This window comes from Phasianus colchicus, chromosome 1 (assembly GCF_987193195.1).
Source record: "Phasianus colchicus chromosome 1, bPhaCol1.hap1.1, whole genome shotgun sequence".
NCBI classification, from domain to species: domain Eukaryota; kingdom Metazoa; phylum Chordata; class Aves; order Galliformes; family Phasianidae; genus Phasianus; species Phasianus colchicus.
This window is the reverse complement of record NC_143436.1, coordinates 78,604,444-79,172,957: the sequence shown is the minus strand read 5'-3', so window position 1 is coordinate 79,172,957 and position 568,514 is coordinate 78,604,444. Positions and strand designations below refer to the sequence as shown.

Genomic DNA, 568,514 nt, shown 5'->3' with positions numbered 1-568,514 from the left:
AGCCAAGAGCAAGGTGTTGCACTCGGGTTAAGGCAATCCCAGATATGTATATAAACTGGGAGAAGAACTCATTGAGAACAGCCCCATGGAGAAGGACTGGGGGGGTCCTAGCAAAGGAAAAGCTTGAGGCGAGCCAGCAGTATGCACGTGCAACCTAGAAGGCCGATTGCATCCTGGGCTACATCAAAAGAGGGGTGGCTAGAAGGGAGAGGGAGATATTTGTCCCCCTTTGCTCTGCCCTTGTGAGGCCCCATCTGTAATACTGCATCCAGGCCTGGAACCCCCAGCACAAGAAAAACATTGGGCTTTTGGTGTGGGTCCAGAGGAGGCCACAGAGATTATCAAAGGCCTGCAGCACCCCTCCTATGAAGAAAGACTGAGATGCGCTTGTTCAGCCCAGAGAGATGCACCCAGGAGACCTCATTGCAGCCTTCCAGTGCTTAAAAGGAGCTTATAAGCAGGATGGAGACTGACTTACACTGTTTAATAGTGCTAGGACAAGGTAAAACAGTTTTTATTAAAAGAAGGAAGATTTATGTTAGTTGTTAGGGTGAAATTCTTTACTCAGAGGGTGGTGAGGTACTGGCACAGACAGCCCTGAGAAATTGTGGATGCCCCATCCTTGGAGGTATTCAAGGCCAGGGTAGATGCAGCCCTAGGCAGCCTGATTTTGGTGGGTGGCAACCCTGCCCATGGTAGGGGGTTCAAATTGTGGGTGATTTTCAAGGCCCATTTCAACCCAAGCCATTCTATGATTCTATAATTCCATTATCCTATTACAGTGTTTTGTGCATGGTGCTAAGGACAGCTGAACGCAGCAAGTTAAAGGAGCTAGGGATTGTTACCACATTCAGCAAGCAGTGAGGCTGAGCATGAACTTCAGAAATACACACACAAATGATAGATATGACCAACCGTGGAGAAATCAGCAGAAATAGGAAACAAGTGCTGTGGCAGGTGCTCAGGAAAATACAAAGAGCACTCAAAATGGAAATGGCAAATATGTCCCAATCCTGTTTTAACAGGCTTATCAAACCTTGAGCATGCTAGTGGACCTTGTATATGCACACTTTCTCTGGATCTCTGGTTGCTGGTCATCAGACCTGTGGTCTGCCAATATCTGGCCTTCAAGCCCTTGATCCTACTTACTGGTTATTCCAGCTTGAAGTTAGACTTTTTTTTTCAAACACACATGCTTGCAAAGGTAGCACAAATAGCTTACTATGGAGATAACCCGGCTGGTGGCAATAGGGCGCACTGCTCAGCTGGACAGGCATACTAAACATGCATTTCCTTGAGACTAGTCTCTGGTACTTATTCTGTTTCTCCATTTTCTCCTGTTTATTTCGCCCTGGTTTCTCGATACCCCTTTTTCCCCACATTTGATCCTTCCCATCAAAATTCCATAGCAAGTTTTGCTCCTTAACATCATGCAATAATTTTTACGAAGTGCAACAGTTCTCAAACATCCCATAATAAATTTTCTTCTAAAACCTCATGATCTTAGTTTTCTTATCAGTTATGAAGTTTCTGGCTGAAGCTTTTCAAGGATGCACTTGTGTGATTCCTGCAATGGTTCAGTCTGTCAGTGTCTTGGGAGTTCTGGTCTTTGTTGCAGCCTCTGTTATCTTCTGCTTTTAATTTATTACATCTCTGCTTCTTCTAGGGTTTGTTTTTTTTTTTTCTTGGACATTTTGTGCTGACTAGTTGTTAGCCAGATACCCTTACAGCTGGAAATTACTTTTCCCTGTGTTTCACAGCAAATTATGAAGCCACTGAATGCACCTGTCTCACTTCAAGCTTACATGGTGAAGTCTCTGGATTGTCTGACATACAGGACCCTAGGCTTTCCCAAGGACTTTCAGAAAAATTAATCAATGCTAGGCACTGATATGAAAAGAATTATTAGATTGCAAAGCAGAGAAAATTACCTCCTTGTATAAAATAATAGTTCTTCAGTTCTGCATTTCAAATTTCCTCTGTCAAGGGAGGGAAAAAAAAAAGAAAAAAAAATTGTTGAACTAAAATATGTTCAGAGGAGAACAAATACATCCAAAGCTATGGAATGGCTTCTGCAAGAGGGGCAGTGGGAGAGTGGGTCTTTTTAAGCTTGGAGAAGAGACTATGGGGAAATAAATGTTACAATAGTGCATAAAATTGTGTATCTGAATGTCTGAAAGCTGCTGGTAACACAACTTGCCAAAGCAAGAGCTGGGGCAAAGCAAAGCAAGAATTATAGAATCACAGACTTGTAGAATCATAGAATGGCTGGGGTTGGAAGGGACCTCACGATCATCAAGTTTGAACCACCCTGCCACAGTACTGAGAAACTGAACTGAGGGTTGGAAACAGAGCTGAGGTATAAAACAACTGTCATAAATTAAAAGCTGAGTGAGAGAAACTGGTGCAATGTGTCTTGGTATCTATTCCACTGTTACATGCAAATCTTACTGGGTGGCATTTAACAGCTTGAAGGGAAAAAAAAAAAACAAAGAGTAAGCAGTTCTGTAACACAGCTGACACATGCTGTGAAGTTATTTAGGCTATAAACAAGGCCAGACGTTGCAAAACAAACCTGGAAAATAGAAGAGGTGAGCTGGTGTGTGACCACCAGTGTGACAGGAGCAGCGTCATACTTGTTGTAAGATCTTAAATTAAGAGGAGATGCAGCACTGCTTACTGTGGCAAAATAAGGAAAACAGACTTCTGGGGAGGAGGCTGGGGACAACACTGAAGAAGTAATGGAAACAGAAGAGAATCTAACAGCAATACAGCAATATAGGCTGTCGCTGCTGGCAGTGATGTGTGCTGCAGAGCTGGGGATGGGCAGGCTACATCCAGAGGAAGGGACTGAAATACTGCATTGCACATTTCAGAAATATGGGTACAAAATTTAGGTCCTGGAGTACCAGATCTCATTGCATATAAGCATGCACTTGTCAGGGCCGAATCCAGAGGTATTTCAGTGCCTCCACATTTGCACCCAGATCTGGGCAGCTAACTCTGGGCAGCTGGCTTTGCTGATATGAATGGTGCCCGTAGCAGCACCCAACTTTGGGTGTGAATAGGAGCAATTAATTCTGGGAGTGGGCTACAGTGACATGTCCTGGAAGCAGCAAGACTTGGAGAGTTTATGCTGAATTGTTCCAGCAGAGCATGGTGCAAAGGAGAGTGTTGTGCTAGGGAAGGAGGACTGAGTTGTATGGGGTATTACAGATGCTGATGTTTACCTGTGCCTTGAAATAGCAGCCTTTAGGGAAGCCGTGGAGCCAATCTGAATAACTGAGTGATGGGTTTCATCTATGAAGTGCCTGTGTAGGAGCATGTATTAGCCACTAAAAGGCTCTGTGAGCTGGAAGAACGGGAGCATCTCAAACGGATAGTGAAAGTTAAAGCAAGGCAGGGCACATGACTTCAATATGTGACTATCCACCTGGGGAATCCACCTCCATTTGCCTATGATGGATTACAGCAGAGTGCTGATCTCTTTTTATCTTGCTGTCAGCAACTACAGACACAGTCACCCACCAGCACCTGAGTGAGCAACAGAAATTTGCACTGACTGTTTTTTGCCCGGGGTCAGAAAATGCAGTGGCCCTCTCGGCCTTAAAATCCACGGGTGTAAGAGAAACATCAGCACATCTGTCGATAAGTGCCTATTCCCACGTTGGTTCTAGCTGTAAGAGGAGCCCTGCACATGCAGGCAGTGGAGTCTGGCAGCAGAGATCGGTCCCGCGAAGAGAAGAATTGAAGGAACCTGATGGCAGGTGACGGGACGCAAGCGGCAGTCCCACCCTCGGTGCCTCTGGGAGAGACTGCCAGCTCGGCCTGGCTGTGCTAGCGCAACCGGCCATCCTCGGGGGTGCGAGGACCCCAAATCACAGAGCGTCGAGGCACTGAGCAGTGTGCGTTCCTCCCGCTGCTACTGGGGTAAGGGACCATCATCCAAGCCCTGACCTGGCGCTGGGGGAAGACTGCGGAAAACCTGAGGAGTGCTCAGACTGCGGGCAGAACTAATTCCGCTCGGTAAGGAACAAGGAGGTCACAAGACAGCGCGTTTCAGAGCCGGGACGCCTCCGCACGACTTCCCGTACCCTCGCGGGGCGGCAACTTCCCGCGGGCGAGCTGCTGCCGGGGCAGCGGGAGGCTCCAGCACGCCGCTTTAGGGGCAGCCCCGGGCGCCGCTGCCGGGCGGGGAGCCGCCTTCCCCGGGCCGGCTCGGAGGAGGGCACGCGGCAGCATCCGCCCGGCCCGGGGCCGCCCCGCTCCCGCCGCATCCCATCCGCAGCGGAAGCCGCGCCCCCGCCGCCGCGCCCGGCCCCCGCCGCCGCCGAGCCCCGATTGGCGCCGGCGGCCCCGGCTCCCCCCGCGCCCCGCGCCCGGCCCGCCGCAGCCATGAACCCGCTCTTCGGCCCCAACCTCTTCTTACTGCCGCAGGAGCAGCAGGGGCTGCCCGGCGCCGAGCCTCCCGCCCCGCGGCCCGCAGAGCCCTTCGCGGCGGAGCGCGGCCCCCCGCCGCCGCCGCCGCCGCCGGCCGCCGCCGGCCCCTTCCCCGCGCCGCCTGCCGCCATGGCCCTCCGCAACGACCTGGGTTCCAACATCAGCGTGCTGAAGACGCTGAACCTGCGGTTCCGCTGCTTCCTGGCGAAGGTCCACGAGCTGGAGCGGCGCAACCGGCAGCTGGAGAAGCAGCTGCAGCAGGCGCTGGAGGAGGGCGGCCGGGCCCGCGGCCCCCCGCGCCGCGACCAGGCGGTGCAGACCGGCCTGGTGGGGCCCATCCGCCCGCTGGGGCTGGCGCTGGCCGCCGGCCGCCCCGCCGCGCTCTGCGGGCCCGCCCGCCCGCTGGGCTCCCCGGGCTGCCACCCCGGCGCCCCCGCCCAGCCGCCGCCCTTCGCGGCCAACTCCCGCTTCATGCCCGGCACCATCTGGTCCTTCTCGCAGGCCCGCCGGCTGGGCCCGGGGCCGGAGACCACGCTGGTGCAGGGGCCGGGGGTCTCGTGGATCCACCCGGACGGGGTGGGCGTGCAGATCGACACCATCACCCCCGAGATCCGCGCCCTCTACAACGTGCTGGCCAAGGTGAAGCGGGAGCGCGACGAGTACAAGCGCAGGTGAGCGGGGGACGGGCCGCGGGCTCTGGATGGGAAGCGCTGGCAGCGGGACCTCGGGCCTCGTCTCGCAGCGCGGACCCCGAAAAGCGTGAGCGTGGAGAGGCAGCGTGCTCCCCAGAGAGCAGCCCTCTGCGTTTGGGTCTCAGGTTCGCACAGTCAGTGGTTGGGGTCGGGAGGGACTTCTGGCGAGCGTCTGGTCCAGTCCTGTGCTAGTCGGGCCATTGCTCGCCTTCTGCCTCTTGAGACCTCATGGGATGCTGACCTTGTGCTTTCTGGCTTCCCAGCCCGGCATGAGGACCAGGAGTGCTTTTCCAGGCTGGGGCTCAGAGTGTGAAGAAATAGCAGGATGCCGGGAGCCAGGGTTTTGAAAGAGAGGGAATCTGGAAGTGTTGGGGAAGGAGGAGCAGCTGGCAAGTGGGTGAGGAAGGTGAGGGTGCAGCGGTGAGAAAGTGGAATGGGTCTGGGCGCCAGGAGGTCTCTGGGTGCGTGCAGATGTGCTGAGGAGCTGGGGACATGCGGGGGTCTGGCTCCCCAGGCCCTCTCCTTCTTCCCTCACTTTCGCAACCCAGAAATCGCTGCCAGGGCTCTGCCACAGGTGGCAATGGGTACAGGAGCACCCTGTTCTTCAGGGTTCTGCACCACCATAGCTGCAGCACGGCACGCTCCTGGAGCAGGGCACAGTGCAGGCACGCTGATCTTGTGGCTGAGCATCCTCCGTGCCATGTCTGGAGTGCTCTGCTCCAGGCTGGCTGGTGAGGCTGTCTGAAGAGCAGCACACAGGATAGGACCAGTCAGCAGCTGGAGCAAGGCCTGGGGCAGTGTGGGTGGGTTGCTGGCTGCTCACCAGCTTGGGATGAGAGAGATCACTCTGTGATGTTGTAGGACACTTGTAAAGTACACTGTTAAATAGCCGAAGGAGCAAAATGTTGCACTTGAAGCATACTAGTGCCCTGTGCCTTAGAGCTGTGAGATCTGGTGCCAAAGTCAGGGCTTGGGACCCAATATGACACCTTGCATTTCTGGCTTGGTAAGGCTTTGTCTGGCTCCTGCTGCACAGCTGGTGCTCTGAAGCACCAAGTGAGGCATATGAGAAGGGAGTTGACATCTCATTTTTTTCCTAATTGCCGCTGCTTTTCTGTGCACCTAAGGGCTTTTCACTGAGCACGGGTTGGGTTCCTTCCGCAGAGCAGGCAGCTCTCCTTTCTCAGTGTTTTTAGGTCAGATAGCAGGGAGCTAGTGCCACGTCAGGGCAACCTGAACAGAGAGTGGGGCCACCTTTTGGGAGGGGAAGAGCAGAGAGCTCTGAAGAAGGATGGGAGACAGTAGTCAGATAGCCAGCTGGGATGCCAGCACCTCTTGGGTTTATGAGCATGTGAACTGGCGTCCCTGACTTCAGTCTGCTGGTGCTGCTGAAGCCTGGGCAGAAGAGAGTGGATTGTGGTGCATCCTGCTGGCTAGGGACAGGCGGTGAGGAAGGCCACGGGCCAATGTTACTGGAGGGGATCTATTTTTGGACAGTGTTACTAGGGGCAGGAGAAAGCAGACCCCACCCCCAGACCCCCTCCTACACCAGGTCCCAAATGGGGGATGGCGGAGCAGGATCCCATTTCCGTGCTGTACCCGCACCATGGGCCAGCACTGACGTCCCCCTTGCTGTGTGAGAGCAGAGGTGGCTCTTGCAAAGGAACTTGTCACGTCCCCAGCTTTGGTGACCTGAGGTTAGTGGGGGGTGGCTGGCTCTGCCTGCTGCTGGAATCCTCTCTGCCCTCTCCCTCTGGGCAGACTGGTGGCATGGGAGGAACAGGCATTCCTGTGGTGATGGGGTGGGGTGGCTGCAAGAGGGGGCCAAACGGCAAAGCTTTGGTCCAGGTGGCAGCAGCCTGACAGACTGCTGGCTTCTCCAGGCTGGGTGCAGTGATGCAGCCGGGTTATAATTAGGAGTGGTGCATTGCAGGATGGAGCAGGGAAACGGAGCCAGGCAGGAGATGAGCCTGAGAGAGTGAGATTTGTAAGGGATGGGTGTGCATATTTGTCTCTTGTGAATCCTTCTTACTTTTTGCCATTAAGTCAGCATGTATATGATCTCTACTGGTCTTTTATAGCATGAATTCTCCCAAAGCTTTGGCAGATTGGGCAGTACAGAGCCCAGAGGAAGGTGGCGACCAATAGAGCTAGTAAGCTCCATGCTGAAAAACGCTGACAATTTTTTCCATTGGTGGAATCTTCTCCCAAGGGACAGAGGCCTTTTTTGAGAGGTTCCCATATAAGGAAAATCCCACCTTTTAACTTTCTCCTTCCCTCTCTTTGTCTTTTTCTTCCCACAAAGGGATGCAGAACCCTTTTGCTTCCCCCTCTGAAGCTGTGGGATGAAACCCAGAACGATAAGACTGCATGCTTTCTCCTTGTCTGAATAAGGAGAAGCATTGCCAGCTATAAGAGCTTAAAAATGCCTAGTTCAGGACTCTCCAAATTGTGGCATCATCTTCATACCCTAAGATGACGAGAGTGAGGGCTTTTCAGGAGCTCTCTGGTTTCCTAGTCACTGGGATTTATTTTTCACGCTTGTAAGCAAGAGAAGTTTTGCATGTCCTTATACAACCTTAAAAGCTGGAGTCAGTGGTGCTTGCAAGTGTTAAGCAGAAACCAGGAATCCCAGCACAAGCAGGGCTCTTGTTGCTTTTCCAGATAAATTTTATTCTATCAGAGAAATTCTGCTTTTCCACGGCACGGCACGTGGTCCTGCAGTGTCCTGCACTGTGTGGGACAGTCATGGTTGCAGGGCACGTACCAGCCCATTTGCTGTCTGTGATCATCATTTAGCAAATGGCTGTGCAGCTGGTGGCCTCCCAGCCAAACAGGGGCTGGGCCAACACCACAGCATAACCAGAGGTGATGAGCTCATGGCTGAGAAATATGGTGTGGCCCACTGCGGGGTGACGTATTTGGACAGCAGATACACAAGCAGACTGGCATGGGCTTGGTGCAGAGCTGCATAGCCTAATGCAGCACCCACCATCCAGCCCATTCCATCTGTGGGCTAATGTACTGCAAGCTGGTATACAAAGGCATGATCTGTCATTCTTCCTTGGAGGACAAAACAATATTTTTCATTCTGACCTTCACATTGAAGTGTACAGCATGGCCATGTAACATGATACTAGATAGAGTTCCGTGCTTCTGGGCAACCTGAACTGCACAAATACAATGTAGATGGGTGCAGCTCCGCTCTATGCAGAGAAACCCAAAGCCCATTCCTACGTGTTGTGGCTGAACATAACCCAAGACCGAGGGGCTGTGGGTGGCCGAAGCAGCTGGTGGGCTGCAGGGCATGCAGAGCAGCTGCTGTGCAGGGCCTGTGTAGGTGTCCCCAGCTCCCCCTTCCACAAAGCAGGGAGCCATGGCTGGCCCCAAGCGAGGTTGGTGGGACTGCGTTTGTGACCTGGAGGGCTGATGGGTGTTTAGCAGTTGTGGCCAACTGGAAACAAATGGCAATATATTCCCAGGCATGTTCTGCCTTCCGCACTGCTGCCATCCTTGCTCCCTCTGGGGTCGCTGTGGGGTGAGCAGCTGCAGGTCTGTTCTCTAGCAGCCTGTGGCACAAGATCTGAGCAGTGCATTTCTCTCCCTAGGTGGGAAGAGGAGTACACAGTTCGTGTCCAGCTTCAGGACCGAGTCACTGAGCTGCAGGAGGTGAGCACTCCTGCCCCCTTGCCCTGCTCTCTGCTGCCCCTTGCTGGGGCTAATGTGTGCCGCTTCCTCTGCTCGGGAGCAGGAAGCCCAGGAGGCTGAAGCGTGCCAGGAGGAACTGGCCATGAAGGTGGAACAACTCAAGGCAGAGCTTGTTGTCTTCAAGGGACTGATGAGCAATGTGAGTCCACAGACCTGGGAGGCAGTTATTTTACCAAGGGAACATGGGGGCTTTGATGCCATGTACCTTGCCTAATCCTCCTCATTTATCCCCTTTCTGTGGTTCCATGCTTGTCACTGTGGGTTCAGAACATCACAGAGCTGGACACCAAAATCCAGGAGAAGGCCATGAAGGTGGACATGGACATCTGCCGGCGCATTGATATCACTGCCAAGCTATGTGACGTGGCACAGCAGCGGAACTGCGAGGACATGATCAAGATGTTTCAGGTGAGATGCACCCATCCCAGGCTCAGCAGCTAGCTCTGGGGAGGAGAGTTCCCAAAGGAGGTAGAAGAGGCAGCAACATAACCCCGCTAGGAGAGGCAGTTTATCACCTGCCCTGCACTCCTTGTGGTCCCTTGCTCTCTGTCTCCTCTTGAATGATGCGCTTTGGAAGCATCAGGTGAAAAGGCAGAGTGGAAAGCTCCAAGTGTTGCTTTGGGCATCACATCCCCTCAACCTCTTGCTGATGTGTAGTATTGGGCCCTGGGATGCCACAGTGGTAGGGCAGCAGCTGCAGGAGGGAGACAGGTGGCTCCAGTGTCTGTCTCTAACTCCATCTCTCTCCTTCCCCTTCCCCTCTCCATCATCTTCTCTGTCACTTTTCTCTGTCTCTGTCTCTTTCCTCTTTCTGAATGTTGCTGCATTTCTGTCTTTCTTTGTTTCCTACAGAAGCAACTGGTTAGTTTCATTCAGTTGAGAAACTGTACAAATTATAAACTTTCTATGAGGTTGGACTGTAAATATTGACATACTTCACTTTTTTTAGACTGTCTCTTTTTTCCTGTCTCTGTGTTTCCCTCTGTCTCTGGTCTGGGGTGGTGGGTGATTTGAGTTCTTCTGCAATAAAATCACATTGTTTTTTTCATCAGATTCATAGAGTCCATCTTTAGTTGCTTAGTTTTTAATTTTAGAAAACACTAAAACCATATTTTATCCATTGCACCATCTTTAACCTGATCATAATAAGCCCGTCTCTCTCTCTCTTGCTTTTCTTTCTTTCTTTCTTCCTTTCTTTCTTTCTCTCATTCCCCGTCCGTCTGTCCCCCGCCATTCCTTCTCCCTCCATCTCCTCTCAACTGCCTACTCCTGACCTCGGACCCGGCCTCGTTTCTGTAGTCTCTGCACTTGTCTCCCGTTAAGGTCCCAGCCTCGATGGGGCGGAAGCGGGAGCGGAAGCAGGTCAGCGATGAAGATACTTCACTGTCAGAGAGCGATGCCTCCAGAAAGCCTGATGAGGAAGAAGAGGACGAGACCACAGCCATGAGTATCAATGAGGAAATGCAGAGGATGCTGAACCAGCTGTGAGTGTGGCCTAGCCTCACTCCAGCTGACCCCTTGCAGCCCCACACCACCTCAAGCAGCACAACGCTGAGCCTCCAGTTCTGCCACACAAGGGAATGCGTGGCCAGGCTGGCTGCAGGCTGTGGCTTTGTGCTAATAGCTATAAAACAATGCCATATCTGTGGGCTGTGCTCCTGAGCAGGCCTTCTGATGGTGTGGGTCATTCTGGCTTTCTCCACACTGCCAGGCACCGGCCTTCTCTTGGTTGCCCTGGATGTGCAGCCTGGTGGATGAGGAGTAGGGGATGGGAGCAGTCTGCTGCTTTTCCTTTCTGGGCAGTGCTGAGGTGGCAGCTCCTTCAGGGCTGCTCTTTATGCCCTGTGCTCTGTGGCTACAATGAGGAGGGACTGACCAGGACCTGAGCCTTCCATGGCCATGGGAGGATGGTGCTTAAGTGCTGTCTGTAGCCCTGCCCTCTTGTCCCAACCTGCTTCCCACCCCATGGCCTCTGAAAGACAGCCAGGATGATGTATTTTTCCAGAGGGCTTGTTTCAGTTCCACTGTGCCCTCGCTTTCATGGTAATGCCCTTGTAGGTGGCTTGTGCCACTGAGAGCAGCGGTGAGCCATCTTCCCTCTGCCATGCTCCTCTTCTCACCACTGCTCCTGGATTTTGTGAGTCACTACCTCAATTTGGGGCTTTGACCATAAAGCTGGCCCCTTCCCCATCAGCTGTTGGTTTGGGGCGTGCCTGAGCTCACCCAAGAACAGACATCTGAGAGCTGTAGCCCTGCAAGGCAGGGCGAGGTCTTTGGCTGGGCTCTGCCTGTTCTCATGGCAAGAGTTTTTCTGCACTGTGCTGACATGCTGTCCCCTTTCCCCTAGGAGGGAATATGATTTTGAAGACGACTGTGACAGCCTCACATGGGAGGAAACGGAAGAGACACTGCTCCTCTGGGAGGATTTCTCTGGATACGCCATTGCAGCTGCAGAGGTGCAGGGGGAGGTAACAGTGGAGCCATGCTCTCTCTGGTTTCAGCCTGGGGCTTGCGCTTGATGTTTGAGGTGCTCAGTTCTGCTTGAGCCCTGGGAAGTATTCGTTTAGTGGCTGATCTTCAGAGGCCTTTCCTCCCTCATGGGCCCATTCTCATGCATTCCCCAGACCCAGCTGGCTCTTCTGGCCACACTGGCCTCTCATGGCCTTGCCCACTGCTGGGGCAGCAACTCTGTCCAAACTGAGGCCACAGAGTCTGGCCAAAGGCTCTGCTGTCTTCCCCTTTGGACCTCGTTGGTCCTCTGGGGATGTGTGCTTGAACGCAGTCTATGTGCAGGATATTAGTTGTTCTCTCTGAAGTTATTGGGTTTTGCTGGGATTTTTTGGGGGCTGTAGTGCTTACTGTCCAGTATGGTACATCTCTCTGCTTCGTGTTTGCAGGGCTGACTCATGTCTGTCACCTGGCCATACTGCTTGTGAGCTTTTTCCTCTTTATTCAGTGCTGCCAGTTCTCTCTCTGATTTGTCTCTCTTTTCTCTGGCTCCACATGTCGGATACCTCTCTGCTCTAAACATGCTGTCTGTTCTCAGCAGCAGGATGACAGCCTGGAGAAGGTGATCAAAGACACAGAGTCGTTGTTCAAGAGCCGTGAGAAAGAGTACCAGGAAACCATCGACCAAATAGAGGTGCAGGAAGGAGGAAGGCTGGGAAATGGGGGAGTGGGTTCCTGCAGGAGGGAGAAACCGACTGTTAATGTAGTTGTTTGGTTAGCAGTGGGATGGCAGCCTCAGATCTGGCTGTACCCCATGCTCCGCATTGCAGTGTGCTTTAGGCTCATCTCTACGTTGTTTTCCTTTGGCAGCTGGAGCTGGCCACGGCCAAGAATGATATGAACCGGCACCTGCATGAGTACATGGAGATGTGCAGCATGAAACGAGGTCTGGATGTGCAGATGGAGACTTGCCGGCGGCTCATCACCCAGTCTGGGGACAGGTGAGCTTGGAGAACCAGGACTCCTGTGTGCTGAGCAGGGCCTGGAGCCGGTGTGGTGGTAAGTGGGAGCTGAAGCAGTACTCCCTGTCTTGGTGTGGTCTGGGGAGGAGACAGATCACAGATCTCACAGGGCGGGTATTTTAGCTTCTCCTTCCCCCTGCCCACCAGATGTACTCAGTCCTTCCCCTCAGCAGTGCCGTGACTACTGCCTTTATTCTTTTCTACAGGAAGTCTCCTGCCTTCACCCCAGCCTCCACCAGCGAGTCAGCCCCCAATGAGGAGAGTGAGGAGTCGGATCGTGACCCCCCCAGCGATGCTTCCATCAGATAATGAGGGGAGGCCCTGTTCCCTCAGCCCCCCCACTCCTGGCTGAGAGGTGTCTGAGCTGCGGCTGGGAGAGACTGTCAGGGACGTGGAGCCGCTGGTAAACATTTGTTGCCCAGGCCCACCCCCACCTCGGGGCATCTGGCAGATCCCCTGCTACCAGGTGTCTTGCAAATGGCTAGGTAAACCTGTCTGGGCTGCTCACCTCCGGCCCCTTCTCTGTTCCTCTCCCCTGCTTTGGTTTAACCATGGTTCAGGCAGGATGGTCCCAAACTTGACACAGCAGTGTTCTCCAGGGGCTCTTCCTAAGTCCTTCAAACACACTTCCTCCAGACTCTGTCCTGGCATATCTGACCTGCCCCTGGCCCTCCTCGCGCCGTGCAGAAGCCGAACTCAAGCTGTACCTCCCTGCAAACTGGACCTGACCCTGGTGCCAACTGGACCGAGCCTGGGGTTCTTCCCATCCTTGCTGCTCCCCAGGCACTGGGGTGGCCCTGGAGCTGCGCCAGGCCCCACCACTCTCCCCTCCTTTGGAGCAGGGACCAAGTCCCGCTCACCATGCACTTTGCTTTGCTGCGCGTCAGCAGCACATTTGTTACGGAGACCAGGAATCATTAAACGGGACAGATGCCTTTTCTACAGCTCCTACAGGTGTGGGCTCTCACTGGGCTGCAGCAGGTGTTGGGCTATACTGCTGGAAGCAGGGCTCCATTGCCCATCCCCACACCAGGCCTGCTTCAGCGTGGCCTTCCTAGGGTGCTCCATCCCTCAGAAGGTGCTGGTGGTGAGATCCCTCTTCTGGCAGCTACAAGCCCTCAAAGGGCTGCATGTAATGCTGGTACTGCGTGGGCCAAGCTCTGGGCTAAAAATAAATGTGAACCCAATTGTTTTATCTGCACTGACACTACGGCACTTTCCTCCAATGTGTCTGCACCCCTTCACTGCAGGCCAGCATTCTCACTGCAGCTTTCTCCTGCTTTGCATTTTAAAATATCAAAAAAACCCAACTGCTCAAAAATGTAGGTTAACAGGCTGAGATTAGTTGATGAGGGAATGACTGAGCAGTGCTGAGATATTGGGACGATTTCAGTTCCTAGAGGAAACTAAACTGAACATGGTTTGTGCCTAGCAGACCTTCCTGTCTAAGAGCTTGGTTTCTGCCAGGTCAGTTTTTTGCCAAGGTGTCTGGAATGTCTCCTTACTCATTCTCAGTTCTGTATCCAACGTAGATATCACCACAGTATCCCTGCCCTACCATCTCTTGTAGCCTGTGTGGGCCTTGCCCTTCCCCGTTGTTACTGGGATCTTTGGGTCAAGTAGGATGGGAGAGGTGTCCTGCAGAGAGACTGTTTTGTAGGGCTGTCTGCAGACCAGCAGACACAGGCTGCTCAGCAAAGGGAGCTCCAGAGAAAAACACTTCTTGCAAAAGGTCCTAGAGGGAAGGTAAAAGTAGATCACAGTATAAGTTTTTTGGATCACTTGTAAGATTAGGTAAGGTAGGTAAAAATGGGGGCTGTGGGATGCAACAATTTACCTAGATTGGTTTGTGTAATTAACTGCTGCTATGCTAAGCAGAGCACCTGCACATCTGTGTGTTGTGATGCAGTGTCGGCATTTAAGCAGGATGAGGTCCTCTGCATGTGCTTGCAAGACACACTGCAGCACGTGTTGGTGTTTCAGTGTAGGTAAACTGGTTAGATACACCTTTCCTGGTTCTTTCTATTTCTTTTCCCTTTGAATTTTGCTTTCTAGAAGAACAAAAAACAGAGCAAATATTTTCGTCCGATATTTTTTTATTTTGAGTGATGTTGCCTCACACACAGTAGCTCAGGGATCACTTTCGTTCTTGCCTGAAGGCTCTTTTGGTTTATACAAATCCCCTTTCCTATATGTTTCCTTGCAGCATTTTCTGCCCTTTCTCTTATGTGGAGATCTCTGCCTGGCTGGAGAAATCTGTCTCTCCCCAGGCATAATCTATGGCATGCATATCTTGGCTTCTGTTCTGTCCGAGCTTAAGAAAATCACGGGACTGTAGAGTATGTATGCTGAAAGATTTCAAGCATGAAATACAGACAGACCAACATCTCTATCTCTAGAAGTAATTGTTCAGATGATCACCTGGTGCTGTCAGACACCTGTGTGCCAGGGCACGTGGGGATCCCAGTCCCACACTGTGGATCAGAATTCCTTTTGCTGTGAAGCTGAGATCTCATCTAAGTGTTTCTGCAAGGTGGTGAATTGTATTGGTAGTAATAGGCTCTGTTCTTCACCAGGATGAAAGCCCATGAGATCTTACTGGTGGCATGTGCAATGCTGATTCTTTGCCTCAGCTATTTCTCAGCATGGGAATGACAGCCCAAAGCCTCCAGTGGTAGCTGGACCATCTCCCCTGTATCAGCCTATCCCACAGTACTGACCCCACATATTTGATACTGGATATGAGGAGATGTGTCCTATTTATTAGAACTCTATTTATTTATTAGAATTCTAATTCTATTAACTCTACTCTGTGGGCTTTTCTCTGTTCTTTGAGGAATGTTTAGCCTGTTTTTCTTTGGCATGAGCTCTACTAGGAGCCATGGTGTCTAGGAGCTGTTCAGCACCATGTTGATTCTTGATGGCCCAACCTTATTCCTCTTCCAGGAAACTTTGCAGCAGCACTGGCTCAGGAAGCAGTATCAGAAGAAAATGTCTGGAGACCCAGATCTTGGCTGTCTGGTCTTCGTGAATGTCTGGAGTCATCTCCCAGGGGATGACCGCATGTCCTATTTACCCTCAGACTACAACTCATTCAAAACCTTTAGTCGGCCTTTCTTTCTCAAAGTCTTGGTTTCAGGGGCATCTTGTTAGTGGATGGGGAGGGGACCTTTTCCTATCCTGGAGCTGGCAGGTAAGTTGATGAAATGAATACTGGAGGAGCTGGTCAGCTGCTCTTTCCAACTGACCTGGGAACATGTTGCTGGTGAGCCTAGTCTGGTCCTACTGCACCACAGCAGACCTTGGAAAGCAAGGAACAAAGTCCTGTTGCAGCATCCATGCATTAATGTGAATGTTTATTGCCCAAGTGCAGTCCAAGCAGGATGTGTCTTGATGAATGAAGTCCCATGGCACAAGGTATCTGTCAGTCCCTCTGTCAGCATCTATCTCAGGACCCTACAGATGTGACCACTGTCTGGTCAGCTGTGTGACTGCCTGTTGAAGACTATCCTTTTTGGAGTCTCATCTCTGAACTTATGTTGAGGTCCTCCCCCTTCATGTAAGGGCTGGGACATATTCATTTGTCAGCATCCTGCCTCCATCAGGCACCAGGGGACACTGCCAGTCTTTGGGCTGGAGTGAGAGGCAGTTCTCTGCCTTGGCTGTTGTACTGTATGAGATCAGCCTCTTGGCAAGGGCCTTCAGCAGATAATGCCAGGCATTTTGCTGTAAGGCTGAAATGGATGTCCCATGCTGAAGGTGTTTCTGATTCTGTGGCATGCAGAGCAGCCTCTCTTCCCCCTTTCCTATTTTGCCTGAAAGGTGAATTCTTATCTCAAAGAATCCCGGCTGCCAAGGTGGGCCACTGAGAGGTCAGGGAGCATCACCCTCCTCGTGCCTCATCGCATGAATGCAGGATATTCTTAAAGGCTCTAGAAAAGGTTCAGTCACCCAACCCACCCAACCACCCAACCCAACCATTGCCTGGGTAATTTTTCCCAAGTTTTCTCCCTCCTTTTACTTGTTCCTGAGTCCCATCCATTTTAGATCAATCTCAGAACAGAAAGAATCCAATTTTGTCAGTTTGACTGCAGTCCCACACCTCCCCCCCAGCATCACTCTGAAGGCTCTTTGTTCCTGCCCCACACGAGCTTTGTGTGAGTTAGCTTTTTGCTACTTCAGAATTCCTTAGATGGACCTGAATGAGATGCTAACAACCATCACTAGAGCAGCTTGTGTGATTCCCTGGTAACCTCTTCAGTATTCTATTTATCTTGTTTCTAAGCCAGGAGGATGAGAGTGATGAAAGCTGTACAGAAGCTTACTCTTATTTCTAGATTCAAACCAGGAGACTGTCTTTCCTAAGCTTTATGCCTCTGCTACAAAAGCTTGAAGGCCAGTCTCTGCGTTTAGGTGGTTGTAGGTTATTTTCTAAGGAGAGATCTGTGAGCCAGCTCTGCAGAAGAGCAGAGAGTAAATGGCAGGCCACCTTTAAATTCCTGCTGAGTCAGCCCAGGTAGAGCTGGAATAAAAACTGAGACTCCTCCACCGGAGCACTAGCTGTGTGAGTAGCTTTGTGATTTCCAGCTACATGTTTGAGTCACCCTAAGAGCTGGCACAGGTGCTGCAGACTTGTGCTGAGGTCTTCTACATGAGGAGCTCCACTCCTATGTGAAGAGAGGTCAGAATAAATGTAGAAGACCGTGGGGAGCTGAAAGTGCATCTGTGTGATGCATGGATGGGCTCATGAAGCCAGCTGGCAAACCTATACTGGTGGGAATCAAAGTCAGCAAAAATGGTAAGGCAGCAAGGAGCGCTGAATGGGCTGGAGGCAGCTTTAGGGAGGTCCAGTCACCAATGAAAACCTGAAGTATGTATGAGACTATGAGAAATGTTTCAGATGTGAATTTTCTAAACTACTGACACATTTTGTCTCAGAATGATAATAAGGAGAAAACACTCTATGTCCTCTGGCAGAGGAGGTATAGATTTCATAGCTTGGAGAGCAGTCAGAAGAGCTGAGAGGATGCTAAGGTAACACTAGGAGAGGAGTCCGAGCAACCACTAAAAGTTGCAGTGACCAAAGTGAACCAATGTCACAGCAAATGAGAAGGAGGCAGCAGTTTCAGCTTATGCAAAAGACCGTACATCTGGGCAATGTGCAAAAGGAACTGGAAGCTCTCAGGACGGGAAGAAATGTGATTAACTGGCATTTCTGAAGTTCACCATTGCATTGTAGAAATCCCAGCTCACCAGTGTAAAGGAGAAACAGGGAAGTGTAAACATGAATTGGGGTTGCAAGCTGTGCTAAAAATCACGTTCCCTCTAGAGCTAATAGCAAAACAGTATGATCTGACACACATATTCGTTAGGCATCGAAGGGTCTTTTATTTAATCCTGAATCATGGAAGAAGACACAGTGATTTATTTCTTAAGTACCTCTGCTTCATGTGAAAAGGAAAATTATGTTGTCATGGGAGACTTTGGCTGGGATTACTGAGGAGTATGCTACGCCATGGGAGCCTCTCATTAAGTTACAGACAATGGCATGTCCAAGTAAGGCAAGGATTTTAGATGGCTTTTTGATAGATGAAGATTAAATTAGATTTGGTGGTTGCCTAAAGACAAGGGATTGACAAACAAATCAAGCCATTGCCCAGGACAAACATATTGTAATACAGAAGTGCATGATATTATATAGCCTTTTCTTAGGAATTCCCATAAGGGGAGTATTAGGAAAGTTATTTAAATAGGAGACCCTTGGAAAGATGAGAGTTTTTCCAGTTATCCAAAAAGCAGTGATTTAGTATGCATGAGAAGATAGCTTCCAGTAAGACATTCTCCTAAGTAACTGGCCATGTGATAGTAGTACATCATAGAAAAAAATACTATTAGAAGCAATTTCTAAAAGACCTTAATAAAAAATAAAATCAGCTTTGTAACAGCTGCAGTGGCTGTGTGTGAAGGAAGAGGAACACAGGGATGATGAAATAATGAAGATGCATAGAAAACAGTTATGTGAGTGGCTGATGATCTCAATAATAAATATTCATAGGTCGATCACTAATGAGATTAACAAGTTGTTCTAGCTACATCTAAAGGAAAATCAATCCTAGCAGTAATATGAGCCATTTACTTGACTGCGATTTAAAAAGAAAAAAAGTACTCATCAGCTGCCTCTGTTCTGTATTTGGAAAGAGCAGAATGTAGTCACAGGGGAATGATGAAGCACTTTCCGGGCCATTAGCAATTACAGAGGATCCTTGATGGGACTGTCTCAGAGGAACACTCTCCATTTCCAGGCATGGGTGTCCCGGAGTACTCTGCTACTGTGAGCAGGCCACAGCACCAGGGGATGCTTGGGGCAATGGAAGGAATGATCCTGGGAAAAAGCACAGCGTTCTAGCTGCCTTTTTTGCAAATGTCGTTGTACAGAGCACCCTGATCTTGTTGCTGATGGAAAAGTGCTGGCTGCTGAATCCACAGTTTGCTGATGTCAGTTAGGTGAATTGGGGAAAGGTGCTTTAAGAAAGACAGAGTGGACAGGTGAACAAATGACACAAATGATGAGTCTGCCAACCCATACATGGAAACCAGAGAGAAATCAGTGGGGAGGAGATGGAAAATCAGGAAAGGGAGAACAGTCTCTCTTTCATGCACAGACATGGGGGGACGAGGAGCTGACAGCCAAGTCTTTTAGCATTTTTTATAGGTAGGGATGATAGCCCAAGAGTCTAATAAAGAGTAAATGCCTGAATCAAAATGCTGAGATGTATTGAAATATAATTTCATAATTTATTTTTTTAAATCGAGTTAAAGCATCAGCTTTGTTTAAGCTACGCTATTAAGTCTACGAGCAAGAAATAATTGTGTGTGACCATATCTGGGACAACAGGTCCCAGTCTGGAAAGTCAGAGCAGTCTCGGTGAGTGCTCAGCCAGACACTGAAGCCAATGATATCTTTACAAATCTTTGTTTATGTGTGGCATTGGTGTCTTTTGTTCTTGTTTACATCAGATTTTGGAGCAGGGGGAGCAAAAAGTCCTAACTCTGATTCCTGGCTGAGGAAAAATGCTTTGAGAGTGAAAAGTTCAGTCTGTTTTGTTCCTCAGAGCAGGTGAAGGGAACTTATTGCTCACAAGGATGATGCAGATGGTCATTTAAGCAGGCTGAGAAAGGCATGTGGGGACTGTGAGGAGATGGGGAGGCTGGAGACCACATGCATTCAGTAAGACTTTTGAGTGTGCTCAGTGTCCAGCACCAGCACTCAGCCTGGTAATTAAAATCTGGAGACTGTGGAGTGCCTTTGGAGGGTTTGGCTTTTCCAAATCCAGTTGCTCTCCAACACGCAGCTTATTCTTATTGGCATCACATTGATGAATTCATCCAAGGGTGCAAACAGATCTCAGAGGCATGATTTCTTGCCATGGAAGCAGCACAGATCCTCGCCCACTGACTCATCGCCAACCAGGTGCTGACTGACTCTTTGTGCTGGCTTTCAGCTCTCTGTTACAGAGATCAAATCGATGGTTATTGTTGGTTTCTGAACTCCTTGGAAATCTTTCTAAAATCTACATCACATCTGTAAATTCCTACTCCTTGGTGTCGGGGCTGACGTGTGTGATGAATTACTAGCATCATTAACTCTTCATCTATTCTATGCCCAAGACCATCTGAGACTGACACATGGCACTGAGAGACTGCTGCTCCTCATGGCACTGACATGTCCACAAGTCCCAACATTCAGTCTGCAATGATGTCTTTGCCTCACCTCTGCTGGGAAAAAGTCTCCTATCTGGGAACACCCCTACTGCTGACAGAAGCATTGCTTTTACTTTTCTACTGTGGCCTTCTTCATCTGATACCACTCCGTCTGAGATGCATTTGAAAAAGATTTTAATAATACTTTTCTGTTGTCATATCCTGTCCTAAAAACCTGCCTTCTTAGGCTCTTTTAATTTGCTACTGTTTATGAATTCTTCTATTTTCATTTGACTACAGCTATTGCTTTTTGAAGGCTGTCTATTCAAGTCTTATGCAGTAAAGTATAACGCATTACTTATTGTTTCTTCTAGGAGATGTACTTATAATTGAAAATAATTTCCTCAAGAAGATGGCACTGCTATAATAAGATAATACACGGAGGTAAGTTAGCTGTCCTGCAGTAAGAGATTATATTCAGCTCACAGAGCAAGCAACAAACAATTTGTTTCTGTGGTATAGATGCAGAAAGACTGCCAAAATGTGGGCAGGTTGGTTCTGCCAAAATGTCTGCTTTTGTGAGTGGCCATGTGTGCAGTGCTGTTTGCATACTGTGACTTTGGGTTGTGAAGCTGTGCTTTGTGAAGGGCATCTGTTACAATGAGTTTGGAACACTGTCATTGGAGGTGTTTGTCTTGTACAAATGTCCAATACATGCCTCACAGTCTTTTCTCTCTGAGCCCTGTATCTTCCTTGCACACACCATTTGGAGTGATGTGCTCAGCAAATGGTTTACTTTACAAGCAGACAGTATGTGTGGGTCTCCAACACTTTTTTACTGTGCTTGTGTAGTGGCTGTTTTGTTCCATTTTGGTGTGATGTTCCAGTAGCATTAGTTAGTTTGAATGTCTGCTCAAGACGGTTTTCACTACATAATGTTCTGCTTAAGGCTAAAGAAGTTTCATGCTGACATCTTGAGAAGGTCTGAGAACAACCCCAGCCATTTCTTAGGAGGCAATGCATGTACGGTAAGGTGTGCAAATGCCGATGAGATTCTCTTGAAATTTGAAACTGCCAAAACAAAGCAGTGCTTTTTCTCTAAAAGCACTGCTAATTACCATAACACAGCTTCACTCTGAATGTTCTCTGCCTTCAAAAAGACAAAAAGGTGCAGCTGAGCACCCCTTGGACGTAGTTGGCTGCCACTGTGAGGTACGGCCCTTGTGCTGTGCCAGCACAACCTCAAGCAGCACTGAGTGCTGCCTTGGGTGCTCATAGAGTGGCATGGGATCTGGCTGACTGCAGCTGCTCTCGCAGCTGGTTTGGCCTGGCAGGACAGCACCATTGCTTCCAGCTCCTCTGCTGGGCAGAGCCTCCTTATGCCAGCCCGAGGGTCTGCCCCTCCAGTGATCTTTTCCGCAAGTGTTCCTTCAAAATGTGCAAAGAGCAAACACAGAACTTCTCTGCTGAGTCGAGAACTGCTAGAGGGAGAAGAGTCAGCTGCAACAGCAGCACTCCCCTCTTTATCCCAGTGGCAAGCTTTCAAAATGACAGAATATATTTTTATTATTGTTAGATCAATTTTTAGAACAGGACTGCAGCTCCTGGACAGGGTGGCACAGCGGTGGCACAGCGGTGGCACAGCTCTCCTGCCCGTCTCCTTGCTGTGGTGCCATCTGCAGGCGCAGCCACTGGCTGCATACTCGTCGGGACCCACGGGAAGGTGCTCGGGGCTGATGGAGAGAGGGAGGGCACCGAGCCGCCAGCGGGCTGCGCAGCTTGTTTGGCCGAGCACTGTCTCACTGCTTCCATACCTGGGCTACCGCGCTGTAATTTCTGCGCCTCCCCGCTTGTTCTGCCTCGCTGCCCGTATCCTTCTTACAGGAACATCCAGCAAGAGTGTGAACGGGTTGGAACAGTGTTTTAATGAAAGCAGAATGAACCGTTATGGCCAGAACGTTCACAGCAATTGTTTCTCAGAACAACGGGTACTCTGCCTCCACTCCCTGCCCCCCAGCTTGTATAAATTTGCCCCCCCCCCCCACTCCCACAGCAATTTGATAGGGCTTTGCTGATGAACAGCGTGAGTTCACTGCATTTTTCAGGCAGCTGTAGACTGCTCGGGAAACATAAGTCTTCTTAGATGAAAAAGGTGATTCTTTTGAATGTTCCTGCTTGGAGGCATCTGGTGTTTCTGCAGCCTCTCAGCACTTCCCTATCATCGCACAAGGATCTCGCTGGCATGCACACAACTATGCAGGCAGCAGCACACAGGACAGCCATTCAAAGCACCAAGCACAGCAATTACAGCCAGGATGGAACCCACACAGGGCGCTTTGTTAGCCGGGCAGGGCTGTAGGCTGCCTGCTGCACAGCAGCATCCCACCTGCTCAGCAGGGCTGCCCCTGGCCAGCCCCAGAACAGCTGAAAGCTGAAGAGCAGCTGCAGTTGCACTCCAGAATTACCTAAAGCTCCTATCAGGACATTTAGAGGGCAAGCCAGGTATTGAGGCCATCCAAGAGCTAATGAGCTGTTCGTACTGTAAGTCCAGAGACAGGTTATGCAACCTATTTCCTCTAAGGAAAGCAACTCTGAGTCATCTCCCTCTAGCGCAGTGAACGTCTGGTTTTCACACAGCTCCTGTCAGAGATAAGCAGCTCCAGGAGACTGTCCCATGTTTCTCACATCTCAGCCATGGGACAGCCTCCAGCCTCAGTCCTTGCCGCAGGTCAGACTGTAAAAGCAGCCGTCTCCAGTAAGCAGCTGCAACCTGCCTCCTGCAGAGAGCAACGCAGCATCTCTGATGCAGCTTTCAGCCTCAGTAGTGATGAAAAAAAAAAAAGGAAGGGCCCCAGAGTTTTGGTGGTAGTGAACTGCTTATCTACCCTACCACTCACTAGCCAAGGTAGGCTCCAGCCGTGCAGCATTCAGTGCTTGCAGGGTATGGTAACACAGCTGGCAGAGGGCTGATACTTGCAGAGATTTGCTGTTCAGGAGCCTGACTACAGCTGCCAGTCCTGCAGTCAGGGCTGTGCTTATTTCTAGCCCCCCACCACAGAACACAAGGCCTGAGCAGCCATTTCTTCCAGGATGATTTATTTTCAGCTGTGTAGTTGAACAGTTCTCTCTGTAGTATCCCTAATAAGGAAGGAGAAATAAATAAAAAAAAATCCTAGGGTTTGTGCCATTTTGCCAAGTCAAAATGCAAAATCACTCCTCAGCACTTCATTCTGCACACACCCATCAGACAAGAAAATCCAGAGCTGGAAGGTGGAAGAAGAACTGCTGCTTTCCATTCCATCACCCAGCAGTCTTCCAGTCACAGCCCTCCACACCTTTTGGCTCAAGGGTAGGAGTCCCTCCCTTGCCAGCAGGCATACCGAGCTCCATGCATAGCAGCTTTGCACTCAGTGAAGCAGGGCACTGGCTATTTTTTCATATCAATCATAGATCCCAGACAGCTCCATGCTTCTGCACAACCAGAGTTGTCCAAACACCAGCACTTGATGCCAGGTCTCACAGCTTTAATGCACTGTCAGTAGAGCTCCAAGCACAAAACACTGCAGAGCACTTGGTGGAGTTGCTGAAGCAGCTATTATGGGCTAGCTGGGCCATCTTAAAGCATTTGATGAATTCCTTTTTCCTTCCCAATGACACACAAAGCACTTCAGATGGTGAACACTTTTATTGATGTAAGGTGGTACACAAACAGATCAGTTTCTATCAGCCTCTCCCACCTCCCCCAGGCTGAGGAAGAAATTGGAGGAGTGGGGGAGACAGAAGGGAACAGAACTGGCCTCTCACTGCAGGATGCAGAACTGAGTGGTGGTGAAGAGCAAGGGGCTCCAACAAAGGGTCCTGCTTCCCTAGGCAGCAGGGGGACTGTGTGCCTGGCTCACTCCTTGGATGCCATGTGGACCATCAAGTCCACAACACGGTTGCTGTATCCAAACTCATTGTCATACCTGCGAAGGGAAACAGAAGTGCTATCAGCACTGACCTGTTCCTTGTATCCCTTTTCATGTTACTACTCTTCCAGCCCCAGCCCGTACAACCAAATGGGAAGGCTTCCCATTCACTCCTTATAAAGTAGGCAGCATCTCATCTACCCTCCATTACAGGAAGACACCAGCAGCCATTTCAGATATGAAGCCATCTCACTAGAGACTGTCACATGCTAGAGCCACCTCAACTCAGCAGGGATCGGTGTTGCCATGCATTGTCAGATGGTGCTGATGAAATGAAGCAGCACAGAACTGCACCAGAACTGCCAGTCTCTACCTCCCAGTCCCCACCTCCCAGTCCCCCCCCCCATCCTGAGGCTGTGCATACCAGGAAACAAGCTTGACAAAGTGGTCATTCAGTGCAATGCCAGCACCCGCATCAAAGGTGGAGGAATGGCTGTCACCATTGAAGTCACAGGAGACAACCTGAAACAGAGAGACACTGTCAAGCACTCTTCCACCCAATACATGGTAACCAGCCTGAACCACAAGTGCCATCCTAGCAAGGCTGCCACCATCAGAAAAATGAGGCAAGCAACACCTACATAGAAACTATTTACCTGGTCCTCTGTGTATCCTAGGATGCCCTTCAGGGGCCCATCAGCAGCAGCCTTCACTACCCTCTTGATGTCATCATACTTGGCCTGAAAAAGAGACAGAAGTTAAGATGGTCAAATCCCATCTCAAAGTGCCAGCTACAGCCCAGACACAGGGAACCGCAAAACACTAGCTGTGCATATCAGGTGCTATTTTCAGCAAAAACAATTTTTATATTAAATAAAGGGATGTAGAAGGGGCAAAACTCCAGGTATGAAGAAATTTAGAGGCAAGCCTGAAGATTTTTAAGCCTTTTCCCCAACACTTACTGGTTTCTCCAGACGGCAGGTCAGGTCAACAACAGAGACATTGGGGGTGGGCACACGGAAAGCCATTCCAGTAAGCTTCCTGCAAGAAATATATCAGCAGGGAACAGCATAAGCATCCCTCTACCAGCACTGTTCTACTACAAAAATGTTTGAACCAGCCAGAAGCCAGCACTGGCTCCTACCTCCTTCTGACACAGAAAGACAGACAATGCTCACCCATTGAGCTCAGGGATGACTTTCCCCACAGCCTTAGCAGCCCCAGTGGATGCTGGGATGATGTTCTGGGCAGCACCTCTGCCATCCCTCCACAGCTTCCCAGAGGGGCCATCCACCGTCTTCTGTGTGGCTGTGATGGCATGGACAGTGGTCTGGGGAAAGAGAGCACCGAAATAAGATGACAGTCATTTTCTCCAGAGAAAGCATCCACAGCACCTCCTCCCAAACCCAATGGAAGCACTGCATATGGATGCTTTTCATCACACGAGGGACCTGGGGGCAGACATCTTCCTGACATCAAGCTCCAGACCTACCATAAGACCCTCCACAATGCCAAAGTTGTCATGGATGACCTTGGCCAAGGGTGCCAGGCAGTTGGTGGTGCACGAGGCATTGCTGTGGAAGAAGGAAAATCAGCCATATACAACACATGTATATACGTGCAATGAAACCCGGTGAAAATTCCAGGCCAGAGAGCATTCTTCTTCCTTACCTGACAATTTTCAGGGACTTGTCATATTTCTCATGGTTGACACCCATCACAAACATGGGAGCATCAGCTGAGGGAGCTGAGATGATAACACGCTTAGCACCACCCTTCAGATGAGCCTGAAAAAAAAATTAAGATTTAATAACCCAGAATGCCCCAACAGTTGAAAAGCAATACAATCCTCAGACCATCTTATCTCTTCACCTTATCTCTTCCCCATCTTGAAGAGCTCTGTAGATAAGGATGTGCCCCACAGAAATAAGAACCAGCAACCCTTTTCCCACAGGCCACAGTGGCCTACTTACCCCAGCCTTCTCCATGGTGGTGAAGACACCAGTGGACTCCACAACATACTCAGCACCTGCATCTGCCCACTTGATGTTGCTGGGGTCACGCCTGAGAAGGGACAAAACCATGGCAGTTACTCTGGAGGGCACTTACTTTCATCCTCTGGAACAGCAAGAGGAGAAAGCTACTCACTCCTGGAAGATAGTGATGGCATGCCCATTAATCACAAGTTTCCCATTCTCAGCCTTGACAGTGCCCTTGAAGTGTCCATGTGTAGAATCATATTTGAACATGTAAACCTAGCAGAGAGAGGAAAGGTCAGGCATCCTAGATGAAATGCTCCCATCACAATCTCAACTCTCCACCTTCTCAGTGACCTTGTCTAACTGCTCGTCTGCACTTTGCTCTACCCAGTCTCCAAGGTCTGCATCACTATGCCTCGTTTCTGCTTCTTAACCTTCCTGCAAGCCTATGCCAGGTTTCCAAGGGGAGCAGAGCTGGGTGAGCCTCTGGCCCCGCTGAACCATTCTATGCAAGATGCACGTGGTGCCCAGAGGGGGCACTGCAAGGCAACTCACCATGTAGTTCAGATCGATGAAGGGATCATTGATGGCCACCACTTGGACTTTGCCAGAGAGGACGGCAGCCCTGGTGACCAGGCGGCCAATACGGCCAAATCTGGGGAGAAACAGAGAGGGGGATGAGAAGAAGCAGCGAGGAAGGCGCCCAGCTGGACATGGCTGAGCTTATTCACTGCTTTCCCACAGAGCATCTGTGAATCACTGCCCAGGAGGAGTCCAACAGCAGTGGCCAAAGGCCAAGGAGCCATGGTTAAAGATTAAGAACGACCCCCGGCCAGGGCACCCACACCACAAAGGTCAGGTGCTAAATTTACTAAAGGCCCCGGGGATCTGGTTACTCCTCGGTGGGGTGGGAGAAGGTCACATTCCCAGGGCACCGCCGACACACGATCCACCAGGCGACCTTTCCTCGGTTACCCGCTGGCCCCGGCCCACCGACGGGGCACGGGGGAACCCCGATGGGGCCGGGAGACCCTCCGATGGGGCACGCGGGCAGCGCCGGCGCTTCCGGGGTGACTCACCCCGACTCTGCGGGGAAGTGACTCAGCACCGCCACGCGGGGCCGTTACTCCCGGGTCGGGGCCGAGGGGGATCTCGGTGCAACACGATGGGGGTGCCCCCCCCCGCCCTTCAGGCGACCTTGCCCCCCCTCTCCCTCCCCCCCCCACGGGCACGTACATCCCCGAGACCCCGCCCCACCCGGCGCTTCCCGGCTCGGCTCTGCACTCACCCGTTGACTCCGACTTTCACCATCTCGCCTTTATAGTGTTCCTGCGGGAAGAGACCGGCGGTGAGACGTGCGGTGCCGCACGCAAACCGCTAGCCCGGTAACGTCCCCCCACCGCCCACTGCGGAGCGCCGGGAACCGCCCCCCAACCCGCCATCCCTTCCTGCATCCCCATCGAGCTCTCTCCCCCGCAGTTCTCCCCCTCTCCCCTCCACCCCCACCGCCTCCATCTTGCGCCGCCCGCCCCCGCCTTTGTGCCCCGGGCACCACGCGGCCCTGCGCAGAGCCCCCCCCTCCTTCCCCCGCCGCACTCCTCGCGGTCCTACAGTCCCAACCCCTACGGGGGTGCAAGCAGACAGGCGGGTGGGTGAGGTGGGCGGGGGGCTTCTCCTCCCCCATAGCCCCCCCGCCCGTTACCTGCTGCACGTCAACGGCCCCAGCGCGCAGTGAGAAGGTGGCGCAGTGCCGCGCCGCCGCCCTTTATAGACACGGAGGCAGCGCCCCGCGCCCCGCCCCGTCGGGCCGGCGTCGAATGGCAGCGCGGGGGCCGGGCCGGGGCTACGTGCGCGCACGGTGCGGGCGAAGCGGCCCCCCCCTTTTCCCCCTCCCCCCCTCGCAACAAAGGGCGGCCGTTGGGTCGAGGGTGGGCTTGGGGGGTTGGTGCTGTACAACGGCGGCTGTGCGGGGTGGGGGCGGCGAGCGGTGCCCCGGGGCCGGGGAGCTGCGTGCGGACAAAGCCCCACGTGGGGCCGCGGTGTCCCAGGGTGAGGCCGGGGCGATGCGGCTGCAGCACGCGATGCGGTACGGCGGGTGCGGGCTGCGCCGCTGCGGGTATCCGCAGAGCGGTGCGTGGCCGTGAGCGCGACAGAGCGCCGTGCGAGGCTGCGGCCTGCTCGCTCCCCTTCCTCAGCCTTCGCACGTGTTGGCCGCGCAGCCCCGAGCTGCTGGGGTGCGCTGGGTCCCGCATCCATCCCCCGCACGGTGATACCGGGGCGCAGGGCCGCCCGCCGGCCCGGCTCTGAGCCTCCCCGGCGGGCCGTGCGGCGCAGCGTGAGGACCATGCTAATGAGGAACCGCAGCGTCCCGCTGCTCTTGGGACGTGACGGCGGATATCCTCCCGCCGCCTCGAGCTGCCGTCGTGCCGCTCCCGCCTCGGCACGCCTGCGCCTGGCAGCCGGGCCTGCTGTGTGGGCAAGGAGCGGTCACCGCGTGCGAATGCTGGGCCGCCCGGCTTGGTGCGATCCGCTGCGGGGCAGCGGGGCTCGTGTGACCCAAACCGAAGGGCCGCGGGATGGGGACGTGCTGGGTTGAAAGCCTCCATCCCGTGGGACGGAGCGGGTACCTGGAGCCGGGTGCCCGGCGGGAGGAAGCTGCGGGAGGGGGACGTGGAGGGGTGAGGCGGGTTCCCCTTTCGGCTCCGGCTGCAAGGGAGGGGATGGAGGATACCGGGGTGGGGGGGGTGGGGGGTCCGAGCGAGGGGTCACGCAGCTCCCGTAACCCAACTCTCCTTGTGTAGCTGCTATTCCCGGTGCACCGAGGGGCAGCGGCTAAGTTTAGCCCCAGCCTGAGGTTACGACCTTTTCTTAAAGGCCAGGGGAGGCGGCGGTGCGGCCCTGCCGGGGGGTGCGAGCCCGGTGCTGGGGGAGCCCCCGCACGTCGCGGGGTCAGGGCTGGCAGGGCACGCGGAGGCCCCTCTGTTTGCTCGGCAAACACTGCAGCGTCCGAGGGGCAGAGCGTGGCGGAACGAGACAACGCGGCGGTCCCGAGGCCGCGATCGATGCGTCGGCCGCCCATCCTCCCCCGCTCCTCCTCCTCCTCCTCCTCCTCCGCAGCGCCGGGCCCCGCACGCGCGTGCCGCCCGGCCCACCCGGAATGGCGGCGGCACCCAAAATGGCCCCGCGCGTGGGGGCCGCGCCGTGCCGCGCCGCGCCGCGGACTTTGCCGCCATCTCCCGGCGGGTGCGGTGAGGGTCGCGCGTCTCGGCAGCCCTTCAGCGCTGCGGGCGCCTCTGGCGCGAGCTCCGACACGAGGGTTCACACGGCTCGGTTTAATTCACGAGTCCTCGGCGCGGCGCGGCTCCCCGCCCTGCCCTGCCCTCGGGGCTCCCGCTGCTGCCTGCTCCATCCCGTCCCGTCCCGAGCTGGGTCTCGTCCCGGGCCGGCTCTCCACGCCCCTGCTCTCTGCCTGCGAACGAGCGAGGCCAGGGCCGGCCTCCTGCCGTCCTCACTTCGGGCCCCCTCACCTCCAGTCTCTCCAGGCTAACAGCCCAACCCGCTGAAGGCCCCAATGCGGTCCATTTTCAGCCCAAAGCAGCCCCGGGGCACGGCCTTCCAGGCCCAGTCTCCAGAGAGAGCTCTTTTGCGACTGGCGAGGGCCTTGCGCCAGAGCAGGGGGTGTGCAGCTCGGGGCCCAGACAGGAGGAGCGGCAGTGGGGGGGAGAGCAGCTGCGGTTCAGAGCTGGACCCCTCTTTCATGTCCTCCTCGGCCAGCACGGATTCGGAGTCCGAGGGCAGCAGATGAGAAAGGAGCACCTGAGACATAGGGATAAATGGAGGAGATGGGTGAGGGTGGATTGCCTGTGCTCCCATACCCCAGCACACTGTCCCACTCTCCTTCCCTCAGACTCAGGCAGGACATAAAATGGTGCTTGTGCAGAAGGACCCATGCCTGTGACCTTGCATCCAGACCAAGGACACTGAAGGAAGGCCGGGTCTGCAGCTACCCAGCCTTAGCTGATTTTGCTGCCCAAAGAACAGGAAGGAATGCTGTGGGCATTACTGTCTCTGTTCCTTGCCCTGCTGCTAGCAGATAGTTCTCTCTATACTTGGAAAATAATGGAGGCATCAGCCCTTGTTCTTGGTGAAGCTGAGTTCTACTGTGTGCTCAGAGTGTTTTGTCATGTTTCTTTTTTTCCAGAGGGCAGTGTCACAGAGGAACCGTTACCATAAAGCAGTCAAGTATTAGAATGGGCCTAAGGAAGGCAGGCTCCTCATCTGCTGGGAAGTTTCCATACTTTCTGTGCAGACGGGCATGTTCTAATTTAATTACACGCCTCCATCACTGCCAGCATCCTGCAGTGGCAGGGAGATGGGTCAGCAGGTACCCTGGGGGCACACTACTGCTGCCCATGGCAGCAGCCTGCAGTGGCTACTCCACGCCTGTGCATCACATGGATGCTTGCTGACCTATGGCTGAGGATGCCTTTATGCAATTGAGCTCTGTCCTCTCTGGCAGCAAGTTAATAGAAGCAGACAGAGGCATCTTCAGAGAGGAGTGAAAGTGTCTCCATGGTGAGTCATAGCGGAATCAGTCCTGCATTTCTAGTTCACATCCTAGCTGCTTCCCTGCAGCTTTCTTCTTGGACAGAGAAGCTGATGTGAAGGCAGAGTGCTGGGGCTTGGGTTAGGGCTAGGGGACAAGGAAGCTGGGTTGATTTAAAAGCCATAAGTATTGTTTCTGCAATTGATGAAGTTAAAAGATTTAACAAAGATTTAATAAAACAAAGAAGCCCTTCCCCCTGCAGAGGACAGGACTATAACTTTAGGTGGCTATTGCCACAGGACTCAATAAGATAGGACTATTCTCTTTGCAGCCAGAAGCCTCTGCATGCAGTAAAGAGACCCACAGCCAGGAGCACTCACTAAAAGGCTGTTGCCTTACCCCTACCTTGAAATGTTGGCAACTCCCCAAGGAGCTAGCTCGTAAAGACAGTCAGCCTAGAGCTGAGGCTGTTGGACTGAAGGGGAGGGAGCAGCCCTTGGGAGCTGGGATGTTGGGTCACCGCTCACGCCATGTTCAAACATGACCCCCCCAAATTGCCCCTGCCACTCCCAAAGCTTCCTGCAGCTCCATCCCAGTCCCTCCTACCTGGAGCCTTTGTCCTGATGAGGACATCGCTTGTACGCTGGCAGAGAGCAGAACTAGGAGGAGGAAAAGCGAGCAGGGCCACGCTGGGAGCCCCAGCATCTTCTCTTTATTTGAGGACTTAGGGAGGTGAAACAGGATCTGTAGCCTCTGTGAGCCCCGTCCCCTCTTTGCCTTTATAGTGTTGGTTCTGGCAGGCGCCTGCCCCCCAGCTCTGCTGCATGCCCCCCTGGAGCTCCTTAACCTTTCAGCCCTTTTGTCCATGGTGATATATTTCAGGGTGAGCTCAGTGAGACCCCTTCCTCTAAAGAAAAAAGACACAAAAGTGTTTGCTGAGTGTCTGGGAAGACAAATGTAAGCCAAGCTGCTGCTGGCTGGGGCCTGGAGGTATCTGTCAGGATCAGTATGAGACTTCAGGACGTCCAGAAAAAGGGTATTGGAGACTGTGGTATGCAGTGACACTGACATTCTCTGAGGCAGAGTGCTGTTAATGTTATTGCTTTAACCACAGTGAGCATGAGCTGCAGCTCAGCTGGCAATAGTCTCACTGCTGACTGCAGTGAGCTGTCACAAATCTGGTGCTGTGACAGTATAGGCTCTGTTTTTTAACACCTATGTTTTGATGAGCTGGTTGGCTAGGGGACATGGAACTTGTGCTGCAGTAGATGTATGGGTTTTTGTGTTAACTCTGGAATCTGTGGCAGTGATACAGTGATAGGAACATGGATCTAAGCACACGTGGGCACACAGCTTGCACACTGGTTGTTCTGAGTCATAGCTCAGTGTGTACCATCTGTGGGGCTGGGCTGAGTTTCCAGAGGAACCAGCACAGGAAAGCACTTGTCGAGGCTGAACTTGCACTTTCTCAAGCTCAGGTGCACAATGGGAGTAGGATGGCGAGGAGCAGACTCCTGCCTCCTAAATCTTCAGGCTATTAGCTCCCCCCCTTTGTTTACCTCTCCCATTTTACTGTAGTTTCTCACCAGCTGAACAACGCAATGAGGTCACTGTTTGAAACCAGAGTACAGAAGTCAGCCTGGGTGTGAAGACAGTAACTAATCAGGAAAGTTTGCTGAGGGAAAGAAAGGGGAGACTGTACCCTGTTTCAGGAGCAGTTGGGAGGTGTAATAATACCTTGAATTTCCCTTTTTTCAGTATCACTGCATACAGCAATTGAGATGAAAGTTGATAGACAATGTTCTGCTGTCTACTATTTATCCTATTTACTTGCTCTTCTTTTCTTTCTTTTCTTTCTTTCTTTCTTTCTTTCTTTCTTTCTTTCTTTCTTTCTTTCTTTCTTTCTTTTCTTTCTTTTCTTTCTTTTCTTTCTTTTCTTTCTTTCTTTTTTTAAAGAAAAAAATGAGTCTTTTGCAGTGATAACAAAAGTCACAGTTCAGATACTTGCCCTGTCTTACTTTCCATCCTTTGCAGGCATTTTTCACTTCATATACAGACCTGTGGTTCCCTTTCTTCTCAGCCCAACAAAACAGAAAGCATAATGAACCACTTTACACCAACCTTGTGAAATTTGAGTGTAGAGCTTGCATCTGGAGCACTGAGGTTGGAAGCAGGTGAGATTTTGCCCAGGTAGGACAAGGTGTGGGGTCATATCCAGGTATGTACCCCTTGATACCTGTGACCCATGGATGATACTACCCAGGCCCCTGTTGGGAGACATTTAATGGGGAACAAGATTATCATAGTACCATAGAATCACCAAGGTTGGAAAAGACACCTAAGATCACACAATCATAGAATCACAGAATGGGCTGGGTTGAAAATGATCATCTAGTTTAGTAGGGTCACCAACCACCAGGCCAGGCTGCCCAGAGCCACATCCAGCCTGGCCTTGAATGCCTCCAGGGACGGGACATCCACAACCTCCTTGGGCAACCTGTTCCAGTGTGTCACCACCTTCTGTGTGAAAACCTTCCTCCTAATATCTAACCTAAACCTCCCCTGCCTCAGTTTAAAACCATTCCCCCTTGTCCTATCACTTGTAAACAGCCATTCCCCCTCCTGTTTATATGCTCCCTTCAAGTACTGGAAGGCCACAATAAGGTCTCCCTGGAGCCTTCTTTTCTCCAAGCTAAACAAGCCCAGCTCCCTCAACCTTTCCTCATAGGAGAGGTGCTCCAGCCCTCTGATCATCTCAGTTCCCCTCCTCTGGACCCGCTCCAAGAGCTCCAAGTCCTTCCTGTACTGGGGACTCCAGGCCTGGATGCAGTATTGCAGATGGGGTCTCACAAGAGCCGAGTAGAGGGGGACAATCAGCTCCCTCTCCCTGCTGGCCATTCCTCTTTTAATGCAGGCCAGAACACAGTTGGCCTTCCAGACTGCAATCACACACTGCTGGCTCATGTCCAGCTTCTCATCTCCCAGGACCTCCAAGTCCTTCTCCACAGGGCTGCTCTCAAGTTCTTCCCCCAGTCTGTATTAATACCTGGGATTGCCCCAACCCAGCTGCAGCACCCTGCATTTGGCCTTATTGAACTTCATTAAGTTTTCATGGGCCCAATTCTCCAGCCTGTCCAGGTCCCTCTGGATGGCTTCTGTTCCTTCCAATGTATTGACCACACCATTTAGCCAAGATCAACCAATCCAACTGTCCATCTATCATCAGTATTTCCCACTAAACTATGGCCTTCAGTACAACATCTAAATGTTTCTTGAATACTTACAGAGACCCCCCCAGGGGTGGCAGCCTGTTCCAGCACCTGACCACTCACTGGGAGAAGCAGCATTTCCTAGCGTCCAACATGAATCTCCCCTGGTGCAACTTGAGGCCATTCCCTCTAGTCCTGTTACTAGTTACATGGGAGAAGAGGCCAGCCCCCAGCTCACCACAACCTCCCTTCAGGTAGTTGTAGAGAGCCTCCTCTTCTCCAGACGGAACTTTCCCAGTTCCCTTACCTACTCCTCATGTGACTTGTGCTCCGGACCCCTCACCAGCTTCACTGCCCTTCTCTGGACACACTCCAGGGCCTCATTGTCTTTCTTGCAGTGAGGGGCCCAAAACTTAACACAGTAGTCGAGGTGCAGCATCACCAGGATTCAGTACAGAGGGAATTTCCACACCAACCTTTTAAACCACACGTGACTGGTAGAGAATCAGGATGTGCTGCTTATGTGGGCATTCAGAGTACTGGCGTGGTGCACACGATACACACGCACAGCCCTTCCACGTGCCAGCGCTTTGCAGTGAGGAGATGTGAAAGTTTCAGAGGGGTGGGAGAAAGGGGAGGGAGAAACTGGGAAGTGCGCATGTATTCATCCCACATTTCAATCTCTGAGGATATTGGTTCCGTACTTCCTATTCACATCCTACCATCTTGAAGCAGCTGAGGCAGTCTGCTAGAGCTTTCATGCTGCTATTAAGACAGCCACAGGCAGATTCATTTCACATTGACTGCAACAGTTCAATCAACTCTTTCCCGAGTCAAAGATAAGAAAAAACAACAAAAAATGACAATGCTTTTTTTCTGATACAAAACGTAGCGGAAGATTGGTCTGGTAGCCCTTTTACATGGTAGCCTCTATGATGCAGGAATGCCAGAAATGCTTGCAGCTGCTCCAAACTGTAGCCCAGCTGCATGGACACTGAGCTCTGCAGGAATGGAACTCCCAATTGACTGGTTCTATACCATGCAAGAAACTTAGGAAACTGTAGAAAATTTGGAAAATTTTATTGCAAATTTGCAAGTCCTACAAAACCTGGATAAATTTGCAAGCATGGCCCAACTCAGGTGGAATGAAGTTGCAGCTGCTTTGCATCCCAGATCCTTGCTAAGAGTGCAGTAGGACTGAATAGTTACTCTGTCATGTCCTGGCAACGACTGAGAAGTAAAAAGGCTCTGGCAGGCGATGAGTCCCTGATTGCCCCAGTTTTTGCAGCCTGAAATAGGTTATTGTCCTTTCCTCTCTGGTGTTAACAAGTTGCCTCTGTAAAAACCCTTTTCCTTCTGATGCTGGGACACTGATTCCAGAGCTTACAAAACCATTAGAAAAATACTCTCCTGCTGAATTGCAATCAGTCTTTTACAAGCAAATGGAAAGGAGCCGGACAGAGGGTGGGAGGACTACGAACTGGATGAAGTATTCTGTGGATACCCCTTGGCAATGCAGAAGGCTGGGGGCTGCTGCAGGCTCCAAGGAATGGCCAATGTTCATGTCATTTCAATTAGGACCATGGGTAGGAACACGGAACCAGCTATGGAATGGAGCCCCTTGGGGAACACAGATTTCACTTACCATCATGCTAGTGTCTCCCTCACTGCAATACAGTCAACATATTATCTCATTCTCATGCATACACTAGATTTAATGTATAAGCTTACAGTGCCCTGAGCTTGGGAGTCCATAGATGCTGTTTCTGTGAGTGGGTGGTAGTGGAGCAATCATGTACACTATGCGTGACTGCTGTATTTTCTGTTAATACTGTAGCTGCTTCCCCTGTTGCTTGTAGCCTTCACTGAATATAAGGCAAGGTAGGAGAGTGGGACAGTAGTGCTGTAGCTTTCTGATCTTCATATTTCATGCAATTGTTCTGTTCTTACAGGTGTACTGGATTTGCGTGTGTGGGGGGTATACTGGTATCTGGCTCTGTGACACAGCAGTGGCTGCAAGGGAACTTAATCTATGCATCCCATCCCCATAAATAGAGCTGTCAGCCTGTGATTTCCCCATCTGCTCATTTCTACAAGCTGCTAACGTGTTTACGTCCATTCAGGTATTAGCATAAAAACACATTCCCAGGCTACTGCAAAGCTATGCAATTTCTAACACTTCCTTTATATAGAGATCAAAATAAACTACTGCAGTCTTTTGTCGCTACTTACTTTCATAGCCAGACCAGAGAACCAAGCAGAAGGCTCTCCTTGCTGGTGGACTGAAGATAAGTACAGTGACTGCGGGAACAGCGAGACACTCAGTGGAAGAACAGGGGAAGATACGCAGGAACCTGCTGAGAACAGGACCCTTCTGCTTGCCGTCCAGCAAGTCACTGGCCTGAGAAGTGTTTGTTTTCTAGGCAACCGCCAGGTAAGAGGAAATAATTCTGTACTACAGCTCTGGGACAAATGCCAATTTGCCTGCGAGACAGGAGGTTAAAGGCTGTTTGTATGATTAACATTCACACTTAGGCACTTCATGTTCACATGGCTTGTCTAAGTGCTAGGCCTGACCCGAGCACTGATGTTGCTTAAGTGCAGCGAGATGAGCAATGCTACCTGCGTAACAAGTGCCAAAGTTATCCTGTATAGCTTTGACAAAAGTAATTCTGCACTTAAAAAAAAAAAATTATTTGTATTTTCTTTCCTACTCAGGTTACATGGTCTACATTCCACTATTCCTCACCTTTTCTTTGAGATCTGTTCAAGAAAAGTAACTTCCCCTCAAAGTCCTCCTGGTCTCTGCAGAGCAAGACCCTCAAAGCAATCAAACATAAAAGGGCCTAAGCCCAGCAAAATTACTGGGCCTGTGTCAAGAGAAGGTGAATGGTGTACTTATACCCTGGTACAAAATGGGGAAGGAATAAGTATACTCAGTGATTACATTTGGCTGTTTTCTTTTTTTTTTTCTTCCCAGAGAATAAGTTTGTTTGTTTAAATCAGAGCAGTGTGGTTTCCATCTGCAAAGTCAGGGCAAACAGGCAAAGCAGCAGCCATGTTAATCACTACCTTTCATCGTGGAGATATCAGACAGGTTTTAAATCTTTTCAGCATGTTGCATGACTTTCCATTTTGTCTTCATTTAAAGCACTATGAAATTATGTGGTAATTCAGACAAAAGAAGACTGCTGCAAAAATCAAGCTTTATTTTTAAAGACAGTGGCAGATGGTTCCCTCAGTGCAGCCGTCGGGTTGAAGACCTGGTGATGGGAGTTGTTTTGGTGGGGGTTTCTTCCTCTCTTAATTCTGCCAGTAGCTCTGAAAAAGTAAAGTGTGTCAACAACCATCACTCCACTGCCTTGAACAGAGAAATCTGCATGCAGCTCTTGATCCCCGTGTGCACTCTACCCCTTCTGGAGGAATTACAGAATGTCCTGGGTTAGAAGGAACCTTAACAATCATACAGTTCCAACCCTTTGCCATAGGCAGGGTTGCCATGCACTAGACCAAGTGTAGTAAGACCAGAAGAGTTTCTTCATGCATTTTAGGAGAAAGATAGGAAGAAATTTAGGATTCATCTGGCAGTCCAAAATCCCTGACAAAGTTTCTCCAACAAGCTCTCACCCTTGATACACTAAATCTCCAGTCCTTCTCCACCTCTCTGCTTTTACTTTTGAACATACACGTCTAATGCCTTACCATTCTCAGAGCTGTTCTCTTCATCACTGGAGAAAGTGATAACAGTTTTCTTACGCCGACGGGACTTCTGGACACGTTTATTGTTTCGGAGTGCTTGTGGCCGGGGTGTGACAAAATCATCATCATCCCTGTTGGCTGTGCTCAGGGGCTGACGGCGGCAGCCTGCTAAGAAAAAAGGAAAGGTAGCAGCCTTCTGTCTGTAAGGATGAAGAAAACTCCCTAGGCGTCTCTGCTGGGCTGCAAGGTTAAGGGAGGACTGCAGTCCCACAAATGGAATATACCTGCTGTTGGTTTTCGCTTGGCTGGCTCTGGCAATGGAGTTTTATCACCTTCCTGGCACATCTCTGCTGAATCCAGCCCTTGGTTATGGCAGGCAGACAGCTTCTGCTCCAGCTCTTCAACCAAAGCCTGGTATAGTTGTAACACAGCAGGAAAAAAAAAAAAAAAAAAAAGAGAAAAAACAGAGAGAAGCATTACATCCATGGCATAGCCATCTCCTGCTCCAGGATTTCCATCAGGATCTCTGTTAAGTTGTTGAGACGAAATAGTAGCCTGTTTAACATGGAGAACTGCAAAGCTTTCCGATTACTGTGTTAATAAAGCACTTGTTTTCCAACCTGGATGCTTCCCACCAACCATCCTTACTTTAGTCTCAGGTTTGCTGAATGCTCTGCGGAATCGAACCAGCACAGCTTGGAAACAGCTGTAGACAGCTGGGTCTTGGAGCTTGTCTGCAAAGCAGTCAAAGTTGTCCTGCAGTTTGTGAAGGCCCCGCTCTGAGATGGGAAGCAGAGAAAGGCAGTGGGACAGATCCCGATACTGACGTTCATTTCTGGGAAAGACAAAGATTGCCCATAGTTCATATGAAAAGGTGTGTGTAAAGATGAGCACATCCTACCTCGAACTGAAGCATGCAGGGATAAGGCATTTCCCACAGGTGTTTTCTCCTTATGGAACATGAGATTTAATGATGTTCTGTTACAGATCTGTTACAGGGTGCCACACTGTACAACCACTGTATCCCGCAAAAAATACTGACTTAGTGTCTGTCAGAAACACAAAGGCTTCACTGTTAAAGAATACTTGTTAAAAAGTGTCAGAAGTTATTGCTGGCTAGGTGGAGAAACACGCAGTGATATAAGGGCTCTTTTTGAAGGGCCTCATTTCAACTAAAAAGCATAAAGAAAAAAAAAAAACCTGGCTGCTCTTGAAAATGTCTTTGCTTGTCAGTTACAGGCGTAAAGGACATTTTCATTACAATACAAAGCAAATAGCAACTGCTGTGTCAAAGGACAGGTAGGTCCAGATTCTAGTGAAAGTTACAAATAATAAAAAAAAAATCCAAATTAATGTCTTCAGTATAGCTCACCGAGACAGAATGGGAGTAAAAACACTAGGTCAAAGTCCCTCTTAGGCATGTGTACAAAACAGAGGGCTTACATATACACTCAAAATGTACTGTCCAAACAGAGAAAAAGAGCTGCAGCATCCAGGTGTTAAATGTGGAGACAGTCATACTTGGCATGTTGCTAATTAGAACTCCAGAAATCCTAAGAATGGTGGCTGCATAATCTTTCCTGATAAGCTCCTGTATTAGCCTTGAATAAGAGTCTTGCTCTAGCAATACCTCTAGTGAGCACTAAACCGATCATCTCTTTGGTACAGTGGTGACATTAGGACAGCATAGCAAAAGCTAGATGTGTTACAGCCACAAGGATCTTTACAAGCGAGTCTGAAGACCTCACCACTGTTCCTAGGATAAAATTTTGAGAGAGGGGCCACTTTCTACTCTGGCTCAGGAAACAAAATCCAAATATTTCTCAGGAATATGCAACTCCCTGAGGCAGCTGAGTTGGTCACATGCCCAGGCACTGTGTACAAACAGCCAAGATAAGCAGACACAGCTTTAAACCTCAAGGGCAAAGTCACAACTGTGGAGATGGAACACCATAGGAATGGAGGAATGTTGGGTGCACCAAATCCAGTAGAAGATAAAGATAACAAAGAAAATATTTGACAGAGGCACGTTCACTTCTTCTGTCTTTTTTTCTTGAGGAAAAATACAAGTCAGTGAAGTTACAGCTTGAGGTGCAAAGGGAAAGAAGCATTAACAAAAAAAAAAAAAAAAAAGTTTCTAGTAGGCAAGAAGATACCCCAGATGCATAGGATAGGCTCTGGACTGTTATATTCTTTAATCAGCACCATAAACAAGTCATGTCTTGCAGACAGTAGAATAATATATATCATGTGGTACAAGCAGTCAAACAAGAAAACAGTCTGCAGCATAGTCAGAACTGAACAAGCTGTCCAGACAGAACAAGAATGGGACAGATAAGGAGATCCCAGCACCTCAGTTTAACACATTCATTTTTTTATTTTATTCTTTTTTTAAACTGAGGTGCCTGTGGAGAAGGACCCGAAGGGTCATAGAATGTCCTGGTTTGGAAGGGATCTTAATGATCATCCAGTTCCAACCCTTTCCCATAGGCAGAGTTGCCACCTACTAGATCACAGTGTAATAAGACAAGGATATATTTTATTCATGTATTTTAGGAGAAATATAGGAAATTTATGATTTAAACTCACCTAGCAGTCCGGAATCGCTGACAAAGTTTCTCCACCAAGCTCTCAGTCTGTTTGTCTTTTGTGATATATGAGAAGAGATGTCTGCAAAGGAAAAGCATAGTAAAGCTGAAAGCTTAGAGAGGAAATCCCATTTCTACCTTCACCACAGCTTGCTTGCAGATCTCCTGCCCAGTGATCAGCTAGGTGGTTCTCCAAATGTGAAGACTAGAAAGCTCTACACACCTCAGACTCTGTTCAGGAGAAGCTATTAGCATATAATATGTTGTAAGTAATAATCGCAGTCCCTGTTGGAGGACAGCTGCTATAATAATTGTAACTGCATGTTTGTTAAGAAGCACCTGCCTACCTAAGACAAAATACAGCTAAGTAATACAGCTAAAGCAAGGACTCTTGCAGGTCTGGAATGAGAACTGCTTATGCCTGTGTGAGGTAGGTGGGTTGCTGAAAAGGCTGCAGTACCTATTTCTGCTCAGTTCCTTCCATACAATTTTAAGAGAAGCAACGCCTCCAGATGATCTCCCCACTTCAGAGCTGTGCTACAGACCAGTATGTCTGAAAAGGCAGACTGTACTGGGTGTAGGGTGGCATGCAGACTTTCTTTTCTCAAAAATCATTATTTTGCTGAAGGTACATTGCTATACATTTTCAACAATAGAAAAGTGAACATTATTTTACAGTAAAGAGGGAACAAAGCTGAACAGAACTGAAACATCAACTTGATCCCACATTTTTCTCAGCTTTTTGAGGAATAAGACAACGTTGACTTGAAGACAGTTAAGTACTCTATATTTTGCATGATGCCCTCTTAGAAGCTATTGAATAACTGAATTCTCTGTATTAAAAAGGTATGGCACATAGTCCTCCTTTTTCTTCTACCAACAATTCTGTTAAATTATTCTTAGTCAAGTTGCTGCTGGCTTTTATGTAGCTGCCACAAGTACATCCTTGTTTGGTCTTTGTCATGCCTACAACCACCACCAAATCAAGCTTCCTTTCTTTTAAGCTATGGAACTGACACTCTATCCTCAACACTCCCCTCCCCACATTTGTTCCAACTTCAATTCATCTTTCCTTAATTTAAGCAACCCAAATTGTGACAGCATTCCAACCAAGGTCTAACCAGCACTGTCCTGTACTTCCTATACAGAAAGCAGAAATAAAGCATCTGTTAAAAATAGCAAGCGGAATGAATCTCTTGCTAACTTTAGCCATACCTTTACAGCAGGGGTTAAACCATTTCTAAATGCTCACTGTTATATTTTGTTCTACTAGTTTTTGGAACAGTTATTACTGCAATCCTCATTCTCAATTAATTAGTCCTATAACAGTGATACTTTCCTTGCTAATTATCAATCAGCAGACATTACCGGTCCTTTCTTTTCTACACCTCCACAATCTCCGTTTTGGCAAGTATCCTTGGATTATAAGCCACCCTTCCTCCCAGCTCATGCCTTTGAGTTTAACTAGATCCTCTCCATAATACAAGCACTTCATATAATACTATTACATGGAGAAATAGTTCAGTTTCAACTACTTCCTTCTTTCCTATCTGAAGAATTCAAAGCAGTATGCTAGTTGACGTAGGTCTGCCACAATTCTCTTCTGCATTAGATTTAGAATAATTTGACTTCTGCCTACTTCGTTAATACATTTTCTCTTGCTATGCACTTCTATTTCTTTCTGTGTACTGTGGAAGGCAGATAAATCAATCTGTGTGTGTCTTCATCACACGAACCCTGTCCATCCTCAATGCAAGTGCTAAACTTACTAATTTCTATGTCTGTGAGAACACCTCCAGTTTGACATTTATTAAAAACTGTACTGAGTATTCTAGAAGTACATCCCGTTCTTCTCATGTATGCCATCTACTTCATATATAATGGTGTTTGATGATTTGCTTCTACCTCTGCCACTAAATTCTTCTATGTATACTATCAGTAGTTACATGCTATATTTCCCATTATCTCCCATTGAAAACTGAAGCAAAATGTTTATGTACTTTTGGAGCCATAAATTAATCTTATCCTCACTGGTAGTCTTTTTCTGAGCTTTGCAATTCCTGCCTGTTCAAAATTCCATCCCTCTTCCTAAATGCAGTGGAATCTCACAGACAGAAAGACTCCAGTCAAAAACCACTGGAAGTTTTTTTCTGCAGCAACAGCAATACCCGTCCAGTTGGGGCAATCCCAGGTATTTATACAGACTGGGAGAAGAACTCCTTGAAAGCAGCCATGTGGAGAAGGACTTGGGGGTCCTGGGAGACGAGAAGCTGGACATGAGCCAGCAGTGTGCACTTGCAGCCCGGAAGGCCAACTGTGTTCTGGCTGCATTAAAAGAGGAATGGCCAGCAGGGAGAGGGAGCTGATCATCCCCCTCTACTTGGCTCTTGTGAGGCCCCATCTGCAGTACTGCATCCAGGCCTGGGGCCCCCAGTACAGGAAGGACTTGGAGCTCTTGGAGCGGGACCAGAGGAGGGGAACTGAGATGATCAGAGGGCTGGAGCACCTCTCCTGTGAGGAAAGGTTGAGGGAGCTGGGCTTGTTTAGCTTGGAGAAGAGAAGGCTCCAGGGAGACCTCATTGTGGCCTTCCAGTACTTGAAGGGAGTGCATGAAGAGAAGGGGGAATGGCTGTTTACAAGTGATAGGACAAGGGGTAATGGTTTTAAACTGAGACAGGGGAGGTTTAGGTTAGATATTAGGAGGAAGTTTTTCCACACAGAGGGTGGTGACACACTGGAACAGGTTGCCCAAGGAGGTTGTGGATGCCCCATCCCTGGAGGCATTCAAGGCCAGGCTGGATGTGGCTCTGGGCAACCTGGCCTGGTGGTTGGCAACCCTGCACAGAGCAGGGGGGTTGAAACTAGATGATCATTGTGGTCCTTTTCAACCCAGCCCATTCTATAATTTAATCCACATGGATCCGAACAACAGAACCAGTTCAGAAAAACTCTCATGTGGCCAAGTTTCATGTACGAACAGAAAAATTTGTAATGTACCACTAAAGATATTCGATAGGAGATAGGTTAAGTCTTACAAAGAAAATAGATAATGGAAACCAAAGATTCTTTATGCTGTCTATGAGCAACTGAAGCCATCAGCAAACGCCACGGAGAGTAAGGGTTTCTAGGAAAAAAGTAAAAGCAAAAAACCCACCCCAACAACCAACACCCAAATCTGTTGCTTTATCTATAGCTTTATTAAACATTAAAACTGCTTACAAAAACCCAGTAGGTCACCAAAATAACAAGGAAATTCTGTTCACTCCTCCTATAGTTGGCTGGGTTCCTATGTATAAACTGAAGTGTTTTTACATCTCTAGAGGAAAAGTGATTTTGAATGAGCTAGTGAAAACTCTCTATGGAACATTTCCTTCACCCTCAATGAGGTGGCTTTAGATTGGTTCCCCTTGGGATGACTTCCCTTTCAGATGCAGACTGTGAAAAAGTCAGATTGAGGAGAACGAGAAAAAAAGCATTATGTACGCCATGGTAGTTTATTCTGTAGATTTGGCACCCCTTAGCTCAATAGTCCTAGTCAGAAGAGACTTCATTAACCCTCATTTCAGATTTTACATACCTCATAATAGTGTGGAAGGATTCTTCATCTACGCCACAGTCAGGATCTGAGAGACGACTGATTATGTCTGGAAGCAGGTTATAGATGGCATTATCCTGCGTGGGACACAAGGTTCTACATGAGATACAAAAAAATGACAGCTGGAGCCAAGACAAATAACCTGTTCACTTAAAGTTACCTTTTTTTCCCAGCACAAAGCTACTAACAGAAAGCGAAAGCATCAGCTTCTTGAAACAAGCTGTACACAGCCAGCCAATCCTATCTGTAGCTACTTGACTAAAGCTAAGGAGCTAACAACAACTGCAACCCTCTTTGGCAGCCTTGGATGCAGTTTCCTTACACCCTTGTCACCTCCCAGCACAAAAACATTCTGGATGGAAGCATACAGAACAGTTCAGCTCAAGAAACTGTGAGAGACCCAACCCAAATTCCCTTTCCCAATGCTTATAGGCAGTTTAGTTACAGACAATGCAGAGATAGAAAACTAGTACAGTAGGGCTTACCTTTTAACAGAGCAAGACAAGAGGGTAAAGCTCCAGTATCACTGCCACCTCTTAGGCAGTAAATCTCAAACTCTGAAGGGCCTTCAGCAGCCTTCAAGATGAATAAACAGTGCATAGGGGGTAATACTGCTATGGCTCCTACCTGCCTAGACAGTAACTGCTTCAATTTAAGTATCTCAATGTCACGCAGCCAGGAATAACCTTGAAAGGTCTCAGATGATGCACTGTCTGAGCTTGAAGTCAGGGAACTCTTACAAGACTTGTTCCCAAGCCCATACTAGGTGTGCACAAGTAAGTAGGTAGACAAAGCACTGTTTTGGAGCCTGCCTTCTGATGTGAATGGATGAGCACAAATTTGACATCAAAACTTATTTTGCAAAATTTCCTTTTTCTACTCTTATTTAGGCAACACAGAGGAACAGCAGATAGATCCCCTACAACACACTTTCTCCAGGACTCCAAATTCTTGTGTCATCGACCTAACCCTTACCAGCCGCTTGCCATTCTTATGAACTAAGAATCCTGAGCATCCACTTGCCTTGTTGGAGAGTTCATTGAAAAAGTTTTGAGCCACTCCCACGATTGCTTCCTCTGGGTCTATAAGCAGAGCTGCCATCTCACTCACTTGACCTTTCACCTTTACCATGTCTTTGAGGATGAGGTGAGTCATTACCACTCCAGCCGTCTGCCTCACGCTTTGGCAGGGATCTCGCAACCTGGCAGAAGCAAATAGTTAATATAGAAAGCAGCTGAGCATCTCTAAGTTATCAATACCCACGACATCCTACTTACTCTACAAGCCAGTTCTGTTGTCTCCCTCCACTGATGCCTTAAAATTTGGTTTCCTCCAACAGGCTCACCTTCCAGAAGCCCGGTGCCACCCTCCCATCGAGCTCTTATCACCTGTCCTCTGCTAGCAATAAGCATGGCACTACCTGGCATACAGATGTGGTGTCCATGGCTCCACCTGATTGGGGAAACGGATGGCCAGATCTCCTGCTGCAATAATGAGGTTGGATCTCACAACAGGCAGAGGGGACTTCTCCATCATAGTGAAGAGCAGGCGCAAGTGGGAGTCACAAAATTCAGAGCTGGCAGGACAAGGTATCAAAAAGAAGGCCAAAATTAGTAACCAAAATCCAGTCTTTGATATTAGTGAGACAATAAGTGTATGCTCTTTTACCCATTTTTTTTTCCTCTTCCCCAGAAAGAAGTACAATAAATGTTGCAACTCAAGTGCCAGCGAAGCTGATAAGAGAACGTCAGTGTTACCTAATCATGCAGACTTTGCCAAGAGTCAGGGCTGCAGCAGCTCTAAGTGCCGGATCACTGTAGAGCCCAGGGTTGTTGCAGATCTTGAGCACCAGTGGAACAAAGGCAGAAAACAGGTGCTTCTCTAGATAGTGGGGATGAAAGCAGCAGATATACTAGTGCTGTTCAAGCAGCATTCCAAGAAAAATCATTGAATTTATAGCAGAACTCCTGCAGACTATATGAGCTGGATAACTCACTTTTGCTACCCTCAGAGAAGCAGAATAAAGAAAGAATCTATAATGAAACTGAAGAAAAATGAGAGTGTTTGTTTATGAAGGAAACAGCCTCCCTTCCTCTAGATGCATTACCCACCCCTCCCATTCTCTCACATGTGGCAGATGGAATCTGTGCTGCTCTTCAGTGGAGCCATACTTACCATCTAGAAGTTCTGTCTCACAAATACTGCGGATGAGCTCAGCCTCAGTGTCATCAGCAGATGCTCCAATGAGGCCCAGCTCCTCCTCCATAGTGGTATCGTTTCCTGTGCTCTGTGTAGAAAAAAATGGTTGTAAAAAGAGATGATGGGCAATGATAATCCTTTCCTTCACAAAGTACTTCTCTCTTAGGCGAGAAGTGCAATGCATATCCCCAGCAGCATGACAAGAGTCTGGAAGAATAGACTGACAGAGAATTCTGTAACTTGCTTTTCTGTAAGAATTAAATGAAGCTTGTGAAATGTAGTCCAGGATTTCCTAGTGCATGTGCCACAGTACACCAAAGAAAGTCTAAGTTACCGAAGCTACCAAACTGAGACAGAAATAAGATACCAGCATCAGTGCTCAAGTCAAACACAACTCGACATGCAAATCCCCAAAGCAAAGAAAATCAAAGCAGCCTTTGAATTTCTGGTCTGGAGCAAGACTATAGGAACCTTATCACAAAGGAAAAACAAAAACACAAGGGAAGAAAAGAGACAAAAGCATTGCACAGGGGATCAGATCTGCACCCAATTGCTACTTCTGGGAAAATCTCGTAATACCTTCCCCCTCTGTGGGAAATGACAGTGACTCTTAAGCAGAGCAGATGAGAAAATGTACAAAGTTCTCTGGACACAGCAATGTATCCATCTAATAAAGACTGAAAGTCTAGGGAGATGATTTTTTCTTCTATTCTTACCCAAAGAAGTCAATTTCACTGGAAGACACCCTGTAGTAGAACTGGGTGTGGATTAAACTTCTGGAAACTGTTTTTATAAAACTCAGTGCACAAATGGGTGCTCATTCTTCATCACTAACAGCAATTGCAAAAAGACTGCAATGTTAATAAAGGAGGTGATGAAAGGAAGAGGAAACTGAGCTGATGGTTAGAGAGGAAACTAACGAAGAAGATAAACCTAGTCAGGTTATTACCCTTTGCTTCTTCCCCCTGCCTGTCCTGTACCCAAGAATGGCTGGAGTTTCACTTAACAGGATCTCCCCGTCAGTCCTTGACAAATTCATGTCCACTAGAAGTTTGCTGTGGCAGTAGCTGGGACATCAGAAGAGAAAAAAACAAACAAACAAATCACCAAGTTCTCACCCGAGGTCTCTGCTTTATTGTGCTGCTGTCAGAACGCTCTTTATGTTTCTTGGTCTTCTCCTCCTCCCTGAGGATGCGGCGTCTGCGCAGCTCCGCACTCATAGACACTTCCAAATGCGCTACCTGCCGCAGTGCCACCTGTCCCACAAGGGACACCAGGTGCAGCAGCAGGAATGTAGGGAGACTGCTAGCACCATCAGAGACTCTGCTGGGAGAAGACCCTGACTCTAGTGGAGGAAAAATTATTGTAGTTCAGCGTTGATTTGAAACCTACACGTATCAGTTACTGCCCAACCTCAGTAACTGTATAACCCACCTCCATGCTCCACAGACCCCTTCACAGCACTTACATTCCTCCATGCCAGCATCTCTACTAGCCCCAACTCTTTTCCTCCCACAGTTATCTCAGACCACCCAATCATAGCACCGGAAACCACAGGTACAGATTTGCTTCACCAGCTTTTTTTCCCTCACCCTCTTTCTGCCCATCAGCCTCTTGCAGATTCTCCAGAGCTTTCTGGCTGCACACCTGCAGGATGTGAGCACATATCTTCTCTGGACATTCTGCTAGCTGGTAGATGAGCGTTACTGCTGCCTCCATGAAGGGGATCCAGTGACTGCTTGGCTGGGCAAAGCCTGATGAGAAAAAGAAACCATGTACCACATGGAACAGCTGCAACATAAATTGCCTCACAGCCCAGCTCCACCTCCTCCAAACATGCTGCTGACTTGAGCTCACCATTACTCACAGCCTCGCTCAGGCACACAAACAGCGCTTGTTCCTGTGGCAGTCGAAATGGGACATTGTTCTTCCCCCCTGCTGGCTGCAGAGAGAGATAAGTTACTCCCACCACACAAAAGAACACCTCCGTGCCCTACTGGCTCTTCACCTTGCTGTGTGCACAATCTAAACCAAAGGCCTTGTTATGGCCATAGCAGGGACATCCAGCACTGCTCTGCAACTCAACACATAGTGGGGACATTACTGTCACTTTTTAAGACATGATGGCAGCACTGGGCAGATTTGAAGCTTGTCCAAACCATGATGCCAAGTAGTTCCACTACTTTACCTTAAAAATTGAAAAAACCCTTAAAATCTTAAAATGACTCTAAATCTGATGTTATTTGCTCTATACTGCTCCCACTACATATAAGCTTGGTTTAAGACTACCAAGAATGACAATGCCTGGGGTACCCCAGCACATCTGTGAGTTCCTGATTGAGATATACTTGATTAAGACAAGTTACTGCTTGAGATTCATCAGCTTTCAGTAGCTGGAAGTAAAATTTCTCAGTTTACTATAATTTTACTCTCCGTTATGAACTTTTTGTTTGGGGCAGGAGCAGAAGAGCTTCCACAATTATTCAAATATCAGTCCCTTCTCATATAGGTAACTACAGTATTAAATCAACATAAAATTTAAATACTCTGAAGATAGCCGTAATTCAGAGTGCCGTAACGTACATTAATTCATGGAGGTCCTGCAGTTATGTCCCCAGTGAAAGGGGCAAAACCAGACTGACTGTGATGTGTGAAAAAGGGCAGCTTTCATGCTGCAACTCCTAAATTAAAATACCCTAAATGCTTGAGCTAAAAACAAAGCCAAAAAAAAAAAAAAGAAGAAACAGAGTTTTTCCCTAAGTGCATTAAAAACTATAAATTGCTCTTTAACAAAGAAACCATCTGATAGGCCACCAGTTATAACATGAATGAATTTGAAAACCTGTCATGTTTTATATTCAGCCATACAGTCAACAACTCCCAAATATCAATTAACAGAGAGGGCAAAGGAATCACAACACCAGAAAATATCAGTAGAGGAAAGTGCTTCATGGTTGAGGAGACATAAATCAGCTTAGAATGGGGAGTATGAGCAAGAGAATTGGAAGGAAAACAGATTTTCTTGTGCACTGAACTCTTTTCTAATTTGAATTCAGCAGTTGCCTAATGAAAATATTCTTATTGCATGTTCACTGATGTGTGATAAGCTTTCCAGACAGTGCTGCTGGATGGTCTCAACCTACCTCATTTTGAAAAAACAAAAAATCCCATACAAACAAAAACAAAACAAAAAAGACCTATACAATACAAATTCTCTTTTCTCAACGTAAACTCCGTTCCCTGCTTCTCTTTTACCAGGTAACTATTTCTGTGACTACAAAGACAAAGTGAGAGCTTTACCTTAGAATTACTGGCAAGTTTGGAGATTGCATTGCATACTTCTTCTGCCAAGCGATAGTCTTCACACACCCTCTCAGCCAGCCCTACAGTCACCAAAACATCCAGGTTGCTGCCTATGATCTCCGGCTTCCCTCTATGGAGTGGAAGGGATAGGGGTATTACAGGAAGTGCTGATGAAACTTTACAGTAAATATCTATAACCAACAGGAAAGAGTCCAGCAGTTCAGGACTGGTAGAGGGCAGCACTTTCTACACTGATGGGGCAGGGTGAAGGAAGCTGTGGTTAGCAAAAAAATCCCCTACCAACCAATCAACACACCTTCAATCCCACCTCCCTCTCATCCTGCAATACTAGACCTGGTCTGAGGAACATACACTTAATTGGCTGGAGAGGGTAAGAAGAGCATCTAGCATGTTTAAAAATGGAATAAGAAACATAATTGGCATCTCTGCAACAAAAGCAAAATCACTCCTTTCAGCAAATTTCTGGAGAAGGAATTAATCTTGTTATTTTACACACATACCCATGGACTTGACACAGGATGCCTTACAAATCTACAGTTTTGTGAATATCCCATGATTTTAGGAATTTTGAATTTATGCTTACACTATACTGCAAGCACATGGGATGGAGTGGTAGAAATATCATGGAAGGAATAACTAATACACAAATTGTGGAATTGCCAATGGCTCCAGAAATGGCTCTTACTATAGCACCAAGATCTTTCAGACCATCGTCATCCAGGCCTATTTTTAACTGATGAAGGAGTGAAATAGGAAGAACAAGAAATTAGCAGAATAAGCTTAACACACAAGGGTTACTAGGTAGGGAAATGAAGGAAATTAAGTTATAAATTATTTAAGCTAAACAAATTACAGTGTAATTATAATCTCTTTGTCCACAGAATGGGAAGCAGATTAATTTCCCTCCATGCTAAGGCTCTAGGCACCTCTATTCAGCAGCTTCTCACAGTTCTTATCAAAACACAAAGTGCTGAACTGTAGCATGGTAAAGCCTGAAGTGGATGTTTAGAACACAAGAAAGGTACTGTGATCACACTTATTCAAAGACTGTTGTTCAAACACAACAAAACTGCGTTTAAGTCCAAGCTTCATCACTCCATGGTCTGGTTACTATTCGTGAGGCTACAGAACCAAGAGTCAGCTGATCCTGCACCCACAGTTGTTCACTAAAGAGTAATTCCCTCTGCATCCTCCCACTCAGAGAATCACATTGGGCCCTGGGCTTACCGTGCCATCATCCCCAGCAGCATCACAGCTGCACGGCGTTCCAATGGTGAGCACTGGCTTTTTTCTGTGAACCGTTCCCAAAGCAGCTGGATCACAGCAGGTTTTATTTCATCTTTCTGCACAAACTCTGAGATCTGGAAAACAAATGCAATAAAACAAGCAGGGAAAGCCAGAGGAGGGTGGACTTCAGGTTAGTAAAGACATTACATGCATTGACTGCTGTTTTCATATAACATATAACAAAGATCTGTAACAACACATACAATCCAAACTCAGACAAAACAAATACTCACTATTTCTTCTAAGCATTGTATTGTTCCTAACGATGCATCCACCATGATGAGAGAGAGAGAACACACCAGGTTCTGGGCCCTGGCCCTTCGAAAGGTTAAATTAAAAAAAAAAAAGAAAAAAAGAAGGATAAAAAGGAACTGTTGTGATTACTTGTCCTCAGCTCTCTGAATAGGCAACTATTAGATAACAGATCTGTTCTTCGAGGACAAGAAAACTTCCCCCCTCTACCACCTAGAGTTCTCAGAGTCACCCAACTCAAGTTTCAGTGCATACAACATGAGCTCAAAAAAGTCGATTGCAGCTACTGATGCTCTGCACAAATGCCTGGCAACAGGCTCACACCAGCCCTTCCTAGTTCCCTCTCAAACACAAGTCACAATATAAGCACAAGTCTATTCACTAGAGCATAAGAAACAAACATAAACAAATAGGGCTAGAGTTCAAACTGCAGAACAGCCATATCCAGACAATACTATCAAGCAGCAGGAAGAAGCAAGGGTGCTATCTGTTGCCTTAAAAGTATAACCAAAGGTGCACATGGACAAGAGTTGGAAAAAGAAGCAAGTGACATGCTACAGAAAAGATACAGCTCCTCTTTGCTAAGGAACAAGCAAGCAAGCAAGAGCACCTCAACATCCCGTTCTAAATCCTCATTAAGAGTCAGCAAATAAAGATCCCATCACCATCCTTTCATTCTCTATGTGTAGAGTTTTGTTATAGAAAAATTTAAGATTATTCTGAATGAAATACCAACTGAAGTGCGTGTGAAAGCACTCAAATCATAATTTAAAAACACCTGGTGTAGCGTCAGGGATAAAGAAACAGGATATAGTGAAAAAAACAAGGACAGAAGAGACAGCAAGAAAACCAGTAAACGCTGAGGAATGTGTTGTTTGGATGAGGAACAAAACTCCTACAACTCAGATAAGACCACAGCATGCACAACTTGGCAGCACAAACTGAGGTTTGGTATCAGAAAGATAGCTGTAAGTCTAGACTACATTGTAAGCCATTCCTCTTATTCTCAATCCTGTGAAAAGAGAGACTATAACCATAAAAAACCCAAAATAAAGGAACATATATTGGACTAAAACCTTGCCCAAAGGAGGGTGGAGCATTTCACTTCCAAGACATGGGATCAGTCCCTAACAGCTGGCTTCCTAACGGGTTGAAATACTTGTCAAAAAAAAATCAGTTAATTGATGCCATCAAGAACCCAACTGATGCGACAAATATTCAGTAGCTGACTCTCCTTGACCCCACCACGCTGACCCTCCTCAGACCATTTGAGCAGATTCCTCTTGGTGGAGTGCTTTATGTGAGAATGAAATTTATGAGAAAGTTCAGCACGAGTGCCTGATACCATTTTCATTTAAAATAATTCACAGCATTGCCTTCTGTGAGTTCTCATATGAAGTTCTGCTGCATTAATTTTTTGTAGACATGAATGCATACAAGACATATAGGAGATGTTTCTTTCGGGAGTTGTTGGAACAGAAAGAAAAAAAAAAAAAAGAACTTCTGTTTAGGACAATCCATACCTCTCTGAATCCCCGCTGGGGCTCAGATAGAGTTGCCTGTAGGCGTTCAGCACAGCCTCCTTGATACCAGACTCTTTTGACCACACGAGAGGAAGCATCCTGCGGACTCCAAGCAGTGCCTGGGGCACACCAAACTGCGACACTGTCACAAAGAACTCAATCGCTTCTTGAACAACTGCAGAGGAAAGAACAGCTGCATTAGTGCAGTTCCTTCCTTCTCATTATTAAAGAGGCGATTAAGACAAATTCATTGGCATACTGCTCTCACAGCTAGCCCCAGAAGTACCCAAGATCACTGCTACTGTCTGCAAATGGCTTAAGTCAGAATAGGGTCACTACTACAAATAGATGTCCTGGAGGAAATGGGGTAAGTTAGCAATATTAGAGCTAAATGTGATATCATAGACTTAGGAGAAGAGCACAGAGGCCATTACTGAGAAAGAAAAAAAAGAAAAAAATCTATTCTAAGAAACAGCAGCTTTGGGAAAAAAAGAATCCTGTGGTCACAGCAAATGTAAAGAAGCTGTCCCAACACAATGCTGTAACCAAGCTAGTTGTTGTATTAAAGGTGTACTGTGTGTTTGCTGCATATAAGAAGTAATGGATTTGATTTTAATTTGGCTACTCCCAAAAACATATTCCCCAGTCTTCTGTTCTTAAGGGGAGAAAAAAAGAGAAAAAAAAAGCCCATTAATTTGGAGCATATTCACAATAAAGACATAGCAACGATTAGAGAGTCTGGTCAACAGTTTATCAATAGAGTTTGATCTTTGTGTAAGTGCTCCTACCAGACATGAAAGTATTTGGATCTAGACAACTGGTATGCTTCTGCTGCCCCAGTCACACCAGCAGGCACACTTGCACAGAAATATAAACTTGCATCTTTAAATCTTAAACCTTTTATTAAAAAAATAAAACCCAAGTGCATATATCCCTTAGTCTTACTCAACACAACAGCAGAATACTCTCTCCAAATGGAGACAAGGTCTCACAATATGCTTCAGTTGTCTGGATGTCTAACTCACCTTCCTCAAGCAACAGAACAGGACAGAAGCCAGTAAGATCTGTGCAACCATAAAAGACCCCACAAATCAACCAAAATCACAGAATCACAGAATTGTAGGGGTTGGAAGGGACCTCCAGAGATCATCGAGTCCAACCCCCCTGCCAAAGCAGGATCCCTACACCAGGTGGATCCCTACACCAGGTAAATAAAATGCCTGGTGAGGGGCATGCATTTAGCCTTAAACCACAAATGACCTACAGAGATGCTGATTCAAGAGTTCATTCTTGTGTGTAATCACTTAACAGCATCCAAACCTTGCTATGGAAACCTGCTTTCTCAGTATGGGTAAAACATGAGTAGTTAGTACAGACAAAGCCATCATAGGTGAAGCCCCAGAAACATCTGCACAATGCTGTGGTGTACAGACCTACCTGCACCCCAGAACTACATGAGTGGTTAGCAAGTGGAAGGAGGGTGTGAAAGGAGGGAGTTGTACCCAGTCTCTAAGTCAGGGACGCTGATTCACAACAAGCACATTAATATTAAATATTAGTAGCTGAAGTAACCTAAAGAACTGCTCATCACTTCACATTTTTGTAGTGAAGATATTGACTGAAGAGGACCAGGCAGTAGGAGCTGCTGAAAAGTAATACGTTTAGCTACGGAATAAAGTTTAAGGAAAGGTGAAGTTAATTAGACATGCTGCTCAGTTCCTCTTTTTATCCCATTGTAACACCTGAAGTTGCATCAAGGTACCAAGAAACAGAATGCTTCCTTGGACACACTTACTTTGAAAGAACTGCAGTTGAGATTCCCTCCCATAAGAGAGGAGAACCTACATAAATGTAGTCATCTTGGTCACTTTTTTTTTTTTTTTTTTTGCTTGTTTTGTTTTTTTCCTAATGTTGATATTTAAAATTTTGGCTCCTCCACATGTCTAAAAAGCCCACTCATGCCTTAATGCAAATCTCTCACAATCTCCATGTAGATGGTGCTTGCTGTTCCAGTATTCCAGTGCCTGCAACATCTGCTCAGTGAACAGCAGCTTTTCCAACCCTTCTCCTAGAGCTCCACCACTCAATATCTCCTCTCCAGCAAAAAGGGACAAACCTGGAAACTACAAACAGAGGAAAAAAGGCCCTGTGGCTATTTCACACACCTGAAACAGAGTTTTCATACATCAACTTGCTGATCAGGCTCAGGGCTTCAGTGATTTTCACTGAGAAGTTGTAGGCATCTTGTAGATACTGCACCAACATCTCTTGTTTGACCAGCTCCATTTGAGGCTGCTCCTGAGGCTGCTCTTCCAGCACAGCTTCTTCAATTGTAGGACTGCCATTGTCACATGGAGAATCCCCACTATTCTCACCTGGGCAGAAACCTGCACAGCATGAACACTTGTTTGTTAGCAATACTGAAGGTATAAGACAAACAGGCACAGTTCAGGGCATTTTAATTCTTCTCATTCGACCCCTTATTGACACTAAAAATCAGGAGACTTCCATTAAAACAAACAAACAAAAAAAAACAAAAAAACAACTCAACCAAAAAAAAATAGACACACTGTAATCAGACTTATCTACAGAGACATCTCAGCATATGATAGCACAAACTCCAGCACTACAACACAGCACATCACGGAAGTATCAACTAAGACAGGTGGAAAAAGGCATGGTCCAGTTTAACTAAACACCATAAAAACACTGAAGAGGTTAACCTGATCTTGACACCTCCCCAAAGATGGATGAGGACCTAAAAGAGAATCAGGACAAAGTACAGAGAAGGCAAAAACTGTTACCCTGTACCAGTTTGTACATGTACGGGGAGCTGACAAAGTTGAGATTATTTAGGTAGTAGCTTTAAAAAAACAAAACAAAAAAAAACCAACAGAAATTAGCTCAGGGGAATAAGCTAGGAGACCTTATTCTGAAACAAATACAAAAGATAAAGTACACACAGTCGAAAAATACAGCACGAAGTGTGAACCTAAAGGAGCAAGACTTTGCTTGAATCTGATACTTGGTGAAGACCTTTAAGAGTGAGCATTATGTGCCACCACCTGTTCAGAAAGCAGAACTCCACACAAATCCAGACAGGACAGAAGCGCACAAGTAACACTGGCTTCACTCCCTTGGGCAGTTATGATACAAGTTAAAGTATTAGAAGTGCACTTATAGTGGGAGTATGAATTTGTTCTCACCAGAACTGAAATACTGGGATTAGTGTGATCCAGACAAGAGACCAGGCCACTACATGCGGAAATGATCCACAGATGCTGCAACTCTGAGTACATGCATACTGAGATGTATACTGAGGCCCACAGTTTGAAAGAAAAGACGCAGCTTTCTGGACAGTTTTGGTCTAAATCTAGCAACAGTTTAAATGCAGGGAAGAGACAGACCAATCTGCTGTAGTTACCTGTGTAAAGTCTCTTCAGAATGCCCAGGATTGTTGTCTCCTCATTTTCCTCCTTGGAGCTAGTGAAGGGTTCTTGCCCATGGAACCGGCACAGCGCTTTCTGCGTGAGGCGAACTGCACTCCTGGTCAGTGACAGAACCCAACAGAACACCAGCAACCCATTAGTGCAGAATATAAGGGAAACCATCCAACTTTGCCCAGAACTCCCAGGAAAGCCAAGTGTTCCTGCCAGCACATTGTACCAGGTACCCATGTCAATGCCTTCCCATAGAGTAGTTACTGAAAGTCATGCATTTACTCTGAAGCTCAAACCTTCCTTGAATAGAGAACGAGAGATTTCAGAGCCTTCTTACTTGTAATTCAGCTTCCTCAGCATCCCAGTGATTTGCACTGATGTACCCTCTGCTGTTTCTTCAACTTCCAGCATCTCCTCATCTTCCTCTTCCTGCAGTGGTTGAAGTATCTGCCTTGCAGCAGTCCTAACTTCTGGTAGCATTGCTTCCCACTCTTCTTCTGGGGTGATTGTTGGAGCTACAAAGAAATGACAGACAGAATGAGGAATGGAGAAGATTCAAATGATAGCTTAAATGGGAAAAGAAACTCATCTGGAAGTTAGGAATCCTAGGCTTTTTTCCTCAGGCAGTCACTATCCCCATTGTTGATTCCATCTAATCTAGAATATGAGTAGGTAAGAACTCTCGGAATTAAAAAAAAAAAAAAAAAAAAAGACAGAGAACCATCATTTGCTATTTATTGGTCTCTAGATAGCAGAAAGTTCAAGGCTAATCAAGTTGAAATTCATATCTGACCAAACTCCTGGCAGAAGCTGTCCTTGAATGGCTGACAATGGAAGCCTGAGAGGATGCTCGTACTTATGTTCAGTTCTTGCCCTGAGAATAACACTGTTGACCTAAGTATGGACATTCATATGGTCCTTTTACTACATCATGGTATGAAGACTTTTGTGAGTTTATTCCCCAGTTATCTGACCTTACTGCCTCACATGAGTAAGATCTGAGATAAAAGCCACCAAAACTTGGGAGAAAGTGTAAGATGAGGAAAAATAAGCCCAGAGTGAAATTCCTGCTGGACAGAGTACAAGTTACACCCTGAGAATGGAAAAGAGAAAGAAATTACCTGCTTCTCTGCAACGATCCCTCATTTCTTGCAGCTTCTGCACTTCTTTCTTGAGCGGCTCAGCCAAGTCACTACAGCTCAACTGAAAATGCCAAGAAGAAAAGAAGTAGTATGTTCCTTATTCAGTTTTTCTAGAATTCTCCTTTCTCTATTACCTTAGTGTTATCAATCATCTCAGAAAACTCTGATTTTGGAAACTGAAGTAGCAAACTGTGGCCACTGTCCTAGATGCTGTAAAATGCCAGGCTGAGGCTCAGAAACTCAAGAGGAGGTACAGGTGAACATAAAGACTGCAGCTCTGCATAGAATGTTCTAAAGCCTAATTCTGATATAAGAAATCCCACAGTGAATTCATATAAAACTGCTGAAGGTTTTTCCACTATCAAGACCAGAACTATCTTGACCCCGCACACCTACCAATTACAGTGAGTGAAGACCCAGAGAACGTGAGATCCGAACAAGAGAAAATTCCCATTTGAAGTCAAAACTTGCGTCTCATTGAAAGGCCAACATGGAAAGACCACTGCCTTGCCCACACCATACTGCATATACTCAGCCTGCAAACACACTTCTAGCATATCCACCATGTTAATTGGAATTACCTTGCAAGAATAGGGATTATTGGACAAAAATGCAGCCAGGAGCTGGATGGCATTTTTAACTACCACCACAGATTTGTCTTTGAGACGCCCGACAGCCAGGGATACGACAGACAGGAACTGAGTCAAAGGCAGGACCTAGTACACAATGAAAGCATAAACAAAGTTATTAGGAAGCTCTAGAAATTCCTGACAATTTGTTTTCCTGCAGACAAATTAATATACACACATGCTCTTCTACTTGTGGCTTGCATATGAGAAGGCACAGATTATAAATTCCTAGAAAAATCTAAGTCAGCAGCGACCTCCATACATATTCTAGTCAAGATCTGTTGAAAGTGAGGACTTACAAGAAGTTACCAAGGAGACTATTGAGAAGAGTCTTAATATTTCTGAGGAGATGTTTTCCCATAGTAACGTCCAGAAAGAGCTTGCGCAATGAGCTCTTCCTTCTAATCAGTACTGGTAAGATTGAAAATCATGCAATTTCTGTTCCCTGGTTGCATTAATCTTAGGATCTTTCGTCTCTCAGGAGAAAAGAATGATAGATACTTTAACACTCAAAGACAATGCCTTTCTCAGTTCCATTTCAGTCTCTGCAAACAAAGATCAGTGACAGAAATTCCCTTAGAAAACAGGTGAGGGGGAGACGAAGGGAGAGCCGTTTTCCCAACACATTTACCTTGCCTTGAACAATTCGAGTGAAAAGTTGCAGCACCCGACTACGCACAAATCCATTGACATCACAAATGTGGGCTTGCAGCGTATTTAGGAAATGGTCCCGAGTACCACGAGCAGCTTCTTCCAGCTGGTCTCCATTCAGCACCTGTAGCAGCACTTCTGCCATAGCTGACAAAATGGCATTTCGCATCATATAATTCTGCAAAAAGATGAGTTGGTGAACCAGGAACAGAGAATAAAACACAACTTGGTATTCCAAGGGGGAAGGACAGGCCAGAATCTGGGCCTTCTAACTCTCAAGCTCAAGCCTTAACTGAATTTCTCTATTCCAGAGTTTGTATCAACCTTGGCTGAACATGGCTGTGCCTGCAAGATTGAGCAATCCAGCCCTCTGATCCAGCTAGGTCCGATATAAAAGCAAGGACTAATATCAAAACACAAGGTTTTTAAGGGCACTTTACTAAAAAGTAACATGATGAAAACCATTGAAGTAACTTGGTACTGAAGAATAAAGGACAGCAGACTGATCCAACAGCAGTCAGATCCCTCTGGTTCTCTGATGCCTGGAAGCAACAGCTAGAAAGTAGGTGTCATGTTTCTCTGCATGTTTTAGGGTAGGGCATGATGTGTACCACATAGCAGGTTCTGGCTACTTGATCTCTGTGAAAGACGTTCTGTTCTCAAAAAGAAAAACCAGATAGCAGTACTTCTACTGTTTGTCTTTTCTGGACAGGTAATATTTTGCAAACATACCTCACCATCCAAGTGACGCAGTAGAACACTCATATTGGATAGCACCAGTGCAGGAATTTGTTCAGCCAGTTCAGTTATGAAGACAGCATAACCCTTGATTCCTGAAGTATCACGAGCCAGCTCTTGTGGACATTTCTGTCCAATTTCTCTGCACAGAAAAATAAAATAAGGAAAAGGGCTTCTCAGGTTTGTAGGGGTAGAAGAATACATATTGGGGTATTTTTCTCACCTCAGCAGTTCACCTACTATGCTTTTCAGTCCATATTCTTTAGCCCAGAGAGTCACAGCCTGAACAAACACTGGGGCTACATGTTCAAAGTGTTGCAGCATCTGTGCGATCTTCAGAGTAGCACCTTTTGACAAGAGAAGGAAGAAAAAGAGCTTAAGGAAACTACCTAGGAACAGCTTCCAGAAAAAGAGAAAAGCATGGACTCACTGAACATGTGATCATAGTGAGTCAAAGCTGTAGCAAGCAGATGCGTTGCTGCTTCTCGTGTGGCCCGATACCTCTGAAGACCAATATTTGAATTCTCCAGTATACGATAACAGCATCCTGTCAGTAAGCTAAAACCATAGAGAAGAGACAGACAACTTCACTACTGCAGTTTGCACTGATACTATTCTAGCAAACTGCAGTAAATATGCACTAGGTACATCTTTCTCTTGAACCAGGTAGATTATCCAGTATCCTTAAGAAATTGTGCAAAAAACATCTGAATTTTACATGAGAAAAAGAAGTGGTTCTTCAACAGCTCACTTCAGCTTACTCAGCATCCAACAATATGTACCCTACAGAGGGCTGTAATACCATCTCACTTGCAGATTTACAATTTAACTCCTTCTTCCCAGCCTACACTGACACTATTTCTAAGGGCTGTCTTACCTGACAAACTCTTCTTCCACCACCAAACCACTCCAAAGTTGACGGAGATCCAGCTGCAGCAACTGTGTGAGCAGCTGTAAAAGCGGTTCCCTCTCATCTTCCCATGAGAATCCAGAGACCTTGGTGCGGCTCTTCTTGTTCTGAAAAGAAAGTTATGCAATGCAGTTCATCCATATCCTGAACACAGGGAAGAAAAAAAAAAAACACACACCATCACCATCCCATTTCACTTGAAATGAAAATGGCTGTTAAACTCTAAAGCATCGAGAGGGATACCATTAGATGGGATACCAGAGAAATTTATATGCCCACATCAAATGACCACTGTTATTTGAGCACAAAATGGAACTCGAGAAAATACCGACAGCCAGGTAGCCACTTAAGGACCAAAACGGGCATTTTAATCTCTACTGATAGTTAGACACACATCTGGATGTCTTTCAGAAAGGATTTCACAGAACACCACATTAGGCACTGCTTTTCCCAGCATCATTCTTAAGCAAACCGAACTATACTCTTTGACACAGAGTTCAGCAAATTTACAGACTTTCTACATTTCTCATCTCATTTTCTCCCCAGTTCTCTCACCTACCTTTCCAGCAGGATCCACCTCCGCCAAACCACTCTTGAAGGCTTCCATTTCAAAGGCTTCCAACAGGCCAGACAGCAAATAGCAGTTCATCTTAAGAGCATTGAGGTGAGCATCTCGGTCTGTATGGCTCAGCCCAGAATCACTCAAGATGGTAGAAAGCTCATTGGAATGACGGGTCACCACTGGAGAAAGATAGAAAAAGATGAACGTTCTTGGCCAGATTCCTCAGCCATCCTCTCCATTGGAGTCTTAGAGCAGTCATCAGATTACCAAAGATGTGTGCTCATATCTCACCAGATGTAACATGGGCTGCCTCCTACAACCAAAACCTCAGAGGCACTTTCCCATCCTGTTCCCCAGTCACCAGTCAGTTCTAGAAGCACTTGCTCAGAGCTGACACATCCCAAGGATTTGTTTCCTAGGGACACAGGCAAGGGGCTTTTCTGTCGGCCTGCCCTTACAGCGAACACGCACAGCTCTGCATTGTCCACCAAGATTACAGACCCGTATACTGGAATGGGCTGAAGGAGCAACCCTGCTGGGTGAGTCACATTAGCCTTTATATCATCATCAAACTGCTGCCTCGGAGCAACCTCCCTGTGACTCCAGTTTTGCCTGGAGATAGCAAACACCCACCTTGCATCATCAGCTCCAGGGCATCTTCCTTGGCAGCGGTACCCAGGGCTCGGAAGTGGCTGCGGGGCAAGCACAGCTTATCGTAGCAGCAAGCAAACGCCACAGAAAAGAGGCGGTAGCTCCCGGCCCCCTCCAGCCTCCAGGTCCCTCCGTTCCCTACTTACCGCAGCAGGCTGTAAACGCTGTCGAAATGCTGCAGCACAGCCAACGCACCCCGGCCCCGGAACGCAGCCCGGAAGGCTACGGAGAGACGAGGAGAGCGTGAGCGAGGGGCGGTGCGGGGCCAGCTGCAACCGCCGGCGAGGCCGGGTGTGACGGCGCCCGCTTTGCCCGGGCTTAGGCCGGCCGGGCCTCGTAGGGCCTAGCCCAGTAGGGGAAGGGCTCGGGCCTTACCTGCGATGGCGGGCGGCAGCTCGCGGACTGACAGTACCTCCTGCACGACATAGTGACGCGAGCTGTCGCCCCGCAGCAGATCGTCAGCGGCGAGAGGCAACTGGAACTCGCACGACGCCGCGGCCATAACCCCACACGGCGCCGCCGCCACAGGCGCTCGAAACAGCGCGCGCGGATCACTCTCGCCCCACCCGATTTCCTCTCCCGGCCTATCAGCGGCGCGGCCCTGCAGGGCCTCGACCAATCGTCGGTTCCCTTCCCTCAGCGACCGTTAGCGCGGCACAGCCCGCCTCCTTCCGCTTCATCCGGGTCGCCGCCAAGATGGCGGCGCTGGTGCGGGGTCTGGTGCTGCGGGCCGCGGCCCTGCCCCAGGCGGTGCGGAGCGTCAGCGGTGGGGGGCAGCGCCCCGAGTCCTGCCGCCCTCTGCCCATCACCTCCCCGCTGGCCGGGCTGCCCCGCAACTTTCGTGTTAGGGAGCCCCCGAAGCCTCGGAAGGTGGATCGGTGGACGGAGAAACGGGCCTTGTTCGGGGTCTACGACAACGTGGGGATCCTGGGTGAGGTGTCCCCCTGCCGGCTGCGGGCTCTGGGCGGGAGGGGACGGCGCCGGGGGAGCGATCGGGACCTTTCCCGGGTTCTGCCTTCAGCCTTTACCCTTTTATTCTCAGGCGGTTTCCAGATCCACCCGAAGCACCTCATCGTGGGGCCCAGGTGGCTGCGAGGCTGGCGGGGGAATGAGCTGCAGCGGTGCATTCGCAAGAAGCAGATGGTGGGAGATCGGATGTTCCTGGATGATTACCACAACCTCAAAAAGAGGATCCGGTTCTTGTACAAGCGCTTCAACCGCACTGGGAAGCACCGCTAGGAGAGACTGTGGGTCTGGCGTGGGGTTTTGCGGTGTCACAGTCGGAATAAAGCCATCTTTCTTGTGGCTTTGTTCCTAGTGTCTTCTGCAACTTCTGCTGCGTGTTTCTGGCCTAGCCCCAAGGTCCTGCTGCTGTGCCAGGCCTGAGCTCTTTGGAAGTTCAGTCGCCTTAGTCACGTCTGACGTACTTCTCACAGTGCCAACCTGCACCTCTTAGCTATTATCTGAGAGTCTTCCAGTTTTTGGCCAGGCTTCTAGCTTCCTTTCAGTCTTTATTAGCTCCAAGTTTTCAATGTCCTACTCAGCAATTTCAGTACATGTCATCTTAGATTTCTCCTTGTAAGCCAAATTACCAAGTTAATGATGAGCATGTCTCTCAATAATACCTCTCAGTGCTCACTGCGTGCCCCCTGACCTCTGCATATCTGTGATTGCTATCAAGTTTAAATGAAACAAACATTAGCTGAAGTACATCAAAATGTGTTTTTAGAGCAGGATGTGTCTCTATTTCATAATGATAATGACTTAACTCTGTCTTAATTTCAGCTGGGACAGAATTTTTTTCTTCAGAGTGTCTGGTGTGATGCTGTCTTTGAGTCTAGGAGAAAACAATGTTGATAACACACCAACGTTTATAATTGCTGTTAAGCAGTGTTGTAGAGAGCCAAGGCTGTTCTCAGGGAAAGGCCCAAGGAGCTGGAAGGAAACAGAACTAGGACACCTGACTTAAACTGGCCATAGGGATACTCCATACTGTATGACATCATGCAGAATAAGGGGGTCAGAGTTCATCTCACTCTTTTCCATTACTCAGGGTGCTACTTTGGCATCAGTTAGGGGGTGGTGAGCAATTGCTTGTGCATCATTCATTATATGAATATATATATATATCACATATATGTTTATTTATGTATGTAGTCATAACTATTGTCTTATCCTAGTAAGTAGTTTTATCTTAACCCACAAGTTCTACCTTTTTTGGTTGTTTTTTTTTTCTTCTTCTGATTCTCTCCCACGTCTTTCTGGGAAGGGGGAGACTGAGCAAATGTCTCTGTGTTGCTTAGCCACCTGCTGGATTAAAGCACAACAAATCCCAAACTGGTGACACTTAACAAGCAAGTGTCTTTTTGTTAATTTAGGCACTTAACTGGTTTGTTAAACTCCCAGCTTCTCATATTCCATAACTTCTTCTAGACCATTGAGAGAAGAAGCCATAGTGAGTCAAAGTTGGGATCCCTCAACTCCAGCATCTTTTTTCTCATACAGTTTACTGTTATATGCTGCAGAAGAATTAGCACAAAATCTCCAAGATGAGCATGCATCTGCCTAAATAATAACTTGACTGCTAGGTAGTTGGAGAGGTTACTTGCTGACAATGTATCCTGTTACAGAGTAGAATTGCTCTATCTTTAAAAGCACTTGTTTGAAAGCAGCAGGGAATGAAAAGAACTTTGGGTCTGCACCTCAGGAAGGTGAACCCAAATTCTCTATTCAAGCAACTGCAAATTCCACATTCTCAGGTGCAGGGTTGCAGACCTGTGAGTCAGTTTTGAAGGAAGCCCGGTTCATAAAACAGTATGTACTTTGTTCTAATATGCAGTGCTTCACTTGAGAAAGCGGTATGAGGTGGATTATCACTCCCACAGGAAATAAATGACAAATTTAACAAGGCAGCGAAGCTGTGGTCATTATGGCTAACCCACACAGACTGCAGCTGCCCATCAGATTGGTGAGTTACGCTGTCAGAACAAGTCATGGTTCGAAATCTGAGGGGAGGACAGACCTTGTATCTGATGCTTCTCACACCCAGCTTGTGAACCACCTTGGACTATGGCCAAAAGATTGGAGTGGAGACCAAGCAAGCACCTGGAAGAGGTGCAACAAATTTGTAGCTGAAAATACATCAGAAACTGAGGAGTCTCAGCTCTGTGGGCCTCAAGGGAATGTGCACTAGGAGAACCAAACCAGTAGTTCAGCAAGTTTCACCTTCTGTTATTCCCATGGTTCTGCCACGCTGAGCTGCATTCTCCTTTGACATTTGGGAGTCCACATCAGCTTTAACTTTCTGTATTCCTTGTAGCCACACGCTCTTGGCCCTGAGGCTGTAACATGCAACGTGCTGCCTCGTGTATCTACTAATCATCAAGTCTATCATGAAAAACCAAACAACGTCCCGCTTCACCTTTAAAGAAACGTAGTTCAACGTAGGTCTGACCTGATTGCTTGCCACTGCACAAAATGCTGCATGGAAACTTCTCGTCCTAGAATATTTCTGCTTTCCGTTTTGCAATCAAATGGAAGAACGCTCCCTTCTCATCCGGTAGGTTTTCCAAAATCTCTAGAGGAAAAAGCCAAACTCAGAGCCGTTCTCGGGGCTACTGCCAGAGCCTCATTTCCCTCAGCTGGCAGCCAAGGCTTGAACGCAGCCGCTTGCGGGGCCTCATTCAGGTTTTCCTCCACGGCGGCAGCACGCCAGCAGCACCATACCCGGATTGCTGCAGCACCCGCGCGCAGCGGACTGTCGCGGCGCTGAGCCCTGCTCCGATCGGGCGGTGCCAACGGGGGCCGGGGCTCATTCCCGGGGAGCCCGGGGACAGCGAGAGGCGGGACTTAGGGAAGCGGCTTTCTTCACAGACGCCTCGCTGCGGCCGAGCCGAGGCGCGCTGATTGGCTTCGGAGTAAGACGGAGCGGTGCTGATTCGCTGGTCTCGGCGAGACCTTCCTGTGCTTACTTCTGACTGGCTGCCGGCCGTGTGGGCGGGGCCTCAGCCGCTATAAGTGAGGCTGCAGGTGGCGTGCGGGCGCTTCTGTCGGCGCGGTGCGCGGTGGTTTGTCTGAGTGTCGGCCGGGGGATGTGAGTGTCCGTGGGGCGGGAAGTGGCGGCGGCGGCGGCTGCTGGAGATGGGGCGGCCGTGCGGGAGGCCGTGCGGGTTGGGACGGCGGGCGGGCGGTTGAGCGAGAGCGGGGCCGGCGGCCTGCCCGGCGGCGGCACGGGGAGTGGCGCATTGCAGCAACCGCGGGCCGGGCTGCGCGCACCGCCACCCCTCGGCCGGGGCGCTCCCGCTGCCCGCCCGCAGCGCCAGAGGTTGCGCGGGGCCCGTCCCTTCGTTGCAGCCCCCTTCACGGCTCCCTGCTTCTGGGGCCCGGTCCCGTCGTCCCTCTCCGACGCCTGCGGCACGCTGCGGGCCGCCTCCCGGTCACCTCCTTCCCTTCTCGGGAGCTGGCAGGGCGCGATGCCAGCACGGCCCGACCCGCAAGCTGCCTGCGGCCGCTCCGGGGGCAGCTGAGGGAGGCTGCGGGCCCGGGGGCCACTGCTTGCTCTCGCCTTCAGCTCGGGGTGGGCGTCTGTCCTTTGGCAGCTGGGGGTCTGATGTTATTTTCTCTCTGCCCTTGTGTGTTCCCGCAGGTCTGAACCAGCTCAGCAGCCCGCTCCTGGGGCCCCTGAAGGGGGTGCCCCTGCCGGGGGTCCCCCGGGGCCGCCCCCCAATCTGAGCAGTAACCGTCGGCTGCAGCAGACGCAGGCCCAGGTGGAGGAGGTCAGTAGCTGTGCTGCTTCCCTTAGGCTGTACGGGCGCTTGTGCCGCTCTGCTGCAGTGATGCTCATGATAAGTTTATGTTGCTGAAGAGGTGGATGCTTTTGGAATATAGATACTGGAAAGGCACTAATAATTGATGCAAGCACAGTGTCTAATCTGTAAACGGGCTGGAGCTGAGATGAAATGGCTTTATATTTAAGAGCTGCATAATTTTGGTTATGACATCTAAAGAGCAGAACTGCTAGACTTCTTGTGCTTCATATGACGTGTCTGTCATAGAAATAAACCTCTACAGGATCCAGAACAACTCTTAATCCCTGCTAGAAGAACAGGCGGAGTGCGAGTTCAATGTAAAATGTGAACCTTACCTGACTTCAGAGTTAGTGGCTGCTGACATGCAGTAACTCCTTTATGCCTCGTTGGGGCAGCAACACGTAGCTCTAAGTTGTCTTTGCAGTTATCTTCCACTGAGCATGTGATCGCTGTTGTGGAGGGGGTTGCTATAATCTTGATGATGAGAACTTTCAAAAACAAGTGAGAGCAGTGTGCTGCAAATGTAGTTTAATTATACTTGAAATGATACCTTAGCAGTGTGCTTGGATCTTTCCCCATTGCTAAGTAGGTGATGACCTGTTTTGTTTTGTTTTTTTTTTAACCCTCATCTTTATTCTTTGTTTCAAACCTCTACTTGTTAGTGGTATCTCAGCCTTACTTTTTGGCTGTGTTACTGCTCTTACACTTGCAATTCTGTTTACCACTACGACTGCTGCTACTGTTTTTCGTTCTGCAGGTGGTTGATATTATGCGAGTAAATGTTGACAAGGTACTGGAACGAGACCAGAAACTTTCAGAGCTTGATGACCGGGCAGATGCGCTTCAGGCTGGTGCCTCAGTATTTGAAAGTAGTGCAGCAAAACTCAAAAGGAAGTACTGGTGGAAGAACTGTAAGGTGAGTTTCCTAGTGTTATGATTTCTTTCATTAGAGGAAATTTAATTAGTTTTCTTCAGGGCTTTCTGAGGATAGTTGGGACATAATAACCATTATAACTATTTCAAATGCTTAGGATTATTTCACTGTGGGAAGTCTTTGAGGCCTCAGCTGTCCTGCCTTCAGCATCTGCCTTATGTTCCCTGGTTGTCATGGAAGGTGTGAACTTGCCAATCTGTTCTGAGTATTACAATCTGACAATCTCTCTTTCTAGATGATGATCATGATGGGAGTGATTTGTGCCATTGTGGTGGTGGTGATTGTAAGTAAGTACTGAAAAGCCCAGGATCACAGGTGAAGAAGCCCTAACTCCAGAGTACTTTTAAAACTTTTGGTTTTTTGGGTTTATGATCTGGAGGGTTTTGTTTGCATAAGTGGTAACTTCTTTCCTTGGAAAAGGGAAGTGATAGTGTTGGAACTCCCACAGTTACTGTGGAAATAGTATGCTCTATAGAGCAAGGAAAGGAAGTGGGGGTGGTCATCAATGTAGAAATGAGACAGCTTTATTACCAGGTCAAATAAAACTGTAAATATGAGGGGTAGGTACCTTGAAGTGGGTGGGTTTGCAAGTCTGTTTCCTCGTGGGGGATTTGGAGGTCTCTGGGGGACCTTTGGTGTAACTTGCCCTTCTGTTCTTTCCTTTTTTTTCCCTCTTGCTTTGTGTCCAGTCTACTTTTTTACTTGAATGTAGCCCATTCAGTCTGCAACCTGCTATCCCCTGTCACCTTGCCTGTCTCTTCTTGCCTCTGAATCTTCCCTTCCACCTAGCTTCTTCATTGATTACTTTATTGGTTCTGATTTGTTGTCTTTTCTAAGATTATGAAGTGCTCTACTGATCATGGGTTAGACTTCCCAACAGCTGCAGCTTAAGAGAGGGTCATCTGAGCTGAGAGGAATAGGAAGCAGAAGAGGAGTGGGTGGCTATTATCTTGCTCTTCTGCAGGGAATTTGTGGCTTATTTTGGGGTGTAAGCTTGTTCAGTTAGTGCCTGTGTGAACTCTAGCAAATAAAGAATGCCTTAATGTAGTGCCTTTGGGGATGCAGGACTTCATCATGTGAGATGCTTGTGCTCTGCATAAAGAGTGGCAACATGATGTATGCTTTTAATTGATGAAATAAAGGCTAGTTTATGCTGGTCAGTGACTATGATCCATCTGACTGAGCTAGACAGTCATCTAGATTTCTCTAATCATGCAGGGATGAGCACTCAAGGAAGTGATTTATTCTGCCTGTTATAATAAGTTGACTTGCTCTTTGAATGTGGACATTTCAGTTGTAATAAAAGGGAGCCGACGTGATTACCTTAGTGAAGTGCAACAAATTTATGTTGATTGAAAGGAGTTTTATCGCTGTCTAAAGGGTCTGTGTGGGCATAAAATCTACTGCCAGAAGGAATAAATTGCCAACAGCGCAAGGAGTGTGGTGGGTGTACGTGCATCAAATATTCCTTTCATCTATGCAGACACAAGCCAGGACCTTACAGCTTTCTACAGTCTTGCATCTTTCTGGAAGATGTTGGAGTTAGTAGCAGAAAAGAGAATGGAGTTTGCTTTCCAGTGTTACCATGTTGAATGGCAAAGGAAGTCCACTACATAGTAGATGAAGGTGAAGGAAATTGGATGTTCTTCACATTAGACTGAGTCACACAGGTTTTTAAGAATACCTGTTCTGCTTCTCCAACCATGAAAGCCCTAACTTTTAGCAGGAGTTAGGAATTCAAAGGGAAATGCTGCTCTGGCATGGATATTGCAAAGTGACATTAGTTGCCCCAGTTTGGCAGCATAGATCTCTAGATAAAACTGAAATCTTCCTACTTGCTATGGGTTCTCTTGAGCTTAGATTTGGAGTGGTCTCTGCTGTAAATAAACTTACAGTGTGGAATGCCATGGTTTTCTGTAAGCAATCTCCTATGCTTTCAGAAAGAGCAGGAGCTGTGAATTGCTCAAATATGTTGTCAAACCAGAGGTTAAATGAGCTGTCCTGTTCCACAGTTTCTGCAGTTTTTTGAGGAGTGTATTTTTTTATTTTTTTTTTTTACAAGCTGAGCTGTAGCCCATAATCTGGACTGTAAAGAGGACAGCTCTTTAGTTGAGGAAGCTCTACCTCAGGCACAGAGTTCTGTCTAGGCTTAGGAGGACGTAGGGGAAAACATCACTGGCATTCCGGGGTGGAAGTACAAAAGATGGGAGGGGCAGATGCATTTTGTTGCACTGAGTATGCTGGAGAAGCCCCTTTCCTCCTCACAGATTGTCTGGGAAGGGGCTAGGTTTTGCACGCTCACTTCCATGCCCCAGCATTTCATTTGCGCTGAGTTCATCTCCCTGCAATTCCATCCCTCTCCACCTTGGGTGAGGGCAGAGTTGAAGATCTGCAGTGAAGCAGCCCTCGTCCCCTGAGCACTTCCCTAATTCCCTGTGGAACTGAGATGTGATGGACGGTCAGAAGTGCATCTGCTGAAGAGGAGCCAGGGTCTGCTTTGTACTACTTACGGCTATCATTCTAGGGGGTGGGCATACAAGCTTGAGGCCCCCAGACCAGCAATTCTCTTGAACTTTTCAAAACAAAGCCGTTGGTGCCCCATTCCTCCTATTCCTCTGGGGACTAAGGTCCCCTTAGGCTGTCTCTTCCATTTTTTTTCTCTTGGATGTTGTATGTTGCTGTCTCTTCTGCTACCTTTCCCCTCCTTTGTGTCTCTATGCATGGGCAAAAAATTTACCAAGGCCCTCTGAGTAAGAGCAAGGGACTCTGCTGTATGCAGCATTACAGCCAATTACGCACGTGCAATTTATTTCCTTCCTCTATAAACACAACTGTAATCTCTGGCATGTTGTAGTAATCGACTCATGTACTTTAAACAGTCTCAAAGAAACACAGTTCATCACCTTACTGAGTCTGTCTGGTCTGTTAGTGGGTGGGAAGGGCTGGGATCACAGACTGCTTTTAACACATTTCTAAACACACTGTTTTTATTGTCACTTCAGTACCATATGCATAATGAAAGTTCTATCCCTTAACGTAAGGAGCAGTCTCCTGTTGCCATGGTGCTGGTTGTCAGTGGTACTGGAACTGTATGTATGACTGACTCGGTGGTAAGTCTGTAACAAGGCATGCAGACTAGAGGCTCCTCAAGCCAATTCTACTTCCAGCCACCATGTCCAGCTGTGGTGTAATCCACAGGGAGGTGATTCCCCAAATGGATGTGTTGCTGGTAGCTCTAACTTCTCAGGCTGTGTTGCCTGTGGGTTTCAGTGACCTACGTCCAGGTCCTTAAATTTGGACCATTATTTTTCACTGGGTTTGGGATGGCTTTTGGGCTGTACTCAGGATCTGAATGAAGATCTCCTGAAGTAGGATGATACTCACAGGATAGATTGGAGAATAGCTGGAATTAAGGTAAGTACCCCCCCAGTTTTGCTTCACTTGTACACTTGAAACTCATTAAGAAGAAATGGGCAGAACTTGCTTTAAAATGAGACACCTGTGCATTTATCTGCACTTGCTATTACAATTTTGAAGTTGTAAACAATCCTCTCTGCAGCTTGTGGATCAAAACATTTTGATTGCAATCTTTGTCCAGGCTCAACTTTATTGCAGACTGATCAGAACAATGTATGTCCATTGGTGAAACTGAAGCAGTGCTGCTAGGCTATCTCAAAAATGAAAGCACTCCTGGAAGAGTAGGGATTCTGGTCTGGCCAGTGAGTTAAAGTAGCACATACCGTCCAAATGTCAGTACAGATCAGGCCTGCACAACCAAGCAATTAGTTCTGTCCCATTTTTGCTGTGGGCAGGAAGGATTTTTATTCTCAGAACATATGAAGACTCCATTCCATTGATGACATCGTCTCAAAGTCCCTAGCCAAACCTGGAGACTTGTGCTCACTCTCCAAAACTGGTCAGCTGTCCTTTCTTTAAACTTCCCTTTGTCCAGACACAAGAACTTGTGTTGAAAATTTCCCAGCAACTCTTTCCTGCCCCAGATGTTGCTGTCTTCCTTCTTTTTGCCCCTGCCTTTCCTGTCACACGTGTTCATAGTTTCCTGGCTTATATCATCACTCCAGCTACTCTCTTCATTCAAGTCTCTTTGGGTGCTCTGAATGCTCCTGTGAATTTTTGCACCTGTGTATGGGACTCCTCTCATTTTGTTGTTCCCTGGTATTGTCTTGCATCATCTCTACACCCTCACATTCTCAAACCCTTTTTGCTAGAGGTTTGAACTGTTCAACCTCTCCTTCTCATATCACTTTCGATTTCCCTGGTCCTACTTCACTATCATCTTAGTGCACTCTCATCTTAGTGCTTTTCAGGTCCTTTCATTTGACTGGAACCACCAAAATAATTAGTGTCCTTAAATTTCTTAGACTATATTCCTTTTCTTCCATAGCATGATGTCCAAATGCTTTTAATTCTATCAGCTTGCAAATTTTTGCTACTACCACAGACATTTGGGCCCTTTATACCCTGTCTCAGCTGGTTCTTCCACATCCCAAGAGCTCAGATCTTTCTTCCTTATATTTCAGCAGCATTCTTACTTCATGCTCCAACTTGTCCACAAAATAATTTCTTCTTCCGCACCTTCCTTCCCCTTTAGGCATTTTTCCCTATGTCTGTGGTTTTCCTAGGATGATGTGTTCCCAGTCCAAAAAGATCACTTCCCTTTCTTCAGTGTCCTATGAACAGCAGTTGTTCCTTGTGTGTTTTCCATGTCTTTTAAGTAATTGCACTGTACTGTTAATGTAACTAATAAATTTATCCTTTGTACAAATTCATAGCTGAAAGTTGAAGACTTTTCCCTTGTTGTCCAGTGAATATCTCTGAATGCGTGTGTTCTTCCCTTTTCTTTAGTATTTCATATACTCAGTGAAACACTCAATTTCCTGCACTCATTCCAGCACTACTGGCCTCACCTCTCATCAGCCAGACCAAATTCACTGTGCGTCTGTTGAGCTGATAATTTATGGCATTGTCTGCTCACAGCAAGCATAGGGATTTTCTTGTGAGGATGGCCTGATCTCTCACACAATGGCAGTTTTTGCACTAATCCTTTGGGCAGGTACAGCTAATCCAGTTGCCGACCTGTATAGCAACTTCATGTTTGTACAGGCCTTTAGTTCTGGATTTATAGCCATTACTTTGAGTTCGTCAGTCAAAGCTCATGTTTTAAATTTCACCACTTCTGCAGAAGAGATAATGTGGTGCAAGATTCCTCCAGGAATTATCACTTTCTTCTATATCTGAAGAGACGTTAAATATCTTTCAAGTAGCTATTGCCTCTGATCTTTATTTAATTACTAAATTATGTGTGATGCAGTGGGTTGCATCAATGTTATGGTTGTCACAAGGAACTGTATCATGTGAGGATTCATGCTTTAGTTTTTATATATTCTAGAAAGATCAGGCTTGGTTGAGACTGCTTTATGTTTTGCACTTTTTACTTCCAATCTGTCTTTTCTTGATGTGGAGGTGACTTTGTAAAATGACTGGCAGTGCTCAGTGTCACACTTCTGCTCATTCATGTACCAGTGACTTCCTGAAGCAACAATCAGTAATACTGAATTTACGATCAGGATCTGGGCTGCGGATGCAGCATTCTAACTTCTTTTTGCTTTTGATCATTCAAGACTGCTTTAATTGTCAAAAAGTTTTGTTTGTTTTAGTCACTAGTTCTAGCTCTTAACTTTGCTTCTTAGCCAGCATGTTTTTGCAGAAAATAAAAATTCCTATATTTGGTCAACTTTAGGGTGGGTGTTTTAGTGTTTTTCTTTTAAACGCTTGTAGAAGTCTGTTTGGTTTGTTTGTTTACAATGAAGGCTTCTCAGTACCCATGGTTGCAGGGCTCTCTCTCCTGCCAGTCTGAAGAACAAGGATGCCAATGACAGCTAATGCCCTTTCACCTCACCCTGCTAATTGCTTGCTTCTATTCCCAGTAGAAAAACAGTAGTTCTTCCCTTAGACAGAAAGGATCGGCACAGCACTGGGACAAAGTTGGAAAAACTAAGATTTGAGTTTAGTGTTTGTGCCTGTGAGGAATAAAATCATTCTGCTAGGAAGTGGAAAGTGCACTTAGGTAATCAAGGCAACAGTAGTGCAACAGGCATGTTTTACATATCAAATGGGAGAATTAGGTAACAATACATACTTGTAAAGTTCTGCAGAGCTCCAAGTGTGGGGCACCTACCTTAAATTTTTAAAGTATTCTAAGTTTTTGTTTGTTGATTGACTACTTTCTGAGTTCAAAAGAGGAGGCTGTTTGCAGTATGATTATGTACATGGATATGCCTAAACTAGATATTTTAATTCTGGTATCTGTGTCCAGTGAAGTGGATTTTCCTGTCTGTTGAGGACATCACCCTTGCTCTCTTTGGCATCATGTAAAGTGCTGTGTAAACGCCATTGCCAACAGATGCAGCAGACTTCTTTTTTTGTATAAAGAAAAAAAGGCAAGCTTTCTGCAAAAGATAAAGTGTACGCTGAGATCTCCAAATTGTTCTTTAAACTGAGGAGAGGGTCCTCTTCTAGAGGTAACCATCTATTATCTTTTGATCAGGTCAAAGCTTTCCCTGAAAGCATCTTACATTAAAGTCTGCAGCAGTTTTATAATCCTTAGCAGAATATGAGGGCCCACTCTAGGCTGAGTTCATTTCATCCTGAACCCTCTGGCAAACAAATGGCTGAATGTACGTATGTATGGTGTATCACAGGGAAGGAGATTGTTACACAGTGAAGCTCTACCAGTGTGCTATGGGCTCCTTTCTGTCCTGCTCCTTTCTGTCCTGCACGCTTCAGCAACCTCCCTAGACTATTGTGAATCACATGGATTGAGACTGCCAGCAGCCTCTCCTCTGGGAGAAGAGAGGGTGTGCAGCTTGGTCTAGAGATCAGAGCTGGCTGTTAAGAAGTAGGGAAGAGCAACCGGTTTCCAGCCTCAGGGGATGTTTAAGGCTCAGCCTGCTGAGAGACTTACATCCATGCTGAGACTCCATTTTGGTCCCTTGTCATACTACAGAGAAGGCCAGTTGCACCTGCCAAACCTCTTTAATTAATAACAGATGAGAGCTGTTGCAGCATCTTTTTTGCAGAGGAAAAAAAATTAATGCACATGTAAAGACTATAAGGAAGCTGAGTTGACATCTCCCCTTTGCAAACACCATGTGACTCTCATCCCTGGTGATCCCAGGAGCAACAGTGTTTTACAAGACTGAAGGATTCACATATAATAAAAGCAATTAACCACAGTACAGTCTTCTGCTATGATCGAGGCAGAGCATCCCAAAAAGAATGAAAAGTAGGTCCCACAGAGAAAGTACACAGCTTCTGGTCCAACTGTCATCTAACTGAATTATGAAATAGATCTCTGCCTCACTCATGTCCTGTTTCACCATCCTTGCTTGGTCCGCATGGTTCCAGGCTGTTGTAAGATGGCAGCGTGGTCACTACAGCCTCAACAGTGAAGCGGTGTGGAGCACCAAGTCCTGATGCCTCATCTTGGAAGGCAGTGTTATCGTGACTATTTGGAGGGGGCCTTGCAGAGGTGTGCCACCGCTTGGAGCGGAACCGGCGGAAGGCCAGGATGAAAGTGATGACAATGAAATCCAGAATCAGCTCTGCAAGCTCCATCACAGATAGGACAGAGGATCCAAACCAGAGACTCCACTGATTCCCAAGTTGGGACAAGAGAGTCACTACCTGCAAGAGAAAGAAATAGGGAGTGATGAGAGCATTTGTTGGAGCCTTTTGCTTCTCTGTTTGCTCCCATTGCTAGTACTATCATGGCACTGGGGAGTTTTTCCACATCTTCCACAGGAAGAGACTTGAGAGTCAGCAGTGCTGCTGGAATGAACACCTGCCATGCAGACGGACGTTGTGGTGTAATGGGTGGATGTGGTAAAGTACGTACTGTGAAGGCTGGTGACTCCCCATTGGTCTTGTAGTTCCATTCCTCAAAAAAGATATTCACTTTTGCAACTCCATTCCTGTTAACGAAAAATGAGTATGAGCAATGCTAAATCTGTAGTCTTTGCATTTCTTCACTAAGCTTAGCCATCTTCTCTGTCTCCTTCCACTTCCTGTGCTCCTTACACATATACCACCTAGTATCTTTTCTCCATTTCCAGAGTTCCCTCAGTTTTTATGAAAATCTGAGGGACCAACTGTGCATTTCTGAGACTGCACTGTGAACTCCAGCATTTGTGTCATAAGTTGGTAAGTGGCAACTCCTGCATTGCTCTCCCTTCCCACTCTTTCACTAGCCTTTACGGTGACTCTGAACCATATGGCAGGAGCCTTTGAGTTACTCTTTTCAGACTAGCAGCTAACCCTGTAAGTCTTCACTTGGATACCCAGTCTTTGTTGACGTCACGGTTTCTCTCTGCTGACTCAAATCCACTGCCCTTGCCTCAAGTCCATGCACCATTACTGATTTAATCTGAACTTTGAACCACTCCATTCACCCTTTTTCCACTTGGATTATTTCTGGTTTTGATAAAATCTCTGTAAATGGTCTCTCACCTCTTGGATGTTATATTGTATTTGTTCTGTTGTGAAAGCATGTAAAAAACCCAATCCTGAAATGAAAGTGCAATAAATTATGTGACTGCAGTCACCTCTTGTAGATTTGGAACCAGTTGAGGGGGAGGATTAAATCAGAGTTCAGAGCAGTGCTGTGAAGCCAGGACGCTACCCTCTTACCTCTGAGACAGCAGAAGGCCAGCGAGAGTATCCAGCAGAGAGCTGGTATTCTGTCATTCTGTAAGACAAGAGAGTGTGTTAGCTGCTGAAGTGGTCAGAGCCATGAAGCTCGGTCTCAGTCCCCAGGCACACCTGGAAACTCCCTCCCATGTTGAAGTTGTGCCCACTTCCCATTGAGCTTCTGCACAATCTTCAGGAGCTCACCCCGGAGCCGACACTGATTCTCCTCAGCCATTTTATCTTCCTGATGGGAGAAATATCATTTAGGTCTGCACTTCAGCTAGTGGCTCAAGATTTTGTCCTGGTCAGTGAATGCTTTCCAACATCTCTAGGAATAGAGAGTTCCCAGTGTAACTTACAGACTTACTTGCAAGGTTTCCGACATTTGTGGAAGCAGCCCAGCACATCAGCTTTGAATTCAGCAAGGAGTTTGTAATAGCAGTAGCCTAAGCAGCAGAGAAAATAAATCCAGATAAGCTCACAGTATCTATATGGAAAGAAAGTAATGTGCAACAGCAGAGGGAATCCAAAGAGTTCCTTTCACACATTCAGAGGAACTAACTATCGAAGAGAAGAGTGTCTTTTGGCTGTCCCATATCAGAAAGCCTCATTTAAAACAGTTAAGAGTTACTGGGACATGAGGTGGGCAAAACAGGTTCAGATGGGCATGAGGTTTACTTTGTAATATTTATCATATAAATCCTCTCCTGTAAGTACTTACCCCAAGCTATGTGCTTTGTGTAGTCACAATACTCTGCTCCATCAGGTAAGGGATAAAAGTAATAGGCACAGGAGCAGCGCTCTACCATGTTGAGCTGAAAGCAGGAACGAATGCAGACCTGCGAACACATGATATGGAAATATTTGAACAGGGGAACCAAAGCTTTTATGCCCTGTATCACATTATCATATTAACATTGCCCATGGACAAGCACAACTATTAGGGGACTGAAGCATTCCAGGAAAGCTGGGAAAGGAGCTGGCATGGAATCAGTGATCACAGGTTACCTGTTCAGTGTAGCGAGATGAGTACAAATTTTGCACTGGCACATCACTGCCATCCTCTGTACAGTCGCTGTAACTGCCCCCAAGGCGCTCGGTCATCTCCTAGAACATCAAAGTCGTTTCACAAAACAACTAGCACTTTGTTATCCCATCTCTACACTTCTGTGCCACCCACTGACCCACTGCTTTCATCACTACCTGCTCCTTATGCTTACCACTGGATGCCAGCTCCCCCTGCTTACCCGTTTCATTATTCTCTTATGAATTGCAACTCTCTTATGAATTCTCATCCAGCCTGGTAAATTGCTGGTCTTCCTGCCCTCCCCTCCCCACCCCCCTTCATTCCAGATGATTAATCCTCTCCCTTTAACACCTTCAGTCCCAAACCATCTGTATCTATCCACCAAGTTACACCTTTCACACTGAAGTCCCACATCCACAGCTCTTAACCCTGCTGCGGCTGCCTCACCTTCCTCATGCTGATGGAGGTCTCAATACCTGGACGCACATTGAAACCCCCATCATCCATGAAGGCTGGCTCATTCTGATCGTGGACCATGACTCTGGCTCCAGTTACTGTTGATAACAGAGGGATGAAATCATTCTGCTCGGTGCGCACCACCAGAGAGAGGCCTGAGGACATGCCAGAGAACAAGGGATGTCACGGGTGGCCATCATGTAGGGAAGGACAGAGAGCAGAGTAGTTACATCTGGATCACTAAGAAGTAAAGGGAGAGAAATGTCGGCTGGGGCTGAACCTAAGCTGAGTGGGAATGGGAGTGTGGCTGAAGGGAGAACAGAGAGAAGGCTGGAGGCTGAAGGCTCCAGGAGAGGCTGGAGAAAACTGGATTTCTTAATTGCTACTTAGAAAAGGCAGATCTGGGAATGGAGAGAGATTTCACAGAGAGAATTGGAATTGAACAGAAAATTGGCCCGAGAGGGGCTTCAGAAAGGTTAAACCAGCTGCTCAAAACTGTAAGTGCCGAAGGAGGAAGCCAAGACTAAACTGTCAGGAGGACAGCACTAGAGCTCAACAGAGACTTCAGGAGCAGACAGTGAAAGTCCAGAGGGAGCAGTGAACGTAAGGGTCAGGCACTGATGGGAAAGAGAGTTCAGTAGGACAGCAGTGAAGGACAACCATGTCCATGACACAGACACCTCCACATGAGTCAAAGCAGAGTTGGGATGAGACAGAGCAGAGCTGCAATCTACCACCACCACTGGCTGCCTGTAACTCCTCCAGTCTTTCAGACACCCTCCCTGGGGAAAACAGCTAAGCCGAAAGTGCCTCTCACCATTATTGATCCCAGGCAGAGAGGATGTCCACAGGCTGCTGCTGTTGTCATTGAAGGTGTAGCAGTTCCCATACAAGGGATGGTGGAAGTGGGTGTAATTCCTGTGATGGGAACAGAAATATTCACACAGGTGAGAAGAGCTGTGAGACCAAGAACTTCCTGAAAGGAACAGTTCTCTTTTCCACCTGCACAGAGAGGGACTTAGAGCAGATGGGCAGTGTTTGTTATGTAAACTAACCTGAACAGGGAAAAGCAATTAAAATCTGCTGTAAAAAATGTCCTAGAGCTAGACGGGTTTTTATACATTTTCTTGTATTGCTAGCATTTGATAGCCAGGATGGGTTTTTTTAGCAGCATCAGCAATTACTGTATTATCTTAATATTGACAAAGCTCTTAGATCTCTGTACCCCTTGCCTTGCTGATGGGTTTAATTTCATCGTCTCTTTAGGGCTTCTAAACCATAACGGCAGGAGGGAAGTGCAATGCTGTTTTCACTGTCCTTCTCTTCTCCTCTTCCCTTATCGGTCTGATACGTATGACTTCAGCACTGCACACCACCCTCAGCATGCACACCAGCCTTCTATGTTGTACACTTGGGGTTTGTAGCAGTGTAATTATTTCATTTCTGTGAAATTCAGGGGAAGGAGAAACCATCCTCTGAGGTCCATAGCTTCAGGTCACAGAAAGTCTGACCCTGGTAAGCACAATACTCAGGAAAAACTTGAGATACTGCTTGAGAAAATGGGACCTGAACAAAGAACAGCCCCACCTTGGGAAAGAAGTTCTCTAACATGAATTCTCCTTGAACCCAGGCACAAAATGCAGGTGTCAGTAGGAATAAACAGTGGGGTGTTTCCACCACTTACGCCTTGTCACACGTTGCTTCGTTGAAGCGGCAAGCATAAATAAAATTCTCAAAGTCAGACTCATCCAGGTCTTTCGCATCAGGCACCTGTGCCAGGATATTGATGTAGTGAAAGCTGTACCACTCCCGCACTGCATCCACTCCTGAGGAGTACGTCTGATGGAAACAATCCTCATTGTTTTCACTGCACTGTGAGAATGAGAAAGCAGCTGTATCAGGGAAGTCTCGTCCCAGAGGAGGTGGCTGTGCTCCCTTATCAAGGTACAGAAACAAAGCAGAGTGAGCAAAAATGCTCTGCAGCACTGCTGTGCTCAAGAAAAAGGCAATCAATAGCACGGGAAAAAGTAATCCCTCAGTGGAAGCGAAACACCAGGTCAGCAGGCATGGGTGAGTGAGACTGTAAACAGCAAATTGCAGTGTGTTGTGCAGTGCGATCCACTGTATATAAAACCTATGTGATATAAAACTAGAAGCTTTAAACTCTAGCATGGGGAGCCCTCCCTTCAGGGTGTGTCCAGAGAAACTTGGTGACCCCGTAGAACTCCATTTAACTGGCTAATGACTCCCTTCAGTGCCTTTTAAAATGCAAATACAGATACCCTAGGGCAAAGAAGATACTGCCCAGGAGCAAATATAGCCATGATCACATTCTGCATGGCCCACGGCCATGCAATACCATCCCCTCAACAATTACAGAGCAATGCTGTGGCTGTTAGTAAATAGCTCTGGAAGACTGATGTAGCCTTCAGGAAGAACAAGGTTTCTCTGTCTCACCTAGGAACAGACGGACACTGACATGGACAAGTCTTGCACATAAATAAGGACGGGAGTTGGGGACCAGTAATATGTTGGGAAAAGGCTTCAACTCCACATCATCTGTCATCAAGAAAAGCCAGCACCAAAAATCCCTCTATATGAGGAAGGGCATGGCCACAAGGCTAAAAAGGCAGAAGTGGCTAGACGGGTCGGAGTGGGTAGCTCAGTACACATCTTGGGATCTCACCAGAACAAAGCCAATTTTCCAGTCGTTCTTGTCCACTGAGGGACTGTTTTCTGGCAAGCTGACCAAGTTATCCCGCTTCTGCCTCCGCAGAGGATGGCGCTGAACATGATGGAGCAGGCTCCTCGAGGTGCGCCTTCGTGAGAATTGCGCTGACCCGTCACTTCGTGCCAAGGACATGTTATAGTCATAAAGGTCCAACAGTGTCTGATGGGTGATTTGGTCCAGTTCGTCCAGCTTCTTTCGAATGGCACTGTACCTATACGGTGGGAGAGAGGAGCCTGCAGGGTTAGGGCTGGATGCACATGAACAGTTCTGAATAAGATATGTGGCAGAGTTTAATGGGGTGATTCAGGATATTCCCACTGACAGCTGAAAATCAAGCCCCTTTGCTGGAGGCCATTGTTCCTTGTGGGAGATAAGGAAGTGCAACTGCTTCTGCCTTGGGAAAGTTTTCAGAGCAGCCCACCACCAGGTAGAACAGTAAAACACAATTTACTGCGAATGCCCTGTGGCAACAAAGGCTCGCAAGAAGCTTCCCTTCCACCTGCCCTTCTATAAGTCGAGGACCAAGAAAAGAACACGAATACATGCCTGTATCCTATGCCCATGGAGGTCAAGGCAGCTGAAAGTTCTGGGAGACCATTTCTTACCTGTATGGGTTGAGCGTGCACAGCGTCACTGCAGGGAAAGTCAGCCTGTCTGAGTTGAGGTTGAGGTTGAGGTTGACAGGGTAGCTGAAGTACTCCCTGTAGAGGATTCCAAACTGCCAGTACATTAAGCCGAAGGTGAGAAAGAAGAGGACAGACCAGAAGGCTGTCTTCATCTTGTTCTTTTTAGAGCACACCAGGCGGATAGCTCCATGGATGGTCGTGTTGCTACAGAAGAACTGGAACAGCTCCTGGTAGGAACCATAGAATTCGATGAGGCCCTCCTTCTCATCTTCCTTCTGCTGCTGCTCCGCTTCCTGCTTGCACTGCGTCGTCTTCTCCCTTTCTGGCCTCTTCCCTGCCTTCACAGACCCACCCTGAAACACAAATTAAGAGCGAGGTGGGCTTCCAACAGGATCACAGCTCCGGAAAGCCGGTGCTCCCACCCCCTCCTCCCTCATCCCACCAGGGCCCGACAGGTGACAGCCACTCCCCGCTTCCCACCCGAGCCCGCAGCCCTCCCGCAGCCGCCGACCCCCGCGGGACTGACGCGGGGCGCCGTGCCCATAGCGGGGCCGTCCCGCGCCGTCGGGGCGGGAGGCGGCGGGCCGGGATCAGGGCCCAGGGCTCGCTCTCCCCGGCGCTGCCGGCTCGCTCGCAGCTCCCCGGCTGGGCTGGGACTGGTTCCTTTCCAGTTGGAGCCAGCACCCCGCCCGGCTCCTGCCCTGCCAGCCTCTCCCCGCCCACCCCTCCTTCCCTTCCCCTTCCCCTTCCCCCCTGGGCCGCTCCCGGCGAAGAAAAGCCTCTTTAAACTCTCAAGTGTCCGCGGCCGGGCGTGGGCGGCCGAGGGCGCGGGGTCTGCTCTAGGGGGTCACCTTGGCGGCGCCGCGCCGTCGGAGATCGCTGCGAGGTGGCGTCCTGGCGGCCCCCGGGACCCCGCCGGGCGCTCGATGGCACCGCGGAGCCCCCAGCAAGGAGCCGGCAGCCCTGCCCCGGCCAGGTGGGGCGCGGGGAACGGCGCGGCCCCCCGCCGCTCCCCCCGGCGGCGATGTGGGAAGCGAGCTGGCAGGGCTGGCCCGAGAAGGGACGATAGGGACGGGGCCGCTTTCCCCCTTCGCTCTCAGCCCGTCCGGGGGGCCGCCAGGGCCGAGCCGTGCCCAAGGAGCACCACGGTGCACCACGGCGCTTTGTCATGGGGGCACACCGGTATCCTGCGTCCCTGCAGCGCTTTGTGTGCGGCTTTAACCACTGGATTTCACAAAGCAGAGGCAGGTGAATTTGGAGTGAGCTTTTCGTGAGAGCTGGGGCTGGGGCAGGGCAGGCTCAGGGGGATGAGGTGATATGCATGAAGGAACACTGCTTTTGCTGGTTCGTTAATGAAGAAATCTCATATCCAGAATGAGCTGGCCCAGAGATTGCTGGCAGCATGTCTCACTAGGCTGTGCCAGAGAAGTGGAGGCCTCTCATCTTTACCCAGCGCCTTGCAGGATCCTAAGACCACAGAAACAAGTACCCAGAGCCACATGTGCCCAGCAGTCTGCGGACCTTTGTAACTCAGGATCCACATTCCCACTCTTCTCCAAATGACTTCACCTCAAACCAGTGCTGTTTGAGGCTTTCATTTCTTTCTTTATGCCTGCTCTCTTTGGGTCAAGTCCACGTTCCAATTCACCTACTGCAGTTCCTGGATTTAGATCCCAACTGGAGCGTGCAGCAGTTTGGTTAGTGACACAGCCACTTCATGTTGCAACACAGCACACTAGAAAATGGCGAGGAGCACCCTTCTGGGGCTGGTGGAGTGTGCCAGGAGCAGCCCTGTCACAGCTGCTTGCTGCTAACCTGCAAACACTACCCCGAGCTTCTCCTAGCTCCATCCCACATCAAAAGCAAAGTAGAGTATTTTTTTGCCATTGTATACCTAGTTATACCAAGCAGTCTGTTTTGAATTTTTATTATTATTAGAAAAACAAATTGCAAGGAGTGGAAGGGATGGGGAGAATGAACAAATACGATTCATAAATGCCAGTTGCAAATCAGTTTCTTAAGAGTGTTAGAAATGCTCTTCCTTTCAGGGGACAGGTGTGAGCTCTTTTCTCTTGTGCTGCTTGCATGCTTTATGCACTTGGATGCACACAGAGAATCCCCAAAGGTGCACATCATCATTATTGTTCAGCCTAGTAGGCTTATCCCTTAACCTCTGTGAACATATACAGATGCATAGCAGTTGCAAAGCATCAGCCTTTACAGTCACCACTGTAAGCTCTGGAGCTGTAATCTGGGAGCTTCCTAGGGAGTGTGTTTATAACTTGTTTGACTACATTATTGTAATTTCCTGAAATTATACTCTGTTATGCTAACGGATTATTCGCCAAAACTGCATCTGTCTTACTGGAATTATGCCTTAAATACAAAACCAGCCAATCAACCAATCAACTGAAAATACAAAAATACAACAAACAAACAAAACCCAAATTATGTGGTCTCTGAAATTCCCAATTCATGGTCATTTAAGTTAGTGGCACTCACGAAACAGCTTAAGCCCCATTTGGCAGCACTCATAGTTGTGCATTCTATGATTCCCACAGTAATTAAAAGCATTTCAACTTATCTTCAAATGACCATTGAAATTGCACTTAGAAACACAATTCCTTTTTTGCTGAGTGAGAGACAAAGCTAACTACATACAATCATTTTTCAGGCTTTTTCCATATGTCATGCTTTTTTTTTCTTATAAGGAATTAAAAAACCCAACCTTGTTGGCTCTTGCAGTTTCCAGCTGCAGCCAGCTGTGATCAAAGTGCTTCTCATTGCCCTCTCTCATGCTGGCGAGGTGCTCAGGCTGCCAGATGTTATCTGCTGCTGTTCAGATAGCAGCCCTGAGCAGCCTCAGGTGACCTCCAGTCATTTCAGCCACGTGAATGTCTTAGTTTGGCCATGGCTTTGAGAAATTCTGACATTCCTGTGGTCACACAGGTGTGTGGCAATGTGACTGTCAGCTCACAAAATTGGATGAGCTAGGCCACCTGAATGACTGCTTTCCGATCCAGCACAGTTGTCCTTGGGCATACATGACTGCAACAGAAGTTGTGAGGAGGATTCACAGTGCAGTTCATGGGAGTGACTCGTGGATATTGTAGGGTATTAGCTATGCTTCTGTCTTGAGCTTCCCTCACTGCAAATGTCTTCTGAGCACTTTGCCCATCCCCAGTTTTCTGGATATTTCCTCAACGTGGTCATCTACTGAGGCAGGCTGTGCCAGATGGAGCAGGTTTTTGCAATAATTATTTCCCGAGCCCTGTTCAGGCTCCACAGTTACAGGGTGAATGGTCCAAGTCTTCCATTAGGAAGGAATTCCTAATTAGGAATTCTCCGGGCATTAGAAACCTCTTTTTGGAGGTTTTGATTCATCACCTTGTAACCAAGCTTTGAATCCCAGGAGCTTTTCACTGAAAAGATCCTTCACCTTTGGATGTCTGACTGCAGATTCTTGTCTTCTGAGTGGGAAGTACGCTGTTGCTGAGGGTAGTGCTCCTGAATATTGCATCCTTGCCAGTTGAATGCATGATCGCTTTTTATTGCTACTGAGCAACCTCTGAGTAAATGTGAATCATTTTTATGGCATCAAATTTGAAATGTTTCCTTATCAGGTACGTCTCCTATCAGCCCAGGTAGGAATGTGATAATGATCTGTAATGCACACAGCATTTTAAAATAGTACAAACTTCGTGTTATGCAACATGCTGCTACTGTGGTGGTAGGAAAAGGAAAGCTCTCTCTTCAGCTTGATCTCTATGAATTGTTTTGGGTTGCAAGTGTAACAAATTTTTGAACCACTTGAAAACCTTTAGGTCATTTTAGTTTTTTTTTTTTTTTGTATATGTATATAGGTGAGTCTGTTAGACAAAGCTTTTCCTTCTGCCACAGGGTAGAAGCAGCAATTATTTCTGTCTTATTCCTGCATTATCTCCAGCTAATTATATATTTCTGCATTAAAACTAGCAATTCAAAAAGTCAAGGAATAGCAGTGCAGATGGTGCTGCAAGTTTAACTGAAGCATCTGGCCAAAGAGATGCTGGTAGCAGGTGGGATGGATAGACATGGGGCTATGCCCTGTATTTCTGTTGCTTTTCAGGGAGAAGTTATTTACCCAGGATTCACAGAATCACTAGAGGGAGAGGTGATGATTTTGAAACAGGAACTTTTTTTAAAAAACACTGGGGATTTGCAGAGCAGCCTAATGGGATATTGAGTGCCTTCTTCTTTGCTAGTTAATGCAGCCTGCCGAGCGGCAATGGTGTCCATCCCAAATAATTGCTGACACCAACACCAGCAGAAGCATGTCTTTATACTCACTCCCACAGCTTTGAGTCCCAAGAAGACTCCTTTCCAATGTATTTACTTTTTACCTTGTAGGAACAGAGAGCCATTCTGGTGATGCAGAACAGTGTCTTGTGGGAAAAGCAAAGCAGGAAGTTTTATCGCCTTCTCTCAGAATGAAAGATGGGAGATGATAGGGTAGAAATCATGAAAATAATGTCATAGGTCTGAGAACATCTTGTGTATGGAAGAAAATGAATTTCTCTTCTTCGGAGGATGAGGTTAGCATGAGTGAACCCCATAAGAGATGTGTGGTTCCTCTTTCTTTGCTGCCCACATGTTGCAGTGTGGTAGGAAGTCTGGAGAGAGTGCATATATGCTCACATCCTGCCCTAGCTGACAAATCTGAGCTGGCTGCTGAAAACCTTTGCTCTTCCATCTGTTGTCTTTGCTTCAGAACAAGGGATGCTGCCTGCTGCAAGCACAGCATCCATTTGCGTGCTGAAGCAGCTGAATCACCCAGACCCTGTGGTACCTCAGCCGTGATGCTTTGTATAAGCTCAAGTCAGCTGCTTGCTGCCTTTTCTGCAGTGAAAATCACTGGGCACTGAAGATAGAATTTCCAACTATCTCTCTGCGGTGTATTTCCTAAATCTGGGGTCACACGTAGGCTCAGCCAGGTTGACAGCTCAATACACTGATCTCATCCAATTGCAAGAGGGTTGACTGTGGGAATGGCCATGTGAAAATTGCCTCTCACCAGCATAGCTAAGGCTAATGCCCATCTGAGAGATCAAAACCAGGAAGATCTCTGTTCTGAGGGGCAATCAATGGGTGGGAGATCAGGATAGAGATTCCATGAGATTTCCCCCCCCCCCCCCATTCTCCTGTTCAGCTGAAATCTTTAATTTCCTCATTCCAGCCCTAACAATATGACTATTATAACAACCACCTGACTCCCCAGGCCTGCATCCCCACCTCCTTTGTGATCTCCTCTGCCTGTTCCTGGAGACTTGAAGCAGACACAGCCACCCCAGACCAGTTTTTCTTGACACCTGCTCCTCAGCCAGCAAGAATTATGCAGTTGTGCCTCAGTTACACTGTGAGCACAGCACAGCACACGGCACAGTGCAGCAGATTTGCTTGCTAGACACAGATGCTAGCTGCTGCCCACCTGGAGGTTTACTCAAGCTGGCATTAAGGCAAACTCATCTGTGTTTACCTCCAGTTTTGATGCTGCCACATTTAATGCTCCAGGTGCCCTTCTCAGTACTTCCACCACAAGTTGCTTCTGCTTCTTGGCTCTGCTCTGCTGATGATCTGCTTCTGGAAAATAAGCAGCTATGGCCCTCAAAAAGGGGAGCCACAGGGAATTAAGCTTTTAATTAAAGATACACATCCACAAATCTGTTCCTTTTACCAGTAAGGACAGATCTCACAGCCAAATGTCTTGAGGAAGCACATGCCATCACACCTTCCACAAAGGACAGAATTGAAGACATCACCTTCTTTCTCACCTCCTTTACATTAGTTCATATGGATTTGATTCATTCCACTGCTTGAGAGGTTTTCTTCCCTCCTAGGCAATATGAACCTCTCAGTCTAGCAGTGAGGTGAAGCTCTGGAAGGGTTTATAAGGCAAAGAATCTGACTTTTTTGAGATGTATCTTGATAAATTAAAAGTTAGACAGTAAGAAACCCTTTGACATAGCATTGATTTTTATAATGAGCCAATACTAGGCTTTTCCTCTGTTGGGCCTGGAAATAAGAATGCTTGGATTCATAACTTTCCTTTTCCTCTTTTCCTGTTTTCCTTCCTTCCTGTTTGGATGCTTTCCATCCTTTATTTTATTAAGCAGAAGAGGACAACCAACTGAATATGGACCTTGGTCAAGTCATGCAACCATTGCTAGTAATTCTGAGGAGTGAAATTTCTTGATTACAGTTATTGTCCCATCCAACTGTCTCTTCATTTAACTCTGTATTAAGACAGAAATTGTTTAAGTTAGGCAAATGCTTCTCACACATCAAGAACATAACACTCCTGGCCAAAATTTTGGTACATAAGGTGGTTTTCCTCAAGGGATCAGGAAAAGATTTTCTTTCCCTTTCCCTTTCCCTTTCTCTTTCCCTTTCCCTTTCCCTTCCCCTTCCCTTTCCCTTTCCCTTTTCCTTCCCCTTCCTCTTCCCCTTTCCCTTTCTATTTCTTTTTCCCTTTCCCCTTCCTTTTCCTTTTCCCATTTCCTTTCCTTTTTCCTTTCCGTAGGCCAAACCAGGGCCATGACAACAGTACACCTCTTAGTTTGGTGCTGTGCACATATATCTACTGAAGTAATTGATCTTCTATAGTGAGAACTTAATGGGGTATTGATGATATTTCATGGGTGGATGTGTCAATGAGAATGGTATGTATATACATAAATGTATAAAACAAGAGGGGTAAAACAGAAATTCATAATGAAATCACTGTTAAATAAACACATGACTTCAGAAGCGGTTGAAAAAATGGAAAAGAAAATGGTGCTGAAAGTGGGAAGAGTGAGATGAATGAAAAGGTAACTAATGAAGGAAAAAGAACATTGTGCCCTCCTTCCCCACCTGAATATGGTGGAGAGGTTTGCAGGGTGCAGTGACGCTGCAATATAGGCTAGCAAATTATACAGCTCCCAGATGACTCACACCAGACAGTTCGGAGCACAAGAAACAAACAGACTGAAGTTGATTCACAAACCCTTAAAACAATGGAGTATTGCTATTCCTCCCTTTGCAGCCATGTTCCATTCCTTTTCCTCTCTTTGTCATTGTTGGTCTGCCCTATTGGGGTCACTCAGCTCTTCATCAGTGTTGGCCAGTACTGCCCTGCTTTTCATAGCATCACAGCATCAAAGACTCATAGAACGGTTTGGGTTGGAAAGGACCTTGGAGATCACGTAGTTCCAAATCCCCTGCCATGGGCAGGGCTGCACCCACTAGCTCAGGCTGCCCAGGATCCCATCCAATTTGGACTTGAACATCTCCAGGGATGGTGCAACCTCAGCTTCTCTAGGCAGCCTGTGCCAGTGCCTCAGCACTCTTAATAAAAAAATCTGTTAGTAAATCAATTAAAAAAGAAAATAAATCTGTCAATAAAAAAAGCAGTCGTTGCTCTGAACCACCACTAGTCAGTGTTATTGTCTCATACTGTCCCTGTGCCACTAGTCTTCATTGTCACCCCTAGTCCCTCCTCCCACCTCTTGTAACTCTATATCAACACATCAGCTGAACCTCTTGAGCCAATGTTGCTATTCACTCTTACTTCTCACTTCTTCCCAGTGCAATATCCCAACGCTTAGGGCTGTAATCCTATTTTTGCCACCTGATGGTCTACAGTACTGTTAAAATCCTGCTCTCTACCTTCCATTCTGCTTCGGTGGACCTTGCCATTTTGACCTATCACCCAGCACTAATGCCCTGTTACCAGCCCCTGCTGCAACTGTTTTCTTCTGGCTGCCCAAAGGTAACGCTGTTATTTCCACGGGGAAGTTAAGGTCATGGCAGAAATCTCTGCCTCTGTGCTCCAGTGTTGACTGGACAGATCATCCTGGCAGAACCCATTCCTGTGCAGGGTGGGGTTCGTCTATAAATGTGCCTGAAACTGAAGTGACTGTGAAAAGGCCCATCAGCACGCTGATGAAGAGAGCAGTGACAGCAACTGCTGGGAGCAATGGCATTTGTCCAAGGGTTTTAAAGCAACTCAAGAGTACAATAGCCGAGCTGCTCCCAGCACTGTGTGACCCATGTTTCATTTCATTGTGGCACCTGAGGAGGGGAAGGCAGTAAATGTGATGCCAGCTCTTCAAGACATTACAGGGGTACTGGATAAAAATGAACAGCTTCAATTCATGGAGGTGACTAAACCACAGAAAGCACATTCATAGAATTATATAATTATAAAATCACAGAGTCACAAAATGTTTTAGGTTGGAAAGGACCTTAAAAATGCATCCAGGAAGTCCATTACCTGAAAATGTTTGCAGGCTGGGGTAGTATTGCTAAGTAGTGTTATATATTTGTCCCGTTCTTCCTCTTCAGCTTGAACTTTCCCCGAGAAGGGAGAGGAGGAGGCTAGAGAAAAAGAAATCAGGGAGAGAGAAAATGATTATGGTGATGAATGGGTAAACAGAAGGAGAGGATAAGTATCAAACAATTAAAAACATAAAACAGAGCACAGCAGCAGTACCCACTGCTTCCTGAAGGCATCCAAGGGTGCCAGGTGTTAGGTGCTGTCCTGGGATCCTTTGCAACAGAACAGACAGCAGGAGGGAATAGAAACATGCTGTGTAATTGCCAGGACCACCTTTCAATCAGGGATCCTCCTCCTGGAGCTGCAAGTGGCCAGGAACAGGTGGTGAAGGAGGTTCTGGGGCTTCTTGAGACTTCAGATGAAAATGCTGTTAATGAAAAGATGAGGGGTAAGTACAGATAGAGTCTAAGAGGGTCTGGACAAACCGAAGAATGCCTAAGCTTGGCACACCACTTGATATCTTATGTCCTCAGTGGACTGTGTGTCCATACTATCATCTACCAGCCTAAGAATAGTGTGTGCTGTGGTCTATCTCCTGGGAACAGAACACATACTTGGATGAATGTTGCCTGGTAGTGTTGGAGCCACCTTGCAGAGTTTTTGGCTCTTTGGGTGTTGCGGTTCAGGCACTTTCACCCAACTGCTGGTGAGGAGGACAGCAGCAGTGACAGAGGGGTGTGTTTGTGTCAGCACCAGGAACATAACTGTGGGTGGTGAACCTCTCCTTTCTCCTTTTTCAGGGTTTGTAGGGGCAGGGTATGAGAGAGCTCCTTGATGCTGCAGACATTGCATCCAGATGTGGACATTCCTCTGATGTCCAGTGCTGGGAAGTGAGAGATTCACTTCACATGTCTGCAAATGTGTACCTGACTCTGCAAGAATTCCTTGTTGGTTGTTGCCTCTGGGCACAACTCAGCCCCACACAGCTGGGCTACCATGGGCCTCATCATGGACCACTACCATGAACCTCACCAAGAACTGCTGGCAACTGCTTCTGGTCCAAAAGATCAGGCTGAAACCATTCATACCCATTGCAGGTGGGCTTTCTAAGCTTCTCAGTCAATTTTTCAACTAGAGTGACATTTGGTATTTTCAATATCTGCTTATTGAAGGGAGATCTATTGGGAATCCACCTTTATGTTGGAGGTAACTGCAGTTTCAGCTGTCCTGGGAAGAGGACCATATTTTTGCAGTGGGTAAGAGCTGGACTGGTTTAGCATGACACATTCTGCTGTGGAGAGAAGGAATGGAGATGGGGATCTACAGTATTTTGTCTGGGACACAAGGTAGGGAATGGTTGTAACAGAGATGGAGAACTTCAGATTAGGCAAGATCAACTCTTTCTCTCTCTCTCTCTTTCTTGTTTTTTTTTCTTTTCCTAAATGTATGAAATATTACAAGAGATTCATAACCTCTATTGTATCCTTGCTTCCATCAGTGTGCTCCGGGTAGAATTCAGGCCAGAAAAAGTGATCAATGCAGAAAACTGTGGTTACTGAGAAAAGCAAACACAGTGCTAGTTAATATGTGTCTTTGATCAGCATTTCATACTTTTCACAGAGAATAGCTCAAGGGCAGAGTTCCTACAGGTCAGTTCCATGAAGAAGCTGCCATTGTATGATTGTGAGATGGTCTTCTCTACGAAGAGAGCTACCCAAAAAGAACTGTGAGGACTGCAATGCCAAACTCTTGAAATGGAGTTTCTTGCATCAAGCTTCTGATCTTCAAGACAAATGCCCTGATGCTTTGTCCCATCCCACCCAAATCACATGGGTCGTAGTGATTCCTTGCAGCTCACTGACCAAGACAAGAAGATATAGGGAGATCTGTTGTTTCCAGGGTCACTGTGGAAATCTGTTTCTTGTTGCACACTAGGGTCAAATGAGTAACTATCCACTGTTTCCTGGTGGACTGCATGGGATCAGTGATTGACTGATTTCTGTACATTAGTCTTTGTTATAAGTTTGTGAGAGATGCAGCTGACTGGTGGAATTTGAAGCTTCTCAGCCTGAACATTTGGTACCAAGGTAGAGATAAGGTTTATGAAGGCCAGTGGGGAGCTACATAATCGTAACACTTCTGGCTAGGATTCTTCCTAGTCAGATCTGTGATGACCTTGGTGATTACAGGTAAGGACAAGCATGGCCTGGGGGAGAGTGGCTCCTGGTATTTTCAGAGATGTAATTCTCAAATGTTTCAAGAGTGACATCTCTGTGGTTGAAAAAACAACCCTTGTTCATCTTGTCCTTGCTGTGGTGCCTTAAAACAGGACCACTGAATTCTAATGGTGTGTAAGCAGCTGCTGCATGCCTGGAGAGGGCTGCATTCTGGTGGTCTGTGTGACAGTTGGCCACTCATACATATTGTCTGCCATATTCCAGAAAAGGGCTTTGACTCAGAAAAGCATCTGTTCTGCAGTCTGGCTCTAGAGAAGCAGTGTCCCCAGTTGCCCTGAATGATGATATGCTGCCAAGTGGAGGCAAGCTCAGTTTATTTAAACACTTTACAGATGCCTTCTCATTGATGCACATTTGCTTTGAAATGCATACCAGCCAAAATTCAGCTATGTTCATAAGGTGCATCTAAACCAATGTAGTTAGACTGCTGGATCAATGTTGCTAGCTTGGATGAGCAGAGGAATAATTAAGCAGAGGGAACCTCTGTGGAAAAGATAATCTTGAGCTCAGCTTTGTTCACAGTGACAGCTCATTCAGTATCATGTTAGGTGTTTTTGCTGTCTTCATTCACAATACAACAGTCACAGCCCCTAACCAATCATGTATGCACAGAACTTGATCTTATGCTTTGCGGGCTGACAAAATCCCTAACAAATCTCATGTCTTATATCAAATAAAATTCCTAAAGAACTGATTTAATACTTCTATATTTAATATTTATTTGTATGATACAGCATATCCTGTGGCAGGTTGTCTAGCAAGCAACTGCTCAGACGATGACCAAATTCCTGTTCCATTCATGTGGCCATACACTGGTGCCATGTGGCACTTAGCCGCTGTCCATTTGACCTTGGAAAGCAGTATGGCTGTCTGCCAGGGACATACAACATATAATATTACTTATTCATATCCTTATAATGTAATTATGCTCCTCTTTGATAAACTTTCAGTCTCTTAGTGGCATGTGTAAGCCTAATTTCTTGTGGTTTAAATTCAGCTCGAGACCTTCAGGGTCACAGAATTCAGATCAGAAGTGGGGAGCATCACAGAGCAGGTGCCTGGGTAAAATTCAAGTGCTGTGATATATTTCCCCTTACAAAGAGTATGGAAACTCCTAATCTATCTCCTATACCTCTCAATTATTTTTTCTTTGCTTTACACTGTCTTATTGGCCAATGGATTAATACCTGGCTCAGAGTCTGGTGTGCCTGGAAGGGGTTTGGGTTTTTTGTACACGAGACCAGGCCTGCTGGCAACCAATAGGAGTAACTTATCCCACTGATGGAAAGGGGTCTTACAATGGGAGTTGGGAAGGTTCGCTGATAGAGCTTTAAACTAGGTATGAGGAAGGGTGGGGGTGTAACTTGGGTCACTAGTATGGAGCCTGTATATAACGTCCCAGTGCTTGTGGGAGAGGGATGTGCTAGTAAGATCCCACAGTCTTGTGCCCTGGGGAAGGAGGAGGATGACTCACCTTCTTGTAGGAAGAACACAAGGGCTGGTGTGAGGCAGTTGGCTATAGAAACAACTGGGTATGGTCAAGAGGGTATTAGGGCTACTCCCACTCAAAAGATGGCCCAGCTCAGTTGCTTTTACACTAATGCACACAGCATAGGTAATAAACAGGAGGAGCTGGAGGCCATTGTGTGGTCGGAAAGCTATCACAGCTGGAGTGCTGTGATGGATGGCTACTGACTTCAAAAGTGATAGGAAAGGCAGGAAAGGCGATGGTGTAGCCTTCTGTGTTAAGAAAGAATGCGAATGTATGGAAATTAATGATGATGATGATAGGGTTGAGAGCTTATGAGTCAGAATAAAAGCGAAAGCCAATAAGACTGATATTATCATGGGAGTCTGCTACAGGCCAGCCAACCAGAATGAAGAGGTGGACAAGACACTTTATAGACAGTTGGGTGAAGTCTCAAGGTCTCTCCCCCTTGTTCTCATGGGGGACTTCAAATTCCCAGACATCTGCTAGATTTATAATATTGCAGATAGGGAACAGTCCCGGAGGTTCCTAGAATGTGTGGGAGATAACTTCCTGACACATCTGGTGAAGGAGCTAACAAGAGGAAGCAAAATCCTGGACCTGCTGTTTGTTAACAAAGAATGTCTTGTGGGGAATATAAAGGTTGGAGGCCATCTGGGGCATAGTGATCACGAGATGCTAGCTTTCTTGGTCCTTGTTGAACCACGGAGGGGAGTCAGCAGAACTGCCACCTTGGACTTCCGGAGGGTGGACTTCAACCTCTTCAAGACCATGGTTGAGAGGGGCCCTTGGGAGGCAGTTTTGGAGGAATGGGAGCCCAGGAAGGCTGGGAATACTTTAAGGAAGTAATTTTGGAGGTGCAGTAGCTGACCATCCCCAAGTCATGGAAGACAAGCTGATGGGCAAGGAGGCCAGGCTGGCTGAACAGAGACCTTTGTCTGGAACTCAAGAACAAAAGGAAAGCTTATGGTCTCTGGAAGAGTGGGCAAGCTACTTATGATGATTACATGTATGTAGTGAAGCTGTGCAGGGAGAAAATTAGAAAGGCCAAAGCCCAGCTAGAACTGAACTTGGCTGCTAAGGTAAAGGACAACAATAAATATTTCTATAAATACATCAACAGAAAGAGGAGGACTAGGGAGAATCTCCTTGGATGCCAAGAGCAACACAGTGACCAAGGATCAGGATAAGGCTGAGGTACTTAATGCCTTCTTTGCCTCAGTCTTTAATAGTAAGACTTGTTACTCACTGGGCACACAGAATAGGTGCTGAGGGAGTTGGTGGATGTGGTTGCCAGACCACTCTCCATCATTCTTTGGCAGTCCTGGCTAACCAGGAATGTCCCAGCAGACTGGAGACTGACAAGAGACACCCATCTTCAAAAAGTGCCATAAAGATGATCCTAGTAGCTACAGACCTGTTAGTCTCACCTCAGTGCTGGGGGAGGTCATAGAATGGATAATCTCGGGAGCCATTATGGACCAATTAAAGGCCAACCAGGGGATCAGCCCAGTCAGCATGGGTTTGTGAATGGTAGATCCTGTCTGACAAACCTGATTTTGTTCTATGACAAGGTGACCCACTTAGTGGATGAAGGTAAGGCTGTCGATGTGATCTACCTGGACTTCAGTAAAGCCTTTGACACTGTCCCCCACAACATTCTCGTGGAGAAGCTGGCTGCCCACAGTTTGGATGGGCATACACTCTGCTGGGTGAAGCACTGGCTGGATGTCCATGCCAAAAGAGTTGCAGTCAATGGAGTTAAATCCAGTTGGCGGCTGGTCACGAGTGCTGTCCCCCAGGGCTCAGTACTGGGGCTGCTTCTATTTAACATCTTTATTAATGATCTTCACAAGAGGATTGAGTGCACCCTCAGTAAGTTTGCAGATGACTCCAAGATGGGAAGGAGTGTCGATCTGCCAGAGGGGAAAAGGCACTACAGAGGGACCTGGATGGACAGGATCAATGGGCCAAGGTAAACTGTATGAGTTTCAATAGAGCCAAGTGTTGGGTCCTGCATTTTGGTCACAACAATCTCCGGCAACCCCCAGGCAACCCTACAGGCTTAGGGATGAGTGGCTAGAAAGCTGCCAGATGGAAAGAGACCTTGGTGTACTGATGGACAGTGAGCTGAATATGAGCCAGCAGTGTGCCCAGGTGGCCAAGAAGGCCAATGACATCCTGGTTTGTATCAGGAATGGTGTGGTGAGCAGGACTAGGGAAGTAATCCTGCCCTGTACTCGGCACTGGTGAGGCCTCACTTCTAGTACTGTGTTCAGTTTTGGGCACCTCAGAAAGGACGTTGAGGTGCTGGAGCAGGTCCAAAGAAGGGCAACAAGGCTTGTGAAGGGCTTGGAGAATATGTCCTACAAGGAGCGACTAAAGGAACTGGGGCTTAGTCTGGAGAAGAGGAGGCTGAGGAAAGATGTTATTGCTCTCTTTCAGTACCTGAAAGAGGCTTACAGCAAGAGTGAGGCTGGTCTCTTCTCACTGGTGACAGGTGACAGGACAAGGGGAAATGGCCTTATGTTGCACCAAAGGAGGTTTAAGTTGGATATTGGGAAAAACTTCTTTACAGAAAAGGTTGTTGAGCACTGGGATATGCTCCCCAGGAAGGTGGTTGAGTCACCATCCCTGAATGCGTTTAAAAACTGTTTGGATATGGTGCTCAGGGACGTGATTTAGTGGAGGGTTGTTAGGGTAGTATTGTTAGGTTGTGGTTGGACTTGATCATCTTTTCCAACCTGAGCCATTCTATGATGCTATGATTCTATGAAAAGACAGGCAAATCACCAGCTTTCATTTCATACAAAACGAAGACATTGGTATTTTGTTAAATTAAAACCTCTTTTAATTGTCTCTTTTAACTGAAGTCATTAACTGGTTTTGATTAAATGACAGTAATCTGGTCTTTATTTGAAGATTTTGTGAGATAGTCTGCCATTTTTGCTGACAGGCAGCAAGGAAAATCCTCTTCACCACTGAGTATAGTTTGTCTTATCCTACTTGGAACATGCCTAAATTTAACTTGCAGCTGTTGGTTCTCCCTGTGCCTGTCTCTGCAGGTTGAAGTGCCATCGGTGCGGACGCTGTGGTGTAATTAAGGGAAACAGTCATAGTAATATCAGAGCAGTGTTGCAATTTATGTGTTAGGCAGTAACTAATCCTTACAATGCAAACTGTGATGCATATACAACTGTTATTTTTCTCTTCAGAATGTCATGCTGATTTACAAATTCACCGGTTTGTTAAATCTGCACCAGTACTTTTGTCAACCAAACATATTATTTCATCAAGGAATGAAGTTGGGTATGTTTCTCATAAGTTTTTTTTTTTTTAAAAAAGTACTAAATGTCTGTTATTAGATTTACACTCTCTGGTAGATGGTTGTTGCCATCTAACACTCACTTGTGTCATCTTGCTTTCTCTCTGAGCGCTGGCACCACACGCTTTTCCAGTATCTTGGGATTTCCAGAATATTCTAATACACCTAAGTCAATTGGACCAGACACCTCTTCAGCCAAATCTTTCACGATGCTGAGATGCAAATTATCTCAGCCTTGATCTAAAAATTGATCTAAAAATACTTATGCTTAATAGTTACAGTTAAAAACACTTCTTATTTTGAAAATGCAATACATCCACATTTAATCTGAATACATGGTTCTATTTATTTTTAAAAACATTTAATTGTGTCTGTATTTTTCACAACAGCAGAACCACAGACCTCTAATTTGTAAACTTAAATCTGAAATTTTTATTAAAAATGTTGTTGTAACTTTCCATGGGAGAACTTTCATCGTCTTGTTCTGACTGCTGGACTTGCAATATAAGCAGCTTGCTCAGTTTGAAGATTAACCAATTTTGCCTACACATTTTCCTGGCTTTATGGTTAAAACACATACACACACATGTACATAAATATATTCCTCCAAACATTAAAACATTAAGAAAATACACCTATATACATCTACAGCTATGTATCTATATACAATGTATGTTAATTCATTGTATAACTATTTACATCTACATGTACACCTATCTATACAGACTCACACACGTACAGTAATATAAACACTCATCTATATGCAGCATCCCAGCAGAGCTGAGGCTGTCAATGTTGTTCTGAGGTGAAAGCACACTTTACTGTTTCTCTTCTCATACTCCATTCTTGAATGGTTGCTCAGCTCCTCCAGCTGGATAAGCTCTTCCCCTTCTGTACCATTATCTCTGTCAGTACTTGGACAAGACTAACTCTCCTGAGAAGGATGTGGAACAAGCTCCCCAGGGCAGTGGGCACAGCTCCAAGCTTCCAGAATTCAAGAGGCGTCTTGACAGTGCTCTGTCATATGGTTTGATTTTTAGATGTTCGTGGTGTGGAGCCAGGAGCTGCACTCAATGATCCTTACTGGTCCCTCCAACTCAGGGTATTGTATGACTCTGTGATTCTGAGAGAAGAGAGACAGTGGAGGGCAGGTGGCTGACATGAGAGTTCTACTCTGAAGCTGTTAGAAGTTGCTCTGGCTTTGGTTCAGCTGAAAAGGAAAGAAATAAAGGAAAAAAATCCTAAGATTCATAAAGACCAAAGTGCACAGACCATAACCCCTGTGCAGAGATCCACCAGAAGCAAATGGAGAAGAGCACTTAAGCCCTGCCATGCTCAGCAGAGCTGGGAGGATCACAGGCCTCCAGCTATGGGATCATAGCCCTGCACACTACAGAGCAGGGGAGGAAAGGAAGCAGCCGCCATAGGTCAGCCAGACCTCTGCAGCCATGGCACTGAACTGCCAGTGCCAGGAAGATGTTGCTTGTCCCATCTCCCACATTAGGGAAGTGGTTCAGTGCTTAGCCTCTTACCTGCTCTTTTCCTCCTGAGCACAATGAAGAGGACAGAAACAAAAATGGCAGTGGCAATGGCCCCTCCTACCAGTCCTTTCGATTCTGTCTGTTCTGTAGGGAAAGAGGAGTAGCAGGGATGTCATATGTACTTGAGCAGCCAGTGATTGTCCCAGCTCATCAAACCCCTTGGCATCTGACAATACACACGTTCTCATCAGCTGTGAGAGGAAACACATGCACTAAGGCCATTAGCACAGGGATAAATTATAGTGGCTAGATAGATATGACACAACTTGTTAAACGACAGTATTGCTTGTTTTTCCCTGATGGGTCAGAAGAAAGGAGAGCAACCTCCCGCTAGAGAGGAGAGCAAGAACACTGACAGCACATCAACTTTAAAGGGGAGCAGCACTCTTTGCAGTGCTGGGACTAGTTTTCCAGCAGCTTCAGCCTCCAGTTGAACGAGTCCAGCTGGGTGTCCAGCTCCTTCGGCACAGCTGTTCTCTTGTCTCCGTCCAAGTACTCTGTTTTTAGTCATAATATCTCTCATCCCTTGTAGGAAATGAGATAATTGCTGACTCAAAATCTTCAGGCTAAGGGAGTGAAACAGAAGAGAGGATGGAATACAAGAGGACACCAGGAGGAAAGCAGGGAGATGCAGGCATGCATGATGCACCCCAGAGATTTTAATCCTTTTGGTAGGTAATGAGGTGGCAGGAGGTGTGGGCAGGATGAAGAATATGTCACTCAACCTTGACACTCACCTGGTGCCTTCAGGTGGGTGCTGATGGAGATGGGCGCCTCCAGAGCCACATGTGAAACATGGCAGGTGTAGGTGGCTGGAACCTGTGCTGTGGCTGAGCTGACGCTGAGGTAGGAGGCGATGCTGTAGGTGCCATCTCGGCTTTGCCGGTGACTGGAGAAGCGTGTGTTTGAGAGACTGATTTCTACCTCATCCTCAGAACTCTTCTGTGTCCAGCTCACAGAGATGTCCAGGGGGTAATAGCCAGCAATGTTGCAGGTCAGAGTAATGGTCTCCTCTCTCTCAAATGACACCTCTGTTGGAAACACACGAACTCTTGGGGGCTCTGGAAGGAAATAGACAGGGAATTGACAGGGTCAGAAACTGAGCAGGGAACACAAATGGTATCCAGTCACAAGCTGCCTGTGACAATGAGTACTGGGAGCAACAGGGTGACCTTTCAGTGCCTTCCTTACCAGCCACCAGCAGCTGGATATTGTGTTGGACTTGGTGCTGTGCTGTGGACACCAAGCAGATGTACATCCCCTCATCATCCACAGCTGCTTCCTGCAAGGTAAGCGATGCATCCCCACTCCCCAGCAGCTGCTCCACATCTACATGGAATTTTGGCTGCACTGTCAGGTCTGCATTCCCCACGTGGTATCGGAAAAGGCTGCGACCACTGCCTCGGTGCTGCCTCCTCCACTCCAGGGAGGACAGTAGGAAGCTGGGAGCCAAGGCAAAGTGGCAGTCAAAGGTGATGGAGCTGCCAAGACGTGTGCGCAGGGAAGTGTTGTTTGATGATGATTGAAATTCCACTAGAAACAGAAAGGAGGATTAAAGGCAAGCAGTGAATTAAATCAAAGTGGCTAAAGAAGGCATCCTCAAGTGGGAGATGTGGGCAGTGACATCATCACCCCAAGCGGGCCCCTTGTGTGATGCTTCAGGGGCCACCTGGGCAGAAGAGCTGGGAGGAAGCCAGCCCTGTGGGGTTAACAGGGTTGACATTCAAGTGGACACCAAGTACATGCTTGGTCTTGAAGGACAAAGCACTTGTTCAGAAGGCACCTGAACGTGGCTCTGGGCAACCTGCTGTGGGTGTCCCTGCTTGAGCAGGGCTGGGATCCCAGGCCACCTGGTCACCTGTAGTCAGCAGAGTCCCCTCCTTGCTCATTGGAATCCTCAGCTTTGGGTGAAGTCTCACATCGTGTCCCTCATCCTTCCGGCTGCTGCAGCTAGGTCCTCTGAGCAGCAGGGCAATGCTGATCCCGCTGGAGAGCCGAATGGCGGCCAGGAACCAGGAGGCAGGGCAGAGACCATTGCCCTCTTGCTGAAAACTATATGGGGAAAGCTCACAGCTCACTTCCTCCCCACTGCAATCCACATGCAGCAGGGCGTCTGCGTATGGGATGGACACTAGCTGTGCTGTGAGGAGAGAAAAGAGGTTTAATTGTCTGAATCTGAAAGAAAGACAGAGCAAGCTGATGAGATGAGAAGCTCCATGCACTATGCATTTCTGTGTTCTGACTGACACATGACTCCATGGTGTCAGTCAGAACACAGAAATGCAAGGCTAAATTTTCAAATGGAGGTCTGTAAAGAATACGAGATCATGTTTGCTGTGGTTGCTTTACATCCCTTAGTCTGCTGGCTGCATTTCACCCAGCACAGGGTTTACTGTGGGCAAAGGAAGCTGTTAGAAAAGGGGAGTAAGCAAAACAGATTCCCTTCAGTTGACTCAAATAAGTTGTATATGTGAAGTAACCAGTAAAGACTTGCAGTGTTTATACTTTTAGGGTCTGAATGCTTTTTAATCAAAGCATGTAGGCATAAGCACCCTATGTGACCCCCATAAGTGATCCATGCGCTTCCTACTGACATCACTGGAAATTAACTCAGTGTCTGCAGTACATGAAAGAATCACAATCATAGAATACCCCAGGTTGGAAGAGACCCATAAGGATCACTGAGTCCAACTCCTGGATCCACAAAAAACCACCCCAAATTCACACCCTGTGTCTGAGAGAGATGTCCAAACCTTGAACTCCAGCAGCTCCTTGAACTCCAGCAGCTTGGGCTGTGCCCACTGCCCTGGGCTGCCTGTGCCAGGGCAGCATCACCCTTTGGTGAAGAATCTTTTCCTGCTATCCAACCTGACCCTTTCGTGGCTTCATGCTATTCCCTCAAGTTCTATAGCTTGTCACCAGAGAGCAGAGCTCAGAGCTGCCCCTCCATTCCCTGTGAGGAGCCGCAGGCCACCATGAGGCCACCTCTCAACCTCCTCTGCTCTGGACTGAACAAAGCTCCTCATGTGTCTTCCCCTCCAGACTCCCCACCATCTTTTGTAGCCTTCCTTTGGCCACTCACTAATAGCTTTATTTTCGTTTGGAACTGTGATGCCCCAATCTGTACCCAGTGCTTGAGGTGAGACCACACCAGTGCAGAGCAGAGCAGGACAATCACTTTCCTTGCTCAGCTGGCAGTGCTGGGCCTGGTACATCTCAGGGTACAGCTGGCCTTCCTGGCTGCCTGTTGATGCATGTTCACCTTGTTTTTGACCAAGACCCTGAAATCCCAAAAACTGTACATGAGTCGGCACTGTGCTCTTGCAGCTCATAAGGCCAGTGGTATCCTGAGCTGCATCAAAAGAGGGGTGGCCAGAAGGGAGAGGGAGGTGATTGCCCTCCTCCACTCTGCCCTCGTGGAGGCCCCATCTGGAGTAGTGTGTCCAGCTCTGGGGCCCCCAGTGCAAGAAGGATGCAGACCTGGTGGAGTGGGTCCAGAGGAGGGGCACAAAGATGATCAGAGGACTGGAGCACCTTTCCTACAATTAAACATTGAAGGAGTTGGGATTGTTTAGCTTGAAAAAGAGAAAGCTCCAGGAAGATCTCATTGCAATTTTCCAATATTTGAAAGGAGTTTACAAGCAGGAAGGAGATCAACTTTTTATGCAGGTAGATAGTGATAGGGCAAGGGGGGATGGATTTAAACTGAAAGAGGAGAGGTTCACATTAGATGTTAGGAAGACATTCTTCACTCAGAAGGTGGTGAGGCACTGGAACAGGCTGTGTGGAGAGGTCTTGGATGCCCCATCCCTGGAGGCATTCAAGGCCAGTCTGATCTAGTGAGTGTCAACCCTGCCCACAGCAGGGGGTTGGAACTTGGTGATCTTTGAGATCCTTTCCAACCCAAGCCATTCTAAAATTCTAAATTCTAAAATAATTTTCTCTATAATTTTACTAGGCACTGAACTGAGCCTGACAGGCCTGTATTTACCAGGGTATTCTTTCTCATCATTTTTGAAGATTGGAGTGATTGCCAGCTTCCAGTCAACGGAGACATTTTCAGATTCCCAAGGCCTGTCTGTAGCAAGCTGAACACACCCATGCCTTGTTCAATCACACTCCAGCAGGAAAGCTTAGACCCATGCTAATGGACCCTGCTGGGCCTTGGGTAAGCTTGTATGTAAGCACTTGTTTGCATATAGGCATTGTGTGCAGCTAATTTAACCACAGTGAAGTACAGGCTTGGACCTTTGCTTTGCTGTGTTTGTGAAGTTACACACAAAGCCAGGGTTATGGGGGAGGTCTGCAGGCTGGTGCACAGAAAAGAAGTAAAAAGAGACACATACACATTACTGACCTTCTGAGAGGGACATGCTACTTCATGCATGCTGGCTAAGGTACTAATATTATTATTAGTAACAAAAGGCGGGAATGCTCTTTATGAATGCAACAATAAAACATAGAGACATAATTTTCAAGATGTTATTGACAAAGGATTTTCCAGGAGACAAGCTAGTATAGGCCCTGTAGGAGGGAGATGCAGCAGCAGGGTTTCTAACCTTCCACAAAATTCCTTTCTTAAAGTCTTAATTGCTAAATGTAGGAAGTCATGCATAGAACTTTAGCAGCCGTTCATATAATAATAGAATGGTTTGGGTTGGAAGAGGCTTTAAATATCAGCTAGTTCTAATCTCCAAAAATTAATTCAAAAATTAAAAATTTATGAAGGTTGCTACCTCACTGTGCTCACGTCCACTGTTAGGTCTCCATAAACATTCAGCAAGTGTCAGTGAATGTCAGTGGGTGCCATTTTTCCCTCATGCAGGAATTAAATAACAAACTTTTGCTTCACGTGCACTTCCATGTCAGACACCATTTTGTCATACTGCCCCTCTGCTGCCATCTGTCACACAGCAACAAAATGTAACAGCAGGACAAGGGGAAATGGTTTTAAGCTGAGGGAAGGGAGATATAGGTTGGATGTCAGGGGGAAATTCTTTACAGAGAGAGCGGTGAGGTACTGGAACAGGCTGCCCAGGGAGGCTGTGGATGCCCCGTCCCTGGAGGTGTTCAAGGCCAGATTGGATGGGGCCCTGGGCAGCCTGGTCTAGTATTAGGTGGAATGGTGGTGGCCCTGCGTGTGGCAGGGGGGTTGGAGATTCATGATCCTTGAGGTCCCTTCCAACCCTGGCAATTCTGTGATTCTGTGATTCTGTAACGGACTACTGTGGGAAGGCCCAGTTTCTACTGCTATACCATCAACATCTGTCTGTGGGCCAGCATAATAAAACTTGTTCAGCAGTCCTTGTAATTGTCTAAACTCCATTTAAAAGTTCTTTTGGAAAAGCCTGGGGCATGTAGGTGGTCAAAGTCCTGGAGGCAGCTCTAATGCCTCACTCACCTGAGGCTTCAAAGATGATGGGAGCAGAGGAGCTGTGGTCTTCCTGTGGGATCTCATAGTCGGTTACATCTCCCAGGGTGCCATCATCTGTGACGTTGAGTCCCCTCAGCACCAGGGTAGCAGGATGCTGGGAGCCACCAAAGGCTCTTGGCAATCCTTCTTCTCCCACATAGGAGCAGCCAAGGACAACATCCACCCTGCGAATCTCAGGCAGTGGGTGTGGTGTGGCTGTCCCTTAGGAGAAGGAAAAGAACTGTTTTAGTGCATGAGCTGCTTTAATTGTAGAATCATAGAATTGTATGAATTGGAAGAGACATTTAAACATAATCTAACCCAACTCCCCTGCAATGAATAGGAGCACCTGCAGCTACATCAGTTTGCTCAGAGCTCCATCCAGCCTGACCTTGAGGGTCTCCAAGGATGGGACTTCCATCACATCTCTGGGGAACCTGTTCCAGTGCCTCACAACCCTCATTTTCTTCCTTATATCTGATATAAAACTGCCCTCTTTTAGTTTTAAACAATTTCCCCTTGTTCTGTGACAACAGAACTGCTAAAGATTCTGTTTCTTTCCTTCTTACAGCCCCCCTTCAGGTAGCAGAAGGCCGCTATCCTGGCTGCTTTCCCTTCCCCAGGCACTGCAGCAGCAGCAGTGTAAGCACAGCCCCGGTCATCCCCGGCTCACCTGCCAGCACTCCCAGCACGCAGCAGCACAGGATTAGCCCCAGGATCATACTGCCCCTAAGGAGGGGTCTCCTGCAGGCCAAAATGCTCGGAAAGCCTAGCTGGAACCAGGACCTACCCGAGGCTGCCAGCAGCACCATGCTTTTAATTTCACTTTCACTTTGGAGAAGCAGAAGGGAAACAATCCCAGCACCTCTAAGCCTGTTAACTCCTTCTTTACCAAGCACAAGGAACTTAGCAGGAGGGCTTAGGCAGTAGGAAAGTGGGATGGAGGAGCACTTCCAGAGCTGCAGGTTTTGCTGGACCTCTTCCTAAGTGTCAGTGCCACGCCAGCCTTAACACCATCCTTCTGCACGCAGCCCCTTCTTTCCCAGCTCATTAAGCACCCAGTGACGGATGTCACTTCTCTACAAGCCTGCTTTTCATAAGATTCCAGCTCTGTGAGAGGCTGGGATGTGAAACTTGGGCTGTTCCTTTTTCCCTGTGGATCCTCCTTTAGCTAGCATAGAGTGCGCAGGAGCTGCCTTACTTGCCAGCTGCCAAGTCCACCCCAGCCGCCTGAAAGAAAAAAAACATGGGAAAAAACAGCCTGTGCACAGCATTAGTGAGAGAATGGGAGAGCTTTGGTGGCATTTTCAGGACTGCCTTTTTTCACGTCCTTTGCTGAGAGAAAATAGCAGGCACTGGGGGAAGTCTCTGATAATTATGATGGGGCTTAAGCCTATAAATCTTGGTACAACAGATGACAAATTCTTTCATAAAACAGTCACTGTGTCTGTGTGAATAGAAACAAAGTCATAGAAAATATTGTTCATGAAAAATACATTTGGAGCATGCGATCATAATTTGCTTACATATCAATTAAGCAGGAAGCTAAAAAAAAAAATAGGCGTGCTGAGTACTTGAAAATTTTGCTTCAAAATGGAAACAAACAAACAAAAAATCAAGGAAATAAGAAAAGTCTTTAATATGGACTGTAATGGTAAAGAAACTGAATGTGAAAGAAGCCCAGGATTCTTCTGAGAGATGCTCAGTGGTTATGGCAATTGCACCCAGAGCAAGAGCAAAAATCCTTCTGCAGCTACCTCAATCAACAGCCATGAGGTTACTGAATACATGTGACAGGTAAGGAAATTGATTGCCAAACAAAACACTTCTTCAGATGTTTGTAGACATAATGTGATATTAATATGGAAAATGAATTTTTAGAAAATAAAGTTTTTTGTGTAAATAAATACCTGAATCAAAAAGGAGAAGGTGACTATGCAAAGAAGATGGGGTCAAGAATAAAACTACCCGTTACTGATACATAACCATAGTCTTAAACCAGGAAAATTATACTGAATAAAGGAGCAAATGAAAAGGGAGTAGTGAATATGAGAATACAGGAACTACCATGTCTGATCTAAAAAGAAAACTTTCTAAATTTCGAAACAAAGTTAATGTGATGGAACTATGAAAACAGGATGTGGATTTTGATGCGTTTTTTAACCATAATAAATTTTATTTTTAAGAAAGCAAGAAGGTGTTACACAAAACAACTGCAAAAATAACAAACACTGTTCCAATAAACTTCACCTTATCTGTGTTTACTCAGTTTTAAGAACAGGGGGCCTGACAAGTAGTTCTTACCCCTGTCTGGACTGATGTGTCAGTAGGTGCCTTACCCTTTCACCCCTGAAGAAATACCATATATATACCCCCATGTTAATGTATAACACAAATAGGGAATTCAAATTCACATCTCCAAGGAAGCATTTATCCAGAAAATCTGTTGTTGACAGCAAAAGATGAGTGCTTAGAAACGTCAAAAGTGGTGACTCTGTGATTTAACAGTGACCTCTCAGCTTGCATTTCATCAGTACGCTGGCTGAATACTTCAACCCAGGAGAATTTGTGCCACAGAGTGAGGTTCACTGTAAAAATTACATTTCAAAACAGAGTCTGCAGGTCATTGGGTTCACCAGGTTCATCCAAATACCTTATCAAATAATATAAAATAAACTCTCCATTCGTATAACATTCTCAGAAGTTTCTGCTGCCCTTAATGTCACCCCTAACCATCTATTGCCTCTTAAATTCAGACATTTCCTCCTTGCACATTTGCAGTCCCATCAATTCTTCCACCCCACTCTTCTATCTGCGCCCTTTTATCTTTCTCCATCTGCTGCTTCCCATAAAACTTATGAGTTCAGGCAGCTCTCCTCTATCCAAACCACATACTTTTCCTCTTTCTAGTTTTCCTCTTCTCTGGCCCTTAGCCTTTTTGCCCTGCTCTCACCTCCCTCATTTCCCCAGTCCCATCTTTTCAGTTCTAGTTCTCCCAACAAGAGGAAACACAAGAGGAAAATCTGTCAACCTTATTTATCTGAACTTTCTACAGGTCAGGTTAACAACCTATATAAGGAGCCTAAGTACTTGCTGGTGTGGCATCAGCTTTAGCACTGCGTGCAGGTTTGGACACTGCAATATAAGAAGGACATAAAACACTGAGAGAGCATCTAAAGGACAGCTGTGAAGATGAGGAATGGTCTGGAGGGGAAGACATATGAGGAGTGGCTAAGGTCCCATGATCAGTTCAGAGCAGAGGAGCTGAGGGGAGGCCTGATGGCGGCTGCAGCTCCTCACAGGGAGCGGGGGGGCAGCGCTGAGCTCTGCTCTGTGTGACAGCGACAGGGCCCGAGGGAACGGCATGGAGCTGTGTCAGGGGAGGGTCAGGTTCGGGGTCAGGGAAAGGTTCTGCACCAGAGGGCGGTGGGCATGGCACAGGCTGCCCAGGGCAGTGAGCGTGGCACCAAACTGATGGAACTCGAGAAGCGTTTTGACACCTCTCTCAGACATAGGGTGTGAATTTTGGGTGATGTTGTGTGGGGTCATGAGCTGGACTCAGTGATCCTTATGGGTCCTTTCCAACCTGGGGTATTCCATGGTTCTGTGATTCTATGATTTGCTGAATCCAAAAGATAGCTTCTCTTTTTACACTAAGTCAGCATTATGCTCATGCCACGCTTGGGTAAATTCTGTTCCTTGCAGCTCCCAAAGCTTCTGCTGATTGTGCTAATGAGTGGGGCCATCAACACTGAGCTAGCTTGGCATGCCTCCTCTGATTACATAGGATACACCTGATACTAGCACACAGCTCTCCTCTAGTGCTAAATGAGTGGTAAGCTGGCATTTATTCTATGATTTGCTATGTGGATATGCACTGCTCTGTCTCTACTTGCCTGTACTGTCTTCCTTTTCACACACCTAGATTAACCAGGCTAACCTAGAAATCACTGTGGATTTCAGCTTCCACTGTATGAGCTGAGGGCCAGGCTGTAAATGAACCTTGTTGACTCAACAAAATTTACAGTTTACAGAAGTATACAGGGATGAACTCTTTCTCTGTGAATTAACACCTTATTTCTGTGCAATGTATCTTTTAATAGTACTAGAGAGAAAATGATCCAAATCCACTCTCCTAGAAGTTGTACCCATGTATCTCTGCTGATCCCAAGAGGCACAAGTTGCAGCATAATCTCTAACCTACACTGCTAGCCACCATGTTTGCTAAGATTACATCCTCTCTGTACCTTACATTGCTACCTCCAGCTGGGGAAAGGAGCAAAGCCAGTGACAGAATCAGACTAATACATAGAATGTCTTAGGTTGGAGGGGACCTTAAAGATCATCTAGTTCCAACCCTCCTGCCATGGGCAGTGTTGCCACCCACTGGATCTGTCTGCCAAGGATCCCATCCATCTCAGCCTTACAGATCTCCAGAGATGGAGTATCCACAGCTTTTCTGGGCAAACTGTTTCAGTGTTTCACCACCCTCCAAGTAAAGGCTCATAAGTCTGGACCTGAAATCACGGGATCTCCAGGAAAAGGGAGATACAAAAACAAAGCCTTCTGGCATCTACAGAAGTAGACCAGAACTAGAATAACAGCCAGGCTAAAGGTAAAATGAGCCCAATTCGTAACTAACATAAATTACAATTTCAGTGCAGCTACATCAGTTTACAGCAGTTAAGTTTCTTATCAGATGGTTCTTAGATTGGACTCATTTTTCATGGTCTCTTGTACCAGCTTTGAATATTGACTTACATTTAAGGTTGTTTTCTTTTTCTTTCAAGATTGTCCACAGTTTTGACTGCCCCCATTTTTAAGCACGAAGAATAGATGTTGGCCTCTAATTTTTGTGGTCCACAGTTAGGTGCTCAGCATCTTTCAAAATGGGGGTACGTGATATGTGGAGGAGGGAGTCCTCATGGGAAAGCCAGACTAGAAAGCCTGACTGCATGTTTTCACCTCTAGTAACTTCCCTGCATAAAGCAGAACAATAATAGGTGACCTGTTTTAGAAGTTTTGATGAAAGAATGAGTTTCATGTACGTTTTGAGAACAGGTGAGTTTTTTGTAAGCAGCTTTAAAGTACAGGCAGTTTATTTTTGCAATGTAATTAAGGTACAGGGCAAAAGAACAGAGCATCTGGCTTTAGCTGCAGATTGCATGTGTTCATTTGCTTCAGTTTCTGCTGTGTAAAACTGGGGTGCTACTTGGCCTGTTTTCTACAGGACATCTGTAAAGAGAAGTTTATTCTCACGCCAGACTCTTCCAATAAAAGAGCTCTAGGGAAAGAAAAGAGAACTACAAATAAAAAATAAGAATCTGTCACTGCTACTATTCCAACTCCTGATGTTGACACCTACTCACCATCCCCACAGCTCAGACAGTGTTCTCCCGAGGGTGTGTCTGGAGAACATCCCCACATGCTAACATCTCAAAAGGACAATTTAAGCTGCAAGTACACAGGAGGATGAGTTGCTCAGAACCCTTTCAGTTACCTTACTGCTCATGCCTTCAGTACTCAGCATTCAGCTCAGGTTCATCTGCAATGGCAAATGACTGCCGCCATCAGTAGGAGAGGGCTACATGCAGTGCCAGCCACATCTCACATCTGCACCAAAACCAGGAGTTGCAAGTGCAGCAAGTTTTTGCCCATTTTCACCTCACCAGCCTCATCATTTGCCTCAACGAGCATATTTTGTTTTTAAACTAATGCATATATGTAAAAATAGACCAAATCCTAATCACTTTTCTACTCTACAAAATAAAAAATATACTTCAGCCCACTTAACTGAATCAAACATTATCCATACAGTGCTGAATGGTTTCTTAAAGATCTTTTACAGAAAAAAAATCTTTATTTGACAAATTGTTTACAATTGCCTACAATTATAATTTGCAATGTACAGTTGCAAAACTGAGTAGGTAAGGCATTTTAAAAGCATCTTCAAATATTTTTGATGGCTTTATTGGTTTTGAAATGAAAGAGAAAAAAATTAATCAAAAAACCAGAAAAACTCAACTGAGCTCTTGACACTGTTTGTTACCTGGTTATTTCCAACATAGTGTAAATTGGTTTGGTTTTGATGATCCCATGACCTCAGCTTTAAGCTTACACTCAAATGTTGTCCTAAATAAGCCCAGATCAGGCTTAAGGATGGTTTGTGTTTGTGTGGTGCCGTCCTGAGTCTTCACTGGAGTTTTTATTTGATCATTTAATTTTGGGGATGCCTTTTCTTTTGCCTGAAAAGATTAGCAATCTCTAAATCTATTACGTTTGAGGATATCCATTTGTTCTCCCTGAGCTCAGCTTTCTGGCCACAAGTGAGGTGTTTCAGATCTAGTCAAGCTATGTGCATCGACCAGTCTTGCTTCTTTTGGGGCCATGGATCTAGGAGCATCAACTTATAGTAAAAAATGCTATGTTCCAACAGTATCCTTATTGCTTTCTGCAGAGTGCTCTATTAAGCAGGGAAATAAACAGAAAGCACATGCCATCAGTTTCCCAGAACACTTTGCATGAAGATTTAACAATTAAAATAATGCAGGAAAAAAAGAAAAAGAAAAAAAAAAAAAGTTCAAAATCTGGGAAGAAGCCAGTTTTATACTTCCAAAGGACAGCTGGAAGCAACAATCTTTATACCCAAATTCCCAACTCTTCTTAAAGACCGTGAAAGGAGTATGGTGGAGGGGAAGCCAGCTATTCAGACCCTGTGCTTGAAGGTGGAAACCAAAGTCTTTTGAACCTGCTGTGGAGTCTCAAACATGCCAGTCAGCAGCACGGGGTCTGTCTTGCGCTCCACTTTGTAGAAAGGGCATTCCTTCAGGTGCTCTGACATGCAGACCGCATCGCTGAGCTGCCACCGGTCCACTCTGGAGAAGAGGCTGCTGAACTGCCACATCTGGGTCAAGGAAGGGATTGGGGAGAGGAATTGGGGAGGGAAAGCCAAAATGTTAGTGAAAATAGGATTTTAAAACATATATGCCTATAGAGCGTTATGGACAGGCTAGCAAAAATCTGGTTACACAGGGCTGCATAACAAGTATACTCTGAATTGTTACCTACATCATGCCTGCTGGTTTTGCTTTTTTAGTCATCACCTATCAGTTTTAATGGGAAAGTAGAGTTTATGGTGCCAACCTAGAAGTAGGCACAAAGAAAGCTAGGACATATGACCATCATATGTGTAGAAAACTACATCACGTGTGATGAGATCCAAGATGCTTACTGGTGCATGCATCCAAGATAATTATAAGGCAGAATGTCTACAGGATGTCTGTGTGATAGTATCTCAAAGAAACCTGACTTCCAAACCTTGCAAAGCCTTTATCAGCAACTTCAAAGTAAAGAATGTAATAACACTGCCATTACTATCCCCACCCCAGAAAAAGGCTGGGAAGTCTAAGGTTAAGGTTATTTCTAAAGGAGATACCAGCTTGTAAAGTACAGAAATGGGCAGTTAAAATATTCTGACTCTATTTGTAGTAATACCATGTCGTTCAGTGAGATACATCCATGTAGTGATAAGACTGTGAAGATGTCCTTTTGCTGTATACCATTTAAGTAGAATAATTTTAAAAGTCATAGTAGTCCTTAAAAATGTTTCTTCCCATGGAAGGATGGTATATGGCTGTGTTGCACTAAAAATTACCTGAGCCTGGCATAGTCTCAGCTGTCATACAAAGTAGACAAAAAAATCAGATTAATTACAAATTGAATACTTTCAAGCAGAGTACATGAACTGGAATCAAGATTCCTCTGTGGTCAGTGCATAGGTGGAAGTTTTCCCTTCTACTGCAGGATGCCACATCCTCCAGTAAACGATGTCAGTGCTCACCTCCTGTTCAGATTTAGCTAATTCACCTTGAAGCCACTGTACCTTATTACACAAATTTCAAATTCACCACACTTAATATTTTCTCTTAATAAAGAGAAATACTTGCCATAAATGTCCATTTAATATTATTGATAGGTGGAGATCTTTAGGGGTCTGCTTAAAAGCTACGTCCTCAGATTAATTTTCTAAGTATTCTTTGAATCTCTGTATTATTTCTTCCTAGACTTTTGTCTGCTTTATCAAGCAAAAGCCTCTGATGCTATTCTTTCAAGCAGCTTTATGTTAGAGTAGCTACAAGACTATCAGCAAGAAGAAAAATATCTGTAATAACTACTGCATTAACTAAGACTTACAATGAACTATGTTTACACATTTCATTCCGACTACTCAATTGGCCAGTAAGGAAGGTATTTTTCCACTCCACAAATAGTAGGAGGCAGCATTACAGAAAAAGGCTTCTGGTCCCCATGCTGCTCTCCCAAGTGTTCACATCCCAAAAAGTCAAATGTTCATGGTGATCTTGTGAACTACAGATGTTGAAAAATGATATAATCTACCTTGATTTGTGCAAAGCATTTGATGCTGTCCTGCATAACCTTCCTGTCTCTAAATTGGAAGACATGGATTTGATGTATGGATTTGGTGGATAAGGAATTGGCTGGATGGTCACACTCACAGTGTCAATGGCTTGATGTCCAATTGGAGACTAGTGACGAATGGTGTTCCTCAGGGATCTATATTGGCACTGATATTATTTATCATCTTTTTCAGCGACACAGTCAATACAATTGAGTGCATCCTCAGCAAGTTTGCAGATGACACCAAGCTCAGTGGTGCAGCTGACACACTGAAGGGCAGAGATACCATCTAGAGGGACTTAGACAGGCTTGAGAGGTGGAGCCATGCAAACCTCACAACGTTCAACAAGGCCAAGGTCCTGTCCTGGGCTGGATAATCTGAAGCACAGGCTGGGCAATTAATGCATTGGGAGCAGCCGTGCAGAGAACGATTTGGAGGTGTTGGTGGATGAAAAGCCTAGTATGAGCTGGGCTTGCAGCCCAGAAAGCCAAAAGTATCTCGTCTGCTCTCATGAGGCCCCACCTGCAGTATTGCATCTAGCTCCGGGGCCCTCAGCACAAGAAGAGTAAACCTACTGGAGTGAGTCCAGAGGATACCAGAAGGATGACCAGAGGACTGGAGCACCTCACCTACAGAAGGCTGAGAGAGCTGGGAGTGTGCAGCCTGCAGAAGGCTCCGGGGAGACCTCTTGTGGCCTTCCAGTATTTAAAGAGGGCCTACAGGAAAGCTGGGGAGAGACACTGTATCATGGAGTGTAGTGATAGAACAAAGGGTAATAGTTTTAAATTAAAAGAGGGTCAATTTAGATTAGATATTAAGAAGAAATTATCTACTATGATTCTGTGATTCCAAAACCCTATGGAGTTGATGTGAATGCCTGAGCTGCTTTCCGTCACAGCCCTTTCTTTCCTCTTTCAGTGTTCTGAAGATTGACTCAGGTTCAATTTACACTAGATCAGTTTGTAAAGAATAAATCAAAAGTATGAAATGCAAGTTCCTAAAAACTCCATGTGTGACCTTTTAAGTATCAGGAATTCTCAGTTTCCAGTGCCTAAATATGGTGCAAATGCAAACAGGTTACTTAAGGCAAATTTGGGTGGGAACCTGCAGCTAGTCAGTCTGTACCTGTTCACACCTTTTTACCTTTGCTAGATGTGCAGTACTTTAAAGCCTTGTCTCACTCCCCAACACACTATGTTTCACTTTTACAGACTCACAAACCTTCCCCATATCAGCATGTTTATATGCAGAACTGATTGTTATGCTTGTGTCCTATCTGGTGAGGACCTGTGGTGATCTTTTCCCCATTGCTGCAATCACTTGCCTTTCTGCGAGCTTTCCATGAAGTACCGCCATGGGAATATCTTTTTTTCTCCCAGACCAGCAGGACCATACCCCTCTCCTGTAGAAGAGTGGCACAGATGTCTCTCATCAGCACTGACACTTGTGATAGTTGAGATAAACTGAAGCTGTCCAGGAACCCTGCAATGTACTTGAGCACTTCCAGTGGAAGGCTGCTCAGCAAGTCCTTGGTTTTCCCTCGATCATCCACTTTGAAATTGCACTTCTCTGATTCAGCAAGGGGGTTGTCAACCTCTGGTTTAATAGCGAATGTATTGAGAAGCTTGCTGTATATGACCTTGGCTTTATGTCCGTCAGGGCGGAAGTGATTTTGAACAAAAGTACATCCCAAGTAGGCCAGTGGACAGCGAAGCTGGAACCATCCATCCAGACACGACTGTATGTCAGCATGCACATTCTTGAAATGGGATGCAAATTCATCCCTCCTGAAGAAATGATTGCAAATGAATGTGAAAGCTGAACTACTTTTATTATGTCTTCTGGTTACACATTCGGTGTACAGCTCCACGTGGAGTTCTGGTTGGCTGTTTTCATCCAGAATATCTGCTAGAACAGCATTAGAGGAAAAAGGCTCTAGAGGAAAGTTATATGTCTGTGTTGCAAAGTCTACAAAGAGTCCATCGATACCCCTTGCTTCAGAGATCTCATGCCCTTTCAGTTCTTTTTCCAATGCACACAGTAGTGTGGCTGTCACTACATTTGCCTTAGGTAGTTCTTCTGGGTTTATTCCCAATTCTGAGGTATCTACTGACTTGTCTGAAGTAGGTATCTTGTGTGCCATTACATCTCCCAGTCGTGCTCTTTTGCCACAGTAACTAACCGGCACTTTGAAGGTATAGACAGTCTTTACTTCTTGAGCTTCCAGGTTCCCATACACAAAGTCTTTTTCTTTGGGTGTGCAAGCAGCCATTTGGCCAAAGCGAATGAGCATTCCCCCATGATGCACGAGATACATGTTGTAATCAGCTACACCAACTTCTTTCTTCAGCCTCTCCAGGACCCCTTCTTGCCAAGGAGCCAGCCCTGTCATTTCTTTATTTGCTGCTTGTTCAGGCTTTTGGTCTTTTGCCTCTTCTGTGTTACGAGGTACTTCCTTTGCCTTCTCTGCAGAGATGGCAGTACAAGACCTGGATGCTTTTTGCTTGGAAGCCTCTTCCGTCTTTTTTCCTGAGCTGGTTGCTGAGCCTGTTACCTTGCAAGCCAAGAGCTCTTTGCTGAAAATGTTCTCCCAGGTTTTGTAGCTCCCCAGGTCCATTCCTTCTTTGTCCTTTGCCAAATTTTCACGCTCACATTGGCTGAGCTCAGGGAACTGGTCACTGCCTTCCTGGGAACCACAGGCTAATCCTCCCACAGCACCTTCCATCCCACCCATGGCTTCTTCCATTAGCTCTCCCACCTCCTCCTTTTTCCTCCACTCTGGAAACAAGTCAGCTACTTTCAAATTCCTGAAAAGTATCTTCTGGTCTCTGAGCGCCAATGCTGTGTCCAGACACTCTTCACTCAAGCTCTCCTTCATGATATTCTTGTGGAGGGTTGTGTCTGAATCCACATTTGGCCAGCGATTCCACTCCATTGAGCAGCAGACAACGCTGGCTGGGCATATCTGAAGGTGCTTTGCCAGCTTAAAGCGGGCCATGGAGAAAGGACATCCATAGTGTGCGTTGAGGCAGGGGACGTGCTCCAAGGGGCAGAGCAGTTGGTGCTCCTCTTGCTTGCACATGTGGAAGGTGGCACCACAATGAAGGGGGCAGCTGATCACCATGCAGGAGACAGAGGTCTCGATGGGTGCGCGGCAGTGCCGACTGAAGCATCTCTCACAGTGCCTGTGCTGCCCGGGGGGAGCTTTCGGAGCCCTGTGCTGTGTGTAGAAAAAGCAAGAATAGCAGAGTTAATGCCTAAAGGGACAGGAAGGGACACAGACCACCAGTGCCCATGCCCATGCCCAGTTTCTACAAGTCAGATGCTCACATACACTTCTGGCAGGAATTAGGCTATAAGTCCCATACAATTACATATCAGCACTGATCCTCACCATACATCATGGCCTGCTAGCAGCAGTAATATAGGAAAGATCTCAGCACTCTTTGCTCTTAGCCCAACAGAGGCAGCCAAAGTTTGAGTGTGAGCTGTTTTCTGTCATGGTATTTACACTGATTCTGTACATTCTATGTTGCTAAAATCAAGACTTCCACAGGCACAGAGGGAGATCCTCCCCCTTTCCTCAATACTGTTTGAGTGGGAAAGATGACAGTTATTTTCCTCCCTAGAAAAACTAGCTGTTCTTTTGGCCTATATATCTCATCACCCTTGCTTTGTCCCACTAAGGACATGAATGATCACAAATGATCTGGTCCCAGCTGCTCTATATTTTTCGGTTCATCCTACATACTTAAAAGTCACTGTCAAACACTGTCCAAAACAGATTAGATAGTCTTGAGGTGATTGTATTTTAGATTCAGTTTATGAAAGTGTTAGTGATACTCCAAGTGGTCACAACGCAGGGAAAGAGTTCTCAAGCAACAAGAACAAGCATAAACAAAACCAGTCTCTGTTTCATAAATTTGGCTGCCATCAGGCAGCTCCATTAGTTTAATGTGTTGTAACTCACAGACTGGATTAAAAGAACAAGTTGAGGAAGCCAAAACAAATATCTCAGAAATTTCAACCAGCTTTATCATATAAACAGGCCAAATGTTTTCTTAAGAAAGAATTCATTTCGGTTCTCACATTCCCATATCAATGTGGGATATCAATATTTAAAAATATCTATGTTTTTTCCTCTCCTCTTCTTAAAAAAATTTAATACAAAAAAGACATACAATTTTCCTGAGACCAAAGGAATATGATGTATAATGACCCTTATGTAAAAAGTTATTACTACTAGACTACTACTGGCTTTTTGTCAAAATGAACCACTCATCTGCTTGGGTTTCATTATTGTGTTTTTCACTCTTTCCCAGTAAGTCAATTAAATTTAATTAGATGAAAATAATATAAGGCCTGTTTCCAAAAGTTCTAAGTGCTCTTTGCTTCCAACATCACTCCCTTGCAATAATTCCAGGCAATAGCCATTACTCCTTACTAAAAATGGGAAAACAAGCGGAATGTGACAGCAAGTAGACAGAGATGACAACTGGCATGAGGCATGCCTTCTTTTCACATTAAAAATATAAGGACATAAGAAATGACAGTCTGGGTCCATTGGTGGTCCATCCAGCCCAGCTGTGTTCTTCTACAATGTCTACAATGAACAGCATTGTTTTGGGGGGAATATGTGGGCCCTTTGTATTCCTTTCCCTTCACAAACTCTCAACTTCCACAGGAAGCTGCACTGGAGACCCAGAGACTGCCTAGACCTCATACTACTTGGAGTTACCTTTCTGGACACCTTGACCTGGCAGCAGCAACTTGGCTTGAGGACTAGCTACTACAAGCAAAAAGCTCCTGGCTACTGACCTTCTGCCCTTTGCTGTAAAGCCTGCATTTTAGCCTGGCTCAGTCTAGTGTACATTAATTGCTGTTAATGTTAAGGTGCATTACTTGTGTTGATTGCTTCATTCTGTCCATTGCAGCTCCCAACACTGACCAAAATGTGTTTAAATCCCCTTACTCAACCAACATTATTGCCCCTCCAACCTACCAACCTAACAATTTCTTTGTGGCCCCTTCACCTAGGAACAAGCTTACACTTTGAAGTATAAGGATCGAGTACCTGTGCTTTGTTTGCACACACAGAAAGAGCTCAAGACAGCAGAGAAGGAAAGCATTATTTCATAGACACTCATTATAACATTCCCTGCTTACCTTGGGAAGCACAGGGATGCTGGCCATGTTGGCCCCAGCAAGATTCAGTCCCTAAATACACGTGATTTAGAATTGCATCTGTCCTGCTTCAGATTGCTCAGTGACATCTACGTTTATGTGGCTCAGAAAAGGAAAAGATGCAGATGGATTTATTTCACATTGGCAGCATCCTTGCTACTGTCATTCTTGTAGCATTTTGCTGCAAATATAATCTCTAAAAATAGCCCCAGCTATGACTTGCATAAGGTCAGAGGAAGGCTGGGCACATTACACTGCAATGAAAACACGACTGTATGAACAATACTTTCCACTGCAAAACTCTTAGAGAAAAAATAATTGATGAATAAAAACACATGAGAAGCCCAGGCCTTATGGCTATCCAAAACCACAAAATGCTGATTACAAAGTTTCTGGAGAGGAGCCTGCTTTCACACTGCTGTATGCTGAAACCAACCATATCAGAATCATGTGTGGAAAAAGAAAGCATTTTGTTTGTGAAAAATGACCACATTAGAGCATTTGGACCCAGAATCCGTCTTCCTGATTAGACAGATCTGCCATTGTTGGTGCAGTTTACCCCATGTCTAAGTTGAATATGCTGTTTGTTCAGACAAATCATTTCTACATCTCCTAATTATCGAATCTCAGAAACTAGACAAGTGAGAATGGAGCGATCGTTTTTCTGATACATACTGGGGTTTAAATGACTCCTGTATTCTAACCAGCCAGTAATCCTGAGCTCTGTATTTTAACTGATGATTCAGCTAGCTCCATCTCTTGGTTGATGATATCATTCTCAATACACAAAATACAACAGCCTTCCAAAACGTTTAACAGGAAGTTTACACATTTTTGCCTCGGTTAGTGATACATAGCACCTAAAGAATGATGACACACCGATATGTTGAGCAATGAAGCATTTCTCTTTGTTTCCCTGCATATTTTCTAAGAGCTGGGTTAAAAAAAAAAAAAATCAAAACAGAAATGTTTACTTAAATCATGTTTAAGGTACTGTGGTACAAAAAGATGCAAACTGTCAACCACAGTATCACAGTATGTCCACTTTGGTAAATCTTTATTTTTAGACTGGCATGACAGCAAATCAAGTAATGTTTAAAAATACACGACTGCCTTTTAATTGCAGATATGTCTGTGTCCGGAGCAGATCTGTTCAGTTGTAATAACCTACAGTTTATAAATCAATTAAAATTTATTTTCAGTAAATGTCCATTTAATTCAGTTGGAGTCAATGGGCAAAGACAAAACAACTCTTTCTTATTTGGTATTTGCTACACTTAAGTGCCGGATAATTATATACTAAGACTATAAGCATTATGCTCTTCTTGAATAATTAAGGGATATCACCATTTCAAGGAATCAACAAAAAGGACCACCAGAAACCTCAGACTATTAGCTTACAGACTGAGATCTGATTAAAAATTAACACAAACAAATCTTTCTAAGATTTACAATGTGATATGCAGCTCTTAAAAATCTCAGGGAAGTTTGTGTCCAAATGCTGGAGCCAAGAATGTTAAAGTTCTGTATAACATTAGAACAAAAAATATTTTACAGGCATGTGAAATATGTAGGGCAGAAAGCAGATATTCATTCCCCGTTACACATTATGCACTGTTTATCTTGTTTTTCACATACTATATAAATCTTGAGGTGAATGCAGAGTTACTAATTTCCTTATGGTGTTTTTCAATGTATTTACTATCTTAGTATCTGAGTGGTTCATAAATGATAATGGATTTGTATTTGCAGTACTAGTGATGCACCTGAGGTTAAAAGAAACTAATATTTCTATCTGACAGGTGTAAAATTAGAGCATATAAAGACAAAACCAGTTGGAATCAAAAATAACATATTCTGCAAATAATACACAAACCAAGCCTGGAGACTCTCATGTTCTGATATCTTGCCTCCTACACAAACATGTTGGCATAGGCAAAAAATCACATTTTCTAGGAAAACATCCAGGTCTCCTAAACTAAAGATTTTCTTCTTTGTTTGTACAGTGCACTTCCGTGGTCACCTCCTGAACAACCTTAGCAAGAAGTCAAACTTGAGTCTCCAATCATTACAGATATATATACTTTCTATGAACTCAGAAAGAAAACACTATGCCACTGGAAATGGCACCATTACTGCATTTTTACATGATTTCTGTGAAACTAACTTTTCTAGTGTCCTGTCCTTTGCTACAAAATGAAAATCAAATCCAAGGATGTCACCATCACAAGTCACAGTGACCCCCAAGATGCCCCACATCTTTGCATACAGATCACTGTCCTGCCAGGCATGTTTTCTCTGCAATGGCCATTCAGCCTGATCTTACAGGTATACTGTGGTACCTGGCAGTGAACATGGCACAGCTCAGGGTAGGTGCAAAGGGAGAGCAAAAGGTGTAGATGAAATCTTCACCTGTAACAGTAATTAACTACTACCAAGCAAGGCACAGTTTCTTCAAGGCTTAGCCCTTGAAGAAGTTCATAGGGATTTTACAGGGGCACCCTGATGCCAGAGCAAGCCTTCTGGTGAAGCTCAAATCTCTGGTATAAGACAAGAAGAGGGAAAAGTTTTTCCATGAGACAGCTGCCTTGTTAGGTAAGCCCAAAGATGCAAGGACAGGACTGTAGCAATCAGGGAGCTGTTCCCTGTATTTTTCAGCTGGGAACCAGCTAGCTGAGGATGCGATGTCCCATGACAATAAACACTGGATTGAAGTTGCTGAATTGGCTGGAATTGCTTTATACCAAAAAGAATAAATTTAAAGTGATAAGGACAGGGTATGTCCATTGGCAATGCAGAGACTTCAGTGCACTGCTTTTTCATTCAGATCATGTGTGCTGCTCAGGTTCCCACAACAGTCCATCAGTTTCTCTTCAGCTTCCAGAATCTGATGTGCAGGACCTAAAGAGAAGCTGTTGCATCACCAAGCCTCCCCTCTCCTGGAAAATCACAGTGGAGAGGCATGGATACTTGCACGTGCTATTTTCACACAGTGAAATGCACCAGTGCTGCTGCAAGAGAGCAAGGGAGGGCTCAGAGCACTGAGGCACTGTTGATGGAAACCCCACACAGCACTCACCTGTAGGAGTGCCAGGTCAGCAGTATTTCTCACTCTTCCCTACCTGCAACAACGCAGTAGCAACTCATCTGAGACCCACACGAAAATTCTTTGTACTGACATGGTCACACAGACCTGGAGTAGCAGCAGGAGCTGGGAAGCAAAATGTGACAGGCATCTGCTCTGCAGCACACGTGAAAGTCCCTGGGCTGTCCTTCGGAGAGACACAGTTAAGTAGACTGTCACTGTGCATCACTGCATCCATACCTGGCAAAGGGGCTTATTGAGTTCAGTGATTGCTTTAAAATAACAGGTTTCAGTTCAGTTGCAGTTTGAGGGGGAGGGGAGGGGAAAGAAGTATGGTCTGAACTGCTTTGTTTTGGTTTCGGTTCAGGTTGTGTTTTATTCCCTGACAACAATTTAATTAATATATTTTTCTGAAAAATTCTTGAGACAAAAGACAATCAAATGAATGGGTTTAAGCAAAACAAAAGAAACTCAGCCAAAGCCAGATGCGCAGTACAAAGAATTCCAGTGTTCTTGGTTAAGTTCTAAGTCTTATAAAAAGAAAAGTGAGAAGATTTGTGAATAAAAATTGCTAAACAGCCACAACTCTAAAAAGTGGATAGTACCCACTTGTAAATTCTCACTCATCATCTTATTTATTCTGGACTAAAAGCACATGGTTTGCAGTCTGCATCTACAAACCCACTGGATTTGAAGACTTAGCATTTTTGAGTTTCTTGAAAATTGCAGAAATTGAATTTTTAATTTATCATCTGTATGTACTGAAGTTCCCATTTAAGAGTCAGTGTCTTTGCTTTTTAAAATCCCACATACAGTGCTGCAAACCATGAACATATAATGGAGCACTTTTCTTTGCAGAGTAGCCTGCCACAGAAGTGTTCAGTTATCAGCTGCCTCCATTCCAGGGTGCCACTTAAGACATCTTGTGTCTGATTTTTCTACTTCATCCTAATTACTAAGATTCTTTGGAAGATATCTTGCTTTTCATAGCTTAATACAGTAACCATTGCATTGCATAACATTTCACCAATAAAGACTGAAACTCCATTTACAAAGACTTACCTTAATCATAGAGTCCCTGTGTTTGTACCAAACACTTGCTCTCTTGGTTTTGCTCAGCAGGGTTGAAGTGAGGTGGGTAAGGGCTAACTGGAAGCAAAGAAAGAGGAGAGGATGGGAGGAGACAGACCAAGCACAAGCAGAACCATCAAGTAGTTTGGGGATGTTAAAAATAAAACCTGTGCATGTGACTGAGCGGCTCAGCTTTCAGAGCTGTTTCTTCCACTGTATTTGTTAACACTGTCACTACTGGAGATATACTTAATGGTGAGGATGCAAGAGAGACAGGACAGAGCATGTCTTCTGCCCCAGGCATTAAGAAGAAAATAACAGAGTGTTTCCCAGAGCCCTCTGTCAGTTTCCTCCCACTCATCCTTTATGCCTCAACTCCTCCTGGCGTCCCTACCAAACTGTGGTTTCTGCTGCTCTGTGTCCCCTGCTCTCACTGTCACCTCAGTGGTGGGTGCAAACAGCATCAATAGATCTGTCATCCCTAGATGGTGAGGACAGAGGAGCTGAGCCAGCATCCCTGCTTCCTTTTCTCTGGTTGCTGAAGTATTAGTGCTTCTCCCCAGCGGGACAACACCTTCTTCCTTTTGTGGTGGCAGCTCTGAGACCCTAAATTGCAACAAATGTCTTGCTTTCCCTTATCTTTCTTTCTTCTTATCTGTGAGACTCTGGTGGCTCTGAAAGTTTGAAGCAGTGCAGGCAACCATGTTTTCATTTTTAGGCTGAATGAAATGTCAGTAGGTGACAACCAAAGCTTGCTTGTGCCAATTGTGATTTATTAGTGCTAAATATGGTTAGGAGTCTGGCTCTGTGGCCTTTTTTTAGAAAGGGCTGTGTTATTGTGGTACCATTTTGTATCATCCCATTGCACTGGGTAAAAACATGGCCAGCAGGAATACGTGTGAATCCATATTTCACCCAATCATGACATTATCACTGGTGTGTTTGTCCCTTACACCTTCACCCTCTAGTTTACGGCCATTCTTCAGCCTTTACCCATGGCAACTTCTTCAGTGTTGTCACTGACTTTTTCACTGTGTTTAAAAACACACTGCTTGCAAACTTCACTTTTATGCAAACTACTTCTCAAAATTCTGTACTAATGGTTTAGGAATAAACTCTCCAGATGAATTAACTCAGATTACTAATATTAAGTGCTTCCGAAGCAACTGTTAGAAATGAAGCCACCGCTATCTTAATTTTACCAGTGAAGGCAACAGGAATTAGGAACTCATTTTTTTACCTGCAGCACAATGCCATATTAGAACAACTGCATCTGAAATTACACTCTCAGCAAAAACAGGAGAACTTGCAGATTTCTGCTGCAATTGTTACTTGTGCTGATTTGATTCAAGAAATCTCAGGAATGCACCAACCAGTACTACAACTAGAAATCATGCTGCAGTACAGATGCGCATAAGTAGCATGCAGTACCATACGTGTATGGTAGGATGCAAGTAATGTAACATCTCTGAAAGGAATGAGCAACTTACTTATTTTGTGTTGCAAATACTATGGGAGAAAGCTGTTGCCTGCATACTTTAATCTCTCTTATCTCAATACCATGGGGTAGACATACTGTGCTATATTAAAGTTTTATGAAATATATCTATCAATACGACATGCATAAGTACATATTCATGTAAACATACATGTGCATATACACGTCATATGTATTTTGGTATACATATATGTTGATATGGAAAAATATGGAAAAAAAATGGTAGCTCAGAAGTGAGGCTGTCACTCCATGCCCCCAGCTCCTAATAGTGGCCAGGCTCAGCTTGCATTCTCAGTAGATACAAGCTCAAGTACACGCATACACCACATATATGCAGTATATACATAGACAACCACACAGATAAGAGCCAGTCACAGAAGGCACTCATGTGAACACAGACTCTCAGTGGTCTCAAACAGCATCCCTCTGGCTGAGCAAGATGGAAGGTCATAGAGAAGTATAACCCCACACACTTGGCTCCAGCCTTCCCAGCATTTGGTCCTAAATATCCAAGCTCTGGGGCTTCAGTCAGCTGGCACAGACTATACCCCAGCCACAGCCGGAGTTGGCTTGGACATGCTGACCTCCAGAGCCAACACCCCATGTCTGGTCCCCAGAGCTCACCATGTCAAGTCCCAGAGCCTCTATGCCTGGACCCAGGAGCCTGTCATCCCTACCCAGGCAGATGGCTGACCTTGGCCCTCTGGCAGAAGCTCTCCCTTGCAGCCCCTAGCCCTCCAGCCCTGCTCCCATTCACCAGCTGCTGGGATGATTCCCACTCCCACACACCCCACACCTATCTACTCACCCTGGTGTTGCTGCACAGCTACACAGCCCTGCTGACTGCTGGCACCTGTGCCCTAAGCATACAGCGAAGGAAGCCCTCACCCAGACAAAAGCCCAAAGGGCTACGATAAAAGCACAGGACAGGCGGCACTGAGTAGGCTATTTACAAAGGTTATCATGTGCAGCCAGCCCTTTCTCTTAGCATTCCCATGCTTGTTCCTACACAGGTAACCCGAATCCCCCCCTTTCCCACCTGTGGACCCTTCCCTAAACATCCCCATGCAAGCCCTTTGCAATCCCAAATGAGTTTGCTTCCATAGACTGATAAAATAAAACCACAGAATATCCCAAGCTGGAAGGAACCCACAAGGATCGCGGAGTCCAACCTCTGGCTCCACACAGCACTAACTAGAACTGACTCAAACCTGCCGTCTGAAAGCTTCGGACTCTAGTAGCCCTGTTCCACGGGCCAAGACACAGCAGGGTGCTGGGAGGTCACCTCACCTGCCGCTGCGCCTGTGCTCTCGACACAAAATCGCGCAGCGTAATAAATGCATCTATCTCAGCACGTACCGCAGTTGACTTTTTGCGCTAGCCACGAGACCGGCACTCGCTGCACTACAGCTCCCGGCATGCCGCGCGGACCACTGACATACTCCCCAACGGAGCGCTGCGCGCTCATCTGCGGCTGCGCGGACCCGAGTCTCGCGCGTGCTCCACGCCGGGAGCGGGAGTCCCTCCCGATGAGGGCGCTGCCGCCGCGCGGTTGGGCGCGTCTCGGCGGGCCGGAAGGGCTCCCCGTCCCGCAGGGCGCAGAGGTCGACCCGGAAGTGACGCATCCCGCCGGGCGCAGGCGCAGTGCCATCGGCTGCCAGCGCTGGGCAGGCGGGGAGGCAGGGAGCGGCGCTCGCGCGCCTCGGGCCCGAGAGGAGACAGCGCGGGGCTGGGCCGGGGCCGCAGGTACGGGGTGAAGGGGCTGCCGTCGGGAGGGCGCGCCCGGCCGAGCCGCCGGGAGAAAGGCGGCGGTGGCAGCCGGGTGCCGAGCGGGGCCGCGCCGGGGAGCGCCGCGGCCCGGTCGGCGGCGTGCGTATGGCCGGAGCCGCCGGCACGAGGCGGGCAGCGGGCGGCGGCCCCGGCGGCTGGGTCGGGCCGGTGGCTGCGGCCTCGGGCGGAGGCGCCGGGCGGCACCGGGGCGGTCTCCTGGGAAGCGGGCGAGCGACGGCCTCCCCGCGTGGCCTGGCAGGGGCCGGCTGGGCGCTGAGTGCGTAGCGGCCGCGCTCAGCTGTGGGAAGCCGAACCGAGCGGCGTGGTGGTGGGTGCGGCGACCACGCTGTGAGGGGAGGCGGGGCCCGGACTGAGCGGCAGGGAAACCCTCGCGTGTCTTTAAGCCCGTCGTTCTTCACGGTAGCGGTCTCTAGCTAGTCTGGCAAGGGATGTTGCTTCTTGCTGCAAATGTTATCTCGCCTTCTGAAGTTATTCTAGCTACAGTGCCGTCTCTGCTTCCTTGCGTGTGGCCGAGGCTTGAGCTGTGGGCACTTGCAATTGTCAGGAAACCGGCGGTCTTACAGCCGGCAGGAACTCGCCTCATTCATAGTCTTTGCGTTTGTTCCCTCCTACTGAAACACATGTGAGGATGGTTTTAAGCTTTGCCTCTTGAGGGCGTTTAATGAAAACTGAAACTCCAGGCTGAGAGAGATGTCATGAGCTGTGGAAATACTGAGCTGCTCCTTCTGCAGAACTCCCAAATGGTTGTGTTTAGCGGTCTCTTTATTCTGTTTTATTGGAGCTTCTCTTTCTCTGGAGTTTTTGTTCTCTGGTGTATATTCTGCTCTAACTGCTTAATAGTAACAACTAACTTTAGAAGTTTGGGTATGTCTGTGGGCTATCCAGAGATGGGATTGCAATGTTATAGCTAGAAGCTAGGTATATGGATGCTATCTTGTTTATACTGAGAGATTGTAGCAATTAATAGTTAGTCTCAAACTAATCTTTGCTATGTCTGTCTTTGTTTTTATTATGTTGCTCTCCCTGCTACCTTAATGGATTGCACTGATATGAACTAGCTAGTTCAAAACAAGTTTACTTCATCTTGAACAACACGTGCACCTTTTAATTACGTGGAGACATGCCCATAGGCACAGACAAAATTAGGAGTAGCTTGAGTGTTGGCAACGTACCATGATGTGAAAGGTTTTCCTCAGAATAGGGACCCATGGTTTTTTGTTTTTTTTTTCCCCTTAAAGGTCCAGTGGTGCTTCAGCTCAAGAGAACGTGACTGTTGTTGGGGCTATAACTTTCCCCCCCTCTCCCAGGCTTCTAAACAGTTCCTTTGTCATGTCTGATCCCTAATTGCAATTCTGTACCAGGATGTCCTTTTTGCCATCAGTGTGCCATCCATTGTCTTTTTCTGACGTTGTGCCTTCTGTGTTGATGTGGTCAGACTTGGCCTGCCCAGGTGGTTCTGTGCAGTGAGCTCAAAGCTGCTTACTGGGGAATTCACAGTTTGGGAAGGGGGAGGTAGCAGTAGCCCATTTCAGCAGCACTTTCCTTAGGCATTTTTGAAACAAGTAGTAGTACAGGTTTCTGATGGTGTGACAGTTTCTGAAAGGCTCTTAGTTGTAAATGTTTATTTAACCAGATTGACAGTCTTATTACAAATTCAGTGTTTCAGCACAATGCTACAGTGCTTTTTCCCCCTCTTTTTTTGTCCAGCTGAGTAAGATGAACAGAATGGTATTTTTGTTTTTAGACTGCTTGTATCTGGCAGGCTTGCTTTGATAACTGTCTCTTCATGAAACGGTGGAATTCTTTTTGAAGTGTTTTATGAGTTCTGGTGGGGCAGAGGGGGGCTTAACTCATGTTCTTAAGAACATGATGGCGTGTTCTTAAGAACATGTTTAAGGAAACAGTGCCTTTAAAGGCAACTGTCAAGAAGATAGGTTGGAAGATATAACTCTGTGGCAAGAGGCATGAGGTTAATAGAGACAAAATAGCGCCCTCCAGAAAATGAAAATTAAGTTTATGTGAAAAAGCATGAAATGCAGCAGGTAAAATTAAAAGTAAGCAATGTAAACCGTGGTTATTGGTTCTAATTTAAGTTAGAAACGCAAGTGAAAATGAAACAGCAGTGACAAGTAGATAAATTTAATCAAATCCATTAAATATTTCTGGTGGTCAAAGATACTAGGGGGAGTCTGGTAGGCTAGGATCTAGTCAACAAAAGTAAAAGATATTGGAAGAAAATTACATGCTTGGTTAAGTGTTGTGGGATTTTAAAGTATATAAAACCTACACGGGGGATTCTGGAATGATGTAATAGGCAAACAAGCTGCCTGGGTTGCTTTGAAAGTAATGCCCCCCTATTTTTTTTCACAGAAACTACAACAGAGTAGTTGATAAAGTTGATAAAGCAAATTCTCAGGTACAAAATACTATTTTTCCATGTAGTCACCACCATTAGCTATGAATTTTTGCTAATGAGGAACAAGAGCCTGCGTGCCTCACTTGTTAAAATCTGCACCAGTGGAGGTGAACTGCTGTCACCACTGGTGAAATGCACCACCCACTGCCTCACATCCACTGTTTGGTCTTCATAAACATTCAGCAAGCACTGATGAACGTCAGTGAGTGGCTCTTTTTCCTCATGTAAGAGTACACTGACATACCTTTGCTTCGTGTGCACTTCCATGTCAGATACCACTTTGTCAGACTGCCCCTCTGCTGCCATCTGTTGCACAGCTACAACAAGTAAGGGAATATTGGTGGGAAGGTTCAAACCTTTACTGCCGTATCACCGACATCTGCTTCTAATGCTGAGAACCAACATAATAAAATAGGAAGCATTACTTTCGGAGAAGTCCTCATAGAAAGGCCAGATTACCTCTTTTTTCAGAGCGCATGATTGGAAGCTGAACTGATAAGAAAATTATTCAGCTTCATACTGACGGGTGAAGTAGAATAGAAGTCCTTGTTTAAATAATATGATAATGGGAAAGAAAAAGCCAGTGTAAATTTCAGAGCTAAGTGGTGCTGATATGAAAGTAAGGCATTTTCTTCTGCTCTTAAGTTAAAAAAAGAAAAGGCAAAAAAAAAACCAAAAAAAAACTTCTAAAACATCCATAGTCTGTTAAAACTTTTGGAGTCTGTTAAGCGAGTAATGGATTAAACTGCTCTATTTTGTTTCCAGGTAAAAATGTGGGGTTTTCTTGGTAGGAAATGCAAGCAGCAGGATTTGAGGCCCACAGAAATATCGGTGCTTTTGAATTATTTTGAAGAGGGAAGAGAAACTCTGTGAAAGCAGCAAAGATAAGCTTAAACAAAGCTCTTGGTGAAAGTCTCAGGCAAATAGAGAAGCTGTGGAATAGGAGGGCTGGAAGTCATGTTATGCAACCTCATGAATGTCTTGAACTCTATTAAGCATTGTGCACGTTTGATAATTCATTATGAGCAGAAAGAACAGAGCGTAAAGCAGATGATGAACAGTAAATTTCCCTTCCCCAGAAATTTCAGATTTAAAAAGGATGTTATGAGGAAGATGTGTGTATGAAAAAGTGATAGGAAGTAGTGTTGGATCAGTCAGAGCATTTCTGCTTCTGTTTATCCATTCTTGTAATGCAGGAGTAAATAGACTTCTGTGACATAGAAGCAATTTTCGATTGGGATAATGTTCATATGTTCTTGAAACATAATAAATGCTCAGTGTTGTGAAGAGAGAGAACCTAAAAACATTAGAACAGAAAGAATGGGATTGTATTCCTGGATGTTTATGAAGGCAAGCATGCTCTGAGATTTAAGAGTATGGTGTGAGACTTGAGGTTTAGCAGTCACCAATTTCCCTCTTTATCGCCTAGAATAATTATTTCTAATTGTTTTTATTTGGTAGTTTGGACAACCCACCAGTCTCAGCAGGAGGCTTTGTCTGTTTTCTGAGAATTTAACCAGTTTGACACACACAGATTTATTTTACTCTCTTTTCTGGTTTGGGTTTGAGCTTGAGATTGTGTGAGTTGCTGATTTTGGAATCCAATATCCTGTGGCTAAACATCCCAAATGTATTTATCTCGAAGAAGGCATTATAATCTTATTAAATCCAGTGCTGAGCTTACGCTTGACAGAAAATTCACCTGTTGCGTGAAAATGTCATTTTGGTTAACAAAGCCACCTTTTGGTTGCAGACAAACCACAAATTTTAAGAAATGTCAGCTAATGTGTCACTGTGATTAGATTATTCTGACTTTTTACAAATTACATGAGGCATGATTGCATCTAAAAAGATGCAGGACTTTGAAGCTTACATGTGATCGAGTGCTTAACTGTTGGTATTTTGTTCAAGTATCAAAAAGGAGAAGAGGCATTTCTGTGAACGTGCTGTTTGTTGAGTTTGTGAGTAGTTGTTAGGAGGGATGCTGGATGCCAAGGGCGTGAGGCAGAGCCTGTGTTGTCAAGCCCCAAAGTTCCTGGGAGTTTGGTTTGCTGTGGCTGATATATTAATGTTATACAACTCTTCCAGTTGCCAATGTCTGAATACATCTGGTCAATACGTTCTGCAGAACTTGGGCTGACTGTTACTTTGTGCTGTTGAAGTCCAATTACCTGGAAGAGTTTTGGGCACATTTCATGCCTTTCATTAATGCTGAGTCACTGCAACCAGTGCATTTGTTGAAGACATCAAGGAGACAAAAGAGAGGTTTCATTTCAGTATATCCAGTCATTCACAACTCTGCATAAAAGTTGCTTTAAACTATGAATTTAAATTAATCTAGTCTGTTTTTAGTTTGCTTTTAAAATATGTGGGATTTCCTATCCCCATGAAATGGAATGTTGAAAGGTCCACACTTGTTCTCTAGCAAAGAATGTTGAGGACACACTGGAAATATTGGGACAACTTTTTTTCTGACAGATTAGGACTGTCAAGTGATGCGGATGACTTGTTTTTTTCAGATGGCCCAATTTTTAGGTATAACTTTATGGAAAATACTCTGTGGGTCAGCTTGTTCTCTAAGTGCAGGGAGGATGTACTGTAATCTTAATCAAAATAAAAAGAAATCTCTGTTTTGCAAGAAGAACATTACATTTTAGTTTAGCTTTTGTTATTTCATGTAGAAGCGCATGTTAGCATGAAGTTTTTTTTAAGGGTAGTATAATCCCTATGTGTTTAAAAATTTAATTCCCCATCACTAGTTCCTTTGTTTTGCGGCTTGTGGGAACAGTTTGGTTTCAAGTTAATTGTGGACTATGGGGTTATAGAAATCAGTGTTCATTTAAACAGATTTGTTTGCACTGCAATGACTTTGTACGCAGTAGAGGAATTCTGTGTTTGTTATTCAGTTCAGAAAGGCTCAGTTAATGAATTGTGAACTTTTTTTTTAACTTCTCCTGACTTTGAGAATCGGTGTTTTTGCTGTTTTTCTCAAGCTTTCCAGAACTTTGAGAGCTATCTCTGCTGCCCATCAAGTCAAAATGGAACAAAAAAAGTCAGAAATATTGTAGTGGTAGTAAATGTATTGTGAAATATTAGATATATACTGTGTATATCTGTTTTATTGTTTTTTTATTTGCGCTTCTGTTACTTTAAAAAAGCAGGCAGTATGGAGCATTTTAATTATTTTGTAATTTGATGTCCTATATCACGAAATTGCGCATCTTCTCAGGGCTTGCATTGTTTGTCTTTAAAGTTCAAGGTTGCCCTCGTTTTGGGTAGGCAGCAGCTCAACTTGCTAAATGGCCAAAGATGTAAAACTCGTTGCATTTGCTGTAGATAAGGTCAATCAATACATAATCTACTGTCTTATGGGTTTATAAGCTAGGATAGAAGCAGTGGTGAACTAAGGCCTGGTCATGGAGATATTAATAGGTGCATAATAAAGCAGATCTGAAAGATATGGAGATGCACGGCAATTCCCTGAAGAAATCTCCATGCTACTTCAATTTTTTGACAACAGACTCCTAAGACTTGGAACCCCGTGTCAAGGCTGTCTGTTCCATCCATGGTTAACTATGAATGCTATGTTCTGTTAGGCTACAGGAGCTTCAAACCTTCTCTGAAGGTGTTTCCTCTGTTTCTTCTGTTGTTTCTCTGTGATATCTGCTGGAATGTGTGTCCCTGCTGTTCTTCAGGAGCTGAGGTCTGTCCATCCATACAGTCTGCAGCCTTCCTGTCTGCTGCTGCAGCTTTCCCAAACCACAGAAAATTCAATTCACATGAGCATCTCACTTCTGAGTTAGTGCTAGGTTTTGAAATGCCATCAGCAGAACTTGTTTTGCAGGTCTTTACAAATGCTGTAACTGTTCTCTTTATAGTACTTCAGACTTGTTTTGCAATTCCATTTTATAGCTGGAGAAAGTTAAGCTAAGGCTTTAGAATTTGATCTTGTAGTACTTGAATACTCTAAGCTTTTTATGGCTTAAATATTCTTTCATCCTCTATGTGTCCCAAGTTTTAAAGGAATCTGAAGATTTCATAAATTGGAGACACCCTTGTCTCTTGAGTAATATCTATGTTTTTGATGATGAGCATTCCCACAGGCCTCTAGGTTCCAGTATCCTTTGTCAAATAATTTTGCAAAAGAAGCAGATGGAACCTCAGCAGAATGTTTGTCTGGTTGAGTCAATTTTTCAGACAACAGGAGGTGTGGCAGTGAGATGTCAGTCTGCTGATTTTCTGTGTTTTCTTTTTTTCCTCAGATAAGACTGTAAACAACGCAGGGGCTTGATGAGCTGTTTTTTCATCTCTATTGCCTAGGAAAGAGTTGTTTTTAGGAAAATAGCATTAACCCTTTGCTGTTATTTGTATCAGCATCTACTGTATATTCATGGTTTCACTATGCAGTCTATGCCTGTCTATGCTACGAAGTGATCTGTCATTTACAAGAAATCTGGCATTTCTGGTTTTCTGTGTCCTGATCAGCAAGCAGAAATGCAGTACTTTTCCTTTCTCCTAAAAATATTTCCACAGAATTGAAGTCCTTCTATTAGGATCCTAAACCTGTTGCCTTGGAACTGGCAAAAATAAAAATTCTCCTTTCAAATTCAGTGCTTCATGGCTAAAAACGAGTATGTGGTCAAGATGTTGGACTTCTGAGGCAGTCTGTTGATGAGCACAACGAATAACTAAATGCTGCTTTCAGGGCTGTTTTTTTTAAATTGGATAGGCTTTTAGTCACAAAGAACTTCAGGGGATGATGCATCCTGTAAGCAGAGGTCAGTGAATTGGCAGAGTAGCTGTCCAGGCTGTGCTGTTGTGTTTGGAATGATAAGAAGCATGACTGTGGGGAAGCTAATTCTCAAGGGAATATAGAGTCCTGTGGCAGAGCCACTAAACAAACCAATATCTCCTTAGAAGTAAAGGTTCTGTAGCAGTTGCAGTTTTGCAGAGTAGTTAAAGCATCACTTACTTACCTTGAAATCTTACATCTTCTCTCAGTGATTGCCTTCTGTCCTGACACCGCCATTCCTAACACAGGCTGTCCTTTCAAGGGTGACAGTACCTCTTGCATCTTTTCTGTAAACTGGGTACGGCAGTCTGACAAGAAAAAGCAAAAGCAACAGAGCTCACAACCTATGCCTCCATTGAATACTTTCCTGCCGACAGCTGCCTTTGTTAGTTAAGAGAAGGGGAGTGGTGGTGTCTTTTAATCAAGGTTCTTCAGGATAATCTTTTTTTAAATAACATTTCTCTTCCCTAGGCTCTTCAAGTCTTCCTTCCCCATCATATTTGCATTGCAAGGTACAAATCTTGTAGGCTATATGGTTCTCAGATAACCTGTTTCATTCATCTCATTCTGAAGAAAAAAGTATCTCACATCTTTGCTATCAGTACATTTCATAAATTTAGTTTCAGGTATCTTTTTGGATTATGTATACATCTCTGCTGGTCTTGATTTGCAAGAGATGCTTCTGATGAGTGGAATGGCCAAGTGTTTGTCATATGGCATTCCTCCTAGCAAAGTTCTTAAGGCTAGTTGATGGTATATGTGATCCAGGAAGACAGAGAGCTCATTTTTGTCTCTACTTCAGATGATTGATATCTGATTTAAGAAGGCAGGGAGTTCATTTTTGTTCCTATATAGATGATTGCAAGCGACAAGGTTTGCAATAAGTGACTCTGCATTTTGCAGTACAAACTAAAATTCTTTGACTTGATCAGCAAGCAGAAATGCAGTACTTTTCCTTTCTCCTAAAAACCTATTCTTTGGTCACCTCCACTTTTGGTAGGGCCTTTGTCCTGATCAGCAAAAAAAATTGGGGAATGCTTCCTTAGTGAATGAAGACACTCAAAAATAGATGTTTTTCATTTTGTTAAAAATAGTTGTGTTTTTTTTTTTTTCAAGGCTGCCAAAACAAGCAAGTAAAAAGTGTAATATAGTGTTTGAGTAGTACTGCACAAAAGATCAAAGAGTACATAATGAAAACTCATTGGATCACCAAGGATTTTAAACTATAGACTATAGGAGTGTGCAGAAATGTGAAAAGTACTCTTCTGTTGTTAGGACAGAAAAGATCTGTAGAACATCTCCATGACAACCACACTGACTTTCATCACAGACAGCATTTATTTTGATAGTGCAGAGAAGGTCCGGGATTTACTGTTTGCTATGAAGTAATTTACAGTGGGTAAATGTGAAGTGGTTGTTGAAAGATTCTCAGTTAAGCTGCGGCAAAACTGTTGAAGACGAATGAGAAAGGTTTGAAGTTGTTTTGACTCGCTGGTTTTGTCTAGAATAAAGCCAACATCCTGAAAAATGGAAGACGTATGGAAAACTATTCTTGGATGTTTGTAGCAACTGACATATGATTCTTTTATTTTCAGTTTTTTTTTTTTTTGTTAAGAGAGAATAGGTGTAAGGATGCCTTCAGGAGATGTGGGCTAGGTGAAATCCTGAATGTGGTCAAAGAACCAGTGAAGGAATTACACCAGTTTAGATTTAGGACATCCTGAGGTAGTTGCAGAAGCTGCTTTTGGGTAGCATCTTTGGATTGATTAAGTTAGGCAGGCAGATATGTGGCAATGTGTTGGGATTTTGTTTATTTGCCACTGGTTAGAGACTACTGTGAAATAGTGATTGAATTCAGTTATTTCTCAACACTGAAAGAAACCAAATGTTTCTACTCTTAATAGAAGAAACTTTGTATTCCTAGTCACTTGGTGGGAATTTGTAGAAGAGTTTTACTCCAGAGTAAAGCACAGTATACTATTTAGAAAGGATTTTAAGTGCACTGATCAGTCAGCAAAGCGAGCTGTCCTGAAGGTAAGAAATAAGCGTAGCCAAAAGCTACAGCTAAAGCTTGGAAGGGTTGTAATAAATAGAAGACAATACTTAGGTTCTGGGCACCGATGACAAAAATGACAACAAGGAAGAAGAATATGCTGAGGAAACTTGACAGTGAAGATGGATTCTCCTTGATACTTAGAAACATTGGAGCATCATACAGAAGGACTACAAAATAGAAATAAGATGAAATTCAGTAGAAAGAATTGAATATGATAAATGTCAAGGATTTCTATGAACAGAGAACTTCTAAGGACTGAAAGTGAAGGTGTGAAAAGATTGCAGGAGGTATCGAAGCCCTGACATCCCCAGTAAAAGCAAATTTAATCTGGTGAGTTTGAGAAGATGTTTCAGATAGAAAAGCAGAATGATGAATAATGTCATGGGAGGCATGAGATCTTATCTGAGCTATTGTGTGTGTGCCTGTACTTGTTTGTGTTGAAGGGCAGATTGATTGGTGTGGCTACAAAACCTTTTTCAGTTAGATGTGTCCTTTTAGCTCATGGTTTTCCATCTGGTGTTTGAGTTCATTTTCTTGATTCTGAAGTATATAAAATATTTGTGTGAAAACAAAAAGCTTTGTGTACTCAGCCTGAGTATTTGTTAGCATTAGTTTTCTATAATTAAAACCCACGATTTCTCCGAATAGTATTTCTAGAGGTTGTAGTCATTTGAAAAGCCTCAGAACAGGAGGAAAATGTAATTGCCAAGCATATTGCAAGAAACATGAAAAGTTGAAGCTCAGACACACCTAAACAATCTGAAGAATATAGTCTCTAGGTTGCTAAGAATGATGTAGGGAACTCCTGGAATCCTGAGATGATATTTTTGCAGGATTTCTATTAAAAAGAAGCCATTCTAGGAAGAGCTTTTTCAGTAGAACTAGGCTGCTAGATTACTTATCTATATGTTCAGATTTTCATGTTGCATTCAGTACAGTCTGTGGCCAAGCCATCTTTAGTAGTTTAGTGTCCTGTAAAAGTTTTAACTAGCAGAATGCATTTAGCTTGAAGTGATGCTGGAATGTTTCATAAACATCAGTTTTATAAATGGTTGTCAGGCATCAGCAACTTCAAAAATAAGCTCTAATAAGAAATACATTTGGATATTGTGTAAAATCTCTTAACATTTTTCATGCTAACAGAAACGAGCTTACGCTTGACTCTTTGTATAAATGAAGTGCACAGCACATCACTTGTCATCTGGTAATTCTGTGCTTATGGAATTGGAAGTAGGTGGCATATTTAATGTAGCAAGTTAGGGTATCGGAAGGAGGCCTTTAAAAACCCCATTGAATAACTTTATGCATAGCATCGTTTCTTAAATCTTCTGTTACAGAGTTTCAGATAGCTATAACATATTACAGATTCTACATCTGTGGGAAGATGCATGGAAGTACTGCGACTTTCAGAATTCTGTTCTCAACGTTTTTTTGGGCTTAATTGGGAGACATGAGAGAAGTAGCAGCGAAGTGGGCGACTGTAGGTGAAGACCTGACCAGCGGCTCGTTTAGTTTATGGGTAGACTTCCTACTCAGTTTTGCAGCCGTTGGTCTACACTGGGTAACTCCAAATTGCATCACTGTATATGTGAAAATTGTCAGGGGTCCATATTAAAGTTGATCCACTAAGTTATGTATGAATGATGGTAATTAGAAATCTTAGGCTTAAAAAGGCTCTTAAGTTGGGGGTGGGGAAAAAGGGAAGAGCAAGACAAGAAGTGGATCTTTTGAGTGGTAAACCTTCAGTTAAAACGTGTCCATTTCCATTTCATTTTTCTTGTAGGTCTTGCCTGGATAGAAGGAACACAAGATGGATTTGAATTAACTTAAAATGTGGATTTGTAGTGCAAAAAAGCATCTAATTCCTAGGTGAATTAAACTAAAATGGAGCTAAGACCACTTCCGTTCTGAGTGAAGCGATTAATGAATCCCCTGAAGAGAGAAGTTCTAATAGATCTTAGTGTTGCTTTCTTCTTAGCCTAGGTTGTATCTTCTGGCTTAGAAATCTCAATTCTTTCTTAATAAAACATTTCACTTATTTTATTCTTTAGGTAGAGAGGTATGAATACAGGTTTAGTGGTCTGATGTGGAAAAATCAGCTTACTGAAGTTGTCTTACCCCTTCTGATTTACTGGATGTTAAATAACAAGTTATAGGGAGGCAGTAGTTGGAAGTGTGCAGAGGTTTGAGAGACAGAACATAAATTGATGTGTTGCTGAAGTGTAATTGTTCTGACTGAATCTCTTCTTAACTGCAACTTAAAGGAACCATGACGACCTCAGGAAAAGAGAATTTCCGACTGAAGAGCTACAAGAACAAATCTCTGAATCCTGACGAAATGCGTCGCAGGCGAGAGGAAGAGGGTCTTCAGCTGCGTAAGCAAAAGAGAGAGGAGCAGGTACTGTAGTACAGCTGTCATAAATGTAACAATTGTCTTGCACTGTCATTAGTTCTTTGCTTCTCTAAAGCCTCTTGGTTGTTGCCCTGCTAAATTCCCACAGTCAACCTGAAATCTGTAAGTTGCAGACTTTACTGCCTTTTCTTTGGGTAGTACAAGACTTAGTGAGTGCTCATCATTCACTCAAGTGTGAGATTGGCAGCTTGGTAGTAAAGGTGGTTGCTGTCTCTCCTTGCACTGAAGGCAACTGAGGAATTCTTTGTTTATTTTTTGCTAGCTCAGTTGTGGTTGCTCTTGTCTTTTAAGAATGATGAAGTGGGGGTGAAGAAAACATTGCAGTGTAGAAGTGTGTCCAACCAAATCCTTTTAAGTTGCAGTAATGATTTTACTGGGGGAAGAATAGACTGATCTAATTCTTCTCAGTGTTCTGTCTTTAATTTTCAGTTAATATATGAATCTACAAAAGTTTATGCCCCAGCAGAGCAGGCAAGGGTGGATTATTATATATTGCACACAGAATAGTTGAGGAGAATGTTTGGAAGCAAAGTTCCCCTAGCTGTTCGTGTCTAGCTAGTACTTAGTACTGTGTTCACATTGTGAAGTGGTAGATTATCTCCAGGTTTAACAGGGAAACAGCAGCAGAGATGAGGCATGGTGAAAGCAGTCTTCTGATAACAATGTGTAGCACTGAGCAGTCCTTTCTTTTACTCTTGTTTGTTAGAAGCTTTAAGAGGCTGGCTCCAACAAAGTTAGAATGAAGCTTAGTTTCATCCATGCTGAGTTAAATCAAAGCTAGTAACATGCTTGAGCTTGGTATGGCAGGTTAAGTCTTTAATCTGTTCTATTTAACATCCTTTTCACAGTGTCAACGCTAGATATTTTCAAGGAACAATTCTGAGAGTGAATTGGAGTTTTTGTTTTCCTCAGAAACAGCAGGCAGTACTTCCAGATGACAGATTGTACGAAATGTCATCAGTCTTATCTGTAAAGCTGATACTAAATTAGGAAAATGATGAGTCATTTTAGAAATCTGTCTTATCTGTGCCTCTGACCTCCCTTGCACCTGATTACCACAGGTTGGCTAAATAAAGTGTAGTAGTATTTCCTTAAGGCAAACTGTTATTCCTACCTACAGTGTAATGGAAGTGAAGCTGCAAACAGTCTTTTCTTTTGTTCCTTTATTGTTACAATTTCAGACCTAACGTGCAGGTACAAAAGTATAGAAGTACTGGCCTGCTGATCACGAGGATGTCAATGAGATGCTTGACCACCATTGAGAATGCCAGTGTTAGCACTGCATCTCCTGGTTAGAGCTGTTGATTTATGTGAAGAAGCCTGTTTTACTCTTTGACTTGCCAATTTCCATTTGTATTCATTTTTAAAATACATTCTTATTTCTTGTTTTATTGTCTTAGCGTTGCATTTTCAGCCTCTACAGAGAAGACTCATTTAACCGTTTACTAAAGTTTACTCATTTTTTTTAAAAAAGCCAAACCACCCTACAAAACCAGTGTCAAGTTCCTGAATTTTCACACAAATTATCAGCATATGAATTTTGGCATAGGATTGCATTTCAGCAGTGTGTGAAGAGCTTGGGTGAGCACTTTGGATGGTAGCCTAGAAGGAGCAGCACTCCACAGGGATGCCTGTCAGTGTACTGGGTTTGATGTAGACTAAATGGCTTTGCATGCTGTTTCCTTCCAGATTTCTCTGGAGAAAAGCATAACAGCAGGTTGATGTCGGGGCACTGTCTTGGCTGTCTTCTGTAGTGGTACAAATCTGACATGGTTCAGTGCTGGAGTCGTTAGGGAACTTGACAGGCCAAGCAACACACTCTAACCCTTCTCATCACTGCTGATGTTTCTTGCAGTGAGATAGCTAGCTCAAGGGAGAAACTGTAGCCTCTGTAGCTCTCCTAATAACATCTCAAACTGGTTACCTCCTTTACATGATAGCGTCCAAATTTTGTTCATCCCAGTGTTATTGCTTAAACCAGTCTTATGTGATTATCCCCCAAAGTCCTCTCTCTGCCACAGTAACTTAATTATTCCGGTCTCAGTAACTATCCCACAGGGATCTGTTATACACAGCAATTTGTCATGTCTTTTGAGCCCCTGCTCATCTTGGGGAAAGGAGGAAAGCAATTGTCTGGAAGCTAGAGGTAGCTGATAGATAGAGGGTGAGCAGTAAAGAAAAGGAGGGAGTATCAGTGAAGACATTTCAGAAATGTCAAATGAATATTCTAGCACACAGAACATGAATGTTCATTTCATCTGTTATTAAACTGTGCCTGTTTACTGTCCAGAGGAGTCACAGTGTCAGTATTCGAGCTTTTTTCAGGAGATACTAATTATCATTTTTATTGCAGCCTGATATGGCATGTGAGATATATATGTTGGCTCTTGTTTCTATAGTGTTTTTATTAAATGCTTTTTTCTCTTTAGTTATTTAAACGCCGAAATGTTGCAACAGCTGAAGAAGAAGCGGAGGAGGAAGTGATGTCTGATGGTGGCTTCCATGAGGCTCAAATGAACAACATGGAAATGACTTCTGTAAGTGTTAGTGTAGGAAGAAATATTATCGTTTATTGAAACTGAGCAGGCTTGTCATAGTGAGTTTAAGGGAACAGAATTGCAGAAGAGTGTGGAAAATGGCATTCAAAGAGCATTCAGACAACTCTCAAACACATGTTTAGTGAAGTGACCGGAAACAGATTATGGGAGAAAAATTTTATGGGAGTAAAGAGTAAAAAAAAAAAAAAAAAAAAAAAAAAAAAAAAAAAAAGAGACTGGCTGGAAGTCTGTTAATAAATTTTCAAGTAATAAAACTTTAACCAGGGTGTTGGAAACATAATTAAACCTGCCTAGCTATCTGAAAATATCCTTGAACTCCATTCCAAGCTGGAATTTCATCCCATGGGAAAGCTTTCTTCTGATGGAAATTAGGCTTTCTGTGTTCTCACCATTTCTTTATAATGCTCCTATATGTGGAAAGAAAAATGTTATGGGATTCTGGCTGTAGCAGAGAGAATAAATTAAAATACAATCTTCACAGAGACCTAAATTTGACCATTGATCTTCATGCTTGTTCTTGTGTTCAGAGTATATTTGGAAGGAAATCAGACTACTTTTAATTTCTATTGATGGCTAGGCAATGAAAATTACTCAAAAATGCCTATAAACAATGTAACAGATAATTAATGGAGAACAGTTTTATTCTTCAAGGTAGTCCTAAAATGTCAGATGAATCCTAAATACCTTTTAATTCTTTGTATAGAACTTTATATGAAATCAATGGATGGTGAAAAGTAAGGAAAGCCAATCTTATACAGGTTACTATTTTAAGTATTAATTTTAGTGTCTTAAGAGTTAGTACTGAAGAAGGATTTAAAAAGGTAGTGCATGTTTTGTTTCCCTTTTATTGGTTCCGGTGACAAAAATCTAGACTGTCTACGTTTTGTTACTGAGAGCACAAGTACAAACAGTGTAAATTTTTCAGCTCTATTGTTTGTTTTCCTGTTTATTGAGGATTTGGATCTGACTGCTGTAATGTTTTGGATCAAAAAGAGAGGAAAAAAATACAACATCACTTAGATGTCGTATGGATTTAGATTAGTCAAATCAAACAATGTTGGATTTTCCCTGTTATAAAAAAAAAAAGTTACTGATTAGTTTAGCCATACTAATGGAAACTGTCCATATCGTGGGAAAATGAATGCTATATTTGATTATGATAACAAGCATTAGGTTTGTCAGTGCTTAAAAAAACAAACACAGTTCCTGTACATTTTGTTATAAGAGTAACTCAAAGCGTAGATGTTGCAGGTATCTAAACAACACCATAATCAGTATTTTTGTGTAACTGTAATTGCTGTTCTAATTTAAGCTATCTTTTGTTAAAGCTGACAATTTTATAGTTATTTTATAGGATGGGAGATAGGAAAAAAAGGAGAAGAAATACCTGTGAGAGATTCTGAAGACAATTTTTTGTCATAGCTTAAAGAAATTCTGAACCTGTATATCTATGATGACTCATTTATTGTTCTTATTATCTGGTTTTTTGCTCTATAAGGGTAAAAAAATTGACACAGTTTTAGCAAGTATTATAAACTTTTCCTCACTAAGCCTCAATTTGCTTTTCCTCTTGCTCTCTATCACTCTTGTTTTGTCTCCCCCCACCTGAATACTAGAGTGCTGTTATCACCTCTGATATGATCGAGATGATTTTCTCCAATAGTCCAGAACAGCAGCTATCAGCTACTCAGAAATTCCGAAAGCTTCTTTCTAAAGGTAAGGGCTGAATTTCCTTGCAGAAAAATCTTGGATGGTCCTTGGCATATATTTTGTCTTTGACAGCAGTGTAAATCAAGTTCCATGTGGAAATCTCTGGTACAAGCATAATTGTCTTGCAGCATGTCAACTAGGTGTATCTGTTATAACTTCTGTTTGTGAAACCTCTACAACTTTTAGTGATGCAGATGCAATTTCTGATATGCAATGTACATTTAAGCATTTTAGTCAGTGTCTCTGTGGCTCACAAATTATTCTTTCTGGAAGTTGAGCTGTGTGCATATGTGCAGCGAGGTGACTTTTTAGATCTGCTGCTGTCAAGTTTTTATGCTTAGGTTAATGAGTGCATTACTGTTAAATCATGTTACAGCAATACTTCAAAATTTAAAATTGAGTCTTCCTTTGATGAATTCATTACCTTTTAGTAGAAAAGATAGATAAAGCAGTGTAACAGAAAATAAGACTCTCAGAAAAATCAGCGTGTCATTGGGTATTACTTTGCAGTGATTTTAGGAAATTCCCCCAACAAATAAATGAATGCATCTTAACTTTCCATTTTGTTTTAAATAGAACCAAATCCTCCAATAGACGAAGTCATAAGCACACCAGGTGTGGTGGCAAGATTTGTGGAGTTCCTCAAACGGAAAGAGAACTGTACATTACAGGTATACAAATATATCTAGCTTTCTGTATTATGAAGCTTTTGGTGATGCAAATAAGGCAGAAAATGTTGTCACTTTTTTTTAGTGAGCTGTGCTTTTCTTTTTCTTAATAAGGATAACACATCTATTTTACCTATTTTATTATGAGGGCTTCTTAATAATGAAGAATTGCTGGGCCTTTGATATGGTTAGGAGAGAATGAGAGAAATCTGAGTTTTGTTGGGTGGTGTTTAACATGGAATGTTTACCTGGACTTCTGTGTGTAACAAAAACAGTTTGAAAGGTGGCCTTAAAGGATGAAAAGCTATTAAACTAAACTGTACTGTTTGTCAACTGTTTGTACTAACTGAAGACTGTTTTCAGCGTTCAGAATTATGACATAAAGTTTTGATTAAATTCTAAGAAGTTTAGAATAGGAGTTGAACATAAAAAACAAAACAGAGAAACCCTGAAACTTGCTTTTGTTGGAAAAACTAAATCGTATCTGCTACAATTTTAATTAATGTGTTTTGGACTTAGTCCTTAGAACTGTACCTTATTTCTAGCTATCCTTTGCCTGGCGATCGTTCTTCTGGGCTAGTATAAAATGGAAGGAAGTTGATCTCATAGTGAAAGAAAATGTTAATAATTAATGGCTAAATGTGATATATATTGATTAATGTTCCTTCAAAATATGTAATGCAATAATTTGTTAATGCCTTGTGAAATCCAAAATTTGGTGCATGGAAATATGGAAAAAGGACTTTTTCCTTGTTTTAAAAGACAGAATTTATTGAAATTACTTTCCAAATTGAGGCCAGTAGAATTCCAAACATCTGCTAGCTGCTTTTGAGAAGTATACGCAGAGTGACTAAGAGCATGTATTAGACTGCAGGTGTAAGTTTTTGTTCTGTCCAGTTTAATGTTCTTTTATTCTGTCCTTGTTGCCAATAATGTGGCAAAAGCAAAAATTTTGGACATTCCATTCTAGATATACCTGGCTTCAGGCTAGTTGTAGAAGGAAGGCACTTTCAACTCATTCAGGAAGTGCTGAAGCATTTTTTTGCCCAGATATTACTTGTGTGATAGATTGAATGTAGAAACCATTCTGTGTTGGTGAACATGAAACAGTATTTGTCTTTTTCCTGTAGGTTTCTACTGTATTGTTAGTGGAATGAATTAGAAAAAGAATTTCTAATCAGTGGTAGGACGGCCATATTTGTCTGGAATTCCCCTGTACACTTTTTTAAACCTGAAAATCACTTAAGAAAAAAAAGCTGCACTCTTCCCCATGATCATATAAACCACGCAAGAGTAACTAAATTTTTCTTACGTGATGATGAGAAAAATCTTCAAGAATATACGAAAGAAATACTAAGATGGGCCTTTTTTTCTTTAACAGAGAAGCGATAGTCACTGTGTGACAAAAACAAATAGGATTTGAGAAGCCACAGCAAATCTGATCTTGTTGCTGTATGGAATTTTTGCAAATTTTGAGTTCATGTCATCATAATAATTTTTAACTCTGATTCTTACTTTTCAGCTTCTGTTTTAATTAGCAGTCATGCTTTATCTTCACCAGTTCTTTCTGTTTTTACTACACATGGTCATTGTTCTTGATCTGACATAGGAGGCTCCCGGTAAACTTTCTTCTGTATTTTGTTTTCCAGTTTGAAGCTGCCTGGGTGCTGACAAATATTGCCTCGGGGAATTCCCTTCAGACTCGAATAGTGATCCAAGCAGGAGCTGTTCCCATCTTCATAGAGCTGCTTAGTTCAGAGTTTGAAGATGTACAGGAACAGGTAAAGATTAAGAATGGTGATTTTGTTTTTTTTAACATAAAAGTACAAGGCTGTTCTATAAGAAAGTCTTGTGCCTTTAGAGGAAGTGTAGTGTCTGGCAGTTCAGCATAAGTTTTTTTTTTTTTCCCTAGTATGTGTTAGGGTGCAAATACTGTTTTTCAGTTGTTCTGGAAATAATACGTTTAACCACAGCCAAGGTGGTAGTGTGTTTTGATCTCTAGTGAATTAATACTTCTCTGCTTGCTGAGGAATTCAAGAAACCTTGTTTAAACAAATAGTTTAGAGGTGGAAAGTTCACATTTATTTTCTTCTGAAGATAAAGCATGCGTGGAAATTATAGGTTATTCTCTAAAAATGAAGGAAAAGTAAGCAAAAGTGCAATCAAGCATGCTATTAGGTCTGTTGGATGTTGAATTAAAAAGATAGTGAAGTAATGTTGCTTACTAAGCTGGTTTTTATTAATGGTGAAATAGAAGAATAAATGCAATCTTTGTCCATAAATTCTACTTGAATGCCTTTCTTACAGAGCAAATTAATATTCTTTAAGGCCCAGAGAGATCAGTGTAAAGTGCAGACGAAATATTAGGTTCATACAGACTCAGTAATTCCTGCTCAAGGGCAGTAACTTGTGTTTGAACAAGGTTGTATTTTTAAAAAAGATGTCTAGTCTTGATTTGAAGACTGAGGATGGTGAAATATCAATCATGCTAATGAACACATTTTCAGTAACGCGTAATCCTAACTTGAATGTGTGTACCTCTACAAATTTGATTAGCTTTGGGCCCAGGTGTTAGCTTTTGTTTCACTGTCTACTCAGTAAGCTCTCTGTTTTTTTCTAATAGTTAATTACAGATGATAGCTTAATCTTTTCTTGAGCAAACGAAATTAAACTCTGAATTCTTACTATGGATATTTCTTTAGCGTTTTAAATTTTCTTGGTGATCCTTTTCTGAACACTTCTTTGTTTCAATAACTTTTTGTGATGGTGAAATAACAAGCTCTGGATATTCCAAGTAGTACTGTTCCAGCAATGCTGTTTGCAGAGGTAGTACCCAGTACTCACTTCTACTTGATTCTTCCCTGCGTGAATATTCAAGATGTCTTTGAGGACTCTTCCACAGAAGCTTGCTGTGAGCTCAAGTTAAGCTGATTATCCAATATGATTCGTTGTTCTTTTCAGAGTCACTGACTTCCAGGGCTCAGTTCTCCATCCTGTAAGTGTGCCCTCTATTCTCTCTCCTAGATGTCTGACCTTGCATTTGGCTGTATTGAGATGCATGATTGGAGGAGTCCAACTCATAAGCATTGAATCGCTTTATGTAACTTACCTTTCTATCTTATAGCTGGCACAGATTGAGCCACTCGTACTTAAGACTGCGTAACGTTTTCCACAAGAAAGACACATTTCTTCAAGTTGCTTGTAGCTCTCCACTCTGCAACTTTCCATTTTCAGTGGCCTCTCTCATGCTGAATAATTTTGGCAAAGGCTTTTTAAGAGAGTTTGGGTGCCTCAGAAAATTGTATTCAAGCATATAAGTATTTTTGTACTTTTTTTTTTAATTTGAGGAAATGAGTCTATTTTTGAAGAAATTAGAGATGTGATATTGATCTTGCCAAAATAGCAGAGAGATGCCATGTTCTGCCCATGTAAAAATCTATCCAGACTCAGCTATATGATGTCCAAACTGCTTTTTAGCGTTTGTTTTTTTGGAGGAGGTTGAAACTGGTGGCATTATCTTCCGAATTCATCTACCACTTCTGAGGTGCTATTCCTGAAGAATAATTGGTACACTGAAAGTAATAAGGGATACTGCATTATTTTATGGCCCATGATCTCCCATGTAAGAGTGAACTTTTTAATTAGGTTGTTAGGTCATTCTTGGTAATGTTCAGAGAAGCGTGCAGGAAGAACCAGCCTGCTTTAGAATGAGTTGTGCTGCTTTCAGCACTTGTGTGTGAATTAACAGAGGAACTAAGGGATCACAGATAAGTAGTTTATCTGTATTCTACCTGCTTTGCCTCCAATAAACTGCGGACAGGTTATATTCATACTGGAGTCATGTAGAGTTGATTGTAGCCACTGGAAAATGTGTTTAGGTATAGTGCAGTTATTGAATCCATGATTTGTCTGTTATTAGCAAGTCTGTAACTACCAGTAGCAAATTGTTTTGTGGTAAGCTATGCTAAAGTAGGAAAGTATACCACTGTGATGTTACCTATGCCTTAACCTAATGTGCTGCAGGTGTAGAAGTTGCAGCATTCTGACTGCTCACTTTGAGATTAATGCAGGCCAGCTTGAATTTTTTTTGACAGCTTTTAAAAAGAAAAATGAATGCTTCATTGTATTATCTAATAAAAATAAAAGGCATTAGGCGCGTAAGTGTTAGCTCTTGTACTTCTATATTACAGGGTAGCTTTAAGTACACAGTTACAGAGTTTATCCAAATGACTCTCATCTTGTTCAGCATATATTTCCCTAGTTAGAAATCAGTGGGTAGTAAAGGAGGCTTTTAATTATCACACTAGGGCACTGTTTGTTGAAGTTGGTACATATTGTAGTGAATGGAAGAAAAGCAGAGATTCATATTAAGATTGTAGTAGGCTTGAGGTAAATGCATCTAATCTTAGTGTTTAATGCTGAAAAATCGATCAGTTTTTGGTAAGTGGGATACTTGTTATTCTTTTTTTTTTTTAATTCTCAATGTGAGTTATTGCATTTTGTTTTGTTGTTGTGGGCAATGTTCTTGAACATATTTGATTCTGAGTATCTCAGGGTGAAATTCAGCTATTGCTGGATATTTGACCATTTTAGCTATAAGTTTTCTCCTCTGTAATAGTTCTCGGATTTGTATCTTTTCACAGTAGTACTGTGAAGATTATTATTTTGCAAGCAACTCTTGCTGCATTTGCAACAAATTATAACTTCACAAGAAAATACAGGAAGTCATGTTTAGGGCACAAAGGCCAGAATCTAGCCATACTAACATAACATAGAGTATAAAAGAGAAAAAGTAACATTGAAGGTTGTGTTATGCAGATCATTCTTTGTGCTAAGTGGTTTAGTATTAATTCTGTGGAAGGAAATGTAAGTAGTAATATAATTTTGAGTATGTATCATAGTATAAATTGAAAATCATTCATATTTTTTATTTCAATTTGACATACTAGCTAATCATTATACAGTTTTTGTCTTGAACTTTTTATTTAAATCTTCCCATATTAGTGACGCAGGAACGCATATGAGTTTGTTATGATTCTTCCAGCAGTTCTTTCTTTGAAGCCCGTTTTAGATTAATGTATTGGACTGTTTTTTGCATATGCAAGTTTTTGGTGTGATACTAAATGGTTGATTTTATAGGAGTCTGAGAATCTTTGTTAAACAATGTGTATTTTAATGAAATTCTATCTTGTCTTTTCCCAAGATGTTTCTCATTAAGCTATGTCGGCTGAAATTTAATTATCCTATCCCTTAACGCTGTTATTTCATTTTCACACAATCACAGAATCGTAGGGGTTGAGAGGGACCTCTAGAGATCATCAAATGCAAGCCCCCTGCCAAAGCAGGCTCCTTACAGCAGGCTGCACATGCAGGCATCCATGCAGGTCTTGAATTTCATCTCCAGAAAAGGAGAATCCACAACCTCTCTGGGCAACCTGTTCCAGTGCTCCGTCATCCTCATTGTGAAGAAGTTCTTATGTGCATTTGTGCAGAAATTCCTGTGCTTCAGTTTGTGGCCCTTTCTACTTGTTTTATCACCACATACTGCTGCAAAGTGTCTGGCCCTTATCCGTTTGCCTCCTGTGCCTTAGATATTTATAGATGTTGATCAGATCCCCTCTCAGTCATCTTTTCTCAGGGCTGAACAAACCCAGGTAGCTCAGCCTTTCCTCACAGGGGAGATGCTCCAGGCCCTTTATCATCTTTGTGACCCTCTGTTGGACTGTTTCCAGGAGATCTCTGTCTTTTTTGTACTGGGGAGCCCAGAACTGGATACAGTACTCCAGGTGAGGCCTGACCAGTGCAGAATAGAAAGGGAGCATCACCTTCCTTGACTGCTGGTCATGCTTTTTTTAATACACCCCAGGATGCCGTTGGCTTTCTTGGCCATCAGGGCACACTGCTGGCTCATTGCCAACCTGTTATTTGCCAGGACACCCAGGTCCCTCTCTGCAGAGCTCCTCTCCAGTGGGTCATCCCCCAGCCTGTACTGGTACGTGTGGTTCCTCCCCAGATGCAAGACTGTGCTTAAATCTCATCTGCTTTCTCTCTGTCCAATGCTCCAGGCTGTCCAGGTCTCGCTGAATGGCAGCACAATCTTCTGTTGTATCAGCCATTCCTACCAGCTTTTGCTTTATGTATCAGCCTTTCTCAGGTATTTCCTGTAATTAGTGATCTGAAACCATTTCATGTCTTTTTTTCCCACCGAAGAAACTGAAATTGTGACAGAGGCTACATCTCCATAATTTATAAAAAAAATTATTGATTACATCTCTGTCCCTCCCTGCTTTTCTCAACTTCTGTTATACAGTTGTTTAAATTTAGTTAATGGCATATGTCCTAGCCTTCTTTTGCTCCTCCCATTTTTTCTTCTGAAACACATCTTGAAAATCAGAAAGGCCAGCCTGAAATTATTTATATTGAGAGATTTCATCAAGGCCTTGTAGAAATGCTTAACGTTGATTTAGCTTCAGCAATGTCTTAGCTGCAGTTCTATCCTGTGCAGAATTTAAAACCTGGATGTTATCTTGGATTTTCTGGATATGCATAGAATTTCCATCAAAAACTGCGCAAATTTCTATGTTCCATGTTTAAAACTCTTGGGATCATCTCACAGTTACAGATGTGTCATTCTGCTCTGTATCTGAAGGGTAGCCGGTGGCAGGAACATCCATTTGTTGCCCTGTTCTCCTTTGCAGATTTGTGTTTGTGTTTCCAGCTAAAGCAACAATTTGTTTTTCCCTCAGTGTTTTTTCATTTCTACCTGTATTGCTGTTAAACCAGCGTTTATTAACAGAAGTGACCTATGAATCTGGTATCTACTGTCTGTTATCTGGCTTATACGTCAGCACCCCCTGCTAGCTTAGCTCCTTACATTCAAAATGAGGGGAAGAAAAACCAGCAATCCAATTGAGGCATGAGTATGAAATACTTTTTCTGTCTGGTTGGAAGAGATGCTAGTAATAAAGTTAGAACAACCTGCTGCTGAAAGGAAGGTTGCTTCTGTGTTGGGATGTAATAGAAATCATCTCTAGGAATTCCTCCCTCAGGTATCTTTGTGTCTGCTAGTCCGATTGTGTTTGTATGCAAAGCTAATTTTTGCTTTAGATGTGTTTCCCAAGTCCAAAAGTGGAAAAAGTGTTGATTCTTAATTCAGAATGTTTCTGTTCCACGGAGAGGTACAAACTTAATGCACTATTGGTAGTTGGCTTATGTCTTGATTTAAATATTCAAACACTTAAATGCATGGCTGAGAGCTATCAAAGTCCAGAGAAAAGTGGAAGAGTTATCAGAAAGCATATGTATTATTCACAGAATGCATCATGTAGATCAACATTACTCTATAAAGCTAGCATTGTGCTGTTACTGACTATTAATGCTGTCCAGCATTGCATGTGAAACTTCTAGAGTTTAATAACAGGTGAAATAAACTGGAGACTTGCAAAACCCATGTTTGATCGTTAGCAGTACATGGAAATTTATGCAGCTCTATAAAAATATACCCCTGTCAGTTGACAAGGCAGCATTTGTATTTTCAGTTTATTTATTTATGTATTTTATCAAGTACACAACTTGATATTGGTTAAAAATCTACAGACATGAAAGGTATAGATTCTTTTCATCTCTGAGTTTTGGTGCAAATAAAGTATTGAAATTAATTTTATTTTTTTGAGCTTGATATTTTAAATAGTAAACTCTTGAGATTACTGGAATTAAATATCCTTTAACCTTGGCAGCTCTCTAAAAAAGATGATTAAAAAAATAAACATTTGTTTCACGAGGCTTGTGAAAGGCTTGGAGGAGAATATGTCCTGTGAGGAGTGACTGAAGGAACTGGGGCTGTTTAGTCTGGGGTAGAGGAGGCTGAGGGAAGATGTTATTGCTCTCTTACAATATCTGAAAGGTGATTGCAGTGAGTGGGACTGGTTTCTTCTCACTTGTGACAGGATGAGGGGAAATGACCTCAAGTTGTGCCAGGATAAGTTTAGGTTGGATATTAGGAAACGCTTCTTTCCAGAAAGGGTTGTTGAGTGCTGGAATAGGCTCCCCAGGGAGCTGGTTGAGTCACCATCCTTGGATGTGTTTAAAAACCATTTGGATGTGGTGCTCAGGTATGTGATTTAGGGGTGAGTCGTTAGAGTTAGGATAGTATGGTTAGGTTGTGGTTGGACTTGATGATCTTTAAGGTCTTTTCCAACCTGAGCAATTCTATAATTTGGGATGTATAAAATGAAACCGTAATATAATGGCAAGCAAGATATTTGCATCTTGATGAGTGCATGAAAGTCATCACTGAAAATTACTGAATGTAATAATATTATAGACAGAAAAGCTGAAGTCACTTGTCACTGTTCTCATGTCTTTGTGGAAATGACAAGGAAGCTTTGTGCTTATAGCTGTGTCTGCTGAGAGAAGTTCGAATGAGCTTGACTTATGTTTCTTATTTATCAGAAGACTTGAAACGATTCCTCGAAAAATATTTGAACGTAACTCTGCATACTTTGGCTAAAGATATTTCAGTTTCTTTTCATCTTTTGTACGATCCAGAGCTACCAGTCATTAATGTTAGAATTTCTTCCAACATTGTTACCAGCTCCTGTGATATCAGGCTATTGAGACTTCTCTGCCCTTCAAAATCAAGAGTAGGAAAATGCAAAGATGTTTTATGACTTCTCTGGCTTGACTTTCTAAGAGTTTTGCAGTTACAAAACCAGTCTGTCATTCAAGGTCAGAATAGACATTTGTATTAAGTGATTGTTGCTGTTGTTAAATCTAAAAACAAGTATTACTATAATGGCAGAAGCAAGGTCACAGACAGTGAAATACAGCCTCCAAGGTAGGCTGTCCAGTAGACATAAGACTGCACAGAAAAGGAGGTTGCATCTTTGCACAAGGATGCCATCCTTCTCCCCATCAGTGTTTTTAGCAAGATTCACAAATCTATATAGGGCCTGCTGAAATTTTTTATTTGTGCCTAGGAAGTCACATCACTGCATAAGTGAAAGTATTGCGGTGAGCAACAGGCATGTCTTCTTAGAGTTTTAATACAAATTAATTTTTAGAGGAGCTGGTATATGTTCTGTCTCAAGTTAATTTTTTTCTTTTAGCTGTCTTTTCCATGTTGAATCTGTGAGGCTGCCAGACCCAACATTACACTTCAATGTCAGACAAACCATTTTTGGAGCAGTTGTAAAAGAGTAACAATTGGAATGAAAGATAAGCTTTCTTGATTAGCTTTAGAGGGGCACACAGAATTAGTAGTGACAAACGTCATTGCAAAGCTGAGTATGATTTGGTATTCTAACTGTGGCTGACTGAAAAACAGGAGGAGAACAAAACAAATCCTTTCCCAGAGTAGTTCTCCTCATCTCTAACAACTTGTAGTTTAGGGACTTGCGATCTATCAGTTGATCAATCTATCTATTGTATTATTGTCAGTAAGTCCTTTGTGTACCTAACAGCTAACTAAATGTAGGTAGATGTGTATGTACAGATTTTTTTTAATACATTTTATTTTGTTTTAGCTGTATTACTTTTTTTTTAGAGAATGATATCTTTTGGGCCTTTAGAATGACCAGGGGGAGGACTTCAGAGGCTGGAAGAGAAGTCCCTTATATTGTAGAATAGCATCTCTTTTACCACTTTTTTAAAACTTCGAACTGCTTCTGTTCATAATATCTCCAGTGGTTGTATAGATTTTTTGTATAGCTCTTACCTAATAAGAAGGTATTCTATTTCAGTTGTCGTTTAGCCTTCTGCTAATATAAAATAAATACAAAATGTGAGTTTCATACTCTTTCTTGTGTGATTAAAATGTCTATGAAACATTCTACTGGTATAGACTGCTTTCTTTAAATTCTTCTCAGTTACAGTTCTCACGCTAATAGAAAGTGATATCAAAAAAAACTTTTGACCTCAATGTATTAATCAAAGTTAATGAACTCTTTCATTCTGGTATTATGGAAGATAGTTTTCATGCTTTTTTAATTATCTTTTGGTATTTTGTATCTTATTCCTCCAAATGAAGGGTTAGGGTAACAGTGATGCCCAGGGGAGTAAACAGTTGTTCTTACATTTTGTCATGCATATATTTAAATAGTCAATACTGGTTCTGTTTTGCTTTCTCTTAAAGAAATATAACAATGTCCATTTTTTATTTTGAATATTGTTTTAGTTTGTATTTAAATCATCTTTTCCATCTTTCTTGTTATCAGTGTTCTTAATGTGACTGTGTAAACAATGCATGCTTTTATGGCTTCCTAGGAAATACTAATATGAGCTGTTGTACACATTTTTGGGTAGATACAAACCTGCTTGACGTGTGCTATGAACCATCTGGACTTGAACCAGGGGGCGTGTACAATTAGTGCATTACTGAGCCTAAGGTGAGGAGCTCTCGTTGTGGACAGAGTAAGGTTGTCTGCCTGCAGTCTTTGGTGACATACCTGTTGACTGCTTGGGTACTTAGACCTGTGTAAATATTCCTGAATCATGTAACCAGCTTGGGTGTATATTTGCAACTCTTAACCAGAATGCATTACCCTTTTGTATATTGTCCAGGATATAACGGTGAGAACAGAGATGATTTCCCATTTTTAATTCACATACTGAATGGTTTGAATTGTGAAAATAAAAACAATTACCGTTCTGTTTTTATTGCAGGCAGTATGGGCTCTTGGCAACATTGCTGGAGACAGCACGATGTGCAGAGACTATGTACTGGACTGTAATATCCTGCCTCCCTTACTGCAGTAAGTCTGTTTTAATACATTCTTCAAAATATTACTCAAGCGTCTGATAAGACTGAAGTTCGTTTTGCCTTGAAAAATAATTATTTATTTTTGTGGACTAATTAGGCTATTTTTGAGGGCTTATTTTGCAACTGAACTAAAAAAGGAATTGTGTTAAGACCAGCTAAGCTGGAGCTATTTTGTTCTACACAGTGGGTGGATGCCTGGAACTAATGAGAATTGTAGAGTAATTTAAGTTGGAAGCGACCTCTGGAGGTTGTCTAGTCAAACCCTCTTTTTATAGCAGATGTGATCAGAATTGCTCAGCCACTTACGTAGTCAAATTTGGAACATCAGAGGTAGATTCCATAACCACTCTGGACAACTTTTTGCAGTATTTGACCAAGGCATGATGAGAGAACGTTCTGATAATCAAAATTTTCTGTGGAGTTCTTGGCTAGTTGTTTCTGAGCTGTCCGGAAAGTGCTCCCGATAGACTTCACGCTGTATTTGACTTAACTAATGAGCAGCAGTGCTAGGATTAATTTCAGATAAGGAAATGCACGATGTACCGGCGACTGAAGCAGCTTTGACGGTGTGATAGTCCTGTGGCACACAGATATCATGAATATAGAGTACGTTACACCATTGTCCTTCCTGAGTCTCATGCAGCAGAAGCTGAATCTTGCATATGGTGTGCAAGTGTCATCTTGTAGGAACTTTGGAAAGAGACCAATTTGGGATGGTTTATAGAGTTTTCTTCTTATATGAACCCAATGGTCAAAACTCTTGCAGGGATGAACAACTGTGCACAGGAAGTCTGGGCTTTAGTTGCTGCCAGTTATGTGACTGCTGTAAATATTTGGGAAGCCTTAAATGTGATTATATGTGTTTTCTGAGGCTAAATTCTGTTCTTTGTCACTATAAAGCTTAACACAGAAAAACGTATTGATGGGCTGAGAATTGACATGCAAATATCTGTTCAACAGAGAACTCTTGAAAAATATCCATGTCTTTCCATTTAGGCAGTTTTGTCACAATTCTTATGCCTCTTAACTGTTAATCCACCACAATAGTATCTACAAAGTTAAATGAATATTCTTATAGTGCAGTGGTTATTGTTGGCTACACATCTAATGTGAATGTTAGTATCCATCTGTCAAGTGTAATTTTCCTCAGGATCTGTTTTTATAGAGAGATTTTAGCATGTTTTCCCCTGACATCTATTAAAATGTAGGCCTGAGTTGATGTGTATGAATCACAGCTGGCTGTACTAGGTTGCCTGGCTTTGAATGTGCATTAGTGATGTTTGGAATTTATTTGTTTTTAGATTACTTTCAAAACAGAATCGTATCACTATGACCCGAAATGCTGTATGGGCTCTATCCAATCTCTGCAGAGGGAAAAATCCTCCTCCAGATTTTGCCAAGGTAAGAAATGTGTTCATTCTAAGGAAATGTGTTGTGAGGTGTAGGTTTCCAAATAAGAAATAAGAATGGTTAAGCTTAAACTACATAGCAGAAATATTTCTGAATTTCTCTGAAACAATGGTGCTCTTGTTACAAATTAAGCTTCTGAATGTCTTTTGTTCTTTTGGCAGACATTCACAACCATTGTTTTGATATTGCTGCCTCCTGGTTATTTGTTATTTGTTAATGTCATTACACAGTAGAGCAAAACTGTGCATCTTGGCTTCTTTAGTGAAAAATGGCACATCTTGATAGAGGCGTTTGAGGTTAAGTTTCCAGACATGGATGGTACTGTAGAGGCTGAAGAATTCCAGGTGCTTTTCTGCTGGCTTGTTCCTCTCTGCTAGTGTAGTTACAGCACTACACCAAAGTGCTGCTGAAGTCTGAAATTTGCCAGGTATTCAGGATCATGATGCTAGTGTGTGGTTTTGTAATGATGCATACAGAATTAACGGACATGTTAATAGGTATTCCAGCCCTTTTGATTGCATAATCTGTGCATCTCTTTTATTGTTTTACAGGTTTCACCTTGTCTTAGTGTGCTCTCCTGGCTGCTCTTTGTCAATGATACAGATGTATTAGCTGATGCCTGCTGGGCTTTGTCCTATTTGTCTGATGGCCCCAACGATAAAATCCAGGCTGTGATTGATGCAGGAGTCTGCAGAAGACTTGTGGAATTGCTGATGTAAGAAAGTTTGTTCTAAATGTTCTAAATAAATGCATTATTCAATCCTTTCCCTAATATCATGGTTCTTGCATCAGAAAACACAATTAGATATATCTTGAAATCTATTAATTTCCTAAAAACCAAAACAATCTGAATTTTATAACTTATCCTATCTTTAATCAGTCCTTTCTATTGTCATGAGTAACAGCAACAGTGGAGCTTTTTCCTCTGCTGTTTTTTCAACATGTAGCAACTGCTTTTTTGTAAAATTTACAGAAGAACAAGAAACAGTAGTTTTTCATGATGTAAATTAAAAAGGCTATTAGAAAAGCAGTCTACTGAATTATTGAATAGACTGTATTACTGAAAGTACCTTTTTATTAATACTTTAATTTCTGAAAAAATTATTTACTTTTCTTATTCTGAGTTTAATGATAATGGGGAGATGCAGTGTTCATTCTAAGGAAATGTGTGCAAATACATTTAATGATAGAATATGATTAAATGGCTGGATGAAGATGTGCTTGAGTTAAATGCAGCGCTTCTGCCAGTGTTCCTCTGTCTCATTATCTGCCTTTGTGCATGCTACGTTAAGCATGCTCCATTCTTGAAGTTGATTTTTCTGCTCCCTAAGATGCCTGTACTCTGAGGTACTTGTAGTAATCTCATATTTCAGTTTTTATGTTGCTGAATGATGTCTTAGGGCTTAAAAGTTATGAACTCTAGAATGCGTTGCCATTAGTTTAAAATCAAAAGTCATTTGTTTCAGATAATTGTAGATAAGTCAGTTTTTCTGGCAAATTTTTCCCTGGCAAATGTTTCTTCCTTGAGCATGTGAAGATGAAGATGATTCAGGATGGTTAACATCTCAATCTTGGTAATTTTAGGCATAACGACTATAAAGTAGTATCTCCTGCCTTACGAGCTGTTGGGAACATTGTCACAGGAGATGATATCCAGACCCAGGTATGGATTCACTTCTTCATGTGTTGTACCCTGGTTCACCTTTCTGTTAATATTGATGTAACTTACTTACCAGTACCTCTTCCTGTTCCTTTTTAAGTTTGAAAATGAAAGATTGACACTGATTGCCATATGTAGTGGTTTTCTTTTCCTGAACACTTTAATGTGCTCCTCTAAAATTTATTCTTGTATTGCTGTGTCTGGAGTTCTTATATAGCTGTGCAATACTCTTTGAATTTTTCTCTTCTGTTTTGTTTAAAGCAGTCTTCCTCTTAGGCTGAATTTTATACTGAATGATGTAATGTGGTGGGGCTGTTGACAGCCTGTTGCATTTGGTGCCAGTGACAGTCTGTGATGAATGTACCAAAATGGTGTGGTGAGATATTGGATGATATGTGACAGAGTCTGGGCGTGTGCTTAGAGAAGTAAGAGGCAGTGGCTCACACCACTGTGTTGACATTGAACTGGGAGCCAGCAGTATGTTGCCTTAGAGGTACGAAGTTGTCAACCTACTGATTTTTAGACTTTTCAAGAAGTGGCAGCTCCTATTAATTTTTGTAATCAGTGGGAACAGAGAGTCCATGCCATGTATACATGTTATTTGTGATCCACTGACTGGTGGCAAGCTTTTTTGCATGCAGAGCAGAAAATCCTATTATGAGCTTTATCTGTTGTACCTTTTGTTAAACTTTTCCCATTTCTTTGTGTATTCTGACATCCTTTTGTCATGATCTGGTAATATGTGAAAGAAAAGTACAGAGTAGGCTGCTGCTTTTGAAGCTTTGCTGACTTTTGGCCTCCACCTCTTGTTCACAAACTAAAAGGCATGAAAAGCATGCCTGTGCGATGTGGAGCTGTCAGACAAATGCACAAGCAAATTGGATTGAAGTCACAGGCTCAGGCAGGCTTGCTGTGGTGGGCTGTTAACTGTTATTAAAGCTGATGGCAGAAATAGGATCAGGAAGCGGTGGTAGCTGAAAATGGGAAGGTGTGTGTGGTGGAAGTGTTGAGATGGGCTTCCAGGTGATGGTGGTAGCAGCTGGGGATTTTAGATGGCGTGAAGAGCTTGGAAAAAAACAATTCATTGGTAGTGTCTGATTTCCCATGCAAATTACTTCATCGCCATAGATTATGCTAAAGTTAAAATCCAAGATCCTAACTGTGAGGCTTGTTCAATAATTATTGGTTTATATTAATGTGTCCATTTATTGCCACAGAACTACAAAATTCAAGATGACTTAGTAACAGCAAGATACTGTTTGAGTATTTTGTAACTAGTGCTGGGGGAGGAGGTTAAGATTATTAATATTTTTTCATAGTCTATAGTTGGATTGTATAGGCATTCTTCTGTTTTTCTCAGTGACTGTTGTTTTTCAGATTGGTGTAAGAGTGATTGAGATACGTTTTGATAAAATAGCTGTTTGTTGTTGTTTTTTTAAATAAAGCCATGGGGATCACTCAGTCATGTATAAGGCAGATAAATATTACATATCATAAAGTGAAATCTTCAAGAAAATGTTTCAACTGCTTAGCTGCATGCAGGTGTTTGGTTTTGTTTTTTTTAGAGGAGCATACCAAAGTGTTCCTAAAATTCTAAGGAAAATTAAAGTCTTGCATGCAGACTATGGCAAATGATAAAGAGGGATTCAGAAGGTGCACAAAAGTTCGTTAACAGGTCTGTGAGGGAGGAGAAGAGCCCAGCTTTGACAGTAAACGCGTTTCTGAATATGTGAACAACATACAAGCCAGCTGTCTGAGAAAGGTTTGTGTGCCTTCTTAGATCTGTTGCTTGTGAATAGAGAAGGTCTCGTGGGTGAAGTGGTTGTTGATGGTCTTCTTGGCCACAGTGACCATTAAGTAGTTGAATTGAGGTTTTGGAGGCAGTTCTCCTATCACCAAAGATTTTCAACTCTTGATATGGGTAGAGCAGATTTCAGGCTACTCAGGGAACAAATTAGTAAAGTTCCCTAGGAAACTGCCTTCCAAATGCTCACTTATGTTGGTGCTGGTTACTTGAGTACCATCTCCTGAGAAGACAGAAACAGGCAATCCTAAAATGCTGGAAGTAAAGCAGATGGGGCAGAAGTCTGGCTTGGCTGAATGGAAGTAATCTTCTAGAGCTTTGAAAAGAAAAATAACCTGTATGGCTGCTGGAGGCAACATCAAGCAACATGGGAATACTGCAGGGATACTGTCTGCCTTTGCAGGGAGAAAATCTGTGTGATTGAAGCAGAATTAGAGTTGAAGCTGACCAGTATTGTAGGGGGCAATATATATTTTTTAACATGTTAATAATAAAAGGAGGACCAGAGGTAACATTGGTTCATAACCTGATGAGAATGTCCCTGTTTGTAAGGTGCCCAGACAAAGCAGATGTCTGAATACTTTGCCTCTGTCTGATGGACTGTGGCACCTCAGGTACTCTGAGTTGGAGGACTGTGACTATGAGTAAGGATCAATTCTCAGCCAGCCTCTAACTTGTGCAGGATTTATATGCACCGTGGTGGAGTAGCACAGTATGTGGGACCTAATGGAGCAAATCCCAGGGTACTCAGCTGACCAGTGTTGGTTTAAGACCACTCTCTATTTTTCAATGATCTTGGGATTCTGGAAAGGTCTCAGTTGACTGGAAGCTGACAAATGTTCTTCTCATTCTCAAGAAAGACAAGAAAGAAGATCCTGGTAATTACAGGCCTGCCTGTGAGTCTCACTTCAGTGCTTTGTAAAATTATGGAGAAAATTATGCTCGGTGTTATTGAAAAGCACCTGAAGGACAATTTGGTTATTGTTCAGAGTCACCACAAGTTCATGAGGGAAAGATCCTGTTTAACTAATTTAATTTCCTTTTATGAGAAGGTCACCCTTTTGGTTGACCAAGGGAGGCCAGTTTTGATGTTATCTTTTTGGTTTTCAGTAAAGCTTTTAATACTGTTTTTCACAGTATCCTTCTGGAAAAATGTCTGCCATAGGGCTAAACAAAAACATGTGGGTGAGCAATTGGCTGATGAGTTAAGCCCAAAGGGTTATAACAAATGGAGTTGCATCAAGCTGGTGGTCAGTCACTCAGTTTTAGGGCCAGTTCTCTTTAGTGTTTTCATAAATGACTTAGATGTAGGACTAGGAGGTGTTTTGGACAAGTTGGATGACAATAACTGGGGAGGGCTGTTGACTCCAGTGTGGGTGGAGAGGCATTGCAGAAAGATTTAGACAAATCAGAGGACTGGATAATCACCAATCACATGAAGTTCAACAAGAGCAAGTGCTGGATTCTGCACCTGGGAAGATGCAACCCTAGCTGTGCATACAGAATAGGGGATGAGATGCTGGACAGCAGCCCTGCTGAAAGGCATTCGGGAGTCTTGACCAAAAGCAAGTTGAATGTGAGTCAACAATGTGCCCAAGCAGCCAGGAATATGAACCATATCCAGGGGTGCGTCAGCATGGTATTACTAGCCAGTTGAAGGAGGTGATTGTCCCACTCTACACTGAACTGGTGTTTCCCCTCCTCGAGCACTATGTGTGCAGGACACAAGATTGGAGAGTGCCCAAAGGAGGGCTACGAAGGTAGTGAAGGGTCTGGAGGGAATGACATATGAGGAGCAGCTGAGGTCCCGTAGTTTGTTCAGCCCAGAGCAGAGGAGACCAAGAGGCACAGGAGACCTCAGCACAGCCTTACAGCTTCCTCACAAGGGGAAGTGAAGGAGCAGCACTGATCTCTGCTCTCTGGTGACAGTGACAGGACCAAGGCATGAAACTAGGACAGGGGAAGTTCAGTTTGGATGTCAGGAAACAGTTCTTCACCAGAAGATGGTTAGGTAGTGAAACAGGCTCCTTAGTGCAGTGGTCATGGCCCCAAGCTGCTGGAGTTCAAGAAGCATTTGAACAGTGTTTTCAGATATATGGTCTGAGTTTTTTGACTGGTTCTATGTGTATTTGGGAGTTGGACTTACTGATCCTTGTAGATCCCTTTGAGTGTGGGATATTCTGTTTCTGTGATGCATCCTCGGAGTACAAACCTTTTCCATTGTATCTCATTTCCAACAATTAATAATTGCCAGTGCTTGGAGTTGGCCAAAAACGTAGGTAGTTTATGTGAAGAAAAAAGATTCCAATCTTTCTTGTCCCAACAGATATCTGATAAATGCTGAACCATAACCTTCCCTTCTTCCCCCCCTTCCTCCTTAATTTGCTAAACAGAATTTTTAGGAACATGTCCAAAGTCCAAGGAGGAGTTGGAGAATAAAAAGGGGGAGAGAGAGAAGGAAGGGAGGTCACAGAATCCAAGATAAGAAATCCTGCAAAAAAAAAAAAAAAAAAGCTGAGGAGCTGGACTTGTTCAACCTGGGTAAAAGGAGGTTTTGGGGGGACCTCGTTGTGGCCTTCTGATGCTTAAAAGGAACTTATAAACGGGAGAGGCACATAATTCTCATACTTCTGGTCTGATTGTGATAGCTCAAGCAGGAATGGTTTTAAACTAAATGGAGATCTAGGTTAGATAGTTTTAGGCCCCTCACTACAAGAAAGATATCAAGACCCTTGAGCATGTCCAGAGAAGGGCGACAAAGATGGTGAAGGGTCTGAAGCACAGGTCTTACGGGGAGTGGCTGAGGGAACTGGGATTGTTCAATCTGGAGAATGCTCAGGGGAGACCTTGTCATTGTCTATAACTGCCTGAAAGGAGGCTGTAGCGAGGTGGGGGATGGCCTCTTGTCTCACATCATTAGCCATGGGACTAGAGAGAATGGCATGAAGCTGCACCAGAGGAGGTTCAGGTTGGATATTAGGAAAAATTTCTTCTCTAGTAGAATGGTCAGGTGCTGGAACCAGCTGACCAAGGAGGTAGTTGAGTTGCTATCCCTGGAGGTGCTCAAACGTTTAGATGTGGTACTAAGGGATGTGGTTTAGTGGGGAAATATTGTTGGTAGGTGGACAGTTGGACTAGATGATATTGGAGATCTTTTCTAACCCTGGTGATTCTATGATTTCTATTTTGGAGGAAATTCTTTACTCACAGGGTGGTGAGTCTAGTGCAGACTGCCTAGGGAAGTTGTTGATGCCCCGTATCTGAAAATGTTCAAGGCCAGGTTGGATGAGACCCTGGGTAACTGGATCTAGTAGGTGGCAACCCTACCCATGGCAGGGCCATTGGCACTAGGTGATCTTTAAGGTCTCTTCCAACCCAAGCCATTCTATGTTTCTACGAAATCTGATGTTACTTAAACTGCTCAATTTTTTTTTCGCTTATAAGCATAATAAAATAAATAAAATACAAACATTTATTTCATACTTATTGCTGTTTTATTTTTATTTTTCATTTTTTTAAAGCATTTTCGGAATATCTTGATGACATGCTTTCTAGCTTTTGAAGACTCTGTATTCCTTACTTCCAGTGATTCTCTATCCTAAATTTCCTCTAAGATGTGCTTTTCTTTTTTCTTTTGTGTTCAGGTAATTCTAAATTGTTCTGCCCTGCAGAGTTTACTGCATTTGCTAAGCAGCCCTAAAGAATCTATCAAAAAGGAAGCATGCTGGACGATATCTAATATAACAGCTGGAAACAGAGCCCAGATCCAGGTAACCTTTTCAGCTATGATCAGTAATCTTTCTTTTTCAGGCTAGAAAAAAACATCGGGTGATAAACTGTTTTTTGTGTTGTATGTATACACAGTTACGTGGTTATATAATTACTTGGAAGCAGAAGCATGTTATAGGCTCTGAGCAAAACAAGAATATTTCAATGCTTCAGTCATCTCTCAGATGCAAATTAGAATTATTTAATTTTATAATATAAACAGATTACGAGGAAGGTAGACAGCCCTTCATGCATTTGGCAATGTCTAAGATAAGAAATCCTCAATTAAGAAATGAGTAAGCTACAAACTTTGAGAATCAAATAACTTCTGATGTTTCTTGATTTCACTGCTGGATATGAATGAATTACACTGTAGAATACTTTTATTACTAATTACATACTCTTAATTCTTAGTACTGGCAGTTGTGCACTAGCCAAATCTGAAATTGCTTTTTATTAATCTGAACAGTAATTAAGGATATTAAACTTCTTTCTGATTTGTCTTTCTTGGTTATACCAAATTTTGTAATCCTTCATGTTATGTAATAGCACAGAAAAACAATTGGAAGCTTCAGTCTTCTGTGTCAACCATTACAGTAAGCCTCCAAAAACACACATCCTTATTGTGAGTCTTGATTTAAGTTCAGCTGTTGCAAGGAAATCCTGGGACTTGTTTCCAGGTGGATAAAAGATTGACCATCTTCTCTACAGAGAGGATTTTTTTCTTAAACTATAAAATGAGAGAAACTGCTAAGTAGATTTTGTTTTCCCTAGATCTGGAATTTTAAGAGCAACTATACTAGAGGATTTTTTGCTTCAAAGACAATGCCTTTTACCTTTTTCAAAATTGTTGGAAAAACAGATTTTGGTGAAACATACAAGGTTACCGTCAAGCTGAATGAAAATTTCCTCACGTACCTCAAATTTAATTTTTCTGAAGTTATATTTTTCAGTGCTTCTCTCATGGGATTTAGAGGGCATTCTCAGAGATTGCTGAGGACACATGGAAGTCCAACTAAAGACATCCAGTCTTTGAGGAATAGAAATGGATAGCAGAAATATTAGACATAAGAAATATTTTTCTACTGCTTAATAACCTGGCAGAAGTAACGCATGGATGCACAAAAACTTGACCATATCCATGTTTCGTTTGTCAGTTGTGCTAATGTATTTGTACATTGTCAGTTGTGCTAATTCCTTGTAAGGCAGTCTAATATTTACTAGTCTTATATCTGATATCTCTGGATTATTCATTCTGTAACATCATCAGCATGAAGTGTTAAGATTCTTCAGCAAAGGGATAGAATTATTTCTGTAGAAAATTTATTATTAAAAAAAAAAGTGCTTTGCAGGTGGTCATTGTGGTCTCTTAAGTTATACCTTCTTTACAAACCACATTCAGCTGCTGACTCAAATGAGATCTTCATCTACCTCTCAGAAAGAACAGAAAATAAGGATAAGACTTTTTAGGAAGATTTTTCAGTCTTTCCTAAGATACTTAGAATTGAGTGTCAATATTTATCTAATTTAAGAGAGATTCATCTTAGAAAGCAAGGAGGAGCGAAAACAAGACTTACAGAAGGTGAAACACTGTAGGTCTTCCTAATCTGGTTCAAGGATGTGACTAAAATGGAAGTGGAACCAAAGGCAAAGAAACCTGCAGTTGTAGTTGTCTTTCTCAGTCAAAATTTTACTCTTAATACTGATCATGTTTTTGTGGTTTATTTTTCTCTGAAGCAAAAAGGTTATGTCATCTAACTTTGGTAGAGCTCCAAAAATTTTGATTCTGGCTGTGCTGCTGCTTATGTATTACATCTGTGGACTTGGTGAACGTTTAAGAAGAACTGTATAAAATGAGCTACTGTGTCACTGCTTCTTCCTGTATCAGCAGTTTTAATTGTTGTACAGTTAGCACTGCAAGGAAGGTAGTCAGTACTACTTGTAGGGTAAGAATGTTTTTGCCTTTGCTTTCCTTTCAGTGAAGGATCTTTTGGCTGCCTTACCTATGCTATTACTACCTTAGTGCTGCTCCTCTGTTTATATCTAGAAGGTTATTGCTTCTCCTGGGAGGCCTAAGAGCTCTAAGCTCAAGAGTTCTGCAGAACTGTCCAACCCAATGCTTTTATTTTTCTCAAGTCTGTCAGAGATGTACTTCAAGATGCATAATCATGTAGGAATGTCCCAAATTATGGGGAAAAAAGAGCTTGAGAGAATCGAAAGTATTCACAGAAGTCATTCTGTATAGAAACAAGTATCTGAAGCATCAATAAAAATTAAAGTTTGCTAATAGAGCATTTTTTTCAAAATGGCAGGATTTCTATTTTCATTTTCAAGTTTTAGATACAATTTATACTGTAGTACACCTAGAAGCTATTTCAGTAATTCATTCACTTCTGTGCCTTCTACGGTCATTGTTCCATATCATTCTGTTCAAGTGAGACAATTAGTACTGGCTGTCCTTGTTAGCACAGCAGTCTTACACCTGATACATACTGCTCAGACATCCAAAAGTAAGGATTTAGATGGAATCTTAACTACAACCTTTATAAGACTCCGTCTTTTAAACTGTTGTCCCATCTTTTTTCCAATAAAGTGATGATAATGTAGTATCTTCATTTGACAAAATCTGTCATATGTAACAAAACAATTGTTAGGTACATCTTTGATTGTGTGCTTAGTATTTTTTGAATGTTTCAAGATGTCTTACTGCCTATGTAGGTCGGTTCCCTTTCTACTGAGAACAGAATAGAATTGCTTTCTGTCTTGGGAAAGGGGGATGAGAAGGCAGCGATGGTGGAAGTAATCCCATGAGTTATTAATATTGCACCTTCATTTCTAGCAAGCGATCATTTAGAAGTAGAGAAGAACCCTTAACTATGCATAGAAAAACATTTGTGGTTGTGTGGACAGAAGCTTGTTTTCTCAGAACTCTTGCATCATGAAGAAAAATGTAGTGTAAAGCAAATCAAAGTGTGTTTAAATTTAAATGTAACATAGCTTGCCTTAGACTGTGCCACACACAATGTTGGAAGGCTATCTGAGTATTTGCATCCAATTCCAGTGAAAAAAAAGTGAGAGGAAAATTTTCAGAAGTGAAATTGATAGTTCCTCATTTAATAACCTATTTGTCCCTGTTCAGACAGATTGAGCTGCCTTTGAACTTTGAACACATACTATGTAGTGAAACACTGGCTGTCTCAGGTGAATAGCCAATACAGTCCATGCTGTCAGCCATAAAGCTGAAATGAAAATAAGTAGTTATTCTGATCCTGGATGGAAGATAACTGTCCTGATAGTGGCGTTTTGCAAACAGTATCTGTCCTGAGGCTTACATTTTTGAAACCTCAAGAGGAGGCCTATTAGAGGAAAACTGAAGTAAGGGCTGTTTCAGAATGTTTACAGCATGCTTGACTGGAATACTTGAGGCCATTTTTTCTTGGAAATACAAATTAGCAACTACATATGTAATTGCAATGATTATTGTATGCTGAAAGTCTCATCATAGGTGTGTAAAAAGGTTATAGAAATGCTCTTATTCTTCTAAGTCTAGTTTGACTGGAGATTTTTTTCCTGTGAAGCTTAAGGTGTAATGAAACCTCCTATCAGATCTGGAGCTGTTATGTCTGCTTTTCTCACAAAATTCCTTCTCTGAGATATTACTTCAGGTAATTTCTAGTCAGTGTCAATCATTGTAAATGTTTGAGCTGAAAAACACTTCAAAATAATTTTTGAAGTTGGAATATGCTGTTTGGTAAAGATTCTTGAAGATGATCCTATGCTAAAATGGAGAGTAGAATCCTTGTCTGATTTCAGTAGCTGCAAGGACAAGAGATAATTCCTATTTGTGAAAAACATATAATTGAAATAAGTGCATGGATGAAACTGTCTCATATGAATTGCTTTATTCTTATTTTGTAGAAATTAATTTCAAAGATAAACTTACACTTTGCCATGAATTAAAATATCACTTCTTGAGAACTGACCTTTCTTATAGAAGGAAATACTGGATGCAGCTCTAAACTAAATTTCTTTTCCTTCTTCCCCAGTAGTTCTGAATTGTTTAATAGTTCCTACTGCAGGTAGCAAACTGTAGCCAGATCTATTCCAGTTTCTGCTGTATTAATTAGACTTTGAACAAGCACAGTCTTTAGCCAAAAAGCAAATAATTGTAATTTCAGCTTTTCCTGAAAGTTGAATACCTGCTTTATGTAGTAAACAACATTATTGTGACTTATAAGCTATTCTTATGAGTGGATTATTGCTCCAGAGCAGTGTGTTAGAATACTATGGAAACTTTGGGTAGTGCTCAAACCGCAATCTAAGAATCACTTCTGAACAACAAGAAGAAAATGAAATATTTCGGTAAATCTAATATGTATTTTATCCAATCAGTATTAACAGACAAAGCTATATTTAGTGTTTAAGATTGCATTGGATTACACTCCCTCCATCCACCCACTCTTAAATATAGAAATATAAAGTTAGAGGGAATGACTCTTATATTCATTTCCACTTTCATACTGTCTATAATGCTGTTTGATAGCACACTCCAAAGGCTTTCACTGCCATTTCTAAAAGATAAGACGACAGTCTATCACTGTTAGATTTTCACTCAAACACAATAAACTTCTTCTAGTGTTAAGGCAATATAAGTTAACATGCATGAAATGTGTGGAAGTAAGTGCTGTATTGCTTGTATTTAATGTTTAAAACACAGGAGGCTTGCATTTGTGTGTTTTTCTCCTCCAAAGGTGGAAGTGAAAGCCTTTCAGAGTGTGTTATCAAACAGTGTTTAGGCAACAGAAAAGTGTGACAGAGTACAGCAGTCTTTCCCCTCTTTATTTCTGTGCTTTTAAGGTTTGGGTTGGATGTGTATATCCTGATGCAGTCTTGATTGTCACTAAGTATAGTTTTTGTTTGTTAATTTCCTAGTTTGTATACAGCTTTGCTGTACTTCAGTGGATAGCTTCCCCAGTCAGGGAGAAGGGGAACTACATCTTCCTGGGAATCAGAAGGAGAACTGCACAAATGAAGCTAAATCCTGACTGTCGACCCTTCTGAAGGGTATGAAAGGCTATCAGATGCCTCAGAAAATGTTGTCTAACTTCGCAGCTGTTGAAAAGCTATGAAAGGCAGTACACCAGGTACAATCTTCCATATCTGACAGTGAAGATATCATAGGAGTTCTCTCCTGTTGGCAGGTTAAAAAAATTTACCACTTTTTCTTATATACCTTAAATTCTCACATCTGGAACATGGAGTATGGCTGTGCATGGTAGCATCTGGATCTGTGCCATATTTTTTGTGGAGTTTGTTATCCTTGCTGAAATGTGATGTGGGGAAGAGTAGCAAGTGCTACCTTGTGTATCAGTTTTATAGACTGAATGAAATGCATTTTTATCACTTGAATAAGGATGCAAGCTGAGAATTATTAGAAATTGTCTGTAAAGGCCACAGTAAGACTGGGGCCGTAGGAAGGAAGAATGCAGTTCACATACAATGTTGCTGTTTACACAGGCAAACTATGAAGTTATTTAAGTATAAATTATGTTGATCCATGCCATAGTTTGCACCAATGGTCTAAAATCTTTGTGCCTTTTGTAGTGGCAGGACTTTAAAAAAAAAAAAGTCAGGAACAAGATATGGTATTGCTGAGAATGTCATATTTGTCTGGGGACTAGCAAAACTCAGATGAGAGATTTTTAAGTTTGTATTTTAATAAAAGTCTGCTTTGCTTCTGTGTATGGTAAATCCATATATCACACCATATGGAGGAACATAGAGCTAGAATACCTTCCATTCGTTTATTCTGTCTGAAAACCTCAGCAGTTCATGTTACTGTATTTTTTGTAGAAGAGACTCAAAGCTGCAGGCACCTTAACACAGTACTGTTTATTACATTGCAGGTTCTTTCCTGAGAAGAGGTAGCAACCTTGTGTAAACAATCTAAAAGTTTACTTTACAAACAATTTGAAGTGTATGGGCTTAGTGTCTGTGTAAATGACATAAAAGTCGGTTAGAGCTGAGCTCTCAAGTGTTTCCTGCATCGCAAATTACTGTGAAACCTGTGTAAACTGAAATTTCCAGCCTGAAGGAGGAGGGCGTAGGAGTAGGACAGTACTCACAGTTGCCACATAGAGTGGTGACTCTAATCTTTGAATTGCTAAAGTTACTGAGGCAGCTTGCAGGAGCAGGAAAACACAATCACACTGTAAGACTTGGTTGCTTTCACACACACATGCTGAATCATGTGTAGGCACTTGCATACTATATGTGTATTTTTGCGTACTGTATGCAATTTATTTGTTGAAACTCAAATGAAGAGGAGAAAATTCAGCTAGTGCTGTCCAGTTCATGAACTGATTTACAGTACACTACTGCTGAGTTGTTCCTTAACTGGCTATAAAGTAGTTAGGTTTGATACTGATACAGATGTAATAAAACTTTAAAAATTCACTTCTGTGTAGCTCTATTCTTTAAAACAAACTGTTATCAAGTGAAGAAACTTGATCAGAAGAAATAAAAAGGATGGAATGTTTCTAAGATGAGCAGTTATTGGAAGCTTGCAGAACAGGAGTGCCATCTTTAGAAAAACAAACAAAAGACAAAAACTCTTGAAAAGTGAGGGCCAGATTTGTTAAAGGGCTGAGTATTACAATTCAGTTTGAAATTAAATTTGAAAATTAAGATTTTGTCTCAAATTCAGTTTTAGTTTTCTGCAAGATTCTATTGTGTGTCAGAATGGTTTCAGCATATCTGAAGGGATCCAATTGAGCATAAATTTTGGTGTTAGTTTCATCTTTTTAAGGATGGGTTCTGCATTAGCTATTGGGCTGAAAACAGATTGTTAACATATCTTGAAAATGCTATTTCAGTGCCTAGTAGCAGCCTGAAATCAAACACAATTATTTTAAATGCTAAGGAAAAGGATGAAACCAAAATGAAATTCCTTATTCTATTTGTAGTATAAATCTTCAGTGTTGCACTGTGTACAACCATCTTCAGGAGATATATAGGGCATAGATGTTAAGGAAGACCATCAAATGTCAGCTTGTTTCCATGTGAAGACCAACTACATAAACTAAGGGTTAAATGTAGGGAGTTGTGATAGAGTGCTGTAGAAACACAAGTGGCATTTGAGACAGTGGACAAGGAGGGTCTGATTATTCCTGGCTTTTGAGCAAGGTCGTCAAAGAGAGACAGCAGAAAAATGACTGTGCTGTCTTCAGGACAAACAAGCACATTGTTTCCTTCAGATGCAGTCAAACTAGAACTCAGTGCTGCAACTGGGAAGTTTGAAAAGGTGAAAAAATATGAAGAGTTTATACTTTCCTGTGCATCTGCTCGTTTGCTTTTGAAAGCAGGTTGTTAATATATTTTGTTCTTATGTGCAAGCACAATGGTAATTTGGATTTAAAAAATCCATGTGAGATGCTGAAAATGTGTTCTTTTGAAGTGTTTCTTTAAATTTTTATCTTGTTGGCCTGCTGTTACCAAATTTCTTTATAAATTTCAGACATATTTAGAAGGCATACATAAATAAGAAAGTTACTGTACATCATCTGCTCAGAAAGAATATTTGTGTCCTTTGCCTTATGGCGGCTAGTAAGACGTAGTTTCCCACCTATTTTCATGCATGGCCGAAGCATCTTAGATTTTTCGAGGACCAGTTTCTGAACTGAAGTCCCTTAACAATTCATTTTACTTGAAAGCTGTACAGAGCTTGAGCACTTTTTAATATTCATTGCATTACTTGAGTTTTCAGCATAGTTCCATATCAGACACAGACTGGTAAGAGGGGAAAAAAGTCATTCAAGTTAACACTTTTAAAATCTTTGGTTGTAGGATCTCATCCTATCACAATCCTCAAGGGTTTTGCTCTGTCTTCAAGAGAAAAAATATATTTATTTCAGTAGTTCAGTATTTCTCTGTTATCATGTAAATAAATCTACTTGAGAGGAAAGTGTGACCTACTTCTAGAATGTTGTTTCCACTTTAAATATCAGAGCTAGGAATGATTGTGTATTCTTGTTCAAGAATAACCACTGTAGAAAAGGCTGTGAGACGCAGGTTTTAAAATAATAGATGCTGCAAGCACTTTTCCTTTAATGCTTTATTTTCTTCATTAGTGTTTTATTTTTTCCACCACACTGAAGCTCATGCTGTTTAAGGCTTTCCTTCAAAATATACTGCTGTCGATTCTGGAGAAGTTGCATTTTGATCAGTGAATCCAGGAGACATACTTGAGAGTTATGAAACCATGGTATCTGGGTTTCTTACATTTCTTTACTAGTGTTTGTTACTGTCCTTTCAGAAGGTGGAGTTGTGGAGACTGTAGTGCTCAGTACCTTTATCAGTGGAAAATGGAAAAGGATCTATGTTGAATCTTTTCACTCTTACAGCACTTTTTCCGCCAAATCTAAAAAAAAAATATGAAACCTTTCAGTGCTAGCAAACAGGCAAATGTAAAAGAGCTTTCTGTTGTTGAATTTCTTTAAGTTGTGTTTTGTGATGGTTGTCAAACTGGTACACTGTTTTCACTTGCAGCCCACAGGTTGCCTTTACAGAAGCATACATTCTGTGTAAGGGAGACTATTCATGGAACTGTTGATAAAACTTGTGCACATGTGGATTTGCAAGTTCATGCAGCATGGTTGCCCAGATAAGCAGGAAGGGTAAAAGAAAGAACTGTCTATAGCTTTATGCTGGATGCAGTCTGTTCCACTTTATGGAGCTCCTTGCAAAGAATCTCTTTGGCTTTGAATTTGCTGTTACCAATTCTGTGATGATGTGCTTACAAAACACTTTTTAAAAATGTACCCTAAGCTCTTGATTCTTTTAGTGATCCTTGGGAAAAGGATCGCTTTTAAATCCTTATTGTGGGTATATTACTGAAGTGGTTTCATTTGTCTCATTACTGCAAAGCATTCTTTCCAGAAGTTATTGGAAACTTTGAGCTGCTAAATGCTCATTTGACTTGTATGAGTTTGATAGGTTATGCAGTTAAGCATCATATCAAACAGTCTGTAGCTTTGTCTTTTTTCCAGGAAGGAACATACTGGTGTTTCCTTGCTTTGTAGAATTCTTAGTTCTGAAAATACATTTTTTCTTTGCCCTGTTGTCTAATCCAATCAAAATAGTGTGTCTTACAAGCAGGCGTGTGAACTGTTTTTTTCTTTATAGGGAATCCTAATGACTTAGTGGTTTACTGACTTAATAGCTGACTGGTTCACTGTCTGGAAAAAGTAAGGGAAATATGGCATTCTCTTGCTGTCAAAGTATAATTAAGTGGCATGTTAGATATTAAGGTCTGATCTGTTCAATTTGGAATAATCATTTGCCCAGAGATAATTTGGGTTTTGAATGTAAAACTATAAACTTATTTTTATCCATTAAGAAGTTTGCTTCATTGTTTAATGTGTGATCCTGAGCATAGACATTCAATGGGCCAGCACAAGGAATTTGTTTCTAATTCTAATTATAACCCTGACATGTCATTTCTTTTTTGCAGACAGTCATTGATGCTCATATCTTTCCAGCTCTTATAAATATTTTGCAAACGGCTGAGTTTCGAACAAGGAAGGAAGCAGCTTGGGCAATCACAAATGCAACATCTGGAGGCTCTGCTGAACAGATCAAGTATGAAATAGTACAAATGTGTCAGTGCAATTGGGTGAACTAGTTCTTGTTCAGGGCATCAAATTAGTAATCTAGAATCTGGAAGACTTTTCTATAAAGAGTCGGTACAGTTCTGACAGGCACTGTGTACAATTGTGTGCCTCCAGTGTTTGTCCACAGAGATGTCGTTTTTGGATTGAGTTGTGAATGAGACATTCATTCCTGTATAGAGAAATTACATGGGAATTTCATCTGTAATATTTAATTTCATTAATTGAACCATTTCTCTTGTGTGAAAAAAATTAAAACTTAAACATTTCACAGTGATCATTTCAGAATGTAATAAAATATGTTAGAAGACTGGAGTGGAATGGCTCAGAGACCTACTGCCAAGCCCCAGTTTCAAACTGGGGCATAATATGCATTGTTCTTTTTGTTTCTTATACTAGTATGTTATGCTTATATCCGATTTTGTATAAAGTAAATACTTAATGTTACAAATTAATGCAGTTCATATTAATAATATTCATTTAAAACTTATAGGTAATATAAATACAAGCTAGAAAATTAAATTATACATAAGGAAATATATAAAATAGAAGATGTGTGTGGTATTTTCAGTGTTTTAGCAGAATTGGTAAGGTACAAATAGCTGTCTGTAGTTTTTCTGTTTTCTCTGATCAAGTTGATATTTTATCTGATTGTTTTGGTTCTTAGTCCTTCACGCTAAATGCTTAAATGACAATATCTGCTGTAACTTCACATAGAACCTGATTAATTGTTTGTTATGTTTTTCAGATATTTAGTAGAATTGGGATGCATCAAACCACTCTGTGACCTCCTTACCGTAATGGACTCAAAGATTGTGCAAGTAGCACTGAGTGGGCTGGAGAACATCTTGAGGCTTGGAGAGCAGGAATCCAAGCGCAGCGGCGCTGGCATTAATCCTTACTGCGCTCTTATTGAGGAAGCATATGGTATGAGCAAAACATCTGTGGATGGCAGGTCTTAAAGCAATGACCATGGATCCATTAGAGTTTCAGTACACCAGACTGAATTGATTTCCTTATCACAGTTAACTGTTCTTACACAGATTTCCATCCAACAATGTACTTCAAAATTTACTTTCTTTTTTTGCATGTAGCTTGAGACAGTGTATGCAGATGGTCTTTCCTGTCTCTTTCGCATTGAGGAAGCCTTCTGGGTATCATTCAGCTTGTAGTATGTTCCTTCCACAGCTTCAGGAGCTTTGTTCTGTTGCACAGTTTTCAGGCCTAAACTCTCTGCTGCCTTGCAGAATTTTGCCAGCAGCAGCAACTTACTGGTTTGCCTTTCCTTTGCTATTGTTGTGGTATTTACTGCAGTCGTTTCATCTGATTCTGAGGTACTGCTACTCTTCAAGGTTAGTTTTCTTGTTAACAGGCCAGATGTCTTCTCTCAGCTGAGTCTGGACGTTTTCTGTCTTGTGTGGTACATCTGTTTCTCCACCTCAGCAGTGTTTCTCAGTACAACTAAGTATTTTTGAGAACAACTTAATTTCATTTTTCATGACATAAATAAGGTTGTCTTAGCAGAAGGCTGTAGGTGAAGAGCTTGTAAATTGCTCACCATTTAACACTCTTGCTTGAAAAATGCTGAGAGTTTTTCTTAATGCGTTTTTTGTGGACTGCTGGCTCCTCTCTTCCATAGGACAAGTACGAAGGATACAGTAAGTGTGCTTGCTCTCTACTTCATGAGATCTTAATCCTCTGTTCTCTTAGCACACTGTGCTGTCGGGCCATTCTGCATTCGCTGTGTGTAAGCTCACAGGCTTTCCTTATATTTTCAAAAATACTGAAGAGGCAAGCAATCCATATATAATTTGTATGGCTATAAAGGTGTGTTTATGTCATGTCAATTCGGTTGTAGTATGTAGTCATTCTATGTGTGCCAGTTGCACAGTAAAACTAGTTAGTTTTAACTATGTTTTTGGAATAAAATTTTAAAAAAAAGTTTCTGAAAAATTGACTGACAGATTCCAGGTGAATTTGAGTATTTGTTCTGTTAACAGCAACTGAAATTGGTAGACTGAAGGACCCAAGGGATTCCTTCCCTTCTGGATCACTTGAACTGAGGTTGTTCACTCTTCTTGTTTCTAGGTCTATACAGTAGAGAGGCAAAGCACGAATTCCCCATTGATATACGCATATGCTCTTTTAGTGCAGATATAGTTGGCCACAGAGATGTGTGATTACCTAGCCACCTAATGTCACAAAAATGTCCAGATCTTTTTCTAAAAGTTGATGGAATGTGATATTTAAAACAGACTAAATATGATCATTGGTTGTAATGCTTCACCAAGCTGTAACTTTGCACACTTTGTTTCTCTGCAGGCCTCGACAAAATTGAGTTCCTCCAGAGCCATGAGAATCAAGAGATTTATCAGAAGGCATTTGATCTGATTGAGCACTACTTTGGAACAGAGGATGAAGACAGTAGCATTGCCCCACAGGTGGATCTCAGCCAGCAACAGTACATCTTCCAGCAGTGTGAGGCTCCCATGGAAGGCTTCCAGCTCTGAGGTGCCTCTGTGCTGTGTGCTCCTCTACCTAGCCAATCCTGTTGTCGAGCCACAAGCCACCTGTGGAGTGATTCTCTCAGTGTTTTCCATAACCCTGTTTGCGCTCATTTGCTTGCCTTGTGCACATTCTCTTACATACGTCTGGAAAACTTTTGGCTCTCTGTGGCAGGATGCCCCCTTCTTGGCAAGGGGTTGCCAGAATCACACTTCTTCTCTAGATTCTGAACCTCTCCACTGTCATCTTCATGAGGTTGAGGCACATTTCTATACTTTTGAGATATTCCCTACTCCTATTACAGGAAAAGAATCCCACCTCCACTAGCCCCCCGCACTCCTGGCATCCAAGGTGAGGCTGCCTTTCTCATGTATTTACTGCAGTGTGTGCCTGCAGTTCCAGGGAGACTTTCAGACTTTCTGAGAACATGGCTGAATTCATTTTCCATACTTTTATCTGGATGCCTGCTCGGATCGCTGTGTGAGTTGTGTTAAATCTTCATATGGAATGTATCTCCTTCGCTGTATGTGCCAGCTGGAGCTATTGGAATATAGATCATTACAAATAACGGAATAATCTTCTATCCCCTGCAACAACAAGCTCCAATGGATGTGTTTTCTGGTTTTTAAGAATACTGAACACATGTGGCCCTACCCCTTTTCAACACTGAGCTCTCAATGTGGACTGCAGACCACTGTGGAGATCTGCGTACCTTCTCAGTCTTTCCATCCACAAAAAGGAACCTGTGAATAGGTTGCTCCTACCACCTTCCCAGAAACAACTTTTTGAAACAGCTTTTAGAATGGAGAAACTACTCTCATTTTGCTTGCCAGCACAGTATAATCCGGCCAGGCCTACCTTAAAATCCAGCCCTTCCTGACTTCGTGCTACAAAGTCTGGTCCTCGGTAGTAGAGTTATGGCTGAGAAATTTCTATTGCCTCTTAACATTTTTACACAGCTTGACTTGAACTGAGTTCTGAAAAATTACCTTCTGAACACAAAATCTTAATTTGTAAAACTTAGCACAAGGAGTGTTAGATCTCCTTTTCATTTTCACAAGACAAGAGCTTCCTTTCCAACTCGCCTAACAGAGTCCTACTGGTCAAGCCTCATATTTAAGAACTAAAATGACACTATGCTCAAAGGATAGTTAATATTACACCCAGATCCACCTGGCCCTTTCATTTCATTATTCCTTCTGCTGTTTATGGGACTTCGGGTGAACTAGCATGGAATGCTTGGTTCCTACAGGTGACATCTGTAAGGCATTGCTGACTGCATGACAGCTGTCATCCACAGCTGTAGACTGCCCTTCTGCTAGCAGCATGTTCTTGGCTCCGCAAGCTGCTTGGATCACAGACATCTGATGCAAAGGCCGGCCACTCCTCACTGAGTTCAGCTGACATGGACACCAAACTCTTCAAAAGGGGGGAGATGCCATGTGATTGTAAGTGGCAGTTCCATTTCTGTAAAGGCAATGGATTCTCCAGGCTATCTGCCCCCCTCATCCCCCAGCAATGGGCTATGTTCTTTCAAGCCATTTGGAACATTTGTAACACACATCTGTCCAGCGTAAACATTTCAAAAATGCCTCTGACATCTGCAGTGTCATTACCTGTGGTAAATGTTAGTGGCAGAACTGTCTGCAAGATCCTCCTTATGACTCCTCTCAGTGACAAGCCACTGCAAAAGCAAAAACAGTCCACTATATACAGAGTAATACAAATATATACAATGCTTGTCAAAGTGCTGAAAGAAGCTAGGCAAAGGCCTGAACACATCAACTCTGTGTCATCATTATTTAAATCCAGTCTTTGGTTCTGTCTGTGCTTCAGGATGGAGACTGACCCATGTGGCTGCTGCAGAAGCCACTTGCTGCCTCCCTAGCTAAGCCGGTTGGCCTCCCCCTTCCCTCTCCCAGTTATTTTCTAGTGCTGCTTTGTGCTGAAGGAACATTTAGTTTACTGCACTTGATCTGTAAAATGAACTTTGATTCTTTGTAATCTTAGGGGGTTAAATTTGGTGGTTAATTTAAAAACAAAAACCCTCAATGTTGCCTTTACATCACATATAAATAACTGTGTTTCTCTTTTCTTGAAGGGTGATAGAAGCACTGATTAGTAGCAAAATCTTGTTTTAGCTTTTGGATTTTTTTGTGCTGGATTTTTTTACGTGTAAATTTCCAATAACATGTCATTTCTATAAGATTTGTTTAAAATCATTTACCTCTTATTGGATGGTATAAAAATGCTACATATTTTGTAAACAAATCTGAGCGAAGTGTGTGTGCATATATTCTGTATATTCATATATGTATATTCTGTGTATATATACACTTGTGTGTATATATACATATATACACACACACGTATATATATATACACACATACGGATGTGTGTATATATATACATATCTATATATCTATATATATAAGTGTTTTCTCTTCCAGGCTAGTGAAAACAATGTGGTGCATTGGCGTTTCCCTCCCCTGCCCCCAAGAGAAAAATGACAATTGCCTCTAAATGAGCAAATTAAAAAATGAGTCCATTTAAGCTGAATGGTGTGCCTTCCTGTGTAAGGAGCCTAGCCAGTGTTGTTACTTTTGCAGTGGATATGTGAATTCAGAGCAGATAAGTATAAATCTTTAAACTTGATATGTTTGTTTGAAGTGACAGGCTTGGTTGACACAGGTAATATTGTTGTTGTATATACTTACACTGTGTAAAGCATTTGACTGGTACTGCATTATATTTTGACTGGGAACTAAAACAATACAGAAGTCAATGTGGCACACATTAAATGGATTAAAATGTGGCTAACTCATAGGTCTCAATTTGATTTTAAATGGTGCTCAATTGAATGTATTTTCATCAGGATCTTCCAGCAACCAGTTCTTGTCTTTGCTTTATTTAGTCTTACTAATGACTTGAAAAGAAACAAAATTTCTAGCGAAGGCTGCAAATTACATGAGTATGGAAGGGAGAACAGACTTGTGCATTATGAAAGAAAGAGCTTACTGATACAGACTGATCAGAATTACTTGGTAAACCAAGGGCAATTCAACTGTTTGTATTTTGATAGAGCCAAATGTGTGGTGTAACCTACCCATCTAATAAATAACATTCGGGCCACATGTAAAGGACTCTTTTGGAGGATTCTGAAAAAATGTGAGGATCCTCTTACATTACCACTTGACCATTGATTGCCTGGCATGATCCTGTACGGCTAACATAGTTCTCATGGGAATAAAAAGAGACCTTTGAGTAGAAATGGAGGAAACAATGTCAACTTCATATTCAGCTTTGTTGAAACTTTTTTACAGGAACATTCTCAGTGTTGCTGTAAGGACTTAAAAGAAGGATGCTAAAAACTAGGAGCAACAACTGTTAAAAAGGTTTGAAGTTCCTTTCATGCTACGTAGCAAACAGGAACGAGCTACAATTCACTCTGTTGGTAAAGTTTCCAGTGGTACATGACAGGCAAGATTGCTCTCTTGCATTCAGGATATATGAGATGGTAGGGCAGAAAGTTGCTGAAACTTCAGTAACTAAAGCAGGGCCAGTGCCTGGGGGCTTCTGGGAGTACACCACACAGGCAAAACAATTATTTGAGGCAACTGCTGCCTGGGGACTAGCTTGTTACTTTATTTCCGTGTCTGTTCTTTGATGCTATCCAAATACTGATGGTTGAAGTCCTGTCTCTCAATCTTAAGGGAAAGAGGAAGGCATTGACCCAGGAAAACAGGTGTGTTCTTGACCCTGCATTTCTACAACAGTCAGCATTGACTGTTGAAGAATCAGCCCCCCCTCCCAGCTCTAAAAGCAACGATGCTCATGGTTATGTGTCACTGTGCTTCCCTGAGGATTTCTGGGACCGTTGGTGTACCTTTGGGCAACTTGCATCTCTGAAAAGCTTTAAGTAATTCCCTGTGTCTTCCAGTATGGTTTCTTTCAATCTGGAATTGTCACAACATGTGATTAGTACTTTTCTATGTCTATTTTAGCTAGCAAACATTAAGATCTTCAGATGCCAGAGTCTTAGTAGGAAAATAAACAAGATCTCTTTGTGTACTACTATGACAATGTCCGTAGGGATCCTGTGTGGTCTTCTGAGGCAGCATTCAAGTTGGCAGATTAGCATTGCACTGAGATATATCTGCAACAGTTACAGTTAAAGAAGGTGCATGGTGTAGGATTAGTAGTTTTTCCTTCTGGAATAAAAGTAAATGGTGTTTCAGACTAGCCAAAGGGGAGGAAAAAAAAGAACTTGGAACAACATTTCATAATATGTTCTTTTTCACTGTGAAGTGTTATAAACAGCATAGGCTAGAAGTATGACCTAATCAGGTGGTGCAGGGTATTCTCCAGTAAGCTGCACATTTCTGCCTAAGCAGCCAGACTAATGTATATAAACATTTGTCTGTATTCAGAAATGCTTTCGTGGAAGCTATCACACTGTGAAAGTGATTGTTTCTTTCTTTATTCCTCTCATAAAGATTAATGTTTATGTTACCAAACTACTTGCAAAAAAAAAAAAACCTAAAACCTGCATTGATTGGAGGAGTGAGCTGGAGGGTGGCATAAAGCTCATGCTCAGGCTTTTTGAGCCTACATGGAAACTGAAAGAAAACACAAATGTGCGCAGCAATGTGCAGGTTTTCTCATAGATGCAGAAATTGTGGGGATACCAAACTCGGAAGGATATGGAGCTTCAGGTGAACTACTGGACCAGAGTGCAATTTTTGATTAAAAGAGGGCATAAAGACTATAGATACTGTCTGAAATGGAAAAACTGATCAATGTTGCAGCTCTGGTGAGTTACTTTCTAAGATTTATATACAAAAATAGATGAGATACCTGCTAGTTAAAGGGTGCATTCAGAGGTGCTTATTGAAAGTGGAATGCTTCTGAGAGATGCATAGTTCTAGGTACTGTCATCACCAAGCATAGATCAAATCACAAATTTCTCTCCAGGCATTCTTTCAGGTTGCTGTGAAGCTGATGTTCTCCTCTTTGGTTTTATTCAGTGTAAGCACAGGCACCTGTATGCTTAATAGTGTGACAACCAAAGCTGTCATGAAAGATACATTCACATAACTGCAGTGAACGAAGCATGACTTCCTCTAGGTATTAACTGAATAGAAAATATGTGAGAGCTTGCTCTGCTTGCATGACAGCATTCTTGCAGTCAGTGACTGTCTTAGAATCTGATAATGGGTCGTAGCATCATCTGCTGGTTGTGGCTTTTGTGGAATGACTGCATGCTGTATTTGATTGGTTACATCTCAGCAGTAGGAGAGGTAACCAGAAATGCAGTTCATAGAAAGATGGACTACAGTGCTTGCTCACTGTCAAGAACAGTACAAAATACTGCACCAGAAATCACAATCCTTCTTTGCATTTTTGAAGGACTTTTAATTTCTTCAGCAATGTCGCTAATTTTCAGTAGCACAAGGAAGAAAAGTTTCAGGAAAAATCATCTGCCTCACGCTAACAAAATATTCGCAAACTACATCTGTCAAACACATGCCTCTTCTGTTTCTGGAGTCCCTGGAGGCCACTTAACAGGCAGTCCTGGGAAAATACATCTGAACAGTCATGATGATCCCAATCTGCTGAACTGAAAGGAGGAAAAAATACTGGTCTCCAACTGCTGAATGCTCTTTAGCACAAACAGTATGCAGCTCTTCTGAGATGATGCCAGAAACAGACCTATTAGGAAGGGGGTCTGCTTCTGAAACTTGAGGCTAGCATCATGAAAGCACAGATGGCAATGTAAAGGAAAAATATGCAAATAAATCCAAGTAAATTTTGAAAAAAAACTTGGCACCAGAGAGCAGAAATGCTTGACTGTCTTTCTCATATTCCTCTAAGTAGACTACTGGATAGCACAGGTTGAAATTGATGCTCAGTATTCTTTAAAATACTTAATTTTAATTTCCTCTTACCTCACTGCCAACTCGGTGTTTAAAAATAAATAAATAAATACAAAAAAACATGGTTGTTATTTACAACACATTGTTTCTTCAGAATGCTATTTCACTATCATTCCCTCTCCCCTTTTTAGCAAAAGAAGGCGAGAATATATTGGACCTAGAATAAGTAAGCAAGCTTTCCAATAACTTCTCATCACTGTGACAGTGTTAATGTAGTTCATACAATTTCTCTCAAGTCAAGGACTTGCCTAATAATTGGTCTCTCATGCAGAAAGTTTTAGAGAGCCTGTAAATATAGGATACATATATTTTTTTTTCTGAAGGGAGCTGGAGCAGTCAGCGATAGTGGATGACTGTAGTAATGAATGAAATACAGTTAATGAATGAAATAAAGTTACATGCATTGACAAAGTGTTTGGAGAAAAGGTATCAGGAAGAAAACAGATGTTTGTTTTTAATGATTACAGGATAATGCATTCATTCTTGAACACAGATGCTGAACACAAAAATGATGCAACTCTTTGAAAAGGAGCTGAAAAGGACATCAGCTTTTCTTCCTCCATTCTTGGTTTCTTCCTTTTCTCCTCTAAGGTTTAGCAGATGCACTCTGAGTAGCTTCTTCCTTCCATTGAGCTTTCTTCTCCATGTTGATACTTGTAAGAGATTCGTGCCTTTTTACAGCCTACAAAATAATGACAAAGCATAAGTAGAAAGTGTCACTTAAGGGGCAACAGAGATGAATTGCTTACAAGATATCTGGCCTAACCTTACCAAGGCAATATCTGGAAAAGAGAGAGTTCCAGATAATTCTACTTTAAACTCATTATTTCTCTGGGAATAAGTTAAGCCCCTCTGTTAATAGCACTAGCAGATGTATTCTGTGCTTATAGTCAGTATTTCATACTAATCTTCGGTACTGAAAACAAAAAATTAAGTATAATAGATTACAGCTGCTGTGAAAACTAAGGTCCCAAAGCAGTTGTCCCCTTTTCCAGTGTTTGTTTTCATACTCTGTGAACCTAAGAGGAATAACTTCTGGGAATTGTTAGTCCTTGATTTCTTCTGCTAACGCCTAGGAGAAGCCTTTCCACTGATCCATTTCAATGATGCATCCTTTTATATTTTGAGAAGTAAATGCAGACAAGTAGAAGTGTTATCACTTCAATAATTTATAGTGCTGGCACTGAGACTCAGTTTTAAAGGTTACCTAGAAATGTTAATAGAAAGAAGACTGAAACATTTTAATCAGAAGAATGGCTTTAGGGAAAGGCAGCCTAGGAGTAGGGAGAGGATGGTTGCTAGGTGTCTACAGCACTTGGGAGCTTTTCTATTAAATATACAGCTTTTTCAATTAAACAGTAATTGGAAAAAAAATTGTTTCATTAAGAGTAAAGGGAGACTTTTCTAATACAATTAAAGAGCACAGAATTAGTGCTCACCATAACTGCCCACGGTTTAAAGACTTTGAGAATTCTGTCTGGGTGAAGAAACACTATTTGCTGTTGCAGTGTATAGAGAGGTACTGTGATTTGTAATAGGTTCACCACACAATTAACTATGGATTGTTTTGGCCCGAGGAACATTTACCTGTCTATCAGACTTACAGAACAGAAAATTACTTTTCCTTTCAAACTTTTGCAGCCTGTCTGAGAAACTAAGGAGTTGCAAGTGCAAGATGAGATTGTGTGTGATGTATTGTGCTGGGCTGGGAAGGCAGTGGGAGAAAAAGATTACTTTTGTATATAGTCTAACAGTGATAACACCCTTTCTTTTCAGACCTGGGAATTAATCAGTGAGCATTACCTTCTGGGGAACTGGAAGGACAAACAGTTCTAAGAATCCAAAGGAGGAACTGAGGAATTTATGTTAAAATGCATTTGCACTCACCAGCCAAAAATTTATGCTTACCTGCTTCCCTCTGATCACCATTGCTATACATCCCATTATTGTCAAGGCAATCATTACATAGCTGAACTTCACCCGCAGAGTGGTCTGTGCTGTTCGGATTGCGTCAATCCTCAAGAAGTAATAAAATAAGACTCATTACTGAAGACCTAAATAAACCAGGGGCTAGTTGTGTGATTTCTCCTGGCATGCTGTCTGTGCATTACACTAGCAGTACTTTGTTCTTTTCACACAAAAAAAACCCACCACCAATAATAAATAAACCCAAGGTTTTACAAGAATGGGCTAGTCTGATCTCTAGAGCTACCTCAGGATAAATGCAAATCATCATAAGAAAGGAGTTCCTCTCAAAGCTGGAACCACACACAATATTTTTAATTTTCAGTTATTCAGCTGTTAGAGAATATTGCCTTTTTAGACCACCTGACTGCACTGCAGTGTCTCTGTATGTATGTTCACTACAGGGAAGACAGGAACAAGAGAAGGGTATTTTTACTAATGCTGGTTTATGATGCTACTTTCTAAAGTTTGTGAATACAGTGAGTACCTTATCCACATTAGAACTGCAGTGTGTTCCAGAACTGTAAAATGTATGTTCCCTCAGTAGCAGAAGAATGGTTAAAAAAAATACTTCTCAGAAGGAATAAAATGTTAGCTGTGTGAGTTTCCTGAGCAGAGGAGCATATTATCACAGCTTAGCAATTCTTTTTGCCTGAGATTCAAAATGGTTTAATTTATGGTGCCTTATGTTTTCCAAAGAAGGCTTCCTTTACTACAGCTATTTATAAGTTTCACACTGGCTGCTGAAAAGAACACTCCTGGAAATTCTGAATGGGACTTGGTAGAATACCAGTGGTTACAACTTTCCTCCTGCTAGAAGAAATAGACTTCATTGAGGTAATCTGTTTTCCTGAGAAATAAAGGAGGCATGGAGGATTGTAAGCTGTCCAAAGTCATCTTTTCTAAGAGAAATCTTCCACGACAGGAATAGCTATTAAAGTTTTCCAAACATTGTGAAGATCATTCTATCAAATCAAATCTCAATTACAGTAAATGGAAAGCGTGCATTAGGAGTATCAATATGAGAAGAGCCAATGAAGTGTAACGCTTCCAGATGTGTTTCCACACTAACCACTGCCCCACTCCTATATATTTAACTCTTCTTGCAGAATTTAGAGTGGATGACTCTCTTCTTAAGGAATTCTAATATGCTACTGATTAAATTTGGCATACTATAAAATTATAGATGAATTGAAAAGCATCAACATCATGGCACAAAATAATTATACGCTAAGCTAACAGACAGAGGAATTAACAGGACTGAGATACTAACACTGTACACAAACATGAGTGAATGTGGAATCCTGTATCATGTTTTAACCCTTATATTTGGAAGGAAAGGATTCACAGTGGTTTGGCATGATAAGTCACATGGGACATAAGAACGGAAAAGCTTTTGGTCTTCCCTTTGAAGAGGAGTGCAAGAGTGGTTTGGTCACCGTTTCAGAGTACTGATCTGAAAAAAAATTCTGATCATAGAGAACACAGTGATCTAGCACAAAGCTAATAATTTAGCTTCCAGGTTACTCGTTCTTACAAATCATCTATGATGATCAACTTGGGTTCAGGATACATTTAAGATGTAATGTGTAGATCTAACAATTTACTAGTTAGTTTTTGAAGTATCTTGGGTGTCCTACACTATATAAGAGGAAGAGCCAGTCATCTGGACATAGCTTTCATTTTAAAAGCAATTCAGTAACATAGTGTTTATTTTGTTTAACAAATTAGTTACATTTGACAATCATCTCTTGCAAGGTACCATTATAATCACGTGCCTTTACAGCTCAACCTTACTCAGATTAGAAAAGGCAAACAAGCTTTTGTAATTTTTTAGTTCTTGATCCCCTTCTCAACTTTGGCTGAATTATTTCCCTCAACAAAGCCAAGAATTCCCTTTTAAATGTCACTGGAAATGCTTTTTTAAACTCATAATTGCATTTTTAAAAATTGCTTTTGTTAAATTTGATCTTCATTTTAGATAGGTATACTAGAACATCCTGTTTTATCTTCTATATCACAGGGACTAAGGCAGTAACATTTGGATTCCAGCAGCAATGGGGAAACTTGCTCTCTGCCTCTGCCCTCAAGACATTCATTAATAAATATTTTACGTGAGTTTCAATTATTTTATGGCTATATCAAGAAAGTTGTATGCAATAGGAGGCTATGACATGTAAAGGAAAACATTAGGAGGTCATGCTAATATTTGCAAAGATGTTTTTTGATTGGATGAATAAAAATGTGATGTTTTTCTAATGAAACTGATAGACACTGGCCATCCCTTCAGGAAAAATCTAGATGATTTACATCTAAATCATCTCAGCAATACAGAATTCTCCAGGTCACATAATCTCATCAACAAGATGATACAATCACAGCAGCATATGAATTTTCAGCTGTGGAAACTCCTTCAGAAAAGGTATTTTGGAATTGCATTCAGGTAACTTATTCCTGTGTAGGCAATTTCTCAGCTTTGAAACTGGCACTTACGAGACGATCTCTGGTATATCCTCTGGCTTCTTGAAATGGCCTGCCCACAGCAAACATTTCTTCTCCCACTCTGTAGGCTTGTGTCCAGGCACCCGCAAAACAGGCCGACCTACAATAAACATAACCAACCAACCAAAAAAGACAGTAAGAAAAGCTGAATCCCTAACCAGTTAGATTGAGTAACTCAGAATTTTATGTACAATTGCAAGAGTTGGTTACAAAACAAAAAGGTTATTGCATGGTCAGATGAATAAACCTCTGAACATGAATTAAACTGAGGGCAGTTTAGCTGGGAAAGCCAAATCTTGTTCATGGCCTCTCTTCTGCAGCTTTAAATCTGCAGAACCTGCTCCAGCATCTAAGCTTCCTAAACTGTGAGATGATAATATTTCTACTACTATTAAATTAGTTCAAAGAAAACAAATGGAACTGCTATAGAAAAGCTGATATCCTGCTCCATAGCATAGAAGAATTTTTTCAGGGAGTCAGAGATATCCTATTTGTAGGCATAAACAACCAGGTGATCATAAGCAAAGACCAGATTCTTAATTTTCATCTCAGGCTTTCAACCTCCATATACAAAACACTCAAAATAAAGTAGGGAAAGGTTTCCTTAAGTAACATTACAATCTTAGCCTACAAAACAAACAAAAAAATAATGGGATGGGATGGATTCTGCATGGATGTATGGATTCATAAATGAATTGGTGGATTCATTAAAGACCTTGGAAGTGGTGTGGATACACATTTTGCTGACAACACTCAGTTATTATGAACCATAAAGAAGATGGATACATGAGAAGAGCTGCAGACCTTCAGAGTCCTGAGTCAGTGGCAGGGCAAATAGAATTCCATGTATATAAATAAGAAGCACTTCCAGTTCACATATGAAAGATAAACTCTAATCTAACCTTTATTGCTGATGAGCAGTCCTTGGGATTTCAAAGAAGTTTGGGGAAAAGTTCAACAACAATAAGGCAGACAGTATTATTAGCAATGATAAGGAAAGGAACAATGAGCAACAACAAAAGTGTTACTTTGTTACTGTACAAAAACACAACTCCAGCATTCTGAAAAGCGTGTGAAATATTGAGCCTTTCTCTCAAAAACAGTTGGACTGCAATGAGAAGAGAAGATCGCTAAGGGTGATCACACGTGTGGAGTGGCCACCACAGAACAAACACCGTATTACACCAAAACCCTGGAAAAGCAACAACTGAATACCCCTCCAGCACAACAAAGAGTACCAGAACTGCAGGAGATGCTGCGAATGTGGACCACAATTGCCCTGTTTTGGAAAGAGTACTGAATTAAGAACAGAGGAAAAACAGCATATGACAGATTCAGAAACAAATACAAGGAGTAGATATTTTCTCACAGTGCCGTTCAGCTGAGGAACCCCTTCCCAGAGGATGTGGATGCTAAAAATAGTTTCAGCCTCAAGATACTCCACAAATTTACAAAACAAAAATCCAGCAAGGATCATTAAACATGAAGACACTGTCTCTGGGACAGAAGTGTAGGGACAGTGCCCTGTTTCACTTATACTTAGATCCTTGCTATCCATCACTATTCCTTTTAGTTCCTACAAAAGTAGTGGCCCCTTTATTGGCCACTACCAGAGACACGACACTGTTAAAGAGATTCTTGGTCTCACCCAGTGCAGATGTGTTTTGGTTTTTTGGTGTTTTTTTTTTAATTTTAAACAGATTTATGCAAAATGCTTCACATCGGTACACTGCTTTGATCTAGCACCAATAGGCCAAGAAGGGAACCAGTAACACAGGCATCTGATAGTGCATCATAACTGTCTCATCTGCAGTGTTTCATGACCCCATCTGACCCACTCCATCTTTAAATATGAATTGAGCCAATAACTCAGATTCTTTCCTGCAGGGCATGTTCAGGTCTGTGAGTAGCTGGAGCTGGTTCTACTACGAAAAACTGCAGAAGTATTTAGCTGGTACAGCCTTCCTAAACCCTGTTTGTGTTAGTGCTGAACAGTCAGTTCCAGCTGAAGAGCCTCACAGTATAGGGCCGTACATCAAATATGACATTAATGACCTACTACAAAGCAGAAGCTGTTATTGTCACAAGAAGAAAATTTGCCTCTTGGCTTTGTTAAAAAAAGAAACACAAGATCTTGCTGCCAATTTTAATGCTCAGTTTTTCAGTCTAAAGATTAAGAGTTAATTCTCACAAAAGCAGGTTGTTCAGATGACTGCAGCCTTGGTAGCTAAACTGTTGACAGCAAGGAACATAGCATAGTCTTTATCACAAACTTACCCCTTGGCTGCACTGGACTTTCCTCCTGGGGTTTGCTGCAGAGCCTCCTGCTCACCTTCGGCCCCACTCCCCGACTCATCCTCAGAAAGGAGGGAATGTTTCTTTCCAGCAGCTTAACAGCCTTATCTGGAAGAGAAAGCAGAGGAAACACAGGGGCTAGGTCTAGCTCAGAACCTTAAGCAGTGTGAAGGCTGGCTTTTAGGTAGGAGGCTGTTCCTCCCCCTGGCCCCAAGAGAAAACAAGAAATAAAAACAGTAGGTACAAATCTAATGCTATGAAGGAAATTGCAGATATAATAATCCATGAAATCTAATAGAGAAATTAAAGATGGCTCTATAAACGATCAGAATCTAATAAAGAAATTAAGGTCAATTTTACAAATTCTAAAATATATCACTTGAGTTTGTCTATTAAGCATATATAGAACAACAAGAGTGACCGGTTACAGCCTGTGAGCAGTTTCTACAGCAGAAGACATAACACCGCTTCAAGGAACTTATCTACTCGGACACACGCTCTGCCCTGGGCAGCACTCTTCCAAGTGCTGTGCACCCACATTTTATTCACCTTGTCCTTCCCAGTGACAGAGCTGGGACCTGGGACGGGCGCTTTGTGGTGCAGCGGACAAAACACCTTACGTATGAAAATGTATGAAAACGCTCTGAAGAAAGTCTTAATGTATTCATTAACGAAACATTTCCGAGGGGAAAACAAACAAACAAACAAAAAGAACACACACACACACACACACACAAAAAAAACCTGGAAGATAAAAGGGCACGTAAAATAAATTGCATTTTTTCTTCTTTATGAAGGAAAATGTCTTCTCTTTGGGGGAAAAGGGATCAATGCCCTCCCGAATGAAGCAGCGTCCAACGTCTTCAGAGGATCAGCAACAACGAGACACACCAGCCCGCTCCTCTCCCGTCTGCGGCTCAGCCCGGAGGCCCCGCACCTCGGCGCTCGCAGGGACCCGCACGGCCTGTCCGGGACCCTCGGAGGCGCCGAGCACCGCGTTACGCGTCCCCCAGCGCGAAGGAAGGACGGACGCCCGCCCGGCCCCGGCGAAACGCAGCCACCCCCGCAGCTCCGCTCCCCGCGCCGGGTCGGCCACTCACCGGCACGGCCCCACATGTCGCTGTCCGCCGCCCGGCCCTGCGCGGCTCCCCTCAATGTCACCGCTCCGCAGCGCTCCGCCCCGGCCCCGCGATTGGAGGTGGGCGGCGGGACGCGCGGGGCCCGTTCGTGGCCGCCGACCCGCCCCTCGGGGCCGCCCGCCCTTCCCGCAGCTCGACGGCGACCTCCGGGCTCGGTGTGCCCGCCAGCTCCGGACCCCCCCCCCCCGCCCCAAGCAGGGCCCGCCCGGCCCCGCTTCGCCCCGCCTTTCCCGTCCGATTGGCCGCCGCCGCGCCCTCGGCCTTTCCAGTATGGCGGCGCCCAGCAGCGCGGTGAGCTGCGAGGACTTCGCTGAGTTCCAGGTAGCGGCGCCGAGGGGAGCGCGCTGCGGGGCGGCGGGGCGGCGATGCAGACCCTGCGGGGCGGTGCGGGGGCTGCGGGCGGCTGTGGCGCTGCGGGACCGCCCGGCCGCCGTGCCCTCGGCGCCCCCGAGGTCCTCGTTCCGCCCTCCCGCCCTTCAGTACCGCTCTCACGGTGCGCACGGAGGCTCCGGCCTTCCCGGTCGCGCAGCCGGGAGCTGAGTGCCCCCGCGCTGCCCCGCCCGCCGTGGGATCGGGCTCTTCGTTAAACGTGACCGGGCTGCGCGGCTTCATGGAGTAAGGCTGCGTGCAGAAGCGGCACGTGTGGGAGCCCGTGGGCTGTTCCGGAGTGTGGTGGCTCGGCGCGGTCTGCCGGTGCTGCTCGGTAATGCCGTGAGCCCTCCGAGAGGCCTGCATCTTCCAAGGGGGCCCCTAAGGGGCTGCAGCCTGGCGCCGGCTTCCCGTTTTCTTCACCCCTGCTGTGCCTGTGGGGCTCCGAGAGCGGGCTGCGACAGCTCTGCCCTGCCTCCTGAGGTGACTGTCCTCAGCGAGCGTGACCCTGCTGCTGTGCGGCGCTGGGGCTGCCTTCGTCGGGTTTTCTCTTCTTTGCATTAGCCCACTTGTCTCCCGCTGGCTTTCCTGCTAAGGAAACCGATTGTTTTGCACCAAGCACATCGAAACTGTGGCTTCCTTGTGTGTTTGTTCCCTCCCCTTCCCCCCATTTCTGAAGATAAACCTTAATTTCTATTAAAACACTGAAGGGTGGTTTTTTTTTTCTGTACAGCTCTTTTGGGTTAAACAATTTTTTTTTTTTAATTTGTTTTTATTTAATACAGGAGTTGCTCAGGGTGATGAGGACGATCGATGACAGAATCGTTCATGAATTAAACACTACAATTCCTACGGCCTCCTTTGTAGGGAAAGTTGACGCCAGCCAGACATGTAAAGAGCTCTACCAATCTGTAAGTCTCTGTTCCTTTAACTTCTGCTCACTTTCTGAGATTTTATGATGTGCTACTAAAGTGGAGAACCTCAGTTTCTAAGGAAGAGGCTGACTTGATAAATCATGCTTTAATGTATTCATAGCTGGCGTGCTTGACTTCTCTCCACATGCGTGTAAAAGCTTTAAAATCACACTGTAGACTGGCTTATCCTGTAGTACTATTCTTTTGAAATGTACTTCCAGATGGCTTGCTTCTTTCTTTGAGAAATGAGTGCTAGCATAGTTTTGTGGTGCTCAAAAACACTTGTTCATATGTCATCTGCATGTGTATCTTTGACTTTTACCATCAGATCCAGTTGGTAGCTACTGCTTAAAGCAATGTTGCTTCTAACATATGGGTTATAGAGACAAAGGGAGTTCTGTAGGCATAGTAATACTTTGATTCCAGAAAGTCTCTCTTAAACTTGTAACAGTTTTTTTAATTTGATGTCTGACCGACTTATGACTTAACCTCTTCTCACTCAGCTTATGGAAGCTCACACCAGCCGAGAGAGAATCATCAAAAACTGCATTGCTCAGACTTCCAGTGTAGTGAAAACTCTCAGAGAAGAGAGGGAAAAGGCACAGGACGATGTAGCATTATTAAAGCAACTCAGGAAAGAGCAGACAAAGGTGAGTGGTGGAGATCTTGAAGGGTCACTTAGAAGTAAGAGGTTGTCTTCCCACCTGGAAAGATCTCGTTGGTGGAGAGAACATGAAGGGGAGCTTGACTTCACAGAATAGAATTGTTTGAGTTGGAAGAGATCTTTAAAAGCTCATCTAGTCCAACTCCCCTGCAATGAATAGGGATATCTACAGCTCAGTCAGGTTGATGTCCACCCTGATTTCGAGTGTCTCCAGGGACACGGCATCCACTGCATCTCTGGACAACCTGTTCTAGTGCTTCACCGTCCTTATTGTAAAAAAATATTTTCCTTGTGTCCAATCTAAATCTGCCCTCTTTTAGTTTGAAACCATTTCCCTTTGTCCTACCACAACAGATGCTGTCCCCTTCTTTCTTATAGCCCCCTTTAGATGCTACACTGAAGCCTTCTCCAGGCTGAACAGTCCCAGCTTAGGCAGTGTTGTACTCTGTTCTTATTGTCTGGATTTGTGAGAACCATAAGAGCAGAACAGAACTGCTTTTATCCTGTAAATGGCATATCTTCTGAGATTCCATTACCCAAATGCCTAGAAAAACGTGTGCTTCTCCACAATGTACTCTAAACTTTGCTGACAGACACCTCCTAGTAGGACGTAACTGTTTACTCTCTTCTGGAGAGTATCTGTCTGGAGGTTCCTTTTGTCTTTTTGAGTCTTGTGAAAAGTAGTGCAACTGCAGGTGGTGGCTATGGGTGCAAAGATATGATCACTAGAAGATAATGAAGTGTTTTTTAAGTTTCTCTCTACAGTTATGCTGCCTTAAAGCCATCCTTTTATGTCATTAGCCTGAGAAGCATCTTTCTTATTCATTGTATTAATTGAGGTTCCTATCCACTTTGAGGAGCTGCCAGGAAGCTTTGAATTCCAGTTAAGCAATTTTTTGTTGTTGTTGTTATTAGTATTTAGTTTAGATTGTGTGAGAGAGACTTCTGGATTTGCACAAGGGATTGTAATGTGCAAACCCCAATCTTGTAGCCTCTGGATGGAAGGTGTACTTCAACAGAGGTGAGCTAGATGGCATATCAGAAGTTTGAAAGAGCATTTCTTTCCAGAGCAACGAAACACTGATGCATTTATAATTAAAGAACTTCCTGGAGGGATGACTGGAACTCAAGGGTTCGGTGTCCATCATTTGATGTTTCCAGGCATTGAATGAACTGTTTGACATATGCTTTTGGAGAAGTGCTCTGATGTGAACTCGTGTTTGAAGAACCAAGTGTCAGGCAAGTGGTTTTGCACTTAAAGTCTAACTTACAGAGCATCCACATTACTTGTCCCCCTGTACTCAGCTCTGGTGAGGCTGCACCTCAAGTACGATGTTCTGTTTTGGCTCCCTCACTATGAGAAAGACATGGAGGCCCTGGAGTATGTCCAGGGAAGGACAATGAAACTGATGAAGGATCTGGAACACAGGTCTTAAGAGAGGAGAGGCTGAGGGAATTGGGACTGTTTAGTCTGGAGTAGAGGAGGCTCAGGAGAGAACTTCTCTCTCACTACAGCTACCTGAGAGGTTGTGGTGAGGTGGGGGTCAGCCTCTTCTCCCGTGTGACTAGCGATAGGATGAGAAAGAATGGCTTCAGGTTGTGCCAAGAGAGGTTCAGTTTGGGTGCTAAGAAAAATTTCTCCAAAAGAGTGGTCAGGCACTGGAATGGGCTGCCCAGAGAGGTGATTGAATTGTTGTCCCTGGAGGTGTTCAAGGAACATATAGCTGTTGTACTAAGGGACATGGTTTAGTGGGGAAATGTTGGTGATAGGTGGATGGTTGGACTGGATGATCTTGGAGATCTCTTCCAACCTTGGTCATTTTATGATTCTGTGATACTTTGGGGAAACTAGTATAATAGCTTAGAATTTTCTGTAAGTTCATTTGCAGTCAATTCCTTAAATCACTTAGTTTCTGAGCTTATCATTGAAACCAGTAAGAAGGTTGCAGTGATATCATTTAATAACTATGGGTGATTTCAAATATTAAAGACAATCCATAATTTGTAAACATCTCAGAAATCCTTTGGTCAGATGACCTCAGATTTACACTTTTTTTTTTCCCCCTCCTCCCACTTCTCCCTTTTTCCTTTCCTTCTCCAGGAGTTCAGTTTTGTTTTTTTTTCTTTTTCTTGGAACTTAGGCAATTTCTCTTGACAGTACATTTCCTATTTTAAGACTATGCCTTTCAAATTTTTGTTTGGTTGCAGTACAGATCTATTTTACTCTTTATTATTTGTGCTTCTCTCATACTGCTAATGGTACAAATCGGGGGACTTTATGCAAGATTACTACTTCTAGGTTACTGATTTAAAAAAAAAACATCCTTGGAGCTGTGCAGGTCTAGCAACTGATTCTTTTAGTCCACTTACGTAAAAAAATCATTTGATTATTGTTGTTATCATAGTTCTCTTATATGAAATTTCAAAATAGCCAACCAAGTTAATTCTGGAAGTCCAAAACATAGCTTGAGTATTAGTTTTATTGAGTGAGTTAGTTGGGCTTAATGTTAGAATCTATTTTAGAAAGAAAAAAACAGCAGCAAAACAACCCAACACAAACCACCTTTATAGCCTTGTTGATTAACACTATTGCATTGCTGTTTGGATCTGCATCTCTAAGCAAAATACTGAAATGGTAGTTTTGCTTGGGCTTGGTGTCAAAGATGATTGTAAACCTATTCATATATTCCAGCAGGGAAAATTCTTCCTTGATACAGTAGATACCTCTTCTCAGCAGAGGTATTATAGAGCCTAGTTATGGTCATCTGATCACCCAGCTAATGCTGTGTTATTATTTCAAATGGTTTGACATCCTATTGAGTAGGCAAAAGCTCATCCAACACCTGTGTAAGCTGTACATGTCTAGATGTCCTGCTTGGAGGTTTTCTTGTTTTGGATAAGATTGCTGTCTTGATTTGCACCTGTTCACCAACTCTCTGACTGGAACTACATATTTTAAGTTGATTCATTCTGGAGTCTAAAAATCCAAGAAAAATAAATCCTAACTGTGGGTGTGACTGACAAATGGACTCTTATATCCCTTCTTTTGCTTCTGGAACTTGTGGAGGGGCCAAATTACCACAGGTCATCTGAATGCAGCTGTCACATATGCTTCATGGAGTTACTAATGGGGCTGAAACAGAGATTCTTACGCTTCTCTTGTATTGAATGAGTGCTCTGGAACTGCTTATTGTGATATTTCAGAGCTCTTCCTGTGTAAACCTAGTTTGTCCAACTATGATCAAATATCGTAATATTTTATGGTTCAAAGACCATAAATGTATACGATCTGTTCTTGTAGACCATTTTTTGGTCAGTGCACCAATAGATGGCAAAAGAAGCAGAAGGGATGTCTTGATCTTAATCCTAAATCAGGAATCTGTGATTTCCCCCTAATTCTGTTGCTAGCTATCTTGTTTGACATGTGGAAGACTGAGAACTCAAGGCTGCAAGCTAAGTGTAGCGCTGCTATCCCTTGTGCTGAGGGCCATTCAACCATAAGTAATTTTTGTCTGTGGAGCCATTAAGGCTGATCAGTTCGTTCTATCAAATCTTGACAGGCAATATTTAAGAATGGATTAGTAACCAGTAGTAACTTCTGCTTTCAGGGTGCCCACTGCAGACTTCCCTAGCCTGCCCAAAGCATTGACTGAATGCAAGGACCAGGCTTGCAGGATGATTAACTTCAGTTTGCACCTCATATTGGGTTTTTGTCACAGAAGTTGCAGAAGTGGTGAATACTGATAGCTGCAAGGAATGTCTTGACAATAACTTCTTTCTTTGTCTGTTATTTTCTACAGTTGAAATTGATGCAGTCGGAGCTGAATGTTGAAGAAGTGGTAAATGACAGAAGCTGGAAGGTACTCAGTCATTTTAGAAAGCGATGTAGCTCTGTGCTATGGGTTTGAGCTGTCCTGCCCTGGAGCTGTGGGACAAATGTTTTATGAAGCAGGCTAACTAGGAACAGTGAGGGCAGTGCTGGGGCAAGTGTTTCAGGTCAGTCATTTCAGGGTTTTCAGTCAGATTTCAGGGCTTTTCAGAGGCACTGTGGAGGAAAGAAATGAGGCTGATATAGTGGGGAAGAAGGACTGTAGAATGCTTCCCATAATAGATCTCCTTCTCAGCTTTGCTCAGTGGCTAGGGGCTTGGTAGACTTGTCTGTGGTAGCCTGTCTGAAAAGCTTGACTGGGCCTCTTCTGGTGCCACAGGGATGAGCTTTTCAGTCATGGCTCTGGTGCCAGTCATGCTTCTGAGCAGAGGCTGGACGAGGATGCGGTTGTAGAAGTTAAACCTCTTTCTGACAGAGTTTCTGCAGGCCTGGATGGATGATCCTAGTGTGAAGAGCAGTCCTGCTGTTGTTTTCTGGTGTCACCTTCTGGATTGATGGCCCCACTCCCTTAATCTCAGCTTTAGGATTTTAGTTCTAGGTTTCATCAGGATAAATGGAATACGACTTCATGTCTTCTGTATTCTTGGAAATCATTACCATAATAGAGCTGGATGGAAGCTAAACAAATGAGTGTTTACATGTTTTCCCACTCAGTCTCTGTACTGTTTAGAAAAGCTTATCATGCCCTTAATTAGTTAGTCATGCCCTTAAGCTTAATTAGTTTTGAGCCTGCTTGAATGTGACTAAGAAGTACCATAACTACACCAGTGGCAGAAGTACCATAACAACACCAGTGGCAAATGTTTCATGGAAACAGCACTGGCGATTTTATTATTAAAGGGCTTAGGGTTGGTTATGGGGAGAAATGCCTATTTCTCCTCCAGTATCTCTATACCAAAACCCGGAGTTGGCACCAAACTTAGCACTAATACCAATGATTTCTAGTAGCTACATTAGGTTATTTTAGGTTATGTCATTTTATTAGTGACAGAAATGCCTGACTTTTCCTGGGAATGGAGAATGTTTCGTTGAAAAGTGGTGAGGTATGCACATGGTGCAGAGAGATTTCAGCCTGCAAGTGTTTAGAGAAGGACTTGAAGAGAAATGTCTGCCTGGGTTTTATCTCCAGCTATACTGTCACATCCCTCTGAGTGCAGGCTTAGCTGAGGTCTCATTCAGCTGTGAAAATACTCCACCGATGGAATTAGATTCAGTCAAAGCTATGGATTTAATACCACTTGTTATATGGCAATGATTATTGGAGTGCAGGTGAGAACCTCTGCTCTTTTTTAGTGTTGCAGACTTTTGGTTGAAAAATACCCTCATGGATTTACATTAACCCTGGCCACTGCAAACTGGAAATATGTGATTAAGAAACAGTTATTTTGAGATACTTACTCTGGGTAGCTATAGCAATGGTGAGATGCACAAAAATGCTGCTTTATAGCAGTGCATGTGGTGGAGATCTGTTTGGCTGATACCAAGCAAGTAACTGACTTCCAAAACAAGACAATGACATTAATCTCTCTGCACCACCTCTACATGAGAGTTCGTTTTTGCAGTGTTTTGTATTAATACATGAAAGACAGCAAAATCAAACTTTACCTGGCAACATTAAGTTTATGGTACCTTGAGTGCTTTTTCCTATGTGAAAAACAACAGTAACACTTCGCAGGTAGGCTACAGGAATTAAGTGGACTGAATAACACCCTGGGGTGTATGGGTAGATGCTCTAAAAGTAGGAGACAGTGTTAGTAAGATTGCAATATTGATTTTCCATGGGCTTCAGAGTTGCTGTTAAATATGCTTTAAAAGATTGCATGATAGTGTGTTGGAAGGTGAAATGGTTTTGGAATGTTATTTGATGTGAGAGAACCTCCCTTACAGCAGTTTAGACTACATTTCCAGTACTCTTTAAGGCATATATGCCATAGAATGACTTGGAGAAAAATGGTGCAATTTACTTAGTATGAAAATGTTTCTAATGGGAGACTTGTGTGGCTTTTAATTTCTACAGTTTCCTTCTATTGATTCCCTGATCTCAGATCTTTACACACCTTCCAGAGGTGCCCACTGCATGTGGTAATTGAATGGGACAGGCTTTGCATGCATTTGGAAGAAATTGCATCAGAGTTGTCATGTTTTCTCTATTATGAATCAGTTTACAGTATGTATTCTGCTTCTTAAAGTAAATTTGAAGCGAAGTTGAGGATTACTTAAATTGATGCTGTAAGGCATGCTGCAAACTTCACTTTTACTGAAGTAGCTGTTGGTTCTGCATGCTGAATAAGGAGACCAATTGCAGAATTGTCTAATTCTATACTAGATTAACATATTTATATAAAATGATGCATAACTTCCTCAAATTTAAAGACCCTTCACATTGCACGTGAAGCCTGGGGGAGACTTCACAAAATTTGACATCCTAAAGATCAAAGACAATTTGTATCAGAGGAGGACCAGTTTAGCTTGGCAAAATGTGCTCTCACATGGGTGCCAACAGTGGCTTAGTAACTGCCATTGCCTTGATGTGGTGCTAGGTGGTGCTGGTGCCACTTTTCAGGACATGCACTGGTCAAAGTTTGGTGCTAAAATGGTAAATAATTAAATTCTTTGACAACTTTTTGAATCTGCATGTTATGCTTTTGATTCAGACTGCTGTATTTGTTATAGTCATACTTATGTAGATATACTTACTTGTTAGGGTAAGCAGACTGCTTGCTGAGCTCTGCCGCTTGAGCTAAAGTAAAGTGATCTTCAATCTCTAGTTCTGTGTCCCAAATTTTATCCATAGAAGGTGCCAAAGGTAAATGAAGTGAGAGCAGTTTGCCCTTTGCATGGAATGCTGGCAACAGCACCACCTGCAGCCAAATAACTTAAAGTAAGGGCACGGCTTCCAAGAACACTTGCACCTCTCTTTGTCTCTTATCACTATATACAACGCATTTGCTCAGGAAAGAGTAGAATCTGATGCCAAGATTGGAACACTGCAGTGAACTTCAGAGAACACAGCTGATCAGGATCTTTTCACTCATCATTTCCCTCCCTCTTTAAAACCATAACAAACAAAAAAACCTCCTACCAACCAATTAGCCAGAAAGTTCAGTGTCTTTGACGTAGACAGACCACAAGGATGATAAGTGCCTTATCTGAGGGGGGATACTGTTAGTGCTGTGCAGTTCCCCAGCACTGAGCTGCACACTTTGGATTTAGTAAAGCCAGCAGAGAAAGCAAGTGGAGACAGATGGGCTGGTAAGTGCCATTTATTGATACCATGGTGCTGGGTGCCTTGAGCTGGCTGTAGCAAGAAGGAACTGTTACCTGAAGTAGGTCTGACAAAGACTGATTTGCTTTTGCTCTTCTGTTTTGTTGTCTCAGGTATTTAATGAGCGTTGCCGAATTCATTACAAGCCTCCGAAGAGTCAATGATGTGAAGTACTTTCCATCAAGGTGGTCCACAATCATGAGAGCCAAACTGGAAAGAGACCTTGGGCAAGCCATACTTGGGCCTTGCAGAACCAGGATAACCCAGTCTTGCTTTATTTTGGACCTACTTAGCTGGAATCTCAAGGTTTAAATAATTCTCCTATAATTAAGAGAAAACTCCTCTTTTGTACAAAATATGTGGAAAAATGAGTTTTATAGTATTAAAATAATTTTCAAATTGAATGTGAAAATGGCATTTTTCTTGAACTTCTCAAACTGCAGATGTCGTAGAGGGGAAGACAAAGTAAAGAAAAACAAAGGAAGAAGCAAAATCCCAGCTCAGAACAGGGAGAAGGAGATTCTCTTAGAATCAGTGCACAGTAAAAGATAAGTGAGCATGGTGTGTTTGTGTGAGTAGTTTACAAAAATTCAAAAGAATATAAAAATTGCAGAATGATAAACTGCGGGTTCAGCGCACATCAAAGCAAGAAGCTCCCAGCATTGTTTTGAACTACTGAACTCCAGTGACGTTGTTTCAAAATTTGAATGTGGACACAATTTTGCCATTGTTCCCCCTTTGCTGACAGGCAGCATCTGTGTGGTCTTTTGAACAGCATTCAGGAAGCTGACAGATAACTCTCCAGTGTCTGTATTCCATCCGTTCTTCTGAGCCCTTAAAATTAATTCTTTAGGTGAGTTGTATCTGAGAGGAGGGAATAGCAGTGTGTGCCTGATACTGCTGAAGCTGGCCACAGTGTTGTGTTTAGAAAGCTTTAAATGCAGCATTCCTGTGGCAAGGCAGCAGTGGAAACATCATTTAAAACAGGGTAAATGTGAGGAAAATGAAATTGCTGCAATCATATATCTAGTTTTTACTATCTCTATATGTCTGACTGTCAAATAACAAGGTCCACTTTGTTACCAGCTCTTCTGTTACAGCTAGAAATAGGTCTTGACCAGAGCCATAAAATGCAGATTCTATCTTGCAAATGCTTTGGAATTCAGTTATGCCACTGAAATGGCTGTGAACTCTCATGTCCTTAAAAGCTTTGCATATATGGGGAACAGGACGTAGCTGGAGGAGTATACATTGTCACAGAAATCTGGCAGGGTTCTATGCAGTATAATCTCTTTTATGGTCCTATGTCCAGTAGAGACTTAGATTGATGGTGGCCTTTGTTTTGGAGTAGCAGGGTAGTTGTGATGTCACTCATTTCCACTTTTCTTTGGGAATGAGGCAGCAATCTGCCCCAATTCTTTGAGGATATGAACTCTTAATGCTGAAAAACCTTGACCTGCATTCCCCACAAGGTACTGCAACTGCTCTAAGCAGAACTTCACTCTGGTTGCCAGCTCTCATTTCACTCTTGCAGAAAAACAATGAAAATACTTCAAGTCTAAAAGAAGAAAAAATGTTCTTCAACTGTTACATTCCTATAGTAGCTTATTCTTGATTATTAAAACAAACTAGAAATCAAGTACTGCTCAGAACTGTGGGCCAAGTTGCTAGTAACATAATTTCCATAGGAGATGCTCCACTGATCAGATAGTGAGAGCAAGTGGTTTGGATTTTGAAGTTAGTTCTCTAATACCAGATCTTAATGTAAGGTCCTAAAATCTTTGTTCTCTTTAGGGTCTAAATTTAGAACTGCAATCCATTTAAACCACTCATACAGTATGAACTTCTGTCAGTGTCTACGCAGGTGACATCATAGAATCACTCTGGTTAGAAAAGACCTTAAAGATCATCGAGTCCAACCATGACCTAACCATACTACCCTAACTAACAGCCCTCAGTACCTCTGAAGAATTAATTACTGTTCTACTGTAACCATTCATTTAAATAAAGAGCCAAGAAAGTAGATTTGAATAAGCCCTTATGTGGAAAAACTTTTGAAACTCAAGAAAGCTTTTATGTCCCAAACACCCCTTTTGTTTACAGAGGGTTGTACTAGAAAGCTGAATTACTCTATTTGGTTTACTCTGAGCACAGAGGATTATCTTACAGTATATGGCAAATCATATGGATCAGTGGCTGCTTGAATCTGGTTGCTGAACTCACTGGAACGAAGGTGAGTGCCTGGAATTGCATGTCATGCTTTGGGGCATGGGGAAGGAGAAAAAGGCTTTGCTGTCTTAAAGAATCAGAATCATTTGATTTGGGAGGGACCTTTAAAGGTCATCTAGTTCAACTCCCCTGCAATGAACAGGAATACCTACAGTTACATCAGCTTGCTCAGAGCCCCATCCAGGCTGACCTTGAATGTCTCCAAGGATAGGTGTTACAAGCCAAAGCAGCTTGTGGTTCATTACACTGATCACAGCCCTCTAAGTTAAGACTCAGAACAGAGTCAAGTGGTGATTGAGCAGTGGTGTGCCTTTATTAAAAGATGAGTGAGCGAGAGAAGAAAAAGAAGGAAGGAGAGAAAAAAGGAAAGAAAAGCAAGTCACCATGGCAGATACTGTAATGTCCTGGGGGTGTGTGTTCCTTCTTCTGAGGTGATTGAGGATATGGTGGGGCAAGCACCATTGGCTGCAGGGTTGGCAATTCCTTTTATGCAATATGATCTCTTCCACTTGGACCAGAAGCTATTGCCAGGCAGAAGAGTCTGGTACTACATGCTGTGTGCATATTGAACCAGTTCTCCCTTTGTGTGGTGATTGTGGAGGGTCATAGGTGGAGTAGGACCCAAGAGCACCTTAAGCAAGAGGGCTAACCTGGCTTCTCCACTGTGCTTGTGTGAAACCTGTGTTTGTTCTGTAACTTTCAGAAGAGTGTTACAGTACAGTTTTTGTTCTGAGGCCTTCACGAGATTGTTGCAGTTTTGTCTCCAGTAGCCGGTTACTTGTAAATCCATCTCTTAACCAATGAGAGAAAGAATTCACAATGTTACAGTTCTGTATGGAGTTGTTACAGAGTCTGAGCCAGAAAGAAATGTCACCTTATTCCCACAAGGGGGCTCCCAGCACCTCTCTGGGCAATCTTTTTCCAGAGCCTCCCTGCCCTTACGGGACAAAATTTCTTCTGTGTGTCCAATCTAAATCTCCCCTCTTTCAGTTTGAAACCATAACCCTTGTCCTGTCAAGCAGACCCTGCTGGAGTCTGTCTCCTTCCTTCTTACGTCCTCCTTTAGATACTGAAAAGCCACTATTAGGTCACTTCAGAGTCTTCTCTTCTCCAGGCTGAACAGCCCCAGCTCTGTACATGGAGGATACAACACGTTGTATAAGTTGGATGAAACATGGAATCATACAAGGTACAAACGTAAGAGTTGCAACAGCGCACAGTAGATAAAATAGGATACGTTTGACCCATGGGCAATTTGTTTAACAACTTTTTCGTTATCATTCAATTTTCAGACAACAATTAGAGTCATTCAATTTGCCACAGACACCTCCCAGTGACTCTTCGGGAGTGGTGACACGAATGTTACATAATGAATAAATAGTAGAGAGTGAAAAGAGACAACCGTACGTTTGGCAATAATCATACATTTAACAATAACCAATAATAATAAATAAATAAGTAAAACAAATAGAGGTATTTGTGTCAGCCACTTTCCCCACCCAGGAACTCCCAGTGTAAGCCAGGATCCAGATGGGAATTCTTCAGTAGAGCTTGTGGTGTTAATGAATAGCCATACAATATTACACTTCAGTTAATTCACCAAAAACGTATCTAGTCCAATTTGACAGTATGTGGACTTGCCATGTAATGTTTTCTAAGATGATTTAGTGTTATGAGAACTCTTCATGTGAGCATTTCCAAAGCAATTCAAATGCTGAGAGATATAAATACTAGTTTGGCAAGTTCAAGTATTGTTACAGTCTACAGAACATTTCACAGGATAGTGTGTGCAGGATACCCCACAGTGTAAACCATGCAAGAGGAGTAATCCCAGAAACACACATATCTCTTATCAAAACATAGGCGCTTTCCAACAACCATGTTTTGGATGGAACTCCTGGACTGGTGTGACACTGAAAAGCATCAGTGCAAAAGGCTCCCAGGGAGGTACACCACACCTACACAAATGCAAATGCTCCAATCACGCCTCCCTTTTGTTGAGGGGTGTACACAAAGGCAAGAGGCTAAAACAACACCTTTTAGGTTTCAATATGACTAAAAACTGCAAACACCACACCTAAGTTACATGACACACTTCAGTTTACTCCTTGAAACTCCAGGAGGTGCACACCGCTCAAACCACTCCTCCCTTTCTTTGTGGGGAGCACAGAAATGCAAAGAAGCTAAAGCAACACTTTCTAGGTTTCAGTAAAGTTAAATAAACTTCTGGGAGAGGCACACACTTTTAAGTCACAAAATATCACTTCCCCAAGAGGTGCACACAAAAAAGGTTCAAATTTTGCACTTCAGTTACAAGACAAAAGCAGAGAGGTCTTCTCGAGGAGGCATGTATTAAACTATATGCAAATATTCAAAATACGTCCCCGAGAGGTATAACATAAATAGTAAAGATTCAGAATATGGAGCAGTCTTCCTGGAGAAGGACTCACGTCTAAATTTTCAAAAATGTCACAGACAGGTACACACAGAAGAGGTTTCAAACTGTATCTGGAAGGACAACACTCTCACAGCAGGTATCCTGCTTTGATTACTCCATTAAATAAATGTCTTGCTCCAATTTATAGGAGGGAGAAGAGGTTCTTTTTAATATCTGTATACCTGGCATGAGATTAAGAAACAATGGTTCAAATGTTGGTCCAACCAGTTTATTACAAATCTTAATCAGGGAGATGGGGAAGGGGAGGATGGACACTATTATGAATTAGGGTAATGGGGAAGGGAAAGAGAGTGATAGAAAAGATAGGAAAGAAGAAGCAAGGAGTCTTTATAGGAAGCAAGAGGGAGATAGTCACCACCATGGATCCAGCGTGGTTCGTAGTTCAGCCATTGATCTTCAGTAGTGGTGGGTCGTCGGGCGTTGTTGTTCTGTTGATGATGATGTTGACCACAGCAATGATGGCCCCTTTTCAATGGTAGTACCAACTTATTTATAAGTCCAAAGTGGTCAAGTCAGCTCTCTTTGGAGTGGCAGCTCAAATCCAAAGTGGTTGAGTCAACTCTCCTTGGAGTGGCAGCTTCTGGCTCTGGGATCTCATCAGAAACTCCTTTGTCCCATCTTCCGGGCCTTGCCAGCAGGTAAGAGGGAGCAGGGATGCCCACCTGCCTCCTGTTTTCCACAGGACACAATGGTATCATTCCCCAGTTTTCCCATACCAAGCTGAAGCTATTTAGTCACGGGCCAGATCTTCAGCCAGTAAACACTCCTGAGCACTCTCTTCTGGAGGCATGCAGCTCTGGAGAAAGGTGCTTTCAAATGTCCACAAAGTGATGTCGATTGTCACATGATAGCACCCATCACTTGCCTCCTCAATAAATCAATCATAGTCTTATCACAAGAAATACCTCAGGAAGCATCTTTGAGCCCAAAAAAACAAAGAAGGATTCTCACAGAGAGGTATCCTTGACTATCACAGGGGGTTGGAACTAGATAATCTTAAAGGTCCCTTCCAGTCCAAACCATTCTATGTTTCTATGGTGCTATGATATGGTTGGCTTTCTGGGCTACAAGGACAACTTTTGGGCTCATGTTCAGCTTGCCATACACCAGTAACTTTCTTGTCCTTTATAGTAGGTCTGTGCTCCACCCTTACATCCCTCAGCTTGTCCTGATAATGGGGTTACCCAAGAACTTGTACCTGGATTTGTTTCCATGGGAAGTTTTGCAATGGTACATAAGTGGCACTGGTGTGAGTTAGAGGCCATACTAGACAGGTACAGATAAAATATTTTGTGTCTAGTGAACTCCTTCCATTCTGGAATCCTTCAATTTTACCATCAAGGTAATCACAAAATTACTTGGCTTCTTGATGTCATGTATACATCAAAAAAACTGGACCCAACAAGTACCTGAATTTCATCTCTTTCCGTAGTTTAAAGCATTTTAACGTAGTTAAAAGCATTTTAACCTACTCAGTCTGTTCTGTTCCTCATGCTTGCCCCTGTAATGGGCCATTGTTGGGAAATACTCGGTATAGGTGGGCAGATCCAAGTAGATTAGAAAGCCCTCTCCCATGTATGCTTCTTACCTCCTGTTGTGAAATAAAAAGAAAGAATTTTTTCTGACACTCAGTGCTGTTGTCTTCTATAGCCCTTAGGCACTCAAGACTGGTGAAATAGCTGATCTCTTTACAGAAAGTTTTTAAGGTTGTAGCTTGATTATCTTGAAACAGTGTGAGGGAGGAGGCTTTTGCTACCATGGGCTGAGACAAAGAATTTCCTGGTGCCGAAGTTCAGATTTCTGTTCATTTTTATAGTTGATGTCCGATTTCAGAAATTTCTTGAATTCAGGGTCAGTATCAGGAGGGGAAACCTTTTTATTTTCAGAACAACACGTTTAAAGTTGAGACTGTTTTTCTTGTGATGATGCCAGCTGAATCATCAGATGGTAGATGAAGAGCTGTTCTCTTTTTACAGCTCTTGAAATTTGGTGCAGACCGTGTTTGTTCAGTCATGGTCAATCTTGTCTTAATATTGTGAAACAAGACTGATCTACTCACTTAGGCGTCCCAGTCATATATTTAGAGCTGGCTTCATTTCTTGTTTAGAAATAACTCATAAACACATTTCTTGTTTGTTTCTGTTTTGTTTCTCTACTGGTACTTTTATTGACTACAATTTGTGTTTATTACTTAAAATTGCTTACATGAGACCAGAGAGTAGTAGCCCTCAAGCTGCAAAGATTTTCTTCTTCAAAAGTTGAATAGCATATACTGCAAAATGCTACACATCTTTAAGGCCAGAAAGAATAGTAGCGCTGCTCTTCCAGTTAACAGCAGTGCACCTGTGTGAAAAGAAACTGCAATCTCTGCAAGTGCTAGGCATACCCTGGAATTATATGCAATGTCAAACGTGTTTAAAACAACGGTGACACAAGGAAGCTCATAAATGTTCTGCAAGGATAGCTGTTCCTTTCAAGGCAGTGTTCCAAATACTGCTTCATTACATCCAGAGCTTTATGAGAGGTTTAGATGAAGGTTGCTGTCAACAGTTTAGCAGCTAGTTCGGCCTGGTTCCATGACTAGCAGGGCAGAGGGATTTCGCGAATCCACTCCTCTGGAAAAGGGAAACAGGGGACCCCAAAATAATTAAAAACAGCAGCAATGATCTGAGGAGAAACTAATTTACTGGTATACGTATTATGGTATATAATAATGGTATTGGAATACAAGATAACACAGTATAATATAATTAGAATTGAAGCTATCAATATCAAATATAATGAGAGAGAGCGTCCAAAAGGTGGATAGGCCTCACCATAACACCGAGCTGAGATGTGCAGTCTGGTTGAGCAGCAGCGAGGAGAGCCTGACGAAGAAGAGAAAGGTCAGAAGACCTTCCAAGGCCTTATATCTGCAGAAATGATAACAGCACAGTGAACAGACTTCTGGGGAATGTAGTTGTTCTTCTTTTCTGGGACAGGTACCTGGAACTAGAGCATTAACATTTTAACTCCCAGTGCACTGCATGATGTTATGATATACTGATATCCGTCCGATATGATATAATGAATACCAAAAATCATAAAACCATGACAGTTGCATTGGATAGTCTGTTGATCCTGGTCATCTTTGGTAACAGGTCTGGAAGATGTCAGCATTTTGAGAACTTAATAGCTTCATGAACTATGTGTGCAGGAATGTACTTAATCCCAGTGTCAGACACATCCTTGTGTTTTGAGACAGCCACTAATGCTCCTGGGAAGGAAAACAAGATGATTTGCATGTGTAAACTCTAGCTAATGATGATCTGAATGAGAGAATTGAGTGCACCCTCAGTAAGTTTGCAGATGATACCAAGTTGGAGGAAGCGTTCATCTGCCTGAGGGTAGGAAGGCCTTACAGGAGGATCTGGACAGGCTGGATCGACGGGCTGAAGTTCAACAGGACCAAGTACTGGGTCCTGTGCATTGGTCACAACAACCTCAGGCAGTGATACAGTCTTCGGGCAGAGTGGCAGGAAAGCTGCAAGGAGAAAAAGGAACTGGGAGTGTTAGTTGACAGCTGGCTAAACATGAGCCAGCAGTGTGCCCAGGTAGCCAAAAAGGCCAATGGCATCCTAGCTGATATCAGAAATGTTGCAGTCAGCAGGACCAGGGAAGTGATTGTTCCTCTGTACTCAGTACCTCACTGAGGCTGCATCTCAAGTACTGTGTTCAGTTTTGGGCCTCTCACTATAATAAAGACATTGAATCTCTGGAGCATGTCCAGAGATGGACAGTGAAGCTGTGAAGGGTCTGGAGCACAAGTCTTATGAAAAGTGGCTGAGGGAACTGAGATTGTTCAGTCCAGAGAAGAGGAGACTCAGGGATGACCTTATTGCTCTCTACAACTGCCTGAAGGGCGGTTGTGCTGAGGTTGGTCTTTTCTTCTGGGTAACTGGCAACAGGACTAGTGGGAATCGCCTCCAGCTGTGCCAGGGGAGGAAAAATTTATTCTCTGAAAGAGTGGCCAGGCACTGGAATGGGCTGCCCAGGGAGGCGGTAGAGTCACTGTCACTTGTTGGAAACATCCAAATAATTTTTGTCAGGACGGTATCTCTGATAAAAGCAGATTTTATTCGCGATTGCAATGGCAAGCATCCCGCAAGCAGGAGCACCTATGGACTCGACATGACAGTTTTTATACCCTGTTTTCACCCCCTTGCCTCCCTCCCAACCTCCCCTTTTTCCCCACTGGCTGGGTACTCCAGGTTCACAATCTTATCAGAAGGTTTACATTTGTTAACTACTTGTTAATTTATTTGTTATCTGGTGTCAGTCCTGTCCTCTCCAAGATGTCTCAACATTCTTCTTGTTATATTGATAAGGTGATTTTCTTCAGTCTTTGTTAAACAAAGAGTACGGAGGGGAGGTTCCGATCTTCCTCAATACCTTCTTCAGGCACTCCCTGGGGCATGTAAAGAATTGTCCTTTTAATTTGCACAGGATACTCCTGCAATGTGTGAGACATGTATTTTCAATGCTGGCTATACATAAGTTGTTACTAGCTTATATATATATATATATATCTCCTTTAATTCTCTATTCTTAGAATGTACTCCATCTACCTAATCTCTACAGATATATATATATACACACATACATATTACTTTACTTATATACTGAGTATGTGTTGTTGGGGAAGATTTATCTAGGGGATTAGCAATGAAAACAATGAGAACTCCAATAAAATAGAAAGGCCCCTGAAAAGAATTATTAGTTCTAATAAAGAACCCAAATGGTAACAGAGGCCATGAAATTAACAAAATTCTTATTTTGTTCTGATGCAGAAACAACATTCGATTCCCACACCCTGGAGATGTTCAAGAAACGTGCAGATGTTGTACTAAGGGACATGGTTTAGTGAGAAGTATTGTTAGTGAGTGGACTGTTGGACTGGATGATCTTGGAAGTCTTTTCCAACTATAATAATTCTATGATTCTACGATCATTGATAATGTTGATTTGCTTCCATTCTGCACAACTCTATGTTTGAGGGAAAAAAAAGTTCTCATGCCTTGAAGCCAAAACCAACAAGCCCAGAAACGTAAAGTCCAATGAGTGATTTCTACACAACATTAATGTATTTAGTACCTCTCCTAGAGTCTACCTGAGATTGTGGCTTAACTTTGTACTTGATGCATTTCTTGCTAATCAGAAGCAAGAGGAAGAATGTTGCCCTGGATACTGTGCCACCATCTCTCTCCAAGGGAGTTAGTGAGATCTGCATCCTCGTGAATGAAGAAATTTATAAAGTGGCCTTGTTTAGCACTGACGCTGCTTAGTTATTGAATGTATTCTGTGGCTTCTGACCTCAGTTAGGTGAACTGGCTCTTCCAGTTAACTCATCTGCCTTGCTGTGGAAGTGTAGTGAAAGCTCATCAGTGTTTGAGTGAATCAGCTGTGTGTTATGCAAAAGAATGAGGCTGAACTCATTGGCTTGAGTTATCACGTACTCCACAAAATGTGCTATGAGGATCTCAGCTGGAGTGGTGAATTCAGAGGAAATGGCAGGCTTCCAGCTTGAGCACCTGTTCCCAAGAACTGGGAATATGCTTCAGAAAGGTGTTGTATCAGGAGAACTATTTTTCCTCATATGGCTTTCATTGAGTCACATAACACTGCTGTGTTTGGGAAATTCTACAATATCTTTATCTGTAACATGCTCCTATCTCATTCTAAATACCCCTGAATTTAGTGCCCTGTCAGCCTCAGTTTCTCAGACTCAAGTTATTTGTACCAAGAATAAACCTTGAAGCTAGATATGAAGTGCATGTTTGCAGTGTGTTGCATCACTTGTTATCTGTGAGGAGGTCAGTTTTCAAGAAAAGTGTAAATGGTACTACATATTGAATTATTTCAATGATTTTCTGAATGCAACCTTACGTTTTGTAGGAAAGGTAATGGAATTAAATAGTTTGTGGTACTTACCTGAGCCTAGGATTATTTTTTTTCCCCCTTCTGGCTCTGGCCACGCAGCTTCCTGATCAAGCAGAAGGAACTGCACATAAAATAAAATATGCCCATTTAGAAGGCTATTGAGATTATAGAATCCTAGAATCACAAAATAGCTTGGGTTGAAAGGAACCTTAAAGTTCACCCAATTCCAACCCACCTGCTGCAGGCAGGGTTGCCACCCACCAGCTCAGGCTGCCTGAGGCCCCATCCAACCTGGTCTTGAATGCCTCCAGGGATGGGGCATCCACAGCTCTTTGGGCAGCCTGTGCCTCATCGCACTCTGAATGAATTTCTTCCTAACATCTAAAATAAATTTCCCCTCTTTTAGTTTAAAGCCATTCCCCTTGTCCTGTCACTGTCTGCCTGCGCAAAAAGTTGGTCCCCCTTCTGGCTGTTAGTTTCCTTCAAGTACTGGAAGGCTGCAAAGATGTTTCCCCCAGAGCCTTCTCTTCTCCTGAACAAGCCCAGCTCCCTCGGCCTTTTTTCATCGGAGAGATACTGCAGCCATCTGATGATCTTTGTGTCCCTTCTGAGGACTTGATCCAGCAGCTGCACATCTCTCTTATGCAAGGGACCCCAGGCTTGGACACATTACTCCAGATGGGGCCTCACAATGGCAAAGTAGAGGGGACAGTCACTTACTTCTCCCTGCTGGCCACTCCTCTTTCGTTGCTGCTCAGGATGGAGTTGGCCTTCTGGACTGCGAGCACACACTGCAGGCTCATGTCCAGCTTTTCATCCCCCAATATTCCCAAGCACTTTCTGCAGAGCTGTTCTCAGTGAGTTCTTCTCCCAGTCTGTATATGTCTGAGGTTGCCTCGACTCAAGTGTAACAAATCATATTTGGCCTTGGTGAACATCGTTAGGTGTTCATGTGCCCACTCCTCGAGCCTGTGCAGGTCCCCCTGGATGTCATCTGTCTTGTCCCACACAGTAGGTTTCGAGGGAGGTGAATCTGTCTCCCGAGTCACACCTCCTCTAGTCAGCAGGGGTCTGCAAGTCATCCAAGACTCAGAGGAATAATTCACATCAATTTATTGAAATCTTTCTTAACAACAACTAATGCTCTCAGAGGTAACATTGGATAATTTGCTAATTATGATTAATAGGAGTTACAGGTAAGAAATTATTAGGCAATGGCTACTGCACAGAGTGAAAGAGTAAAAGAAGATAAAGAGAAAAGATTTTAAAAAATGAGGAAAGAGACAGACAGACAGACAGGTATGCAGACACAGCAAAGCAAAGTGGTTCACCACTCCTTGGTCCAACTATGTCTCGGTGCCAGGTGCTGATCTCCAGTAGTGGTGGGTCATCCAGAGGTTGTGTTGGCCAATTGATGACTAATGACGACAGTACAAACTCTTTCTTATAGTCCAAAGTGCCGAGCCTGCTCTTCTGCAGTGATGGCTCCTGGCTTCAGGATCTCAGCAGAAACTCCCCTGCTACTGTTTTCTAGGCCTTGCAAATTTAAGTCAGCAGGTTAGAGGAAGCAGGGAAAAGCCAGCTTCTATCTTGTCTTCATGAGATACAATGGTATCATCTCCAAATCTACTGTATCAGCTGGTTTCATTTGCTCTCAGGACAAATCTTCAGCCAATAAACACTCCTGGGCCTTCCCCTTCAAAGGCAAACAAGTCCAAAGAAATGCTTTCAGATGTAAAACTGTCCACAAAGTGATGCTGATTGCCTCATGCTGATTTGAGACATTCCTTACCTGTCTCAGACAGCATCCCTTCCTTCTATTGTGTCAACTGCACCACTCCGCTTGGTGTCATCAGCAGGCTTGCTGAGTGAACTCGATCCCATCATGATACAATTTCAATTGGACTTGTGCTAAGGAAGTTTCTGAATGCTTTCTGCTGATCTTGGATAGTGTTGGGAAATACTAGGTGTGACTTTGATCCATTTCCTGAGTGCATGGCATAGTCACCTGCATGTGGGTGGAGAGGCAAGAGCTTCTGGTTTCAGCCCAAACCAACTTTCTTAAGGTATAGGGGCTGGAGACTCTCATTTACTCTTTTTTATTGATGTGGAAACATTATGCACATAAGATCTTAAAGTGTCCTTTCCATTTAGTATGGCTATAATTGCAGCTTTACAAGGCTTTTGCCTCTATTTTCCCCATTTCTCTCCCCCTCTAGTTCAGAAATGGGAAGTTCCATATGTTAAACGTCATGTGATTCTGTGACACATGTGTATGTATTTATAGGAGGTGCCTAGTTACTCTTCTCAGACTTCACTGGACATCCCTTCTCAGAACCACTGCACATCTCAAAGAAGTTTCCTGCCACCATGATGACTGGGGGCTTGTCTGACCCTAAACCCGCTACTCCAGAGGTCCAGCATCTTGCTGACCAGGTGAGTTGGACCCTGCCAATAGATGAATTCTGTGTAAAAGGCTGAATCTTGAATCTTGTGCAAAGCTAGAAAGACCAAGTGATGATACTGAGCGTTTAAACTGAAGAAGTTGAAAATGGGGATCTCTGTGATTGCCAGTGCATATTTTCTCAGCATTTTGGATAGGCACTGTGCCAATAAGATGAAGCCAAAGCACTTTTCTTTCTTTGTCTGTAGGTAGGCATAGTGGTGGCTATCTTTAGTTACTTTTGCATATAGGTGGAAGATCAATCTACTATGTCAGCACTGAGGTCCACGTATTTGAAGGGAGAAAATTCCTCATGTCATTGATAACCAGCAGATCCTGTTATGTCCTGTGGTGCAGCAATTCTTAAAAGGCTATAAGTTGCATCCCAAGGAGCAGGAGGGGGACAACAGGGCACAATAAAGCTCCTTTCATGACTCCTACCAGGTGATTCCAGCAGTTGCCTTCACCCTCACAATTCTGAGGGATGAGTTCTTCCCTCTTTGACAGCTGCCCACAGTGTAACTTATGCCCTCCTTGAGGAAATGCATGTAAGAAGCAGAGGGGCTGAAGATGCTGGCTGACAGCGCTGCACACTGCTGCGTGTGCAGGGCTTCATCTCCCTTTTTTGAGGTGCCTTAGGGGATGGTGTTTGTACTGGCACTGCTCTGTGTTTCCTGCAAGCCTGCAGGCTGGGAACAAGCAATGAAGGAGCCAGGCTAAGGAGAGCTGGGCTGTGTGTGGGGCGAGGCATAGCCAGCAGTAGATCCTGTGAATAGGCTGTGTAGGCTGGACATATAAGTGGGGAAGGGTTGGAGTATGAAGGAAGGAGATAGTGGGTAATGTTGACAGGCTGGTGAGTGGGGAGGTCATATACTACAAAACAGAAAGGGAAACGGTTATCTAAAATTGTTTGGGGATATGAATTGAATTGTTCAGAAGCTGTATCACTGTTCCTTCTATGTAGAACTCTGTAGCAACTGTAGAGAATAATACAAATAATATGGTGCGCTGCTATTCTCAGTATCTTTGGGAAAATGAATTACTCTTCACCATTTATTTTCTACAAGGTGAATTTCTACCTTGTGCTGAGAGTGGGAAAGAGAAGTCTCCCTGCTCCTCCCAGTGGCCCTCCCCTGGTCCTCCCCCTGCAACACTTTTGCTGACTCTGTTCCTTTGCAAAACCTCACACACTACTGCAGAGCCCCTCATAAGGTTTTATCGGGAAAATACTGTGAAGGTATGAGTTGTGTTTGGGCAGCCCTGCTCTGCTCCCAGCTGGATAAATGTCACCCTTTAATAATGTCATTCTGTATGATTTTATGCTCTGCTAAGAGTGGGAGCAATTGGTATGATTTGAATGCAGTTATGAAAAGTGTCTGCAAACTGTGATATGTTCAGGACCTGTCAGCTCTTGGGATTGTGTGGTTATGTACTTGCACCTTTGCCTTCTCTGTAGCCTAATCCTTAACAAGCTAGGGGATGCTGTTTGTTCAGTCCCCTTGTTTAATAGCTGTTGCCTAAAACAGGAATGTTTGGGGTTTAGGCAGTTGTTAGATAAGGACTTAGAAACAGCTTTTTTTCCATTTGAGGATTAAGAAGCTGTCTGCTTGCGTGCCTGGTTTTACGGAAGGCTCTGTCTGTGAGTCACAAATGGGGAAATAGTGGTCAGAGTTCGTGAGACATCCTAAGTCTGGAGAGGGGCAACACTGATGTTTTTTTTCTACTGAGATAGGAACCAAGAGTACCAAAAACACCACAGTTAACTTCTGCTCCTAGCAGCCTCCAAACCCACCTGGCTGGAACAGGACTGGAAATTTTCCTGTTTTCTGGAGTCAGCAGCTCCTGAGCTGGAAGTATAGCTGTCTGCTGTCTGGGACAGAAGCCACATGGAGAAGCCTCATTAGTGTGCAGGGGAGCAAAAGACTCTGGGCAGTTACTTCAATTAGAGTAAGAGGTTATGAGAAACCTGCATATGATTAATGGAAGTTATTGGAAGAAACATTCAGATGAGGGACACGGTTTAGTAAGAAATATTGGTGATAGGTGAATAGCTGGACTAGAAGATCTTGGAGATCTTTTCCAACCTTGGTTGGAATGGAATCTGATTATTCCAAAGCTACATTATCTGCAGCTGCTGTGTAGCAAATGGCTGATGATGTTTACACAGGTCTGGCACTGGCTTGTGGCAGGATACAGTTTAGCTGGACAGCTTCTAGGAAAAAAATCTATTGGGAAGACTAATTATAGATTAGATGTTAAAGAGTGCTGGAGGTAATACTTAAAGTAGGAAAGACAGCTGAAAACTTGGATGTAAACTGAGTTATTTTGGTGGTTCTGAGTTTATTTCATTACGGGTGTGTGCTTGGAAAGCTGAAAATTAGAATGGCTGTCAGGAAGGAAAAACTTAAATATGAACCTACCAACCATTTTTTCCCTTTCTTTTTACAGGTGAAGCCACAATTAGAAAGCAGGGAGAATGAGACCTATAACATCTTTACAGCCATAATATACCGGACTCAAGTGGTTGCTGGAATCAACTACTTCGTTAAGGTTTGTACATATGATAAGAGGGACTACTTTGTAGTTAAACAGTGTAGGTGACTTGCTTCCATTTCTTGCCACTATGCAAATGTAGAAAACTCTCTTATGTGACTGGAGTTAGGAGTATCTCCAGATGTTTATAAAGTTCTTCTGTCACCACCATACAACAGGAATATAAAAACTTAAAAAGCATGCACAGCTTCTTCAGATGTGAATGATAACTTTTTGCAGGATCATCTCACTCAGAGACTACGGATTGTCTTATCAGCTCAAATGATCTCTACCAGCCAGAACTCTGCTCTGTTTCTTTTCAAGGCAATACAGGGGCTTTTCTATTGCCTTTCCGTTCCCTGGTAGTGATTATTTCAATTAATTGCAGGTCAGCCAAAGGATCTGATGGAGAAATATTTTTTTAATGTAATGCAAGCATCCCAGATTCTGCTGATTAGGGCTGCATGCAGGCATGTGTCCACGCTTTAGTTCTGTGTCATCTGTTGCAGAGGTACAGCCCGCATGCTAGTTCTTGCTTTATTTAAAAAACAAACAAACAAACAAACAAAAAAGCCAACACTTTCATTTGTGAAAGAAGAATGCTTCACTTGGAGTCCTCTGATAGTGTGATTCATTTTCTTCTGGAAAAGCTTACCCATGGATTTGAGCAGCTTTCTCAGAAGTAGCACGTAAGAAATTAAAGAGCATAGTTTGCAACCAGAATGGAAGGCATGAAAACATTGCTAAGAGGCAGGGCTGGCTTTCTGTAAGTAGAGCAAACACTGCATTTATGTGTGGCTATCAGCCACTTGACGTGCTCCCTTGACATGAAGAGAATTGGCAGCTGGGGCTGGGTGGGCAGTGCTTCTGCAGAGACGCAAGCATTTGCTCTCATATTATTTGATCCGTGGAAGGACAGACAAACTCTCCTTAAAATATCTTTTCACAGTTACTTCTACATTCTCTGGGCACTGGGGAATTGTCATATTATATGGCCAATCTGAGCCTTGCTTAAATGAATGCTTATCCTTGTCCTGCTCCTGTGAGATGAGCCTTCTTTTTTTGGGCAAAGTGCTGATGAAGAGTAACAATTCACAGGAAAGCTGTGGTAAAGCTACAAGTCATGCGTGGTTGCATTTCTTCTCTTAGTGCTGTCTTATTGCTGATCTAGGCAATCACATGTGAAGTACTTGCCTTGGTTCCATGCTAAGCCTCATGACCAAGCTGCTCTTAGTATTGACTGGCATGAGCTCTGTCCCAAGAGCCATTCTTTGCAATACTTTGGAATTTTCCACATCACTAATATTTTACCAACAGACTTACAGCTGAGATGTCATCCAAACCAAGACAGTGCCATGCTGTTGTCACCAGAAAGCATGTGAAGACCTCTTAAAGCCAAAGGCATTGAAATTTTTTTTTCATACTGTGGACCTCTGTAAGAGTTAAGCACCTGTTGTACTTGGCTCTGCACAGAGGGGATAACGCACAACTTTGTAGGAAATCTTTGTAAGGACTTTCTGGAGGGAAAGGCAAGTTTATTCAAAAAATAAAAATAAAAATAAAAATCATACACTTGTGGTAATTCCTGCAAGCACAAATACATGTCACGTTGCCTGGCCAGGCACCAATGTGTTTGGAGTGATTCTGAAGACAAGAGATTTGGCTTTCAATTGTCATTGCTTCTCTGCAGTGTTCCTTATAACCATGTGCTGGTTTTGGATAGTTCTTTCTGTATCTTGTAGGAGCTTTCTGGGTCTTGTCCCCACTCTGAGTCGTTAGGATTTACTTGTTGGCTTTTCTCTACTGATCCAAGCTTGAAGTTTCAAGCTGATGGACTGAGTGGAATCTTGATGAGCTAAATAAATAGCATGCCATCAAAACATATTTCCTATTATTCCTTTGGGTGCTTCCAAACTCGGGCAGTCCTCATCTTCCATTAACATGAATCTGAACTTTTAATAATGGTTTATAACAGTCTCTATTACATAGAAACATAGTTTCTGTCATGACTTACAGCCCAGACTTGATTAAGAGTTGTTTAAGTGGAATTGGAGATATGCCTAAAATTAAGCTCCTGACAGAACATATTACATATACACACTCATCTTTTAGTTGTACACATGATCCTCACTCTCCTGCTGTTCTTGTTTCCAGGTCCAAAATTCTGATAATGGCTACGTCCACTTAAGAATATTTCAAGCCCTTCCTCAGGAGAACCAAGGTCCCAGCCTCACCGATTATCAGACTGGCAAAACCAGAGATGATCCTCTGGTCTACTTCTGAGGGTGGTGAGGAATGGTTCCTCACTTCTGCAAGTCACATGTGGATTCTGTCTGTCAGTAAATGCATGAGAATAAAATATACTTGAAAGCTGTTAATCTACCACGTGTCATGTCTAGATCTGCTGCCTGGCTAAAGCTTCAGCGGGCTCTGAAGTACTAGTCACACCTGCTTCTGCCACCTACAATACTGTAGCTCTGAGTCAGAGTACACTACACCCCTTCCAGCTCTTCCTTCCAAGCACTGTCAAGGCAAGCTCTGAATACAAAGCTCAGGCTGTTGTATTTTTGAGTGTAACAGGCCACATACTTCCTGGGTTTGCTTTAAGTGCATTAATTACAAGCTATTGGCTGATCTTCAGAAGCTGTGTGAGATAAATGTATTTCTAGGGGTGGAGCTGAGAAGTCAAACTGCGTGCCCCTCTCTAAAAAGCAGCTTGGCTGTTTGAGGTGGGGATGAAGAAGGGGTGGAACTACTCAAAGTAGCAGGAGGGGCTGCAGCAGAAACAACTCAGTGTTCAGGCCCTGGAGTAGGGACTGACCCTGATGGCTAGGGATGTATGGAGTTCACCCTTATTTGTAGCAACAGCCACCTGCAGTGACAGTCTTCAGTTAAGACTTCTGCAGGAACAAAGACAGAGGGCAACCCCGAACCAACACAATTATTTTCCTGCTGGCAGCTGCTCAGGCAGGGTCTCTGGACTTACCTGCCATACAACTCCGAGCTGGTGCTTAGGGGCGAGACATCAAATTGAATGCTTTAAGTCCTTAAGTCCTAAGTGAAGACAATCTGTAGATCCCTGTGACTTTGGGATTGCTGCCTAATATTTTCCATGAGAGCTGAATCTTGCTGTCAGATGTCTTTAAAATGCTCTAAGTCTGGCTTTATCAGCACTAGCTGTCTTTCTCTCAGAAGAGCATTTGGCAAAAATATTTAGCTTTTTGAACCAAGAAAATAATTTATAAGTTTACCAGCAACAAAAAACAACTGTATGTATGTCTCCAGAACTACTTCATTTTAGCAAAACAGGAAATGTGTTACAGTGCAGACTGTACTGTTTGTATATTTAACACTGGGGGTGGGGACTCTTTTGGCAGGTAAGAGTAAAAGCACATATATGGAGAAAGTAGTTAAGAGATCTGTTAAGTGCACCCTTAATAATCAGGAGGCAGAACATGCTCTGTGTAAGCAATGCTACCTACATTGTATATAAGAAGCACAATAATACATATGTAAGTTCACCATGCCTCCTATTCTCAAAACTGCTGAGAGTTTCTAGGACCAAGAACATACTATAGGACCAAGAACATACAGCAGTGTAATGTAAAAGTGGGCTGGTATCCCTCAGTTCAGAATGCAGCAACATCTCTCCCCTCCCCAGTTCATTATACAAGGCATGTGTCAAAACTTCCAGTGCACATACACAGCCTTCCCCTTCCAGGTGGGAAGTCTTCCTTTCTGCAGATTCTCCTATTAGTTTCAGGGACCTCCAGATGCTGAGGGCAAACCCTGCCAATGAAGACAGGCAACACTGAGCAGCTTTTGGTCTTTTCTGTGTCCTCTGTCAACACGCCTGCATTTTCCTTAGCTGGGAAATTTCTCTTACTGCTGACATACCTGCTGAAGCCTTCCTTGTTGCACTCCATGTCCCTCACCAGAGTAAAATAAAGTATTTCTAACTAAAACATAAAAACAAACATAAACATAAGGACATCTGGAATATGAAAAAAGCTTATGGAAAAAAGCTCTGACCAAGATAACTGCCAGTATTGAAAAAGTAGTAAAGAAAACAGTATAACACCAGTGAAATATACCACCTAAATTTGAGAGAAATATTTATTGTCATAAATGCAGAAATGCTTGTCCAGCTGAAATTCCTTTCCATTACTTTTCCTCAGCACTCAGAAAATAAGCAATTATACACAACAAAACTCGTACATCCTCTACTGGACATTACATCCTATTGCTGGCAACAGGATAAGCATTACTACCAAGGGAATGTTTCTTACAAAAGACTGCAGCCCGCCTCTCTCTCTTGCCTCAGGTCTTTGCCAATAAAAAACATAATACAATTTAAATATATGGATATGTCCACAGTTGCAAAGCAGCACATAAAGATTCCGGTTTTCCTCTTGCTCCTTGCTGCAAATATGTCAGTGCTGGTGTCATTCCCTGGCAATTTCCAGGCCAGGGAAGTCCACAAGCATACCACAGTATTAAGCTGCACCACAATCAGTGCAGTTACTCAGGTTAGCGTAAGCAAAAGGTGAAAGGAGAGCTATGTGATTCATTTAGATATTGCACAGTAAGGGAATGGAATAAGAAAAACATGGATTTTCTTTCCAGTATTAAGTTTTTTTTAAAAAAGTTTTCTTTGTTGGCACAGGAATCAGCATTTTACAGCCTACAGAAAATATACAAAAGAAATCATTAGGAAAGTGCATGAGATAAATTTACTAGAAATAGGTCAGTTCATCATGCTTGGTCTTGCTGCTCTGATATCCATGAAGACTCAATGGCTTGTCCTCGTGAGGAAGGCTTTTGAACACCCGCAGGTGCATGAATTCATCATTGCCTACATGAACCTGTAAGGTATGAAAACCAGTAAGAGGTGTGGAGCAACCTTCATCAGGAGTGGGGTTTAGACTGGCATGTTTTGAGGATGGGGCAATCAGAGAGGTGGTAGACAAAAAGCACCCCCTCAGCAGGTGTCACCTTGTTCTGAGGCAGACTGGGAGCTGGGAAACAGCACCTCAACCTTGGATCTGCAAGCCCTCCCTCTACCCAAGATAGGGAATGGACATACAGGGAACTGGTGTTAGTGAGAATCTTATCTGGAACAAACACTTAAATGCTTTGACGTGTGTGTGTGTGCGTGTGATCACTATAGGCAGAGTGAAAAGAGATTTGATACTTCGTTGTATCTTTACAAATCCAGGCTTTACTTAATACATTAGTGTTCAGCATTGTGGATGTGTAACTTTTACAAAATCAACTTTCACAAAATAACTAAAGAGTATAAATTATTATGAAAATAGATAAACATGCATATCTCCATTTAATACAGGCAAGGAGACAGGCTGGGAGGTGGTGGGGAATTTTTTTTTTTTTTGAATGCACAATTTTTTTTCTATTTAAAACTAAATCACAAGCATTTTTGTGTAGGTAAGTAAACACAAAAAACATTCCAACATTAATTTTTTTTTTCCATTGCCCAGTGTCCTCTACCTTGATGAAGTAGTTTGTCCCTGCCACCAACTGAGTTTTGAACTCAACTGCAGTGAAGACATCAAAGGTTTTCCCTTCTTTCTCTTCTAGCTGAGGCTTCACCTTAGGGAAACAAGAAGTTACGTATGATTGATACAGTATTTAATACTTACAACTTATGGCTCACGCCATCAGTGTGCCTCATTACCCTTCAGATCCTTATTTTACACTAAAGCAAGGCCAGGTACTGAGGCAGGCAGCCAAGGCAACACAGTGATGCTATTCAGTCACCAGTAACTGAAACCAAAGAACTGTGCTGTTTTTCTACATTCATTTTGACAAATTATTTCCACTGTTAATGTCTCTGCTTCCCTTTCTTCTATATATTTAACAAACAATGTAAAGCGGTTCAAGATCTACATGAACAAGACTTAAAGGTCTTTTAAAAAGACAACGTTTAAAATATATCTCATTTTTTCAACCAGAAAAACAGCCCTTGGCTGTCTTCAGCATTAGCTCCCTTTTTGAACTGCAGAACAGATATCCAAAAACCAAACTTGGAAAATAATAGTTCTTCTAGCCTTTAATAACTGCAGTTTACAGTGTTTCAAAATGTAAATATTTTTCCCCAAATATATTTTTCCAGAGTGTAAAAGCTGCACTCAAGAATTCAGAATAACGCCCAGTGCCAAGATGAGCTTTAGTGAGCTGTAGTCTCTCCCCACACTTGACTGTCTGGTACAGCATGGCCATGCAGTGAGGTTCTCAGTCATGAAAACAGGTGGCTTTAGGCTTTGTTTAGAAGAGCATTGTGAATTAGCCCTTGTGTTATGTAATCCTGCTGCACACTGAGGACTCCCAGGAGGAATGTGCCATTATCCAGCCCTCCTCTACTCCAGAGCAATAGTAATTGCAGTGAGATGTTCTATCTTAGTTACATGATTTACTTCCATTCTTCCTATACTATTACATTGCTACTGCCTGCATCCCACTTGCTGCCCTGGGGAAAAAGGAGCACCACTTTGCCAGACCTCTGATGCCTGTGGGAACAGAAACAATTCCTGCAAAAGAAGAGCAGGATATGTTCTCCTGTCTCTCCTGTGCCAAGAAAGCGTGAAACCAAACTCTGGTCTTTTCTGCATGCGACAGCCAACCAGTAGCCATCTCGTCCCAAAGAGATATGAACAAAGCACACCCCACAAATTTGCATTCTGAAATGCAAGGAGGGGGACATTGCACCAACTCAGCATATTTGGTGTTTCCACTAGAAACTCCAGGCTCCATGAGTACAGTCAGCTCAGAGTCACATGCAGGTGCAGCTTGCTGGGTGTCACAGCAATGACTCACCACAGCATATGATCAGTGGACATTCTGACTCAGTAGGGAGAGCCCAGACAGAAGCAATCTCTGAAAGACTTGTTATCAGCCCACTCTGCTAGAACACATTAAAGATTAGAGCCGGGGAGTCCCTGGGGACAGTACACTACACATGAGCCAGCAGTGCACCCTGGTAGCAATGAAGGCAGACAGTTTACTGGGCTGCACCAGCAGGAGGCCAGAAGAAGGGGGTGGTTAAGTGATGACTGCCCATTACTTGTCAGAAAACATTCAGAATGCTGTGTCCAGTTTTAGGCTCCCAGTTTCAGGAAGATGCCAACTAACTGCAGCAAGCTCAGTGATGGGCCACCATGAGGTCAGTTGGTTAGACTCTTGTCCTGAAGAGAGGAAGAAGGAAATGAATATAAGGAAAGCCTTTTTCCCATGAGAACAGTCCAACAGTGGGACATGTTTCCCAAGAGAGGCCACGCCATTTCCACACATGGAGGTTTACAAGAGCTGTCTAGACAAAGCCCCACACTGCCTGGCATTATAGCCCCTTCCCAAATGAATCACCTGCAGTCCAGTGACAGGGCTGACCATTATCATGTAGTGGAGGATCTCTTGATGATTTCCACAGCCTGGAGCAAGTGGCCTGCCACAGCTGCAGTGAGAAGCCAAAGGCTGAGCAGAGCCATGTGGAAATCCCTGCTCTGGAGAGGCACTCTGAGGGAACTCCAGGCCAAAGACACTGCTAGGAGCAGCTGCCCTGCTCTGTCATGCTGTGCCAGTGCTACGACTCTGACCAAACAAATGGTCAACAAACAGGACTCTTAAAAAAACAACGCCATGCAGGTGAGAACTGGCAAAGCAGCAACAGGAAATGCACTGCTTAGGGTAAGCAAACAGGCAGGCTCTACACATTTCCACAGAAATTCAAGCACACAAGATGATCTGAGAAGTCTGTCTTCAATCGACAGAACATGCTTTCTTTGCAGTCTATACCTAGATGAGGACATCACTGCATGGACAAATTTCAGCTTTGAGTTTTCCCATATGTATATCACTAAGTATAGCAATTTAAACTAGTAGCCAAAACAAGCTGGATGCGCTTTTAAATATTTAGGCAATTCAAATAATTTTTAGATACTTAGGTTAATTCTGAATCCAATAGGGTTTCGGTTTTACTCTTCAACTTACTTTTGGAATGACACACTACAGCCTAGAACAAAATAGAAATTCAGGTTTTAAACAAATCAGTGTGCAATATGAATTGCATACCTGCACTACAACTAATGCCACACAGGGACCTTTCCAGGGCAAAATGATAATGAGACTCAGCAGTTCTCAGTTCTGTGCTCCGAACTGCACACAAACTCAGACTGGTGCTTCCGAGATGTAGCTTGGGATTTTTTTTGGTGACAGCCTCATCAGGGTCAGCTAGCCCAGCTTTAATTCACAGACTGCTGTGCCTTGGCATTCAGAAACAAATCTGGACAATGACAGTGCACAAGAGAAGCAGGAGCGTGTCCTTCATCGTTCTTCTCTGGAGAGACACACGCCACCGATAAAGCCAAGGGGACGAGAGCACACGCCGTGAAAGAACTTGTTTGCACAGGCCTTTTTGGAGAGCAAGCACATGTACCCTGGCAGGGGGAGAGCTGCCTCACAGAACAGCAGGAGCAGCGCGGGCTTTTGCTGCCTCTTTCTCCCGCTCCAACAGCAGAAGGTCGGCTGTAAGATTCAGACCGCAAGGAGCTCAATTTAGAGCATACGCTTCACACGACAGCGCTCGTGTCACCACTGAGCAGCACGCCACAGGCAGCGCTCCGGAGGGCTCCGAATTGCTCGGTATATTCCCCCACGGTCTGTCAGTCTTCTCGCTCGTACATTTATTTATTTTCTGGGGGGTGTTGAGGCTCTCCGTTCCCCTGCCCAAAGCTGCTGTCCCCCCCCGCGGGCAGGGCGCGGCCCCGGCGCAGCAGGCTCACACGGCACCGGGCCGGCAGCAGCGGTGTGCGCAGCCAGGAGAGCCGCCTCGGCCCCGCTCGGCTCCACACCGCACACGCCCCTCCTCGGCCCCAACCCCCTCACCTCGTCCGCGATCTGCTGCGTCTCGCTGGTGGCGGGCTGGGCCTTGGAGGCGCCCCCGCACAACATGGTGACAGCGCAGCGCTCCGCTCTGATCCGCTCCGACCCGCTCCCAGCCGCCCCGCCCGTCGCGCTGCCCCCCCCCGGGCCGAACCTGGCAGCGGGAGGAAGCGGGGCGGGGCGTCGGCTCCCCTCCGCGGGCGGTCGGGAGCTGCATCCGGGTCTCGCTCTGGAATTCCCTCCCACCGCGGCAGTCGTTGTGCCTAACAGGTGTCTGACAGGCGCTGCGCCTTATCTGCCGGGCCTAGGGCACTCGGGACGCCTTGAAATCTCGGAAGATACGTGTGCGCAAACCAGTCCCTCTTGAGGTCCAGGCTGGCAACTCTGCTGAGCTTGTGAGAGAGAACCTGTCTTGCCTGACGTGCGGCATGGGGCTGTCAAATTCAGGTTCCTTCCTAAAAATGTGGTGTGGAGTGCCAAGCCTGCAGGAGTTCCAGAGCATTGGGAGTGCTGGGGAGGCAGAGGAGCTCCTCATCCTCAGCTCTCCCCAGTCCACCGCAGAGAACCAACACCTTGGCCAAAGAGGAGGTGTGAATGTGTCCCATCTGCTGTGTACAATGCCATGTGAATCCCAGTTCTACCTGGACAAATCTGCAGGCAGATAGCTCTCTCTTCAGGGTGCCCATGAGCACCATTAAGGTGTCTGTGAGGGGAGACGATGACTAACGGGCATTGCTCTCAACCCTCCTTCCCCCCCCCCCCCACCCCCCCCCCCCGTGGACTTGCAGCATCCTCTGTATTGCTCCCAGCACAGCAGGAAGATGCAGGGATGAAGGCCAGGGCTACGCTGGATGGTCTTCTGCCTGAGCTCTGAACAGCACTTTTCAGGCAGTGCTAGGAGATCCTCGACCCTGTGCTGCCTGGGCTGTGCCAGGAGCTGGCCATAATCTAGGGGGAATGGTGGCCAGTCCCAGTGTTATTACAAACGGATTTCAGCACAGAGACTGTGTGCGCTGCTAGCAATAGGGTGTGGTGATCCCATCTACAGGTCTCAAGTGCAGGGGTGCAGAAGCCTGGGGGCTGACCTGATGGTGCACTTGACACAGTTCACCAAAGTGATGGAGGCTGAACTGTGCCATGGTCTGCTGCTGTGGACGGGTAGTCATGGCCCCTGAAGAAAAGCCAGCAAGCCAAAAACCTAGAAGAGAGAGCAAAAAGGAACCAAAGCCATCTGCCTTAGAAGGCAGACCACCCCCCAAGCAGGGCAGGTGCTCCAGCCCTGCCTTGCCTGGGCCTACCTTGACCCCCAGCTTGTCAACATCTCTCCTTCCCAGGGCCCAGGCAGGATGCAGGAAATGGGAACTGCCTTGAGGTGATGCTGGCGCTGTGCAGCTCTGTGTGCTTGCACAGTGCCACAAGGCTGGCCCTACACTAAGATGAGCAGGAAAATCAGTATAATCCTTCCTGAATGGAAATCAGGTGACACTGGAAGCTTTCAATCACTACAAAGAAGCATGTCTATAGCATTACTGTAAACATTCAATTACTTGGGAAAGTAACAGCACTAACCTCCTCTACAACTTCCCAACACCCCTCGGTATAATTATAAATCATAGCCCTCAGTTTACCAGGAATGGGTAGTGCCTACTGCATAGGCAACCTACATGGGTTTGGGAGGACATGGTGAGGTGCACACAATTAAATGAAGAAGTGCTTCTTTCTTCTGATATCATTGCTCCTCCCTGTACAGCAAATAGGTGCTCTGCCTAGGCTTTGGGCAGAGTGAGGGTGCAGCACTGGGCTGTTCACTGGGATGGTTCCTGTTCCTTATCCATCACCCAAGTCTGCCAACGGAAATCCAGTGCAGGGCTGATACACTCTGCTTCTTGTCCCCACTGCTTCTCTACTGCACAGTCCAGCAAATACCAACAAGGGCACATTCTTTTCAGTAGGGTTTTGAGCCATAGTGGGCTGGGGGGTGGGAAGGAGCAGCCATTTGCATGGGTGACTTCTGATGCAACATGCTAGTGGATGTTCTTGGGTGTGAACTTTCTGCAGAGAGATGTTGCTCAGCTTGTCATCAGCATTATCCCCTGTGACTTACAGACAGGCTTCTGAACATGTGGCTGAGCAATTTTTCTCTTCCCTGGAACTTGGCAGAATGAGAACCTATACCTTCTGTGCATGGAGAAAAATAATTTGGTTACAGATGACCTTCATTAAGGGGTCCTTTTTGTTTTTTTTTTACTGATTTTCCCTTGCCTCTAGCACGTGTCACTCCAATAAGGCTGCAGCAGAGGGGCTCATACAGCCTGAGCTTTTAGCTCAGGTAAGTGCACAGTGAGGGTGGGTGGTTCTTCCCCAGCAAACTGAAAAGGGTTGGTCTGTCACAATATAATTATGGCAGACCATTGGAACCTTACTGTGCACCAAGGTACAACTTCCTTCTGTGTAGACTGAAAGGATGAAGAATACCCAAAATCTTAGCAGTAAAATATCAACATAATCTGCTGTGTGCAGAGCCAGTGAGTATCATTCTCCAAACAAGACAGGCAAGTGCTGACTTCATTTCTCACGTTTGTGCACAGTTCACATCTTGTGTTTCCCACACTGAATTCACTGAGTGCTTCTATGCTTTAAAAGCCATCTACTTCAGGAGCTGCATATTGGATCTGACATGTAGGAGTGATTCACTAGCACTACAACAAATTGGCTACTGAACTTAATTTTAAGAGTGAGCCATAATCAAACTATTTTTCTTAGTCCTTTTGCCATCTAGTGGCCATCTCTGTTCACGCATTTAGTTAGGTACACGAAATCACAGTTCTCAGTTACCAACTCTAAATTAAGCCTGGAGCCTGCAATCAGCAGCTTGGGAATGGGACATGGTTTTTCAGAAGCAATGAGGAACGCTCACCGGGTCCGGTGGTAGAATATGGTTTCCAAAAGTGTGACCCCAGTGATATGTGTTTTCAAACTCTTTCTTTCTTTTAACTTGCAGTGCCATGGCTTTAATAAATCTTGTAGTTTGCAGGCCATACAGTTAGAGTCGGATCACTTCTTACATGATATAACTAAAATTTGAGCTCTCTCCAAGGTGAATATAATAGATAAACAAAAGGGTAAAAATATCTTGTCTGAACAGCATTCTTGCTGGTTCTGGACTTCCACTGTGCCCTCCAGAAGCAAAACTTCTTTTCCTTGTCAGCAACAAGGGAAGGTGGCAAAACAAGTTTTTATGCAGTAACGTCACCTGTAAGTTTTATTTTCTTGCTCTGGCCAGGAAAAAAAACACACAAAAACACAAAACGTCAACCAAGCAAAAAACAGTAACAAGAGAATTGTGGTATTTTCCCCATCACATTCACAACAGTCCTTTTGTCTCCACTCACAATAAGTAGCAGGCCTATATACCTTTCCACAGTGGTTTAGAGTGCCTTCACATGTGATGAGGGGAGGTACTGACATCTTCACGACAAATGCCTGTTCTTGCATATGGGATCTGGGAAGAGGGAAGCAAATTTTACAGTATTATACAGCCTTGCCCTTCCTGCCAGGTTGCCTAGGGTCACTCTTTCTTTCTTCAGACTGCAACAGAAATCTGTTCTAAGGACTCTCTTTCTTCAACATTTGCAGAATGCAGAGGAACCAGGCACACCATGCACAGTCAGAAGCACTTATGTTTACTTTCAGGGTGTTGAACAAGAGCCAGGACTAATGAAGTTCCAATGTGCTTTTTGAAGTCCTTACTCTTGTCAAGGCATGGTGGCATGGTGCACCCTTCCTGCTTTAGGTGCTGTCTCTTCAAGATGGAACAAGAGGGACATAACCTAGTTGAAGGCCTACAGGAACCAAACATCCAATTTACTCATTTGTCTGTTTGTACGTCCCAGAGCCCAACTCTGTACGTTTTATTTACTTCATCCTCTACCAACATGCACACTTGCAATATTCATCTCAAATATTATCAAATTTGGGGGCTATTTCTCCATTTCACCTTGTTTCATTGGCTTTGTATCAGGCCCACAAGTATTGTCACAACCAGCGCAATGCTATGTGTGGGTATGAGGCGGATTAATATGGCAAAGCACAACACTGACTATGGTGTGGAAGGGTTAGCCACGTATGCCATGTGGAATATTACAGCAGCAACACTTTGTTAAGCATACACCTACTAGCGACATAATCAATCACAAATACATCTCATTGTGCTCTCGCAGCAATCTCCAGGGGGATTTACAATCTGTTCTCCCCTTCCACCAAAGCAGGCAGGCTGGAGGTAAAGCTACATCTGCTGGAAGAAACCAGTAGGAACCTAGTAGCTTGGTCTAGTGCAATGGAGTCTATGAAGGGTATTGTCCAGGATTTCCTGCTGGGCAGAGAGGAGAAATTGGGAGAAATGAGGAGAAATTACTAAATATAAATAGCAGGGTGCTCTGTCACATTAAATACTTTACATGTTCACACCCTTGGCTGTACACAGCATGCAGGATGTTGGGGGCTTTTTTATTTTCCCAATGACCGTGCTTTCCCCAAGTGAAACCGTGTATCTTGCTTTTGAACAGCTGAGAGTCCTGATGCACGTGGTTACAGATCACATATACTGGATAAAGAGGGAATATTATACATAGTGGGAAAGAGGAATATTATACATAAATGTAAAAGCAGAGTATTGTGGAATTGCTCAGTGCCTCCCATAGTCAGCTGAGTTGCAGTCTGGCAGGAAAAGCTTACAGAGGCAAGACAGTATGCAGAGTTCTGTTTAAGCCCCACCAGAGGCAATCTTCACTTGTCCTCCCCACATGTCCTGATTTCAGTAAAGCAACTGCAAATTCAGTTCAAGGCTCCCCAGACACAGGCTTCAGGTAGTCTTTCCTCTGGAGGCACGTGTTTTACCCGGCTGGCGATAGCAACAATGTGTGGTGGGACTGTGTCACAGATATGTATCTTTGTTATCTTTCCCATTCAGAAGCAAGAGGTGAGCAAGTTCCTCTTGGGGAAGTGCTTTTCATGACCTTCTTTTGTTAGGAATGTACTGTGTTTTCTGTGACAGAGCTGCCTCCAGTGCCTATAAAATTTCGGGAGTTAGCTGATGGCAGGGAGGGCTCTGCCTCAGGGTTTGGTACCTCTTCTTTGTTGTCTCCCACCACCGACTCCTGTGAACTGGTCTCTGGGCTGGATGCTGTCTGGAAGCCAGGCTCGGCGCTGAGGGACTTGCTGTTCTGTAGAGCGAGCAGGGCCCTGTGCCGCATCAGGCTGTCATCACTGTTCTGGGCCTCCAGGGAGTTCCTGCGCTTGGCATTCCTGTTGGCCATGGCGTTCTTCTGTGGCTCCTCAAAACTCAGTGACAGGGTGACCATGCCACTACCAGAGCTGACCTTCTGCTTGCACCGACGCTGCTGCTGCCGCTGCCGCTCAGCAGAAGCCGGTAGAGGGAAAGGGTCTTCATGGTTGCTCTTGCTGCTGATGGAGGAGGATGGGGTGGAACCAGTGGAACCTCCGAGGCTGTTGGAACGCTTGCGTGACACGTTGCTGCGTCTCAGTGTGGCCCTGGCAGCCACCTTGAAAGCGTGGGCAGCTGTGCTGCAGCGCACCTCCTCAATTGTGTTGCGGGAAGGCTTGAAGAGGATGATGTAGACTTTGTTAAAGAAGATGCAGGCCAGAAGCCCAAAGCTGGCAGCCAGTATTGCAATCACCTCCACAGCAGAGACGAACTTGCCATATGTGCTGGCGTAAGCAGGGATGAAGGAGATCCAGACAATGAAGAAGATCAGCATGCTGAAGGTGATGAACTTGGCCTCATTGAAGTTCTCAGGCAGTTTTCGAGACTTAAAGGCAAAGAAGAAGCAGATGGCTGCCAGGAGACAGGTGTAGCCAATGAGGAAGCCAAGGGCCATCAAGGAGCCTTCATGGCAGGTGATGAAGATAATTTCATCCTCCAGCTCATGGTTTCGATAACTGGATGGTGGGGCCGTGTAGAGCCAAATCACGCAGATGACAATCTGCACAAATGTGAACAAGAAGACCAGGAGGAACTGGAGGTTGAGGCCCCACCACTTTCGGTAGAGGCTTGTGGGGATCTTTGCCTCGAAGACAAGCAGGACACAATTGGTTTTCACCAGGATGCAGGAGATGCAGAGGACAAAGCTGATGCCAAAAGCTGGCTGCCGCAGACGGCAAGTCCAGTTCTGGGGCTCTCCAATGAAGAACAATGAGCTGGAGAAGCAGCAGAGCAAGGAGAAGAGGAGGAGGTAAGACAGCTCTCGGTTTGTGGCCTTGACGATGGGAGTGTTGCGAAATTTGGTGAAGACTCCCAGGACAAAAGAAGTCAGGAAAATTCCCAGCACAGCAAAGAGAGTTAAAGCAATTCCAAAGGGTTCTGTCCAGGATAGAAACTCTATCTGCTTGGGGATGCAGGATGTGTGGTTCTCATTAGACCAGTAATCCTCAGGGCACTTGTCACAAGCACTTGCATCTGAAAAACAAGTGACAGGAAAGGGAAGGTCTGTCAGAATGAAAGGGTGAAATGGATGACAAAGTATATGGTAGCTACACGCTGTCTTTCAACTCAAATACAGGTGGTGTTCACTTCAGGTGTCAGCAGGTTCCCAATGTCATTTATCGATGTCTCAGAGTGTTTTACAGTGAAACAATGAGTCTCTCACTGGCTATACAGGAAAACACAAAGTGCACTTAAAGTCCTGCCCATGCACTCTGCTTCCTGGATCAATTTCTTGACAAAACTTTGCAAAACTTGTTAGATTACTGTCAGCTGCTACACAAGATCTATTACCCTATATTTCTTCATTTTTATCATCTACTTCTCTTTGTCTTCATACTTCTCACACTCTTATCATTTGACACATCCTGCCTATCTCTGTCACAGGAAAAATTAAAAATGTGCTTGCCTCCTTAAGCTCTTTGAGAGCTTATTTCATAATCTTTGGAGGCAAGTCTTACATGTGTTTGAAATGCTTATATTTGAAGGCAAACAATGCCCTTGACTCCCATCACACTCCCATTTCATGCTGGAACATTGGTGGAGATGTGTCCTAAAATGATATTGCTCTCTTCACACCCAGGAAAGCATCCCTCTGATAGCTGCAGAGGGAGAATCAGTGCCTCTGTCTCCTTCTTCTGAGTAGAGCTAATTGGAGTCCATTGGGATGGCAACATCTGTCTCCAGTGACTGCCATAATCAAAAGGGAGGGCCACTGCTTTTATTCAACCCAAATATACCAAATATACCAGTGCCAGTTCCCAAAATCTTATGAAAAACAACAAATGGTACATATTACAAATGACCAAATTTGTTTCTATTTAATTAAAAAATGCTACACCAGTGCGACTTGTACTATATGTTTATGTACATATAAGTACTCTTCTATGCATTCCTATATGTATAATATGTTTACTATTTTATGTTTACTGTTTGGGTAAAAGTATTACCATTCCCATTACATAGGATGCACATTAGATTCAGAGGAGAATATTTTTTCAGTCTTGCATGCACCTTACTGGTTTTTATCTCAAGCAGAGTCTGCAGTGTGTGCTGGGGCCAGTGCTGCTGAAGAGAGTGAGGAGAACCTGAGCACTCAGCACTGTTGATTTGACTGCATCTCTGGAAGATTCTATTTGCCTTCATTAGCCTGGGATGCCCAATGCTGAGGAGCTGATAATGGTGTTGGAAATTCAGAAGGTTTCTAAAACTGGAGTTTTCACTGCAGAACCTGAGCAGTCCTAAACTCTCACTGAAACCAACAAAAAGATGTCCATACATGTTCAATAGGACCCAGGGATTCTGGTCTCTTGCAGTGCCAGTGTTCAACAGAACATGTGCTTAGTGTATCCATAAAGGCAAATATTCCTTTTTGCTTGTGAAGTCAGGAATAGAATGGACTTTATTTCTTTGTAAAGCATGGAATGAAAAGTGGTTAGACATGAGGAAAAAGTGGAGGTGCACTGACAACTACAATAGCTAGGATTAGGTTAGGGAGTGTCTCCCTTCTCCAGATTTCTGGAGAAAGAAAAACTTCTACAGTGCAGCGGAGTTTGCTTCTGGCTGTCTGAGAAACTTTCCAAATTTCCCTCTATGCTTTCTTCCCCTGGCAGAGCAGCCTCCAACTCAGCACTGCGGGAAAGTGACTTCAGTACAATTGTGGGCAGTGCCCAGAGGACTCTTCTGGTCCATGCAAACCCCAAAGCAGTGCTGTGTGCATTACCTGTTTCATCACTGTACTCCCCATCAGGGCAGTCCACACACTCGAAGCAGCACGTGGGCTCTCCCTCAATAATGCCCTTCCTGGTGCCTGGCAGGCAGTCCATGCTGCAGTTAGAGAAGGGCACCTGCAAGAAAAGAGCCCGAGGAGGGTTAACAGTAAAGTACTTCAAGTACAGTCTTCCTACAGTAGGCCTTGAGCTTACCCCAAGGGTGTAACTGCTTGTTTAACATGCTAGGTGGAGAGCCTCAGACACTCTCCTCTTCTGTCCACTGAAGATGTTGCACAACAGACTTCCCTCAACCCCCTGCAGTGATAACACATTTGAAGGATTGCATCAAGGAATGGTAGGGAAGATCAGCAGAGCTCTCTAATCTCTACCATGTTGTGGGCACTGCAAAATGATACGTGACTCTTGAGACACACACCAGAAAACAGTCCTTAGGTGACTGAAAGAAAAGACAATTCATGTCTATGGAAGGAACTTAAATCAACTGCGGAGATGATGGACTCTGACTGCTGATCCTCTTTCCCATAGATTGTCTGTTGAGTGCTAATGATTTATGGGACTTAGAACTGTTCCTTGAAGCCATTTCCTCTCAAATGGCCCCAAAGGCCCTCTCTGGCCTAGAAAGAAAAATAAGGTAAATTAACTGTACAAGATGAGTTTTTACATAAAAGAGAGAAAGACCTTAGTCTTAGAACACCAAGAATTTGAAGATGCAGATCAGCAGGTACACACAGATCCAGAAAAGAACACCTCTACAAGAAGCACACCTTAGGTTCTCCATGTCAAAGCCCATGGAGAGGACTTGTAAAGCTCCCACCTCACTTTCACCAGAATGATTACCCAGGCTTTTGCTGCTGCTGCAGTGACCAGCTGTGTTACCTGCTGGCTGCACGCTCATGCTGTGTGTAAGTGAGCCCATGTGGGCACAGACATACCCTGGCAGTGAGTGGTTGCATGGGCATGAGAATGTGAGCTAAACACGTATTTTCCACTGCCAGCAGAGTACCCTGATCTGTATGTTGCTAAGTGCATGGCTGCAGCATTCTGGGAACACTGGTTCTAAGCTGTTAATCAGGAGTGCATAATTAATTGGGCAGATACATATCCAGGGAAAGTCCTGGCAGCTCCCCACTTAAAGCACTCCACAGTAAATTGCTAACACCTACTGCCTGGGACAACTTTCCACAGGTTGTACATCCATCAGGAGGACATCTGCTGTCCTCTCTTTTCCTAAGCTATCAGTGATGAGTTTGAACAGGGCTGAATCAAAAACCCAGCTGAAGTTGTGTGCTGTTTCTCTGTTATCTACTAAGCTGATTGTATTGCCAGAGAGGAAAATTAAATTGGTTTTACATGATTTCATCTTGACAAATCCAGGTTGGCTTTTTCTTATCATTTCATTACCCTCTAACTATTTATAAACTGTTTAATATTTGTTTTTATCAAGTCTTTTGGATTACCGAAGCTCAGCTTAATTGTGTGTAATTCCCTTAGCTCTCCAGTATCTGCTTTAAAAAGCAGATATCACGATTTACCCTCCTCTAATCCTTTGAGACATCACCCGTCCTCCATATTTCTCAAAGACGAATTGCTAGTACTATTGAGATTGCTTTGGCTGCCTTTTTAAGTATTTTGTGGGAAATTTCATCAAGTTCTGCCAGAAAAAATCCATCTATTTTACCTACTCTTTAACTCTTTTTTTTCCCCTCCAACTCTGGCCAATTCTACAGTTCCTGTGTTAAAAAGTTAAAGTTAAAATTAATTATATTTAATCTTTCCTGATGAAGACTGAAGCTCAGAAGGCTCCAATTAGTAGAGTACTGGCTATTCTGCCTTTGAGCAAAGCTGTTATCTGGAAGAAATTTAAATTCTATAAACTGAAAAACAAAACAAAACAAAGCAAACTACAATAGACATAGAGATTACAGTCCTCCCTGCTGTCACATAATTTACATTTTCTGGCATGAAACTCAGCAACATAGCTGCATTTTAATAGTTCAGGACAGAGAATAGGGATATTGCACTGCTGGAGGAATGTAGAAAAGAAAACATAATTACTCAGTTCAAGTGTGGGGAAAAAACCAACCAAACAAAAAAGGTACTCTGTTAGAAAAGGTACTGCACAGGTAAGGCTCAGCTGATGGTGTAAATGTGCTAGGCAAATTTGGCTGCTGCAGAGTTATCTTATCTGCCAGCCAATCCAGAAGTGTATACTGAGGGTGTGAAGGACTAGGGCAGATAATATGTATACAATAAGATGAATAGGTCTTTTAATGAGTTGCAGTGCAATAGCATGAGGACTTGGCAAAGTTTGTTCAAATTTCAGATTGATGCAACTTGTTAAACAATGCTTTGAGGATTTAAGCACTTACCTCCTTTGAGAATCCACTCCACAGGATTTTGTTTTCATTGATAAAGAGCCTCTCCCCTTTCTTGGCATACACATTGTAGTGCCCAACTTCCTCAAAGACGACTGAGCCATCCTCTGGAGAGAGATGCCAGTTGATTATTGAGTAATTCCCTACCAGGTCTCCAAACTCATCAAAGTCCACTTGCTCCCCCATGTTACTGGTGAAATTTAAGTGGCGCAGGTGCTTCAGAACCTAGAGAGGGATACAGAGACATTGTAAATGCCTGTTTTTCACAACATGAACAGATCAGATATGGGAACAAAACTGGAAATAATCACTTTACTGCAGCTCCTAATTTCTTGAGAAACCCACTTTAATTACAACAGCAGCAGGATTTCTCTCATAGACTTCACATGTACACACAAACCTTGTGCAAACCTTGTTGATGGCACAAGGTGTTGTAGCCCACAGGATGGATTGCACCCACTGTAACACTGCTCACCAGCTGCTACACCTCTCAGCCTTCTGGCATTCCTCTTTTGTCCCTTCCTACCACCTTCCCCAAGCCTTCATCTCTCCTTCGAGGGGCAGAAATGTGGCAGAAGTGACTGAAGTGTTTTGGTCACCCAGGTATCCTTCTTGTCCTTCTCTTGCAAAACTATTCTCTACATAAATGTAATCCGTTGGCTGTTCATCTCTGAATGATTAATCACTCAGAAGCAGAAATACTTGGGAAACAATTCACACTCATCTTTTGATTTGAAAATCCCAAGCCTAATGCACTTGCGTAAAAACCAACAAATCCAAATAACTCACTACATAGCAGGCCTGGGCAGTTCATAGCTCTTTTCCTGGTTTCTGTCCCATTGTCATGCAGTTTCAGATAATCACATTCTGCCTGTCCCCACATGTTGACTTCTGTAATTTTCATGCCTTAAGCTGCCACATGCTGTGGACAAAAGCAGTTAATCCCAGAAACAACTGCAGCTGAAAAATTGATGATCCCAATAGCCTGACAAGTAGATGAAAGAAACAGCAACAAACAACTGTGAGACAATTCATCCACACAATAGGTACTTCTCCTATCTTCAGGAATTAGTTGCTGTCTTCTTCACTTATCAGTTTTTTTCCCTTATTTAATGGATGCTCTCAATTAGACAATTTCTCTGTAGAGATTAAGTATGAAAAGCTGGTGTGACTCTGAAGGCACCTGGATGTCATCTGTCCCTAAAGCACTGTGGTACAGTTGCTATTCTTGCTTTATGCCTTCAATGGGTTATAAGTCCAGTTCTCCCTCTCTTATCTGTGACTACACAAGCATTCAATCTCGGATAGCAAAATGCAAAAAAAAAAAAAAAAAAAGTAACAAAATGAAATAAATTTGTCTAGGCAGGGCAGAGTCCTCCTCACCCTATAAACATAGAACAGAAAAAACTGTTTTGCTGAAGTGCTTTCACCTGGAAAAAAAAAAAAAAAAAAAAGGAACAGAGGAACGGAATCACCTCATTAATTCTTGTCAGTTTTACTAAATTGTCTCATTTTTCTTTTTTTCTCCTTGGGACCCTCCTATCTCAAAGTAAAATCTCCAGAGCTGCAGAGATACCCTTGTCTCTTCTCACTGTTTCTATTAATTCCAGTCTGAAAGAGTCTGGAATAATCAAAGCCACATAGGATGTGGCTGGCAATACCATTTCAGCTTTATGTGTTCATGTTACAAGTATGTCCAAATGTTAATGAGCAGGATGGGACCCAAGCACCTGACGACTCAGGAAACCTGCATTTCTCTGCAGCTCTAGCAGCTACTCCAGAGCTCCTCTAACACAAATCTGGTTACCAAACCAGACCAGATTTGAGTTCTTATATTGAGCTAAATGCCATATTTCTCTTCACTCTGAATCAGTATTACAGTTTCACACTTTACTGCAGCACTCTGCTGACCTACACTATGAATGAGTACTGCTGCTGCAGTGACCTTTATTTGCAAGTCACCTTTTCCACATCACCCAGGATTTTACAAGCCTTTATTAGATCTTTCCCTGGCTCATGAATCTCCAGCTTTGCTGCTTCTTGTACAGACACTGCTCCATTGACCCTTCTCCAAACTCTCCCAGCCTGTTACTTCCTCCCACTGCTCAACTTTTGTTAATTCTTAAATAAATGTCAGTGTCCAGATCTGTTACGAGTTATCATTTACTCTGCCTGAACTGTTGCAGGTCTTTAACTAGTGCCCGTGTACTAGCTATGATTTGTATTTGTACTGAAAGTGATGAGTTCTTGTGCTCACTTTGAATTTCTGAGGATCTGTTTTTCCCTCTTGTTTCAGATCTTTAGTCACTGCAATATCCATAAGTGCTTGAAGTGTCAGCTGTCACTAACCCAGTGGTCATGGTATACAGGATTTGACATCTGTCAGTGGTCACGTATCAGGAGGAAATATGTGCATGGCACTCCTGAAAGAGCCACTCATAAAATTCTGTAAAGGAAATGTTCCCTGGATCAATAGAGTTTTTTATTTTCTTTATTTCTTTCCATCTTTATTAACATGCTCTACTTTTTATTGTATATCTCAGCATTTAATTCTGCTGCTTTTTCTCTCTTTTTTTTTTTTTCCAGTGTCATAGTGCTTTTTGTATGTATTGCAGTTTCTGTGTAAATAAATAGGAGGCGTTACTTTTAGAGCAACCTACACATATGACAAATGCAATGTGCCATATATTAAAGTAAGAATTTAAGCTATTCATGATCATTATTGAAATTCAAATTAACTGTAACCACTCTAGACACAAACCCATTCATTACTTTAGGCGCCCTATGTATTATACAGTTGAAAAGGCAAACAAAATATTATGATGGAATGACAAAGAAAATGACACAGAGAATATGGTGCCAGTATATACATTAATAGTACAGTTTTCCTTGGAAAATGCATTTAATTCCAGTAACTTGTTTAGTTCCAGTAACTTGATCAGAAGGGAAGAATAAAATTAAAAGAAGATCAAAGGTCTCCAGAAATAGAGATGATAACTCTTAGACAGCCAGTCTGACTTCCATTTAATGAAAAGAGAAAAACTGCAGGATTATTTAAGTCAAGGGAGGAGGGAGAGGGAGATTATAGCAAACACAGTGATTTGTAGGAAGGAGGTGATTTACATTCATACAGAAGCAGAGACCACTTCAGAACCAACTGAGTTTATTCAGGGACCAAGACAAGTATAGGTTATCTGGCTGTCGTAAAAGGAAGCTGTCTAGAGAAGTTACAGACGTCCTCTCCCTGGAAGTAAAGGCCAGGCTGGATGGGGCTTTGGGCAACCTCAACTAGTGGGAGGTGTCCCTGATAGGAAGAGGAGCAAGGGTTTGGAAATAGATGATCTTTAAGATCTCTTCCAACCCAAACTACTGTGTAACTCTATGATTCAATGCTCCAGAAAGATGTTTGTCTGTCTGAGTCACAGAGATTTCCAAAGGAATAAAGAGATGATCTTAGAGTACTTTGGCATTGTGTGTCTGCTTTTCCAGACTGATACAACTATCAGTTAGAAGGGCATGGAACATAGTAAAAGTGGGACTGGGATATTTTGTTTCCTAAAAGTCCTCACAGACTAATGCTGGCAGTGAGCAGAACTGCTGTACAGCCTGTTGATCTCCATTCTGCATTTGTGATCTTTCTTTTCCTTTCTGTGTACACTTGTCCATAGAATACTGGTCCCGAACTAATGCAAAGCTGATACTGAACAGCACATCATTTAGGCATGGTTGATAATAGATGGAAAATACAGCAGAAAAGCTTTCATTTGCCTTAACTGGATGCACATAAGATGAAGACTGCTCTGAAAGTAATGCCTCCTATTTCATTATGTTGGCCCATGACATTAGACACCGATGTCAGTGGTATGGCAGCAGAGGCTGAATGTTCCCACCAATATGCCGTTACATTTTGCTGCCATGTGACAGATGGCAGCAGAGAGGTAGTCTGACAAACTGGCGTCTGACATGGAAGCATGTATGAAGCAAAGGTGTGTCAATGAATTCTTCTGCATGGAAAAAATGGCACCCACTGACATTCATCAACACTTACTGAATGCTGATGGAAACTAAACAGTGGATGTGAGCACAGTGAGGCAGTGAGTGGTTCATTACACCAGTGGCATCAGCAACTGGTTCACCTCTTCTGGTTGATTTTTATGAGCATGGCATGCAGACTTCTGTTCATTGCTGGTAAAAATGTATAGCTAATGGTGATGACTATGTAGAAAAACAGTGTTTTGTACCTGAGTATGTGCTCTATCAGACAGTTATTGTGCTCTCTGTATCTGTTGTAGTTTTCCTGGAAATAAATAGGAGCAATCTACGTAGAAGAGCAAACAAACAGAGCGGCAACATCCTCTGCATTACATCTCAATTATAGAATTTATGAAATCAAAGATTTACCTAGGAAAACTGAATATGAAATCCCACGGATTTCATCCCATGAGTCAGTTGAAATTCAGTACAATGTATTTTTTAAGTCAAGCTTAGAAATGTGACCTTTAAGTCACAGTTCCATTTTTAATTTTAATTACTTTTATCTTAATGGAGAAAAGGAGAAACACGTCATTCTGAGTTTTTAAAATGTTTAGTTGGAAAATGTTCCAACTAATGAGTTTGACTAAATCTAGGGGAGATGGCAGGTGACACATACCAACATTTTATCACTGTTACAAAATAACCTTAAGTTACTTCTAAATGAAGGGTTTTTTTTCAATGTTTTTCCCTCTTTCTATTTTAAATTAAAATCCAACTGTACAATGAAATCCCAAGACGTGTATAGCACAAAGCATGATATTATACTGTTAGTTCCTTAGAGTCTGCAAAAGTCCTTCTGCCAAGTAACTTCAGCAGCTGAAGCATATGGAGTAGCCTTGGTCCCAGTTCAGTGCCATCCCAAGGAGACTTCAACTGATCCACCAACTGAGGAGTGGCTGTAAGATCTAAAAATGCACCTGGAAGGCTGTGAAAGTGTATTCTTCTGGAGAAAAATACCTTAAATGACAGCATCTCTCCCCTCTTTAAAAATACTGTGAGCATTCATGCAGTTTCTACTAATTAGGGCAAAAACCACGGTAGTGAAGTGGAAAATGATGTATATGGAGAATTCCTAGACCTGGGATGTAATACTTCACAAAACAAAGTTGTTTTCTGACTGGTCACCTCACCTGGTGATACACAAGTGTAGGCCAAAGATGACAGATTTCTGTACCCAAGAGAACGGAGAAAATCCAATGAAAAGCTATAGGAAAGGACTGAATGATAGTACGTGATCTGCATGCATGATAAACCCAGTATGAGTTCAGAGATTTTGGTTGTGTACAATAAAGTAAAAACTCAGTAAGGGATAATGATATGTCACTGTCATCATCATACAAATAAGATGTGCTCTAAAGGGCATTACTCCAACACAGATTGTTCAAACAAAGCCGCAAAACACAAGCATTATGTTAATGGAAAACAGAATGCAAACCAAACCCCTGAAAAACAAGGAGGAAAAGATCATCAGGGAATGTACTAAGATATTTTTTGAATGCATTAAAATAAGACAGTGTCATGAATGCCAGGCCCCTTATGACATACAGCTGAAAAAGACAAATAAAGAAGATGGTGAAAGAGCAGGAAAGCTGAATGATTTACAAAAGTATGTACTTATCCCAGTGGCACTCACTTTGAAGCAACAATGCGTCATTAATGGAGGTGGAAGGTCCTTTAGAAGGGACTAGAAAACAACCTGAGCAATTTCAATCAGATTTAAAAGAACCAGGAAGTTCTTCACACTACTCACCAGCAGAAAAAGGAGTGCCAACAGAGCTCTTTACACATAAAAATGCCTTGGGACTGGAATGTCAAAGTCAACAAGTCAATATGCTACTCAGTGTTCATCCTACAGTGATCACAACCCATCCTTCTGGTACAGGTACAAGTGTAGTGCATGGCTGGCAGTGTGTCTGAAGTTTCCCTGTGTAAGCCCTTGCAGGGCTCCAGTCAGCCTCTGATGGACTGCAACAGCTACCAAGGGAAGGAACAGAATCCAAGGCAGAGGGATGTTCTCTGTAGCCAGACTGCTTAACCTGACATCAATTTTGAGGAAAAAAAATGGCAAAAGAAGTGTTTTGGGTTGAGGATCAACGATTACAAAGTTATAGATGAACACACAAATTCTGTCAGTCAGTAATGCTTTGAGAAATACAGATCTTGTTAAACACAAGTGTGGTTGCAAACACATCCCTTTGGAAGTGGAGAAGCTAGGCTTTACATTTAATGTAAAGCACACTCTCATGGATGAAGAATTACCAACAGCTTTCTAAAAGCAAATACCCATAGAGACAAACCATCAGATCATGGACAACTCCTCAAGCTTCAGTCAGTAACTCAGTGTAATCCAATATGCCCATCAGCACTCTGGAAGCAATAGCAGAAGTGCTGCTGGGAGAATTTACAGAAAATGCATGGATTAACATAACAGTAAATTACAAGAAAGAAGCAACATTCTCCACCCCCCACTGCTTGCTTTTTCACATCTGGGTTTAATACAGAGAAGATCAGATTTATGTATCAAGGCATATGAAATTCCAGCCACAGGCACAGGAAGGGTGCTGCATCCAGTACAGTATTACTGACAGCTTGTTGTGACCTTTCCTCTCTTGGCAAGGAAGACTAATAGAACTTATGCATCTGTAGATGAGGAACTAAGAAGTGTCTGTAAATGTGGGATCCTTTTTTTCGATGTTGGGCTGTTCGAGCAATAATGAATATCTGCCAGAAAGGATGAGTAACTAGGCAAGATACAGAAATAAATCAGAAAACACATTTTAGGATTAAAATCAACTCTTTGAATTATTAAGATAAGATTGAGGAACAGTTTGACAAAAATGATGAGAAATTCACGTGGACTTTTAAATCTAATAGAACAAGGCCAAGTGAGGACCAATGGATCTAAAGTTCAGTTAAATTCAAACCAGAAACAAGACATGATCTATGATAGAAGCTGTGACATACCAGGAGGCCATACTAATAAAGAAAAAGCTCTGCTACTCAGCATGACTATTGGGGAAAATAAATCATGTTAAACACAAGTGTGACCAGCAAACAGCCTAGGCTTCCTATCTAACACAAAGCATACCTTGGATGGATCAAGATTACTCTCCTGAATGTAGTACAAATGTTTATGATGCGAAGGATTGTAAACTACATGATCATGTAGAAGGTGGCTCTAAATGGTTCCTATTAAGTTTTTATGTACAGAGTCAGTCTCTGGACAGAAAAAGAAGCAATGAAAGTACAGTGAGAGCTAATTGTCAGTAATATTGGATGGTATTTTGGGGTGTACTTTGTATGCTGCTGCCTTCACCTACAGCCACTTTGTTCTGTAAATTCCTTATTACTTGAAACTATAGGATAAATCACTTCATTGCAAACCACCTCTGTGTGTAGGTTGACTATGAGTAGATAATACACGCTTGCTATCATTTGTTTCAACAAATCAGTAATCATTCCTCATGTTTATTTCTAATACTGTGCTTATTTCTAATTTATTCAAGAACTGCTATCCATAAAATATGAGTCTTAAAGTCTCCAACAGTCATGTTAATCATGAGTTGATCAAACTCATGCAGTCATTTCAGGACATCTCTTACAAGCACAGTCCCATCAGCAGTCAGATGAAGTCCCAGTGGGTTCACTATTACTCTGCTTGGGCACATACCACTTGGCTACCATCTTAAGATTGAATTTGCCATTTCATAGAATCACTAAGGCTGGAAAAGACCTATAAGATCATCTAGTCCAACTATTAACTCATCATCATCATGCCCATTAAACTATGTCCCTCAGCACCACATCCACACAGTTCTTAAACACCTCTAGGAGCAGTGACTCCACCACCTCCCTTGGCAGCCTGTTCCATATCAATACAAAACTTGGACAACATGGAGATAACTTACCAAGGATTTGATTTCTACAGTTTCTCAATAACCTTTATGTAATTCATCTCATGCACATGATCGAAGCGTAGGCAACCTACAGACACTAGTAAAGGTCTATTCTGAGCAATTTATTGCTTCTCTCCAGCAGGGGGATCATTCATTTAATTCTACAAGGTAAAAGGGTCCATTATATGCCATTAATGCCATGCTGTCCTTCCTCCAAACCTCAGTCACTGTGTAGAGTGACATCATTCATTCATAATGCATGGAAGTTCACTTTGGGGATGAAACCATCTTGCTGATTAGTACAGTAACAACCTATGGTACAGTTGTCATGCCTTTGAAGTTAACTTCAACCCTACCTTGGGATGAATGGAAACCAGCCACGTCAGAGGAATAGACAATAACACAGAATTCAATTTTTGAAAAATCCACTTCATGATTTTTTCAGAATGTTTCACTTTCCATGTGCTTTTAAGGAGGCTCTCAAGGTGCCCCTTGTCATCAGCTCTATTTGTGAGTAGCATCAGGCAAGGTCAGTGCAAGAAAAAACTTTGCTTTTTTATGTGCTATGTCTTAGTAACATGTGAATGTCTTTGTAATTAGAGGGGCAATTATTACCTGAAGTTGCTACAGACAGAGGTGTTGTATGAGCACCATAGGGAGCCTTCCCTAAAATTCCCAAGTCCAGTACAGACTGAAAATCTGGCCACTTTTCTGTGGCAAAGGTGCAAGTGAGCTTTATAAGTATTAGAAATTGCTACTTTCCAAACACAGTTTTTGTTTTAATGCAGCAAAGAAGTGTCTATACTATAGGAGACATTTATGAAAAATTAGTTATTTTTTTTCTTGGGCAGGGATTTTTTTTTTTTTTTTTGACATTCTGAAGAATCTGAGTCTTTACATGAAAACAAGAAGTTGTGTATCTGTTGCTTGTAGCTCTTTTGCCATTCTATTAGTAATTCTGCCAGGGTTGATAGTTTCCATATGCATTTTCTACTGATGATGTTATAATCCTGACTCACTGTTTATTAAAGTTTATTAAGGCTCTCATTTCAGCATCTGAGAATCTAAATAATACTCCAATTATTGTCTGCCTTGTTGAAGAGACCACAAATGATTTTCTCAGCTGGTGGTAAGTTGTTTTCTGCAAAGTGATGAATAGGAAATCATCTATTTTTGCCCTTGTGGGAAAACAGCTGTTTGCTGTACTAAACTGTACATTTATCTGTGTGGCTCAGACCATCTCCCTCTTAATTTGGTCTCCTACAACAAAGTCACACTGTTCATAACAGTCACAGAGTGACTGACACTCTGTTCATAACAAATATATCTTCAGTTCATTTTCAATACACATTATATAAGCTTTTCCAATTCCCTGATATTCAGCAGCTGCCTCTGTTTTCATAGAAAGTCTTCCCAAATGACCAGATATCACACCAGCTTCAGTTAAATACCTGTTCTGATACTGTTTCACTCTCTATCCCACTAAGCAGTTATTTTTAATACATTATTTTAATCATGCAGACAGGTCTATATGTGTTCAACAGACACAAAATTGATTAGATAAGCCGTTAGGCTCAAAAGTCTGTGCAGATTTATGTTATCTCAGGAAACACTCACTTCTTTAAAGCCTTGCAGAATCAATTGACAGCCAGACAGATATACCTAAGTGCAAAGCTGGAGAAGGCACCAATCCATTTTTATCTCTTCAAAACAGGTATCAACAGAACGGAGGAAGGAACTGCTGGATGGGAGGTGCACATCCCTGTAATGACTTCAGCTGTTGCTAAGTTAAGCCAATTTGTATTGGATTTTTTTTTCTTATGTGGAAAAGCATATGGCAATTTTTCACCAAGTCTGAGGACAATCGGTTTTCTAGGTGTAGAATAATTTACGTAAGTGCATCCTTAATCATTTGGACAGCACATTTTTCAGCACGTGCAGGATGCTTTGCCTTGGTGACTAGAAGAGCCATCTCATTTTTCACCCATGAACTTGCCAAAGTTCACAGCCTCCAGTGTAACCACAACTTGAAATCCCCCTGAGGGTCCATCTGAGGACTCCGTGACCCTGTTATTGCGCACTGTTTGCCTTCTCAAGAACCTGTCTTTCCCACTGAATTGCAGTGTTATTACTGAGAAACAGGAGGGAGGCCCATCAGCTATTTGTTCACAGATGTGGGCTTCTCTATCAAAGAAGAAGTTAAGAGAAGTAGTACTGTAATAGTAGACTGCTTGAGCTGTTACAGAGATGGAACAAAGAGGTAGGAAGAAAAGGCTTTGGTACAGGAGGCTTGAGCCCACATCCCCAGCCCTTGCCATACTGTTCCACTGCTCTTCTGTAGCTTATGGAAGAGTCTGATTTTGGAGGAAGACAAATCTCTGAACTAACAGACTCTCCTAAAAAAATTCACAGCTCACCAGAGAGAATGAGAATCCAGACCTAGTCGTCAGAGATAGAACAGTCCTTATATGAGGTTTATTTCTGTTGTTCTAAGTGTAATAATGCACTTTAATACTTAGTGTTTTGTGCAAAATTTTGCCTTTTCTAAAAGTGACAGAAATTGCTTAGGCATTTTGTTCTGGATTGCCTTGCGCCTGTTTGTTACGAAACAAAACGCTGTAAAAATAAGGAATTAAGTTCATCGTGTTGAATATCACTCAACAGCAAACAGAACACAGAGAGAATACAATCTGTTCTTTATCGATATCTTGCACAGTTCAGTGTGCACATTCTGTCTTGCACTAGGGTGGGTTCTTAAAATGTTACAGATGCAGGCATATACATTGCTCAGAATAACAGTATCTTAGACATAGTAGTAAAGTCTACAGTTTTATACAGAGTAGAGAAGTGCCAGTTTTCCCATTTTCACTAAAGGACTCTGAGCCCAGACGGCATTACTGTGCTGTTATTGCTACATACACTGTAGACGAGACTGAGGTAAACATCTTGCTAAGTGCACACAGGTTATTCTGTCTTGTATACACAGACACAAGAACGCTCACACACATGACATTTCAGCTTGGAGGATGTAAAACCCCACAATCCCTGTGGTGAAACAAATATAGAGCTTTCTGAAACTGTAGATGTTGAATCTATAATAGGAGAACTGCACCCAGTCTAGCTGGCTGACATAAACTGTGCTAGGCTTCATGTTATCCAGTTCAAGGGAACAGATCACTGAGGTAATGAACATTATTTCTATATAAAAACCCACACAAACGCCCTCCATCAAGTATATAAAACAGTTCCTCCAAAAGGTTTGTATTCCGAGTACAAAATGTTAGCAGTTATCAGAACAAATAATAAATCCTATGAGTTAATGGGATAACACCACTGAAAATAAACAAATTAGAACACTACACAATTAAATTGCGGAACACACTATTCATCCTTGCCAGCCACTGATTCACTAGCAAATACAACCATGGGAAGGAGTTCAGAGGCTAATGGAGCCATGAGTTCACAGGGATCACCTTATCTGCCACACACACCACCTGGTCGTGGATTTCATATGCTGCTGCCTCTACTCTCCGGTATAGAGGCTTCCCAACACTTTTCTCGCTCCCTCAGATCGCTTTCTGCTCAGAGACTCTTGAACTGATTGTGAGGAAAGAGATCAGCAGGCACTGAACACCTGCAGAACTGCTGTGAATTAGGTTAATTTCTGCAGCAAGGTTTTCTTCAGTCTTACACAACAGTTAAGAGTTGCTCCCCGCAGATGCTGGAGGATGCACGTCCAGGAGGTGAACTCATTACCCTCCCACGACTGAGGAAAGCTTCCCAAGGGTAATGAGCCGCAATACCTGATGTGAAGTAGGTGTGCACACAGACTTGGCATTTACCTGCTATTCTTGTGTTTGATGTGGAAATGAGATGAAAAAGTGCACAAATATCAAACATGCTTAATAGTCAACACCGCATAATAGTGGATATTTCAAATACCCTGCTCCTCTTATAGGACCTGCTGTTCCTACCCAGTCCTGTTCTCTTGGTGCTGATCCCTCCTTTGAGGCAGGAAGCCTGGATCACGCTGTTTACATTTTGATATAGCCATCCATCAGCACCAGACAAGAAAATAAAAACAAAAAACCAACCAAACAAAAAACAAGCAAACAAACAAAAAAAACAAAAGAAAAAAAAACAAAAGTAAACTAAAATTTTCTTCCCCATTTTGTAATTCTCAACAAACGCACTACTTTGGTATGGTTTGCACATCCTGCTATTTTTACTTTCCAGAGTGACAAGGCATGAGAGAATGAATATTCATTCTGGAACATTTTTCTGATACAAGTGAAAGCCCAATCTGTCTATGACTTGCTCAGTTCTACTGGTATGCTGCTAAAAAGCAGAACAGCATTAAAAGACAGAAACATCTGATCCAGCAATTGCAGAATTACCCTACACCAGGATCAAATCCTGCACTCATCAACTCCAAGTAGCGTGGCTTTGGCAAACCTGAACTGGATACCTAGAGAAAAAGAGTGCAGATTTCGAGACAAAACCTTTACTTTGATTTGACTGCTGTTTATATATTGACTGACACTAGATGGAAACTGAACTGCAGTTTATACATATGCAAATTCTGAGACAAAGTCTGTGGCATGGGTAGCTTCTATTTTGCTCAGACTATCCCAAACAGAGGGAATTACACATGCAAACAGGGATGTGGTACTCTTTATATTCACCACTGTTCTTGTGATTTCAGATTTGTTTGGATCTAAGTTTTATGTGATGACTGGAACAGGGCAAATAAATTTGCTACATATTTGGCATGTCTTCATTTGTTGGCCTTCACAAAATCACAGAACCACAGAATCAAAAGGTTGGAAAGGACCTACAAGATCATCTAGTCCATCCATCGTCCCATTACCCTTTCTACCTTAAACCTAATTATGTGATTTGAGAATGCAATGATATTAAAAACTCATACTGAATTTAACATTGGATAGCACAGTGAAACACATCATAGGGTGCAGATTATTCATAAAGGATCAGAAGACAGAATGCCAGAGTATCATATGCGCCACAGAGCAGAACGTATCGACTGAATTACTGAATGCGTTGTTAGTATCATATTGTTAGGTCACAAGTACAGCTGCCAAATCAGAGCAGCTCTGTTATTTGCCCAATAACCACTCATTATTTTCCTTAATTATTCAGCCTGCTTTAGTTTGATCCTATACAAGCTGAAAACTTGTGGAAAAAAAATATGGCCTGTATGGAAAATTGCTGTGGGATTGCAAAACCTGTAGAACTTGCCAAAGAAAATGAACTCTACAAACTGTTTTCCTTGTTTATGTGTTCTCTGCAGGCCCACTTGTTTATGTAAGGGCTCAATATATGATCAAGTTACCTTGCGTCAGCCTGGCCATGGTAATTGTCTGTGTGTGCACTTTTGGCCTGCAGCAAATACAAGAAAATTTAGCTTAATTTAAACCCTTTCTACTGCAGGCAAACTAACACAAGTTACATTCAGTGCAGGGTGGAAGCAAGCACCTAACTTTCCACCAGCTATATGCAAAATCTCAGGAGCCTGTGTGTGCGTCTGAGACCCAGGACAGTGAATGTCATTCCTCCCCAATTAGCCTGGAGGTGCTACAGGACAGCTTTCTTTTTTTTCCTATTTTTTTTTCTTTTTCCTATGAACATATTGTGTAGGCACATTTTAATACTGACAAAGGACTTACCTGCCATGCCTCAACCTTCTTAATGTCTGCACAGGATCCGTTAGTGAAGAGTCCTTTCCCAGGGGTACAAGTATATATATCCTGCAAAGCGTGAGCAATAGAATACACTGCCAAATACACATTATAGGATATCCGCAAATGCGTGAAGTCCATGTACGGTGTCTCCACACTGGTGATGTTCTCATCACCTGTGCATGGAGGTCGGAAGGCAGATGTACCATTTCCAGCTCCCAAGCCCTCTTCATGGGCCTTGTGGAAGGAAGCTGAAGCTGGAGAATTTTTGGACTCACTGGGGAGATAGCAGTTAAATGTCTCTTCCCAAAACTCCTTGACAAAACCATTGTTGGCAGACTTCTTGGGATGCACCTTCTGCAGGAACTCACGAAAGCCTGGGATCTGGCCTGCCTTCAGTGCAAACCCAATGGTGCTGCCGATGACACGGAAGAACTCTGGCATGGCTATCAGGGATGAACTGGCCCAGGCTTCACTTGCCAGCCAGATCTTGCCAGTGATGTTTCGCCTGACAATCTCTTTGATGAGGGGTTCCAGGTCTGGTCCACTGGAGAAAACCACAATCACTCGTGCTGTGGAGTTCTGGATAACCTCCACCACCTGCTGAATCTCTTCTTCATCTGAGTACTGGGAGATGAGCTCGCTAAAATCAATGCAGATGTCTCTCTCCTCTGCTTCCTCCCGAAACTTTTCAATCCCTGGCCGACCGTAGTCATCATCAGCTGCAATCGTTCCCACCCAGTTCCAGCGGAAGTACTCAATGATGTCTGCCATCGCAGTGGCCTGATGCTCGTCATTGGGGATTGTGCGGAGGAAGGACTTGAACTGGTTCTTGTTGCTCAAGAGACGACTAGATGAGGCATAGCTGACCTGTGAAAGCACAGAGAACAAGAAAACAGGCCATGAAGTGAACTGCCTGGGCATAAAATGTGTACATTTACCTAGCATCACTGTCAACCTATGTAACCTTGGATGAGAAGAAGGGAAAGCTGGCACTGCACTGTCAGTCATGCCCTCTTAGCCTGTGATTGTACACATGGGTGTCCTGAAGACACACATACTGGATCAGCTGCTCAGACCTGAGGGGCTGGAGCAAGTGCCTGCCCTCACAAGGCCAAGGACCAGGGATAGAGACGCTGAGACTTGCCTGGGGGAATGGCAAACAGGTGAGCTATGGGTGGCACTTCTGTTTCCATCCTTAAACAGGCTCCATCAGGAACCTGAGCCTGTTACATAAAACCCTGCCAGATGAAATAAGTGAAACACAACATTCTTCACTGGCCTTGACCATGGGTAGGGTAATGCTGTCAATAGCATGATTCCTGATTGATGACCAGAATCTGTAAAGAAGCCAGTAGAATTTCACACTCCAAGAGCCACTGTATTTTAACATAAAATGGGATTTCATTTTCTTTTCTAAAGCTATCAAGAAATGTCTTCTTTTTCCTAATCAGAACAAGGACCATATGCTCTTAAGATATAGCTTGGATTTTCTACAAGTAGGGAAACAATAAAACCTCAAAGAGAATAATTTAAAGATCTGAAGAATTTTTAAATCTCACTTATCTTTCCATTTTCACATTGGTATCTGAACTCTTTAGGACTGCCTTTCACTTTGAAAAATCTTCTATAAACAGTTCATTTTGTATAAAGTGGAAATTTATATAAAACCTTATCTCTCTTCCTTAAGCTCTGAAATTTAGTATTTCTGCAAGAAAGAAAAGAATGAGATTTGCCAGTGCAGTTTCAAGGGCCACAGGAACAAATCATTCTTTTACAGAGCCACACTTTCCCCTGGCCATGCTCCTGCCCTTAATTACTCTTCCACAGCCTTCAACCAGGAAATACGAGCAACAAACGTACCCCTGCAGATGTTGCAAGAGACCCAACAGCTGAATTTGCTCTCTGTGTATTTTAGTGTACAAGAGTCAGACCTGGAAGCATCAAAGGAAGCGACCTCAGATGAAGTTACAGTATCTTCTCCAACCTTTCCAGCACCTGTTTGTTTGGGAGCTTCCAGTTTAAGCTTGTCCTGGTATTGACTCTAAATATGGGAAAGCCTGTTTTTTATGAATTCCCTTATTCCTAACTACTAGCAATTTTACAGGTTACACCAAAGTAAGATACTAAGAAGCAGAACAGAAACCATTTCAGTTTCCATGTCAGCAAAATTATAAGCCTTACATTAACTGCAAAATATACTTCCAACTTATACTGAAATGCAGGGTCTATAAAGCAAGGATTTGCTAATGGCCTTGCTAAAAATGGCAGTGATAACTCATATTCTAATGCTGACCAACAGCTCCCATTTTAAAAGCCTGCTTTCAGCTGTCAAACTTCAGCCACCTGGTTGAAATTTCATTCCATGCAGAGAACTGAACCTCTTGACCTCTTTATATTTCTGTAACCACTAGATAAGCCTACTTCCCTGTAGCACAAACATCATTCCCTGTTCAGAGGAAAGTTCTGAAAACTACAAACATCTATGCACTGTCCAGCCCACCAACTTTTCTTAACAGCCCTTGCTCATATGGTAATGGGATGTGTAAATCAACAGTATGCTTTAAATTATGACCACAGGGTGCATTACCCACCACCTTACAGTGCTTCTCTGAGCAATATCTAGACAGCACTTGTTAGTCACAGCTTAAACCATTCTTGTCCTGCTCAGAGACCCAATCTCCATTTCTTAAGATTTCTGCAAGGGAATGAAACCGATAACATTAAACAGACAAGATATGCTACTGTTCACCAGGAAAGCAAGAATCCTTCCTTCTTCATTTGTGCTAGAGGTGGGAATTGGAGCCCTGTCTGAAATAAAGAGCTATCCTCTCAGGACAGACTTTAGAGCGCAGTGTGACACAATCTCGTCACAAGGCCTCCTGTAATTTCTAGCACCTATGCTCATTTCAGAAGGGGAACTGGAAGTGTTAGGCTACACAAGACAACACCTAAACTGATGAAAGTGAGTACTCTACATAAAATGCGCTCAGTGCAAAAATCTAAAAGCAGCAGATTCAACATTAGGCTATAATGTGATTGCCTCATATCCTACTTAGGGTCTGGGCAGAGTAACACCTTTGCTAAATAAAAGCACAGGGCTACGGATGCTCTTCCCAGTCCCAGTAAAGTCAACAGAATGAGAAGAATGCTTTGGCACAGGAGCTGGCATAACCACATCACCACACAGATAACCCAGGAACAAGGTGAGACATATCCACAAACTCTCACAAACCTCATTTTGGAGGTCGTAGGTCAAAAGAAAAGTGGGTCAGCTCTGAAGAACCCTTCAAAGCACCTTATCAACAGAGTCAACTACTTTACAGGTCACCTACTTGAATAATCAGAGATACTCATGGATGTAGAATGGCTGGCAAGGAATGAACTCTGTTCTATGGGAGATGGGCTTGACTGAAGAGGCACCACAGTGCAGTAATGTCACAACTAAGCTGTTGTAGCTACAGCTGCCAAAGACTTGTCTAAATTAGCAGTGTTTGCAGACTGAGTCTCTTAGCCTTTACCTTTCTCTGAATCTAAGTCTCTACCTGCCTCCTAGGCTAGGTTGCTCTAGGCTGGATGCTGTCACTGGCCAATTGGTAATCTTTGTGTTAGGGGATTACAGATTTCTAGGAGGTCATATTTCTGCCATAAAAAAACCCACACATTTTATATTCTCTCTCTCTTTGAGGATCTGTGTGAAGTGGCAAAGATTAAACAAGCCATGGAGGCTAAACTCCCCTTGAGCCCTTCTGGTGTGTGGCAGAGAGCAGAATGGAGAACCCAGCACAGCTACTGCACGTACTTGTACTGGCCCAAATGCATATCTGACAAGTGTGTGACTGAAGACTTGCATCTTTTACTAATAACAGAATTCATTTGAAATTGACACAGTAAATTTGGAGGGAAATAGACTGTTTTCTATCGCATAAACCATTGTCCCCTTCAGAAAGTCAGTGATTCTCACAGTTGTCTTACCATTTGGCCCTCCAAATGTGTTCAGTTATTGTATATAGTTAGGGTCTCTGCATTTCCAAACCTTCTTTTGTTTGAAACAGAGTCAGAGCACATAAGAAGCAGTGCAGCTCTCCATCATAGTTTCATAACGTAACCCTTTCGAAACGCCAATATCCCAGAGCAGAGAAGCAGGGGGTACTTCTGTAACCGAAGCAAGACAAGTGAAGGCATACCTGAGGTATGTAAAAGAGTCCCAGCAGATTGGCCACAGCGGTGGAAACCCCAGAGCCGGTTGCCCCCACGACTGCAATGGTGGAAGGGATATGTTCTGAGCAGTTGCAGAATTCATCCAGGTTCAAGGAGTCTATCTTGTTCTGGGCCACAAAACTCAGAGTAGCCTCAAGGGCTTTAGAGACTGTATTGCAAGTGTCAAATATCCTGTATCCCAAGGTCATATTGGGAAGGAGATTTGGGCTATTATTTATTTCTTCTATGGCAAAGATCATAGCCTGGAGCCAGCGGAAGCCTCGGAAATTATACCTAGGTGAGTGAAACAAATAAAAATAAAATGGAGTGAGAAGGAGGGAAACAAAGGTGAGGAGACCAAAGCTGAGACAAAAGTGAATGAAGGATTCTGGATGAAAAGACAAAAGCAGCTTATGCTATCTACCTCAGTCTTGCATCCTTCTGAATCTACAAACTTTTGTTTTTATCTTCAGTGGTTACAAAAAAAGTATGCATGTGCTAGAGGGTTCTGTTCTGCTTTCCAACTCATGTTGTGGTTTGACCTGGCAGCAGCTCAGCACCACACAGCCTTTTGCTTGCAGTGAGATGGGGGATAGAATCGGAAAGAAAGAACATGTAGGATGAGATAAAAACTGTTTACTAAGGTTGAAAAGAAAGACAGAAATAACATTAATGATAATTTTATATAAATATATATATATTTACAAAAGAAGTGATGCATGACACAATTGGCGACCACCTGCTGACTGATGCCCAGACCACTTCCAAGCAATGGCTGCTCCTAGCCCCCAATCAATTTCCCTCAGTTTTCAAGTTTTTTCACATGATGTCATATGGTATGGAATATCCTGTTGGCCGTTTGGTGTCAACTGTCCTGGTTCTGTTCCCACCCAGCTCCTCATGCCCCCAGCCCCCTTCACTGACAGGACAGTATGAGAAGCTGAGAAACTGAAACATTCTTGGCTCTGTGCGGCACTGCTCAGCACCAACTAAACCATTAGTGTGTTATCAACATTGCTTTTCTCTCAAAGTCAAAACACAGCACAATACCAGATGCTACAAAGAAATTCAGCTCTGTCCCAAAGGAAACCAAAATAACTCATCAGTTTGGGAGCTCAGTTCAGGAGTTATGAAGAAGAGACAAACTTTTCTAAGTCCCCTAAAATCTGAGAAAGTCAAAAGAGAGCATGCTTGGAGGTCTGGTTCTTCACCATGGGATACTAAACCTGGGCCTCCTAATTCCTGAGCAAATGCTCTAACATAAAGCTTCCCCTATCTGATTGCCTGCCAGGCTCCTCTGACATGTTTCTGAATGCAGATGGCAGTGTCTGCTAAGCATGAACATGATGCTGTCTGAAACTTGGGCTTAAGGATGCCCTATGTGCCAGTTTCTGATGGCATTAGGCAGGCAGTGTGAGATAAGACAGAGCACTGGCATGCTGCTGGATGCCTAGTAGCTCTATTCAGGAAAATTTGTTCATCTGTAACAGCAGGTCTCATATCACACGCTTTACAGTGAGAGAGAACACTGTTAACCTGTTTATACCTGAGAATTGAGACATGCTACAAACATAAATTCTAACATAACTTCTTAACCTGCTTGTCATGTATTTCATTGTTTTCACTGCAGGAATAATACTTTATTATGGTTTTCTCATATACCTGCTTTAGCCACAAGATAAAATGTCACCACCAGAGCTGGCCTGTGAAACTGAAACACTGTTTTTTGAAGCATTTTCTGTTCTTCAAAGTGGACAAGCTGTCTTTTCTGACTGTCTCTGAGCCATGCATGGAGAAAAGCCAGGGATAGGGTATGGAGGCAAGAGTGTGGGCCAGGACCTGGGTTATCTGCAGAGCATGAGACAGAAACTGATGCTGAGTAACTACTAACCCAAAACAGAGAGAGGCTTCTTCAAGGAAAGCAGCAGGGAAAAAAAAGTAGCTTTGACATGTGTTCTTCTCAAATTTTACTTACCAGACAAAGCAACCAGTTTTGTGTCTTTGAAGCTGCTACATTTTCAGACAACTCATCTGGTTTGGCTAAATTGACATAGAACTGGCACCTGCCCTTCCTTGTAATGTACTACAGGTCAGATTAGTAGCTATTTTATCATTTGGTTTTGAGTTGTGGTTGGAAAAAGGAAGGTGTTAAAGCTGTTATGCTTGAGATACATTGGAAGAACTGATGGGACCCAGAACTGGGAGAGCCTGGGGAAACAACCCTAGAATCGATTCTATATAAAATGGTAGATTTTAGGATTCAGATGAGTGCTATTTCAAAATGCTTTGAGATATCCATACCAAAGCAAAGGTTTCAAAAAACCTCCATGAAATTGTGGCCTTTCGATCTCCAGGATACATGACCTAAACACTTTTTAATTACTGGATAAAATGAGTTGATTCCAAAATGTGTTTCCTACATCTGGTTGCTTCAAAATTGAATTAATGTAGCCACATTACTTCCATTAGATGAGTTCTGTCTGATTCATCAGACAGATTAGAATCAGAAATTCTAAATATATCACATTTAAGGTTTATTTTTAGGTCATTCATCTAACTTCATTTCACCAGAGATCTTTGGCTAACTTCCAACTTTCCTGCTCTGAGGCTGTACCTCAAAGAAGAGATAGCATGGTTTCAGTACAAATATCTTGAGCAATATTAAGTCAGAAAGGCTGAGATCAATAAAAACTCTTAGTTATAATTTATGACCAAAGAGACATCTGGCTTTTTTAAGAACATCATTGGAGAATGGACACCTTTCAGAACAGGAATGTTCTAAAAGAACATTTAGAAGTAATTTGGTAATTTGGATCATTATTTTTTTCCTCTATTTCCAAACCATTAGGGAGTGAAAGGCAATGGGAGATATCTGAAATAAAAGGGCAAGTCTCATAGTGAATGAGGCTCTGTACATGAAAAAATATGACAGGCACCCCAAGCTGCCTCACATGGACGGTAATGCACTCTGGAAAGATCAGAATGGCAGCAAGGAGAAGTTTTATTACATTCCCTTTTAAAAGGCTACTTTTTTTTCCACGGATATTTTTAATAAAATGAAAATAGGATTTGAAGTGAGGAATTGTGAGGGCTGCTCCAAAAATAATGCCTCAAATGTTATTAGGTTGGCCCACAGTGTCAGAGGCGGATGTTGGTGATATGACACTAGAAGATGAACCTTCTCAACAATATTCTGTTACATGTTGTTGCCATGTGACAGACGGCAGCATAGGGGCAGTCTGACAAATGGTATCTCACACAAAAGTGCAGATGAAGCAAAGGTGTGTCAATGAATTCCTCTGCGTGGAGAAAGTGGCACCCTTGACATTCATTTTGTAGCATTTTGTAGCTGAGAATTTGCTCTATCAAATAGTGTTATTGTGTTCTTTGCATACGCTGTAGTTCTCATGGAAATAAATTGGAAGCATTACTTTCAGACTGACCTACATATATTCATGCTCCCAGTGTAAATCAGGAGAAAACAAAAAGCATTTTATATACTTAAAGAGAAAATTGCTGAGAAGTTGGAAAGTACAATTGTGAGAATTTTCACACGTTCCTGTACTTACAAACTTAAATTTAAGAAAATTCACTTTCAATTACTGATGTGGAGAATGACACAGAAGTTCAATTCAGTATTCTGCCCATTTGACAGACTTAGTTTAAATTATTAAAATGCAGGAATATTTCTGGTGGAATCTTCAAAAGCAGTAAGAACTGGACTACCTTCCACTTGATTTCAAAGAATGCATTTGTTATTTAATTCTAGAGATACAGAGTGAGTAAATTTTAGATTTCAGATGAATGCCATTTTAAAATGTTTTGAGGTATGTTTTTATTATCAAGGTGAAGATTTCTATAGATAAGCTTCATGAAATCTTGAGCTTACACTTTCTGAAGTATATGACCTGAGATCTATCAGTTCCTGCTTTTATTTTCCTTTCTGACAGAATGTTCCTGATGAACATTTATAGCACTAGGTCTGTACTGTAGCTACCTGAGGTGGGATTGGCATCCTTTTGCGGGGGAAAGTTGGATCAGGAGTGCTGTCTGTGAGCTAAATTCAGAATGCATTTGAAGTGCTTTAATAATTTATTTCAAAGTAGTATGGACAGCAGACATGCAATTCTCTCCTGTTGCACCTCTGCTGATAACAATTAAGAAAAGTCAGATGGGATAGAGACAAAACAAACCTCTTTATCTTCTCTAGATACAGTCAGATGAATGCAGTGCCACTAAACCGGAGTAACAGAAGCAAGATTTCATGATTCCTTCAAGTTCTGTGAATGGAAATTGTGTAGATAAATTCTTTTCCACTCTACCATAAGACCCCAAGAAAGGGTGTTAGAAAAGTTTCTCCTGGCTTCGTGTGTACATGAGTGATAGGTAAAAGCAACTTTGAATTTTGTAGCAGGTTACCAAGATCCAGCTGACCTCCTGTGCTGTACTGCTGGTGTTACTAATGTGACCAGTCACTGTCATTGTCTTTCAACCACTCAGAAATTTGACTGGTAATTTGCATGAAGAAATTGCAACATCCAAAGGATTTGCTAGCAAAATCAGACTTCAAGCTGTTCCCTAAGTTTCCCCATCTGTAAGATGCAGCCAATGCCACCAAATGCACAGGGACTGTCATAAAAAACAAAGGATGACAAACCCCAATGATGGCACAAAATCCTGAAGAGAAAACTGAGATATCATTTGTTTGTTCATCTGGTTTGGTTAGAACAGCTCATATTTTTTGGATCCAGTGGAGAAATGGAGATGTATTAGTGTCTATGAAGGAGAGCAGGCTATGAATTCACAGCTTCATGTGAATTCATGAGCTTCAATTATCAACACCTGCAAGGCACGAAACCGAAACCAAAAGAATATGAAGAAGAAAAAAAGCAATACTAAAACCCTGAATAGCTTCCACTTACTCTCCCATATCTGACATGTACTTTATTCAAGAATGGTGGCAAAGGCTGCACATGCCTCTCAGCAAATACCAGTACTTCCCTTCCTGTAGTGGTTGAACACATGCTAATTTTTTTGTCTTCTCTAGATTTTCAGTACATTAATTACATGTTATTGCTGTTACTACCACTGCTATTACTAAAATATGCCAGGGGACATCTTCAGTTGTTGGCCTTCCTTTAGTCAGGAGGTAAACAGAGCTGCTTACCACCCTTAAAAGTTAGGACTTCAGTTGTGGGAATTGTGCAGGCCAAAGAAGAATTTAAAAATGGTGGAAGAGAAAGAGGAAAAAGAAATAATTTGGTGTTGGTAGATAAGCATACAGCAAGATAAGCATACAGTTCTCCAGTAGGATTAGCAAACATACCCACAAGGCAGACTAGATAGATACATCCATGTTGCAAGCAGTTCAGGATGGGAAGAGGAATCCATGGGTATGGCCAGTCTGCGCAATAGTTCTAACAATAGCACTACTAACAATAACACTGACGATAATACCACCACAACTGCTTATCTACCCAAAATCAAGAAAGAAAAAGAGGAATCAGGTTATGAACAGGCCTCTGTGGGCACTTACAGGGAATGGGGGTCATGGGTTGCTTGTGCTGCACTCAACCTTTGTCTCCACCGTGCACATCAGATACGTATCAGCAAATGTCATAAGGAATGTTGCTGTGACAGCACTTAAGGTACACAAAGACAGAAGGTATATTTGTATCAAATGCGGGACACTTGGTTGCTTAAAAAATAAGGCATGTATGTAATTCTGAAGCACAGGAAACAGAATGCACTCTCTCCTATCTGACATTCGGTGTTGCAAATTCATGAGTAAGTTTTCACTTTGGACACTAGAACGCACTGCTTAAAGTGTGAAGGTGCATTTTCAGTATAATCAGCACAAAAATAACTGTGAACAGATCACTATCATTCCTTTTCCTTTCACTGCTGAGTAATGGAAACGTTTTTTCAAATAATCATGTGCAATGTACGCAGAGTAGGTTTGTATGTTGAGCTAAGGAGATAACATATGAATAGTGTGAAAACTGAGAATGGAGGGAGAACTGTTCAACCTAGTTAGAGAGTTAATGTTTGGGAGTACAGGTACAGCAACAAACACAGCTACGTGTGGAAAAACACGCAAACAAAACAGATCAGGTTGAGCAGTTCTCAAAAGAAAGAAAACCACATTATCTGAAACTGTCTGATACTGAACTCCGGAAGACTTGGGCCAAACTGTGTGCAGGGTTTCAATGGGATCCTCAGACATTTTCTTGGTCTCAAAGCAAGGAGGTTATCACACGGTCTGATGATTTGCTGCTGCTCAAAACTGATCAGGGTCTAATTTGTTTGGTGTTTGATGTGTGACATATTTTCTTATGTAATAAAGAGATTAAAGCCCATCTAAAAAGGGATGAACATAGAATGGGTTAGCCGCAACTTTGAAACAATATGGTAGAGCTGGAGAAAGTTCAGAAAAGTGCAAAAAGAGTAGTCAGAGGTATGGAAAAGTTTTCACACTTGCCAGGTATAGGCATGCTTATGTTCCTTTAGCTGATTTGCTGTCCTACAAAAGTTTTTAACACTGCAAGACCGGGGAGATTCCACGAGGGAAAGAACCTGGATCATATAGTATTTCTCCTAGAAAGTATGAATTTGATTTTTCCAGATTGGCCAACTAACCAGAAATTAAGAAAATGAACTGTGGTATGAAAAAATTCTAGCTTGTGGCCAGGAGAATGTATTGGGTTCTTTGAATCTGCAAGCACAATCCTTCCCTAGATTACTACCTAATCACAGAATCATAGAATCATAGTTTGGGTTGGAAGAGACCTCAAAGGTCATCTAGTTCCAACCCCTGCTGTGGGCAGGGTACCCAGCTGCTAGATTATGCTGCCAAGGTCCCATCCAGCTTGGCCTTGAGCACCTCCAGGAATGGGGCATCCGCAAAACCAAGTGGGAATTATGGAGTCCAAAACCAAAAAAAATCCCCTTTTGGTCACAGTCCATCTCATGAGGTTTCTGTGCAAGTTCAGTCAGAGGAATCTACTGATTTATACACTGCTTGAAGTAAAAAATCCATTCAGAAAAAATATCTGTTCTCAATTTAACAGATACCAATAACAAGAAACTTACCACAGTACATAAACTGTCACATGGATTCATCATTCCATCATTAAAATCTGATGAGTGCTCTCAAAAAGTCAATTATTTCTGAATTAAACCTTTCATTCACACGCAATGAAAGAGCTTCCAGCTATCTGTGACTGAATTATCCCTCTGATCAAATTGCAGCTGCTACTACCTCTGCAGCTGGACTTTTTGCCTTTCATTAACTATTTTTTTTGTGTTATGCTATCAACCGACAGTTTATCCTATTCTTTTAAGGAGTGTGGAGAAACAGTATAAATGTCTATTCAGTCATCTCCTCACCTGCTAATTCTTGGTGTAGCAGCAAAAAAGGAATACAGATTTTACCCACATAAATTCCAGGTGGAGGTTGCCTTTGTCAGATCAAATGGCACATATAAGGTGTTCCCGTTGCGTCCTTATAACAGCTGGCCTAGCTTTTCAGAATATGCTTGCTATTGGTAGTACTACCCAGCTAACATATTTTTTGGCAACCACATACTTGCAGTATTTCTTGGGAAGGATTCCAATGGCATTTCCATGTCAAGATAGTCACTGATGCTGACCCAGTGCTGGCAGAAAATATTCAGGCTGCAAATACTGGCATGTCCTGCCTGCCACATGGAGCAGGTAAAGAAGACAGTGAGTCGGAATATTCCATCACTTTTCAGCATTCCAGTTTTAAAATGGTGAATCAGGTGGAAAAGAATATTGAAACAAGCTACTTTTCACTCCATGAAGAAGGCATTCTACATATATTTAGCTTATGACTTTCATGTGCATGGAACTAAGAAGCCAAAAGAACCTCTATTTAATTACACTTCTTTCTATGCTCTCCCTGGGAGGGAATCTGGGAATGATCTCATAACACAGATGGATACGTTCTGCTCAATATCAAAATAGTGAGTAGTGGGAAACTGCACTGGGGATCTGTAGGCATAGCAGAAATGCCGTCAGTAATTCTTCATTCCCATTGCAACAGAACTGTTCTCGGATGAGAAGCCCAAATAATTCCAGATATGCACTTCTTTGCATAAGGTTACAGAAGGGGCCCTATAATGCTGAAGCGCTTTTCCCATGCAAGGGCATGGCAAAATTCAGCATCAACTTTTTTTGTATTTTAATTGGAATCTGTTTCTGCCCGTTCCCAATTGTGATGTGTAGTATGTACAGGGTTGTGAAGTTAAAAAATCCTCATGTTTTTTCATAAAAACGAGCACACCTCAATAATAAGAGAATCAGTTTTTACAGGTATTTCTCCATCCAGAGTTAATTGCCAAAGATCTGGACAAAACCTGATATGCACTGTTTAAAGAGAAGGAGAAATCTTTGGGTCAGGAAAGACTGAGTAAGGAATTCAAATCTGGGACTTTGCAAACAAAGGTCCTAATGGTACAGATATATGTTCAGTAGGAGTTTTTCCAAAAGCAGTAATCTATTCCACTCTCACTCATTCACTTGTTTGGGCTGTAAAGATGTTTGTAAAGATGAGAGGTAGACTGTAAACAATCTCCAAATTTGACTCCTCAGCTATTTTGCAAGGCATGGCTGTAATAAAATGAACTCAAAGGCACTAGATTTATTTTCTGTCCTTCTGCTAGGAAAACTCATTTTTGGATGCTATTCAAATATCCACTGTGAATGGCCAGAAAGATCAGTGCCTTTAAGTTTTGGCAGCTCTGTGTAATTGCCTTCTTTTGCTGTCCAAACACTACTTGTGATACTCTACTGCACACACTTCCAGTCTTTACAAATTAATTTTCCTGTTATTTAAACCATATCTCCTCAATGCCTTACAGAGCAGCGCTCTCTGAGTATTGGATTGCATCTGTACACACTCAGCTCATAGCTTGTCACTTGTAGCACTTCCTCACTAGAACTTCTAATCTTCTCTTTTTGTGGCTTACCTTATGCACTCCACTGATTCGGGTCTTGACTTTAGATCCTGGTCTTTAGCAGCCACTCCAAAATGGATGGGGAACAATCCTCCAAGAATAATGTCTCCCTTCTTCTGTGCTCGTTGGTTTGGCCCATAGGCAGCAGTGTTCCAGGTAAACAGCAAAAGAATCAAACAGCAACTATATAAAGTCATTGTTCCTCCTTTCACCAGGGGGTTATAGGATGTAAAATTGGAAAAGATGATGTAAGAAAGCAGATGTTGTAATGTCTAAGATTTTCCTTTCCTTAATACAGCCCAGAGAGCATTTGGGACACATGTCTGCAGAGAGATAAGCAACAAGGTGGAAGCCACAGTGCTGGTATTTGTCCCTCTGTTTTCTCCATTGTAAAACAGCTATTCAGTGTTCCTTGTTTCTTCATGACCAAAGCATTACAGAGAGCCCATCTTCGAGAACTGAAAAATAAAGACACCAATAGTGATTCTGTGTACACAGCACAGCCCCACGCGCTCAGCATAGTTCTGATTTGACAAAGCAACATCTCATCATGTCCCCACAGGCTGTCTCCAGTCAACAGCCAAGGACATATCCCAACTTTGAAAGAGTGTCAAGCATCCCTGTGATCACAGCCACACCTCCTCAAACAAGTGGCAGAGGTTCTTGTGGATGTCCTCACCTTCTACCACACTCCTGAAGTGGATTACGAAATCCGCCCATGATTCTGCATGACTGTGGTGTCTCGCTTGGAGACCCTGCAAAACTTGTAATCAGACCCCAGTGAGCAGAACACACTGTGGGAGGGTCTTGGATGGGAAAACTGGAAATAAGGAAAAATCAAATGCAGTAAGAATCAAACCTTTTAAGTGAAGGACTATGATAAGATTCTGGTACCCATCCATCTCATCTTTTCTATTGGTCAGTCTTTACTTTCTGTTTTGAACTTATCCTTACTAAAAATGAAACAAAGTCACGAGAAAACTTTTTTATCTAAACTGAGAATGGCTTCCAGGGAACTACCTGAAATCAAGATACTTCTCCACAATTAACTGTGAAGGCTTGAAAAGTTCAGTCATCATACCACTCCAGGCTGAGCTGTGGAGCTTTGAAGTCTGCATCCTGTTGGGATGACAGATATTGCATCCTCTCTGTGCTCAATACATTTTCTCTGCAGTACATCTACAGGCCTGCCAAATTAAGAGCTAACTTAATTATATGAAAATGGCTATGGTTACAAAGGAGGAGAGGAGCACAAAAATTCATAATAAATGTCTCTTCAACCTACTGGGAACAGGTACAAAAGCTAGTAGTAAAAATTTGAAGTTTGCCAATTTTGAGACTAAAAGTCAAGCATATATTGCTAATTCTGAGGATAGCTAATTTCTAGAGCAAGTTATCATCAGTTTTCAAGTGCTGAGAATTTCTTATAAGAACAGCTCATACTGCATTGAATATATCTAGATGGATTTGACCTAGGTCAAAAGAAGAGCTACTGCAGGAAAACATGAAGATCCTCGGGGTTCTTAATGTTTCTTGTTCATAATATAGTAGTAGTAGTAGTAATAAAAAAAAAAAAAAAAATTATTATTATTATGCACTCTGTATGACCATCAAGTGTGTGTGAATATTTCATACAGTTTTGTTAAAATGAAGGTCCAGAAACAGCAGTCAATGGGAAAAGAGAGACAAAACTCGCCTAATTCTGCTGCTGCTGCAGTCAGCACACTTAGCTGGATGTATGTTGCACTTCCCTACCGTGGGTCTGTTTTAAGCTATGCCTTGGTCCCAGCATGTTTATAGGCAGGGACAATCAAATCTTTGGCTGAAGCTCAAAATATGTATAGGCAAACAGTTTTCTAACAGGAAATGTAGAGTCACATTAAAAGATCTTGTTGGAACCTAGCACTGCAGGCTTTGGTGGTTTTTGTTTGTTTGCTTGTGCGTGGGCATTTCATCTCCATCCTCAAAATCTGAAACATGGACATGAAATGCCCAGCTGCTGCTGACACTGTTAGACAGAAAACACCTTGTGGCATTCCTCTAGCAAGCAACTGGAGTTACCTCAGGCTGCTCTAGCAGGGTATAATATATCCTACTGCTTGTTAGTGTGTTGTTTTAACACCTTGACTTCTGGTGTCTTTTACTGAGAAACCTCTGGTATTGACATGTGACCCTTTGACAACAGGATGACCAGAGCCAGGACTAGCAGGTGGCAAATCAGAGCAAAGAGTCAGGGTGTGGAAAACTACCCCTGAGAATTTCGGTTCTCATTTTTTCTCAGTGGGTGGTGGTTCTTGCTTCTTCACTGACCAATAGAAAAGGGAAGGAAATACTTTTCCACTTTTCAACTAGGAAATGTCATCTTCCTCCCTTCACTAATGGATTCAAACAATATGTGAAAAGTATGCCAGACATTTTATATGCTGATGTCCTCCCTGCCTGCCTGAGGCTAATGCTGCCAGTTCCTGCAGGACGCATTACCGAAGTGCAAACAATTGCTGAAGTCAGCTGCGGACTCTTTTAATTCTGCTCTGATTTACAAAGGCCTCCTGCTGTCTGATGCCCCGTGTAAATATTTACAATGATCTACAGAATGGGTATCTGATCTTATGGGAGGAGGAAGACCTGGTCTGGCTGCTGCAGGAGAGCGCTTTACACAATACCTTGACATATTGCTATTGCTCCTGTCCATACAGTCAGGTAGCTGGTGAACACGCAGCAAGCTTGGTGTCGTTTAAAAAAGGACATGAAGGAAAGAGAGGAATTAAAGATGTCTGAAGCAATGGACAGTACATAGAGCCTAAATCAATAAGCAAGAGCTCCTGTGGGCAAAGCAAAAAGGAACAAGCTTGAGCTTTGGCCAGAGGTCCCTTTCTGTAGGAAGCACGAGGCTCTACAGATGCAGTACCTAGAAGCCAGATGTTTGAAGCACGGAGTGGTAATTTCTGATGGTGGTTACAAAGAGATGAGATGGTATGACTGACCGGGACATCTCCTTCTCCTCCTCCTTTCCAGCTGACAAAAGGAGATGGGGGCTATGTGCTCTTAGAGAGGACATAGCACTTAGCACTCAGATGAGGTGGGAAAGAATCAATGATTTCTCACCTGTAGTGGGAAGAGAGTGAGCCTAAGATCACAGCTTGCTCATTTATGACTGTTTTTCCCAGTTTTCAGTTTTTCCTTTAACAACTCTTTCTTTTAGCTTTGAGATTCTTTGCTTATGTAAAAGGAAACAGTTTTCATCATGAATAGACATTGTAATTTAGTTTACTGGGATTCTATGGAGGTGGGTTGAACTTCTAAATAATTAGAAAACTCTCTTTGCCACCAGACAGTACATGGCTGAAGTATTCAATGCAGGAAAAGGGAATTCATATTCTTGCTTCTTTTGCTGAAGCAGAAAAAGTTCAAGGGAAACAGATCCAAACTGGTAAAAAAGGTTAACTCTAAAACAGTATTTACAGAACTTGTACTCCAAGAAGTCATTCAAGCAATTACACACGTAATTAGACAATGAAAACAAATTAATGACATAGGGTAATATTTGGCACCCTCCCTTTGAATAATTTGGAACTAGCTGTTCTCAAGATGGGACAGAGAACAGAAATAATACCACAGGTTCTATCTGTTATGAGATGTACGTGTAAAAATTCCCACTGCAGCAACTGAGGCAATACAGCTCCCTGTAAACTTCTCATTAACATTTACAGCTGTCCATACCTAAATTCTTTCAATAGCTGGGACATTGGGTATCTTCAACTCATTTAATACAACACAAGTCTGTCAACAGTTTTCTAGTACTCTCCATACCTGAGGTTGAAAATATTTGAAGATACTGTTTCTGTGATGAGCAGCTATTTGCTTGCTGCCAGTAACAAGAGCTATTATCCTCTAGTATCATCTTTTGTTGCAGCAAATCTTCCTTCAGTTCTCTTTTTTATAATTAGATTAAGATTATGGGCCTCTTCCTTATTAAAGGAAGAATTGAATTACCTGCTAATACATGCCTTAAGGCATAAAAATGTAGCAAAATACAAGTGGAAATCGTACCGCTAACAAAACAAATTACTGTGCTCCTGCAGTTTTCATCTAGTAAATTAAAAAAGATTATATTAACAAGGAACTACACTTAGAAGGAAGCTTTTTTTTTACTATTTCCTTTGTGAGTAGTTTTATGTATGAGACATTAGTTAGTATTAAAATGTAAATATTTTGATTCTATGCTATTCAGTGCAGAAGACTTATTCTCCAGTATGTGTACTTAGCAAGCATAACTCCATGAAATTTCTTCTGTTAGAAAAAAAAAAGCAACAACATAAAAGTATTCTCATTGCAATGTTTTTAGACAGAATCCTATTTTTATTCTTTCCTTCCCCTGGGGGAATTCCAGGGAATTCCCCATTAAATTATTCTTTAACTAAGCTTCTTTTTTCTTTCTATTTCATCAGACCTTTTGGTTTTGAATTGGAAATACTTGGAAATGACTTGAAAGTGGAAATAAAGTAGCAACTGTGTCGCTTAAACTTCAGTGGAAAAATGTAGTGGCTCTAGGAATAGCAAGACAAAACAGGCAACTACAGGCATGGTAGAAACAGAACTTGGGGGAGAAGAGAAGGCATCTCGGGACAAGCAGGAGTTTACTGCAGTCAGCACTGTTTTGTCAGGAATCATATAGAGAAGACAGAAATATTCAATTTGTTTTTTGTGTGAAAAACTACATGGCACATTCCTGGTATGTATTACTTCTGAAGTACCTCTTCATCGAAAAGGAACTAAGAATGACTTTAAACTGCAGCTGATCAAGTTCGTGTATTGACTGTATGGGAAAGGATCCGACCCTTAGCTCAGGTTGGACTCAACAATACCTGCAACCCTCTAGAGCATTCCAAGAAAGGAGACATGTCAGACTCCCAGGGCAACAAACTCAAACTCCAAGTCTTGCTTCCTCTACATTTACCAATGCAAATGTCTCCTCACATCTAACTTGAATGCTCTCTGTTACAGCTTAAGCCTATTTTCTTACCACAGATGTGTGCCTACTTCATCAAAATCACACCTATTTAGGATTTTAATTACCCATTCACTCTCTTTTTCTTTCTCTTTTTAGAATAAGCAAACTATGTTCATTATTTTGGTAAGAAACAATGCTTTCCTAAACTCAAGATTATTCTTATTTCATTCCTCTGAACTCTGTCCAGTGTATCTCCAAATTTAGTGCAGAGCAGTGCCCAGAAATGAACACAGTGTTCTCATTGGGCCCTTATCAGTGCTGAGCAGAATGGTAGGATTATTCCACGTGCCTTGCAAGCTATAGCTCTGTTTATACATCTCAGCACAGTACTTGTCTTTTTTGAAACAGCATGACACTGTTAACTTATGGTAGATCATCAGCTGAACACACGTCAAAGTTTAATCTACTTATACCCACAAGGCCTTGAAACTTCACAAGAAATTATAATTTTTAAATCCTTTTCCATCCCACTCAAAGCAACAGAAGAACTTGCTAAATTGCATATGACCAGCTGCAAAGCTGCCAATGAGGATCCAAGATGCTCAAGCTCAGCTCAATCTGTTGGGCTTTCAGGACCTCTTTAGTCCAGAGAGCTGGGAAAGACTCCTGGTAATATATCTGTCACAGAATCACAGAATCACAGAATTGCCAGGGTTGGAAGGGACCTCAAGGATCATGAATCTCCAACCCCCCTGCCACATGCAGGGCCACCAACCATCCCACCTAATGCTAGACCAGGCTGCCCAGGGCCCCATCCAATCTGGCCTTGAACACCTCCAGGGACGGGGCATCCACAACCTCTCTGGGCAGCCTGTTCCAGTACCTCACCACTCTCATAGTAAAGAACTTCCCCCTGACATCCAACCTAAATCTCCCTTCCCTCAGCTTAAAACCATTTAACGGGCGCCCCCCTTCCCCGCGCGGTCCCAGTACCACAGACCCCCAGAGACTCTGAGAGTGCCTCACAGGCCTGCCCAGCAAGGCAGCCTGCCCCAAGATGCCTGGATGCCTAGATGTGAGTACAGCCTGTGGGTGAGATATCCCAGAGTTGTAGCATTGGCTGGTCGGGAGGAACCAAGCTGCTCACCCATCAACACTGGGCTCCTGTTGGGCTCAATGGAAAGGCCTGTGAGAACTCCAGCTGTACTTCAGCAAGCTCTGCACGTGTCAGGAGACTGCCTCAGAGCTTCTTGCTTTTGGCAAATCACTGCTTTCTGAAGAAATGCCCTTTTGTCAGAAAATGCTCAAACACTCTCTGCTCGGCTTCTCTATTGAAGTTTCAAAGTTCCTTTATCTTTCTAGAAGGTCCAGCACAACTGAGGCAGAAGCCATGCATCTAAGTAATAATTGCTGTTTGGAGAGCTACACCTTGTGTAATGCATGCGCCAGATTAATTCAGGTTTTTTTGGTGGCTTTTAAATCTGGGATTCATTAAGCCTTATTTAATGGATAGCTATAATTTTTTAAAGTGGCAGAAATGCCTCAGCAGATATCCTGCTGTACCCTGAAATTCTCTTATTAATGCAAAGCAGACAATTAGATCATAGTTAGGCTGAAGCCCTGAGCAACACGCCTGCCTTCAGCAGACCTGGGAAAGGTCTGGATATCTGTTTGAACAGGGGTCAAAGAGGATATGTGTGGTCAAGTTTGTGTCCAGATACTCAAAACTGCTGAAGGAGGTCCCTTCCGTGGAAGAATGGATGATGACAATGAGACACAAAATGTTTTAGCTCTCAGTACAATGTCAGTATGAGAAAAAGTAAATTGTTCATATATGTCACCTGGGAAGGCATTAGCACAGCCTTCTTTCACCAGTTTGGTGCAATCAAAACCAGGCTGCTAGTGCATTCATTCAGAAGAGCTGTATCTGAGCTCACTCTGCAGAATTAGATTATTCTGTCTTTAAAGAAAACAAGTCTTAAGTGAAATTAAAATGCTGCCCATTTAAAAAGTGACAGATTTTACTTCTCCTTAACACAGTGAGATTTTTGTCTTAAAAAGTGGCATGATTCAGAAATGGAATCCCAAATAGTTTGGGGAGTTCAGAGACAAGGTGACTGTAAAGCAAAATTCAGATATAGAGTCATAATTGAATTTCAAAAACACTACCCACACATTTGGCTTCAAATTAAAACCAAAACATGAATGCTGTAAGTTTTAATGAGAGTGAGACTTTAAAAAATCATCAAGACTATCAGCACAGGATCTCTGGGACAATATTTCCATGCCTTTAATTAGCTCACGGAGGTATTATCTGGTATAGATGGAACTTTATTGGCCGGAAGAGGGACACTAATATTCTATTGTATTACTGGAAATACATGTGAAATAAAAAGTTATATCATAGACACACTTGGTATCAGAGAGCTAAGAGGAGGCTCTTATTTCATACAAATCTGCTGTGATACTGAAGAAATTGCTGAAGCTCATAAATAACAAGTTCTGGCCAGGTCAAATGAAAAAAAAACCAACAAACACATATTCTTAGCACAGGGAGGAATAGCCCACAGAAAGAAAGTAGTGTTTAAGTTGGCCATGAAAAAACTAAGCACTTGTCCTAGACCAACATTCTCAATTCTCCAAGATAAACTAAATATAAAAAAATATGTAGTAAACAATGCAATTGTATCACATTTAATTCTGCTACATCCAATATGCCCAGCATTGTGAAGATTGTCCACTAGGTTTAAGCTTATACAGCTTTCCTATCTGTAGCATTATTCATATAACCATTATTCATATCACCAGTTTTCCTTCACCCCTAAACTCAAGTACTGGTGTCCAAATAATAAAGAATGATAAAGGGTGTGGAGTCACACTCTGATCTGTTTTCAGCATTAGTAAATGGCAGAGAGGGAGAAATGTTCCTCGGGTATCACCGTTGCTATTCTTCTCAACAGATCAGTTTCAGAATTAAACTGTTAGAGACTGATGTCTGGGGACATGCAGATACAGAAGAAAGCAGCCAGGATTAATCAGAATACTTTGTTTTAAGCATTCTTAAGTATTAAGTATTGTTCTAAGGAACAAATTTGGTGGCAGCAATGGGAGTCAAAAGAGGATCAGTTCCTGCCCATTGCACAGCCAGGCAAAAACCCAGACCTGCTCTTCAGGCAGCATTTACCATGTGTGGATTTAATGGGGAGATTATGAGGCCTCTGATCTAATTGCCACTTCACCGGCTTATAAAGAGGGCACGATCCCTTGGTCCTGCTGCTGGGACCACATGGCTTTACAGCAGGTGTCAGAACTGCACCCGATTTGGGGATTCACGTAACACTTTTGAAATAACTTGCATACTGGTGGCAGTAGCATGCTCACAGACCCTCAGCAGTGTGATTTAGGTCTTGAGATATGATATCCCTCTGCATAAATAATTCTATGTATTGATGGTGAGAAGCCCAAAAGTGAAACAGTATGGTAACAGAAAATACCTCAGAGAGATATTTTAGGTTTTAGCCGAGAGCATCCAAGCTCAGCTAACACCATTAGATGTTAGCAGGCACACAGATATAAGTGATATCTCAACCAGCTAGTGCCTGGTGCCACACACCATGGCTTCAAGTGATTTCTAGGCTCTAAGGAGTTCCAGGTGCACACCAGCCAACCTCCAGCCTTTTGCGATGCTGCCATAAACCAATCAGCTATTGGTTACCCTGATACATACTGGTAGTTGCATTGGGCCCTCAAGCAATTTCAGATTTAGAAATTCTAGTTACCAAAGAATTCATCTGGTCTGCATCTTAAAGTTGTCCTGTTTTTCCTCTCTGAGACTCTGATCATCTCTTGCTGTGCCATAGTTTATTCACTTGATTGTTTCCTATCTCTCCTGTTAAAAACCTGCCATTTTGTAAATTGTTTAAAGAGAACAAAAATATAACTTAGATATAACACTCACCTAAGAATAAAAGGTAATTTCAATGATTTTTGTCTTCATTTACAGAGGAGATCAGAAGCCTCAGGAGTTACTGTAAGCAGGAGGTAAAATATTTTAGTAAAGCCTATTTTATGATATTGTTTTCTCTAACTTTTAGTTTTCTAAAGATAGTTCCACAAACCATGCTAAAGAATGTGCATTCCAGTGACAGCTTGTTACCCCACCCCATGTTTCTGGGAGGTGGTTAGTCCATCCTGGAGAGATGAAGAAAGCACTGGGGAGTACTTTGCAGAATGAGGACACCACATTCTTGTGGGATGTCACTGGTTGTTGTTTGCAAAGTTTGATTAGTTCAGACTTTTGCCTATAACAATCAAGCATTCAACCAGTGTGCCTTTCAGGGTTGCTTACATTCCTGCATCCCAAATAAGCCTTCCTCCTATATCTAATACAGAAGCTTCGCCAGCAAGTGTCAACCATCTGAATTGCTCTTAATTCCTAATTTGCACGATTAACATTTTTTTCTGGAGCTGTCCTTAGAAGATACAGAAATATAAGTGGGGCACTGTGTTCACAGCCCACACTACAAAAGTTCACCACTGGCATACAGGACAACCCTAAACCTCTAGGTGGGGGTTTGGGGAGTAAATCCCCGCCCCCCCTCTGTAAGGGCAGAGCAAGTCTGAGACCGCTTCACAAGACTGAAAGCGTACTATGGGGCCGGATGGCGTGCATCCCAGGGTTCTGAAGGAGCTGGCTGGAGGGGGTGCCGAGCCGCTCTCCATCATATTTGAAAAGTCGTGGCTGTCAGGCAAGCTCCTGTGTGACTGGAAAAAGGGTCACTTCATTGTCATGTGTAAGGAAGGGAGCAAGGAGGACTTGGGGAACTACAGGTTGGTGAGTCTCACTTCTGCCTGGGAAGATGATGGAGCAGATCCTCCTGGATGACATGCTAGACCATATGAGGAGTGAGCGTGTGATCTGAGAGAGTCAGCATGGCTTCACCAGGGGAAGGTCATGCCTAAGCAATCTGGTGGTCTTCCATGATGGGGTGATGGTAGTGGTGGACAAAGGGAAAGCGACCAACTTGGACTTGTGCAAGGCCTTTGACACGATCCCCCATCACATCCTTATTTCCAAATGGGAGAGATGTGCATTTGATGGGTAGACCATCCGTTGGAAAAGGAATGGGTTGAAATGCCACAGACAAAGGCTGGTGATTGATGGTTCTGTGTCCAGGTGGAGGCCAGTAATGAGCCGTGTCCACCAGGGGACTGTCTTGGGACCGATGATCTTTGACTTCTTTGTCAGTGACATAAATGATGGAATTGAGTGCACCCTCAGCAAGTTTGCTGGTGACACCAAGCTGAGTGGTGTGGTTGACACAATGGAAGGAAGGGATGCCATTCAGAGGGACCTCAACAAAATTGGAAGGTGGGCCTGGGTGAATCTAATGAGGTTCAAAACAGCAAAGTGCAAGGTTTTGTGCTTGAGCCGGAGGAATCCCAGGCATCTATACAGACTAGGAGGAGCAATCCTTGAGAGTAGCCCTGCAGAGAAGGAGCTGGGGGGTCCTGGTGGATGAAAAACTGAACATGAGCTAGCATGGCAGCTCGGAAAGCAAATGATATCCTGGACTCCATCAGAAGAGGGGAGGGAGATGATTGTCCCTCTCTACTCTGCCCTTGGTGAGGCCCCATCTGGAGCACTGCATCCAGGTCTGGGGTGCCCAATATGAGAAAGACAGGAAGATGTTAGAGAGAGACCAGAGGAGGGCCACAAAGATGTTTAGAGGGCTGGAGCACCTCCCCCATGAAGACAGGCTGAGGGAGCTGGGCTTGTTCAGCTAGGAGGAAAGAAGGCTGTGGGGTGACCTCCTTGTGGCCTTCCAGTGCCTCAAGGAAGCCTACAAACAGGAGGAGAGTCAACTCTTTGAGAGGGTAGATAACAGCAGGACAAATGGTTTTAAATTGAGGGAGAAAAGATTTAGGTTGGATGTCAGGCGGAACTTTACTAAGAGAGTGGTGAGGTGCTGGAACAGGCTGTCCAGAGAGGTTGTGGATGCTCCATCCCTGGAGGTGATCAAAGCCAGGTTGGAAGGGGCCGTGGACAGCCTGGTCTATTATTAGATATGAAGGTTGTCAGCTCTGCCTGAGACAGGGGGTTTGAGATTCATGATCCTTGAGGGCCCTTCCAACCAAGCCGTTTTATGATTCTATGAACCCCACAAAGGTAACTGGTTTCTCCATATTTCCCAGCTCTTGGACTATCTTCTTCCGCTCCTGCAAGAGACATCTCCAGGGTTGAGAAGAGAGCTTCATCTCTCTAGCACAGTCATTCTTTCTTGCTAGTCACAGAATCATAGAATCACTCAGATTGGAAAAGGCCTGAAAGATCATCTAATCCAACCATGACCTAACCATACTATCCTAACTAACAACCCTCCACTAAATCACGTTCCTGAGCACCACATCCAAACAGCTTTTAAACACATCCAGGAATGGTGACTCAACCACTTCCCTGGGGAGCCTATTCCAGTGCTTAACAACCTGTTCTGTAAAGAAGTGTTTTCTAATATCCAACCTAAACTTACCCTGGTGCAACTTGAGGCCATTTCCCCTTGTCCTGTCGCCTGTCACCAGTGAGAATATACCAACTCCACCCATTAAAACAGTTATGTTATGCACTTTGCATCAAGGCATTTCTGCAAATGAAAAGGTGCTTCGGCTCAAGTCTTGCATATCAACAAATGCCAATAAAAGAACATAATTTCTGAAATTGTGCTCCTTTTGTCTTAAAGAGAATAAGTAAGCACTATCCTTGTTAACAAGTTTTGGATGCTCAATGCTTTTTTTCTCCTGCCTTTCTTCTGCTTAGAAAGAATGACTGGTCACAAGGATCAAGCCATTTTAAACAGTTTCCTTTCTATGCTATGTCATGAGGAAGGAAGGAACTGGAGAAAAGTGGGGGAAATGCAAAGGTGCTCAGCTGTCTGTATGTACTTAAAATAACAAAACGTCGTGCAGTGTCATCCAAAAGAGATCTCACGCTTTCTGACCAGTGTATGATATCCTGGTTGGCAATCTGAAATGTCAGACATCATAGAATAATAGAAAAGAATACTAGAAGAAGAAAAACCACAAGTTTCTGTATTTTTCTGAGCTAATCAACCAGCTTTTGATCATTCTTTCACAAAATAACAGGAGCCAATAAACTCTGATTGTGTAAATAAATACAAGAAGAATATGGGTTGTATCAGCAAAATTCTTTCCAAAACCTTCTGTGATACATTGATATTGGTTGCAAGCCACTAGAAATATCAGTGTATGAAGTGCAGCTTTTAAATACAGTATGGTGACTGATTTCTGATAACAAAGTGGTATGGCTTTGGCTTTGTTAAAAGTGGTGTTTTCCCAGAGGTGGTACAAGCAGGGGTCCTTGACCTGACACCTACTTCATTCTCCTGGCTGGGAAGCCTTTGTGCCAATTGCTTTCTTTGTCCAGGGCTTCCCAGGGCAGAAATTATTTCAGAATTTTGTTGCTTCTGCTATGTCACACTGACAAATATCATATAAAATGTCAAACTGACTACCAGCTGTATCAAGTTCAAGTCAGATTTTCCTTTAGAAAAAAAATCAGATCTGAGAGCTATTTCCTATTGAACTTTATCCATTTGCTTGCAATGAAAAAACATATTTTGCCTTGTAATTTCCTTCAATTTTGTCTGTTTGGTTTTTTTAAAATTGTTTTTTAAATTTCTGAATCTGAAGCAAAACACTTTGATTCCATTTTTTTTCTCCAGCAGAATTCTCAGTAAACCAAACAGTAAGGACAACTGTAAGTCTAAGCCAATTTCAACATAAATCCAATTCAGAAAGAACACTTAAGTATATGCTCAACTTTAGTGCAATTGGCTCTAATGAAATTTAGCAGATTCTAAAAGCTTATCGTGTATTTCAGTGCTTTGCTGAATCAGAAGCTAAAGCAGCCCCTGGCTGGCTGCTTCATTCTCATTTGTACTCGTATTAAAAACAAATAAACACTTTCTTTTTGTTGGATGGTTTAATTTTTCATTGTCCAGCATGACTCACTAATAAATCCTTTTAGATTTTTTTGAGCTTTTTTCCCCCCCCTACATTTTCTTTCACATTTCAAATTCTCAACTGTGCCAGGATATATTTTTTAATCTCAATTTCTCCATTGTCTATTTTCTCCTCTTTATGATTTTCTCAACAGAATAATTATACCTTTATCATCTTCCTTCTCTTTCCTTCTGTTCTTGCCCATTTTCTTTTGGCTGTCTGCTATGTGTAACCTCTGTCTGTTAGAGATGCAATGGTGAATAGGAACCAAGTAGGTTCCCAGAAAAGGAAAGTAAGTTCAACACACAGAGAGGTTTTTTCTTGAACTCAGAAGAAATTCTGGGCTCTAACAAGGACAGAAGTTCTGCTGAACACATGAAAATCACTAAATATAGATTAGAAGAAGGCAGAGAAGAAAATCAAGAGTAAAAATGCAGGCATGAGGGGAGGTAAGTGGCACAGAGAGGCCTACATCCTGCTCTAGTCCTACAGGGAGAGGACAGTAGTTTTTGCTGACGCTTCCCCGCAGTGTTAGCTTGTGGTAGCATGTCTCATGAGAGCACAGGGTGGAATACAATACTGTACACCATACACTGATCCCTGAATAGGACCAACGACCCTTATTTTGCTGTGCAACGCTCTGGAAGATCAATGTGATATGCAAGGACTTGTTTATCATCTACTTCTGTATTATTCACCTAAGAAATGCTGGCTGAGCCCATGGGGCTGTACTTCCCTGCTAAAGATGTAGATGAGATGATAGCACAGACCCATGACTTGCAGCTAGTACTGGCAGTAGCAAAGCCAAAGCAGGAACGTACAAGCACTTCACACAGCTCTCCCCTGTTGCTCCACCTTCCCTATGCAGAAATGCATCATATTATTTACAAGTTTATATGAAGCCAACTTTGCATGGTTATTTTGGAAAACAAGGAGGACTAATTCAAACTTTTTTTTTCTTCTCAGTAATTCAATGTAGATTCTTTACGGAAAACAGGTATCTTTTTTCCCCCCTGTAATTAATGAGGATTGTAGAAATTGCCATCTGTACTCAAAGCAGAATTCGAAGTGTGTAATATCATTTGGTATGAGATCCTGACTCTGGAAGTACCCAGTGATAACTGCCTCAACAACACTGTGTTAAATAATTGTAGCATTAATGTCTTAGGCAACACTTCTAGATCCACTAGCTGGTTAATGACCTATGCAATTTTGTGAAAATCATCCCTAAAAATCAACCTTAGAACAAAATAATCAACATATTAAAGTTATTGAAGCTCATTTCTCTGCACAACTGAGAGACACACATCCCTGCGAACAAAATATTTATCCCTATGTGATATTTCCCTATTGGAAATTCCCTATCACACAGTTTCATAAGATATCACAATCTCAGCTGTGATTTTTTAATTGCAGAGGTCATAAGGAGCTCTGAAGTCATTATGACAGATTGTGAGCCTTCCCCTCAGCTTTTTCCTGCAAATTTTGGCATCTTAGCTCAAACTACCACGAAGGTGAAATTAACTAAATGAGCTAGATTTGAGACTGAAGCAGATTAGGAGCACAGTTCTTGCTATGAAGACTGCAGAGGTGAAGAACATGCTGATGTGGAAGTAACATCTCAGACTTCTGCAGGTAGATCCAGAAGAACATGTCCAATAATGCTTAAGGGATTTTTTGGACTATATTTATCTCAACAGATCTATCACACTTTCAAATCAAAAGAGGCTGGGAAGACTACCTTTCTCACTTTGGGATTAATTCAGCTGGTGAATTCAGTACCATATCTGATTCTACTACTATATTCTGCAATAAGTTTTATATGATTTAGCTGGTAACTAAGGTATTGCTCAGTGTGAGAGCAGAAGAACTGAGGTGAAGATATTCATCTAAAATAATCTGCATTCTGAGCAAAGGCCTTTATTCACTCTTCGTTGTACAAAAATGGAGTGCATAAAAGTGCAAGCACTCATTTTCTTTCAGTACACAAAAACCGAAGTGTTTAAAAAGTTATAAGACAGAAAATTATCATTCCTTCTGTCAGAGCTCCTCCTTGAAACACAGCAGGGGATCCCAAGCTTGTCTTTTTGAGCTGGGCTTTGCATTTCTTGTCTTTCTAAATTGAGCCCTTCTTCTTGTGTTAGACATATAAGTTTTCCCAGTTTGCATCAAAAGAAATAATGGCAAGAGTTATCAGAGGTTCAGGGCAGAACAGATGAACCTCTGCACCACTTCCATGTGAAGAGAGAAGAGTCTCCATCATGGCACCAGGGAACATCCACTATCAGCACGGTGCAATAATACCCACTTAGAATCATAGAATCACCAGGGTTGCAAAAGGCCTCCAAGATCATATAGTCCAACTGTCCACCTATCACCAATATTTTGCACTAAACCATGTCCCTCAGTACAACAGCTACATGTTTCTTGAACACTTCCAGGGACAGTGACTCAACCACGTCCCTGGGCAGCCCACTCCAGTGCCTGACCACTCTTTCAGAGAAGAAGCATTTCCTAACACCCAACCTGAATCTCCCCTGGCGCAACTTGAGGCCATTCCCTCTAGTCCTACTGCTAGTTACATGGGAGAGGAGGCTGACCTTGATCCTCTATGAATCCCCAATGAACACAGCTGTATCACTCAACCACAGCAATGCAGCCCCTAGTTAGCACTGTGCCTTTTAAAAGTCAGGTGAAAAACAGGTAGAATTTACAACTGACTTCCTCCCTCCCCGCCTTATTCTGAAGGTGATCTTTCTGGAACACAGAAACAGCCGGGGTCACACTCCAGTGAGCCCCATCACCTCACCTACCTGCCAACTCTGCAGCTCTACGCGCTTCATCTCCGGGATGACGGTGTGACTTTTGAAGGCTCCATGCCTCATTTAGCCCTGGTAATGGCCTAATTGGGTTGGAAAAATGCAGGAGCAGGACCGTGATAAAAAACAGCTCTGCTGTGCTTATTTAAGCAAGCGGAAAAAGAAAAGAGAAGAATAGAAAAGAAAAAAAAAATCCACACATTTCCTACTTTGAATAGGTATTTGTGCGTATATCTTTGTTTATAATAAGGAATTATGCTGACTGGTGGCGTTGCTGTCAGGATTAAGAAGGCAAATGAAGGTACGCTGGGAGAAGGCCAGACTTAAACAGACATTTCTCTTCCAGCGTGGTTTCTGTGGGTGCGAGCCCTCTATCCACGGAGCTTCACTCTATCCCTGAATGGATCTCAGAGTAAATGAGTACATTCATTAGCTATCTGAGAAAGGAAACAAGACAATCCTGTTGACAGGAGTTGTTGTGCTAGGTACAGACTCCTTTGCCAGCTTATGGCATAAACCAGATGCTTATTCACCATTTCTTGACCATACTTTCCCCTTACCTGGGAGGGTTTTTGCTTCCTACAAAAGGAGAACCATCCCACTCAGTCTTGAGCTGCTCCTATAATCATTTGTCTAGAAACCCTAAAAGAAGGAAATGCTATCTTTGCCTTCTGGAAATCTCAAAAAAAAAAAAGAACTGGAGGGAGGCAAGAGAAGCAGCCCATTTTTAAGTTTTGAAAGGTACCTCACCTGTTCATCAAAGGAACTGTTCTTCAGCATCAACACAAGTACAAGAGCAGGGAATTAACTGTGCTTCCTGTCACCTGAAGATAAACCCAAAATATGCTTTGTAGCAAAAAGGGCAGCCTTCCTATCTGATCACTTTATCATGGACTCTTCTGATCCCTAGCAAAACCCCAGGTATTTAACTGGCTTTTTTCTCCTCCTTTTTCTCTCTTGAGGGAGATGTTTTTTCTGCATCAAATTGGAGCCCACAATGCTTGTATAGCATGGAAGCTATGTTTGCCACTGTGTACAGGACAACCTGTATCCATTTTGCCTCTCTTACTTGGGCACTGGTTAAAATACAGCGTCCTACTCTGCATTTGGTCAACAGATGTTTGGCTCCAGCAGCTCCAGAAGACCTTGCTGTAAATCAGAATACATATTCATTGATGATATTTTGAAAATGAGAATGATTGCTGGTGCTCTTTACAGTACTGCCCTATAAATATCCAACAGCAAACAGCATAGAGCAAGAATGAGCAACTGGTTGGACAAAACCAAACCAAACAAACAAACAAAAAAAAAAAAACCCAAAGAATTTTCAGGTGACTCCTCATGCTTCCTTTTGGAGTTCTGCTGGAATCATTCCTAATGACATTCTACTTTTCTCCTGAGTTAAAGTTTTCCTTCTTATTGTGATTTGCTTGCTAACTTGAAATAAACTTTGTCATGAGGGATGTGTTCCGGTTAAGAAGCATGTGCTGAACCTTTCATGTGAGCAGTAACAAAATGACTGTTTCATTTCCCAAGGCTCCCGTGGTAATACAGACTCTCCTCTATAGAAGCTGGAATAGCTCAGCCACAGCCAAGAAGATTTAACTGCTTGCCTTGAACTGGCAACTGCCTAGGTATTAATAATGGTGATATGGTCACAGTCACCTTGTGCAAGCAGAATGTGGCATCAATCAGTAACAGGCTGTTTCCAAAACACAGAATTGCAGCTTTAAACAGAACAAACTTCCAATGTTTAGAACAACTGTTAGCCCGATTGACTGGTAATGCAAAATCAAATGGGAAATATAAAATAAAGTGTTAAACCTATCCAATCACAGGGAAAATTGTGCTTATAAGCACAAAAATATTTATACTGAAACAGAAACTGTCTAGGCTAGAAGATGGCAATAAAGAAATAAAACAGTAAAATTCACTTATTTGCAGCATGACAGAAATGGGAAAGTAAGTGTTAAAATAAAATATACAGGGAACTAACGAGGGAACTTAATAAAATGAAGGAAATACTAATAGTTAATAGGGATAAAGAGAGAAAAAGGATATTTTTATAAATATTAGGACTGGCCACGAGCCCACTGCTAGATGTGGATGATAAAACTGTAAATAACAATCCAAAAAAAGGAGGAAATACCCAATAAACATTTTGTCCTTTGCACAACATTTTGTCCTTGGAATAAAGCTGGAGAATTTATCATCCCATATTACATCAGCACAACAAAATTCACTGTAGGTAATAAAAAGAGATGTGAGAAGAGATCTGCTAAAATTAAATGTTTTCAAATCAACAGGCCTGGAGACTTACATAAACTGAATGAGGAGTTCTTCGAACCACTGGTGTTGATACTCAACATCTAATGGAAAACGGGGAAAATTCCAAAGGGCTGGAGAACTGCAAATGAATCTAGGTATTAAATAACTACTAAAGAAGAGCCTAGGAAATATTAGGCACTGTACCTCAATATCAATGTGAATACAGTAAAGAAGAGAGTTATGTTAGCACTCTTTCTAAAAGCAAATAAGGATAAAATTAAATTAATGTGAATCATCTTTTAACACACACACACACAGCAACCCACTGTTCTTACTGTGATAAACTAACTTATAAAGGCAACTGTGAGTACCACATGGGTTTCTCCAAAACATAGGAATGTACAGATTTGAAAACTGCAGTTAATGGAGAGATTCAAAACTAATTTATGAAGGCAGCTCAAAGGTTTTGTTAAAGGGCTTATATCAGTGACTGGGGTAATTTATCAAGAGATCACTTGGGAATCAGTCTCATTCTGAACCTACTTGATACTGGTGTCTAGATAGTCAAATAAAAGTGGTTTTGTTAAAAATTAAGAAGACAAAAGCTAGCATAGCAGTGCTAGCTAGCAATTTAATATTGAAATATATTAAATGTATAATATATAAATGATCACTAATATTGAAACATGTGCACTACAACTCTACCGTTGTGACCAATGGTTTCCTGTATGTGCTCAATATGCTCGTCTTTCTGGTAGCTCTTCATTGAGATGAACACTACAGCCACATCTCATGTTTCAAGGCTTCTGTTGACAGCCTGCGGGAGGTAGAGCACAGCTCTTTTTTCTGATGCCCAATTTACCCACACACTCTAGGATGCTTGAGGGAAGACAAAGCTTCCTTGATAGGCAGCAGCCAGACTGGGACCTTGGAAAAGTTGCACCAATGTCCTGCTAGGACACAAAGGATCTTTTTTTTTCTGAAGTGCGTGTGTTGGTCTATCTTGCACACATGCTGAGGGTCAAATTTAAAGTCAGATATGGAATTAGGAAGGAATTTTCCATCCCACAAAGGCTGGCGAGAGTTCCAAGTGCAGCTAAGTCCTTGTTTTCTTTTCTATCTCTGTAGACTTGCACAGAGATGCAAACAACAAATCTAAACACAGAGATTTGATAGATTTATAAGATCTTCAAAAAATAAGACATTTTTTCAAGGGACGCAATCACAGCCTTCTTATGATTACATGTGAGGCAAAGGACATGCCTCATATTTGGGTAGAGGAAAGGGACATGTGATGCTGTATGTCTCATGACAGCTTTGCTGCAAGCTCTCCAGAGTGTAACACGATTCTGAAACACAGATAATGTGTGTGTCACAGATGTGTCACTGTCATGAAAACAGAAAAATGGAGACTAGATTATGCTGCAGCTTATCTATACTTTATCTGTTGAGGAATTAGCTCTCTTCTCAGCAGAACTGTCCCATTTCAGCTATTTAGGCAGCCAACTCAGAGTACATTGAACAGATTTGTTGTTGTTGTTGTTTTTAAAGAAAAACAGCAAAAAAACCTACCACTAGTTTTAATTGTAACTACTGGTGTTGACATATCAACTTACTGACAAGGAAAATGTTTCCTATAGTGTCAGCACTGTAAAAGTTCAAGTCTAGGTCACATGTATACTTGTCTTGAATATAAATAAAAAACCTTGATAAGTTCCAGATCCAGAGTGCTTGTGCTGTGGGTGCTACTGTAGTGAAGCAGAACAAGCCAAACTTGATTTTCAGATAGTACACTAAACCTGCAGTGTTAGCAATGGAGCGATATTCTGTTTTGACTTACAAACTGAACAGAAAAAAGATGAAGCTTCAAAAAAGAGTAAATATAGACTAGCAAGAGGTCATTTCATTGATAATTTACTTTTAAAAGAGGTACCCACACTTCAAACGCTGCACCTGAAAACTCATTCTGTAATCCTCCTGAGGCTTCTCAATAAAGTGACGTAGTATTTTATTCTATTTTTAACAGGACAGACTCAATATTCAAAACATTCCTTTGCTAAGCCCAAGTCTACCAGATCTGTAGTCACCTAAAAGAGCTAATGTGATACAAAGTGAACAGAAATATTCTTAGAATTAATCTGCCAATGGAAAAAAATGGTCATAAGATCACTATTGAAAAGAGAGACCTAGGACATAGCACAGAAATGAACTGGAACAACTCTGTATTTCTGTAACTAGAAAGCTCCTTGGAAACACCAGTGAAAAAGAAGCATTACAATTGTCAATTTAGAAAGTGACTGGGAGCAGCAAATTTTAATCAAATTTGTTTTTTGTTTCTAATTGATAATGTCTGAAAACATTGTTAAAGAGCCTTGCTAAAGACCCAGCACAATCACCTTTTAATTATAAAATGTCAAGGAAGATTGCTCGTAACTCTTCAGAAGACCACAACATACTGTCCCTCTTGATATCTGCAAAGCTAAAGGAAACAATTTCAAACAAAACAGGACTCCCACCCTAGTGGTCCTCCTGAAAAGAATCAAGGAGAATATAAAACCAGCATGAGCATTTATAACCTCTTCCTGAGCTGAACCCATTAGCAACAAAAATATGGCCAAGAAAACAGCAGTAGAAGTTATACTGCATCAGTAAGACTTTCAGTGTTCACTGTGTATCCTATTTCTTGCCAGCTTTATTTCTTGCTCACTCTTTTCTTCTTGTGTAATGGTGGATTCAGTCAAAGAAACCTCTGCTTCCAAGCCAGTAAATAGAAAAATAACAATTAGCTTTGACCTCAGCAGGTTGGAGTATGCTGAGGCTGAATCATTGTATCTCCATAAAATAAACAAAATGTTATTATTATATATATAATATTATGATAATAATACTGTATACTCCTCTCATAGCTTCTCTTCAAGGATCCAAAATTACCTAATAACCATTAAGCCTCTGCATTCTTAGATGACAAATGGTTCTTTCCCACAATATACAAGTGGGAGAATATAATGAACAGTTAATGCTTATACCTCTAATTAAAAATAAAGCTTTCATGATTTTCTTTGTAAATGTTTATTTAATTTCTGAAAAGTGAAACTGGGGGAAGTATACTGTTCTATTCCAGATTCTCTCCACCCCTTCAACTCTCTGAAGACTTCAAATAACAGCCTGTAAATCCGATTTCTGTGTCTGGAGGCTCGGTGCTAATAGCTCTGTCTGGAACATCAGTACCAAGGGACAGTAAATGTCACAAAGGGATTTCTGGAGAGATAGAAAAGATTCCCGTAGTCTCAGAGAGAGATTAATTAGAGAGCAATATTATAAAACTATGTAATTTTGATTATCAGAGTCCCAGTAAGACCACCAAGATTTACATAGAGACACAGAAAAAAACAGACCCACACCTCCACATAACTTCCTGGATCTTTTCTCCAGCAGAAATCATTGCTGCTTATTTCAGAACAAGATACATGCTGAGTCAGAATAAACAATCTCCCACCTCAAGTCTCACCTTCAACAGTTTTAAGTTGTTGAAGTACTGATGCAAAAGGACTTCATATTTCTAACAATTAGTTTCATCATTAGCAATTAATATTCTTATTTATATGATTATTCATCATTGCTTTTTAAAAAGAATTGCTTTTGTAAGCCTGCTATATTCTTGGGTTGATAATTTTTTTCTGGTACTTAGGTTATATTTATATCCACTGTGTACTGTTTTATCTGTTTGATCAGGCTTAAGTATGGAGATGGGCAACTGTTCCGAAACATACAGTTGTGCACATGTCAAGACCATCCAAAAGAGGCATTTGGAGCTAAAAAATTAGAAAAGATCCGCTGAAATCCAGAAACAGAAGTTCTACTGTTCTTTTTTCTGTTTCAAAGGTAAGCCATATTTAAGTCCGTTGTCCTTACTGTGTTTGTCACCGTATCAAGAACTACCAAGTAGACACTATACAGTTGTTATTGAAATATTTATGTGATTAATATTTCTAAAATCAGAGTTTATAAACATATATATGTCAGGGGGAAAGTTTCTCACTGAAAGAATGGAGAGTCTAGCCATTAAATAAGCTGCCCGGAGAAGCTGTGGGCACCCAATCCCTGGAGGTGCTCAAGGCCCGGTTGGATGGGGCCCTGGGCAGCCAGATCTAGAGGGTGGCAACCCTGCCCATGGCAGTGGGGTTGGAACTGGGTGGCCTTTGACTTGCCTTTCAACCCAAGCCATTCTGTGGTTCTGATTCTATAATTTATATTCAAATGTCTAATACATTTGTGTATTTAGAATCACGCAAAGCCTGCAGTGAAGCAGAGAGTCTTTGCCTGCCTGTCCATCTGCTGTTTCTGAATTTGGCTTTGTTAATAAGACTGTCAGCTATGCTGTGCGTTCTTGGAGGTAGCCATGCTGGATAATGTTTGCATGATGCAAGCCCTATATAAACATGCAAATTATACTTTACATGCAGTTTTAAAACAACACATTTGTAAATATCAGGGTAAATTCCAAGTCTCATTTGCAAGAACACAGGTATCAACCCTGTACAATTACATAGGTCTGTCATCTTCAGAAGTTCAGGTCTTGAGAGAGGTTTCTGTTTAAACACTTTTTACTATTAATGCATTTGACATAAATTTAAACAGAACAATCATTGCAGATAATCATGACTATTGGAGAGGTGGCACTTGTCTGCAGCACAGTTTCTGCTTGGCCCTGACTTGGCTGAAAGGCTGGAGCTGGGCCATCTTGTACACCAGCTGGGCCACCCAAACTTTAGACAACTGTTATTTCATCATGAAGTGGATCTTCCTTTTTGATCTTAAACTGTACCATATATTTGCAAAAAAAAAAAACAAACAACAAACCAACCAAAAAAACCCCCTACCCTTTCCCAATACAAATTTCATATCTTTCCATAATTCAATTTAAATAATTTCACCTTTTTTTTTTTTCTGTCAAAAACTAGCCTTATTTCTTCCTCAGATCAGTATCATTGAAAACAACTCCCATTTCCCTTTTCCTTGTTCATACAGAATCCATCGGTTTGTTTGTGAGCACTCCTAAACAAGCTGGCACGCTGTTCTGTTCCCAGCTAAAGTCCCAGAAGCCAGGTATTTAAATTCAGCCACAGAACACAGCTATTACCTGCGAAGTGTGAACCTCCAAACATACTCTGCCATGGGTCAGGTTACACAGCAAGAGGACTGAACCAATTTACCAGTACAGAGAAGGTGTGGCAATGGGAAATTCAGGGGATGAGTGAGAAAAATACTCAGAGCCAGAAGCCAGGAGGTTGATCCAAAAAGCGCACATGGCTTGAATTTTAGGAGAGAGGAGTGTCACAGTCCCTTTACTTCCCATCTATTTCCATGGTAATCTCAGTAGCTTCCAATTTACCTGTTTTCTGTAAATGTTTTATCAGGTGGTTAATATGCTCTGTAGGAAATCTATAATTCAGGGTCAAATATTTGATGAGCAGTCAACCAGACAAAATTAAGTGTTGCTTTGCTCACCAAAGAGTATAAATTTTCGAAGAACTTGAAAAACCTGACCTGAAGCCACTTTTGAAAAAAGTGTTCCATCTCTGTCACTCAGCTCTTGTAGTGTCTGTTTTTACGATCCCTGAAGAATCTATTGAAGGTAATTTCCATTTAATGCGTTCATTTGATTATTGTACAGACATTTAAAATGTTTTATTTTTTATTTTTTAATAATGGGTTTTTACAGTATTCATAATCCCAGAAATACTCAAAATAGGTAAGGATAAAGTTAGGGTAGCATGCCCAGTTCAAACTGTTTTGTGAGTGCAGAAGAGACGTTCAGAAAAACAGCATTTGAGAATTTATCTCACTTGATACCATTTGACCCTAAAAGGATGTGCACATGCTTTCTACTTTCTAATCTAATAATATTTTAAGTTTGTGGAATAGTAAATAATATACAATGAACTACAAATGTTATTCATTCCTGATAAGATTTTCTGAACAAGTATGAAATCTGTGCAAAGTTAATGAAGATTTCAAAATCTGCTGTTGGTTTTACTTTTTTTGTTTGTTTGTTTTGGTACTAATCTGGTGACCATGATTACGCTATCCTGGAACCAAGATAGGAGCTTATCCTGCTCTTCTTCAAATTCGAGCTGGTCCAGAATGATCTGAAAAAATGAGGTGAAACAACTCCAGTCATGGTGGCACCTGAACAAGAACTGAACTGAAGAATACAATAGTTCAGCTCCATAGCATAAGCTAAAGTTTGTACCAGTTTTACTTTTCATTTCAGTATAGAATGAGTGAAAATGACCTTCGGATTTTTCAATTGGTTGAGATTTGCATTATTGTGTGATGCTTGTTTACACAGTATTCCTAGGGTAATGTAATACTGGGCAGCTGTTATAATTTTATATGTATCACTCTAAGCATTTTGAAGAATGCAAATTTTTTGGGAAGAAGAGATCATAGGATAGTCATTTGTAGGGATTTCATTTAATAGTCTGTAGAGGAACCACGAAATCTTTTTTTCAGGCACTCAGGAAAAATAGAGGTAATTGGAGTTGGGATTAGACATGTCATTTGATATAGTTGTCACTTTTTTAAAGACTGAGGAAGTATGTATATTTTTATTTATAATTATTATTTTAATTTAAACTATTACTGTATTAATAAAACATAAAGATAGCAGAAAGAGATTAATCTTGGTACCGGTTCCAAGCCATAGGTTAAACATTTAACAGAGGAGAGACCATGTGCTGCAACAAACATTAGCACTCTTTCTGAAAAGAAATTTCTCCTAATATCCAGCCTAAAGCCAACGTGACAGCACTTCAATTTAAACTGTGCAAAGTATACAGGGAAAGCATATAGGTCCCTTAGGTCTCTATGCTCATCTTCAATTTCCATTGGTCCACAAAAGGGAAAGATTAGAACCTTGAGTTATCTAACCCTGTCACCAGCTGCATTATGTGTTCCCTTAATTAAGAGGTGTGTATTCCATCATCCCTTTCCCCAGAATGACATGAACTCTTGCTAACTTAAAATAATTCAGGAGGAATTATTTTATATATATATATATTATATATATAGGAGGAAATGTATATTGTTAGCTACACACTGACATTGCTATGCTACACGCTTTACCAGAATTATGACCTTTTTTTTTCCTTCCTAGTTATTGTTTCTGTAGTGTTGCCATAATAGCTCTAAGAGTTGCTCTGCTTCTGAAGAAGATGGCACACTAGTGGTTGAAATACTATGGGGATATGTTAGCTAATAACTACAAGCTGAAGTAGAGACAAATTATTTTAAGCACAAAAGAAATTTAAGAGCAAATATACCAGTGGGAAAGAACCCAAAACAATTAAGCTTTTAAGTGTTTTACATGCTCATGGAAAATTCTCCCTTTCATCTTTAGGCCTGGAAATCAGATCACTTTAAAACTTGAATGCAAGTTACAATTAAAACCAAATTTAGATCAATAACATGAAGCATAATATGACCGAAGTACTCCAAAACAGAGATCTGAAAATGATGATTGTGTATTTTTATATTTTGATAATCCCTGATGCAAAAATGGAAACCTATTATGCTGTAATTAAAATTTTTTAAAAGCTCTTTTAGATCTTTGGATGAAACACAATATCTGCATCGTTAGCTGTTTGTACTGTCTGGAATTGTATGTTCAAATCCTGCTCAGCACAGCCAGCCTTCTTATTTCTAAGGCAACCATTTAAACGTGCCATGATTTACTACAAGCAGAGCTCTCGAGCAAGGCCGTATAGTGTAGGGTTGTTTTAAAAAGTGCTAATAAAAACAAAATCTTAATACTCTACATGTATTGTATACAAGCGTATTCATTTCATAATTTACAAGATGTTACTGTTTTTAATGGTCATCGTTCCAAACTTACTTTCCAGTCTGCAAATAGTTAACAGCAACAAAGAGCTGTCAGAACAAATTGTACCCTCAGTGTCACCCATGCTTTTCCATGTCCTCCATTTGTTGGCACAACTGTTGCTTAAAAGTCAGTAATTCTCTTGGCAATGCACATGAAAAGAGAGGATACACATCATTACGTCAACTCTGCTGGTTTTGCAATGTTATCATAGAACCACGGTGCCCAAGATTTAGCCTTTGGAAACTGCAGCTATGACCTTGATAAATATGGCGACAGATGTACTGAGGAAGAAAATGAGACTACTACAAATCATTTCCAAGAATAAAATTTCACTTAAAAATTGCAAACATAAATGGTATCATAGTATCACTTATAGGGAAGATGATTTGGCAAAACCATAAAACTTTCAGGGAAAATAAATAATTTCAGAATAAAATCTTTAAATTACTTTGATGTAGTGGCATTGGAATAATCTTCTCCACAATAATCATCTTTGTTAGCAATTTATTTTAATGGGTTGTCATTCAGAGGACAGTTTGTCAGTACTGAAACTGTGGTTGCATTCTGTCTTGAGATCTTTTATGACATTTGCCAGGCACTGTCACCAAGATAAGGGTGACATCATCAAAAGCAGCCATCACCATCTCATGTCCCCCCCTAGAATCATGGCAATTAAGTGTTATCCCTCGGGGTCATCAACAGTTATAACAAGCAATAAGTCTATCCCTACAAATAAGGTGCTGACACGCAAAGCAAAGAGCAGTTTATCAGAAGCCAGCATATTGAATAGGAAAAGCATGGCATCCTTACACAAACAGCAGATGAGGAGCACTCAACCTTACCAAACCTACTTTTATCTCAATGACCCCATGCACACCCACAGCCACAAAAGGGACTAATTTCTTTTCACATTTCCTGTTAGCAGAACTATAAGACACTAGATAATGCCAGTGCTGGGCCTACCTCCACTCCCATCCCACTGCTTCATTTTGTTCTTTTAGCTCTATCACTGCATGGAAATTGTCCAACAAAGAGAATTGCTGTAACTCTTCTCCCCATATAGTTCACCTATGACACTCAATAGTGTGTATCAATAATTCTGGTTGTATTGAACTCCTTCCCACTCAGAATATTTTGCGCTCAATCGGTGTTGCTCTTCCATCACAAAATACTTCTTTGCCCACGCTGAAAACTTAAACTACATGAAAGCAACAGCAATATCTACAGCAAAACAACCCCCAGAACTTACTCTGCTTCATTCTGGTTCTTTCCAACGAATGCTGATAGATCCTGCCCGTATGAGAGTTCAGCCACAGAGCTACAGATACATCAGTCGTCAGAGCACAAGCTCAGCAACATGCCTTTGTTGAACAGGAGTTGTATGGTTTAATTTGAGTCAATTTCCAATTAAAACTGAACACTTACTTCTAGCTCTAATGGTTGTGGACCAAATCTTCAGCACAGTGAAAGTACAGTGAAACAAATAACAGTGAGTTGCAGACACAGTCCAGAAGAAAGAAGGAACTGCAGATATTAATAATCAAGGACTAAAGGTCAGAGCCTCAGATTTCCTTGAGATGTTTGTTACCCACTTAAGGCACAGAAATTTGTACACCCTCAAAGTCTCATTCAGGTGCTGCCTAGCCTGGGGGGCCAAGGCATATCTGCAAGCTAGTGCACTGCCACTGTGCCTCCTGCTCTGCTTCACACAGAGGCTGCTCAGAACTCTCACCTGGAAGCTCCCAGGCAATATAATCAAAGTATGATCTCTGATCTAACTGTGGAGGAGGGAGGGCAAAGGCTTCTACTTAAGATTAAGCAGAGCTTTCTGCTTGATGGCTGTTTCCAGGGGCTTAGGTATGCAAATGTCTGTGATAATGGACATGACTCAACAGGGACCATTAAATGTGCAAATATTACATGTGCAAACATGGAAGCTGCAGTTTACCTTAGCTAGCAGGTACAGTCACTCAACCTGATACTATCTTAGGAAGTAAAAGAAGTGTAATCTGATAGTGGTGTGTTTATTAAGGACATAAATATCAAGAATTCGTACCTTTATCTATACATTAACACACTACTGTTGCTATTAATGTTTATGTCCTTATTACAATGCTTTAGACCTTAGAGTATCATACTGAATGTATTTGAAGGACATGGAGGTGCAACAGGTAGAAACTATTTCTGTTGATTAGAAACCAATTCTATACCGTGTCATTCACTAACTGGATCTGGCCCCTTCAATTTCTGATTCATAAAACGGAAGAATTATAGTTGTCTTCCTACAGTAAAATAAGGACTGTAGGCAGGTTGGCTGAAATCATAAATACAGGCAGCAGAAGATTTAGGATTCCTGTCTTTCAGATACAAAGTCTCTAGAAGAATCTTCTTCCACTATTCAAAATACTTTCAAATCCCTTGTGTAGAAATAATGACATCTGAACAGCTGCCATAGTACATGGTGTAGAGGCCACTGCTAGATGTAGCCTAGGTATAGATTAGTCAAATTCCTCCTCAAAGTCTAAATGTAAAATGTTGTAAAACGTGAACAAATCAGAAGTTCCTAAAAAATACCAATTATGTTCAAGATATTTTAAAATGCATGCAGCTAAACAGGTAACCTTGATAAAAATGGGAATAAGAATGCAATCAACTTGCCACAGGCATCAACTGCTAAGAGACTCAGTCAATCGGAGAGTTACAGCTGCCCACACAGTGTCCTGTTAGAGCATCAGAGAGACATGCACCAGCTGGCAGATGTCACATGTGACCTACAGAAGACCCTTGCCCTTCTGGGGCACAGCAGCTGTGAGCTAGACAGTGGACTGCTGCGTACCTGAAATGACACTGTGTATTTTGAAGGATCCTGAAACTTCAAGGGAAGAGGGAGGGGTGCTGATGAAACTGTCAGCAAGCTCTAGGTCATCTCTAAGATGAATTTAAGCAAGGTTGAGTGAACAACACATCTGCTACCTTGATCCTTAATCTGTAACCTCACTGGTGAACACCATCACCACCACAGCTCTTTTTCTGCAGTACCTCTGTGGGATTTTCTTCAGTGGATCACGTGAACACAGCCATGAGCAGATGCTCCTGGAGATGTCCTGAGTATGCTGAGCTAAAACTCAGTATAAGAGGCACAGATCTGCTACACGTTCCCTGAGTCAGTTGCTGCTGTCTTTATCCCCTGCTGATGCTTCCAGTTGATACCAGAGGAACTAGGAGCAATGGGGCTGGAGGAGAAATCTCCATGACATGAAATGCCTCCAACAGTTTGTCTTCTGTCTGCTTTTTAGCACAGTTCTCAAACAAATCAACCTCACAAACAAATGCTTAATGAATGGTGCCAAGGCACTCATGAGTCAAAGGATGGAAAACCAGAAATGGGGAATGTACATCTCCTTTTCAAGCAATGCTACAAGATGAAAACAAATCACAGAGGATAGAAAGCAGAAAACTCACATTATGTGGTACTTCTTGGAGAGAAGGACTGCAGCTGTTAGTCTGCCTTGAGGAAATGATGACAGGAAATTAACAGACAAAACGTCTTCCATCTTCTACTCCTAATCTGCCTGGGATTATTTCAGCACTTTATGAGAAGGAGCAGTTCTCTTTCCTATTTGCAGAGCACATTAAGACAAGTATTCTGGTTTCTGACATGCTCTCCTAAAACAAGTTAATGATGACAGCAACAAGTCAGCAGCTCCACTGCTTGCAGAACCCAGCATGCTGCTCTGAGAATCATTATGGTGCTGGAGGGACTTGCAGACAGCAGGCAGAAAGCAGAGAGAGCTTTCCTACAGCAGGAGTGATTTACTGTAACAGTTTAACGCTAGACTTTGCTTTGGGTTGTTCTTGAATATTTCTTGTAAGTTATATGTAAAGGAACCTAAAGTACCTTATTTCCCAGGATTTTAACTCAAAATATCAAGTGCCTAAGTATGACACAATGAAGAAACAGAAGTGTCAGGTTTCAAGTTAGAGCAAACCTTCTGTAGAACAGGGGGTGTCAACTCTTTGAAAGGGTAGATAACAGCAGGACAAGGGGAAATGGTTTTACGTTGAAGGAGAGAAGATTTAGGTTGGATGTCAGGGTATTCTTTCCTATGAAAGTGGTGAGGTGCTGGAACAGGCTGCCAGAGAGGCTGCAGATGCCTCATCCCTGGAGGTGTTCAAGGCCAGGCTGGATGGGGGCCTGGGCAGTCTGGTCTAATATTAAATGGGGAGGTTGGTGGCCCTGCCTGTGGCAGGGGGGGTGGTTGGAGATTCATGATCCTTGAGGTCCCTTCCAACCCAAGCCATTCTGTGATTCTGTGGTAGTTTCTTTTCTTTTGTTCGAAAGAAACCTTTTTTTTTTTTTTCTTCCAATTGTTCACAATACACACTGAAGTCAATGGTCAAGTTCTATGTACTGTTGTATATTTGGATTGCTCAGAGTGCAGCTGATGCATCTGTTAATTATCTCTTAATTGTCATATATTGCTATTTTCAAGTAGTAAGAATAAACAGCAATGTTTATTAATAATCTGAATTAACAATATTCTAAAATTTACACATACTGTAAATTTAAGGAAGCACTGTAGAGAATTTATTATTACTCACTACAGGCTATTTAATGTGCTACTACCTGAAGTAGTATTAAGCTGAAATAACTGTTTCCAGATGCTGACCACTCAGAACAGTCTCAGAATTTATCAATTTGAGTGCAGTATTATATAAATCATGGTTATAAAGGAATTCCTGCAGACAGTAACAGAGATACTGAGCTAATTTCAACAGATGGCAACAGTTTAACTGCAATGATCAGTGTGTTGAGATAACTTATCTACTCTTTTGGTGGTGAGATGCTTCTTAGAAGATTGATTTTTAGCATCTGTCTCAGGACTATCAGTATACCTTCCTCATAGTTATGGGGAAGACCAAATTCTGTTGCACGACTGTCCACAGGCTGCACAATAAGTTCAAGACTACACAGTCCCCTCCTTCCACTGATCTCCCACAGATTCCAAAAGGAAGCTTGTACAGAGATCAAAGGAAGAATCTGGGCTCTGTGTAGTAAAATAAAACTTTCAGTTGTTATTTTTTATATCACATTCAGAACTGGTCACTGGAAAGTGTTTCTTTTGTTAGAATTGCTGCCACTCTTGCTCCTATTTCTTTTTCCTTCCCCATTCTTCCTTTTTTATTCTGGCTTCTTTTTCTTCTCTTTATAGCTGTCACCACAAATTCCCATTTCCAGTCCAGTGTTGGGCGTTGGAATGGTTGTTACTAGCTTGCAAAGTGCTACCATAGCTACAAGTTCCTGCATTCTGAGAAGTTTTGGAGAGCAATGGTTCAAACCCACCTCCAGAGTTAGGACACAGCACAATGGTCCTAACTCTGCACAGGAGAATACTGCAGAACTATATCTACTATTTCACAGTTGTCCCCTGTCCCAACCACATGTTTGTCAAAAAGCAAAAATAAGAACCCAGGCACTTACTAGATGCTGTCCCATATCATAAATTTACCCATGTGCTCAGGATGTTGTTCACTGAACTATTCAGCAGTAGTGCAAGACACTGTGTGCAGGGTAGGCTAATATGTCAATACCAATGCCCCTGTGCTGTGATTAGAAAGTGTCATCCTAATTAGCAGGAGATTTTCCCTCCAGTTCCAAACTGGATTTAGATGTGCAAAGCCAGTTCGGATACACGGGATCTAGCTGTAAGATTGCAAAATAGAGAAGCAGCTGCCTAATGCTATGCACCATTGCAGTCAATTGAAACCCACTGAAAATGGTGGGCAAAAGGACAAGAAACTTCATAATGTCTTTGCTTTCATGTTTCTATATAGCAATTAAGCTTTAAAACAATTTCCCGGTTTTGGTATGGAAATTCCAGGGTGCTTTAAAAATACTTTTTCTAAATGAGACACGTCCAATAAGACTGTTTGAGATGCTGTCCTTAATCCTGCTTTCAAAACAGGAAAACTAAAAGGAAATGGTTTGCCCAAGGTCAGTGTCCAAGTCCAGACCATATTCTGGAATCATCTTTAGAATGAAGTCACTGCACTGTACTGCACTCATTTGCGTTCTGCATACGCATGAGGAGACTACGACCTCCCATGTTCTGTGAGCTGAGCAGTTCAGCTGCCCTGACTTTCTTAACTGAATAAAATCTGCAGTCAACTGGAAGTAGCCCTAATATCTCAAAAGAATGTTTTCGATACTAAAGCTATCACTCTGCCGGTGGCCTCCTCAGTCCACCTGAGTGTCAGTAATGCTCCTACAATCCTTCGCACAAATGAATGCAGGTAACACATTCCTCACTCTTTCAGTTAATAAGTGACTGAGAAAGCCTATCAACTTATGCAGAAGAGGTTGTTTCCAACCACTGGAACAGATGCAGATGCAATGAATGCTTACTGCCAAGCTCCTATTGTCTCACTTGATATTTTTTCAAATACTTCATAAGGTATTTCTGACAAGGTAATGTAATATCAAGGAAGCACTGCTTTTTGAGAATGGTGGAAAGAACATCAGACTAACAAACCTGGGATCTTCCATTCAGTCTTGAAGTTTGGCAAGGGAACTAACTGTACAACCTTCTCTATCATCATTGTTCTACTGCTGTTTTGAGAACAACGTCCATTTTTTGTCTGGATGCTACCCATTTCACCAATGACCTCTGAGAAATTATGGCTGAGACAGTTTGGTATGATGAGATAGAACACACACAGGCACAGAGTTAGGATCATCCTGGTAAATATGTAGGTGAATCCAAATGTTCCATCTGAATAGCCATCAGGTCCCTATATCATTACTCAATAAACCTTGGCAAAAATATTCTTAATAATCATTCTGATCGTATTCTTTCTCCTCATGCAGCCAGAAGAAATGCATGGATCAGGACATCGTAACACTGAGGTCAGTGACCAAACCCCAGTGAATTCACTGGAAACTGAGCTGAATCCTGTCTCCAGGGCTAGAACTTGCATTTCTTGCTGAAATGAGAGCTCAGTTCTGCAGAGTGGTGAGGCAAGAAAGGTAGGACAGAAAGGGAAAGGAATCCACAGCTGCCCAGCCCCACCCTACATCAAGAACAGGAGTTAAGGGCTCTGACTTCCACTATTAGCATAAATGCTCACAGGGGCACTACCCTGCCTGGGAATTGGCCTTAGCAACACCTCACTGATATTCCCCTGACCTCGCCTTTCCCAGCATATCTTCTGTACATGTACACCAGTTGGTGAAACTCGAGTAGGAGGCAAAAAAGTGCTGCCTGTGATGGAGCCAAGGCCCATAAGGGAAACCAGGGAAGGATGCAGACACAGAGCGCTCCTCCTGCACAGCTATGACTGAGTGGCCATGGTGGGGGAAGTAGGTTACTGGTGCTGTCTCCCCTGCTCCTCTGAGCCCAGTCTGGGCTGCCCAGCAGGGGTAATTCTAGTCTGCACTGCAAAGGAAGAACACAGAGATGCTTTGGAAAGGCAGAATCTAACAGTGATCTGCACTTATAGTAGGAAAAACATCAGCAAAAATGGAAATGCTTCAAACAGTTGCATGTATCAAAGTAATTCTAAAGATCATTCGGTTCTGTGCACCGAAAGACACAGCAAAAGGTAAGATAAATCAATGAAAACCACAAAGGAACGGTAAATTACAGTGGAAAAAGCCACCCAAGCACCAAAGGAGTAAAGAAATCAGTTTCTCATGTGAAATCTCTGGAAATTACATTATGCAATTGGTACATTATGCAAAAATGTACCAACTACCAATGAGAAGACTTCCTGCGACACTGAAGATGATAACCAACCAAGTGTTTCTAAAAAGGGAAGAAACCAACCAGATGACAGTAGTCAGTCAAAACAGATCATGAGTGTTTGCACATCAATGCCCAGAGTACAAGGGTCAAAGAGGAATTTCCCAAAAACAAGGCAAAGTGAATCTTGATGGCAAGGGATCCTTCCTGCCACAAAAGGCAGCACATCAGGTAGCTTCTATAGGGTTAAAGAAGTCCCAGTGCAACATTTTTATTGCAGTAAAAAAGAACAGTTGGAAAAGAATCACGAAGAACATGTTGCTGAAGCTGGTCCGTGCTCCTCTAAATGGCAAGAAGCATCAGTGAATGAAATGTTTCTTGATTTTGAGTCAGTACAAATTGTTAAAGAAGATGCTGAAGATGATAGTGCCAGTGATCTCTCTGATTCAGAAAGGACTCCTATTCCTCCATCTCCCTGCATGCCACCAGACCTCATACTCAGAGCTGAAGAAATTGATCCAGTTTGTTTGGAACGTGTGCCCGATACAGTTTTTAAAGAGTCAGAATATTACTATCCAGACTTCCTGCCACCCTCTTTCAACTCTTTTGAAGCAAAAGGCCATCTTTGTTAATGTAGAAGGCAGATCTGAACTTTGATGAAAGCCAACTGGATTTCTTGAGAAATACAGTGATCACCTTTTGCAGCTGGAGTGGCTGCAAATGCAGACTGTACAGAATGAGAAAGCTATGGAAGCCAAAGCCAGACCACAGACTGCTCCCAACTCCATACATACCCTGAAAAGCCCTGGCAAATGCAAAGCATTGCTTAGCCCTTTGCCTAACAAACAAATGGTTCCCCAGGAAAGGGAACCATTTCAGGTCACAGGCTAAATCCATACTGGGAAGAAAGTTGACAGTTTTATTCACAGCCAGGTCACTTGAAACTATCTGAGAGAACAGGACATGCAATGTCTTCTCAGAGACAATCTGCTGAAGTAAGAAATGAACTGAAAAAAAAAAAAAAACCAACTGCAAAGCAACAGTTTCTCAATATGCAGCCATCTAAGAACAATTCTAAAATTGAAAGTGTTGGTAATATCAGACCCCCCCCAGCAAGTGCCAGCATTTTATGGTTCAGCTGCTCCCATCAAAGGCTTAAAAACATATGCCTTTGTTTGTACAAACACAAAACAGACATCATGGAAATTTAAGTGAAGAGTTGATTAGTAAATGTTGATGTTTCTTGACCGCTAGAAAGCATTTGGCCAATGCATAAGGGCTGTGTAATCTTCATAGGAAGATCCTGAGAAAATACGTTCTTGATTCATGGTTCTATGATTCTATGATCATATCCTGTATCCACAAAAGTCAAAATGAAGGTGTTTGGGAATGATTTGCTGGTTTTAAGAAAATCTCTTCAGCCGTACAGTAACATTTGTTTTGTGGAGTGTTAGATGGTCCCCAAACAAGCCCTACAAATTGGTATTGCTGTATTTCTATCGGGTCCACTGGAGGTGACATTTTCCCAGCACGTGTGATTTCAGCAAAGCAACCTGTTGCTCTTTCCAGTTTTGTTATGAATTGCTTTTCTTCACCTCAGTATTATTTCTAGATAACTTCAGCCAGAGAAAACACCTCTGAGCTCTATGGGAACTTCTCTCTTCGCCTGATCTTAGATGTATCTGCCCCAGATTTGGGGAGGGGAGGCGTTGGGGCCCCTCTATGCAGTTCCGTCTGCCTCTGGCACGGCCGAGCTCAGCTCGAAAGCCCCTCGCTCCCCGCCGCCCCCACCCCGCACCCCAAAGCCAAACCCGGCCCGGGCGCGGAGCCCCGCCGCCTGCAGCCCCCGCAGCTGCGTCCCGACCCTTCCCCGTGCGCCCCCGGCCCCCAGGCAGGGCGGGCTGCCCCGGCGGCCCCGCTGCCCCCCGTCACCCTCCTGCCCCGCTCCGCGCTCACCTCGTCCCGCCGCCGGGGCTGCTCCTGCCGCCACCAGCTCTTGCCCTTACTCCGGCGCTGGGCAGGGCGGCGGCACCATCCCCCGCCGGCCCCCCAGCTGCCGCGGCGGCACTTGCAGCCTCACGGGAACCGGCGGCGAGAGGGGAGGAGGTGCGGGGGGAGAGAAACCCCTGGCCAGGGCCCCGTCCCAGCCCTCCCCGCCGCCTCCGGCACCCGGGCCCGCTCTCACGGACCGCGCAGGCGGGGCGGGCGGCGGGGATCCGCCCGGGAGCACCCCGCTCCGCGGCACGGAGAGTGCCGGCCGTGGCAGGCCGGGCACCGCGCACAGCGAGCGGCGAGCCGGGCGCCTGAGCGCGGCTCCGCCGAGAGTTTGGCGGCGGGGCCGAGCGGAGCGGAGCGGAGCAGCGATGAGCCGGCTGCTGTCCTTGCGCCGCACGGCTCCTGGTGCTCCGCGGGTACCCCGAGTTCGGAAGTGCGCGGCGGGACGCTGCTGTGGGGAAGGAGACCGTCACCCGCTCCTTTTTCCACACCGGGGAAATGGGGTCGTCTTCCAGTTTGCACGGAAAACCTCCTTCCAGCCTTCTGCTGTGCGTTGTTCCCCGCTACCTGAACCTGATGCGGTACGGAAGGTGCCGGAGACCTGTCGCTCCGAAGTAGACAATCCTCGGCTCTGCCCGTGCCGTGCTGTGTGGTGGTGCGCACTCGTGTAACTGCACATTTTCTTTGTTCACACGAACGGGCAATTTATTTGGATCTTAAGAAAAAGAAATGCAGGAAAATAAACAATCAGTATTTACTATTACTTTTATATTACTTTTCACATCCAAAGGTCAACAGTGATTGAGACCAACTTTGTCTTTTGGGATGTTCATGCAATTTACATCTGAAGCTCATTTCTCAAGCTTACATCTGAAGCTTATATCTAAGTGTTTTTGTAGGAAATATTGGTGCACATAGCTCTTTTTTCACATTCTGGAGCCATTCTGCAGCCCAAAACCATTGGTCTGGAAGTGTTCCAAGAGCTTTAATTTTTTTTTCAGGATAACAACAACAATAATATTTTTCGAGTTTCAATGTACAGATGAGAGCACATGGTACTTCTCACCCCAGAAAGATGACAGGAGACCTTCACTTCGGAAGGAGATTTGCAAGGCCCAGCTTTAGTAAATGCCTGGTCCGTGTATTACTGCAGAGCTACCAAAGCTCTTAAAACACCTAGATATTCAAACAGCCTTGCATGAATTGGGGTGCAATTAATTTTGATAAACCATTGTGTTTATTTTCCCATTTCTTCTGTAGTACAATATATATTTTTTAAGAAATAGTTCATAATTTTTATGAGCTCTTACAGTATAATTGCATAATTATAATAAAATGACCACCTCTTCCAGATTAAAGTAATTTTTTACAGATTGCGAAGGTGAATGAATATCTTCCTTAATTCTTTTCTTGCTTAATTGGAGAGGGTTCTTGAGAAAAAGTTTACAAATGCAGAGAATTCACTACTAAGGTTAAACTAAACAGTACTCTTTTGTGGACTCGGACAGATTTCACCCTTCTAGGCAACAGTGTAAAGTGTTACTGTTTTGAATCCTAAATCAAAATGATCTCCTCTTTTAAGAAACATCAGAGATATCTTTGTACACCAAGTTTTTGGAGTCATTGCTTTCCAGGACTACACCACAGAATACCAACACTTTTTAAAGGCTGTTCTCTGGTTGTGGACCTGGAGGAGAAGAGGAAGTTGGTTACTGGGAGTAAATGCCTAGATTTAGTTATGTGGCAGAGACAGAAATGAAGGAAGAAAACAAAATCTTTAAAATGGGAAAGGATCCAGGCCAGATGTCACAGAATAACTGTGGTACCTTTCTGAACTTAATTCACAAATCTGCTGGTCAAATACTGTATTCGCTGCTGCAGCAACCCCACTTAGCCAATGGTGGAAATTATGCCATGGATTTTCTACGGCCCGGTATCTAAGACACGGTTATATCAAATAGCAAGCAACATTAAAGGTTTTATTTTTTGATTACTTGATTGCAGCTCCCCATTATCTGCTATTTTGTTATTTAGTGATAGCTTTTTTCCCTACAATAGTAGCAACAGAGCAAAAACTGCATTCACCATGAGAATGGAGAGGCAGCTAGACAAGCCCAGAGGGTCCTGACATAGGCTAGCTGGATAACTCATTGCTTCCTAGAACTTAGCTACACAAGGTAAAGTGTTTCAGAAGATTTGAGTCCACATCTCCCACTCAGCAAGGAAATAGCCTAAGCTAAGCAATGAACCAATGAAGTTCCAGAGGAACAATTACCTATGCTGTCTTTTGAAACCCATACTGCCCTTTGTTCTGCTCCACGTGGCTTAATTTAATGTGAAATTAGGTGAGAGAAAAAGAAATAAGTTCCTTAGACACAGGAAACACTACTGTTTTGAGTCTTGTGCTTGTGACAGTGAATAGTCTTTTTGACAGTATCAGTATTTCCAAGCCAGCTTCAGTAGTGACTTGACATTGAGAACTAGTTTCTGTATCCCAGCTTCTCTCTGCCTTTGCTGCGTATGCAGTATACACTTAGAATTTATCGTAACAGTATCAGGCAAAATCCATGTGTATTCTTTTTCTTATTTAATTCTCTATTATCATCTCATCATAGTACTAAACAGCATTAGTAGCTCAGTGATTCAATGCCTGTGAAAAAAGCAAACCAACAAATAGTGAGGGCCACTTCTACTTCAGAGCACCTGAGAATGATGAGAAAAGGAATAAACAGAAGTGGAGAGAACAATCAGCTGTTGGCTTCTTTAAAACTACAAGTGAAAAACACCTTTGAGTGTTTCCTGGACATACCACAAGTAGTCAAACAAGGAAAAGCCAGGAAGGATTTATTTGGAACACCAGATCTAAGAGAAAAGTGGAGGCGGCATGAGAAAAATTCCCTGGTTTCCAGTTGGTTTGATCTCATCTATTGCACTGTGGTCCTGGGGGTTTGCTCTCAAAGGCTGCTGTATTGTCAAGCAAGTTTGTCAATTTGTAGCAGGTCCTTTCTGGTAGAAAGACACCTGTGGTGTCGGTTGGGATATCCTTCAGGGAATAACAAGGGGTGTCTCACAGTACAGGGAGAGTATTCAGAAATTCAGACACTCAGAAGTAGCTGCTTTCCTCATTTTGTTTGATTGAAGGACTGGTCAGATTTCCCACTGTATGTCATCAGAGACCTGGGCTTTTTAGCAACTCAGAGACAAAGTGGGTTGGGAAAGAGGTGAGCAGCTGCTGTAAATAATGGCTAGAGATTGCTTGGAGATGGCTTGGAGCAGCATCTTAGTCACGTAGACTTATCTGTGGATTTACGTTTATAGACAGAGCAGGGAATGTGCAGATGCCATGAGTTGATGGAGAGCTGCAGAGACATGGGGAACTGGGGAGGGAGGTTGTGTGGTGATTTGAACAAGACAGGTGACAGCTTACAAGGCAGAGTACTGAGGGTTGCTCTTCACATACAGCTATTTTGTTCTTATGTTGCTGGCCCCCAGTAGGTGTGAATGAGCTATGAATGCTATATGGTAAGGTATAAAGTCAGATGGGCTAGCTTGAAAGTCTGATTTTCATTCTGGCAAAGCTTGTAGAGGATGCAGCTGTTACTTGTCGGATGGATGCTTAATGTGTTGAACCAATTGCCTGAAAAGCTGAAGTCTAAATTTGAGCCACACTATCCATGGTTGAGCCTTGTGACCAGGGCCTGGTGTGCTGAAGAGTATTATACATACAAAGCCTAAAACAGGCTCTAGTTTATTTTGTTCTCTTATACATGTTCAGGGAAGTATGGGATAGGAAGAATGACCATGTCTGCCTCATCTTCTTGTATTGTTTTCAGTGCTAATAGAAGAAGCTGAACTGATAGTTTGGAGATAGCGCTGTGAACACCAACAACCCAGAAGACTGGGGTCTTCTGTTGAACAAGCAGAACACCAAAGGGAAGGCATGCTCCTGGACCTGTCCACCCCAGAACATTCCTCATCTTTGGTTTTCATAGGAGAAAAGGATTTGTTCAAGCCTTTCTGTTGAGAATGAATTATGGGTACTTAGAAGGAACATGTGAAAGCTGAGATTTGACTGGAATTCAGAGAAAGTTTGAGCTGCTAGGCTGTGAAGAAAATGCTAGAAAAGGGCTGGGTGTAGTAGTGGAGTGTGAAACTGACATACTTTGGCTGTGTCAGTGTGCCTGTATCACTGTCTAGTGGCTGTCCCATGGAACACAAGCCCCATCACTGCAGCTAGACTTTATGGATGCACCATGTGCTCAAATAAGGAGTTCTATGTTTTTCAAGTCAAAAATTCTTCTTCTCCTGCTGAGGACGATGAAGTCTGCGTATCTGCAAACACGCAGCTCTTGGAGGACAGATGGTGTTGTTTTGGTCAGTACAGGAATGAAGAAAGGAATTGGCATTTGGTGCAGTTTCTTCTGGATGAGTAACTGCTGAAAGGACTAGATTGGTATTACAATACCCAAAATGAAATCTACTGGTCCAGCTAGGAATGAAATATAAACAAGGCAAAATGTGAATTAAAAGCTGCTAGAGTGAGATAAAAACTGGATAAAATCAGCAGCTCTGTGGACTGAGGACAATCCAATAACAACTCCAGCCCAGCTCCATAAATGTTATTGAACAAGTCTCATGAAGGTGTGTCCTATGTGAATTAGCCTTAAACAAAGAGGACTAAAAATCTTAAGCCTGTTCCTTCTTGTTCCCTGCTGTCTTGGTTTAAAAAGTTGAAAAGTCATGATTAAGTTGGCTGAATTTGTTATTTAATATGTTTTATTTAGTTTGTATCTGTGATTTTTAAAATATTTATCATATTTCTAAATAATGGTGACTGTTTTCATAGAAATTGGAGATGGAAGAGACCCAGTAAGTTCATAGCCAGTCCATCTCCCCTGCTGCCACACTGAATTACTCTGTATGTACGTTTTCCAGGACCACCTTCAAACTCATTTTGAAATGTTCTACTTCCTTGGAGGAGTGGGCATATCTGTGTTCCATGTGCACAGATCTGAAAATAACCTGAGATGTCCATTCTCGTCTACTTATTTTCCTCTTCATGCTCTTTGTTCTCATATTCCTTTTTCAGGGCAGGGCTACTCTGCCAGATAAAAGCAGCCTAAGCAATATCATTTGAGCAGTTATTTGTTGAGCAGCCTTGGAATAGCCTGCCCTGGGGAGTATGAAAAAAGAAAACAAAAACTCCAAGGTATTTGCTGAATACCAAAGCAGAAGCACACAGAGAGCATTACCCCTCTATTAATCCTAGCCAAGCACACTTTCCTGAAGATCTTATATTGCTGTGACTTTTCTGCAACAAATTTTGTATTAAAAATGTGATTTATAATTGATGCAGCTCCTTTGTTTATCACTCTGCTTGCATTTTTTTTTTTATCTATAGGTCACATTTGGCCTACTGGGGGCAGCTTATTGAGCTAGCTGTTTTCCTTCATGACAGAGTTATCTTGTGCTTCAGGAGCTAGCCATGGATGAAACAACAGTTTCATGTCCACATTTTATGATTGCAAAGAAAACTTTCCAGATGCAAAGTAGCTGAATGAGCTTCCTGCTCAAAATAAAAATTCTGAGAGGGAGGACTTGTTTTCCACATTTCACCTCCATAGCCTGTTAAGAACTATTTAGAAATCACCCTGGTGAACAGTATTTCTGTTTGCTCACAAATGAAAAGAGACACTTAGCATGAAAAGGCAGGCCACTGAGGACAAAGCTTCCCCATGTTTGTACACTGATCTGAAGGCTACATTTACTGGAGTTTGGCCGCCTGCTTTTTCTTTCCAGGTTCCTCCTACATGCTCTTTATTTCCTCAAACTTTTGTTGTTATTTTTTTCTTCAGATATTAATTCTCTCACTGTCTTCACTTATTTTCACATATTTATTTCTTCTTTAAATTTCCAAAGTTTGGTTCAGGAGAGTAACAGAAAAAACTTGCATGCACTGCCCAGTCATTTGCCTTAGACTGAAGCACAGGGGCAGCACATCTCCCTGACGTGATAGTGACCAGTAAGTCCACAGGTCTGTAAAATGTTATACCCTTTGTGCTAGGCTGTAGTTACTGAAAGTATAGTGTTGGGATGGAGAATTATCACATCTAACTTCAAAGGAGGCTTCCAAATACCCCTCAGCACTGACAACCCAAGGAAAAGTTGTATGTCAGGATTAAAGACAAACATGCAACCACACTGAAATTAGAAGATTTTGAAATTACAGCTGGATAGTTTAAGAATATGGTGTTCTTTGTGTTGTGTTCTCCCAGTGATTTACGATATACGAGAAATGCTCCAAAAGATTATTTTATTATGTTGTCCCATGAATTCAGAGGTGGATGTTGGTGATATGGCAGCAGAGAAAATGAATAGCTATGTCAAAAAAACAGTGTTTGATAACTGAGAATTTGCTCTATCAAATAAGGTTATTGTGCTCTTTGTATCTGCTGTAGTTTCCACAGAAATAAACAGAAGACATTACTTTTGGAGTGACCTATGTAGAGCTCCTTTCGGAGGACCTCTATGTATGCATTCAAAAATCTAAAAGTCAAAATTGAACCTTAATTGCTCATTTACTGAGAAGAAGCCTCCTGATCTTCCCTTAATTTCTGATCTTCCTGATCTCCTGCTGCACTTCTGTTAAGAAAGCATGTCTCTGAGGTGCTTTATTGTCGCCAGGTCTCTAGCCACAGTCACACAGGCTTACTTTTCAGAATTCTTCTCCCAGCTTCCTTCTTTTGTAATTTCTGTTCCATCATAATTTTCTACATAGTATCTGCACCAAAACTGTAGTATTTCTGCAAATTTACACTTTGAAAAATAAACAGCCTTCTAAGAATAGTAGAATCTTAATTAGCTCACAAGTAAAAAAAGAAAATTAAAATGCTGATTATTTAAGAAGTAAATTCTTTTTATATAATTGCAAGTATGAACAGATTTTGACAGATTGTCTTGGGTGTGATATGGGCTTTGTGTTTGGTTTTCGTCAGTTCAGGTATTATCTGCCTGGATAAACATTAACTGGGAGATGGATATTAAATACAGCTGCTATCATGGTTAATTATTTATGATGATTACGGTTAATAGCTACTTTTTCCTACAATCTATTTGAAGTGAAAGTTTTTACTGTAGAAAAGGTTGAATGCTAATGCACTTTTCTATATAAATTACAGATATCTACCTTTGTACAAAATGGTTGATGTCTCCTGTTGTTCTCTAACATTGATAGTCAGATGAAGAACTGTCAGAGTGAACTGTGATCTGTAATGCGGATCTTTTCAGATATTCAAGGTATAACATGTAACAGAAGGTAACTGAAGAAGATAAGAAATCCACATACATTGGCATTTGAACATGTATTCACTATGGAATTCATTCATGGACTCATTCATTCCTCTATGGAATTCACATTCAGAAATGGACAGCCACAGATATCCATTTCCTCGTGTTTATCAACAAACACCTAAATGGAGAAAAATACGGCATTTATTGGAATTTGAATTTAAACTGATTCAAACTTGAAATCAAGTAAATTTGATTAATATTTTTGATGAACTATTGTTGAAATTGTTGAAAATTATCAACAATTGCTAGTACAATCTCCTGCAATGAAAATATTTTCAATTCAAATCTACATTTTATTATTTTTATACTTGATTTTATTTATTTACTTGATAGACAGAACTTTTATTCCGAACCCCATTACAGAAGAGGTCAAAATACTCATTTGCAATTCTTTCTCCTGTCTTTATAATTTCCCACCCTCTAAATTTATGTCTTTATTACAGTACTGTTTTATCATCAATCGTAATGAAAATCTCATTAACCACCTCTCTTTTCCGGTGAAATGGCCACACAAATGGTTCAGCCATTACAGAATAAATCTGGTCATTAAAGAAAGGAAATAATTAATCTTGTCTTTGTGCCACAGCTACTAATGAGATGATATAGCATTTGTAATGTACATAAGAAAGTACATTCTATTTCTTTGTTAAAACATTAAATATAATTTTGAATGTTGTTATAATATTGCAACTACGTTTTGTTACATAATTCTCTGCTATCACTTAGAATATACTTCTTGGCCAGAGAGAGTCTTCAGGTTTTTATATACAAGAACACAGAATTTTTGGAGTGTTTTTTAAATACTCATTTATTGCTCAATATTTACATCTGAGAGGCAAGTGAAGAATATTATCACATTTAGCTCAATTAAGGAAGTATTTGTTTTCTTGGAAAGTTCTTTACTTCAAAGACCAACTTAGTTGAATTTTGCCTCTTTTTGTAAATAGAATGCAACTGATTTGAATTAATATTCATATTCAGTGTTGTTGAAATTAGTTTCAGCTAGTTACAAGAATGAGTAACTCCACAAAGTCTCTCTGCTGTTAGGCAGTGATTTATTAGACAGATCGTTAGCGCTGGATATTTGAAAACCATTTTCCATCTTACCAACTGTGACATGGTCTAATGTTGGTAGGATTTTGTTTACTTCGTTTTCTGTTAGTGACTGGCCAGTTTAACTTACTGATTTCATAGCCCCACCCACTTCTCTGCTTGATATCTGATTTGACAAGTAGGTCACTATTGAAATAGTGTAGGGGTTAACCCCTTAAATAAGGGTTAAGACAGACCTATTATTGTGGCACAAATCATTCTGGATGTTTAACATCCAGAAAAAGGGCCAGACAAGATACACAGATTAACATTATGTATCACAAAGCATTCTGGTCCATTCCTTTCATGGTATACCAGACTTACCTACTTCAGTGTCTGTAGCTAAGACTGTGGCTTCAAAATCTTCCTAGTACAGTCATAAAGTTAAGACATTCTTACTTTTCTCCCTTGGCCCCAAACACCAAATCACATTCCCATTCACTCCTTTTGGTGCTTAAGTACGCTTATGGGGATAGACAAGGAATTCATCTGAATAAAGAAGCCCAATTAAACTCTTTTTAAGAATTATTATTATTATTATTTTATTTTAATCCTGTTCCCTGTACAGCTAGCCCTTGCACTGCAGTTCTGAGAAAGCTTCTGTAAGGGCCTTTCAGTTTGAAAGGCTCATACTCGTTGTATAATTAAGTTTCAATCAGACATTAATTCATGTTTTCACTTCTCAGTGCTCAGCTTGGATTTCTAGGAATTTGATTAAAATACTAATCTAAATGCAATTATAATCTAATTATTTATTACACATTTTCAAGTCTGAAAATACAGCAAACACTTTACACTTATTTGTTATAACAAAGGGTCAGCAGTCAGTATTATCACTTGTTTTCTGAACTGGGATGATTGAATAACACTACTCAGAGATGATGTCTCACTTAGTATTCTGGAGTCTTAATATTATATTTCCACCTTTTTTTTATACTGATCATCTGATAATCTCCTATCAGTAGTTGCTGCAACTGCTTTCACCATTCGCCTTCTCTTCTAATCTTTTATCACTACGCTTGCTTTGCCTTGTTTGCTTTTCTAAGAAGCACTTGCCACTCTCAGAAAGTATTGTAACAATTTTTTAACTTCCCCAGAACTCAATTGATTTTGTTTGTAGGTTGAAATAAAATCATAATTCATCATCTTGTAAGGTAGAAGGCAACATTTGGCGGTATAGCTTTGTGTTAGTAACATTTTTCAAATTTATTTTTTCTTCTGCTTGTTTATGATGGCAAAAATGAGCGTTTTACACAATCACAAAGATTTTTGTCTTTGTGGGTGTTTGTTGTGGTTGCTCATTTTGTTTATTTTATTCTTCATTTTTTAGAAGTACTTATCTAGTACAAGAGGACTTACGCTGATTACAACTGGTTTTGATTCAGCTACCAATTGTTTTTCTTTCAACTTCTTGTTGAGTCTAGTAGACTTGGAGATGCCACAGGAAGACTGAAACTCTGACACATCCACATCCTGAAAGCTGTCCTCAGCTCTGATCTCTCCCACTGAAAATCAGATCTAGTGGAACTAGGAGGAGCACAAAATAGAAGTAAGAATAATCAGTAGACTGGCATTATTTCATTAAGGAGAGACTAGACAGACTGTTCACTTTGTTTTCAGGGGACAAAACTATGAATGGATTCAAAAATGGGATTACACAATCTCATGAAAGAAAGCTCCACAAAGGACTGATCTGGATTGTGAGGAGAACTTGAACTGGTGGAAAGAACTGAATAACATTTGGACTATTTTCATATTCCTTCCCTAAACATTTATCACTGGCTTATAGAGACAGTATACTGCCTTCTTAAGTGGGCCTATAGCACAGCTGAACATGGGTGTTCTTATACGCTTTGGAAGTTTGGGATAGGGGAGGGAGAGGTAGATGAGCAAGAGTAGAGTGCATGAGGATATGAGGCCAATTCATCAATAAGAAAGTTCTGACTCCTAGTTGACTTCTTACCTGGGAAGAGAGACAAAGAGATGAGGGCCTTTTCCTCTCTTCACCCTGTATTTTCAAGTGACTCAGCCTGAAGTTTTCACAGTGTGAAGCTGCTGTTTCATCTTATTTCTTGGGTCTTCATTCTCTTTATGTCCCCTAAGCTTGGGCAAATGGTCGGCTTTTTTTCAGACTTTAAAATATGATCACCATACAGGTGCATATGTAACATGTTCATAGCCATCTCTATTCCTATTCAAGCCTCTTTCACAGCTTTCATAGCCCTGCAACACTCCCTAAATCAAATATTAAAATCATAGATTCATAGAATCATTTAGGTTGAAAAAGACTCATAAGATCACTAAATCCAACCACCAATCACCACTAAATCACCACTAAATCACGTCTCTTGAATACCTTCAGGTATGTGGACTCCTTAATTACCTTGGGCAGCCTGTTTCAATGCCTATCCATATGTTCCACAAAGAAATTCTGCCTGATGTGCAATCCAAACTTCCCTTGGCAAAAGTTGAGGCTGTCGCCTTGTGTCATGTTACTTGTCACCTCACTACAATCTCCTTTCAAGTTGCTCCTTTTTTTTCAGACTACACTGCTCCATTTTCCTCAGCTAATCCTCATGTGTCTTATTTTCTAGTCCCTTCACCAGCTTCACTGCTCTTCTCTGAATGTGTTCCAGCAATTCAAACCTTTCTTGTAGTGAAGGGCCCAAAACTGTGCACTGTGCTTGCGGGGCAGTCTTGACAGTGCTGAGTACAGAGGGTCAATCACCTTGCTAGTCCTGCTGGCCACATACTTCTGATACAAGCCTGGATGCCATTGGACTTCTTGGCCCCCTGGACACACTGCTTGTTCATGTTCAGCAGGCTGTCAACTGGTACCCCCAGGTCCTTTTCTGCCAGTCAACTTTTCAGCCACTCTTCCCCAAACCTCAGAGGCAAGATATCAAATATCTCCTGCCTTGAAGAAAACCTTCGACATTCCAAACAATATCTATTGTCACAGTAAGTGCTTTAGAAATTGAATTTCTTCTGCAGGCAGCTTTTTCTCTCTTTTAGACATCATATTTCTTATTAGAGACCAGCTACTTTAATGTTGCTAATGAGTTCCCCTTGCTGTGCACCTAATGTATAAACAAAGGTCTTTTTGCACAAAACAAAGGCAAGTTATCATCTTTGATCAGATTGTTTGGATCAGGTTCAGCTGACAACTACAGACTTGTTTTTCCACCCCTATGCATTTTCAAAATGCTGCAAATCCCTTATGCTTGTGGGATTTCTTGTTTGTTTGCTTGGGTTTCTTCAGAGGTTAACTTCTCCAAAGATAGTGGGGAAAAGAGAGGAATGCAGTCCATTTCCCAGATCCCAAGGAACAAAAGGATGTTTGTTGCTGGCAGAATATGACTGTTAAGAAACAGCCTGGATGCCGTCAAGCAAAAAGCATAAGGGCTGTGAAGTCAAAGAGTGTATCCACAGGAAAACAGTGAGGCTGAAGCAGTTAGGCCATTGAGCATATGGTGCACATGTGAAATAGATCTTCAAGATCAAAGGTTAAAAGCTATTTTTTAACTCATGTAAGCAGTTCTTTTGTGCTTCCACAGTGCCTTTTGTCTATGGATTCTAAAGCACTTTTGTAGCTTGGGGAACCATTACCTTATCTAGCAATCAGGCACACTAACATGTAGAAAGTTGAGGTGCAAAGCCAAACCATGCAATCAGAAATTAAGTGTTGGTGGCAGTGGAGACTGTTCCTTTCTCTGTAGATCTTACAGCATCAAGAATTTCATTTTTAAAAGAGCTAAATACTTTGCAGTTAGCATATTAATTAACAGGCTAATCGCTCCTATAGCCAAGAAAGACCCACCAAAATGTGACGTTGTAATGAACTAAATATGATTTCCCAGGCTAGAAAAGTATCATTATTCCCATTTTAGAGATGAGATATTCAACAAACAGTCTTGTGTTCCAGTGAATGAACATTTGCAACAATTATTATGTGTGCACAGCTTTACTCTGTCCACATTTCTAAGAGTACAAATACCAAAACACATGCAGTCATTCAGTGCAGCAAAATTTTTGTTTAAAATCTGGGCCTTACTGCCCTTATTGACTCCCAGAGCCATAGGTATTAAATCTCCAGGTGGGATTTAGTGTATTACCATACTGATGCAGCCAGTACAAAAGACATTATTTACTGGTTACAGAGCCTGACGACAGAAAGCCAGTCGTATTTTGTCCAATGTATTAAACATCAGAGCTCAAAGTTCAAATTCAATTTATGTTGTTAAGAGCTTACATATTTCTTCTCTTGCCCTTCTCAGACAGGAATGAAACTTGAAATAGCATGGTATACCATAAGGGTACATTGGATTGTTCTTGCAGTATTTCAGATCCTGGGGCTGAAATATGAACTGATTGTTTCTTTGAAAGAGAAAGTCTGAATAACACCTAGAGTACCAGATTGACCTATGGGAAAGGCACGATGGAATGAATTAGTTTTGCCAATGTCTGATTTTAAATAAACCACACTAAACCCAAGCAGATGTTTGGAAAATAAGCAAAGTTACTGGCAAAGGTGCTAATAAAAACTATGTTAGAAGCATGTGTAATTTGCAGTATCTGAGTGGGTATTAGTGATGTGAAAAATAGAAAAGTTTTACTGAGGAGTCTTAAGTCTTTCTTTTCCTATGAAGGGCTGATTTTGAAGTAGCTGTTCTCTAAGAGGCATGATTTTCAGCATATAGAACACAGTGAAAAAAAATCAGTGGGAAATAGTCTATGGGAAAAAAGATTGGGAATATTTGAAGTATTGTTACACTGATTTGGAAAACTACTTTTTCCATTAGAGAGTCTGAGCATTTTAAAACCAAAACATGTAGATACTAAAAAAGATTTTCAACATGTAAAGCAAGGATTTATTTTGAAAACATTAACTTCAACTATCATTACTGCATTTTTTTCCCCCAGACTTTTACAAAGTCAATTTATGAAAAGCTGCTCTTTCTCACTACCAGAGTTAGTTTCAGAGAATTAGCTTTTTCTAATAAACAATGTTACTTCAGAAAATTCATAACCAGTTTTAAGAAGAGCACCTGGCAGCACATGCTGCTTGTCAGTAATAAAACATATCATCACCTGGTGGTAGCTAGCTTTTTGTTAATTGCTATCTAAAGGTACAAGTCAGCAAGACTAGCACTGAAAAAGAAAAAAAAAAAGTGCTGATGCAGGCATCCTGAGATCCTGAGTAGGAGACTTGACCATGTGTGATGAAGAGGAAATAGCATTAAGGTTTTATTTTGCAGCAGGAGCTGGAAATTTTGGAGAAATCAATTAGCAACATGGGTGTACAGACAAGGAAGCGCGCTCCTCATGGCTGCAAATGAAACAAGAAAGGCAATCTATTTCTATTCTGCCCTCAGCAGAGTGAAGTTTTAAAGTTCTTGACCAGTTTAGTAAGCTGATTTCTAATGCCTACTGACAGCTTCCTGGCACATTCCAGTAGCTTTTTCTGCACTGTTATGCCTATACAATTTATTTCCTTAGGTGGCTGAGAACTGAAAAGCAACAGAAGGATTACTATGGAAAATCTATTAATACTGCTGTGTACTGGCTGCATGTGTACTATGGTCTAGTATTCAGGAGCCATGGAGATGCCAATGGCTGGCTTAAGAGATGCAGTATTAATCAAAGATTAATTATTCTTGTTGGGATGGGTGACAAGCACTGATATTTGTTCCAGATAGTACAAAAGGATATTCTGACAAGAAAATAGGATACTTACACCAATAAATCAATCCTTCCTTTAACCCATTTATTCCAGATTGCCACTTTTAAGCTTTTGCCTTGACTTGTTCCCTCCACTGGGCCCTCGCAAATCATAGGCTACTCATATTCTAACCCACTTGTTGCATTGGTCGAGATGAGTTTTTGATGAATTGGCAAATACAAGGAAGAATGGCCTTCCAGATCAGACAGAGGAATGATTCTCAGAAGACAAAGACAGAATTGTAGAATCATGGACTTATGGAATCACAGAGTTATAAATATCCCAAGTTGAAAGGGGCCCACAAGGATCACTGGGTCCAACTCCTGGCTCCACACAGGACCACTAAAAATTCAAATTATATGTCTGAGAGTGTTATTTGCAAGCTTCAGCAGGCCTATAGAATCATAGAATAATCCACACCTCCAAGCCTTCCTCCATGCCTTCAATTAAATTGCTTAACAGAGTTTTAGTTCTCTCATGGCACGGGGTGACAGTACTTCTCTACTTCCCTTCAGAATTTTTCACATGGTACACTGATGCTTAGAATTCAGGCACCTGAATGACATGATAGCTCCAGTCACAATTTCTGTATCTGTCCTGATACACACCCTAGTGCTTATGAAGTCAATAACATTTTTACTGATGTCTTCCTGTAATGTTAGTTTTCTAAGTGCTTCTCCAACTCTTCTTTGGAAGTTCTCCACTGTTTCAGGCTTCTCAGTTGCTTACAAGTTTAACTTATGCAAGATTATAAATCAGATTGCAGGTAGTGGTAACAGACATTTTACTTTTTTCCTATTTTTAAATGCAGAAAATGAGCTCCTTGGAATTTAGAGCTAGTCAGCAGCCCTTTGATTCTCTTCAAACTGTTTGTCTGTAGGCAGCGCATAGCAAACATTTGCTATGGTTTGTCTCAGATATTTCAGTAGTGAGCTGCTGCTACCTAGAATAAATATGACACATACAGAATTAGACAGGACTTCTCACTGCTCCATCACTGAAGGCAACTTACTTAATCTTTCCTATTGCAGTTTTCCTATTGCAGAGTCATTCACAGGATGTTTTTTTCCATCCCAAAGTGTCCTGGGACAACAGTAGAAGATAATTGCAGGCCACATCTCAGTTCAAAAATCCTAATTATTTATTTTCATGTGGGGTTAAGATGCAAGAGAGAAGACCTAAAGGTGAGGTCCAATGACACAAGTGACTTGAATTTACTCTCACCAGGCATATTGTAGAGGTGCCGATTATACTTTTTCTATGACATAAAGGCTGCAAATTTCTCCTTTGGTTTTTAAATAAAGGAATTTAATTTAGTTTCCAAAAGCAAAAACAGAATAAAATTATCTTAGTATTTTAGTAATTTTTTCCTTATAGAACAAGCTGTTCCACTATAAATAGGTTGCTCCAAAAGTAATGTTGCCTATTACCATGGAAACTACAACAGATACAATGAGCATGGCAACAGTTCAATAGAGCAAACTGTCAGTGTTTTGTAACTCTATTTTTCAACACTGAGAAGGATAAGGGATGAAGCTGTGATGTTTCTCTTGGTTCTCAGCACAGCTCAGTCAGCACCAGTTTCAGGGCCTGTTGGATCTCCTGGTACAAAGATCCAGAATTTTGGCTCTTAACATTGATCTTTTTAAGATCAGTTAAGATTGACTCTATCACTCAGCTGCTTCATCAGTTCAGCTACCTCCAGCTGCCAAATGAAGAACAGAGTAAGTTTGATCCTTTTCAGTAATAGACAGTTTTGTTACTTGTTGGGAGAAGACCACTGGACAAGCATATCAGAATAATTGGCCTTCTCTACTTCACTGTGTGAAAGCAAAATAATTTTTTTTCTACGTTTCATTTCTACCCTCTGTGTTAGATTACTAGCTTAAAGAAAATAGATGTAAATCTTCCTCTCAAAATGCTGTGAATACATTCAGTAACAGTATTGCAATACTGAGTAATGGTGTTTTTTTCTTTTCCTGATTTTTTTCTCAGTGCTACTCTGATGGTGCTGATGCACCAAGGTCCACATTTGCCTATCTAATTCTCAGAAATTTTCTGCCAAGAGTGCCATTTGATTTTTTCACTGAGAATCTATGTGGAGAAATCATGTTATAGAATCACAAGATTGTGGAATGTGTGAGTTGAATGAATCTTTAAATCTCATCTAGTGTAACCCCCCTGCAACAAACAGAGACATCTACTGCTAGATCAGGTTGCTCAGAGCCTAGTCCAAACTGCCTCTGAATGTCTCCAAGGGCTGGGCTACAGCTGGCTTTCTGGGCTGCAAGGGCACACTGCTGTTTTTTGACCAGCTTGCCACCCACCAGTACCTCCAAGCCCTTTTTGTTAGGGCTGTGCTGCATCCTTACATGATATGATGCCTTTTTCATCATTTCACATGAACAGCATTTTGGTTGTATTTGCATTACGTGAAAGAGCTGGGAAGTTAAAGGCCCATCGTAGCTGCCTGCCACCCAGTATACTATATTTGTCAACACTGTCTAAGAATTCTACTTCAATCAGGAAATTAATTTCCATGTATGTTTTTCCTGCATATGTTTTTCAAGTCTCTTGTGCAAATTCAGTTCTGGGCATTTTTTTCTTTTCATATTAACGGGGCTAAGCCCATGGAGTGCCCAATGACTTCTGCTTCTGAGACAGAGACCAAAGCCTGGTGAGATCAGCATAAGGACTGTTATTTTACTTCAAGTTGTTCATGTATGTACAGTGAAAGGCAAAAAAATAAAAACATCTTCCTACTCTAATGAAAGCAACGACAGCAATGATCCAAGTTATACTGATGGTTTTCTTCCAGAATATTTTGTATTCTTGGAGCACACAAGACTGGGAGGGTAGGGCACTTCCTCTCCCTATTATTTGCTTGATTTGTTTGAGGTGCATGCGAAAAGGAGAAGGAAGGAAAATGATTGGGACTTTAAAGTACCTTTCAGATATTTTTAAGGCAAAATTTTCAGTTAATGTTGCATGCACAGCCAGAGAATTAATGTACGCTAAGAAAAAAAAAATCTAAGAAAAGCTCAGTATATAAAACCAATAAATAAGCATGGCTATGTATCCAAAACTGTAAGACGAGCGTGCCTCAGTTTACCTCCTAAAATATACACAGAGAACTAAAATTAACTGCTAAAAATCCATAATAACACGAATATTTGTTCCATTATGACTGAGCCTCAGGTTTGTTCCTTTGCTTGCTGCCTTGCTTAGTGCTACATACAGACTGTCTTACCTAAGGATGTGAAGGTTACCACAGAACATGACCTGGAGGGAATTTTTTAGATTGCTTTTTTTTTTTTTTTTGGTCCTGAAATTGCAAAAGAGTGCTTCAGACATCTCCTTTTCTCTGTATCTTCCAGGTGTCTTCTACTTTTTACATGAATAGTTTCCAAAACAACGCACAGAATAAATTACAAATAACTTCTTAAGAGTGGTCTAGATGTATGGCCACTGTACATTGGCCAGGCTTCAAAACACTGGGAAGTAGAGGTGAAATTATGAGAAAACAATAGCAAGACTGCCAGAGTGAATGCACAAATTCTCAATACCTCATTTTGAAAACTCTTAGTTGCCATTGCGGAAATGACTGAAAGAGTCCCTTCAGCAGGGAGGACAGTGATGATGTGATGATTTCTGTCAATGTAGCTCGTAGTGGAAGAATGCTCAGGCAGCAAGCAAGGCCAGTGGCATTCATGACTGCATTAACCACAACACTGCCAGCAGATTGAGTGAGAGGACTGACGTTACTGCTTTTTATTCAGGATTTCTAAGTCTAGAAAACTGGGTCCAGCCCTTTGCTCTATAACACAGGAAAGACACACATAAGCTGGAATAAGTAGGGTGGAAGACAGAGCTGGAAAGGAGAGGCCAAGGGGCTTGGTTTCTTCTGCCTAGAGAAGAGAGAGTGAGAAATGCTGAGGTATATCCCTCCAACACTTAGGAGGAGATTATTGTGAGGGCGTGACAGGAACTTCACAGTGCATGGCAGCAGGATAACAGTGTCAGACACAAAGTGAAAAAACAAAGGTTCAGGCTGGGGATAAGGAAAAACTTTTCTCTGTGAGGTTAGGCAAGCAGCTGGCCAGGCTGCCCGAGGAAGCTCGGAGGCTTCTCTGTGCGGAGCTTCCCAAGAACTGATCGGACGCAGCACCAGCCGGCCTGGCCCGACCTGCGGGCCGCCCCGCGCTGCCCTCTGCCCGCACCTCAGCCTGAGGAGCCCCTCCGCCTTTCGGCGGGCAGCCGCCAGGGGGCGAGCGAGACGCGCTCCCAGCGTCCCAACGGCCGCCGCTGACGTGTGGCGGGCTGCTGGGCTCCGCTATTCGACCTCAGCCCCCCCGCTGCCTTCTTGTGTTTGTTATTAAAGGAATTTCTTTTATTGTAGTTGTTTGTCTGTTATTTTTTTTTAATGCTGTGGAAACAAGAGGCGGCTTCACTAGGGGCTGTCAGTGCAGCCAGTGAGAAGCCGTTACCTGAAAGGCGGCGCCGTGGCTCGGGTCGTCTGAAGTGCTGCTGGCTCAGGGCGAGCTGGTGGGCTGGGCAGGCCTCGCGGCAAGCGGCGGGCACGCGTTACACCTTCCTGGGGAAGGAAGCAGAAGAAAATGAAGGTGACCCAGGGGCTGACACGGTTAGACATGACGGCGTTTTTCTCAGCGTTGTGCTGCTGCTGTGTGTGTGCACGTGAGGTTTTAGCAACGCTCCTTAATTCTGTGCCCCTTCGGATGAGTATCTGAATCTTTCACCCCAGTTTCCCTTTCTCCACCCCTCTTTTTTTTTTTTTTTTTTTTTTTTTTTGTTTCCTGACTCTGATTTCTGGGATCAAACAGCTGTTCTTTGAGAGCAGCTCAGGATTGCATTTAGGGTGTCACACACCTTGCCTGTGCTGCATTGAGTGCACGTACGTAGGCTGCTCCACAAGTGATGCCTCTGATTTTTTTCCATGGAAACTACAAGAGATACAGTGAGCGAAGTAAGTGTTTGATAGACCAAATTGTCAGCTACAGAACACTATTTTTCAGAATAGTCAACCCCATTAGCTGTGCATTTTTGCCAGGAATGAACAAGAGCTTGCTTGCCTCTCTCATCAAAGCCTGCACCAGTGGAGGTGATCCGCTGTTGCTGTCACACCTCTGAAATGAGCCACCTACTGCCACACTGTGCTCATATCTGTTTGGGCTCCATAAACGTTCAGCAATTACTGATGAATGTCAATGGATGCAATTTTTTCTAAATGGAGGAATTCGATCACACACCTTTGCTTCATGCGCACTTCCACGTCAGACCTTGTTCTGTCAGTCTGCCCCTCTGCTGCCATCTGTTGCAAGGCGAAAATATGACATGGAGTATTGGTGGAAATGTTCAGGCACTTCAGTAGTACTACCAACATCTGCCTCTGATGTTGTGGGCCAACGTGATAAAACAGGAGGCATTTATTTCCGAGCATCTCTTGTATATTAGCATGGAGAACTAATGGAGCAATCACATCTATCTTTCACTGAAGTAGATTCTACCTATCATTTTGCTGCAGAGGTTTCTGAACAGAATGGAAATTCAGGCAAACATCTTTACTCTTTTGCAAGTGAAGGACATGTCTGCATCTCCATATGTGCAAATCGACAGGACTCCTGATGTTGGTCTGTGTGTACTTGTGAGAAGGATAAGGGATGAAGCTGTGATGTTTCTCTTGGTTCTCAGCACAGCTCAGTCAGCACCAGTTTCAGAGCCTGTTGGATCTCCTGGTACAAAGATCCAGAATTTTGGCTCTTAACACTGATCTTTTTAACATCAGTTAAGATTGACTCTATCACTCAGCTGCTTCATCACTTCAGCTACCTCCAGCTGCCAAATGAAGAACAGAGTAAGTTTGATCCTTTTCAGTAATAGACAGTTTTTTTACCTGCCAGAAGTGCCATTTTATTTTTTCACTGAGAATCAATGTGGAGAAATCACGTCATAGAATCATAGGATCACAGGATCGTAGAACATTTGAGTTGGAAGGGACTTTCGAAAGTCACTCTTTCCACTGCTGAAATGCATTACCCACCTCCTCACTGTGCTCACATTCACTATTTGATTTCCATGAACAAGCAAGCATCAATTAATATTAATGGGTGCAATTTTTTCTGTACCCAATTCAATTTCAAACCTTTGTTTTGTATTCACTCCATGTGCGACAACATTCTGCTGGACTACCCCTATGTTGTTGTCTGTCACACAGCTACAAAATGTAATGAAATACTGGTGGAAAGGCTCAACCTCTACTGCCATACCACTGACATATGCCTCTTATGTTGTGGGCCAACACAGTAAAATAGGTGGCATTATTTTTATATTATTTTGTAAAATATATAATATCATTAATATATATAAGTAATACAAATTATTTTAATTGTTAATATTTTTATTAATACATTGAAAAGAGCAACAAAAGCATAAAACTAGTGGGATATTTGTCCCTCTTTTTGTGAAACTAACACATCATTGCTGGCTCACGTTCAGTTTTTCATCCACCAGGACCTCCCAGCTCCTTCTCTGCAGATCTACTCTCAAGGATTCCTCCTTGCAGTCTATATATATGCCTGGGATTCCTCTGGCCCAAGTGCAAAACCTTGCACTTTGCTGTCTTGAACCTCATTAGATTCACCCAGGACCACCTTTTGAATCTGATGAGGTCCCTCTGAATGGCATCCCTTCCTTCCATTGCATCAAGCGCACTGCTCAGCTTGGTGTCATCAGCAAACTTGCTGAGGGTGCACTCAATTCCATCATCGATGTCATTGATAAAGATGTTAAAGAGCACCATAGGTAGTAGTGATATTCTTAGTTTTGAACACTCTGAGAAGGGAGCAGTTTCTCTCGCTAGCAACAGTAGATCTAGGCTGAGATAAGCTTTAGAAAATGAGTACAAAACAAACTTTTGTTTTAGCCTGTATGTTTTAGAAGAGGGTAGGCAATATACTGTTTGACATACACATATTGACTGTGCATGTATGTATGTAACTGCAATTCAAGCTATTCTTACCTCATCTTTACATTTTTTTTTCCCTATCTGCTTCTGACATAAGCCATGCTAATTAAGAATGGCTGGCTGGGCATAGTTTTTATGATTCTCATGAATTTTTGCTTTAAGAGCTATCTTAATAAAAGCAGCGGACAAAAAGAGTGCAAGTCTTGTTAATGTCTATGTTAATGACATACCAAGTGCAGAAACACTTGATTTTGCAGATGTACCATAAAATTCATAACTAAGTAAAGAGGTATGGCAAGTCAAGGACTATGACAATATCTGGATTTCAGAACTTCTGTGCAGATGCTCTCCTTGCTATTGGTACTGCTGCTGGCAGAAGAGTTGCTTTCCATTGAAGGAAGGGTTGAAGAGTTACCAGAAACAGCAGTGCTGGCTGACATTAAGAAATCTTATAGTGGAATTCACAGGATGATTTGGGCTGGAATGGACCTTAAAGGTCCCCTGGGCAGGATATTTCCCATTTGACCAGGATGCTCGCTATCCAGCCTGGCCTTGAACACTTCCAGGGATGGGATATCTACAGTTACTCTGGGCGGCCTGTCTCTGTGCCTCACCTTCACCATCCTTATGGTGAAGAATTTGTTCTGATTATCTAATCTAAATATATCTTTTTTTTTTTTTAAAGTTTAGTTTAAAGCTGTTACCCTTGTAACATGTCTGTGTCTTTCTTTTGCTGCAGACCCCATATCTGAGCATGGTTCCTCAGGTGGGGTCTCATGACAGCTGAGTAGAAAGGGGGAAAGAATGCATCCCACGAGTTTTCAGATGATAAAAAATCTGGGAGGAGTTGCGCTGTCATGCAGTGGAACATCAACAGGATGGAGAAATGGGCTGACAGGAAACTCATGGAGGGAAGTTTGACCTTGGAAGAAGTATCTCCACGCACCACAGACAGGCTCAGGCAGACCAGTTATAAAGCAACTTCGCCTAAGAGGACCTGGATGTCCTTGTTGACAAATTGAAGATGAGGCAGCAGTGCGCCCTCGTGGCAAAGAAGGCCAAGAGTGTTCGCGCTGCATCAGGAAAAGTGTTGCCATCAGACTGTGGGAGGTGATCTTTCCCCTCTGTTCAGCGCTGGTGAGGATGCTGCTGGAGTGCTGTGTGTAATTTGGGGCTTACCATTACAAGAAATACATGGACTTAGTACAGCTGGTCCACTGAAGGGACACTCAAATGATTAAAGGATTGAAGCATCTCAGATGAAGACAGGTTGAGAGAGATGGGATTGTTCAGGCTGGAAGAAAAGGAAGCTCAAGGAGAATCTCATCAATCTGTAGAAATATCCAAAGGGAGGCTGTAAGAAAGGAGAGCCAGGCTCTTTTTGCTGGTGCTTGGTGACAAAATAAGAAGTAACGGAATGTAGGATGTTCTGTCTGAACATCAGGAAAGTTTTTTTTTTTTACAGTGAATGTGGCTGAGCACTGACTGGCACATGTTCCCAGAGAGGTTGTGGAGTCTCTCTACTGGGAGATAATCAAAAACCGTCTGAACATGATCCTGGGCAGACTTCTCCAGGTGATCCTGCTTGAATTGGCAATCTACCAAAGTCTACTCCAGCATCAGCTCTTCTGTGATTTTGTGTTATTTAACAAGTGAACTTAGAGCAATCTATTGCAACTTGAAGTCTAATGACAACATATTTTACCTTAGGATGCTGGTTACTGGTTTATTATACTGCTTTTCAGGGGTTCCATATTATTATACCTTAAAGGAATGTTTTTAAATGGACTTCCTCCTTGCTGTGGAATGTAATGGGTGTCTCTGCTCATTTGTTTGCTTGCCGTGTTTATAGAGTCACTTAACGACTTAATGCATGCTGCCAAAGAAAAAAACTACTAAGCAGTTGAGGAGATAGCCTGGAAATCTGAATGTTGCTATGGAAGACAAAAATTTTGGCACTTCAGCAACACATTTCCTTGTGCCTTACTACTGTTTTCATTACCCACAATAGCCCAGAGGATTAATGCATTTAAATAAATATGAACTAAGATTTTCTCTGAAGCTCATTGCTTTTTAACACTCTTTAGGTGCAGAAGACATTTAGGAATGATTTTAAGAGCAAGAAGAGAAGGCAGAGAAATCGGTAAAGTAATAGAAGAAAGTTGGCAGCCTGCAACAGAGGGGTGGCAAGTTATTTTCTTCTTAGAGGAAGGGGGAAATAAACAACTTCACTAATTAGGAACACACAAACCTAGCCCACTGAGTGACTTTTTTTTGGATTATGATAGCTTATGGCAGTGTCAGTAGTCAGATGGTAGTGGTATTTCTTTTGTTGTTTGTTTTATTTTGATTTGTTGTTGTTTTTATTTTGTTTAAGTGAATGTGTTTGAGAAAGACTCTCAGTCCCAGCAGAGATTTCGAGATGCCTTCTTCACGAGCTGGCTATTGTTTCTTACTATGGACAAACACAAAAGGTCAGTGATGGTTTTTATGCCTTAATATATAAAGCTGACCAGCTGCACATCAAGGCTGATGAGCGTTCTGAGACTGTGAATGAAAGAGCGTATGGGGTGCTTGTGTGAATCTAGTCATTTGGAAGATGAAAGACATATGAGGCTTGTTGTTTGTAGCAATGATGTGGACGCTAGCTGTTGCTCAGACAAGACTTCCATGTTAGTGATGATTTGAACTGAAGAATGACTTCAGTGGGAAGCGAAATGTTAGGGAGAAAAAATGAACTGAATAACAGCATGTGTTAAAAGGACCAAGAGAAACCTGGTGACTATCTTCCTGAGTTAGTACACCTGGCTATTTAATACAAGCTTTATTCATGGAATCAAATAGTAACCAAGAGTTTGAGGAGATTGAAGGACCCATTGGAGATATATTTGGCAACCTGCAGCATGAGATCAAAAGGCCAAGTTTTTAGGCTGCAGTTTTGTATCTTATCTTTGAGGTATATATGCTAGTCTGTCCGGGTTGTGAGTTTATATCCAGCTCTGTGAATGAACAACCGAAACACTGTTCTGTTCTTGGTCATTGCAGCAATACCTTTCTTATTAGTTGCTTCTGAGAGTGAATTCTGGGAGTATTTCCTCCCTGAGAACACTACATGTAGGTATTCTCCAGTACACTGCTTTAACAGCAAGAGAGTAAATCACCAACACAGAAAAATATGTATATTTTAATGTCATTAAATAACTTTGCTAGCAAATATAAAACCTTACATGAAAATAAGAGCTGTGACTTTTCATATAATTTGAATGATACTAATCTGAATAAAAATGTTTGGCTTATTGGCATAATAGCTTAATGAACTGACTCCCAAATGGTTTTACAAACTCCAGATAACATGCAAATTCTCTTACTCAGGTGAAAATAAAGGTGAAACTGAGGTGGAGTCTAGCAATTCTTAACATCACTTCACAGAAAAGAATATTTTTACCAAGTAGGAACAGTGGAGAATTTATGTCCCCAGAATGCAAACCTGAGCTGAATTTTGTCTTGAGAATGTAATGTTAATGTCCATATTACGGACAATCAAGATCTCAAAAAAAAATTTGTCTCAGATCTTCTGTATTTTTCTTGAAAGTTGTCAGTAGCATTGTAGAAAATAAAATGTAGACATTGATCAAGATTGAGGACTGGAACATTTTGAATGAAACAAATAACCTGTCATGAAAAGTAAAACTATATCCCGTAGTTGAGTATAACATCATGTATGGATTGCTGTATCTTTAAACTTGGAAGCCAAATTAAGAAAGGGAGAAAACAGTCAATCAAACTGGAACATGCTTATTATTAATATTATTTTTTTCAGTATCTGCTTTGCTTAAATTGTATATCTGTATTTATACACAAATGAATGATACCTCATGCTTTAATATGCTACCCCTGCCTCCTCCTGAAAAACCTGTAGTACAGCATCTGGTCAGTATACATAGGAAGATATTAATCTTTAAAAAAAAGATACAATAACAAAAAATTACATTAAAAACATTTTCTTTTCTTTCAGTTATTTCTGGTTTTAAATGCCCTATGGAAATTTCGCAGCTTTTCTCAGTAGGTGGAGCAATGTCTTTAAGTTCCTTTTTCTACTGTATAATGTACAAGAAAGTTGCTGGTATGAAGCCATACAAAGCCCAGAGCATTTATGGCCCATGATTAAATACCCTGACTCTGTTCATATTTCCAGTAAGGTCAGTGATTCACAGGTTAGGGCCTAACTCTTTCTATTTCTGAGACATTCACTTCTGCAACTCTTGCTGTTCCGCTCTCTTCATTGACTCTCACTGACAGCATTTTACAGTGTCACAGAGCATAATGAAAGATACAGCAAAACAGTCACAGGTGTCAAACCCAACCATACAACTGAAGACTGCAGGATCTTGGGGAGCACTTAGACTTTTAAACAGCTTCTCCTTATGCAGACACTCAGTATTCTCCCAAGTCAGCCTCTGCCCTTAAAAAACCTGCCACTTAGCCAGTGATAGTAGTGCTGCTAAGTGCTTAGCTGTTTTCTGTGGCCTTGTCAAAGGGTGAAGGAGTCCCAGCAAAAAGCAAAACAAAAGAAAATAATGAAAAGAAGATATATTGTACTTATAACAGTCGGAGCAGCTGCTTGCTGTTCTTCTCTGCTTATTTGTTACTGTTGGCAAAGTGGGAAGATTTCTGCCCTTCATATCTCACCATCTTCCTACCTGTCCAGTTGCTGAATACATGATACTTCTTTGTGTTGGAAGAAATGTTTCCTTTTTTTTTTCTTCTTCTTTTTTTTTTTTTCTTCTTTTTTTTTTTGTGGCACGTGGATGGCAAAGTTTTCATCTCCTCTTTCCAGATTTAATGAGATCACTAAATTCAGTTCTTTATATCTAGGTAGTATCGCAGAAGGCAAAAACCACATTAGTCCATTCAGAAGTGAATCAAGCCATTGAGTGCAGGAAGGTCCAAGGTGGCATTTCCTCTTAGTGATCAAGACTGCAGCCAGAGTAACTGCATCAGGAGCCAGGAAAATTCATGTGTGTGCCAATTAATAATGTAGAAGATGTTCGTTTGCCCAAAATGCCCATTAAATCAGGAGAGTTTTCCCTAAAGGGAAACTCATAGAGACAGAGTATTGTATTTGCTACTGTAGCAACTATTGTATTTGTTCTGTAGCAAAAATAAAAGCAAAGAACGCTGGACAGTGGAATTCAGTCACCAGATGAAAATATTGCATGTTGTTCTGCAAGGTGTTTGGAGAGGATTCTTGTTCTGGCGCGGCATCTGAAACAGTGGGACCTCAGACCTCACTATGTGCAGAAATGGTTCCCAGTCAGCAGTCTATAGCTGCTGGCCTCTATTTCAAGCTGGATACCTTTTAGACTGCGAGACTGACACCTGAAATAGATGAAGAAGTGATTTACAGAAATATGAGAGATAGGAGCTGAAATAGTTGATGATAAATGTCCTCTTCTCACAGGATCTGGAAAAAGAATGAGAAGGGCCTCAGGACCCTTGGGTGTGCAAGAAAGCAGGACTGACTCTGAGGAATTAATTTCCTTCTTAATACAAGAGGGGATAGATTATGATGTCAGCATAATCATCCTCTCAGTGCAGAATGAAGCCTAGACTGCTGGGACCTAGTGTTGCAATAAAAGAGAGAAATGAAATGCAAAGATCACTTTCTGTTTCTGGTGTAAGGATGGTTCTTCTAGTCCAGTGTTGGCAGCCTGTATTGGACCAATGTCCTGGGTCCTTCACCTCAGTGATGACAGAGCTGCCTGTACATAACGCAGATCTTGTCTCATCCGTCTCCCAGCTGCACTTTTCTTACAAATGGTGATGGACAAAAAAAGATTTATATAAATCAATGATTTTAGGAACCAAATCTACCAATAAGCCATAATAAAAGATGAAGCTGCAGGACAAAATCGTAAGCTTGTGCCATGGCAGTCTAACAGAGCACAAAGAAGGAGAAATGGATTACAGGGTGAGACAGGAGAAAGGTGTTTGGATTTACTGCTGGATGGGTGAGATGTTTCAGGAACTAATTTGTCCAAGGAAGTTTAAGTCCAGCATAAAACTCAGCTTTCTGCCAGCAGCTGAATGTAGGAAAAGGGTTCATTGAAAAAACAAAGCAAAGCCTGTGATTTAGGGGAGAGCTGAGTGACAAGTAATTACTTACTCTGGTTGGTAGATGAGATATTTCTGTTCTTCAATATAAAAAAACCCAGAAGAAGTGTGATCAGTAAAATTACAGCTATAAGTGGGCCAAAGAAATTTACCTTCACTGGTTCCATTTCTTCTGCCTGTATCTCTGAATGAGAAAACAGAGAAGATGCATATAGCAAAGATTTAATTTGCTGAGAATTAGCTTAACCCATCCTAACCAAATTTATGTAAATTAGAAGTTTATAGAAGGGCCCTAATTATCCTTTGCTTTTACAGTATTTGATAATGCTAGGAAATCACTCTCCATATGGTTTTTTTTTGTTATTTTTTTTTTCCCCCAATAACTAGCAGGTGCACCAAGGCTTAACAACCATTTCAGCAACAGTAAGGAAAAGTGCTGTTTCTGATGTTTGGGTTGTGTGAAAGATTGGCAGCTTGATTAATACAAGAGCCTATGATGCCAATGCTAGGCTACTACTACTCTGCTACTGAAAATTTAAATAGCCTGGGATATGTTATTATGTGGTATCTGTTGAAACTGAAGATCAAAGCTTAATGAAAAGCTCTAAGGGATGTGAGAGAGACAGGGAATGCACGGGAGTTTCCTTCTGTTTCTGGTTATTGTGCTTTTGAGGTTTTGGTTGCTAGGGATAGCAAGTGACATGGCTGCAACTGTCATTGAATAAAGGTTTTTTTTTCTCTAGAGTTGTTAGTTTCTTATCCACCATTACTGTTTATTAGATGGCTACTTTTTAAAGTCAGGGATGAGAAGAACTGAATAGGGAAGAGGAGGATGCACTACTATGGCTAATATTAGTGTGTTAATACTTTGAGCAACATGTAGAACTTTGCAAACCTCAGAAGACTTCTGTATTTAATACTATTTACAAATCCTGGAATATGAGGACATCAAAGGCAGTTTGCCATATATAGCAGTGATGACTTAATCCTCTAGTTAAAGTTAAATGAAAAAAACTGATTTGTAGATCTTCTTTGGCAAAACTTTTTTCCATCCAGAGAAGTAAGTAAGTAGTAAATGGGGAAACCTCTAAGGAGGTAGTAAACTTCTTCTCTAATAGGCTTTCTGCAGTGTTACCAGTCCTTTTGGGTTTCTTGTTCCCATCAGGTGAAGAACAGCACTCCACATTCAACACAGCCTTAATGGAGATGGGCAAGGCAAATGACTGAAGTGGGAAGCAATTCTATTTTGATATATTTGTGCCATAGCTTATGAATAAAAATGCATTAAAAAATGTTTTCCCATCCTAAGAAATAAAGTTTATAAATATATTATTATATTATTATATTATATTATAAATAATATTATAAATAATAAAACTACAGTTTTAGTTTAAAAAAAGGATAATTCATACAGAACTCTGATAATATTCTTGCAATTAAATCTTGTTGGTACTCAGGCACCAAGATCTAAACTGCTTGTCTAGAGTTGCAGCTGAAGAATTGTTGGCTATGGCACTTTCTCTTCTGAAGGTCTTTGTTATGTAACAGACTCAGGAAACAGAATTTGTACATGTCTCCTAATCTCTCTTACTTAGCCATAGCCTGGTCAAATATACATGGAGTTGTTCAGCAATAAAAATGATAATGTACCTGGTAATATAGGTAATTAGGACTGAGAGAGAGAAATCTGCTTTCTTGTTCCTCATCTCTAGGCAATTAGCTTATTTGTAATGGGACCCAGAATCCAGGGGAATGTTACAGCATCATGATATTCTTGAGGGCTCACTTTGGCATGTAGTTTTTCAGTTAGAAAGGGTAAAGTAAACTGTGAGGTGCACAAAGAATATCTACACACAGCTGACACTGTGATCATTAGGGAACATTCAGGATGGCACAGAGTCTGGATTTCTAGCAAGAGGCGTCTGAAAAGAGGCACAATCCCAGAGAAAAAAAAAAATCCCCAAATGGTCATTTTGGAATGCACACTGTATTCTGCCAAATGTTGTGGAAACCACTAGGAATACTTCCAAAACCCATCAAAGTTTTGTGGCCTTTACATTTTAGCTCAGTACAGTCTATTTTACAGTTTGTAAGCCAAATTTGGTCCAAGGGACTCTTCTGTTCAGCCTTCTGCCTCTCTCTAAAAAGAGAGCAGCAGCTCAAGAACTCATTTGTCACAAAAAAAAACATTTGTAATATGAGAGTGGTCAAACACTGGAACAATTTGTTGAACTCCAAGATCGTGGAGTCTCCATCCTAAGAGATATTTAAAACTCAACTGGATAAGGCTGCCTACTGACTGCTTTAATCAGGCTGATTTCCAGATGCTTCTTAAACCTCAGCAGTTCTCCATGATCCACCAGGCTCTATCTAAACAGCTAAATGTCACCTCCAGAGATAGGCTGAAGCCTAGTCCATGCATTTAGTTTGCTTTGTTGCTGCAGCAGCATTTGGGGAATGGGTGAACAGGGCTGTGCTCTGTTCTGTGCTGCAGTAGCCTTCCTTCTCTCTGTGCTCTCCTTTCTGTAATATGGCTTCCCATGGAAAAAACAGAAGAGAGAATTTGGTGGCCATGATTATCAGAGAACAGGATGGCAAACATAGAAGCCTTGTAAGTAGCCCCTTCTGCTACTTAGGGTTTACTCTCTGCTTTGACTATGTTGCCACCTGTGATCATTTCTACTAAAGCATTCCCAGCTCCTACCCATGCAAAAATCAGAATGAGCAAATGAAAACTCACCTATGACTAGTGGCACTGAGATAAGGCTCCCCTGTTGCTCTCCAAGGTGAAGCAAACAGCTAATATTAGTGAGTGTATTTGTAGGAACTGGGATATTCAGCTTGCTGGTAACATTATACAGCTTTGTTACAGCATCCTGTAAGACATCCATGTGTCGTATAAGCCTATCTGTTATGTTTTCACTTGAAATTAGCCAAATCATCTGCTTAGGCTCTGGATAACCTCCGCTGGAAGAACAGGAAAGATTCAGGTTTTCATTGGGCTTTGGTTCCCCACTGTGTAGCTGTGCTATCACAGGCTGACTATAGTTGGCTGAAACAGATCAAAGAAAAAGCGTCATGAGTCAGACATACTACATCTTGTGACAGTCCCTGTCAATATTTTGAGATTTTCATGTGGAATCAAACCTAAACAGTTTTCCTAGGAAAACTGTGTGGTTCCTAAGAAGGGTTTGTTACATTTTGGTTGCACACACAGACTTGCTTCTTCTTGTCTTTGAAGTGTTTCAATGACATAAGTCATATCAGCCAGATAGTGAGACTGTCTCTCTTACTTTTTCTAGACCAATTGGTACCTCATAATAAACAAACCTGGCCTGCTTAGCTCGACTTTTTATATGGAAGTGACTACAGTACAGGTTCCTTTACTCTGTGCCAATGGATCTCACTCAATAAAAAACTTCCCCGTTGCTTTAAAAAAAGAGTTTCCCAAGCAAGAAATAATTGATGAAAAAGGACTGGAGAGGACTATTCAAACATGTGATATGAAGGAAAATGATAGCTTTTAATCAAAGCAAAAGAAGTTTCAGGCTCAAAACTTCATTGAAAATACTGAAGTATGTCAGTGTTAAAGTCTTTTAGTACTAAAAACTATATGGAGAAGAGGCAAGGGATTCTTAGAGAGATATGAGTGTAATGGAGGGTATGATTCTACTATATACACATTTGAAGTGTCAGATCCAGGCTCTAAGCTTAGCCCAGTGAATTTGAATTTGTAACTGAAGATAATGTCTTCCAAATAGGCTACAGACTGAAATACCTCAAGAGACAGTAGATCCATCAAGACTTTAATATTTTTCAAGTGGTGTTATCACTCTGACTTATTTTGTTTCTGCATCCTGAAATCACTGCGTGGCTTCCTTCTCATCTGTTTCTAATGGTTCTTATATCTTCACTGAATTAATTAGCCTCTTTAATTATTCAATATTGTATGTGTATTTTGGGTAGCCACTCTCTGAAAACAAGAGTCTCCTCAGTTTTCTTTGTTAGAAGGTAATCAGATCGATCACTTAACATCTCTAGTTGAACTGTATTTTTTTTCCAGCCCCCAGATAACTTTAGAAGAGATTTTATTCATGCTTTTATGTTTTTCAACAATCTCTCTAAAATGAGGACAGATACTGTAGTATATATTCTGGCACCAGTTTCACCACCAACAGCAACAGCACATGTTTTGAAATAGCTTTCCTTGTCTCATCTGCTTCCCTTATGGATCCATCTTAAGTAAGCACTAGGGACATACTGACAAAAACATCAGAATTTCCAGTTAAGCCACTTCTCAACATGATCCCTACCTGTCTGTTTTACAAGACAAAACTTTTCATTATGAAGCCTTCTCTTTCTGGAGAATGATCTGTGTTCATTGTTCTTACATAAATAATCTTGTCTGTAAACAATACATACACTATATATCCATCTATCTGTACCTTGTACCATAAATAACATACCTAAATTATGTTAGAAGATACTTAGGTATTTTGGAATAGATTTGGTCACCAAGAGATAGTTTTGTTTGACTGACCTTTCGCTCTTGTACTACACTCAAACTTTCTTAATCCACTTTAAGTGTGAAACTTCATACTACAAAAATAGCCTTCCACATATTCTATGAGATTCTACCTAAGAAACAAGCAGAGATACACTTCAGCTTTTGTATTTTTTCTAATTATTTTTTATTTTAATTGACCCCTATATTCTACCTTCTTTTGGGAATTTACTGAAGAGAAAGACATTTGAAAGAAACAAAGAAGCAAATAATTTTAAACAGGCTTCCTATATCAAAGATTTGGGAGAGTTTTTTCTCAGTTTCTTTCTCTTTCTCAGAAAATTCTCATTGTGAATTTGGAAGAAGTAGAAAAAACAAGGAAATAATTTGCCTATGTATGAGACTTCTGTAACATGTTAAATTAATTGAGGACTTGCTATTGAGTGCAAATTGTGAGTCTCTAAGGTCTGAAACTGCTGAAAATATTCATCGTGTAAATTCTGTGAGAATTAAAATTAACAATCTACGTTTCCTATTTGCTTGTGGATCAAGGGAAGACTTGCTGGTAGTACAATGCTAAATTGGCTCAAGCATCCTGGTGATCTTTCTGGCTGTTGTTGCACATGGCCCATATTCTTTTGAAGCCTGAGAACACCAGTAGAAATCAGAAGCTGCTGTTATTAATGATTACCACTGTCCAAGTGGAAGAGAGAACATACAGACGAAGGTTACAAAAAAAAATAATATAAAATAGAAAAACATTATATAAAGACGCAATTCCTAAAAATCTGAAAAAATACTAGGAAAAGATTACTTCCTCACTGAACCCTACTCGCCTGTGGTCTGTCCTTGCCTCTGATAATGTGCCAGAAATCAAGCTGAGTCTGATCAATGCCTGCATTTTTTCTGCAGAGATATTTTCAGTCCTTCCATAACTGAGCATATGATGTTCTACTCCTCCACATATTAGCTGCTCTTTTCTACATTTTTCCTATGATTTATATCATCATAAAATAGCTGAATATTTGCAGAAATCTTTTTATGTTTCAACTGTAATTTACCACCAACATTCTTAATGCTATTGCTTTTAATAGAAGGCAGTGCTTCAGATGCAAATAAAAACTGTATTTTCTGGAGTTCTAGAAGCCACAAAACTTGCAGGGAGCAAGATGAAGAAGGCAGGGTGGTTTTCACTATAGAGTGTGACAGGGTGGGAGTCAGGAATGTGTAATATTGAGCAAATTATTTCCTTGTTTTTTCTACTTCTTCCAAATTCACAATGAGAATTTTCTGAGAAAGAGAAAGAAACTGAGAAAAAACACTTTTATCCACTTTAGAAATTCTCTCCACTTCAGCTAAACCCCCAGTGGCATGGGAATAGTCCATGTTTGAACTAAACAAAGTGACAGAAACCTAAAAAGAAAAGAAAACAAACAAACAAACAAGCTCACAAAACAACAACAAAAACAAACCAGATGACAATTAGCAGAAATGACTTACCAGTGATGTGCAGTAAGCACTCAGATTCGTGTATGATCTTTTTTGGTCCCTTGTCCATGTGCATAATAATACATTTATACTGCCCCTCATCCACAATCCTTACATTTAACAGTTGCAAGGTCCATTTGTCCATATCCATCTTGGTACGATTTATGTATTTAGGACTAAGGTGATCGTGTATTTCCTGGCCAAGGAAAACTTCATGTACCACTTCACCCGTATCTTTTTGCCAAAAAACTATTATATTCTTTATGTCATTTTTCTGAGAGTTTGGAAAATAGCAAGATAGGTATGCAGTGTGATCAAGAAATGACTTCACGTGATGTACATTGGCAGCAATACCTTAAATAAATAAAAAAAAGGAGAAGAAATTAAGATTTCCATCAGCTGCAAAAGAATACCAAATACTTGCAGTCATGGAGGCAACACTTAGTGACAGTAGCATAAACCCACCAGCATTTAGACAAATTCTCCCACTAGGTTTGAGAGGATACATACTTCCTCACACCGATGCACTTAAGTCTTGTGGCATTCGGGTCATAAATCTGTTTCTTATTTTCCTTCCTATATTTCACTTTCCAAGGCAGGCTTACCGCTCAGAGCCAGGGAGAGTCTGTATTTTGGAAGATTTAACTTCAGGCCAAAGGCCACAGCTCCACACTGTTCTCAAATGTGTATGCAATGAGATTCTGTCGTGAATGAGGCAACTGCATAATTTGTTTTTCAAAATTTGAGGTCATTCTCTTCAGGAAACAACACAGCGCTGCAGTTTTGAAGACAGTGTAAATGCAGCATGTGTGGTAAATGTTGGTGTCTAGGGAATATATGGCCAGGAGGTCAGAAACAGGGTAAGCTTTCTGTTTCACTGAAGAATTAATCTAGAGTTTAATGACAAATTAAATGTCAGATTTAACTGTTCTGTAATTAATCTAGAGTTTAATGGCAAATTACACGTCGGATTTAACAGTCCTGTTGCTGAACTTGTTAACAGAAATAGTCAATAAACACAATTATGCCTTCATGCATCAAAAGAATGGACTATATTACATACAGGATGATAATTCTCCTATTTTCATCACAACCTATATCCACTGATATTATGGGGTAGAGATGGGCTGGGAGAATAGTCTTTTCTTGTCATGAGAAATGCAGACCTCTGTTCTAGCAGATACAAACACATTTGCTGTGTTCAAAAGATTCACTCTTTCTCTCCTGAATCAAAGTTTTGACTGATTTTCAGGAGCACAAGGCTGCAGTGATCTTCATAGCTGCCTAAAACTCCATTTATTCCTTATCAAGCTGTCAGTCTTTAGCTCAATACTGCTGTCCTCTCTTATATACAGAGGGGATATGCACATGTTCTCAAAAATAGATTTAAATTGAAAATTTAAGAGCAACATGAAGAATGTGTAATGTAAAGATATAAAATTGAAGAGAGAAAGTACTTTCTACATTTTTTCTATAGAGTCCCTGCTCACAGTTAAATACATATCACACAGATTATATGACTTTGATTTTACAACTGAAATTGCTAATTACTACTAAAGAAGGAGCATCAAAGTAAATGTAAATGTATCACATAGCAGGACACAAATAATTTAAACATTTTTTACAATTAAAAATCTGCTTCTTACCTGGGAGAAGTGTTATGGCAAAAAGAAAGAATATGTAGACCTCCATGATGCTGTAAGAAGGAAAAATTAAAGAAGTATTTTAGAGGTTGAAAACACTGCAGTGCCTTCTCCAGTGCTCCCCGAGTAGCAGTAAAACAGGAAGAAGTTTCAAGAGAGATTTTTGAGAAAGTTAATCTCACATTTCCCTTCAACTAGTGGAAATGCTTCTCTGCACTTTAACAGCCATTAGCAACCAGAAGCATGCTATGACAGACCTCTGGTTTACAGTGACTGTGGTGAGGTTCAAGGTTACTGGGTATGCCATGGGAGGGGCACAGAGTGTATGGACTGCAAAGGGCCAGAGTACCCAGAACAACTGGCACAGAGGAGAGAGGAATGGGGAGCATGCCTGCCCTTAGCTGAACATGGAAGAAGATGGGGAATTGAAAGCAGAGGAAGAAGAGAGGATAACACAGGAGAAGTAGGTGGTGGAGACAGGCAGCACAATGATGTCAACTACCAGAAGTGATGAAATGGGTAACCTTCCATTGTGTAACAGGAACCTTTCCTTCACTATAATGAAAGACAACTGAAATTAATCCTATGGGGTTTAAAGAGTTGAGGCTACGTGTCACATGGTTTGGTCAAGAAAAAAAAAAGTATCTATTTAAGAAAAAAAGCCCTTTGACTCATCTCATAAGCAGAACACTTCTGTGACTGACTTCACATAGTGAACCTATATAATCTTGTTTAACAGTCAAGGCCCTTTCTCCAAGTATTTCTTATTTGTAGGAGAGAGAACTTCTCCTGCATCTACTGTCTTACAGCTGATGGATAGCAGTGCCTTTGTGTTTTTCCTGTGCTATTTCCACATGTGTGGGAGAAGCCTTCACACCATGCCATCCAAGGTGCTCCACTCTGCTTTCTGAATTATTCCAAAGAATGCTCTTTTTTAGTGGAGAAGGTGTAAGAACTCTTCAGCTCTTACATGAAAAAAGAAGTGTGATTGCTGTCTTCTATTTCCCCTTTTTTTTGCCATGTTTTATTTTAAGCTTGTACACTTTGATCTTTTTTACCACAGATTTCTGGGAGCAAGTGTATTTTTCTGTTTAACACAGAATTTCCCTCAGTCAGCTGTTGTGTTTTCTGTGTGTGTACTGCAAAACACAAAACCATATTTTTTCCAGATTCACCCTTTTCTTAGGAAAGAGGATAGAGAAACTTGGATGCACCAAAGGATACAGATAACATTCTTTGTGATCAGTGAGACTCACCAAAGTCACAGCAGAAGAGAGGGAGCTTGTACAAGCAATTGCTATAAGCAGAGCTCATTCTCCTTCTGCTCCACAGCACAAACCACCCTGCTAGGTGGTGAATGTTTATCTTGGGCCCCACTCAGTTGAACCACACAACTAATTGTCTAAATAAAATTACCTATGCCAACTTGCCTGTGCCTATGCCACAGAAACCTACAGGAGCTCCTTCTCAGCAGTCATGTTTTTCTCCTGTGAATAAAAATTTTTGCTTCTAGTCAAACAAAGAAAAATAATGAACACAATAGCCTTGTTTTTTTGGATCTAATGAAGATTTAGAAGAGGAGAATTAAAAACAATTTAGCAACTGGAAATATAAATGACTGTACTGCTATAACAAGGCATGTTTTGCAATGACATTCTCACAGGAGCAAAGACCAAAACTGGAAATGAAAATAAGAGAGAAAAACAAAACTCAAGGGGGAAAAAAATACACACAAAAACCCACAACAGATAACACTTTCTCCATGCCTTTCTTTATGGGTTAGCTTTGGAGCTGAAGACAAAAGTCTCAAAGGTCCCACAGAGTTTCCTGGCTGCTGTCTTCCAGATGGTGGTTGCAGGGCTGCCTGCATGTTGAGGGCTCCAAGATGCTTCAGGATTTCCACATGTCCTGGAGAGGGAGATCACAGTGTGACTTCTGTTGCTCTTAGATGAGCTGCTTCAAAGACAGTTGCTGAACCATGATGTGGGCCATTAAACTGTGGTGTTGTGAGAAAACTCTCTTTCTTTATTTAAAGGATGTCCTTAATCAGCTGATGCAAGTTCTTTCAGGCACGGTCCAGAAGGCTGAGAAGAGAAAAGGCAATCAGACACTCTGTGTTGGCTATTTACATAATTTCTCAGACATTTTCAATATAAATTTTGTGCCCAATGCTTTTTTATAACTGCAGGCCACTGAAAGATTGATTATATCCCAGAATTGTTAAGGAGTCAAAATGGTCCAGGTAAGATGGTGCACTACTGGCAAATGATGGGGAACAACTTTTGCCCTGGTACCATGCACGTGCCCCCTCCTCCAATGCAGAACATTGTGGCTCCCTGTATCTTCATGGTTTTCCAATCGCTTGCTGGCTGTATCCAATGGAAGAGGCATTTTTTCAAGATGTCAGTGACAATGGATGAGATAGGAGTCCTTTGAAGGTCCATAGCTTAAAAACTTTCTCTGACATCCAGAGTTATGTTTGTCTTCATGGAAGTAAACATCTTTCCTTGCTAACTAAGGTCTGGGTACTTATGTGGCAAGTGTCTTTCTTGTTTTTTGAAACTTGATCATCTATTACTGCCCGCGACTCAGGATTATAAATCAGATGTAGATGTCAGAGATTAGAAATGGAGAAATATTTTATTTGAAATTATGTCAGTATGCAGCTAGTAGTTCCGTTCGAGCCTTTGTTTACTGAAGGGAGGAGAAACCATGTGAGCATATGTAATTCAGTGGTCCTATTCATGACTGCTTTCATTTGGTCAAAAGCAGTTTGAGAGAAGTCATTTTGCTGCATACGAGGGATGCCCTACCTGAAGAACTCTAAAATAGATATCTGAGGAAAAAAAGTGACTTTGCCCTTTTTACTTTTTGAGGATGATTGCCAGAAAGCCCTCTGGAATTCATTTTAAATTGGCTTGTGATTTCTGTTTCTTGTCACTCAAAATTCAACACATATATGCACAGCAAAGCATGAAGATCTGTGAATAAAAAAGAGCTTTATATCATTTTTTTTCCCCTTGGTTTTCATTTGCTCTCTTTTTACCGCATTTTCTCTGTTGGATGTATTCATTGCCTTTTGAAAGACAGATATTGTCAAATATGTGGTCTTTGACTCATACGTTCCTTCAGTTCCTTTCAAAATGTACTTTTCAAGTGTATTAAGAACATATATCTGGTTTATTTTATTACATCAGGTACATATCTTCTATGGGAAGACTCTCCTTCCCTTTTATTTTGCCATGCTCTCAAAATATAACTGATTACTAAACTAGCAACCTACTCTTTTGACTTTTCTTGAGTAGGGAATTTTTCTAAAATTTCCATGCTGTGCAACACTGGGTAGCTCCATGAGCTGTTGTGAACCTCCTGGAGACAGGACATCAGCAATTAAGACTCAGCCTTCTCTTCTGTTGCAAACACAGGTCAATCTGAGCAAGTATTATCAAAGTAAAGAACAACTTAAGGAAATTCCTTTAACATAACAAGGTCTAAGAATGATAGGATTCCCTCCACTCAATTGCTTGGCCATACAACATAAATATCCAACAATGGACTATTTTCAAAACATATCATTATCCAGTCAACTTGTGTTTCCTATGTGTTTTTCCAGCAAGAAACTGGCATTGTTGCAATCAATTGCTATTTTTTTTTCCAGTTCATTCTCTTTTAGAACATTCTTTTACTCTAAGTTAAATTTGGTTTATTATGTTGTTGTTACCTTTGTAATAAGTCTGTATGTGTAATTCTCAATTTCTTAATGCATTTTGTTTTCCTTCCCACTATTCCCTCTTTCAGCAAGATCCTCTTGTTATCTATGAGATCTTCAGGAGACCTCTGACTTTTTCTGTGATTCTAGGATCACTGTGCTCTAACACACAGAATCTAGTTTTCTAATAAAAATTAAATAACACCAATTATTTAAACAATACCTTTGGTCCAAAGATCACGGAGCATTCCACTGCCTCTGCAAGCAAAACTCTTCCTCCACAACCAAAGGGAATGTATCTCTGAAAGAGACCACAGCAGCTCAATGCACAGTCCCACGGCACAAGTCTCAGGACACGAACAAGTACTCTACCTAGCTGAAACTGCAGGGGGAATTTAGAGAGAAAAAGCATCATCAACCAGAATGAGACACTCACTGGGATTAACTGTGAGTCCCACCTACAGGACAGGTCAGGTCATTGTACTTGCTATGCCTTGTCACAGAATCGATCAATTAGTTGAACCACCTCTTCTACATGACAGATAACCTCATCAGGTGACATCTGTCCTCCTTTCCCAGCCTCTGCACTTGCCTTGATTTTAGTCAAGCAAAATTCTCAGCTGGGAAACCACAAATGCCTGATTCACTTATCAATAGTTCATGCTGAGAGGGAATTGAAATGCTCACTACCAGGCTGTCCTTCTTCTGAGACTGACTTCTGCAGCAGTCACTTTGCCTGAAGATGGTAAATTAATGGATGGTACTGGGGCCAAAGCTCACCCCAGGGCTGCACAACATATTACACAGACAACCTCAAATGGCAGTTTTCTGGGTGCTTTGGATGGGAATATATATACCATACATGAAAGAATGAATTTACAATTTATTCCTAACCTATACCCAAATATACCCAAAAAAGATTTAGCTGCCATGCACCATACGTTTGGTCCTCAAGTATTATATGCTTGGTTTTCGGTGGGTGTCTTTAAAAAACACAGCTAGACACATGATGCAAACTTCATTCTGCTTCTTAAACAGGAGCATCACTAATCAGAAACTACATTTTTCTTCCTGCAATAGATCTCAATTATTAAATGAAGATGTGATGTTCAGAAGTGGAGTTAGATAAGCCAAACTGTGCTGCTCCCAGTTTTAGAGCATTAATCACTCCGGGGACATATTCTTATTTTCTCACAGTGCTTCTCACCGCACATTAAATGATTTATAAAGTTAAAGGAAGAGATTTTGCCTTTTGGTTTTAGATCCCTTCCCCCAAACACCAGCATTACAGTAGATGAGATGAAAGTACCCAATTCTCCTGCCTACTGGTATAAATTAGAGATTGCCGTTTTTATGATATACATAATCAGAAAACGCCTTGCAGATCCACATTATTATTTTCTTTCTTAGTTTCTGATTATAAATGCCCTGCTTTAGGAATTAAAGCAATAATTGTGCTAGTGCTATCATAGGCAATCCCTCATTCTGTTATAAATTGATCATCTTGCTCCAGGGAATAAGGGATGTGTGTGTGAAGCTGCAATGATTAGCAGCTGTGATTCAAATGAAATAGAGAGCAGCTGTGGAGCTACTTTCCTAATAGCAATTACATTTTTACAAGTGTGTGCTCCTATATATTAGTAGGAGCTTTACAAATGCTTTTCTCAGTAATTGCTCAAATCATTATCACATGACTAAAAGAGCCGACACAGTTAACTGAAAGCATTATCACAATACTAGGGAGTACCTAATTTCTTTCTTCAGGCTTCCTGTCTCAAAGGCAGCAAAATACTCCAGCACGGATCTTGACGATATAAATGTTCATTCTTTCCTCTGTTCTCCGCTACATGCTGAAAGACTTGGACAGAGAAAATCAGCACTGCCCTCTTGCAAATGCACATATGCAGCTTTTGCCCAAAAGGTTCCTCTTTTAAAGTTGAAATTCCCCTTGTTACAAAGTACTTTTATTTCTCATAAGTGTCGATATTACTCACGGTATCCTTGAACTCCTGTGTAGCCCCAGTCTTCAAGAGGATTTTGCTTGTAGGAAAAAGCCCATTGATTGTAGGAAATAACCATTTTTTCATTTTGTTTGTTTGTTTTTTAACTAAGGCTTGATTGTTAAAGCTGGCAAGTTCTACTCAATTCTGTTTGCCTAACTAGATCTTATACTAGTAGAAGAGGAAATAGTTTTGTTGGCAAGGACTGACCTTTCTCCAGTGAGATTAAACAAAACTGTCCTTCCCTAATTCTCAGCTGCTGAAAGTCACCAAGTTAATTTAAGATCTGATGATGAGATAAAAGAGCTGAATGGATTGCTATACAAGAATGGTGATTTTGAGATTGATTCCATAACAATTATGGGAAATAAGAGAAATCTATGGCCGTCCATTTACCACAAATTCCATGCTTGCTATGTTGTATTTGACTTTTCTGTATGATAAAGAAGTTGTGCTTATTTGCCTATTTTTACATATAATTCTTTGATAAAATGATAACTTATTTCCTCCGTACTTCCAAATAATTTACATTGAATTTGTTTCTCTGGTAACTTCATTTCAACTATGCCAGCTTAATAGAAATTCTAACTTCATTATGCATTCAGATTTGCTTTAAGTTTGCTTATGAACATTCAACAAGCCTCATAAAAGCCCAGTTTAATGATAGCAGTTGTGCTTGCCAGACATAGATCAAACATTATTTGTATCTGAGTCTCTTGTCTCTGAATCACAATTTACAGATGGTATTCAAAAAGGAGCTGTCTGGGGAAAAAAAAATCGTCCTAAATCTATTACCTATTAAACTTTATTGGAAAATAATTTGAAATCGGATTCTATGCACCCATTTTCCTTGTCTGGAACAGACTACTCAGCAGCTGTGATTAGAAATAGAGAAGTAAGCTGCTATGAGTGAAAAAGGGGAAGGTTTTCCAGCCTGTAGCAATCAGAGAGCTATAATTTGCTTTTAACGAAGTTTTCAGTGAAAGCAGCCAAAAGAATAATTTCTTCAACTAGATTGATTAAAAACTAATAGAATCTAAATTAAGTGTTTTCCAAACAAGTTCAGCAAAATCTAAAACCCGAGAGCTTTTACAAGGTTTGTTTTTTTTACTTGCTTGCAACTCAGTGTTGTGGTTAGCAAGAAAAACAAGGAGAAGTGATTGAGTCTCCTTCTCACTGTAAGATTTCATCAAGAGTAATGGTGGAATATGCCTTAATGTTGTGCCGGAGATAATAAAATTTTAAATTCTACATATGCTTTGTCTTTCTGCCTTCAAAGTCTCACTGTTTATACTGAATTTCACACAAATGTATCTACTGAGTTCAGTTTTCAGATGAGCAAGTTGCTGGCCAGCCGCCTGGCTGCAGTGGATGAAGAGGCCGTGCCCTTTGTGTGACTCTGAGGAATATCTAATGTGCTTTTTTCCTTGCTCATGGTGGAAATTTGGGTAAACATTGATAGATTATCCTTATCTAAAATGTTATTGACATAACAAATCATAGAATATCCCAAGTTGGAAAGGACTCATAAGGAATATCAAGTACAACTCCTGGCTTCACACAGCATCACCCAAAATCAAACCCTATGTCTCAGAGTGGTGTCCCAATAGCTCTTGATCTCTGGCAGCTTAAGGCCATCGCTAGTGCCCTGGGCATCCTCTTCCAGGGCTGCACGACCCTCTGGTGAAGAACCTTTCCTAACTCCCCATCTGCCCTCCCCTGACACAGCTCCATGCCGTTCCCTCGGGCCCTGTCGCTGTCACACAGAGCAGAGCTCAGCGCTGCCCCTCCGCTCCCTGTGAGGAGCTGCAGCCGCCATCAGGCCTCCCCTCAGCTCCTCTGCTCTGGGCTGAGGACACCATGGGACCTCAGCTGGTCCTCACACACCTTGCTCTCTAGACCCTTCACCATCTTTGTAGACTTCCTTTGGACACTCTGTAATAGTTTTATGTTCTTTTGGTAGCGTGGTTCCCAAAACTACACACAGTGTTCAAGGTAGGGTTGCACCAGTGCAGCATACAGTAGGAAAACCACTTCCCTCGCTCGGCTGGCACCCCAGGATACAGCTGGCCTTCCTGGCTGTCCGGGCACATCGTTACTTGTGTTCAACTTCCATTAACCAGAACCCCAGATCCCTTTCTATAGGGCTGCTCTCAAAACTCTTGTCCTCCAGCCTGTATGTATAGCCACGGGTTGTCCATTCCCAGGTGCAGAATATTGCACTTGCTCTTGTTAAACTTCATGTGGGTGGTGATTGTCCAGTTCTCTATTTGCAGGTCTCTTTTGCAAGGCGTCTCCACCCTGATGGACTCAACAGCCCTTCCCAATCTATTAGTCTCAGCAAACCAGCTCAAAAGACCTTTTTAGTCCTACATCCAAATCATTTATGAAAACATTAAAGAGAACTGGCCCTAAAATAGAGCCCTGGCGGAACCCTGCTAGCCTGATGTAATCCCACTTACTATAACCCTTTGGGCCTGACTCATCAGCCAATTGGTCACCCATCACATTATGTTTTTGTCTAGCCATGTGGTGGACATTTTGTCCAGAGGATACTGTGAGAAACAGCATTGAAAGCTTTACTGAAATCCAAAAAGATAACATCAGTTGGCTTCTCTTGGTCAAGTAGATGGCTGATCTTGTCATGAAAGGAAATTAAGTTAGTTAAATAGGATCTTCCCCTCATGAACCCGTAGTGACTCTGACCAATGACCACACCATCCTTCAGATGTTTTTCAGTAACTCTCAGCATAGTTTTCTTCATAATTTTACCAGGCACTGAATTCAGACTCATAAGCCTGTAATTGCTGGACTCTTCATCATAGGAGGGGTGATCAGCAGGGCAAAGGAGATGGTTATCTCTCTTTATTCTGCCCTCATAAGGCCACATCTGGACTATTGCATCCAGGCCTGGGGCCCCCAGTGTATTAAAAATGTGGAGCTTTTGAAGAGGGTCTAGAGGACGGCCCTGAAGATAATCAGAGGGCTGGAGCACCTCTTCTATGAAGACAGACTGAAAGAGCTGGGCTTGTTCAGCCTGGAGAAGGATGTGGAAACACCTAATTATAGCCTTCCAGTATTTAAAGGGAGATTATGAACAGGAGGAAAATCAACTTTTTACAGAGGCAGGTAGTGATAGGACAAAGGGGAATGGTTTTAAACTAAAGGAAGGAAGATTTAGATTAGATGTCAAGGGTTTTCACTGAGAGAGTGGTGAAGCCCTTGCACAGGCTGCCTAGAGAGGTTGTGGATGCTGTCAGCCTTCCCAGCCAAGCTTGCTGACACCTGGATCCTGCTGCCCTGCTCAATTTCAGGTGTTTTATAGAGAGATGGGAGAAAAGGTGGATTTGCCTGCTATGTATGGTGGTAAGTGATGCTGTGCCACTTTAAGAATTATCCAGGTATTGGTTCACAAATGCTAGATTTATCTCTGTAGGGGTCAAGAAGAAGTAACTCTGTGAACACGGGGTGCCTGCTTTGTGTTCATATTCACAAATCTCAGCAACACAACCAGGCATTTGAGGACAAATGAACATCAGAAGTAGTCCTGTCTGGAAATCTCATAGAAGGTATCTAATGCATCTCTCTGGAGCAATGGCCAGGAGTGCTTGGGGGAATGTGTTAACTTTCAGAAAAAATACAGACATTTAAAATTCTTCTGGTGCCAGGTTCCATTTCATTACATCCTAATTGTTTTCAAGGAATGAGATCTGTATCAGAGCCACCAGGTACACTCTCCTTATCTTTGTTTTGGAGAAAGAATCCATTGCTACTGTGGGGAAGGGGAAACCATATTTAAGCTTAATTCCTTAAATTTATTTAATTGGCTGTGTCCTACAGGATCTTCCAGTTAAACTGGAAGTGAGGTTAATTTAATACACAATGCCTGAGTTTTGCGAAATGAAGATTAAAGAGTCTGGCGCATTTGGAGAGGATTTCTTTCTCATGGCTTCTGATCTGTCAACTTGTTTAAACAAAATGCAATTATTTGATGTGGAAGTGATGGTGCAGTGCAAGGGAATTAAATTCAGGCACTGAGCTTACAAACTCTTAACGCTATATATATATGCTGATGTACTGGAGTGCTCCTGCCTATGTATCATGCTGACTCAAATTCTCTTTTTTATATTATGCTAACTGAGGGAATTATCACATTTGAGACCAGTGCAGAGAACATGTTCCTTTTAAGTCCTCCCTGAACTTAAGAGAATCTGTCAGTCCTCATAATAAGAAATGTGAAGAGAAACTGGCTGAAAACTGAAGTACATGATTGTAGTATGTTCTACAGTATGAATATACTGTGGAAACATGAGAAGTGATGTGTGAAACAGGATTTTGATCTTACATGATTTGCTTTTTATATGTAACTTAAATTCATTGCTGAAGAATACAAATAACCGTTTAAAAGTAAGGTGATAATTTAGAGTACATTTTGTGTGTTTTTATAAGTATTAAGAAAAGTAGTTTCCCTTAGAAGCTTATATTAGCTATCATATGGATGAAACAGGGAAAACATGAAATAAATAACCCTCTTTGAATGAGGCTTTGGTATTTAGACGTCTTTTTCCATACTATGTCATACTCTGCTAATGCTATTTTTCTTGACTTAACTAAATTTCATATTATTGTAACTACAGACAATTCACAGAATCACAGAATGGCCAGGGTTGGAAGGGACCTCAAGGATCATGAATCTCCAACCCCCCTGCCACACGCAGGGCCACCAACCATCCCACCTAATGCCAGACCAGGCTGCCCAGGGCCCCATCCAATCTGGCCTTGAACACCTCCAGGGACGGGGCATCCACAACCTCCCTGGGCAGCCTGTTCCAGTACCTCACCACTCAATTCTTTCATCGTGGGTCACCTTCCTCTAGGTAGGGTAAGAAAATGACTTAATTTCACCCCCCTGCTGCTAATAAGACCAAGAATCACTGAAGAATGGCTAAAAGAATGCAAAAGATTGACAGGTGAAGTGAGAGCATCTGTGAGGTCAGATAAAATATTGGTGAATTTGGTCATCGGGGAAACTAAAAAGCCAGAGGAAATGACAGAAACTGACATCATCTTCAATTAATCTCTTATCCCTTCAACTCATTTATTGCACTATCTGGGACTTTGGTGTAAGAGTTGCATCATATTCTGTTCTTTTTCCTAAAACTTCATATTTTGAGGCTCTTCTATTGACATTTCTTCAAATATATGCAATATACTTGAATATATTTGTAATTTATATAGTGTTGCAATATATATATTGCTGTAAGTATCTAAGTTGTCAGCAAAAAAGTCAGTTTTCAGGGCTTGACGTGGAACTAAATTGAAGGTAATCCTCTTGAGTCAAAGCAGACAGCAAGAGGAGAAAAAGCAGCACATTTCAGAGATGCAAAATGGGACACTCTCAATATTTTGGAAAATCTTTAGGGGGTTAGATAAAAATAACAATACATCCCTAAAGCTAAGCAACACAGGTAGTTTCCTCTTGGACCAGCGAGATGTAGACAGCTGCTGTCCTGAGGCCAGTCTAAAGCAGAAGACAGCTCAAGACTGCAAACCCTACAGATATGTGCCAGCTGGTGACTAATTTTTATAGCCTTTAGAAATTGAGCAAGTGCGTGTGATTGCTTGTATCTATCCACATTTGCAGAAATTGCTACCTTAGCATCTTAGCTCATTGGCATTGTGAGAGCTGGAAACTGTCTTTGTAACTTGCCAAAAGGGGAAACTGGGGGTTCTAATTTTGAATTGAGAGCAATTAGATTGAATAATGGAAAATTGCCTGAGTTTCTCAATAAACAGCAATCTTGGTAGGTCTAACAGTTGCCTCAGAGATCTAGAAAGAATATTATATTTGTTACATTAATATTACTACACATTCTTAAATCTCAGACAGGTAATTTCACTATTTGAAACTCACTTGTGTTCACCTGAAATGCAGCCATTGGCTTCGTAGTATATTTTAAAAATACATAACTTCGTTTAATGTTAATTGGAGCATTCTCTTTCTTGATTTTAGTTATCTTTGTGGAAAATATCATTTTATTAGGATACGAGTGCACTTTAAACTCTTTTTTAAATATATATATTTTTATTAATAGGTACTCATCCTTGCTTGTGAATCACAGGCAGGGAGATTTTTTCCCTTGCACAACTGATGTAAGGTTATAAAAGCTCTAGTCACTGTGCTGGTAAATATCATCTCTGAATCTTGATATATACCTGTGTTCTTCATAGTATATAGTACACTTCTGTGTCAGGCACTTGCTAACCATGTATTTTACGGCTATTATATTAGATGCCTATCTGTATCTGTGTTTGTATATGTATTAGCAATGTATTACCAATTGGAACCAGGAAAAAAAAGTAAAATAATAACAAATAACAACAAAAATAAAGCAAAACAACACAATAAAAAGCAACACAGAACAGCTGTATCTAGTTATATACAAATTCAAAAAATTTTATGGACTGGTTTTTATCACTCTGGTTTCCTAAAATTCTGTTCAGTCTACAATGCAGATTGTAGACTCTATTTTGTCATACATCATCATCATTCTGCTCTTTGAACTACCTTAACTTCTGTAACTCAAAGTACTTCATCTTGAAATTGCATTATCTGTAGCAGAGCAGCCAATGGATCTTGAAATATTCTTCAAGGCCGTTTAATGTACTTTTGTTACCTCATTTCATGGCAAAATCCAGTGAAAAGCTTTGAGTTTATTAGCAAAGTTATGAAATCTCTTGTCTGTCAGAACATGAAAAAAGGAAAGAATTATATAATCCACAAACACTTATTTTAGACTCTTTAGATTTACATTTATATTAAAAAGACAAGCTATTCAAAGCTCAGAAATCCCCGCATAAATCATACTGCCCTGCCCAGTGCATTCATTTGTATGGGACTGAAAGAGCAATGCATTAAATCAAATATTGTGCAAGAATGGTACAGGTAAAACCTCTTTCACTGAGACATGTATCTGCTTGTGTAGTACCATTCAAATACTTCAGTCCTTTATTTCTGTTATGTACTAATCTTATCCTGCAAAAAGTCATGAGCAGCATTAGAACACTTCAGGATCACACTGTAGCACACCAACATTTGAAGTAAGACCTGCATTGAAAGACTTTTTATGAAGTGTTGGGCTGCAGTCTGATGAGGAAAAGTCTGGGAAAAATGGAGCATCTCACAACCTCAATAGAAGTACATTTTATTTTCACTGACAGTATCAGTGACATTTATCTGCTCAGATATTATGATTGCAATGTTATCACCTCTGGTTACTATATGAGTAACAAGGATAGAGAGAGAAAAAGTTTCAGAGGTAGGAATATACAGGGAAGATCCCATTACCTTGAATTAGACCTGTAGGTTGTAGAACCATGAGTAAATTAGTTTGGAAGAGACCTCTGGATACTATCTAGCAGAACCCTTGCCCAAAGAAGAATTAGTCCAGGTTGCTCAGGACCATGTCCAGTCATCTTGAACACCTCCTGAAAAGGACATCCCATAACCATTCTGGGCAACCTCTTCCAATATTTTGCCACTCTTAAGATAATAGAAAAAAAGGTCCTGATGTATAATTTCAGTTTCTCACATTCCAAAATTTTTTTCTTTTGCATCTTATTCTATCACTGCACTTACAAGAAGAGAGAAATCAGACTTGAAGACTACTGGATGCCTGTAGAACAGTGTACCAGCTAATATTGTCTAGGAAAATACAATTTAGGGTAGCAGGGTGGAAGAAGAGAATAAGAAGAATATGAAAATTGGCAGTCCTTTAGCTTAGAAGGACTCGGAAACTGGTAATTAAATTAATGAGCCAAATTCACTTGCAGCCTGCATTGAACACAGTTCAGGGCCAGACAGTCCCAAATTCCTCCACTGGCACATCCAGTTGGAGGGGAAGACAACAGTGATGAGAAATGGCAAATTGCCACAAGAAAGACTCATAAGAGGAAAAAACCTGCCATGAAGCTGGAGGTGCATCTGCAGAATTGCTTCATGGTTCTGCAAATTGAGAAGGAAAAAGGGACAGTAACAAGTAAGTCATCAAAGCTGAGTAAGGCAGCCAGACCTGCTCCCCACTGCATAACTAACCTGATCCCTGGCTGCTCTGCCAAATTCCCTTCTTGCTTCCACATATAGTTGCTACCGCAACTAAGAAAAAGTGATGGGTGATAGTGGTGGTGATTCTCTTCTGAGGGGTACAGAGGCACACATTTGTTGCCTTGACCCACTATCTAGAGAGATCTGCTGTTTGCCAGAGGCATGCATCAGAGATGAGATGGAGAGGCTGCCAGACTGTGCATACTGCACACTACTGCCTCCTGCAGCTGTTTCACGTAGGCACCAGTGACACAGCTGTTAGCAATGTGAAGAATGTCAAGAGTGACTACAAGGAGCTGGGAGCAGCAGTGGAGAATTCAGAAACAAAGGTAGTCTTCTCATCAATCCTCCTGGATAGAGGCATGGGGAGGGAAAGGTCTGATAGAATCAAGAAAATCAATAAATGGTTAAGGGAATGGTGTCGTGAGCAGAGCTTTGGCAGGACCTTGCTCCTGGAGCAGAGATGAATGGCAAACTCACCTGTGTAAGATGTATCCAGGTGGAGGACTTCCTGCAACTGTTGACTGACCTGCAGGAGATAGTTAAAGGCTGTGGAACTAGTTTTGAGAAATCTGGTCTTCTAGGGAAGGATGGGGTTCATGTCAGAGAAGAGAAAGACCATCTTCGGCAGCAAGCTTTCCAATTTAATCAGGAAGGCTTTAAACTAGAGTTGCCGTGGGTGGGGATCCTCAAACCATCTCACTTTGAGGCTGATGATGGTAATGGATGCTCTGGGCCTGGAGCTGGATCACAGGCCAGTAAGACAGCCCCTAAGGTGCAGGATAAGTCAACTCCAATGGGTAAATCAGCCCCAGTGGGAGCCCAACTCAAATGCCTATACACTAATGCACAGAGTATGGGGAATAAGAAAGAAAAGTTGCAGACGTGTGTGCCTATAGTACTATGGTGTAATTGGCATCACTGCGACGTGATGGGATGGCTCTCACAACTGGAATGTAGGAACAGATGGGCATAAACTCTTTAGGAAAGCCAGGCAGGGGAAAAAGGGAAGGGGGTACTGCCCTCTACATCAGCAATCATCTGGAGCCTGTGGAGCTCCACCTGGGGATAGATGAGGAGCTTATGGGTAATAAGGGTTAAAGGAAAGACAGAGGAAGGAAACATTGTAGTGAGTCTGCTACAAGCTATCTGACCAGGAACACTGCGTGGAGGAGGCCCTCTATAAACACATAGGAACAGCTTCATATTCACAAAACATGGTCCTCATGGAGGACTTCAACCACCCTGATATCTGTTGGAGAGATAACACAGCAGGGCACCAGAAATCCAAGAGGTTTCTGGAATATGTTAATGATAACTTCCTCTTCTAGGTGGCACAGGAACCCTTGAGAAAAGGTGCTACGTTGGACCTTGTCCTCACCAACGAGGAGGGGATGCTGAGTAATATGAAGCTCAAGGGCAGCTTTAGTTGTAGTGACTATGAGAAGGTGGAGTTCAAGATCCTTAGGGCATCAAAGAGGGTGCACAACAAGCTTGCTACTCTGGACTTCAGAAGAGCAGATGTGGAACTGTTCAGGGAACTGCTTGAAAGGGTGACATGGGAGAAAGCCCTGGAGGGAAGAGGGGCTCAAGAAAGCTGGTCTGTATTCAAGAACCATCTCCTCCAAGCCCAGAAACAGTGCATCCCAAGAAAAAAGAAGGCAGGCAAGAATGCCAGGAGGCTCTGTAGATCAACAAGTTGCTCCTGGCCTTACTAAAGTTCAAAAAGAAAACCTATGGGGTGTGGAAGCAGGAAGGGAATTTGGCAGAGCAGCCAGGGATCAGGTTAGGAAAGGTAAAATCCAGACAGAATTAAATCTAGCCAGGGACATAAAGGGGAACAAGAAGAAATTCTACAAGTATATCAATGATAAAAGGAAGTTCATTGCAAGATGAAGGTTGCTAAGTTGGAAGTTGGTGGTTGCTTAGAGACAGCCTGTTTATATCTAGCATGGCCAAGCACAGGAGAATCCCAAACATGGACAGCTTCAAAAGCATATATTTATCAAACCTCAAGAAAGTTACAAGCAGAATCAACTGGGGAAATATGCCTGAGCAGAACAATCTCTGTGGAAAAGAGTAGCTCCTTAGGAGAGTATATTAGCTAGCCAAAAGCCGAGGAAAAGAATTTTGGCCATACTGTTTTCAGTGGCTAAGAGAAAGATACCATTAGAAATAAATAATTTATAACAAATAATAAAATTGGAAATGGATCATAATAATGATGACTGAAGAGCCACAAATCTTGGAAAACTGATAAGGGAGGATAAAACTGCCAGAGAATGAGGTCTGTGGTTATAAGATCTGAAGACAATATCAAGATATTTAAGATTAGGATGAATATACATACATACACATACTCAGAAATGTTATGCTATGACTAGAACAGATGATAAAATTGCCTGTAGTGATGCAGAAGAGACAGAATAAAAATTTCCTTACTAAATTTGGAAGAAAGCAGTGTAATATATGTATTTTAAATCTGACTGATGAACTAATCACTGAGGCACTGAAAACTGCTACTTATTTGCACTTAAGAGTCATAAAAGAACTAACAGGGGTTCAGAATTCACCTCCAATTTACAAACCTTGGAATGTTGGAAAATGAACAGAAAACCAATTCTCTGTGATGGTGCTGCATTAATAACAAAAAAGAGTGAGAATTATACCAATAAGTATAAATTTGTTAACATAATTCAGTTCTGGTAAAATAAGGGAAATGTTTTTAACTGTTTACTTGAGAAGGACATGAAGGGTATGGTTATGATTAATGCCAATTTGCACGTATTTAGGGAAATTAGTAAGATAGAGCACTTGTTCTGGAAAGAGTGCAGGTTACAGTGATAAAGACAACAATGTTGACATAATCTATATAAACTTCTATGAGGCAGATACTTTAATTCCTCATCACACTGTTCAAAATTATAAAGTATCCAAAGACTCTAATTCAAAATGGCAGGAAAAAAAGAACTACAGCTTCTTCTGGAAATTGCCAGCTTTCTTAGCAAAAGAGTGGGAGGCTTTGGCTGACAGTACACGCTCACAGACAAGTAGCCTGGGGAAAGTGCAAATCTGATGGTCCAGCAACCACAAGTGGCTTTTCTTGGATGTGAAAGCCTTGTTACCTCCTCCCTGACTGTGGAATCAGTGCACAGACAGCATGTACCTGGGAAGATATTTTCAAAGCCTTGTCACTTAATGAAGTCAGAAATTTTCAACTCCTTAAAGTTTGAGTCATTTTGAAGATAAGGTTGTAACAAACCAGGAATTTCCCCTGGTTTCCTGATGAAAGAGGCTGTTTAATCTGTTTTTGCTTAAACTTAACAGAAGAAAACCGAGCAACTAAGTAAGGCTCGCATGGGAAATTTTTTTTTTAAAGAGCAATTAGAGTAAATTATTGGTAATTGAAAGCAGGGAATTAGAATTCAAACCTTTGTGCAGTCTAAACTTTATATAATCAGTACCGATTATATATATTAAAAAAAAAAACATATGGCTATCACACCTTTTATTTAATCTCAACTTTTCAACCTCCTTTTTTTTTTTCTCTGACGTTGGCCTTTTTCTGAAGAAAGGCTTAATGTATCCACTCTGCAGCTTCCCACAGCCTGTGACCTGCAGCACTGTGTACAGGCTGAGCGAAGGGAATTTCTGAAGGATTTTTCAGAATGAATCTAGAGTGCTTTTTTTTTAGGTTCATTTCTCTTTTAGTAATGATAAAGAAGTCCCATGACGGAGCATTTATTCTGACCCATGGGGAATGTGGCTTGATTTGTTTTCTGCCTGAAGACCGATGAAGCTGCTGGCACAGAATGTCAGTTGTTGGTCATGCTGGCAAAAAAAAGGTACTTGTAGTTTTTAAGAACCATCATTAATCATCCTTCGTGTCAGAGAGTGAAGAGCGTAACAGTACCAGCATATTTCTAAGAAAAGAAGGAACACACGAAAAGGGAAACTGGACAGGAGGGCTGTCTGTGCGTACTAATCTACATAAATAACACATTTCTTCTACTTGTTGGTAAGTAAAGAAATAGATAGGAAAAAATATAAAAACTACCATAAGCAGAAGCAACTGATCTACAACAAATGTTGCAGATGTATGTATTAGTTACTATGGGATATCCATGCACAATGGATTCTTGAACTGACATGGAGGAAAATTCAGCCAGAAATAAATCTTAAACTAAGAGAAAATTCAAAAAAACTGAATGATAATGATGATAGTTTTAGAATTATATTTGAGCAAGAATGAATGGCTATACATTCATTCTTACAAATCTGAAGTAGAAATTAGAAGATTTCTATCCACTGAAGAATGAATGTATGGAACACAGACGTAGGTGCAACCCAGCCTAAGCCACATATAACTGAGAGGAGGTAGAAAATGTAGGCATTGGATATATTAAGCTACTAAAATGGAGTGAATAAGTTGATAGGTTGACAAAATGGACTGAGAAAAAATGATGTGTTGGGCAGAGTACTGCATTAGGTACAGAGTTTTTGCCCAAATTGCTCCTCAGAGTAAGAGCAGGCAGAGTAAGAGCAAGTGCTAGGAGGAAACCCTGCCTGAGTATAGCCAACATGGTCCACGTGTCTGCACAGAAATGAAAAGGCTGCAGAGTTTTGCAATATCTGCCAAACAAATCTTTAGTACTGTAAAAAACAAACAAACAAACAAACAAAAAACACACTTGTAAGTTACAGTGATCTCTAAGGCCACCTTAAATACTCTTTTGGCATCTCTTTCTTCTGAGTACAGCTTTATTGGATGGACCTAGCTTGCTTTGATCTGGGTGTGGTAAGGAAGCTGACTTTAGAGTTTATGTACCAGTTTTAGGCCAAACACACCTGACACACCTGCCTCCCCTGAGATTTTCAACTGAACTATGCAGCTGCCTGGGCATCCGTCTCCTCCTCACACCATTCCACCTTTTAACCTTTTCTTGTAAATGATGCTGCCCTGTTACTAAGGCCTGGAACTTCTCCATCGGTGTGGCATTTTACTCTTTGACATTTCATGCTTGTTCCATGTGTGAATAATTTTACTTTAGTTATTTATTTCTATTTCTGCTTTCACTTTCGCTGGCATTGCATCTGTTTTTTTATGTTAAGATATGAACTGTTCATGCCTCTTTTAACCAGCTGTTCTCAGAAATTGCAGTTTCTTCCCTTATTCTTCTAAGAGCTTTTTACAGTCATTTTGTCTTCAACCCAAGTATTTTCCTGCCTTGTGCCTATGACTTTGTGAACTAGTTCAGCTCACTACAGTTGCTGCGCTTTTGCTTGGCATTTGAACTTTTTCAAGTTTTGCTTACATTGTTTGGCATGTTTATTTCCTTTGCTATTTCAGTTTCTGTAGTCTTTACTGAAATACTCTAAAATTGGTTGCTTAGTATCACGTGATCCCTGCCTTTTAAAAACTGGTGGGATTTTGATTCAGTGGTCCTTCATGTTAAAAAAAAAAGAGACCTTTTCAAGTGGGGAAGCATATTCTGCTTCTTTTTCTTCTGAATTCCTTCTGAGAAAATGGGTAGCATTCCTTGTTATGGACACAATGTCCTTCCTACCTTCATATTAGCATTTCAAAACAAAGTTCCCTTTTGTCTCCATACACAAAATGCAAACAATGCTCTCCATACAAGTGCTGTTCCTTTAATCATCTTCCATTTCAAAAGCTCTGATGATTTTCATGTGACATAAAGAGCTGATAAATGTGAACTTTTACAAGATTTCTTCAGCATCCCATAATTTTTAAAGTTGCCAGGTTATTCACACAGTGCTGCCACAGAGACTTTGAAACACAGCATGTTTTCACTGTGGCTTTTTCTATACTGAGATTTGTCATTTTCACCCAACATCTTCCACTAACTTTTTTTTTTTTCTCTATTCACTGGGACTTGTGATTTCCACCTTAAGGACTTGGTTGCATTGTAGTCCTATTAAGTACAAATCCAAGGTAAAAAGAAAAGTATAAACAGTAAGCACAACGCTCATGCTGTATCTTTCAGCCTGGCTTTAATTTCTCCCTCTGTCCATGTGTAGGAAAATCTGGCTCTGATATACACAATAACCTGCCAGGGGTTATTTTACTATCAGATGGAACATAAACTTCCACAGCAGCATTTATGGGGAGGCAGAATAGGCTCTCTGAGGCATGAAAGGACTGGCTGTAATGCTCTGAAGATGTCCAAATAAGATCAGCAATTTTTATGCATGCTTGAAAGGGAAGGGATGAAACTAGCTTCACTGCTCCTGAGGGGAGATGGCTCAGTGTTATCAGTTGTCAGTGTGCACACATGGATTTGTGTGTATTTCTGGAAGGGAAAAGAAAGAGAGTATGTAATCACAGTGAAGGTATATAATCACAGGAGAGAAATCCCCAGTCCAATCTGTGTTGGCATTTGTATCAAGAGTGGCAACACTGGGCACCATGACCACTAAAAGCAGTGGCAGAAACATCTCTCTTCTTCATCTTCCTCACTCGGACTCAATTGCCATACGCCTCTGTTCAATCAGTTGAACTTTTCCTGGAAATGCTGGGTTCTCCGTGTAAGTATGGCACTGATTCATACCTTAATAAAGGCAGAACAATCCAAAAGGTCAGACTTACCACTCACAGACATGAATGTTTATCTGGGAAATCCCAAGCCAGCAGAGAGACCACACAACTGGAACAGCATAGCTGGAATACAGACAGGGACCTGTGGGGATTTGTGACTAGCAAGCCTCATGTAGTTGGAATGGGGATGGTGCTAGCACGTGCATGTGCATAAAGAATATCCCAACAGCTAACTAGAAGACGCTTTGAACTACCACATAAGGTTTTTACTGGACAGATTTTGATCACAGCTTCTGCAGAGAAGCCTTACAATATTACCCCAAAGTCTGGGTATGTTTGATTACAGCTCAGTATCAGCTCAGACATGGGAAAGGAAGAACATTTGGCACCAGAGGCTGGATGGTTTAGAAGCCCTGTAGAGGAGGACAGGAGAGAAGCAGAATGTATTAGCTAGGTGTTTGGGAAGATCATGGAAAAGTGTTTGGGACACTTTCTAACAAATCAAAAGAAGGCTGTGTGTCTGGCTTTCATAATCCTTCATGGAAACCAGCACCACTGGCTTGACTTTTAGCCTGCACAGTGATGGATGGCAAATCTCTGTATTACTGTTGCCAGTCATAATAGGCACCTGATGGCTTCACGGGGCAGCAAGGATGAGCACAGGACATGGGAAATAGAAATGCATCCTTCTCTGCCGCACATGCCACTCTGCAGTCAGCTGGGTAAATGCAGAAACATGTTGCCTAAGCACAGCATCTGTGCAAGTCATGTATCTGCCCCGTGTAGCTATGTGAGCAATGCTCAAGCTTTTGGGGTTCATTTTGGCCTTCAAAACAAGGAAGCACGTGAACTTCATATGGGATATGGGATTGATAAGACAAGGAATAATGGCCTAAAACTTGAACACAGGAAGTTCCTAATAGAGAAGGGCTTGTCAGGGAAGTAAAGGTAGGGGGTAGCTTCGGTTGTAGTGACCACGAGATGGCGGAGTTCAAGATCCTGAGTGGAAGAAGCAAAGCAAAAAGTAGGATTGCTACCCTGGACTTTAGGAGAGCCAACTTTGGTCTCTTCCGGGACCTACTTGGAGCTATCCCATGGGCTAGGGTGTTAGAAGGTAAGGGGGCCTGTGAGAGCTGGTCGGCATTTAAACAGCTCTTCTTCCAAGCTCAGGATCGGTGCGTCCCTGTGAGGAAGAAATCGGGAAAGGGTGGCAGGAGACCTGTGTGGATGAGCAAGGAGCTCGTGCGCAAACTCAAAGAAAAGAAGAAGGCCCATGAAATGTGGAAAAAGGGTCTGACCACTTGGGAAGAAGATAGAAATGTTGTCAGGGCCTGCAGGGATGCGACAAGGAAGACTAAAGCCTGCCTGGAATTGAACCTGGCGAAGGTGATAAAGGATAATAAGAAAGGCTTTTTTAAGTACGTTAACAGTAAAAGGAAGACTAGGGAGAATGTGGCTTCCCTGATTAGTGACAGGGGTGTTCTGGTAACGGGGGATGCTGAGAAGGCGGAGATACTGAACGCCTTCTTTGCTTCTGTCTTCAGTGAAAAAGCTCCCCCTCGGGAATCTGAGACCATGGAGGTTAGTGAAAGGGTCTGGGTAATGGAAGACTTCCCTTTAGTCAGGGAAGAGGTGGTCCGAGAGCGCCTGGGCAACACCAATGTTCACAAATCCATGGGACCCGATGGGATGCATCCATGGATGCTGAGGGAACTGGCAGAGGTGATTGCTGAACCGCTCTCTGTCATCTTTGAGAGGTCTTCGAGAATGGGGGAGGTGCCTGAGGACTGGAGGATAGCCAATGTCACTCCGGTCTTCAAAAAGGGCAAGAAGGAAGATCCAGGTAATTACAGGCCAGTCAGCCTCACCTCTGTCCCTGGAAAGGTGATGGAACAGCTCATGCTGGATGCCATCTCCAGACATCTGGAAGGAAAGGAAGTTATCAGGAGTAGTCAGCATGGGTTCACCAGGGGGAGGTCGTGCTTGACCAACCTGGTAGGATAGTGGCCACCCTCAGCAAGTTTGCAGATGATACGAAGTTGGGAGGATTGGCTGACACGCCTGAAGGCTGTGCTGCCATTCAGCGAGACCTGGACAGGCTGGAGAGCTGGGCAGAAAGAAACCAAATGAGGTTTAACAAAAGCAAGTGTAGAGTCTTGCATCTGGGGAGGAATAATTGCATGCACCGGTACAGGTTGGGGGATGACCTGCTGGAGAGGAGCTCTGCAGAGAGGAACCTGGGTGTCCTGGTGGATGACCTGGTCCACCTGGTTGGCCATGAGCCAGCAGTGTGCCCTTGTGGCCAAAAAGGCCAATGGCATTCTGGGGTACATTAAAAAGAGCATGGCCAGCAGGTTGAGGGAGCTGATCCTCTCCCTCTACTCTGCCCTGGTAAGGCCTCATCTGGAGTACTGTGTCCAGTTCTGGGCTCCCAGTACAAAAAAGACAGGGATATCTTGGAAAGAGTCCAGCGGAGGGCCACAAAGATGGTGAAGGGCCTGGAGCATCTCCCCTATGAAGAAAGGCTAAGTGATCTGGGTCTGTTTAGCCTTGAGAAGAGAAGACTGAGAGGAGACCTGATCCAGGTCTATAAATATCTAAGGTGTGGGGGGTGGAGTGGCGAGGCCAGACTGCTTTCAGCGGTATGTGGAGACAGGACAAGGGGAAATGGCCGAAAACTGGAGCATAAGAAGTTCCGCACAGATGTGCACAAGAACTTCTTTACGGTGGGGTGACGGAGCACTGGAACAGGCTGCCCAGGGAGGTTGTGGAGTCTCCTTCTCTGGAGATATTGAAGACCCACCTGGATGCCTACTTGTGCAACCTGGTGTAGGGAACCTGCTTTGGCAGGGGGGTTGGACTCGATGATTTCTGGAGGCCCCTTCCAACCTCTACAAAATTCTGTGATTTTGTGATTCCGTACTAACATGTGAAAGAACTTCTTTACAGTAGGGCTGACGGAGCACTGGAACAGCTTGTCCAGAGAGGTTGCAGTGTCTTCGTCTATGGAGATATTCAAGACACACCTGAATGTCTACCTGTGCAACCTGTTGTAGGGTACCTGCTTTATCAGGGGGGTTGGACTTGGTGATCTCTTGAGGCCGCTTCTAACCCCTGCAATACTGTGATTCTGTGATATCATGCTAAATGACAGTGTCTGGTCAGTTTGCCTTCACGCCTTCAGTGAACGAAGATAATGAAGGAAACTGATAAAAGGAGAAATAGCTCCATTACTTTTACATCAAATTGTATATTCTCCTCTCATAGCAGAAGTTTTCACCATCTATCCTCAGACTCATTCTAATTCAGAAGTATTAGCTGAATGAGGACATTTTACCCAAAGCTTTGGTTTCCAAAGGACTGGCTCATTATAGTTCTAAGATTTGAATGTCCATCTCTCTCATGTTGCTTCTATTTCTAAAGAGAAACATCTTTTAATTACTCTTTTAGCATACAATGAAGATAGTGTGGAGCTATCAACAAATGTCAAATGGAAATATATGCAGGGGCCGTTCAGTTTTCTGCATGTTTATGACTGACTTTCTTTCAATATATATATATATATATTAATTTCAATGTACATATATATAGAATAAAATCACTTGAAAGCAAGGAGTGAAATTGGATCTCATTAAAAAGTGGAGTTAGTGAAGTGGTGACAGATGGGTCATGCTGGGAAGAAGATCATTGAAAAAGACTGGGATAAGTTAGTGAGTTTGCAAACATAAAGCATGTGGCTTTGTAATTTCTAACCTCCAGTTCTGCAAAGCAATCAGTGCATTTGGATCCATATATCTGCAGGGAGGCTCACTGAGGCAGGCATGAAGATCTGGATAGAGCAACAGGCACATGCAGCTATTCCAAAACATAGCTGTAAGGAAGAATCCCTCTTTTCTAGCCAAATTTTAATTCACCCTCTCCAGAATGGAAGAACACTTCACTATAAAATATAAAACTGCATTTCACTCCCCTGTACCCACTAACAGATCTGGGCTAGAATTTTATGTAAAAATACGAACCTTTCAAACATGGTTTGTTTGATCTGCCAGTGTTGAGCATTGTCCATATCTCAGTATGCCTCTGGCAATGGAAGAGAGGTTTTTAATCATGTTTCTAAGAGGTCTCTGACTTTCTTTTATATATAATGTTGAAAATCTTTATCTTGACTTTAGTAACAAATTTGGCAACAGGAAACTGTAACCTATTTACTTAGAATGCTCTCATCTCCATTATTGTAAAGATGTCTTAGTGATTCTATTTTTAGGACTGTGCAAATAGGGTATTAATCTTGCTTTGCTTTTAAAGCAGATTGTCTTTGAATGTAAAATGTCAGATGTGTGAGATTTGTGTCCATCTGCGCGATCAGCATGGTTTTTATTTCAAGAGATTGCTTCAGTCATCAAGTCCCATCATCTGCAAACCCAGGGCATCATGCAGATGATACATGTAAGTCATTATACGTTTTCTTCCATGTGTTTAACAAGCTCCAATAATTTCAGGATGGTTCTTCCAGTGCACTCTATAGGCAACCATTCGGTTTCAAGGTCCTGAAGCAATGCATTTTCTGATACTTGTTTCTAAGAGTATTTGGAAAGCTTATTTTCACTTCCTCAGCCAAACAATGGCACTTCTGCTGCTGATCCCAACTCACACTCTGAGACCTCACATTTTTCTTTTACAATCCAATATTTGTGCCAGATCTGTATCTCTGTTCAGAAGTTATTGTGCCAGAGTTCAGTTTTCATAGCTGCAGATTTACTGGCAGAGTGTAACAATCTTGCATGGTTCCAAATTTCTTTTTTGATGTGCAAGTTTCTTCATGCCTTAGGGAAGCACAGAAGAAAGCAAGGGAGTATTTGATATAGTAGCAAATGTGTGCTGGAGGCTGATATTATAGGAGGAGCTGATGACTTAGTAGAGAATCAGAAATGCTAGGAGAGAAGGGTGTCATGTCAGGAAAGAATGGGAGGATTGAGAAGCTTGAAGTAAAACAGCGAAGACAATTGCATGCAAAAAAAATCTTTCCTTTAGCACTTTGAATGGAGCAGAATGGTGCAAGACTGCCTTTGTGAAAACCACAGTCAAGGCCTACGGGGAAAAGTTTGGTTGAGGTGATGAAAGAGAAAAGCTGTGTCTTTGATATGTTACATAGAAAAACTCAACAAGGTGTGTTTCAGAGCATGGATATGAGGACATAGGCACATTTCAGAGCAGAAGACCATGAATGGGCTATGAGCTTGAATTAAGAGAAAATTATATTCTCTATCTTGATCAACTAAGGAAGTAGGAGAGTGGGATTAGGAAAGTGTTAATTATCCTATAGCCACACTGAGGACAAACAAAGACTAACCTTCATCATGCAGGTATAAGTGTAAGTGGTGTTTGAACAAAATGGGGTCTGAATTGAAGAGGTAGATTTGTGGAAAGACTATATGGAAATAATCGTAAAATATATATTTATGCACGTTCAACAACACAGGGAGTATGCATATATAGAGAAGATAATGGCCCAAACACAACATCCTGTGGAAAAGATTGGCTGGAGTCTTTTCCAAAACAGTGATGATTGGAGGGATGGGATGAGAAACGTGAAGACAGAATCACAGGAACCATTAGAGACAAAATTTTGTGAAAAGTATGCTCTCTGGAGTCCAGTCATAGTCAGTTTGGATGTTATTTTGAGCTCTGTCAGATTGGCCACAGAACTTTGGGATCAAAGGAAAGCCTGAAAAATATTTGGGAAAAAGAAGCTTTGAAAATAATGACTGAAGATAGTGTGCCCAGTTTGTGATGCTTAACAAGACCTTTCTGACCATTTCAAGAGCAAGGAAAGAATATGAGAACATTGTCTGAACCATCAGTACTGTCACAGGAAAATCAGACTTACATTTTCTACCTTTAGGAAATGTGAACTATCCTATTAAGTCTTCAGAAATGTTGGCTTGTGGAAATTATGTGACCTCAGTGCTGATGAGCAAGCATTTTTGTACTTCAAGCTCCTGGCTACATAAGTAATCAAAGATAACAAACTGAATACTGGAAATTCCTGGCTCTTATGAAAACCTTTAAGGTTCAGCACAAGGCATTTATGAGAAAGTTCTGGGCATTTCTGAGAAAACACTAATAGATGCAGAACCTATATATCACAGGCTTATGGAAACAACTAATTCAAAATCATTCTATATTTAATGTTGTTCAGCTACAGAGCAACGCTATTGCAGTGTGGAAAATCACTGGCAGGTTTACAGGGATATGCATATTACCCAGTATGACAGAATCAAAGGATGAAAAATGACTTGTAGACTTTGGTGAGAACAGGAAAGTCAAACTATGCACAAAACTGAAGAAAAACTTTATCATAGTTTAGACACAGTTTAGACACAAATGCTTTAGAATTTGGAAAGGTCATCATAAGCTCCAAAGCCTACAGAAATGTCACTTCCTTGCAATGTGCTAAACATGAAGAAACATTTTATAAAGAAATTGGAAGCTTCTGCTCAGTCTTTTAAAGACTATAAAGCAAAAGAAAAACTAGCAGCTGGCAGAGAAGAGTGAAGTAAAGGGCAAAAATGCTGGAGAACAAAGGTCTTCATGGAGTGATCTATTTTTTTTCAGAATATAATAAGCAATTTAACAAGTGAAGATGGGAACATATGTGAAGATATATGGCTACCAGATCAAAGCTAGAAGACAGATGAAATGGCCAAAAGGCCAATTGGAACCTTTTGATCAACCACAGCTGATCCTGTGTAACAACAAATAATGTTATGTTTAGACACTCTGCTAGCTGGAGTGCATCGTTGTAGCTTTTACCGATCTTTTCATTTATGCTCTTTTTCTTGCATCTGTGTCTCCTTAATTTTCATCACCTCATAGCAGAATTTCACACTTTCTTCCCATTTTTGACTAGCATAAGATTAGTGACCAGGGTTCATCTGTCTGCTGCACAGATTTGTTATAGGTTCAGGTAGTAAAAAACAGCATAGAGAAAGCAAGAACATGAACTGATGGAAAAGTTTAGCTGGGTAAACATACTGGAAAGGCCATTCTCTATGGCACATTCTGCAAAAAGACCCAGCAAGGTGTGAGTCAGAGCTTGGATGTTAGGACACAGGGATTGACTTGAGAAGAACTAGTCTCATGCAGAAGATGGTCTCTTTCACCTTAATCCGTTAATTTCAGGTAATCTGAATGACAAGGTTTATTGATCTGGATATTTCTGACTCACCCACCCACACTTGTGCCACTACATCTGACCATTGGGGTTTTTCAATTAGCTGAGCTGCTTTCTTTCCCTGGAGTTGTCCCAACTCCTGAGGGATAATTTCCATGTATACCACACTGAGACCAGAAGCCGAGCATTATCCTTCATTAATGCAGCATGTCCTGCTTGACTTGGGATATTTTTTCACATGCCAACATAATTCCTCAACCTGGGATGCTGCTGTACACCTTAGAAGTCCTCTCCAGACAAGGTAACTGTGCTTCTGCAGGCTGGGCCAGTCTCTCTGTCTCCCTGGCTGTGATTCAGCCCCTTTTGCTGAACTCACTAAGCACAGTCCACTCTGCATAAACTGGTAATACTCAAGACTCCAGTGATCTTGTGAAATGTCTAAAAACACCCTACTTTGAAAAGAGATGGAGTTGCACCTTGTCTCCAAAAGTTATGGACTTGCTATTGCTCTTTTAGCTCCTCTGAATATGGGCCTGCAGACATTTTCTCCAGACTTTTACCTCCCTATTGAGTTCTGTATGAAATCCTTCACAAGGAACTTGGACTTTTGCATGCATGCAGGCAGGGATGCATACCTGCACAGGGAAACAGGGTCATGTTTAGTATTTGTAGAAGGTACCTCAGGTATATTTCCAATTTTGTTTTGGAGACTGAATGTTTTCCTTGCTAACTGTACGGTAAAGTACTACAGTTGGTATTCCCACGTACCGCATCTTCACCTCATCCATCCTATAGAGGAGGTAATTTTACCATCTTTAAATGTTCTGTTGTGGGTTTTGCAGGAAAAAAAAATCTTTTGCATAGGAGCTGCCTGGCCAGAAAACAGTTTTGCAGAAAAGGACCTAAGAGTCCTGCTGGACACCAAGCTGAGCATGAGCCAGAAATGTGAGCTCACAGCAAAGGCTAGTGGTTTTCTTGGCTGCTTGAGACAGAGCACTGCCAGCAGGTGGAAGTAGGTGATCCCTCGCCTCCGTTCAGTGTTGGTGAGGTCACACCTGGAGCACTGGATCCAGTTCTGGGTTCCTTTGTACAAAAGGGACAAGGACATCCTCAAGAAGAGTCCAAAACAGAGCCACTGAGATGCTGAAGGGCCTGCAGCACCTCTCCTGTGGTAAGAGGCTGAGAAAGGCTGTTCAACCTGGAGGAGGCTCTGGAGTATCTCATCATCTACAAACATCTGACAGGAGGATGCAGAGAACAGATCCAGGCTCTTTTCAGTGTTGCTCTGTGCCAAGACACGAGGCAATGTACACATGCTGGGACACAGGAGGCTCCCTCTGAATGTCAGGAAGCACTTCTGTGCTGTGCAGATGATGGAACACTGGCACAGGTTGCCCAGAGAGGCTGTGGGGTCTCCTCCCTGGAGATCTCCAGGAGGCACCTGAACGTGGGCCTGGGCACCTGCTGTGGGTGTGTGGGTGTGTGCTGGAGCAGGGCTTGGGCCAGATGGACCCTGAGGGCCCTGCCAGCCCCAACCGTGTGACCGTAATTTTCTGCCCTCAGCAGAAACCCCAGCCCTGTGGCAGCACTCCTGCCCCACCATTCCCACTTGCCTGGAGATTTCTAGTTTCTCGATGCGGCCCGGACAAAGGCGAGCTCTGCCGCACAAGCGCGGTGAGACACAAACACTCACGCCAAGTCGCTATCCCAGAGACCGTCAGAAAGCACCCGCTCCCCACCGCCCTCAGACAGCCCCAACGCCGCCAGGCTCCGCCCTTCTCCCCTCCCCTCCAGCCGAGGAGGCGGGCGGCGTTGGCGGCCTCTTCCCCGAGTCCTCGCTTTCCTCATTGCGCTTGCGCCGCCTGCTGCCTTTGCGCAGGCGCGGGAGGGGCGAGGAGCGGGTCCGGAGTGCAATTGCGGCGACCGTGCCGGTGCCGCTCGCCTTTCGCAGCGGGGCGGCGGGGATGAGCCTCCGCCCGGCCCGGTTCAGGAGACGCGGGCAGAGCGGCGCCGCACGCCAGGCCGGGTCCCTCGCAGCCCGCTCGCCGCCGCCAGCCCGGAGCGGGGCCGCCGCGGAGCTCGAGGAGCGGCGCTGAGCGGAGCCGCCCGCTCGGGCCCTGTCGGGCGGCGGCGGAGCGGGAGCCGTCGGGGCGGCCAGGCCCTCGCTCCCCGCGCGGCGGTTGGTCGCGCTAGGGGGGCCGCGGCCCGGCGCCCGCGGGAAGGATGGTGAGGCCGGTGGCCGCCCCTGCGCCGGGCCGAGAAGCGACGGAGCCGAGGCGGGCCCGGGTCGGCCCCCGCCGGGGCTGAGGGGCTGCCGGGGCGCCCCGCGGCGCGGCCGTGAGCGGCAGGATGAGCGCTCCCGCCCTGCTGCCGCTGGCCGGGCGCAGGCTGCCCGCCCTCAACCTGGGCGCCTCGTCCTTCCCTCACCACAGGGCTACCCTGAGACTGTCGGAGAAATTCATCCTGCTCCTTATCCTGAGTGCCTTCATCACGCTGTGCTTCGGGGCGTTCTTCTTCCTGCCCGACTCCTCGAAGCACAAGCGCTTTGACCTGGGGCTGGAGGACGTGCTCATCCCTCACGTGGACGCCAGCAAGGGGGGCAAGCACTTGGGAGGCTTCCTGATCCACGGGCAGGGGCACGACGAGCACCGGCACAGGTGGGTGCCCGCGGGCTGCGGGACTGCGCTGGGGGAGACCGCGGTGCAGAGGGCTCCGGATGTGGGCTTCTCGTGTTCTTTACGGCTCCCCCTCTGAGACTGAGGTCCTCTTTTGTTTGGCGGATGGAAAAGTTAGGGCTGCTTATCGTGACTGGCGAGGCTGTCGGGCTGTCAGCTAGAGACGTTCTGTCGATGTGGCTGTGAAAAGTAAGAGCCTTTCACATGTTTCCTGTTCTTACGTCTTCCCAGCATGTAATTTCTTAGTGCTATTCTGTCTGCCCTTATGTTCTCTGGATGTATGCAGCCGTATCTCTTTTTTTTTCTTTTTTTTTTCCCCAAGGTGATTTAAATTGTAGCCTTCTGGCTAGCCAGGGCTGCAAGGATCTGAGCTCTTCTCAAGTGCCAGTGGATATTTTCTCACTCTAGTTAATAACCAGTAGTATCAGTCGTGAGGGAAAGTGTGTGTGGTGAGGGTTACATTATGGTATTCAGAGAGATAACTCATGTGACTTCAAAACTGCTTCATCTTTTCAGTGGGTTTTACTTGCTTGCTCAAGACATCAGCTTGTTGGTGGATAGTATAAACTGAAATCTATCAACCTATGATATGCAGGAGGATGTTGAGCTAGTGTAGAAGGCATAGCCATCCTTTCTGGCCCTTAAAATCCATTGTTACAATGTTATTCCAAGCAATTGGACATGTCTGCAGTTGAGTCATCTTAATTGTTTGAAGAAATCAGAAAATAGTTAACAGTACCAATGATCAGTGGCATCCTGGTGGTAGCTTTTTGGGGCCACCTGAGGCTTTGTGCAGTGCAAGTGTCTCAGTGTTCAAGACTGGGTTATGTGAAGCTGTCTTCAAAACTGAGATTCCGAAACTTAAATGCAGGTTTTGCGGTATATTTGTTTCTAATACACTTTAATTGCTTAAATCACAGCTCTGTGTAAGATCTCTCCTTACTGCTAAAGATGTGTAAAATGTGGTGACAGTGGGTGATAGAATATCTGCTTTTCGGTATTTCAATATAGTGGAATTTAGAAACGTTACTTATGCTGGATAGTATTCTTTCAATAACTATTTAAAATAAATCCTGTTGACATGGTATTAGAATTTCCTGAAAGTTACTTGTATAGATTAAAAGGGAGGGGTGCAATTGCCTCTTTTTATTAACCTCTTATTGGTTACAAGATCTACCTGAATGCTGTGGTATTTTTCCTCATGGTAACTGTTGTTGGATGTCAGAGAATTTATCATGAGCTCTTTCTTGCTGACTGAAAGGGTATGGATGCTTAAAATTTAACAAGAACCTCTTCTGTATGTGATGTTAATTGTTGGTAGAGTTAAATGTTGCACAAAACATGGGCTTTAGTGGTCTCTAAATATACTGTTGAAGTTCTCATCTTTTCACTGTCTTTTTTTTTGGTGATCTCATTTCTTAGTTTCCCCAGTCACACTAGCACGTGCTGTCAAAATCAAGTTCTAAAATAGAAGACAGATGATACAAAGCGGTCAAAATTAGGTTTTGAAATAGATGACAGATGAAACAAAAACGAATCCAGCAGCAGTTTTCCAAACTCCAGCTGTGGCTGTTATACCTCATGTTGCCCAGTAGATGGGCCATAGAAAAAGGAGTTTGTTAATGCTGGCAGTTCTGAAGTGATGCTCCTAGATTAACCTACTTACGTGGATTCTTTTCAGGGTTGCTTTTTAAGTGTGATTACTGACACTGTGAGAATATACAAGTTTTATTTCACAGACAGATAAACAAAATGTGCTTAGCTCTGGTAATAAGTTAAAAACAGAGTCTAAATATACATTAAAAGCAGTGGTCGCTGTGTCATTGGTTGACTCTCCTATAGTTCCTCTATAAACTGTGAATATGTACTTTTTCCCACCCCCATCCAGAGTTGTCTCTGTCATGTGCAGGTTTTATGACCACCTTTTGTGTTGCAATAGAGCAAAAATAGATGCTATTCCTATTATTTAAGACCTGCAAACCACTAGAATATGCTAAGCATATCTTAACTACTTAAAAATGCTGCCTGTTTACAGGACACTTGTGGGAACACTGGTGTATGCATTGAGAGGCTAGGCTGTGTACTTTCCTTCTGGAGCAACTTCATTGGCTTGTTACCTGATAGTGTTATCAATAGATATTTGCTTGTGTGGGGTTGGCATGGTGACTGTTGTCCTGTAAAGGAATGCAATTGCCTACTGACGTTTTCAGTGTTTAGTTACTGTGCCCGGATCTTAGGGATCTTGACAATGTTCTTGGAAAGCAAAGGATCTTTTAGATAACTTAGTTTGGGATGAAGAGCTTTGTTCAGCTTACCATCCAGGAGTAAAGCTAAACATCAACTTCTCTGTTGGTGTTGCTTTTTGGATAGTACCAGGGAGTTGAAGCAAAAGATCAAGGTAAAATAACCTACTGAGTTACTGCTCAACGTGTGCATTGTGATGTAAAGTGTAATAATAAATTGATAAGCTTTTTGCAAGAACTGTGGGACTTGAGAAAAAAATGGATTAAGCCTCATTTATGAGGTATGCACTTTATCATGAAGTGACAGGTGTGCTTGTTTAGTGGTTAAGGAAAAGTTTATTTGGTGACAGTTGGTATTGATGTAACTGATATTTTGGGTGTTGGAAGGGCTTGCAAGCTAGTGCTCATTTTTAGCCATATATTTCAGGAGAAGCTCTTCACGTGTTCTTCCAGGCTAATTCATAGGGAAATTGGAAAGGTTTGTATTGCGAGATCTTGCCTTGGAGAGGAAATGGTGAGGACTTAAGAAGTTAAGCACATGTCTGGGCTTCTTAAAAATCCATTTCATTTCCACCAGATGAATTTCTCTCTGTTTCAAGTAGGATATTGCAGAAGTTCCGGAGTGAAAGAAGTACAGCTTTGAAGAAAACAACATCTTTGCCAGACAAACTTCTGTCATTCAAAATTTGGGAGAAGTGACGGTTGTTTAATACCACGTGGCAAACTTAAACATCTTCTCTGCCACAAAAAAAAAACTCCACCAAAAAAACAACCAACAATTAAAAACAACAACAACAAATGCTAAAGCTGTTTCTCACTTCACAGTTTCTTTCCCACTATTGTAGGTACTTTATTCTTCAGTGCTGTCTGAAAAATAGCTTTGGAACCAAACTAAAACATTATAGTTTCTTGGCATTTAATGTAAATAAATGAAAATGCAGAGAATCTACAATCTCAATGTATTATATGTTTTTTTAATAAGTTTATCTTTAATAAGAAATTTGCGAAGCTGTGCGTTGAGCTGCTAAGTTGCTGTGTATTGCTTCAAGTCATGATTCCTGCCTGTGCTTAAAAGTAAGGATTGCTCTCCTGTCAGCAGCTTGATAACAGGTGCCAGTAATGCAGCTGACCACTGCTCTGCCTTGGCCTTGCTGTGTGAGTGGGTACGCATCAGTATAAATCACACCTTTGACACTGTTCCTGTGAAGCTGAGGTACATTGGCTTGTGTGTTATGCAGAAATGATAAGCTCAGCAGTTTGACATGGCCAACTGTGGGTCAGCAGTGGGTGGCAATAGTTTTAAAACCATTCTTTCATTTCTTTGTTTTAAACTAAGACAGGAGGTTTAGGGTAGATATTAGGAGGAAGTTCTTCACACACACACACTGGAACAGGTTGCCCAAGGATGTTGGAGATGCCCCATCCCTGGAGGCATTCGAGGCCAGGCTGGATGTGGGTCTGGGCAGCCTGGTCTAGTGGTTGAAACTAGACTATTGTTATGGTCCTTTTCAACCCAGGCAATTCTATGATTCTGTGATTCTTTATTGCTTGATTTCTGATTACCTCAAAAGGGCGGTAGCTGCTATTGCTCTACTTCTCAGTGGTGTAAGTAATGAAAGTGATCATGGGGAGCTTCTTTATGCTACTATCTGCTACTATTCTTAATTTGAAAGAGTTAATGTGGTTCATTTGGCTTCCCTTACCTTCTGTGGTCTGTGTGGCTTAATTAGATATAAAAGTGGTTAGAAGAGTAAACTTCCCCTCTGTTACTCAGTGGGATCTGTGTCTCTTGTCATCCTCTTCCTTGCCATCAAGAAAAAGCTGCATAAAGCCAATTTCTGCACTTCTTCCCCTGTGTGTACTGGAGACACAGGTCATTAGTGCAATTACAGGTATTGGATGTTGTGAATCAGAGAACTTGCTTTTTGCCCTAAAAATTCAGAAGCTGCTGTAGCCTCTGGGGCTAAAGTCATAGTCCATCCAGTTTCTCTTCACATGATGTTGAGCCTGTTGTCAGGGCACACTGTATAATGTGTATACAATATGGGTGTCAAATGCAAGCTGAGGTGCTTGGTAGAGAGGAGAAGGCTCCCAGGGTGCAGGAGATGCAGGTCTTCCTTGTGATCCTGAAGAGCGCAGGAAGAGTGAATTCCAGGTGAGGGGTCAGAAAAATTTCTATTTCTAGCACAGAGAAGTTCTGTCTTGTCTCAGTCTTAACTAATAAAGGCTTTGCAAGAATGTAACTTTTGCTACTTTTTTTCAGTTGGAGCTTTTAGTAATCACTCTTATTTTCTGTTCTAGGCTCCATTTTGAGAATAGTGTTGAGAAGTGATGCTGGTGTTTGGAGACTTCCAGAGTCTGTTTTCTTTAGATTTCTTCCACCTTATACCCTTAAACTTGATTTTTTTCCTGAAGTTGTACTATGCAGTGGGAAAGGAGGTTCCCTCTTGTCTTATTTTGCAAGGTTGTGCTGAAATAAGTACATGTAGTAGGCTGAGAAATGCTTTCATCTTTATATTACAAAATGCAAATTCCAGACCATCTGTATAGATGTCCTTCCTCCTCCCTCTCCCCACCCCCATCTGCTTAACAGCCTACATCAGATGTAGAGTGCTTCATTCTTTGAGTTATCATGCTGTACTCCAGTTTGACAAAGCATTTCCTGCACCATGGAGGAGAGTTGAGAGCTTATTTTGCAGTTCTTATCCTTTCTGTTAAAAAGAAAGAAACAACACATTCTGTATTATCTATGCTTTGTATGCATTCTGGAAAACAATTAGGTGTGGGAAAACTGCAGAAAGCCTGCTTGCTGGATGTAGGCCAACTAGTGGGTGGGAAGTAGCAGCACTTTGGAATTTCATAGATGGAAATCTCCAAAGAATTGTAATGTGAATGTGGGTTACTTTATGGTGTTTGCAGTGATATAGGCAGTAGTAAGCAATGTGGGCATGGTGTGCCCAGAGTTCTTCCATTTTTTTTCTTGCTATTGTGAGTATAATATATTAAATACAAATATTTCAGTGTTTCTATGCTAGAAATTGCAGGCTGTTGCTTCCTTAAAACAAGTGTATGTAAATTTAATCACAACAAGACATCACCAAATTTGTATGAGTGCGTGATTTTGAAAGTAATGGAATGAATGGAATCTTAATACTGACAAAAAAGAGGGAAAACCTTGAAAAAATTTACTGCTCTTCTATCTTACGGCTTTCAGCTTGAATAAGGGAAAATTTGCTATTGGTCTGTACGTGAAACGTTTGAGCGCTACAGTATTTTCAGTTGATAATCATTTTACTTCATAACTTATCTCTGAATTTTTGTGAAATTATATATTAATATTTTGCCTTAGAGATGGTTAGAAATTTTTTTCCCCCCTTCTTAAGTTCTTCCCCAAAAGGCCTCTAGACTCCAAAATGATCAGTGATCAGTGTCTACTTCACCATCCTGTACTGTTGTTGTTGTTTGAATGTTCAGAGAAATTTGGTCTGATGCTTAGAATTACTTCTCACAGCAAAGACAAAGTAGGAACTACAATGCACGTGTTTATAGCTTGTGGGATTTGTTCTTTTGCCTCTTTTTCCAGTTGTGGAGTCAAGTGAATGCTATAACATGTCTTAATTTGGTACTTTAACATTCATTACTAAAATTTAGAGGGTTTTTTTTGAAAGCCAATTGCTTGGGGAAAAAAAAAAGAGGAGTGTTCAACGAGCTAGAAGTCAGGCAATGGGAAAAATCCCTTCCACACTTCCTTGAACTTTGAAATAAAAAGTCTGAGGACTCTAAATGCAGCATATGGTTTTAGCTTTTTCAAAGCACCTGCATTTCCAATGTAAGTATGTCCCTCTGATTTGATCTGTATGACTTCTATCTTTGAATTTCAGAATTCAACAAATAGCTTTTATTTTTGAGTACCTGACCAGGTTCATTGGTGTTTCCAAAACTTAAACATTTTGAGAAGATATGCTATAGGCTATGTGTTAACTTTCTGTTCTAAGTTGGAAGCTGTTCTTTAAGGCGTCTAGCTTTTGCTCTTAAGCAAGCAATGTGTATAACATTGTGCTGTAGGTTCATCTGTAGTGCTGATGCCCTGTTCAATCTTTTTTTTTTTTCCATGTAACTTCTATGGGAAGCAGAGAGTGACCTATCAAAATAAACAAGTCTATTTACTTGTGCATATCTAATTGCTAATTATATGAAGGAGAGATTGTAATTAGGGACAGTGTTGAAAGGAAGAGCCCAAGAGTCATCCATGAAACCTGATTAGTTATGCTGGTCAGTCTCTCTGAATGTGTTATAATGGTTGTAGGCAACATTGGTCCAGGTAGCTGAAGGATACTAACACACAAAGTGCTACTTTAGTTCTGCTCCTTGCAGCATTTGTTTGTCCAGATGCTGATTCTTATTTATGTTTCTGCCTTGTTGCCTTCAGTTTTTTTAATGCTTTTAAGATGCAGACTCATGAACTGGATTACCTTGTAATATGATATTCAGCTTAGTTTGATTAATATTTTATGTGCTTTCTTTTACTTGTTAGTTACCTCTTAAGCCACTGGAGGATGTTGTAAATGCTTTCCAGCCTCTTGCCATAGTATCTCCGTTGAATCTTACAGTAGACAGGGAGAAAGTCTGAGGTTTTCACCTGGCTTAATGTTATGCAGCCTGCTAAATATGCTGTAAACAAAGTTATTTACAGTTTTAAGGCAGCATGTATGATGAAAGTACTTTCTTGCTGCAACTTAAGATTAAGACTTAAGAGCTCTTAAGTAAGATTATTAACAACTGTAAGAAAAAATGGTAATTCTCACATTTAGTGTATACCGTCAGCAACCAGCAAGACATTTATAAGATCATATACGTCACCATTCAGGTTTAGCACTGTTTGTAGGCCAGAAAGGCATGTGAGGTTTACACAGGCAGGCTGCTTGGGAATGTTAGGTTTACACAGGCAGGCTGCTTGGGAATGTTCTCCTCTTTACTGCCCTTCTCCTGAAACTGGTGGCATGTTCAGACATCTGAAGTGTACAGTCAGGCCATTTATAGGCAGATGACTGTCAGTGAGTCACACTAATCCATTTCACATTCTTGTGATACAGTAAAAGGTAATTGCAAAGGGTAAGGAAGCGACCTCATTTGTGGGAGTGGCATATCCCTTTAGTCTTGGGAATGGGAAGATCGCATTTGCTGTGTTAAGAGTAACTTAGAGAATATGTCATTTCCTCAGCATATTTTTCATGTTGTTGTTATCTCCAGGAATTTCCTGCATTTTCAGTAATTGCTATTTTCATTATGGAAGTTAGGGATGCTGCTTTTGCTCCAGAATACTTGTGCTCTTTCCGCAGTGTATTTAAATTTTAATGCAAATCTGTCTTTTTGGACCACAAGCTTCCTGCTTGTTCTCGTTGCTTTGTGAAATTAGATATTATTGATGATTTCAAAATAAAGCTTGAAACAACACCTGCCACAATTTGAACTTGTGTGGGATGGGAAAAGTGATAGGAGTGTGATTTCTGAGGAAATAAGGAAGTTATCTTTGCTAGATAAGATGTGGTCTCTTCTACCCCATCAACCCTGTGTGGTACAGAGTCCCAAAAGTCTCTTTATTCTGTTAAATCCATGTTCTGCAGTCACACTTTCTCGTATACAAATTTGGATAATGTTTTATTCTATATTCAGATGAACTTTTCTGCTGTTTTGGGAGATCAGAATACAAGAGCATAGGTCAAAATCTATGGAGACAAGAAATGAGGGATTCTGAATAAACATTAGTGGAGAAAATAATCTAGTGTGTTAATACAATTTACTTAGATTTGCAGAATTTCACAGAATATTTTATAAGTCTTAGAAAAACAGTCGTGAGAAAAAATGGTGTGAACTGCTTTGACTGAGAACCATATTTCTAGTGACATTTTAAATCTTTTGTTAATCAGGTTTGTCTTGAAAGCACAGAGGACTGTTTTTACTCTAAACTTAATAATTGCAGATGATGCAAGTATGTCTGTTTTCCCAGTGCTCTAATCGTAAATCCTTAGTTTCCTAAAGGCACCTGTTTTGCTGTCATCAATTTCTGTTTGAGTGGAAGTGTTGCCCAAATTATTAAATACCTCTTGGATTGAATCCTGAACTGCAATACACTGTGATCTGGAGAAGAAAATGCAGCAGAAGAATAAATAGACTCTTCTGCATCATAGTATTTGGATTTTACAAAGAGGAAGTTTCATACAGTTAATTCAGGCTTGTATATTTTGTGAATAATTTCACATTCTAGACAGTGAAATCCATGGCTTTTTAATATCTTAATGAAATCTTTGAGAAAGCTACATTCCTATAAATGGGGAAGTTGAAACAAATGAGGGATTTTGTGGTTTATGAATTAAACAATTTTTCAAACTATATCCCTATATCTAATACATTACTCTATTTTAATCTGAGCTGTTACATGTTGACATTAAGTAGTTTAAATCAACTAAGTTGCATCTACTAATTATACTAAGTGAATCAGATTAGTAAGATGAGAATTCCGTGTAGTATAAACATCTTACTTGTTTGTATGGAGGAATAGTAATTAACACTGACGGATCGGAACTTAACAGTTATTGCAATGCAGGCATATTCTTAATAGTGATTTTTTTGTTTGTTTTTTCTGTCTGGCAGTGTCTTCATCCTGAGACTGATACCTGTGGAAGCCTGCCAAGCTTTGTGTTGATCTCTGATACTTATTTGAGCTGCTTTGAAAGTAATGCCTTCTGTTTTGGCCAATGGCATGCTGAGAAATAGTGTTTTATAGTTCAGAATGTGCTCTATCAAATATTGTTGTTATGCTCTTTGTATCTCTTGTAGTTTCTGTGGAGATTAACAGGAGGCATTACTTTCAGAATCATCTAAATATGTAAACTGCTCTATGAAGTGAGTAATCAGTTGTTGCTGCTGTCATTTCAGTACACGTGTAGAACTTCCAGACACAGCTAATGAGGTGATTGATATTGTTTTGGGAGTTTTTACGAACAACTTCCACCGTAAGTTATAAATTTGTTGCAGTTTTTTTGTCTTCAAGGTCCTAAACAGAATGGGAATAATTCCAAGAATTCATAAAAAAAAAAGTGAGTCTTTCAAAACAAATAGACAAAAAATAAAAGCAAACAAAAAAACCCTCACCAAACATATCCTTGTCCCCTCACCCAAAAACAAAAGCAAAGAAAACTCAAACCCAACAAAAACAATTAAAAAAACCCAAACAAACAAACAAAACAAAACCCAAAACCCTCAGTATATCAAATAACACTGCTTATCACACTCTCTGTATAAATTGATGCAAAGAGCACCAAAACTAACCAAACTGGTGGAATGGAGTCTGAAATCAGTCTGGCTTATACCCGGCCTTGTGTTGGCACTGCAGCAGCTGTTGGCTGCTTGCTGGCTAGAGCAGCCTTTGGGAACAGTTTATTGACACAAAATAAAATGTCTAATGGTGATTTTGTGTGTTTCTGAACCAAAAGAAATTGAGATTCACTACTGCTCTGCGTGTGAACCCCAGGCGCTTGGTTTACTGTGTTTTTTAATACATCTGTAATTTGATATGTTTATTTTTTTAATAAATGACTTGATCACTGATTTTATTCAGATGGATGCACTATTGTAGTTATACTTAGCGGTTTGCTTGACAGCCCTTTTCCCCTCCTTAGATGTAATTTACCCAGAATAGCATCTGGCTGTCACACTACAGTGGAACTAGATCATTCAGTCTACTGCAATTACAAAGAAGAATGAGGCTTGACACATTTGTGTCAATTTGGCTAGGTGCCTGACTGATTATGCTCAATGAAATATGTGATGTTTCAAGTGGTCATGTCATGTGCAGGAACACTTGCAGGAGGGACATCAGGTGCTGCAAAGAAAATGCTACCTTTACTGGTATGAATGGTTCAAGTATTGACATGAGTTACCTGATCAGTTCTTGGTTCTTGTCCGTTAAGGTATAAACCAATGCAAATCTTTTTGTTCCATAAATTGCTGAGGGTGATCCTGCAGAAATTTAAAATGCTGTTGAATTTAAAAGGAAGAAAGTCATTTTCTTGTTTTTGTTTTTTTCCTATAAAAGTTTCATTCAACAAGTAAACAAACCAGCAACCACCTCCAATTCCAAAGTGAAGTGTGTAACTTTGGAGTAAGTCATAATTACTGTGCCTTGGTTCCAGGAAGTCCTGGTTTGTTTTGAACCTCACTGGCTTCATAGCCTGAATTTTTTAGGAAAAAGCAAACTATGTAATGCTGTCTAATATTCTACTAACTGGAAAATGCAGAAACAAAGGATTTTAAATACTCCCTAAATCTGATGCATTGCTTCATTTTTTCCACCCCCCCTATTTCCACTCCTAACGATAAATTCTGGATCTTGTACAAACCCTAAGTAAGGCTCTTCCACTGTACCATGAGACATTGACTTAAGATGCATCAGACACAGCCTCACCTTTCCAGCTTTCAGGTGGATTCAGTAACGGTTAATGTAGAATGCCTTCTGAGATTTAAAAAACTTTATAATGGCCTCACGTTTTGCCAGGGGAGATTCAGTTTGGATGTACTGCTTTTTCCAAAAGAGTCAGGCATTGGAATGTGCTGCCCCAGGCAATGGTGGATTCATCAACCCTGGAAGTGTTGAAGGAATGTTTAGATGTGTTGAGGGACACTGTTTAGTGAGAACCATTGGTGATATGTGGGCAGTTGGACTGGATGATCTTGTAGGTCTTTTCTAACCTTGGTCATTCTATCATAAATAAATGGCTAGAGCACCTGTCCTATGATGACAGGCAGAAGGAGCTGGGATTGTTCAGCCTGGAGGAGACAAGATTCCAGGGAGACCTTATTGTTACCTTCTGGCAGTTTGTAGGGGTAGACAGTGACAGGACAAGGGGCTTTAAAATAAAAGAGAGGCAATTCAGATCAGTGGAAAACTTCTGTTGGAATCTGATAAGGTGGTGAGGCTGAAACAAACCGCCCAGAGAAGCTGTGGATGCTCTATCCCTGGTGATACTCAAGGCCACGTTGGACAGGGCCCTGAGCAGCCTGGTCTGGTGGGTGACAACCCTGGGCATGGCAGGGAGGTTGGAACTAGATGGATTTTCAAGTCCCTTCAAACACAAGCCATTCTATGATTCTACATCAGTCTGTTCGAAGAAACTTGTCATAGATAGTTTCTGTTTTTATGTTTTATTTTCAGTTTCTGTTCTACCTTTCTTTTTTGTAAGTTGATCACTTATTTTTAGCCATCTGAACCTACTGTTTTCAGTTCAGTGTTTTAGCAGTTGGAACAAAACAGGGCTATCAATGTGGCAAGTGTTATTCAATGGTTGAATGGTTTGAAACATCTAAAATAGCACCCACATCTCTTCTACCATGTGGAGCTTGGAAGGAAGATAGAAGAAGCTGTGTGGAAGCTTACCCCAGCCATGTTTGTCCCTTTCTTCCATGCAGTTTTTCAGATCAAGTGTCCTTTACCCATAGCCTGTAACAACCTTTTTCTTAAGGGCTAAATGTGGTGTCACCAGAGGAAGTCTGATGATAAGGGTTTAGTACTGACTCATTTTCTTCTAAAACATGAAGAAAGACTGAAATCTAACCTTTGAGAAGCATAAGTGAATGAAAGCCTCCATAAAAGTTAAGAAATTCTTAAGGAGGAAAGCTAAATGGGCTGTCAAAGCCTCTTTCTCAAATATTATGTTCTGTTTGCTTTATTGTTTCCTCCTTCTTTCTAGAATCCCAAACGGTAGTAACTAGAAGTGATAGAATATTATAAACTCCACAGGATGGAATTAACCTTCCATTTCCTAGTCTGGGAGCTTAATGTTCCAGCATCTTTACTGGGAAATTGCTTCTAACTCTAGTATTATTTCCATACATAATTGTGGCTGTGAGTGTATGACTTCTGCGAAAGCACTAGTCTTCAGAACTGGAGCCTTTATCTCTAGAGCTGCTATGGATATGGTTTCAGCATCTTCTTGCATGTGCGTTTTCTTCATGCGGGAGATGCACAGCAATTACTTCAGCTATTTGGGCTGTTGAGGATTGGTGTGCTTACCAACTCAATGAGTCTCTGCCCATGGAAGGGTGTAAGGTAGGAAAGTATTTGCTGCCTTTACTTCTTTGAGTGGGTTAATTCTTGATCTAGCTGAGCTGACTATTCCAACTCTTTCATTTTCTGAGGATTTTGTGCCTGTTTGTGTCCGTATTTTTCTTCAGAGTTAAGTTACTGTCTCAGAAATTTGGTTTGTTGCTTTTTTTTCCTTACATTTGGTGGCCTTTAGCTGTGAGAGTATCTTCTCATACCTTAACAATTGGGTTTTGGTAGAATTGAGCCCAAGTTCACACTGGACCCTGGGTTGTAGAGGGTTGAATCTCTTGGTTTAGTGATTTTAGGACTGTGTGCTTGTTTACTCTGTGCCAGTATGTTTCAAATTATTGTTGAAATAAGTGTGAAGGAAGGAGTTATGGGTTGTTTGTTTTTGGTTTCGGAATTTCCATTAGTCAAACAATGCCATCCTGAGTAATCTATTTCTTAATTATCTACTGCTATATTATGGACAGTATATCTGTTAAGGAAATGGCAGTTTCATGAAGAAGGTGAGAAAGTTGCCATAATCATTTGAGCTAATGAAACAGATTTAATTTGATCTTTGACTCCAGCTGTTTAAGCTGCATTTTGTTCTTGGGAATCTAGAAAAATGTATTTTGAAGAGGAGGTGGAGGAAGAAATCTGACTTTATATGTATGTGACTATAATAAGTAGAAATAACAGAAGATAGCCACTGTATGAACAGTATGTAGTACACACAATCTGAAAAATCTGAGATGATTATACTGATGAAGATTATTCAATGATCAAATTGCTGACCGATTTTATAGCCCTAACTTTTCCACTATTTCAATTGTGTGTTCTGGGCTGTAATACTTCAGTGTATTTTCTGCTTTGATCACATTAAAAGTAGTTCATAGCTAACTCATTTGTTGTTGCATATGTCTAGCACCTTTATATTTAGTCTGTGAAACACTTAAAGTATTTCCATGATACTGGAAATAGCACTGATAGCTGCTAACATTCCATTGCTTTAGTTTAATTTACTAACTTTTAAAATAGTTTTGTGAAAAGAATCAGTTACAGTTCTGGATGCTACTAGATATACTACTCTATAGACACTTCTAGATGTGTATACTAGTGACACATTGCCAATCATTTGTTGTATTTTGTTTCAGTTGCTGTATTCTGACAGTACTTTTATTGCAGATATATATATGAACCAAGATTCACTAGCTGTTCCCAAAGAATGCCAAGCCACTTTTTGCTAATGCTCACTCATTTGTAATGCATAAGAGTAGTTCACATTGCTCTTTCCTTTTCTGTACCTCTGCTGCATTCTGTTGCATTCACCAGCATGATGTTAAGATATGTAGCTTGTTTATAGGTCAGTAATTCCTTAGATTCTGTGCTCAATTTTACTAACCTAAATGACTGTCAGTGATACTGTTTACCCAATTGGAATGACTGTTTATGCAATTGGAAAGTTGTTTTTCTCAGTGTGAAGCTTATTGCTTGCTTTCTCTGCAGTTATCCCATATGGAAGAAAACTCCATTGCATAAATTATGGTATATCTCCATTCTTGGGGGTGTTCAGAAGCCGTCTGTACCTCAGCTGGCAACCTGCTCTGGATGGCCTTGGTTGAGCAGAGGTTAGACCAGATGACCTGCAGGGGTCTCTGCCAACCTCAGGCATGTTGTTCTGTGTTGAAGACTGTATGTGTGGTCTCTCTTGATTGAAGGGAAAAAAAAAGCTTGCCGTATTCATAAATGCACTAAGTTTTATGAGCATTGAGTTGTTACATGAGACTTTATTTTTTTAATGGGGAGTTGCTGATCCATTGTTACTTTTCTGGCCTTTTGTAATAGAAAAAAAAACTCGCCCAACTCTCTTTCTTGAATCATGACTATGTAGTTTATTAGCAGGGTGGATTTTTTTTTTATGTGGAAACTTATTAAAAGCAACTGTAAAGCTAAGTAATTTGTAACACACCCTTGTCTTTCATCCTCTGTTTTACTGACAAGATTTAAAAACTTTTTGAATAATAAGGTGTGGTTTTGTTCTATGGATCACTGCAAATTTGACAGTTTTGATTCTGTTTCAAGGTATTCCATGGCTCTCTTTTATTATGGGTTTGACTGATTTGCCAAAGATTTGCTGTTCTCCTAACTACTCCTAGAGGTGTGGTATGGGAGGACTTTCTATAGAGAGTGTTTACATTTTAATCAATCCAGTATAAAAAGTATATCCACACTGCAGTCTGTCTTCCTATACAGAATCATTAGGATTGGAAGAGACCACTAAGATCGTCTAGTCCAACCATCACCACCCACTAAAGCATGTCCCACAGTGCCGCGTCTACCCTCTTCTTGAAAACCTCCAGGGGCAGTCACTTCACTACCACCCTGGGCACCCTGTGCCAATGCACCACCTCTCACCTTCCATAGGATATTTGAAGCACTGTTGCTTCTGGGATGTACAAAGCAATTCTGAGTGAGTAAAATAGTGTTATGGAAATATGGCAGCTCATGTTGGCAGAACATCTGTGTGAGGTAGCTGCTTCTATAGCACTTTGCAGAACCTGCCAGAGGGATTCCCATACAGAGACATGTAGTACCATCTGCTTACCTGAAAGTTTGCCATCTGTGAGTCTACTTTAAATGCTGTTTGCTGCTCTCTCTTTGCAATAGCCATTGTTTGTGTATTATTGTTAGCTGTTAACTTATTTTATATTTGAAAAATTGAGAATTTTTAGATTAAGAGGATACTCATGTCATGGTTTTTGCTTTCTCCAGATGTTTTTCTTTAATTTGAGAGTCTTCAGGTTTACTTTAAGAGACTGAAAAGACTCACAGTTTAAGATAGAGGAGCTAACATATTTATTCTGGTACTCTTTTGAACACAGGCAGCAGGAATGAGGCATTGCTACAGCTCAGAATTCTTACTTCTACAGTATGGAGAATGAGAAGAGGTAAACAAATACTTGATCAGGAATGAGAGTGTAGAGGAGGGGAGTGTAAACCAGGGCTAGCAGAGATTGTTCCTGGTAGTGGTGAGAAGGAGCAATTAATTTTGTTCTTTGTAAGCTGCTGGTGTGAACTGCACACAGCAAAATAAAAGGAGGTGGGGTGGCTGTGAAATAGTGACTTTTTTTCCCAGAGTAAAAAAAGATGAACGTTGTCTGAGGTGTAAGAGAAGGTGGGCATTAGTTGAGGGGGAGGTACCAGAGGCTAATGGGAGTGACACTGGAGAAAGGAATCACTTGAAGCCAGTTGCTGTTTAGTAAGGCATAAACAAATCTTAGGGTGGTAGGGAGTTGGGTTATGGAATGGAGGAGGTAATGTCCTTGTGATAAACTCAAGGAGTGGAAACTAAATGTGATGATTGGGGAGGGAATGATGAGTTAATGGCTGTGTAAGTTTGTCTGCTCTGTATCACTTGAGATCCTTGAATCTGTAACACTTGAAGCTCATACTGTGTTCTCATGTGGTCAGCCTTTTAATCAATCCTTGCTCTGAGAGCAATGTTTGGGCATTTGGCCAGCTAGAAGACCTTGTGTGATCAATGATTGGCTGAAGGAACTGGGCTTGTTCGGCCTGGAGAAGGGAATGCTGCAGATAGACCTCATTGTGGCCTTCCAGTATTTAAAGGCAGTTTATAAACATGAGGGAAATCAACTTTTTATATGGATAGATAGTGATAGGACAAGGAGGAATGGTTCTAAACTAAAGGAAGGAAGATTTACATTAGGTGTCATGGGAGAAGTTCATCACAGAGAGAGTGATGAGGTGCTGGAACAGGTTGCACAGAGAGGCAGTGGATGCTCCACCCCTGAAGAACTGATCTGGTACTTGATCTCGCAGTTGGCAGCCCTGCCTATGGCAGGGGGTTTGGAGCTTGATGATCTTTGAGGTACCTTCCAACTCAAGCCATTCTATGATTTTTTCAGTTCAGTCTGGTCAGTTCAGCAAGGCTGACTTGCTTGCTTTCTGATCTCCTGAGAACCTGCATAGGGAGTAAGGGATCTTGGTTTTGTAGAGCAACCAAAGCTCTGGGATGTAAAGTGGTTTCTACAGAGATGATGATCCACACAAGGAGTACTGAGTTATAATATTAATTACCTAAAACAGTGTTTGAGCTGTTGTTGATCATATTACTAATACTGCAGTTCTATGTAAGCAGTACGTAATAAATCCATGATGTACGCGGATATGCAAGCATCATTCATATGCTTCTTGAGTTGCTGCTACAAAATAGCTTCTTTTCTTCTCACTGCAGCAACACCAGAGAGGTTTCTGTATGTTGTTCGGAGCAGGTTCCTATGCTGGTGGTAGGCAACTGCCTTTCGTACAGGGATATGCTCTCACAGGTCTGTGTGTGTAGCTTCTTTGCCTTGAGTATACGATAAAGGCTGTGTCCTCCCCTGCTGGAAACTGTGTCAGTGGATGGGTCCTCTCTGAGATGGCCAGGAGAACTTCCCAAAATTTAACCTGCCATGGCTTGTGCATGTGTTAGTGGTCTGTGATCTAGGAGTTGTGTGGGTTGTTCAGTCAGTTCATGTCTTACCATGATTTTATTTAGTAGTTGTCAGCTTCCAGCAGACCCCTGCCTTATTGCTGTTGGCAGTTTAATTTCATTTTTTGTTATAATAATCACCTTAAAGCAACAATGTGCACTTTGGTATCTGGCTGATCTTGTTAAGGGTAGGCTGTATACCTGCCCACAGAGGGAAGATTGCTCCTACTTCTTTCCCCATGTTAGCTTCGACTGTCATCTGACCCTGCCACCAGCTAACTCAGGAAGCTAAACCCACACAGAAAAACTCAGGTAGTGCTGTCCAGCACAGCACTACCAAGGCCCAGGTAGTCTCCTGTGCTGAGTTCATCAGCCACTGAGAAGTACCAGAGTTGGTGCATGGTTGAGTAGAATTTGGTGCTTGGCAGTAGCCACGTATTAATCATCAGTATAATGTGGAACTGTAGTCAGTCCCACTTTGTACCCCTCCCTATTCACCTGCTGCAAGCTGATGTGTGATACCCTGTCAAAGTATTTTTCTCTTCCTCTGCTGTTGACCTACATAGTAACTGATATCAGGAGGCTGTCAGCTCAAATGTTATGGATGTAAAGCTCCAGCCTCACAGTCGTGAATTACTGAGATGTTAAAATAACTGTCATACTTGTCAGTGATTGCTGCTTGTTAGTTTTCTCTTTGGATAAATATAAATATGCATACACACATCTAATTGTATACAGCAAGTATGTTTTGGCACCCTGTTTTTCCTTTCTAGTGTCTCAAACTCATTTCTTGAGATTACTTATTTTACACTTCAGAAAGTCGGGTGGATATTACTGCTCTGCGCAAGTGTTTTAGGTTTTCATATTGAATTAGTATTTTAAACTAAATAAAACGTTCAATCTTATTTTAGCAAATTAAAATAAAATTGATTTTTATAAAAACAAGTTAGTACTGGTATGTCCCCCTCCTTGTTCTTAAATTTTAGGACGAGCTTGAAACATCTGTTTGGAATTGTAATTTGTCCTACTGCATACAGAGAGTGAGGCTGTCCTAGTATATATATTAAGGATTTAATATGTTTATATTTAGCACTTCCCACTGCAAGGAATTCTTGCAGCTTTCTCTGTTCATACATACTGGTTTCAGCAAGCCTTTGATCTCTGCTGGAGGAGTGTTTTTAAGCTATGTCTTGTGAAGGTAAACAGGTGAAATCCTGTTTCTCTTTTATTTTTTCTCTTAAGTGTTGCCATTTCTTCACAATGTAATACATTAGGGAACCTTTGGTAGCATATTAGTCAAAACTAATACCACAGTGTTCTGTTATTGGGCTAAACTACATGAATAAGAGCATTCTGTAATTGATAGATGTGCTGATTCCTTTTTTATCATGTAAGTATGAAGGACAAAAAAAATTGAAATAAACAAAACTCCTGCTTTAAGGCTTGTTCAGTTTCTGGGGACTGTTTGGGCCTTTTCAATCATACCTAAAGATCTTTTTCATGCCTCTAGGAACTCTTTCCAAATGTGAGAATGAGGATGCTGTCTGTATCGCTCTGCATGTGAGTGATTAGGGTTAGTATGTTGTTGCTTTGTGCTCGCTTCTGACTTCATTTCCTTCAAAATTTCCTGTACAAAACTGGCTTATGAACCCGTTGTCCCATCTTGACACGTCTGTCAGGGGACGTAACTAGTGGAGAGTGTGAAAGAGTAGCAGGTCAGTACAGTAGTGCTAATGGTGTAGTGCAAGCTTTCCAGAGCACGTACTGAAACAGTTGCTGGTGCTTCACAGAAAAGAGACCCATGATTCATTTTCTTTAAGTGAAATGTTATGTAAGAATCACGTTAAAAAAAACACAAACCAACTATGGCTTTTCACTCCAGAAAATGTTAAAATGTTGAGTAGTGTAGGAGGTGCTGGTTATGCACGTGTGTGTGAAACTTTAATGTGGCTCTACATGTGTAGGAGAGGGTGCAAATTAAGGTATAGTGGAAACCTGTAATCTTGTAGTTTCTTGGTTTTCAGGTGATTGAGTCTGTTTTAAATCTAAAATTAGCATCTAAGTCTGACTAATCTTGGAATTCTGTTTAATGTGATATCAGGCAGCTTGAATAGGTTTGTGGTTGTGCTGGGAAAAAGTTTCCATCAAAGCAAGTTTGTCTTAATCATTCTGAAAAATGAGTGTATGTATTTTTTTTGTAGAATAGAGAAAAACAGTGAGGACTGTAGCAAGTGATCTCTGTAAAACTTGAACTTGATATGGTGTGGATAATACTGCAGTGCTTAGTTGTATTTTGTGAGAACTTCTGTGATACAGACCTGATTATAGAATGCACCACTTTTTTCTTCTTGGCTTGTGTAGCTGGGTTTGTGCCTTTTTAAGCTTATTTATGGGATACTTATTTTTGACAGTAATAGTAAGCTGGGCGTAAGGTAATATTTAAAAACTTGATGCTGCATAACAGTAAAACTCTGGTTCCTTTTTATTGAGGATATGTTTCAGTAACTGATCTGTGCTACTGACAGCAGTGGGACTGCTTTGTCCATCCTATATGTAAATGTGCTTTTTTGTAAAGATGTGTTTTTAATGGGAAACAGATGTTGCTGAGCTGTTGTATGAGAACCCAGTTATATGCGATTGCTTTCTCAGTGTCTCAGGACCGGCTATGTATCATTCTTTGATCAACTCTTAAGTCTTGCAAATTGGGAAAGAATCTGTTTAGTCTGGGGAAGAAAAGGCTGAGGACAGACCTTATTACTCTCTTCAAATACCTGAGAGGTGATTGCAGGGAGAGTGGGACTGATCTCTTCTTGTTGGTGACAGGATGAGGGGAAATGGCCCCAAGTTGCACCGGGGTAAGTTTAGGTTGGATATCAGGAAGAACTTCTTTACAGAAAGGGTTGTTAAGCACTGGAATAGGCTATCTGGGGAGGTGGTTGAGTTTGGAATGAGTTTAAAAACTGTTTGGATGTGGTGCTCAGGGACATGATTTAGTGGAGTTAGGGTAGTATGCTTAGGTTGAGGTTGGACTTGGTGATCTTGAAGGTCTTTTCCAACCTGAGTAATTCTATGATTCTAATCTAGAGTGCAGGATGTTTGCCCATTCTGTGTTTAATAGTCTAAATACATTGCTATATACATATCTAAACTTCTACAGCAACAGCTGGATAGTGGGTTAGAGTGGAAAATTCTGTAGCTTGACACTATTAATAGAAATAGACTTCTGCAGCTTAGAATTAATTGCTGCCAATATTTTGGTGCATTTTGTATCTTACGTCAAAATAATATGCATCCAGATGCTCATTTCTAACTTATTTTCTGACCAAATTCTCTTTTCCTACACCACTTTCCTTTTCTGTATCTTTTTCTTCTAGTCCATTGGAAATGAAAATCATATGCTCCAGTCAATATAGTGCTAGGAGATAGGATGCTGTTTTATATTCTTACATAGAGCATGTGGCAGCATTGCTCTGATTTGGGTTTCTTGATAAAATACAAAGAATTCTTAACTTTCTTAGTTTTCTAGTAAGACTTATGCTTTTGAGTATGTTTTTAATGAGACTGATTCCTAAAAATATTTTTTATATTATTAATAAATGTTTTGACTGGGCCTCTGCACAGTCCTAATACACCACATTAGTAATTAGCAACAGCCATTAAATTCTTATATAGTGCCTGCCTTTGATTATTTTTGCCTTCAGGCAGATCTAATTGCATTAAATTTTGCATCACACAAAGGAAAAGAATCTGAAGAAGTTTTTACTTGAGCTGTAGTGTTTGAAAACTACATTACTGTTGAACTTTATGCATCCATTGTTTTTTCTAACCTTGCTTTTTTGAGTGACACTGAGATGCTGCGCACAAAATAGGGTAAGTTTGCATACACATTGTTGAAAGTGTGTAAAGTAGTTTGTAATTTCTGTTTGTTCACTGATGAAATATTTGTTAATTGCTGTTGAAATGGGAAAAAGAACAAAACCATATATTCCTGCAACCATATATTCCTGGTTCTTCTGAAAAACCTGCATGAGCTGATACATGAAGTTTTTTAGCTTTTACAAATATTTAGCCACTATTATGAATGTAGTTGCTGGGAACTGTTTGCAGATTTTCTGGCTTTTAGTTTTGTGGTGGGTTTGCTTTTTGTGCTAAGAGATCTGCTTCAATTCTTCAGCCCCTCTGTGAGTTGTTCAGCCTCTGCTTTTAAAATTCTAAATGCATTCTTCAAGAGTTTTATTTATTCTTACTCCAGAGCTGCTTCCAGAACCACTGCCTAAATCACAAGAAGAAGGAAAATAATTAGGTAGGGATAGAGAAAGAACAGCAAGCATTGGCCTTTAGTGATCAGCCATGGAAATGAGTGAATTTAACTAATAAGTGAAAATTGGTCATTTTTTTTCTTTCCATAGTGCCTATAGAAATATATACCACCAACTAACTTACTCCATTAAAAATACATGGAAACAAGGCAGAACAATTGAAGTGCAGTAGAGTTCTGGAAAAATAGAAGAAACGCTAGGACATGGACAATCTAGACAATAGAGAAATTTCTGCTGTTGAACAGAAAATGTGGGAGGAAGATTAAAAGTTATGGCTCATCTGACTTCAAGGTGAAACCCAGCTGTCTGCAAAGAAATGTCAGAGGCTGAGGTTTTGGCTTAGATGAGAGCAAGTCCAGAATGGGATTATGGCCCAGGTTCCTGGTCTAAGAATTAAAAATAAAAAAATAAAAAAAAAAATCTGGCATCACTGGGATATGCTGGCTTCTTCTGGGAACTGGTGACAAGACACGTGGGAATGGCTGTATCAGAGGGATTCAGACTGGGCATTAGGAAACATTTAGTTACTGTGAGGATGATCAAACACTGGAACAGGCTTTCAAGAGAGGTAGGTGGTGCCCCATGCCTGTCAGTGTTCAAGGGGAATTTGGACAGTGCCCTCATCAGTATGCCTTAACTTCTGGTTAGCCCTGACGTGGTCAAGCAGTTGCAGTCAGTGGTTTCTGCAGATCCATTTCAACTGTTCTGTCATTTATTGTTCACAAGTGAAAAGTTTGTTTGCAGGAAGCCTGTGTACAGTTTAAGAGGGGTTATTTAAAACTGAAGGAGGGGAACACCTGTGTCTCCTCTTCCTATCACAGCCCTGACTCATGAAAGTGAGGAGAACTAGTGTTTAAAATGGGAGCTGCATCACTGAAGAAAACCTGGGAAGCAAGCTAGCAGAGGATAGCTTGATCCAAATAACAGTGTATTCTCTCAGGGGAGAGAAGAGTGCAAAGATTAAAGGGCAGTGCAGTGGAAAGACAAAAACTTCTGAGGAGAGAGGGGTAAAGGGACTTGAATAAAGAAACTCTCATTTGTGTTTGACAAACAGTACTCATGTCATCTGCAAATATAACCATCTGCTAGAAATAACGTTCCTGTCATGTTTGCCTGAAAGGAGCCACTGAAGAAATCTGCACTTCTGGTTAATTTTCTGGGCAATGAGAGGCAGTAGATGTCTAACTAGTGTCCTTGCATGGCATGAAGATGTGTTCTCCATTTAGTAGGAGAACATGTTGGGCTTTTAATGTGTGTGGGTGTTATAAAATTGTATATAAGGCTATAAATATGTATAACATATTTATATAATATATGTAAAATTATTGTTGTAAGCCTAGAGGGAAAATAAAGTTCTGTACTTAGCATGTAATGTTTTTGAGGCACTGAGTCAAAAAATTGTTCTTGTCTACCCATCTGCTGAGAATTCAAACAATAATAAAAGTGTTTGTTGTCTTGCTTTAGTAACCCAATGCTATTCTTCTGTGTGTGGGAGAACAGTTGCTGGTGGCCAGTTTTCCCTACTTGGCTTAATTTTCTCTTTGATTTCTTTTAAAAAGAGAATCTTGACTCCTAAAAACAAACTTGATAGCATCTTTGTTATGAATAACTGGTCTGTAAAAAAAAACAAAACAAAACAAACAAACAAAAAACAACACCACCAAAAACCCCGTTTTGTCCACAGAAGGTAGGAGAGACTTATATTAAAATTCATCCTGGTATGTGAAGCTTTAGTGACTGCTCTCCAGAAGGTCGCATCTCATGTGTATTTGTAGTGCATTGTATCATTTGTTGATTCTGTTATCAAGCCTTACAATATGACCACCTCTGAATACATTTTGTCTGCTTGTGGAGACAGTACAATGCTCTTACATAAGCAGCTGCAATAGTTAATGACAGTAATTGTTCAAAAAATGTGCACCTGTTTCTGATATGCCTTTGTTTCAACTCTTTGAAAGTGTAGATAAGAGCAAGACAAGGGGAAATGGATTTAAGTTGAAGGAGGGAAGATTTAGGTTGGATGTCGGGGGAAGTCCTGGAACAGGTTGCCCATAGAGGTTGTGGATGCCCCGTCCCTGGAAGTGCTCAAGGCCAGGTTGGATGGAGCTCTGGGCAGCCTGGTCTAGTATTAAATGGGGAGGTTGGTGGCTCTGCTATTGTGGGGGGGTGTGGAGCTTGATGATCCTTGAGGTCCCTTCTAACACAGGACATTCTGTTTGGTTTCAAACAGTTTATTAGGTCTCTTTATGGTTCTTTCTGGCCAAACAACCGTCTGATCACCAATCCTTTTGATATTGCTTGTTTTAAAGTGGCTACTAATGTAGTTTCATGATATTTGGACCACTCTATTGTCTGGAGACTGTAGGATAAGCTGTTGGGATCTAGTCTTGTTAAACATCTTCATCAGTGACCTAGATGAAGGGATAGTACGTACCCTCAAAGTTTGCTGATGATACAAAGCTGGGAGGATGGCTGTCACACCAAGAGGCTGTTCTGTCATTCAGCAAGACTTGGGCAGGCTGGAGAGCTGTGTGGAAAGGAACCTTTCAAGGCTCAACAAGAGCAAGTGTGGAGTCCTACACCTGGGAAAGAATAAGAGCATGCATCGGTAGAGGTTAGGGGTTGACCTGCTGGACAGGAACTTTGCAGAGAAGGACCTGGGTGTGTTGGTAAACTACAGGATGATCATGAGCCAGCAGTGTGCCCTTGTGGCAAGGTCAATGGTATCCTGAGGTGCATTAAGAAGAGCATGGCCAGTGAGTTGAAGGAGATGATCCTCCCCCTCTACTCAGCTTTGATGAGGCTGCATCTGGAGTACTGTGCCCAGTACTGGGCTCTTCAGTTCAAGAAAGGCAGGGAACTAAGCCCAGAGGAGGGCCACAAAGATGACTAAGGGCCTGGAACATCTCCCTTGTGGGGAAAGGCTAAGAGACCTGGACTGATCAGCCTGGGGAAGCGATGACTGAGGGAGAATCTCCTCAATGTTTATAAACATCTTAAATGTGAGTGTCATGTGGATGGGGCCAGTTTCTTTGCAGTGGAGCCCAGTGGCAGGACAAAGGGCAGTGGGTGTAAACTGGGACATACATAGGAAATTCCATCTTAACATGAAAAAGAACATCATTAGTTTGAAGATGACAGAACACTGGAAGAAGCTGCGCAGAGTCGCTGTAGAGTCGTCTTCTCTGGAGATATTAAAAACCTGCTTGGATGCTTTCCTATGTAACCTGTAGGGAACCTGCTTTAGCAAAGGAGTTGGAATAGGTGATATCCAAATGTCCATTTCAACTGCTATGATTCTATGATTCTGTGTAGCCTTTGTAGCAGCTTTTGCTCTAAGTAAGCTTTTAGACTATTTTTCTCAAAATGCTCTATAATGTTCTAGTTCGCTAGCATCCCCTGAGGTAGGGATGTTAGTTGGGTATGGAAACTATTTGACATGTTTTGATATGTGTTTGTTCTGCAGTTGTTTCTAGTCTTTTTTAAACGAAGAGAGAATATGTTCTTTGGTCTTCTCTGAGGTCTCTCTTCTTTGAGTATCTGAGTGTAATGATAATTGCACATATTGACTTTCTTATGCTGGATGGGAAGCTTGTTGGCATTTAAATGCCACTTTGGGGGTAACAGGGAGTCTCAATTGGTCATGTTTCCAATATTTTCTTCACAACTTCATTGTGTTTTCACTTCTCTCATATTGCTTAAGAACTCAGAAGAAATGCGATACTCATTTTTAGGGGTGTTTTTCTTCCACTAAGGTCTTATACTTCAATATATTTGGTATAATATATCTTCAACTGGAACATGCAGTGACATTTCTAGCAGCTCAAGCTGTCCATCATTGGTAATCGCACAGTGAATATCTGTCTGCAGAAGAAGCTCTTGTACCGTCTTCTGTAAATTCCCTCAAATACCTGTTGACTTTCTCCTTCATCTTACTGTTTTCATATATTTGTCTCTAAATGTCACTTTCTGGAAGACTTTGGGCTGATCATACAGTTAGTGCTAGAATTTTTCATCTCTATTGAGTCTCTGCATGTTTTCTTTAAGCAGTTAAGTGTTCTGCTGAGTGAATGAAGGAAAGTGTGCTGTAATTCCAATTTCTTTAATGAATCTAATTGAATTTCAGTGCTGTAGGAATCGCAGATTCTGTACATTTACTTAATGATAAAAAGTGGTAACAGCTGTGAGTTCAAAACTCGTTTTCTGAATTATAGCTGTTTCATGCAGCTTGAATCTGGAAGAAGGTGAGGATGCCAAAGTGATGGAGCTTTATATTATTACTGTTGGATTCAACACCAATTACTTGTCCTGGGACTGAAAATTACAGGGAAGGATAAAGACAGAATCTTTATGGTGCTTGATTTTGGTAATGCAGACTTGTGATCTTGCACAAAGCACATCACCACAGTGACACGTTTCCCTGAGTTAGATTCACTATAGATACTCAGACATGGTTAATCTTCTATGCACATGCATGTTAACCCCAGGCTATACCAAAAGGTCTTGTATCAGTGAGAAAAGTACACTTATTTTAAAGCATCTTCTGCAGACTAGGTGGTTAATGTGAATGTACAATGGACATTCTTTTTATTAAGTCCCAAAAGACACACAGTTATCATTTTCTTATAAAAATTCACGTTTTTCAGTGAGGCTGATTCTTTGGAAAAAAGAATTTAAATGTGTTAGCAAAACCATTAGTAGTTCTGGACAGAAGATAGACTGTATCACTGGTCTGCAGAAGCTGTGTTTTGAGTAGGAGAAACATACTCACCAAATACATTAACTGCTCACTGAACGTTTAGGAATCAAAACACTTTGGAAAGTGTTCAGGACTATAGATTATGGTTTCAAATTTAAAAATTGATACACATTTTCAGCTTCATCCATTACTGAAACAAGAACTATGCTACCACATTAGAGTATGAGCAGTTTTACATAATTGCGAGACAGTTATTCTCTTCCATAAGTGGGTCATGGAAAATATAAAAGTCTTTATTTTCTCTTTTTGTGATAATGTTTAGCAACTCTGAAAGTTGTTTCTTTGCACTACATTTGAAGGAATGAAGGACTGTTAACTGTTCAACAGTAGTAATGAGATTGAATTTGATATAAAGAGAAGCTCAGTCCTTCATTTTACTTTGTTTAGGAGAAATGTGAATGTGCCATGGATGATACTGATAAAAATGGCTGAAGAACTTCAGTTTGAAAGCCTTTCAGTCAAGGCATTTATTAAAACATTGCATTGTATTTATCATGCTGAAATACAAGAAGGTAACAATGCTACTATTCTTCTTTTCTTAATGCAAGCCTAATAACACTTGAGAAAAAACTAAGTGCTAATATGACAGTTGGTGTAACAAAACATTTTGCTGAGAACATTCATATTGTCAAGTGATGTCAGATTTTGTTAAATTGAGAACTAAATGTGCATTAAAAAAAAGTCCTTGAGCTTTTGTGAACTGGAGACAAGAGATGTATAAATTTAACTTAAAAAATATACTGGATATTTATGTGATAACGGTCCAGACTAGTACAGTGAAGTTTGAACTGCTAATTTCTGGAACTAAAAGTTGGATTTACTACACTTTGATGTAGAGAATTCTTAGGGAGAGAACTGCTAACAGTCATATACTTTCCTCAAAATGGAACAGTCCACAGGGATTGGTATGGTAGTATTAAACTAAATGATACAAATATTTAGCTGAATTTGACAACTAGTATCCTTATGGAATATGAAATAATTTGTGTGACTGTTACTAATATTGTGTAATTACTTTTATAAAGTAGAATCTCTAAATCTTCTTTTAAGTATCTTTAGCTTGAGTTGACTTTTGAAAACAGCTTTTAACAAAAACTGTAAATTGTTTAAAAATCAGAAAATGCAGGTTAATTAACATTTCATTGAAGTATTTCAGCATGCTTTGTATCATCTACATTAATTGATACTTTGGCCTGAATCTTCCTTTAAACATAAGCTTTCATTAACTAGCGCATTTCAAAACATAGTAGTCCTTATTTTACATCTCTTTTCTGTTCTGAAATGTAGACTATAATTGTCGCTTTAATACATTAAGATTCCAGTTTCCAAAATGATGCATTTGAAGCATCAGGAAAAGTTGGAGACTTCCTGCTTTTCTCCTTTGGCTTCATCTATTCTGCACTAACTAAACCGGTCAGTTTGGTAGGTTCCACAGCAGGAGTGTAACGAGCCTCTTCCCACTCTAGTCTGCTTGAGTGCCCTTTTCATTTTCATCACTGTGAAAAAGTTGGTACTTCTTAAATTTTGTCAAAGACAACATTTTGGATTTTTTTTTCCATTCTTAAACTGTTATGTGATCTGTTATATCCTCTTTAAGAAGCGTGTTAGTATGTAGTTCTGAAGGATACCTGCTGTACTTTCTTTTGGAAATCTGAATATTGATGTGCAATAGCCAGAACATATTAATGAAGGTACTTTTTAGATCAAGCCAGCTTTTAAACCAGTAAATGTGATTGTCACACTCAGCCTTATCATTTTAAGGTAGCAGGTCAAGTTTCAGTCAATCAAGACTGATTTAACAGGTTGCTATATGGCTATACATGCCTCAGGAAAAGCACGTCCTTAGATTAGTATTAGTTGTTGCTAAAATATTTTGATTTTTCATTTGTGGGTTGTTTTTCTGCTTCAGTTCAAATCATCCCAGTTCTGTAAATCATCTGGCAAAATCTTTACATCGTAAAGTGCCTTGATTCTTCAGGTTTGAGATATGCCTTCTTGAATTTTTTAAATCCTTCCTGTAAGACACGCATTATATTGGTACTTGAAACATCCCGGTAGTCATTATTAAAAATGCATTAGCCAGTGTAGAAAGAGCAGAATTACTTTCTTCTAAAACATAGGTTGCTCCAAAAGTAATGCCTTCTGTTTATATCAGTGGAAACTACAACAGATACAAAGAGAACAATAATACTATGTGGTAGAACCAGTTCTCAGCTACAAAACTCTATTTCTCAACAAAGTCTACCATTAGCTATGCATTTTCATAAGCAATGATTAAGAGCCTGTATGCCATAGTCATAAAAAAAAAAAAAGCAGCAGCAAAGGTGATTTTCCCCCCTCCCTTTCACAACTGCTGTGATGACATTATTGCTAGGAAAACATTGCCCATGTAGTCCATCTTTTATTGGCCTAAACAGGTGGAAGTCAGGAGGTGCCAAATCTGGGCTATACTGTTAGTATGGTAGGACTGTCCAGCCAAGACTTGGCAATATGCTCTGTGGTTGTCAAACTGGTATGGGGCCTGACATTATTGTATTGTAAGTGAGAGGTTGTCTTCTCTGGCCTGACTCTGGAAGCTTGAGCCTTCAGCTTAGTCAGTGGTGTGGCGTTGCAGTCAAAGTTGATGAATTTCAGGGAATCTAGAAGGCTCACTCTTTTCCTATTCTAAAAGACAGTACACATCATTTTACTCACTGAAGGCTGCTTCTTGAACATTTTCTTTGATGGGGAATTTGATGGGGAATTCACATCACCACTCTGCAGACTGCTGTTTTGAATCTGGTTAATAGTGGTGACCCTATGTCTTGTCACTAGCAATGATGTGATCCAGAAAACTGTCACCTTCAGCCTTGTGTTGGTTCAGTAGGTCCTGAAAAACTTGGATATGGTGTTCTTTCTGTTCCTATGTCAGCATCTGTGGGACCCACCTAGCACAAGACTTGCAATGTTCCAACATTGCCACCATAGTTTCTGATGCCTTGAAGCCAATGTTCATACAGTCTCCTGGCAATCTGCTAATTAACAGATGAGCTGATTGAGACACTCGTTAATTTTTTGGTATAACAGCTGCACATGACTGGAATGTGGCTTGTCTTTCACATAGCTGTTTCCACTGCTGAAACGCACCACCCACTACATCACTGTGCTCACATCAACTATTTGGTGTCCATAGACATTTAGTAAGCATCAGTGGATGTCACTGGGTGCCATTTTTCCACATGGAGGAATTCATTTCCACACCTTTGCTACATCTGACACTTCCATGTCAGATGCCATTTTGTCAGACTGCCCCTCTGCTACTGTCTGCTACATGACAACAAAATGCAATGAAATACTGATGGGAAGGTTCAGGCTCTACTACCATACAACCACCATCTGCCTCTGATGTTTGGGCAAACATAATAAAATAGGAGACATCATTTTCAGAGCAGCCTTTGTATAAAACATAACATACTGGCTTTATTCTTTGACTTTTTTTTGGTAAAGATGTAAAGAAGCAGTGTTCTGTAATCAACAGGACTTGGTCTTGATGTATGAGGTTAATAAAAATGGTTCTGCTATACTTTGAAAGCTTGGTAAAGTCTGTCCATATCCCTAAATATTGCAATATAAATATTCCAGCACAGCACCTCAATCTGATACTTTGATTGAATCTCTGGAATGTTACTCATTTATAATAGATGCCAGATATTTTTAATAAGCTTTGTGGGGGAAAAAAAGCCTTTTCTTTGTAAGTATATAATTGACAATTGTTGGTCTAGTGTTTGTGTTTTCTCTAAATTTTGGATTGGCTTTTGATTGTCATGTGTAAGGTGGTGCTTGCCCCCTTTTGTTGGGGTCAATACTTTTTCAGTGTGTTGAAAAAAGATGCGATTTAGGACAACTTCTAAAAGCTTTTAGGCCAAGCTTGGCATATCTGACTTGGTATTTCTGACTTGGTATGCTGCGTGCCATCTTTGCTCTCTATTATTCACTTAGAATATGTTCCTCCTTAATCTTTTTTGACAAAGAAGCATTTTTGTCCAGAGAGTCAGAAGGAAGAGTATATTGTTTTAGTCCCTGCAACTGTCTTGTCTTACATAGTTGTTGAACAAATCTGTATCCTTTTAAGTGTAAAATGATTGTGTTATACTGAGAGTCTAATGTGTATTTTTCTAATGCCTTGATGTATTTTTAGGCCATTTTTCACTTGTCATTAGAATGACCTCTCAACATCAACTTTAAGACAGTAATCTTTATTTTTTGTGTCTGAAATTCAACTTCCGTTGTTCATTAAAGATCACAATGGAAGACTGTGTTTGGAACAAGTTATTGTTGGCTTTGGCAACAGTGATTTTCAAAGTCATACTTTATTAGAAGCCTGTATGTTCTTAAATTGCTTTATAATCCTCTGACTTTAACTTGTGAGGTTTATAGACCGTACTGTTTGAAATGAAAAGCACCGAATAAAAGGCAAAACATAATGTGTTGGAATTTGCAGCTAATGCTGCGACTTCATTCTCATAAAGAGAGTAGTACAGTTTTCTGTAGCCATTACTTCAGATCTTTACATATGACTTGTGCAGAAGGTGAGGAAGAATCCCTTTGATTATATTATTGATTATATTTGATTATTGATATATTGATTATTTGAATATTGATTATGTTATTTTATTATATTGTGTTTTTTAAGACCAATTGATTGTTAGATGCACTTACGCACACATCCTGTAACCGGTACAGGATGTAGGCCTTTTCACTTCCTAAAATCTTGAGTAGATGAGCAAAGGTGTAATTCAGAAAACTGTTTTCTCACAATGCAATATAATGTGTACTACTTATCTTCTGAGCTTCATTGCAAAAGTAGTGTAGAAACTTGTCAGAATCACTAGGATTACTAGAGTAAATCAACTTGGAATATGGCTTCTCTTCTGAAGGTGCAATTTTTTTATAACCGATGTGTATTTTAGTAAAGAGTTGCTGACTAGCATTTGTGTCTCTAGAGAAGAAGAGGAGCGTCTGAGAAATAAGATCCGAGCAGATCATGAAAAGGCCCTGGAAGAGGCAAAGGAGAAATTGAAGAAATCGCGTGATGAGATTCAAGCTGAGATTCAGACTGAAAAGAACAAAGTAGTGCAAGAACTGAAAAAGAAAGACAGCAAGCCACTGCCCCCTGTTCCTTTACCAAATCTTATAGGGATAAACAGTGGAGAACCAGCAGACCCAGATATTCGGGAGAAGAGGAACAAAATTAAAGAGGTAAATACAATAACTTGTATCTGGTAGCAGTTATTTATACAATATTCAGTTGTTATTACATGAAACAATATAAGAAAAATAGGACTACAGATCATCTTCATTAACAGTGAGTCAAAAGAATGAGTCAAGTATATTTTTGTTTATCAAGACATTTTGTTGCATTTTTTCTGCTGCTAAGGTTTGTATTTCTTGGGATAACAATTTAAAAAGGGATTTCTTGAATTAGGTGGTATAGGGGTCAAAGTGTCATTAACAAATGGAACAGGGACAGTGTATTTGATTTCGTCAGCTTCCATTGAAAGCATATGGTCTTTTAGTGTGTCACAAAATAAGTATTTAAAAAAGTAGATGGGAAGATAGGGAAAAAATAACCTACTTCTAAAATTTGTAAATTGCCAAGTTAGTATTTGTTTTTCAAATTAAGTTTTAAGTAACTCCGAAAAATAGGAGTTGTCTCATTTACCTGTAAAATATTCAAACTAATATGTTGGCTTAAGATTTTGATTCGGTGGCAGCCTACACCACAGAGAATACTGACTCTAATCTTATCCTTTTCACCTGTGAGACTCATTGTAATATTTTGCCTGGGCGATGCCAGTTTATTATTTACATCAGGCATTTTTCTGAGTCTGTATTTTTAATTAGTCTGGCAGAAACATCATAGGCCCTTTTTTCTATTCCCTTTGCATCCCCCCAAATCTGATTAGTTTTACGTCCCCAAGCCAGGTTTACAGAAATGTGCAGACCAGAGGTAGAGGGACACAAACTATATATGTAAAGAACATCTGGGACCACAGTTTCACTGGGTTTCGTAAGCTCATATAAATATGTCAGTCATATAGCTGTCCTAGTAATAGGGAATTACCAAAGCTGGAGTATGTGACGTGCAGTGGGTAGGTCACCCAAGTTAGAATTTTACTGTGGATATTAATGATGGCTACGTGAAATACATTCTTAACAAGTAATAAGCAATTCTTTATGTCTGTGGAATCGCATCATTATTTGAACCTACAGGTAGCAAATCCTTTCTGTAATTTTAACTGGAATTTATTGTAGTTAAATACATCTTGAGTTTGCAACTGATGTATTTAATGGGTAGAAGAATAATTTAACCAAGCACTGAATACAGAAAATGATGATGAACTGGACAAAAAAAACTCTGAAGGTCAGTTAGATCAAACCTGGGACTAAAGGGAAAACAGAAAATCAGAACGGTAATCTGTATTACTGAAGTTATACAGTATAACTTTGTGAGGAGACAATTGCTTCAATTTTCTTGTTGATAACAGAAAAAGAAAAAGGGAAGTTTGAACAGTTCTTCTGATCTACACCTGGAGGTGTAACAGTTTGTCTGCATGACTTAACTCTTGTGATTCTTGCCGTGTATCTCATGCTATAGAAAAGTTTTTCTACTTTTTCTTGTTCATTTATCAGTCTAAGTGTGAAAAACATAAATGAGACTTTTTTTACTGCGTTGTTTATGGCTGCTATTGTGGCTTCTGAAAAGTGTAACTTTTATAGCCAAAGATTTCATGGAATTATGCACTAACTAGGTAAGTACTTCAGTTAGAATATCATACCTTTCTACTGAGCATTTTTCACCAGTGTGACTGTTGTGCTTGATAATTCTGGATTGTACTAGCATGACAAAGATTCTTTGTGTGAGTTGCCTTCACTGAGTCCGTCTTGATACTTATGTTGGTATCCAGTGAGGTCTAGAATTTAAGTTCTTCGATGAATGAGGTCATCAGTTCTACCCCTTCACCCATCTGACAGTAGAATATAAAAATAGAAGGCCCACTAGTCAGGATGGACAAATGGGTGCTGCTGAACCCAGTGTTGTTGCAGATTCACTTGCTTAGTGACTTCTGTACATGCTTTTTGTACATACAAGATTTTGACATCTATGTGCAGTGGATATAATATGACTGGGCTAAAACATTGACAGAGTACTATTTTGCCTGAAACGTGTTTTTGATATATCAGGTGCATAACAGGTTGCTGCAGTGATTCCAGAGATAAAGTTCTACATGTTGAAATTTGCTGCCATCATTGCTGAGCTCTTGTCTCCTTGGTTTATTTTTCACAACCACTCTAGAGTAATATAAATGGTCTTTGTAGTTAAGATGCAGATATAACAATGAAAAATCTAGGAGACAATGTCTCCAGCATAGGTTTACATCTAGCTATGTAACACTTCTAACACACGGCATAGTTATCTGGATTAAGATGAAAAAAATTGCACAGGGAAGTGCCTTGTGCTACTAAGGCTGCTTATCAGGCTTTGAAATTCCAGGTGCTCCTGAGGAGGCAGTTGGCTCTTGCCTTGCTTTATTTTGAATTGTCCTGATGCATGTTTTGTGAGTACAACATTCCTCAAACAGCTCTAGACTACTTGAATTCACAAAATGGATGAATTTATGCAGCCTGCTTCACCAAGTACCAAGTGGTGAAAATGTAGAATAGATTAGCTGATGGGAACAATTTATAACAAGCACGTGGGTATTTGCAGTTGGGAGGCAGACTAGTTTCTATCACATTTACAGATGTAAAAATGTATTGCTTTTTCTTTTGAAATACCATTTTGGTGAAGTCTTTTTTACAGATTGCTGTATAAAAAGGTTTGATTTTGCCAATACTTCTATATTTTAAAACTTTTTCTTTCAGAAAAACTTGCATGAATTAGGATTGTGGAATACTATTATGAGTTTTATTAAGTGTTTTGAAAGCTTTACGTAACAGGAATGTTTACTAAGCACAGAGAGGGATGCTTCTTAAGATTGTGGAATAAACTAGAAGCAGATTCTGCATCTCTTGGTCTTGAATTTTCTTGTTCAGTTCTGATATTTGTATTTAGTGTGTCACTATTCTCAGTTGGAACTAATTCAACAAAATTATATAAATTTGTCTGTGTTCTAACAGTTCAGTTATTTAAATAAGGACAGTATACTGGCTCATCTTGTACAGTAACAATTTTGAGAATTAAAGTTTTTCTCAGCTACTTACCATGAAAGCTTTGTAGTACTTCTCCAGTATACTGGGTTGCTCTTCTGACTCTAAAAAAAAATTAGCATTTTTAAATCAATTAAATCAATTTAAATCAGTTTTAATAAACACATCTAAAAATGATTATTGTTGGTATACTTTAACTTTGTACTAACTGTAACTTTGTATGACAGCGATTTTTTTCATACTAATGTGAAGATTAAATGGTTTTATAAAAGGATAGATGAGACTTGTCTCATCTTTCAGAAGATTTTAAGATGTCTTTTTAAGGCTAACGCAGAGAAATTAGGTATATAACTGTTAGTTTGAAAGTCACTGGCTACCTTTCAAAGTTAAATTAGACATAAATTGCATGAGCACTAGGAGTTTGGCAAACTTAATTTCCATTATGTCTTTTGGATAGTGTTCAGAGTATTAATTTTTGCTTCAGTTAAATATAATCATTATGGATGTTATTCTGTTTTTCAATGTGTTTTGGTTCTTTGAAGAGTTTTTACTCAGTCAAATAAGGGAAATTCTTTTTCAGAATAGAATAGAGTTAAACACTCTTCAGAATTCGGGTTTCTTTCATTTCAGACTAAGGCTAATTTCACACTATTGCCTTGCTGCCAGCCTTCATTTCATATACTTGTTAAAATAGAGTATTTAATCCAAATAACCAATTCAGACTATTCTGTATATACCTTATTCTAAACAGTGAAGTGCTTATTTTGAACAAGTCCATAAATGGCAGTTGTGAACTGTTGAAATTATGACCATGTTAATTCTACATACGAATCTATATGTATTGTATTACATACAAGTGTTAATTTTACAAGGGTGTAAAGAGTTGGGGAACGCTCATAGGAAGGTCAATAAGTGGCTGTAGATCTGGTGTTGATAACAGGGTTATGGGTTCTATGACCAGGGATCCCCATTTGCAGATGAGCATCTACCTGGGAGAGAGACTCCACTTTACTATGTGGGGTGAAGGTCTCTTTGTCAGCAAAATGGGTGACCTCAGAAGGAGGAGGAGGTAGAAAGAAAGCTACAGCAGCTCATTGAGGGTGTGATGAACAGGGTTGATTAATGAAAGGTCTGGGGCAGTGTCACAAAGAGAGATCACAGAAGTGATGAAACAGGGATTTCTAGCACTTGAATGTAAGCAAGGAAGTACGTACAAGACACTCAGGAGAAATCTCCAAAACCCTTACTGGGAAATTAGTGTGCTAAAGTGTGTCTTTGGGGTCCATGTACTTGAATGTACGCAGTGCAGTGAATAAACATGATGCAACAGTGATTTAGGTACAGGACAAGGGCTGTAGTCTCCTTGGAATCAGGGAGACATGGTTGGGTGGTACCATGAGTGGAGTGTTCCGACGGAGTTAAAAGCTGACTGGGAAGATGAAGAGGTGTAGTTTCCCTTTGTGACACAGCAATTGAAATACGTGGAGCTTTGCCTAGGGATGGATAATAAGCTAACAGACATTTTTGGTAAGGATTAAAGAGGAGATGAGGGTGATGCTGTAGCAGGTGTTATAGGCCACCTGACTGGGAAGAACAGGCAGATGAGACCACTGTAAACAGATAGGACCAGTTTCACATTTGCAGACCCTCATGGGGGATGTCAGCCAGCCTGATATAGAATAATTTAGGTTGGAAAAGACCCATCAAGATCATCAAGTCCAATTATAACATAACACTACCAAGTCCACTACTAAATGATGTTCCTAGGCATGATGTCCACATGTTTATTAGATACTCCCACAGATGGGGACCACCACTTCCCTGGCTTGTTCCAATGCCTAGCCACTCTTTCCATGAAGAAATTGACATTTAATCTAAACCTCCCCAGGCACAACTTGAGGCATTCTGTCCTGTCATTTGTCACCTGACAAAAGAGACTGACACTGCATTGCAACTTCCTTACAGGTAGTTGTAAGAGGGCAAGTTCTCCCGTCAGCCTCCTTTCTTCATGCTAACCCACTAACTCCTGTGACATCTTGTTTTCTAAGACCCTTCACTAGCTTTGTTAGTTTTTGTCTGATTACATTCCAGCAACTCACTATCTTTCTTGCAGTGAGGGACCCAAAACAGAGCATAGTACTTGAGATGTGATCTCACCAGTGCTTAGGACAGGAAAACAATCTCTTCCCGGTTTCTTATAGCAGCCAGGATACCACTGATCTTCTTGACCCAGAAGTGCATCAGGGTGGTTGTGTTCAGCTGGCTGTTGACCAGCGCCCCATGTCCTTTTCTGCTGGGAAACTTTTCAGCCACTCTTCTCCAAGCCTACACCACTGCCTGGGGTGGTTGTGATCCAAATGTACCATCTGGCACATACCCTTATTCAATATTATTCAGTTGGATGTGGTCCATTGATCTAGCCTACCAGTATTCCTCTGAAAAGCCGTTTTACCCTTTAATAGCCTCATGGCATAATTGTAGTTCTGAGATGCCTGCCCCTTTTTTCAAAGGCCATAAACTTTTTCTTCCTGTGTTCCAGAAGAAATTCTCTTGATTTGGGTCGGTCTTCTCTGGTCAAGTGGGGCATCTCTCTTGTCAGTTCCCTCACTACTTGTCAGAAGGTTGTACTCCAGACATTCTGGGAATCTCCTAGTTCTCTTCTCAGCTGTATTGCATTTGGAAAGTTGGAGTCTCCCTTGAGAATGAGTGCTAGTGATCATGACATTTCTAGCTGCTTTTAGAATATTTTGTCTACTTCTTCATCATGATTGGGTGTCACAAGTCTATGGGTCCAGATGGAATCCACCTGAATGTGCTGAAAGAGCTGGTAAACATGATTGCTAAGCTGTTTCCTACTATCTGTCAGTGGTCCTGATCAAACAGAGTTCTAGATGACTGAGTAAAAGAAAGATGTAGAAGCAGTGGGAGTGGGGATGGGTGCCCTGAAAAGAATACAGGGATGCTATTGGGATGTGCTTTGATGGAGTCAAGAAAGCCAAAGCACAGGTAGAATTGAACTTAACAAGGGATGTGAAAAACTACAAGAAGGGATTCTTGAAATACATTGGGCAGAAGAGACTGTACTCCTAATAAATTAAAAATGAGATCTGGCCTCTTCAGACATGGAGAAGGTGAGGGTTCCAGTGCTTCACAGAGGGTGGTGAAGCACTGGAACTGGATGCATTCAAAGAAAGGCTGGATGTGGCTCTGAGCAGCCTTGTCTAATGGCTGGTGACCTTGCCTGTGGCAGCCTGGTTGAAATTAGATGATCATTATGGTCCTTCTCAACCCAGGCTGTTCTGTGATTCTACAATATAACCCAAGTGATAGGGAAGATGGTGAGAAGAGATGTTCTGCTAGATCTCATACCAACAAAGTGGGGCCTGTTAGGGATATGCAAGTCAATGGCAGCCTTGATTTCTGTGACTGTGAGATAGTGGAGTTTAGGATCTTGAAGAGAGGGAGCAGGGGAGAAGTGAAATCACAGTGATGGACTTCAGGAGAGCAGGTCTGGCCTCTTCAAAGATGTAATTACTGGAGTCCCATGGCATATAGCCCTAGAGAGAAGCCCAAAAAAGCTGGTTAGTATTCAAGGATCACCTCCTCTAAGCTGAAGATGGGTTCAGCCTAACAAAGAGGAAGTCCCGTGAAAATGTCAGGAAACTTGCTTGGATGCACAAGATGTTCTTGGCCAAACTTGATCTCAAGAAGAAAGCACATAGAAGGTGGAAGCAAAAGCAAGTACCATGGAATTAATATAGTAAGTGTCTGAAGATGTAAAGATGAAATTAGGAAAGTGAAAGCCCAAATGAAACTGGGCAAGAGATGTCAAAGATGACTAGAAGGGCTAAATGAGATGGGAAGCCTGGTTACATAAGAGATGGAAAGGGCTGAGGAATTGAATCTTCTTTGTCTTTCTTTAGTAGTAAGGTAAGGCTGGTTATCAGGAATCCTAGGCCAGAAGGTCACAGAGAAAGACTGGAGCAAGGAAGACACTTCTTTGCTGGAACAGGGTCAGATCAGGGAATACTTAAAGAGTCTGGTCATACGTAAGTCTGTAAGCCCAAATATCATCACATGGGCTCATGAGTGAGGAGGGAGTTGGCTGGGCCCAGTCCTGTTGAAGATCTTAATGATTAGGTTGATAGGGCAAGTCTGCTGCTGTCACAACTGGAAGTAGTGGCTGAAACAACAGGGGGTTGGCTGTGCTGCCATTCTGAGGGACCTGGACTTGTGCTCCATCCAGAGGCTGGAGAAATTGGCTGATAAGAACCTTTTTGAAGTTCAAAAGAAAGGGCAAAGCCTTGTGTTGGTGGGGAAAAACCTTATACTGGAAAGAACCCATTCAGTGATAGGCCATGAAAATGATTGTCAGACTGGACCTCTCATAAGAGGGAATGCTGAGAGAGTTGGGTCATCTTAGCCTAGAGAAGGCTGAAGGGGTAGAATGGGAGTGTTGAATTAATGTTTATAAATACCTGAAGGGAGGGACAGAGCCAGACTTTTTTTCTGTGATGCCCTGTGCCACCACAGAAAAAAGACAGTGCACAAACTGAAACACATAGGACCTTCTTTCTGAACATCAGGAAGCAATTCTGTACTGGGGAAGCACCTGCGAAGGTTGCTCAGAAGTTTTGGACTCTCCTCCTTAGGGATCTTCAGGAACAGTCTAGACATGGGCCTGGGCTGTTTGCTCTCTGTGAGCCTGTGTGAGCAGAAATAGGTGATCTTTGGAGGTCCCTGCCAACCTCAGCCATTCTGGGGAGTCTGCTGTCTAAGCTTGCCAGCTAAAAGGAAGCTTTACCAGAATGTAACAAATGTGCAGTTAAGAGAATGGAGTGAAATAGTTCTTGTGTTCTAAGCTTCAAAGATATATTGGCAGCGATATATCACTACCTGAGGAGGTGTGTGAGAAACACCTAGGCTGATTTGTTGAGGAGAAACAGTAAGGCACTCCTACTCAGGACTCCCCAGCAAGGACGGTTGTTATTGCCGGGGTGAGTGATAAGTGTGGGGGTTCCTGTTAACAACCCATCAATGGGGCGAGGGCAGAGCCAGCACTACTGGCAGCAGGGCAGGCCTGATCAGGCACACCTCATTAAGGCTATCTAGTAGTGTTAGTGTGCCTGCTGGTTGGCAATGGCTGCATCCCGGAGGAAGGCTAACGCCACAAAAATTGTGGAGACCCATGTGGAAGTCCCATGCTCACACAGAAAAAAGACTGCAGCCAAAAGGAGCGTGGAGACCCAGACTGAGGTCCTGTGCGTGCTTGAAAGGATAGCTGATGCTAAGACAAGTGTGGAGACTCAGACTGAGGCCCCAACACGAGATGCTAGTATGCAGGTCACTGGCTGTCACGAGTGCCAGAGCCTGGCCTTTGCAGTGCTGGTGATGGCAGTGGTAATTGTATAAGATGTGACCAACTGCACGACTTACTCAGCCTTGTGGTCGACCTGAAATAGGAGATAGAGAGGCTGAGAACCATAAATGAGTGTGAGAAGGAGACTGACTGGTGGTGCCAGTTCCTATTGGCCCTGAGATCTGGGTGCATAGATGAGGCACCACGTGGAGCACGTCACCCCCTGCTGCCTCCTAAACAGGTGGGGGAGGGGAAGCGGCACATGGGTGAGGGGAACCAGCAGGCTGACGGTGCTGCAATGAGCCTCCTGTTCTCTCCTCCTCCTATGAACAATTCAAGAAAGGGGGAGGAGTGGAAACATGTACCAGCTCGAGTGGGTGTGCCCCATCCTGACCATCCTTGGCTCCCCAGGTGCCTCTGAGTAATAGGTTTGAGGCCCTGGAACTTGAGGGAGAGGTGAGTGGGGTTGTGGAGGGACCTCAACCCGTGAAGTTGCCTCAGGAAAAGCAGTCGACCCATGCCTCAAGACTGCCTCCACCCGGAAGCACAGAAGGGTGATTGCTGTGGGAGACTCCCTGCTGAAAGGAACAGAAGGCCCTATATGTCGGCCTGACCCTACCCGTAGGGAGGTGTGCTGCCTCCGTGAGGCATGGGTCAGAGACATTTCTAGGGGACTTCCTGGTCTGATTTGCCCTTCTGATTATTACCCATTATTGATAGTCCAGGCTGGCAAGGACGAAGTTGCTGAGAAAAGTCTCAGAGCAATCAAGAAAGACTTCAGGGGACTGGGGTGGGTAGTCGAGGGAGCGGGCATGAAGGTGGTTTTTTCTTCTATACCTTCAGTGGCAGGGCAGGATACTGAGAGGTACCAAAAAACCCGCCTCATAAATGAATGGCTTAGAAGTTGGTGCAAATCCAGGAATTCTGGGTTTTTTGACCACGGGGAAACTTACTAAGCGCCTGGCATGATGGCAGCAAATGGAAGTAGCCCCTCTCTGAGGGGGAGGAGGATCTATATGAGTCCTGCTAGTTCCTCAGCTGACAGGTCTTTAAACTAGGTATAAAGGGGAAGGGGGCAAAATCAGGGCTGCTGGGGTTGAGCAGGTCAGTCAAGGGCTCGTACTGAACCTGATGGGCGATGACAGTGAAGTACAAAGGGATGGACTGAGGCAGGGGGGTGTTGGGGGTGCTGCTGTACTAGGGGAACCTAGAACCTCTATAAGGGCAGTGAGACGGAAAGCCCAGCTGAAGTGCCTTTATACCAATGCACACAGCCTGGGAAATAAGCAGAACGAGTTGGAAACCGTGATGTGCTTAGAAAGTTATGACCTTGTTGCTATCACAGAAACATGGTGGGATGATTCCCATAACTGGAATACCACCATTGAGGGTTATCGGCTCTTTAGAAGAGAGAGGCTAGGTTGGAAGGGTGGGGGAGTTGCCCTCTATGTTAAAGAGTGGATAGACGGTGAGGAGCTTCCTCTGAGAAACAGTCAGGATCAGGTTGAGAGCCTGCAGGTTAGAATTAGGGATGGGTCTAACAAAGGCCAGCTGGTGATAGGAGTATACTACAGGCCACCTGATCAAGGGGAGACTGTTGACGAGGCTTTCTTGCTTCAGATGCGGGAGGCTTCGTGCTCACGGGCTCTTGTCCTGATGGGGGATTTCAACCATCCGGATATCTCTTGGAAAGTCCACATGGCGAGTTGCAAGAGGTCTAGGAGGCTTCCTGGAATGTGTTGATGATAACTTTCTGGTCCAGGTACTGGACAGACTGACCAGAGGTGAAGCGTTGCTGGACCTGCTGCTCACCAATGCGGAGGAAATCATTAATGGTGTTAAGGTTGGAGGCAGCCTGGGTTGCAGTGACCCAGGTCGCTCTGGTCGAGTTCGTGATCTCGAGGGATGTGGGCCTGGTGGAGCGCAAGAACTCTCCATCCCACTGAACAAGAAAGCGGGCAGAGGAGGGAGGAAGCCGGCATGGCTTGGTAAGGATCTGCTGAGAGTGCTGAGGGCGAAGAAAGGTGCGTACAAGCTCTGGAAACAAGGCCGTGCTATCTGGGAAGAATATAGGGATGCTGTCCGGACTTGCAGATGTGGGATCAGAAAAGCCAAGGCGCAGGTGGAACTGAACTTTGGGATAGCGAACTTTAAGCTGTTCAATGGACTGTTGGCTGAGATCCCCTGGGATGCTTTCTTTAAAAACAAAAATATTGAGGAGAGCTGGTTACCCTTCAAGGATGCCTTCCTGAGAGCGCAAGAACTCTCCGTCCCTCTGGACAAGAAAGTGGGCAGAGGAGGGAGGAAGCCGGCGTGGCTTGGTAAGGACCTGTCCGAGACTGCCTCATGAGACTGAATGTGTACAAGTCTATGGGGCCGGATGGTGTCCATCCCAGGGTTTTGAAGGAGCTGGCTGAGGTGGTTGCCAAGCCACTCTCATCATATTTGAAAAGTTGTGGCTGTCAGGTGAGGTCCTGGATGACTGCAGGAAGGATCACATCACTCCCATTTACAAGAAAGGGAGCAAGGAGGATCCCGGGAACTACAGGCTGGTGAGTCTCACCTCTGTGCCTGGGAAGATCATGGAACAGATCATCCTGGATGACATGCTTGATCGTATGAGGAATGAGCGTGTGATCCGTGACAGCCAGCACGGCTTCACCAGAGGAAGGTCATGCTTGACCAATCTGGTGGCCTTTTATGATGGAGTGACGGCATCGGTGGACAAGGGAAAGGCAACCGATGTCATTTACCTGGACTTGAGCAAGGCCTTTGACGTGGTCCCCCACCACATCCTTATCTCCAAATTGAAGGGATATGGATTTGATGGGTGGACCACTCGATGGTTGAGAAACTAGTTGAAAGGCTGCAGACAGAGGATGGTCATCAATGGCTCTATGTCCAGGCGGAGGCCGGTAACGAGTGGCATCCCCCAGGGGTCTGTCTTGGGACCGGTGCTCTTTAACATCTTTATCAGTGTCATCTTTAATGACATCGATGATGGAATCGAGTGCACCCTCAGCAAGTTTGCTGACAACATTAAGCTGAGTGGTGTGGTCGACATGGTTGAAGGAAGGGATGCTGTTCAGAGGTACCTCAACAGGCTTGAAAGGTAGGCCTGGGTGAACCTGATGAGGTTCAACACGGTAAAGTATGGAGTTTAGCACTTGGGCCGCAGGAACCTCAGGCATCCATACAGACTGGAAGAAGCGATCCTTGAGAGCAGCCCTGTGGAGAAGGACCTGGGGGTCTTGGTAGACGAAAAACTTAACATGAGCCAGCAGTGTGCCCTTGCGGCTCGGAAGGCAAATGGTATCCTGGGCTCTGTCAAAAGAAGGGTGGCCAGCAGGAACAGGGAGGTGATCGTTCCTCTCTACTCTGCTCTTGTGAGGCCCCATCTGGAATACTGCGTCCAGGTGTGGAGCCCCCAGTATAAAAAGACAGGGAGCTGTTGGAGAGGGTCCAGAGGAGGGCCACGAAGATGATCAGGGGACTGGAGCACCTCCCCCTATGAGGACAGGCTGAGGGAGCTGGACTTGTTCAGCCTGCAGAAAAGAAGGCTGCGGGGTGACCTCATTGCAGCCTTTCAGTACCTAAAGGGAGTCTACAGACAGGAAGGGAATCAACTCTTTGAAAGGGTTGATAACTGCAGGACAAGGGGAAATGGTTTTAAGGTGAGGGAGGGGAGATTTAGGTTGGATGTCAGGGGGAAATTCTTTACAGCGAGAGTAGTGAGGTACTGGAACAGCTGCCCAGAGAGGTTGTGGATGCCCCATCCCTGGAAGTGTTCAAGGCCAGATTGGATGGGGCCCTGGGCAGCCTGGTCTAGCATTAAATGAGGAGATTGGTGGCCCTGCATATGACAGGGGGGTTGGAGATTCATGATCCTTGAGGTCCCTTCCAACCCTGGAATTCTGTGATTCTGTGTGATTCTGTGATTGGCAAAGTCTAAGAGTCCTCTGGAGCTTTTGTTCTAATTGTCCTGTATTTATTGCGATACACAATCATGTAACAGTTCCTAATTGTACCCTTTATTCATTAAAACGTTTAGTGTTGTTCAAAGTTGTGAAGTGAAGGAGACGCTGATTTTGCAGTATGCTTGCTTCTTGAGCACTTAAAAAACTTTCTAAGCTTCATGACACAGGCTTGAAAGGAGATTTTTTATTGATATTTGGAAAGTTGTTTTTAATGCAGCAAGATTTTGATTCTGTTCCAAAAAGATGAGCAAGACATTTATTTAGCAAAAGTTGTTGCAAGCCATCTTCAAGTGTGTCATCTCTGATCTCTGAGTGTCCTTTTTAAAACGTGTGACACCTGCAGAACAAATCACTGTTGAGTTTGGATGCATCAAGTGAGTCAGAAACAACACTTTGGTTGGGAAACTGAAGGTCTGCCAGTGAAAGTGAAATTAATCTAGATTTCCATAAATCTACTCGAATCTTTGAGTGCATCTTATTTTAAAATGTGAATTCTAATATAGTACCTTTTAGAGGACAGGTATTTACTTAACAGAGGAGATAATTTAATATTAGTGGAAGAAATTTTGGAAACATTTTTATAATTGTACTGAGAAGTAAGTGATTAAAATGTGCTTTCATCATGGCCTTTGAATGTTGCTCAAGAAGCTCCTAACAATGTTGAGAAGTAACAGCTTTAAAAGCAGCAAAACAAATGGATTCCTATAGCGTTATCACTTATATCACTCTCTCACACGTATATTGCTGTGAACTTCCTCTTGTCTTCTAATTTGACTGTATGAATTGCAATGTATTTTGTGTTTTGAGACTGTTGTGTGCTAAATGCTGCCCCATTGAAGAAATAAAGGAATGGACTAAACTGCCTTTCTCTCGGTTGGAATTGTAATTTGTGTCTATCTTCCTTACAGAGACATTGATTTCTTTTTGTTTCGCACAAAAATTGGAGGTCTGAAATAGCAGATTCCTCCAACTCTGTGAAATCAAGTTTGAAGTTAGACAGTGGATTCAAAGGGTAGTTCAAATGTGACAAATGACAGAAGTATAGACAGCAAGATTGCATAAGTCTTATTCTCTTAAGAAATCAGGTTTAAAAAACTGGCAGTCCTGTATCTGAATTCTGTTTTGTACACTTACTGAGAGAAGAGCTATGAAGAAGAAAAAGCATTTAATCATGTGGAGGTCTTTTTATACTGCATAACTCCTCTTTTCATAGTTAACTGTTCATGGTTTCCTTGCTAATCTCATTTATTTTTGTAACTGCACTATTTCTGATCTAGCTAAATTGGCTGTCTTCTCTGGAATTTCTTTCAGCATTTTGGAAACAAATTGAAGCAATTTTATTTTGGAAACAAATTGAAGCAATTTTATTTTTTTTCAATATATTATTTTCATTTTCACAGTCACTTGGGTAGGGCATCTGTTTTTAGTAATGTTTCTGTATTTTGTTAAGATTTTTGCTCTGTATTTTATAGCTTGCTACATCTGCCTTTTGATCACAATAAAAATAAACTACTATAAATACTACTACCTATCTTTTTCAGTATTTAAAACAACACTCCCTCCGTGTGTGAGAGTGTATCCGTGTGTATGTTTTAGTAAGTGGCTCTGTTTCAACACTCCTGAAGTGCTCTGGATTCTCAAGTGTAATTCAACCTATTGAAAGCAGCTATGTTGGCTTTAAGCCAGTTTTGCTGTACTTTTTTGATGATTGCCATCTCATTTTTACTGAATGACATCTATATAAAGTCAAGGTGGACTCATTTTCATCATGACGTAGTATAGCCTTTTGGCAAACTAATTTTCAATGACTGTATCAAATTGAAAGTTGTTTGATCAGTGCTTTGGCCAGTACAGGCAAGTTTGAGATGTCCCTTTCACAGATTCGTATCTGTGCATGCTGGGTGATTGTATGGTTTAAAAAACTAATTTTAAAGACGTTAAGAATTATGCTTATGAGAAGTCTTGCAATTTGTTGTACTTAATTTGCTCAGACAGAAGGAAAATAAAACTTCTTATCTGTGTGGCTGGTGCAGTATTACTGCAGCATGGCCTAGATTGCTTGCTTTGGTTGGTAACTTAGAGTGCACACTAATGTGAAGAATGCATGTGTTTGAGGGCATTTAAAAAACAAATCAGTTCCTTCAATTTTTAGCAATTGCAGAATTCTCTAGCACACTTGTACTGCTAGAAGAATGTTAAAAATTCAAGATCTCTAAAAACAAAGTTGTCTTCTTTCAGGCCATTATGACAAAAACTGCTTTTCAACAATGAACTATAACACATCCACAGTATTTAAAATTTTTAAATGTGAAGTAAAATCAAGAAAACAAATACTGTACAGTCATCCAAATGAAATATAGCAAAACCCCAGGTAAACTACTTGCTGCAAGAACTGTTAGGTTTCTCTGAAATCTAATGGAACTTCTTGCTGTCTTTTGAATTTTGTTCTTCCTTTTTCTTCCTGTACTACGGAGATTTTCCTAGCAAAAATTGTGAGTTCTGGTTGGGAAGTACTGTATATTAAATTTCAGAAGATGTAGAGTACAAAATATTTTGCAGGTAGAAAACAGTATCCTCTGAAACCTGGTAGAAATTGTACTTTCTGCTGGTCATTTTTGCAGGATTTCTTTTGTAGCCCTTTCTTTATTTCCCAGAGCAACACAGAATATATGAACATTAAAAAATTGTTTGATATAAATACTTTGAGGCTATGTTTCTGAATTGCTGTGTATCATTGACTTCATAAAATATCATTGTGAACTACTGGTAGTTGATCAGCCAATTCTTTTGTGGTGTGTTCAGCTAACACATAGCCCATACGTGTATGCTTCTTCAGTACGTGACACTTTCAACAATTAGTGTGTTCTGGAACTTGGATTCTTGGTCTGCACTGGTGGCATCTATTCTTTTTTTCTGCTTATCAGTGGACTAGAAGGTGATTTAGACAGTTTTTTTTTTTAAAGGATCAAATAACTACAAAGTCGTATATTTGATGCATTAACTATGTATTAACAGAAACTAGAAGAGGAAATAAAGTAGTTGAACACATACCAAAGATTTTTTTTTTTAAATGATGATCATGATACATAAAGAGGGAGACCTAATGGACATATACACGATGCATCAAATAAAAACATTTGGCAATGTTCATTAGTTCAATAGCTGTTAGTAAAGTAGTCTTGGGTTTGAGGATGATGTCTCTCTTTTTTTGTCCTGGAGAAACTGGTTGGAAGCAGCTTTGTCAACACAGATTCAAAGTAGGAAACTGAGGCCTGACAGAAGAATTGCAGAAAAATCTAGTGGGATTCAATGATTAATTGTATAAAGATAAAATGATCCCCACTGGGACTGGGAGAGGATGAAATTAGAACTTGACACTTACTATGATAAGGTATGAGGTGATTTATTCCCACTTGAGAATGAGAGCTTGTTCTTTGGGAAGGTCACTCATAGTGCTTAATACCAGACAAAAAAAAAAGTGCTTTGGGAAGGGAAGACGAAATAGACAAAGTTCATTTGCTAGTGTATGGACATAGCATCTTGCATTCTTGGTGTAGTTCTAATCTCTCAGTTTCAAAAGAGAGTGGTAAAACTGCTGAAAGTACAAGAATAAGTTGATGAAGATGGTTAAATTGTCTGAAAAGGCAAGAGTGGAAGCACTGCTTTCTAGTGGCTGGTGTGCAGTTCTGTTACAAAGATAATCTGTGAGTTTTCTGAACACAGGATTAGTTAAACCTGTGACTCTACCAGGTTCACTTGTAGCAATAAAAACACAGCACAGATATCAAAAATACAGATTCACTAGGTTAAAAAAAAAAATCAAAACACTTTTGGCTTTCTTACAGAAACTTGAGCAGTCAGTTAACTGCTGTTTCCCACATTTATGCCATTGATGTCTACTGTTTCAGTTCTTACCAAACTGCAGTATTGTCCCCTTAGTTCCATCAGATGTCTTTTATGCAAACAGTCAAGTTCTCCATTTTGCATTAATGTGATTGACGTTTTTGTTCTGATATAATAATGGATCTATTGCTAGTTATTTCAGAAAATGGAGAACACAGCTTTGTGTCTTAGAGCATGTTCCAGACAGATTTTTTGCATGGCAGAAGTTTAAATGGATACTTTAATTTCTATTTAGGTAGAAATTTGTAGTTTCTGGAAGAATAAAATAATGATTTTTCTAATTATCTTCAAGCATCTGAGTGTCAATACATTAAAAAGATTATTCCTTTCTAGTCACAGCAATTCTCAACAAATTGTTTTATTTGCTTATTTCGTAGGACTCTGATTTAGTTTTTTTAAGTTAAATCTCTACCCTTTTTGAGGAGCTGGAAAGAGACCTTTAAAAATAATAGTTCAAGCCAGACTGCTTCAGTGTGCTGCTGTAGTGATGAGACTACCCAACAAAAGTCCTTTCCATTACTGTAATCTCCCTTTGTTGTTGAAAATATAATTTTGTTAAAAGACATCATTACAATTCTGCCTTTATGAAAAACCAATTTCTTAGCAAGCACAGTGGATAAGATGCAAGGAACCAGGCACACACACTCTAAAGTAAGTAAAAGGATCTAAGTATTTTGTATGTACAAAAGCAGTTCCATTTGAGACAGATCCTGCTTTTTGCCATTCTGGCAGCAGAGTCCAAATTAATTTTTTTTTGTAGAACTATCATGCTGTACATGCACTATTGCCTTGCTGACTTGTATTTTTGGATGCATCCCGTGAAAAATATTTTTGAGACTGGTATGTAATGAACCTATTCCAATAGGATTTGTTTTCTGTTGAAAGGAGAATCAGTCATCTGGAATTAATAGAACCGGTGAGAGTTCCATCAGTAATACGTTCGTTCTCTGGTGGCCACGTGATAAGATCTTCATATTATATGCTATCAAATGCCAAGGACTTACTATAAGCATGTTACTTATAGTTCCTGAGACAAAGTAATATCCTTTGCTAGAGTTCTAGCAGTCAGAGGCATGTCTTCTGCCATCTCCCAAACTTCCGTTCCCAGTTATATAGGTATGCATCCTGTTACTACATCTGGCAGCAACACAAATCTCATGTTCTTACCACATCTCTTGGAATATAATGCTTACAAAACTCAATATTCTGTACAGGAGCTGCAGGATTTCTCATGTACACAGTTGTCTGCTTACCTGATGCGCTGAAGTCTTTGCTCAGTGGTAGACAAGGATATCACCTTCTGTACCAGAATTATTTGCTGCGTTCGTCTGGAACAAATTGGTTCATTTGCTAATGTGAAAATAATAAAAAGATCCTTGGAGAACTATAATTTCAGTTCCTTTGTTTCCTGTTTGGGAGAGGCAGAAGAGACATGGCAAACACCTGCTCATGTTTATGCAAGTAGCCTATACTCTTCAAAATATAATTTCCTTTCTCAGAATGTTAGCCACTACAGTCAACTATGTCTTAGTTTCTCATGTTTGACAGTGCTTCTGTATCTTCTTAGGTTACTTTTTCATTAATTGATTAATCTGGTGAAATTAGTTCCTTTAAGATGTCTATCTTACAATTTCTCTTAAGATGGCATTCAGGTATCTTAGAAACTTAAAGACTTTTGAAACTTGCAGCAGTGTATACTTTATGCAGTGTGTATAGTTTCCTCAGAACTAAATGATCTGCTTACAAACTTTTTTTTTTTAACAAAATTGCACCTTCTCCTCAGTTTCTCAGTAGGCATAGCAAATTGGAACAGTGAAATATTCCCATTAATATTCTGCCAAGAGTAAACAATGTATTGCTCTTTCTTTTGGTCTTAGCCAATTTGTTATCTATGCTGATATTTGTCTACAGTTTGTCTGAGACTTTTACAGAGCTAAAATATCAGTAGTGACTTGATTCTCAGTTGTGAAGAATGTCATTGATGCATTCTAAGGTCTTAGAAGCTCATTTACCCTTTTATGGAAGAAGGTTGGTTAGAGCTGCTATGTCATGGGCACCCTGTTGTTTAGATATGTTATCAAACTAAGATACAGAGCTCAGTGGTAACTTTTTAGCTCTACACTCTAGTGCTTTCTAAAAATACAAGCCTGTTTTTCTTCAAAGTGGTGTTTTCAGGATGTCTTGTTTTACACACAATAATTCAGGAAGACCTTGACTGTCCTGTCCCGTCCTTAAGTAGCCCTGTCTGATCTCGTAAATGACCTTGCTTTAGTCTAGAGGTTGGAATGCAGATATTCTGAGGTCCCTTCCAGCCCGAGTGAAGCTGTGATTCTTGATCCTATCACCATGAGTTAATAAAAAGAAAAAAGAAATGGATTGTTTCTGGATAATATTGGTAGGAACTCTCAGAGCTATGCTATCCGTGATCAGCTTTTTTACTGTATTTAGTCATTCTGCAGCTTTCTTATGCTAGCAGAGGTTCTCTTTACCTGAGCCATCTTTGTTTCAGTAGCTCTTAATCAATTATAGAGACATGTGCTTGTTAAACACTAAGGAATGTATCAGTGCTAGTGAAATGGCTCTTTTCTCCTCTTTTAGTATAATACTAGTGTTCTCTTTTTCTTACAAGTTCGTGTCCTGCTTGTGTATCCCTGCTAAGTTCCAAGTTATCATCCAGGCATAAGTTGATTCCCTCCAAGCTTCTCCTGTCTCAGCTGATGTTCAGACAAATTATGGCTGTCTGGTTTGGATGGGGTTCTCATGATGGTTGTAGAGAGACAGTAACTTGTACTTTGCATCTCTCAGTGAGCAGCATGGATGCAGTTTGAAAGACTTGTGTTTACGGGATGTTGACTTCCAGTGAGTCCTGAACTTAGTGAGAGAAAAGAGCTGCTGTTTGCCTTGTGTTAGATAGTGCCTATGAGCCAATGTGTGCTTCTTCCTTACAATTTTCTCTGGGTATGGTGATGGATTAAAATAAGAATGTTACATTCTTGTAAATCATGCAGTTACTTGCTATAATATAATCAGTTTCTTAAGGATCCTTAAGTATAGGTCTTTAAGTTGCATTACTGTAGTTTCATTTTTTTTTTTTCCTTTTAGGGAGCTTTTCTCAAACTTTATGGAAATGATTATTTAATTTCTATACATTTTCTGGAGGTTTTTGTTTATTTAACAGTATTTTAATACCACTTTTAAAAGTCATAATAGAAAAATAAAATATGTATAGCACTGTGGATACAACTGCATGACTGTTAATTCAGGAGTTGTCTTCAGAATTAGTTTGTTTCTAACTTCCTTCTGTCTGGGTAATTTTTAAGTGATTTGTAAGAATCAGATTTCTTCCTGTTACCTGCTCTGATCTGCTTATGGAGCTGTTGGAGAGGGTCTAGAGGAGGGCCATGAAGACAATCAGAGGGCTGAAGCACCTCTCTGTGAAGACAGGCTGAGGGAACTGGGCTCGTTCAGCCTGGAGAAGAGAAGGCTGCAAGGAGACTTCATTGCAGCCTTCCAGTATTTAAAAGAAGATCATAAACAGGAGAGGAATCAACTTTTTACGAGGGTAGACAGTGTTAGGATGAGGAGGAATGGTTTAAGTTCGAGTAGGGAAGATTTAGATTGGATGTCAGAGGGAAATTCTTCACAGAAAGAGTGGTGAGGTGCTGGGACAGGCTGCCCAGAGAGGTTGTGGATGCTCCGTTCCTGGAGGTGTTCAAAACTGAGTTGGATGGGGCCCTTGGCAGGCTGATCTAGTACTAGATCTGTAGGTTGACGGCCCTGCCTGTATCAGGGGGTTGGAGCTTGATGATCCTTGAGGTCCCTTCCAACCCAAGCAATTCTATAATTTAGGTAATCAATATGATTATACTGCAGTTCTGTACTTTCAGTTTTGTGGCTGCAGAACTTCAGCTGTATGCAAACAAAGAATTTATTGCTTAGCAGATGATATGTGCAACTAATACCCTTGTGTAATGCTATAATGGGATAATAATAGCAGGGTGGCAAAGTCTTTGGTGGCAGCAAATGAGAATGAGCCCAAATGCAGCAGCCACAGATGCAGAGGAAAAGACCTGCTTACCTTTGGAAGGCCTCAGGTAGGCAGGGATTTCCAGCAAGAGATGCTCTCACCTCCACTGCCAACCCTTAAATGAGGTCTGGGAGGGAGTGGATCCTGGTTCCATCCCTTCAAGTCACTCAGGTGCATCATACACCTCAGCTTCCCTGGGTTGGCCCTGCCTTCCCAGCAGGTGCTCAATCACTGTTTCAGGCCATGATTTAGCATTTCCACTACACTGCGGACCAACAAGATTTTGGTGATTATTTTTTTTTAGTAATGGAAACTTCTATTAAAAAGAAGATCTCATGGAAACAGATACTTCGGGAACCATAAGCTGTAAATAAATTGTCTACTGCATCATTCATTATGCTTCCTAAAGAACAAAGCTTTTGGTGTTTGTCATGGTAGAGTCTGTTCCACAGTATATCTCTGTCAAGTAGGTGTTCCCAATAAGAAAACAAAAAGTATGATACCGCTGTAAGATTATGCTGTTGCATCAGACTATGACTAAGCAAAATAAATCCCTTTTGAACTTCAGATATTGTTAGATTTTTTTCTTTTGGATAGCAGCTTAGGAGTTAGGCAATATTTTTACCAGTTCCTTAATGTCTGTGAACATATTTAAGGTAAAGAAAACAGAAGTGAACTAATACAGAGCATCCTGTAACTCAAGTCAAATAGACTTCTGTTTTCAGAAAATGCTCGCAGTGTACCATCTGATTTCTTTAGCAAGCAACCAAGAAATAATGGCAAAATAATTATCAGTATGCTGTAATGAATAAGGAAGATGAAGTTTCAAATAAGGAATAAAATACTGTATTACTGTATTTGTATGAAGTAGCTTCAGAATATAACTGAATCTTGGCTTTTTTCCTCTCTTAGATGATGAAGCATGCCTGGGACAATTATAGGCAATATGGATGGGGACATAATGAGCTCAAACCAATTGCCAGGAAAGGACATTCCACCAACATATTTGGTAGGTTATATTTTCTTTTCTTTTTTTTTTTTGGTCCATGCTGTCCTCTTTGAATGTCTACTCAAGCATTCTGTTTTAATATAAATCTTGAAATGTGCACCACAGAAGCGTGGTTCAATGGCTAAATGGCTCTTCACTAAACTAGCTATTGGGAGTAACCTATTCATATTGTTGCAAAAGCAAAGTTGTGTCTATGCGTGCTGTTAATTTGTCTGTGTGTGTGTATGTGTGTGTGTGTGTATATATATATAAAACCAGCAGGTAGCATGGTCATGATATTTGGGGATGCAGTTAACATAAATTTGCCTTAAAACATACAAACAAACAAACAAACTCCCCACCTCTTCTTGCTTAAATTTTTTAAAATTTTTTTGTGGATGATTCAAAAAAGCGTGCATTCGTGATGCTGAAAAGCTGCTTGCCACATGATGAGTTTTTAAGTAGCTTTCAAGAGAGAAAAAAACTTGAGAAGACAAGGACTTTGTCACTTAATCTGACTTTTGGATTTTGAGTATGTGGATTGAACAAAAGAAGGCAAAGTTGAAAAATAGAGAAGTGTGGAGATGGACCATGAGGAAATTCAAGGGATGAACTGAGATTATTTGAGCAATGAAGTGTGAATATAAGTGTTACAAATGGCATTTTAAATAGTATGAAATATATGGAAGGTAAAGATAAAAAAAAAAATTGAATAGCCTGTGTTGCATGTGTGATCAGACTTACAACTAGATGGGCTTTTCTTCCTTAAAATCTCAGTGATCTGCAGCAGTGCTACTTTTTTTTAATGCTAAGACAGAATAGGTAGAATTGTTATAGGAAAATAGCAAGGATTTTACTGATCTTGAAATGAGGAAATAGATCTATCCAGTTCTAACCCCTCTCCACAGCAGGGGGTTGGAACTGGGTGGACTTTACGGTTCCTTCCAACCCACTCCATTCTGTGATTTGAAATGTGTGCAATACTGTAGGGTGTTTTTGATTTTAATTCTCTTCAGGGGTTCATGCTATGTTCATCTCTTCCGTGATACCCAAGAAAGATAGAAATTTTATAATATCTACACTTTATGTCAAAAGTGAATGTGCTTGAACTGTGTATACTTTAAGTATGCTACTTGTTTACTTGAAATCAAGACTTTTATTGTTTTTTTAATAAGGTAATAGGCTAACAACATTGTATGAGGTTGGCTCTCATTGCAATGGGGATTTAGTTTAGTTATCCTGCTTTAATACGTGAATTTGTTTTTTGGAGATTATAGATATACTAATGAGGATTGTGCAAGTATCTGGTTTTCTGTGTTTAGTGGCAGAACCTAAAATAAATTATTTTGGCTTAAACTGAAATTTTGTTAGCATTTTGTTTTCATCCTTAGGGGAAAAAATAAACTAATTCTGAGCAGAGTTAAGTAACTAGTTTTAAAAGTATTTGTTCTGGATTTGGCCTAGATGGTGCTGATCACACACTGATGTTTGGTTGTTGCTGAGCAATGAGTGTGTGCCCAGGGCTTGGCTGGGCCTCTCAGTGGGGAAGAGGCGCTGCCAAGAAGATGTGTGACAGGGGGTGGTGCCCCCAGGGTAGGTGTCTGATTTAGGCCAGGGGTCATCCCATACCATGTGGCACCATATGGAAGGCTATCATGCTGTGAGCTGTTAGCCAGGGGCGGCTGCTTCTTGGGAGTTGTGGGGCTTCAGTCAGTAGGGAGTGAGATGTTGTTTTGCTGGCAGTTGGCATTTTGGTTCTGTGTCAGTTGGCAGGTGGTGAGTAATTTCATTTCTGCTGTATCTATTGTTATTGTTGCTTTTCTATTTTCATTTTCTGTCTCAGTAAATAGTTTTTATTGCAGCTCATGAGTTCTGTTTTGTTTCTAGTTCTTTCTCTCACTCACAGGTGGGGAGGAGTGAACGAACAGCCGTGTGGTGCTGAGCTGGGGTTGGGTTAAACCAAAACAAGATTGTATCTGCTCTCTCTGCCCCTGCTTTCCTCATCTTTTTTTCTTGAAACCATTCACGCATCTTACCAATTAAGTAATTCTATTTATATCTGCACTGTTTTTTGTCAAAATTTATATGCATGATGAACTCCAACCTTGAAAGGAACACATACTGGAACAGAAGGGAGAGTTTTAACTAGGTACTCTCTCCTTCTGTCTCCTGCTCTCAGCAAATGAGCAAGCAAAAACTGACAAAAAGCACACAAACCTACAGTGCATGGAAAACTATTTAAATTTATAGGAGAATAATTTCATGAAGCAGCCCTGCCAGCAGTCAGTTGAATGAGGATTGTTCAACTTCACTGTAAACAAATGGCTTGGAGTCTGGTTAATTACTTTTCTTCATACACTGGAACCCGTTTTGTTACACCTTATGTATATGGTATGAAAGGTGGGATTTGTTTTACTTTTCTGTGTCCCTTTATAAAGCAAATGGTTGGGTCAGATGGAGCTGTCTAGGGCAACGGGGAACAATTTAGCATATTTAGGAGAAAAAAATGGACAGATTTTAAAGAGTGAAATAGAAGTTTCAAAATGCAGTCAGAGCTGAGCATAGCACAAGGAGATAATGTGAGGCTGCAGGGAGGAGCAGAGAGCATCAGGCTTTTGCTGTGACAGTCAGAAAGACATTTCTTAGGTTCCAGAGCTCTGTTTGGTATTCTGAAGTAATTTCTCTTTGCTACCTTTTGCACATTGTCAATACTTGCATTTCTGCCAGGAAAAATGTCTTTGGAGGCATCCTGTGGTTTAACTTGCTTTTTACCTGGCTGCATGTGATCAGTAAACCATGGCTTCCTTAGTGTTTTTTTTCCAACTGATGACAATTTTCAGTATTCAGCTACATGACCATGTACTCCTTGCTGTAGAATTCATGAGGAATTCTGTTCATTAATTTGCTAAGGATGATTTTATGTCAACTTCAGTTTGCAACCCAGACTCTTTATGAAATGAGTTATTTTTTCCTTTATAGGAGAAGCAAACATTTTCTAATGTGTATGGTGCCATATTTTAAAGTGATTTTTGAATTGTAGTTTTACTCTTTTTTTTTCTTTTTTTTTTTTTTTCCTCCTTTGCTTTTTCTGATATGTCTCCTGGGGTGAATTGACTTGCAGACTGGAAGACTTGCTACTTTACTTGTTTGGAATACTTTTGCTTTGTAATTTTAGCACTGTTGTCTGAAAGGAACTGTAGAATTCTCTCACTTTCAGGTCTCTGATCCTCTTGTTCCAGTTAAGTATCTCAGCTGATTCCATAAGTGCCGCTCCTTTTAAAATTCAGATGTTATCTTGTGCCATTTAATTTTTAGCTAACTCATGCTATGATTGCTCTGTTCAAGGCTATCTCAGTGAAAAACTTTCCTGTAATGTGCTCAGGATGTATCAAGTGTAGAATAAAGTATTGTTGACTTGGTGGATCGTTGAGGAGAGGGAGAAAAACAATTGGTAGTTCTTGTACTAGGAATATTTAGGCTGTATTGTTACTGCTAGTATGTTACCAACCTCTGTTACCTGTAAAACAGCATTCCCCTGTGGTATTTGCCTTTATAGAAGCATTACAGAACTGTTTTTGAAGTCTGATGCTATTTTTAATAAATGCTGCTCAGCAAAACCTGTTTCCATTATTCTCTCAAAGATTATATGACCCAAATTACTTTCTGCTATTACTGCAGCCCGCTGTACTTCCTTCTCAGTTCCTAGCACATCTGTGACTTGAAAGAAAACCTCCTGAGTTTGTTAGTTGACCTGCAGCTAGAATCTCTTGCTAGTCTTCTAGAGATGTCTGACCTTGGTGACTGTAAGCTGTCAAGGAGAGCTTCTAGAAGTGTTGCCTATTAAACTGTCATCAGTCAGCTAAAATCTTAAATAGTGCCTTTCCAGAACTGGGGTCAAATCATTAGTTGCATGGTACTGCTTTTGAAAAGGAAATTGGGAATTAGTGGACTTCTAAAGATATTTACATGTAGATAACAGAATAGGAGCATTTATAGGTTCTGTGTTGGTGAAACATAGCTGATCTGCTTTTGAAAATCTAAGATCTGTTGTTTATTTCTTCCCTTTAAGATAAAATAAGGTATGCAAATATACCAGAGAGGAAAGGTATAACATCTTTCCAGTTACTTTTGATTTGTAGGTCTGCTGATGATTTTTTGCAGCTGTTTTTTTAATTTTTATTTGTTTCTTCATTAAAAAAAAGTAGTTTTAAGCAGCTACAGATGCTGGATTAATTTGACAGCCTCGCTGTGTCATTCTAGAGGTAGGGTTTTGTGGGATCTGGATCAAGTTCTCATTAGAACACAAAGGGTGAGAGGAAGATACTGGTGGAAAATGATGCATGTAAGATGGTAGCAAATATGGCAAATGTTGATTTACTTTGGAAGGGTATCAGGTTTGGTGGTTTCAGGTTGTCTTGTTGTGGTGTGATCTGGCCACTATTTGAGGATCAGAATAAGCATCTGAAATACACTCTTTAAAAGTGGTTTGATCCTGCAGTTGTTTGGTGGCCCATAGGTGACTATATTACAGAAACACTGTTAAAATTGCTCAGTCCAGTTCAGAGATATTTTAGCTCAGTATCTGATGGTGTAGTTCCGGAAGGACAAGCTTTGAAGACACTTTGTTGTGATTTAAATTGAGCAGGCTTGTATCAGTCTTCAGTTGTTATTCAGAAAAAAGAAGTTTGAAAAGCTAAACAACTAAATGAGAATCTGAATGAACTTGAATGAAAAAAATGAAGAAAAAAAGACCGCAGTCCTTGGCAGTAGAGAACATTGGCCTCAGTATGACTAGAAATCACTGGTTGTCATCTGACCTGACACTTTTTGAAATGGGAGTTAAAAGATACACTTGTAGGTTTGGAGTAATTTTAACTCAGAATTAACTAATTTTAGCTAGGAATTAAGTGAGGATATTTCATTTGTGAAATAGGTGTTGAGTCCTGCAAAACTACAAACATGTCCATACAACTAGCAGTGCATTTCTAAACTTTGCATTTAGACAGTTTTTGTCTAGAGATGAGCTGCATTATATAGTTAGTAAGCTGAATTTTTTTTAACTTGCTAATTTATTGCTTGATTTCTGCCAACTCATTGCATGCATCCTCTTGCCCAGCTCACTGTGCCAGCCCATCTCAGCCTCTGTTAGCAATAGAATGTCACTGGGCCTACTGTCTGCTACTGCTGCAGCAGCGTGGGAAGCTCTCATTGCAGATTTCTTTGTTGCTGAACCAACTGGGAACTGTCAGGGCATTTCTCCATGGTGCCAGAGAGCAGGAGCAGCAGTGTTACCGAGCACTGTGGAGGAAACGCATTCATCAGACTGTAAGGATATGAGGCTGTTGCAAGAATAAGCTGAGTCAGGCAAAGGATTTTATTTTTCCAGTACTTCTGACAAGTACAGTATAACTTATTCTGAAGTCTAAAAAACAAGAGGTGGAATGCTTCTTGGTAGTGCTTTTACATGAAAATGCTTTTACAAATTTTTATTTTTTTGTATTATGCTGGAAGAATGCTCATTAGTTTATTGGACATTTTTGTTGTCTTTCATTATACTGGTTATTGAACTGCTTGAAATTGTCTGACATTTTCTGCTATCCCACTCGATTTTCAAGGTCATACAACTGAGTGTCAGGTTTTGTAGGCCTTCTCTTTTTCTATATTTTTAACTACCATATAAGCAACAAATACTTAAAAATAATGGAAGCAAAACATTTTTACTGGGAGGAAACTAAATGATAAACTCAAAAGAGTATATCACCCAAAGGTACAACCTTTTGACAATATGGTTAAAACCTTCTAATATGTCTAATGTGTCTTCTAATTGTAAAAATCCTAAGTCAATTCCTGCTCAATATCCATTTTGTGTGTGTGTACTTCAGCCTCTGAATCCATGTGGATGATGAATAAAAACAGTAAAGGAATTATGTGTATATGTTAACAAATTGATTCTTGGCTTCTTATTGGTTTTATGAAAAATAGTTGGTGAGTAGTAGTTTTATCTTGACTCTACTTGCATAAATAACTTACCCATTATGTAATTTTTTCATGGAAAACAAAAGGGGAAAAACTTCTCTCGTGCTACTCTCTAGTAAAGAGAGCTAATTGTACAATGCGAATTTCAGCCAGATCTCTGTATTTAAGAAAAATGTGAAAAGATCAAAAACCTATTCAATTTTAAAATAAATGAAACTGGCCTTTGAACAGCCAAATGCAGCTGTGACCTGTGCAAAAGCAGTTATGAGAGGCTACACTGAGACAGTATTGAACATATGTATTGTGAACGTGTATTCTTTTTGCCCAGTAACACATTTTGGAAGACAAAGTTTTAAGAACATAATTCTCATTAATTACTGGCCTAATCTGGAATCAGAACAGTGTTCTTACAATGCAAGAAAAGTTCCATCAGGTTGGATGAGACATGAAAGGTGATAATTACTCTTCTACTAGCTGCCTCGGAAAGAAGTGTAAGAACAGGAAAAGCATGTAGTAACTGGGTGTTTCTCTAAGTACTGTCTGAGTTTGTGTGGTGTTACTGCTTCAGGAGCCAGAGGCAGTAAGTTTTAGTTGATCACTTGTAGTTTATTTTTTCATTACTTTGTCCATTCTGTTTTTGAGCCTATGCAAGCTTTAGGGTTCCCACAATATCTTGTTACAGGTGGTTCCACAGTTCGATTCCACATTTTGAACTTTTCTGATTTTGAACTGTCTCCTTGTTGTATTAGGTGGCTGGCTTTGATGTCAGAGCAGAACCTTAAGAAAGTATCCATTATTTCTGTTTTTCTTCCCTTTCATGAGTTTGCAGAACTGTGTTCTCAATTGTCTTTCTTATGTGGAGAGTATTGGTATAAGCCGTTTCTCATACATATGTTTTTCTACCTTACACATTGCTATCTCTTTTTTCTGTGTTTTTCCTACTATTTTGAGAGGAAGATTAGAATGTTGCATTATGTTTTGTTCCCTGTTTCTTTTTAAATTGTATTTTGCATTTATTAGGCAACCTATGGAGTCTAGAAGCTCACAGCAGAGTGGCTGCTCTGTGGCGTCATTACTTTTCAGTATCCTCATCCAGTGTGTATAGCATTTCCACGTGATGTATTAATATATCGAGTAGCATGTATCTAAGCATTCATCTCTGATCATACTGGTGATTTTCCTTGTAATGGTAATTGTAGATTTGTACTTAGTCTATTTCCTGTCTTTTAATCATTATTCACCTGTGGGAGAGCAATCTTCTCTTATCCTGTGCAGTTTTTTTCTTAAGAGCCTTTGTTGAGGGATGTTCTCACATAACCTGCTGTATATATTTTCCATCCAAATGTTAGTTGACTTCTTAAACATTGATGCTAACATACAACATCCCTTCCCTGTAACTCTTGACACTTCCTCAGTTCGTCTAATTTAGACCTGTCTTCTGATGCTGTTAATCAGGCAAGCAGTGTTTTATAAATGTTACTTTGCTCCACTGCAGAAGTGGTGTTTAGTCAGAGTATGGTTGTTCTCTGAGACTTCCAAATGAAAGCAGGTAGAATATGATCTGGCCATGCATTCCCTCTTAAATACTTATGGTGCTGATGCCATAAAAAATAACAATAGTTCACTAAGAACGTTTTTTGAATGTTACTGCTGTTTTGTTAAATTGTGTGGTTTTGGATATCAAAGTATTTCACTGTGAGCAATCGTTGTCTTCTGTTCTTCCTGTGAGTAATACAGTATTCCCGTGGAATGCTTTTTACCCGGTCTGTATTAATTCCTACCTCCTCCTTCCCACCGAACTCTTAAAATAAAATCCCACGACATTATTCAGAAGATTGAAAATTCTGTCTTTAAAAAAATTTGTAATGAAATGCAGATGCGAAGTGAGATTAGAAAAACACGTCTTTATTTCTGTAATCTGCTTTATAGAACGGTGAGGTACACATCTATGTCAAATGGTTAAGGGTGAAATTACATCATATTGGAGTTCAGGGCTCGGGATCATACAGAGAATTTTTATTCTCTCTAATACCATATCCTTTCCTGTTTTTTTTTTTTTCTTACAAACCAGATGGTTTGCTCTGAGGGGAAAAAAAAGAGTTTTCCATTGGAAATCTTTGAATTTGTGTTTGTTTTGTCTTGGTAACAATCTAGATTGCTAGGCTGCTATTCCTAAATTTAGGCTCATTTCCTATCATTTGGAACTACAAGAAGAGCATGCAATAACAAATTAAGCCTATCCAGCCTATTTTGGATGCTGCTTCAATGTTAAGTAAAAAAGCATGACAATTAAGTAGAGGAGTAGTTTTCCAAGTTATAAAACTAACTATGGAAAGGACAGCATCACAAACATACATACAAGATTGGAGGTGTGAGTGTGCTTCACTGTCAACTGAAGCCAGCTGTGAGGCAGCTGTAATTCGGAAGCATTTAACCGAGGAATCGAATCGAATCGAAGCATTTAATGTGAGTGCAGAGTTGTGATTGTGCCTAATATATCTTTTATTTAATCAGTGATTATTCATTCAAAGCTTTTTTTTACCTGCCTGGTAAAGTTATATGGGTACTAAAGTGAAATTAGTTCCTCTTCAGCTGATTGAGAGAAAATTTGTAATGTGGTTTGGACCAAAGTGTGTAGAACTGGCCCAAGCTTTTGATTGTGTAAAGATGAAAAAGCTTATGTGACATCATGGCTTAGAGGTTTGTTTTTTTGTGATGCTTTTCCCATTGCCTATCTGGTAAAGAAATAAGTTTTGTTTACAGTTATATATAGGAGCTTGTATCTTTCCTGTCTTGGAAGATCAGTATTTAGCTTGCCTCGTACGCAAGGTTTCTGTGGCTCTGTTTACATAACCATACTCAAAACCAGGCAGAACTGTGCTCTCATATTTGCTGTCAGGTATCACAGAATTACCTCGTTTGCTGCTGGATTTAACTGACAGTACTTGAATTCTGTATGTTTCTGAGCCATCGTTCACAGATACTCTTTAATTTTTCAATTCCTGATTTCTCAAAATTGCTCCAGATCTGTATTTTTGTTTAGCTTTGATTGTTTCTTTTGTGTAGCGCATTGTCCTCACCATTCACTTGTCCCTTCTCATGCTCTTCTGTCCTGTTGCGTTCCTCCTTTGTACAGAATTTACTATTGTCTCCTCTACGTTAATATTTTCTTAATCCATAGCTTATTCTGATCTTCACACATTGCAGCCTTTTGGTTATCATTAGGTTTTGTTCTTCTGCTACCTTGTCTTGGAGTTCCAGCATTAACCTTAACTACAGTCTACACACAGTTCGTTCTTTCCTTCTTCTGTTGATGCTAAAACTACAGTTTTGCATTTATGATTAAAAATAAAATAACCCCAACAAAAGGACATAATGGTAGAGAAACATAGAAAATTTAAATAGTGGGATACTAACATGCTATGTCCGATTCAAATTTAGTTTTGAGAACATGCAGGCTTTGTACTAGACGGCCTGCATTCTACTTTTGTATGAATTTTGATTTAAGCTGAAAGGCTAAGAGAGCAAAGCAAAGTAATTATGGGAAGTTCAGAGAAGATAAAGATATACTGTAGTATAATTCCAAGATTTAAAATTTGATTCTTAAGCTATTTAAGCAGCAGTTTGTTGATAGTATCCACCTGCAGGTCCACTTTACAATGGATTCAAAGAAGAAAAAATTAGCATACACTTCAGTGCTTTGTTCCTATTACTTCCTCATTTATAAAATCAAGCAAAGCTTTATATCAATTATTTTATTTTGTTTATATGCTAAAATGCTTTAAGTGCCTGGTACAAAAGATTGGGAATTTCTTTTCATGTTGTCTATTATCAGCAAATTAACAGAACAAAGCAATCAATGTGCTTAGTGTTTTGTTCTGCTTTTTTAATTAGTCTAAAATTTTAAAGACAATTGGTTTCTCCATGGATGCATAAAAGCTTATTTGTTGCATGTTATTGCTGAACTGAAATTGTATGTTGCAGTTTTATATGAAAAGCATTGTTTCATTGAGTAATTTTGAGGCACTTGTTTTCGGAGTGGAATTAAACTCTGTTCAAAAGTTGAATTCATTTTCTTAAACATTATCTTGTTCATTGTGACTCATTAAGATACTTTACAAGTTCTGTGCTTCAGTTGTGGCAGCTTTATTGCCAGCGCCTCATTAGAGATAAAGAGAACTGCTGTGATAATTGCTTGCTTTTAATTTTTATGTTTATTTTTCTACCAGGTCTATAATTGTCTATTGCATTGAAAAATCTTGCTGCTACAGTTTGAAAACTCAAGCTCTCTGAATCTTTTTGAGTAGAAATTGCTACATGCTGAAACATAGCCTTGCCTGGTTGACATGTTCCAACCATGCTTTAGCTGGCCAGGCAAGAATATCAGTACTGATGTACTTATTTTTTTTTAAGATGGTAATAACTCAATATTTAGTATCAGGCTGAGGTCTTTTCACTCTATTGCTAGGGATTAAAACACATCCCTGTATGAATAAAAAATAACAGTGCTAGTCTTATAGGTTCAATGTATGCCAGAGTGTATGAACTTGAGGCTTTGGACTTCCCCCCCTTTTTTTTTTCTGGAGTCACTGGGATGGCATAGGGAAAATCTGTTCTGTGTTTAGATCCATCCCACCCATCAAGTTAGTGTTGTACTGCACTGAAATCAGGCTCACATGTCTGAGGCAAAATTTAACTTTGAACTTGGAGTTATTCCTTCAAGACTTTGCTCCTCTTAGAGTCCTTTTACAGGTTGATTCCCCCAGTAAAATACGCTGGTAATAAAAAATGTTCTGCACTGATAGAAGTGGATTCTCCTTCTGATAGATGGAGATTCCATGATCCTGCTGCTTGAAAGTGAAAACCTTGTCCTTATATCCAGATCTCTAGTCTCCACACATCGCTAACTATATATTCCAGTTTTCTAATGCTAATGAAGCAAAGTGGGCTTTCTGGAGTGTAACTTATTTCCATAGCTGGGGTGCACTGACATTGAGATATTTGTTTGTATGTTACACAGCAAGTTACCTTCAATACCAGCTTAACCACATGTTTTCATAAAAGCAACTTCAACACTTCCCATAGCTTTTATGTTTGATGGTGGCATCTATAGGTTGACCATGTAAACAAGAATAAGAATCTTGTATGTTTCTGTCAGTGGTTTTAGGAAGTATTAAAACCCTACCTTGATTTTAAAGGAACTAATGAGGATTCCACTTCTGGGGTCTTTAATCTTTTCTTGTTAATCACAGAGTCATAGAATCGCTTAGGTTAGAAGGGAACACAGAAATACCTATTTACACCTTCCCTTAAGAAAATATTTCCTTTTCAGTCATTGCATAAGGTAGAAGGACAGGAATGGTTACACATACTTTTTAAGCCTGTTGTGTTTGACTTTCCTTGTAATGGCTTCATGGTAGTTTTTCTTTAGGCCTATTTCCTTGACTTGCTTGTTGCAGCCCTGCTTTGACAGTGTGCATTTTGATAACAAAGGCTCCTTTTGAATGGTCTGCATTTCCTTACCTCTGTGGCATCTATGGTCTGCCAGAACTGTTTTGGCAGTGCCACCTTTCTTTAGTACCTGGTGCAAATTCTTGGCTCAGGTAATAACTCTGCTAGGGAATTCCTGTAATCGATCCTTGGCTAGCTCCTAGGTGCATTGTAACACCTGTGTGAGTGTGCAGCAGACACTAAAGGGGAAAGAAAAATAAATGTTACCTTTTGTAGTTTTAGTTATTTGGAATCTGCTGGCTGTTTAAATTCCAGCTTTGCTTTTTCTCGAATCTGGTCTCTTGGTGTGGTGGGCTAGCCCTGGTCAGCAGCTCAGTACTGCACAGCCCCACGCTCAGCACAAATGGGAATAGAACAGGAACATCAAAAATGAGTTAAGATAAAGATATAACTAAATAGTGATGGAATGGTGCGAAGGTACAAGGTGTAAAAAGGCAATCGCTTGCCACCTCCCACAAGCAGACCCTTTCCCAGCCAAATGTAAAAGAATGGCTACCTGATAGACCTAGCCCCCCTGCACTCGTGTTTTATTGCTGAGTGTAACATTTTATGGTATGGATATCCTTTTTTGTCAGTTTGGATTACCTGTCCTGGCTATGTCCGTCCCCAGCTTACTGACTGACAGGCTGAGAGGAAAAGAGAAAGCCTTAGTGTTGTTCAACTGCTTAGCAGTAGCCTGAACTCTGGTACGTTGTCAGCTCTGTTTTTAGTCACTAATCCAAAACACAGCACCATAGAGGCTGCTTATGAAAAAAAAAATCACATAATCTCAGCCACACCTAGAATACCGTCTCACTGCTCAGCTTGGTCTAATGAAAGCCCCTGGGAAAATATTTTCCAGAAGTAGTTGGATTTGTCTGTGATACTTCATTGAAGTAAAGAATAGATATGAGTGACAGGTCAAATAATCAAAGTTTCTGTGAAGTACCTGCTTGATGATTGCTTTTCAACTCAGGGTACATTACTGCAGCTTGCTGGCAAATAATTTATCATAGAATCATTTGAGGGACCCTTAAAAGTCATCTAGTCCAACTCCTCTGCAGTGAACAGGGACATCTACAGCTAGATCAGGTTGCTCAGAGCCTGGTTCACCCTGACCTTGAATGTCTCCTGGGATAGAGCATCATCTTGTTCCTTCTTTACGTGATGTGTCACTTCTGCGGTCTCATTTCAGTTAATGCATCTTCTTTAGTAGCTCAGTGCTCACAGTCCCTTCTGTTTTCACATAATAGACTAAGCATTGCATCTAGTATCAAGACTTCTAAATGTTTATACTTAACCTTTTGTTATAGAAAAAAATGGGCTACTTACTGTCTTCATACACTTTCTGTCATGGAGCACATGACAATGATCTGTTGTCTCATACTCTGGTAGTCTCTTGTGAGACTTCAAAAAGCTGTAAATAAAGCAGTTCTTCATCTAGCACTTCAGCATATTGGAGGAATTTTAGATAGAAAGGCCAATTTTCTTTTAATAGCCCTACTGTTTACACTGTCATATCATTTGCTAGATATTTCAGACTGTGGATTCGTGTACTATCAAACAAGTGAGTTATTTGTCTAACCTCAGGAAACTGAAGTCTACTTAAATATAAACCTGACTTACAATTTGCAGTCCTTTTGAGTAATACTCTTCCTTAATGAGTGTGCATGATTTGATTAATAGTTGATGTATTTTGCAACTAAATTTCTTTAATTAGCTTATGATGAATGTTCTGTTTTATTTAGAAGAATGAACATTGCATTCATTTGATAAACTTCATTAAATTTGGAGCTCAAACAACTAGGACTGTAATTATATCAAGAAGAAATTTCAAGAATTGACACTCGTAAAATCAAACTCTTTTGGAATCAGTTATTATCTTATGCAACGTGACCAACTGAGGCTTTGTATTGAACAAAGGCAGGCCCTGGAGGGAGTACCTTCAGTTAGAAGTGTTATTATCTATTATGAATTAATTGTTTTGTAGCCTTTTTCACCACAATGAGACATCTGCTCTCCATGCATCCAGTGCAATACCACATCAGATTTGTAGGGGTAGTAGTAAGCATCCTCCTCTAAATTATCTGATTATTTAGAGTTACTGATTACTTTTCAAACAACTCATGCAATTGAAGTCCATGAAAACTATCCTCTTCTTTAAAGCAAAAATGTATTAATCTTTACATGGCTATGAAATGTAAAAAGAAAGAAAAAAAGAACAAAACTTTCCTCACATACTCTATTATGAGTGGAAAACAACCTCTTTGAGAATTAAGGATGAATGGTTTGCATCATCAATAGGAGGAATTATAGCTACCTGTCTGTTGTAGTCTGTTCTCACCATAGTGCTATGTACAACTCTAAGGCAGGCAATTGAACTCTTACTTCACTTTTTAGCTGCTGCTTTGCTGGTACTGTGCATTTTAAGATGGAAGAAGATAGCCATGACAACCTCACTGCCTATTCCGGTTAGCTTGTGATCTGCAGCAGAAACAAGAACTGACCAGAAGCTTATCATATTTAGGATCAAGTCAAGAATGACATTTCCCACATACGAATACCTGGAGTCCTCCAAGAAAGAAACTGAGAGCAATTTGAATTTGAATCTCTGAGCCAAGCTACTGTAGTCCATGAATAGTTTTTAGTTGTACTTATCTTGCTGTGTGGTTCAGCTAAGGGATTGTTGGGATTGTTATCCTCTGTGATGGAATTCAGCACAGGCTGGAGGTGTTAATTCTTATAGTGCTTATGCACTACACTGAATTCATTTCATGAGAGGTATAGGTACGTGAGGGGCCAGGTTGTCAAAAGATATGTCACTATGTCCTTCTGATGTACCCTCTGTTCTTGTAGACACAAGATTTCTGGAAAAGAAGTTTACATTTTGGATTCTTGATTCTCACTGATGATTTGAGGGAAGAGTGGGATTTATGTGCCCGATTGACATTTAAGGAAGAAGTCTGGGTAGAGAATCTGTTGCAACATGTTATCTCTTGACTTTTGAAATGTATTCCCAAAAAGTCTAAAAAACAAAAGAGTGGTCTTCCCCAAGAAAGATGTGCAAGGTTGTGCACTTGGGCCAGAGGAATCTGAAAAAATGTATTTATACAGACTGGAAGGAGCAGTCCTTGAGAGCAGCCCTGTAAAGAAGGACCCAGGGGTCCTGATGGATGAAAAGTTTAACATGAGCCAGCAGTGTGCTCTTGCAGCTCAGAAAGCAAATGGTATCCTGGGCTCCATCAGAAGAGAGATGGCCAGCAGGGACAGGGAGGTGATTGTTCCCCTCTACTCTGCTCTTGTGAGGCCCATCTGGAATACTGCGTCCAGGTCTGGGGCCCCCAGTACAAGAAAGACAGGGAGCTGTTGGAGAGGGTCTAGAGGAGAGCCACAAAGATGATCAGGGGACTGGAGCACCTTCCCTATGAAGACAGGCTAACGGAGTAGGCTTGTTCAGCCTGGAGAAGAGAAGGCTACGGGTTGACCTCATTGCAGCTTTTCAGTACCTAAAGGGAGCTTATAAACAGGAGGGGAGTCAACTCTTTGAAAGGGGAGATAACAGCAGGACAAGGGGAAATAGTTTTAAGTTGAGGGAGGGAAGATTTAGGTTGGATGTCAGGGGGAAGTTCTCTACAGAGAGAGTGATGAGGTACTGGAACAGGATGCCCAGAGAGGTTGTGGATGCCCCGTCCCTGGAGGTGTTCAAGGCCAGGTTGGACGGAGCTCTGGGCAGCCTGGTCTAGTATTAAATGGGGAGATTGGTGACCCTGCGTGTGGCAGGCGGGTTGGACGTTCACAATCCTTGAGGTCCCGTCCAACCTGGGCCATTCTGTGATTCTGTGATTGTATGTTCTGGTGAGTTATTAGGATTAATTACTGTATCTGTAAGAAGAAAATGGAAAAATAAACCAAATCCATGTGAAATAGCAGCCTATGATCAGTAGAGAAATGAAAATATTTTTGTATGTTGGAATATTAATGCTATATTTAAAGGACCTTTGTAAGAAATGGTTAATCTCTTCCATATAATCCAGAAATTACAACTGTAATTTGTATCTCAGAAAGAGGCATTTGTCTCTGCTCAAGGGAAGTGGCATGTATGACTACAAGCAACTTTTCTCAGTAATGCTCTGTTGTGCATTTGTGTGTCTGGGAAAGATAGGCATAAAAGAGGAGAGAAGCAAAAAGTCACACAAGGGAGATTCTGGAATGCATTCCAGAAAAAAAAATGAGAGTATGAACCTCCACCTGTAATTGACTCTAGGGGGAAAAATGCTGAGAAGTCTGTTTTGTTCAGCTGAACTGTGTTTATTTCTGCGGTTGCAAACAATGGAGAGGATCTTACATGAAGGAGATTATCAGTGTATCCCTATTTACTCAAACGTCTTGTGTACTTGGAAACGTTTTCATTTTGGTTTAAATAAAACAACAGAAATTACTTTGAGTGCCATAGCAGTGTTATACATTCTGATTTCACATCAGAACTACCTTGTCAGCTAGAACTGAAATTAGTCCTTGTGTTATGATCCACTTGACATCTCTCTGAAGTGAAAAATTAGAAAACTGTCATATTGTGTGTATGGAACAGTACCAGTTAAGTGCATTCTGTAGCTCGTCCAAAGGCAACACTCCATCATGAGCAATGGATTTATATTACAGTACTTAAGCACTGAACTGAATTCATTTCCTGAGAGTTATAGGTGTGCCTAGTGGCTAACTTGTCAAAGGGCATGTCTTCTGATTAATCTTAAGAAATATAGCATATCCCAATCTGAACTTGAATACTCTTAACACACCATTGAGTTAGGGCTTTCTGTATCTAGTTCAAATTCATTAAAGCAGATGCATACTTATTTTTGAATAAATTAGTTGGTGATTACTTTGTGAGGAGATTATTATTGTGTTTAATTTATTATTAATCAGAGAACGAAATTAAGTTGTAGTTAACAGTTACGTAGGTGTTTATTTTAGAAGAGTTACTATGGGGTTGTTGACTCAATTAAGTTGTTATTGTGCTGTAGGAATAAATAAATAAATAAGCCAATCTGTAAGTAAATAAAATGCAGAAATGAATGAAGAGAAACAACCAGTTTGCAACAGTGCCCTGTAAATATTCAAACATGAAGTAAGTAAACCTGTAGTAATTCTTGTGTTCCTCCATAAATGAAAATCTCTGCCTTAAGTGCAAGAGCTTAGATTGAGATGGCCTAACAATGTTGGAGCCTGCCACCTGTTCAGCTGTCTTCTTCCTACAACTCAGGAGTTGCTCATTAATCAACTGCTTTTGTTTCAGATGGCATTTTAGGATAAAGCATCATTGATTTTCATTTGGCTTCAGGTGTTCTTCTTCAGTGATAATTCCAGAATTCATTAGCATGTCAGAGTTTTGAGGCTCAGCAGACAAGAAAGTGAAAAAACTTGGTACTTTTGGTTTATCTGTCAAGCCAAGCCAAGGCACACTGCTTGTCCATCAGTGCTTTCGGGCTCTGGGGAGCTTCCATAACTGCAAAACAGTTCAGTAAATGTTGGGAAATGCAAGGCATAGCTGCATATACAAATTGCTTTATCTTTTGTGTGTGTATTTTTTAAACGCTTTTGTCGTAGAATTCCTAGTTGTATTTGAACCAGAGTGCTTTGCTGTCTTTTACTTGTGTCAAAGAAGAGTTATGTTCAAGTTATGAAAACGGATAAGAGATTTTTTTCTTTCTTTTGTTGTCTTTTCTCCCTAGAATCCAAGCTGTGTCAGAGAACTAAAGCTTTGAAAAAGATGTTATCCTCTTATGTTGCTGTTAATTCCTTGCTCAATTTGGCTATTCCTTGTGCTGTCATCTTTTAGTAACTTTGTTTTGCAGCTGCATTATGCTTGTGATGTTCAAGAAAAGTAATCATCATTTGTAACAGAAATCCTTTTTGTGTGTAGGAAACTCACAAATGGGTGCTACCATAGTAGATGCACTGGATACTCTTTATATAATGGGGCTTCATGATGAATTCCGAGAAGGACAAGAATGGATTGACAAGAATCTCGATTTCAGTGTGGTGAGTAGAACTTGTCCTATTATTTCTCTAGTCCTTTTCTTGGTGTTCTGCCTAGAGGGAGAACGAAGAAGTCTTTCAGCTGGAATTTGCATCTGAAGTTCAGATGCAAACTTTAATGAAGTTCTCTGTTTCTGACTTCATATTTTAAAAAACAAACAAATCCACAACAAAACACCTTTCAAGCTCCAGTTATAATTAAGGATATATCTACTATTATGAAAATACAAATACAGTTAGAGAATGACAGAAAAGTCAATGAGAATTAGTAGGTCCTCTATAGAAGAAATTAATGCAGCAAAAATAAAGCTTTACTAGGTTGTAGTAGCTGGAACTACTAGGTAGTAACTCAGTTGTGAAAGAGGATTTCCTCCCAGACCAACAAAATGAAACATTGATATTCAGTCAGAATTGAACAAATGCTTTTTGTTATCCTCAAATTAAATCTACATTTCAGAAAGGATTGGTTGGTGGGTTTTTCTTTTGTTTTTTTTTTTTTTTTAGTACATTTACTGTGGCAAACATGAAAGAAATTCTACTTAATACTTTTTTTTAGTTAGTGCCAAATAATTATTCAGTCTAAAACTGAAGATGCTAAATACATCAGAGATGGTGTAGACATAATGGTGCCATCATGAATGTAGAATAAATTAACTACTGTTGCTTTCGTCTGTTGTGAGGCTGTCTATGAATTTGCAGAATTAATTTATGATTTAGGTGGAATAAATTTACATATCGCACTGGGGGGTTAAATTACAGCTTGCTGTGTAATGAAGGTTAAGAAGTTGCCTTAAATATGAAGGGCTTGAATGATTTTCTTATGTGGCTCAAAGTTGTTTTATTTTTTTAAGTTATTCTTTCCCACTATTCCCAAACAACTTCAATTGCACATTGTAGTGATAATATGATCAGAGAAGAAGATAAAAACTAATTTGATTTTTAAAAATCAGTTGAACATGGAACTCACATTGTCATTGTGTCATAAAGGGTTCACACAGGAATATCAATATGGATTTAGGTAGTGAAATACGTCCTAAACCAAAGGTTTTTACTAAAATCATTCAATCATCTAAGTTGGAAAAGGCATACAAGATCTTGAAGTCCAGCCAACAGGATGACTTCCCAAGCCCCATTACCAAACCATGTCCCTTAGTACCATGTCCAGGAATGGAGATTCCACCAATTTCCTGGGCAATCCATTCCAGTGTTGACCCCTTTTCCACTGAGGAATTTTTCCTATTACCAATCTAAGCCTGCCCTGGCACAACTTAAGACTGTCTACTCATGTCCCAGTTGCCATGGTGACATTATTTTTCATTGATTAGAGGGGTGGTTAATTACTTACTTTTTCTTCATGTTCCAGAATTCTGAAGTATCTGTTTTTGAGGTCAATATTCGCTTCATTGGAGGCCTTCTAGCAGCGTACTACCTTTCAGGACAAGAGGTAAGGATACTAGAAAGCATCTGTGAAATGTAATATATTTTAGCAAGTAAAGGTTGCATATGAAGAATTTTTTTGGAATCTTGGTGGTATCTGTAGTTTGCAAACTAATTTCACAGTAATGAGTTGTACAGAGTTTCTTAAAATCTTTAAAACTTGTTTTTGTACAGATATAAGCTAAATTAGGGTACCTTGTTAAAACCTTGAGACATCTTTTATTGGATGTTTTCAAAAGAAGTTCACTTCAGTAAACATCAACCTGAAATGCCAAGTCCCTTTCTATACTGCCAAAAATAACTTGTTCTGATTGTCTGTAACTCCACAAAGGTAGAAATAATCATTTTTGTAACTTGTCTTGCAAAACTAGAGGTTTGCTTCACGAAAGTGGTACAACAATCTCCTTGCCATTTTCTTGGTAACAAACAGAAATATCAAGAAATATTCATCCCAGTTTTAACACATGTTAAGAAAGATTGGAAGGCTTACACTTTTGAATGCTTGTCCAAAGGCGTCCTTGTATTCAAATTATGCACATACTCAAAGACTTGCAGTCATGGATGACTTTGGTCTTTCAATGACATTGTGATTTCATGTCCCATTACTTCACGTATTTTAACAAAACTGGAGCCTGACCCAACTTACAGATTAACTCATAGCCCTTCTCACATCTTAACAGCTGGCTGTCTTTTGATCTGTTCTCTGTGTCTTTGATTTTATTTTTATTACTGGACATTCTGTAATCCACTGCGTGAGACATTAGGCTTCCAGCTGTATTTCACAGATTAAGGTTTTATACACTTCCAGGTATCCATATGTATTCTTTCCATTTGTTTAGGGGACCATTATGTAAATATATTAGCAAGTACTCAGGGATTTGTCCACAACTCTTAACAGTAGCTGGGAAAAACCCTATATTTGATGTCAGTTTAAGTCTTTGGCATCATGCTGGGACACATGAATTTTCCTGTTAGAGTGATTTTGCTTTGGAAGAAGAACATAGTGACACAACACAAATCCAGTGGGGATCTTGAAAAAAATATTGAATTCATTTTTCAAGTACTCTTCATTCTTCTTGTCCACATTCTCCAAGAACTGTGGCTGCAGAGGGATAAGTTTCAAGCAGTTCTTGCTGTTGCATTGATTTGTGGTCTGTTAGAGGAGGCCTGAAGGAAAAGAGAAGCATGGAATTTTGCTGCTCCATTTCCCTCATAGTGACTTAAGAACTAAGCTTACCTTCATGGCAGTGAGCCTTTCTCTGCCTCCAGAATCTGTCAGGCTTAGTTCTTACAGCAGAGTTTCCTAGGAGCTCAGTACTTTATCCTGGTGATACGACCCACTGTGGCAAATCAACCTTTAAAACTGATTGCTGTGGCACCTCCTCAGGGAGACAGTCTTCATAGCAGCTATTGCTTGTGTAATGCACAGTGAAATTCCAGCCTATTTACTTGGCCCTACAAAAGGCATAAAAATCCCTGAATGATCATCCCAAATATTTACTTGAGGCAGGTGCTGAATTTCATCTACATCAGCATTATTAACCCACCAGTTTTCTTCTGAAGACCCTCAGAACACAAGCTTTCTTCTGCTGTCAGACATAAGCAAAGCTGTTTCATGAAAAGTAGTCTCAGCTGCTTGTGGTTTTCAATTTGTGCCAGGGAGCAGTTGCAACAGCTAAGCTGTGGAACTGTTACAAGAGTCATGATTCCTACTTGAGTGTAAGTGATCTCAGCAGCATGGTGAGGAATTCTTCCTTTCTAGAATTTTTTATTTCTGTCACTTGGACCTCAGATCACATTAAGTACTATGTGATCACTGAAATCTTCAAGCATTGAGCAGCAGAGTGATGCCACATCATCTTTTCAGCTAGGAATGTTGATCTTGTCCCTGGATAACTTAAACTAGAGCGTACTCTTGGAGTCATTTACCATGAACATGAACAACTTCAGAGGAAGTGCAGCATTCACCAGTAACTGGATTATTTAGATTAATCAGTAAGTACCCTGGAACTAGCACCTTAACAAAATGCTTTTGCCCCATTGTGTAGGTGAGTGCAGCCCAAACTGAATGCTTTGTCTGCATTTTAAGGCTGGTGCTCTCTTAAATTGTGGCTGCTGAGCTGACTGTTTTCTTTTTAAAATATTTTTATGGCATCAGCCTCACTGGTGAATTTTAAACACTTCACAATTTGTCAAAGAACATTTCTGTTAAGCGATCATATATATTGTCTTCATTTTCCAATAGAAGAACTCATAAATAAGTCTTCAGGCTGCATCTATTTCAAATAATTTGGCATATAGGACTGCTTCTGGTACTTCAGAGGCTACTTGGTTTGCCAAGCTGGATAATTTCTCTGCAGTAAATCAGCATGAATGAGATGAGCAAAGAAACTTGAGTCTTTTCAATAATTGAGCCCAGCAGACAAATACATTCCTCTGATGAGAACTTCTTGGAGTTACTCCTTTCCCAGCTAAACTACTGAAAACATCTTTCAGATACAATTTTCAATCTGGTCTTCTCCCTTCTATCTTACAAAAAGGGAAGGAATTCATCAGCTCAGGTTTGGGGAATGCCTTATTTCTTTTTATAACTGTGTTCAAACATGAGACCGTTTTCAGTCACAGAGAAGACAGGCAAGTCTGATCCAAGTATTTGGTGTTTTGCACAGTTAGCTTATGAACGTGTACATGGGCTTATTCCTCTAAGGGAAGTCTTTCTCTAGTGGTAGGGTATCCTTCATGTGTTCATCAAGCTATCATTTATTTGCTCATATTCCCTTCCTAGCCCATTTTATTATTCCAGTATGTCATTATGGTCTATCTGTATGCTTTTCTCCATTGTATGTAGAGGGTAATTGTGCTTGATAGGATTTTATCTACTTATCGGCCATAGTGCTAGATATTGGTCATTGCATTTAAATATAGCTATTAGTTTAGATGGAATTGTCCCACTTACTGCTTAACCATTACTTAAAAATATATATATATTAAAAATATATATATATTTAGCTTAACTAGTAATGTGACCCTGTGGTCTCCATGGTATATTTCAGATGTTGCTTTACAGGTCCTAATTAGATCATGGTCAAATGTGATCGTGGTTTTAATGATGCTGTTTACTGTTGATAGTATGCCTACTCTTTTCCATGTGTCAACTGAGGTAAATGGAGGTAAAATATATAATGGCTTGTTATCTAAATTGACCAGGCTGTTTCTCAGTAATGCCTGTAACAGTCCTGTAACTTCTGGAGCCACTGTCCTCACTATGCTTGAAAGATGATTGTGATATGTTTGATAATATAACAGAAATAGAAATAGAAATGAAATGTTAATTTTGCCTTCTTCAGAATAAACACTGGATGTGCCAGCTTAGGATCGAAATTGACTTTATCTAAATGTTAAAAGAAAAAAAACAACTAGCATCAAGTAAAGAAAACAGGCACATATTATTTAGTGACTGTTGTATGGTGGTGGCAGGAGGATACTAATACTGTTATGACAGTGTTACTGTCTACTGCTGATTTATCAGTACAATAAAGTAATAGCTTACAGATTTATTTTGAAAAAAGCTATTTCCTTATGGCATTTGCAGTGTGAAAAAGATGAATGATTTACTGTGTTTACCTATACCAACCTTATATATAAAAACAGTTCCCTTACATGATTGTTTTTATCGCTGTTATAAACACGATGAAAATGACACATCTTTCTGGGCAAAATGATCTAATGTGTGTGGATAAGTTCAACCTGAAATCTGTCATTTGAAGAGCAAAGGCTGTTACATACCCAATACTCTATTAACAAGTAATCAAAATAAACCTGTTCCAGGGTCTTTTTTTCCCCCAGTAAACTGACAGCCAATGTTTTTTGTGTTCAGGAAGATTCTTTAATAAAATCACGTTATATATGCCAGTGGATACTCCTTACAACTGACTAGCATATATGAAGTGTAGGTTTTTATAAGCAAGACAGCATTTTTTTTGGTGAGCTAGTTTTGCATTAGCCTAACTGTATCTGTAAAATAATGTACTTATATTAAATTTGTCAAAAGTTAAAAACTCAAACAGGATGACAGCATTATGTACATCCCATCCAATAAAGATTTGCAGGCTATTGCTATGGGATGAGCTACTTATAAGTGTCCAGGACAACTCAAGTGTCTAACTCAGTCCTGACAACCTGAAAATAATTTTTTTTTTTTACCCTTAAAGCATTATTATGCCTAAGTGCAGTTTGTAATCTTTGCACAATTTCTGTTTACTAGGTCTGTACTAAACATTGTCTTGACTGTCAATTTTTAGTTAGCCTAATAATGTATTGCTGCATGTTAGTACAGCATAGCACCAGTAGATGTGGAAAAGAGGAGAAAAATTAATTCATAGCATTTTTGTTTCCTGTGCTGTAGGTTGATTGGAAGTAGGTTTGCTCATTGGTATAATGTGCTTTAAAGTGGTAGAATTAAAGGATAAGCTGTTTTAACGATAGAAAGTATCTTAACTGTGTAATAAGAGCCACTCTTAAAGTTTGGGTTGTGTTCTCTGAAGGGGTTTTAAAAGCTAAGAAAAAATAGATCATTTGTCACTACTTCCATGCCGAGTATTTCCTGATGGTCATGTCTATTAGTTTTTATCTCCCTCTTCAATAGCGTAGCAGTCATACTGATGCTGATGGACACTGCTTTCAGCAAGCACAGTGTCTGAACCTTTCTTAATGTTCATTTACTAGCAGTACTGTTGGTGGTATAAAACACTAATTTCTACCGCCAAGTTTCCTCTGCCAGCTTCTGCACTAAGGGTTTTCATAATTGATTTCATTTTGAGAGGAAGTTGAGATTCTTTTTGGTCAGTTGAGAGCCCAGTTGGGTGGTGGTGGTGGTTGTTTTTTAAGCTGCTCTTTTCACTCTAAGACAAAAATAAAATTCAATTCTAGACATGATCACATTTTAGCACAAGGCATCTTTGTCTGGTTTTACATTTTGGAACTTGTTTACATTCAGTGCTTTAGATTTCCATCTTTAAAAAGGGATTTGAATATCTTAGAGATGAGCAGGTACTAAGAGAAACAAACGCCATGAATGCTACAAAGACAACAGAACCAGTAAAAACTAGCAAAACATTACTCAGAAAAATTTTGTTGGTTCTTAGAACGTGTGATAAAGATGAGCTTTCCAAATCCATTAGGTCTCAAGAGGCTGCTAAGCCAAATGTTTACTGTATGGCAATTTATTAATTGGAAAATCAGCAAATATCTTCATAGAAATGACTAAGAAGCTCTCTGGGCCAGTAACATTCATTTTTCTAGTTCAAAATTAACATTTCAAATAAATGCTTAATCTGAAACAATGTATTTTCAAAAAAGGTCATATAAGCTGACCTAGGCATCTGTGAGTCAGTCCATTTTCACTCTTCCTCCCCAGCCTCAAGGACTGAGTAAACAGAAAATAAAGTCATCAATTTAATAGACTTTTGATAATAAAATTATTCTCATAACAGTGTATAGCTGTATGTTGACTTGCTAATGTTGAAATGGCAAGTAAGTAGAAAACTATTGAAATTAAGTCAGTTGATAATTTCGACCTGTACAAATGAAATAATTTTTAATGTTGCCAGTGATGTAAATTCTGGCTGTTAGTTATAAGGAAATAAAGAAACTAAATGAAAAGCAACCCACAGCAATAACCAGTGTTGACCAGATCAGCAGAACATTGGAATGTGTTTTGAGAGGCTGTGACTTTGAAGATGAAGAACTCACCTCAGCTTGAATTTGAGCTTTTGATATGAAATCCTGTCACAAAGAGCCTGTAAGCATTTGGATTTATGAGGTATGAAGATGAAGAGGAATTTATTTCTGTTTAAAACATTAATAAAAGTTCATTGTTATGCTGTAAACTTCTTGGTAGTAATGTTTTAAAAAGAATGTGTAAAAGCATCAGAAAAAGTAGAAAAATCATGAAAAGGTGCAGAAACCTCCTGGATGCATCAATAGTTGGTATATGGGAGAAATGTTTCACTCTGGCAGCAAGTTAGTATTTAAAGTTAACTTGGTATTTATGTTTTATACAAAAGATGAGACCATTGCTCTGAGCCTTTCTGGTTTTTGATTGCAAGGCAATTTTCTTCCTTCAGGAAGAAAATCCTTGTCTTTTTCTTCTGGCAAGAAGATGCATAAATTATTCTGCAGGAATGTAGGTTATTTCTCATAACATTTTCCAAAATAAATGTGGTTGGTTTTGTTTTTTTTTTTCAAGTGCCTTGCAGAATTTATGCAACCATGAAGATTTCTTTAATAATTCATGGCTCATAGCTTGTGTTTACCACTTTTTTTTTTAATAGTTTGTATGTATTAAAGTAGATAAACTAAATACATCTGTAAATCTTTTGAAAACAAACGAGTTCATCCATTAAAAAAAAGCAAACACAACAAAATACTATTTACTCACTTTCACGTGCAATGTAAGGAAGTATATCTGATATTGTGTAAAAGATATGCTTTGTAAATGTAAAAGCTATGTGATTTTTTGTATGCTTTTTTTTTTCAGTGTGATTTTTGCACCATAATCTGTCACACTGTTCCAATGGGAGGAGGAAGTGTACATAGTATGAGTGTACATGGATGAAATTACATATTGTTTCACACTGTTTAACTTCTTGTAAAGGCAAATAAGTCTAAGGAAGACTGAGTCATTTCTGCTAAAGTCTAAAGGGGAAATCAAAATTGATTTGAAATTGAAAGCTTGGCAGCACATTGAAGAGAAACAGGAGACAGGAATAACTGTGAAAGTAGGAACTGAATCAGTGTAAGCACAGCTGAAGAATGAAAGAGATGACATGATAGGCAGAAATATAGGGGAAATTATGAAGGTGTTTGATGTGAGTGGAGTATCTATCAAGACCAAATGTTGCCAGAAAAGCCAGAGATCAGTAACAGGAGATGGTAGCTGTCTTTTGTTGCATGGAAAGGACTCACATTAATTACTTTACGTCAGAACTGTTTTAAGTTTCCTAATACACTGTTTCCTTTCTAGAATTTGCAGAGATAATGGATTATCACTTGGATTGAGACTTAGGACCACAGTATAGCCCGTTACTCTGCTTTTTAGAACAGTTGGTAATAGCAAAATGTTTGATTGCCGATTAAAACATACTCCATCAAGGTAGGATTATACCCTTTACTTTGCCCGGATACCTTTATCTAGAAAGGGATCGTAAGAGACAACATATTTTAGAGTCAGTTCTGGATCAGAAGAATCTAGTCTGCTGATGAGAAACTGTTCTGCCATTGTTTCTGTGATTCCCACTTGAAGTTAAATCTGGCAAAGGAGATCAAGGATAATAAAAGGCTTTTTTGAGTATGTCAGTAGTAAAATGATGACTAGTGATTGTGTGGGTCTGCTACTGAATGAAGTGAGTGTCCTAGAAGCAAGGAATGCTGAGAAGGCAGAGATACTGAATGCCTTGTTTGCCTTAGTCTTTACTACTAAGACTGCCCCTCAGCAATCCCAGGACCTGAAGGTAAGAGTCTGGGGAATGGAACACTTCCCTTTGGTTTAGGTGGGTCTGATCAGAGAGCGTTTGGCCAAACAGTGCACACAAATCTGTGGGCCCCCATGGGATGCACCCACGTGTGCTGAGGGAGGTGGTAGAAATGATTGGTAAACCTCTCTCTATGATCTTTGAAAGGTCTTGGAGAACAGGAGAGGTCCCTGAAAACTGGAGGATGGCCAGTGTCACCAATCTTCAAAAAGGGTGATCCAGGCAACTACAGGCCACTCAGCCTCATCTCCATCCCTGGAAAGGGAAACAACTTGTTCTGGAACCAGGCTTTTGGAAGAAAAAGTTATAAGGGGTAGTTAACATGGATCACCAAAGCAAAATTGTGCCTGACCAACATGATAGATTTCTGTGATGTCGTTACTGGCTTACTAGAAGGGGAGAGAGCAGTGGATGTTACGTACCTTGATTTCAGCAAGGCATTTGACACTGACTCCCACAACATCCTTGTAAGGAAGCTTAGAAAATGTGAGATAATGTTGGTGTCCTAGGGTGCATTAGAAAGAATATGGCCAGCAGGTCAAGAGAGGCGATCCTTTCCCTCTATTCTGCCCTGGTGAGGCCACATCTGGAGTATTGTATCCAGTTCTGAGCTCGTCAGTTCAAGAAAGACAGGGAACTGTTGGAGAGAGCCCAGAGGAGGGCCAGAAAGATGATTAATGGTCTGGAGTACCTCCCATACAAGGAAAGGTTGAGAGAGACCTCGGACTCTTCAGTCTGGAGAAGGCTGGGAGGGGATCTCATCACATGTTTATAAACATTTCAAGTACAGGAGTCAAGTCAACCGGGGCAGACTTTTCAGTGGCAAACAGCAGTAGAACTAGGGGGCAACAGGCAGAAACTGTAACACAGGAAGATCTGTACTAGCTCAAGGAAGAACTGTCAGAGTGACAGAGCACTGGAACAGACTGTCTGAAGAGGCTGTGGAGTCTCATTCTCTGAAAATACTGAAAGCCTATCTGGATACTTTCCTGTGTAATTTACTCTAGGGAACCTGCTTTAGAACGTGGGTTGGAGTAGGTGGTCTCCAGAGGTCCCTTCTGACTCCTACAGTTCTATGACTCTGGTTACTTGTGTTTGTTGTTCCTTCATTCACGGTCTCTTGTTATTACCTTCTATGCTTTTGTCTCCGTTCATTTTTCTGGCATTCATCCCCTCCTACCTTTTACTTCTTCCCTTCTGCTCTTAGTCATGCCCTTTAATTTCTTTTCTCTGTTACTTCAGCTTGTGTAAGTTGGGGGACAGGAAGTCCTATCTGTACCTCTTTGGCTTTGCTGCTGGTAAAGCTCTGTACTGATCTTCTTCCCTTCAATGACTCTTGTTTTGTTCCCTGGTGACTATCCAGATACATTTTATCCTCCATATTCTGCTTTTTTTTTGCCCTAAAACAGTCTATCTTGCTGCCTGCAACTACTGGGGGGACTTTTAAGCAGTCATTTTCTGTACCCTCATGTCTGATTCCCTGACCTACAGAAGCTCCCCCATCAAGAAGAAATCATTTGAATGGTAGGTGTTTTAGAAGTGCACTTGCATCTTCAAAGTGTGCATACTTAGGTGTGAGTGATTCTTCTTGGTAAGTTGTGCAAATTCAGGATTGTTACTTCTAGAAGGTAACTAATCTGTCACGTTATGTATATGTGCAAACTTACAGCAAAGAATTCAGTTAAGAAGGAATATTAGAGAAAATATTTCCTGGGCTGAAAGCAACTTCCTTATAATAATAGAAAATTAATAGAAGAGAGAATTAACTCAAAACAGCCAGTTCCTGGCTCACTTAGACAGTTTATTATATCTTTCTGGAATTATCTGATTTAGGAGGTATTTGTATGCCAGATCCTCATAGCATTTGTTCTGTGTTGTTAACAGACTGGTATAAAGCACCTGAAACAAAGACTCTTTAGAAATGGGCAGAGTTTAACTTTGAAACCAGTGCCAAGGAAGTGAACAGAAATTATGCAGTTTAACTGGGATACTGTTAACCAGTGCCAGGTAGTTTAAATGTGATTAGCTGGTTTTACAGTGCATGCCAATTTTTTTGCATTTGGATCTTCTAGAGCAAAAAATTTCAGATACTTCTAGCAAGTTAATTATGCACAAAACTTTTAAAGTAGATTTTTCAAAAATATCAGTAGTATGAAGCCATTAGCTCATGAGATGCCAGAGTCAACACTAACTAGATTCCTCATGTCTATTGTTCAGGAAAACAGCTTTGGAAAACTGTAATAAAAGATGTAGTGTCATTTGAAGACTCTGTTTGCAAATTCTTAGGTGCTGGTAGAAAACTACAATAGTGTAAATTATTTTATATTGAAGAAGCAGTATTTGAACCTATTGTTCCTTTGTAAAATATAAATATGTAAAGTTGTACCAAATTATTTCTTATCTGCATTTAATTGATGTAGTTTTATGCATTTGTTTTTTCTGCTCATTTTTAGATTGAGTGGATTTATATGATAAAACAAGAAAAGTATGTAAGTGCCTAAGGCACTACCACCATAGTAGTTTTCCTACGTTGTCTAGTGCATCCAGACTGATGTGATATTATGTTGATATAATAGGTAGATTCTTGCCATCTCTTTTGCCAGTGCTTTTTTTTTTTTTTTTTTTTTTTAAATATTTGATACTAAACACAGAAACATGAAATTTTTATCTCATAAGAGTCTATAGCATCTAGGAAAGAAGAGATCTGGAGACTTGGGTGATGTATAGACCTGTATAGTCCTTTGGGCTTTACTAAGCTTTTTGTTTCAGAAATTGAGTGCAGAATGCAGTTGCAGCTTTTTCCTTGAAGTTTGAATAGTTCTTCTATAATGCTCTAGCACTACTTCACAAGCTGAATCTCTAGACAGAGACATTAAGTTTAATTAGGCTTATGTAGCCATCATTTTTAGATTGAAAGCAACTGTTATATCACTCAATTTCATGTATTATCTAGAACAGGAGAACCCTTCTTGTCTTTCCACCGTTCTTCATTTCAGGTTGTTAAACAAAAGCATATCTTGTGGGGAGGTATCCAGTGTGATGGGGTTTTTTTTGTATGTAAAATATTTGTAAAAGCCTTATCTGTAGTGTCACAGGTTAAACAAAACGTCAGCCCAGTCTGCATGTTTTGAAAATGATGTGAGTCTTAGAAATTCTCTTTACAAAAGCATTTTTCTTCCCATGAAAAAAAAAAATAACAGTTTGACTATCATTAAAGAGAAAAGAGAGGCCTAGATTAGCATGGATGAAGGAAGCAGCAGTTGCTATACATTTGGAGTTGTAGATTTTCAGTTTGCTGAACTGGTAATGGTTTTTTGTTGTTTCTATTTTTGGAAAGTTGAAACATTTTATGAACCATTTCTTAGTTCATGAAACCAGTAAATCAGCAAATCATGTAATACTGATGAACGTTATTGTCTTACACCAGTTGTTCATGAGATATCAGTGCTCTTGTAGTATAAGGGAGCAAATAATTGCAAAAACAGATGTAAGCATGGGATCAATTACATTAGTGTGAATTTAGCAGTGCTTTAAAATTTTGGAGGCTCTTAAAAGACTCATGCCCAATTTCTTTGTCCCCCTGTGTAAATTTCAGCATATAACTGTCCCATGCCTTGTAGCAGTATCATTGGGCACTAAAGGTGTTAAGCAAGATGAATATCATCACTCTTAGGGAACTACTTTTTTCAGAAAGGGAAAGGAGACCTACAAAATAGATTAGCTTCATTTTGATTCCTGGAAAGGCAATGGAACAGCTAATTCTGGAACCTGTTTTCAAGGACAAACAGGTAACTGGGAGTAGCCAGCATGGACTTGCAAAGAGTAAGAGATGCTCAAACAGCATGATGAACTTCTACAATTGAATGACTGGCTTGATAGATGAGGCGAGAGGGCTGGATATTGTCTGACTTGACTTCAGGAAGACTTTCATTGTGGAATTCAATAAGATACTCACAGAGAAGCTGCTAAGATATGGTCTAGATGAGCAGATAGTGATGTGGATTGAAAACCAGCTCAAGGAATGTGTCCAGACGGTGGTATCCAGTGGCACAAAGTCTAGTTGGAGGCCAGTAGCTATTATTGGTGTACCCAAGGGTCAGTACTGGATTCAGTTCCATTCAGCATCTTCATTAATGATTTGGATCTGCTGAGCGTACCCTCAACAAGTTTGCAGATAGTACAAAACCGGGAGGCATGGCTGATTCATCAGAGGGTCATGCTGCTATCCAGAGGAACCTGGACAGGCTGGAGAAATGGGCTGGCTGGAACCTTGAACAGTTCAACAGCTGCATAATTGAGGGAGGTGATTCTTCCCCTCTGCTCAGCAGTGGTAAGACCACTCCTGGGGTGCTGGGACTAGTTCTGGGCTCCCCAGTATAGGAAAGATATTGGCATACTGGAGATAATCTAACAAAGGACTGTGAAGATGTTTAAGGATCTCTTGCATGAGGAAATGCAAAGAGTGTTGAAACTGTTTAACCAGGAGAAGTGCTCTGGGGAATCTCATTATATAATATAAATACCTGTATATAGATATGAAGGAAGCATACAGAGAAGACAGAGCCACTTTACGTCATAGTCTAGTTTCAAGTTGATTCCTGTATTTTTCACTCTTAGACTTCTGAGATGGGTTTGAGTTTTTCATTTCCATGTTAATTTTTTTCTGTTACAAAGCAGGTAATATAAATTTGCGGAGCATCCCCTTGTTGGACAAGTCTTCTCTTGTCTAAAAACTTTGTGTTTTAGAAATGCTAAGTCTTCTTTGTCAAGTGCTTAGTAATCATTATAACTCACAAGAGACAGTGAAAGGCCCCTAGAGTCAAGTTTTAACAATATCTGCAAATAGTCCTTTGTTGAACATGTGCTGTGAATCACTCTACTCATACTTACGTAATTCTGCATCTTCTCACCACTGTACATATTGTAGTTTTTAAATGCCTTGCTCAATTTCATGTAAATGCAGATTTATTTTATCCAGGCCAAATTCTAGGTGTTACAGACTTCACCAGTCATTACTCATATAAAATATAGCTAAAGTGCTTTCCCATTTCTATTTCATGCTATGATACCTCAAATGTTACCTGAATCTTATTGCACCTCCCTCTTGTTATGAGAGGCCTTTCTCATTTTATCTGTGGTATTGACAAGAAGCAAATATGTTAAAAAGGAACATATTTCTTCATTTCTGGTTAGCAGGATACCACTACTTGCAGCAGGGAACTCCCTAGGAATATTTTAAAATTTGGATGTTCTCTGTCTTAAACGTGGGGATGTTGTATGTCTTTGCAATTTAAAGCTGCTCTCCTGGCATATGCGCATTTTCTTCCTAGGTGGCATGGCATGTATGTAAACAGGCAATGAAACAAAGACTTATGAAAGGAGTTACCTTTCTTTTTGCAGCAACACAGCTCATCTTGATTTTCAGCATTAAATTGCTCCACTGGCCTCTATTGCTACTCATGCAGAAAGTTGCCTAACAGGCAAGTTGAATTTTAAATGGGTGGTTAGGTACAAAAAGACTACAAAGAGTTCAGTATTCAAGCTGAACTCTAAAGGTAGAAAAATAACTGTTCTAGATTAGGTCAAGATTTTAAATTTGGCCAAGCATTATTCTTGAGGATTTGAATATAGTCTTGCTGTCGGATACTCCCTTTATTAACTGCATTCAGTATTTTGATGGATCTGTATTGTCATCTGACTTCATGCTTGTTTTTATTCTTCACATCTGCAGAAAACACAATTACTTCATTTTTCCATGTATTGGCCTTGTATGTACTGAAAAGTTGCTATCTTGTGTCTTGTCTTTTCTTGAACGTCATTCTCTAGACTAAGTAACCACAATTCTTTTACCATTTTATGTTTTCAAGGCATCTGTTCATTTTGTTTTCTTCTCTGTTCTTCTTGTTTGTGTTGTTCTTGAAATGTAGTGTTTGACAATTGAGAACTGCCAAGGCTGGAATGGAATCTGTTGGTCCAACTCATTTTGAAAAAATAAATTACTCATATTTGTTGTATGATAAGTAATCATGCTGTCTGCTGTCATTAAGTTATTTAGAAGTTAGAGCCTAGTGCATTTACTCCTGCTCGTGTGTCTAAAACTTAGTAATAGAAGCTATTTTAATTAGTTCAGCAGAGCTTTGTTATCCAGAAGTAGTATTGAAATATTCATAGTACTCTGACATAGCAGTTAGCAAGAAGGTACCCTAATATAAAGTAATGGCCTGTCTGCGGTTAATTCAAGTGTTTACTTTAATGAAAAAGGTAAACAAAGGTACAATTTTACTCGTTGATGCTAAATCAGTAGTATGTAGAATTCTCAGCTCAACAGAGGTAACAGGAAGGTGTCTCTAATCACAGCAACTTTTCAGCAGGTACTATCAATGCCATTGTCTGAGTGAACAGTCACAACTTTCCAGTGACTCACTGGCTTTTGAATTTCTCACATGCTGAAATGGCTGGCACAGTATTTCCTTCCCTGCCGTTGTTTATATTCATGAACAGATAGCTCATCTCAGCCTGTGCTTTATATACAATTTCTAAAAAACTGCTTCCAAAACTGTAGTTTTTTCCTTAAATTGTTGTAGCATGTTTCAAATTGAGCAACAGCTGGATAATATTACATAAATAGAGAAATCATTTTAGTGGGGATGTTTCTAGGAGTGTTCTCCAACTGAACATTCTTGCCATAATGTTTCAATATCCTTTATTAATAAGGGTAATAGAAACACATGATCGTACGTGTAATTTCCAAAGGGTGCAGGATCCAAAAATGGAAGGTAAAGAAATCCATGCCAGAAATGTCTTTCTGAACTTTGTAATGTTTAAGAGGAATTTGTAATTCTGTTACGGAGTAAGCATTGAAGTGACCCTGCATTAGAGAGGTTAACTCACTTCAGGTGATTGTAGTGGCTCTGTCTGGTCTTGACCCATCCAGTATCTAAAAATCTAAAATTTCTGCCTGCATTTTTGACATGCATTTATAGATTCAAAGCAGGAAATGTGTATGTATTTGGGCTGAGACGTATCTTTTATTTCTGTTTAGGGCTTCTCTTTTCCCAATTGCCGAAGACTCTGCATATGCAGTCCCTCTTATTTACAGTATGCCTTCCTATTTTAACTTGGTCCTTTATTCAAAGTTAGAGCATTTTATGAATTTTGAATAAGTTTCTGCACGTTTTCTCAAAGACTGTCTCTTGCCAATGTTGTTGCTGAAAAGCATTCAAGCCACATTGCTTCTGCTGCTTCACGTTTCCATCAGATTCCATTCTGATGATTCCAATATCCTCTTTTTCAGTTTAGACATACCTCATCTTAAAACTCATGTAGACTATCTGTGTAGAAGTCTTTTCCTGGCTCATTACTTTCAGATCCACTTCCATCTCTCCATAGTCCACTGCATCAAATACAGTTAGATGTCACTGTTAATATTCTTTTTTGTTTATTGCATGCCTTACTAGTCATCTTCAAAAATATTAAGATATTGATCTTTTCTTACCTTCATGTGAAAAATGAGAATGGTCTTGATTGCTTACTTTTCAGATCTGCCAGTATACATTTTTTCTTTTCTTCCTCTACACTTCACAAAAGGGAAAATATTTTTTATCAGTTCAACAGAGCTGTCTTTTAGATTTACTCAAAGCTTTTATTTCTCTTGATTATAGAATATTGATCTGGTAGTTAATAGTAGTGGGTTTTTTTTTTGTATGTTCATGATGCTTACGTTACTTAGGGCAACAGTAGCTCCTTTTGTTAAATGTTTGTGCAGCACTTGTAACTGATAAATAATGTTGTCTCCCAATAAAAAAGATACTTCCAGAGAAATATTCACATTAACTTAATTGAAATGTATGTTAGCAAGTAGCTGGCAAAAACAATTTTATGTCATTGGCATCTGCCAAATATGCCTTCTTGGAAAAGATTTCTTCCTACAAGCTTAGAAGGATTTTTTTCCCATCTACTCATTTAGTTCATAAATATTAGATTCCAAATAAAGGTATTAAAGGTTTATGCTCTGATACAGACATGAGTAACAACACTGGAAATTAAAAGTCATTTTGTCCAGTCAGTAAATTGCACTTGTAGTCAGACTTGAGAGGAAATTAAGCCTTTTTAAATTTTTGTAATGTATTATCAACGAAAGAAGAGTTTTGGAAAACTGTCTATGTGTCATTTTGCTTTGACAGTGCACATAAAAAGTTAGCAGCTCTGTCTGTATTAAGCATATCATTAAAAGGATTGTAAGTTTGTAAATTAAAATCACTTGTGTGTTATGTGGGAGAATTCTCCTTCGCTTTTCACTGCTAAGGTGAAAGTATTTTAAAGATTACTTTAGATAGCACTTGAAATAATATTGGTGGAAAGAGTTGGGGGGAGGATTGATACCCCTCTTTCATAGGAATGTAAGCAGTGTTGCTGGTGAGCATGAAAGCAGAGACATTAAAATGACAAGTTTTCTTTTCATGTTCAAATTTTAGTGGTGTTCATGAAATGAACAAGTGAAAATAAATGAGAAGTTCAATTTTTTTTTCATTGTAATGATTTTCTTATATAAGGAAGTGGGTGGGACAAGGAAATTTCCGTCTTTATAGTTCTTGGAGATAAATCAGAATTTGTAACTGTCTGCAATTGATCCTACTATCTTAGGTTTTCAAGATCAAAGCAGTGCAGCTGGCAGGAAAACTTCTTCCAGCCTTCAACACGCCTACGGGTATACCATGGGCAATGGTAAATCTGAAAAGGTAATGAGTTTTCTTTTGTGGGGAAGTGTTTTTCTCAACCTTCCCTAGCTTGAAAAAATGACATATGCTATTAGTAATTCTAAGTAGTACAATTGTAGAAGATGGTGACAAGTTGTTATTCCTGGCACTTAAAGATAACTTTAATAGATTTCAGACCATCCTACTTCATTAAACTGCAATAAATTGTGACCATTAATATTTTTCCTAATTCTAAATAAGAATTCAGCATGCTGTTACACCATATTATGGCATATGTTGTCCTAGAGATTAAACACTAGTTCTTTAGTCATTATAAACCATGTTCCTATGAAAAACAAAAATGTTTGCAGGCCACAATTGAATTTACAAACAAAAATGTTTGCAGGCCACAGTTGAATTTACTGGTTTTTATGTGCTTTGTGAGCTGTGTGTTACTGTCAGAAATCTCAGAATGTTTGAGGAAGTATTAATTTATTTTGCAGTTCAGCTGTATAATCCACTATGGTCAGAGGAGATGGATAGGCTCATTTAGGTGGCTGTTCAGTGTATACTTAGATTGCCTCGTGGAACAAAATTACTAATTTATCTTGGATTGCTTGTTCAGTGCTGAGTTTTTCCTCAAATTTTGAAAGCACTTTTTGACACAAGGCATTTTTTATAATTTTATTACTGGGACATGAGAACTTTCTTATTAATTAACGCTTGTGCTGTATCCGCCTCCTGGTAATGTACAGAGCCTGCTGGCATCACAACAGAAAATACAGTAGCTGGCATGCAATGAGGCAGTGACAGTGGTGTATGTATATGTGAACACTTATCATGAGGCTGACATGCAATATAAGAAAGGACCTGATAGAAGGATTTGAAAAATGAGCAACTTGTATTTTATTAGTTTTTGTATTTTTAATGTTCAATTTATTTCTTTGTGAGAGATGAACCAAAGAAAAACTGCAGGCTAGAATTTTGTTTCTGTAATCTTTCAGCAGTAGTTACTGCATTTTTAAAAGTATTCTGTCTCAGGTGAAAACTGTAATTTCTGCTCCATTACTGATATTTTTTGTTTACATTTTTATTCTTTCTAATTTATAATAAAAGGAATAAAAAAGACATTGCTATCTGATTGTAGTTTTACTGATATCTGATATCTTATTTGAGAGAAAGCATCAATAATCTCCAGGAAAATATGGTTAACTTCGTAAGTTAAAGGACTCAATCCTGGAAGGTGGTGAAAACTCATGAATCAAATTAAACCAGAGGTAATTTAGGAGTTATGACTTACCGAGATGTCTTTGTGTGCAAAAGATTTATGGTATGATGCAGTCTGTTGATTCCTTGTGCCAGTCTGAGGAACTTGCAATATTCTGCTTGCTATAGACATACAGTTTTCCTATGTAGACACAGATAAGTCCCACTCCCATCTTACTGAACCATCAAATACTGACATTAAGCATATCCCACACAAGTAAGGATAAGCAGATGTTTGACAGAACAAGGAAGCAAATTCTGCCACATTTGGTAGTATACTCATCTGATATTTGCTTTTGATTCTTGTTCTTAGGAATATGGAATGAATAAATGACAATTGAGATTGGACTTGTTATTAAGGCATTGAATCAATGTGTTGATGCACAGAATTACAGTCACAGGTCTTTTCGTTGATGAACTTACTGTATTTTTTTTCCAAGAAGATCCCACCAACTAACGACTCAGTCATGCCACAACTTTTGTAATCTTAAGCACAGATTATTATTTTGCTGTTACTTTTTAATTTGCTTGTTACTAGCATTGGGTGTGGTAATTCTGATTTTTTTTTGTTCTTTTTTCTGATTTTCATACATATTTCTTGAAACTCAGCGGTGTGGGTCGGAACTGGGGCTGGGCTTCTGCAGGCAGCAGCATCCTTGCTGAGTTTGGTACTCTACATATGGAATTTGTCCACCTAAGCTATTTAACAGGAGACCCGGTATATTACAACAAGGTGGGTCTCAAATTTAGTTTTTTCAGTCATACAAGTGACTTTTATGCTGTTTCATCATAAATTGCATTAAAGGAAATTGCCTTTTGTACAACATTTTGTAATGTACTGTAATCTAATTGCATTTTAAGTAACAAGTAAATTCTTTCTTACCAAGCAGATTAACTTCTTGAAATACAAATTTTACAGCAAAAGTTTTTCATTTCTTTCAACAAGCACTTAAAAATCATAACTTTAAAAGATGTTTGTGTGTCAACAGTTCAAAAGCACAAAAAAAAAAAGAGGAAGCTTCCAAGAAAGTTTCTCAGATCAAATTAAGAAAATGTATGTCTGAAAAGAAAAATATTAGATTTAACAGTATGCAGAGCAGATTGAAGTTGTTAGTGGTGATCCTGATTCTTCGTTTAATTTAGGTCATGCACATTCGGAAGTTACTCCAAAAAATGGATCGTCCTAATGGACTTTATCCAAATTATTTGAATCCAAGAACAGGCCGGTGGGGTCAGCGTAAGTATTCTTATTTTATTCATTCATAATTAAAGCTCTATTTCTTTGTTGCTGACTTGGAGATTAGAAAATTTATTCTGTAGGGCATGAGTAGCTCAGCTTGAAAACATGAAATCTAGATGAATTAATAGGAATTGCGATTTTCTGAAACCAATTTTTACCAATCATTCTCTCTGAATTCATGTAACTTGATTTTATATGGTATGTTCTGAAAGCAACTTTCTAAGAAATCCAATGCATATATTTTAGTTCCATTACTTGATAATATCTTCATTTAAACAGAATGAGAAAAGCAGCTTCCTTCATTTTGATTTTGTTCCTGTTTTTCATCTGCAAGTCATCTGTTTAGTGGATTACCACTTGTAGGATTAGCATTAGGTACTCTTTAAAGGTGACTGAGGCAGTATCATATTTGTGGTGGTTAAATTTGAAGTCTTTCACTTGGATGAATATGAAGATTTTCACGTGATATTAGGGACTGAAATTTTTAAAAATAATTCTTCTCAGTGGCATGTGAAATGACATATCAACATAGAATAGAGTTAGAAGGGACCCACAAGGATCATTGAGTCCAAGCTCTGGCTCCACACAAGAGCACCCAATGTCTGAGAGAATTTTCCAAACACTCCTTGACCTCTTGGCAAACTGGGGCCATGCCCTCTGCCTTGGTGAGCTGTCACAGGGCCCCACCACCCTCTGGTGAAGAACCTTTTCTTAACCCTCAATCTGACCGTCCTCTGATGCATCTCCATGCTGTTCCCTCAGGCCCTGTTGCTGACACAAGAGAGCAGAGATTAAAACCTGCCAGTTTTGGTATGAAAATTTAAAAACAAAAAACAAAAAAATCCACAACAGTTTATATTGCTGACGATCTAGGCAGAGAAGGAAAACATGAAGACATGGACACGATCCTGATTTCTTTCCTTGAAGCATTTTTTTTTCTAAGAAAGGCTGAGCAGTTTAGTGCTTTTGTAGTGGGTGTGATGAAGAGAGTTTTTTTTCCTCTTCTGTTCTTTCATCTTTTATGAATATAAGTTTATTTAGGAAAAACAAGGAAGATGGTCTATTTTTGTCTTGTTTGACATCATTGACAGGTTTTGGTGACTTCAGTGGTTGGCTGTAAATAACCCGTGTAACATGTTCTAGCTTGCAAACTGAGAATTTGCTTGTGACTTTGAATCTGGCATATGAGGGAAATGAATACAGCTATTACTGCAGTGACTGTGTTTAGATTTGTCTAATTTGAGTGTTAGGACCAAAATTCTCCGCAGAGTGCAGTGTGCATTAAGTGCATTAGCAGCACTTTTTGAAATGAATATATAGATTTCTGAAATAAATTCCTGAGTCATCTAGGCTTATCGATGCATCCAGAAAAACAAGTGAGTGAATACAAATAGTCATGTATAATTTGCACAAAAGACAACTTTACTTGCTTTTACTGAAATAATTTTGTCTATTGGTGGTTTTTTTTTTTGCTCCAAACCAAATGCTTCTACAGCTGTCATCAGTGCTAGTTTAATGTGGCATATCACTAGGATTCTGCAGGGTCTTTGTCTCAGTTTCGGTAACAATGCTCAAAATTAACAACTCTGGAGAGGGAAGAAACCGAAATATGTGAGAATAAACATGCAGTGAAAGATTAAACCTTGCTGAAGTTTGATGAAGCTCTAACATGTTTTTAAATTGAATTTTGAATTTGAGAGTAGAGTTTATGATTACAGATCAAGAATTTAAACACATTAATAGAACACAGGTTTTTTGGTTTGTTTGTTTTTGTTCGTACTGTTTCCTTGTCACATACGTTTCCTGGAATTAACTTTTTACTTCTTTTTACCCCAGGCAAATCGGGGTCCTAATGCTGAGACAGAGCTTCTGGTAGTGTTCCTAAGATTTCATTTATAAAACTCTCCTGAAAAGTTTTGTGGGGACAAGAGAGCAAGAATCCGTAATTCTGCCTTTTCTGGATAGAACAATGAGAAACTGTTTATGTAGTCCTGATAGTTCACTCTTCAGCAAATCCATTTGCAAAAATTTAAGAATGTGACTTGCAATAAAAATGCATTGGGAATGAAGCACTGGACTTACAAGCTGGAACATCTGAGACTTAAATGGAAATTTCTTCCTTCTTATTCCCTTTCAGAAATCATATCCTGCATTACAGAAGTTGGTTAAGTAAGAGTGATGCCTTCATGCATAGAATTTCAGTTTATGGTTAATAATAATATGGTTACTGACCTTCTCACGTTGTTATTATGGGCAAGGAAAATTTTTAGATCTTCCTCAGAAGATAATTTCAAAGAGCATTGTGTTTGGCTTGTTATATACCGTAGTACTGGAAAGACAGAGACAATGGAAAGCATAAATTTTATTTCAGCTCCTGGAAGAGTAGCCCTTTTTGTATTTTTTCTGTGACCTTTAGTTTGATACAACTTTATCTTGTGCAAATTACTTTCTATAGTTTCTTAAAATTATTTCAGAACCCTGTTGACCTAAATACATGTAACTCTTGTTTCTGACCTTTCTGGGCTTTCTTGTACCATTATTTCTTTTCCTTTTAACATTTTTCTTCTCTTCAGACTTGGATCAGTTTTATTCAGGTTTTCTGTTAATCTGTACGGTATTCCAACTAAGTCATGAAGAGTGTGAAATAGGTAGAATTAATCTGTCACGTACATAAATAGACTGTGTAAGAAATACAGCAATTTGTTTTTTTTTCAGTCTCCTCCCCTTGCAGACAAGACTTTTTCACATTGATATCTAAGATTTGTTTGAAGTAACTCCTTAGCACATGCAAAATCTTACACCATACTACTTTACTTCAGAATCCAAATGTTATGTTGTCCACCAGAACCTTACATAATATGAATTTTAATTCACAGATAGAAAGTTTGTATCTCAGCTGCTAATGTAGGGGAATTAGAGTAATAAAGTTTGGTGTAAGATCCTAGGAAGGGGAAAGTGATATTTGTTTACAAAATCATAAAGTAAACTGATTTTTACCTGCACGCTCTCATTATCTTAAAACTTAATTCACTCTTACTGACAGATACCAAGATGTGTCTGAGTTGTCTGGACTCAGAGAACAAGACAGTGGCTATCCAGTCATCTAGGGTTCCTAAATGATAACAATGAGCTAGTTTTTGGCCTAGGGGTCAACAATTGTTATGGAGCTTTTATTTTCCTCGAAGACCTATTGATTTTATCCAATATAGATCTTGCCTATGTTGTTGAATCACATCTGTTTTTCCACACTTAAACTTTTTCTAAACGTGTATCCATAATTTTTCTCTTATTGGGGTTAGAGGACGGGGAGTCGTGCATGTGATATGCTGCAACCTTTTCAGCATCTTCTAATGTTAGGATGCCAGATCTGCTGCTGATGAGTTATTTGTGCTGTGGTGTGATTTATCAGAGTGCAGGCTTTTCGGTCTTGATATAAGCAGCACACTCCTGAATTTCATTGCTAGGAAATGGTGCTCTAGGGACAGTGTCTTGAGAGAAGCCATCCTTTTTAATGTGTTGTTCCACTTGATTCTTTTGGTACTCACAAAGACGTTCAGTTTCATTCATAATTCACTCATACCAGTCAATGTTTTTGGTACAATTACCTAATATAATCAGTGAAGTAACTTACCAGTCTATAAGTATTTACAGTTTCACCAAGGAGATGACTATGGCTTCAGGTACTTAACAAGTTGAGCTGTATAGTGTCATATAAACCCAATCTATAGCTATGCCTTTGTAACGTTTATATTTTTATAAATCTAAATTTCCATATTTAATGCATTTCACTTTTCACTTGAAGAACAGTTTTAGTGACAGATTCCCTTCTCTTTCTACTTTTTATTTTCATAATTTCTTTCCATTTGAATGCCGTAAAACCTCCTCCTAAAAATTGCCAGGTAAATGACTTACTGGTCACTTTTTCATCTTGACTTTCCAGTGAAACTACTTTGTAAGGCAGCAGTGTGTGACTGGGTCCTTAGTGCTGTGTAGCAGGGAGTTTGTTATACCCAGGGTGAAAAGCTGTCACAGGCAGGCTAAATATTTGTGTATAAGCTTATAATGTTCAGGTATTATAGCATGAGTGGCACAGCTTTTGAATGGGTTCAGTTCAGGAGCTGTCATCTTGCTGGGGCTTTTGCTGGAAAGCAGGGCTGCAGTGCCCACAGGTATATTGGCAGCTTCAGCTTTTAATTATGAACTACGGTGTGATGGTCCAGTAGAAACAAGTGATTTACAGTACTTTTGTCTTGAAGTTCTAGTTTCTTTAAAATTTGAAATAAAAATAGCTAGCAGGATGTATATTCAAGCTTCTCATGCTAACATTCAGTTAGTTTTATTAGCTTTGCTTTTCAATTGGTAAGCAGTTTGTTTGGTGAAAGCATCAGAACGTTATACAGTGGATTTGGATGATTCTCAACAGCTATGCCAGTGCTTCCTAGAGAAGCCTGCTATTCAGGTAGAATGTCTAGAATTTTGATTAAAAACAAGAGATTACAGAATTACAGAAATTACTTTGTGCTGAAGAAAAGCTTTTTTTTTAATGAAATGTTGAGTAAATTTAATTCTGATGTACATTTTTAAACAAGTTAGATGTGAATGCCAACTAAAACAGCAATAGAAAGAAAATGGCAGTCTGCATCAGTTATTGACAAGTAAAAAAATGCCGTTTCTATTTGCACGTTTTTATAAATTGTGCATTTTTCCTTCTGCTTTTCACTGCTGATAATACGGTATTACATTTCATCTGGTTCCAATGTTTCTTCCTTTCCTTCTGAAAAGGAGCTGAAATCACTCTGGGTTTATATCTCAGATACTCGGAACTGATCTGTCTATAGAGTTTCCTGTGTTGATTCTAAGAGAAAGTTTTGTCAGTTCTTGTAAAATTATTTTTTAGACTGTATATGTCTTTCATATGTGTGAGTATGAGAAAAAATATATCTTGTATGCTAGCCTTCTGTGTTCAGTGATGTAAGAGCACATTAACAAGTTACTGTAAAGTAAGCTAGTATGTGAATTTATGGTGTGTGAGCTGAGTGTCACTAGAAATGGCCAGTACTAAAATTACACCAGTGGAATGATGATCTGCTGAATGGTCAGACTGCTGGCTGTTGTGCAGTGCTCTGGTCATGTACCATTACCTAATACAAACCCTTTTAGACAGATTTGCAAGAGGCCCAAGTAAAAAGTCCACTGAAAGGCACTCTGTCATCTGGTGTACAAGGATTTGATAATGTAGTATCAGACCATATATGTCTATTTAGTGCACTAAATTTAAATGCTTTCTTTCATATGTAAAGCTATGACTGTCCTATAAATAAAAGGGAATTCAGACAGGTATTTAACCAGCCTTAGCACCTTCTGTTTTCTCACTCTTTTGCAGTTCTTTGCATTTATTGCACAGAATGAGTAGAGGCTCACTCAAGGTGTTCAAATGGAAGAAATTTATGCCCTCTGCTTTGCGGTTGTTTGAGCTGTAGACTGTCCCATAAATACGCCAAAGCAAATTTCTTTGTGGATGTGTTATTTCAGTTTAAGTGGTGGTCTTTCATTTTCAACAACAAATGTTGAAATTAAGTCAAAATAAACAGTTTTAATTTTAAAATAGGAGGACTTATCCAAAAGTAGTGCCTCCTATTTTATTATGTTGGCCCATGACACCACAGGTGGATGTTGGTGGTATGGCAGTAGAGGCTGAACCTTCCTATCAGTATTCCATTACATTTTGTTGCCATGTGACAGATAGCAGCAGAGAGGCAGTCTGACATAGAAACACAGATGAAGCAGAGGTGTGTCATTGAATTCCTTGATGTGGGAAAAAAAGGGTACCCATTGGCATTCATTGGTGATACCGGAATGTTTGTGGAGACCAAACAATGGGTGTGAGCACAGTGAGGTACACAGGGTGGTGTATTTCAGCAGTGGCGACAGTGACAGTGAGTCACTTCTGCTGGTGAAGATTTTTATGAGTGTGGCATGCAGACTTTTGTTCATTACTGAAGAAAATGCATAGGTAATGGTGGTGACTATGTTGCAAAATAGTGTGGCTGAGAATGTGCTTTTTCAAATAATGTTATGGTGATCTTTGTATCTGTTGTAGTTTCCATGGAAATAAATAGAAGGCAATGCTTTCAGAACAACCTGATTTTTATTTAGAGGTGGCCTCCATGGGTTTAATTGAGTTGAATCAGATTTACGTTTTCTTTAAAATATTGCCATTTTAACATGTAGGAAAAGCCATGAAAACTATTTTAAATTATCTTCACTAAATCCACACAAATAATGGGTCCTAAATTTTTTTTGCCTGCCTGTAGAGCTGCATTTAGACTAATGCTCTTGAGCTGACCTGGATAATTACCTGAACTGTTTCATTTAAACTCTTGCAGGTAGTAGGCAAACCATGAGTAAGACACCATTTCTATTTTCATTTCTGATATGAAACTGTATTAAATGTATAGCATCATCTGCCTACATTTATTCATCAGTATCTAGAAGAAAACTGAGAGGAAAAAAGATCTGATATAAGGTTTATAATACACTTTGTGAAAGATGTTAAGAAACTACCACATTCATCAGACTCTCCACCTGGTGACTGCTCCTTCCTAGCTGTTGAAGCCCAGCCCTGTGCATTTTGGGAGGTATCTCTGTCTCAGTCCAGGTTGTGGCTGCTGCTAAGCCAGTACAGGCTCCCCAGCTTTGAGCCTAAGCATGTAGCATCCACATATAGCACTCAGTGTAATAAGTATAGATGGCATAGTCTTGCTCATACTCCTCATTTTTTGAACCCTCTTTTCACAAGCACCGTCACGCTCAGAGGTCTTTCAAATATTAGCATACTTCATTACCTCATGCCTGTGTTTGGACCCAGATCCCTTATCCAGACATCAGCCTGGACTTTGGATTTTTCCAGATGCTGACCTCCTGCTCACCAACTTTTATTAACCTGCAGCTTGCTAACATGTTTCATGTACAGACATGCACTCAGGAAAATTTACTGGGAAAAATAAGCATGGGCAGGTATTTCCATTTGGTGACACACAGACTTAGGTCCTTGTGACCCACTTTTTTTCCACTTGCTGTGAGCTGCACACCATTGTCCTTGCTGGCACCTAGACTTGCAGGCTCTGTGGCCTGGTTGCCAGTGTTTACACCACACAGCATTCACATGTGGGGTAGTGAGTGAGATGGACAAATGTCAGTGAAGAAAAGGATTTTTTATAAAAAAGGATAGACTGCTCATAGGGTGCCTCAAGTCTGTAGACATGCACTTTTAACCCACCCAGTCTCCCACTTCTCCTTGCTACTCCCCAGTCTACCCTGATCTTTCTCTTTGTCTGCTTTTGGCCCTCCCATTAATATCCAATTGTAAATTTTGCCTGAAGTCACAAACCCCTTAAGCTGCCCCATGTTTTGCACAGCCCAACAGTCTCCTCAAATATCATATTAATGATAGTCACATTTGTTCCTTTTCACTGTGATATTCAAGTTAATTCTCCAGGGATGTGTCTGAGTAGCATCTTTATGAGCTCATCAATCAAGGACCTGAAGGGTTACAACCAGCTTGTTATGCCTGGGTGTTTGTCAGTTTCCTTATTTGTTATTTCTTTTGTACTCAGTAGTACTTAACCAGATCAGTTGACAAAGAAAGTTTTTTCACATTGTAGGTATCCCCACTTGTTAAGTGAAGGATAGGGGAAGATCTGTTTAAAATATGAGTGGCTTTCTTGAGTGCAAACTTTCCCTTGTGCTGCAGAGACTGAGAAGTAAGTGACTGCTTGAATTTGTGTTATCTGGACTTTCAGTGTTAAAAATAAGACCCATTTTTTTTCAGTCTTTATCTCTACTTCTGTGAGATTAAAAACCCTGCGATTTGTAAGGTAAAATGAATAATATGGAAGAACGAAATAGTCTTTCAAAAGATTAAAGGAAGTATAAATCTAAAAGTATAATTGTATAAATTAACAAGTTAATATGTTAGTTATGGCTAGTGAAAAAGATGGCAAAGATAGAGATTTTCTACTTTTGCCAAGTGAAGCTGTTAAGTTCTCCTTTAGGAAATTATTTTGCATTTTTTTTCTTATTTTGTTTGTTTACTAGATGCCTTTCTTAGGCACAGTAGTCTATTAAATAATATTTTTCAATACTGGCATTACAGCAATTAAAAAATGCTCTGTATGCAACAGTAAGAAATCAAGAATACCAAGAGGAGTGAAAAAACAAATTTGGAAATGTAGTGTCAAGCCCTGACAAAACATCCATCACCTAAAAGGAAATGAAAATAATTGTGTCAAGTAGGCCTGTATTTTCAAAAAAATATTTTGCAATTTTTTTTTTCACTTTGGATTGTTGGACAGTAGTTTTTAGTGCTTTAAACCTTGGGTGGTTTTTTTTTTTTCTTCCACTGGTGTTAAGGAAAAGATTTTCTTTTCAAGGTATAAATGATTCAGAATTAAAATCTTTTATTGAAGAAGTAGTTTCCAACTTGACTTCATTTCTCCACATTTATTTGATTTAGCAAGTAGATTTCATTTTTTATCTGTTACTGAAACATCAGTTAAAAAACTGAAGATATGCTGTGTATGTGATGGTTAGTATGAGGAGTGGATGCGGGCATTTTTGATTTGAGTTTTGTTTTTGTTGTTTGTTTTCAGTTTCAAATCTACTTTCAGTTCAGTACATTATGAATAAATAAAAATGCAACATGTTTTCTAGACTTCCAATAGCAGATGTATATACCAGTTGCAGATGAGGTGAGACTGGTTCTTTGCTGTTTAATTTTCTATGCTATCCTGGCATATTTCCTTAATTTTTCTCACTAAAACATTCTGTCGTCTTCTGTATTTAGGAATGTGTGTGTGTGTTACGAATACAAAATCATCTATGTAATCTCTGATGGGAAATTCTCCTTGCCCTTTTGCTTTACAACCATATACCAATGTAATTAACTGTGTTCCAAGAAAAGACTGCATTCAAATTTGATTATTCATTAGAAGTCGAGAACAAGTTAATCCATTAAAACTTTGTTTTAATGAAATACAGCAGAGTGGTTCATTACAAGGAATATGTTTTTATAAGTCTGCAAGGTTAAAATGTTCTGCTGTTCTGTTCATCAGGATGCTGAAAAACCTAAACAAATACAGGCTTTGTTTATTGAAAATTCTGGGGTCCAATATCTGTATGAATTATGTATTTCAAAGAATGTGTGTATGAAGAATTCCTAACGATTCATATATGGTGTAACTGGGTTATAAAAGTGCCTGGATACAGTGATGTGTAATGTACTAAGTACTTTATTTTGCTGTACTACCAAACTACAGTTTTATACCATGCTATTGATGGGGAGTGCATCGGTATCTAGAATATGTGGTTTGTCCTCTAACAGCTAACATTTGTTTTCTTCACTATTAATCAGTCTGTATAAATAGAATCCAGCATGTGTTACAATACCACCTGATATTCTTGAGTGTTAGATTGGTGACCTAGAAAACAGCTAATTTAAAATGATTTGGGACTAACAGTGCTATGTTTTGACACCTATTCTGTAAGTTTTTAAAGTCAGAGCTCCTTTGGAATCTAGTATTTCTTGAGTAATTGTTTCTTATACTAGAGTCTCCAGATATCTAAACTATTTTTGAACCAATCTTAACTCATTCATTTCCTATCAAAGAAGGGAGTCTGTGCAACTGGCTGTTTACGGTTAAGATAAGATTGTTTTCTAGATGAGTGATAGAGTTCAGGTGATACATAATAGTGCATTTCTTTTCCTTATGTCTTCTACAAGTGAGAATTCACATTCTGAGCTATGTGGGAAGGTGTACCTTCTGATGATCATATGAGAAATACTTACAGTTCGGTGACAAGTGAGGGGAGAGAGTCTGTGCTTTTATTCTGTGGATGAAGAATGCATCTCCCTGATGGGTACTTCTAATCATAAAGTTCTGTTAGGAATTGTATTGCCCTGGTGCAGCAAAGTAAAATGCCCCCTTATCTTGGAGATCTGTGTGAAGACATTGCTGATATTTTATCTGTAGCTTCCAAACTCTTCCATCTGGAGTGTTCCATCTGCCTCAAGCTGCCTATTTATGGTTTTTGTTTTGGTTTGGTTTTTTTTGTAAGAGCTTTGACAAAAGTGCTTCAACCATTTCTAAATGAAGTTAGAGATGCAATATGGTTGTGCCCTGCTTAAAGTTTTTTTTTCTAAGTACAGATGAGAACCTCAAAAATCATCCTGTTTTGGATATTAAGTGTTATGAGAGTTGTGTGTTCTAAGACCGCTAGAGGGAAAAAAAAACACCCATATTATTTCAAGCCTTTGAAAAATATTTGTGTCTACTTTCTCCATATGGAGTTTTAGAGTTCAGCTGCTGAGTTCCTAGAGCTGTGTGTGCAGAGCATTTGTCATCACACATCCCCAGGCTGGGAAAAGCTGAGCTGGTCTTTTCCTCTTGCTTGAATCTGTTGTGACACCAGGCATTAGAACAGAAAGTAATGTATGCTCAGCTGTCTCCTAATTTCTGAATCTCTGGCATTGCATTGTTAAGTATGCTTTTTGAATATAGGTCTTTTATGTGGAAATCTGCATGGTTTTAGAAAAATTCTCATGCTGGTAACATGTTCCCTACTGATAAATGATTCATATCTGACTAAAAATTTCACCTCCACCTCCTTTTATTGGGGCTGCCTTCACTACAGTTAATTTAAAAGTTTTTGCAATTTTAAGCTATCCACTATGGCTTAGGTTGAATTTCCACAGTGAATTGCAGCAATTGCAGTTTCTAGAGCTTCAACTTTCTGGATTAAATGATTAGAAAGGAAACTTGCACCTATTAAGAGCAACTGAGGGACACAAAGTGAAGATTGAACTGAAATTTTATCAGAGCTACTCAGATGTTAAGCAGAAGAGCAATTGTTTAAAAGTTTCCTATATAAAGAAAAGGATTTCCTGTACATTGTGCTTTGTGTAAGGTCAATTGATACCAGAACAACTAATGGAATGGATGTGTAAATTTCCTAATGAAAGTTCATATTAGCTAAATCACTTCACTACTCCCCAAAAGCAGTTGTATATCCCACTCTGAAAATCCTTTCCTAACTTATTACAGTTCTTTGTCAAAGACAGCATGTTAGGAGGATCAGCTTTGCGTTTTATTACTTTGTCCTTTATTACAAAGTAGTTCAGTATTATTACTGTTTTCATTGAAATGAATCAGGAGATCATCCGTCTTGGCGTTGCCAGTCTATTGGCTGTTGTGTTACATGCAGATTTAAGTCAGTTTTCCCTTTGCTTTAGAGTCATAATTAATATTTCCTTTTATAAGACTTGAATTTCTTTTACAAGCTTCCAAATTTCTAATTCTTTGGTTTTTTTCCCCCCTAACTCTATGTATTTAAAAATACTGTCTTATATATTTGTATGTCTTAAATACAGTGTTATAGTTGCAAATTCATAAATTGAAATACTATCATTCGAACTGATCCTCATCTCCAGCTGCTTGTGCTTACATGCTGGTACAGTGTTTGGCACGCAGAATATACTTCTCAGCTTTTTGTGTGGCCTTCCTCACTCCCGTCTGCAGTAAATAGTGAAAGCTTTATGACTGCAAAGGCAGTGCAGGAAGAGGGGATCAGGAAGGGGCATGGCTATTGCTCTGTGCTGCTACAATGCCAGAGGACCATCTAGGTGCTGGGGCCACCCTATCTGTTTTGCGTGATGTTTTTAATACAGCACTTGGCTTCTTAGTTTATCCCTGTGCATTGCCAGGAAATGGCAATTGTACAATTCAGGCACAAAGGGTTTAGCAAATCATGAACTGTTTTTAATTTGCCTCATTAAACTGCCATTAACTGCATCAAGCCATCTGTTTAAAAATAATCTACACATATTTTGTTTGCACTCGAGAGCATGTAGACCTTCATTAGAACAGATTTTATTATTAATGGTATCTTTAGGGGGCTTTATGTTATTGTGGAAAACATCTCACTGCTTGCACCAAACTTTTCCCATAAACAAAAAGAGGAGTCACATGTTTTTACCTTGCTGTCCTAACTGTATTTGTGGGAACAACTACAGTTTTTATTTACAAACCAGCTCTGAAGAAAGTTATTTGCAGCCATTAGGTAGATCTGGGTGTAAGAAATAAAAACAAGCTGAGTGAATGGATAGTGTCTGGGTTACCTACTTCGGACTAAAAAAGAGTCCCAAAATTTCATCCAGATAAGTTATAGTGTCTCAGATGTGGCTGAGATTAGAAAGCCCTACTGTCTCAGCCCTGGAGAATTTGAGGGAGAATCACAGAATTACAAAATGGCCAGGGTTGGAAGGGACCTCAAGGATCATGAAACTCCAACCCCCCTGCCACATGCAGGGCTACCAACCTCCCCATTTAATGCTAGACCAGGCTGCCCAGGGCCCCATCCAATCTGGCTTTGAATACTTCCAGGGACGGGGCATCCACAACCTCTCTGGGCAGCCTGTTCCAGTACCTCACCACTCTCATAGTAAAGAATTTCCCCCTGACATCCAACTTAAATCTTCCCTCCCTTAACTTAAAACCATTTCCCCTTGTCCTGCTGTTATCTTCCCTTTCAAAGAGTTGATTCCCCTCCCCTCTGTAGGCTCTCTAAACACTATCCTTGATCTGTCTCCTTCTGCTTATGTACCTGCAAAACCCCCTTCTTGTTATTTTACACATTCCTCACCAGGTAGAGCTCTATCTGTGCCTTAGCATCCTTAATCTTCTTTCTACACACATGGGCAGTGTCCCTATATTCCTCCCAGGCTACACAACCCTGCTTCCACTTCCTGTACATTTCCCCTTTTCCCTCAGTTTAAGCTGCAGGTCCTTGCTCAGCCATGCCAGTCACCCACCTCCTCTGCTCAATTTCTTCTGCTGGGGGATTGAGAGCTCTTGCACTCTCACAAGGGTATCCTTAAAGAGCTGCCAGCTCTGTTCTGTACTTGTGCCCTTCAGGACATTTTCCCAGGAGATCCCACACAGCAGTTCCTTGAGCAACTGAAAGTTTGCTCTCCTGAAACTCAGGATCCTGACTGCTTTTTGCCACTCCTGCATTCCTCCAGATCACAAACTCCACCAGGGCATGATCACTATAGCCCAGGCTGCCTCCAATCTTAACCTCTCTAATGCTCTCCTCCTCATTGTTGAGCACCAGGTCCAGTAAGGCTTCACCTCGAGTCAGTCCATCTAATACCTGGACTAGGAATTTATCCCCAACAGACTCCAGGAATCTCCTGGATTGTCTGCCACCGCCGTGCCACTATCCCAGCAGATATCTGGGTGGTTGAAATCCCCCATCAGGACAAGAGCCCGTGAGCGCGACATCTCCTGCAGTTGGAAGCGTGGATGAAGCAAACTAGTCATTGAATTCCTTCATGTGGAAACAGTTGCGCCCATTGACATTCATTGACATTTGCTGAACCAAACAGTGGGTGTGAGCCCCGTGAGTATGTTTTAGCAGTGGTGATGGTGACAGTGTCACCTCTGCTGGTACAGGTTTTGATGAGTGTGGCATGCAGGTTCTTGTTCATCGCTAGAGAAAATGCCCAGGTAATGGTGGTGACAGTGGTGATTGTGTTAAAAAGTAGTATTTTGTAGCTGAGAACGTGCTCTATCAAATAATGTTATCGTGTTCTTTGTATCCGTTGTAGTCTCCATGAAGATATATAGAAAGCATTACTTTTGGAGTGACCTACATAATTGCATTTGGTTGCAAATGTTGATAATATTCTTTGCAACTTCCCCTACTGCCCTTTTTAATTTAGAATAAGAATTCCCAAGGAATTCTTGGCTGGAATCCCTTCCCATTTGAAAAAGATCATCTGGGCCTACTTTAAAAAAGAAAAGGGGGGTAGGGGAAGGATGTAAAAATCTTAATCTTCTTTTGAGAGAAGTGATTGTTCTAAAAATGTATACTTGTCATTGAATAGAATATGTGGTTTCTGCCATATTGGATATGCCTTCACACTTCTGTTCTCTTTGCTATATTTGTCTTATCTGGAAAGAATTTTCCTTCAGGATTTCACTGTAAGTGCTTTTTACACTAAAAAACGTTAAATGACATAGAGCTGATTACATAATTCTTATAGACCACATATGTGAAAATTTAAATCCATGTTCAAATTTGCAAAATATTTAAACTTTATAAGCATAATACCTTCAAAGCTATCTACTAAAGAGTATTGCCAAGTTCCTATCACAAACTCTTCTATTCAAATTATGACATCTGTGTTTTGTTCTCTGGATTGGCATGCAAGGTTAGGGCTGATTTAAAAACTTATAAATATCTTATGTGCAGAACATTTTTATGACTAAAACATTTTGAGCTGAGCCTGAATTAAATGTCTATCTGAGTTTTGGCTCAAAGACCAGTAGAGATAACCACTGTGGACTATACAACAATAAGTTTTGGTAGGGAGCTATCTGTGTAGGACAGAATGGTATGTGATGACCCGAATCTACACCTGTGTTTTTAAAGGATCTTGAAAAATATTGCTTTGGCATTTCCATGCTAAATAAGAGAAGCTTGTCATGAAAAATTGTTTAATTTTCAGTCATTTCTATTTATCATCCTTACGTTCTTAATGCAGCAAATTCTGCTTTGGCAGTTTCTTATTACCCTAGAAGACGACCTCAGGATGATATTGCCAGGAGCACAGCTAATGCAGCTTGTAGGCATGGGAAAAGTTGCTGCTCTTAAACCTCATCTTTCCCTTCCCTGCTGCAGATGAGATGGCACAGAATGAGCTTGCCCTTTCTGACAGATCTTTCCTGAAGTCCAGCTGTGAGGGGCACCAGCTAGGAGTGGTGGAGCCTGGTATTTAATCCAGGAGGAGCCTTGAAAACGGATGGTAGTTGTGAGATTTGCAAAATGGCAATAAACAGAGACCTGTTGCAGGGAACTGAGGCTTTCTGGAACTCTTCACCTTACAGTGTTTTTGTTTCTCTGCTTGAATGGGAGGAGAATCTGCACCTGAGAAACTTGCACAGCTCCGTGCTCTGAACACACGAAGATGGTGCAAAAGAGGCTGCCTTGGAGGTTGGCTCTGTGCTGTGTCCTGATGCCATTGGCTCCTGCATTCCTCGTGCTTTTCAGCCAAGACAAGAAGGAATGTGGAGGAGAAGGAGAGTTGCTGGCCAGGACAGTTTCCAAGCGACTGTCTGAAGAAGCAGAAGTGGAACAGGGAACATTTCTAATAATTGATTTTTGGGAAGTCACTTGGAACATGGATTTCCCACTTGAAGAAAGAAATGTTTTCCACTCACCTTCCTGTTCTCATGCCCTGGATCCAGCTGGAGAAGCTAGAAGAGAAATGCTGCTCAGAGACGGTAGCAGGCCTGTTCTAACATCTGTGAGGGACACCTGGTACACTAGCAGTGCTGGCAGCAGCCTTTGAAGTGGCAGAACTTGGCTGAAGAGGAGGCAGAAGTAGTTTTACGCTGCATCTCTTTTGAAGGCAGTCCCTTGAGTAGTGCTGAGAAGAGCTGTAACTTTGAAGTCTTGAGATGATTTGTTTATTTTACTCTGACAACCATGGACCTTTAGTTCTCCTGTCTGTGTGAGAGTAATCATTCCTTGAAGGTGTAATTTCTGGTGCTTGCACATAGGGAAGAAAATGGCTCATTGCCTGAATGCCCTCTTACAGCTCAGAACTGGAAAACTGATTGTTTTTAGTTAAATCACAGAATAGTTGGGTATGAAAATCTCAGAGGTGCTGGGATGGAAAAAGGGGTATAAAATTATTTTCCCCAAACTCACAACCGAAACACATGGGAAAGCTAACAGGCTTTCTGTTTGCCTCTACTTATGTTCAGAAATCCTTGAGTAATTAGCAGAGGAGTTGAGAGGCAGCAAGAAGAATTAGGTAAAAGCATCTACCAGCTCTGAATTTCTGCTCATAACTCTAGAGACAAGGAAGCACGCAGGACATAGCAGTGCTTGCAGTAAAAAATGGGAGAGCTCTACTTTTTCTTTTACACCTTTATCCCAGAAAGTTTGTAAATAGTACAAACAAAAAATTCCTTTTCTGAGGAAGTTTGAAAGGAAACATTGCATCTTTATTTATTTATTTTCCCATATGGTGAAATGGGAGTTGCATGATTATAACAACTGTGCACAGGGCAGTGGATTTCTGGCGTTGTGACAAAGTCATTCTTAAATATTTCCTCACTCTGTAGTGAGCAGACTAAAACTTCTGATACCAGCTGTTATACTGAAAATGAAGAGGCTATGTGCTGTTCTGCTTGGAAGTCTTATTAAATCTCAGAGATCATAACAGTTTTTGAATGAAGTGTGTGTACTGAGAGAGTGCTCACCTTGGTTGGAACAGGAACACTGTCAGACCATCAGTAAGCTTCATGTGAGGAAGGATGTGTGATATCACCCAGACAGAAAACATAGATACTTCTTAGGTTGTCTGTCAGCACAGAGTTGCATGTGACGCTACTGTGCTACTTTTGAAAGGTCATCTCTGCAAGAAAGGAAGAAGGTGACAGAAAGTTACCTGTGCATTAGGAGATCTAAGTTATGTGGTGCTGAATTCTGGTATTCAGACAGCCTTGCAGTGTAGCACATGGTATGGCTGCTCAAGCTTAGAGAAACAGAGAAGGGCTTGTGGTGTACAAGGAAGAATTTAAATAAGAGCATTTACTTTGAGAAATTCATTAGTCTGTTAAGTAACTGTTCTGTTAGAACTAAAAATCTCCTGGAAAAATTAGATTCCTTTTAGTTCATGGTGATTTATAGCCAGCCACATGACCTAGTTGCATCCTGGATACTGAGCTCTTATGCTTTAGTACATACACGCACACACACACATAATATATACAACGCTAGCAGCAGAACAGTTAGGTACTGTGGAATTAAGTAAAAACTTTGGTTAAATTAAATTTGTGACATAAGGCACAGTCTGTATAGAAAACAAGTAGCGGGCATGGAAAATTACCCTGCCTGCTATGAGTATTCAGATCTATGAAAAAAGTTGGAAGGGAATACATTACAGCCTTGTTCTAGTAAATAGGCTTAAAATAATGATAATTCTACAGTCGTATATATTCAAATGTAAGCTTATGTTTTAAATAAATGAAAGGTGCTATTATATAAGCTCTTCAACTTTTCTTTACCTCTTTTCTTCCTGCAGATCACACATCTGTGGGCGGGCTGGGAGACAGTTTTTATGAATATTTATTGAAAGCCTGGCTTATGTCAGACAAAACGGACACAGAAGCAAGAAAAATGTACGACGATGCCATTGAGGTGATTATAATTCATTGAGTTTTCCTGTATAGTAGAACTTAAAAAGCATATTTGAAGATTGAAAAAGTAAAAAAGCAACAATGTATAGGACTTGTTTTGATTATGTAAACTTTTTCCCTGAGTAATTTAAAAAGTACTATTGTGGAATATATCTGATGCAAATTGCTGTGCTAAAAACGTCAGCTCATCCAAAGTGTTAGAGTGGAATAATCCAAAGAACATTTTATTGGAAATAACTCTTAATGTAAGATGTACAAGATGACTAAGTTTTTGTTTGTTTTTTAATCCCAGATTCAGAGTAATTCAAGTAATTAAAAGTCCTGATTTGTTTTATTCTTCAAATTATTTTCTAAAATGTTTAGTTGTTATATTTGATATTTATCTTATAAAATGCAATTCATACCTCTTTCTTGCTCTATCAATCTTTTGTAATATGGTCTTGTTTGTTCTCACAAATCAAGTAGTGCCAGCCCGAGTAGATCAGAGGCAGATAAGGGGGATTTCAGGTAGGGACTTTTTTGTGATGCCTCTGAGCTTTATGATGTATGACTTTTATTCCTGAGTGTGCCCCTACACAGGCATCTTATTTTATTGGTCTCACTTGTACCCATATATGTCCACGTACCTAAGATGCAGTTAAGAATAACAGAGAATGACAGTAAAGCTAGCTTCAGTTGAGTTGGCTGTGGTGCAAATAGCAGCAGGGATTGTGTGATCTTGTCCACATGCAGATTGATTCTTGGTGTCAAACCTGTTCCAACCTCTGTGCATGTCGTGTTGCTTTCAACACAAGCCTTGAAAGTTCAATTATAGTGCAGGCAGTTTCCTAAAGAAAAATCCCTGTTCTTTGTGTTCAGAAAATTCACATTTTAAAAAATAAATGTAATGAAATTCCAGTTGAAGTTGCTTTGAAACTGTAATGTGTCTTATTTCAGACCTGAATTTCGTCAGCTTTGCATTTCAAGGACTTGAACTTTTTTACATTGTTTTAGAGGAGTATCCTATCATGTAGCTGTTACCAACAAAAGTATGAGGCATGCTCTTCTGAAAGAGATACATGATATCTTTGTATGTCACATTATAAAACAGTTCTTCCAGACTTTGAATAACTTCTTAAGCTCTAAGTACTTTCCAGTGTCTTTAAGTCTGTGGAGACAAGAATTAGATATGTAGTTTCAGTAATGGTTCTGCTAATTCTAATAACCACGTGGTTTCTTCTTAGATTCTCCTCTTCACCCAGCCAAGAGTTGTGTTTGCATTCTTAACCTTTGCATCCCACTCTCATCCATTTCCCAGTTGGTTATACTCTGAAGTTTGTTACAGTATTTTGATTTACTGCACTCCTTCTGCTGTGATTTACATTCCCAATTCCCTGATGTGTGACCTTATACTTATCTCTATTAAAACACGACTGTTCAAGTGAAACCTATTTTATCACTTTTTCTGTATGATTTTATAGGGCTGTCTTTTCCTTTATCGCTATCTATACCTCCATCACTTTTTGTGTCATTTGCAAATTTGTTTCACATTTTTTTTCTTGCAGATTACTGACAGAAATGCTGACTGCCATTGAATAAAATCATCCTTTCAGAATCTTTATAGAATGAGGATTTTTCACAATTTCTTTTGAACTGTTCTAACAGTCCAGCAATTAATCCACTTTGTATGTGCTGCCTAGATTTTGTTAGGGCCAATGTTTTGTACAATACCAAAGAAATTCCTAATATTCTTAGTGATATCAGTATGCACTTGTCAATCAATCATTTATTTTTTCAAACTACATAACTAATTTTATATGGTTCTTTCGTTAACTTTTTAAAATACTGTTACATCATCAACTATTTCTCAGTCTTTATGAATTTTGTTAGCTTTCCAGGGTTTGCATAAATCAGTGTTAGTAGTTCAAAGCAGTAGCTGAATTCTTTCAAAAGTTTTAGATGCGGGTTTTTTTGTGTCCTCTAGGCTTTAAAATGGCTGTTTAGCTTTTAACATCTGTTGTGGTTACTGTTTAAATATTTTATTCCTGCTCTTAGATGCTGGACACTTGAAAATTAGAGAACATAAATTTTGATTCTCTTTGATGTATGTCCAGTTTCACAAATATTTTGTGTGGGCAAATCTCTGTCTCTTGAGACACAGCAAAGCAAATCTGGGATAGAAAGGACAGGTGCATAGGAGGGAGAAAAGAAGCAGGAATGGTTTGGCTCTAAGTGATATGACCTGCAGTGCATCAGAATGTTTCCCCTTTGGCTTTCTCTCAACCAACCCCAGCAGTGCACATTTGAGTCTACATGAGCAATACTGATTTATACATTTTGGAACATCCTTTTGGATCAGACTTTGTATTTATTTCAAGTCGTACTTAATACTGAAAGAGACATGCAAAGATTCAGAATGCAGAGAGACATGCAAAGAGTCAGGGATTTGTCTTACATAATTAAAGTTTGAATTTTGAATTAAAATCTCCAATTATTTTCAGAGCCAATTCCTTCACTCTTCTTTTATTGTTGCCTATACCATAGTTCTTCTTTCACAGATAACATTTCTTATTGTTTGTTTTTCAAAACATTGAGCCAAGTTTTAGTGTCATTTATGCAAACAGAAGGGGAAGGGTGTAAAATACATTCTTCCTACTCATAGTACAGAGTTGGAAATGTTCTCAGCACCCACCAGTCTAAAAGAGGGTATCTGTTCTGCCATGCTGCACTCCCTTAGCTTATATAATGAAGAGTGTAGAAGATATAACACCACACCCTCCCTCTCAGGTCTTGCACTGGACTGTGACATCCCATCCCTTGAGATACTGAGAGGAAGAAAGACGATAATAGCATGTGTTTTTCGGAAGCTATGATTTCCAATCCATGCCATATAAAGTCTTAGCCAAGTCACCACATCCTTCATAGCAGAAGTGTGAACAAATTCCGTTCTCCACAACCTCTGCATGCACCTATAACATGAGTGTAGCCTTCTATTGCAGAGTACACATCTTTTCAATGGCCTGCTGTGTACATTCACAGAAATTGTGAAATTCATTGAGAATTTTTTGTGGTGATAAATGCTGAGGGTGAACTTATTTGCATTCAACATCATCATGTGGACCTTGTATGCAGTGTGACTTAAAGTGCATTCTCCTCCTCACGTTTGCTGGAGGTGGGAAAGCTTCCTTTTGATCTGTTCGCTTTGACTGCTCTAAGCTGCTAGATTCACAGAATTGATCTACACTCTTTGTTATTGCACAGCATTAGATATCCAAAAGAAGAATCCAGCAGTGTGTTCAGCTATCAACAACATAGAAAGTTCTGTTCCAAAACAGCTCAGAGAATGCAATTATTTTTGTAATAGTAGAGTCATGTACAGTAGGAAGGAACATCAGAGAGAATGTTCAGTGTTCGCATCTGAGATAATTGTTTCTGTCATTTCACAGAGGAAGAATGTATTTACAACAATTATTCTCACATCTCTGGTATAAATAAGTGTTTTCCTTGGAAGCTTAAGTACACATGTCCACTTTAGAACATGTGTACTCATTGTGGTCAGGCTGCATGCCATTGCCTTGCAGTACCTACAGGAGTGTTCTGTGGCTCTGGCCATCCGGCCAAGGGTACAAATGTCAGATCTCTTCCAACATTCTGAAACTTTTCTAATCCAATAGGATCAGTACTCCTACAATGCTCAGGTGTTCATTTTCAATTTCTGTAAATATTAGTTGTCCTTTTTAGGTTGTTGAATGGTGCAGTATTTTGAGAGGATTGCATTTATTTTCTTGTTGAGGGTGCTTGTTTTGCTACTCTGAAGATGATACTTCATTATTACCTAGCCAATATATAACTAGTATAAACTCTTTTAAGCTCTCTTGTTCATTTAAGAAAACAGTGTCTTCCTCAAAAAATGGTGCCTCAAGTTTTATGTACCATATGATCATAGAAATCCTATCATCATCATATATAATTTTTGCCACAGTCTTCTGCCACAGTCTAGGATAATTGAATCAATGCAGCAAATGTTATACATCTTAGATTCATCTTCAGCACCTCCTATCTTTCCTGTGTCAGTACTTTCAGGACAGGTGAGGTTTTAACAGTTAACTGCACCAGGCATTCTGGCAGTAGAAGCTACAATAGTGTAGCAGTTCTCAATACCAATTTGCATGATTGTTGCACTTTGCAGCAGTCAGTTCCTCCTCAGTCAGTTATTTCTGCATTCTTTTCACTGGATCCTGCCATGAGCACAAAATTCAGATCTATCAGTAGTGAAGAAGTGAACCCAAGATGACTGCAGATCAGAATACTCAGCAGACGATAGTAGTGGAATTTTACCATCCAAATGATAAGACCAAGTAAGACGTAGAGCACTGCTGTATTATTATACTGTCATCTCCCTGTAATCCACTGCATTGGCTTTTATGTAGTGCATGCACTTCAGACACATAGAGACGATGAGAGCTGTGTTGGCAGCATAGCTGAGGTAGATTCCCAGCATTCTAATGATTCAGAAAAGTTGCTGCTAGCATTGCAGAATCTCAAGGCAAGAACCTACTCAGAAAACAAAACAAAACAAAAAAAACATGTACAACTGTTTCCAATTACTATTTATATTATTGTCTTCCCTGAACGAGGCTCCTAACCAATGGAATTTTGTCCTTTATGATAATAACTTCAAGAATTCTTTTTGGTATTTTTTGGGTGGCAGTTGTTATTTGTTTGCTTTAAAAAGCCATTGGGAAATTGACAGTCTTCCAATGTTTTCTTCAACAGACATTATTTCAGTACCTGGATAGTCCAAATAGTGCTGAGTTCAATAAAGCTGCTTTAGCAGCCCTATGGTACTTCAACATTAAAATAAATAAATAAAGGTTAATTTGGAATATCTATTGTCACAGCTATTTCACTGTTCACTTTTAAATCTGAATTATAAAATGTTAACTGATTAATCCATGTATTTGTTACCTGAGTCATGGTAACAGCAAGCATAGATACTGTGTAGATACTAGTGATACCGCTGTGTGCATCAGACATGACCTCCATGTCCAAGATAATCCCTGTAGTTATTAAATGCAACATCCTCTTTGTGTGTGGTCTCAGTATATCTCATTATATTGTAGGCATCAGAAAAGCAGCAGAGAGGAGTAATGGTTCACTTCTATCGTAGATATTGGAGATGAGGAGTTGAGTAATAAATGCCTTTTTTATGGCACTTTAATAAGCATTAGAGTATTCTGACCAGAGCTTCCATGCACTTTGGAGGAAGATGTGAGCCTATCAGATTGTTACAAAAGAGATTTTTAGAAAAAAGGTAGAAATAATGTCTGTATGACAAAGAAGATACTTATGATGGACTCACACTATAACAACATTCTAGTTACAGAACAAGAAAAACTATATAATGGTAAAGAGAGTAAGTACTGCAGTAGATGATGGAGATTATTGCTCTCTTTGAAAGAGGCTTAAGTAAATACATTTTTTTTCCATGTAGTTAGCAAACTTTCCATGGAATTCGTGAACTTTGGCAAGTTGCCTCAGCTCTTCTCCAAACAGTGTCAAAAGAGTGCCATTTATAAATCACAGGCAAGAATATACACAGGTACAAAAGTGCAAAAGAACAAGCAGCTGTTTCTTCACCTACTTCTATAGTGCTTCTGTGAACAGCTGCACAAACCCTCACCCATTCTTTGACCACGTGCAATCAAAAAGATGCTGTGGAGAGGCTAAAAGGAAGCTGGAGCATTCTTTTCAGTTTCTATTTAAAGGCTGACTAGGAGTACAGGTGCTGCATTTACATACATTGCTGACAGAAAATATCCAGCAAATTTGTGTGAATGCACACAAACTGTATGGTAGAACAGATATTTACTTCTCATAGTTAACAAGTAGACGAGCAGTCAAGTGAACCATAGAACGTGCTTAATTCTCAAATAAAATTGTAATGTAATGTGTTGTGACTTTCTTGTGACAGGTCTCATAAATGTAATTTAATAAGTAGGGTATTTTTTGCATTCACTGAAATTATATTCTTAAAATTGTTTGTTCATGTGGTGCTCAAAAGTATGTTTGATAAAAGAAAAATATTTTTGTTTTGAAAACAGTACTTTATTCTTTTAAGAAGTGTTAGTATGTAAAACTTGCATTTAAAGCAGTATTTGAAAGTTCTTTTTATCTTCTTGTAGGCCATAGAAAAACACCTCATCAGAAAGTCCAATGGAGGACTGACCTTCATTGGAGAGTGGAAGAATGGGCACCTTGAGAGAAAGATGGGCCATTTGACCTGTTTTGCAGGGGGAATGTTTGCCCTTGGAGCAGATGGCTCCCGAGATGACAAAGCTGGACATTACTTGCAACTTGGAGCTGAAATTGCACATACTTGTCATGAGTCATATGACAGAACAAGTAAGATACATTGCTAGTTATTTCAGTAGCTGAATATAGAAATTATTGAAATTATTTCTAGGAGTTGTTACGGACTTATTCCTTTTCTAGTATGCACTGTTTTTATACTAGTGTAATTGTCTTAATGTCAGTTGTATTTGCTTCTCATCTCCATCATGGTGTGTAAATGTGAAATCTTCCTGCATGTTTGCCCCTATTTTTGCATCAGTTGGCTACAATATGCAGTGTGGGTGCAGGGATGAAGGGAATATGTGTGAATTCTTGTCATCCCAGATTCTAAGGCAGTTTTTCATTTCATATATATTATTCTTACAGTTGTGTAGAGTGAGAAATTTGCAAAAGCAATTTCAACTGATTTTAGTGCTAATACATTCTGGCTAAGTACAATTAGAGTAGAGAGGATGGAGATTACTGTGCAAATTGTGAGATGATCAAAGACCTGACTAATGACAAAGCAGTATCAGCCTTCATTGTTGGGCTGGAAATTTTGGATCGTGTTCTCTTTTTTTGTTTTTTGTTTGTCTTTGAAGTGACCTTGATGCATAAAATTGGAGTGTGCTATTTGCACTTACTATTAGTATAAAATCAAAAGACAATTAAGATCTGGAGTCTTAGAATAATAAACAGGAAGTCCTTGACTGGACTGTCAGAAGGAAGAAGTTAATAGAAAAAGGAGCTCTTTCTGTAAACTGGAAGTTGAAAAATGCTAGTGCAGCCTTAGTCTGTATCAGGTGAAAAATTTTCAACAGAGATAAGAGAATATTACCACTGCCTTAGAAGACATGTATAATTTGTCATCCAGAATACTCTGTACAAATCTGAATCCGAAGCAGAAGGAATGCAGAGAAGGACCAACAAAATGATGAGGGTGACAGACCTCTTTATCTTACAGTAAGAAGTTGGCCTGCTTAGATGAGAAAAGTAATATCCAAGAAAATAATAGATTTGTTGTCATATCAGTGGATAAACACTACAAAGAAATACAGCTATTTTAAGCTAAAAGTAACACAGCTGCATAAAGAGCAAGAATTTATATGCTTGCCATGAATAAATATAGCCTAGAAATTGAAAATGTGGCCATTTCAGAAGTGAGCTTCTAAAATAACGTCCTTGTAGAAGTGATGGGAACTACTCATAGCATTTTTTAAAGATGAGAATTCATGTATTTATTCCCAAGGATTACATAGTATTGTTATAATGTTGCCTTCAAAAAAAAGCCAATCGAAAAAAAAAATACAGGGACACTTAAGGAAAAAGATAGGAGATAGTATTGCAGGTGCTGTTGCTTTTTGAAAACTTGCATTAAAATTTTTAAATCAGACACCTAAGAATTGGCAATGCTAAATTTTCAGCTGCGAGTGCTACCCTTATTTTTTTTTTCCTTCAGATTTTTATTCTGTACCCTAAATAAGTCAGAAGACAGAGAGATACAATTCTTGGTTATATATTTAATGACTGTGTAAGAAAACATGCAAGGAATAGACTGAAAGTTGTACAGACAGCTGTGAATTTGCAGTGTCCTAGTTTTCTTTTGTTCAGTCCTACAGTCTCAGTAGTTTATATTTTTTTTCTGCCCTGATTTTTCTGAGAAAATAATGATCTCCTATGTGTGAAATGTCAACAACTTCTTAACGCTTTAACAGCAGAATTTAGATATAATTGTACATAGTGATGTGAGAACTAACTGGTTACAGAAAAAGACTCTCTTTTGGAGGACAGATAGTTGTCCTCGTTCAGCTGATACATTTATTTTTGAGTCAGCATAGGCAAAAGCTTCTCTTTCTTATAGACTTGGGAGAGCTTTTGCTCCATTTGGTCTGCTAGAGGAGACAACAAGGCTCTGAGATTGTGTACTGAGGACAGAGAGCTTTTTCCTTTGGGTAGACCAGAACTGTCCTTTCCCTTGTCTTCCCAGCATTACTCATAATAAACAGAAGTATGTGCCTGGTCTTACTGTATTTTAGTGTTGTGATACTACGTTAAGCAGCCTAAGTTTATGTAAGGGGCGAGTATTAAAAGAACCGCTGTTCCAAGATCCAGTCAAAGCAGAATTTCAAAGAACAAAAGCGCTTACGGAAAAGAAGGACATTGTATTGCCAACTGTCAGTGTCCTATTGTGCTTATTGCAGGTATAAAAGCAAGCTTAGAAAAAAGAAAATTCAATACTACAGACAGCATCAGGCAAACTAAATTCTGTATTTTCTGCAATCTGTCTTTATGGTAGAATTATCATATCATGAAATACCATCTCCTGAAATTCTGCTCTGAAATCATGCTTTCCATATTTTACATAAATAAACAGGAGATTCTTGGTCACATGACAAGCGATTTAGGTGCCAAGATTTCTGTGTAGTATTATTTCAGATAGATTCCACTTGAGCAATTTTGGTCTGAGCAGGTTTTACGATTGAAATAGTAAGTAAAATGGTCTTGCAGTGACAGCACACCTACTTGTTTAGCACTAAAGTGATTTTATGCCATGACATTTGTGTCTGGAGCCTTCTTACTTATTAGAATATTTTAAGACAGTAATAGTATCCTCTCAAGCTGCTTTTCCTCTCTCATACATTATTCTGTATCTTCAGGCAGATTCTGTCACCCTGTGTGAGACAAAGTATTTGTCATGTCTTCACCCTTCTTTAACAAAACAAGGTAATATAGCCCTTATCCTTAATTTACTTCTGCCTCTATTCTTATTTACTTGCCTTTGGAACTGAAGTTATCACAACTGATGTGAGAATCACCCAGACTTTTGTCATTTCTGTGGTCCCATCCCTGTGGTCCCTTGGATTCATTTGTTCCTGTTGGTGGCTTCTGAAGACCCTTGAGGTGAGACAGGACATTTTGAGGCCCTCTGCATTCTCTTATTTACCTCTTGACTTCAAGCATTCTGTTGCTAGCCAGTTTTTTTTTTTTCCTCAGCAGCAGATCTTGGTATTTAGGAGTTCTTGCTCCTGCAGTGTAGGCATGTAAGGCCATCGTCTCCCAGCTGTGACAGATGGAAGAGTATCTTGTGTTGCAAGAATCTCACACACCGTAGCTGGTCTACAATGCTCCCCAGTGTACTCTGACTTATTCTCCAACTCAAATACTTCATCTTGCATCCCTAAACTTATGATAAAAAGATGTGTGGTTTACCATTTGTCATTTGGATTGAGGACTACCCTGCAGATAATAAAGCATCCTGCTTTTTCACCGCTTTACTGATGAAAAAAACCTGACTTTCTTTCTGTTTTGGCAACAGTGATCACTTTCCCATGTAACCAGAAAAAGTTGCCACATGATCACAGTTTTGAACAGTGATATAGACTGACTGATTTGCCTTAGAGCTAGCATCACTGAAACAAGAGCTTTCTCCTGATGTTTTGAGTATTCGGTCCCCCAGATTGTGTCTTAGTGATCCCATGCAGAATTTTTGGATGCTTGCAGTACGTTACTGAGGCTTGCTGAAGATTTTAGAACTTTTTTTTTTAACTTGATAGGAAGTGTAACACAAGGACACCATCAGCTTTGGGACAGACTGTTGCTGATGTCTGCCAAGTCTCCCAACCTCAGATCTGTGAAGCTGTCTTAGAGAGTCCACAGCCTACTGCACTACAAGTCCTGCTGGATAAAGCAAAGAATTTAGTCTTGGGCCATGAGACTATCTTTGCCTCTCTGCATAACGCCAACTGTTGGTGGTTGCTACTGCTTTAGCCAGTATAAGTCAGTTTGAAGATGCATAGCTTTTTCACATGTGGAGGAAGGATGTAACTCCATTTTGGACTTACAAGATCAATGTGTTTGTTTGTAATCTCAGTTCAGATTTGTGATGCTGGGGAACATCCCACCTCTACAGAGAAGAGGACTAATGTCTCTTAAATTTAAGAATGCCTTATTTCATATTTCAGTCAAAAATTATAGTGGAACTGGTAGACCAATTCTAGTTCAAAAGTCAGTTGTTTGATCTCTGTACAGACTTCGTTGTTTCCATAAGGTGCCTGGCAATCATATTCACCCAACTTAGGTGAAAGTATTTGTTTTTATTACCCTGGAGACTGATTAACTGAAAACATGTTAATCATTACCGTCAAGTTAGCTTTGAACAGTTAAACTATGTTGCCACCTTGCAGTTTTTTAGGAGCAAATCTGAAATGACTAGCAGACTTACCTCTTTGGAAGAATGTACTATTTGCATGCTGTTTTTTGAAGTTGTTTTTGAAGTCTCATTGCTCAAATATAAGTTGGTCTGTTTACCTGACGGTCTTCTATTACACTGCTTGTTACAAGTTTTGCCCTAATCCTTCATGGTGTTACTCCATCATTTGTATTCCCTTTCTCATCAGATTGCATTCTTTCAGCAATGTTACCCATTTCATCTCTTACGATGCTGTCTGTGCCATAGTGCTGATTAGTACAGAGAAGTGGAAAGTCCTTGTAACTTTTCCTGTTGTATTTCAATCAGCATTATGTCCCAGTGACAGTTAGCATTTACAGTCATGTGGACAGTAATGGATTTATGCAGGGACACAGTCACTCTGATAAACTGATTCACCTCTTAGTGTTCTCCAAGACTTTCAGACTCCTGAGTTGTAGGCTGGAAAAGTGACTGAGAATATCCTGAGCTCAGGCTCTTTCTACGGGTCTTTGAAAATCCCTGTAGATTCTATTCAAGCTGATGGTCAACCTAGCAGTCCCTGTGAGTTGCCTTTCTGATTCACTGGAAGAAGCTGATGATCTTTGGAAGGTGAAGTATACAGGCATGATTCTGATCTGTCTCTGAGCCATAGAGTAGTGTTACCTGAATCCACGTTCTCTGGGAGTATGTAATCCATACATACTTTGGCTTCATACCTGATCTGCTTTTTTTCTTTACCATAAGCTGTTGATAGATTATTGCTGCAGTCATCGTAGATCTCCCATCCTTTGGCAGAAGATTTCGAGATTTTTCTGTAGTTGGGTGTGCTGTCAATTTGGAGGGAAGGCTGAGAGAACGAAAGATGCAAGTTGTGCTTTGATCTGTGTGCCAGTATATTGGCTGAGCAGAAGAGGTCATAATGCTGTCAGTGGGCTTTGACAAGGCTAAAAGTTTTGTGTCCTTGTGGTGCAAGGTTTGCCAGAGTTTATGCTTGTGGACTGCACACCTGGAAGTATTATGGTTACTTGGCAACTCTTTTTTAAATGCTTAACATATACACCATTAAATGATATGGCAGTGGCATAAAACAGCTAATAATGTGAAATCCATAAGTTATAAAGAAAAAAGATGCCCAACAAAACTGAAAGAATAAAAATACCACTAACAAGTTAAAATAAATAATTTGCTTTTGCAGGTATTGCGGAGATTGAATTAGTAAGCAAGATTATCTATATAGCTCATTGAATGTGATGTTTTATAGTACATGGTATTCTAAGTAAAATATACTACTCTTTATGTGTAAGATTTTTCCCATTCATTAGCTGATAGTACTTAAAGTTTTGTCTACAGAGTGATTATTTTATGATGAAGTTTTTTGTGCATCTTTGAAGATTCTGATAGGAAGTATCCCCAGAATCTGGGTATGGCATTAGCTGTTATTTTAAGTTTGGCAACTGCAGTGCAAAATAAGCCAGATGAATAGGACAAATGGGGCAGATACAATTATTCATCTCTTTGAGAGATGGTGATCATTGGTAATCTGTTTAATATGTAATTCTATTTATAATACATGTATAAAGGTAAATTTTATATTTTAATGTGTATGCATATTTACATATAGAATATACATGTATATAAGTGTTCAGGAAAAGAGCATGAACAGTATGCACACTGATGGCAACTGAGAAAAGGCTATTGGGGTATCAGTAATGACAGAAAGCTGAAAAATTGCACCAGGATCTTATGAGGTTGACTTACTGAGTAATAACTGAGTTAATTAAGCTCAGCATAGTTAAATGTAAAGTAAGGCACCTATGAAAAAAATAATTTCAGATCTCATGTATAAGATGATGAGCTCTTAACTGACAACATTATGAAAATACCAACTCTCTGTATTGATCAGGAAAAAACAAACTGCGAGGAAACAAAAGAGAGAGCATTATTATGTAGCTATATTAATTTTGCCAGTACATTTAATTCAAACTAGTCCACACATTTCAATAACACTGTAGTTGGGTTGGAAGAGTTGCAGAGAGAGCCCTGGGAGAAAAACTAAAGGTACAGAATAATTTCCATAAAAGGTACAACTGAATCAGATAGGATTCTTTCATATGGAAAATAAATGTTTTAGGTAAGAAAGATGGTATGACAGAGTTGCAAAATCACCAGGGGATTGAAAACGTTGAGTGAGAATCAGTTGTTCACTCTCTTCTCCAGCAGGAGAGCTAGGGACTATTGAATAGATCTAGTAGCAACCAAGCTGAAAATAGACCTCCAGATGCTGGCACTGTGCTGTTACATCTTCCTTTAAGGGCAGAAGCAGCAAATCTCTTTGTTTGAGATTTATTTTCAGATGTGGCTAAGTTTCCATTGACTAGTTGTAAACATTTTACTAGAGGATTCCATTAGGAAGCGCATGAGCTTTGGTGGCCTGACAGCACTACTCTAAACCAAGAGTTTGAATGAGATAGCTTATTTGGGGTGGTGATGTCTGTTTTTGTTGTAAGATCTTTTCCAGCTGTTCTGGGTAGGTTCAAAAGGCTGTAAAACAGCTGTTGACCCTTTTGTTTCTTTTGCTGCTCAAGAATTGATGTCAGTCACTTCAATTTTATCCCATAATTGTATATATGAATGTGTTCATATTCTTTGTGTTTCATTAGTTTTCAAGAGGATTACTGTATGCCTGTAAAGATAGGTAGTTTTCTCCCAGGAATTGAATAAGTTCATAAGAAAAGTCCTCAACAGTAGGAAATATTTATGAGACTGCTTGAGGATGAGCTAGTTCCTGCTTCTCTCACATGCTTGGGATGTAGCTGCCTCCACTTCCTCCTATGGTTTGTCAGGAGTAAAAATGTTCCTTTTTTTTCTCTCTCTTTTTTTTTTCTCTTTGCTCTGCAGCATTAAAGCTGGGTCCAGAAGCATTCAAATTTGATGGTGGTGTAGAGGCAGTGGCAGTGCGTCAGAATGAAAAGTATTATATCCTAAGACCGGAGGTGATTGAGACCTACTGGTATATGTGGAGATTCACGCACGATCCCAAGTACAGGCAGTGGGGCTGGGAGGCAACACAGGTAACTATTTATTATCTGTCAGTAAATTAATTCCACTTATTTTCCTTTTGTAGCTGAAACACTTCAAATACTTTATTTTCACAAATCCCAGTAAGCTAGCATACATATGGAAATGTGTGTTGTTATTCCTGGTTGGGTTTTTTTGTTTCTTGCTTTTTGTTTTTCCCTACTACTGAAACAGACAAACAGTAGAAAGGCGTGTTCAGCATTGTACAGCTGGTGAGCTTCAGGCTTGGAATACAAGTTACTGGTCATGACACCTACTGTAGTCAGTGGTCCTCAGCCCTCAAGAGAAGTTAATTTATACTGGGAAACAAAAATGTATTATAAATAACTTTATTAAATGTGTATTAGCGCTTGTGTGCTTTAAAAGACACTGCTGTTCTTAATGTTTCTTCTTGGTCTACTGTTAAAACTCAGATGGTCTGTAGACTGGATAGCATGTAAACATGTGGATTGGTATCATGGCGTTTTCTTTTCATATTTGTCTAAATGGAAGGAAATCAGATTGCCAGTCACTTTTAATTACTTAATTATAGTGAAAAAATCCAGCATCGCAAGAAGCAGACTGTAAAGGAAAGTGAATAAGCAATAATACCTAAGGCAGAACTTAAACATTTTTGCAAAGGTATTTTAGAGATTGTTACTCCCTTGTTTGGATGCTTTGCTGGATTTGAATCTGATCATTATATATCCTAACCAAATTCCTGAGTGTGAAAATGTTCTTGAGTCTTTCTCATTGGAAATATTTGCATTGGTCTATGAAAGCACAGAGATTTATACTAAAAATCTGAATCTCTGTGTTTGTGGCCTTCTCTCATTCATCCCTTGTACACAGATGTCTGATAGTTACTGATTATAGGCTGGTCATATGGGTAAAAAGATACCATTTTCATATGAAAATATCATTTTCTAATTGTAAAACTTATTATAATCTAGGAAAGGTTTCTCACTTTGTATGCTTCCTGGAGCTGAACAGTGAGCTTTTTCTGATCTCCTGGTTCTCACTGCTTCCACCTGCTGGTCTGTGCCAGGGTCATGCAAAACTATATTGCTTTTCCAGCAGTTTTCTGATTCTTTTCAAGATCTGAGCAGCCAGTGGGCCACTACAGCTCCTCCACTTCATTATAGCTCCAGCAGTATTTGGAAACATACCTCAAAGCCATTTTTGAATGTGAGAATAAACATTCAAGGTAACAAGACACTAATTTACTGTAGCTGGGCAGATGAGATGAGGAAAGAGCCAGGGAAGAGAGGATTCAAGAGCCTGCAGAAACTTTGATCTGCATGTCAGAACCATGCAAGAGGCAAGAGATCCAGAAAAAAGTACTTGAAACTAATACTTATCTGTTGAGAAGGCAGGTTCATGGTATTTAGCTTGGCTCATATATATGCTTTTCTCAATGTAGTTGTAATAATGTAGAAGAATCTTAGTATTTTAAGATAGCGCCTTAGTCTTGGTTAGGTTCTGCCTTGTAGACTGTTTGGTTATAACCAGCATCATATTATTCTGCACAGAGGTTCCATGTACGTCACATTTTTATTCTAAAATTCATTGCCACTATCTCTAAAATATAAGTCATATCAGCACCAACATTAAGTCATATCTTCCCTGCTGCCCCCGCTATAAATGTGTCTAATATGACAAAGAAATGGATTTAGTAACCTATCCCTTGTCAGTGTGTATGCAACAAATGCCTGCTGATCTAACACCAGCTCTTGTCAGAAGCTCTGGCTCTGTGATCCAGGATGAGATTATGACCTTTGTAGTAAGTTAAAGAATAAACAAATACAAAATTTTTCAAGACAGGATCTGTCTTTATAGGACAGCGCAGAGCTTTTTTTTTTTTTTTTTTTTTTTACATTTTCTCCATCTTGCTCTCATATTTTTGTTCCTACTAATGCTTTCAAACAAAACCCTTCCTCTTCCTGTCTCCAGATTTCTGTATATGCAGGGTAGGATTTTATTTTATCTTAAGGCATCTGCATTGAAGTTGTGTAAATCAAGTACCCCATGTGTATATCTTCCTCTATCCTTGTAGAGTGCCTTTTTCTGCTTACTTCCTCAGTAGTTTCTTTATCCGATATAACCGTAGAATGTTTTTGAACTCTTCGTAAATGTTTTTGTCTAGTTCTCCCTCCCACAATTAGTTTTTCCTTCCTTCACCATCATACTAACAGAGGAGCTTGGAAAGTTTTCTGCTCCCAGGGCTTTCTGTTCCCTGCATAGAGATAATAAGTTCTTGTGTTTACTCCTCACACCTACTCACTGCTTTCTTTGCTTCCATGCCACACACAGTTCTGGCTGTGCTTGCTCCTCCATTTGTAAATAAGCTAGTATAATACACAGAGCGGTTAGCTTGCTGCTTTTGTCTGACACAGCATTTATTCACTTAGAATCATAGTATCATAGAATCACAAGGTTGGAAACAACCTGTAAGATCATCTAGTCCAACTGTCTTCTCATTGCCATTGCTACCGCAAACTAAACCATATCTTGTAGCTCCTCATCCAGGCACCTCTTGAACACTGCCAGGGACAGCAATTCCACCACCGCAGGCCATTCCAGTGACTGACCACTCTCTGAGACAAAAAGTTTTTCCTCATGTCCAACCTAAACCTCTGGTACAACTTGTGGCCATTTCCTCGGGTCCTGTTTGTTGCCTGGGAGAAGAGGCTAAACCCCTCTTCACCACAACCTTCCCTCAGGAAGTGCAATGAGGTCTCCCCTGAGCCTCCTCTTCTCCAGACTAAGCAATCCCAGCTCCCTCAGCCGCTTCTCATAAGATTTGTGCTCCAGACTCCTCACCAGTTTCATTGCCCTTCTCTGGACATGCTCCAGGGCCTCAATGTCTTTCCTGTAGTGAGGGGCCCAAAACTGAACACAATACTCGAGGTGTGGCCTCACCAGTGCTGAGTACAGGGGGATGATTACCTCCCTGCTCCTGCTGGCCATTTCTATTTCTAATGCAGGCCAGGATGCTGTTGGCCCTATTGGCCACTTGGACACACTGTTGGCTCATGTTCAGCCAAGCATCAACCAGCACCCCCAGGTCCCTTTCCTCTTCACAGTCATCCAGCCACTTGTCCCCAAGCCTATAGCGCTGCATGGGTTGTTGTGGCCAAAGTGCAGGACCTGACACTTGGCCTTGTTGAACCTCATCCCATTCACCTCAGTCCAGTGATCCAGCTTATCTAGATCCCTCTGAAGGGCCTCCCTACCCTCAGGCAGATCCACACCACCTCCCAACTTGGTGTCATCTGCAAACTTATTGAGGGTACACTCAATGCCCTCATCTAGGTCATTAATAAAGATATTAAACAAGATAGGCCCCAGTACCAACCCCTGGAGGACACCACTTGAAACAGGTCGCCAGCTGGACTTCACTTCATTAACCACCACCCGTTGGGAACGGTCCTCTAGCCAGTTCCTTACTACTTTTCTGTTGCCTTTTGACCACTGAATATATTTTGAAATTTGTATTATATTGTTCTCATAGCAATTTTTTTTTTTTCTCATGAGAATTTTAGTAGGTGCTTTGCACTTCAGGGGAAAACAACAGAATTCTAGGGGTCAGGAGGGTCCTCTGGAGATCTCCTATTCCATCCTACCTGCTAAGGCAGGTTCCCTAGAGTAGATAACACAGGAAAGCACCAAGATGGGTTTGGAATGTCTCCAAAGAAGGAGGCTCCACAATTTCTTTGGATAGCCTGTTCCAGTGCTCTGTGACCCTCAAAGTAAAGAAGTTTTTCTTCATTTTCAGATGATGACACTTTCTATGTGCCAATCTGTGCTCCTTGTCCTGTTGCTGAGTGCTGTTGAAATGAATTTGACCATACTCACTTGATTCCCATCCATTAGATATTTATAAACAATGATGAAATCCCTTCCCAGTCTCCTCCAGGCTGAACAGTCGCAGGTCTCTCAGCCTTTCCTTATAAAAAAAAAGACACACCCTTAATTGTCTTGGTGGCCCTCTACTGGACTATTTCCAATAGTTCCCTGTCTTTCTTGAACTGTGAAGACCAGATCTGGGCACAGTGCTCCAAATGTGGCCTCACCAGAGCAGAGTAGTGAAAAAGGATCAACCTCGTCAACCTGCTGGTCATGCTCTTCTTAATGGACCCCAGGACACCATTTGCCTTCTTGGCCACGAGGGTACACTGCTGGCTCATGGCCAACCTGTTGTCCACCGCGACACCCAAGTCCTTGTCTGCAGAGCTCAAAATGAATTTTGTTTCAGAATGTGAAACTGTCCTTTTTTTTTCCTTTTTTTGTTCTATTCAACCTAATGTTTGTTGACTGAGTTCTTGGTGGTCTCCTTTACTTGCTTCCTTGAATTGTTGAATACCTGCCTGTCCTCAGAAGGACTGATAGAACTGGGATCTAGTCTAGAGGCAACTACAATTCTAGTTCCAAAAAAAACCTTGATCCTGTCACAGGCCCTGAAATTTCACATGGCCTCATTTTTGAGCCCAGGGATACGTATTTGGCTCGAGTACAGTATTGCATATTTTTCTGTTCTGCTATTGATTTGAATGAGTGGAAAATCTAATTCCTCTGGTAGTTTGTTGCATTATTTAATTATTTATGCTGTTAAAAAGATATGCTTTATTTCCCATTTGAATTTTTCTAGTTCTAGATGTCAATCATTGAACTTTCCTATGACTCCCTGTAGCATATAAAAATGTGTTTTATTGCCCGTAGTTTCTTTCCAGTTTTCACAGATTATAATAAGCCTACTACTGGATTGTCTTAAGGAATTGTACTTTCTCCCACTGTAAAGCATTTTCTCCAAATGCCTGCACCCACCTCAGATGTTCATCCTGCTTTTTAAAAAATGAAATCTGAAATGGTGTATTCCAGTTGTTGTCTTTACCTACAGCCCTATGTAAAATTAAAACTACATGCCTGCTTCTGTTTGCTACCCCTGTGTGTGTACCTATCTCAACATCCTAGGAGGAACTCATACTAACTTGTCTCTAGTGGCCACTGGATTCTTTTAAGTGTCTACTTTCCAGACTAATCTGGTTCTGTACTCCCAGTCTTTATTTCTAGGTCTAGGATTTTGTATCTGGCCATACAAAACTCATTTTGTTAGGACTCTAGTTTCCCCCAGATTACACTGACTGCTGTTATTCACATATATATCATATTTGCCAGCAGCAGCTATGCAGTGATTTAGTGAAAATTAAGGTGTGACCCCTTGTTGAATCTGTGTGAAAAGTAACCTATCCAGTGACGGGTCCACATTTCCAGTTCACTGTTAAATTACTGTTGGTCGGTTTTTAGTATTATGATAATATAATGATATTGGTAAGGTATAGAGCTATTTTCTTCTTATCATTATGTGTTATGATACCATGTCAATTGCTTCAAAAATGTTTCTTATACCTTTGCAGTTTCCTTTTTACTACTTTTTTACTACTTTACTACTTTGATTTCATTCTTTGAAGTCTACAAGTTTGCTGAGAATTATGGTTTCTGTAAAAACCATACTTACCAGCATCAGTTGTCCTCTTGTTCTTTCATATGCATTTATTTGTGTTTCCAAAATTGTTTGGAACTTTAGATCTGCCATCCTGTATTTATCCAGTCAGCTTGCCATTGCCTCTGAATAATAGCATTCCTTTGATACTCTGCCAGTCTTCTAGGAATACCGTGTGGTCTAAGGTGCAGTAAAAATTAGCATCATTTTGTTAAGTGTATGGGAACCATACACTTGGCCTGAACCAGTGATTGGTCCTTATTAGGGCCTTGCTTCTCACAAATGAAGAGGACCCCAAGCAATCAGACCCCTATGGCCCTGACAGTGTTGGAAAAGAGAATTCTAAAAAATCTGAACTAGAGGCTCTGGTAGAACTGGACCCTCTAGAAATTCAGCAAGTAGTCACTAAAAAAAAAAAAAGAAAACCAAAGAAAATCCAAGAAAGACCTAAGGAGGTACCACCCAAAGAGTAGCTTCCTCCTCAGTCTATGATGCATGTTACTGTGTGCCCATGTATGGCCACTGAATTGGTGGACTTGGACCAGTGATTCCAGCAAAGGCCTATGGAAAGTATCCTGGCCTAGCTGTTAAGACTATGGGATATGGGAGCCAAAAGTGTCATGATAAATGAGAAATTTCAAACTGGCCTCTATCATGACACAGCCAGCACTGATGCAAAGGCTATATACCACTGTCATAAACAGTGAGGAAAATCATTCCTTAATTCAGTGGATTATGGTAGCCTGTCAACTCATGTGGCCTAATAAACCAGATACACCCACCCATAGTGGTTTATGGAATTCTATGGAAGAGCTCCAGAACTGCATCTGGGAGCAAGGTAGGGGGGAAGCCACCTGTGAGGACACTTCCTTCTCTTCTTGGTCAAATTCACAGTGGGGATGAGAGACTTAATTCTATGCAAGCTCCTTCCCATCACTATGGGACTCTTGTAGTGATCTTAAATCCTTTGGTGGCCTCCAAGGCCATAATTCAACAGACCACTCAATAAGTGGCCAACCTTGGAGAAACTGAGTTCCTAAGATCAAGGTGCAATATTTGAGCAGTGCAGAAAAAATATTGATAAATACAGGCATTTCCAGTATCAACTGCAGCAGAACAACTACAAGAATTTTGGGGCATCCTGGGCTATTGCAGGACCTTTATATCCCACCTTGCACACGTCCTGAGGCCTCTGTATTGACTAAGAAAGACCAATCATGGGATTGAAGACGGATGGAACAAAGTGCTCTCCAGCAAGCCAAATTAGCTGTCAAACAAGCACAGGCATTTTGTGTATTTGATCTCACCCTATCTGCTGAATTAGATTTACACATAAACTGGGAAGAGTTTGGTTGGGGTTTGTGGCAGCATCAGGGTTCTATCCTGCACCCCGATTGGTTTCTGATGTCAGCTTTGGCATGGTGCAGAAGAAAGGTATAGCTTGATTATAACCCAGGAACTGAGTGACTGTGCATTGTACATCTGCACAGATAGATGGGCAGTCTTCCAAGGACTTACACTTTGGATTGCTCAGTGAGCCACTCAGGATCGGAATATCCATATCCAACCAATCTGAGGCAGAGACATGTGGTTTGATATCCAGAATGTGGCAGCAAACAGTATACACCCATGCAATGACCAGGGAATGGTGGAGTCAATACGTTAGCTCAGATAAGGTGGCTAGGTCTGCCAGCAGGTAATATTGCCCTGTCGCTACATAAGAAGTTACGATCTACTGGACAGGAGACAATGTGGGAAGCAGTAAAAGCATGGTGGTTGCCCATTTGAATGTCAGATATTGTCCAGGCATGTCAAGAATGAGAAGCATACTCCAGGGTGCAACTGAGACCTTTGCTAGAAACAACACTGCATCACACCGAAGGGCATCATCCCCATCCTCCCATGCTCCCAGGTCCTTTCCAGCAGGGCTGCACTCAATCCTTTCATCCTCCAGCTTGTATTGGTATTGCGTGTTGCCTTGACCCAGATGCAAGACCTTGACTTTGGGTTTACTGAAAATTGTGAGGTTCTCCTGGGCAAGGTTCTCCTGCCTGAGCACAGTTTGATGATGGCAGAATGGTAGTTGTCCAAACATTCTCCATAGCTTGTCACATTCCAGAGCAGAGACAAGAGTGTGTTCAGCACTATTATTAAAAAAAATAGTTGCAAGAGGATGCCGGTTATTTCCTACATAGAAACCCAAAGTGCTTTAGTTTAAGTGTCATGTTTATTTGTATGACACTTGCCTAGTGGCTTGTAGTCTTGCAAGGAGGAATGAGGAAGTAGTTCTGTAAAGAACACGTGCATTATTTCTTCTGAAGTCAAGAAATTCATTTTTTCCTTTTTTCTTTTTTTCCCCTTCCTTTGGCTACCATGCAGTAGCAAGCATCACTTGTGGTGTGTAAGAACATGCAAAGAGATTGTCATGAGTTTGATACTCTTGGATTAGACATACAATTTTATCTCCATACTGTAGAAAGAACTTGGTCAACCTATATCTTAAAATGTGAATAGTCTCAGTATAGTCCTGGATTGCAACAGTAACCAGATCAGAACAGAATTCATACAGATACTTTCTTCTTACATGCTCAAACCCCAACAAAAAAGGAAATGTTTCCATCCAAAACTACAGGAAGCTTCACTTACAATAAGGAAATATATCATGAATTACACTTGCCAAGAAACAAAGGAAATCCAGGCCTAGAGCTGTGTGGAGAGAAGCTTCATGCAAACTAATGGGCCAAGTCTTAGATTACTCAAGTACAGGTAGCTGTGTACAGTAGTTGGTAATGACAGATAGCCTAAGCCAAGGAGTTTTCTTCATCACTCTACCTTTTCTGTCCCCACATGAATCTGTTAAGAGAGCAGCTGTCTGCTGAGGACACACCACCAAAACAGGGGGGAGGCAGAAACAATCTGTGAATCATTTCATTGTCATAGCTTTGGGGCTGATTTTAGTGGCTGATATCCTGGCATGCTGTAAGATTATGTTTGTCAGCCAAATGATGAGTGTAAGGATTCTGCACTACTGATGCATTCTTCTCAGTTCTCCTCTTCCAGCGTGATTTTTGCTGTACTGTGTTGGAGCTGATTAACAAGGTGGTTTGTGAATCCAGAATCCATTGGCCCCTCTCTGCCTGAAATGCTGATTGGTTTAAAGTTGATGCTTTAAACATAAAGAACTGCTTTGAAGTCTGGCACACAAGCTGACTTGAGTTTCAACTGTATAAGGGACAAAGAGAGAAGCACTTATAGGAGATGGAATTGTGTGGAGAAAGAAGTAGCTGGAAGAGTGTATAAGATGAAATCAGTGTTTCCCTGAATATTAGTACTGTATTAGTACCCTACCTTCAGAAAGTCTCTATGACTAGTTATAAGTCACAGTTCTGTAACTCTTCAAACTCTTCCAGCTGCAAAATCCAGGAGTGTTTGTCATCTTCCCATAGCCCACGTTACCTTAATTGAGTGATGAATGTTCTACACAATGTTACTTACAAGCAGCTATGCCAGCTTAAAGCTAAAGTCTGCTGAGGCTGTGTCCTCCCATCAATATCAGTGAACAGTGAGTACCTAGGAAATTCTTCCCCAGAATACCTTTTTCTAGCTTCTAGTGGTTTGCCAAATGTCTTTAGTAGCCTTGGAAGGATTTTACTTTTGTATGTGTTCAGTCCTCATTTATTTACTTCTTTTCCCATTCCACAATGTCATCTGACAAGACTAAATTATGCAGAGTGGAAAGAATTTCCTCCTTTGTTGATCAATCCTGTTGTTTTGTTATTTTGGTGTTTTCAAATTTTATTTTACAATTGAATTGCCTTTTTTTTTTTTTTTTTTTTTTTTACCTCCCCTTTTGCAGGCAATTGACAAGTATTGCCGAGTTAGTGGTGGCTTCTCTGGCGTCAAGGATGTCTACTCATCATCTCCTACATATGACGACGTACAGCAGAGCTTTTTCCTTGCTGAAACGTTGAAGTAAGCTGTTTTCACTCTTGCATGTTCCTGTAAAAGCTAGCGTGTAGTTCTACAAAAATATGTTGACTAAACAAATAATCTCTTGTCATTTCCAGGGTGGTTTGGTCTTTCTTTTTTTTTTCCCAGCTTTCAGGTCCAAGGTCAGCCTATTTTCCCACAAGAAAATAGAAATAGATTTTCTAATACAACAAGCTTATGCTGAGGGAGTGTTCATTTTTAAGACTTCAATTTGATTTCTGGCATCACAATAAGGGAAAGGTATCTCCTTTTTAGAAAACACTCTTTGCAAAATACATTTTTTAGATGCGGTGACAAATTTTATAAAAGTGTGTGCTATATATACTCTGCTATTGTAGAACCTGTTTCTCCTGTATGTGCCACTGCAAAGGAGTAAATTTGAAAAAACGTCCTCTGTGCCCTTGAATTATTTTTCTGTATTTCTCCTACAGCATGCCTTTCTAGAATGTTTTTTGTTGGAAGCAAGAGTATCAGGCATATTTTATAGTCTTTTATGTACTTCTGATTTTAGAATATTTAAAACATTTTTTGAATTCAGACGAGTCAGCAGAACATCTTCAGTCCGTTATGCAGAACCTCATGCACTCTATTGTATAGTTAGTTCAAGGTAAAGTGTCCAAAGTTTCTTTTTAATAACAAAAAAAAAAAAGTTATTCTGTACTATGCTAGAATATTCAACAACCTTTAATTTATGGAGTTGTTGCTTACAATAAGATATTTATATAAAGTTAAGAATATGTAAAGGAGACTATTATTAAGAGATCGCTTTTTAGGCCTGAGCCAGCTTATCATTGCTACTCATCTCTTCCATTATGATGCAAACTTGCTGTCAAGAGCACTCTTTTGTCTCACAGTTGTGATCACACTGGGGTTTCACCCATAAAGCAGTGTTTCCAGGGTGTGATTATTTCTTGACAGTCATATCAGTGAACTTGGTAATGCACTTCTAGCATTGAAATCTACCAGTGTTTAATGTAGGGTATCTTCCTGAAATCATGTGAATTGTCTACTTTTGGAAAAAAAATGCCTGAGCTGGCTATTATTCCCTGCTCCTTTTTCACTCCTGCATAACAGTTTGCAGAACACTGGTTATTTCCATGGACAGAAATCGTTTGGCAGTGTGAATGTGAATGAGGCCAGAGGTGCTATTAGAAGACTGTTGTCTCTGCTTATGTATCCATGCCAACATGTGATGGAAGGGATAGTACATATGTAATTGCAAAAACCTGTCAGCAGTGAGGACTCATTCAGGTGGCCTTTCTGTCTTTACAACTCAGTGATATGAAGAACAAAAACAAAAATTGTAATAATGTGTCAGCCTAGTATGGCTTGTAGGTTTTTCAGAGTGAAATGGTTATTTTTTGCTATTAAAAATTGTAATAATTTTTGTTATTTTACAGTATTTACTAGGTTTTAGTGACAGTTTCTGGCTGAGAAGATTTGTTTGAGCTCAAAATGCGTAGGGAAAAAATAGATCCTGACAATGGCAGAGCTGATGCCTACTTAAGACACCATGACATGTCTCATTTGTGTGAAAGGACTCCAAGTTCATCACATCTGAGAGAAGGATATGGCCATTGTGTCCTGCAGTTGAATAATCCCTACCAGACTCCTCTCAATGGTCACAATACTTTGTTTCCCTTTATTATCATTACAAAAAGAAAGCGAGCCACTGCTGTCTCTTCTGTCATCTTTGTTAATTATATTTCATTTACTCCTTTGAGTTAATTTTCTGCAGCCTAAAAGCTATACTCCCAAAGAGAAAGGCAACATTTCAAACACGTCCTGCTAGTTACACAGGGCTTCTTGAGGAGCTGATTCTGTGTCATCCATCTACCTATAAAAGCCAAATCAGAGAGAGAATGAAGTCTGCTCCTATGGGATTTCTGTGGTGACAGGACTGACCTTTGAAATATTGTCAGAATCCTGTCGAGATCTTACATCAAAAGGAGATCTGAAAATTCACTGATGTGTCACTCAGTAACTGGATGTTCTGAAGGACAAGCAGTGACATTTGACTGTAGACAGTGGAAATATGAGCATCTGATTTATAGCGAATACAAAACAATGTGTTCACATTCTGGGTTTGACAGAGCCTACTGATGGGAGTGACAACTCTTCCTTGTCCCGTGTTGCAAGACCTGACATTGGCTGAATAGCAGGAAATCAGGCTGAAACAGAAGTTGAGAGATCCTATATAGTGATGTTAAGCTTAGCTCGCATGTACACAATCAGGTTTTCTGGAAGAAGGGAACTGCCTTTGGAATTATAGCATTTGAGTTTGAAAGACTTTACAAAGATCTCTGCTGCCAGTGTCCTCGTACAATAATAGCATAATCACATTCAAAATTGTGTATTAAGAGAAGAGGAAGCAAGAGATAATCTTTACACATATGTCCAGAAATGTAACATCATTACATGCTTTGTTTGTACTGTGTTGCTTTTTAGTATACAACATTTATGAATCCTCTCTGCAAGCATATTGGCACATTTCCTCCTGCCAGAAGCTGATGATGACTGCCCCACATGGTGATGACAAATCAAATATCTGGCATGGTTTAGTGGCTTCTTCTGTGCTTCCTCTAAATATTTGATTTGAATGGAATAGTCATTTCCAAGTGGGTTTGCTCCATTGAAACCAATTTTTTGCCTACTTCTGCTCTGCTCCCCAGCCTCCAAAATCCTTGTGCTTGATGTCTTGATGTTTGTATTATATGATAAGCCTTGGAAAAGAGTCTTGAAAAACAGAAGTTACTTGGAAAAATTAAAATGCTGTCTTTGTAACAAATTTTTCATTGCAGGACTTGACTGTGATAAATATGACTCTTCAGATCATTATAATGGGGGAAGTTGTATGAGTGCTATAAAAAGATTGAAAGCAAATAACTTGTTTATGGCTTTAGCTGTTGAGTGGTGGGGCATGCAGCTGCTATGGTGCCCCAGTGTCTGTTGCTCGACTTTAATACCTACCATTTTTCTTCTCTGTATTGATATCTAGGTATTTGTATCTGCTTTTCTCCAACGATGACCTTCTCCCATTAGACAACTGGGTTTTTAACACAGAAGCTCATCCCCTGCCTGTTTTACATTTAGCAAACACCACACTTTCAGGAAATCCTGCTTATCGATAAAATCAGCTCTAAGAAGAGGAAGAGAAACTTTTCAGCTGTTTTGTTTACAACTGAGACTTTAAGCAGGAGAGGAAATGGACACTTGAGAAATCTTGACTTCTGAGTCAAGTACAGGCGTGAGAAACAAAGCTCTTCAACATATAGATGAGTAAAACTGAAACAAAGTTCTGTTTTATATATGACCAAAACACAGGTATGGTATTTGCAGGACAGAGACTTCAAGTGCTTTGAACCCTAGCAAGAAATGGAATCTACTGTTTAAAGTAAATGCAGCAGCATGAGGAAGAAGAGGCTTTCCTGTTTAGGGACAGGAACTTGCAGCTGCTGCTGTTGGCTGTTCTAAGGCACAGCGTACCAGTCATCTCTTCAGATCGGGTGGGTTCCAAATACTTTGATTTTTTTTCTTTTTATTTTTGTTTGATGATGGCATGAACAAAGCAACAACAAAAAGCAACATCACTGCACCAGCAGCAGCAGGATTTGAATTTTTTTGTGTACCTGTCTGACATTTCTAAGGAACATCAGTTTGCCCAGACTGGCAGCCATTCTTGGGGACTTCAAACTATTAAAACTAAACTATAAAAACTATTACTTTCTCATTTTCCCTTTTCAAAGCAGTGTTGAAAGTTCTGTGTTGTATGGTCACACTCAAAAAAGCAATGAATAAGCATTTGGTTTGTAGTTTGCTGTCAACAACAAAGGCTTAGCTCATTTTGCAATTTGTGGTTAGAGTGTGGAGCATAACATCGGGTGGGATAAGAGACTAAGCGTTCTTTCTTTGTAAATCCATCACGTGGAAAGTCCACATTCTCTTGTTTTTCTTGTTTCTTCTAGTCAAATTTGCAGAGATAAAAACTTGAGAAAAACAGTCTCATAATTTATATAGCAAGGCATAGGATACGACATTTAAAAATGCTCCCCTTCAGCTAAGCAGCAGGAGTTTGTTGTTTTACGTTTTTCCACACAATATGGATTTTTCCTAAAAATTAATTTCACTCTTTATTTCTGCGTATGACAGAAGCCAAAAACTGCCTTTGATTTAGTCTAGAAAACTCCTTTCCGTTTGGGTGACCTGCAACGGTGCAAAGCCAACATGATTGTCTTTGAAAACAGCATAACATCTCTTACACATGAGTGGAAAAAGAAACTGCAGATTCTCTTCAATTAGTTGATAAGAAATGAGATGCAGTTTCCTTTTTTTTTTTTTTCCTCAAGTACTCGAAGGCTGGAGTAGTTCAAATACATTGAAATTGGGCTTGACAGTATCAGTTGAGCCTGAGTCTTCATAGTTTTTGCTAAATTTATCCTTTTCAAGTATTTCTTCATTGATCGATATTTTTTTTAGTGTTTCAGAATCCTTACATAATTATTTTTACTCCCCTTTATATCTCTCACATCTTTTTGCCACATTTCCAGCATTTGTGCTGGAAAAGAGCAGTGAGGTGCTTTGTTCCCTCCTAATTTGTGCATGGGTTGAATCTTTCAAAAATTCTGATTGTCTTTTCAAACTCAAGTGAGTGAAAGAATTGTCTTTAGTGAACTACAGCAGTGCAGCACCATGTCTAAAGGGACTGAGTATCCTCTCCCTCTCAAGAATGTTTATATATGAAATTTCATATATAAAAACCTTCTCCCAATATCACATTATAATTTTTCTGACCATACATTGAAGTAGGATTTCCCATAGTGTTTTTCCTCACTTCTCTTCGACAGTAATTTATGCATAGCATTTTTTCCTAGGTCATGTGAGTATTTCTATCAGACTCCGTCCTCCAGACTGTCACTTCAGTTTAAGAGGAGGAAGACATAGACCTTAGAAAACAATCTGATCTCAACATTTTTGCCTTCGTACCAATTAGTTAGTTATTGTAATTTGCAGCAGTATCTTAAAAATAATTTGAGAGCTGATAAAGTAATTGATGTAGTAAATAATACTGATTCAAGCAATTGTTAAGTGAGAAGTATCTTAGTAAATGGTTTCTTCTTATTGGTCGCACATGAATTAATTTGTCCTAAATCTCTTAGGTACCAAGGAGAAATAGGAAAGATGGATTCCTTTATCTTTGTTGTTTTTGATTTTTCTTTCTTTTTTTTTTTTTTTAAAGAGTGAGAGAAAAGGCACTTTCCATCCTAGGCTGTCATCATACACTTCCTGGTAAATGCAGATGTAGAATGGCTGCCAGTCTGTTCAGAGACAAAATTCTGTCAGAGTCCCAGAAACAGCAAATTTCTTACCATTATTGGACGCTCTGCCACACCCCTCATGTGAACACACCCCTCATGTGAAGAGTTGTTATTCAAATTCCTCCATGAATCCCAGTGTGTTAATTCACTGCCACAAGAATGCTTGAATTGAGGACCTAAGCCATTTCATGTTATGGGATGGTATTTTTCTCAAAGCAAATGTACAGTACTGCTATTTCTTCTTTGTGTAGACAAACAGCAGGTACCAAATAAAGGATATTTGTTTCTCATTTTCCAGTTAGCCCAAAGTTTGTCAGTTTCTACGCCAACACTCTTTAAAAGGCAAATTTTCCTTTTCCTACAGAAGCTACAGATCTCCATAGTCTATTCAAAGTAATGTGTTTTATGGACTTACTGCTGTATCACTCATAACTCTCTCCATCTTGAGATTATCTAGAGCAAGCCGAAAGTTTGGAGGATTTTCAGTGAGGCATGTTTAGGCACTAAGCATGGATATGGAAACTTCTCTCTAAGCGACATGCCTTTAGTCAGAGTCCTTCACAAAGAAGTAGGTTTTGATCTGCATAATGGAGTTATGTGTGGCCCACAGTTCAGACTCTGGGTTTTCCCTCACAGTTTTCCCTCTGGGTATATAAGGTACAGGTAGAGTATTACCACTTCCATTCTGTTGCTGCTGTCCTACATACTTTCATGGAGGTAGAGTATAAATTTAAGCACAAAATGACTTTCTAGTCCTAGTTGTTTCTGAGTCTTGCACTGTATTCTCTAACAAAACAGTTCTCATTTTCTTTAGGTAGATGTCCCATTTTAGCAATTTCTGCAATGCCTTCTCCTCTTACAGGATGAAGTAAAGGACAGAAAATCATGTACATTTTTGGCACACTGGATTTGGGCAAGAGCCTGGAAACCCCAGAATTGTCCTGTTTGCATGCAGTCAAAACAAGGATGCTGAGTTCTTTTCTGAATCCAAGACACAAACTTGCCTATTGGTCAGGATCTGCTAGCAGTACATTTTTTTCTAACAATTTACAGCCTGACAGAAGCCAAATTTATGCACTGGCCACTGTGGAGCTTTGTGTGTCCTGCAGTCCAGAAGTGAATGTCTTAGCCTTGTCCTATAAGAATAAAACCTTTGAGTGATATACTGGGTGTTCATTTTGCTGCACAATGTGGTCCTTAAAATGGAATGCTTAAAAAGAACATGCAATATTCTGAGTAACCTGGAGTAAGGAGAAAAGCAGATAGTGTAATTCCCTGTGGCATTCACGCCTTTGAAGCTTCTTAACCTCCTACTCCAGATTTGCAAATGACCGTCTTTTACCTTTCAGTCACTGAGATATTCTCACCTGGAGCTCTATGAGATTTGAATGTCCAGTATCTGGAGTTTTGAAAAGTGAAAGCAATTACATGCTCCCTATAATACCACCCTGTAAGATTAAAAGTATATGTTTCATTGATTTATAACTAAGCTGTATCGGACTGTCCTCAATGATACTCTCTTCTGTCCCTGAGGAAATGTATGATATTACAAACCTTCATAATGTGACTCTTCCTTGTTTGAATGGAGAAGTAAATAATAGCATTAACATTGAAAGGATCAACAGTGTAATCTAGCACCCACAGAAAATGACGAGGCAGCTTGCATCTCAGGGCTGTAGTAACAGGCTTTTGGCAAATTGTGCCTGTTACATACATTACTAAATAGTCCATGTTTTTAAGGGGACAAATTACAAAGAGGCTTCTTGTTACCAGAGAAAAATGCAAGCAAGCTCTTGGTCCACATTGTAGTTCAGAGATCTGTTTAGCCTAAGCCTTCCCTCTTTTGCTCCTTGAATTCTGAGAAAGTCTTCTGACTCAAGGGCTTGGGTTGCCATACAAAGAGGAAGCCAAAGCTCTGTTGCAAGTTCTGTGCATACAGCTGTAGCAGAGATGATCAACACTAGCTGCTTCGGCTGTCTGCCCATTCTAACAAACTGCTCTGTAATTGCCTGGAAAAGTTGAGAATCACCGAAATCGAAAGAGAGAGCCTGGCTCATTACGGTGAATTGTTGCCTTTAATCCTAATTGCTTGGTGGAAGTTGGTTTTGCATTCTGCCTTTATTCTTGCTTTGTTTGACAGATTACTTTTCCTCCAAAATAACAAAAGGGCAAGAGTCTTTCTTTTCATGTGGAAACCTTCTGGCTGCCTCTGACCTGGAATCCTGCATATGTACTTTTTACAGATTAAAAATAATATTGTATATAAAAAAAAAAACGAAAAAAAGATTGAATAAAGAATGTCTTTAAGTGAAAAAGTTGGTCTTGTGTCCTTTGCCTCCACTAGCAACCTCCTGTAGCACTGGACTGTGAAACTCATCCTGTTTCACAAGCTTGTTGGTGTAGCTTTTCATTCCCCTGCAGTTCTTCTGGGGACTTTGTCACCTCGAGCATGTATCAAAACCTACTACTGCAAAATTAAACCTTGCTACCCCTTCCTTTTAACAGGTGTTTCTCAAAATATAACCAAACCTACAACGTTTTGAGTCTACTTCTGTGTGCCACTGTGAAAGCCACCAAATCTCACAAAACTTTGAGCTTCCTACCATTTTGTTGCATTTAGATCACTAAAATATTCAAGATCCTTAGTGATCACGTCAAAGGACACAGGCAGATGAGTAGTGACACTAAATAATCTGTATTTGGTTGAAAACCTTGTTTTTCATAACAAATAGCCAGTGAATCAGCAATTGTCCGTTTGTCCTTACGTTTAAAGGAAGGTCGTAATTGTATGAATGTTGTTTGTGGGGAAATGGGTATGAAGGAAATCTGCTCCAAGTGGCTGATTTCCCCCTGTACCTTTTAATTCACCGGAATTGCCTGTGAATAACCAAATTTGCTTTCTGATTCACGTTAACTGTAGATAATCCCTGCTGTCTGATGTCACCCATACTGCTCATATGCAGTACCTTGTTTTCACGGTGTGCCATGACTGCCATCCTGTGCATCTTGTTCAGTGCTACATACCTAGTACAACACCTTCACAAGGTGCTTCTGACTCAAGATACATAGACCTCCTTCACTACTGTGTCAAGTTATTTCCAAAGCACCATAATTCAGTCTGTGGCACACAGTCTGAGCCACCAAGCCCTAACTTTGCCACTTTCTTTAGTAGCAACAAGCTCTCTAGCTGTTCTGATACCACTTATGAAAATACTAGGGCTTTTTTACTGTACTTGTGGCTCTTCTAACAGGATCCTGTCCTCTGTGGTTGCACTATGTTGCCTCTGCCACTTCAGTAGCAAAGCGCTTTATCCCTTTGCTTCTGCCTCTTCTGAAACACTGTCTTTGCACCTCCTTTATCCTCAAAGCAAACTTCTGTCTTCCATTTCTCCTTTGGCTCTCTGCCAGGATATCACCCTACCCTCTTCCTTGCAGTCTGCAGTGCTCCCTCCTGGAAACCACATGCCTTGCCTTTCCTATGCTTATTAATTAGCCGTACTTTAAAATCCTGAAATTAATACATAATGGGTTATTTTTAGCCTTCATCTTGGAGCTCTGGGAGTTCAGTTCTCTCAGTGCAAAGCCATACGTGCTGTGTGCCCTGGAAAAGAAAGGTGCTCTTAGTGCCTGTTCGCATGTGAGATGTTTGATGTTGAAGGTTTGCAGTGGTGTGCTTTGCTTTTTTTTTAAATTGAAGAACAAGTCTTTTTTGACAAAAACATTCGAGGCTGAGCAAACTCTCATGTGAAAGGGTTTGAGGAGAGCATTTGTTCATACAACCAAACTCCTCACAAGTAAGAATTTGGGGAAGAAATTGGGGAGGAAGAAGAAAAGCACCACGTGTTATTGTGTAACAACAGTTTCACTGTTTTCTTTCTTGTATGGTTTCCATTGTACGAGTAGCTACAAGCAACAGGCATGTCTGTTAGGATGCAAACCAGAAAGAATGACTTGTTGCCTAACTAAGATAATGGTGTAAGGTGTTGAAATTGGGATCATTTTGATGTTCCATGTGAATGACGTTACTTTTTGTACTGTATAGTACAAAAGAGGACATCCCTAAATAATTTATTCCAAAAGGTAGTGCTGCATGCCCATTTCTTCACTAATCCATGTTGAAACTTCAGGAAGCAAATCAGGAAAACGTCCTAGAGAAGATGTGTGAGATAGATGCAGCTGGCTGCTACACCCTGTACAACTATGTTTCAGGAGGTGAGGTATAGGAAGACTTTGTGTGGATTTGCTCATACAGACAAATAGACCCATTCCTACCTGGCATCTAGATTATCCCTGGCATTCTTGTCTCCCTCTGAAGAGATTCTGTTTTAACTGTCTGAAGCTACAGAACATATTTGGAGAAAGAAAATAAAATTCAATGAAGATGTAGAATTTGGGGATATCAAAGACAAAAGTTTTCAGATTAAGCAGATAGAACTTTTTACAAGATAAATTGCTTTCCAGGTAAAGAACGTATGGTACATCTCATATGTATCTTCAGTAATGTATGCAATACTGCATCTTGATGAACCTGAGTATGACTTTGAACATTAGAGCTACCCAGTGAAAAAGAAACTGGATAACAAAGATATAACGAAGTATAAAGTAGAGAAGGAAACTTCTAGATGTATTAGTGAATTTATCTAAATGCTGGTCTTGGGATAAATCTTGTATAATGACAATAATTTGTTAACGGTAGAAGAAAATTAGGTATAATTATCAATAAAGAAAATGAAGAATCAGATATTCTTAAGGCCTAGAGTAGCTGAGGATTGGGGAAATTCAAAAAGTCAAATGCAAACTTATTCTTCCATGATCTTCAAAGAAAGCTTTTTGCTGTAGTTTGGGATGTTGTTAATCTAATGTCATTAATGGTGAGAAAGTTCTGAATATACATTCAGCTATAATTCTGATCATCAGTGCAAGATGAAACAAAGCAAGTGAAAATAAAAGAATGGCTTTGTTGGGTCAAACCTGAGGTCTGCCTGACATCTTGTCTGGACACTAAGAGCAAATTCCTAGGGAAGAGCAGGAAACAGTATGGATTGACACCTCACCAATGTACCCTAAAATGATCTGCAACTCCCTGAGCCAGAGGTGGCGTCTTTGTATTTATTAGCTCCTGATGTTGGGGTGAGTTTATTCATAGGAGTTAGCCCAGTTCCGTATTGAATTCATGGAAATTGTTAGAGCGTGGAGCAAGCTCTGCTGAAGATCCTCACCTATGTAAAGCTGGTATGCATCAAAGGCGTATTTCTGATGAAATGTAAAAAGTATCACTATTGTACAAAAGCTGATGAACATCTGAGGTACAGTGTATTGTTCTGACTGTTCACATTTAAAAGTGCCTGTCTCTGTGGAACAGGGACATGATAGGAGTACTTAGGAGTTTGTATCAAGAGAGGTGAGAAGAGTTTAAGATGACAGAATGGAAATAACTGCTGTCCACAGCACATTGCATTGGTGATCATTTTGTGGGGAGTGGGGAGGAAGGAGCATGGAAAAAAACAAGCCCACAAATTGATACATGGAGTATCTGAATGAACTAGAAAATTGGAAAAGATTTCTGATTACATCCTAGAATTAGAAAACTTGTTTATCTACTGAAGAAAAGGATTGTGCAGTGTGCTTGCCTGCAATTTCAGGGACCTGAGACAAGGGTATATGAGGTCTCTAACTGTCCTACATTCTAAGGTCCTTTGGGAGCTTTGTATCCAGGGCTCAATTTATAGAAGCCCTTTCCTTTGTATTGTCATCTGTTTCCAGTTCTGTACAAGTGTGAAATGCCATTAGATTAGAAAAGCTGCCTTTCTTTTCTAGAAGGGTGGCAGTAATTTGTTCACATTTGCTGTGTTTGGATAATTATGAATAGAAAATCTCCAAAATACTTGCTACAAAGTTTTCTAATGTGGCTGTCCATTAAGTTTTCACTGCTGGATTTACCATCAGTAAAGGTTTGCAAAGTATTGAAACACAAGACACCTATCTCTTTTATGTAAAGATTTGTTGTCAAACAAGGAACAAGGACTATGGTGCTAAATAGAAAAGAGTGGCACAGAATAGAATAATATACTTTTCCACAGCAGAGTCCATTGTGCAATAATTGTTGAGCAGCAAAACAGATTAAGATCATCTGTATCCAAATGCTCTCCAAGGTAATGTCTGTTGCATACGTTTATGTTATTTTTTGCCCTTATTTGTACATCTGGATTTATCAGTTCTTTCTGTCCTTTTTTTGGTTGCATATCTTGCTTTGCTTCAGGTGCTTTATGTCTACGGAATTATTTCTATGCTAATTACCTTCTACGTTGAGGGGTTACCCTGACAGTTCTCAGACATCTTTGCAAGCAGACTCTTAGATCTGCAAGTAGTTATGCATAACAGAGTTATGCATTTTGCTTACTTTAGCTAAGCAAATCATTAGGAGCGATACATTATTGTTAGTGTGCTTACATCTCAGAATCAGCATTACTTGGGCAATGACTGGTATCGAACTATAACCACTAAAACCTAATCCCAATCTTCTGTAAACTTAGACATTGCATTCCTACTGTGCCAGAATAATGTTAGGTTTTCAGGTTTTCACTCATTTTTCGCATCCAAAATAATGATTTCCTCCAGGAAAAAAAAAAAAAAATCTTTAAACACTGCCAGTCATCAATTTGTAGGATCATCTACTTTCCTGGGATGCAGATTCAGTGGATTCAGTGGCAAAGAGAAAAATGTGCTGCCATATCCAGGAGACATTGTTGCATCGATTTTTTATTAACTTAAATAATACACAAATACTGGTTTCCCAGGTGTATAGTCTAAGAAAATATTTTTATACACCGTCTCTGGTTTCCTGCAGTTCCTGCTCGTCCTATGTCTTAATAGAATAAAGGTCTGTGGGGAAAAGGTCAGCCTCTTCACTGATAGCCCTGCAAATGTTCCTTCTGGACTGATTATACGCAGGGCAAGATGCTTGTTAACAGCACCAGAAGGATGCTTAGAGCCTAAGTCCGTGGTTTTTCCCTGCAGTAAAAATTTCTCTGTCAACTTGATCTGTTTAGAAAGAATGTTGATGTGGCTGGGCTTATCTGCTGCTGGTACCACCTTGCTCAGCTCTACTCACTGCCATATTCTGTATTCAGAACATATCTGGGATAGTCAGCCTATCTGAGTCAGGCTGCAAGAAATGTGAGATTACCCCTAAATAATGCGTTTGAAGTGTGTTTTATTTTTCCATATCTTTGGGTTTTGTTTTTTGTTGTTGTTGTTGTTGTTGTTGTTGTTTTAATCATTTGTCTAGTTAATTATTTGCACGGCTTAATATTTCAAAGCTCTTCCTTTCCCTTTAGTTCCAGCATGATGAAAAAACATCCTTAAAAATGAAAGGACATAAAAATTTGACAGATGTCCCAATCTGGCAAAGCTTCTAGAACTTGATACCAGCATTATAAAATAATCAGGAGTGGGAGCTGCTGCTTTAATCTTGCCCTGAGCACTGCTACAAATACTCAAGTATGGCTCAAGTATTTTTGGAAAAAAAAACTTATTAAACTTAGTTAGAGTTAGACAAGGATCTATTTTCCCAAGACACATCAGGCGATTACTCGTATTGCCTGCTGTGGTTCAAACACTCAATTTGCAACACCCTGTTTTTACTGGAGGGGCTCATGGTAACCAAGGACAAAGCACAATACTGAATAATACAACATTCAAGGAAAATGTGCTACAATGCATTTGTGAGTCTCACAGTTGATTGTGGGTTCTTAGCCTACTACTAATATGTATATTTTTATTTTTCCTCTCCCAAATAGTGAATGGGGCTCATACACTTAGACTCAACTTGTGGGTTTAATCCCATAGACAGAGGGAGTCATCAACCTACTCATGTGCCCTTCCCACCTCTTGCACACCTCAGTCTGTTCACTGGAGAGGTGGAGTGAGAAACAATGAAGGACTTGATACCATGCAAACACTGCTCAGCCTCAACTAAAACAATGCTGTGTTATCAGCGTTGGTCTGGCCACAGATTTAAAACATTGCACCATATGAGCTGCTACGAAGACAATGAACTCCCTCCCAGCTAATTCAGTGCACTCCATCACCTCCAGCACTTCCACCACTCACTGCAGGAGTACTGGAGGAAGAAGGGAGGAATTTGTGTGTTTTGGTTTGCGGGTTTTTTTTTTGCTTTAGATTCTGTACTTCATATCTGTTTCTACAGAGAGGGTTTGGCAGATTCTTGCAGACTGTCTCTATTGTGCTTTAGTTGTTCTGTCATCACAGCTAAATATAGCATTACTCCCATTTGAGCAGTCTTCAGATAACGAACGAGAGACATCCGAATGTTAAACAAGCATGCTGTCTCACAGACACAGGAAGTCTTGGCATGGCTGTCTGGGAAGGAGAGTGATCAGAAGAGTGATCAGAAGCACAGCACACAGCAGAAGCTCTAGCGATGGTTGTGCCGTGATCTCTGCCTGTGGAGCAGAGGCATGGCCAGCTCTATGTTTACACTGGCCTTGCACAGGCTTTTTCTTGAAGCAGCTGTATCAAGCCATTCAGCAAAAGCTACTCTGTGAAATTTGGATCTGTAAGAGGAGTTGCAAAACACCCAAAAACATCAGCGGGACAGGAGATGAGATGTAGCCAGGAGGCTGAGGGAGGTTGTCCCCTTCTACTCCACTTGTGTCAGACCTCACCTACAGCACTGTTTTCAGTCCTGGGACCCCAGCATGAAAAAAGATGTGAAACTGTTTGAAGAGAGTGCAGAGAAGGCTGAGAAAGTGGCTAGATTGTTAAAGCACTTCTGCTGCAAAGAAAGTCTGAGAGAGATGAGGTTATTTAGCTAAGAGAAGAGAAAGCTCTGGCCTTCTCATTGTGGCCTTCCAGGACCTACCGGAAAGATGGAGAGGGACTTGTTATCAGAGTGCAGTGAGAGGACAGGGTAATTTTTTTTTTCTTTGAGCAGAAAGAAGGTAGGTTTTGATTAGACGTTATGAAGTAATGTTTTCTCTCAGGCAGAGAGGCACTGGCACAGGCTGCCCAGAGAAGATGTGGGTGCCCCATCCCTGGAGGTGTTCAAGGCGTGGTTGCATGGGGCCCTGGACAGCCTGAGCTGGTGGGTGGCAGACCTGCCCGTGGCAGTGGGCTTGGAACTGGGTGGGCTTTGTGGTCCCTTCCAATTGAAGCCATTCAGTCATTCTGTGAATACTTGCATTTGTACTGGGCTTGATATACTGAATGCACCTTTAGCTTTGTTCACTTGAGTCAGCTGTTACTAGCAGCCAGCAGCCGGCGCCAGTAACCTGGTCCTGTATTATTGGTAAGAAAGGTGCAGTCTTTATCAATTGAGAAACTTTGCAGTTAGGGTATGAAACTGGACTTCGCAGAGGAAGGGGAAATGCTCGCTAAGGGTACCATCTAGTGGTAGTGAGAGGCAAAGACTTACAGAGCCAGCGCATTTCGATGCTGCAAAGCAAATGCCAATCCTACCGAGAAGCTGCTCATCAACTCCTTTTCAAACTTTTCAAAGAGATGATGCCACTGAGTAGGACTGGGATGAGATGTCATGCGGCCCGGCATGTCCTGGCTGTGCGGGGTGAGGCCACACGAAGGAAATCCATGGTCCTGCACTTTGGCTGTAACAACGCCAGGCAACGCCACAGGCCTGGGGCAGAGTGGCTGCCCCGGAAGACTGTGCAGAGGAAACAGACCTGGGGGTATCAGTCCATGTGGGGCTGAACGTGAGCCAGCAGTGTGCCCAGGAGGCCAAGGAAGCCAGTGGCATCCTGGCTTGTATCAGAAATAGCACTGCCAGCAGGAGCAGGGAAGTGACCATCCCTCTGTACCGAGCTCTGGTGAGGCTGCACCTGGAGAACTGTGCTCGGTTTTGGGCCCCTCACTGCAAGAAAGACATGGAGGCCCTGGAGCGTGTCCAGAGAAGGGCAGCGAAGTGGGTGAGGGGTCTGGAGCACAAGTCTGACGAGGAGCAGCTCAGGAAGCTGGGGCTGCTTAGCCTGCAGGAGGCTCCAGGCAGAGCCTATCGCGCTCTGCACCTACCTGAAGGGAGGCTGTGGTGAGGTGGGGCTTGGCCTCTTCCTACCTAAAAGCCTTTTCAATATCAGCTGGTTTTCTTCCAACAGCACATCAGAGGTGTTTTGTGACACTTCTGTGCTTGAGTGTTTGCCTTCCCAGCTGCCACAAGCGTATTTGTAGAAATCCTCACAGGGGTCTACAGTGTCATTGCTAGAATTCAGGAATCCGGCCAAGAGTGCAAGGCTCGGTTCAGCATCACATGATCCTGGGTAGGAAGGAAACGAGAGATCTGAGCGGTGACACTGAAGAATGAGGACAACATATTCAACAACCGAGGAAAAAAAAGAAAGAAAAAAAGAGGGATCTTATAATAAGATTTCTGTTTGATACAAGCTCCACTGCGTACAGACTGCTGAATTCCTTGTGAGCTTTTGCTGAAGGTGCAATAATACACACTCTGTCTTCGACTTCACACCAAGGCTGCTTTGCACTTTGCCAGGGAGATTCTTTCAGTCAGAGACAGGTAGTTTGTGCAGAGGTGGTGCCTGCCCTCCAGTGGTTCTATCTTGGCAGCCACAGCTTGGATGACTCCGCCTTTTCTCTGTTCTCTCTGAAACTGCACGCACTGATTTGACCAGGTGATAAACAAGAAACTGCTGGTGATGTTAACACACAAAGCAAAAGGAGGCCATGATTCAAAGAAGGTAAGGAGAAGAGCTTAGTACACGCAGGGAGATGTTCAAGGTGGGAAACAAGCATTTCTCAGTAATGACATCTGTCAAAACAGGACGAAAACTCACTTGTGGTGTATCTTGCTTTGATTTAAAACCTCCTTCATCCCAAACGCTGGGAAGCCCTGGCTGTATGTTCTCATTTCGTGTCTGTGTCTTGTATCAACATCAGATCAGCTCTACTATTAAATAAACCACTTACAAAGCAAAGCAAGATTTTCATGCTATGGTTTCAAACTGTGGTTTGCTAAAGTGGAAGGAGGTACACGGAGTGCAAATAGACATGTTCTAAACTAACAACTTTTTCCTTAGTTTCTCTAGTGAAGCGTATATGACAGCAGTGGGAGAAAAATGCCTGTCAACAATGCTTGTTTTGGAGTAGGAGATACGTGTGCCCTCCAATCTAAACACAGCTTCAATATTTAGCTATCTGTACACGTAAGCGTTTGTGCGGACTGTTCTGCAGGCAGCTTTTTGGTGAATTGGAAAGATAACTGACAATTTCTGGCCTCCACTCACAGCTTCCGCACTGCACAGGAGAATATGAGATTTCTGTATATCAGAGTAGTGATTGGTCCTAGAAAACTGGAAGTAGGCTTATGAAATCAGGGATGGACAAGTGGAAGAGAAGCTCTAAATCTCAGCTTCAGAGCCAGTTTCCTGGAGCTGGCTGCAGATGGAGCAGGGTCATAGAAGCTGGAAGCCAGGATGATGAAATTCAAGAAGAATTTCTTGACAATATAATGCTGCTCTCTCACAAAGCTGGGCCCAGGCTTATCAAATGGCAGTCGGAGGAGGACAAGCGGGGGGATATCTCCCCACGGTCACACAGGGAGGAGGCAGAACAGTCTGCCTTTTTTACAGCTGGTACTTTTTTACGCTTCTTTGTCTTTCTGAAAGCCTCACCCTCACATGGATACTGAGCATAATAATCCATGCAGGCAGAGAGAGGAACAGACCTTACAAACAGGGTGGGTAAGGAGTCAGGGAAAAGGATATTCCACATTATACCTAGAGCACAAGTCATCGTGATGTAGGTGATGAGTAATGCAAAACCGAGGAGAGTACTGAGAAGAAGCGCGCACAGCAGCTGGCTTTTCTCCTGAAGACATCGTTCTTTCTTTGGACCTGTTCCCAGCTCCTGGTCCCAGGTCTGGAGAGAGAAAAATGAGACACGCAGAAAAAAAGGAAGAATGGACAACTCATTACATTTAGCACTGGTCATATACTACACCTTCTTCCTAAGCAACTAGAAACTCCCTTTTGACTAGTGCCAGAAGGCTAACAGGAGGCCCAGTCCTCTCCCATAGGCTTTGCTTCACACCCTTTGTTTCCCATTCTTTTCCAAATACAGCTGGTTCCACAGTGTTATGAAATATGCATCTAAAAACCAGCTTGCCATGAGGAGCCGTGTCCTTCCATAGCTTTTCTTGGTGTTCGGAATCACCTTGAATACACCTCCTGAAGATATCAAAGCCTGTTTGGAGCCCATAAAGCTGATAACAGGATGACCAGGACTAGTGGCTCTTTATTCTGTTGGTGTGATAATTTCACTGAATCACAGAATTGCAGGGGCTGGAAGGGACCTCCAGAGATCATCAAGTCCAACCTCCGTGCCAAGCAGGCCCCCTGCAGCAGGCTGCACAGGTAGGTGTCCAGGTGGGTCTTGAATGTCTCCAGAGGAGGAGAATTCACAACTCCCCTGGGCAACCTGTTGAGCACTAATTTCAGATCTCTTCTCAAGAAATAGCTCCTGCATCCTCATCAAAAATTAGAGCTTTGTTTGTGTTGGAAGGGACCCTTAAAGGTCATCTGGTCCAAACCTCCTGCAATGACCATGGACGCTTACAGTTAGATCAAGTTGCTCAGCCTGGTGTTGAACGTACCCACGGACAGGACACCCACCACATCTTTGGGCAATCTGTTCCTGTGCTTCACTACGCTGAACATAAAAAACTTCTAGAATTATATACAGTATAAATGTCCCCTCTTTTAGTATGAAACCATTTCCCCCTTGATCTGCCACAACAGAACTGCTGAAGAATCTGTCCCCTTCTTTCTTATTGCCCCAGTTTAGATACTGAAAGGGCACTAGCACATCTCCTGGGAGTCTTCTCTTGTCCAGGCTGAACAGCCCCAGCTCTTTCATCCTGTCCTCATAGGGGAGGTTCTATCCCTAGGATCACGTTTGTGGTCCTCCTCTGGATGCACTTCAACAGATCCAGGTCTCTCTTGTAATGAAGCCCCAGTAGGGGAGTTCATAGGATCATAGAATCATAGAATCATAGAATGGCCTGCATTGAAAAGGACCACAATGATCAACTGGTTTCAACTTCCCTGCTATGTGCAGGACCGCCAACCACGAGACCAGGCTGCCCAAAGCCACATCCAGCCTGGCCTTGAATGCCTCCAGGGATGGGGCTTCCACAACCTCTTTGGACAGCCTGTTCCAGTGTGTCAATGCTCTCTGTGTGAAAAACGTCCTCTTAGTATCTAACCTAAACCTCCCCTGCCTCAGCTTAAAACCATTTCTCCACTGACCTATCACTGTCCACCCTCTGACAGGAGAGGTGCTTGCCAGCCCTCTGATCATCTCAGTTCCCCTCCTCTGGACCCACTCCAAGAGCTCCACGTCCTTCCTGTGCTGGGGGCCCCAGGCCTGGATGCAGTACTGCAGATAGGGCCTCACAAGAGCCAAGTAGAGGGGGTCAATCAGTTCCCTCTCCCTGCTGGCCACCCCTTTTTTAATGCAACCAGAACACGGTTGGCCTTCCGGGCTGCAAGCGCTCACTGCTGGCTCATGTCCAGCTTCTCCTCCACCAGGACCCCCAGGTCCTTCTGTGCAGGGCAATGAGAGAGGTCTGTCCCACTCTGAAAATGCAGGAAGTTGTAAGTCACAAAGATGATCTTCTCTACAGACAGGTAGAATTGCACTTAAATTTCACTGCATTTGTAATTTAATCAGAGAAAAATGGTAGGCATGTCATGAGTACAACTTCTGTTTCAAACCTCTGCCTTAGCATTAACTGAAGCATTCTCTCAAGCTCTCTCTCACTTTCTCCACTGACTGCAAGGGAAACTACACGACTAGGTGACAGTTTCACCCAGTAACTTCTGCCTGGAACAAGTTACATAAGACAGTATTCACTGTGTGTGTTCACTACTTCCATCTTGAGGGATGCTCCAAAAGTAATGCCTCCTCTTGAATTATGATGGCCCACAGTGCCAAGAGTGGGGGTTGTTGGTACGGCAGTAGAGGCTGAACCTTCACACCAAGATTCCATTCCGTTTTCTTACCGTGGGACAGATGGCAGAAGAGGGGCAGTCTGACAAAACGGTTCTGATATGGAAGAGCATAGGAATGGAAAATAGTGGAACTGAATTCCTACACGTAGAAAAAATGGCACCACTGACATTCTTCAACACTTGCTGAACACTTTCGGAGACCAAAGAGTTGAACGTTAACACAGCAAAGCAGTCGGCGGTGTGTTTCAGCCGTGCTGACAGCGATGAGAAAGACAAGCCGAGCTCTGGATGGCCAGGCAGATTCTGATGAGCGTGGCGTGCAGGCTCTTGTTCATCGCGGGCACAAACACATAGCTATTGGTGCTGACTATGTGGAAACAGCATGGTCTGGGGCTGAGAATATGCTCTACCAAAGGGTGTTGTTGTGCTCTCTGTATCTGTTGTCATTTTCATGGAAATAAGTAGGAGGTAGAACTTCACATTTGGGGCAGCTCAGAAAGAAACCAAAGAGAGAAGCACAAATACCATCTTCAGAAAAAGGTGGGTTGGTTCAGTTTTTCCCAGTGGAAGCTGTCATCTGGCTGGGTCCTGACTGGCAGGGCAGAGCTGTTGAAGAAGGAATCTTCCATCTCCTCAGCTGGAGCTGGCTGATGCCGTGGATGGTAGTGGAACTGAGAAGCACCGCAATTAGCTTTGGGAAATGGGGATTTGCACCTTTTAGAACAACGAATACATCAGCGTGTAACTGGCGAGTCTTGTTCGGGAGGAAAACGTTTCCCGTGGTTGCTTCTCCACGAGAGGGAGCTAGAAGTATCTACGTGGAAATGTCAGCAATACCGCCTGCCAATCCTCGCAGGCTCTCACAGAATCACAGGATGGCCAGGGTTGGAAGGGAACCCTTGAAGCACTTGCGGCATCAGCTGCTGCAGGGAATCTGGTGCTCAGAGCCGCCGGGAACTGCCCTCATCCACTGCAACTGCAAGCAGAAAACAAATTCCCTTCCTCTTTCCCCATATACCTGATATGTACTGTGCCAAGGAATTATTAAAAGCGTAAAGAAATTCTGTTATGGCAGTGGGAAGACACAAGCGTCTCACTGCCATGCTTGAATAATTAGCAAAAATGCAGTGCCTTGTGTGCACGTGTCATTGTGCACATCTGAGACAACAGAGGCAGGAGGCCAAATGGGGGAGCAAGGGAACTAGAAATCAAATATTCAGTGCCTTTCTGTGCAATAAATGGTAGGAATGCTTTCTGCATCGCTGGACTGGATCTGTGAAGCTTTACTTCCTGCAGGCCTACAGGCAGTTACTTACTGACTGATTCAGTCTGGAACACGGGAAGTTCTATGTTAAGGCAAGGAAGAACTTAATCAATGTCAGAGTGTTGCAGCACTGGATCGGGCTGCCCAGAGATGTTACAGAGTCTCCTTTTCTGGAGATATTCTAGACCCATCCCGACACCTACCTGTGTGACCTGCTGTAGGGAAGCAGTTTTAGCAGAGAGAGGAGTTGGGCTCTTTGATCTCATTGATCTCTAGGGGTACCTTCCAACCCTACAATTCTGTGATTCTGTGTGATTCTGGGATTAGTATGCAAGAACAACCGATTTACACTGGGGAAGACAGCAATTAATAGCAGAATTTCAGCACAAACCTGTGCATAAATGATGAATGGAATTGAAAAATGGGTGCCGTGATTCAGTACCTGCATCCAAGGATGCTCTTCTTCCATTTTAGTATTTGTGAGGTACCCATTAAAACTAAGCATGAAAATTACCTGAAATTACAGCCACGCCTTTGAATCACTGGATGACACAGCGTTCAATAGAGATTGTCAAAAAGAATGAACCATATTCAATCACACTACTCTCACGAGCATTATTAGCATTTTAGTGATAACAATTTTTTATATTAAGAATTCAAATATTACTTCATCTTCAATTCTGTTTCTTGTATGTTTTTTAATGTAAACAAGTACAATAGGTACATATGTACAGTGGTGCAATTATAACTTAGCAGTAAATAAATTCATCTATATTGGGAGTTGCATGCTTAGAACCTTTTTACTGATAGGCATGCACAGAAAAACACTTGGAGACCGCTGTCCTAGACAACCATAGATGGCATTGCAATATTTGCAAATTGAACAAGACAAAGAAACACTCTGCAAGAAAATACTTCAAAACTTCTGCTTTGAAATCTGCCCGCATACTCTACTGCACTACTTCCAGAAATCTCTGTGATCTCAATTCTAAAAGTCCTTTGTACTCATTCCTTAGTGTCCTGTCCTACTTATAAGATATCCTTCTCAAGCTTTATCGCTACACCCAAATCAGTTCAATCACAAGAACCCTTAAAATTCTTCTTCTTATATCTGGAAAGCGTTTGAATTCCCTACTTTGAGCAAGTTAGCAGAAGTTTTAAAATATGCACATTCCATCCTGGGGCAGGACACAGACTCTATGAACACTTACGCCGTTTCTCCCACACATCCTTAGTTGTGCTTGTCCGGATTTCAAATTGCTAGGGTGCATCTGGTATTATTTCTTTGCAGGAGAGCAGAGCAATCCTGACATGAAAAAGTGTGCAAGCTTTTGGTAACTTCTCTGTCTTTACAGACGGGATCCCTCTATCTTCTTCCTCTACTAGGTAGCAGTTAGAATCTCTAAGAGAAAGTTGGAAGATCTAGCCTTATTTTCTTCCAGCCAGGATAAATAATCTATAGACCGTTATGCTCCAGCAGAGTGAGTATATAAAAAATAGGCTCTAGAAGTGGAAATCTGTGCTTCTCCATCAATTATCTGGCAGCAATGAGATGCTAATCACTGTAATCTACACCTGTTTCATCATTTGGCTTTCGTGTGGCCGGCCCTTACAGGTATGGCTGAGAGGTAAGGTTCAACCTATATCCTTTGTTTTGTTAGGAAAAGTCAAGCAGCTGCCAAGTTCGCAATGTCTTTCCTGCAAGCCTATGGCCCACCATGAGAATTCTTACTAAACAGTTGCGCATGTGAAGAAAGTTGAATGCTGTTAACTTCATGATGTTGAGCAAGAGCAATTCGATTAGTCTCCTCAAGCAGTTTTTAGAGATTTTGGGGGTTTGTGTACAAAATCTAATTTGCTCTATACTTTCTGAAAATGTCTTCCATTTCTTGCATTTTCTGAGACAGAAATGGTTTTTCCCCTACCCTCACATGTACGTATGGGGTGCAATCCTGACATGAAAAAGCCTGCAGGCTTTGGAAACTTCTCTGTCTTTACATACATAAATTCTGAGGGCTCTGTGAAAACTGACTGAGGATTACAACACAAACTTAAAAATGCATCTGAGCCCTTTAAATTCAAATTCTTTCTCTAATATGAAACGATGGAAAGAGAATCCTTGTCATATTTGCATACTTCGAGATAGCAGCTGGGCTATTTATCATCGAAAATGTAGAATAAAACACATATTGAAGGACTTAATATGAGAGTTTCTCCTCTGAGATAAAGAGGCGATCATGTGATGAGAACATCTAGTTGGGTTCAATACTCCTTAGCATAGCTAGAGCTTTTAGGAGCCGACGAAAAGCGGAGTGAAACTTGTGAGTTCTTAAGAACTGCAACGTCCAGTTTATTTTCCTCTTTTTGTCTACTAATTGCTATAATTGAGTCAGTGATGGGACTTCTAGGAAATGGGACTGTCTTGGCTGTCAGTTCAACTAGTTGCATCAGGAGCAAAATATTGTCCTCCTATGACGTGATTATGATCTTTCTGGGCTTATCCAGGTCCTTTTTGCAGTTCTGGATGATGCGGGATTTCTTCCCCAGTATTTTTTGTCAACTTTCCTTTCATAAAGAAAACTTATTTGTAACTTTCATAGTTACAGGTTTTTATAACTCTTCCAGTTTTTGGTTTGCTGCCTGGCTTAGTGTCTTCTATTGTATCAAGGTCGCCAGTTTTACCCAGTCATTCCTCATCTGTCTGAAGCAAAGGATTTCCAGTCTGACACCCTGGATGCTGACAGCATCATCTCTTTTTTCCTTTGCAACCTCTCTTCCTTTCTCCTGGGATAACTGCAACACACACAGCAACTTCACTACTCCTTTCACCGTGACAAACTCTTCAGAAAGGATAGCCACAAGGAAAACTAAGAGTTTGGTTTTGAGCCTTCTCTGTAACGGTGGTGTAGCTTGGCCTTCAGTAATGTTTGTTTTTTCAAGCGTCCTGCTGATTAGATCTCTGTGGAGGCGCACCAGACAGATGCAAAATAATGCAGGTGGCTTCAGGGATCCCAGCTTAGCAGCTCTTATTGGTGCCATCAAGACAGTCTTCTCCTTCCTCCTCCTGTACATTCCAAATTTGATTGCTTTGATTCTCATTTTATCTGACACTTTCGTGCCTTTAAGCACTGAGGAAGCTGTATGTGTTGTTGTAGTGGCTGCCTGTCCTGCACGACAATCTACGGTCTTAACCTGGAGCAAGCTCAAATTTCGAGAGCTGCTCACCAGCATTTTGCACCACACAGCTAGATGCAGTTGAAAGGCTAGGGCTAGGCTGCTCTTTCCAGTTTAGACCCAAACCTATTGTATCAAAGTCACTGCAGTTACAAAATAATAGAAACATGAAAGAACATATTACTGTTCTTTTGTTCTGTTTTGTTCTTTTGTTCTGTTGTTATTGTGTAGAATGATTGAAATAAATAGCAAGAAAAGGAAGGTGCAAGGGGAAAAAGCAGGGGAGAATGGAAAACCTTTGATGCAGGACAGAGAAGAAATAGCATAGCAAACAAGGAGCAAATCTAGTAGTCTAAAAGCTGAGGGAAGTGTTAGTTTGAGATTCTTACATGCCAGTGCTAGGGGCTGGCTTGCGCTGCCCTCACCTCAGCCCTCACTCAGCTCCCTGTACTCAAGCCTGGTTCTCTGATGAAGCAAAGCTGTCTGAGAAATCTTGGCGTGCCTCGGAGCTTGAGAAAAAAGCCAGAAGAAATCTTGCCCACCGGGCGCCCAGAATGGGAGCAGCCTTCTCTAGTTTTCAAGCATTATCTCCCTCTGAACTACGCTGCAGCAGCATTGAAGCCACACCTATGGCTGTCCCCGTACCCTGATTCGGACCCTGACCTGCAGACTCCATTCAGCAGATTTCACCTTCAGTCTGTCTCCTCACAACGGACTTGCCTGGCGGTCTAGACTCTTGGCTCACCTTGGCTACCGTCACCAGGCCTGCTTTACTCCCCACGTTTCCGTGCAGTGGGTTTGCAGCCCCTGCTGGCCAGGCCATTTCTTCTTGCCTGCCTTGTTATGATTCTCAGCTTCCAGATTCCTTCCTCGTTTGCCTTTGCTGCTCCCTTGCATGCATCAGCTAAAGGTTATGCTAAGCTGTGTTTGCCACCGTGCTTAATATTTATTTCATTTACTACCAAAGCAGGAAACATGGCTATTTACAAAAAAAAGCCTACAAGAAGTAGACGTGCACAGCATAGACTCCCTTCCCACAAGGAAAGGCTAAGAAAATGAACAGCCTGTTCACCATTCTAGTAGGTGGGTGGAGAATTGCAGAAATGTAAGTTTCCCTCCCTCCCAATTTCTTCCAGGGCGTTTTCCTCAGAGCTTTTCCTTGCTCTTCTCATCCCCACAGCATCTCCAGAAACATAATAGTGGAGAACGTTTGGACACTGTGTTAGTGATTCCTGTACAAACATACTAACAGAACAGAAAATACAGAAAGGGACAGGCAGTGGAAGAGGGAGGAGAATGGGGGGGGCGGGCGGGGAATAAAAGACTACTGTCCACTATCTTTTAAATGTCCATTTATTTAGTCATTAACAGAAACCTGTCAAAAGCAAATGTCATCTTACTTGACTCCCGTAAAATTCTTACAAAGGTTAACCGCCTAACTGCTTCTGTACCTTTCTAATTCTATTCTGCTGACTCCTTAGGGTAACAAAACACTTCAGCTTTTACTTTCCAAATACAGACTAAGGCAGAGAAGTGATTAAAAAAAATGTGCTTGGCTGAAAAGGGAAAAGCATTACTATTTTTCAACATGAAAGCTCTAATCTCTTCCCACCGACCTCCTTTTCCCAGCTTGGCTGATTGCTGTGGGGTCGCGCAGGTGGGGGGAGACCTGCAGTGCCCTCCCCAATCCAGCCTGATTTCCGGGGTGCAAAGAAGAGCAGTACAACAATGGTGAGCAAAACTTTTTATTTTCCAGGTATTCCTGCAGATATGCTGGCAGATACGGGCTCGCCTTACCTGCAGACATGTCCGTCAACAGGAGAAGAAGTAGGGAGGACGATGAAAATGGCAGACCATAACGTGTGGAGCATCCTGTTGAGGAAAGAAAAGCATGGGGGAAGAGAGGTGCCCTCCGCCTGAGGAGGGGACCCCGTGCGTGGCGCTGAGATGGGGCTTAGCCCTCGAGTTTTCGAGGGTTCCCCTTGCGTGCGGGTGGAGCTGGGGTGCCCTCCATATGAGGAGGGGACCCCGTGTGTGGGGCATGAGCCCCTATTGAAGGGGTCTCTGCCCTGACTGGGTGACTGTCTGTACCTGCTGCTTGCTGCTCTTTCCTCTGCTCTGTGTGCTCTGTAGCTGCGTTGGTCTTGCTGCTGTTTGGGCTCTGGCTCTGCTAGCGTCTTCATGCCCAGCTGCTGCCTGAGGGCCATGTACAGGTATCCGAGGCTGAGCTTCTGCCTGGCCTTGCGCTTTGTCTGTAACATCTCTTGTTTCACAAGCTCTCTCTCTTCAGCTTTCTTCTATCTAGGTAAAAGGAAATACAAGCGCAAATTATTTACTCGCAACATCTGTCTTCTGCGGTTCTGCATCTTTCTTTCTGGCCGCCCCCTCCCATATTTCGTTTCTATCACATGTCCCTTACTCTCTTGCCAGTACTGACAAACTTATGATTTGACCACACTTACTTTTACAGTAAGCTGTAGGTTTGCAGAAGCTTGCACAGCTTTCCATGAAAAAGAGCGGTGACACAGCTCATGAGGAAGAAGCCGGGACGGAGATCAGCTTCGGGATCCCTGAGCCGAGCCCCAGCACCGCCTCCTCTCTCGCTCAACGGGCGAAGCAGACGGGCAGCGAGCAAAGCTGCCGATCGCCTTCACGCCGGAGGCGGTGGCGGCACTCGGGAGGATGGCAGAGCCCGGGCCCACTCGGCTCGAAGCGCTTCCCGCCCGCCCGGCCCGTCTCCCCACCTGGCAGCGCGGCGTCGGGTCGGCTCCGGGTGCGGCACGCCGGCTGCTGAGCGGCGTCACGGCAAGCAAGCCGGTAGCAACGGCACGCGTTCTAACGGGCTGCCTACCGCCAGCCGCACATCGCCCGCCCCAGCCGCGCGCCGCCGCGGCAACGGCTTCCCCCCTCCTCCTCGCGGCTCCTCCACGGCCTCCCCCCCGCTCGGCGGCGGCGGTGATGGAGGCGGCGGCCGCGGCCGGGGCTGCCCGAGGGAAATCAGCGGGGAGGTGCGGGCCGGGCCGGGGCGGAGCGCAGCGCAGCGGGGATGTGCGGGGCGGCGGCCGTCGGTACCTCCCGGGGCTCCGCCCGAAGCGCCGATCCGTGCTGCGCCCTTCCAAGCGGCGTCCGGGGCCCCGGCCTGCGGGCACGGCACCGCGATCCCCGGCTGCGGCCAGTTTTGTCCTCCCGTCATGGTGGTTTAGCAATAAAGCAACTTTGATGGTGACTACTGAAATAGCGTAATTATTCCCTTCGGGCTAACTCCAGAAGGACTCTCTGTGGGGTTGGGGCTGGACGTGGCAGTGTGAGACGTCTTTCCCAGCCGTGATGATTTTGTGATTCTACCATTCCTTTTCAAGTGCAGATTCACTCTTTGAAATTCCGAACTGTACCACAGCAGCTACAGGAAAGCTACTCTGTTCAAGGCTGCTCTTCAAGGATGCCTTTCTGAGAGCACTAGAGCTCTCAGGATCCTTGTATTTCTCACGTCCCTGAACCCTGCATCCCTAAACCACTAGGTGGCAACTGGGAGAATAAATCCCTCCGCCACCCCACTCCATCCCCCCCCCCTCCCCACTGTAAGGGCAGAGCAAGTGATGCAGTGTGTACTTGCATTTGGACTGGCCTTGAAATACTGAACACACCTTCAGCTTTGTCCACTTGCGTCAGCTGTTACTAGCAGCCAGCAGCCAGCGCCAGGATCATTTGTGAGAAAATGTCCCAGCAAAAGTCCTTCCTTGGGCGGCAGGCAAATGCCAATGCTATGAAAGCGACAGCTACCGCACAGCAAACCTCCAGCTATCTGTGTCTTCGTGATGGCATCGGAGACTCACAGTCATCCCATGACCTCACAGTGGGCTGAGTGCCTACCCATAGCCAGCGAGCCCAGCCCGCATGGAGTTCATGGTGTAATTATTCCTTTCGAGCCAACTCCAGAAGGACTCTTTGTCGGTACTTTGTGAGAGTGTGCTTTGCTGCACCAGGAGTTGGGTTGGTGCTGGAAGTGGGGATCTGAGAGGCCTTTTCCAACCGTAGTGATTCTGGGATTCTGTGACCCTCTGCCCTGCACCCCACGCCCCTCAGCCCTCCCTGCTGCCAGATCGTGTACGGTGCGGAGACGTTCGTGGTCAGCTGGTCTTGCAGTGGGACATCCCAGGGCCCCAGTGCCTCTTCAAGCCCACTGGGGGATGCTGGGAGTCACTGGAGGGCGCGGGGCTCTCCTAGCTTGGTTGGGTTTGTTGCCTGCAGGAGCAGGAGGCTGCTGCGGGCTCCCCGTCTTCTGTTTTGGTCTCGGTCTGCCGTGCCTGCTCCCTTAGCCTTACCTTTGGGGGCTGGTGTGAGCCTGGGATTGCTGCCTTTCTTTTTTTGGGTCTGCTCAGCTCCACGATGCCAGGCAACGCCCTGGGCTGCCTTCAGCCTCTGGCAGAGGGAGCTGTGGGTGCTGCAGACCCCTGCTTGAGGTGACGAGGTGAGCAGGATGGGGCCGTGCCTCCCCAGCCCGGAGTTGCTGGGGGTAAGGAGCAAGGCAATGGGATGCTGCAACAAAAGCAATGCGTCTTTGCAATGCTTGCTTTGAAGCTTGTTTTGCATCATTTTCCCTTTCTTGCCTGTCTCCTGGGGCAGGTTGAGGGAGGGCTGCAGCCAGGATCGGCCCAAAGCCGTGAGCGGTTCTGGCACCAAGGAGAGCGTGGAGGCGGTGAGTGCTGGGAGTGCTGGGGTGCGAGGCCCCCCCACGGGGTGGGGGCTGCCTGTCCCCTTACACCTTGGTGCAAGGGCTGCCAGCCCAGCATCCCTCTGCTCACACAGGTGGCTCACAGAGTTCTTCATTCCGCAGGTCTGAGGCTGCAGTGAGGAGTGGAATGCAGCAAAGCCTTTCCCAGCTCTGCAGTGAGGTGAGTCCTGTCCGTGCATCACCAGCCTCTGGAGCCCTTTGGATGGGCTTTGTGGCTGAGGCTGGGTGCTAGATAGAGGACAAAAGCACTTCCCGCATCCCTGGTACTGTGAGTGGGGTGACGGGGTGCCCAGTGCCACATTCCCCCCCCGAAGTTGGGCCCCCAACCTGCAGCTTTATTCTTGTCTTCCAGAGCTGAAGGCACACACCCACTGCTCTCCAGGAAAATGGAGCAGCTGCGATGGGAACGGAGGGGTACGGGGAGCAGTGGTGCAGGGGTGCTGGGGTGCCAGCAGCACCTCCTTCCTAACAGGAGTTGGGATCCTGGTGCTGCTTCCTGCTGTGGGGCACCTCCCCGCTCCCGCGAGGGTAGGGGCTGCCTGGGGACACGGCATCCTGGGGGCAGCTGCATCTTGCCTGCCCTCCTCCAGCGGCAGTGAAGGTGTAGTGATGCAGCTGGGAGCTGCTGGAGGTTGTGAGCAAGAAATGGCAGAAGCTGCCCAACAGTGTGAAGTTCTGTGTTCTGCTAAGCGCACTGCCGATGCTCCCTGACACGTGGTGGAACCATGTGGTGCCACAATTCCAGCTCTCTGTTCCCTGGGAACCGCGCTCAACTCTTGAGACCCTGCTTGACCCCCAGCTCCTGGCTGAGGCAAAGCCCTCCCAGAGTGCTGCTGCTTGGCTGGCGGCTGCACGTAGGGTGTGCTTGAAATCTCGCGCAGGTGGGGGGAGACCTGCAGTGCCCTCCCCAATCCAGCCTGATTTCCGGGGTGCAAAGAAGAGCAGTACAACAATGGTGAGCAAAACTTTTTATTTTCCAGGTATTCCTGCAGATATGCTGGCAGATACGGGCTCGCCTTATCTGCAGACATGTCCGTCAACAGGAGAAGAAGTAGGGAGGACGATGAAAATGGCAGACCATAACGTGTGGAGCATCCTGTTGAGGAAAGAAAAGCATGGGGGAAGAGAGGTGCCCTCCGCCTGAGGAGGGGACCCCGTGCGTGGCGCTGAGATGGGGCTTAGCCCTCGAGTTTTCGAGGGTTCCCCTTGCGTGCGGGTGGAGCTGGGGTGCCCTCCATATGAGGAGGGGACCCGGTGCATGTCGCTGAGATGGGGCTTAGCCCTCGAGTTTTCGAGGGTCCCCCTTGCGTGCGGGTGGAGCTGGAATGCCCTCCATATGAGGAGGGGACCCCGTGCATGTCGCTGAGATGGGGTTTAGCCCTCGAGTTTTCGAGGGTCCCCCTTGTGTGCTGGTGGAGCTGGGGTGCCCTCCATATGAGGAGGGGACCCCGTGCGTGGCGGTGAGATGAGGCTTAGCCCTCGAGTTTTCGAGGGTTCCCCTTGAGTGCGGGTGGAGCTAGGGTGCCCTCTGCCTGAGGAGGGGACCCCGTGCGTGGCGGTGAGATGGGGATTAGCCCTCGAGTTTTCGAGGGTTCCCCTTGCGTGCGGGTGGAGCTGGGGTGCCCTCCGCCTCAGGATGGGACCCCGTGCGTGGTGCTGAGATGGGGCTTAGCCCTCGAGTTTTTGAGGGTTCCCCTTGCGTGTGGGTGGAGCTGGGGTGCCCTCTGCCTGAGGAGGGGACCCCGTGCATGTCGCTGAGATGGGGCTTAGCCCTCGAGTTTTCGAGGGTTCCCCTTGCGTGCGGTTGGAGCTGGGGTGCCCTCCGCCGTAGGAGGGGACCCCGTGCTTGCAGTGAGATGGGGCTTATCCCTCGAGTTTTTGAGGGTTCCCCTTGCGTGAGGGTGGAGCTGGGGTGCCCTCCATATGAGGAGGGGACCCCGTGCATGTCGCTGAGATGGGGCTTAGCCTTCGAGTTTTCGAGGGTTCCCCTTGCGTGTGGGTGGAGCTGGGGTGCCCTCCATATGAGGAGGGGACCCCGTGCTTGCAGTGAGTTGGGGCTTAGCCCTCGAGTTTTCGAAGGTTCCCCTTGCGTGCGCGTGGAGCTGGGGTGCCCTCCGCCTCAGGATGGGACCCCGTGCGTGGCTGTGAGATGGGGCTTAGCCCTCGAGTTTTCGAGGGTTCCCCTTGCGTGCGGGTGGAGCTGGGGTGCCCTCCGCCTGAGGAGGGGACCCCGTGCGTGGCTGTGAGATGGGGCTTAGCCCTCGAGTTTTCGAAGGTTCCCCTTGCGTGCGGGTGCTGCTGGCGTGCCCTCCGCCTGAGGAGGGGACCCCGTGCTTGCAGTGAGATGGGGCTTAGCCCTCGAGTTTTCGAGGGTTCCCCTTGTGTGTGGGTGCTGCTGGGGTGCCCTCAATATGTGGAGGGGACCCCGTGCGTGGCGGTGAGATGGGGATTGGCCCTCGAGTTTTCGAAGGTTCCCCTTGCGTGCGGGTGGAGCTGGGGTGCCCTCCGCCTCAGGATGGGACCCCGTGCGTGGTGCTGAGATGGGGCTTAGCCTTCGAGTTTTTGAGGGTCCCCCTTGCGTGCGGGTGGAGCTGGAGTGCCCTCCACCTGAGGAGGGGACCCCGTGCTGGCGGTGAGATGGGGCTTATCCCTCGAGTTTTCGAAGGTTCCCCTTGTGTGCGGGTGGAGCTGGGGTGCCCTCCGCCTGAAGAGGGGACCCCGTGCTTGCAGTGAGATGGGGCTTAGCCCTCGAGTTTTCGAGGGTCCCCCTTGCGTGCGGGTGGAGCTGGGGTGCCCTCCATATGAGGAGGGGACCCCGTGCTTGCAGTGAGATGGGGCTTAGCCCTCGAGTTTTCGAGGGTTCCCCTTGCGTGCGGGTGGAGCTGGGGTGCCCTCCATATGAGGAGGGGACCCCGTGCTTGCAGTGAGATGGGGCCAAGCCCTCGAGTTTTCGAGGGTTCCCCTTGCGTGCGGGTGGAGCTGGGGTGCCCTCTGCCTGAGGAGGGGACCCCGTGCGTGGCGCTGAGATGGGGCTTAGCCCTCGAGTTTTCGAGGGTTCCCCTTGCGTGCGGGTGGAGCTGGGGTGCCCTCCATATGAGGAGGGGACCCCGTGCGTGGCGGTGAGATGGGGATTAGCCCTCGAGTTTTCGAGGGTTCCCCTTGCGTGCGGGTGGAGCTGGAGTGCCCTCCGCCTGAGGAGGGGACCCCGTGCTGGCGGTGAGATGGGGCTTATCCCTCGAGTTTTCGAAGGTTCCCCTTGCGTGCGGGTGGAGCTGGGGTGCCCTCCGCCTGAGGAGGGGACCCCGTGTGTGGCTGTGAGATGGGGCTTAGCCCTCGAGTTTTCGAGGGTTCCCCTTGCGTGCGGGTGGAGCTGGGGTGCCCTCCATATCAGGAGGGGACCCCGTGCGTGGCGCTGAGATGGGGCTTAGCCCTCGAGTTTTAGAGGGTTCCCCTTCCGTGCGGGTGGAGCTGGGGTGCCCTCCATATCAGGAGGGGACCCCGTACGTGGCGCTGAGATGGGGCTTAGCCCTCGAGTTTTCGAGGGTTCCCCTTGTGTGTGGGCGCTGCTGGGGTGCCCTCCATATGAGGACAGGACCCAGTGCGTGGCGGTGAGATGAGGCTTATCCCTCGAGTTTTCGAGGGTTCCCCTTGCGTGCGGGTGGAGTTGGGGTGCCCTCCGCCTGAGAAGGTGACCCCATGCTGGCGCTTAGATGGGGCTTATCCCTCGAGTTTTCGAGGGTTCCCCTTGTGTGTGGGTGCTGCTGGGGTGCCCTCCATATGAGGAGGGGACCCCGTGCTTGCAGTGAGATGAGGCTTAGCCCTCGAGTTTTCGAGGGTTCCCCTTGAGTGCGGGTGGAGGTGGGGTGCCCTCCGCCTCAGGATGGGACCCCGTGCGTGGTGCTGAGATGGGGCTTAGCCCTCGAGTTTTTGAGGGTTCCCCTTGCGTGTTGGTGGAGCTGGGGCGCCCTCTGCCTGAGGAGGGGACCCCGTGCATGTCGCTGAGATGGGGCTTAGCCCTCGAGTTTTCGAGGGTTCCCCTTGCGTGTGGGTGGAGCTGGGGTGCCCTCCATATGAGGAGGGGACCCCGTGCGTGGCGGTGAGATGGGGCTTATTCCTCGAGTTTTTGAGGGTTCCCCTTGCGTGCGGGTGGAGCTGGGGTGCCCTCCGCCTGAGGAGGGGACCCCGTGCGTGGTGCTGAGATGGGGCTTAGCCCTCGAGTTTTTGAGGGTTCCCCTTGCGTGTTGGTGGAGCTGGGGTGCCCTCTGCCTGAGGAGGGGACCCCGTGCGTGGCGCTGAGATGGGGCTTAGCCCTCGAGTTTTCGAGGGTTCCCCTTGCGTGCGGGTGGAGCTGGGGTGCCCTCCATATGAGGAGGGGACCCCGTGCGTGGCGGTGAGATGGGGCTTAGCCCTCGAGTTTTCGAGGGTTCCCCTTGCGTGCGGTTGGAGCTGGGGTGCCCTCCGCCGTAGGAGGGGACCCCGTGCTTGCAGTGAGATGGGGCTTATCCCTCGAGTTTTCGAGGGTTCCCCTTGCGTGCGGGTGGAGCTGGGGTGCCCTCCTTATGAGGATGGGATCCCGTGCGTGGCGCTCAGATGGGGATTAGCCCTCGAGTTTTCGAGGGTTCCCCTTGCGTGCGGGTGGAGCTGGGGTGCCCTTCGCCTGAGGATGTGACCTTGTGCGTGGTGCTGAGATGGGGCTTAGCCCTCGAGTTTTTGAGGGTTCCCCTTGCGTGCGGGTGGAGCTGGGGTGCCCTCCATATGAGGAGGGGACCCCGTGCATGTCGCTGAGATGGGGCTTAGCCCTCGAGTTTTCGAGGGTTCCCCTTGCGTGCGGGTGGAGCTGGGGTGCCCTCCGCCTGAGGAGGGGACCCCGTGCGTGGGGCATGAGCCCCTATTGAAGGGGTCTCTGCCCTGACTGGGTGACTGTCTGTACCTGCTGCTTGCTGCTCTTTCCTCTGCTCTGTCTGCTCTGTAGCTGCGTTGGTCTTGCTGCTGTTTGGGTCTGGCTCTGCTAGCGTCTTCATGCCCAGCTGCTGCCTGAGGGCCATGTACAGGTATCCGAGGCTGAGCTTCTGCCTGGCCTTGCGCTTTGTCTGTAACATCTCTTGTTTCACAAGCTCCCTCTCTTCAGCTTTCTTCTATCTAGGTAAAAGGAAATACAAGCGCAAATTATTTACTCGCAACATCTGTCTTCTGCGGTTCTGCATCTTTCTTTCTGGCCGCCCCCTCCCATATTTCGTTTCTATCACATGTCCCTTACTCTCTTGCCAGTACTGACAAACTTATGATTTGACCACACTTACTTTTACAGTAAGCTGTAGGTTTGCAGAAGCTTGCACAGCTTTCCATGAAAAAGAGCGGTGACACAGCTCATGAGGAAGAAGCCGGGACGGAGATTAGCTTCGGGATCCCTGAGCCGAGCCCCAGCACCGCCTCCTCTCTCGCTCAACGGGCGAAGCAGACGGGCAGCGAGCAAAGCTGCCGATCGCCTTCACGCCGGAGGCGGTGGCGGCACTCGGGAGGATGGCAGAGCCCGGGCCCACTCGGCTCGAAGCGCTTCCCGCCCGCCCGGCCCGTCTCCCCACCTGGCAGCGCGGCGTCGGGTCGGCTCCGGGTGCGGCACGCCGGCTGCTGAGCGGCGTCACGGCAAGCAAGCCGGTAGCAACGGCACGCGTTCTAACGGGCTGCCTACCGCCAGCCGCACATCGCCCGCCCCAGCCGCGCGCCGCCGCGGCAACGGCTTCCCCCCTCCTCCTCGCGGCTCCTCCACGGCCTCCCCCCCGCTCGGCGGCGGCGGTGATGGAGGCGGCGGCCGCGGCCGGGGCTGCCCGAGGGAAATCAGCGGGGAGGTGCGGGCCGGGCCGGGGCGGAGCGCAGCGCAGCGGGGATGTGCGGGGCGGCGGCCGTCGGTACCTCCCGGGGCTCCGCCCGAAGCGCCGATCCGTGCTGCGCCCTTCCAAGCGGCGTCCGGGGCCCCGGCCTGCGGGCACGGCACCGCGATCCCCGGCTGCGGCCAGTTTTGTCCTCCCGTCATGGTGGTTTAGCAATAAAGCAACTTTGATGGTGACTACTGAAATAGCGTAATTATTCCCTTCGGGCTAACTCCAGAAGGACTCTCTGTGGGGTTGGGGCTGGACGTGGCAGTGTGAGACGTCTTTCCCAGCCGTGATGATTTTGTGATTCTACCATTCCTTTTCAAGTGCAGATTCACTCTTTGAAATTCCGAACTGTACCACAGCAGCTACAGGAAAGCTACTCTGTTCAAGGCTGCTCTTCAAGGATGCCTTTCTGAGAGCACTAGAGCTCTCAGGATCCTTGTATTTCTCACGTCCCTGAACCCTGCATCCCTAAACCACTAGGTGGCAACTGGGAGAATAAATCCCTCCGCCACCCCACTCCATCCCCCCCCCCTCCCCACTGTAAGGGCAGAGCAAGTGATGCAGTGTGTACTTGCATTTGGACTGGCCTTGAAATACTGAACACACCTTCAGCTTTGTCCACTTGCGTCAGCTGTTACTAGCAGCCAGCAGCCAGCGCCAGGATCATTTGTGAGAAAATGTCCCAGCAAAAGTCCTTCCTTGGGCGGCAGGCAAATGCCAATGCTATGAAAGCGACAGCTACCGCACAGCAAACCTCCAGCTATCTGTGTCTTCGTGATGGCATCGGAGACTCACAGTCATCCCATGACCTCACAGTGGGCTGAGTGCCTACCCATAGCCAGCGAGCCCAGCCCGCATGGAGTTCATGGTGTAATTATTCCTTTCGAGCCAACTCCAGAAGGACTCTTTGTCGGTACTTTGTGAGAGTGTGCTTTGCTGCACCAGGAGTTGGGTTGGTGCTGGAAGTGGGGATCTGAGAGGCCTTTTCCAACCGTAGTGATTCTGGGATTCTGTGACCCTCTGCCCTGCACCCCACGCCCCTCAGCCCTCCCTGCTGCCAGATCGTGTACGGTGCGGAGACGTTCGTGGTCAGCTGGTCTTGCAGTGGGACATCCCAGGGCCCCAGTGCCTCTTCAAGCCCACTGGGGGATGCTGGGAGTCACTGGAGGGCGCGGGGCTCTCCTAGCTTGGTTGGGTTTGTTGCCTGCAGGAGCAGGAGGCTGCTGCGGGCTCCCCGTCTTCTGTTTTGGTCTCGGTCTGCCGTGCCTGCTCCCTTAGCCTTACCTTTGGGGGCTGGTGTGAGCCTGGGAATGCTGCCTTTCTTTTTTTGGGTCTGCTCAGCTCCACGATGCCAGGCAACGCCCTGGGCTGCCTTCAGCCTCTGGCAGAGGGAGCTGTGGGTGCTGCAGACCCCTGCTTGAGGTGACGAGGTGAGCAGGATGGGGCCGTGCCTCCCCAGCCCGGAGTTGCTGGGGGTAAGGAGCAAGGCAATGGGATGCTGCAACAAAAGCAATGCGTCTTTGCAATGCTTGCTTTGAAGCTTGTTTTGCATCATTTTCCCTTTCTTGCCTGTCTCCTGGGGCAGGTTGAGGGAGGGCTGCAGCCAGGATCGGCCCAAAGCCGTGAGCGGTTCTGGCACCAAGGAGAGCGTGGAGGCGGTGAGTGCTGGGAGTGCTGGGGTGCGAGGCCCCCCCACGGGGTGGGGGCTGCCTGTCCCCTTACACCTTGGTGCAAGGGCTGCCAGCCCAGCATCCCTCTGCTCACACAGGTGGCTCACAGAGTTCTTCATTCCGCAGGTCTGAGGCTGCAGTGAGGAGTGGAATGCAGCAAAGCCTTTCCCAGCTCTGCAGTGAGGTGAGTCCTGTCCGTGCATCACCAGCCTCTGGAGCCCTTTGGATGGGCTTTGTGGCTGAGGCTGGGTGCTAGATAGAGGACAAAAGCACTTCCCGCATCCCTGGTACTGTGAGTGGGGTGACGGGGTGCCCAGTGCCACATTCCCCCCCCGAAGTTGGGCCCCCAACCTGCAGCTTTATTCTTGTCTTCCAGAGCTGAAGGCACACACCCACTGCTCTCCAGGAAAATGGAGCAGCTGCGATGGGAACGGAGGGGTACGGGGAGCAGTGGTGCAGGGGTGCTGGGGTGCCAGCAGCACCTCCTTCCTAACAGGAGTTGGGATCCTGGTGCTGCTTCCTGCTGTGGGGCACCTCCCCGCTCCCGCGAGGGTAGGGGCTGCCTGGGGACACGGCATCCTGGGGGCAGCTGCATCTTGCCTGCCCTCCTCCAGCGGCAGTGAAGGTGTAGTGATGCAGCTGGGAGCTGCTGGAGGTTGTGAGCAAGAAATGGCAGAAGCTGCCCAACAGTGTGAAGTTCTGTGTTCTGCTAAGCGCACTGCCGATGCTCCCTGACACGTGGTGGAACCATGTGGTGCCACAATTCCAGCTCTCTGTTCCCTGGGAACCGCGCTCAACTCTTGAGACCCTGCTTGACCCCCAGCTCCTGGCTGAGGCAAAGCCCTCCCAGAGTGCTGCTGCTTGGCTGGCGGCTGCACGTAGGGTGTGCTTGAAATCTCGCGCAGGTGGGGGGAGACCTGCAGTGCCCTCCCCAATCCAGCCTGATTTCCGGGGTGCAAAGAAGAGCAGTACAACAATGGTGAGCAAAACTTTTTATTTTCCAGGTATTCCTGCAGATATGCTGGCAGATACGGGCTCGCCTTATCTGCAGACATGTCCGTCAACAGGAGAAGAAGTAGGGAGGACGATGAAAATGGCAGACCATAACGTGTGGAGCATCCTGTTGAGGAAAGAAAAGCATGGGGGAAGAGAGGTGCCCTCCGCCTGAGGAGGGGACCCCGTGCGTGGCGCTGAGATGGGGCTTAGCCCTCGAGTTTTCGAGGGTTCCCCTTGCGTGCGGGTGGAGCTGGGGTGCCCTCCATATGAGGAGGGGACCCCGTGCTTGCAGTGAGATGGGGCTTAGCCCTCGAGTTTTCAAGGGTCCCACTTGCGTGCGGGTGGAGCTGGGGTGCCCTCCATATGAGGAGGGGACCCCGTGCTTGCAGTGAGAAGGGGCTTAGCCCTCGAGTTTTCGAGGGTTCCCCTTGCGTGCGGGTGGAGCTGGGGTGCCCTCCATATGAGGAGGGGACCCCGTGCGTGGCGCTGAGATGGGGCTTAGCCCTCGAGTTTTCAAGGGTTCCCCTTGCGTGCGGGTGGAGCTGGGGTGCCCTCCATATGAGGAGGGGACCCCGTGCTGGCGGTGACATCGGGCTTAGCCCTCGAGTTTTCGAGGGTCCCCCTTGCGTGCGGGTGGAGCTGGGGTGCCCTCCATATGAGGAGGGGACCCCGTGCATGTCGCTGAGATGGGGTTTAGCCCTCGAGTTTTCGAGGGTCCCCCTTGTGTGCTGGTGGAGCTGGGGTGCCCTCCATATGAGGAGGGGACCCCGTGCGTGGCGCTGAGATGAGGCTTAGCCCTCGAGTTTTCGAGGGTTCCCCTTGAGTGCGGGTGGAGCTGGGGTGCCCTCTGCCTGAGGAGGGGACCCCGTGCGTGGCGGTGAGATGGGGATTAGCCCTCGAGTTTTCGAAGGTTCCCCTTGCGTGCGGGTGGAGCTGGGGTGCCCTCCGCCTCAGGATGGGACCCCGTGCGTGGTGCTGAGATGGGGCTTAGCCCTCGAGTTTTTGAGGGTTCCCCTTGCGTGTGGGTGGAGCTGGGGTGCCCTCTGCCTGAGGAGGGGACCCCGTGCATGTCGCTGAGATGGGGCTTAGCCCTCGAGTTTTCGAGGGTTCCCCTTGCGTGCGGGTGGAGCTGGGGTGCCCTCCATATGAGGAGGGGACCCCGTGCTTGCAGTGAGATGGGGCTTAGCCCTCGAGTTTTCGAGGGTTCCCCTTGCGTGCGGTTGGAGCTGGGGTGCCCTCCGCCGTAGGAGGGGACCCCGTGCTTGCAGTGAGATGGGGCTTATCCCTCGAGTTTTCGAGGGTTCCCCTTGCGTGAGGGTGGAGCTGGGGTGCCCTCCATATGAGGAGGGGACCCCGTGCATGTCGCTGAGATGGGGCTTATCCCTCGAGTTTTCGAGGGTTCCCCTTGCGTGCGGGTGGAGCTGGGGTGCCCTCCGCCTGAGGAGGGGACCCCGTGCTTGCAGTGAGATGGGGCTTAGCCCTCGAGTTTTCGAGGGTTCCCCTTGCGTGCGGTTGGAGCTGGGGTGCCCTCCGCCGTAGGAGGGGACCCCGTGCGTGGCTGTGAGATGGGGCTTAGCCCTCGAGTTTTCGAAGGTTCCCCTTGCGTGCGGGTGCTGCTGGGATGCCCTCCGCCTCAGGAGGGGACCCCGTGCATGCAGTGAGATGGGGCTTAGCCCTCGAGTTTTCGAGTGTTCCCCTTGTGTGTGGGTGCTGCTGGGGTGCCCTCAATATGTGGAGGGGACCCCGTGCGTGGCGGTGAGATGGGGATTGGCCCTCGAGTTTTCGAAGGTTCCCCTTGCGTGCGGGTGGAGCTGGGGTGCCCTCCGCCTCAGGATGGGACCCCTTGCGTGGTGCTGAGATGGGGCTTAGCCTTCGAGTTTTTGAGGGTTCCCCTTGCGTGCGGGTGGAGCTGGGGTGCCCTCCATATGAGGAGGGGACCCCGTGCATGTCGCTGAGATGGGGCTTAGCCGTCGAGTTTTCGAAGGTTCCCCTTGCGTGCGGGTGGAGCTGGGGTGCCCTCCATATGAGGAGGGGACCCCGTGCTGGCGCTGAGATGGGGCTTAGCCCTCGAGTTTTCAAGGGTCCACCTTGCGTGCGGGTGGAGCTGGGGTGCCCTCCATATGAGGAGGGGACCCCGTGCTTGCAGTGAGATGGGGCTTAGCCCTCGAGTTTTCGAGGGTTCCCCTTGCGTGCGGGTGGAGCTGGGGTGCCCTCTGCCTGAGGAGGGGACCCCGTGCTGGCGGTGAGATGGGGCTTATCCCTCGAGTTTTCGAAGGTTCCCCTTGTGTGCGGGTGGAGATGGGGTGCCCTCCGCCTGAGGAGGGGACCCCGTGCTTGCAGTGAGATGGGGCTTAGCCCTCGAGTTTTCGAGGGTCCCCCTTGCGTGCGGGTGGAGCTGGGGTGCCCTCCATATCAGGAGGGGACCCCGTGCTTGCAGTGAGATGGGGCTTAGCCCTCGAGTTTCGAGGGTTCCCCTTGCGTGCGGGTGGAGCTGGGGTGCCCTCCATATGAGGAGGGGACCCCGTGCTTGCAGTGAGATGGGGCCTAGCCCTCGAGTTTTCGAGGGTTCCCTTTGCGTGCGGGTGGAGCTGGGGTGCCCTCTGCCTGAGGAGGGGACCCCGTGCGTGGCGCTGAGATGGGGCTTAGCCCTCGAGTTTTCGAGGGTTCCCCTTGCGTGCGGGTGGAGCTGGGGTGCCCTCCATATGAGGAGGGGACCCCGTGCGTGGCGGTGAGATGGGGATTAGCCCTCGAGTTTTTGAGGGTTCCCCTTGTGTGCGGGTGGAGCTGGAGTGCCCTCCATATGAGGAGGGGACCCCGTGCTGGCGGTGAGATGGGGCTTAGCCCTCGAGTTTTCGAAGGTTCCCGTTGCGTGCGGGTGGAGCTGGGGTGCCCTCCATATGAGGAGGGGACCCCGTGCTTGCAGTGAGATGGGGCTTAGCCCTCGAGTTTTCGAGGGTTCCCCTTGCGTGCGGGTGGAGCTGGGGTGCCCTCTGCCTGAGGAGGGGACCCCGTGTTGGCGGTGAGATGGGGCTTATCCCTCGAGTTTTCGAAGGTTCCCCTTGCGTGCGGGTGGAGCTGGGGTGCCCTCCGCCTGAGGAGGGGACCCCGTGTGTGGCTGTGAGATGGGGCTTAGCCCTCGAGTTTTCGAGGGTTCCCCTTGTGTGCGGGTGGAGATGGGGTGCCCTCCGCCTGAGGAGGGGACCCCGTGCTTGCAGTGAGATGGGGCTTAGCCCTCGAGTTTTCGAGGGTCCCCCTTGCGTGCAGGTGGAGCTGGGGTGCCCTCCATATGAGGAGGGGACCCCGTGCTTGCAGTGAGATGGGGCTTAGCCCTCGAGTTTTCGAAGGTTCCCCTTGCGTGCGGGTGGAGCTGGGGTGCCCTCCATATGAGGAGGGGACCCCGTGCTTGCAGTGAGATGGGGCCTAGCCCTCAAGTTTTCGAGGGTTCCCCTTGCGTGCGGGTGGAGCTGGGGTGCCCTCTGCCTGAGGAGGGGACCCCGTGCGTGGCGCTGAGATGGGGCTTAGCCCTCGAGTTTTCGAGGGTTCCCCTTGCGTGCGGGTGGAGCTGGGGTGCCCTCCATATCAGGAGGGGACCCCGTGCGTGGCGCTGAGATGGGGCTTAGCCGTCGAGTTTTCGAGGGTTCCCCTTGCGTGCGGGTGGAGCTGGGGTGCCCTCCATATCAGGAGGGGACCCGGTACGTGGCGCTGAGATGGCGCTTAGCCCTCGAGTTTTCGAGGGTTCCCCTTGTGTGTGGGTGCTGCTGGGGTGCCCTCCATATGAGGACAGGACCCCGTGCGTGGCGGTGAGATGGGGCTTATCCCTCGAGTTTTCGAGGGTTCCCCTTGCGTGCTTGTGGAGTTGGGGTGCCCTCCGCCTGAGAAGGGGACCCCATGCTGGCGCTTAGATGGGGCTTATCCCTCGAGTTTTCGAGGGTTCCCCTTGTGTGTGGGTGCTGCTGGGGTGCCCTCCATATGAGGAGGGGACCCCGTGCTTGCAGTGAGATGGGGCTTAGCCCTCGAGTTTTCGAGGGTTCCCCTTGTTTGTGGGTGCGGCTGGGGTGGCCTCCGCCTCAGGATGGGACCCCGTGCGTGGTGCTGAGATGGGGCTTAGCCCTCGAGTTTTCGAGGGTTCCCCTTGCGTGCGGGTGGAGCTGGGGTGCCCTGTGCCTGAGGAGGGGACCCCGTGCTTGCAGTGAGATGGGGCTTAGCCCTCGAGTTTTCGAGGGTTCCCCTTGCGTGCGGGTGGAGCTGGGGTGCCCTCCATATGAGGAGAGGACCCCGTGCGTGGCGCTGAGATGGGGCTTAGCCCTCGAGTTTTCAAGGGTTCCCCTTGCGTGCGGGTGGAGCTGGGGTGCCCTCCATATGAGGAGGGGACCCCGTGCGTGGCGCTGAGATGGGGCTTAGCCCTCGAGTTTTCGAGGGTTCCCCTTGTGTGTGGGTGGAGCTGGGGTGCCCTCCATATGAGGATGTGACCCTGTGCGTGGTGCTGAGATGGGGCTTAGCCCTCGAGTTTTCTGGGGTTCCCCTTGCGTGCGGGTGGAGCTGGGGTGCCCTCCATATGAGGAGGGGACCCCGTGCGTGGGGCATGAGCCCCTATTGAAGGGGTCTCTGCCCTGACTGGGTGACTGTCTGTACCTGCTGCTTGCTGCTCTTTCCTCTGCTCTGTGTGCTCTGTAGCTGCGTTGGTCTTGCTGCTGTTTGGGCTCTGGCTCTGCTAGCGTCTTCATGCCCAGCTGCTGCCTGAGGGCCATGTACAGGTATCCGAGGCTGAGCTTCTGCCTGGCCTTGCGCTTTGTCTGTAACATCTCTTGTTTCACAAGCTCTCTCTCTTCAGCTTTCTTCTATCTAGGTAAAAGGAAATACAAGCGCAAATTATTTACTCGCAACATCTGTCTTCTGCGGTTCTGCATCTTTCTTTCTGGCCGCCCCCTCCCATATTTCGTTTCTATCACATGTCCCTTACTCTCTTGCCAGTACTGACAAACTTATGATTTGACCACACTTACTTTTACAGTAAGCTGTAGGTTTGCAGAAGCTTGCACAGCTTTCCATGAAAAAGAGCGGTGACACAGCTCATGAGGAAGAAGCCGGGACGGAGATTAGCTTCGGGATCCCTGAGCCGAGCCCCAGCACCGCCTCCTCTCTCGCTCAACGGGCGAAGCAGACGGGCAGCGAGCAAAGCTGCCGATCGCCTTCACGCCGGAGGCGGTGGCGGCACTCGGGAGGATGGCAGAGCCCGGGCCCACTCGGCTCGAAGCGCTTCCCGCCCGCCCGGCCCGTCTCCCCACCTGGCAGCGCGGCGTCGGGTCGGCTCCGGGTGCGGCACGCCGGCTGCTGAGCGGCGTCACGGCAAGCAAGCCGGTAGCAACGGCACGCGTTCTAACGGGCTGCCTACCGCCAGCCGCACATCGCCCGCCCCAGCCGCGCGCCGCCGCGGCAACGGCTTCCCCCCTCCTCCTCGCGGCTCCTCCACGGCCTCCCCCCCGCTCGGCGGCGGCGGTGATGGAGGCGGCGGCCGCGGCCGGGGCTGCCCGAGGGAAATCAGCGGGGAGGTGCGGGCCGGGCCGGGGCGGAGCGCAGCGCAGCGGGGATGTGCGGGGCGGCGGCCGTCGGTACCTCCCGGGGCTCCGCCCGAAGCGCCGATCCGTGCTGCGCCCTTCCAAGCGGCGTCCGGGGCCCCGGCCTGCGGGCACGGCACCGCGATCCCCGGCTGCGGCCAGTTTTGTCCTCCCGTCATGGTGGTTTAGCAATAAAGCAACTTTGATGGTGACTACTGAAATAGCGTAATTATTCCCTTCGGGCTAACTCCAGAAGGACTCTCTGTGGGGTTGGGGCTGGACGTGGCAGTGTGAGACGTCTTTCCCAGCCGTGATGATTTTGTGATTCTACCATTCCTTTTCAAGTGCAGATTCACTCTTTGAAATTCCGAACTGTACCACAGCAGCTACAGGAAAGCTACTCTGTTCAAGGCTGCTCTTCAAGGATGCCTTTCTGAGAGCACTAGAGCTCTCAGGATCCTTGTATTTCTCACGTCCCTGAACCCTGCATCCCTAAACCACTAGGTGGCAACTGGGAGAATAAATCCCTCCGCCACCCCACTCCATCCCCCCCCCCTCCCCACTGTAAGGGCAGAGCAAGTGATGCAGTGTGTACTTGCATTTGGACTGGCCTTGAAATACTGAACACACCTTCAGCTTTGTCCACTTGCGTCAGCTGTTACTAGCAGCCAGCAGCCAGCGCCAGGATCATTTGTGAGAAAATGTCCCAGCAAAAGTCCTTCCTTGGGCGGCAGGCAAATGCCAATGCTATGAAAGCGACAGCTACCGCACAGCAAACCTCCAGCTATCTGTGTCTTCGTGATGGCATCGGAGACTCACAGTCATCCCATGACCTCACAGTGGGCTGAGTGCCTACCCATAGCCAGCGAGCCCAGCCCGCATGGAGTTCATGGTGTAATTATTCCTTTCGAGCCAACTCCAGAAGGACTCTTTGTCGGTACTTTGTGAGAGTGTGCTTTGCTGCACCAGGAGTTGGGTTGGTGCTGGAAGTGGGGATCTGAGAGGCCTTTTCCAACCGTAGTGATTCTGGGATTCTGTGACCCTCTGCCCTGCACCCCACGCCCCTCAGCCCTCCCTGCTGCCAGATCGTGTACGGTGCGGAGACGTTCGTGGTCAGCTGGTCTTGCAGTGGGACATCCCAGGGCCCCAGTGCCTCTTCAAGCCCACTGGGGGATGCTGGGAGTCACTGGAGGGCGCGGGGCTCTCCTAGCTTGGTTGGGTTTGTTGCCTGCAGGAGCAGGAGGCTGCTGCGGGCTCCCCGTCTTCTGTTTTGGTCTCGGTCTGCCGTGCCTGCTCCCTTAGCCTTACCTTTGGGGGCTGGTGTGAGCCTGGGATTGCTGCCTTTCTTTTTTTGGGTCTGCTCAGCTCCACGATGCCAGGCAACGCCCTGGGCTGCCTTCAGCCTCTGGCAGAGGGAGCTGTGGGTGCTGCAGACCCCTGCTTGAGGTGACGAGGTGAGCAGGATGGGGCCGTGCCTCCCCAGCCCGGAGTTGCTGGGGGTAAGGAGCAAGGCAATGGGATGCTGCAACAAAAGCAATGCGTCTTTGCAATGCTTGCTTTGAAGCTTGTTTTGCATCATTTTCCCTTTCTTGCCTGTCTCCTGGGGCAGGTTGAGGGAGGGCTGCAGCCAGGATCGGCCCAAAGCCGTGAGCGGTTCTGGCACCAAGGAGAGCGTGGAGGCGGTGAGTGCTGGGAGTGCTGGGGTGCGAGGCCCCCCCACGGGGTGGGGGCTGCCTGTCCCCTTACACCTTGGTGCAAGGGCTGCCAGCCCAGCATCCCTCTGCTCACACAGGTGGCTCACAGAGTTCTTCATTCCGCAGGTCTGAGGCTGCAGTGAGGAGTGGAATGCAGCAAAGCCTTTCCCAGCTCTGCAGTGAGGTGAGTCCTGTCCGTGCATCACCAGCCTCTGGAGCCCTTTGGATGGGCTTTGTGGCTGAGGCTGGGTGCTAGATAGAGGACAAAAGCACTTCCCGCATCCCTGGTACTGTGAGTGGGGTGACGGGGTGCCCAGTGCCACATTCCCCCCCCGAAGTTGGGCCCCCAACCTGCAGCTTTATTCTTGTCTTCCAGAGCTGAAGGCACACACCCACTGCTCTCCAGGAAAATGGAGCAGCTGCGATGGGAACGGAGGGGTACGGGGAGCAGTGGTGCAGGGGTGCTGGGGTGCCAGCAGCACCTCCTTCCTAACAGGAGTTGGGATCCTGGTGCTGCTTCCTGCTGTGGGGCACCTCCCCGCTCCCGCGAGGGTAGGGGCTGCCTGGGGACACGGCATCCTGGGGGCAGCTGCATCTTGCCTGCCCTCCTCCAGCGGCAGTGAAGGTGTAGTGATGCAGCTGGGAGCTGCTGGAGGTTGTGAGCAAGAAATGGCAGAAGCTGCCCAACAGTGTGAAGTTCTGTGTTCTGCTAAGCGCACTGCCGATGCTCCCTGACACGTGGTGGAACCATGTGGTGCCACAATTCCAGCTCTCTGTTCCCTGGGAACCGCGCTCAACTCTTGAGACCCTGCTTGACCCCCAGCTCCTGGCTGAGGCAAAGCCCTCCCAGACTGCTGCTGCTTGGCTGGCGGCTGCACGTAGGGTGTGCTTGAAATCTCGCGCAGGTGGGGGGAGACCTGCAGTGCCCTCCCCAATCCAGCCTGATTTCCGGGGTGCAAAGAAGAGCAGTACAACAATGGTGAGCAAAACTTTTTATTTTCCAGGTATTCCTGCAGATATGCTGGCAGATACGGGCTCGCCTTATCTGCAGACATGTCCGTCAACAGGAGAAGAAGTAGGGAGGACGATGAAAATGGCAGACCATAACGTGTGGAGCATCTTGTTGAGGAAAGAAAAGCATGGGGGAAGAGAGGTGCCCTCCGCCTGAGGAGGGGACCCCGTGCGTGGCGCTGAGATGGGGCTTAGCCCTCGAGTTTTCGAGGGTTCCCCTTGCGTGCGGGTGGAGCTGGGGTGCCCTCCATATGAGGAGGGGACCCCGTGCTTGCAGTGAGATGGGGCTTAGCCCTCGAGTTTTCAAGGGTCCCACTTGCGTGCGGGTGGAGCTGGGGTGCCCTCCATATGAGGAGGGGACCCCGTGCTTGCAGTGAGAAGGGGCTTAGCCCTCGAGTTTTCGAGGGTTCCCCTTGCGTGCGGGTGGAGCTGGGGTGCCCTCCATATGAGGAGGGGACCCCGTGCGTGGCGCTGAGATGGGGCTTAGCCCTCGAGTTTTCAAGGGTTCCCCTTGCGTGCGGGTGGAGCTGGGGTGCCCTCCATATGAGGAGGGGACCCCGTGCTGGCGGTGACATCGGGCTTAGCCCTCGAGTTTTCGAGGGTCCCCCTTGCGTGCGGGTGGAGCTGGGGTGCCCTCCATATGAGGAGGGGACCCCGTGCATGTCGCTGAGATGGGGTTTAGCCCTCGAGTTTTCGAGGGTCCCCCTTGTGTGCTGGTGGAGCTGGGGTGCCCTCCATATGAGGAGGGGACCCCGTGCGTGGCGCTGAGATGAGGCTTAGCCCTCGAGTTTTCGAGGGTTCCCCTTGAGTGCGGGTGGAGCTGGGGTGCCCTCTGCCTGAGGAGGGGACCCCGTGCGTGGCGGTGAGATGGGGATTAGCCCTCGAGTTTTCGAAGGTTCCCCTTGCGTGCGGGTGGAGCTGGGGTGCCCTCCGCCTCAGGATGGGACCCCGTGCGTGGTGCTGAGATGGGGCTTAGCCCTCGAGTTTTTGAGGGTTCCCCTTGCGTGTGGGTGGAGCTGGGGTGCCCTCTGCCTGAGGAGGGGACCCCGTGCATGTCGCTGAGATGGGGCTTAGCCCTCGAGTTTTCGAGGGTTCCCCTTGCGTGCGGGTGGAGCTGGGGTGCCCTCCATATGAGGAGGGGACCCCGTGCTTGCAGTGAGATGGGGCTTAGCCCTCGAGTTTTCGAGGGTTCCCCTTGCGTGCGGTTGGAGCTGGGGTGCCCTCCGCCGTAGGAGGGGACCCCGTGCTTGCAGTGAGATGGGGCTTATCCCTCGAGTTTTTGAGGGTTCCCCTTGCGTGAGGGTGGAGCTGGGGTGCCCTCCATATGAGGAGGGGATCCCGTGCATGTCGCTGAGATGGGGCTTATCCCTCGAGTTTTCGAGGGTTCCCCTTGCGTGCGGGTGGAGCTGGGGTGCCCTCCGCCTGAGGAGGGGACCCCGTGCTTGCAGTGAGATGGGGCTTAGCCCTCGAGTTTTCGAGGGTTCCCCTTGCGTGCGGTTGGAGCTGGGGTGCCCTCCGCCGTAGGAGGGGACCCCGTGCGTGGCTGTGAGATGGGGCTTAGCCCTCGAGTTTTCGAAGGTTCCCCTTGCGTGCGGGTGCTGCTGGGATGCCCTCCGCCTCAGGAGGGGACCCCGTGCATGCAGTGAGATGGGGCTTAGCCCTCGAGTTTTCGAGTGTTCCCCTTGTGTGTGGGTGCTGCTGGGGTGCCCTCAATATGTGGAGGGGACCCCGTGCGTGGCGGTGAGATGGGGATTGGCCCTCGAGTTTTCGAAGGTTCCCCTTGCGTGCGGGTGGAGCTGGGGTGCCCTCCGCCTCAGGATGGGACCCCTTGCGTGGTGCTGAGATGGGGCTTAGCCTTCGAGTTTTTGAGGGTTCCCCTTGCGTGCGGGTGGAGCTGGGGTGCCCTCCATATGAGGAGGGGACCCCGTGCATGTCGCTGAGATGGGGCTTAGCCGTCGAGTTTTCGAAGGTTCCCCTTGCGTGCGGGTGGAGCTGGGGTGCCCTCCATATGAGGAGGGGACCCCGTGCTGGCGCTGAGATGGGGCTTAGCCCTCGAGTTTTCAAGGGTCCACCTTGCGTGCGGGTGGAGCTGGGGTGCCCTCCATATGAGGAGGGGACCCCGTGCTTGCAGTGAGATGGGGCTTAGCCCTCGAGTTTTCGAGGGTTCCCCTTGCGTGCGGGTGGAGCTGGGGTGCCCTCTGCCTGAGGAGGGGACCCCGTGCTGGCGGTGAGATGGGGCTTATCCCTCGAGTTTTCGAAGGTTCCCCTTGTGTGCGGGTGGAGATGGGGTGCCCTCCGCCTGAGGAGGGGACCCCGTGCTTGCAGTGAGATGGGGCTTAGCCCTCGAGTTTTTGAGGGTCCCCCTTGCGTGCGGGTGGAGCTGGGGTGCCCTCCATATGAGGAGGGGACCCCGTGCTTGCAGTGAGATGGGGCTTAGCCCTCGAGTTTTCGAAGGTTCCCCTTGCGTGCGGGTGGAGCTGGGGTGCCCTCCATATGAGGAGGGGACCCCGTGCTTGCAGTGAGATGGGGCCTAGCCCTCGAGTTTTCGAGGGTTCCCTTTGCGTGCGGGTGGAGCTGGGGTGCCCTCTGCCTGAGGAGGGGACCCCGTGCGTGGCGCTGAGATGGGGCTTAGCCCTCGAGTTTTCGAGGGTTCCCCTTGCGTGCGGGTGGAGCTGGGGTGCCCTCCATATGAGGAGGGGACCCCGTGCGTGGCGGTGAGATGGGGATTAGCCCTCGAGTTTTTGAGGGTTCCCCTTGTGTGCGGGTGGAGCTGGAGTGCCCTCCATATGAGGAGGGGACCCCGTGCTGGCGGTGAGATGGGGCTTAGCCCTCGAGTTTTCGAAGGTTCCCCTTGCGTGCGGGTGGAGCTGGGGTGCCCTCCGCCTGAGGAGGGGACCCCGTGTGTGGCTGTGAGATGGGGCTTAGCCCTCGAGTTTTCGAGGGTTCCCCTTGCGTGCGGGTGGAGCTGGGGTGCCCTCCATATCAGGAGGGGACCCCGTGCGTGGCGCTGAGATGGGGCTTAGCCGTCGAGTTTTCGAGGGTTCCCCTTGCGTGCGGGTGGAGCTGCGGTGCCCTCCATATCAGGAGGGGACCCGGTACGTGGCGCTGAGATGGGGCTTAGCCCTCGAGTTCTCGAGGGTTCCCCTTGTGTGTGGGTGCTGCTGGGGTGCCCTCCATATGAGGACAGGACCCCGTGCGTGGCGGTGAGATGGGTCTTATCCCTCGAGTTTTCGAGGGTTCCCCTTGCGTGCTTGTGGAGTTGGGGTGCCCTCCGCCTGAGAAGGGGACCCCATGCTGGCGCTTAGATGGGGCTTATCCCTCGAGTTTTCGAGGGTTCCCCTTGTGTGTGGGTGGAGCTGGGGTGCCCTCCATATGAGGAGGGGACCCCGTGCTTGCAGTGAGATGGGGCTTAGCCCTCGAGTTTTCGAGGGTTCCCCTTGCGTGCGGTTGGAGCTGGGGTGCCCTCCGCCATAGGAGGGGACCCCGTGCTTGCAGTGAGATGAGGCTTATCCCTCGAGTTTTCGAGGGTTCCCCTTGCGTGCGGGTGGAGCTGGGGTGCCCTCCGCCTGAGGAGGGGACCCCGTGCTTGCAGTGAGATGGGGCTTAGCCCTCGAGTTTTCGAGGGTTCCCCTTGCGTGCGGTTGGAGCTGGGGTGCCCTCCGCCGTAGGAGGGGACCCCGTGCGTGGCTGTGAGATGGGGCTTAGCCCTCGAGTTTTCGAAGGTTCCCCTTGCGTGCGGGTGCTGCTGGGATGCCCTCCGCCTGAGGAGGGGACCCCGTGCTTGCAGTGAGATGGGGCTTAGCCCTCGAGTTTTCGAGTGTTCCCCTTGTGTGTGGGTGCTGCTGGGGTGCACTCAATATGTGGAGGGGACCCCGTGCGTGGCGGTGAGACGGGGATTGGCCCTCGAGTTTTCGAAGGTTCCCCTTGCGTGCGGGTGGAGCTGGGGTGCCCTCCGCCTCAGGATGGGACCCCGTGCGTGGTGCTGAGATGGGGCTTAGCCTTCGAGTTTTTGAGGGTTCCCCTTGCGTGCGGGTGGAGCTGGGGTGCCCTCCATTTGAGGAGGGGACCCCGTGCATGTCGCTGAGATGGGGCTTAGCCGTCGAGTTTTCGAAGGTTCCCCTTGTGTGCGGGTGGAGCTGGGGTGCCCTCCATATGAGGAGGGGACCCCGTGCTGGCGCTGAGATGGGGCTTAGCCCTCGAGTTTTCAAGGGTTCCCCTTGCGTGCGGGTAGAGCTGGGGTGCCCTCCATATGAGGAGGGGACCCCGTGCTTGCAGTGAGATGGGGCTTAGCCCTCGAGTTTTCGAGGGTTCCCCTTGCGTGCGGGTGGAGCTGGGGTGCCCTCTGCCTGAGGAGGGGACCCCGTGCTGGCGGTGAGATGGGGCTTATCCCTCGAGTTTTCGAAGGTTCCCCTTGTGTGCGGGTGGAGATGGGGTGCCCTCCGCCTGAGGAGGGGACCCCGTGCTTGCAGTGAGATGGGGCTTAGCCCTCGAGTTTTCGAGGGTCCCCCTTGCGTGCGGGTGGAGCTGGGGTGCCCTCCATATGAGGAGGGGACCCCGTGCTTGCAGTGAGATGGGGCTTAGCCCTCGAGTTTTTGAAGGTTCCCCTTGCGTGCGGGTGGAGCTGGGTTGCCCTCCATATGAGGAGGGGACCCCGTGCTTGCAGTGAGATGGGGCCTAGCCCTCGAGTTTTCGAGGGTTCCCCTTGCGTGCGGGTGGAGCTGGGGTGCCCTCTGCCTGAGGAGGGGACCCCGTGCGTGGCGCTGAGATGGGGCTTAGCCCTCGAGTTTTCGAGGGTTCCCCTTGCGTGCGGGTGGAGCTGGGGTGCCCTCCATATGAGGAGGGGACCCCGTGCGTGGCGGTGAGATGGGGATTAGCCCTCGAGTTTTCGAGGGTTCCCCTTGCGTGCGGGTGGAGCTGGGGTGCCCTCCATATCAGGAGGGGACCCCGTGCGTGGCGCTGAGATGGGGCTTAGCCGTCGAGTTTTCGAGGGTTCCCCTTGCGTGCGGGTGGAGCTGCGGTGCCCTCCATATCAGGAGGGGACCCGGTACGTGGCGCTGAGATGGCGCTTAGCCCTCGAGTTTTCGAGGGTTCCCCTTGTGTGTGGGTGCTGCTGGGGTGCCCTCCATATGAGGACAGGACCCCGTGCGTGGCGGTGAGATGGGGCTTATCCCTCGAGTTTTCGAGGGTTCCCCTTGCGTGCTTGTGGAGTTGGGGTGCACTCCGCCTGAGAAGGGGACCCCATGCTGGCGCTTAGATGGGGCTTATCCCTCGAGTTTTCGAGGGTTCCCCTTGTGTGTGGGTGCTGCTGGGGTGCCCTCCATATGAGGAGGGGACCCCGTGCTTGCAGTGAGATGAGGCTTAGCCCTCGAGTTTTCGAGGGTTCCCCTTGTGTGCGGGTGGAGCTGGGGTGCCCTCCGCCTCAGGATGGGACCCCGTGCCTGGTGCTGAGATGGGGCTTAGCCCTCGAGTTTTTGAGGGTTCCCCTTGCGTGTTGGTGGAGCTGGGGTGCCCTCTGCCTGAGGAGGGGACCCCGTGCATGTCGCTGAGATGGGGCTTAGCCCTCGAGTTTTCGAGGGTTCCCCTTGCGTGCGGGTGGAGATGGGGTGCCCTCCATATGAGGAGGGGACCCCGTGCGTGGCGCTGAGATGGGGCTTAGCCCTCGAGTTTTCAAGGGTTCCCCTTGCGTGCGGGTGGAGCTGGGGTGCCCTCCATATGAGGAGGGGACCCCGTGCGTGGCGCTGAGATGGGGCTTAGCCCTCGAGTTTTCGAGGGTTCCCCTTGTGTGTGGGTGGAGCTGGGGTGCCCTCCATATGAGGATGTGACCCTGTGCGTGGTGCTGAGATGGGGCTTAGCCCTCGAGTTTTCGAGGGATCCCCTTGCGTGCGGGTGGAGCTGGGGTGCCCTCCGCCTGAGGAGGGGACCCCGTGCGTGGGGCATGAGCCCCTATTGAAGGGGTCTCTGCCCTGACTGGGTGACTGTCTGTACCTGCTGCTTGCTGCTCTTTCCTCTGCTGTGTGTGCTCTGTAGCTGCGTTGGTCTTGCTGCTGTTTGGGCTCTGGCTCTGCTAGCGTCTTCATGCCCAGCTGCTGCCTGAGGGCCATGTACAGGTATCCGAGGCTGAGCTTCTGCCTGGCCTTGCGCTTTGTCTGTAACATCTCTTGTTTCACAAGCTCCCTCTCTTCAGCTTTCTTCTATCTAGGTAAAAGGAAATACAAGCGCAAATTATTTACTCGCAACATCTGTCTTCTGCGGTTCTGCATCTTTCTTTCTGGCCGCCCCCTCCCATATTTCGTTTCTATCACATGTCCCTTACTCTCTTGCCAGTACTGACAAACTTATGATTTGACCACACTTACTTTTACAGTAAGCTGTAGGTTTGCAGAAGCTTGCACAGCTTTCCATGAAAAAGAGCGGTGACACAGCTCATGAGGAAGAAGCCGGGACGGAGATTAGCTTCGGGATCCCTGAGCCGAGCCCCAGCACCGCCTCCTCTCTCGCTCAACGGGCGAAGCAGACGGGCAGCGAGCAAAGCTGCCGATCGCCTTCACGCCGGAGGCGGTGGCGGCACTCGGGAGGATGGCAGAGCCCGGGCCCACTCGGCTCGAAGCGCTTCCCGCCCGCCCGGCCCGTCTCCCCACCTGGCAGCGCGGCGTCGGGTCGGCTCCGGGTGCGGCACGCCGGCTGCTGAGCGGCGTCACGGCAAGCAAGCCGGTAGCAACGGCACGCGTTCTAACGGGCTGCCTACCGCCAGCCGCACATCGCCCGCCCCAGCCGCGCGCCGCCGCGGCAACGGCTTCCCCCCTCCTCCTCGCGGCTCCTCCACGGCCTCCCCCCCGCTCGGCGGCGGCGGTGATGGAGGCGGCGGCCGCGGCCGGGGCTGCCCGAGGGAAATCAGCGGGGAGGTGCGGGCCGGGCCGGGGCGGAGCGCAGCGCAGCGGGGATGTGCGGGGCGGCGGCCGTCGGTACCTCCCGGGGCTCCGCCCGAAGCGCCGATCCGTGCTGCGCCCTTCCAAGCGGCGTCCGGGGCCCCGGCCTGCGGGCACGGCACCGCGATCCCCGGCTGCGGCCAGTTTTGTCCTCCCGTCATGGTGGTTTAGCAATAAAGCAACTTTGATGGTGACTACTGAAATAGCGTAATTATTCCCTTCGGGCTAACTCCAGAAGGACTCTCTGTGGGGTTGGGGCTGGACGTGGCAGTGTGAGACGTCTTTCCCAGCCGTGATGATTTTGTGATTCTACCATTCCTTTTCAAGTGCAGATTCACTCTTTGAAATTCCGAACTGTACCACAGCAGCTACAGGAAAGCTACTCTGTTCAAGGCTGCTCTTCAAGGATGCCTTTCTGAGAGCACTAGAGCTCTCAGGATCCTTGTATTTCTCACGTCCCTGAACCCTGCATCCCTAAACCACTAGGTGGCAACTGGGAGAATAAATCCCTCCGCCACCCCACTCCATCCCCCCCCCCTCCCCACTGTAAGGGCAGAGCAAGTGATGCAGTGTGTACTTGCATTTGGACTGGCCTTGAAATACTGAACACACCTTCAGCTTTGTCCACTTGCGTCAGCTGTTACTAGCAGCCAGCAGCCAGCGCCAGGATCATTTGTGAGAAAATGTCCCAGCAAAAGTCCTTCCTTGGGCGGCAGGCAAATGCCAATGCTATGAAAGCGACAGCTACCGCACAGCAAACCTCCAGCTATCTGTGTCTTCGTGATGGCATCGGAGACTCACAGTCATCCCATGACCTCACAGTGGGCTGAGTGCCTACCCATAGCCAGCGAGCCCAGCCCGCATGGAGTTCATGGTGTAATTATTCCTTTCGAGCCAACTCCAGAAGGACTCTTTGTCGGTACTTTGTGAGAGTGTGCTTTGCTGCACCAGGAGTTGGGTTGGTGCTGGAAGTGGGGATCTGAGAGGCCTTTTCCAACCGTAGTGATTCTGGGATTCTGTGACCCTCTGCCCTGCACCCCACGCCCCTCAGCCCTCCCTGCTGCCAGATCGTGTACGGTGCGGAGACGTTCGTGGTCAGCTGGTCTTGCAGTGGGACATCCCAGGGCCCCAGTGCCTCTTCAAGCCCACTGGGGGATGCTGGGAGTCACTGGAGGGCGCGGGGCTCTCCTAGCTTGGTTGGGTTTGTTGCCTGCAGGAGCAGGAGGCTGCTGCGGGCTCCCCGTCTTCTGTTTTGGTCTCGGTCTGCCGTGCCTGCTCCCTTAGCCTTACCTTTGGGGGCTGGTGTGAGCCTGGGATTGCTGCCTTTCTTTTTTTGGGTCTGCTCAGCTCCACGATGCCAGGCAACGCCCTGGGCTGCCTTCAGCCTCTGGCAGAGGGAGCTGTGGGTGCTGCAGACCCCTGCTTGAGGTGACGAGGTGAGCAGGATGGGGCCGTGCCTCCCCAGCCCGGAGTTGCTGGGGGTAAGGAGCAAGGCAATGGGATGCTGCAACAAAAGCAATGCGTCTTTGCAATGCTTGCTTTGAAGCTTGTTTTGCATCATTTTCCCTTTCTTGCCTGTCTCCTGGGGCAGGTTGAGGGAGGGCTGCAGCCAGGATCGGCCCAAAGCCGTGAGCGGTTCTGGCACCAAGGAGAGCGTGGAGGCGGTGAGTGCTGGGAGTGCTGGGGTGCGAGGCCCCCCCACGGGGTGGGGGCTGCCTGTCCCCTTACACCTTGGTGCAAGGGCTGCCAGCCCAGCATCCCTCTGCTCACACAGGTGGCTCACAGAGTTCTTCATTCCGCAGGTCTGAGGCTGCAGTGAGGAGTGGAATGCAGCAAAGCCTTTCCCAGCTCTGCAGTGAGGTGAGTCCTGTCCGTGCATCACCAGCCTCTGGAGCCCTTTGGATGGGCTTTGTGGCTGAGGCTGGGTGCTAGATAGAGGACAAAAGCACTTCCCGCATCCCTGGTACTGTGAGTGGGGTGACGGGGTGCCCAGTGCCACATTCCCCCCCCGAAGTTGGGCCCCCAACCTGCAGCTTTATTCTTGTCTTCCAGAGCTGAAGGCACACACCCACTGCTCTCCAGGAAAATGGAGCAGCTGCGATGGGAACGGAGGGGTACGGGGAGCAGTGGTGCAGGGGTGCTGGGGTGCCAGCAGCACCTCCTTCCTAACAGGAGTTGGGATCCTGGTGCTGCTTCCTGCTGTGGGGCACCTCCCCGCTCCCGCGAGGGTAGGGGCTGCCTGGGGACACGGCATCCTGGGGGCAGCTGCATCTTGCCTGCCCTCCTCCAGCGGCAGTGAAGGTGTAGTGATGCAGCTGGGAGCTGCTGGAGGTTGTGAGCAAGAAATGGCAGAAGCTGCCCAACAGTGTGAAGTTCTGTGTTCTGCTAAGCGCACTGCCGATGCTCCCTGACACGTGGTGGAACCATGTGGTGCCACAATTCCAGCTCTCTGTTCCCTGGGAACCGCGCTCAACTCTTGAGACCCTGCTTGACCCCCAGCTCCTGGCTGAGGCAAAGCCCTCCCAGAGTGCTGCTGCTTGGCTGGCGGCTGCACGTAGGGTGTGCTTGAAATCTCGCGCAGGTGGGGGGAGACCTGCAGTGCCCTCCCCAATCCAGCCTGATTTCCGGGGTGCAAAGAAGAGCAGTACAACAATGGTGAGCAAAACTTTTTATTTTCCAGGTATTCCTGCAGATATGCTGGCAGATACGGGCTCGCCTTATCTGCAGACATGTCCGTCAACAGGAGAAGAAGTAGGGAGGACGATGAAAATGGCAGACCATAACGTGTGGAGCATCCTGTTGAGGAAAGAAAAGCATGGGGGAAGAGAGGTGCCCTCCGCCTGAGGAGGGGACCCCGTGCGTGGCGCTGAGATGGGGCTTAGCCCTCGAGTTTTCGAGGGTTCCCCTTGCGTGCGGGTGGAGCTGGGGTGCTCTCCATATGAGGAGGGGACCCCGTGCTTGCAGTGAGAGGGAGGATGGCAGAGCCCGGGCCCACTCGGCTCGAATCGCTTCCCGCCCGCCCGGCCCGCTTCCTCACTTGGCAGCGCGGCGTCGGGTCGGCTCCGGGTCCGGTTTCTCGCCCTTCTGGCAGGAGGCGCCACAGGTCCGCTGTGTTCATTCCGGCATTGGGCACCGCGTCACCAACGCGGGCGGTGCCGCGGGAACGCGCTCTTGAGCGTCAGCGAGGAGCTCCGTGCCGAAATGGGACGGATGCTCCTACTGCGCGCTACGTTCTAAAGGCTGAAGGCCGCCGGGTTTTGCAAATACGGGAAGAGTTTCTCGCTGTGCGAAACGCCTTTTGCGCCTTTGAGCCGCCAGTGAACCCGTGCGTGTCCGCTCGGGTTGGGAGAAATGGATTTCCAAGATGGCTCTGTCGGAGCGTTTCGGTCATTCCAAGGGCGGTGACAAAGTTCCCCCCGTGGCGCTGCTCCGTAGCGACCGTAGCTGCTGTTCCGAAGCCACCGTGAGAGCTTGCCCTGTGAGGACGGGGTCACAGCGGTCCGCCGGCTTTCAGAATGAGGAGAGCCAGGGTCTGTGAGAGGAGGCTTTCCGGTGCTTCGTGCAGGCAATCTCTTGACGCAGTGTGCCGTGTTTCTGTGGGTTTTTGAACCTCGTGAATGAGCGGTGCTCTTCCTTCAACTGGGACTTTTTGTTTCCCGCTCCAGGAGACAAAGCACTACGAATCCGGCCCAGAAAAAGCTCCCAGCTTGCAGCTCAGCTGCAATCTTCCCGCCATGGACGGAAGACCAGTTCTGTCCTCCCGTGATCTTGGTTTAACAATAAAACAACTTGGATGATGACTATTTAAATGGCGTAATTATTCCTTTAGAGCTAACACCAGAAGGACTCTTCGTGGGTGCTTTTTGAGAGCGTGCTTTGCTATACCAGGAGGCTTTGATATGCAGGCTGAAGTTGACGGTGCAGCATGGTGTGTGTGCACTGAGGGCTGTGGGCACGGTGGACATGGGTTGGGGCTGGATATGGGAATGGGGGATGTCTTTCCTAGATGTACTGATTCTGTGATTCTACCATTCTTTTTGAAGTGTGGATTTACTCCTTGATATACCAAACTGTACCGCAGCAGCTATAGAGAGCATAGTAACGCTACTCGATTCAAGGCTACTCTTCAAGGATGCCTTTCTGAGAGCACAATAACTCTCCATCCCTCTGAATGAGAAAGCAAGGTGAGGAGGCAGGAAATCAGCATGGTTTAGTAAGGACCTGCTGGGCAAACCAAGGGCCAAGAAAAGTATATAAAGGCTTTGGCAACGGGCTTGGAGACAGGAGATCAGGAAAGCCAAGGCACAGACAGAACTGAACTTGGTGAGGGATGTTACAAACAATAAGAGGACAATCTATAGGTACATTGGCCAGGAGAGGCAGGCCAAAGCAAGTGTACCTCCTTTGGCAAATGTAAAAGGAGAGCTGGCTTCAACAGATGGGGAGAAGGCTGAGGTACTGAATGAGTTCTTTGCCTAGGTCTTCACTGGCAGCCAGGATTCTTGTATTTCTCACGTCCCTGAGCCCTGCATCCCTAAACATCTAGATAGGGATGAGGGGAGTAAATCCCCCTGCCCCCCCCCCCCCCACACACACAGAGTAAGTCCTAGACTGCCTCACAAGACTGAAATCGTACTATGGGGCTGGATGGCATGCATGCTCTGAAGGAGCTGGCTAAGGTAGATGCTGAGCCTCTCTCCATCATATTTGAAAAATTGTGGCTGTCAGGTGAGATCCCATATGACTGGAAAAAGGGTCACATCATCACTCATACGTAAAAGAAAGGGAGGAAGGAGGACCCTGGGGAACTACAGTCCAGTGAGCCTCACCGCTGTGCCTGGGATGATCATGGATCAGATCCTCCTGGATGACATGCTATATTGCATGAAGAATGAGCATGTGATCTGAGACAGCCAGCATGGCTTCACCAGGAGAAGGTCATGCCTAAGCAATCTGGTGGCCTTCTATGATGGGGTGATGGTAGTGGTGGACAAAGGTAAGGCAACCAATGTTACTTACCTGGCCTTTGACATGGTTCCCCATCACATCCTTATCTCCAAATTGGAGAGATGTGGATTTGATAGGTGGAAAAGGTTGGAAGGCTGCAGACAAAGGGTGGTGATCGATGGTTTAATGTCCAGGTGGAAGCTGGTAGCAAGCGATGTCCCCCAGGGGACTGTCTTGGGACCAGTGTTCTTTGACTTCTTTGTCAATGACATTGATGATGGAATTGAGTGCACCCTCAACAAGATGACACCAAGCTGAGTGGTGCAGTTGACACAATGGAAGGAAGGGATGCCATTTAAAGGGACCTCATCAGACTCGAAAGGTGGGCCTGGGTGAATCTAATGAGGTTCAAGACAGCAAAGTACAAGGTTTTGTGCTTGGACCAGAGGAATTGTGGGCATATATACAAACTGGGAGGAGAAATCCTTGAGAGTAGCCCTGCAGAGAAGGACCTGGGAGGTTCTGGTAGATGAAAAACTGAACATGAGTCAGCAGTGGGCTCTTGCAGGTTGGAAAGCAAATGGTATCCTGGGCTCCATCAGAAGAGGGGAGGGAGATGATTGTCCCTCTCTACTCTGCCCTTTGTGAGGCCCCATCTGGAGTACTGTGTCCAGGTCTGGGGGCCCCAGTACGAGAAGGACAGAGAGCTGTTAGAGATGGTCCAGAGGACGGCCATAAAGATGGCCTGAGGGCTGGAGCACCTCCCCTACGAAGACAGGCTGAGGGAGCTGGGCTTGTTGAGCCTGGAGAAGAGTAGGCTGCAGGGTGACCTCCTTGCAGCCTCCCAGTGCCTTAAGGGAGCCTACAGGAGGGGAGTCAACTCTTTACAAGGGTAGATGATGGCAGGACAAGGGGAAATGGTTATAAGTTGAAGGAGGGAAGATTTAGGTTGGCTATCAGGGGGAAGTTCTTTGCCAAGAAAGTGGTGAGGAGCTGTAACCAGAGAGCTGTGTATGTTCTGTCCCTGGAGGTGTTCAAAGCCAGGCTGGATGGTGTCCTAGGCAGCCTGGTCTAGTATTAGATATGGAGGCTGACGGCCCTGCCTGAGGTGGGGGGTGTTGGAGCTTGGTGATTCTTGAGGTGATTTCAACCCAAGCCATTCTATTATTCTGTGATGATTCTAAGACCTACCCAGCACTTCCTACTGCATTACCAGCAGGAGCAGGGAAGTGACCATCCCTCTATACTGAGCTCTAGTGACACTGCACCTGGGGTACTGTGTTCTGTTTTGGGCTCCTCACTGCAAGAACGACATCAAGGCCCTGGAGCATGTCCAGAGAAGGGCAATGAAGCTAGTGAGGTGTCTGGAGCAGAAGTCTTATGAGGAGTGGCTCAGGAAGCTGGGATTGTTTAGCCTAGAGGAGGCTCAGGGGAGACCTTACTGAGCTCTGCACCTACCTGAATGGAGATTGTGCTGAAGTGGGGATTGGACTCTTCACCCATGTCACTAGCAGAATGACTAGAGGGAATGGCCTCAAGCTGCACAAGGGAGATTCAGGTTGGACATTAAGAAATTCTTCTTATTTGAGTGAGTGATCAGGCACTGGAATGGGCTACCCAGGGAGATGATGGAGTCATCATCCCTGTAGTTGTTCAAAAAACTTTAGCTGTTTAAATGTTTAGATGTTGTACTGAGGAACATGGTTTAGTGGGGAATATTGGTGATAGGTGGACAGTTGGACTGGATGATCTCTGATGGTCTTTCCTATCTTTGGTGATTCTATGATTCTATGAAATGACACCCCATCTAGTGCTTGATCTGTTACACTCTCTCTCCAAAATACCTTTCCTTGTGAAAGAATGAAAATACCAAAACCTGGACCTGGTCCTTAAATGGGGATGTCACCCTGATGTGCCACTGGCCCCCTTGTGCAGCCTGCCCACCACATCAGGCCGTGAGCTCTGCTTCCTGCAGCATTTCAGAACCCAGAACATCTCCCATTTTGTGCTGTTTTGTGCCTAAACCTGAGCACAAGGACACTGTCAATATACCAGGAGGAGGAAATTCTCTGGGGTTTATGTCCTCCGGTGGGACTTGGTCAATTTGCAGTGAATCATGTTGCATGTGACAGGATCTGATTTAACTTCACAGTGACATTTTCTTATTTCCCTTCCCTCATATATAGCAATGCATGAACTGAGAGAACAGGTTAAATGAAATCAGGACAAAGGTAACTGGTTTTTCTCTGTATCAATGTAAGTAGTAAATTAAGGGGGCTGAGAACAAGTCCTTAGAAGCCAGAAAATGCAAAAAAATGCCCATTTCCTTACAGAAAAAATCTGCCATGCTGTGCTCAGAGTAGAACAAATTTCACGTGTCCATAGTTCCTTGTGGCAGGCTGGGAAGACCATGCTACTCTGGCAATGTCTGCATGCCAGAGTTTGTTTCGAGAGGCTTACAGAGAAGACGCATCAGTTACAAGATGGATCACAAGAAGCCTGCTCTGAGATTGGCTTTCTTGAACATGGAAGTGAATATATGCTGTTTCCTATGTCCTTAGTATGTAGAAGTAAAGTGTGCACAAAGGCCAGGTACATGTAAAAACCCTATGTGCTTTTGGTCTGGATTAATAGGCACCTAATACCTGAAGCTGTGAGTGGATGCCTAGTGAGGTTTTCACATTGAAAAACTGGAGGCACGCACATATTTCAAAAAGAAAAGGCATGCAATGAGAAGCTGAAGATGCTTCATTAACTTAATCATTTATTTTTTTTACAAAAAAAAAATGATGAATAGATGAGGTAATTTCAGGCTATTTAAGTACTTCCTCTAGGGGGAGATTCAGAGCTCTCAAAGTCTTTTTCATTCAAGAAATAGGCATAACAAGAATCAAAATTCGGAAGCAGAATCATGTATACATTTATATAATTTTTCTTTGGTGCTTCTATATAATAATATATAAACACCAATATATATATAATATATTATATAATATATAAATATAATAATAAATAAATTTTTAACAGTGAGAAGGTTCATTCACCAAGTCAAATAACAAATTCTTCTTCCCATGACACCTACAAATGAGGTCTGGCTGCTTTCAGGATTATGCCTTTCAGTCAAACTCATATTATTCAGATCCCTGTATATATGTGTGTGTGTGTGTAAGGGAACAAAACTCTATGTGATACACTATGCAGGCTGTAAGAAGAGATGATGCAATTGTCCATTTTGGCCTACTGCAATAATTTTAAAAGGCTTGCATGACTTTTGGAGGAGTATCACTTTGTAATTAATCTGAGGTGAAAGTGCTACAGCATTACTTTGGCAAAAGAGCTCCAAACCAGGCTCAACTGTACTGAAGGCTCACAAAGGCAGATTGTGTTCTTAATATTAGATGGTAAAACTCTTTTGGACCAGAAAGACTTGTGAAAAAATGCTTCTTTGCATCTTTTACTGAAGTTCTAAGTGGAAGTGCAACACAATACGCTTAATGGACTCAAACAAGTGATGCTGTTACAGAGGACATTTTGGAGTAACACTGTGCACAGGTATTCTGGCTCTGGCCATTGAGCACTAATACAGTTTCGTGGACACAGACTTCCTATCAGTGTATCACCAAAGAAAACTTTCTTTAACATGGCACTATGAAAGCCAGTTATGCTTAGTTATGCTAAGCTTAGGCTTTAGGAAAACCAGGAATACTGGAGGACTTGCTAGAGAAGACAAGCATTTGCAACACTGTGGTTATGGGGCCATTCACTGATATCTGAGACAGAACTGAACCTCACCTCTCTCACAGTGTATAACTTTCTCCTTGACTGGTTCGGTATATTTTGGAAAAAAAACAAGAAAGATATGGTACCTTCTGTACCTCACATCTCACTGTGGTTGTTCTGCACTTCAGGTGTACTTCCACTATCTGCACAAGGCCGCCTCCCTATTCCTCTCCCCCTCCCCCTCCTTATCCCTTTCTCCCTCTCCTTCTCTCTATCTCCGTCTCCTTCTCTCTCCCTTCCTCCGCCACTCTCTCCGTCTCTGCCTCTCTCTCCTTCTCCCTCTCCCTCATTCTGTCTCACCCTTCCTCCCTCACTCTTCTTGTCCCTCCCTCTCATTCCCTCCATCTCTGTCCCTCTGTCCCTCTCTCCCCCTCACCCCTTTCTATCCCTCTCTCCCTGCTTTTTCCTCTCTCTGTCTCTCTTCCTGTTCATCTCCCCTTCTCCCATTCCCTCCCTATCTCCCTCTCCCTTCTTCTCTCTTTCTCTGTAAGTCATGCTTAGGCTCCTGTACAGGAACCATCCGGATAGGGAAGGCAAAACAGCAAGAAGGCCCTGGAGGCTCAGCTACTGGCAAAATGCCAGAAGGCAGTCAGGGGTCCTAAGCAGATCTTCTACAGGATCTTCCCCACTGTGACACTATCAGGTGTCACTGTTTAACAAACCAGTTCACTGGCAGGGTGCCTTCTGCCCCTGAGTGACAGGCAATTGCGGTCCCTCGGCCTTACTCTCCCTGTGTTGCTGCCTAACACCTGCAAGGCATGCTCCAGCAATATGGTAGCGCAAGGACTTTTATTCAACTGTTAGACCATGGTGAATTTGGCGAATGAGACAGCCTTGCCATGCCAATATAGGAGTTTCTGCTTTCACTTGACACTGACAGCAGCAGTGGCGTGAGCAGGTGCGGCCTGTTGCCTGTGGCTTCTCTTCCTCCTCTTGGTCTTCCTCCTTTTGGAGGGTGAGGCCATGCGCTGGCTTTGTGGGACAGCCCGGCCATGGTGCTTGGGCCCACTTCCCAGAAGGTGCTTGAGTACAGAGCTGCTCTTCACAGCCATCTGCAAGTGGCATGGAGAGATGCACTGTTGGTTGCTCTTCTTAGAAATCCTCCCAGCCATGTCCATGATCTTGTGCGTCACCCACTGTAGCACAGCAGCCAGGTAGACAGGAGCCCTGGCTCCAAAGCGTTCAGCAAACTGGCCTCTGCGTAGCTGCCTGTCTATGCGGCTCACAGGAAAGAGCAGCCCAGCCCGGGAGGAGCGGGAAGAGCGACTCTTTTTGGCCTTTGCTTCCTGGCTGGTGGAAGGCTCCCCAGAGTATGTTGCCTCAGGCTCCCTCTTCTGCTCGGGCACAGTGCAGACCCCCTCTGCTTCGGGTGTGCTGCTTCCTCCCATAGGTCTCTCCATGCTGCACAATCTGATCTTCCTGTGCCTCTGTCTCTCTTTCCTGCCTGCTCTTGAAGTATTTGCTGGCCCTTGCTGGTGTTTTTTGTCTGCTGTGCCCCTACCAGCCCAGCATAGAGGTGTTTGTGACAGGGTGGTCCCACGTGCTCCGGCAAGGATCTCCCCACCCTGGCCAAACTTCCCTGAGGAAGGGCTTCAGCTCAGGCCTTCTCCTCTGCAGGGTGAGACCCTTTGCTTACCAGCCCAGTGGGAACCAGGCACCCCTTCTGTGGTGGGACTTCCTCTGTGATCTCACCTCCCTGCTTGTGACATCATCCCCGTTGGCCCTGCCACTTGGAATGAGTTCAGGGACGGCCTCTGCATCCACCCTCTCCCATTTTCCCATGTCAGTAGCTTTGCCAGTGTATAACTGTACAAGGCAAGCCACAATGCTACTAGTTAAGGCACATCCTGAACTCTCCTCTTTCCATTTTTTTTTTTTTTTTCCTAATTATCCACTGTGTATTCTCACACAAATCAAGGGCTTTACTGATACCTTTGGATGTGTTCATGGCAGCGTGATGAAATACAGAGGCTGTTTCTGTCAAAGAAAGATGGTAGTTGCTTTCCATCCTTTCGGGCTACCTCTAGAAAAGACCATGAATCAAGGCCTCTGATATACATGACGTTCTCTTGAGCAACAGACACTTCTTAACTTAATAAATGTTTGGACAGCAGTATCCTAAACTTACATTGGATTTTATTTCCTAGATTTCCTCAGCATACTGATAAATAAAAACCTACCTCTAGAAGTAACAGTCAATATTCCTAAGGTTATATGATCCAAACAGCTCAGGTAAAAGACTAAATTTGGTAGTTTTCTTATGCAATAATAGAACTTGAAAAGCTGTTCTTGATTTGCCAAAAAGGTCTTCTGCCTATTAAGGATATCTGTAGTTTATAGCTGTTGGGAAGATAGAAGTCTGAAACTTAGCTTTTGCCTCAGCTCGCATAGAACTGAGTCTACTTGTTTGTCAAAAAGTAGGTTCAGAGTAAGTAAAAAGCGCTACAGGGAGACAGCAGCAGTGCTGCTTCTCTGAAAAGAAAGCTGGGACCTGAACACTTGCTCCGGGAAAACAAAATCCCATCCAATCTGGGGCATAAGAGTTAAGACTTCCTCTTCTACTAATCATTCTGGAAAACAAACAAACACATAAGAACCATAACTCTGTTGATGCCCTCAGTGATGGTTTTGGGGAAAAACTTTGCCACATGCGAACATCTGATACCTCTGGATGACCTAGCAAGCAGAAGGTGGCAGCAGGTATCACTGAGAGCACCTATGGACAGCCCATTTCCTTTATGAGATTCCCAGTGGTTGATGTCTATACTACAGGCAGTTATAAGTAGGATACATGGAAGAAGAAAATGCTTATTGTAAAAATTCAATTCCTTCTCTCTCACAGAAATACATCAGGTCTGGAAACGCTAACTCTCTGGCCTCAAAGCTAGTGACTTCTGCACTCAAACTTATAGCCAATTTCTACTTGTCAATTACATCTTTGCTTTTTGCTTTGTCTTTCTTTCTATCTATCTATCTGTTTTTTGTTTGTTTGTTTGTTTGTTTTTTAAAGCATTTTCCCCACACTGAAATCACAGAGAGATCTCTTACAGTGTTAAGGTTCACTGCTCTTAATGTTTTTCCCAGGAGCAGCTAGATATGATGACACTTTCGAGATGTCAGAATTTCAGCCCCTCTTCATCGAGGAGACAGCATTGTGAAGCTACAGAAATTGTGTTTCAAGATTTTCTTGCCTTGTTGTCTTGCTCTTTCTATGGTCAGCTGCATAAAATGTCTCCTAAAGTGTGGCTAGTTGAATTATGTTCTAGATCCATTTTAAGCATAAACAATCGCATAAAGCTGAAAATAGATTGACCAAGGGTTGAAAGGCTGGAGAGCAGCCCTATGGAGCGGGATCTGGGGATTCTGGTTGACAGGAAGTTGAATCTGTGTGGAGGGGTGGCTTGAAGATTGAGGCCACCTCGGGAATGTTATGGACTTTGTGAGGATTCACAATAAACAAGTGGTTGCTGAGTTGTGTCCAATGAGGAGGTTGGTGGGAAAAAATAGGCGGTTCCAGGGAATTCCACGCTGTCACGGTGACAGCTTTCGCCCAGCGGACTCGTATAACCAATCGTACATGGCCAAGGGTACTTGGTGTATATATTGCTGTGTTGACTGATTAAAGTTGGACTTAGCTGCTAACTCCTATCAAGTCGCCACTGAGTTCCACAATCCCGCTCCCACAAATCTGAGTCAGCAGTGTGCCCTGGCAACCAAAAAGGCCAACTCTGCCCCAGGATGAATTAAACCCAGCAGCACAGTTAGCTGGATGAGGGAAGGGATTGTCTGCGCTGGTGCAGCTTCACCTCAAGCCACTGTGCTCAAATTTGGGTGCCACAGTATCAGAAGAACATAATACTATTAGAGGGTGTCCAGAGGAAGCCAGTGAAGATGAGCAGGATGAGATGTACAGAGACCAAGATGTATGAAGAGTGGCTGAGGCCATTGGTTTGTTCAGCCTAGAGAAGAGGAGACTGAAAGGAAGCATCATGGTGGCCTACAGCTTCCTTGCAAGGGGAATGGAGGAGCATGCAGGCAGGCTTTTCTCTCTAGCAGTGGTGACAAGATCTGAGGGAGCAGTGTGGAGTTGCATCAGGGAAGGCTCAGATTGGATATCAGGAAAAGGTTCTTCACCAGAGGATTGCTGAGCACTGGAGCAGGCTCCCCAGGGCACTGGTCAAGAGTCCAAACTACCAGAGTTCAAGGAGAGTTGGGACAACATTCTCAGAGATGGGGTTTGGATTTTGGGTGTTCCTTTGTGGAGCCAGGAGTTGGACTTGATGAACCTTGTGGGTCTTTTCCAACTCAGCATATTTTATGATTTTGTGATTCTAAACTGCAGAGTACTGGAATGGAAATACTAAGTCAGGAATAAATAGCATCTGAATGGAAATACATATGAAGAGGCAGCTGAATAAAGAGTGTGGCAAGGGATAAAGGCATGTCATCCTTAATTATTGCAGAAATTTGTCATTAAATTAACTAGAAAACAAGAAGACTAATAATTTAAACCCATAAAAACACAATTACAAAGGGCTGAGAAACAGGCTTGCAGCCACAAAATACCCAAGCAGGAAAATAAAGAACACTGAGAGTCAGCAAGTTTTCCTCAGACTTTCAAGGGAAAAATCAGGCAAAAGTCCTTAGGAAATCTCTACTCATCAAAGATGTAAAAGGCACAACCCAAATTCAGTTAATAATGATTACTAATTACTGCCAATAAAAAAGGTGCTCCAAAGACATGATGACGACTCAGCATCCCTCTTGTGCAGCAATACTGTTCCTTTCCAGATTACTGGGACACATGTACCTTGGCACTTGTAGGTGTGAGAGCAAAATGAGTTTTGCTTAAGACAGAAGTCTTCTTCCACTTCCAGAAGGATTCACATTCAGCTTTCCTATAACAAATATAGTAGAAATCATACTATTTTTTAGATATCTGGGGAGCAAAGCATAACATTTTAGAGTACAGCTTCTACCCAGTAAGTTTATCTTATTATCTTTGATTTTTCAATTTCATTCTACACCTCTGCAGTTGCTTTCATTTTAAAAAGCTACTCCTCAATGTGTATTTATAAATTAAGATTCTTTTCTGAAAGAAAACTCAGAGTAATCCAGTGTGTCCATCTTCACTACCTTCACTTTACCTATTTTTCCCATCAGTTCCCCCTGCTGAGGCACCCAAGATTCCATACACCAGAAAAACTCAGAAAGATGATGTCAAGATGAGCCAAATAAATAACAGGAAACATCTCCTAAAAGCACATGTTAATACAAGGTTAAAAAGCATCAGCCTTCGATCTCTACTACTTTTGATATAGTTTTAGATTCCAGCTAATTCCAGGTGTTGTAAAGCATGCAGATGTATGAACATTCCTACTTGAATCCTGAAAAAATGTGCCCTTTTTTTCAGTTGAAAGTGAAAGAGCAGCATGAAAATCCCAAATAAGCCACTGAGATTCAGGCACAATGTAAGTTGGTCACATATCCAAATTCTTATTGTACTACAAGATGTCCACTTGCTTTGTCTCCAGCAGTCAAGTGTCCCAATACCTCTACTTCCTCCAGCTCAGCTGAGACTGCAAATCCAGCCTACGTCATTAGCAGCTCTCAGTGTTTGACTGCCAAGAGAGACCTGGAGGAGTCCTTGGCAGAACAAGACTGGCTCTGCCCCAACTTGTCTTGCAACAAGAGATGGGAGTGGTATACATTGCATGTCCACTGCCAAGATTTTTTCACAAGTGCATTTAGAAAGCTGGAGACCAAGGGCAGCAGTTTCTGGAATGCTGAAATGTCTGAGAGGCCCACCTCCCTTTTCAAAGGAACCTATGCCACTTACAAATTTTCTCTCTAAGAGTTTGCTAGAATCTCAAAAGTGAACTAGTTGCTAGATAAATGCCACACATGTCTACTTATGCCTTTGGATGAATGATCTCTTATTCAAATAGGAAGAACATTTAGAGCATGGGAAAGTTGGAAAATAGTACTTGCTTTTTGTCTTAGAGCCAATGAGGAAGAGAGGTCAATAAAGGTAGAGCAAAATCAATACTTATGAATATTTCCATCCAGTTAGAATCAACATCAACAATCGCAGTTGGACTGATCTCTGAAAATACCTGGCACACACTATTCCAGTGAGTCCTGTTATTGTTCTTGTGGTGGCTTGGCCCTGGCATAAAAATAGGCAGACTTTATCCATTAGCATAACCTTCTCATTCTGAAAGATGAACAAGGAAAAAGGATGTTTGTTGGTTGATGTTTCCAGCTGTAACAGGCAGTCCCTCACCTCTTCAACTTCACTGTGTCCTTCCTCCTCCTGTTAGGTTTTGTCATTTTTTTCAGAAACTGATGTCAATATATGCTGTTTGTCAAGATAACAACTGAAATTTATTACACTGAAATTTCATACAAAACACTTTTTTAATTAACCACATGCAGTGCAGACTAGCTCCAGGGATACAGAAGGGTTTGACACCTCTGTTACTGCTCTCCCAGTTTGATGCAGAAGTGTATAATTTAACTTGGAACAGGCTTTTTTTAGAGCAATTTTTGAATGTTCAAAAAGCTAAGATGTTCTGGATGTTGTTCATGAGCATGATAGATGAACTAGTCTTACAGAGTTTGCTTCTAATGCTCTAATTCCTGTCTGAATGAGTCTTACTCAGGATTGCCTTCTTAAAAGCAGCCTATGCTGTTCACGATTGAGAAAATAAGAAGCCAACTGAAATGCAAATATTTCACAATTGTTAGCTCCCAACTTCAAATTCTGTTGTGGTTCATTTCCATCAGTCACTCAGAGAGGAGGTGAGATCTTTACAATCAAAAGCTACCAGCTCAGAATGTATCATGTATTTGAGTCTCTATGCTCATTCTGCAGTTCCTTTTCAGGATTATTTGAAACCAAAGACTCTTTTAACATCCCCCAACATTGAAATACCAGTTCCACTCTATTAGGGGTATTTGTAGGTAGTAGTGCCTTTGAAACCTGCCTTGTCGGGAGTACAAAAGCAGCTTGTTGATGGCTGGAACAGAGCAAAAGGATATGGTCTTTGTTTTGCTCTGTGCCCATGTGGAAAAACAGGTCTGTCTTACCTAGTATTTGTCCCTCTTGGGTAAAGTAGAACAAAGCCTTTCTTGTCCATGTTGAGATCAGGATAACAGAAATCTATCTTCATGGGAGAGAAAAACCTTCCCATAATCAGGGAGGCTTCCAACATGACCACTTGTCACCTGAGGACAAACATAACCCCTGTCTACTGCTGGCGTCAATTCTGCAGGTGCTATCAAATCACTGTGGAACTCTGCAAATAACATCACTGCAAGAATATTCTTCTTTCGCTCAGTTCAACCTAGGGCAAATACTTCTCTGTCATAGAAGGAGGCAGCATAAGGAAAAAAGTCACTGTCTAAGCAGCACCAAGCTCACAGCTGTAAGAAAACAAGTCAGTCCAGCACTTCAGACTGATAACAGCCATTGCCAACAGCCCAGAGGGTCTCTGTGCAACGATGTGTTAGGTCTCCTGGAACCTAGTCTCAAATTTGAGGCCTGTTTCTAAACCTCATCAGGGACTTTCTGGATAACCAGATCCTTTCTAAACAACAGCTATGTCAAGAAAGAAATCAAGATGATGATGTCTAGTGTCTGGCTGCTGCAGGTAGTTTACCTACAGCACTATGATTTCCACAAACTTATGGCAAAAGTGGGATTCAGTTGCAAATACTGCCTCTAACATAATACATAATGACATAAAATAATATACATTTTTCAGAAGGAATAAAAACACATGAAATGGTGAAACTACTGGAGCCACATCTTACTTTGTTAGGTCATACCAATACATAGTCACATACTTGCAGCCTCACTTCTCCTGCCTTGTGTAAACACAAGCGTAGCTCATGTTTATTGCAAATTCTGAATAGGAAGTGTTATTCGGGTGTCAGTCAAAACCCTCCCAGAGATCAAGCAGCAGAACAGTGGAACAACCTCCCTTTGCTGGATGACAGTCGTGACAAAGAAAACTCAGGTGAGCAGTTTTATATCATTTCAAAGCAGACAATCATGTATGCCAAATGCAGGAAAGACCAAAGGCAAAGGCAGGCCCATAGAGACTGCAACATATAGAACAGCTCTACTTTCAGCAGATTGTAGACAGCATTTCTTTCATTTATTTATAAAACACTGTCATTTTTAGATAACTGGCTATTTTAATAAAAATTTAAAACAGGAGAGAGAATTGAAAACCCAGTGTTGGATAGGTGATCCAGGAATTTGAGAAGTGTACCCCTTTCACCCATATTGTAGTGCTGAGCATGTTGAAGTTACCTTGACCCTCTTGCACTTCTTCTCTAGCTCATTGAGATTGCGATTTCAATCAATGCCACATGTCAGCTAATTGACAACTAGTGCTATTTGTTGAAAACAGATACCGTGACTTGGACACACACTTTCACAGTTGGTGTTTAAAGATCAGAGCTCAACTAACTGATACTCATGTTCTTGCTCTTCAACTGGGTGAGGAGACTGAACTCTCAAACACAACTCAGTATCATTAAATCCCTTGGAAGCCATATTTGCAGCATCTTTTTGCTGCATATTAAACAGATCAGTGAAGGAGACATTACCCAAAATGTACTTTGAATCAGGCAAAAGGCAACACATCAGAATCAGGCTGTCCAAAACAAAGAAGTCAAAGAAAAGTTTTAAAGACTGCAGAGAGCTGCTAAGTTGGAAATCTAGCCCATGCTGCAAATCTCCTTGTCTCTCTCCAGTCATCTTGCAAGTCCCAGGGTGCTGGATCTCTACCACAAGAGCTGCTTCCTACTTCTGACCAAGCCTTGGCTCATCCCACCAGGGCCTAGTGGGATGGCTTTGGTAAGGATGCAGCTCAGGGACAAGCCAGCTCCAAAAGGCCCCATGCCATTGGTTGTGCCAAAAGCCAGGACACGCAGAGTGCATACCACCCTCAGACAGTGTTTCCCTCACCCCATCCCAACCATATTCCTCCCTGCCAGCCCAGGGCTGGATGATTTCCCTCCATAGCAGTCATGGCAGCCCAGGCAGGGTCCCCAGGGGGCCCAGCCTTGAGAGGAACATTTTTGGGCTGTTCCACTGGGATTGCCCCCTCAGCAACCAAGGACCAGTTAGGGGAGGACAGTGCTGCAAGGCCAGAAGTTCCCACAGTCCAATCAACAGCTCCCTTCAGCAGCAGACGAGTTACAGAGACTTTGACTCCATGCACTGCTGCTACGGCAAAGCATGAGCTTCTCCCTTCTTCTGGTTGAAAAGCTTTGCCCACTGCTTTTGCATCAACACAGTACAGGGAGGTTTCGGGTGTCATGGCCTTGCTGAGCAAGTCTTCAAGCAGCTCCTAGAGTCCCTGAGACATAGGTTGTCAACTGCCCAGCTCCAGCCCGCTGACAGCAGGCATGCCCACAGTCACGTCCACCAACTTTCTGCCTATTCATCTCCTTCCTTTTGTCAGTAGATTTTCTTGTCTACCTCCGCTTCAGCATTTGTCTTCAGCATTTGCTAGTATTTGTTTCTGACACAGTGTTTGATGCCGGAGCATATATTCTGTGACAGCTTTCCATTTAGTTTCCCTTTGCTTCCTCTTTACTTGTCCATGCAACTCATGACACGCCTGTGCCTGCCACTCCCAATTCCTGGCAGTTGCAGGATTTGATCCAGAGAGCTGTGCGTTATAGCTCCTTCATTACTGAGTAGTCATCCCCAGATTGTGAAAACTGTAATTATTTTTTATGATTACTCTATCCCTGCACATTCTCTAAGGGTGGTTTGGCACTGCTATCCAAAAGCCTGAGGGAAATATCCATTGTTGCACCATCTCTGTACTAGCTCTGCTTTAGGCTGTAGTAGGAGGGCCTCATTCCTCTCTGTCCAGGACAGTCCTGAGTTATGCAGCAGGACTAATTCTCATGTTCCCTTGAGGACTGCAATTTTTGTTTCCTCCTATGCAGCCTGAAAGAACACGAGCCAGATGGCTAATCCCATAAAAGTGCAATCCAGGATTATAATGGTTACACTCAAGATGGCATTCATGGTAGCTTGGGAAATCACACAGTTACAGTGTCACTGGGGTCTTAAGGACCTATTCCTTCAGTTGTAGGAAGTCCTTTTACTGTCTGACTCTTGTCATAGGGTCTCTGAATTCAGTACTTTTTTTCCACGGCAGCCATAGTCTCCAAGCATACCAGAAGGTGACACAGTCTGTTCTAAGATTCTTCAGATTTTCCTTCAGTTGTCAATGCCCCTAAGCAGTTGCCTTCAGCAGTCTACGAGTATTAATAAATTCTTCAGATTTACACTGGGGAGTACAGAGACTGAAATGCTGGTGCTTTTGTTTTCCTTTCTTCTTAGTAAGGCATGAATTTACATGGAAGTGGATTGCAAATCATGTAGCATGCTTTTTATTTTTTTATTTTTTAATTTGATCACAATCTTGCAATACTTTTTCTTTCAAGGTATTATACAGAAACCACATATTAACACTCTGAAACATACTTTGTGTGGTGGTTAGTGTATTTGTATTTTGCAGGTAAAACCAAAAAGTGAACTCTCACCTTTTGCCTCAGTAATCACAGAAGACAGAGCTATGTAACTTAGATCAATTTCTATTTTTCCTGCTATTTTGGATTAATTTTCCAGTCTTCACTGAATCCCATACAACTGCCATACACTTATCATTTCCTGAGACAGGTAATTCATGTCTTTGATATTTTCTTTTCTGAGATATCTCTCCCCTAATCTGTATACACATCCTTCTGCTTGTATTTGAATCTAAATATACCTTATACTGGATATACTGCGCAAATTGTCTCTTAAAGAGGTCAGAATCTGGCATCCCAGAAGAAGTGAAATTATTGCAGCATCTTGTTCCCAGGTGCAACCAGTAGTGAGGTTTGTTATGTCCACTACTATGAAAACAGTCATGCACCACAATTGCACATATGCATATGCATAGATGGCTGCTACACAGATCTACACAGATGCACAGAATGCTCTCATGAACACAAGCCTCCCACCCTCTTCTGTCTCTGTCTGAGTAGGTTGAAAGTTTGCTAGCAGAAAACACATACACATCTGTGTACTCAGGGGACACCCCCAGCAGCTTGATTCAGACAATCAGTCTGTCTAGCAGTTGCCCCTAGTCTCTTACTTTCTTGGTAGATATATATATATATATATCTCCAAGGCTAAGCCCCTCATCTGATGCTGGAACAGTCTTTCACACAAACACACACACACACACATGCACACAGCTGACTAGGATTCCTCCTTGTCCCTTCAGTAGCAGGCTCTGATTACATCCTGAGGCACACACACACTTGCACAAACACACACACACAGACACACACATACACAGGGTTGTCTGACTCATGGTGCACTGCAGTTGCTGTCACTCGGACTCCCTTGCACACACCCAAAATGGAGACTTCCTCACTGAGGAAAAGAGTTAGAAATTGAATTTAATAGTAAGTGAAGAATGACTGTGCTGGTCAGGCACAGAGGAAGGCCAGATAATTGTACTGGCCAGTCAGAGATTTGCATAGGACATAGGACAGGATGTTTTAATTCCCATATTCCTGTATTTTCTTATGCTTTCTCCTCCCTAAACCACCCCAGATCATGGGGCTGAGACCAGTAGCCCAGCTGAAGTGCATCTACACCAATCCATGCAGCATGGCCAACAAACAGGAGGAGCTAGAAGCCATTGTGCGGCAGGAAAACTATGTCTTAGTCAACATCACCAAAAGATGGTGGGGACATTCTTATGACTGGAGTGCTGCAGTGGAGGTCTCTAAGCTCTTTAGAAGGGATAGGCAAAGAAAAGGGGGAGGTAACTTTTCTCTCTTTGTTAGGGAATGCTTCAGTGTTGTAGATCTCAATGCTGGGAATTGATAAGGTCAAGTCACTATGGGTAGGATCAGAGGGAAGGCCAACAAGGCTGACATCCTGGTGGAAGTCTGTTACAGACCACCTAACAAGGAGGAAAAGACAGATGAAGCATTCTTTGAGCAGCTGGCAGAAATCAGTCATTTGCTAGCCCTTGTTCTCATGGAGGACTTCAACATGCCTTACATTTGCTGGAAGTAGCATACAGCAGAAAGGAAGAAATCTAGGTTTCTGGAATATGTGGAAGATAACTTCTTGAAACAGCTGGTAAGAGAGCCTACCATGGGAAGCAATGTGCTAGACCTGCTGTTTATAGAAAAGGATTAGGAGACGTGGTGCTCAGAAGCTGCCTTGAGCATAGTGGCTATGAAATGATAGAGTTCTTATTCTTGGTGAAGACAGGAGTGGGGTCAGCATAACTGCTACCTTGGAATTCTGGAGGGTGGACTTTGAACTGTTTAGGACATTCGTTGGGAGAATTCCTTGGAAATCAGTCCTGACAGTCAAAGGGTGGCAGAAAGGCTGGATGTTCCTCAAGAAGGAAAACTCCAAGGTGCAGGAGCAGACTGCACCCCTGTACCATAAGATGACTGGCCTGGATGAACAGGGAGCTTTTGCTGAGACTCTGGGAAAAAAGGAGTTTACCATCTTTGGAAGAAGAGATAGGCAACATGGGAAGAGTAAAGGATGCTGCTAGGGTATGCAGAGAGAAAATTTGAAAGGAAGAAGTCCAGCAAGAGTTTAGTTTGGCCACCATTGTTAACAGTAATTAAAAATGTTTTTAAAAATATATTAACAGCAAGAGGAGAGCCAAGGAGATTCTCCATCCTTTATTGGATGTGATGGGGAAATATTATCACTGATGATGAGAAAAAAGTGGTGATTCTCAATGACTTCTTTACTTCTGACTTCAATAGTCAGACTAGTTATCCTCAGGATAGTCAGCCCCCTGAGCAGGAGCACAAGGATGAATAACCCTCCCTCCAGTTCAGGAGGAAACAGTTGGCAACCTGCTACTCCACCTTGATTGTTGCACGTTCATTGGGCCAGATGGGATCCACCTGAAAGTACTGAGTAAGCTGGCAGAAGTGTTTGCCAAGGCGTTTTCCATAATTTATCAGCAGTCCTGGTCAACTGCGGAGGTCCCCGACAACTGAAGACTTGCCAGTATGATACCCATCTACAGAAGGGTCAGAAGAAGGATCCATGGAACTACAGGCCTGTCAGCCTGATCTCAATAACAAGGAAGGTCTTGGAGCTTATCATATGGAGTGTGATCACAAGGCACAACCAGAGTTCATGAAAGTCAGGTCATGCTTGACCAACCTGATATCCTCCTGTGACCAGGTGACCCACTTAGTGGGCGAGGGAAACACTGAGGATGTAGACTGCATAGACTTTAATAAAACCTTTGACTCTGTCTCTCATGATATCCTCCTGCAGCTCGTGGCTTGTGCAGGTATACTCTTCTGTGGGTTAAAAACTGGCTGGATGGCCAGGCCCAGAGAGTGGTGGTGAATGGAATTAAATTCAGCTGGCGACTGATCATGAGTGGTGTTCCTTATAGTTAACAGTACTGGGGCCAGTCCTGTTTCATACCTTTAATGATGATCTAGACAAGGGAATTGAGTGCCTTCTCAATAAGTTTGCAGGTGATACCAAGCTGGGAGGAACTGTTGATCTGTACAGAGTGATCTGGATAGGCTGGATCATGGGGTTTCAACCTTATGGCTTGCCTGGACTTCACTGAGTGAAGAGGAATTGTCTTGGGCTGCATGTACGTAGGTCACTCTGAAAGTAATGCCTCCAGTTTATATTCAAGGAAATGACAACTCATAAAAAGATCACAATAACACTACTTGAAAGAGCAAATTTTCAGCTACAAAATGCTGTTTTTCAATATAGTCACCACCATTAGCTATGCATTTTTGCCAGTAATGAGCAAGAGCTTGCTCCTTAAAATCTGTACCAGCGGAGGTGTCCCAGTGCCACCATTACCACTGCTGAAACAGATCACTCGCCACCTCACTGTGCTGACATCCACTCTTTAGACTCCATAAGCATTTTTTCTGCATGGAGGAATTGAATCACACACCTTTGCTTCATACGCACATCTGTTTCAAATACCATTTTGTCGGTCTGCCCCTCTGCTGTCATCTGTCACATAGCAACAAAATGTAATGAGATACTGGCAGGAAGGTTTAACCTCTACTGCCATGCCACTGACATCTGCCTCTGACTCTGTGGGACAACATAATAAAACTGCATGCATTACTTTAGGAGCAGCTCTTATATAATATGACTCATGCATATAACTAACAAAACTGATTTTAATCTTGAATATTTTTCTATTCCAATTAAAAAAAAAAAAAAAAAAAAGGAAAGCAATAAAAACATAAAACTAGTGGGATATTTGACCTCATTTTTGTGAAACTAATGCATCAGTCTATTTTAATGGAAGTTGTTGCAATTCTCAGTAAGTTCTGAAGGTATTCATCAGGGATTTTTGATTAAATTTTACTTTTCCTGTACTTCATCCTTGGAAATAATTGTTCACAAATGCGCGTATTGCCAAAAAGCAATTACATGAATAAGGCATAATTGTGAAGGGAGCGATATTTTTCCCTTGTAAGATAGGTCTTATAAAAGCCTAGTAAAGAATTTTCTTTGAGTTGAGTGTCTGATTGCAACTTTATACACTGAATTGAAAATTCACAGGCAACATGTTAACACAGGCCACATATTAACACTCTGAAACATGCTTTGTGTGGTGGTCAGTGTGTCTGTATCCTGCAGGTAAAACTGAAAAGCAAACTTTCACCTTCTCCCTCTACAGTGTCATCCAAAATCACACACATGCAGAGCTTCTTGTAATGGCATTTCCTCTTTCTTCTAGCAGTCAACTCTTCTGTTACCAGAAATCCCCAGAGCCTTTGGCCTCTCTGGCAGCTCTGTAAGTGGTCACAATATCTATGAAATCTTGTAAAGTCATCAGAATCTTTATTAAGTTGTGATAAATCCTGGAGTTCGAAAGTTTCAAGTTCAGCGTCCATTCTCCTCCATTGTTGTCCTGCCCCATAGCTTCAAAAGCTATCCAATGATTTTTTTGTATGTGAGAGAGGGAAATGTGAGAACTCCCCATGTTGAATAAGTTTCATCAAGAGGTTTATGACATTGCATCTGAGAAGCTTCACTTCTAAAATACAAATTAACAAAGACCTGTGATCAAGGAGATTTAAAACCACACTTGTGAAAAATATTTCCTCTTCAATATACTTCCCAGAAGATAAAAGCCCTGGTTTGGTTCATGTTACCTCTATTTTTTGTAAGCTATCAATTTTTTAAATTTTGTAGGTAGAAGTTCACATTAAAAGGTTGTTAGGCATGTGTCTTAAACTCTTAGCTGGGAAGTATCACGGAATCACAGAATCACCAAGTTTGGAAAAGACCTTCAAAATCATCCAGTCCAATCATCCACCTATCACCAGTGGTACTCACTAAACCATGTCCCTCAACACAACATCCAAATGTTCCTTGAACACCTCCAGGGTTGGTGACTCCACCACCTCCCTGGGCAGCACATTCCAGTGCTTGACCACTCTCAGAAAAGTAGTATTTCCTAACATCCAGCCTAAATCTCTCCTGACGCAGCTTGAAGCCATTCCCTCTAGTTCTATCACTAGTTACGTGAGAGAAGAGGCCAACTCCCAGCTCACTACAACCTCCCTTCAGGTAGTTATAGAGCGTAATAATGTCTCCCCTGAGCCTCCTCTTCTCCAGAATGAACAATCCCAGCTCCTTCAGCTACTCCTCATAAGGCCTGTGCTCCAGACCCTTCACCAGCTTTGTTGCCCTTCTTTGAACCGATAGTAAATAGCTAAGAAGCTGAAGTACTGTCGTTATTCTTGTATGAAAGGCTGTTGGAAACTATGAGGTATTTTCAGTCCTTGTAGCACTGTGACGTATAATGAAGTTTTGGGATAAGTTTTTCTAACAGATTAAGCTGCTACCAGTCTTTTGATGTTATTATTTAATTCCTTTGACTCGTGATTTTTCTCTGCAGCAGAACTGTTTTACATAAATGAGACAAGAAAATAACTTCTCACAAAGGAATTAATACTGTTCAAATTGCCCAGTTTTCTAGGTTCTAGGTGATTGGAAAAAGGGAAACCTTGCTCCCATTTTTAAGAAATGTAGAAAGGATAACCCGGGGAACTACAGGCTGGTGAGCCTCATTTCTGTGCTTGGGAAGATCATGAAGCAGATCCCCTTAGAAGCTGTGTTAAGGCACATACGAGACAAAGAGGTAATCTGAGACAGCCAGTATGGGTTCACCAAGGGCAGACTGTGCCTGACCAATCTGTTGGCCTTCTATGATGGAGTGACGGCATCGGTGGACAGGGAAAGGGTGACGGATGTCATCTACCTGGATTTCTGCAAAGCCTTTGACATGGTCCCTCACCACATCCTTCTCTCTAAATTGGAGAGGTATGGATTTGAAGGACGTACTGTTAGGTGGATTAAGAATTGGTTGTCTGAGTGTAGCCACAGGGTTGTGATTAATGGTTCTGTGCCAGAATGAACGCCGGTCACAGGTGATGTCCCTCAGGTGTTGGTCTTGTGACTGGTGCTCCTCAATATCTTTATCAGTGACACTGACGATGGCATTGAGTGCACCCTCAGCAAGTTTGCAGGTAACACCAAGCTGAGAGGTGCAGTTGATACAGTAGGGGGAAGGGAAGGCATGCAGAGGGGCCTGGACAGGCTGGAGAAGTGGGCCCATTTGAGCCTAATGAGGTTCAACAAGGTCAAGTGCAAGGTGCTGCATTTGGGCTGGGGCAATCCCAGGTGTTTTTACAGACTTGGTGAAGATCTCCTTGAGAGCAGCCCTGTGGAGAAGGACTCGGACCTGGTGGACAAGAAGCTGAATGAGAGCCGGCAGTGAGCGCTTGCAGCCTGGAAGGCCAACCGCGTTCTGGCTGCATTAAAAGAGGGGTGGCCAGCAGGGAGAGGGAGGTGATTGTCCCCCTCTACTTGGCTCTTGTGAGGCCCCATCTGAAGTACTGTGTCCAGGCCTGGGGGTCCCAGCACAAGAAAGATGCAGAGCTCTTGGAACGAGTCCAGAGGAGGGCCACTGAGATGATCAGAGGGCTGGAGCACCTCTCCTATGAAGAAAGGTTGAGGGAACTGGGATTGTTTAGCTTGGAAAAGAGAAAGCTCCGGGGAACCAAGGAGGTTGCAGGTGCCCCATCACTGAAGGCATTCAAGGCCAGGCTGGATGTGGCTCTGCGCAGCCTGGTCTAGTGGTTGGCAACCATGCCTGTGGCAGGGGGTTGAAACTAGATGATCTTTGAGGTCCTTTCAACCCAGGCCATTCTATGATTCTATGATATGATTCTATGATCTTTAGATGATGGAAAATATAGTTGTAAAGCACAGTGGTAGTAAATACATTGTCCCATTCACTGTGTTAACCTGTATAGAAAATAAATATGCCCTGCTGCACAGGTTTCTTCTCAAATAATTTTAACAACTAGATGAACCACACAATCAAACAGAATTTGGGCAGCTTTGTAACATCTTCTTAGTGTAAGCTCCTTTATCTCCCTGATGTTAAATTCTTATCTTTGTAGTTTCAAATTATTATTCCCCTTCTGCTCCAAGCTTCTCTGTCATACAAAACTCAAAGCTTCTTTTGTCCCTCCTACCAAAGACAACTGGAACATTTTTTCCAATACAGTGTAGTCTTCTTAAGAATTATCCCCAACATCATAGTGATATGCTTGAAGATATGAGCTCATGTTTTTTCATCCCATCAGTATAATAAAGATGCCCTCTGGAATCAATAATTTCTCTAAAGTAATTAATTCAATGGCAATTTTCCAGTGAACCATGTGCTCTTTAATTGACCAGAATATAGTAAAATAGCTGATTTTCAAAAGCTTTATCTTTTCCATTTTAGTGTCTGTGTTTCCACAATTAAGACCTCTTTCTTACAGTCATGCTAAAGGCTCACTGAAGGTGAGCTTCTGGAACAATTTGTACCAAAGTCCCATAACTGATTTCCATTTCCTTCTCTTTCCTTAAGTCCTTTGTGCCTACTGCTTAGTGGCTATTGCCTATTTGAAATAATACAGGGAGTGTGAGGCAGTTCAAAGCTGTAAAAACAAACTTAGGCAAACTGCTCCTAGCTGTATTCTGTCCTGATTGCAACTGCTTTCCTCACAGCACATCTGCCTTGTGTGCACATTTGCCATGCAGCCTTATATATTGGTGACAAGCCATTCCGGGAAGATTTGTGCAATATTTTTTACTAGTAGCACAGTAGCAATAAACAGTAGCTCCAGTAATAACTTAGGCATTTTTGCTTGTGTCCTAGCTTGGTAATCATAAGTCTTCTGGGAAAGTTGTGTAGGTAAGTGGTTAGACAGGAGTAGTTTGAAGTATTACTTATGCTGACAGAAATATTAACACGTGTGACCAAATCATTAGCATAAATGTATTATATAATGAGAAGTAAACATGATAGTCTGTCTTTAACAGTCCTACAGCCATTTTTACAACATTACTATAACAATTTTCATTTCCTTCTTTATATCCTTTACTACTGAGATAATTGCAGGCCCACTCTACATTGACTAAGTCTTTTTTCAGCACCCTTGTATCTTTTCTTTGTCCCTATACTTCAACAGTATACTCAGCTTTCCCTTCCTTTTCATCACCTGTTTGGTTGAAGAAAAGGAAGGGAAGCTCTTGCTCCCAATAGGCTGCAGTTACTCACATGTTGATCAGCCACCTTGCTTTTTTGTTTTGTTTTCTTTCTTTTTTAAAGAAAAGTATAAATATGGTCTGCTACTACTACAGTTAATTTAGTTTTCTATGTTCAGGCTATATTAGCAAGAATGTAGTTATCACAGGATGGAAACTGACACTTCTCTCAGCACTTCTCAGACATTTACTCAGAAATTGTGAGATCAGAGATGGAGTCTTATGCCTAGGTTTCACTCCCTGGTACAAGAAATGAAATGGCAGATAGGCAGAGGAAGGTCAACAGAATAGCTAGTGGCTGGAACAAAGAAAGCATCTGAGTCAGTCTGGTTTAACTCAGCCTGTATTAAAAAAGGCTAAGAGGAAATATAATTGCAGTCTCCCACCATGTAAAGTTGGTTTATAGAAAAGACAGATTCTTCTCCAGGCTGCACATTGAAAGGACAAGAAGCAATGAACATAAGATAATTTCTGATAAGATAAGATAAATTCTGATTAAAGGCAAGAAAAAAAATTTCACACAACAGATGGTGAAGCGTGGAAGCAGATGTCCAGAGCTTATGTGGACTCTTCATCCTTGAGATATTCAAAACCTGACTGGACATGCTTTGAAGACAGCATGAAATATTGAACCAGACAGTGTCAACAGGTTCTTTTCAATTTAAATTAATTAATGATTTCATAACTTCATTATTCTTTCTCTGTCATATTTACTTAAACTTCACCAAAAGACTTAAAAGTTATTTAATAGGAACTGCAGAGCTGGAGGGAAAAAGTCACTGACAAACATATGAGCAAACAAATAACATAAATTTATAACATTCCTTTTCCTACAGGTATACTTGTCCTACCACAGAAATGGTAGACAACTAGCAAACACCATTCCTTGCTGAATGTTACTGTGTTCAGTAACAAAACCAGATTAGGGTTAGGAATTTTCGTCTGGACCATACTGAATGCAGATACAGTCTAATGCTGTATTATTACTGCCCAGATCCCAGTGCAGGCATAGAATCACACTGTTATGGTTACTCCTGTTTGATGAGATATTTCTAGGGAAGTTCTTCACAATACAAGGAAATACTTTAGCAACATTAAAAATTAACAGGTTAAAGCATTAAGCAAACCTCAGACAATGGCATGGTAATCAGAGAGGTAAGCATCAGTAAAACAAATGGACAGGAACCGGTTTGGCTAGCTCAGAAATCTATCTGAAGTATGAGAGTTCACCTAAGCTGTTGTTTGAGAGTGTGAGA

General features: G+C 42.7%; 20 protein-coding genes, 11 long non-coding RNA genes and 1 other non-coding gene across 64 annotated transcripts; 15 read left to right on the top strand and 17 right to left on the bottom strand.

The window, feature by feature from the left end:
• Window positions 1–4,326: 4,326 nt before the first annotated feature.
• On the top strand, window positions 4,327–23,265 carry IFFO1 (intermediate filament family orphan 1). 6 transcript variants are annotated; one of them, XR_016470343.1, is made up of 10 exons: window positions 4,327–5,111; window positions 8,741–8,801; window positions 8,884–8,979; window positions 9,108–9,248; window positions 10,140–10,324; window positions 11,188–11,308; window positions 11,887–11,982; window positions 12,159–12,289; window positions 12,517–12,713; window positions 20,386–23,265. XR_016470343.1 is itself a non-coding variant. In XM_031610234.2 (9 exons), the coding sequence occupies exons 1-9, from the start codon at window positions 4,396–4,398 to the stop codon at window positions 12,617–12,619; spliced, it is 1,623 nt and encodes a 540-aa protein (XP_031466094.1). In that variant the 5' UTR covers window positions 4,327–4,395; the 3' UTR covers window positions 12,620–13,254. The 6 variants fall into 6 exon arrangements, 5 of the variants coding, with proteins under 5 accessions (XP_031466094.1, XP_031466093.1, XP_031466092.1 ...); XM_031610234.2 differs by lacking the exon at window positions 20,386–23,265 and having other exon boundaries at window positions 10,164–10,324; window positions 11,890–11,982; window positions 12,517–13,254; XM_031610233.2 differs by lacking the exon at window positions 20,386–23,265 and having other exon boundaries at window positions 10,164–10,324; window positions 12,517–13,254.
• A 412-nt stretch (window positions 23,266–23,677) lies between these two features.
• On the bottom strand, window positions 23,678–27,718 carry GAPDH (glyceraldehyde-3-phosphate dehydrogenase). Its single transcript, XM_031610235.2, has 12 exons — window positions 27,601–27,718; window positions 27,187–27,227; window positions 26,454–26,553; window positions 26,068–26,174; window positions 25,893–25,983; window positions 25,591–25,706; window positions 25,412–25,493; window positions 25,098–25,249; window positions 24,882–24,960; window positions 24,576–24,659; window positions 24,344–24,441; window positions 23,678–23,976 (listed from the first exon to the last, which is right to left on the bottom strand). Exons 2-12 carry the CDS (start codon window positions 27,207–27,209, stop codon window positions 23,907–23,909), a joined length of 1,002 nt encoding a protein of 333 aa, XP_031466095.1. The 5' UTR covers window positions 27,210–27,227; window positions 27,601–27,718; the 3' UTR covers window positions 23,678–23,906.
• Window positions 27,719–29,441: 1,723 nt separating this feature from the next.
• On the bottom strand, window positions 29,442–31,782 carry LOC116239968 (uncharacterized). Its single transcript, XM_031610238.2, has 2 exons — window positions 31,051–31,782; window positions 29,442–29,714 (listed from the first exon to the last, which is right to left on the bottom strand). The coding sequence occupies exons 1-2, from the start codon at window positions 31,513–31,515 to the stop codon at window positions 29,442–29,444; spliced, it is 738 nt and encodes a 245-aa protein (XP_031466098.2). The 5' UTR covers window positions 31,516–31,782.
• Window positions 29,696–45,704, top strand: LOC116239969 (uncharacterized). 7 transcript variants are annotated; one of them, XR_016470362.1, is made up of 6 exons: window positions 29,696–30,473; window positions 32,479–32,618; window positions 35,606–35,776; window positions 35,894–36,087; window positions 44,875–45,124; window positions 45,228–45,704. It is a non-coding gene; the product is annotated as an uncharacterized LOC116239969 (long non-coding RNA). The 7 variants fall into 7 exon arrangements; XR_016470367.1 differs by having other exon boundaries at window positions 32,479–33,907; XR_016470360.1 differs by having other exon boundaries at window positions 32,479–35,776.
• Window positions 36,865–61,412, bottom strand: NCAPD2 (non-SMC condensin I complex subunit D2). Its single transcript, XM_031610225.2, is given in 32 exon segments — window positions 36,865–36,974; window positions 37,356–37,404; window positions 37,406–37,520; window positions 37,637–37,763; window positions 38,001–38,187; window positions 39,942–40,022; window positions 43,518–43,612; window positions 44,559–44,736; window positions 44,956–45,111; window positions 45,293–45,416; window positions 45,711–45,822; window positions 46,853–47,079; window positions 47,327–47,488; window positions 47,592–47,676; window positions 49,035–49,167; window positions 50,286–50,419; window positions 50,579–50,663; window positions 52,121–52,295; window positions 54,286–54,507; window positions 55,545–55,666; window positions 55,898–56,075; window positions 56,682–56,763; window positions 57,284–57,418; window positions 57,963–58,160; window positions 58,715–58,862; window positions 58,944–59,067; window positions 59,151–59,278; window positions 59,598–59,737; window positions 60,190–60,371; window positions 60,826–60,884; window positions 60,990–61,065; window positions 61,219–61,412. Coding segments are annotated over 32 exon segments (4,164 nt in total). The 5' UTR covers window positions 61,346–61,412; the 3' UTR covers window positions 36,865–36,956.
• On the bottom strand, window positions 60,446–60,765 carry LOC116240016 (small nucleolar RNA U85). The gene has a single exon (XR_004169208.2). It is a non-coding gene; the product is annotated as a small nucleolar RNA U85 (small nucleolar RNA).
• An 89-nt stretch (window positions 61,413–61,501) lies between the features above and the next one.
• Window positions 61,502–62,148, top strand: MRPL51 (mitochondrial ribosomal protein L51). The gene is made up of 2 exons (XM_031610236.2): window positions 61,502–61,774; window positions 61,886–62,148. Exons 1-2 carry the CDS (start codon window positions 61,540–61,542, stop codon window positions 62,080–62,082), a joined length of 432 nt encoding a protein of 143 aa, XP_031466096.1. The 5' UTR covers window positions 61,502–61,539; the 3' UTR covers window positions 62,083–62,148.
• Window positions 62,149–64,830: 2,682 nt separating this feature from the next.
• On the top strand, window positions 64,831–70,654 carry VAMP1 (vesicle associated membrane protein 1). The gene is made up of 5 exons (XM_090148861.1): window positions 64,831–64,936; window positions 65,489–65,618; window positions 66,409–66,567; window positions 66,821–66,872; window positions 68,069–70,654. Coding segments are annotated over exons 1-5 (477 nt in total). The 5' UTR covers window positions 64,831–64,934; the 3' UTR covers window positions 68,203–70,654.
• Window positions 70,655–72,726: 2,072 nt separating this feature from the next.
• Window positions 72,727–80,823, bottom strand: SCNN1A (sodium channel epithelial 1 subunit alpha). 2 transcript variants are annotated; one of them, XM_090148785.1, is made up of 13 exons: window positions 80,577–80,823; window positions 80,114–80,487; window positions 79,464–79,719; window positions 78,462–78,649; window positions 77,595–77,695; window positions 76,769–76,932; window positions 76,303–76,401; window positions 76,016–76,133; window positions 75,662–75,740; window positions 75,295–75,352; window positions 75,115–75,170; window positions 74,504–74,579; window positions 72,727–74,292 (listed from the first exon to the last, which is right to left on the bottom strand). In XM_090148785.1, exons 1-13 carry the CDS (start codon window positions 80,676–80,678, stop codon window positions 73,966–73,968), a joined length of 1,998 nt encoding a protein of 665 aa, XP_090004911.1. In that variant the 5' UTR covers window positions 80,679–80,823; the 3' UTR covers window positions 72,727–73,965. The 2 variants fall into 2 exon arrangements, with proteins under 2 accessions (XP_090004911.1, XP_031466088.2); XM_031610228.2 differs by having other exon boundaries at window positions 80,661–80,823.
• Window positions 80,824–95,859: 15,036 nt separating this feature from the next.
• TAPBPL (TAP binding protein like) lies at window positions 95,860–103,262 on the bottom strand. The gene is made up of 7 exons (XM_031610262.2): window positions 103,109–103,262; window positions 102,424–102,657; window positions 98,881–99,162; window positions 98,214–98,555; window positions 97,760–98,083; window positions 97,014–97,106; window positions 95,860–96,691 (listed from the first exon to the last, which is right to left on the bottom strand). The coding sequence occupies exons 1-7, from the start codon at window positions 103,245–103,247 to the stop codon at window positions 96,651–96,653; spliced, it is 1,455 nt and encodes a 484-aa protein (XP_031466122.2). The 5' UTR covers window positions 103,248–103,262; the 3' UTR covers window positions 95,860–96,650.
• A 5,032-nt stretch (window positions 103,263–108,294) lies between these two features.
• On the bottom strand, window positions 108,295–123,343 carry FBXO40 (F-box protein 40). 5 transcript variants are annotated; one of them, XM_090148778.1, is made up of 4 exons: window positions 123,199–123,343; window positions 122,865–122,866; window positions 112,179–114,074; window positions 108,295–109,339 (listed from the first exon to the last, which is right to left on the bottom strand). In XM_090148778.1, the coding sequence occupies exons 1-4, from the start codon at window positions 123,341–123,343 to the stop codon at window positions 109,142–109,144; spliced, it is 2,241 nt and encodes a 746-aa protein (XP_090004904.1). In that variant the 3' UTR covers window positions 108,295–109,141. The 5 variants fall into 5 exon arrangements, with proteins under 5 accessions (XP_090004904.1, XP_090004885.1, XP_090004902.1 ...); XM_090148759.1 differs by lacking the exons at window positions 122,865–122,866; window positions 123,199–123,343 and adding exons at window positions 120,186–120,272; window positions 123,052–123,093 and having other exon boundaries at window positions 108,296–109,339; XM_090148776.1 differs by lacking the exons at window positions 122,865–122,866; window positions 123,199–123,343 and adding exons at window positions 120,186–120,272; window positions 122,983–123,061 and having other exon boundaries at window positions 108,296–109,339.
• KPNA1 (karyopherin subunit alpha 1) lies at window positions 123,288–175,541 on the top strand. The gene is made up of 14 exons (XM_031610295.2): window positions 123,288–123,438; window positions 135,012–135,145; window positions 137,590–137,697; window positions 139,335–139,434; window positions 140,005–140,099; window positions 141,746–141,877; window positions 150,759–150,847; window positions 152,157–152,256; window positions 152,817–152,980; window positions 153,850–153,928; window positions 159,374–159,499; window positions 169,009–169,136; window positions 169,914–170,092; window positions 171,488–175,541. Exons 2-14 carry the CDS (start codon window positions 135,017–135,019, stop codon window positions 171,673–171,675), a joined length of 1,617 nt encoding a protein of 538 aa, XP_031466155.1. The 5' UTR covers window positions 123,288–123,438; window positions 135,012–135,016; the 3' UTR covers window positions 171,676–175,541.
• Window positions 167,833–175,644, bottom strand: LOC149919769 (uncharacterized). Its single transcript, XR_016470382.1, has 3 exons — window positions 175,558–175,644; window positions 173,287–173,354; window positions 167,833–167,916 (listed from the first exon to the last, which is right to left on the bottom strand). It is a non-coding gene; the product is annotated as an uncharacterized LOC149919769 (long non-coding RNA).
• A 2,392-nt stretch (window positions 175,645–178,036) lies between these two features.
• Window positions 178,037–185,630, bottom strand: FAM162A (family with sequence similarity 162 member A). The gene is made up of 5 exons (XM_031610298.2): window positions 185,470–185,630; window positions 184,352–184,477; window positions 182,066–182,174; window positions 179,516–179,624; window positions 178,037–178,289 (listed from the first exon to the last, which is right to left on the bottom strand). Exons 1-5 carry the CDS (start codon window positions 185,483–185,485, stop codon window positions 178,194–178,196), a joined length of 456 nt encoding a protein of 151 aa, XP_031466158.2. The 5' UTR covers window positions 185,486–185,630; the 3' UTR covers window positions 178,037–178,193.
• A 49-nt stretch (window positions 185,631–185,679) lies between these two features.
• MIX23 (mitochondrial matrix import factor 23) lies at window positions 185,680–195,000 on the top strand. 2 transcript variants are annotated; one of them, XM_031610296.2, is made up of 5 exons: window positions 185,681–185,829; window positions 186,663–186,788; window positions 187,295–187,441; window positions 191,256–191,315; window positions 194,723–194,994. In XM_031610296.2, the coding sequence occupies exons 1-5, from the start codon at window positions 185,779–185,781 to the stop codon at window positions 194,771–194,773; spliced, it is 435 nt and encodes a 144-aa protein (XP_031466156.1). In that variant the 5' UTR covers window positions 185,681–185,778; the 3' UTR covers window positions 194,774–194,994. The 2 variants fall into 2 exon arrangements, with proteins under 2 accessions (XP_031466157.1, XP_031466156.1); XM_031610297.2 differs by lacking the exon at window positions 191,256–191,315 and having other exon boundaries at window positions 185,680–185,829; window positions 194,723–195,000.
• Window positions 195,001–202,876: 7,876 nt separating this feature from the next.
• Window positions 202,877–207,513, bottom strand: LOC149919768 (uncharacterized). Its single transcript, XR_016470297.1, has 3 exons — window positions 205,936–207,513; window positions 205,267–205,336; window positions 202,877–203,788 (listed from the first exon to the last, which is right to left on the bottom strand). It is a non-coding gene; the product is annotated as an uncharacterized LOC149919768 (long non-coding RNA).
• Window positions 207,514–207,522: 9 nt separating this feature from the next.
• Window positions 207,523–212,568, top strand: LOC116239961 (cystatin-A-like). The gene is made up of 3 exons (XM_031610224.2): window positions 207,523–207,651; window positions 210,107–210,208; window positions 212,345–212,568. Exons 1-3 carry the CDS (start codon window positions 207,586–207,588, stop codon window positions 212,471–212,473), a joined length of 297 nt encoding a protein of 98 aa, XP_031466084.2. The 5' UTR covers window positions 207,523–207,585; the 3' UTR covers window positions 212,474–212,568.
• A 1,720-nt stretch (window positions 212,569–214,288) lies between these two features.
• LOC116239960 (cystatin-B-like) lies at window positions 214,289–219,279 on the bottom strand. The gene is made up of 3 exons (XM_031610223.2): window positions 219,089–219,279; window positions 215,699–215,800; window positions 214,289–215,055 (listed from the first exon to the last, which is right to left on the bottom strand). The coding sequence occupies exons 1-3, from the start codon at window positions 219,152–219,154 to the stop codon at window positions 214,927–214,929; spliced, it is 297 nt and encodes a 98-aa protein (XP_031466083.2). The 5' UTR covers window positions 219,155–219,279; the 3' UTR covers window positions 214,289–214,926.
• Window positions 219,280–222,332: 3,053 nt separating this feature from the next.
• CASR (calcium sensing receptor) lies at window positions 222,333–292,392 on the bottom strand. 2 transcript variants are annotated; one of them, XM_090148722.1, is made up of 7 exons: window positions 292,144–292,392; window positions 256,516–256,961; window positions 247,510–247,816; window positions 243,311–244,192; window positions 229,687–229,917; window positions 227,308–227,431; window positions 222,333–225,560 (listed from the first exon to the last, which is right to left on the bottom strand). In XM_090148722.1, the coding sequence occupies exons 2-7, from the start codon at window positions 256,698–256,700 to the stop codon at window positions 224,110–224,112; spliced, it is 3,180 nt and encodes a 1,059-aa protein (XP_090004848.1). In that variant the 5' UTR covers window positions 256,701–256,961; window positions 292,144–292,392; the 3' UTR covers window positions 222,333–224,109. The 2 variants fall into 2 exon arrangements, with proteins under 2 accessions (XP_090004848.1, XP_090004855.1); XM_090148729.1 differs by lacking the exons at window positions 247,510–247,816; window positions 292,144–292,392 and having other exon boundaries at window positions 256,516–256,585.
• LOC116239993 (protein FAM217B-like) lies at window positions 289,966–291,962 on the top strand. Its single transcript, XM_090139762.1, has 4 exons — window positions 289,966–290,047; window positions 290,581–290,708; window positions 290,869–291,066; window positions 291,246–291,962. Exons 1-4 carry the CDS (start codon window positions 289,966–289,968, stop codon window positions 291,396–291,398), a joined length of 561 nt encoding a protein of 186 aa, XP_089995888.1. The 3' UTR covers window positions 291,399–291,962.
• A 152-nt stretch (window positions 292,393–292,544) lies between the features above and the next one.
• On the bottom strand, window positions 292,545–310,905 carry LOC116239990 (uncharacterized). Its single transcript, XR_004169203.2, has 4 exons — window positions 310,834–310,905; window positions 301,984–302,151; window positions 299,369–299,501; window positions 292,545–292,897 (listed from the first exon to the last, which is right to left on the bottom strand). It is a non-coding gene; the product is annotated as an uncharacterized LOC116239990 (long non-coding RNA).
• LOC149919767 (uncharacterized) lies at window positions 310,899–320,720 on the top strand. Its single transcript, XR_016470282.1, has 3 exons — window positions 310,899–310,988; window positions 315,706–315,802; window positions 320,608–320,720. It is a non-coding gene; the product is annotated as an uncharacterized LOC149919767 (long non-coding RNA).
• Window positions 316,497–335,042, bottom strand: CD86 (CD86 molecule). 7 transcript variants are annotated; one of them, XM_090148687.1, is made up of 9 exons: window positions 334,674–335,042; window positions 332,534–332,644; window positions 331,010–331,087; window positions 328,844–329,161; window positions 327,081–327,130; window positions 325,447–325,788; window positions 322,183–322,494; window positions 319,495–319,626; window positions 316,497–318,707 (listed from the first exon to the last, which is right to left on the bottom strand). In XM_090148687.1, exons 4-9 carry the CDS (start codon window positions 328,945–328,947, stop codon window positions 318,688–318,690), a joined length of 960 nt encoding a protein of 319 aa, XP_090004813.1. In that variant the 5' UTR covers window positions 328,948–329,161; window positions 331,010–331,087; window positions 332,534–332,644; window positions 334,674–335,042; the 3' UTR covers window positions 316,497–318,687. The 7 variants fall into 7 exon arrangements, with proteins under 7 accessions (XP_090004813.1, XP_090004809.1, XP_090004836.1 ...); XM_090148683.1 differs by lacking the exon at window positions 334,674–335,042 and adding an exon at window positions 332,781–334,659; XM_090148710.1 differs by lacking the exon at window positions 334,674–335,042 and having other exon boundaries at window positions 328,821–329,161; window positions 332,534–334,659.
• Window positions 335,043–356,901: 21,859 nt separating this feature from the next.
• MAN1A2 (mannosidase alpha class 1A member 2) lies at window positions 356,902–495,274 on the top strand. 2 transcript variants are annotated; one of them, XR_004169200.2, is made up of 14 exons: window positions 356,902–357,280; window positions 388,181–388,436; window positions 409,567–409,663; window positions 427,029–427,147; window positions 428,508–428,588; window positions 444,757–444,851; window positions 446,685–446,808; window positions 447,219–447,312; window positions 464,471–464,586; window positions 470,750–470,969; window positions 477,985–478,157; window positions 487,503–487,618; window positions 490,635–491,142; window positions 493,814–495,274. XR_004169200.2 is itself a non-coding variant. In XM_031610253.2 (13 exons), exons 1-13 carry the CDS (start codon window positions 356,973–356,975, stop codon window positions 490,765–490,767), a joined length of 1,932 nt encoding a protein of 643 aa, XP_031466113.1. In that variant the 5' UTR covers window positions 356,902–356,972; the 3' UTR covers window positions 490,768–493,245. The 2 variants fall into 2 exon arrangements, 1 of the variants encoding a protein (XP_031466113.1); XM_031610253.2 differs by lacking the exon at window positions 493,814–495,274 and having other exon boundaries at window positions 490,635–493,245.
• An 11,940-nt stretch (window positions 495,275–507,214) lies between these two features.
• LOC116239994 (taste receptor type 2 member 40-like) lies at window positions 507,215–511,474 on the top strand. Its single transcript, XM_090139690.1, has 2 exons — window positions 507,215–507,367; window positions 510,497–511,474. Exons 1-2 carry the CDS (start codon window positions 507,215–507,217, stop codon window positions 511,472–511,474), a joined length of 1,131 nt encoding a protein of 376 aa, XP_089995816.1.
• A 1,646-nt stretch (window positions 511,475–513,120) lies between these two features.
• LOC149919766 (uncharacterized) lies at window positions 513,121–515,121 on the bottom strand. Of its 4 annotated transcripts, XR_016470248.1 has the most exons (4): window positions 514,134–514,206; window positions 513,852–513,889; window positions 513,481–513,690; window positions 513,121–513,261 (listed from the first exon to the last, which is right to left on the bottom strand). It is a non-coding gene; the product is annotated as an uncharacterized LOC149919766 (long non-coding RNA). The 4 variants fall into 4 exon arrangements; XR_016470249.1 differs by lacking the exons at window positions 513,852–513,889; window positions 514,134–514,206 and adding an exon at window positions 515,034–515,121; XR_016470247.1 differs by lacking the exon at window positions 513,852–513,889 and having other exon boundaries at window positions 514,134–514,240.
• Window positions 515,122–515,214: 93 nt separating this feature from the next.
• Window positions 515,215–517,368, top strand: LOC149919765 (uncharacterized). Of its 2 annotated transcripts, none has more exons than XR_016470252.1 (4): window positions 515,215–515,340; window positions 516,013–516,085; window positions 516,224–516,281; window positions 517,102–517,368. It is a non-coding gene; the product is annotated as an uncharacterized LOC149919765 (long non-coding RNA). The 2 variants fall into 2 exon arrangements; XR_016470253.1 differs by lacking the exon at window positions 515,215–515,340 and adding an exon at window positions 515,508–515,902.
• A 5,449-nt stretch (window positions 517,369–522,817) lies between these two features.
• Window positions 522,818–524,920, top strand: LOC149919764 (uncharacterized). 2 transcript variants are annotated; one of them, XR_016470254.1, is made up of 4 exons: window positions 522,818–522,910; window positions 523,583–523,655; window positions 523,794–523,851; window positions 524,672–524,920. It is a non-coding gene; the product is annotated as an uncharacterized LOC149919764 (long non-coding RNA). The 2 variants fall into 2 exon arrangements; XR_016470257.1 differs by lacking the exon at window positions 522,818–522,910 and adding an exon at window positions 523,339–523,472.
• Window positions 524,628–529,942, bottom strand: LOC149919763 (uncharacterized). Its single transcript, XR_016470250.1, has 3 exons — window positions 529,667–529,942; window positions 529,296–529,505; window positions 524,628–524,787 (listed from the first exon to the last, which is right to left on the bottom strand). It is a non-coding gene; the product is annotated as an uncharacterized LOC149919763 (long non-coding RNA).
• A 912-nt stretch (window positions 529,943–530,854) lies between these two features.
• LOC149919762 (uncharacterized) lies at window positions 530,855–533,032 on the top strand. Of its 2 annotated transcripts, none has more exons than XR_016470260.1 (4): window positions 530,855–531,155; window positions 531,828–531,900; window positions 532,039–532,096; window positions 532,917–533,032. It is a non-coding gene; the product is annotated as an uncharacterized LOC149919762 (long non-coding RNA). The 2 variants fall into 2 exon arrangements; XR_016470263.1 differs by lacking the exon at window positions 530,855–531,155 and adding an exon at window positions 531,323–531,717.
• A 7,435-nt stretch (window positions 533,033–540,467) lies between these two features.
• On the top strand, window positions 540,468–542,779 carry LOC149919761 (uncharacterized). Of its 2 annotated transcripts, none has more exons than XR_016470243.1 (4): window positions 540,468–540,768; window positions 541,441–541,513; window positions 541,652–541,709; window positions 542,530–542,779. It is a non-coding gene; the product is annotated as an uncharacterized LOC149919761 (long non-coding RNA). The 2 variants fall into 2 exon arrangements; XR_016470244.1 differs by lacking the exon at window positions 540,468–540,768 and adding an exon at window positions 540,936–541,330.
• A 6,567-nt stretch (window positions 542,780–549,346) lies between these two features.
• LOC116239259 (histone H2A-IV-like) lies at window positions 549,347–550,257 on the bottom strand. Its single transcript, XM_031609325.2, has one exon. The coding sequence runs from the start codon at window positions 549,974–549,976 to the stop codon at window positions 549,440–549,442; it is 537 nt and encodes a 178-aa protein (XP_031465185.2). The 5' UTR covers window positions 549,977–550,257; the 3' UTR covers window positions 549,347–549,439.
• Between the last annotated feature and the right edge of the window lie 18,257 nt (window positions 550,258–568,514).

Coding starts and splice junctions, on each gene's coding strand:
- LOC116239961 (XM_031610224.2), top strand. CDS start 207,586: ATGATGACTGGGGGCTTGTCTGACCCTAAACCCGCTACTCCAGAGGTC. Junction 207,652..210,106: donor TCCAGCATCTTGCTGACCAG/GTGAGTTGGACC, acceptor TTCTTTTTACAG/GTGAAGCCACAATTAGAAAG. Junction 210,209..212,344: donor GAATCAACTACTTCGTTAAG/GTTTGTACATAT, acceptor TCTTGTTTCCAG/GTCCAAAATTCTGATAATGG.
- LOC116239960 (XM_031610223.2), bottom strand. CDS start 219,154: ATGTTGTGCGGGGGCGCCTCCAAGGCCCAGCCCGCCACCAGCGAGACG. Junction 215,801..219,088: donor CGCAGCAGATCGCGGACGAG/GTGAGGGGGTTG, acceptor TGTTTCCCTAAG/GTGAAGCCTCAGCTAGAAGA. Junction 215,056..215,698: donor GGACAAACTACTTCATCAAG/GTAGAGGACACT, acceptor CATACCTTACAG/GTTCATGTAGGCAATGATGA.
- CASR (XM_090148722.1), bottom strand. CDS start 256,700: ATGACTTTATATAGTTGCTGTTTGATTCTTTTGCTGTTTACCTGGAAC. Junction 244,193..247,509: donor GACTCTTTTACATACCTCAG/GTATGCCTTCAC, acceptor GTGCTTTCACAG/GTCAGCTATGCCTCATCTAG. Junction 229,918..243,310: donor AGAAGGTTGAGGCATGGCAG/GTAAGTCCTTTG, acceptor ATCCCTCTCTAG/GTTCTGAAGCACCTGCGCCA.
- MIX23 (XM_031610296.2), top strand. CDS start 185,779: ATGGCGGCGCCCAGCAGCGCGGTGAGCTGCGAGGACTTCGCTGAGTTC. Junction 186,789..187,294: donor GTAAAGAGCTCTACCAATCT/GTAAGTCTCTGT, acceptor CTTCTCACTCAG/CTTATGGAAGCTCACACCAG. Junction 191,316..194,722: donor TAAATGACAGAAGCTGGAAG/GTACTCAGTCAT, acceptor TTGTTGTCTCAG/GTATTTAATGAGCGTTGCCG.
- FBXO40 (XM_090148778.1), bottom strand. CDS start 123,343: ATGGCACTGCGCCTGCGCCCGGCGGGATGCGTCACTTCCGGGTCGACC. Junction 109,340..112,178: donor CATGGAAAGCTCGCAGAAAG/GCAAGTGATTGC, acceptor TCCTTGACCCAG/ATGTGGCAGTTCAGCAGCCT.
- LOC116239968 (XM_031610238.2), bottom strand. CDS start 31,515: ATGTCAGTGTCACTGCATACCACAGTCTCCAATACCCTTTTTCTGGAC. Junction 29,715..31,050: donor CATCAGGACAAAGGCTCCAG/GTAGGAGGGACT, acceptor CCTATGTCTCAG/GTGCTCCTTTCTCATCTGCT.
- GAPDH (XM_031610235.2), bottom strand. CDS start 27,209: ATGGTGAAAGTCGGAGTCAACGG. Junction 24,961..25,097: donor GTCATCCCTGAGCTCAATGG/GTGAGCATTGTC, acceptor TATTTCTTGCAG/GAAGCTTACTGGAATGGCTT. Junction 24,660..24,881: donor CCTGCCGTCTGGAGAAACCA/GTAAGTGTTGGG, acceptor TCTCTTTTTCAG/GCCAAGTATGATGACATCAA.
- MAN1A2 (XM_031610253.2), top strand. CDS start 356,973: ATGAGCGCTCCCGCCCTGCTGCCGCTGGCCGGGCGCAGGCTGCCCGCC. Junction 428,589..444,756: donor ACTACCTTTCAGGACAAGAG/GTAAGGATACTA, acceptor CTACTATCTTAG/GTTTTCAAGATCAAAGCAGT. Junction 470,970..477,984: donor TGAGTCATATGACAGAACAA/GTAAGATACATT, acceptor TTTGCTCTGCAG/CATTAAAGCTGGGTCCAGAA.
- VAMP1 (XM_090148861.1), top strand. Junction 65,619..66,408: donor CGCAGGCCCAGGTGGAGGAG/GTCAGTAGCTGT, acceptor TTCGTTCTGCAG/GTGGTTGATATTATGCGAGT. Junction 66,568..66,820: donor ACTGGTGGAAGAACTGTAAG/GTGAGTTTCCTA, acceptor CTCTCTTTCTAG/ATGATGATCATGATGGGAGT.
- TAPBPL (XM_031610262.2), bottom strand. CDS start 103,247: ATGGTGCTGCTGGCAGCCTCGGGTAGGTCCTGGTTCCAGCTAGGCTTT. Junction 102,658..103,108: donor CGTGCTGGGAGTGCTGGCAG/GTGAGCCGGGGA, acceptor CCTTCTCCTAAG/GGACAGCCACACCACACCCA. Junction 98,084..98,213: donor TATCCAGCTGCTGGTGGCTG/GTAAGGAAGGCA, acceptor ATTTCCTTCCAG/AGCCCCCAAGAGTTCGTGTG.
- LOC116239993 (XM_090139762.1), top strand. CDS start 289,966: ATGGAAATGCTTCAAACAGTTGCATGTATCAAAGTAATTCTAAAGATC. Junction 290,048..290,580: donor ACCGAAAGACACAGCAAAAG/GTAAGATAAATC, acceptor ATTTTGAGTCAG/TACAAATTGTTAAAGAAGAT. Junction 291,067..291,245: donor AGGAAAGGGAACCATTTCAG/GTCACAGGCTAA, acceptor CTCAATATGCAG/CCATCTAAGAACAATTCTAA.
- LOC116239259 (XM_031609325.2), bottom strand. CDS start 549,976: ATGGAGAGACCTATGGGAGGAAGCAGCACACCCGAAGCAGAGGGGGTC.
- IFFO1 (XM_031610229.2), top strand. CDS start 4,396: ATGAACCCGCTCTTCGGCCCCAACCTCTTCTTACTGCCGCAGGAGCAG. Junction 10,325..11,187: donor CAGAGGATGCTGAACCAGCT/GTGAGTGTGGCC, acceptor CCTTTCCCCTAG/GAGGGAATATGATTTTGAAG. Junction 12,290..12,516: donor ATCACCCAGTCTGGGGACAG/GTGAGCTTGGAG, acceptor TCTTTTCTACAG/GAAGTCTCCTGCCTTCACCC.
- LOC116239994 (XM_090139690.1), top strand. CDS start 507,215: ATGAGAAAGACAAGCCGAGCTCTGGATGGCCAGGCAGATTCTGATGAG. Junction 507,368..510,496: donor AGAATATGCTCTACCAAAGG/GTGTTGTTGTGC, acceptor TCCTTAGCATAG/CTAGAGCTTTTAGGAGCCGA.
- FAM162A (XM_031610298.2), bottom strand. Junction 182,175..184,351: donor AAGTCCAGTGCAGCCAAGGG/GTAAGTTTGTGA, acceptor TGTTTATTGTAG/GTCGGCCTGTTTTGCGGGTG. Junction 178,290..179,515: donor TGGTGATCAGAGGGAAGCAG/GTAAGCATAAAT, acceptor ATTATTTTGTAG/GCTGTAAAAAGGCACGAATC.
- CD86 (XM_090148687.1), bottom strand. CDS start 328,947: ATGCAGGCAGCCCTGCAACCACCATCTGGAAGACAGCAGCCAGGAAAC. Junction 322,495..325,446: donor GTGCTTACTGCACATCACTG/GTAAGTCATTTC, acceptor GATCTGTTTCAG/CCAACTATAGTCAGCCTGTG. Junction 318,708..319,494: donor TATCTCATCTACCAACCAGA/GTAAGTAATTAC, acceptor CATCTATTTCAG/GTGTCAGTCTCGCAGTCTAA.
- MRPL51 (XM_031610236.2), top strand. CDS start 61,540: ATGGCGGCGCTGGTGCGGGGTCTGGTGCTGCGGGCCGCGGCCCTGCCC. Junction 61,775..61,885: donor CGACAACGTGGGGATCCTGG/GTGAGGTGTCCC, acceptor TTTTATTCTCAG/GCGGTTTCCAGATCCACCCG.
- SCNN1A (XM_090148785.1), bottom strand. CDS start 80,678: ATGGGCACGGCGCCCCGCGTCAGTCCCGCGGGGGTCGGCGGCTGCGGG. Junction 79,720..80,113: donor TGCACGCTCAACCCATACAG/GTAAGAAATGGT, acceptor CCCACCGTATAG/GTACAGTGCCATTCGAAAGA. Junction 78,650..79,463: donor GGAAAATTGGCTTTGTTCTG/GTGAGATCCCAA, acceptor TCATTCTCACAG/TGCAGTGAAAACAATGAGGA.
- KPNA1 (XM_031610295.2), top strand. CDS start 135,017: ATGACGACCTCAGGAAAAGAGAATTTCCGACTGAAGAGCTACAAGAAC. Junction 152,257..152,816: donor CTCCTCCAGATTTTGCCAAG/GTAAGAAATGTG, acceptor ATTGTTTTACAG/GTTTCACCTTGTCTTAGTGT. Junction 159,500..169,008: donor GAAACAGAGCCCAGATCCAG/GTAACCTTTTCA, acceptor TCTTTTTTGCAG/ACAGTCATTGATGCTCATAT.